We start from the raw sequence: 540,101 nt of genomic DNA, 5'->3' as shown, positions 1-540,101 counted from the left end.
ATTACTGTGAGGACTGTAAGCACGCTGAGGGGAGGACCAGGTGTCTCCTTCGATTCTAGCCAGTGTCCTGTGTGTTCTGTTTGTACAGTAACCTTTAAACTTTTGTAAAGGGCTTTCAGACATAATCTTTTATCTTCCCAGTGACCCTAGCAGTGAGAAGGATAGAGATTACTCTCATTTTATAATTTACTGAAATGAGACATAGAAAGATATCTAAGATCGTTGATTTAAAAAAAACCCCAACAATAATTGATCATGACAAAGCCAGACCTTGAACCTGGGTCATCTGAAGCCAGTTAGAGGCCACCCAAATCTCATCAAATGCATCTGCTCTGAAAAGCAGGTCCCTTGTAGCACCAGAATTTTACCAGCCCTGACTTTAAAGGGCAGATCACGAAACGACATGTGGCTGTTGAATTCCATCAGTTACTCTACAAGGGTGGAAATGGAAATACAAAGTTTTGAAAAACAATTTCTCAAAGGAGCTGGTGTCAGGGGGTCAGGAGCAAAGAGCTTCAGAACCCCAGCCACTGCATTCCTCTCCAAGGCCCCCCTCCTCACTTCTCTCCCATATTTGGCTCTCAGCCACCCCCACAGTTCTCTGGGAAACTGACCTCGCCGTCTGCCCTCCAGACAGGTGGTGGCCAGGACGACCTGGCCTCCCTTCCCTCAGCTCTCAGCCAGGCCTCATATTACCAAGCAACTGTTGTTTATTCTCAACTGTTCAGGCTCCTTTTTCCTGCAGGCCACAAGACACCCAACACCTGTCTGTTACTTCTGGAGACCCGCAAATACATAGCCCATTATTCAGGAGAAACTTCCAGGAGGGAGCTTAAGTGAAAACTAGCAGCTGTGATGCTAGATTTCTCCTGAGTGCACATCCAAGTGAGAGTGAGGTAAAAGGGGCCAGCCCTCACCAACCCACATCCCTCCGGCCTCAGGGATGCCAAGGGCAGGCAACTCCCAAGAGCACGGACAGGTGTGTCCCTTCCAACAGTGCTGCCACCAGTCAGTCAGTCCCCACCCTCAAGGTTAGGACACAGTCTGTCTCTCTGGCACAGTTTCAGAACAGCCAAATCCAAAGGCTGGCCCACGGACCAGGGAAAGACGCAGGCAGTGGGCATTCATGAAGAGGAACTTGTTGCTATTAGAGAAGCTAGAGACACTGAGAGATGTGGACCATGCCGTAGAGAGGTGTCACTCACTGTCTTCAAAGACAAAAGGAAGGATGGCCAGGTCGTGTGCTCAAGCTCTCCTCTGGCTGCTGAGCAAGAGGAAATGAATCTGTGTAGAGCTCAGGGTGGGACACTCAGACAATAAACGTTTCCCAAGAGGAAGGCCAATCAAGGACTGGAATGGATGAGCAAGGATGGTTAGAAGGTGGCTTCCTCTGCACATCTTTAAAGGTAACTGGAGTCTAGTTAGAGGCAGTGGCAGGAAAGAATGATCTCTTAAAGGCCCAGCACTCTGGGTCAGCAAGGCCAGACTTCCTCTGTTTTAAATAAAAGCAATTCACTTATGCCTAAAACAAACTCCATTTGAACTGATGTACTTCTGGCCCCAGGCACCTTGATTACTGGATACTAAACACCTCCCTGAAACCCACAAACAGCCCTAATATCTTGCACGGTGAAACAGAAATGCAGGGACCAATGATGAGGGTGGTGACGGAAAAGATGCTAGGGGTGGGGGCTGCAGGGGCAGGTAAAGTCAGAGAGAGTAAGCTTCCACCTCTGCCCTGGTATCTTCTGTCTGTTCCTTTCTCCAATCCTTGCCTCCTCCCCCTGGCAGGAGCTCACTACTGAAGCAGTCAGGGCGGTTTCTGCATTGAATCTGTGTGGTCAGGCTGGAGGATGCTGGCTAAACACCACCTAAATAAAACCACAGTTGACCAGCCTCCATGTCCAGCTTCTCCTTCGGAGGAAAAGGAGGAAAGTACTGTAAGACTTTACCAAGTCTCAGTTCCCGAGGACGGAGTGCTCAGCCTTGGGGAACGCACATACAAGGTTAGCAGCCTTCGGCAGGGGCCAGGGTGAGCAGTGACGCCACCTCTGGAGGACTGTCACCAGATAAGCCTCCCTGGTTTAACTGCTCATCAAAAGGCTCAGGAATCCAATAAGAATATTTTACACAACACTTGGCTAACCCTGTTTTTGCAGACAGACATCATCGCTTGTCCTCTAAACCTTCCAAGGACATCAGTGCTGGAAAAGACTCCCTGCGTCACCCAGCCCATGTCCTTGTGGTCCATTCCAGGGAAGGCAGGTGGCGTGTTCTGGTTCTTCTGCTGCTTTCCTTGGAAGGGTCACCAAATACCACTGGCAGTGTATACCAGTGATGGCGTGCCCAGGCCCGAAGGCATGCGATCTGAGCTTTTGACTCCTTCCACCACTGACCAGCTGTTGGTTTGGAGATGAATTATTTAATTTCTCGTGTCTGTTTCCTCATCTATAACATCAAGATAATTAATAGCATCTCCCTCCAACAGCTGTTGTGAGCATCTGAATCACGGAGGGCACTTAGAATAGTGTTTGGCACGTAGTCAGCGCTCTATAAATGTCCGCCTTTGTTAGACCTAATTAGTCTCCTTTATAAGATCTGTATTAGGAAACGTGACCACTCCTGTTGATTTTCAATCCAGTTTAATTCGATGAACACTTGTTAAGCTGGAGTACTGTGTCAGGCTCCTTCCTAAGTGCTGGGGAGACAACAAGACAAGCGCCACATGGGACGTACACTGGAGCATACAGCCTAGCGACGCAGAATGAATTAAGTGCAAACAGGTGTGAGTGGAAAAATCAATAAATTTTAACTAGAGGGAAAGAGGTGGTCTTGGCAGACTCCATGGAGCAATTAGTATTTAAGACAAGACTTAGAGTATGAATTTCAGTAGAGATGAGGAACAGGGCATTCTGGAATAAAGGAACAGTTTGATTAAAGGCATTGGAGAGTAAAAACCCATGGAGAGTTTTTGAAAATTGGGAGAGGAGTCAGGACTTACGGAAGGACATGAGAGGAGAGGTCACACACACAAGAGGGTAAAACTGGTGAGTATTTAAAGTTTAGATTCTGTTCTTTAAACAAAGAGACACTATTCAAGTTTTGTTGGTTTTTGGGGGGGAGGTGGTGACACTATGGATCTGAATTTGAGGAAGATCAGTTCTGGTGACAGTGTGAAATAGATACTGGAAAAGCAAAAGATGAGACATGCAGAGGCCAATTCAGAGACTGTCATTCAGTCAGTCCATATTTTTGGAGTATTGACTATATATATATGCATGGCAAGCAGTGCAGGTAAGAGATGGAGAAAATCGAAATAGGGCAGAAGAAAAATGTGGAATGAGAGGAGGTGGGCAAGGAAAAGCCCTATGAAGGCTTATTCAGAGATTCAGACTGGAAGGAAACCAAGAATGTGGGTGATTCGGAAGTCAAGGGAGGGAAGAAGACAGTGTTTGTTGAATGACTACTACAAGCCGGGCACTGGGCTGAGGGCTTCACACACACCATCCCATTTGACCCTCCCAGCCACCTTGAGAAAGAGGTATCAAAAGCTGACAAATGATGAGGTGAATTTAAAAGGGCCTGACTTGCTCAAGTTCACACAGCCAGCAAGTGGAAGATCAGCACAAATCTAAACCAGGGTCTCTCTGATTGAAAACTCATGCTTTTTCAATTAGAGCACATTTCAGAAAGATAAATGATGCCAAACCCTGCAATGAAGTCAGGTAGGAGGACAACTGAGACAACCCCATTGGATGTTGTAACTGGGTCACGGATGACCTCTGCGGGGACCACTGTGGCGGAGGGCAAGCAAGGAAATGTGACTGTGCAGGTTAAAGAGCACAGAGGGAATGAATAAATGGGGGCTGAAGACGAGCCTGTGCTTTGTAGAAACTAGGCAGTGAAAGCAGTGCCGTTCATCCCCGTTCCTTCTTAAAGAGTTATCGACCATCTTCTGTGTGTTAAACACCCTTCTAGGATCTGCAGTTAGACCATGAAAAGCAGTGTGTGTGTGTGTGCATGTGTGTGTGTGTGTGAGAGAGAGAGAAATTTAGGAGACATGGAGTTTTTTCCTTTTAATTTATGTGTGCGTGTGATTTATTGTTGGTAGACGTTATGTTTCAGAGGAACAAACTGTAACTGTATGATTATGCCATTTAAAATGGAGTTCTGCTAAGAAAACTGAAGCTTGGTTGTGTACCTGGTAATCTAGCAAATCAATCAAAAAGTATTTAATATACCCAGACTCTAAGCATACCATAATACTGGGTACTGTGAAAGGTTTCTCAAAAGTTTCTGTAAAACTATTCATTTATTCCTCAAAATCATTTTGGAATGTTTATCAAAGATGACCCTGGCCTTAGTTGCTTCAAATCTTGAGTAGGAGGGAGAGCAGAAGTCCAAGAACTACAACTTGGTAAGAAAATCCACTTCAACAGAAGCACGAAGCAAATGCAGAGTGAGCCCAGAGGGGAGAGAGCTTGATCCAGAAAGAACTTCATGGACTAGACAGTAACCACCCAAGGTGGAAGGTTAGCAGAGGAGTTTTCCAGGTAGACCAAGGGGGGCAGGCTTCCAGGCAGAAGGACCACTTGGGCAAAGGCACTGCAGTGTAAAAGAGAGTGGAGTATATTCCTGGAATCACAAAAAGAACAGTCTGGATCATAAAGTTCCATTAGGTGAGGAATGAGAGCAAGAGATTACATCTACCATAGATTTTCCTTCATTTACCCATTTAAACACAGATTAATTGAGCATGCTATGTTCTAAGTGCTGGAAAACGAGGGATGCACATAACCAAGTCTGTGCCCTGGAGGAGTCTACATCCTAGTGATCACAAATTTCCAGAATGATGGAACAGACATTTCAAAGACCTGAGCCAACCATCACTTTATCTCCGCCATTTGGCTTTAGAGATTACAGAAGGTGGCACAAGGAGGTTACAGGCATTTACGAAAGTCGCGTATCAAAAAGGCAAGGCTTCATAGGTGATAAAGGGCTTTGTGTGCCAAGACCAAGACACAAAGATTTGGAGGCTTAACCAACTCAAACAGAAGGGCTCCAAAGCACCAGGAAATGACTCAAGTGCTAAAGCAACCACCTAAGGCTTTTATTTCCAACAGGAACTCAGGCTATGCCACCTCCCTTAAATCAGAAAAGTAGCCCCCTTTTATAGGCAAGCAAGCCCAGGTCCAGAGAGGTCCAGATGTTCGAGCAGTGTCCTCCAAGTTGCTTCCAGGGTTAAGCAGAACCGTAGTAACTTCTTGCCCAAGGAAGTGATGCTAAAACTGTAAAAAAAAAAAAAAAAAAAAACTGCCTAATTTGCTCTGACAGGCTACAACGGCATGCGTGCAAAGCACTGGGGACACTAGCCTTTACACACTTCAAACAAAAAATTCAAATTGTTTTCTTGTGCCACAGGGTGGAGCTGAAAAAAGGCTGCACTCAGCGGGGGCTTTTCAGCCTCGGCCCCCGCAACCTAGGTTTGGACAAACTTTCCCACTGCACCCCGACTCATTTCTCTTTCTGCGAGGAATGCATCTGGGAGGAGTCACTGTAAGTAACTCACCCTGTAAAATTCTGCATGCAGTGTGAGCCCTTGCCTTGAAATGACAGTCACAGCGTTCAGAGGTTCCCACTTTTCAGGAACAGTCTGTTAGCCTAGACCCTGGCTGGACTCTGCCCTCAACTGTCCCCAGTGGGGGCTCACCCTCCCCTAACTCCGCATCTAGGAGCTGGGATGCTGGACCACAGCCCTCACAATTCACCCCAATTCAGTGACTGCACAGTATTTTAAACACCCTGAAGTTGGGATTTGGGGATTCGTAACACTGGTTGACCTCTGAAGTCTCATCTGTAGCTCTCACAGTCTAGGAACTGGAAAGATCTACTTTGCTGTAAGCCATCCTGGTGTAGGAAAATACAGATTTTTAAACAGTATGGACTGGAACGATCATCATATAATACAAATCATTTGTTTTACAAAAAGGATTCATTAAAATTGTTTCTTTACGGGCAGGAACATTTTGATTCAAGTAATTAACTTGAACAAGGCGCACTCTACGAGGAAACCACCCCGTGAGTAACAGATGTCACATGGACATGAAACATCACTGAATGGTGAGCGACCTGGTTTCTTCGTATTTCCTGGAAAAGAAAGAGCTCCATTTCCCTTACCCTCAACCATGCCCCTGATGTAAGCTGGTACTTTCTGAAGACATATTAACTCTGCCTGACAGATGGAAAATTGTATGAGCAATAGAACTCCCTTAGGTAACAGAATTATAGGCCTGAAAGAAACATCAGACATCTAGTCCAATTTCATTAGCAACTTGGTCCCTTCTTCCTCCACCCTGTCCCACCCGGGATCATGGATGAGAAACAGAGGCACTGGTAAGATCAATCCTGGACCAAGGTCACAAGGCTGGAATGGAAACTGTTTTCTGTAAATCAAGTATCTTTTGCTCAAATTCTTTCCGGTGTTATTTTGGAGGTAGTATTTTGACCTTAAAGAATAATTAACAAACAAATGCACTAAGGAGTCCAAACACTCATTCTGCTTTTGTCCACACACATTTTTGTGAGCATCTAATTCCCTCATAAGCCCACATAGAGCAAGAAGTTAATCAAACGCAAATACCTCGCTAGAATGGTTCCCCATACGTGAACATTCAGATTTGCACAAAAGACATGATAATGTTTATTTGCTTTTGGAAAGGCCTTTTTGCTTTACACAAATAGAATTCCTTTATGTGGGAAATTCCTCTCTTGCATTTTAAATACTGCTTGATTTATACACGACTTTGCAACACCACCACTGCTTAATAAAAGTGTGTCTGTAAATAATCAACTTACATGCTCATTCCCTTTCCTTTCAAAGCAAATATATGCTAACTATGACCTGAACCAAATAAACAATCTGTTTCAGTCAGGCATAGATTAGAAATGTTTCGAAGTCCTAAACATTTTCAGACCCATCTACAGTTTATTGACCCAGGCACTGTATTTTCTCATTTAAGCTTCACAAAAATCCTCCGGAAAGTGTCATTTTCCCCACTTAAGAAATGAAGGAATTGAAGCCCAGAGAGATTTAAAACTTCAGGTGTTAAGATGTGATTCAAACCCGCGCATTCTGAATCCCAAACCACCGTTTTCTCCACTCCTCTGTATTACTATTGCAACTTCCTGTAAAATATTTTTTTCAGCCACCATTCAAACTGGTTCTCTCACTTTTTGTGGAAGACTTGTATTTTATTTGCAATCTGGTAAGTAAATGGATATTTGGGATGGCGATTCTGCAAACTGACTCTGTTTTCCTGTTTTCAGTCAGTTTCTAATTGTTCACCTATCTAAAACATGCAACAAAGTTAATACCAACTTCCTTGGGCCTTCCTATTAAATTCTAAATATTTTAAAAAGAAACTCTATCCCAAAGATTTAGCAGAACTCTCCTGCGAAAAGTACTTGATGGCATGTTCAAGCCACCTAAGCAGTTTCTCATTTGCGACTAACATTGTCAGTGAAGCCTGAATTCCTAATTTGTGCCCAAGTGTCTCTAACACCTCTTACCCGTGAGGAAGTCCGCCTATAGATCTCAGGCGATCGCAGGGCTCCGCACCTGCCAGGATGGTCCACACGACGCTCCAAGCAGGGCCAGTGCAGAGAAGGAACACTGGCCTCTTACAAATGGGGCAGCCCAAGGCACCACTAAGTTGGTTTGCTTCAAATGAGGCTTGCCACCCACTGCTGAAATGGTAGCTTAGTAAACACTAAAGACCTTTAAAAGTACCTTGTCTGCAGTCTTCGGGTTCTAACTGAGCTTCCAAAGGTAGATCTGACTTGTTTCCAGGGCTTACTAAGGCAATGGCTTAAATCCTGCTAGCCAAGCAAAGTCTCTGTTCTTGAAGGCTGGCTCACATGATCTCATTCTGTGCAAGTTTGCCCCTGCATCCTTGGACTTTGGAACAAGGACATCAGGCTCCATCCCACCATAAAATCTCCCCGGCTTAACTAAGAACAACCAGTCAGCACTCATCGGCCCCACTGTCCTTCAGGCAGGGCTCCACTGGAATGGTGAAAATCTAGGTGACTACCCTGCTTCTTTTTCACTCTCCCCTTCTCTCCCCTTCCCTCTCTCTCTGTCTCTTTCATACACATACACATACACACAAAACATTCTTCGGGGGGAGGGTATAGCTCAAGTAGTAGAGTGCATGCTTAGCATGCACAAGGTCCTGGATTCAATCCTCAGTACTTCCATTTAAAAAAAGGAATTAAATAAATAAAAACCTAATTACTTCCCCCACAAAACAAACAAACAAATTCTTGGAGGTTCCCCCTACTTCCTTCAGTGACCAGACACTTTATCCAAAGATAAATGGTGAGCTCCCCATCAGTGGAAGTGTTCAAGCAGAGACTGAACATGTAGGAGGTTCTCACATCGAGGCTGACACCAGACGGCCTCGGAGGGCCCGTCCACGTCGAAGGGCGACAGTATTCCACAGGCTCCAGGTTCTGCAGCAAGTCCGCTCACACTCTTGCCCTTCTAGCTGTCCTCTCATGACTTCTCCTTCTTTGCTTTTTTCTTTTTCAAATTGAAGTATAGTTGATTTACAATGATGTGTTAATTTTTGGTGTAGAGCAAGGTGATACAGTTACACATACACATATAGATTCTTTTTCAGATTCTTTTCCATTACAGGTTTCTACAAGCTATTGAATATAGTTCCCTGTGCTATTCAGTACAACCTTGTTGTTTCTCTATTTTATATATAGTATTGTGTATCTGCTAATCCCAAACTCCTAATTTATCCCTTTGGTAATCCCTCCCCCTTTGGTAACCGTAAGTCTGTTTTCTGTGTCTTTTCCTTTTTGAGAATGTCCTCCATATTCATTGAAATCAGTCCCCACTTGTATTAAAAACCTTGGCACACTTTACCCACACTGCTTTGCAACACATCCTCTTCCCCCCGGTATCATAATTATTGGTGCGCATTTTCCACGTCCCCTCGGACTGTAACTGCCATCAAGGCAGGATTTATGTCCCATCCATCTCTGTCACCCTGTCTCGGAGCTCACTGCCCCACACAGCGTGTCTGCTCAGCGAGTGTCTGTGAATGAAGAAGTGATGGGTAGGGGAGTACTAGGCGAGAAGTCGGAGGATCTGAAGCAGCACCCACTCGGTGCAGGTAGCTTCCCAGCCTCAGACTCTCTCTGGAGGTTCCTTGCCCTTCTGCAGAGATGAAGGCTAAAAAGCACGGTCTGTCTTAGCCCTGCAGTGTCCCTAGGGACAGCTCTGACCACCGCCAACCTTTCTCTGAGATTATCACCTCACATCAGCCAGCATCACATGGGAGGTCTCAGAAGAAGCCTGGGACTGGGACCCTCTTTCCCGGAATATTCATCCCTGATTAACTAAAAGCTCCGGTTTCCTAGGTAAGGGTGTTTGGTCTATGGATCTTTGGGGAGCAATTAAAGGAAGGAACAAGAATGCATTTAGAAACAGCTGCTGACCTACCAAGTCTTAAGAAAACATCCTGAATTGGAGTTTAATCAATTCTCTTTCAGTTACTGGTGAGGAACTCAGTTTCACTATTTCCTGTGAGAAAGGGTTTCATCCCACTTTCTTTCAAAGATCTCCAGGGAGGCCAAGCCCCCAAATTCCCCTGGTGGGAAGACCAGGCCCACTGGAGCCCTGGGGCTGCCCTGCACTCCAGAAAATAACCGTCCGTCTCCATAGTTTCCTGTCCAAAGGATGTCTGCCAGGCTTGACTCTAAGGCCACCATTAAGTCATAATTTAATTCCCCTTAACTGACTGTTCATTCCGTTTGAGTTTCAAAGCGGAAAAAAATACCTTAGAGGAGTCCAACCCCCACCTTTTATAGATAAGGAACTCCGCTCAAGAAGTGCCTCTCGGTCGGCTGCCTGTGTGAGCCTGCTTGCTGTGGTGCAAACAAGGAGTGTCTCCACTCGTTACGGGGAGCTGAGTCCAGAAACACAGTACCACGCACTTTGTAAACAAATAAACTTTTGGAAAAGTTTTAGGTTTACAGAAGTTGCCACATACTTCTACCTAAACGCTAAACCACTTCATCTTCCTGTTACTGTTTCACTAACAGTGCCCTCTACAGCACACTGGCAAAATAATTTGTTTTCCATTTTATTGGCACTAAATAGCTTATACGGGTGTTTGGCGCAGGTTCCAGGAAGTTTGCTTGTTTTCTGGAGGGAAATGTTACCAAGAGCAACTTACATATGCAGGTTCTGCGCTGTAGGGAGGAAGGGAATTTTACTTAAATTAGACCAATCATAGTAAGTTCTTATTTTTTTTTTACTGCACACTTACTATGAATCAGGCATGATCTCAATCAATCCTCAAATCAACCCAATGAGTGAGTTATCATCCCCATTTTAAATGAGAAAAAAAGGCAGCTTGGAAAGGTCATGTGAAGACACGCAGCTAATGAGTTCCTGGGCTGGGGTGCAAACTGCACAATCGGATTCCAGAGTTTATGCTCCCCCACAGGTAACTTGGTCTCTCTTCTGGCATGGAATGATCTCTGTCTTCAGTGTCAGCATCTTGGGACCTAAGTGGGTACCTGATTTGGTAACTCATTTGTACCCCTATACTGCACAATTATGCCAGGTGCCCCAAATATGCATTCTTAATATCCGTCACACGACCTGTTTGAGATAAACATCCACACTGGTACGTGCAGATACGAATTTCCGAAGCTGGCAGACGTATCTGCATATCCTTGACATTTGTAGCATACTTCCCAGTTATATTAAGTGTATAACACTCCTTTATTTCCTCACGTATGGTTGACAGTATGACCTAGCAGTTAAGTGCAAGAGTTCTAGAATTAGAATGTCTGGGTTCAAATCTGGGGTCCACCATTTATTAACATGTTAACTAATGTCTCAGTGCCTCAGGTAACTCATGTGAAAAACCAGACTGCTAACCACAGTGCCTACATTATGAGTTTGTTCTATGAGTATAAGGTTATACACCTAAAGCACTTGGCACAGTCCCTGGCATATAATAACGCTCAGAAAAGTCCGTGGCCGTATTGTTTCTACATCTGCAATGCTGTGCATAAGCACTGCATACTCAACGCTACCGTAATACAGTACATCGAGCGGCAAGGGAAGCCTGGCTGCAGAGACACATCACACACCCCAGGGAGCACTATAAAAACCCACCCCACACGGGGCCACCCAGGCTGCAGGTATGAAATCCATTTATCATTTCAGCAGCTCCCCACTCACACACACACAAAAAGAGATGGATAAAGACTGAGGTCAACTGAAGAGCTTAAAATACAGGTTTGTTTATTTTAAGGCCTGTGGAGGAGATAGGTGGGAAACGGTAACAACTGGCACAATTATGATCATGATCATTATTATCATCGCTAGTAGGAATAGCACGCTTAGCTTCCAGCATCTCAGGTTTCTGCACTTGCCTTTTCTAAGGAAACTAGAGAATGCTTGATTGCTCCCTCACAATGGAGTGGTTATGCCCATTCAATTATCATCTCCATCACACTCCACAGAAGTTAAGAGATGGCATTTCGGTCTTCTATTCAAGCGGGTGAACTTTCTATCCCTTTCATTACAGGAGAAGCAACTGATAAAGCTAATGCAATGTACTGGAACTAATGCCTTAGAAGTGCCCCAAGCACGACAATCTTAACCCACTTTGAAGACTAACTGTATTCAGAATGCGAGGCTTTATATTAAGCTATATATTATGGTAAGATCAGCTGCAGGGGAAAATCTTCTTTGAACCAGAGCAAAACCATTTGTATTTATTTCTAAAACATACAGGAGCGCGGTGCCAGAGGAAAAAACCCCAAACACACTGCAATAAGAAGATAGCTGTTTAACCCTTGGCTGGGCTACAGCAATGGCGGCTGTTTGGATTTTGCACAAAGTCTATGTATGTGTGCATGATATCTGGAAGCCTCCTACACTTCATGGCACCAAAATGTAACATGGAATCCTTGAACAGGAAACACTAAAAACAAGTTTCCAAGTCCACTGTTTTACCAACAAAGCAAAAATGGCAGAAGTTAGTGATTAAACGGTGGCTAACAAGAAAATCTCGCTCATCTCACATGTTCTGGGCTCCTCAGAGAGAAGCCAGCAGAGGGGCAAGCCCACATTTCCTCTTTGGTCCCTTCCCATGTGCTTCATGGAACACTCAATTCCGTCCTGAATTTCAAAAGACAAAACGGGATGTGCAAATGGTCCCTGAGTTCTTGTGGAAGTCTTCCAGTGCCCCCCTGTCCCCTGTTCCATAATTACATTTCCTGATGTTCACTGATCAGTTCCCTACTCAAGACATAATCCTCCAGCACAGCCACCGATGCAACGAGGAAAGGCAGGGAAGATTACAGCAGAGTGCCCCAGAGCTCTCATTGGGACAGAATGTGCTTTGCTGCATTTCTCAACGGAAGAAAGGAAATGAAAAGGGGGTGATAATAAAGAAGAAGTGTAATTTCTCTCCACTGCTGGTCTGGAGGGCAGGAAACCACGTGTGCCCCACCTTCAAGTAAGGATGAGAGCCCAGGACTAGGTGAACTCAGGGCAGATTGTGATATAATTGACGCTCCTTTCCAAGTAGGCAATACTCAAACTCAGGATGGACTCTGGGAGGAGGTTATGGCTCAGCGGTAGAGTGCGTGCTTAGCATGCATGAGGTTCTGGGTTCGATCCCCAATACTTCCATTAAAAAAATAGTAAGGCTGCTACTCCAAAAAGAAAAAGAAAAAGATAGGTTCTGTCTACAAAGAAGGTAAGAAAGAGCATGGACTCTGGTCTTTGAGCTTCTTGGCTTAAAAACTGAAGCCAGACAAAGCTGACTTTTTTCATGGGGAAAATAGTATACTTAGGGAGTGGGCATCGCTTCTCGGCCTTTTGGCTAAGATCAAGTGTGTAGGGAGTGGGGCTTTATATAATAGCACCAAAGCAACATGGAAAAATACAGTTAGAGCCATAAGCTAGTAACCCTTTTGACCTTACAATCCTGCTCCTATGTGTTCTGTGATTTAGAGGAACAGGGTTTAGGAGTTAAGGAGACCGGAATGTAAATCTTAGCTCTATGCTCGCTGCCTATGTGACTTAGCCAAGCCACTTACTCTTCTAGGTTTCAGTTTCTTTTCTGTGCAAGACGAGAAAAACAATACGCACTTCCTGGGTTGTGAAAATTCAGTGATAGGCTACAAGTAAAGTGCCTGGAGCGTAACAGGAACTCAATAAACCGCTTTAGTTTTTGTTTCTTTCTTTCAACAGTAATAATAATTATTTCTTATGTAAGAGAGAATGTTTATTTAACGGTGAAAAGTTGCCAACAACCAAAATATTTTTTTTAAAAAAGACTAAGGAAATCATGGTATTTTCACTCAAAGGTGAAATGCAACTGATTAAAAAAAACCATACACCTACTATTTAATCATTTACGATTATTTGAATAGATCAGTATACATTTGTTGGGGGTGGAATGATACTGCACATACACTAAAATTACAGCATCGTGTGTGTGTGATTTTTCTATTTTGTACTAAGTAGTATCATTATCATTATAAATTTCATGTGCTCATCATAACTGATTAAGATAATAAAACAGTTTTAATCCAAAAAATGTCAAAATTAAATTCATTCCTTAATTTAAAATGAAGACAAGTAGGGCTGTGCTGATGGTCCCTAGGAAGTTTCCAATCTCTGGGGAAATATAGCTTAAGCCAGTAACACCAAGCCCACACCTGCCACAGCAAGACTAAACAGTAGCAGATCAGTTCCAGAGCTCCCATGATGTCTAGAGATCTGCCTGCCAGATTCCTAAAAGGAAACCGTCACCTGCCTCATTTATTTGATTATCAGGTACCTATTGTGGATATCTGTTACACCTGCTGTATTCTAAGTACCGTGCCAGGCGATAAACGTCAGTACCCTGCCCTTCAGGAGCTCATAACCTACTAAAGAAGATAAACTATTCACACACTTAAACAGAAGGCACTGGGAAGTGCCCTTGGAGGCAGACAAGGCACTTTAGGGGATGCAACCATTATCCAACAAACCACAGGTAGGCATGAAGGTGGGGGTGTGTTTCATAGGTTAAAAACAATTAAACCTTTCCTAGAAGCCACTCAACAACTAAGTGAACTCTTCCAATGCCACGTTCTCTGCTCTCATCACTTCTCACAGTCTCTCCCTACGGAACCCACGGAAAGTGATCTGGGAGTTCTCTCTGCTACCTTCTTCTCTCTATGTCTTTTTTGTCCTTCCTCAAATCCTGAGAAAGCGTGTGGTGCTTCTCAGCCTCTCCAGCTCCCAGGCAGAGGAGATGCTACCCTGCTGTTAAGGGCTGTGGGATGCAGCTGCCACTGACCGTTAGATCATTAGATGGGGGATGAGCAGGGCGGAGGTTCCTGTGTGCTCTAGAATCCCTGATCGTCTTAAGAGTCGCCAGTGGAGCATCTAAAGGACATCTGGGCACAGCTGATGCCACTCTAACATATTTGTTTCTGGTCTTAGTAGGAGGTTGTAGCAAAGAAGTCTTCTCCTAAACCCTCATCTCCCTCCTTTTACCCCACCCTGCTTCCCTCCCTCCCCTTTTCCTCCTCCGTTTCTTTCTTTTCTCCTTTTCTCAGTAAGATTTCTTCCCCCACCCGCCACTTTTCCCCATCTCTTCTTCTGTTTCTATAAACTCTTTTTCCTTGTCCTCAAAACTTCCTAAGGGTCAGATCTCTGTCCTCATAATCACAGCCCTCGCACCTCAGGCTGCCTGCTGGCCTCCCTGAGCTTATTAAAATCAGAGATGTCCGGTGGGGGCTGGGCATGGAGAACCATTTCTCAAATCTCATCTGGTGACTCAGCAATTCTAACTCCACTGCAGTCTGAAACCAGTTGGAACTTGGTGAGGGTAAGTCACACACAGGTTATTGATTTCTAAAGAAAGTGAAGCTACCACTGTCTTTGCAGAAAGAAGACTGTCAAGGCTCTCAGTGCCTGTTGTGAGTTCTATTGTTAATTTGTCCCTTGTGAACTGTATTTTCAGGCACCCGGGTCACCAACTTTGAAGGCAGAAGTAAGGCCTCTTTCTCCCAAGCGCATGTTTGCAGGGAGCCACGTCAGCTGTAGGCAAGCGTCCCTGAGTTTCGAGCCAGCAGGTCCCTCTCATCTGTCCGCCGGCAGGTGATGATGCTGTGGTGGTGACGCTGCACAGACCTGGACAGAGGTGTATTCTAAAACCCAAAGACAAATAAAAACTTGACAACAGCATCTCCTTCTCAGAGCTCCCATGATTTCTAGAGATCTGCCTGGTGTCAGGGCAAGAACAGGCAGGCAAAACAGATAAGACCTGAAGTGCCTTAGCCAAGACACACAGATGTTCGCCGGGGCCAAGGGCGCGAGAATGGGGAGTCTCAGCGATGAGATGAGACCCGGGGGGGGGGGGTCGCTCCCAAAATAAGAACCCGCGCCTGCACAGTCCTGTGTAGCCAGAACACGTCTCCACAAACAAGCAGTGTGACTTTTACAACGCCCCAGTGAAGTAAGATAGGCGTAATGTTACTCTCTAGGTGAGAGAGCAGGATCAGAGCAATTACAGGACTCGTGTGAGTCCCACAGGAAGAAGAGGCAAAGGCAGGATTCCCAGCCAGTGGTGCCCTTTCCAAATTACCATAATCACGGAAAGTGCCGACCTGGTAGTTCTGTGGTCAGACAATGACACATTAGGTCTTAGGTCTTTTTAATTCCCCTTCAAAGGTCTTTTTTTTTTTTTTTTTTTTTTTTTTTTACTACCTAAAAGTGCCTAGGTCACCAATTATGGAAACAAATTTCTTTTTCTCTGGCTTTTGGTAAAAATTACCCTTATCAGTGCTGCCTTGGGGCAAATACCAGATAAAAATTTTTTAAAAGATAAACATTATAGACCAGTTCAGTCCTTACCCTATTACCTCTAGTCTTCTGAAACAATAAACATGGCACTTTATCCGGAGGTTACAGAAGCAGAATTCCACTTTCATCTGCAGTGGCCTTTTAGCTAAAGAGGACCCCTTCAGGGGTCTGGCGTAGAAGAGCTCAAGAATCTAAAGTTGACGGACTGGGTAAGTGTTCATCCCTGCATGAATTCATGCTCAGCAATTTAGAGGTGGTCCAAATTATCCTAGCAGACTCCCTGTACATCCTAATTATTGGACTTAATTATAAGTGCTCGCTACCCAGCAGTGCCTTGGCGCAGAGGTAATCCTGCCAAACTTTCAACGTGACCTATGGGTAACACCCACCGCAAAAAAGTTTGACTTGGGAGAAGTGTGTCCCAGAATTCTTCCCTTGTTCCATTCTATTTTTAAGAAAGTAGTGAGCTGCACCATGTTATCCATTTATACACTCAACTCATCCAAGTTATTGTGAAAAATAAAATCTGATCCCTTGGCTGGATAATTATTGACTTCTAGGTTCCAATACTATAGTTTTAACATAACCTAGACCCTGTGTCTACACCAAATAAGAGTGGGGGCAGGGGGAGCTACTAGCCATGGAAACAACCAACCGGCTGTAAACACGTGGCAAAGGGGTTAGAAGAATCCCCACTGGGCTTCTACACTGGGATAATGCCCCATAATATCATTCTCTTCCATTTCACTTAGTTTTCTATTAGTGTCCTGGCCTTTTCTGAGAGCAGCTGGGAAAACTTGGGTCCAGAAAGATGGATCAGACCCACAAGTTTACACAGCAAAACAGGGATTCCTGGCTTAGGACACACGATGTGGCTATACAGTCAGTTCCAACTGGTGTTTCAAAGTTTAGCTAGAATACCAAAGGCATCAAGAGGCCACTTTCTTAAATCTCCTTCACAGAGATCTATATTCTCTCATTTGAAAGTGCCAAGATCATGCTCTTAACACCTACAACCTTCACCTATAAGAAAAGAGCCTTATAACTTTGGATTCAAGACCATGTTGAACCACCTGGGGGCAATAAGCCCTTTGTCTGTCGTTTCTGGAAAAGCTTAGACTGTGAGGTCCTGGAGAGCAGAGGCTTTGCCTTGATGAAGGCTGGATTCACAGAATCTAGCTCAGTATCTGGTACATGAACGGATTCAAATGGTACCTTTTGAATTGATGAATAGACGCACACGTTTAATTTTGGGAGATAAGAGAGATCAGTGTCAGCCTATATTAATTGCTTATAGCCGTGGCATGCAGGGGCTCTGACTTGGCCCAACTTGCTTTGAAGAGGTCATTTTACCAGCCAGTTTAAAACCGCAGGATCTAGGTAGACAGAAATGGCAACCATCGGTGGTGTGGAAAAACAAGTTTCTTTCTGCCCCCTGGTGGCCAGGATGCTTTCAGATTCCAAAGTCCCCCAGCATGCCTATCACTGAATTTAATTAAGTACCCTGGTAGCCAGGAGTCTGCAGTCTTCCTTTTACAAGAGTCCTTGGCCTAAAGGCCAGAAAGATGCCACCCTATTCCTGAAGTCCTCAAAGGAGGCTTCCCATCTCTACACTGAGAACAGATGAAAATGTCAAGGAGCTGGAACTGAACCTTTTAAAGTAAACTGCCTTCCAGGAATGGTCTGTGGTTTCAAGAGCTCTGGGGGCAGGACTGGGGAGCAGAAAAATTCAAGGAAAAATAAGAATTTCCAGTCTGGAACGTTCAGGTTTCTATTTGAGATTATCAGGTCAGGTTACCCTTCTGAGCATAAAAGACCGCCAGGAGCCCTTTCCATGAATTACTAGCATTCCATGCTCACACTCCCACTTCGTGGAAGGAGAAACTGAGGATCCAAACCAATTGTTGGAAAAATGATAACTATCCTCTCACATCTACAGAAGGTTTTCAGTGTTATTTTGTTTTAAACATATGATAAATGAAAACAAAAAACCCCACATAAACTGCTGCAGAGTTTGCTAAGGAAGCATCACACGTGCAGGGATTTTTGTGTTTTATCCCATGCGTTGGCTCTCCGGGACCTAGAATGGTGTCGGACATGTCAGTACATAATTGGTGAGTGAAGGAATGAACTAAGCCAAGAGAGGAAGAGGTACTTTTTAATGGAAATTATTGCTTATGGGAGAAGATGTCATCTTCTTCCTTGAGAACCTTTAAAAACAGGTTGAGTTCTCATTTATCTTAACAATGACAGAATCTGATGCTGGAAGGAGCCTTAGAAATCACCGGTTTAATCTCATTTGGTTTCATTCATTCACTTCACAGATGAAGAAAATGAAGGTCAGAGAGGTTAAGCAACTCACCATAGGTCACACAGCAATTTCGTGGCATATCCTACGGTGAATTCAAGTCTCACTCCTGACACTTTCTAAAAGAGCAATGATATTCAAAAGTTTTGGCTGTGACTTACAGCTGTAAGAAGCACACTGTGATCCTGTACACATCACACACTTATAAATACACACAGCACTAAAAAGCTTCATGAAACAACACTCACCTTCTCCATCTAAAGTACCCTGGTCTGGTGTCAACTCTAGTTCTTTTTTATAATATTCTGATCACAACTCACTAAATTAATTTCACAACTTGAAATTTGAAAAACATTCTGCTATAGCATGTGGACTTACTATGCCGTCTCAGCTGAATTCCTCCAGAATCTTCTTTCAAGGAAAAGAACTAGGGTGATCAGCTTTTTGGAACCCCTAGATCTCAGTTTTACGACTCAGTGAGGCACTATATCCCACTGCCAAGTTTCATTTCACTTCCAAGAATGCAGTCCAAGCAACCCTCCTGTCCAGCCAGGGTCAGTAACCACAACAGTGTGCTTCAGGACACAGACCTGGGCCACTGGCAGCAGAGTGTCCTTGTCCTTGACTGGCTCTCTAACCCAAAGGTTAGCAGGGATTTGCATCCTGACGGAAAAGAGCAGGTCCTTATCTCTGCTGCCGTCACTCTCCCGCTAGCCTAGGAGCTGGGGGTGGGGGGGAGGGTGAGGAAGAGGAGCAGGCAGGAGGGAGAGCAGGACAAGCAGGTGGGTCTGAGGTCATCAGCTGCATAAGTAGGTGTGAACAGATGGAGAGCTGAACAGTCTTCAGGAGCCAGGCAGCCTGCCCACCCCCACCTCAGGCACACACATAGGGCCACATACTCTTCCTTCTCCTAACCCCATTTGGTTCTTCTCTCCCCATCTCTTCTCGACCTCCTCCACTAAACAGTCTCCCTCTCTCTACCGCTCTCGACCTAAGATCCTTAACACAGATGGTTTCTCAGGTGTCCCTTCTAACTGACAGGCTGGAACTTTCTACTCTGACTTCCCACTTTCCCGCTGAGAATCAGCAAGGCAGGATTTGGCAGGGGGCTGCTTCATGGCAGCCAGGGCTGGAAACCTCCCCATAGCAACCTGGGCACGTTCCCACAACTCCCGGACACCAGGCGGAATTTCCAGGGGTGGCAACTCGCCCCCTTCCAGAAGCAGAACACAAACTACAGGCTGCCCCGTCCCTTCCCAGTGAATCTTCACCGGGCTGTGGGGCAGAGTCCTGAAGGCAATAAGCCAGGAGGGGAGTTGGACGATGCCTGGAATATCTGCTGGCCCTTTCGGATATTCTCAGACAGCTTTTGAGCCTAGGGCTCCAGGCCTTGGGTTCTGTTCTGCTTGTGGAAAGGGAAGATCAGAACAAACTGAAAGGCAGGAGAACACTACCTAACCCCAGCTCTGCCACCAATATGCTGTGTGATGTTACATCAGTTACTTAACCTCTGGCTCTGAGTGATCTTATTTTTAAAATGAGAGATTCGATTTTTAAACCAACAGAAATTAACAGCTCACCTTTTATGGTCCTGTAGTTCAGGGAATGAATTTATTATCTAGAAAACCGGAAAATAAATGAAAAGAATCAAGCATGTGTTTTTCCAATATCAACTATAACACTAGGTAATCAAATAGATGCCGAGGGGAAGCACCTCTTTTTTAAAGTATTCCAACAAATACATGAGAAATAAATGACAAATATCAGCATTCTGCAACATCCGACGAACAGATGGATGCAGACGAGCTACGATCACAAAAAGAGAGACAGCTGTTACGATGCTTCCTGTCCATGAACTTGCCAGAAAGATCCATCCAGATCAAATAGGTTGGGTCCAGCAACCAATTTGCAGGAGATAAAGAGGTCAGAGAGCTGCTGATGAGTGTGTGGGCGGCACAGTCCAGAGGGTGAGAAACTCTCCAGGCCAGGTGCCCCGAGTCCTTCACAAAGTAAAGTTTAAGGAAATGAAACTGATGAAAAGTAAACCTGGAGAGGAACACGGACTTAGAAGACACGTCGACTTATTTTAAGTGGAAAGGATGACACTAGACTGTCGAGAGAGTGGCGGTCGAATGATAAACCTGCAAGGAAGCACCAGGAAACAACTAAACAGGACTCAGCAGGGCCGTTCCTTTCAGGGCGGGCAGAGCCTGTGACCGGGTCAGGAGACAGAAAGGAGGTCTACTGCTGTGTGTCATTCCCTGCATTTAACTCATAACAAGGTGGGTTTTTATTTAAATGAGAGAGTGGAAAAATCACCTTTAATTCCCGGCAGAGCTAGAAGGCTGGGGTTCGGAATTCTCAATCTGGGAAATCATAGGGGCTGCAGTGACGAGGCTGGCCGTGGGACCACCACGCAGCAGGAGGCCAGAAGCCGAAAAGGCCAAGGCTGCTCTGGCTGCAGAGGTGCAGACACCTGGCCCTGAGTCCTGACTGCCACTGACTGGCTGGGGCCCTGGGAAACTCAGCTAACCTCTCTCATCTCATCTTCCTCATCTCTAAGTAGAGACAGTAATAGTTCCTACCTTGTAATGGTGACAATCGAATAAGTCATTAGAGTTCAGAGTGTAGAATCTGGCACAGATTAAGTACTCAAGACAAGTATTCTATTACTATTATTAATGTTATTATTATCTACCTGGTTATCAGGACGCCCCTAACGTGGATACAGGTAAACCAGAAGGTGGATGTCTCCTTCAAAACAGGAATTCAAGAACATGGCCCCTTGGAGACACTGCTGACTGGGGGTCTGTTGAAGGTTTTGCTTCCGCTGGCTCCCCTAGTGGGATACGTCCCCCAGACATGCTGCCTACTTGGCTCCCTCTTCCTCCTCCTTGCTAAGCACTTGGCCAGGCTCCCACTCTGAGCCATTCTCATCAGAAGCCATGCTCAGGAAATGAGTCTGATGGCTGCCTGTTCTTGGTTCGGCTGGTCTCCAGGGGGCACCACTCATATGTCCACTGGTCACCAGAGCCACATTGCATGAGAGAGCCTCCAGGACCAGCTGCGTGGGAGGCAGGAGAACAGGGGCTCTGACTGGGCGGATGATGTCGCCCGCCCACCTCCAGGATCCTGCAGGGATGAGGTTCTAAGCAGACACACACAGCCTTTGGAAGCTAGGACGCACCACACTATTGTCAGGACTTGCTGTGGCGCCCCCTGGTGGGAGAGCCAGACGTCTTCTCCAGATGTCTGCTCTTCTCACTTCGACTTCCTGGGCAGGGGAAGGAAGAGAATTCTGTGCACTTGGGGCTAACTCTTCCTTCAAGTTATTACTCAGCAATTTCCTCTGATCTGTGAGACCACAGGCAAGCTGCTTAACCCCACTGTGCCCTCATTTCTTCATCTATAAAATCTAGACAAGAGAATCTGCTTCATATTGTTGTCACGAAGATTAATTGAGCTAAAAAATACAAATCGTTTTCAACAATGCCTGGCACATTATCCATTAAAAAAAAAAGCTCGTTTTCAGCCTTTTTGGGTTTAAATATCAGCTCCTTCTCTGATGAGTTCCGTGACCCCTCTCTGCATCTCTGCTTGCTCATCTATCACATGGGGATGACAGCACCAGACTTGCTGGACTGGCATGACTATGAAACAGGATGACGCAAAAAAGAACCTGGTTTACACAAAATATTTAATAAACATTAGATGTTATTATCCCCGTAACGATAGATAATGAGCAAAGTTTTGTTTTTTTCCTCTCTCTGCCTCAAGGAGAGCAAACTGCACAAAATCCTCCAACAGGACACTGGGTAAACATCCTCTGAAGCAAAGTCCTTGTCTCCAGACACTGAGATATTCTTGCAGACGATGAAGAGGCACCATGGTGGGGAAGGTCAAGGACAGGCAGGTCTCTCCGGATCCATCAGGTCTTAGGGGACAGCGGGGTCAATGAGACACATGGTGAGGCACCTCTCAGCCACGGGAAATGGGGATGAATAAAGGGGAACCGGCAAGCAGACTTTTCCATGGAAGGCCAGCGAGTAGAGGGAGGAGGAAGGAGTGGCAAAGAGGAGAGAAGCTTCCTTTCCACCAGCACGAGAGACATTCAGCAACCCAGCCTCATTTTCCCAAAGAACGACCGAGCCAATACTGCTGAGATACAGCAGCGAGAGCCTACTGGGGTAACAGCATTCTAAGTCTTTATCTCTAGTTGCCTTTTCTCTCTGATATTTCATTTGATTCTCTGAAATGTTTGGCAGGACAGAAAAAAAAATTGAACCATATTTCACAGCCAGAGTTAAAAAGAAATTTATCCAAGGTCATGAACCACTTGGGTCTCCTCACCCCTCAACCAGGGCGCTCTGGCAGAGCACAGGTGTTCTCGTCGTTGAGTACTCACCAGAACCACCTCAGGAGCTTTGAAAAGTACCGGTGCCTTGGTCTCCCCCAAAAGATTCTGATGTATTTCGTTTGAGGTATTTGGTCTGGACACTGGGATTTCTAGACACTCCTCATTTGGTTCTAATGCACAGCCAAAGTTGAAAATCACTACCTGAACATATCTGACTTCGTGGATAATAAGTTAAATCCACACTTCACCCAGGGAAGTTCTGGTGTTTCCTTTGTCCTTTTGGGTAAGGCAGGCAAATCAGGAAAAGAAACAATGTAAAAATTAACTCCTTCCATGAAAAATGAGTCCAGGCATCTTTTGGCTATATACCAAGGGGGGACGTAACTGAAAACTTCAAAGAAAGGAAGAGGCCGCTGCTTCCTTCCACATATTTCCAAAATTTTACCACTTAATTTTATTTGTGTTTCAGCTGAGAAAGAAAGCCACTTTGAATAGAAAAACCCTTTCTTAGTATGAAAATCAAGATTATCCTTCCAGAAACTTTCTCTCCCAGAACCTGTTTGATTTCACTAAACTAAAATTTATTGAGGACCTACAATGTTCAATGGTTCATGCAACATTTACTGAGATTTTGCTCAGTAATGACATAGTCTTATACTCACGGGGTCAGAAACTTGTAGGGGGCACAGGACAGGTATGCAAATAATGACAAGAAAGAAGTTATGCTAAGTGCATAGAAGTCATTAGAACAGTGCTTGTCACACGTAAGGTGTTCATGAGAAAAGAAGAAAAGGAGAAAAGAAGCGGGGAGAAAGAAGGGAAGGATGGAGGAGGTAAAAAATTACTGTGGGGTTTTTGAGATGAAAGACTGTAATGTGCTGGGAGGAGGCTGTAACTGCAGCTTTGAAGAAGAAGTTGGAGTCCATGAGGTTTGGAAGCGGAGAGGCAATTCTGTTTGGAGGGAACAGTGCTCACAAGAGCAGGAATGTGTGAAAGCCTGATTATGTTTGAGAAACACAAAATGGTATCACTCTATCCGAGAGCAGAAGGAATAGTAACACTGATGGTAAGAGAGAAAGTGATGAAAGAGAAAGCTGTTGCCAGTATGAGAACAATGGACAGAATAATATTCTTAATTGGCCGGCAGTTGGATGACAGTAAGTCCTGGTTTTCTCCAGACAGTATCCATTTACATCTCTGGTTCATGCATAATTCCTCGGAGCACCTTTTTCACTCTCAAAAGCACTATGGTTTGGATAATAAATTATATGATCATCTTAGCACTCAAAACTAGCAGCTTTTCAGGTTACTTGGTAAATGGGCCAGAGCAATACATTCAAATGAGGAATGTCTCTAAAATCCAAAGAGGTCTACTATTCACTGTGCCTCTTTCTTGTTGTAGGAGGGACCTGCTGCAACAACTCATTCTTCATCCTGGAAGGGATATCTCAACACACCACATTCCAGCTACCAACTTGTCTTCATCCATTTGGGCTGCTATAATAAAAATACCATAGACCAGGTTGGCTCATTAAACAACATAAATTGATTTCTCACGGTTCGTTCTGGATGCTGGGAAGTCCAAGGTCAAGGTGTGGGCAGATTCAGTGTCTAGTAGGAGCCCGCTTCCTGGTTCAAAGATGGCTGCCCTCTCCCTGTGTTCTCACATAGTGGAAGGGGCAGGGGAGCTCTCTGGGGTCTCTTGTATGAAGGGCACTAATCCCATTCATGAGGGCTTAGCCTTTATGACCTACTCTCCTCCCAAAGGTCCCACCTCCAAACACCATTATACTGGGGATTAGGTTTCAACACAGGAATTGGGGGGGGTGGGGAGTGACACATATATTCAGTCTACAGCACTAGATCTGGGTACTCTGGAGATGTGAGGCTAATGATTGTTCGTATGCACACTGAGGGCCAGAAAACAAAACGAGACCTCTGGGGATGCCAAAGCGTGAATTTAAGAAATCAAGGAATTTGTTTCATCCCTAGCTGTGTGGAACTATAAGTGAAGAGCAGACACCTGAGTGGGTGCTCTGCCCTTCAAACCCGCTCACCTTGGCACAAGAACCCACACTCCCTGAAATGACCATCTTGAATTTTCTGTGCAAAAAATACTGTCAGGACTTGGGGAGTTTTTGGTTCCTCCTTTCCTTCCAAATAGAGTCTGTCTGTGATGATAAACACTGGGTCTCACGTGCATGTGTGTAGGCCTGTGTCAGCAAACACACTGTCTTTCCGGAGTGCGTGGCAAGCCGCTGTGAGCCATCGTGACTGCACCAGAGGACTGTGCCAAATTAGTCCTTTTCTGAAAAATCTTCCGGAGGATACTCTGCATCCAGCCATTACTCATGAAACCAGAGGATGCTTCTTAAGATGCCAGCATCTTAAGAAGCATACTCAAAAGCCTTGCACACCCCAAGTGGGGTGACCTCTAATTCTTTTGACGGGCACAGAGACTGCCTCTGGCCACTTCAACCTTTCTCATCCCACCTGCCTTCTGAAAGGAAGCCAAACACAAAACACCTCTGCCAAAAGGCCCTCTGAAAACCTAACAGGTAGTTACAACGTTGGTCCAACAGGCGCTCAGCAAATGCATGGTGCACTCAATCAACGTACGCAAAAGGGACTAGACATCCTTTCCTGCTTCCTTTCCACGAACCTAAGACTGGGGCAGATGTTACCACCTCCACTTACAGATGAGCTCAGAGTGGTCAGAAGATCTGCTAAGCATCTCGCAGCTGATGGAAAGGGTTTGTCTGGTAAACACGCTTTGGCTAGCTGTTGCTACTTCCCATTTGTTGAGGCCAGAAGACAGGGCAGCTTTCTTTGTTTTAAGACAGAAGTACATTGTGAGTCACTTTCCAAGTGAAATTCTAAGAATCTGGGTTTGGAGGACACTGAGTGCCTTGAAAGCACAGAGAGGGATTCCCTTTGGGACAGGAGGCCCCTGGAGGGATTCCACCCTAGAAGTCACCCCTACAAACAAGTCTAAAACTTGCAATAGTAGAAAAAAAATGACAGACGGAAGGCAGATTGGAGGGGAAAGTAGGTATATAAAGCTCGATTTCATCCTCGTAACAATCCTATGAAGTTGGTATTAGGATCTCGCGTAACAGATGGGGAAACTTAGATGTAGAGAGCTTCAATAACCTGCTCAAGGTCAACAGCTAGGTCAGAAACTAGAATTCCAGCTCAGGTCTGCCAAACTTCCAAGCCGATACAACTTTCCGATATTCCAGGATGACTTCCTGACACAGGTGGACCAAGAAATTGAGACAGCATCTTCCCAGACCTGCTCTGGCCACTCCACAAAGCATAATGGCAAAGCCCGGGATGGATGCAGGAAGAAGGGTAATTGCACGTGGACATGTACACAGAGATACAGTCAAGGACCAAGGATCTAAAGGGACTCACCCCATGACCCCAGTAAAGACTACAGATGTAATTCAATTCAACAAACAAAACCTCCAGTATGCAAGGTATAAAATTAAATTGGAATCCATGAAGACAAATATCCTTGCCCTGGAAAAGCTTGCAATACTAAGGAGCATTGTGGGGGAAAAAAAGAATCCTGGGCAAGAATACTGAGCAAGGCCAACAGAAAATCAAGGAAGTATCCAGCACAGAAACCAAAGCTAAGGCGGGGAAGAGAGGCAGAAACAACCAGCCAACCCCACCACAAGGCAGAGCAGGAACAGGGGACTAGGCGACTCACGCAGGCTTGGCAGGGCTGCGGGGGGGGGGGGGGCTCCAAGTGAGTAGGATTTGATCTGGGTCTTGAAGCATAAAGATCTTCACAGGCAGTGGAGACAGGAAGGATGTTCCAGAATGAAAAGAGAGAATGAACCAAGGCACGTAGGGATGAGTGAAAGCCAAGGAGAGGCTGGAGGCTGGGACTCCGTTAAAGAATTTGAACTGCAGTCGGTAGGCAACAGCCACCTGGGGAAGGTGTGAGAGGTGCAAGCAGAATGGCTCAGACCTGCTCCAGAACAACAGGAATCAGTGATCAGGAAGCAATGCCGGAATCAAGGTAAAGTTAGTGAGAGCTGGAGCGACAGCAGTGACTGAGAGAGAGAGACTGCAGGAATGAAAGGGCCAGACTTTGGACACTGATGGGCTTGGGGAAAGGGAGGGGTAAAGATGAAGCTAACTCGAGTTTCTATCTGGATGATGGATGAGAAGAAGAGAGATAATATAAACTGAGCGAAGCATCACAGCAGGTAGAGGGGCTTTAGGAGAATGAAGAAAGCGGTGATCATTTCAGGTCAGACAAATTGAATATGAGGTGCCACAAGTCGATCATGTGACAGTATGCACTGACTGGAAATGGGAGCTACTGAAAGGGTCTGCAAATTATGGCCCGGAAGCCACGTGTTTTTGTAGGTGAAGTTTTACTGGGACACAGCCACACCGGTGAGCTTATAGCCTGTGGCCGCTTTCACTCTACAACAGCAGAGCTGGGTGGTTGAGACCATGTGGCCTGAAAGCCTGAAATGTTTACTATCAAGCCTTTTAAGAGAAAGTTTGCTGACCTCTGGTCTTGAGTTTAAAAAAAAAGAGAGGTCAGATGTTTACTTGGGGAGCATATAGTTGAGAAGAAGGCTAAGAAAGAAACACTGGAGGAATATTATAATCCATTCTCCATTCGACTAGTATTTGCTGAACATTTACTCTGTATCAAGGCTGGGACACTGGGTTAAGGTGATGAGAATGACACAACAAACAGGACAGACAAGGTCACCACGTTCCTGAAACTTACAAGAGAAGCAACAGGATAGGATGCAATCACATAGCAACCAGTTATTAGAGGCGTCTCTCTTCTGCTGGTGAGAAAAAAAAGAGAAATGAATGGGGTGGGGCGGGGCGGGGGCAGCATCCTGGGCAGGACTACTGAGACAGGCCAACAGGAAACCAAGAAAGCACACAAACACAGAAGCCAAAGACTCAGTGTGTTTCAAGAGGAAAGACGTGACTGCGAATGTCAGACGCTGAAAAGTGAGGTCTAGAAAGAGGCCACTGGATCTGGCATTTGGAAATTAGAGAATTCTGAGGTAGTTTTTGGCACAAGGTAGGAAAAAAAAATCAGTCTGCGAGGAGTTAAAAAGTCAAGGGACAGTGAGGAACTTGGGGGAAATCAATGTATGCTGATTTTTAAAGAAAATCAGAACAGAAGAAGAGACTAATTGCCAAGATATGGCAGATTAGAGAGGTGTTAAAGTTGAGAAGGAATTTTCTTTGTGAGTGTATTTATAAAGAGGAAAGAAGCAGAAAGAGCAAGAGATACAAGATTTAAGAAATCGTTCATTAGCCAGAACACAGGCAGAAGATTTATGAGAAAAACAGCCAGCACTTGTTGGACACTTAGCATGAGCCAGCCACTACACTGGGAGACACAGATATTGATACAGATAGAGATAAGAAGTCTTTAAGTCTTAGATCAGCCAGATAAGTTAAATATTACCTCCCTGTTACAGATGAGGAGACTGGAACTGAAAGTTTAGTAACTTGTCCAGAGCCCACATTTAATAAATAGCAGAGCTGGGATTTCAAGCTACTATGTTTAGCTCTAAAGTCCATGTACTTTCCACTTAATCAAGATGCCATACTTTGGAAATAAGGTTCCTACCTGCCACTAAAGGGAAGAAACAGAATGGGTGAAAAGTGATTCTGAAGTAGAAAATGGCTTAAGTGCAAATCCAGGTGAATCCCTCAGTGTTCTCAGAAAACAATCTTTTCTTACCTGCAATTATACATGCTACTCTGGCCAAGGGCTGGATATCTTCCATTTGCCCTCCAGACCTACCCTCTCTGTCTCACCATCTTGCTCTGTGACCCTGAAGGCTAGCTCTTAGGAGCAACATAACTGGCTCCCTTGTTTCCTGGCTTCTGAGTGGGTCTTGCCAAGGGAGGCAATGGCTGGAGACAGGAGAACGGGGGAATGGGGATGTGGACTGCACCCCAGCATCCTCCTTGCCATATCACCACAGATTGATTGCATCCTGGTACCAAAGGCCACAGTCAGGCAGCCCTCTCCTATAGCGGCTGTCAACCCCCAGGGGGCTCATTATCCTTTGCTGATAATGGACAAGCTCCAACAAGCCACATGGTCACATATGTTCCTGGATGTCCTCACGATGGATAAAGCAGTCACTCCCATATGCATCCATTTCCCACACACTTAAATACCACACTCATATATATATACATCCACCAACTGCAAGGTCTTCAAAAAGAAAAACTGAGGCATTTTTTCCACAATATAAGCTGAACTTTGGAGTTTAACGTCAGTTTAAACCTCACACACGAAATAATTTAAGAACCAATGATGCTGTCACAGACCTTAGTATTCTCAACTCCTCTAAAAATCCCCTAACGAAACAAATCTTGGATTTGACCGACCCAGGTTCAGAAGTGGAGAGAAATGTACCAGATCTGAAGCTACAATTAGGCTCAAGTTCAAAGCTCTTCCCAGTTCTGGTCTTGTAAGGGAGGATGGCCAATCTTTTTGTTGTGATTCACAGGCTGTGACAGAAACTTAATTTAAAATATTAATTTGCTTTTCAAAAGGGTGATGAAAAACTGGATGTCTTCAGAATTGCTGCTTCCTTGTCTACCCCCATTTTTCCCCCAACCAAAAAAAAAAAAAAAACACCCTTCGTTTTTTTAATTGATGTCACTCACTTTTTCTGGGAAGGTGAAACCACCCAAGTTTTGCTTTTAATGTGCAGTTGCTTTCTCGGGCCCTGAGCTAGCACTGCCAGGCGTTGGTCAGAGGCCTCCTCTGCACCAGGGACAGCACCTCCCACGGTGTGGGCGAGCAGACCAGGGCGTGCAGACACTGACCCTGCCCCAGGCCTCCAATTCCAGCTTGCGACTTCAGGCCGGTCACCATCTCACTCTTTATTTCTCTCTGAGCCCCTCTTTGCTTTGTTTGTGAAATAACCAGGTTCCATTAAATCAGTAGTTTGCAATTTTTTCAAGTATGGGGGGTTGATTTTTATCATTAAAAAAAAACAGTGTAGTCCCAAGAGATGGTGGCTGCATTTATGTATCTGGCTCACAGGTAGTGCTTAGCGCACACATGGCTTTTTGGAGTCCCTGGACTCTACAGCCCTCTGGGAACCTTTAAGACATGTTTAACACATGTTAGCCACATGTCAGGATCTCTAGACTCCAAAATCTCTTCCAGTTCCAGCGTGCTGGGTTTTTTATAAATGCCTAAGACCCGGCATGTGAAAACCTCAGCATCTTCCCAGACAGGGCTCGGCTCAGGACATGAAAAGAAATGGCCCTAAATCTCAGGGGTGTAAGTCCCTATTTAGAGCCAGACCTAACCTACTCAAGGCATGGGTCAGGTTATCCCGAGCTCTGGACCTCAGATCTAACCAAAGCTTGGAGCTGCACCTCTGAGGGAAGCACTGTAGACCCTTTCTAGGCAAGGGTTATCCAATACGAAGGAGGCGGCCCCCTACAGGCTGCAGTCCGCACCTCCATCGGGATTTGCCCTAGATCTCTAAGAGGACAGTGGATACTGAAGGCTGGCCTAAACAGCTCCCACTCAAAATACCCATTTCAAAAAAACAAAACAAAACAAAAGTCCCTATTGTGTGGGACTAGATTCTTAACCACAGTTCAAAGTTTGATCAACCCAGGTGTCATCCCCAAAACCCCAAATCCCCTCTTAGGATTTCAAGAAGAGCTTAACCCATGTAGAGAAAGGCACCTGGAGATGTTAGCTGGAGTGTCAGACTAAAGGCAGTGCCACCAAGAGGCACAGGAATGGCTGTGATAATGTTCAGAAGGCCCTTCCACCTCTGTTCAATAACATATACATGACGGTGGTGATCTGGGACCCAGCTCTTCTAACCAGGACCTGTCTCATGACACAAGAGTGAGAACTTGGGAGTGTCACTGAGAATCTGCCCTTTTCCTGTGAAACACATCAGATTCAAGTTTTTCTGAAGCTGCCAGACAACCACCCAGCAGCAGCCCCCTCCTAAAGCTGCAACTTCCATGGCCATTGTCACCACCATCTGTTCAGTCCTAAGACACAGGGCTCCGGGCTCCTAGAGCATCCTATGGAAACAGATCCAAGAGCTGCCCAGGGAAGGCTTGGGGAGGGAGTGGAGAGAGGAGTGAAGGAGACACTCCCAGAGCCCCACAGAAATGAGCAAACAATCATCTCACCCCTGTTCAGAAGTCCCCTACCTCTGGCCAGGAGTTTCCATGGAAACCTCCTAAGTTCTATCTATAGGAAAAGAAAAAAATTAAAAAGCAGCAGCATCCTGAGGTATGTATGAATTAGCTCCAAGGCAGGCAGGCAGAGGAGGAGGGGTGGGGTGGGCTCACGTGGGAAGAAGCAGAGCTGATCATTATCCTGACACATAACCAAGGCTCTGTGAAAAGCAGGCTGCCTTCCGTCACAGAGCTAGGAGGGAGGGGCGGCGGACAGGTAGGTATGAGGGGGGGTGGCGGTGGGGGTGCACCACCATGTGTAAGCAACCACAAGGAAAGGAGGGGACCAGGAGTCAACTCACAAAAGGACCTCAGGCCAAAGGTTCTTTCCAGGGGAGGAAGCACAGGTCAGCAGGCGGAGCGCAGAGCTGGAGGTGTGTCCACGTGGGGACGCACAGCAGCCTCCTACCAATCTGTCTAGCCCCCAAATTTCCATGTTTGAACGTCTCGAAAATCAAGCCTTAAAATAATAATAAAGTGTCTGGAGGTGTCCCGTCCATCTTTGTCTTATAAAACTGCAACACTTTGGGTCACTTTAAAGAAGGACTCTGTTAAACTGTTTTTTTTTCTAAATTTCATTTTAGGATGAAATTTGAGTGAGGAGGGAGTCTCTGAGTCTTAAATGTCATGCAATTTGCTTTTTTAAAAATAGGCCATGAGGATCAAAGGAATAAATGTTAAGAGCTAAAACTATAAAACTCTCAGAAGAAATCATAGGCATAAATGTTTGTGAACTTGGATTAGGCAATGGTTTCTCAGATATGACACCAAAAGCACAAGCAATAAAAGACACATAAATTGGACACTATAAAAATTTAAAACTTTTGTGCTTCAAAGGATACCCTCAAGAAAGTAAAAAGCCCAAAGAATTGGATGACATTTTTTCTGGATAAAATTTTTATAAATCATTTGTGTGATAAGGGACCTATATCTAGAATATATAAAGAGCTCCTACAACTCAATAATAAAAAAGACAAAAAAGAAACAATTTCAAAATAAGCAAAGGATCTGAATGGACATGTCTCTAAAGAAAATATACAAATGGCCAATAATTACATTAAAAGGTACTCAACATCATAAACCATCAAGGAAATACACATCAAAACCACAATGAGATACCACTTCATACTCACTAGGATGTTCATAATGAAAATGATGATAACAAGTATTGGTAAGAATGTGGAGAAATTGGAACCCTCGTACATTGCTGTTGGGAATATAAAATGATGCAGCCACTTTAGAAAACAGTCTAGATGTTCTTCAAGAGGTTTTACATAGTTACCATGTGATCCAGCCATGACACCCCCAGGTATATACCAAAGAGAAATGAAAACATACATCCACCCAGTAACTTGTATTCACAGCCACGTTATTCGTAACGGCCAAAATGTAGAAACAACTCAAATGTTCATCAGCTGATGGTTAGATAAAATGTGGCATAACCATACAATGGAATGTTATTCATCTATGAAAATGAATGAAGTACTGATTTATGTCACAATATGGATGAATCTTGAAAACCTTAGGACAAGTGAAAGAAGCTAGTCACGAAAGACTACATATTGTGTGATTCCATTTATAGGAAATGCCCAGAATAAGCAAATCCAATCCATAGAGACAGAAAGTAAATTAGTGGTTGTCTAGGACTGGGAAGATGGGGGGGAGGGCGGGACTAGGGAATGACTGTTAATGAGTACGGAGCTTCTTTGTGGGGTGATGAAATGTTCTAAAATCATGGTGATGGCTGCACAATTCAGTGAATATACTAAAAACCACTGGAGTCTACACTTTAAATGGGTTAATTGTATGGTCTGTGAATTAGAGCTCAATGAAGCTGTTATTAAGAAACATAGAGGGTGGGGGATACAGCTCAGTGGTAGAGCACATGCTTGGCGTGCACAAGGTCCTGGGTTCAATCCCCAGTGCTTCCCTTAAGGGGAAAAGACAAATAAGCAACAAAAAGAATAAAAAGAAAAACAGACCAGAAGAAACTGTAAAGTACTGATTCTGTCATTTACACTTTTGATATTTTGTTCAGGATTTTTTGCATTATTATTATTTCAAAAAAACATATTGCACTAATACATTATTCATCTTGATTTCGAAGTTCTTTTGCTACCTTCTTAGATTTTGTGCCTGAGGCGAGTGCTTCACTTGCATTGCCCTCGTGCAGCCCTGAAGCGGGTGTGGGAGCAGAGACGTCATCCTTTCAAGAGCCTTCCTTAGTCCCCAGAGGGGTCTGTTGGAGACTTCCTCCCACATTCCTCAGTTTCCTCCACCTCCCTCCCAACTTGAGTTGCCAACTGCCTGCTTGACCATTAACCCTCTGGATGCCGTTCTGCTGCTCCTTCAAACACACTTTCTCCCACTGGCTTCGTGTGTGTGTGTGTGTGTGTGTGTGTGTGTGTGTGTGTGTAATTATGAAGAATAAAAATGATTATGTAAAACTGAAAGTGGGCAATTACCCCAATTTTCAAAAAATGAGAAGAGAAAGTAGATTCTACCAGTTATAGACCAGTGAGCATGAAGTGGATCTCCAGCAGAATTCCAAAACTGGATTATTTCACAAGATGATTTTATAAACCTTCAGAAAGCAAAGTGGTTTCCAATAGCAGCTAGTATAATTTCACTAAGACCAAGAAATGTCAAATGAACCTCATTGCCTTTTTTGACAGTTATTAGACTACAATAATAGATTAGGGGACTGCAGAACACAGGGACTACCTGGTCATGCACCCAGCAGTATCTTTACACTATTGTTAACAGGATAAAGAAATGTAGCCTAATGATTGAGTATTAGGAAGAGTTGTCACTGTCTGATTCTGATTGACTGCAGGCAGATTTAGTTTACTATAATATAAGCTCACCAGATGTCAAAAGAGTAATGCAGCTGCAAAAAAATTTCAGGTGATCTTGGCTACATTTAAGTCCAAATGGCTGAATGCCTGCTCTACTCTCCCACTGGTTTCCCAGGAATACTGTGCTCAGTTCTGGGGGTCCCACTTTTGAAGGGACACCGACCAAGTGAAGTGCTTCCAGAGGACAATGAGGCTGGAATGGGTTATAAAACGAGGGGGAGGGCATAGCCCAGTGGTAGAGTGTGTGCTTAGCATGCACAAGGTCTTGGGTTCAGTCCCCAGTACCTCCATTAAAACAAACAAACAAACAAGCAAATCTAACTGCCTCACCCCCAAAAAAGTTTACAAAACATGTTAAATAAAAAAATCAAGGTCAAGTATTTAGTGTACAGCAGTGAAGCCATCAGAGGAACATGATGGCTACTTTGAAATATTTGAAGGACTCAGAAAAAGGCAAACAAAAACAAAAACTGAATCAACTTAATGTAACCCAGAAGGGCAGAATCAAAGCCAGACAATAGAAGTTATTTTTTAAAAATCAACTCAACTGAAAGAAAGGCCTCTCCCCACAGCCTGAGCTGTGCCCTAGCCAGAGGGCCTGCCTTGGGAGGTAGACAGTTAACCTCCAAAGAAAGCTTTCCAGTTAGGAAGCCTCACTGGGATGTTGTAGACGGGATTTAAATAATTAGATGAGGTTGGAGCTCAAGTCTTCCTGGGTCTCCTCCAAATCAGAGATACTATGAATCTGTGTTTCTTTTCTTTTCTCCCTTCTAGCCTTTCGTACGCTTTCTGCTGCAGTGAGTGAGTTTTTGAAAGATGCTCTTCAGCCATAACCCATGGTTCTGACCTCTTCCACCCTCTGACTCTGCTCTCCAGCCCTCCTCCCGTCCGTGCCTCCTTGTTGCCATCTCCCTTCGTTCCCCTTCAGGCTGTGCTTCAGGCTGTACAGTGCTTCCTGCTTTTCCCACAACCCCCACTGAAACTGGGTTAGGTGGAAAGAAAAGAAGAATAGGAAAAAAGAAAAGAATAATAGGACCCAAAACTGGATTCAGGCAGCACACTGTACCGGTTGTGCTGTGCTGTGAAATCCCCACGGCTTGGTGCTCTGGGACACATGCAGGCGTTCATGGAACTGACTGAACTGGGTTCACGTGAATTAGCCTCAGAAGAGTCTACACATATACACATGCTGTCATCTTTCTGCATAACACTCAGTGCCTGTAACATACTCTGTTCTCTCTGCTCTACTGGTAAGTTCCGAAGGCCAGGCCGTGACAGCCTGGTCTCTGCTGCATCGCCAGGGAGGATACAGTCAATAGATAGCGGTTAAATGAATGAAGAATTTCTCTTACCCCTGCCCCCTACAACTAGACCGATTAAGATTATGCTGATCAAAGTCTTGCTTAAGACTAAACATTAGACAGTGCACAGAACTTTAGAGTTAACAGAGGTGTCAGAAAATGCCTAGCATGACCCCTCCACCTGACAGATGAATAAACCGAGGGCCAGAGTGATGAAATATTCAGCTAGGAAGTAGCAGAGCTGGGAATCCAAACCAGCTCTGGTTTCTGGGAGACAGAATGTTGTACGAATAGAAAACACGGGTTTTGGAATCACATGAAAATCTGGGTTCCATTGTCAAGTCTTCTTACCAATTCCATGATCTTGGGCAAGTAAATCAGAGTCTCCAAGCCTCATCTGTCTTCAGAAGTAAATGGGAAAGATAATACCTTCAACCAAGTCACCAGCACACAGGATATGCTCAGTAACTGGTAGCTCTGATAACCATCACCAAGCCCAGTGCTCTGTCCGTTACAGCACATGGGCCCTTGGCTTTGTGCCTCTAGGAAAAGCCATGTATCTACGCTAAGTGGAAGAAAAAAGATGGGGTCAAACCAACCCCGAGTGCCTGCATTTTTGTTCTCAAAGACACAGAGGACTCACAAACAAAGGAGAGGAACAACTGTCACTCACACGGATGCTCTCTTTCAGCTGGGAGCACGTAACGGTGAAGGCAGATCCATTTCATTCAAGTACAATGTTTTCTGAGTCTTCTTTGGAAATCTAGCCTTTCTCCTCAGGTTTCTACATTAGAGCCTCCCATATAGAGAATAACACAGAGCCATTGGCACTTTTAAGTATATATTATCTTCCAGCTATCCTGGGTGGTGCTTGAGGGCACAGGGCAGGGAGCATGTCCAGTTCAGAGATCTGTCACTGTGGGAGCCTACCAAAAGCCAGGAACGGATACACAGGGCATGTTGATGCCTTACCCCTTCCCTTACAGCTTGCTTTCTTGCCTCTTCATCTGCTGCTTCTGATGGTCCCCAGACCTGTTTCCAGCTTCCTGGGTGACACAGTTCCCTTCTCCTTTTTTGATGGCATTACTGTTGCGATGTCACACTCTAGACACTCTGTGACTCAGTTCCTCCAAGGGAACTTCCCTTTTTCCTGCACACTCTGCCCTCTTAGCATTAATGCTTGGTCTACCCAGAACTTCTCATCAAACTGGAGGCTGACCATTTAGTTTGTATGAGTGAGATAAACTCTGGAATTTGGCAGCCGATGTTTTGAGGCATTTATCATTGGATTTTCACAACAGCTATCATCCTGGTGTGACACATACAGACAAGACAGAGGAGATGCTTCCCAGGATAAATCAGCCTAAAGGAAAAGCATGCAATAATCTTGTCTTGTTGGACCTATTTATTAGACCGTTGGAGGAATTCGGGAGCTGAGAAGAGGAACAGTCAAAGGGAGGTCAGGTTTGTTTGTCAAAGCAGACACTTGAATGTTCTCTTTTAGAGCACAGTCAAGAGGTAGGAATGGGTGGGAGGGAATAGGATAATGCTGATTAATACCGTAGGTGGAACCCCATGTAAATTTTGTGGGTATAAGACTTGCAGAACTGAACTAATTGTGAACTATAATAATTCCACGTGTGTTACTTTAGTTAACTAGCAGTTATTGAGTTTCCAAAATCCCACAGCAATTCTAAAACATAGCAACTACTTGGATCACAGAGTGAGCAAAGGATAGCAACCCAGACACAATCCCCGTGGGACGAGAGGATTCAGGTTCCAAGGACTTGGTCCAAAATCCTCATTTCCCTTAATCCAGAAAGTTCCTGTTCCTTGAAAAGCCACTGACAAAAGGTCAAGATTTGGGCAACTAGAAAGAAAAAGAGAATCATGCCTGTGGTCATGAATGAGAGAAATTGTCTTTGCACTTAAAGTGGTTCCTCTCAGGGATAGAGGGGACCACAGTGACCTTATCTCACTCCTGACCATCAGGGTCCCAGTTCTTCTCAAGTCTCCTGAGTTCATGCTAAGATATTTCCTATTGTCTATATCAGCACTCAAAAGCTACACCTTAGAAGTAGTGTGCCCCCAAATCTTCATTACTCCCCCATCTCTATTTAAATTGAGAAAATGGAAAACAGCCTAATCCATCTAATTCATCAAACTGACCGACAAGACATCAATGAAGCAGTACACTTTGTTCTTGCGAGGCTATGTGCACTGTGCTTAGCAAAGTGTTTGACACGTGACAAGTGTTTCAATAGAAACTGCTGCTGGCAATGATGAAAATGATGGTAATTTTTCAGATATAGATTAGACCTGGATCAATGCCAAGGACAAATGGATACCTTTTACTGAAACTCTGACTCCTTTGAGGGGAGCTCTCTCACGGACGAGGAGGGCTTTCTTGCTCTGTGTGAACCGGGGAGGAAGATGCCCACCTCAGCTGTGGTGAGTAAGCAACAGAGCTTTAAATTATGTTCTATGCAGCTCAGTCCTAGAGTTGCTTCTCCCGCATCTGCCACTAAGCACTCAGCATGAGTGACACTCCAATAGCCCTATACTGGGGTAATCTGGAAACAAGAGCAGAGGGTCACCGTCAGTCGCTTTGCAATAATTTAAGCAAATGGCAGACAAGTGCACCAGGAGGTTGTCATCACGGTAAGGCTGGAAGGTTGTAATACCTTAGGGTCAGTCTGAAGGATGCCAAGGCTGTTTTTAACTTGCCCTCCCTGCATTAGATGTGAGCTAGGCTGCTCTCCAGTTTTTATTCCAAAGATAGTAAATCTGTGGTTGGAAATCTCTGGACCTTAATGATACACATGTTTGAGAGATGGCTCCTTGAAACTCTGGACTGTGGTTTCAGTTAAGAGTTCATCAGAGACAGTGGTTTATTACGAGAGAGGAAGGGGCCTCTATGCGGGAGATTAATGTTTACTTTGTGTTAAAATTTTCTGTCTCTGAGACTGAAAAGTAGAATGGTCTACCTTGGAAAACTGGATTCATTTTGACTGGGGCAGGGGATAAATGGGCAGACAAAACACACAATTACTGAATGAGTAATTTAAGGACAGATGGAAACAATAACACAGATAACATAGGGATGATCCAGACTACAAACACATAATTTATAACATTTTGGAAGCAGTTAATAGCATCTGAACAAGGCCAGGAAAATAGTCAAAGCACAGAGACCACTGATATATTGAAATACCGACCACATCTCATATTTCTCTTCATGGCTAGCGTGTCTGAGGACACACTCAGTAAAGCTATTAACATGGATGGCTACATGGCTGTTAACTGATACTCTGTCCAGATGGGATTCTCCCTGGGGAAACCAAATCACAGAGCGAAATAATCAGCAAATAGGAAACAATTCTCCAAATGACTATGAGTTCTGTAGAGCTAAACTCTTATGGACCTCAAGCTCTGGCAAAAAGAGCCTGTATGATTTCTTTGAGGGTTCCACAATATAGTTTAACTCACTTTCCAAGCAGACAGGGATGGGAGACCAGGAAACTTTCTCAGAGGACTTCCATACTTTTCTTATGAGCAGTTTAATTGGTTCCCATATATTTTCTTGTCTATGGCCAAATGATCCTCTCCCACCTATTCATGTGAGAGATACACCTTGGAGATTTCCTTCTTTCTAAGCACGTTTTACCCTTTTCCAGTGGAATGACCAAAGTCTCAGAGTTAGGAACACCATCTTAATTACCAGCTATTGCAGCCTAAGCATCCAATCCATCAAATTGAGCGACAAGGCAGTGACCCAGGGGGAATTTCCACTTCTTCTGAAAGGGAAGGCACAGACTCAGATTCCTCTCCCAGGGCAGGTCACACACCTTTGCAGAACCAGAAGCTGGGTAGTCAAGGACTAGCAATCAGGGAAATCTGTGCCCACGCTACTAAAAATTCATCCACGGCCCCAACCCTTCTAGCTCTAAGACCAGGCCAACTCCGCTGCTGCTCTACATGGTTCCAGCCTCTCTGCGGTGTAAGAGACCAGCAGTGCTATCGAAGAGTCAGCTTACAACGATCAACACAAATACCTGCCTGTTAACAGACAGTGATGTTATAAATAATCAGAAGATTAGTTTTTTTTTGCTACTAGTGTGCTTATGATTTTTAAATGTGTGGTGGTAAAACCAAACTTACCTGTTCAAATTACTCTCCCTTAAACACACACCCACGGACAGCAAGGGGAGGAGGAGACAGATTCGGGGGGCACAGAATGAACACTTTACAAGATAATCTAAGTAGAGGGCAAGCTGGAGGCCAGGATACTGGACAGGATGCCCTGCAAGCTGTCACCTAACTGGGAACACCTTTCTACCCTTCTTCAGACGCCTTTCTCCAGTAGCTGGAGTCCGTTGCTGACACTCAATTCAGTGTCAGGAGATGGGGGCGCTAGTCCCACGGCTGCCACCAGCCAGTTTTACCAACTTGGATGACTGACTTCTCTTCTCCGGGCCTGGTTTTCCTCACCTGTAAAAGGTTAAATGAGATGATTCTAGGCTCTGAAATAGCCAGGAACACATAAAAGTGAAGCCACTGGAGACAACGAAGTTCCTAATTTCTAAGTATTTCTTATCCAGAATTCATCGTAAAACTAAGCAATGACTGAATCATTGGAAGTACCTGCCAACAGACCATTTCCTGGGTAAAGGGTCTGCATCTACACTGAAGCCTTACATTTAGTCTCCTGCTGGAAATGGAGTGGAAGAAATCAGAAACACCTGGAAGAGAGGATGGTGCCTTCAGACTGACAAAGAAAGGACATTTTAAAATCTTGCTTTGGTAATAGAGGTAAACAAATAAACAGGCGGATAAAACACAGCTGAGACATTTCTCCCCCCCGATTTATGGTGCTCTTTTGGATGATGCCAGCTGTTCAGAGATTCCTAGAGACTCTTTTTCCTTTGCTTTGTACGTAGAACAGAGACGTGCAGTTGCACCAAACTACAGACGTTGTGATAATGCAGCAAAGGACACCTAGAAATGGGGGGTGGGGGCATGTGGAGACAGAGAGTCAGGACAGACAAGCCATGGAGAACTCTAATAGAACAAGTCAGAAAGGGCCAGACAGGCAGTGCTCATCACCTGCTGGGGCTGTTCCCTAAATGACAGAAAGATCCTCTGTCGGCCTCAGCAGGCCCACGGTTTGCTTGGCTTCTGGCGACAACACTTGTAGGAAGCATGTGGCTCAGTGGTGAATCAACCCCACAGAATATGCCGGACTGGATGAAAACGGAAACCATTATGTTACCTGGCTGGAGTGGAGGTATGGGGAATAGCCTAAAAAATTCACTTCCTGGACCTAAAATTTCATGACCCGAGAGATAAGAACAGTCCTCTGGAAGAGAAAAATTTATTTTAAGGTGTTGTGTACCTTATGTAAAATAAAATTAAATTTAAAAATCAAACAAAATAATAAAATAAAATAACAAAGCCCATTCAAAAAATGATTCTGTGGCTTGGCCTTTCAAAAGTCCCAAGTGGAAAAAGCTTGCAATTACATGTTTTGGAAAATTTTCAAAATACTTATTAATTGGGTTCTGCAACATAATTGTAGGACCTGGTAGCAGACAGACCAGGGGATGTCATCCCTGCAGCACTGTGTCCCAGAGAGGCCCACTCCTAACTAATCCCAGACGGATGAGGATTACTCAGTGTTGACATGACAGATTTTCCTGTCACCCATCCAGCAATAAGGAGCTCCATCTTTTGATAATACAAATAAGACAATGCTAATTTTTTTAAGACAATGCTAATTTAAGGTACATGGTCCCTGACATGCACCCTGCTAAAACAACCTTTAATCCAGGTGTCAACCCTAGAATCTCAAAGTACCCTTGAGATCCATCACCAGGATCTCAAACTCCAGTCCTTTGAAATTTCTCACTCTACTCCTCCCTTAAATCTCTTTTTCTGTTTCATCATTCTCCCAGTTTATCAGTCATCTTCTGGCTTTACTTTCCTCCAGGTCACTTTCCTCAAGAATTGTCTCACCAGCACTCTCAATGCCTTGGGGTTTTGCCAGACCTTCCCAAAGCATGTCCTGCCCAAGAGAGATCCAACCAACTGCTCTCTCTGCCCAGGTATCAGCTCTGGATGGAAATCTTTTCACTTGCCCCCAGTCAATCATTTTGACTCCAGAACTTTTCCGGTCTTCTTGAACTTGCTACCCCACTTCCTACTTTGTTCTCGGATGACTTCACTTCTTCTTCACAGAGGAAACAGAAGTTACCTCTTAAAGTTACCCCTGAAATCATCTCTTGAAGTGACTTCCACTGGTCCTTCCCATCTGCGCTTCTGAAAGTAGCACTTTCCTGCTTTTTCCAAGAAAGGAGCAGTCCTTTTCTCCCCTTACACGGTTTTAATGAGAGCTGAATACATCAATAAATCTAAGATACCTAGCACAATGCTTAGCAGGCCATAAATAATATGGGTTCTTACTCATTCTTCTCTCTACAAATTTAATCCTATCTATCCTTAGGGACCCTACTCTCTTAGCTGTCTCTTCTCCTTCCTGTATCTCTATTTATTTATTTTTATTGAGGTGTAGTCGATTTACACTGTTGCGTTAATTTCTGGTAATTTCCTGTATCTTCAATCTCTCCCTTTCTGTCCAGCTGCCTCCACCTTTATTGACAGCCATATTCAAGAGCTGTCTCTCTTTTTAAAAATCTTGTTTCTATTCTTACTTCTCTTCTAAATGTCCTCCTTTCTTCCAAACATTGAGACTAGTGCCCCCAGCTCTCTGCTGCCTTCAGCCCCTCAGCTCTGGGCAATGTTCCTGTCTGGCTCTCGCTTCATCTTCCCTTACAACTTCATTGAAGCTGTTCTGGCTAAGTTTACCGACAACTCTGCTCTAATGGCTTCTTTTCAATATTCATCCTGTTCACATTTTCATCTCGTTACCTTCTCTTTCAACTCTGCTTCCTTTCTGGTACTTCATACTTCAATTTATGGCTATTGGCCTGGTTCGGATGACATCACACTAGAACCTGAATGTAATTTGTGCCCCTGCCCCTTCCTTCCCCCAGCCTCCCCCATCCACCTGCTACCAAATCTTGATGACTCTTTTTTAAACTAACTCTCACATCCGGACAGTCCATCCCCCAACCTTTCTCACCAGAGTTTAGACCCCATTCGAGTTTCCAAAATTGCACCTAGACTACCCAGCAGCCCCTTTAGGATCGCTGGCCTTCAGGCTCTCCCTGTTTCTGGCCACCGGCCACACGGCTGCCAGAGTTTTCCTAAAAAAAAAAAAAAATCTGTTCTTCTCATTCTTCTGCTGAAAACTGTCTGGGGCTCCCAGTTGCCTAAGTACAGCTGAGTACCTAGACCTTCACAGTCCGACTGCAGGTCACTGCTCCAGCTCATCACCTCTCCAATAGCGCATCTTACGGTCTGAATAAATGACCTTCCTGACCACATCAAACACCCCACAACACGGCGTTTCTGCAGATGCCGTCTGACTGAAATATGCTGCATCACCCTTTCCCATTTGGAACGTGCCTACTCCCCTTTTAAACCCCAGCTCAAAAGCCTTCTCAGATGTACTTGGGCTGTTCTGCTCACTGCTCTGGATCTGGTGTTCCTACACTACTTTATTTTTACCCCTTTATAGCCATTAACCAGTTGCCTCTGACTCTTCCACTCTGTTTACCTTCGTCATTAGACCCTGAGCTCTTTGAAGAAAGAATCATCTTATTCAACTCTGTATCCCCAATATCCATCTGGTTTCTTGTATAACAAATGTTTGTTGCAAGAATATAAAGAGAGGATGTGGTTATATATATATATATATATATATATATATATATATATATATATATATATATGGCAGAAACAAACAAGAACAGAATAAAATTGTGGTAGGAAGACATTACATCCTGTCCATAACTGGTAAAGATAAGATACCCCAGTAGAAAAGGACAAGAGATAAGGCTACTTCACCAGTGCTCTGAAAAACCTACATTCCAATCCATCAACTCATTTCTGTCCATGGTCCATACAGGGATAAAAAGCATAAAAAGTGTAAATGTCTATATTCCCCTCTCTCCAATTTCAGGCTCGTTGGTACCACTTTTTATCGTCTCCCAAGACCAGTTGCCCAAACTTGATCACAGTATCATCAGCAGTGCAAGTATACAAGATGCCCAAAGGCTCAATGCCTAAATTAAAACTGGCTGTTGCTAAGAGATAGCAGGCTTCAGACAGAAGAGCCAAAACCTGGCACCAGCATTGAACTCAGGGGCAGGAGGCATGCAGATGTATTCAAATGATCATTCCTGGGGAGAAAAAAATTGGGTAAGATGATTTTAAACCAATTTTATAAATCCTCTCATCTCATCCTCCATTGGGCAAAACACCCTTAAGAAAACAGACCTGTTGTCCCTGCTAATCTGTTCTTGCTTTGTGACAAGCCAAAATATATCATTCAGCTTGGGGTAAGCTAACTGCTGAATAAAGCCGTCAGCGCAGACGAATTTACCTGGGTTTGTACTTTCTCACACAAACAGCAGGAAGCTCGTGCACGCAAAAGACCAGCCAGGGCCAGAAACTCCCATTCTCTACTGATTGTTGCCAACTGAATTCAAATGGAAGGAATGGCCTCAGCCAAGATGAAGAAAGACATCAAAAGGATAATTTATAGGGACCTGAATCCTGAGGGACTTGCTTCAGCTCCCTTTTGGAAGTGGTAGTTTCCCTCAGGCTCTACTGTCATTTCTTTGCCTTACACAGATTTACTTAGCCACTGGTTCAGCTGGAGCAGGCTATGGGGCAGGACTCTCCCTTCAGGAGAATCTACAAGAAAAGGAGGCATATCACAGTTAAGGGGAGTAGTATAATGCCAACTTTCAGCATTTTCTTTGACTTAAATGTCAAGAAAACTTGGCAGTGGATTCACATACCAAAACCTAAAAGAAAGACAGCAGGTGTCAAGGAAAGTAACATGGTCTACCTCTCTGTCTAAATTCCTCTAATTAGGTTTGCACGAGTGTCCATATTTTAAGGAGTCCCTTGTACACCCCTACCCGCAAAGAGAGAGAACTAATGAAAGCTGATGTGAAGGGCTATGAGAAAAAAGATGGCATGGAAAATTTAGGGTAGCATCTACAAGAGTAAGAATGATATCATGGTATTTAAGAATGGAACACAGTATTTAAAAATAGAACACTGGTTTAAGTCCCGGCTCTACCACTTCCTGTCTATGTGATCTCTGGCATCATGTCTGATTGTCCCAGTTTCTGCAACTATAAAATGTGGATAATAATAATTTATTCTGTATAAGGTTCTCATAACGATTAAATAACAAAAGAGCTCTATGAGCAATAACACATAATGTAAATGGTATTTTAGTAGTAATAAAATCATAATAATGAGGACTTTAAGGTATTTTTGTTTACTGTCCATACTCATGAGATAGTTAACTATGTCATCCTCAGCAGAAAGGGGACATTTTCAGATAAAAACTTTGTATTAGCTCTCTACTTCCAAACAGGTTGAGGAACTTGTTCTGGGGATTCAGTGAAATAAAGACTTGAGCATGGAAAGCTCAGTGTCCCGGTAGAGAATTCGGAGGAAAGCAGAAGACAAAGCGATGACGGAGACAGCTGTGTTTGGCTCCAATGGCTGTGGGACTGACACTGTGGAACCAAGCTCAAGTCTGAGCACAACAGAGCTGAGAGGCCTGAGTGAGAGACAGAGGCTTCACATCTGGGAGGCCCCACTTTGAACGTGATGGTGGTAAAAGAAGTCCTGACTTGCGTTCATTTTTCTTCCCTTTTTCCCCCAAGATGCATAAAAAGTTTCCTTGGCTTCAAAGCCACGCCAGATGAACTGCCTGAACAGACAGCCAAGCAGCAGAGGGTAAGCACACCTGGACGCCCCATTAGAGGGAAAGGAAGGAAAGTGGCTTCTGCTTTTCCCTTAACGGACTGCCAGTCCTTCGTTTCCCCAGGCCTTTGAACAGACATCCATATGGCGCATGTCAGTGCTCTCCACTGCTCTCTGCATCAGAGACGAAGATACTTTTTATAGTCCTTGCAGGGCATATTCTCTGATTAGTAAGCCTGTTTAGTTCTGGAGGGAAAGATCAGCCTCCGCAAGGCTGGCCAGCCAGGAGAAGGGTTCCTTTCTGAGTCACACTGTCCCCTCCATCGCTCCTTGTGAAGTCAGAACTGACTCAACAGCAGTCTTCACTGCTATCCAGTCTTTACTGCTGGACTTGTCAAAACAGCGTTTTAGAGGTTAATAACGGGAAACCATACAAACATTCAATGTGGATGGCAAACGAGCCCCTAAGTGCCCTATTAAACACAAACGTGTGCCTGGGAAGGGACAAGCCTTTTGAAGAGTCTTATGTTTTCACATCTGCCCAGCCAAGCTTGTCTCATTAACTGGTCCCCTTCACACGCATTGTTGGTTGGTTTTATTCCCCTCCAAAAGAATGGTTATGAGCAAAGGGGCATGCATTTAATTGCTACTCAGTCTCCCGAGACTTAAGGAGGTAAGTCTAAATCACCCATGTCTAAACCAACAAAACATGATCTACTCTGTGTTCTAACCAAGGACAAGAGACACAACATCGTTATTCTTGCCACCTGAGCACTGTCACACCAGCAAACATGAGCTTCCCTGACCAGACCGACAGACAGGGCGGGTGCCCAAATTCTAAGCAGGGCTTCCACTCGGGAAGTTCGGCCAAAGTGAACTCTTTTTTGTCATCAATGAGATCTCCGAGGAGAACTGGACCAAGTCTGTAAGAGGCTGGAACCAAAGCCAGTGCCCTCCACCCCCCAAAAAAGAGTAAATAAAAAGTATGGGAGGGGAAAAACCGAGCTCCTCCAGAACCTGGTTAACTGGAATTCTTCCTGCTAACAAGTCCAACCAAGCCAGAAGACAACGTTCCTTCCTGGCTTCTGCCCACCCCTCTCAAACCTGCTCTTGTCAAAGCCCAAGCTTCTCTCCAGGATGCCTTCTTATCTGATTAAAGGGAATATTATGCGAAATATTCAGCCACCTCAGCACTGGCTGTGTGGGTGTGCTGGATAAAATCTTCATGAAAACGCCATCACAGGTCATTTGTTTAATTTCAATTCTGCAAAATGTAAAAATAGAAAGAGCTGCCGTGAAGGGCTGAGGCTTGACAGCTTCAATGAGAAGGCTCCAAGAGCACAAAAACCACGCTGTTCCACTGGATCGCCTGCTTTCTTCCGCTGCCAGAGGAAAAAGGCGAAGAGGAAAAAACCTCAAGGCGAGGTGCAGCTTTCACGTATCTTCTGCTCTTTTCCCCCTTTTGCCCTTTTCTTGCATTTCTCTGCATCTTCCTCATGCTCCATCTGTTCCTTCTCTCTCCTCCCACTTTGCTTGCTTCCTCTCTCTGCCGTTCCACCTGCCTGCCCCTCGGGGTCGTGTTTTTCTCTTTCCCAGGGACTGGTTTGCTCCCCAAGCTCCACACCCTCACCTGGGCCGCCCTGGCCTTCTGGGGCTGCTCCTCTCCAGGCTCCCTGGGTCCCACACACTTTTCTAGGACTCACTCTTCCATCTCATTTCCATCTTTACCCCCTGCCCCTTCCCCAAGTCCCAGACACCGGAAATGTTTAGAAAGATGGAACTTCAGAGATCAGTTAGATCAGATGACACATGAGCTGCAGGGGCTGCTTTTTTTTTCGTTCCCTCTCTTTTAGCTAAATATGTGTGCTATTCATTGAGCTCAGCAGCTCCTGGCAGGTGGGCAGGCAGGTGGTACCTCACTGGTCTTGCGTTTTGGACAAATCAACTTTTAATTTTATGAAGGTTTTTTCCAAAAATAAATAAATAAATAAATAAATGCCCAAGTTGTACCCTCCAATTCCAATCCTTGAAGCCCACAGCCACCTTCACATCAACTTTAATACAATCCCAGCTCAGAAAGCGACACTCTTTTGAATCAGGAGTCCTAGAGCTGCACTAAATGCCCACATGGGCGCTGGGAGGGGAGAGATGCTTCCTGCTTCATTCACCCCTGCTGGGGCCTTAGAAAGGTCCCTCTATTTGACCGAGTTTCAAACCAAAGGATTAGGTTGTTTCAAGTCTGTTAACAGGGCTGATGGAACCAACTCAGTTGCGCTTGCTCACTGTGCCCAGAATGGGCTCCTTGCCCGTGGAGCCGTCTGCCTCCACTGTGGACTGCCGGCAACTTTGTCTCTGAAGACAGAACTTCACTGTTGGTTTGAGGAAAGCTTATCAGAGAAGGTGGTTAGCAGATCACTAACTCATATATTCATCAAGGTCAATCTGGTCTAGAAAAGCACTTAAATGCCTGTCTTTGCTGCTGTCTCACAGATCTGTGCTTGAGCCCACTGCTAAGTGTTCCTCAATCTAAAGAACTCTATTTTCACACACCCCCCAAATGAGGCATCAATAAATTAGGGTGACCCTTACAACAGCATCTGCCTACTCAGGATCCCCTGTCCTAAAACAACTCCCTTGCATCTGCTGTAACACTGTTTCCACCCTCCTGCCTCTTATTAGCAATGTTCATTCGATATGCAGATGTGCAACGTTACCCATTGCGTACAAAGCAGAGTGGATCCTAGGGCATCTCTTAGAAGCCAGAGTCTTGCATACACAAAAGTGAAGGATATATGGAACCCCAGCCTCTCAAAGATGCATGTGGGGTCTCTGCTTTGTGCACGTTAGGGTTCTGGATCAAATCAAGGAAATGATGATTTTAATACAATTTGAAGAATAATCACGCCTTGGCAGAAAATGAAATGTGGTTCCTGATGTACCAATTCACAGAAGGGGGAAAGGGGAAGAAGAAAGAAAAGACCCTGATCAAGGTGAAAGGACCACAATAATCAAAACAGAGTATAAACAATAGCAGGCACCCCAAGAGAAAGCACCCTCTCAACCAGGCAAGCGGAGTGGGTGATAATTCACCGCATAATGTAAATAGCAGCCTAAAGCCACAAGCAGCTGAAAGGACGTGCCACCTGTGTGAAAGCAGCAGACAGTGGAAGCAGAGCAGAGCAAACACCGCTGGACAGCAGCTGCAGCCCAGGGCTGGTGGTTTCAGTGACGGGTATACACGCTACAGCTGTGTCTGACAGCAGAGCCCTGGCAGGGGCGTCAACAGTCAGCTAATGTGCAAAGACATCAAATGATTGCGATTTCATTCCAGCTCTATGATCCTTGAATACAACTGAGCAAGAAACCAAATAAGGTACTCACATTTGGTGACAATGTCATGTTGGGGTACTACAGCAGGGCCCCAGTTTGGCTAGGTACTGATCAGTTGCTCATAATAGTTTCTTTCCAACATTGACACCAAAGCCCAGGCCCAAATCTCAGAAACCAAACAGCCTTTGAGTGTGTACAGGGGAAACCAGAACTTCCACAAGCCCATCAGAGTCCTTGGGTCTCCTGAATACCAATGATGCCCAGCAGAACTCTTGGTCCAAGTTGCAAGTTGAAGACAAGACCTTCTGAGCAAGTTACAAACTACATGAGCCTAGGGGAGGGGGCCTCAGGCAAACACCGGTGACCTCACCAGTGACCTCACGATACACCATCAATGGCAGCCAGTTCAGGTTGTAAGAAGCAGTGAAGGTGACATGGATAAGGATGTCTGGTATGAGCAAGAAACATGATCTTCAAGTAAGGAACAAAGGCAGAGGCACCGCTGAATAGGCAGAATAAACATGACCCTGACCCAGAGTACAAGACTGAATTCCTCACACAAGAGATACACATCTACACTTTGTCTTCGAACCTTACATATGCTGCTTAATGAAAAAAGAGAGAGAGAGAGAAGCAGGTCACATGAGAACAGTGTGGACACCCCTCTTTGAGTGCACCTGTTTCACAGCGAGCCTCGAGATCAGATTAGGGGCAAAGTGGGACCTTGGGGTTAGGGACAGAAATGCAGCATTTCCAGCTTATTTTCAATATTAGCTTCTTGAGCGCAAAGAGACAGTCCCAGGTGAGATCCTTCCCTTCAGAAAAACCCCCAGCAAGAGAGCTCTTCGTTTGTAAAACACTGATTGTAGCTCCAAAAGGTGATGTGCCCATGGAAGTGCTGGCAGAGACAGCTCAGCCCCCTGCACAAACTTCTTCATCCTCACCCAGAGTGGTGGGATTACATCTGCTGCTGCCATGAAAACATTTTATTATTATTTTATTTTACAAGCCTTTTTCTCCCCTCGGATAAAGCTAGGGATCTTTCAGGGATATGCGATGTGCACAATCCTCCTGCCCTACCCTGCTCCGATCCTGGGTGTGTGGAGTTGTCTCTCACAGCTGCTCCAGGTCTACCAGCACTCAGAGCCCAGGAACACGCTATCAGCTGCTTGTTCATCTGTGGCCTTGGAGCCAAGGCACCCAGCTAAGGAACTTTTGGGGGAAAGAAGTTTCCCCAGGCATGAGGTTGGCTGATGGGTGCAAACAAGTTGTTTGGGCTCTGACAACTTCACTCTAACCCCTACACCTTCTCATCCCTTCATCCACTCCATAGGACTAACTCCGTTTCTTCTAGAATGGGACTCCACGCACTCCTAGGTTCAAACCAGGAATTCCTCTGACTACTACTGGACCTTCCACCTCCACCCTGGGAGGAAATTAGGGAAAGCAGAAGCTCGCCCTAGCCTTACTGGGTCCCATCAAATTAACCTCATGATGTCCACTTTGTCTTTCTTCCAAACCTTGGATTTCTACCACCAATGGGAATAGGCACAGGATTGATGGGGCTGGCCAAGTGGGTGAGGGAACACTGCCCAGAACAAGGAAAGCTGGTGTCCCCAGTTCAAACTTTTGCCAGAAAGCTGGAGAAGAGCAGACACTGTCTCCGTGCCCACCACTCGCCTGAGCACATCTCCAGAACTGAATGGAGAATGAAGTCAGCTTAGCCATCGCTGGAAATTCATGAAGGAATAAGTCTCTCTCCCAGTGGTTCTCTTGGGACGCCAAATCTCAGGTGTGGACACCACAGCCGGGCCACAATCCATGTTAATAGCTTTACCATACCCTCCAGTAACTTTGAGGTCGCTCTAAGGAAATTTGGATGAGAATGGCACCCCGCCCCCACCCCATGCTCCTACAGCCTCCAGTTTCCCCGGGATCCCTCAGCATCATCCCCAGCACCCAAGTGTGCTTCACCGGGGTCTCAGGAAGGTCAAGAAGTTCTTACCTGGCTCTGCTGGGAGAGGCACTCATTGGCGAGGCGGGCTGGGAGCGCCGGTCAGCGGCGTCCAGGGCACACGAGCTGCCGGCGACCGCTCACCACGTCTCCCCGGGAGCCTGGCTCTGTGAGGAGGAGAGCCAGTCCCATCTGCGGGAGGAGGAGGAGCAGCGCGGAGCCCGAGGACGCCGGAGCCCCGATACGGCGCCGGGCGCGGGGCGGCCGTCTGCGCGGGGGGCGGGGGCGCCGGGCGGGAGGAAGCGGAACCCCCTCCCCCCGCCGTGGGCTCCGAAGCTCCCCGCGGCTCGGCGTCCACTCGTCACCGCATCGCCTTCCAGCTTTCTATAAATATCTATCTGCCCCCTCCCCGCGCTCCTGCGCTGCTCTCCGTGCCGTCCCCGACCCTCCCTCCGCGGCTTCGCTCGTCTCAGCCCCCTCGCCTCTCCTCTCCGTCTCTCCCCGCTCCTCTACCCCACCCCACCCCCCGGAACCGGGTGAAGCCTGCCGCCTGCCTGGATTCTCCCGGTGTCGCCTCGCTCCAACACTGAGCACTGCAGTGTAACTCGGGGACACACGACCAGACAGTTCCTTTAAAACCAACCGCTTCTTTAAAACCAGACCATCAAGTTTAGTGAGAAAGCCAACACCAGAAGCGCAGCTGCCTGCGCCTGGGAGGGGATATTAGCCCATCTGGAAACAGGATCACTACGTTTCACGCGAAGCTACGAACAGGCAGGTGAGGAAGGCGAACCGCACGAGTCCACAGGTGACCAGCTGGGTCTCCAGGATGGGGCGGAATCCGGACGGGCGGTATCGAAATCTTGGTACTGCAAAGCAGGACAGTACCCGAGAAGTCATCAGGCTCAAAGCGCTCATTTTGCAGATGAGAGAACTGAAGCTCAGAGAGGTTCATTAACTAGCTCAGGATCACACAGCCGGCTAGGGAAGTGGAGACCTGAGTTACGCGATTGTCAGGGGATCCACGCTTTCACATTCGAAAAAGGACACTCTGGGTGTGGAGTGGCCCAGGAGGGACAGTGTCAGTCTTCTTCATTCACTCTTACCCAGGGCACCCATGTCCCCAGGAGGTTACCTGAGCCCAGGAAGAAAACATAATTAGCCAGTTTACAAGTAACACTCCATCCTCATTAGAACTACTTCTCAAGCCATCTTGTCTTCCAGGAAGGCTGTGAAGAAGGAAACACACCAAAGAAGCAACCATGCTTAATCCATAAAAAATGACAAGTCCTTTTTCATCCATCTTCCAGAGACCCAGCTAACAAGATCTGCTTTTAAACTCCCATTTTCCACTTTCCTCTCCATCCTGCACACCATTCTGATCTCTCTCTGATACAGATATTTTCACATTACCAACAAAAGAGAATGTATTTTCCCCCATCTTCTTCTTATGCCTACACTAAAATACTACCTGGCAGTATCAGCCTATAAATCAAAGGAGTTTTCTCACTGGAAGACGGCCCAGAGGGTCATAGCAGTAATTCCCTTCCCAGAAGATCCTATTATTCCCAGCAGAGTCTTCTCACAAATGCCCTTCCCTCACGCATTTCATGACCTCAATGACAGAACTGGAACTGCTTCTCTGGGCGATGGTATATGGCTCCTTCCTGCCAGGTGGCTTCCAATACTTTGCATTTACTCATATACTCTCTTTGGGGACATTATGATATTTCACAATTATGTACACTGAGATAACACAGAGGGAAAAAAATCTCCCTGGGAGTTGTACTATAAAGCAAGAAGGGGTCTGTCCTTTGTCAAATGCCATTGGAAAACAGGAAGCAGAGTCAGTAAGAGTGAACTCTGTAATAGGTACCCCAGCACCACCCTTTAGCAGATATGTCAACTTGGAGAACACACTTAACCTCTCTAAGCCTTAGTTTCATTAAATGAAAAATGAGAAAGTAACCAACCCTGCCGCAGGAGTAAATGCGATTCTGAATGCAGACTCAGTGGAACTCGATACATCTGAGGTGTTATTCATGTTGTTGTTCATATTGCTATTCAGGGAGAGACAGTCCTCTGAGACCTCATACCTAAGCCTACTAGCTAGGTAACTCTGACCAAGCGCTTAATCCCTCCCCGCTTCTCTCTTAATCCAAGCTATCTTAATCTCTAAAATGTGGATAATACTATGCCCTTTGTAGGACTACTGAGAGGATTAAATGAAATGATTCATGTAAAACACCAAGCATAGTGCCTGATACGTAGTAAACATCCAAGGTGTATTAGTTTCAACTTCTTCATCTCCAGTTAGAAAATGTGTAATCTTGAGCAAGTTACTTAACTTTCCGAAACCTCATAGGGTTGCAAAAATTAACATAATATCTGTAGATGATCTGGCACAGTAGTAAGTGATGACTATATGTTAATTACTTCCCTTCCCTTTTGGAACTGTTCAACATTTATTTTTTACCTGGAAGCATTCCCACCACATCTCAATCACTCACAATCTCACTCATTCTTTAGTTACACCAATTTTTTCATTTAAATGTATTTACATCTTTCTCACATTCCCTCATTTATTTAGCAAAAATTTCTTAAACACTTATGTGCTGCCAGGCACTGTGCTTTTACTCTGACATGCATGCATTTCTTTTGTGTGATTTTAAATTCTCAAGAGCTGGGAATGTGTTTTCTGGGTGTTTTAATCTTTCACCACCTCCTAGAGATGTAGTCATAGTCAGAGAGTCACTGAGCTAGACGGAGGCCTACAGATTATATTGGCCAGCATTCTCAATTTACAGTCCAGAGAGGATAATTGACTTACACACATTTTGAAGCTAAAACCATGGTAGTTTCTTGCCTTCTTATCCAGTGCTCTTTGAACTATGCACACATTTCTTGCCATCTGTACCATGAACACCAGTTCTTTGGAATATTAATAGGTGGCACTCCAACAAAGGACTTTATGGCCAAGTATATTTGAGAAATAATGGGTTAAATAAAGTAAACCATGGTTTGTTTTGTTTGTTTTCCTGCAAGACTTTTCAGAGCCTTTATCATATTTATGAGCATAGTGAATGTCCAAGGGAGATAGTGCACCTCATTTGTTCAATGCATTCAATTAGGGAATGCTTTCTCATAAAGCACTTGGGGAACTGGGGATCTAAAACACAGATTTAGGAAACACAATGCTGCACCGTGGAAATGCAACCAACCAATGTGACTGCTGTTTGTGTGACCTCCAGACAGGAGTCCAGAGTTAATGCATCCTGGGCATTCAGTCAGTCCCCTTTCGAGGTCTAGGAACTTGTCTTTTAGATGCAGTCCTCAGAAGGCACATGTCACCATGGGTCTCCTCTTCCCTGAGCAACTTGCCTGGCACAGGGAACAGAACAGACTCCTCACAGCCGTGGAAGATACAGTTCTTCCTCCCCTGCTTTGATTCAGGGCCCATTTCCAGGCTGCTTGGGCTGTGGGGCGCAGTGGTAAAGAACATGGGTTTCTGAGCTAGACAGATGCAGGCATCAGTCCCATCTCTGTTTCTCACTAGCTGTTGGATCTGTATGAGGCAAGCTGCTGAACCTCTCAAGCCTCAGTCCTTCCATTTATAAAATCAGCATCATAATGCTGGATGGAAATACTATTGCACTCAAACTCCTGGCACCAAGTTAACACCCCAAAACTCTGGCAATAATACTCAGAGTAATTATACTGCAGTAGTAGAGAAGTGGCAGCCTGAGTCGCCAATAGTTAGTGTGGTGATACAGCTGAGTTTTGCTGAACCCCAAAGCTCAGTCCTTCTCCTCTTCCCTCTCCCCCGCCCCGTAAGCCAATTAGAGTCACACCATCAACTGCTCTGCTCCCTCAGAGCTGGGAAGAAATGAGTGGTAGATACTCCAAGCTCAGAAACAAGCAAAAAGATATTAATCACTAATATAATAAAAAGTTTCCTTTAATTGAGCAGCTGCTAAGCACCAGGTACTGTGCTTGGTGATTTCTCTTTCCATTTCTGGTCATTATCTATGCATAGATAACCACTTGAACTTCTTCTTTTCACACATTTCCCACCTCCCCAGTGTGGAAATAAAGAGAACTAACGTTCAGAAAGTTTATGGGGCCAGAGGCCAAGTTCATCCAACAGCAAAATGCACAACTACCGGCTTCCCTGTAGCGGTTTCACTCCTTGGGGAGCGCAGGTATGTTGTGTACCAGCCCATACGTTATGGGATGTGGCTGGGGCTGGGACTATTTGTCTCCTTCATGGGAGGAGCAGTTGTGGAACAGATGTTAATTAATGTCCAATAAAGTACAAATGGAGCCAAGAAAATTTCTTCAATTGTCTCCCTGCAAGGGCTTACTCACTGGACTCCGCCTGTCAACCTAGGATGTGTGAGAGACCAAGGACTCCCATTAGCCTGCTAGAAGGGACTCTGCTTATCGCGGTGATCATCTTACAATATATGTAAGTTGAGTCATTACACTGTATCCCTTAAACTTATACCATGCTGCGTGTCAATTATATCTCAGTAAGACTAGGAAAATAAACAAATAAAAGGAATCATGGCATTAGCTGATCAGAGAGGACATTTTACATAAACAGAGAAATGAAAACATCATTTCTTCCCACCGCTTGTAGGACCCCAGGCCTGTGCACCCAGGACAGTGAATTAGTGCTTTCTCCTTCCCTCTCACTCTCACCCAAAATATCCTTTCAGACGCCTCCACACCCCCTCATCCTTCATCCCTAGCAAGAAAGCCATGCTTGGGGTTAACACATGACTCCCTCCCAACTAAATCTGCCCAATAACTAGTTCCCGACAGGGGCCAAGTCAAAGCACCAGACACCCTTGGGCTGCAGCCTCAGCTGATGGAAGGGCTGGCTCTGAGTCCTCCAGGAGGTCAGAGCCCTAAAGGCAGTCGTAGCCGACTCCAACTCTTGGCAGAAAAAAACAGGCTTTTTTTTTTCAAGGGGATTTGGAGAGAAACCAAGCTAATAAGAGAGAAAAGGCAAGAGGGAAGAAGAAAGAAAAGCTTTGTTGTTTCCTCAGGCAAAACATAACAAGAAGCTTCTGCAATAAAAATTACACCTGCATGGCTGAGATTGGAGGGGACAGAACCACCCGGAGTCCGCGTTCTCTCATCAGAGGGTTCTGCTGTGTCTGTGGTTCTCAGAAACATCGCCGTGCGGCTGTGCGGGTTGTGTGTATTAAGGGGCTGGGGTGCGGGGTGGGTATGACACCAACATTTTATAATAACTACTACCATGCAGCAGATTTTGTATTGAACGCTATCAATGTAAGATTTCCTGTCATCCTCACCATAATCCTGTAAAGTCAGTTCCGTCGTCCCTGCTTTATAGAAGAGAACACTGAATTTTACCAAAGGTTCAGCAACTTGTCCACAGCCAGGCAGGCAGCAGATGGTGTGGGAATGTAATCTTTCTTCTGTGACATATAATAATCTCAGTTACGTCACATTTCAAACATACTCTTACTGGATAGCGACAGGCTTGTGAGGGACATCAAACATTCTTCTCACTTTGTACAATGAGCAGACTGAGGCTCAGAGAGGGGAAGGAGCTCAAAGTCAAGCAGGTAGAAAGTCACATACTCAAGTCTTGAATTTAAGGCTTATTCTACCACTCAGTCACTCGAGCAAACAGACTTTCCAGATTTGGGGGTCCTAATGCCCCCCAAGAATCAGAAAATATGTCATTCCTTGAACAGTATCCCTGAAAAATTCCCATGGCCAAGCCAGTCACTGCAAATGGCAAATGCTGGAAGGAAAAAAAGTCACAGAAGCACCCCTGGGATTTCCAGTCCCTGGTCAGGGGTTCCAGGAGTTGGAGCCTCTCTGTTTCTGTCTCTCATAGACCTTTAAGCCAAATGTTCAGTTTTTCCTGTGTAGAAATAATATGAAAGATGAAATGGCAATAACATTAAAAGCATACCCTTATATAGCTCTCACAAATTTTAGGCACTGTTAAATGGGATTTACATTTTATCACTCCTTGAATCTGAAGTCATGCTATGAGGCAGATACATTACTGTCTCCATTTCGTAGATGAGGAAAATAAGGCACAGAGAGGTGAGGAAATCTGCTCAAGATGACATGGCTGGGAAGGGCAGAGGTAGGATTTAAACCCAGGGAATCTGGTGTCAGAATCCAAGTGCAAAAGAGCTAGAGGCTATCAGGATATTGTTAGCTGCTCTGATGAGGTCCTCTGAGCCCCAGCTCACCAGGATAGATAAGGGAGACCCTGGGGGTAAGCGCCTGCATCTGAGGGAGGGATGCTCTGGGACCGTCAACCCTACTCTTGCCAGCTGATCTTTGCCCACAGGCACTTGGCTAATTCCTCTACCCATCTCCCTGCCAGAGTCACCAGCTGCCCCTTGTCAGCCCAGCACAAAGGGAAGCCAGATTGGCTAGGGGAGAACAGCAGTGCCTCTCCCTCTTCTTGCCAAACAGGGGACTTCTCCTCCCCTCCCCCTTCTCCTGGGAGCACCCATCTGGCCTGTATCACCAACTGATTTGTGCTTTGAAAAGCCTGCTTTCAAGTGAGGGCAGTGGGATTCAGACCCCTGAACCAAGTCTGTTAATCCAATCAGGGCATTTTCCCTGATTATGGGCATTGTCCAACCCTGCATGTACAACCCTGTCTACTGAAGACTTTGAAACACAGCTCCACCAGAAGTCTGGCCACAGAGAGGGACCAGGCCCCTAGGCCTTTCTTCAGGGGCCACTTCTGACCTCAGTGATTTTAGGATGGCTTCCTCCACCCTCTCTTTCCCCACTGGGTGTTGTGACACACTGTTGAAAAATAGAGGTAAAGGGGTGTGAGTCGGGTATGGAAGAGGGGCTGCATGAGGTGGTGGGTAGATTCAAGCCAAGAGCCCAGGAAGCCCAAACTCAAGTCCAAAGTCACTGGTGACAAGCTGTTTCAATTTGAGAAAGTAACTGCCCTTCTTTAGGTCCCACTTTTCTCATCCCTAAAATGGGAGAGCTGGATTAGATGGACCTTATGAGATTCCTTCCAAAATATGTGAAACGGGAAGACTCCTCTAAGGGGCACAATTCCAAGAAGAGAACAGGAAAGAAGCCAAGGTTGCTCTGCATCCCCCGGCCCCTTCCCTCGGGGTGTCTCCTAATGTGTCTAACACACAGAACTCCCGTTCTCCAGGACTCTGCCCTTCGACATGACCTGGTGGGCGCTCACGTAGGCTGCTGGGCCGAAGTCCCTAATCCCGGAGGAGTGACCATATGCAGAGCTCTCCTTTGACTCCAAGCAGTAAGTGCCTGGAATCTGTGTTCTAAGAAGTTTCCTGTCCCAGGCTCACGGATTCTCTCCGCTGAGCCTCCCAGACTGCCCACCTTAGAGTTAGGTCTTTATTTGCCTTCTGACTTTGCTTTCCTCTATCTGATCAATACAAAGAAAAACCCTGATGGGCCCTTACAGGCTACCAGGCAATTAGCTAATCAGAAATCTGGTTAATAAGCTTGGCAACACAAAGTGTCTCATAGAGAAAATCTATCGGACTCTGTCACTGACAGGCAGTGGCTACGGAGGACAGCAGCAGATCAGAGGCTTAAAGGGCTTTTTTTCTGGCTCTAACTTCCCCTAGTCTGAAAGAAATAAGACAAGGCTAGAAAGAAAACCAAGTCAGGGCAAGCGAGGAAAAAGCAGAATTAGGAAGCCAGTAAGGTATCTTGGGCTGTACTATAAATCCCAGGGCTCGGCGCTGAGCCGTGCTGAGCCGGCTTCCTACAGCACTAAGTATAGCACCACACACCAACGAGCAATCAATAAAGCCTTTCAGGAGTGAGGATGGTGATGAAATGCCCTGGCCTTTGTCAAAGTCTCATCACTCATTCTCCGTCACCAGGTGCTTCACCTAATGACAGAGGCCACCACTAACTACTATATAGAAAATAGATAAACAGCAAGGTCCTTCTGTGCAGCACGGGGAACTACATTCAACACCCTGTAATAGCCTATAATGAAAATATGAAAATGAATATATGTATGTATGTATAACTGAATCACTATGCTGTACACCAGAAATTAATACAACATTATAAATCAACTATACCTCAATTTATAAAAAAAAAAAGAGAGAGAGAAAAGCCCACCCAGGCAGATGGCACATGGCATCTGAAGGGGATGGTGACAGGCACTGGGCAGTGATCCAAGCAGCGAGGTCCCTAAACAGGAGATGCTCTGAAAGGTGAAAAATGACAGCAGCAGGGAGGTCTGGGGGGTGCCAGCTTCTGGATCCCACTCCAAAAAGTGCTAGTGAGAACAAACAAGGGTCCTACCCCAGAAGAGCTGGGTCCTGGGAAGGCTGTAAAGTCAGGACCACTTACAGAGGAGGAAACTGAAGACCAAGGTTGTATCACTGGCACATGGCAGAGCCGGGATACAAACTCAGGTAGCCAGAATCCAGATCCTGGATCTTTAACTACTCTACTACTGCCTCCCAGAGCAAGGCTGGATCTGCATGTTTAGGCGGTTTAGGGGCCTGATGGGAACCTGGGAGGTCATCATAGAGTCAATCCTGGAAAATGTTAAATGACTGACTATAAATCATTATGTAAAGAGCCTCCCCGTGTGACCTGGTGGGAAACTGCAGACTCAGAAGGCACACGATAAGAACCAGGAAGTGAAACCCTAATTCAGTGAAGAGACACTAAGGAGAGCCTCCAGTCACTCTAATTCAAGTGTCTGGGCTCAGGCAGCCCCATCCGAGTGCCGAAGTAACACACCAAATGCAATCTCCGACCTAGAGTCAGTAATTCTGAGAAATCGTGGGAAAGTGAAGGACCAAAGCCCTGAGCTCAGCTGTAGTTTCCAGAAAAGCAGGGATTGGAGAATCGCTAACAAAGTGCTAGGAGAGATGATTAAATGCATAACTTAAAGCTACCAAAGCAGAGTCAACCCAGAGTCCCTAGGAACCAATCATGCCAACAAAAATTTACTTACCATTTGGATAGGCTTACAATGGAAGTCCAAATATGCTTATTAAATCTTTGTGTATCTTTCACTCATTCAACAAACATTAATTGAAAGACTGCCATGTAGGATATCATTAGTTAACAAGACAAATACCTTTTCTTGCATCCCCATATTCATTGTAGCATTGTTTACAATAGCCAAGATATGAAAACAACCTAATATCTCATCAGTGGATGAATCGGTAAAGGAGATGTGGTTCGCTTATACAATGGAGCATTACTTGGCCATAAAAAAGATGAAACACTGCCATTTGTAAGAACATGGATGGACCTTTAGGGTATTATGCTAAGTGAAATAAGTTGGACGGAGGACAAATACTGTAGGATTTCACTTATATGTGGAATCTAAAAGTGAAACAAACCAACAAAACATAACATAATTAGACTTACAGATACAGAGACCAGATTGTGGCTACCAGAGGCAAGGGGGTGGGGGACTGAGAAAAATGGGTGAAGGGGATCAAGAGGTATAAACTTCCAGTTATAGATAAATAAGTTGAAAGGATGTAATATACAGCATGGGGAGTGTAGTCAACATATTAACCTCATGTGGTGACAGATGATCACTAGACTTACTTTACTGTGGTGACCTGAACATTTTGCAATGTATGTAAATATTCAGTCAGTATGCTGTGCACCTGAAACTAATATAATATGCTATGTTACTTATACTTCAATTAAAAAATCTTTTCTCTCACTGAGTCTATTGGGAAGAGTCAGAAAATTAACAGGTGAACAAATAAAATTTCAGACAAAGGTAAGTGCTAAGAAGCAAATACAGCACAGCCATGGGGTAGAGAATGATTATGAGTGAATTATTGGCTGGCTAATGATTATTAGCCAGAATGATGGGAAAGCCCCTCTAAAGGTATTTGAGCTGAGGCCGGCGCACTGAGAAGGAGCCAGATGTGTGGAGATCTGGGTGGAAGTCGTGCCAGGAAGAGGAAATAGTAAGTGCCAAGTTCCAGATACGTGAGTAAGTTTGGCACGTTTCAGAAACCAAAAGAAAGCCACTGTGTCTGACCTACAGTGAGGGAAGGGGACGTGTCAGGGGGTGAGTGGGGAAGTGGGCAGCTTTGCAAAGCTTTGTGGACTGTGGTAGTGAGTTCAGGTTTTATCTTCAGTGAAATGGAAAGCAGTTGAAGAATTTACGTAGGAGAACTAACATGATTCAAATTACTTTTGAAGATGGCTCTGGCTGCTATCTGGAGAGCTGTTTGGAAGCAGAGCAAGAGTGGACCCAGGAAGCCAGTTAGAGACCCAGTGCGTTTGTTCAGGGGAGAGAAGTTGGTGGCTTGACAGAGGGTGGTCCCAGCAGAAGAGGTGCAGTGGGTCAGGTCCAGGGTATATTTTGGGGAAATAGATACTACCTTCAGCTTTTGAGCAAATATAAATTTATTTTTAATCTTTATATTTAATTTTTTAAATAAACTGGAGCCCCTGGGGCAGAATCCTAAAGGAGTGCTACTCGAGCTTTGGCCTTGGCCTTCTCCTGTTTGTCATTAGCACGCACCTCCCTTTAGGGTTATGACCGGCACAACCATTTCTGGTACAGTGTCTTTCTAATGGCCACCCCAATAACAGACCTAATTTAGCTCTCACATTTGGGAGCTGCAGCTCTGACTGGATACAACTTGCTTTGCAGCCATCTCTAACCAGCTCTGTTAACTGCCAGGGTGATGGGGTTTAGGAGGGCAGGTGGGTCAGCGACCTCCCAGCGTACAACAGCTGTTGCAGAAGGGGCTTCAGCACCAGGTGAGCATTTATGAGTCTCTGGCCTATTTTGCCATGTTTACAGTCTAATTGGGTTTCTCAATCATTCCCATGGCTTCTGAGCCACAGATCTGGTTGGCCTACTTCTTCCTAGACTGTGTGCCATTTGCATACAGTATGTTTTTTTTTTTTTCCTGCACCACCCACGAAAAGCAGCCTGGATGTGTGTGACTCTCTTTAACTGGGCCTGGAAAATTTGACCATCACCAGGCCCACAACGAGTGAAGCCAGTTGCTGAAATGAGAAAAAGGGCTTCCAGAGGATCTGAGGTGTTCCTTTTCCTCCCAATATGCCTGTGAAGGAGAGTTCTAACAGGGGGGGAAAAAAACCCAACTTTTATGAAGTTCAAAGATTATATAAATGGCCAGTCTTACACCAAGAAACGAATTTCTAATTTCACTGGCGCTCCAATTACTGAGTCTACACTAGGAACCTATTTCTCTTGCTAAGGAACTGGCATATTTCATGCCCGCCTTTCCCCCTAAAAAGGAGCAGTTCCCTCTGGAGACACAGAGTCACGTAGGATAATAATCCCAGCAGACAAATGGGAGGAGACAGCAATAATAAATATTCCTGCTAAAAGAGCATAAAGGAAATAAAAGCTTGGAGTATCTTGGGAGCACCAGCTGCTTAATAATAAACGCAGTAATAACATGGCTCCTTGGCCAGGCTGCAGAAACAGCTTTTAGTTACGGATGTCAAGCCCGGGTGTCAGGTCCTGCTTTATTACTGTCATTTAGGGAGCTGCTGGTGTCTACTCCCAGCATAGACATTCTTCTCTGATACCAGAAACACAAGGCTTTTTCTCTCTGAATTCCCAAAGTCTCCCAATGCTGAGGCCCACTTCCTTCTCAATTTTCTCCTCACCCAAGACAGTCTGGTCCTTTTGCTACAAAGAGAAAGGGAACTTGCTTTTCAGAAAGGATTGAATGACGGCATCTGTGTTCACTGAACTATTAAGCCCTATTCTGTCTGAGGGCTGGTGTGGGGCACACAAGTAGGAAAGTGAGGATAGTTTAAAAACTGTTTTCTTTTTAATTAATTCCATTTATTTGTCAATAGTAAAAACAGCAACTGTTTTCTTTTTAACCCAATTCCGTTTGTTGATCACAAGCCTCAAGAGTTGTAAGATGTGTGGCAGCTCCCTCAAGGAATCTGCAATCCAGTAGAAAGGCTGAGGTAGGCATAGGATTACAGTACAAGTAGGAAGTGGGTTCCTGTGGGCTGGAGGATGGGAGCATTTGAGGTGCGTCTTAGGAGTTGGGATTGAGGTAGGGCGTAGTAGCAGGAGGCTGGGAAATGAACCAGGCCTGGGTGAGACTGGAGAAACTGTCTTAGTTCAAGAGCTATTCAGGACAGCTGGGCGATCTCAGGCCAGTGTCTACAGATGAAGTAAAACTTAAGGAGAAATTCAGAAAAGGATTGATACAAGGAAAATCTTCTCTTTCCTGGACACAGAAATGTGAAATTCCAGACGGTCAGGCAAAGAATGTTGAGATAAAGTAAGCTTCACTATGGCTCCAGGAGATGTGTTCATTTCCTGAGAATAACCAGAGGTTTTAGGAGTTGGAGTCCCATCCACCAGGGGAGAGAGTAGGCAGGCATGGCATGAGTCCTTGACAGGTGAGCAGGATTGGGGGCCAACATTCTAATCTCAAAGAGATGAGGAATTATGCAGGGTGACAGACTTTAGAAATGGGAGTAAGGTCCAAAGCAAGAGTCCTATTTTGTGGCCTGAAACAAAGTGAGGAATCCAAAGGGCTATTCCTCAGAGGTGTCACAGCATCCAGACTCAGCCCAATCACAGCAGATACTCATTTCTGTGTGACAATATGTCTCAATGCCAGGCTTCACCAGATGGTAAGCCTGAGCTGCTGACATTTTTCCTGCCCTGAGAAGGCGCTAGGGCTTGTGTATCTATCGGCAGGCCATGCCCTGTGTATGCAGCATCAGAGATGACAAGAGCAGGGGTAAGGGGACAAGGCCGACCTCTTCCTCTTCTGGCCACGTCTGACCATGTGCTCCAAGGGGCTCCTGCTACAGGACAGCGAAGCTTGGTAGGATACTTACTTGAGTCTCACAAGAGCAAAGAGATCAGAGTCAAGAAAAAAAAAAGAGAATGAGAGGTCAAGCCTGACCTACCAGAGGGTGAATACTGGTTGCAATAATGCTGCCAGGATACTGAGCTTTGGGTCAGACTTGAGGTGAGGAATGGAAGTCTGGGACTGTGTACCTTGAAGCCTTCAGAGGAGAGCAAGGAATGTACAGGGGGTGGGGCAAGGCCACTGACATGGCCCCAGATTGGTTGTACCTCTTCGTTACTGTCGAAAGAAAAAGCAAATCTTCTCTGCGAGAAAATTTCTCCAGTCCTCAATTTAAGCCATGAGATGTTCCATCTGTTATGACAAACAGCAAGCTCACAAAGATCACTAAATGCAGAAAGCAAGCCACTGTTGACTGAGAGTTGGCGGAAATAACATACAATGAATTTAGAATCGTATAGATTGCAGATACAAGATCTGTCAAATATAGAACACAGAGCAGCTATGCAAACACAGGATGATCTAACCCACAAGAGACTTTTGAGAGTAAAAAGATGGATTTGCGGGAAAAAAATGAAACAGCAAGAAAGTTAAATTGTAATTGTTGATACAAAAATATTAAAGAGTTAATTAGCAGATTAGACATGGCTAAAGACAGAATTAATGATTTGACAGTTATACCTGGACAAATTACCCACAAGGCAATGCTGGGATTAAGAGATTTGGGAAGTGTAACACACATCTACTCAGAGGACCAGAGAGAGTAGAGGAAATGGAGAAGCATTGCTTAAAGTGATATTGGCGGGAACTACATTCAATATCTTGTAGTAACTTATGATTAAAAATATGAAAATGAAATGAAATGAAATAATGAATATTAAAAAGAAAATGAAAATGAAAAATATGTAAGTTCCTATATGATGGAAGTATTGTGCTGTACACCAGAAGTGGACACAACATTGTAAACTGACTATACTTCAATAAAAATATATTTTTAAAAAAAGTGATATTGGCTACTATTTTCAAAACTTATAAACAATATGGATTTATAGATACAAGAAGAACATCATAGCCCTAGTAGGTCAGTATTTTTAAATCTATGCAGAAAATTGACGACAAAGAGAAGATCTTAAAATCATCCAGAGATGAGTGGAGCTGGGTGATTTGTGTGGAAGTTAGAGAAGGGCAGGTACAAATGGCCTGAGGGATGAAGTCCGGCAAGAGAAATACAGCTGCCAAAGTATTTAAGTCCATCTGCAAGTTCAACCTGGCCTTAGAATTTGGCAGAAATGGTCAGTGTGAATAGTGGCCACAGGGCCGTCACCTTTGTGTGATTCTGTAAAGTTCAGGACACTGTAGGAGGCAAAAGGACTCATTTTCTCATCTCGTGGATACAGAAACCAATTATTCTTGACCACCTCATAATGTACCAGTAATCACCAGAAATAAACATTTACAGAATGTCAATGTCATGCTTTGCATCCTTTTCCAGCCAGTTCCCAGAGTCTTCCCACATTTTCATCAGCAACAGAGAGAACCAGGACAAGCATGGGCTGCCATCCATCACTATGGAGGTACTCAAGTGCACAGTGCTCACTTTGATGTCAGTATTTGTAAATAAAGTTTTATTGGCACACAGCCAGGTGTATTCATCTATGGTTTGGAGCTGCTGCATGTTGGGAATAGCAGGGTACAGCTGTTGAGACAGAGACCATATCGAAGCTAAAATATTTACTACCTTGCCTTTTAAGTAAAAGTCTACTGACTTTGCTTTAGATTATTGTCAATAGAACACAAATTATATGAAAATACTGATTATAATAACATAGTGATGGCGGGTGGGTATAGCTCAGTGGTAGAGCATGTGCTTAGCGTGTGTCAGGTCCTGGATTCAATCCCCGGTACCTCCATTAAAAATAATAATAAAATAAAATTTAATTTAAAAAATAACAGTGATTGTGGTAGGCTGAAAACAAGACACATTTTGTAGAATAAATATATAGAAATGTATATACATTTTACTACATAGCTAGACATTGACAGTCCATCAACATCACACCTAGATATATGTAAATGTAACTAAATTTGGTTGTGTTTGATATTTTTGCTGATTTTCACTCATAAAACTCAGTTTTACACATAATTTAAAAACTTGGATATTTTGGAAGTAAGAAAATAGAGCACAGTTTATATAACAATTTGCTCAGTTTATAGCTTTTAAATATAAGTAAATGGTTGGAGGTGGCTCCATTTTATCTCCTGTTCCTGGGTCCTATAAATGTTAGAAGCAGGGCTAGGGAGAAGTTACTGGGTTCCCCAAAGTAGAACCAAGATGTTGCTACAAACAGAAGAGGGAAGGGAGACTGGATATATTGTAAACAACAGAAGTCAATTAAGATGACAGTTTGCCAATAGAAGCAATTCTGTCAGATGCTGCTGTTCTCCGATTCCAGAACAGGGACTAATGAGGGGCAAGGAGGAAGATGTTAGACTTGTGGATGAATAAGCAAGGTATCTCATTAAGTTCCTCGTCAGTGATGTGTTTGATCAGAAGCTCAATGGCTGTGTCCAGTGTCTTGCAGGAGGGGCTCCTATGTTAGGAAGGAGACTGGACTAATTTAGTCAACAAGTGTTTGTTGGAACCTGTTATGTCTCAGGCTCTGCAGCAGGACCTAAGGTTTGGAAAATTTTATGATTCGAATAAGCAGCTGAAAATGCTGGGAACGAACAGACAATTTCCCACTGTTGCAAATGTACACAGTTCAGAACCATCTTAGCAGGCGGTTTAGCTCTGTACTTAAAGAAAGCTCTGGCTCTGTTTATACATCAGAGACAGACAAACTCAGAAGCTCTCACTGTAGGAGGTGATGTAGGAAGTTACCCGAGGACAGTCTATGGCCTTGACAGTTCAACTTCAGAAGGAAGGATTAAGCAATCTTTGTAACATAGATCCCCTAGATGTAATTTTATTTCATCTAATCAGTCCACCAAAGGCAAAAGGTGAAATTCTAACAAATTAAATTAAAATGCAATTATAGGCCACTCTGAGAAGCAAATTTCAAAACTGATTTTTCTCTGATTTCCTCTTTGAACCTGAAAGTTAAAAGGTCTGTAGAGGGAAGAGGATGCATCCTCTTTGATCAAAGTTATCAAATCAATTTATTCTGTTTCTAAAGGAATTAATGGAAAAAGAGGAGGCGTCAGTGTTTCATCTCCCAGTAAAAGGAAAGAACAGGGCTTCTCTGTCATTTCTCACGGAATCTCTGGAGCCAGACTTAGGCAAATGGCAACGAGCAACAGAGTCTGTAGGATTAGAACACTTTGCTTCCCTCCTTTCTTGCCATTTCCTCCTTTCCATAACATCACACCTTTGTCTTCTGTCAGTCTTGGTCTAAAGATGTAGAAGGACATCACTATCAGAGACTGTTAAAATATATCTGATTCCTCCAAGCCAGTTGTGTGGCAGCTACCCTCTAATTAAAGATGTTTAAACCTGGAAGGGACCTTAGTGAACATCTTGAAAACTTCTTCAGTGCCTAGGCAAGTTAAATAAATGGCTCCCAGTTCTCCAAACTTTTTGGTAACAGAAGTAAGTCTGTAACTCAGTAACCTCAACTTTCATTTAAATGTTCTTTCAACTGCACCACTCAATATGATGGCAATACAGAGGACTGAAGACGTTTTCTGGGTAACCCATACATAAAAGCCACTTTTGACTCCACTGACTCTCGAAACTTGGCTTGTTGCACACATCATCCACGGAGTTCTTTTGGGAAATCTTGGCTTTGTGTTCTGACTCGGACACTTCTTGGTTGTTGATCATGAGCTGATCCTTTATTGTTTTAAACCTCAGTTTCATCATTTGTAAAGTAGGGATAATCACAAAAACACCTTGTAGGATTCTTTTTAAGGATTTTATGAGATAAAATACATGAAGCATTTCATAAATTCAAAGGAGGTGAATACATGACAGGTGTTACTGCTGTTGCTGCTAGGCACATGCTTCTCCGAGATACTTCCCGGATAAATTTTCCACAATCCATAATCTCTGCTCATTTCTCTCATTCATTCTACATGTATTGGGTATCTATTTTGTATCCGGCTCCATTCTATGTGATAAGCTTTAAAAAAAAAATAAGATAAAATGCAGGCCATCAGGAACTTCACAAAATAGTAACAGGTGTATAAGGAATTCCCAAGGAGAATGAGTAAATGGGTACAGGTGCTATGGAAGCACAAAGGCTGAGCTTACTGCTGCCGGGTCCTTAGGAAGGCTGGATAGTGGATGTGACATCTGGATAGTTTTGAATCTAAAACAGAAGTTCCCTAGACAGGAGAGGTAATTTCCACCCTTCGTTTAAGGGTGGAAATCAGAGCATTCCAGGTAGTTGTGATGGATTTGCAGGTTTACACAAAAGGCAAGCAGTCTAGAAGTGGCTGATACCCACGGTATACCAGCAGCAATAGCAAGTACAACGATCTTTTAGAATGACTTCTAAGCTCCAAACCTTTTAGCAATATGTACAAGCTGCACAATGACCCTTCAAGTTAGGCAGCATTGCCTCATGATTCCAGGTCAGGCCACTCAGGCTCAGAGAGGTTAAGTAACTTGCCCAAGATTACATAGCCAGAAAATAGGGGAATCAGATTTTAAACTTCAGTCCTTCTGACTCTCAAGTCTGTGATTTTACTTAATTACTACCCTGCGTCTTGTGAACTGGGGAACATTAGGAGACGACTGAAAATGTAGACAATGGACAGAGTTTGCAGCACTCCGAATCCCAAAGACAAGGAGCTTGGATTTTATTCCACAGACTGCGGGAGTCACAGAGGGATTTTTAAGCAGGTGTTTTAGAATAATCAGTCTGGTGGCAGTGTGCAGATAGAGCAAGAAAGAGACTAGAAACAGGAAGGTCAGTCAAGAAATTGTTAACAAAATCCAGGCAAGAGAAAATAAAGAGCTCTGAAACTAACTGTTTATTTGCTCATTCACACATACACGTGGACACAGGTTACTGTTCCATTAAATAAGGATGTTATTTCACAGAAAGTCCAGAGGTAGGGTAGCCCCCAGGACTAGTCAGTGGTTCATCAGAAGGCCTGGCCTCTTTCCATCTCTCTGCTCCATCTCCAGTTTTCAAATATGGGTTCCCCTCATAGACCAAAATGACTATCAGTGGCAGTTAGAGATTTACTTACCCCCTTGTTCATATCCTACCAAAGAGAGGAACCTCTCCTCACAGACAGGAATCCAGCCTGTCCTTCAGTCTGATTGGGTCAACTTGTGAAAGAATGAATAACTCCTGCCAGCGGAACTCTGCATTGATTGGCCCGGCTGAATCAGGATGCTCCTGTGGACCTGGACTGGGTAAGTCTCACTGGCCCCAAATTACAGCTTTGCTAAGAAATAGGAAGTGGGGTGACTACCAGATAGGGAACTAATGGCATCTACTACTGTCACCAAGCTTTGGGTGTGGATACTTGAAGGAAATGAGTTTCCATATATCCTTCCTAAAACTGACCTTTCTAAGGACGTTTCCGTGGTTAAGGCCTCAAGCTAGCTTCTTTCCAACACCCCTTTCACAATCACCCTTCTTCTACTTTACAAAAGAGATACGTCTCACCTATTCCAAATACTACCATGGTACGTTGACTCAGGAAAAAACTTTTTATGATGCAAAAAAAAAAAAAAAGGAATATTTAAAATACAGCAATTGGTATTGAGAAAGTGAATGGTTATAATGACTAGGTAACAAATGCTTTTGCAAGTCAGGTGGTTTTTAATTTTTTGCAATTCAGAGAAGACATAATTGAGTTGTCACCCTCATGAGAGATCACTAAATACACTTTTTAAAGGATAGGTCATAATGTTATTTTTGATACATGAATCATAAAAAGTAAAATTAGAATAGAATTAGTGCTGAACACTAATTTTTTATTCTAATAATATGTTATATTCAACCACAGATATATGAACTGATTGGGAAAAACAAGTCCTATCTGTCTTGTTAAGTGATGCGTTTCCAAGAAAATGCACTTTTATGATTAATAATAAAAAAAAATATATTTATGTTTTGTTGATTGTATATTAGGAACAAATTTCATATTAACTATTTTTTAACACAGATATTATGGCATCAAAATAAACTTTTTTTTCAACTTCAACTTATAAAAATACTAATATGTTTGAGAAGTATGAAGGGTGATCAATAAATGATTTCTAAGCATTAAAGTGGGGAAAATTAAATGGGAATAGTAAGCTCAGGGAGAAAATATGTAAAACTCTTTACCATTAAAAAAGAGTTTGTTCATGTATTTCTGAACAAATGATGAGTATCAAATCAGTACTTGATTTTATTAGGTATGTTTTTCATGCCATAATAGTTTTATTGTTAAATGCTAATACAAACACTATGTTCAAAACTCTTGAAACACCTCAACTTCTAACCAAAAAAATTTTATATGTCAACCTAAAAAATGTGAAGGGGGTATATATAGTTTTTCCAAATTATCTTAGGAGCTATAAATCAAAACTTTTGATCACCATTAGATTAAAGGAGAAAGCCAAGCTGGGTCAAAGAGCAGCAGGCTTGCCACGGTGCTGGGCAGACCACTCATGCAGATCCTCTTCAGTAGTGGCTGATTTTGAGATTTCTATGAAACATCCAAGTCAAGATGGCTTTAGGTGATTGGAATTCAGCAGAGGAGCCTGGACTAGAGAGATATTATTTGGGGGTCATAGGAATACAGAGAATGTCAAATCAAAGACATATTTGCAATACATTATCAAGAGAGAGTATGACAATGGGGAAAAGTACCAGAATCATATTTGGGGAAATAACGATGGCAAAAGAATCAAAAGAGAGATTACAGAAGTGGGAAGTGAGAAGAATGAAAAACCAACAGGAAAGTTTTAGGAAGGAAGTAGTGAGCAATAGTGGTAAAAATGAAAAAAAAAAAAAGTCAAATAAGATAAAAATGATAAAGTATCCAGCGGATTTGGCAATTAGGAAGTCAACTGTGACCTGAGTGAGGTCAATTTCAGTGGAGTGGTAGGACACGGACCAGATGACACTGGCTGGAGGGTGGGGGGACAAGCAAGACAAAGAATTTAAGGCTCTGAGTATGAGTAAAAGAAGTCAGAAAAGGAGCCACGTGATGATTTTTCTCCTGGGTGGGAGGGGATGACAAGAGTGCAGCTTCATGACAATTGAACATATTGAGCATGATTAATGTTGTTTTAGAAATTTGGGGGTTGGGAAGATCCAGGTTGAAATGAACATTGAGAATTGAAGGTCTAAAATAAGAAGTTAGTGCTCTGTATGTGAACCAAAGAATCCACTGTCTTTAGCAACTACTGTATATGAGGCGTGCATTAGGGTGTAAAGGTACAAGAGAGAGGTAAGATGCTCTTGGCTTCAGGGAATCATCTACATGAGTGTGCTGGCTGGTGATGTACATAGTGAATGAGATCTGAGATGGATAAAGAACAGAGGATCATGGCAGAAACTTGGGAGTTCTGTCTTGCACTAGAGAAGGAAGGGACTAGTCAGAGAAGTAGGAAAATCACAAGAGCAAAGCAACCCAAAAGCTAAACAAATACAATGTTTCAAAAAGGTGGCAGAATAAGATGCTGCAGAGAGAACAAGAGAATTGAGGACAAAGGAACAAGCCACTGGATTTAGCGATTAGAAAGTAATCGATAACCTTTGAAAATAAAATTTCACCAGTTCCAGAGGGTTAAGGAACACGTGGATGGTAAAGAAGTGGGGGGTATTGGGTGTGTGCTGCTCACTCAGAGAGGCTTATTGATGACTTTTTGACCCCCAAAGACTCCTTTTGCTACATCTGTGTTACGATTGGTATGTGAATGGCATATGGAGATACTGCACACTTGGTAAATTAGGTACCCAAGAATTTAATATCTTTGCAAATGAGAAATACTTTGCAAGGCATAGTCATCATACAGTTATAGACTCAGTAACAGTGTGAATTCCCCTCTAATAGTACTTATCTCACCACTTGAGGCAAAGAGGATACTTTCCAGCTCAGATACACTTTCTAATCATTAGTTAAGCACGTCTTCTTTCTGTGTGAGCATTCTCTTAAATGATCCGATTAAGCTTTTATCTTTCCCCTGAAGAACTAATCAAATATGTGATAAACCACTTAGAACCACATTATAAATTTCCTTGCTTCCTTACTTCTCTCTCCTTGGCTATAAAAATTTGGTATCCATTCAAAACCAAAACAGAAAGAACCAAAAAATACACTTTACTAGCAAGAAGAAGGGCTCTGCTTTCATTTTGTTTCATTTCATAAAACCAGTAGCCTTACATTCAGAGCATCGATCATGTGGGGTGAGCCTGGTACCCTGCATTTTGGTGGTAAGTGGCAGAAGGAAGCAGAATGTGCCTTCAGATGATCACAGTCTTGAGTGTGGCGAGGCCCCCAGGACAAGGGCTTTTTTTTATGAAGTGGAACTGATCCGAACCTGATGTGGTCCTTCCTACTACTGATATTTGATGACTTGAACTTGAGTCGAGAAGCACAGACTCTCATGCTTGAAGGACTTGATTTTAGCTAGTCAACTACCTGTCCATTATTTGTATCCCTTTCACGACATTTCTGCTAAGGGATGGGGAATTCACTAGCTCCTGGGGACAGTTCTGACTTAATAAGTTCTTCAGTTACTGAGTAAGGGCTCACTGCCTGATACACATAGAAGCCAATACAATGGCATTGGCTTTTGAGGAAAGAAGAGCTTTATTGTGAAGTTGACAGCAAGGAGACAGAAGGCAAGGCTGTCAAATCTGTCTCCATGATCCAGGGTTCTAGGTGAAATTTAAGGGGTTAGGGGAATTTCAAACTTGGAAGCTGATTGGTTAGTCTTGAATTAGTCCATATAAACTACTCCTATGGCTGGAAGCCAAACTTTCCTTATTGAAGGACTTCTTGCTTTGTAAAGGGCTCTGATGACAACATTTCTATTCCTTAAGTTTGGTAAACAAAGATTCTTGATCTCGGGGTCTTCTTGGAGACATGGGCTGCCGCCTTGCACATGCACAGTGCTTTCTCTGTAAAATAACTTCGATTAATCAACCTGTTTAAGGAGGCAAAACCAGTTTAAGCTGGCCAGTGTGTTATGTGCTGTTTCAATTCCTTACAAGGAGCCAAAATGTGTCTCCCTGAATTGTTACTGGTTCTAGTTGTATCAATTCAGCAATTCAAAGCAAACGCAGTTCCTCTAAACCCTTCAAATATTTGAAGGTAATTTTGTTCCTGAAGTCCTTGGGTCTTCTCTTTCCCTTTAGCTTCTACAGCTGAGTTTGCCTTTAAGCCCTCCATTGCCTTAGCTGCTCTCCCTGAATACATTCAGTTTTTTGTCCTTCTAAAGTATCACGTGTTACAGAATTCAGGCCCGATTTCAGAGCTATCCTGAGAAGGGCATAGAGGAGGGGTGTGGTCATCTCCCACATGTGAAATTCAGCAACCATGTACCACTCCAGAGAGTATCCTTCAACACATTAATTATGTTTGTGCTGTCCGTCTCATTCTTGGCTCACAGGCCTTCGGTGTCTTCCTCTTTGTTACTGAAGCACATCTAAGTTACTCTGCTTGATTTTAAAGGCTCTTTCTCATCTTTGCCTACTGGAGTCACTCAACTTTGTATTGTATTCCATGCTAACAGACACCCAACACTTAGGTCAATCTGGTTTTATCAATGTATCTCAAATATAACATGCCCATTCATCTCCAACCCTGTGCTCACTCTTTGCCTTGCCCGTGTAAATTCCCTCTATCTTGTAAGACCCAACTCAAGTACTGCCTCCCCTCTGAAGCCCTCCTATATTATTCCAAACTGTAATTATCTCCTAGTTTCCTGGATGTTTTTAATCCATCAGAAGCTGATAGAATAGGACCCACCTTACATCCATGAGTACAAAACATCTCAGTCATTTATCTTGTATCATTCACTATAAACTATATGTGTAACATTATACTCCAAGGAAAACATGAGCTGCATATTAAAATTCACTTTGCTTTATTCATTGGTTGTTACGGACTGAATGTGTCCCCTCAAATTCATATGTTGAAATCCTAACCCTTAATGTGATAGTATGGGGGGTGATTAAGTCACAAGGGTGAAGCCCTGATGAATAGGATTAGTGGGCTAATAAAAGATCTCCCGCTCTCTTTCTACCATGTGAGGATATGATGAGAAGACGGCAGCTTGGTTTTCTCCAGAACCCGACTGTGCTGGCACACTGATCTTGGACTTCCAGCCTCCAGAAGTAGGAGAAATAAATGTTTGTTGTTTAAACCACCCAGTCTTTGGTACTTCGTTCTAGCAGCCCGAGCTGACTAAAACACTGGAGTATTGCCAGCACCTGGAGCAGTGTCTGGCATGTAGTAGGCACTCAAAAAATATTTGTCAGGTGAATGAATGAATACATAAAAAGGGCTTAAGACATGCTTGTTGATTGACTAATTGACCTGGATTGGAAAGATGATTAACTAGAGCAGAGATTAAACAGCAGAGAAGGACAGAACATCATTCTTAAAAATCAAACAATACTCCACATTCTTGGGTCTGATCCAGGTTTGCAGAAGGAGAAGGAAGAAGTGGAGGAAGAGGTGGGCTGTCAGCAAAGAAAGTCTCCAAGTTCTCAGGGGAATAAGATTATGTAGGGAGCTCTGACTCATCTCAGGAAATCATCAGCAACACTTCAACACTCCCTGAAAACAGCAGCCCCCGGAAACAGCTTTGAGGCCATTTTGGATCCTCTCTTGTCTTTCCCCCTCTGATGTGAGGAAGCACATTCTGCAGCATGACTGTTCAGCCTCCCAGGTGCTGTGGTTATACAGTGCTCAGGATATGGCAGGGGGCATCCTGCTGTATCAGTCACCCTCCTATTCCCATTCCTTCTGTGCCCAGGAAACTAGTGGAGGCAGGACGAATGGAGGCAGAAAACAATGGATTCAGAGAGTGACAAACTCTGATGTCCTAATTAAACATACTCTCTCCACCCACCCACCTCTCCTCTCCCCAGTCTTTCTCCTCCGGTTCTATCAATTTCGCTTATGGCTCCACTGTATCTTCTCAGCCTCAAATACTATCTTCCATTCCTTCCACATTCCCATTTTCAACATCCCAGTGGCCACCAAATGCTGTCAATTCTACTCTGAAATGTCTCTCAAAACTGACCTCCCCTTTGCAGCCTTACAACTTCTACCCTTTAACAAGCTCTTGCCCTCTCTCACCCAAATTACTGCAACAGCTTCCTGTGGTTCTGCCTGCCTCAAATCCCTCCCCTTCTCCAGAATAGCCTTCACACTGCCACCAGTAAAACCACACAAGACAGACCTGATCATGTTATTCTCTGTGCGAAACAGTCAATGGTTCCCTACTGCTGACAAAATAAAATATAAAATTCTTGATCTAGCATTTGAAGTCTTTCCTATCAAATTATAACTCACTTTTCTCTGCCCATCCATATAGGATATCTATTCTGCCCCATTCCTGAACTTTATCAACCTTAAGATTTCTCTAGCCAAAATTTTAGTTATCTTTCAAAAACTAATTTAGGCTTCACCTTCCCTGGAAATCCTCTTTTTTAATGAGTGAGAAAACTAGGAGCACATAGAAATCACTCCTCAAGGAGCATCAAGCAAAATTCAAATGCATCTTGGAGGCAAAAGGTGGATTTGAGGAGTAAAGACTAGTTCAATCACTCTGTCATTATGGTTAAGTGTTGAAAGCCAGGCTTGGGGATGTCGAAAAGTCCAAAGGATAAAGCAAGTTCACTGCTAGTTGGCAGATATAAGGGATGAGACCTAGCATTTGTTGAAGACCAGTAAGATGTAAGTTCCACATTAAGCACATGTACATATAGTATCTGGATTAATTCTTCCAATAACTGTGAGATGGGTGTTACTGTTTTATTTGTTGGGGAAATTCAGGTTCAGAGAGCTCTAGGTTCAATGTCACGTAATGAGTGATGAACGTAACTAGAATACAAACTTGTATCTGTTTGACTCTAAACTTAGTGCTCTCCCCACCTACCGCAGCACCCACAGTAAAGTGGAACAGATCTCAGAGTCAGAATATGAAACAGGTACAGGGTCAGGAATCAGCAAAGGATGACAGGGTCCCAGGTCAAGACTTTTCAACGCTGCAAGAGAGTACGGATTGCTTCCAGCACACGGTGTCATGCCGAGCTCCTTTTAAGAGGCTGTCTTAAGGAGTATTTGGAACTTGGTATCTTCTCTAACTTCCACAGCTCCTTTTCCTACCTACCCTCCGCCCAAATTAGCATTTCAGCTTTCCTCTGAGCTCCCAGATTCCTGGTTTTGACACATAATATGTTTATATATATGGCATGATGATAAACACCCCAAAACGTAAGTGGCTTAAAACAAGAGCAACTTTTTTGGGGGGGGGTCATAATTCTGCCATTTGGGCAGGTGAGCAGGGCCAGTTTGTTTCTGCTGCCCATAGTTTGTCTGGGGCAGCTTGACTGGGACTAGAAGATCTAAATCAGTTTTGCTCATGTCTCAACTCAGCTGGGGATGTTGGAATGGCTTGGGGCTGGCTGGGTCTCTCTCAAGCAGAGTGGTTTGACTTCTTTATACGGTGGTTGACTTCAAAGAGAAAAAAACGGCAGCTACAAGACCTCTTACACCTTACACCCAGAAGTCACACAATGTCACTTCTGTCAGAATCTATGGGTCAAAGCAAGTGACAAGACCAGCCAAGAGTGCAGGGGAGGGAAAAAAAAAGGTGAGTTTCAATTTGGGAAAATGAAAAAGTTCTGGAGATGGGTGGTGGTGGTGGTTATACAACAATGTGGATGTAATTAATGCCACTGACTTGTACATTTAAGAAAAGGTTAAAATGGTAAACTTTATGTTATACATATTTTACTATAATAACAAAAAGAAACCTTACCAGTACACTGGATCTCAAACCCAAATCTTGAGACTCCAAATATGTTTTTAACCCTACCTCCCGTGCCTCCTTCCATCACTTATGCTATACAACTCAAATGCCCTGCACATCATTTGTGCTAAATAAAACTCAGGTGAATGAGTGAATTAAGACATAAATGAATGAATGCATGACTATTTATTTTTAGTTAACATGAGAGTTTACCTCCTAGCAAAAAACAAATATTTTAATTGGTGGCCCCTAACAGCCTGGAAGGCATGATGGAAGTTCAACCCAATGTCTTACTTTAGGAAGCCTAGAGGTTTGTCCCTACCGTCTCAGTTCACACATGGGTGAAGTTCACTCAGGCATGTTCGTTTGCCTGTGTATGTGTATTTTGAGTGTGACCTTGGAGTAGGAACACCTTGAAGGCAGGCACACTTTTCTTTGTATGATTCACGAGAGTTCAGAGAGTTTATACACCTAGTTGCTACCCCAGAGCCCTGGTGGACATGGTAGCTGGGAAAAGTAGGTAAGACTTGGAGGCAAGCTCTCAGGTTTAATTCACTCCCTCACCAAACCTGGTGATGTTTACATCCTAGATGACATTCCCAGTGCCACCACTGTGATTAAGGCCATCATCTGTCATCTGACCTTTGGCAAGAGCCTCCTACTCAGAGTACAAATAAACCCACAAACCAGTGCGATGACTTGTCGGGTGTGTGAGTGAGCTAGCAGGCAGAGGGTGATGTAGAGATGAGTCAGACAGTCCAGGACATCAAAGAAGTTACTCTCGAATGTGGGAAAGATGTGGGGCTAGAACTGCATGTACTGCAAGACAGTTTGCTAGAATAGGGAGAAAGGTGCCTGCAGAGCAGAGGAGGAGTGATTAATTTCAAGTAGGGGAGAAGAGGAGACAGTGTGGTGGTAACTTTGGGGTCGGACCCAGAAGAGTAGTGGGACTCCATGGATAGCCATGACGACAGCCACCTGGACCTCTTTCCAGGGAAGATGGTGAGGGCTAACTATCAATGTGCTTCACCAGAGGCTCTGTGAGTATCAGGCGCCATCTCTTGACAGCAGGTAATTCTAGTATATTCCACTGCATAGCAGCTATGCTCTGCTGACCAGTAACAGTACTCCTGTGAATTGAGTGTATCTAAGCTCTTTCCTTCACTACCCAAGAAGGTCTTGATTTACCAGTATAATCAGTCTATGGGAGAAATGATTCTAGCTGCCAGTAGGGAATTTAGCTGCAGAGGCGTTGACTAGAACTAACTGGTGATTTCTGCCTGACCTCTGTTCTTACTGAGCTGCTTAATGACTGGCACTCTGTGACTTGATCAATTCAGTTGGACCCCTGGAAAAACCCATAAACAAGGGCAGGTCTTTCCAGAACATGATATGGGGGAACAGAAAACAGATGGAGCTAGGCAAAACTGTGATGTCAGCCATATTTGTACAGGAACACCCGGTCTCCCCGGCTAGAGGAGAGCACAGTCCTCACAATGGTCGACTCTTATTGGAGTCTGGGCGTTACTCGAAATGCTTCGTATGTATTAAGTCACTGAATCCTCGCTGCAACCCGAGACAGGCAGAGTCATTGCCATCCACTTTCACAGAGGAGAGAGCTGAAGCACAGAGACGCCAAGGAACCTGCCCAAGGTCACAGAGTGGTGGGATTTGAACTCATGGCCCATGCTCCTCACCACCTCGTTAGACTGCCTCTCATCCACAGAGTTGGAAGTGAGGACACTGGAATCAAGCAAAGCTTTACTAAGGGCTTTTTCGCTTTCCAGCTGTGTGATCTTTGGCCCACTCTCTAGCTTCTCAGGGATATTTGCATTGTAATAAGCCCCAAAGCCTTGAACTTGGGAACAACTCTCACTTGGAGGAATTTGCTGTCTCACCCTGCCAGTTGGCTGCCCTCCCCACGTCCCCAACCCTCACCCCAAGCTGAGCCACCATTTTCATGTCCTGCTGCACAGCCCAACCCTTCTGGCTTGACTAGTTCTGAGAAAGGATGACCCAAAACAGGCTTGACCCAATGGAGGCAAAGTCTCAGAATGCTCGGTCTCTTGGTCTAATCCAGACCCTGGAGCTCTAACGTGGGCCCCTGTGGCTGAATGTACGTCTCCCCTCATGTGGTTCCCCTGATCTGGGCATTAATGGAGCCTCACTCACTGAATGTTTGCTCAAGTCAAACCTTGCACTGGGTGCTGGGCATGCCAAGGTGAAAAAGGTAAGTTTCCTCCCCCAAACAAGGTGACAGTGTAGGGTGGAAGACGAAAAAGTAAACAGAAAGCTATGACCAAATGGGAGAGGCATAATAATGGAGATTCTCCAGATCACTCAGGAGCAGCAACTAGTTCAAACACTCAGGAAGGTAGCATCTTTTGGTAAAGATTCTGTTTTTTGAGCATATATTAAGGTGTCATGTTCTGGGCTGGACATTGGCTGCATCTTGAAGAATGAGTAGCCATGTAATGAAGAGATAAAGAAATAGTATATGTAGCAAAGAAACAGCCTGACCCACTGTGGAACCTACAAGTAGTTACTAAGGCTTGGGACAGAATGAAGGAAATAAAGTTTATAATAGAACACAGAGAGAGGGGTCTGGAGAGGTGGGCAGGGGTGCATTTATAATGGGTCTTGGATGTGATGCTTAAGAGTTTGGAAAGCCATTAAGATTTAGTAAGTAGAGGAGTGATATGACTGCACTGGTACTTTGAAAAGATCACTGTGGCTACAGTGATCTGGTCAGAGGATCATATGAAAATACGGAGATAAGATCAGAGCATAGTGCAGAAAACTATTTTGAACTTCAGTTTTCAAAACTGTAAGCTGGGAGATCAACTAAGCAGAATTAATACAGAGGAAAATACTGAGACTCTGACCTAAGGCAGGGGTAGTAGGGGTGGAGAGGACGGGATCCACTGGCAAGGTATTTGGGAAAGACAATGAGAACTGGCAGGGCTTGGTGACGAGTTGGAGTGAGGGAGAGAGAAGAATCAAGAGTGATTTTGGCCCACAACCAGGTGGTATATCAAAGTAGGCAGTAGATGCCTGGATTAGTTCAAAGACTGGAATTTCGTTAAGAATAAAAAGGCAAAGGAGACAGAGAAATGAAGATAATCAAAAGATAGTTATGAAGCAGTATGTTTTCTAGACTAGTTGGAGAAGGAAATTAAGAGGATAGAGGCAAATGGCCAGAGTTCTTAGCAACATCAGAGTCTCGGTGTAGGAGGAGAAAAGGAAGGATAAGAATGGTGGTGAGAGCACAGTTACTGGGGTTAAAACTTTCCGAAATGAGACCACTTCAGATGACAAAACCTAGGGTGTGGCCCTCAGTGTGGGAGGCAGAAGGGGGAATGGAAGCAAATGTCACACTGAAGCTAGATTGTGGGACAGGTCCCCCTTGTAGACGGAGAGGTCAGGATGATGGCAGGCCTCAGGGGGAGAGGAGGACCTGAGCCAGGCACTGAGGTCATCCATGAACCAGGCAGATGAAAGCTGTAAAAAAGAGCTTGAGGATGTAGGGGTGTCATGTTCCAGAAGTCCTAGAGGAGAAAGCGAAGGAGTCAGGGGAAGGAAGTCCAGGTGGAGTGGGGACCAGCACTGCCATCTTCACAGTGGTCTTGGTCTCCCCCATCCTCACCCCTGTGTCCGACTGGTAACCAAGGGAATCCTACTGATTGCACTTCAAAAGTAGCTGGTGGATCCCCACCCTTCCTTCTCCACTGCACATGTGCTGAACAAGGCTCTTGTGGTCGCTCATACAGACCATTGCCATCGCTTCCCTTTTGGCTTCTCTGTCTCCTGCTTAGTTATCCTTCTCCCACAGCCTCCCGCCCCCCACCCCATCCACCCTCCGAGAAGCTGACAAAATGTTCTTTTATATCCATAAATCTGATGCTGTCATCCCACCACTCAACATTTCTCAATAGCCTCTCAATCATTAACAAGACACAATCTGTCCCGTTTGCTTGGCTACCAGACTTGTTCATAATTGGGCTCCTGCTGCTCTGTCCCACGTCATCTTCCACTGCTCCCCACCAGAACTGTGAGCTCTGGTGATACTCAGTTATTTATAGCTCTCAGAACATGTTACTATATTCTCTCGTGCTCTCAGATTTTGCACATTCTGTTCCATCTGCCTACTTCTGATTTTCACTTGCCACACCTTGCCTCTGTTGGAGCCCAATCTAGAGCCACCAAGAGCTTCTTCCTCCGTGAGGTTGTCCTTCACTCCTCTGCACAGCCTGGGGGATCCTTTCCTTAAACCCTTCCTCCACTTTCCAAGACATACCATGAAAGTAATTATGCAATTATACTGAATGAAACATATGTGACCATCTCCCCACTTCACAATAAGCTCTCTCTAGAGGACAGCATTGTCTGTTTTTTTCAGAGCAGCTTTAGGCTCACAGCAAGACTGAGGAGAAGGTACAGTGATTTTCCATTGACTCCCTACTCCTACACCCTCCTCCACTATCAACATCCCCCAGTAGACTAAGATGTTTGTTAAAATCAATGAAACTACATTGACACATCATTATCACCCAAAGACCCTGGTTTGCATTAGGGATCACTCTTGGTGTTGTACAATTCATGGATCTGAACAAATGTATAATGACACGTATCTACCATTACAGTGTTGTACAGAGTATTTCACTGTCCTAACCATCCTCTAAGCTCTGCCTATTCATCCCTCCCTGGCCACGAATCCCTGGCAACCACTGATCTTTTTTATTCTCTTGATAGTTTGCCTTTTCCAGAAGGTTATATAGTTGGAATCATACAGTATGTGTAGTCTTTTCAAAAACATTGATTTTTAATGATCATATCCGGTGCCTGTCACATTACCTAGCATATAGCAGATGCAAACTATTAACAGAATGAATGATTTAGTCAGTGTGTTTAGGGAAAGGATATCCAGTGATCTGAGGTACAGTGTAAATAATTAGGCTCTAAGCTCCAAAAGGAAGCAAGAAGCTCTTCTCTGAGCTGTTCTGAAGCCAGTAGACTCTGATTCAATTCATCTACAGTCCCCATCCCCAGCACTAGCATAGTATTTTTTTATATGATGGGTGCTCAATAAATACAGAATAAGGACATGGTCTCTGCCCTCAGAAAGCATACAGTAGACCAAGGAATGCCTCTGTAACCATGCTCTCCCAGTCCGCCTGCTTCTTCAGTTGTCACCAGGAAGTCCTAGGACTCCAATTCTTTGTCCTTTCATTCATTTATTCAAAAAAGCTATAATAGGTCAAGCTCTGTGTTACGCTTCTTAACTGCAAACTCCCGGAAGGGCAAGGCTGTGGTTAGCTGCTTGGTGCTGTACTAACCAGGCTGAGCATCCCACAGGAATAGACCTTTTTGCTCACATTCCGTGCCCAGAAACTTGGGGCTCCAGAGAGTTTCTCCTGCCCTTCTGGCAGACTATTCCAACTCATCAGGCTTTCTCCACACTCTGGAGTCCTGTTGTACTCCAGTTGGAACCAGACAGTTTGGCATTAATTGCTCTCTAATAGTTTAAAGTGTGCTATTTTTATCTACCCAGCACCCTGCACCATCCTTGCAAATGAGCCTGGTCTTTTAGTTTCACATTGTCGCTGTGCCCCCAGGGCTTGGTAAGAGCTTGCTGATTGACTTCCATGATCTGTAATGTGCACCTGTCCTGAGACTCTGTTACTTCTACCCCCAGCAATCCCCCTCCCCACGCCCAGTGCCTCCCACTGTTTCTTCTCTTGGTGTCATCAACCTCTGTTCTCTCCAAAAGAGCAAACCTATTTCACTGACCATTGAAGCCACCAAAGCTTTTCTTTTTTTTCTTTTTCTTTTTTTTTTTTTTTTGGCTAGTTCTCCTTTTACATAAGGGTTATCTTGGCAAGAGAAAAGTTATTCTTATCAGCTGCCTCATGAACTATTTTTATCTCTCCACACAACTTATTAAATACTTCTGGGATCTGCTGGGGTGAATGAAGCCTTTACTTTGATTGAATTTCTATGTTTTCAGTTTTATCATCTCAAGATAGAATCAAAGGGAGGGGATCTTGGGGGGAGAAACAGAGCTTGACAGAGGTGAGGTCAAGTGGGAAAGAGGTTTCTTCCTGGAAGGGTGAGTGAAGTGACTGCTGACAGGAGGAGCCAGGGGAGGGCAGTCACCCAGGCTCCCAGCTCCTTATTATTTGGTCTCAGGAAAAGAAACACAATCAGGTGGTGGGGACAGCATGGAATTTTGCTTCTTTGGGTTCGGAGAACTACAGATGATTTTCTGAGGATTGCCAATGTGGCTCTCCAGATCATCTGAGCCCGACTTGCCCACCCCAAAAGTAGACTGAATATTAGGGTCTGATAGATCTGAAGGGGCTGCAGGGCTGGTTTTGACAGACCTCTCTCCAGGTAAGAGCTCATGAACACACTCTAGCTGAGCATAACACACAGATTTACAAGGCTGCAGGGAGAAGGGGTGGTGGTGATAATTATTTTTCAAATCAATTCAACAACATTAATTGGCTGCCTGGACTGGTGCTAGCAGAGCATCAGGGTTTGGAGGCTGAACTTGGCTTAAAATTAACCTGGGTTTAAATCACAGCTGCATTTCCTGTAAGAATTTAGGTTACCTAAACTAAACTCTCTGAACCTCAGTGTTTTCCTAGATAAATGGGTATAATAAGACCCACTTCACCGGGTTACGTGAGGATTACTGACTGAGACATGTGAAGCACTTAGTGCGATGTCTGGTACATGGTAAGTGCTCAGTGGTGGGTAACTTGTAGTATTACCCCCAGAGCAACTATTATCTTCTTCTTAACCATGACCACATCCCGGTGCTCATACAAACCATTTGGAAACCCTGGACAAAGTCATCTGAACAGTCATCAGTCTTGTGGACCTTCCCTGTGTGTTCAATTGACTAGGGGAATTCAGAAAGGACACAGTGTGATCTGAGCCCCCTACAGCGCTGCCTTGGGTGGTGGGAATTTCCATGGCTTTTTCTATGAATACAGTCCAACCCTATCCAACAGTATATCCATGCCATAAAATATTCCCCCTCCTTGCCAAATTAATTTGGTGATCCAGGTCATCTATCACCTGTCTGATGACAAACAAATGTATTATCTGTTTGGTGACAGATAATGCAGTACAAATGTAAAGATCTGAAGATGAAAATCTCTGTATTCAAATGATGCTTTTTTACCATTACACACCCTTAGGCTAGTTACTCAACATTGCTAAGACAGCTTTGGTTTCCTTATCTGCAGACGGAATAATAAAAAGATGTGATTGAGAGACCATGCGGGACAAACACTCCACACACTTCCTGGCACAGAGTAATCATTCAATGGACAGCGGTGTCCGTTGTAAAGGGGGAGGTAATTGGTGAGGTTTTCCCTCACTGGGACACCTGCTGCTTTTTGCCCCTTCCTTGCAAGTGTCTGGTACTCTTCCTCAAACCCAGCACTTGAGGCTCAGTTCATGCCAACCGATACCTGGACCCAAGTTTAGTCTGCAAATCAGCTCATCAGGGCACTTCCGGTTCCTGCATCTTCATCAGCTAAGCTGAGCCCAGACGTGCTCAAGAACTGGGCAAAGCTCCTTCTGGCTGACTTGGCACTGCAGGAAAACAACAGTGCCAAACGCTTCTTTCCCCCAAAGGCTGCAGAGGCTGCCTTTCACAATGCAGAGCAGATACTTCACACCCAGACAAGTTGCTAATTAACGACACATAATCAGCGTCTTTCAGACATGCATGTGCTCTTCTCTGCTCAGCTAATTAACGGGACTAAGCCTTCCATGGCTGGAGGTGGAGCGTGGCTGATCAGAAAAGCCTGTTACAACCGGCTCAGGCTCAGTGCCCAGAAGATGCGAAAGCTCTGATCAGGTTACGGGTGAGCTGATGGAGTCCCACCGTGGTCACTCACCTTCTCCAAGCCTCTCGGCAGGGAGGGCCACAGAGACATCCTACCTCTTCAGGTTATTAAACAGGGGCGGTCATGACGGTCTCTGGGAAAGTGCCCTGATGGGTGCAGGGACCCACACAAAGGCACGTGATAAGTACTCCTGGCTTCAGCAGTAACGCTGTTTTTCAGGCAGGAAAGCTGATCTACCTTAGGCAAAATGATGTGTGACTGTGCCTTCTAAGGAGTCGGCTTTACACACGTAATCTCGTGCGCTCGTCATGACCTCTGTACCCGGGAGGAAAGAATGCTCCTCGGAGGAGCTCATCCAGACTGCAGACTGCAGAGCCTCGCGGTGAATCCAGGCTGCCCTGATTCAGAAAACCCAGGATTCATCCTCCTTCCTTTCCCGGGCAAAATATAATACTCCTTGCATAGCTCCCCTCAGACAGCTCCACCCTTTCTGTCCCAGTTCCCTCTCCCCCAACCCCGATCTCTCTACCTCCCCCACCTCACCCCAGTTCAACTAGACTCTCCTCCCTCACGTTGCCTGAGGACCCCTAGCACCCCTTCTTCGGTTAGGTCTCGTTAACCCCATGGAATATTCCTTGCCAGTTTGCCAGTTTACTGCTGCCATTCTCCACTCTCCCCTTACCCCCAGGTAGTTCAGTCATTTTAATAGGAGTCTTCTAGAAAGAGCATGATACTCTCAAATCACACTGGAGATTACCTGCTTACCCCACCTCCACTGGGAGTTGCCCTGAGCAACTACGCTGATGGGGGCTTGTGTGATCACGGGAGCAAAGTCAGAAGGTTCACTGCGTGTACAGTTCATCAGAGGACAGGGTTATAAGGTGGGGGTTACAGTCAGGAGAGACTGGGAGAAGATGTGGGCAAAGGCAAGACCACAGAAGTTACAATGGGTTGGAGCGGGAGAGCTGCCTTGACCTGGACAGAACAGAGGGACCAGGAGAAAACAGAAGTTCCTTCTCTTGGGAAAGCCTGTGTTCTCGCCCTCCCCTTGTGCTCTGTCCAAAGCCTTTCTGGTCACAGAGGTGGCTCTTGTGGCAATGAGTTGTAGGTGGCCTCTAAGCAGTAATTTTTTATTTCCCACCAAGTTCCAGGCAGAGAAGGGACAACTGACAGGGCCTCATCTAAGAGTTGCACCATGGAGTCAATTGCATGAGGATGTTTATTCCACATTATGACAGTCAGGAGTCATCTTCCAGGACTGAATAACAGAGAGTGACTGGGAGGCACAGGAAGGATGCCCATCATCTAAATCTAAGTGGCACCTCACTTTGTGTTCATTCTCATTCTCTCTCTCTCTCTCTCTCACACACACACACACACACACACACACACACACACACACACACATACACACACGACCATGGAAACTGGGAGCAGGTGGATGGTGGCCCATTGTTGCTAGACACCACAGAGAGAGACAAAGGTCCAGAAAAAAAAAAGATTTTATGCTTTATAAATTTAGCAGGACGCTGCTGGCTATGCTCCTGTCTGTCTGCTGTCGCCCTTGCTCAGCCCCTCTCTGCCCTGCTTCTCATTTCATTCACACCTGAGCTCTGCAGTGGGCCCTTCCAGACAGGGCTGCTCTGGGGTGCTGAGTCGGGAAGCGTTAGTCTGGGGAAACGTTCTGAACCATTGCCTAGGTGCTCAAGTCCTCCCTCTTACTGGGGTTGCCGTTACCGTGACAATTTAAGTAAAACAGGGGCCAGAATCTTGATTCGCTCTGCAGCAGAAAAGCAAGCATCCCTACAGTATCAGCGGAGATTCCATGAGTCCCTGCAACCTGCTTGGGCTGAGTTTTTCACCTCTCCTGTTTCCCTCCTGAGCACGTTGTCACCTTTTCTTAATGACTCACCCCCAATGGACCCCCCAGGTCTCGCCACCTCTTCACTCCCTAAGGGCTGCCACATCCAGGCACAGTGTTGAGCAGATGTTTCTGAAGAGTTGGGGCCACAGAGAGAAGTAACACTAAGGGAGTGAGCTATATGACTTAGGACAGAATATTACGTATTGTGGTTTTCATAGTTCCCTGGAGCCATCTCTGCCACCAGAAGGGTTTTACTGATGCCTTTCTCATTTGCTTCATCATCACCTCTTACAACACAGCTAGACCTTTTCCCTGTCAACCTCTCTCCCTTTCCTTCTCGGTTAGATTGCCCCATCCCCTAGAATTTTTATACATTTTTAAGCAAACAATTTAGCTACCTTTTACCCCTTTCAGCCATCTCCTAAGACCCTAGGGACACGTTTCACAGCCCAAAGTGATGCAGCAAAGTGTTCTTCTAAACCGGTGCTGTCCAATATTTGAATTTCAATTAATTAAAATGAAATACAATGTGAAATTCAATTCTTTAGTTGCTCTAGCCACATTTCAAGCGCTTAACAGCCACAGCTGACTAGTGGTTACCGTGTCAGGCAGTAGAGACAGCAGAAAGTTCTACTGGGTGGCACTCTAGCTAAACTGAGACCAATTCTCCTGTAAGAGATTACATCACTGGCTATTCAACTACCACTTTTTCCTGCCTATCTCATTAATGTTTATTGAGTCCTCTGGCTGTGTAAGGCACTTTCTGTGTGTTGTTTCATTTAATCCACATAAGGGTTCTTTAAAGCAGGTAGTGTTTTTCTCGTTGCACCCAGGAGCCAGAAGTTCCCACAGCCAATACACGTGGTCCATGTACTTACCCGAAAATACCGTGCTTAGGGGTACTGACAGAAAGATAATTTTGGGAAGGTAAACAGGGACCAGACAGGGAAAGAAAAGAAGGGAAAAGCTTTGTCAATCACGTACAGTAATTTTATAAAACTTTAGAAAGAATTTTCTTGCTCTTAAGGGTTCAGTCCCAAGGTGGGGTTACTGAAAAGGAAACTCTAAAGACTATTTTTCAAGGGGCTGATTTTTACTTTACTGTGATGGATGCTATTGCTTCTGGCGGCAGGCCAGGCAGAAACACAATGGAGGAAGAGATCAGAGCCCTCCTTTGAGGGAAACCAGCAGTGAAAGGAGATGGTGGTGGTTAAAGAGCTACCGATCCTTCCCCACCCCAGCTGCTCCCAATGCTTTCTTCAGCTCTCGGCCCTACAGATCAGCCTGCCAGGCCAGAGCTCCCCCTCCACCCCGCCCCCGTCCTGAAACACATGCTTGGGACAACTTGCCTTTCAGGAGGCTGAGCCCAGAACTCACCCATTTCCAACAGCTCCCAGGGGAGGCTTGAGTTCGATGATAGCGCCATCTACTGGCCATTTCTCATGCTGCAGCCTGCTACAGGGCTCCTCAAATTTAATGCTGCAAAGTTTGGTCCCTAGACCAGCATCAACATCACCTGGCACTTGTCAGCGGTGCCTATTCAGACTCCTCCCCACACTTGAATCAAAAAGTAGGGTGGGTCTTAGCTGTTCGTGTGTTAACAACCCCCTCAAGAGATCCTGGCGCACACTAAAGCTTGGGAATCACTGATCTAGGAGGTCCAACTCCACCATTTGTTCATTCATCAAGTCAACATTCATTAATAAGCATCTTCTAGATAAACACGACTCCCATGCAGACCCATAGAATGTAGAGTTTCCTTCTGTATCCTAACATCTCTGCTCCACAGGGAAGAGAAGCATTATGATCATCCTTATTTTACAGACAAGGACGGAGACAGAACAGGAGACTGACCCAGGACCACACACTTAGTAAACAGCAAGTCTAAAACTGTTTCAGCACTGTCACTAACTTACTTTGGGACATTTGACCGATTACTTGATGGGTCTGTTCTCCATTTCCCCAGACGGAAAGCAGGAGAATCATCCCTCCTCTCTCGCCACCTCAAGAGCACTTTAGCAAGATGTACTTGATCACCACCAGGGGTTGGAATTCTGTCAAGCAAATTGTGTATCACTGTTTCTCATCTATTCTCCATCCTAAGAAAGATGATAAAGCATAAAAGTTCCTAGGCATTGAAAGATATGTTTCAGTTCCATCATGCCAGTGTTTCAGTGTTTCAAAACACAGGAAGAAGCATCTTGTCCCACTAAACCCTCAGGAATAAGATAATGTCTGTAAAGTGTTTTATGGCTCTTATAGCTTCTGTTGATCAGTCTGCACCATTATTTTGGTTAGCAATTCATTGCAAGTGCATGGTTTTAGGACTCAGAGAAGACTTTAAAATATAAGAATTAGGACTGAAAAACAAATAATGAAATGAAATGATTGTTTCTCTTCTAGAATTTAGGGATTTCTGGCTCTTGGTCAAGGAAGCCCTGTGCTCATGAGACTGGAGGTTCTCCACTGAAGACCAAGTCAAGCCTCATGATTCCAGGCCCCCGGACAAAGGGTCTAGGGGACTTGGGCCACTGTCCTTCTTCCCCAGTGGATAAACCACCCACCCTCAGGGCACTGTCTCCCAGGGGACACTGACTGGTCAACCCTGTATAATGCAAAAGAGATCCAAATGAATGGCAGTAATAAAATAAGGACAGTTTATAATCACTAATCCTCTCCTCGAAAGACTTCTTGATCATCTCCCTTTCCATCCCTCTCCCCAGCCCTTATTCTTCCTGCCTCCTCCATCTTTCTTGACTATAATACATAATTGAAATGGTTTTTTCTCATTAACAAGTTTTATGGAGAAAATTGTATACTTTCTTAATTTTATTTTGTCTTTATTTTTAACTTTTTAATTGAAGTATAACTAACTTACAATATTTTATTAGTTTCAGGTATACAACGTAGAGGTTTGATATTTTCATACATTAGGAAATGATGACCATGGTAAGTCCACCTGTCGCCATGCAAAGTTATTCACTTTTATTGACTATATTCCCCGTGCGCACATTTCATTCTTGTGACTTACTTGTTTTATAACTGCAAGTGTCCCTCTTAATCCCCTTCACCTATTTTGCCCATCCGCCCTTCCCCATCCCCTCTGTGACCACCTGACCACCTGTTTGTCCTCTGCATCTTTGAGTCTCTGTTCTATTCATTTTAAAAGCAGGAGAGTTGAGCGTTTTGCATTACTCAAAGGAAAAACCAGTGTGTAGACAGCAAAATGATCCCCAATACTTGAGTCTAAAGTTTTCTTTTTGACTTTCAAGCTTTTTCCTAATTTGGTGCCGCCCTGTGTAAGCAACTGTATTTCCAGTCCTCCCCTAGCATAGAGCCTGGGCTCTGGCCAGCAAGAGTCTCCCTAAGGACCCTGACTTCTGTCTGGGTGGCCTCCTTAAAAGACAAGCATGGATTCTAGTACCAGCTGGGCCGCGGACCAGCGCTAACACTGGGGAGGGTGCGGCGGGGCTCTTACCGCGGTCACAGCGGTGCTTCTCACGGCTCCTCTGGACGCCAGTGCTCGGCTCGCCGTCTCTGCACAGGCCCCACCGCCGTCATCTTGAAGTGGGTGCCGCGCGCCGCCTTCTGCACACGTCCCCACGCTGGCAGTGCCCGGCTCGGTGGCTCGGCACAGGCCCCCCCGCCGCCATCTTGAAGTGGGTGCCGTGTGCAGCTCTGCACACGTCGCCTGAGGCGTCCGCGCAGCCGCTGGGTCTAGGGTGTCTGGCCTTAAGTGCTGGGTGCAAGGCCTCCCGCCCGCAGCCCTCTGTGAGCAGGAGGAATTAGACCAAGTACCAAGCCAAAGAAAAGGTTAGACTTTATTTCATTACCCCAATTATATTTTTATTTCCCACGAATTTTGAGTGGGCTTTGCCGGCGACCGTGGGATCCGGATTCAAGTTTGATTTTTGTTGGGAATAATATATTGTGGTCGGGCTGCGTCACAAGGGGAGGCATGTGACGTGTGGCGTTTCCGTTCTTATGACGTGACGTTCACCCGTGGTTTCGGGATGTGCCCTGTGGCTCGGTCACCTTGAAGCTCCCCAGCCGCTTCTCACCCGCCGGTGTGAGCCACCCCTGGCGGTTGTGCTGGTTTTGTAGTGTGTCAGGATTTCTGAGAATGCCCTTTTTCTGTGGGTTTCTGGTTCTGAGACGGGAAGCCCCATAAAAAGACCGGCAGAAGCCCTAGGCAGGGCCGCTGCTCTCCCAGCACCATCCGGTTCCTTGGCCCAGAGCCTCTATCTCGCTTTTTGCCTCTAAAGTGGCTAACTTACACCTAGAATTCTATTGGTTCCCTGAGCTCACTTCTGATTGGTTATTTCCTTCACTCCTGATTGGTTATTACACTCACTTCTGATTGGCTACTACTCTCACTTCTGATTGGTCCACTTCCCTAAGTTCTGATTAGTCTAGTTATAGTACTTCATTTGCATGGAGCTCACTCCTGATTGGGCTATTTCTACAAAGCTTGTTCTTGGTTGGTCAACTTCTGTTGTACTTTATTTGCATATGATGTTGCGAACTGTAAAACTGGCAGCCTATAAAAGGCCTGTATTAAACTTACAGATAGGATTCAGAGCTTGAAGTGTTGGATTTTGTGGATATGGCAGCATAGTAATCGTGAGTTTTCCTACTCCGAATGCTGCTTGGTTTCTTGTCTGGACTGAGGTTACTGTCAAAACTGAGCTGTAACGCATTTTTCCGCAACGGTTCCAGGCGCTGCGGGGAGCTTGTTGAGAGACGTGCGCAGGCGGGTTGCGGTTCCCCCGCGGCGTGGCTCGGCCCCAGGCTCTCTTTATCACCGGGGCCGCAGCCACGCCTGCGCCTGCTGCCCCCCGCACGCTCCTAGGTTTTCCAGCCTTGGGCTAGGGGGTGTGCGTTAGCCCCCAACGAGGATACGGGCTTGTGCAGACACGGCGGCCACGGCAGCCGAGACAGGGACTACCTTGGGTTTCCGCCGGCTCCTCGCGTTCTCCTGCTGTCCGGCAGGTCCATCCGCTTCCTTACCCCAACTGCCCGCCTGTGGACTTGACCCTCTGGCGCCGCCCTGGATTCTGTTTTCAGCAGGGATTGCAAAACGCTGGTGTTCTAGTTGTGGCATTTCTTTTAGCTGGTTTTTTTAGCTGAAAGTCCTGACCTGCAGTCTCAACAAGAAAAGCGGAATAAATTCTTGGTGTTTGTTTCTGGGTTTTTTTTTTTCCCCTCCCGTTCAGTCTTCTGCTTTACCAGTTTTCCACGGTAATGAATTGGTTCCTTGGGATCTTGCAAGGGTGATAACAGTTTATTTACTTCTTAAAATATAGTTTTGAACTCAATGATTTTAATGTTTGATGTGGTATTATAGTTACTAGAATTATGATTACTATTGCTGTTATGTTTATATTATCCCATCTTTGGCCAATGGGAGATTATTTAAGTGGGTTCCTGGATCTTTGATACAAGCCCTGTGGCTTACGACAGCTTTGAATTGCAGTACAACAGAGTTCCAGGCCCACTGATGTTTCCTGTCCCAGCCTCGAAGTCGGCATTTATCCAAGAAGGCATGATTCCTCTTAGTTTTCAGTGGACACTGTCTACTGAGGCTTATTCCAAAGCTGAAGATAGATAGTTTTCATTCTTTTTAACAGTTGCTGGGTGTTCCGTTGTGTACCTGATCCACAGACTGTTCAACCAGTCCCCTACTGACGTTTGTGTCTGCTCTCTGGCAGTGCGGATAGTGCACAGGAAATAGGATGCATGTTTTTTCATGGTTCTGCCAGTGTATCTTTGCAATGGGTTCCTACGTCCACTCTTCCCAAATTTTTTCCTGTTATTTCAGCTCTCGTGGATTTCTCTGGTTTTCCCTCCCCTACTGCAAAGTCTGTTCCATATAATTTAGTACTTAATCGCCTTTATTTTGTTTTATTCTGTGTTTTCCGTTAGTTCTGTACTTGTGAGGTTGGCTATTGTAGCCCACGTAAGGCAGTTACAGCTCTGACCTACTGCTGTCAGGAGATTGGGTTTAATGCTAAGTTTGTGGGGATTTAAGGAGATCTGACCTAGAAAGAGTGGGAGGGAGCCACGGGGGTCAGAATGTGCCAAAATGGGAAATCTTTTCTGGTGGCTGTCCCACACACGCAGCAGCTCTACCTGCCAAAGAGAGAAAAATATTCTCTCCCAACCCTATCATGATGACAGGAAGATAATGAAGATTATCTTGAAGATTAATCTTGAGCTTATTGAGACCTAAGATATGAAATAATAAGGACTCAGGTTACAGAGAGAATCCTTTTCTGGGCTAGCCAGCAGAGCAGGCAGCAAATACCTTGCTGGCTGGAAGTAAAGCCTTTGCAGAGGTAGATTATATTTTAAACGAATTTAGAGGATTTGGAGAACAAAGATTAAGAACCTTTAAACAGCCATTCTCTAAGGGACCGTCATCCTGAAGTGTGTCATCATTTCAGGGGAGAGGTGCTTACGATGGCAGAGGACAAGGAGATGCCTGCCTGTCAGCCAGATTAGCTTGATCACACCTGGTGACCAAACACAAGTTCAAGTGCCTGGTCAGATCCCCTGCACATCTAGGATTGAGAGTATACTAGTTTACAGCTCGAAATAAAGAAGCTACAGGCCCAACAAGGAATTGGAATGGCACAGAACCACAGAATAATTCTGGGAGAACTTGAAAAAAGCAAGATGAGAACAAATCAAGCCAAAGGTGGCTCCCTGGACCACATGGAGTCTCACAGTTTCCTCAGGGGAGAGGAACTGGAATTTAATTTCAGAGCCTCCTTGTCCAGTCTAGTATTCACAGTTGCATCTATTTTTGCCTAAATTAACTGTATAGAAAACTGTATAAAGTTCTCACTTCAAGGTGTGGGTCATGTCCTTTTTGTTTTCATCCAGTCCTTAAATATTCTTGTATTTTTACATACAATCATATGTACATAGTTACATACTTCTGTGAAGGTGGACTCTGTTTTAGACAAGGTTCTGTTACTGTGGGCAAAACCAAGTGGGCAGGTGGGCAGTGTCCCTTTACTGCGTTGCTGAGGGGTCACGGCATTATTACACTATTGCAAAAGAATACTGACAAACACATGGGAACATCAGATTTTCAACAAATTCTGGATACACTAATCAGATCCTTAGCTCCAAATGCTCATCACAGGGGGTGGGTATAGCTCAGTGGTAGAGCGCATGCTTAGCATGTAGGAGGTCCTGGCTTCAAACCCAAATGCTCATCACAATTATATTCTGTCCCTGCCTTTCCCCCATCCTCATCTGAGTTAAATGTCAGTGCACATGAACATTTATGCAACTGATGAGATCCTTAAAAAGTTGCTTATGAATCTACTTTTTATTATCACAAAATATTTTTATACATGCAATGTGCAAGTCACTGAAGATGCCGATGCATTTATAGAACAGACATAAGTTATGCATTTTAGAAATTTATTATTTAACAGAGGAGACCAAATACAAACACAAAGACAGTCATCACTAAATGATTTCAGGAGCAAAAGAGTTTTAGGGTGCCGCCTGCTGGAAACACCATTCAGGGGCTGGACAGCAGTTGAACTAGGAGAGGTTTGGTAGACAGATAAGTGGAGAAGAGGGAGGAAGTTTTTAGCAGGAGGGACTGTGAGCTGAACTGAGAAACTGGTAATGTGGCACGTTATAGTATTAGCTGCGGTGAGCTCAGAGTAGCGGATTCCATCAGAGGGGATTTCAACAGGAGGGGCAGAGGGTGAAACATGGAGAAAGATGAATAGGCAGTGATGTGTAGGATGGAATGGATGGGGTGGGGATGTTGGAGTCAGGCGAGCTGATTCAGTGTCTGTAAATAGAATCATATTTTTCACACTAAGACTGGGAACCCAAGGACAACTGATCATTTCAGAGGAGTCTCATCTTCCATTTCTGATTAAACTTTAACACTACTTCCACCTCGTGTCCGTCTGATGAAAGAAATTTTCACATATTGAGATATGGGGAAGTCATTCTGGCTTATACATAAGTTAACTTGAATTTTATGCTAATTAAATCAGCCTGTGGCCTATCAAACACACATGGAACATCTGCTTTAATCATTAAAGGAAAGGGCACATTGACCAGAAGTAGAACGTGTCCATGTTAACAGTAAAGATTAAACGCCTCACTTCCTGGGATGCCAATGCTAGTCCTCCTTTGATGATAAGCCTCCCTTCTCAGATGCCAAGGCCACACTGACACGCTGTGCATGTGCTGATCTGGTGTTTTTGAAACCTTGAAGGAATGTATTCCTGACTTGTTTGATGTTCTTTGTTCTGACAAGACATAAAACTCCTGAAAACCATGCTTCTCTGGAGCAGTTCCTCAGAGTTATCTGACAGGCTGTCTTCTGGGCTATAGACCACAGTTTGACGCAAGGAAAACTCTTGTCTATTCCTAGCATAGATTGCTTATTGATTATTTTCAACACATCCATATTTGACCTCAAGGTGTACATATAAATACTGGCATAGAGTTGGGCTTTCTATTCTGATTTATCCTTAGAAAATCAAGGAAATATTCAAAAGATAACCAATGGCTGGTTAATTGGTGTCTGGCAAATTCCAGTCTTGCATCCTGGGATTGCTCCAAGAAGGGGCATGTCTGTCCCTCCCGTGTGCAGAGGATAGCCCATCCTTCCTCCTAGTTTGGTGTTTTTGTTTGTTTGCTTTAGGAATATGGGGAGCATGGAAAGTCACATATATTGAATGGCTGTTTAAGAGCCAGCTTTTCCCCATGCACCATCTCACTTCGTTGTGGCAGCAATCCGGCAAGTTGTATCAGTCCCACCCACAGGTAAGAAAAAGGAGACTCAGACGTAAAATAACTTGCTCAAAATTAGAAGCTAATAAATGACAAGGCCACCGAACAAACCCAGCTCAAGCTGATGCTAAAGCTGAGGTTTTTCCCTCCACCCCATGCTGCCCCACTTTGAGGGGATGGTGGTAGATCTGGAGGAAGGAAGCAGGTGGTGGTGCAGTGTTGGAAGTGAGAGGGAGTAATAAATACTTGTTACTTACTTTTAAGGGGAGAATTATAAAATAGCACAGCCAGGGCTCAGCTCTTTCCTGCCCTTAACCTATGAAGGTTGGCTGTTGCTGGGATATGAGGCTTTCCTGCACAGGATTTGTCGTAGAGAAATTTTTAAAATTATCACTAAATCCTGCTCCTGCGATTTCCTGTCCTGAATGTCCCCATTCTCTTAACTCATTCTTCAAAATGAGTTCAGCTCAACATCACCTTGCCTCTGAATCCTGTCTTGGTGCCTTGCACATGGTATAAGTCCTCATTCTGTCTACAGTACCTGGGAAGGGACTCCGGATCATCAGTTCTAAAGAGAACCATCTCACTGCTAGCCAGTCACAAGCCTGAGTGGACTCCAGATCCTCCTGCAAAACATGTCCTAACTATTCTCATTGGTTTACTTCTGGACAACTGAGTCAGTGGGCTGTGGATGAGCATCAGAAAGTCTCTCCTTCTTGTCTCTGGTCTCTCTTCCTCTCCTGTCCCCCGCCTTCTCCTCAGTCTTGACTGCCCCTCTGGCTGCTCCTCCAGGGCCCTGACTTTATCCTGGAAACCAAAAGGGAGGAGCATGGTACTGATTGCTCTTGGTCATGCTAGGGGGATGGCAGTTGACTTCTGTGCCCACTCTTGATGGGGCATCCCCTAGAATGGTGCCTGCCCAGTAGTAGGCCCACAGTAAACATGTGCTGAACAACAGACATAGAAAATTGCTGAGGCCATTTGGATTCTCCAAGTGGAAAATACACTAGATTTAAAGGTTGGTTTTTTTTGGTTGTTTTTTTTTTTTTTTTTTTTTTTTTTTTGTATTTTGGGCTCTTTTGTTGTTTATATTTTTTGACCTCTTAGTGTGGTTGAATCCAAGTTCATGTGCCTGATGCCCAGTAAGTCCAAATAAACCAAAGTATCAGAGTTTGGAGCAGAGAAAAGTTTATTGTAAGGGCCAAGCATGGAGAATGGGAAGCTTGGGCTCAAAAAGCCCAAACTCCCTGACGGTTTTTAGGGAAGAGTTTTCATAGGCAGAAATGTGGGAGGTGGGGAGGAGCGATGCAGGGTATGTAACCCTCCTCTGGTTTGTAGAGAGATAACAGGGCAGAATCTCAATCATCAGCCTTCCAGTTCCACACAGTCTGGGGCCCATGTGCTTGTGCTCAGCCTGAACCATCCTCCACCTGGGTGGGGCCTTCTTTCCTATAGAAGAACTCAGAGATATGAGTTAGATTGTTATCTGCACCCCTTCAGGAAAAGCCAGGCCCCTGCCCAGGTGCTGCACTGTTGTTTCTTTCTGCATTCCCTCACTAATTAGTAACTGTTTGAATCTGCCTTTGAAACTCACGGAAGGTCCAGGACGCTGAAAGCCTTTTTCCTAGAAACAAGAAATGGGACACGAAAGGGCTTTTGTGCCCAGGGGGGCCCCACATGATCCCACTCGGTTTCATCAGCGCAGACGTTAGTGTGGTGGGCTGGTGTGGTTTTCCTTCTGCGACAGCATCCTCTCCCCCTTCATCCTTTAATAAGACAGATTTTTCTTCAGCCCATATTGTTTGGGTAGGCCTTGTTTTTGAGGACATTTGTGACCTAAATGGGAGCAATGAGAATATTGCATTCCTCCACCCCACCATCAGGGACCTGCCTCGACCCCCTCCAGGTCAGTGAGTGTGATACTTGTGTCTGTGTGAACTAAAAAGCAATAGTGTTTTCTACCAGAAGCCTCTAAGCCGGGCGGATGAGAGCCCGGAGCAGCCTGTGACTGTCCTGCCAGCCTGTGGGAAGGGCCTAATTGAGAATAAAGTTCAAAAAAAGGAAGGCACAGCGAAAGATGGAGAGGCATGGGGTCAGCCATGCCCGAAGTTAGATACTCCCTGCACCTTTCAGTTTTGAGGGGTGGTGAATTTCCTTCATTACTTAAGCAAGTTGAAGTTGGGTTCTCATCACCTGCAACAAAAAGTCCTCATAGTGTAGTTATTATGCTAATGAAGTCCTTGTCCCTTTAATCGAAGTCCATCCTCCCCCTGCCCGTCCATGAGATAAAAAAAAGGGGAGAAAATCAAGAGCTGATGGGGAAGGAAACCCTGTCTCAGTGTAATAATATTGTAATCCTTTGTCTTCATGTCTAGAAGAATATGAGCACCTCACAAGCATGCATCCCCAGAATCTAGCACCGTGTGTAAAGCACACTAAAAGCTCAAAAAGTATTTATTGGTTGAATAAACTTACTCAGTTATTAGCTTTGGAGTCAATTGGACCTGTATTCAAATCCTGACTCATTTGCTAACCAAGTGATTTTAGCCAAGTTACCTCACCTTTCTGATCGTAATTTCTTTGTCTATCAAATGGACACACTAATAGTACCTACTTCACGTGGTGTCAGGCAGATGACATAATGGTGCATATCACATGTAAATATGCAATGATATGTAAAAACTTTATTATTGTTAGACAAACAAAACAGAATGATTAGGACCTAGACTTTCTCATATGAAATTTCTATAGAATGCTGTCTGTTATAATGACATTTTAGTGTTTATTGCTTTATCATATAATTATGTATAGCCGTGTGATCTTAGGCAAATTACTTAACCTCTCTGAGCCCAGTTTACTTAAATTGAGCTTAAGTCTAATACCACACACATCTGTTTTTGGGTTAAGTAATATACGGCATATTAAAATGCCCAGCTGGATATAATAGAGTAGGCAGCCTCTAACCTGACCCTTAATCTCCATCCTCTGGTATTCATGCCTTGGTTGAGTTCGTTCCTCACAAGTGCTATGTGTAGTCCAACAGACTTGTTCTCTGCTCTTTCTCATCTTCTGACTTTTGTTCCCTGTTTCCTTGTCTGGAGTCCCCCAACCCCTGCTTGCCCACATTTTAGATAGCCTGGAGGTCCTTCTAGTGCCATCTCTCATTAAAGCCTTTGCTGCTCCCCCCACCCGAATGCCCACTATTGGAAGTCATCTTCTCTTCCCCTGCACTTCAGAGCAAGTATTTGTATCTTTCTTCTGCCATCTGTACTCCTACATTGTATCATATCAGTCTTTATCATGTCTCACCTCCCAGAATATCATCCATCTTTGTGACCCTATTATATGCTAGGGCACAATGACTTACAAAAATGGTGCTCAGTAAACTTTGGTTAAGATACTGCTGTGAGGAAGTGTGTGAATGAATAAAATAGAGGATTATGAAAATAATGGTATTTTTGTTCCTGTTTCCTCCTCCTTGAATGTGGACATTTTCCATTGCCTTCAGTATATTCCCCTTAAGTCATCTTTCCAGGATTCTAACATTCTTTAGTGAATTCATAAATAACCTACCCCAAGGAAAATTCCAAATCAGCAAAAAGGAGCATTTCTATCCTATTAAGCAGTATAGTATTATTATGACTAAAATGTTATGGCAGTTCACAATTTGTATTAATTATTTATACATTGAGTCAGGCAGTCATTTATCACCTGCAGAGGGTGCTATGGAGGGGAATGAAAGAAGTAGAACTTGTGGTTCCTGCCCTGACAGGCCACCTAGGAAAACCACAAACTAGTGGCAAGTTTACTAAGGCAAGGCATTGGAGGACAGAGCTCTGCAAAGACAGGAGTCAAGGAAGACTTTAAGAAGTACTAACCAACACAAATGTACAAAAGAATTAAAATCCATTATGATTTGGAGGGTTGAGATTTTTTCAGCCACAGCCCTGAACTCAGTGCTCATTTGAAGCTTTCTGGCTTTGAGCCTAGGAGGAGATTGAGAATAATTAACACGTCAGCAGAACTGCTTTTCTTTTGGATTTCCATCAAATTAATACCTGTGGTTCTGTATTTTCCTTGCCAACCTGGCCAGGTAAATTTGAGAACCCATTCAAAAAACTGTTCATCTAATAATGCAGGTGTTACTCAGAGGCCGAGCACATGGGTGTTGTCATGAGGGGCTCTGCCCCTGGAGGAAAGCAAGCCTGTAGGATCCCTCTCAGAAATGGGGTCCTACTGTTGAGTGGACCAGAACCACCTCCTCCACTTCTCAGTTGTCTGGAGGTTTCAGGCTACCAACCCCAACCTGGAAAGATACTTAAAAATCAGTATGTCACATGCTACAACCTGGATGAACCTTGAGGACATTGTGCTAAGTGAAATAAGCCAGTCACAAAGAATCACTGTATGATTCCTATCATGTGAGATACCTAGAGTAGTCAAATTCATAGAGACAAAAAGTAGAATGGTGGTTTCCAGGGTCTGGGGGAGGGAGGAATGGGAAATTGTTACTTAATGGGCACAGAGCTTCTGTTTTGCAAGATGAAAAAGTTCTGGAGGTTGGTTGCCCAACGATGTGAATGTTCTTACTGCTGAACACTTAAAAATAGATCAGGTGGTAAATTTTCTGTTATGTGTTTTTTAGCACAACTTAAAAAATCATTTTGACACCTCCTCTGCCTTCAAACTGGACAAAATTTTAATGTGCCCCAAACAGATGGGAATTTCTTGTGTACTTAAAGATTTTGAGAAAATACACTACCGTCTACTTCCTGTGATCGTGCCTGCAGTGCTCCAAGTCCTCACTATGAGGAGTTTCTTATTTAAATACACCAGAATAGCTTTTGGGCAGTGTAAGCCTTTTCCCGAACTTTGTTAAAACAAAACAAAACAAAAACAACAGTAAGAAGAAAAACTAAACTGGAATGAGACATTGACTACTGTGATCCTACCAGGTCAAGTAATCATTTAGAAAACGGAGCGGTGGGTGTGGGTATAGCTCAGTGGTAGAGTGTGTGCTTAGCATGCACGAGGTCTTGGGTTTAATCCCCAGTATACTCTCCCAAAAAAAAAAAAGGGAGCTGTGAATGATATTAGAGTTTTCTTTATGTGTCATTTAGTCCTTATAACATGAGGTAAGTACTCTCACCTGTTTTGTAGATGAGGAAGTTTTCCAGAGAGATGTTAATTACCCAGGATCACAGCCCATAAAGCAGTGAAACCAGGCAGTCCAGCTCTTAGGACAGTGCTCTGAAACACCAGCCAGCGCAACCCTTAGACCTAGTCAGGAAGGACTCCCCTTGCGGGCCCTTTGCTCTGGAGGACCTCCCTGCCTCTAGCTGTACCTCTTCCCATGGGAAGAGGAGTCTAGGGGCTAAAAAGCCATGACCACCTGAGTCCTGAGCCACGTAACCTAAACCCACTATCCTCTTCCTAAATAGTCCCAAGTCTGCCTCCAGGGCCTTCACAGGTGGCTTTCTTAGGTCCATCCCTCTAGGGCACTACTGCATCCCCAGTGTGTGTACTTGGAGAAACAACAGGGCTCCAGAGGGTGGCTGGCTATGGGGAGTATGGATGAAGCCCAGATGTGGGGGGTAAAGTAGCCTCCCAGTGCAGGACAGAACCACATGTGGGAAGAGCAGGGAGGAAGCCCCAGTCTGAGGGTTGAGGGCCAGCTTGGTCCCACACAACCCTGTGCTGGCACAGAACTCCAAGGAGTCTGAGAATTCTAAATGGGAACTGGGCCTTCCTGGACATTATGGAAGTCTATTTGTTTAGGTAGGAGAACAGAACATATTTTATTTAACAGTTTGTTAGCTTGTTCAAGACTTTAAGTATTCAGAGGCAAGTGAGCCTTCCTTTGTAGTCTTGCCTGGGGTCCACAGATGCTAGAGGGGGGTGCCTGCTCCCCGTTCACCTGCTTCTCATCAGTAGCTCACACGGGGGGTGAGGCACGCATGTCAGGCACTGCTGGGAGCACCTCCGGATGGTCTCCTTTTGTCTAACAACACTGGGGGACAGAAGCCTACGTTTCCACGTGGCAGTTAGGGTAGGAAGCTGTGCTATGGTGGGATTTTCTTCCCTCCCTTGTCCCACAAGAAGACTGAATAATACTAATAATAACTCTCCCTTTTTGACTCTAAAATTCTTTCAAAACACCAAATAAGGAGATTGGTAGTCATATTTAGAAGATTTTCAGATCATCCCACTGCATTACCTTTCTATCCTGATGAAATAAACAATGACCAGGGTCTATTTTAAGCCACCCTGATGGCAGACAAAGAACCACCCGAGACAGCTCCTGAAACAATGGCTGAAGTCACATCCCCTCAGAGGGAGGATCTAATCCTGGAGTCCTGCTGCCCAAACACGCAAGTGACACATAGTGTGCCGACAAGAGAGTTATTTCCAAAGCGATCTCTTCTTAACTTCGGGTTGTCCTTGTGCTTGAGAACGTTCAGGGTCACTTGGTTCACGTTGCAGAGGAGGAAGTGGACTCCCAAGAGCACTCAAGTGGCTTGCCCAGGGAAATCTGAATCTTTCACGCACAAAACCAGGAACCAGGCCTGGGTTCCAGGTATGCCTCTTATTCCCAAGTTACCAAGCTCAGTGTAGAAGAAAACCCTGGCCCATTACCAGCCTTATGGTGACAGATACTAATTTCACCTACTGGGACGCCTTAACTGTCCTAAACCTACTGAAGTAAAATGCTGCCGTCCTTTTCCGCAGGCGTATAGCAAAAAGGTAGCTGCCTGTGTCCAAACCGACCACCGTGTCAGTGCCAGAGGAGAGCGCTGCTAGGGGACTGCAAATCCAGATGTGACTGCCCGTCTAGGATTTCCTCCGCATCAAAAGGAGCATGCTGTCAAGAGGCAATGACCCCAGCAGTGGTATTCCACAGAGGACCAAAACCACCACACAGCTATCAGCACCATTGTTTTTTCTGCCTGTAACTGTCAGGAGGCATAATAACCTTATGTAATGAGAGGGATGTCTTCCCACACAAGTGACTCTCCAATTCCTCTCCAGTGCCCCAGGCATGGTCATTATGGAGATGGAGAGCACGGGAGCCACCAGAATTCAGCACTCGCAGTGTTCCAGCTCTCTTACAATTGGCTTTTTTTAAGATACAAAGCCATAAATGGAGTGAGGGTAGGTGGGTGGTACTTTTGCAGACCCATTATCAATAACCACTTGCCAAGGCTAGCCTACTTTTACCCTCTTACTTAAAAATAGTAAAGAAGAGGAGGAGAGGTTGGGGAGGGTGGGCAAAGAGTACTTGCTTTTTTGTGTGTGTTCCTTAAGCTTGAATCTGAGAATTTGCCTCTGGCTTTCTCTTTCCAACCAAGCAAAATTTAAAAGTGACATGAAAAGACAGCCCAATGACTTGAGTCAAATATTTCCAATTTGAAAACTATGCAGAGGCTGGGATTAGGTTAGATTAGAACTGGAGCAAAAATATTTTTAGCTTTGTTTTGAGTATATGGTTTCTTGTCACCAGACTGCCAGGGCTTCACCAGAGATTATGGAGACTGCATCCGCCTGGTTCTTACCTGGCCCTATCGCATCCCATGTTTGTATTTTCAGCCTACATTTTGCACAGTAATATGGTTAGCGTCTTGGGTTGGGTTCCCCAGAAAATAGACTCTGAGAGGGTGATTTGAGTGCAGGAGATTAATGGAGCTGTGCTCTCAGAAACAACGCCTGTAAGGGAATAAGGGAAACAGTTACAATAGGGGGCCACAGATGGCTCCCGAACTGGGATGGCCCTTCAGAGTTCTTCTAAACTGGGATGTGGGCTCGGGCTTCTGTTGCTCCGTCTAGACTGGTCACTGGATGTGGGCTGCCTCCAGCTGGACCAGGCAGTTCCTGCAGCCAAGAGCAGTTCCCAGGAGAGGATGGGGGTGGGGAATGAGTTTCTTGGTCTTGAAGGGGAACCTGGGTAGCCCACCATGATACTCTGGTTGCTTTTCCTCCTGCTCAGAACACAAGTTGATGGAGGCAAGCCTCTTTATGTTTGTGCTCCATTTGTAGCCCCAGTGCCTACAACAGCAGTTGGCACATAACAGGTGCTCAGTGTGTGATGAAGTAACACTGAATGCGTTAACTCCCTTTTTTTTTCAGTGGAAGTACTGGGGATTGAACCTAGGACCTCATGCAACTCTTTATTCTACATAATTCTTTCCTTTAAACACGGAGGTGAGGGTAGTCCTGTAACATTTTTTTTTCCCCTGGAAATATTTAAATATTCTTCTAAGACCTGAGGACCTTCTCCTATGTAACTATATTAAAATGATCACTTTTAAGAAATTTATATTGATAAAATGCTATGATTGAATATAAAGTCTATAGTCAAAATTTTTCAATTGTCCTAATAATGTACTTTCTTCCTTTTTGAGTCCAAAATCCAGTCTAGAATCACACATTTAGTGGTCATGTCTCTGGTTTTTTTTCACCTGGAAAGTTCCTCAGCTTCCTTGTGTCTTTCGTGACAGTGATGTTTTGATGTTTTTGAAGCACTTAGTCTAGTTGCTTTGTACAGTGTCCCTTGGTTTGGATTTGTCTGGCTGCTTCCTCATGATACATTCAGGTTAAACACTTCTAACAGGGACACTGTATATGGGATCCTGTGTTCTCACGGCTCACAGCGGGAGTCAGATGATGCTCTTTGTCTTGTTATTGGTGATGTTAAGTTGAATCATTTGGTTAAAGCAGCGTCTGCCAGACTCATCCACATCAAAAACATCCTTTCTTTTCTCTTTGTACTTAACACTCTGTGATGTGATTCTCTGAGACCGTGTGAGTATCCTGTTCCTCCTCTCAATGATTTTAGTATCCACTGATGACTCTTGCCTAAATCAAGTATTATTGTGATGGTTACAAAGTAATGTAACACTTTTAGAACTAAAATATCTTACCTGGTTGGCAAACAGTCATTGTGGAATCCCTGTAATTAGAAATTCTACCTATTCTAAAGTCATCATAATGATATGTCTCATAGAATGTCTCCTTAGAAGTACAACTCTGAACTGGAAATGCTTCACCAAACTGGAGAGTTACCTTTCAAAGTTTTTATTGAATGAGCTGGAGATGAGAAATAGAAACCCATGCTATTCCTGAGGTCAAACCAGAATTAGGCTCTAGTCAAAACAGGATCGAAGAACTCCGCATGTTAGGCCTCAGATGTGAATGTGGCGAGACTGGGAAGACACCCAGGAGTGCTTGGACCATCCATTACCTAAGATAGATGAAAAAGCTGGTTAGTAGAAGTGTGGATGAGGAGACAAGTGTTCTCACCTCAGTTTTCTTCCTAATTTAATTTTTTTCTGATTACAACAGTAATCATTGTATAAATTTCAAACAACAAAGACATGAATGCTGTAGAAAGTAAAACAAAAACAAAAACAAAAACCCACTGAGCTTTCAACTGTTAACATCATCGAGGTATATTCAGCCTGACTTCTGCTTTTTCTGATTATCTGCCAATCTATGTATTTACCTATCTATATACAGGAATATCCATGTTTACACATTTCAAAGGGTTTGTATCACATGTACTCATACATATGTATAACAGATGAACAATGTGGTATGTAAGTAAACATAAAGACCGGCTGCCTTGTTAATTCAGCATTTTTAAGTTAATTATATTTTAAATTAATTTTTTTGGTTTTAACTTAAAATTCTAACATTTTAATCAATAACTCGTGGCTTAAAAAGTCAAATTGTTCTCCAAGGCTTGTGATGGAAACCAGCAGCGCCCTGCGTCTCTTCCCCCTACTGCCCAGGTCCTGCTTCCCAAAGCCATTCACTTTAGGTTCTTTCAGCTCTGTTTCCATTTTTCTAGACAACTTCTTTGCACTATTGTTTTTTGATTTTTTGGCTTTAGATATTTTCTGTTGACTTCCCACAGTGGAAATGAGTACTTGGCAGTCTCCCCCCGCCCACCGCACACACACATACATGCATGCATGCTTCCTTTCTCTTTGTTCTATAGTTACGCAAAATATGCTTATCATCTTGGTTAGATTACAATACAATGTTCATGCTGTCATGACTCTGCAATTATTGCTCACAAGGCTGTGCAGGGGACTATGCTTTCCTTTCTTTTCTTGTACTTTTTTGTTTTGCTCAGTCTCAGTGCTCTTGTTTCTTCCTTTACATGGTTTTCTAGCTACCTTGCACTAATTCATCCCCAGACTCTCAGCCAGCAGTTTAAATCTCTTCTTATTCTATTCATTTGTGTTACATAATGCATCAGTTTCCTGGACCTCTTGGTGATGTACCTCCTGGCCCCTCCACCCTCCTGGTTGTTCTCTAGACCTGCAGCATGGCCTGGGTAATGGAATCTAAAATTTCCTTTCACCACAATCCTGAAAACACCCTTCCCCTCTCTCTGTTGTATCCCCTGTTCACTAGATTCCATATCTGTTTCTTTCTTTGTTTATTCCCTTACTTTGATGGAGAACATCCTCTGGTATAACTTTCCAAGAGAAATGCACATGTTATAAATTTTTAGTGATCTTGCACAACTGGAACTATCGCATAGCTGTTTTCAGCCTCCACCTCCATAATGTGATTGACAGTTTTCCTAAATACAGAATTTTAATTGGAAATATTTTTTCTCTTTTATTTTTAAAGCATGGCCCTAGTGTCTTCTTTCTTCCAGTGCTACTGTTGAGAATTCCCATACCAGTCTGATTTCTTATCCTTTTTATGTGGCCTATTTTTTCCATCAGAGAACTTTTACAATGTTCTCTTTGTCCCCAGTGTTCTGAAAATTTACTCTGCTGTACACTGGTGTGAGTCTTTCTTCACTGATTGTGCCAGGCACTCCGTGGGCCGTCTCAATATAGAAACTCATGGCCTGCATTTCTGGAGAATTTTCTTGACTTAGTCCTTTGTTCCTTTCCCTCAGTTTTTTCTTTCTACAATGCCTGTTATTTGAATATTGTACCTCTAGAACAAATTTTCTGTTATTTCCCCTGTCTTTTCACTGCTATTTTCTACGTTTTGGTTTATTTTTACTGATATTCTACTCTCTGAGGCTGTTCTTCAAGTTGATCTTCTAACCCTTCTACTAAACTGTTCATTTCTGCCGTCATATTCTTAATTTCCAGTAGCTCTTTTTTCTTTGGACACGTTTTATTTTTAAGTCTCTGGGGTACATCTTTTTCTTATTCCTTGGAGGATAATAACCAGCTTTTTTCGAATTTTCTTCTGCTCCTGCCTTATTTCTGTTTCCTCCAAGTCCTTTCTCTTCTTGCTAATATCCACGAGCTATTAGCACCAAAATGCCACATGAAGGATCATTCCCAGACTCACTGGTATATAGCAGTAAGTGTTTATTTCTCATTTATAAGTCCTTCTGTGGCAGGCCAGTGGGTTGGCTGGTATGTCTCTGCTGTATGTGCTTCTCACTTTTCTAGGACCAACCAGCTACCCAGCATATGACCTCCCATTGATGGCAAATTTCACTCCTTTGCTCATGTCACATCCACAAACATCTCATTGGTCCAAGAAAATCACATGACCAAATCCATCACATTTGTCTTCAGTGGAAAGGAGAAAGGGTAAATCTTTGCTGAACAAGGAACCAAACTTTTACATTAATCTTCCGAGTTTGTTTTGGTTTCTGCCTTTCATGTTAGAAGCTTTCCTAAAATGTTTGGTGAGCCTTGCCAGGGCTGCTCATACTTAAAAATGAAGCACAGAAAAACTGATTGAGAAGCATTATGGGATGGGCTGGTCTTGCTGACTGTGTTGGGTAATTTGGCTGGGCTGTTTCACCACCAGTGAGCACCTGGGTCTTGTGGGTCTTGGCCCTTGAGCAGCTCAGTTTCTGAGAGAAAACTCTTCTAATATCCTGCCTGGACGGCTGACACCAGCTTTCAGCAGTCTGGAATTGAGTGAAAGAGGAGGCTGTGGAATCTCACTGTGTTGGTAAATCCCTACTTTCAGGGTGATTCCCCTGCCCTATGCCTGGTATCCCTGATTCTAGAATGCCTCTGGTTCAGCCTCTTCAGAAGGTACACCTTTAGGCTTTTGCTGATTGGTAGGTGGGAAGTCACCTGCAGAGTCAAGTTGAGGTGGGAATCTGGGGTCTCCTGATTCTTATATAGACTGTGAACAAATGCTCTGCTTTCTAGATCACCCTGGACACTCACCCTCTGAGGCACCATGTACCACCCATTTCTGAACTATTCCGGAACTCCATAGCATGAATGTTCTGACTTCTGGGCTTCTCCTACTACAAATTTAAGATTTAGCTTGACCTGGTATATGAAACTGGCCATCAGCTTTCCAGTCTCCAAAATTTTATTCTGTCATTTCTTTCCTATTCTTTTTCATACTGTAGTTTTGTGCATTTTTATACTTTGATACAGTGGCACTAACACAAGTGTTTCATCTACCATATTTTATCAGAAGTCTCCCAACCTGTTATTTTTCAACCAACCTGTATGTCTAGAATAACTTTCCTTAGCAGTGTGGGGATGATTGTTTGCTTATTTTTATTATTGTTGCATATAACTCATTTAATCAATCCCCTATTTATGGACATTTATATCATTTTGCTCTAAAAATAATGCATGTGAACATTGGTGGACATTTATGAACAGTAGGTCTGAGCGGTGTAATTGCTGGGTGTACATTTCAAGGCTCCCTGCTTTCAGACGTGTGCAACGAGCCTCAGGTGCCTGGGCTCTTGCAGGTTCTGCCTGCAGAGATCTGCTGTCCTAAGGGTTTGTCCAGCCGGTTCTCACTGAAACCCGATGCTGAGAAATAGCAGCCTTTTATTCACAATGCAGATGGAGTCCTGAGGTCATTTTTAGAGCAGAGTATTGATCCCAGGTTTGTGCTCAGATCAGTCAGTGATACACAGCTGAAGGTGAGGCAGAGTCTGCACAGCAGGAGTTTAACATCTTTTGTGCTGCTGAGAGAAACAGTGGCACTGAAGATGAACCAGCTGTACTTTCCTTTTCCCTGCAGTTGGGCACCAGGAGGGAGATCATGTGACAACGTTTGTTCTGACTGTCTTTGTCGGCACCTCTGAACAGACTTCTCACAGAATGAATGGAGAGAAGAGAGCCCTGATGAAGCTACGACTGCCCAGGTCTCAGGTTTGGTGACAACCCCCTGGTTGTCAGAAATGTCGGCCAGTCTCCTTCCTTGCCCAGTGGCACACATGGCAGTCATCTGGTTCACAAACAGTCCCTTCCTGGTCTGTACCCTCTCCTGCCCTCCCCGCTACTTGTGCATTTTTTTAAAATATTGAGGTAATCAATTCATAATATATTTAAAATAGAAATCACCCATATAATAGACATCATTTAATGGGCGTTTTCGAGAGCCAAGAGCTTTATGTGCATCACCTCATTTGGATGCTCTTATCCTCGTGGGTGTTTTTATTATACCCATTTGTTTACCCTCTTTTGCAGATAAGGAAGTGAAGCTAAGAGAACGCAAAGATATTACCCAAGGTGTCATAGGCTAGTAAATCACGGGGTTTGAGCCCAGCATTCTGACCCCAGGCCCAGACTATTTACTGCAATATTGCTTTCATTTCTTCCAGTTACCTTCCAGTCTCTATCCACATGCACACGCATATTCACAGTTAAATTGTACAAAATGCTCTGTACTCTGCTCTCTGCTCCCACTTATCACAGCAAATGTGTTTACATGCTTCCCCCATCAGTATAATAATTTGCATCTTAATGGGCTCATGATATTTCATTGAATCATCATAGCATCATTTACCAAACTATTTCCTTCCATAGGAGTTTTCTGTTTTCAATATTTTTGATTAGCATAGACAACACTGTAATGAACTTCTCTGGGCTCTCAGCTTCTGCCTTAAAAACTTGCATTTCCTTAGGATAAATTCCTAGCAGTGGGATTTGCCACATATCCTGTTGCTTTCCAAAGTGTTGTATTAACTCACAGTACTACCAAGAGTGAATTAGTAGACCAGTTCCACTGTATCCTTCATAAAATTAGCCTAATGGAGCACTTTCAAACAGGAATATAAAATAAATGGAGTACTATTATGATTATGGTTGCAACAAAAATTATTCCCAGTAATCAAAACATCCTTGGAGCCTTTATCCCTCATTTCTCTGTGGTCCCCCCCCCCCCCCCGCGCTGCTGTAATGTCTTCATCTGAAGTCACAAGTGATGACTTTGGCTCCACTACAGGACACCAGCAACATGGATACAAACTGAAAAAGGAAATCCATTATTCAGACACCAACACCGGCACTGACATTGCTCCTTCTCCTGCCTTCCCTATCCATCTCCCTCTCATTTATGGGAACAAAAAAATTAGGAACATTTTGATTCCTACCTCCCCATTCCCTCGCCAGTTTCCATAACTTAAACAGTCCCGCCTCCAATGTTGACTGCCCCCCATTCGCACAGCCACTGGGCTGGTGCTGATCTTCGTCATCACTTACCTGGACACCATGTCGTCACAGGGCTCCCTTCTTACCCGACCCGACCTATATACTGCTCCCCTTTAATCCTCCTGAAGCCCAGCCTCTGATCAAGTCACTTCTGTGCCTCAGAGTCGCCTCAGGAGTGGTGTCCAGCCTGTGCCTCTTATGTGCTCCAGAATGTGCACCCTCCCCCGGCCCAGTCTGCTTCCCTCCCCATCTTCCTTCAGTCCCCTGGGTGTGTCATCAGTTCTTCGAATGTGGTCCTTGCAGGTCTAACAAGGCACCTCAACTGCCCAGGAGCTTGAGGTAGTCCTCCCACCTACATTTATTTATGTCAACTGTTTTGAATTACAGTTGGGCTGGAGGGGATCTAGGAAGGGCTCTCATGCATCTTGAAAGTCACCAATGAGTGTTATGACACAGCCTTCAAACAGCCTTTCTGCCTGAAATCTCGCCAGCTCCCTTTCCCCATCTACCCGTGACGCAGCTGCTAGAGTGATCGATCTAACTGTGGCTGGGTCACCTTCCTCCCCTAGTCTTGGTAGGGTGTCATCTCAGGCCTTTGGGAGCTGGCCCTCTCTGTCCTTGTGGGCTTGTCGTCCCAGAGCGCCATCCTCCTTACCCTGTCTCCATCGCTCAGTCCCGGCCTTACACACCTCCTCAGAGATCTTAACAGAGGTGTTCTTGTGTACTTCCGGGCCATCCACAGGCAGTGGCTTCTGCCTGGAGGGCCTCTCATTCCTGCGGTCTCCTGGCAGACTTCTATTTCATGGCTCAAGTCAAATGCCATCTCCTCTGGAAAGTCTTCTGAGACCTACACAGACAGTTAGGCATTAGTGATTCCGTGATGTTTATGTTCATGTTATGATACACTGATTGAATCTCTCCCAGTTAGATGTGGACTCCTCCAGGGAAGGGACCACATTTGATTTGTTTTGATGTTCCTGATGCCTGGTATTATTTCTGGCACAGGTAGTTGCTTCTGGATAAGAGTATAGCTAGAGCCCTGCCTCCCCTGAATGGAGTGGCTACATCTCTGTCCTAGTGATCTCAGAGGAGAGTCCACTATGTAGGCTGGGAACATCGAGTTTGGAACGGAAGTGGACTCTATAACTCCTGTATCCCCTCTCCCCTGAGCCCATTACGGAAAGGAATAGAGATGTCTCCAGGAGCCTGTTGGTTCTGGATGGAAAAAAGAGGACAGGGAGCAGAGGCTGCCCCGATCCCGTCCTTGTTTGCTCAGTGTTCCTCCCAGTATCACTGCAGCTGTGCTGCTTCAGTTTCAGAAGCAGCTGGTTCCAGTTCCCAGGGGTCTTCCACTCTCCCCGAACCAGCCTCATGGAGCTCCCGAGGTGCCAGCACCTACTGGGCAGTGCAGCCTTTGTGGGAGGTCGAGGGGCCCCTCTCCCCAAAGCTCCTCCGTCTGGGTTCCAGTAGCCTCAATCTCTTTTCCCTCCAGCCTGAAGGGCAGTAGTTGCTTCCTGCAGTATCTGTGTCTGTATTACCTTATTGCTCCCTTTTGCTTTTCCAGTCTTCCAATTCCTGTAACCAATTTCTCATATTAAAGCACCTCTGTTAAAATAGCTGGTCTCTGTTTTCCCGGTTTGACCCTGACCGGTATAGGGGGAACGACAGCTGAGAGGCTGCTACTAAAGTCTAGCTCAGTGACAACTTCAGAGTCACCTCTGACCAGGGTGAGTTATAATAATGGTCACCATTTACTGACTCTTTGCATATCATACATCATGCAAGAGGCTTTAAATGCGTTATGAGAGATGGAATGCCCAGGACAATGGCCAGACCACATGGGACAGCTGGACTCTGACCCACAACCTCTGCAGCAGCTAGCACAGAAATCCAAACCACAGCCTCTGCAGTGATGGACCCTCATGGGCAGGACTTAGTCATTGACTGCCAGCTTCCCTAACTTTTGCCTCTGCTTCCAACTCAGGACCAATCTGAGAAAGCGAAATATGCTCCCCAAACCAACCACATAAGATGCCCTCTGCTTCCAGGTGGCCCGCCTCCATCTTCCCTATGCCAACAACCTCCAATCAGAGCACACCCTTCCTTCATGGTGAAGCTCTCCCACTCCCCTGCCTGCCTGTGAGTCTCCACAAACTCAGTGATGGTGGCTGGCCCCCTTGCTGGAGCAAGCTCTGTTCTCATTCGGGGGACCTTCATTTATTTCCACAAGAAGGTTTATTTCTTACTCTGTCTAGCAAAGCAGACATAATTATGTCCATTTTATGGAGGGGAAAACTGACACTCAGGCTAAATAATTTCCCCAAGTATGTAATAATTAATTGACAGATCCAGGATTCAAATCCAAGTAAATCTGACTCCAAATCCTGAACCAGCCCTATTATACCTCTATCATGGTGTCTACTGCCTCCTACAGTCATTATCTCTTAACAAGGCTGTCTCCCTGACCAGCCTGTGCCTTCCCCAGTTAGGAAGTGTAACTGACAGACTTCGTATTCTCAGTGCTTACTCAAGGCATGACACGTGGTTGATGCCCCTAAACATTATTCAGGAATAGTGTGGAGGAAACGTCTCTGACTTTCCTTCCCCAGGCAGGTGGCTGAGAAACACCATGAGACGGAAATCAAATCAATTGCGTGAAGGGTCTGGGATATACTGAACTCTCTCATTTTCTTCCTGGGCTGTGGTGTAGACTGTGGACATGAATATGGAGACGGTTCCGCCACCTGCACGTTGATGGGACTTACACTCAGGTGTCAGTGGGACCAGGAATCAGAGACTGAAAGAAGCAAGGGCCAATGCATTCCTGTGCTCTACCTGCATGAGGTCAGAACTCACATAACTGTCCACGTCCAAGAACCAGTCATCACAGTCACTTAGAATTTTGCAGTTATGTATGTAGGTGGTTGCCTCATTCGTCCCCTCCCCCCACAGTCTCCCTTGTGCTATTGTGAAAACACCTCTGGAGAAGGCAGAGACCAAAAGTCCTACCCAACCATGAGTCTAAAATACAGGGGGACCTGCAGATACCTAGACTGGCCACCAGGTGGCACCAGTGCTGAGCTAATGCGGAGTCTGGCCTTCTGCCCTGCCGGAGAGGCCGCCACATTGATCAACAGAAGCCAGTAATAGGGGTAAAATAAAAAACTGGAGCTGGACGTAGGGCTGCTGTTATAATCCCACAGCGAGCCTTTTATGTGATTGCATCTTTTATCATTAATAGGGCATTTGTTCTGCACCAGAGGCCTGAATTAGCAGTGGTTTAAGAGCTGAAACCAGGCTAATGTTGAGACTACACAAAGCAAGGTCACAAAGGCTTTCAGAGAAATGACCTGAGCAACCTCCCAGCAGGATTAACATAAATGAAGCTTTCTCAAAGAAAATGAGCTTCGTTCTGCTGCCCTGGGCTTTCAAAATTACATGTTTTCTGAGAATCACAGTTTAATCACCTAATTGTACAAAAATAATCCTTAATAAAGTAGCAAGCAAGCAAAAATGATGGCAACATTTTCCAAGTGATTGCCAGCTACTGGAGGCAGCCTGGTCTAGGCAAAAGAGTGGGTCTTGGAATTGATGTTCGTTCCAGTCATAGCCTTACCTCTTCCTAACTGTCTATCTTTGGGCGAGTTTGTTAATCTCTTAGAGCCTGTTTCTCTGCTAAGTTAGGATGGTAAGGTATACGTCCTAGACTTGGAAGGAGTAAATGATGAGCAGCATCTGTAGATGCCTAGTACAGTGCATGGCACGGGGAAGTAGTAAACGAAAACCCCTTCCCCAGCTCACCGAGCAGCAGAGCTTTGCGTTGATAATTAAAGTGGATACGCTGCCCTTTTGCAGCCTGCGTGCTCCGGATTTTACTCCTTTGAAATGACTTTCCATTCTCCATTCCATTTTGTCTTGCAGGTTTGGGAACACAGCTGCCTAGGGCAGGGAGCTGTGTGGGATGGAGGGTTTTGTTTAAATGCAGGCCTCCACAGTCGGTCTGCACCAGCGCCTCCTGCGTGGCTTGCTGCCCTGCGCTGTGCTGAAGACCAGCTCTCTGCTGAGGCAGGAGGGGGTCGGGGCAATTGCCTGCATACTTCCTGCTTTAGCTTTGTCACCTTGGAAACATGAAAGTTGAATTGTGGATTTGGTCTGGTTTCAGGTGGGCAAAACAAAAGGACAGGAGATGGTTTTGAAATATCTGTGGCCTCTCAAGGTCTTTAGGAGGTCAGAATATATCACAATTTCTCTCTCTCCCAAAAGCACAGCCAGAAAGCCAGGTGGAGAGCCAGGTGCCGGGGGTCTGGTGTAGGGGAAAGCATTTGACCTGGATTCCGCAGACGTGGGATCAAGACCAGGCTCCGCTACTGTTATATAATAAAGAACTTGTCTCTTCTTTGTCCCAGGTTCCTGGGACCGAGCTTCTAAAACCCCTGAAATTTCCTGAATGGTAGGAGTGTCTATTGTTCACGAGCCCCTTGGTTCACACCTGAGTTTATGGTAATGAGATGGCTCTGGATGGAGACAGGTCATGAGAAGGACCAACCGTGTAACTAGAGGGTTGGGGCTTTGAGCCTGGCCTGGGGAAGAGTGGGCGCCGGAGATGGAGTTATCAGTCATGCCTCTGTGATGAAACCCCAGTGAAGGCTCTCGATGCTGAGGCTCAAAGAACTAGCTTCCTGGCTGGTAAGCACACTGCAGTGCCAGGAGGGTACTGTGCTCTGATTCCATGGGGGAGGACACAGAAGCTCTGCATTCGGGACCCTCCCAGACCTCACCCCGTGTGTCTCTTTGGTTGGTCCTGATTCACATCCTTCCGAATAAAACTGTAATTAGGAGCATAGAATTGTCTTGAGTTTTTAGAGTCATCCTAACAAGCTATCAAACCCGAGGGAGGGAGTGGGAATCCCTCAGGCTTGTCACTGGTGTGGGTGGTCAGGACCCCGACTTGCAGCTGACATCTGAGTAAGGGCAGTCTTGCTGACGACCATGCCTTTAACTTGGAGGGTCTGTGCTAACGAGTGGTTAATGCACAACTGAACTGCAGTTCACCAGAAGGTGTCAGAATGGCCATTTACAGTTACCTGGCCTCTAGCAAGCCATGCACCTCTGAGGTTCAGTTTCTTCATCTATAAAGTGAAGTTGTCCATGGCAACTGCTGTAACCACTCACAAGGGGACGGTATCAGGGAAGGCGCTTGGTAGTCTGCCTGGTGCTATACATCCTGTCCCTGTTCCTCCTGACTCACTTGGTCGCCTGAGGCAGTCCAGCCTCCCTGGGCCTCAGTTTTCACATCAGGAGGACGGGCTGCTCTGTTCCTATACCTCATAGAGTTTTTACAGGGTCAAACTGGGATCATCAGTGTAGGAAGGCTTTGGTAAATAGTCCATGTTATTTTCAAAATAAAGTTTCTACCTTTTTTTCCTAATTTCTAAATGCATCACACAAAACTACCTGAATTCATTTTTCCTGATTTTGGAGAGTGGCTGGGATAGTCAGACTTAAGATCGGCCACAAGGTGGTAAAGGAAATTCACTCCAGAAAGCACATGGGATGCCTCAAGGAGCTACGTGGTCATCTTCCTGAAACACAGAAACTAAAGAACATGGGAGGCCTTAGCAAGTGCCACCCGCAGGGCACCACTGTCACTGAGATGTCACCTTGGGGAAAATAAACAGGGGTTTTGACATGAGCCCCAAGAGGGGCAGACAGTTAAAAATGACAAGCGTTGATTTGCAGTAGACTTGTTTTTCACATAATGGTTCACGCTTCTTTCCAGGACCTCTGGGTAGGCCAGCTAGGAGGTGGGTGTGACTATAACCTAGTTACAGATGCAGAGAGACAGGTGAGAGAGATCTAGATGAGATGCCTCTGGTCTGCCAGGATAGGGGTTAGGGACGTGCCTCTCTTCAGTTCAGGATGAAAAAGCAGATTGAAATAGGCTGGTTTGTCCCAAGATCTGTGTTGGGACCTTAGCATGTACAACGTGGAAATCCTCTTCTAACCCCCACCAACCTGCTCGTCCTGTGGGAACTTGGCTAAGTTCCCAGTCTTAGTGGGGTCTTCATGGAACCCACTACCCGTGCTGTTGCCTCATGAGAAAGCTGGGGGGCGCTCTCTTCCTCATCCCCCTACTTCCAATTATTAAGTTCAGCTTATTATGCCTCTTAAAGATACTTGTCAAACCCATTCTTCCCCAGCTCTTCGGCTCTGAACATTGATCAGGTCAAGGCAGGCCAGAGTCTGTGAGTAAGCTCCAGCTAGATGCAGATTTGTTCAGGGAATTGAAGGGCTGAGACTGCAGTTGGGCAGGAGGCATCAGTGACTTCAGCTTGAAGGGGTGAGGAAAGCAGAAGCTACCAACATCCCTGACTCTTTGCCAAACATGTCTTGGTAAAGTGTGAGGCTATCATGAAGTCTTGCACGAGCTCGATTTTGTGTCAGTGTTATGCAGAACGTATCACCTTTGCTTTATATCCAGCTATCTCTAAATCCCCTTCAAAGAATGTCACCACTCCCTAGACTTTGAAGGCCTGAAGCCATGAAAGAATAGGACACTGACAAACTGGAAATAGTTCAGAAAATATGAGAGTGGAGAGTGGCCAGGAACCCTGCCCCATGGATGCCTGGAGGGAAGTTAAGAAGCAAAAGGGGAAAGGAGATTGAAACCTGGAGATGGGATTGATAATAAAGAAGAGGTCAAAAAAGCAGGAGGTTGCGCTGTTGGCTTAGGTGGTGGTAAATGACCAGGCTGAACAAGGAGGGGGGTGTCCCAGTTCATGATGATCCGCCCCAGTGCGGAGAGTCCGAGGCATGGATCAACATTGTTTGCTTCCCGTCCTTGTCTCATCTTCCCTCCACGCTTCTCTCTGTTTTCTTGTTCCTGGAAGAAATGAGTAGAATCAAAGAGGGCCCCGGGAAGAGGACGAAGAAGTCGGGGTGTCGAGGAGGACAGGTGTGTGGAATGACACACAGCACAACTTATCTGGTGAGTGATAGAAGTGAGAGTGGGAATTTCAATTTTTCTAAAGCAAACCTAGATAATTTTTTAAATTAAAAAAAATATTTTTTTAAGGTATGAATGTTAAAATGTATATTAAAAGAACCTCGATGGGAAGTACAGCATACGTATTTGCAGCAACCCACGAGTTGTGCCAAATGTCACACATCCAGGGCAGTGAGCAACTGATTCGCACCGCTGCAGCGGGTCCCTCTGGTGGTAACGGCTTTGCCTCTGCAAATCAGCTTGGGGTCGATGAGAAGTCAAGTGGCCGCTGACGCTCAGGGCAGGAGAAAGGAGTAGGAATAGAAAGGCAAGTCTTAGAAGGTTCACCTAAGTGACCCTAAGGAATCAAGTTACAGGCTTCCAGCTTCCAGGATGCAGGGAGACGGGTTGCCCCCAAGGGGGCAGAATCAGTGGATTGCACAGCTGTGGGACCCGAGCATCACTTCGAGGGAGACTGTCAGAGACAGATCTCTAGCCACTGGTTAGTCATATACACTAACCCATTTGCACTCATTTTGCACTCATTTTGACCCAAAATTCTGAAAGGTAAGCACCAGTGCCCGTTTTCAGAAGCCGCTTCTCATATGAGACTAATAACCACATTTAGTGTCAACTCTGATGATCTCTTCGCCCATCACACAGAAAACCCAAATTAGGCCTTATTTCAGAGCCACAGGAAGATGGAGAAACGACCTGTATTAAAAAAAAAAAAATTCACCTGAATAGGGGGTGGCCTTCCAGTCCTAGTGACATCTCAGCCCCACCTCCCTGCTCCAAAAGGAAGAGAGGCCCCCCTCACCCCACCCCGCCAAGACGAAGGTGCCCATCTGAAGGCAGCAGAGCTGTGACTTCTGAGGCCAGGGTTCAGGACAATGTCAATTCTCAGATCTCAACAGGACACATGAATCAAACTCTGTTTACTCCTAAATCCCTGATCCCCAAGACTTAGCCTGACAAAGAAAGAGAACAAATAATGTGACCAGACACTGGAGACCAAATCTAAATAATTTAGTTACTCTCCAGCTCCACCCCCGTGGCTTCTTTCCTTTAGCTGTACTTGCGAGTAATGAAGATTGACACACCAGCACCACACACTAGCAGGGACATGTACCCACCTTTTCCCTGGCTGTAAACCCACCAGCACACCATGCCGGCCTTTACCTAGAATCAGAGGTTCTCAGATGTCAGCGTGCATCACAATCACCTGGGCGGTTGTGACAGCACAGACTGCTGGGCCCCACCCTGGAGTTTCTGATTTAGTAGGACTGAGATGGACGTTGCTGATGTGTGGTTGGGGGACCACGCTTTGAGAGCCACTGTTGCCCTTAACACAGTGCAACGGAACTTGTGTCTCCCTCTGTTCACTACATCATCTTAAAGTGCTGGGATTTCAGGAACAAGTACCGCCAAATAAGGAAAAGAAACTAAAGTTTACTGAGGTCACCGTGTGCCGGAAGCTTTGCCTACATTATCTCAGTTTATTCGGTCTGCACAAATCCTCGGAAAGTAAGGATTATCACCCCCACGTTCACATGAGAAAACAAAGGCTCCAGAGGTATTTGATCCAAGTCATGGACCTACCAAGTGGTAGAGCCCGGATGCAGTCAGGCTTTCAAGTTCATGCTGAATGTTCCGTCTCCCGTGTGAAAAGTGCGATCTAAAATGAACAAAAATGTAAAAATATGCAGGTTTTAACAGAAGTAGAAAAGGAGACCGTGTAGGAAAGTTTTGCAGTCACAGTGAGCATCTGCAGCAGATACGGGGTTGCCCCAGTGCCCCATGAGATACACAGCCCTGGGGACAGAAGGCCAGACCAAGCAGAGAGCTGGCTGCCGGAGAGACGACGGGGGGGGGGGGGGGGGGGGGGGGCTCCAGCCGTAACTGCCTCACAGAGCAGAACACCATACATTATTCAGAACAGAAAGTCGTTTCTATTTTTGCATTCTGAAGAGAAGCGAGATTCATATAAAAGGGTGTTGGGGATGTTTGTTAAAAAGCTTTTTACAGATCAGACATCCCCAAGCTGGAGGCTTGATGAATTTAAAAAGGGGAAAAACAAAATATGATGAAATGCTTAAATGCCCAAGAAACTGATTAATGCCATTCACAGCTTTTAGGTTTCTGCCACAAATGGAAGTGTTTGCTTCCTTAAGCATTTTCTTTCTGTTTTATTAAACAAATAGTAAGCATTTTGATTCTGAGTCTTCTGATTGTGTGTGGGGGTGAGGGAGGAGTTTCTATTCAAAGTAATATGCTGTCAGGAGATAGTAGCTTTTGCATCAAGTAATCTTGATATCCAAACAGACTTATAGTTGGTATGTCTGAGAAGACAGCTAAACAGGTTTTCATTAATAGCAATAATCAGTGTGGAAAAAAATCTGATTTCAGTATATTAGGTCAAACACAATTTAATTCAACCAACAGAGCCCCCTCTGCATACAAGGCATTACCTTCCAGAAAGTTGCAATTGAATCAGTAGTATTATAGATACATTAATAATTATGATAATGTTTATGGACTGAATGTCTACATCCCTTCCAAATTCACACGTTGAAATTCTGACCCCTCGTTGTGGTGGTGTGGCCCTTGAGGGGGAATTAGGTCCTGAGGTTACAGTCCTTATGAATGGGATTAGTGTCCTTATAAGAAGAAACACAGGAGAAATGATTCTTCTCCCAGCCGTGTGCGGAGACCAGGCGAAGACAGCCGTCTGCAAATCAGGAAGCGTGTCCTCACCAGACACCAGATCTATTGGCACCTTGAGCTTGGACTTCCCAGGCTTCAGAACAGTGAGAAATAAATGTTTGGTGTTTAAGGCCCCCCATCTATGGTATCTTGTTATTACAGCTCGAACTAAGACAGTAACCACAATCCAACCGGGAAGGAAGCCAGCACAAGGACTGCCTCTTTCTTCCTAACTCCTCTCACGTGCCTTTTTCTAGTCCCGTCCCAGCTCATTCTCTGCCAGCTGCCATCTAAACGATTCTGACTCTCCTATGGCCTTGTCGCCCCTGACTCTGGCTTACCCAACACACCAGGTTTACTTTCCTTCCTGCAAAGCTGAAATGATCCTGGCTATCAAAGTCCCCCACAATTCAGCTGCAAACCCCATGCCAACACTATTCCCTCCAACCCTCTCTGAGCCGCCAGCTCCAGTCAGACTGATACATAATCTCTGTCCTTGAACGCGCGGCCAAACTTCCCACTCAAAACCCGGTGGCGCTGACTCATCCAGCGTTTGCACGTGCTGCCCTGGGATAACATTTGCTTCCATGTTTCTGTCTTATGGTTTGTCACAACTCCTAAAAGTAGGAATTGGGTACAATTTGTCTCCATATCGTTGGCACTCAGCACAGGCTAGGTATACAGCAGGCCCTCAATACACTCAGCTTTGACTGGGGTTTTCATTAAAGATATCAAGCCTTGTTTACATGATCCACACTGAAGTCCACACTGACTGTACAGTCATCTCAGAATCTCTTGAAGTGATGTAAAACGATAGTCGAGATTTAAGACCCCATAGACTTTTCAAGTGGACACATCTGTTGTCCTCTGATTGGATAATGCACTGTTCCTTTCAAAGTCAATATTAAGTGTCACACAGCAGTATTGCAGCTCGGTAAGCACTCCTTCGTCTACTTACATTTATCGCTTAGGTTGGGAAGGCCTGACCTTCTGTGAAGGGGACCGAGCTGGGAGTCATAGGACCTTGACAGTAGGATGTCTGAAAGAGTTCTGACCACCTGGGTGTGAAAAGCCTTCTGATGACTCTGCTCGGCTCTTCAGACTAATTAGCGGTTTTTCAACCCAGACCTCAAGTCAGATGTGCCTTCTGATTATACGGCATATTTCTCCTCCTCTGCCACTTGGTCTTCATGCTGTTTGGGCCAAATGGCTCCTTTTTTCTAACTTGAACAAAGGTAAAATAAGACCTTTAATTTCCCCTGATTGATAAACATAGTGTGAGGTTGCTGTTTAAGATTAATAACAATAAGTTAAAATAGAATGCATATATATTGTAAAATCCTTCTCTCATTCCTCTTCCTCACCACCCCTCCATTCACCAAAATGGCTTATCAGCTGTTCAGTTCTGTTCAGAGAATGATTACATGTACCTGTTACTCTGAGAACAACAGCCACACAGCCCTGGCAAAGTGTCCAGGCAGGTCCTACCAGCTCACCAACAATAGATATATACAAACAATATATAGAAAATTTTTTTGTTGTTGTTTAAGAGCTTATGAGCCAGAGAAAACTTCAGCTGTTAATCAGTACTTTTGCCTAGAACCGATTTACAACTTGGCAAAATTAGAGAATCACTCTCATGCCGGGTTTCTGGAATGCAAAACAGTTGAATGATTCAGAGAGGAATTGCTCAGACTTGCTGGCTCTTGAGAGTGCTGGAGAGATCCTCATGGATTTTCAGTGTTTTAAATTTAGTGTTTCAGATTCAGATTATTTTAGATTTTGGGATTTTAGTATTTCAGGATTTTCTTATTTTAGAAAACTTGCTTTTACATAAGCATTTCTCAAATTGTTGGAGACAAAAACCTCACTCACATGGGCATAATGACTGGAGTCAGAGACTCAGCCCTCTCCTGCACCCACCACTTCCGGTGCCTCTGAGTGTGCACTTTCCAAATTAGGAACTTGCAAAATCTGCTTAAAAAATTGTCTCTGCTGCCCTGTACATCCCAGCCTACTGCATAAAGCCCTAACCCCTATGCAGACATCTAAGACCTCAGACAGGTGACTTACAGGGAAACTAGCGCCCCCTCATCATGTCCCATCCCTCCCTCTGTGTCCCAATTAGAGGGTCCTGTCTCCTGTCCCACACACTTGCTTTGATCACTTTGGACGGTTGCTATAAAGCTAACAGGCAATTACTGATCACCTATTGTGGGTCAGACACTACAACAGACATCTTCATACTTGAACGATTTAATCCTCATAGCAGTGCCATGGGTCTTTTTCAAGTAAGGAATGAGATTCCCAAACCTGTGGTGTAATAGTAAGTACTGGATTATCTGTGACTCTGACACTTCAGGTCTTCTCAGTACAGATTGTCCCCCTGTTCCTGGTGTATCTTCCCTGTTCAATTTCACCGTTGCAAATGCTACTTATGCGCAAGGCCCGGAACTAATGTGCCTCCTCCTGAAAACCTCCCTACTCCTTAGAGACATCGCCCTCCTTGGAACTCACAGCACATGCTGATCCCTTAGTGTTGTACATAGGGTCTTGAATTATATATGTATTTCACACATGGCTGTAGGATTTCTCCAGCTAGACTGAAAGCTCCTGAGAGAGTCACGAATTGCCAGACATGTTTACTGGGTGCAGTGCACAGAGTAGGTGCTGTATAATTACCCTTTCAGGAACATGACACTACTGGGTGTGTCTGATACTGTGCTTGCTGCAGTCTGTCTCCTGCACTTGAACTAATTCAGGAAAACACCTAACTAGCTTAAGAGAAAGCAGACAGATTCCTAACAAACAAAAGGAGTCTTTGGGGAAGGATAAAGGAAAAGAGTCAAGGTTTGGAGATGTCCAGGAGCCTTAACCCATATTTGGCAATGATTATAAAGGACAGAAAGTAAAAAGAGATCCGTGATTTTCATCAAACATGACATGAGATTTGGGCATGAGCAGTGTGGCCATAAGATTGGTCAAGTCCTCTGCGAAAAGTGCCCATAAAAACAACTCTCTGAGAGCATCTGTCTCTCTTGCCTACGAACACATACTTAGCACCTACTCTGTACGGGACACCACTGGGGCTACAAAGTGGCATTAGAATCTGCTTGAAAAGCATCTACAACGTAGCTGGCAAGAGAGGACAAACATCTACAGAGAAGAGCAAAAAACACCAGGATATGTGTACCAGCTACCGAGTTAAGTACATTGAGAAAACTCCAAGCACGTGAGCTTCAAGTCGTGGGGGAGACTGGAATTCCTAGCGAAGGCACAGCGACATAGGAAGGGGCCAGGTCCCAGAACATCCGTGCTAGGCTGCTTAAGTCTGACACATGTGACATCTACCTAATCCTGTCACCTTTTACGGTATTAGACAAAGGCAACACAAAAAAGCCAAACAAACAAACAAACAGGTTTGTGGGTTACTACTTTGAGAGAACAGATCAGTGGGAATCAATTGATGTGTGTCCAGCTTGATACAAGTGACCACAGAGAAAAAACAGGACAAATTTAAAACGTGGCCCTTCCTCTCAGAAAGCTAAATACCTACTTTGAAAGTGAGACCAACTCATATGGAAATGTATAAATATACCTTAAGAACCAGTATAATCAGTGCTAAATTATACTCTTCTGACTATATAACACAGAAGTATTTTGGAGACTAAAAATATTAGGATGGACATAGGTGGTCATAGAGGTGAAGTTAAAGTAAATTCTCTGAGACGGCCCATCAAGATGCGGACTTCCGTTTATGCTGGGTTTGCCGCAATATCTTCTCTCACAATCAGGCTTTTTCCAGCCACTGAGAATCTCTTGCGAGAGTTTGGAAGTGTTCACCTCTAACCTGAAGCCTTTACAAAGGAGAACAATTTCAAGGCCAGGCAAGAGCCATCTGACTTGGCAGCTTGGGAGGTGGGAGAACCTGGTGACACCCCTCTCCTACCAGATTCCACTTCTGGGGAGATCCACCAAGTGAGAGACACCCGGCCAATCTGTGGGATATTAAAAGTGACAGACACCGTCACCCTGTGAGGGGTGTTGCAACTCCTAGAATTGAGTCAGTGGATTATTCATGAGGCAGCTTCTAATTTTTTACAGTTATAAAACCCACAAACCCAGCCCACTGCAGAAGCAGCTGTTTAATGCTGCCATTTAGAAGTCTGTCGGAAGTTGTACGTGTGTCTTATTTTAACAGTTCCCAAAATGTTACAGCAACACCGAATCCAGCCCTTGAGCTTGCTCAAAGCTCCTCCCACAAGGTCTCTTCCTTGTCCCTGTGATCCATAGGGATCCAACAGCCCAGCCAGCGTCTCCAGGATGAGTCAGGCGCGTAGGAGCAAGACTGCCTCCCCCTGGGAGCACAGCGTGTCCCTGGCAGCAAGTTGACCGTCAGCTCCAGTGACCTCTGGAGGAGGAAGCAATTATCTCTTCCAGTGGCTGAAGGGAGTGCAGGGCCAGCCACAGAAGCAAAATGAAGTCAACCACCTCGGGGAGTCAGTGGGCCGATGACGTACGTTGCTCACTTCCTGTGTGAGTACAGCAGCTGCGGGTGAGTAATGAATTAGTGAATAAACGAAGTCACACTTCTCTACAAACTGGGTGCCGGGTTGAGATGGTGAAAGAGGCAGCCATAGTAACAAAGGTACCGTCGCTGAGGATTGTGATGGGCCAGCCACTCTTCCAAGCACTTGTCCTGTGTTATCTTATTCCGCCCTCCTAAGGCCCTGGAGGATGTGCCATTGTATCCTCACTGTACCGAGAAATAGATGAATTACCTTTCTTGGCTTGACCTAGTAAGAGGCAATGGTAGGACTGAAGCAGAGGTATTCTCACTCCATCGTTCAAGCTCTCTAACTCGTGCTCTGCAGACAGGTTTACAAAACGTTTAGGACACATGCAGAGAAAGGAAACAGCATACTCATGGATGGTCCCTTGAGGGCAGGGAACACAAGATGGCTTGGATGGAGTGGGGGCCGCCCAGCAGCTGTGCCATGACCGTGTCACAGTGTGAGGAGAGCTGTGAGAGCTGTCAGCCCCGATTCAATGGGAGGACAGAGGAGGGGTTAGATAAAGCTTCCTGGAGAAAGTACCGCTCGACTAAGTTTTGCAGCATACATGTACATTAGACTTGGAGAAGGAACCTGTGACAAATTGATTGTGAAAACACCCACAACTTTTCACTCCTCCCTGCATCCTCTCCGCTTGCATTACCTTTGCCGCTTTTCTCATGAGAAGTAAAGTCTGTTGTTCATGCCTTGAATCTGGGAACTTGCTTTGGCCAATAAAGTGCGGCAGAAGTGATGTGCCAGTTCTGAGCCTTGACCCCCAAGAGGCCTCACACGTTTTCTCCCTCTCTCGCTCACTCACTTTGCCACCAACATGTGAAAAGCCTGGGCTAGCCCCCTGGATGATGACATACCACGTGGTCCAGTCTCTCATCATCCCAGCCAACAGCCCACCAACCATCAGACATAAGAGTGAACCCATCCTAAACCAGCCAGCTCCCAGCCAAACCACCAGCTGACTCCGGAGACCTGGATGAGCTCATCAAGGTCACCCAGGCCAGGCCCAGACGAACAGAACTGCCCAGCTGACCTCCAGTCTCGTGAGCAAAAGTCAGAGTGTGTTGTGTTACGTCGCTGAGGTTCTGTGGTTGTTTTTCACACAGCAGGATTATTATAATAGAGGTAAGCAGGTCCTCTTTTACAAGACTAAAACCAGCGTGGTACACACTGAGCTGTAACCCTGCCACACTTTGCTTGTTTTAGAGAAGAATGTAAGAGTTGACCCAGGACTGGGTTTCTCAAACTTGACAGTATTGGCATTTAGGACCCAATCATTCCTGGGCGCGGGGGGGACTGTCCTCTGCATCCTAGTATGTTTAGCAGCATCCACGGCTTCTACCCACTAGATTCCAGGAGCACCTCCAGTTGTGACAACTGAAGTATCTCCGAATTGCCGAATGTCCTCTAGGGGGCAAAATCGCTCCCCGTTGAGAAACATTGGTCCAGAAACCGATGCAAAGAATTTCAGTTACCAAATACCCAAAGTCCTCCGAACTGGGCAGTCTTTTCTACAGGATGATTCCAGTGGTAGATCAAGTTCAGGCCCCATGTGAACACAAGTGCCTCTGTGGGAACGTGTTTATTGGAGTGTCCAGAGCCAGGTGGAGCTCAACACAGAGGCCTCTCTGAGCTGCTCCAGCTCAGGGTAAAGCTTGCTCTGGGCAGGGCAGGTGCTGACTCAGCACAGTGTGCTACACACACAGTGAAGTTGAAAAGAAAAGAAAAATTTAAATTCAGGACAAGAGGCAGGGCCTACTAGTCACCACGTAGATCAGACCACTTGTGTCCAGGGATTTCTTCCAGTTCCCCTCTGACTTAAACTCTTGTTTCTAGTGCATTGTCTTTCATTCTTAGACCATTGTGGAAAAGAGCACTTCATCACTGCATTCCCATTCGTACTTGGGAATTCTACACGAGGGTTCGTGTATTATCAGAGAGTTTCTTAGTTTGGAGTTAATAAAAATGGTTTGCATTTCTCTCTTACTCCAAAGCTAAAGTTTAAATCAACCTCTCTACTCATAATTCCACTTCCCAGGAGCTAATTCTACCTCATGAGAGAATGCCAGGTCCAAGTCTGGGAAGAACTTGGCTTTTCTTAACACCACACAGTTTAATGAGACTATTCACTGGTTCCGGAAGATGAAAGACTGTGAAAGAAGAAGGCTGAGCATTTGCTGACTTCAAGCTCACTATTGGCCCACCCGTTTCATTGATAAACATATTTCATTGATAAACAAACTTGTGGTTTTGGGGGCCCCAAGCAAATTGCTTAACTTCTCTGGGCTCCTATTTTCCTATAATAATGATGATGATGATGATGATGATGATGATGATGATAAATGTTTTCTTACTTTACAGGAAAAACTGGTAGATTCAATCATAAATGATACGTATTTTACAAATCCGTGAAAACTAAAGAGAACATCCATTAAGAAAAAGAGGGCAATTCGAAGTTGGAGCTATCTTGAATTCTAAATTCTCAGCATCCCAAAGCAACCCTGTCTTCCTGATTTATTTAGTTTCCCAGTGGATCTGTGCCCAGTCGTGCATTTTAAGAATGTGTCAGGAAAAAAAAGGTGAAGTCATAGATTCTTGGCATCTCAGTGTTGGACGCAGCTAGACTATGAAAATGGACTATTAATCACTTTCTGCATAACTCAATTGTTATTTTTCCTGCAGGGGTTTGTGGTGATGGTTCAGCTTTGTGAACACATGAGTCTATTGGGGTGGAGAAGACAGAAGAGGGTTTGAGAGTTCGGGTGAGGTTCCCCTAAGATTATTTTTGGAAATTTGCATTGAATCTAGATGTTAGAAATGACCAACTAACCATAGATTTCAACAAGCGTGACTCTTCTGGCAGAACAAGAAATGCAAAGCTTGTTTCCGCAGGCCACGGACACAGGATGCTGCAGACATCATCAGAGGCAGCCAAGCATCTGCAAGGCTGGGTCACAGCTCCAAAGTGTGCCCTCCCACACGGGTCCACCAGGGTCCAGCAGGTGCTGCTCCAGAGCACGTGACACCCAGCCAGGCCCACGGCCCACGCCCCACGCCCCACGTCCGTACAGAAGCTGCGACATTAAATTGGAAAGAGGAGGTAAAGCTTCGGCCCATGATGCTCACAGCCCCAAAGCCTGCTTCTCTGTCTCTGCAAACCTAATCAATCCACTAAGGACAAATGGCCATTTCCACGGATATTGTGCCTTGCAGAATTCATAGCACTTTTCCATGAATGACCGTGTGTGACCCTCAAAGCCTCGGACTGTACATAGGAGAGTGATCATAACCCGGATTTTTTAAATGAGGAAACTGAGGACACTGAAGAACTGGCCCCTGATCAGAGGGAGGAATGAGGATTGGAGTCCGTTTTTTTCTGACTCCAGACCTTGAACTCTGCCACCACGTTTGCTTCTCCAGGCAGATCTGGAACATTTGGAAACAGAGCTTCCGGGGGAGGTTTCGCTGACCCCAGACTCTCTGCTTGTACAACATCCCCCAAACACACACTTATTCCCAAACCAGCCCTAAGGAACGCAGCATCCGTGGCTGTGATCGTCTCAGGAATTGATAACAGGTGAGGCAACAATGTTCCTTTTGTTGTTGATAACTTTGTTACCCACCCCGAGTCAGCCCAACAAGGGTCCTCCAGCCCGGTGTCCTAGGAGTCAATAGAACGAGACTGAGTTGGGTTCAGAAGCAAAGGAAAGCTTTACTCTTTGATCAGAGAATGGAGAGGTGCGAGCTCTAAAGCACAGGCCCTCCCCGCACCCGCGGGCGGGGCTCCTGCACAGGATCTCCCAGCGGGAGGCGCGCAGGTGTGTGGCTTTGGCTCCAGGTCGCAGTACGAGGCGGGGTCTCTGCTCACAGCCCCCAGCTGAGGTGTCGGAGCAGCCATTTCCCACGAGGAACTCGCTTCTGAAGCGCTGGTGCGAGGCCTCCGCACGCGGCTCCCTGTGAGCAAGCGGAAGTAGACTAAGCAAAGGTGGGACTTGATCTCACTACCCAGGTTCTATTTTTACTTCCCAGGAATTGTGAAGGGGCTCTGCCGGTGACAGTATGAAATCTTCAGTCCTTTTAGGCTCCTCTGTTTCCCTGGGTATTGATGAATGTACGGAAAATAGCCCTGACAACAGTTAACAAGCACTGGCTGATGAAATGTGGTAAGTAACACGGGTAACAGTTCTCACATCCTAACTGGTCCGGCCGGTCAGCTGTGCGTGTGGGGGCGGGGGCCGCTGGGGGCAAGGCGGCCTTGTAGTCCAGTCTCCCCCCGAGCCGGCCCCGCCTGACACAGGGTGTGTTCACCTGGGGAGGCGCACGGTTTTACAACCCTGTACACCCATCCCCCAGGCCCCCGAAAGGCAGCATCACTAGGAGGGGCCTCTTCCTCATTCACACCGGGTGTCCAGTGAATGCCTACACCTGTGCTGTTTCACACGTACCAAGACCCCAGGGGTAGAGAACATTCTGATTGTCACCTCACAGATGGGACAAGCAAAGCTTCAGGAGGTTAAGTGATTTGACGGAGGCCTTATGGCTGGAGCCACCTGCTGGGTCCCAGGAGGGTGACCACGCACTTGTGCTGGGGTCCTCAGGATGCCCAGTCTGCCTCCTCTCACCTCCGAAGGGTCAGGACTGTGCCCCCATGGCTAAGGGGACATTGTGAGTGAGCTTCAGAAACTTAATTCAGGGAGGTAACCACAAGATAATCATCAGAAAAAAACTATTTAAAATGCCTTATGCTTGCAGATCTGAGCCAAGATCCTCAGGCGACAATTTTTCATAGATGATAGGCATTCACACTGTTCACACTTGAGCATCCTATTTCCCAGGAACACTAGAGAAACAAAACTGGTACCAGTTTTCAATGCCATAAGGAGGTTTGACTTTAAAAGATTTTATTTAAAAAATTAAAAGAACTTGGAGAGGCGGAACAAGAGTGTTTCTTGATTTGAAGCATTGATAAAGCCAGGAATGCCCAACTCTTCCCCCTAGACCCTGTGGTCCCCTTTGTCCCCACTCCATAATTAAATACTCTTCCTCCTCAGCTGTTGTCACAGTAACAGCCTGAGTCACGTGGCCATCAGTTTACAATCAGCTTATGAAACGGCCTGTAATTCTCACTCCAAGGCATGGTGACAGCTCATTTGGAATCAATCAAACGTTTATTAATAGAGAGAGAACCAAAGGGTACAGTCTCTTGATTGAAATTCTCTGGCTTCTTGGCAAGGGCAAGGGCAGGGGGGAAATAACTCATGGGTGGGGGATGGGGGCTCTGCATTGTGTCAGGGAAAGGGTCCGCTCGTGGACGTCAGACAGAGGAAGGCTCAAAGCCCAGCTCAGCTGCTTTTTAGCTGTGAGTTCTAGGCAAGTAATGAGACCCAGCTGAGCCTCCATTTCTTTCAAGAGGTTGTTGTGAGGCTTAAAGACAATGAAAATAAAAGGCCCGACTCCCAGGAAGGACTTAAACCAGCAGCCGTTCCATATGAGAGGATTACAAAGATGGAAAGTGGAGAGACACCAAAGGAGAGTCATGACTTAAGGCTGCTAACGAAGTGCGATTATTTAACCTGGCACCTACTTTCAAGCAGAGGTACTTGTAAGCGCAGAGAGGATGGGTGGTACCAGAAGAAAACAGAGAAAGGCGGAATGGCAGAGCTGTGGGGAGGGGCTTGGTTCAGTAAGCTTTGTTTTCTGGTTTTTGTTTGTTTCACTTTGTTTGTGTTTTGTTTTGTTACCAGAAACGTAACCAGGGAAATATCTTGCAGTGTCTTCTCCAGTCTTTTGTCCAGTGGGTGATCTCATCTTTATGGCATAGGTGACCCTGCCAGGAGCCCAACCCCATAGCCTGTCTGGTGCCTGGTGTATCACAAGCCCCTGTTAAATAGTTGCTGAATGAAAGAAAGAAAAGTAAGTTATGTAACAGACCTAATGATTTCATAAGAACACTTAGGGTTTATGAAAAAGGGAGAGATTGATGCTAACACCCTATTTCTTCCCTCTGTGTCCTACTTTCTTCCATCTCAATGTGTTAAACATTCTTCCTGGCAAAGGCATTTAGAAAAAACAAAAACAAAAACAAGCCCAGAAATACCCAGATGGATCTGACATGGGTGACTATCCCCAGAAGTGAAAAAGCTCCAAGATTGATGAACTGACCTCTTCCCTCCAAACCGAGCCAGTGGAGTCTCATCCAACATTTGAATTGTTTGCAGCCAGAAAGATGAAACCGACTGCAGTCCTGCAGCCTCCGTCTCCGCTCGGCCAGCTCGGGCGCCTCGGGCAGCGTGGGGCATGGCCACCGCAGGCAGAACTCGTCCTTCTCTGATCTGCCCCATATTTTTTCTTTTTCATCTCTTCTCTCCAGCACCTTCCTCTTTTTCTCCCTTTTCCCTCTCTTTCCTTATTCCTTCATTTTCCTTTTCTTTCTCATCTTTCTTTACCTGTGCTCAGGGATTGTAATTCGACATCAGTGTTACTCAGGGCCAAAGAACGTGCTGCTTTTTTGCTGAAATAAAAGCACTTTGTCACCTTGGGTCCCTGAAGACTCTGACTGTCCATGTTCAAGATCTTAGCGTAACTAATCCATTTAAACTCCACAGCAGTGAGAACCGGCAGTCCTTACGTGTATCTCCCTCCTCCTGAGAATGTATCCTGTCATCCTGTCCTCCCCCGCCTACCTCAAGATGACTCCAATCTCTCTCTTCCAAGACTTTTATTAGAGATTAGTGTTATGAATGCAGTCAGAGCAGCTGTGTAGAATGATTTCAGGGATGCCTGCTTCAAAATCCATCTCTGAAATTTGTATCCATCTTTTCTCTGAGTTGTCCCTACTGGTAACTTTTTCCACATCTTGCCCGATAGAAATTTAGGTTCTTAAACCTGTCACTTCTCTGCTCAAAACCTCTGAAGGTTTCCATAGGATAGAATCCAAATGCTCTGTCACTTGGAAACTTAAAAATCCTGGCCCCAGTTTCCCTTTTCAGTAGTGTCTTTACCCAGATAAAGCTTTCTCCTTTCTACTGCCTCAACATGCATCACACCTTCCTGCCTCCTGGTCTTTGCTGTCCTCTCATATGGCATTTTCCTTTCCCCATCTCAGCCTATCAAACTGGGGACACTCTTTCTAAGCCCTACTTAGATACTCTTCCTTAGCAATCCTGCCGCAATACCCCAACACGAAATAATTACGTGTTCTCTTGCTATCCTGTAGATCCAGTGTGCTTGCCTTATACTGCCCACTTTACAGACAGCAGCTAGCACCCGTCGGGCACCTGCCCTGGGCTCTGGACTGCTCCAGAGACCTCATGCAAATGATCTTCCCTCCTCACAACAATCCCATTTGACAGAAGAAGTAACAGAGAGTCTGCCCAAGGTCACAGGGCTGGGAATTGAACCCAGGTATAGTGGACTTCGGATCTTTCTCTCTTACCTCAGGCTGTCACACAAGAGATCAGGCCTGGGCACTCTTATTTACACTGATTTATTCAGAAGCATTTCTGTGTGTAGATCAGGCACCAAGCACGATGCTGAGTCCAGTGTGGGAGGCAGACAAATAATGCAAGGCTTAGGTGAGACCCCCGGCAGCAGGTATGAATTACTGTCTTCAGCAACATTTACTTCTCTCATCTATGAGATTATGAACTTTTTTAATGTATGTGTGTCTGTGTGTCTCACAACTTACTTTTTACTATATGAGCAAATTTTATTCCCTTTAAAGAAATGGACTTAAGTTTATGGAGACACTTCCTGGGTTTCAGACATTATCTTCTCTGAGACCATCTCATTCTTCTTAACAGCTCTGGAGAGGGTAAGCCGTCTGCCTGGAATCACCCAGCGAGTGAAACAGTGGCAGGGCCAGGATGAGAAGGCAGGTCCTGGACGCTGGTGGGGCTGTTTTCTACTTGCCCAGAGTAGAGGCAAAGACCCGCCTCCCTTGGCTACCGTCACGCTGAGGCATTTTACGTGCTTTCTCTCCCTGAGTTCGTTGTCAACATTTAGTTCTGCATTGTTTCCAGGCTACAGCCTTCACGTCCAGGTCAGCAGAAGCCTGTGAGCTGCAGCGAGAAATTTCCAATCTGACACTTGCCAGTTCCCACTGGGCTCCGGGTGAGAAACGTCCCTGGCCTCGTCCACTTTTAATGTCACAGTCAGCCTAGCGGAAGAGATCACCTCCAGGTAAAGTCACTTAGAACAAAGGTTTGTCATTTTAGTGCCATTCAGCTGAGATGGATCTCAGGGCCACTTTCGCTCACCTCGCGGGCCCTGGACTTCCCAGGGGCTGGGGGTTGGGACAAAGGCCAGTTTTCCCTGCCTCTCTTCCCTCCCCACCCCAGGGTGGTCGGACAAATCCCCACGATGACAAAGCCCTTGACAGAGCTTCCTGGGGCCCAGCCCCCAGAACACTAGGCTTGAATTCTTGTCCAACTTTGAACCACTCAGCCTCTCATGTCCCATTTCTTTCACGTTTAGAAGAGATTGATAGCACCACATCACAACCTGACTTCTGAGGACTGACTGAAATAATCGTGAAAGCACTTCGTAAACTATAAATCACTGTAGGAGCCTAAAGTGCCAGATTTTCAGGTTATATGAGGCAAAAGCCTGATGCTAAGGGGTGGGGTGTTTAGTATCCAGAAATGGAGAGAATAGCCCTCTTCGCAGGTATCTGTCTAAATATGTCCCATCGCACCCAGGAAACCTGCCATTCTCAGAGGGATCTGCTTTTCTTCATCCTCACAAAGAACAGAGTAAGAGGAAGTTGTTGTCAGTCAAGAAACACCACATGTTCATTTATTTATTCCTTCTGAGGACATTTATTAAGCACTAAAATGTAACAGGCAATACTCTGAGCCAAGTGCTAGGAATACAGAGATCACTGTCAGCTTGCACGTACAAACGTTTAGAAAAAAGTCTTGAAGGGTGTCCCCCAAAGTTTCCTTCCTGCTTTCCTTCCTTAAGTGAAATTAATTTCACAGAACTCTAGGTCCTGAGTCAGGGTAACACAAAGCTAGTTCTGGCTCAGTGACGTCTATGCTGCCGTCCTCAGGTAGCTCCCCTTGCAAAGCCAAGACAAACACAAAGACGGGCATCAACTAGCAGAAGCAGAATAGCTCTGTCTTCCTGGGGGACCCTTTTTATCTTTGAGGAAACTTTTCCAATTGATTGAAAAATTCCCTTCATTTCTCCTTTGTCTGAATTGGGTCACCTGTCCATCCTAAATCACTGGGAAAGGGAACAGTATCAATGGTTTAAACCAGTGATTCTCAAAGTGGGTTCTGGGAATCCTGTGGGACCCTGACCCCTATCAGAGGGGTCTATACGGTCAAAACTACATTCATATTAATACTAAAAATTTTTTCCTTTTTCATTCTCATTCTCTCACGAGTGTATAGAAAGTACAAAAGGTGTACAGATGTGAAACTACCACTTTTTAAGGGTTTTTTCCTATATATTTTTCTTGTTTTATTGAGGTATAGTTGATGTACAGTATGTTTCAGGTGTACAACATAGTGATTCACAATTTTTAAAGGTTATACTCCATTTATAGTTATTATAAAATATTGGCTCCATTCCCTGTGCTGTATAATATGTCCTTGCAGTTTATTTTATACATATTAGCTTGTACCTCTTAATGCCCCTCCCCGCTTCCTTCTCCCCATTGGTAACCACTAGTTTGTTCTCTGTATCCCACTTTTTGAGTTTTGATGTAGTACCAAATCAGAGTATTAACAATTATCTAAAAAACAGGGTTAAAATACTAAAAAGAGTATTAACATAGTCCTCCCTTTTCTTACCACCTATCTCTGAGACCACGTTTTCTTCCTACATTTTTTAACCAAAACAACATCACAACAGATTGAATATAGGATCAGATATGAAAGTCCAGCTGTCTATTAAGCCAGACACTAAAAAGATCTGCAAAAACAAAACAGTGCCACATTTCCCACCAAATATTTTTGCTTTGGAAAATATATTATTTTTTCATAAAAGTTATATGTCTTAATCTGCAACAGATTTATTATTGTTACTTTCAAATAATATGTATTTTTAAAATTTGGTTTTAACATCAAATACAGTAAAATCAACAGACATAACCTAACAAACTAAAGCTCTCTGGGTTTTCCGTAATCTTTAAGAGCGTAAAGGGGTCCTAGGACTAAAAAGTTTGAGAACGCCTGCTTAAACAGGATTAGACAGATCACCGATCAGATGCGGGGCGAGGTCAGCGTCATACTTTGCCAGGAATGCAGATGTAGGAAAACAGCTGTTGGTGAAGAGCCCAGCAATGCAGGTTGTTGGGTTTGTTGTTGTTTCTGAATTCTGCAGTTATTGGTTATTGTTATTTTTATTTTCTTTATGTATTGTCTGAACAATAAGATGAAATGAATTAAATGAACGTATGCCGCTTTTACTAGCAGAAGAAAAATCAGTAAGATATTTTTTACTTTGAAATAAATAAGTAAAAACAAGGGTGACTAGTAAGATCCCTAGTTGCAGAAGCAAAGAAGTGAAGCACTGAGGATGGGCCCACTTCCTCTCCCAGAACACTTGGATGTGAAGAGAAGGGGGAGTGAGTGGGGAGGTTGGAGGGGAGGGAGGGAGGAATTCTTTTAAATAAGAGAAACAAGAGCAGCATAAGCTTATGCTGAAGGAAGGATCCCTTGAAGGAGAGGCGGGAGAAGGTAGAAGAGGTCGAGACAGCATGAAAGGCAGATGAAACACGATCCCAGAGGAAGTAGCTGCCCAGGAGCAGAGGAGGAGGCACCAGCTTTGGGCAAGAAAAGGAACCTTCCTCCCAAGATGGGGTGAAGAGACCAAAAGAGTGCAAGGCGAAGCGGAGAGAGGTCTGATCCTGTGTCTTTGCACCAGAAACGCAGAGGTTAAGAAGCAGGAAAGATGTAACCTGTAAGTCTTCAGGGAGCAAGCAGCCTGGTGACAGTGTGCCACATCAGAATTCAGTAAGCACAGAACACCACTTCCTTGTCATTCTGCTTGTGATGCCTGACTGCTTGATGTGCCATGCTGCTTATGTCGACAGACCGTTTCAATCTTGTCCACCCTCGACTTTCAAGTTACATGGGATTTTGAGCTTTGGACAATGTTAACTCAACAAAGGAAAAAAAGTAATAATCAATGCTGAGTTCTTCCAGTAGCTCTGAAGCAATATAAAATTTAATCATTTATTTGAAGGATGTGTAAATATGATGGATAATTTAACGCAGGGTTCAGAAAACTAAGGCTGCAGGACAAATCCTGCTCACGACCTGTTTTTGTTGAGCCTGAAAGTTAAGAATGGTTTTTATATTTTTAAGTAGCTGGAAAAAAATCAAGTGAACATTTTGTGACATGTGAAAGTTACATGAAATTCAGATTTCAATGTCCATAAATAAAGTTTCATTGGAATACAGAAAATCCAATGGGAACATGCAGATATGATTAAAAGTAAGCTAATTACAGTGTATAGAATTTTTATTAATATATATCAACGTCTGGGAGGGCTTCCAAGGGAAAGTGCTTTTCATGTTTGGAAGAAGATAAGCGCCACAATTTGGCGGGAAATGGGAAGGTCAGGCCAGGAAAAGTGTCCTCTGAATGTTTCCTTGATGCCAGGGATGCTGGGCATCAAGGGCAGAGAGCCTCCCTGATAGTGGCGTGGCTGGTAGGGTGCAGAGGGCAGAGTCCCTTACAGCGGCCATGCGGGCGCCTTCAGCTGAAGTCATGCCTCCTCCGTTTACCCTGTCGTCCAAGTGCATGTGGACGAAGTTGTGAAGCACTGCAGAGGGAATACAAGTGAAATGTAGGATCCTGGACCTTGCTTGCAGGATCCCGCAGTCTTCCGGGGGATGAGATTTACTCAAAACAAAAAGTTAGGAGTCATTAACTACAGTTTGATACAGATTGTATATGCAATGGGATGGACTGGGTTAACTATGAAGAATGCCTGAGCTACATAAAGGTCTCCCAAATGCTCTTCCAGAATTGTCTCCCAAAATAAATGAGGGAAACTTTTGAATGGACATCTTACCTTTTGGCCCTGCTTAACATTGTTCAGACATCACAGCTACTTTCAGGCCCAATCCCTCTTTCCACATTTTTTTCTCTGTCTTCACCTCTTTTCTTTCTCCACGCCTCCCTTCCAATCTACCCTTCCTGCCATCTTTCCCACTTCCTTCCTTTCTTACTCTTTTACAGGCATTTCTCTCTGCTATGTTTCTGTTTAGTTTTTCTTTTTTCATCATAACAATGAAATATAAAATCTTCATTTGCAATAAGAGATTACTACTAAATGAAGAGACAACTCCCGCCCCCTCTAGAAACAACTTTAATAATCTCTAGTCTCTAACTGCTTTCAATCCTATTATTTATGTGGGCATAATTTTGCATAGTTGCGATCATAAAGTCTTTATCAAAGCAGTTTTTGCTGAAGGCAGAAATTAGAGACGTATATGCACCCTCCCTGGTTTTAAGGGTCCACTGCTCACTTAACCCAGAGTCAAAGCTGTAATAAACAGACACTTTTATCGCAATAGGATGCCATTAAGCTCTATAAGGAAAAAAATACAAGGAAAAAAATCATCCACTTTCTAATAAACAATGCCAGAGGGTAGGAATGTTCTTAAGACTCCCTCATCTTCCCTACACAGAACCAACCTGCCAAATTTAGAGAGTCCCCAGAGCTAGATAAAGACCCTCCCTCACTCTTCCCCCTCATCCCATAGCATGCTGGAAAGTAAGCCTGTTCATTTCAAGGCATGGCTGCTTTATATATCTGTACGCTATCATTTTAGGTAGGTACCAATTTGGGAATCTGTGATTAGCAGCCTGCAAAGTCACTTAACCCAATTTTGATGTTCTTTAGAGAAAAGTTACGTACTTAGCCAGCCAACCCTTCCATTAGATGCCATCTTCTGGGGGCTACAAGTTTAAGAAACAACCAAACAAAAATCAACTCCCATGTGAGCCAGCAGGCACTTTTACATGAATCTTGAATGAAGAGTCAGTCTGGACCTGGGGATTTTCTGATTTAAACTTCATCATAATTCTGTGGTACAGGTAATATAATTATCCCATTTTACAAAGGGAAAAACTGAGGCTTAATCAGCATGTCAGAATTACACAAGTGGTTCATGGTGAGATCAGATTCTAGTTGAAGCAGTCTGACTCCTGCCTTGTCAGGCGGACTCCAGAGTTTGCATCCTTAACCCTCACATCATGCTGCTTTCTCAGACCTCACTGGAGGACCATGTCCTCTATAAACCTCCCTGCCCACCGAGAGGCACTGGAAGTTCTTCCTGGCTCCTCCCAGAACATCCCCAGATTTTTGTAGAACCCTCCTCACAGCTCATATTTGTTCTGAGGCTCCCCAAAGTCAGGAAATCTGCCATTTTGATCTTTGTTATCTCAACCTGTAGCTCAAGATATGTTCCCAGTAGATGTTTGTAGGATGGTGTACAAAACTTCGTGTTTGTTACCATGGAGGGTCTTAGAGGGCTAGTGTAGTTCTGTTTGGTGCCAACTTGTATTCTCAAAACTCACCTTTCTTTTCATCATTCCTTCTTCCCTCCTTCTTGTTAGACCTTGGAACTCTTCCCTAAATGCAGCCTCTGTCACGGTTATCCTTCATTCCTCTGACACATAACATGTATTTATTTTTGATTTTGGTTTAATGTGTTTCTGTTGGAGACTCTGAGCTCTTTTCTTTGTTGTTCATATTTGTTTGATAGAGAACACAAATTCTAAGAACAAATTTTGTAATAAATCTTGGAAGAAGACCTTAACCCTAGTATGTGCTCAATAAATTAACAAATAGAATTCTCCTGGCACGTCATTCAATGTAGCACCATAGGCAATTCAACATTCTCTCACAATTTGTTCATTCATTCATTCATTCATTCATTCCGTAAATGAAAAATGGCTGTTACATACAAAGTTACATGTTATAGGCTGAGAATACAAAGATGACACAGGAACTTAGCCTTCACAAAGAAAGAAGGGATGTTCCACAAAAAAGAAATGGAGAACGTGCTATGACCATTTCAAGCAAAACAGGTTAGAGAAGACTTCACGGAAGAAAAGGACTTTGCACAAGGCCTTAAGGATCAGTAATATTTAGAAATTTGGCAAAGAAAAAGAAGGGCATTCCAGATGGAGCAAAGAATGTTAGCAAAAGCAAAAAAGTGGGAAAGCCTGGGGCATGTACTTGGAACAGAGAAAAGTTCACTTGCTGGGGCATGGAGTAGGGAGAGAGGAAGGGTCAGAAGCAGAGATGGAAATGTTTGTGAATGCAGATGATGAAGCAGTCCAGAAGAGGCTCCAGACATGAAGCCACCGGAAGTCCTCCCCTAGCAGCGTAGCCCTTGGGTGCCATCTCTGTACCAACCAGTGAAGGCCTTACAGGGCCACTGGCACCACAGTGTTTGCTGATGTGTATTTTCTAACAGTCACCTCCTAGCAGATTTTTCCCTTCTGGAAATATAATCCACATCTCTTAATTATATTTGTAAGTGGCTTTTGTACTTATGTAGCACGCAAGGATTCCATTAACACAATGTTAGGAGCTTATGGCACCTTCTGAGGAGACTGCCTCCAGGTTCTCCTTCCCACCACCAAATGCTTCCCATCACTGCCCGAGGAATGAAGCCCAAGGAAGGCAGTTTGAACAGCAAAAAGTAGAGTCAAGGTACCCAGGGACTCAACCTCCTGTGCTGCAGCTGGAGACGGTATTCCACATACAGGAAGATGGTGCCATGGGAAGAATGTATCCAGATAGGAAAGCATCATTATTGCCGTAGAAATCATCATTACCAGGGCCTGTTGTGTGTGGCACAGAGCTGACTGCTGTACAGAAGAAACCTTCTCTGTGAGCTTGAGTAGATTTCTTTGCCTCCCTAGGCCTCAGTTTCCTAACCTGTAATATGGTGGAGAGGGGAAAGGTTACCACCACCTACCTTGCAAGAATATTGGGAAGGTCTGCTAGGTAACACATACAAAAAACTTAACAGTTGCTGGTGTATAAGGGCGGCTCAGTGAATAGTAACTAAGAATGTATTGCCAGAATTTTAAAGGTTATATATTTTATTGTATGTGTGTATTTACATATACATATACCCACACATATACCTATAACTGCACAGTGATTTTTCACAGTATCCTCATGAGATAGGGAAGGAAATTTCCCAGAGAAATGAATTCCACAGGACAAGTGAGGCATTTGTCCCAGGTCACACAACGAATGGATGGCTTGGATCAGAACCCAAGGCTCCCTTTTCCTAGGACTAAGCTCTTTCCAGCACAGCACGATGCCCACATGCACTTCGAGACCACCTGTGTATAATTATAAATGGGAATCAGAAAGTGATCTGAAAGGATTCTAGGACCAGAGAAGGCAGAGGAAGCAAACTGTCAACTCTCCTTCAAGTTGCTGTTTTTTGATGAAGTATGTCTAGTTTTTCTGCACCTTCTACATAGAGGCCTCTTTTTAAGCAATCAGTATCTTCCTCTTGTCTCTTCCGGGCTTTCTTACATTCTTAGTAAGGTTCCTTCAGAGATGGGAGCCACAAATTGGGTTCACCCTTTGCAATAAAGTCCTGACCACGCTGCAGGCAGCGCCTCTGTGTGTTCCTCACGGCACATCGTTTCATCTCTGTCTTCTTGGTACCCTGCACCTCGCGGGCTGTGTATTCTCAGGGTGCCTTGAAGAGCTGTGGTGAGGCTAGTTGTAGGTATCAAGGGCCCAGGTCCAGTCATTCTGGGATTGGCTGGAGGACAACCAGGCAGCAAGGTCAGAGGATGGGACAGCGGGCAGGCAAGGAGGAAGTGGGTCCATCCAGGCTGATCTGGAGTAGCAGCCGGGAAAGCAGAGAGGCCCAGGCTCAGGGCGTTTCTGAGAAGCAGAGAGAGCAGGGGTGCCCATGCTCCAGGCCCGGGACACTGCCGAACTGCTGGCCGCTCCAGCTGGCTCTCTTCCTCTTACTTCATCTTGGAACGTTTTTGTCCAGAAGGGTGTAAATGGAAAGGTGTGATGTGGATGTCTCAGAACACCGAGGCAAATAAACCCAGGTAAGAGAGGGCCAGAGTCTTTGGTTAGATGGTTTGACCGAGCTGATGCTGCTCCAGTGGGCGGGAGGGCGCCAGGTGGACGAGTTGGCATGCTTTTCTTTGCAGCAGTCAGTGGGTGAAAACACCCAGGAGTGACAACACTGTGGTTCAAGAAACCATAAAGGAGAACTAAAAACGCCATATTCCATGAGCTGGAAAGATTCAAGCTGAAGAAAACCAGGCCATAGACTTAAGGGAGTTTTACTTGATCTGTTAAACTTGCATTTCTTTTTTCTCTTAGCTAGACTTGTAACAAAGGGTAGGAGGTAAGAGAAAGTGATGGACAGAGGCCTTGAGACCTTGTATCTGACTTTGCTCCCTGATGCTGCAGTGTGAACCCCAGATTCTCAAGCATCATTGGTGAAAAACAGGAAGTCAAAGCACTCTTGTGTTTTCTCAGGCTAATACCCACCAAAGACGCAGGTGGAATGGAGGCCCCAGGGCCCCAACAAGTAGCCCCACCTCCACCTCCAGGGCGAGAAAAAGTCAGAGGCTCAAATTAAAGTGTTATCTCACTGGCAAAAGAAGTGTGAGAAACTGCTGTGCCCTTTTCTAGCAATCCCAATAAGCTCATGTATTTTCATTTTGAAGTGTTAAATGTTGCCAGAGAGAGGGCACTCTATGGGTATTTATTTAGGTCAAATGCTAGGATTTCTTTTAACCCTTTAAAATTCCAGCCAAATTCCAAAGATACTAAATTGAGATCCTAAAGCTGGAACCTTAACAGAGTAATCACTAATATTGTGGGGCCTTTTTTTAAAAAAAGTCATCTGATTTCAGACAGCTGCAGTATTTCTTTCTGTCCCACTAAAATGATCCCTATGGGAACTTCCATCCCATTGTGCAGCGGTCCTTCCCTCCCACTTCTGGTTAAATTCAAGCCGGATCCCTGACAGGAGGTGGGAGGATACCCTTCCTTACCTGGTGACTCCTAAGAGAATTATTTCAGGTTTTTAAACAAAGGGAAAGCCATCACTTCCAGGCATTTTCACCCCAGCAGGTCTCTGCAGGCTCTGGGAAGCCCTAAACCTGGCACTAAAAGACAGCTTTCAAAAATGCCAAGCTCAGAAGCAGAGAGTAAGATGGTAGCTGCTGGGAGCTGGAGGGTGAGGAAAATGAGGTGCCCGCTGAAAAATGTGCACAACCTAAATGCTGAGAGTTGTGTTTTACTGGGCGGACTTCCTGAGGACTCCAAGGCCGGGAGGCCTCTCAGATGGCTCTAAGAGACTGCACCAAAGATGCGGGGAAGGTGCCAGAATATATAGGGAGTTCTGCCGCAAAGACCAGGTCGTTGGAACATCAAAAGATTTCTGTTGGGATAAATTTAGGAGTTCAAGATTTGCAGATATCAGCATTAACTGAAATTTAGCTTTGTTTTTCTCCACTGCTCCCACTTTTTTTAAAAAAATATTTTGACAAATAAACATTTCTAATGCTTCAGTTAAAAAAAACTAACTAATATATTTAAAATAGATAAACAACAAGTTCATATTGTAAAGCACAAAGAATATATTCAATATCTTATAGTAACTTATGGTGATAATATGAAAATGAATATATGTATGTCATGTATGACTGAAGCATTATGCTGTACACCAGAAATTGACACAATATTGTGAAAAGAAGTTACTGTTAATTAAAGAAAACCGGATATCCCAAGTTAAGGAATTTAGTGCTATTCTATGTATGGGAAGGTACACAAGTCTGGGCTCATTGAATCATTCCTTTGATATGCACCTAGCTCTCTAGGGCCAGTGTCCTCTTCTTTCACATCCTGAGCCTCCTCAGGGGGCTGCCTGCTTGATGGCCTAAGCATCCTTTGTTTACTGATATGGCAGGCAATATTTTTCATTCACAGGGGGAGATGTTGGTCAAATTCCGAGCTATAAGATAAATAAAATCTGGGGGTCTAAGGCACAGCATGGTAATTGTAATTAACATTATTGTATTGTATATTTAACAGTTGTTCAGAGAGTAGATCTTAAATGTTATTACCACCCCCCCACACACACACACTCAAGTCTTAATTACATGAGGGGCTGAAGGTGTTAACCAACCTTACTGTGGTGATCATTTTGCAATATATGTAATCATCACATTGTACACTTTAACAGTACATGTGTTTCATGTCAGTAATATCACAATAAAGGAAACAAACAAAGACCAGAATTGAGACAAAGCCTTATAAGTAAATGATGATTCCTAGGGTTTCTTTCTAAGGGTGGTCAGTGCAGAGAAATCACTTAAATTAAAATATATCACTTGTAATTAAAATATGTAAAGCAGAATGGCTCAAGGGGAGCCCCTGGCTTCTGGGAAAATACGTTAGTAATCCCGGGGGCATTTAATCTAAGAAGTGGCTGAGCCTGAAGTGTGATAGAAGGTGTGCACGTGTGTGCGCCAGCAGCCTGTGGTGGTGACAGGGCACACGCAGGACATGCAATCTTTTAATCATCATTAAAAAAAAAATGTCCCTGAGAATGAACGAGTGTGTCAAGAAAGCATTAACAATCTACTCTTCATCCTGGAAAGATAAATGAAATTGACTCTCTGTTCCTCCCCGAGCATCAACTGTCACTAACTCCTAAGAGGCTCCAACTCCCAAGAAGGCACAGGAGTATGGAAAAATAAATATGTAAGAATATCCTGAAAATGTTTTAAAGGAAGTAGAATGAGAATGCAAGCCTTAACAGAAATTAAATGTATTCTGAAGCTACATCAACATAAATTGTGCAGTGCTCATGCAGTGACTAGATGACATGAAATAGAAGAGAAAAATTAAAAAAAACACACACACACACACAAGAACATATGGCATGTTGATGTATAATCAAGCTGGGGTCTCCAGTGCCCTCTGACGTTTATGTAGGGAAAGACATATTACTGAATAGATGGCTTCAGACGATATGATAACCATCTGGGGAAAAGATTAAGCTGAAATCCTACTTCATAGCTAACACCAGAATAAACTCAAAATGATTCAGAGGTTTATATGTGAAGCATATAAGTATATTAATAACATAAACTTACCAAAAGAAACCTGGGAGAGTTCTTTCATAATCCCAGTTGGGGAAGAGCCTTCTAACTGTAACACTCGAAGCCATAGAAGAAAATATTGACAAATTCAACAACATCAAACAAAGAGCCCATGTATTAAAAATCACCATAAACAAAGTTTAAAAAGATATGCTAGGGAAAACATTTGCAACTTATGTCTTAGACTAACAAACCAATAAAAAAATTAACAGAAGATATGAACGTGCAGTTTCCTCCAAAAGAAATGTACATTATTCTCAAATATATGAAAAAACGCTTTACCTTATTATTAGTAAAAGAAAGACAAATGAAAACTACAATGAGATACTATCTTCCCGATCAAAGTTCAAATTTCCACAGCCCTGCTATCATGTTGGCAAGGGCTCTCATATATTATGGCAAGAGTGTAAATTGATCAAACACTCCAAAAGGAGAGTAATTTCCAAAAACTTCAAAAAATATAAATGCATATGTCCTTTGACCAACCAATTTCACTTCTGGGAATTTATCCTACATAGATATATAAAAATTTTCAGTGCATCATTGCTTGTTGCATCAAATGATTGGAAACAAACTAAATATCTATTAATAAGAGAATGGTTAAATAATTATGGCAGATTTATCCAGTAGAATAGTATATAGCCATAAACAACAGTGAGGGAGCCCTTAAGGCAAGTTGCAGAACAGTGTAGAATATCCTATCGTTTATTGAAAAAACAAACAAAAAAGAATATACAAATATACTTGATAGTATATGTAGAAAATAACACTGGAAGTTATACAAGTTGAGTTTGGGGAGGAAAACTGGGTGTCTGGGATCCTGGTGGGAGGTAAAATCTTCATGATATATTCTTATAACTTTTTGAATTTGAACCAAGTGGATGTATTACTCTTTTTAAAAATCAAATACAATTTTAAAAGAATTTACTAGGGTGGGGTGGGTATATCTTAGTGGTAGAGCACATGCTTAACATGCATGAGGTCCTGGGTGCAATTCCCCAGTTTCTGTTTCGAGAATCAGTTCTCTTAACTTAACCAGGGAGAGCTTGCTGGAAAAAAAAAAAAAAAAAAAAAAAAAAAAGGCCTTAAATAGCATTATAAGGGGAAGAAGAGATGTGATGTGGCTGTCAGGAGGTAGGAGGTTGTCCCAGACGTAAGTGACGGTTTGGACAAAGGCTCAGAGAAAGGAAAAGGTGAGCCCATCCCAGGAGACCATGGAACTGCCAGCCTCACAGGCTGACGGGAGCTGAGAGCTGACAATCAGGTGCGCAGACATGCAAGATCATAACAACTCACCTCTCCCAGGAAACATCCGGGTGGCATCTGTCAGAATTCCCCCCAAACACCTCTAAAGACAGAAGAAAGAAAATAACTCTCCAAATAGGCCACTACAATTGGGACACTTTTAAAAATTCTTATGTTTTCATCATAAATTCATGAAAACTTTGCATTCTATTCCATCACATTCCCAAGATTATTTTAATATTAAGAATTATAGTCCCCCCACCAAAAAAAAATCTTTGGTAAAACTGAATTCCACCAAGATGTTCCATATTCTGTGGTTCCCATAACCCAAGAGGCTTCGGTATCCTAGTCTGAAAAGGCACTGGGTTATCAGCACCTGACTGTGCTGTGGTTCATGACATCTCAATGATAAAGGCTACTGCATAGAAGATTCCACACTTGCCTGAGGTCCTCTTGGCACTTAAGGAACTAGAACTTGAAATGGGGCCAAAAAGAGGGCATGCCATGGGCAGAAATTCCACTCCACAGCCACACTAACTTCCAGCCTTGTCTGCAGCCCTCTTCCTCCAGACTTCCACCACCCACTAGCCCCCAGCCCAACCCTCTCTTGACTCTCGGAGAACTAACTTGTTTAGGGAGATTTATGACTACTTGAATTTTTTCCAAAATTCCTCATTCTTTTGCTCCCTTTAGTTTTTCTGCTCCATAATTGGGTGTGGAAGGGGGCAGGGCAGGGAGGGCAGCGCTGTAGACTCAGAACAGAGACTGATGCCCCCACCAGGGAAGAGCAGCTGGAAACCTGTGACTTAGAGACCACCCAGGCTCACAGCTCCCACCTACTGCACGGAGCCCCTTGAACCATGCACATATTTCTGCTCTCTAGAGCCTCACCCCCAGGGCAGAATTACTATTTGTTGATTAGGACCAGGCTGCTGAATGCAGGAAGAATTCTAGTAAACTCGGATTGCAGCCCTTCTAATTATATTTCCCTTTGTTAGAGGCCGCATGTTTTGCTTGGAGACGTGGTGACAAAATTCATCACTGCCTTTTTATGTCTAAAAGAGGAATTAGGGGTCAGCTGATGATTCTTCCTTGATCCCTTCTTCCCTCGGAGCTTGTTTTTATGACCAGCAAAGGGGCTGGTGGATTGCAAAATAGAAGATCAGAAAAGCATCTAAAATATCTTTCCCCATTCGCTTCAAGGTGGGGGAGGCTGGGCAGGAAATGCCAGGCGGGCATAGACGAAATCAGTGATTGTTGAAGTTGGGTGTCAGGAACGTGGGGGTTCTTTCCTCTTTTCTACCTTTTTTCAGGCTGGAAATGTTCCATGAGAGATTGTTAAGGAATTCCTGCCCTCATAGAGCTTCTGTTGTCTTTTAAAAAGGAGGCGTGTGAGAGAATCAGCACACAGCAGGATGCGCGCTGCTTGTATTCAGTTTTCTTTTTCTCTTTCATCCTTTGGTGGCTGGTCCATGACCACAGATTTCACAATCGCTTCTCGGCAGAGGGCTCCCTGGCAGGGCTCTGCCTTCACCTCTCTGCAGAGCTCTTGCCAGTCTAAGGAGCAGCCTCTCTAAGTAGCTCTTTTCTCCCGAACTGGGGATGGGAAGGGGAAGGAGAAGGGAGAGCGGAAGACCAGGACCGCTAGGTTCTCACCTAGGAGATCAGCCCCGCAGTGAGCAACTAAGACCCATTCTGAGCAGGGATGAGAGTCACTATTCCTCGCTAGACAGATACCTGAGAACCAGAATCCAAAGTGAAACTTAAAAATACAGACTTCTAGTCCCCACCCCCAGTCCCCCTGGGGTTGGGGAGGTAGGAATACGTCATTTTAAAAGCTCCCCTGTGATTCTGCTGTATTGCCAGATGTGGGAACCACTGCACCAGGCCAGCACGTAGCACCAGGCTGGTGGGGCTGCTGGTGTAACCTAGAAGATTTGGCTCTAAAACTTCGGTTCAACCTGCTGTTCTGTCACAGACCCCCCTGTTGCCTTACTGTTTGTCCTGATGGTGCCTGGAGATCTCTGTTCCCCCTTATCTACCCTGTTTGCTCATTCGTTTTCACTGTCTTTCTTTTAGCAGTCTTGTCCCAGGGGGCAGCTCTGGTTCTGCCTGGGTACCCTCTTCTGATGGAGGTAACTAATAATCCAAATTCAAGCTAGAACACCAGTGACCATCCCATCAGGTGTCTGTTGGTTCCTCAAACTCAACATAAATGAATTCACTGGTTCACCTCTCTGAACCGGCTCCCTTTCCTGGCTTCTGTGGATCTTTCTAGTCTTAGAACCATAATTCTTCTTGTCTCCCTGGCGTGAAATCCACATTATGACTGACTTCTCTCCATTCCTCCCCATCCTCCTAGCTCCTCGCTAATCAATCACCAAACTTCATTACTCTATTCAAAAGTTTTCATTTATCATCTTTTCCTTCTAGGCACATGGCCTCTGTCTGACCTCAGCCCTTTTTAACTCTCACCTGCAACACCGAATGCCTTAAAGGTGAACTTTTCACCTCCAGCTGGTCCCAGTGCCCTCCCCCACTTCTCCGCTTCCAGTCCCACCTCCTTCCTTAAAGGTGTTCACAGGGAAATCCGACCAACCTTCATAAAGACTATGTTGCTCTCCAGATCAAAAACCTTGAACAGCTTCCTTTGCTTACTGAATAAATCCTAGATATTTTTTTAGTGATTTGGCCCAACACCAGTCCCTTATTAGGATTCTATCCACTTACATGTGTTTTATGCTCCCATGAAATGCTGCCACCCATGGACCCTTCAAAATCACGCCCATTCATATCCTCTGAGCCTCTGCTCTAGCCGTTTCCCCTGTCTGGACTTCTACCCGCTTCTTACTCATGTATTGAAATGTTACCCATCCTCCAAGGCCCAAGCACAAAAGTCACCTCCATGAAGACTTCCATGATCTCCAACCAGACAGGAACCTCATATATTAAAATATACCCAGTCACTAACTTTTTTTAACTGTAAAAATATTGCAATATTTTTTCATAATTTTACTTTAAAAATTTGGCGTAGCAACGATTTCTTGGCAATCACCGCACGTAGTTGGAAATTCTGCCAGTGATAAAAAACTAGCTGGCAAATTGTTTTCAAACAGGTAAAATCTTGTGATAATAAATGTAACAATGAAAGAAAATGACATCATAATGTCACTGTAGATTTAGTGATGTACTTAATATTCTCATTTTCACGATTTTCTTTTTATATTGTGAAGCTGATGACATTTTTAGATCTTCAGCATTTTTAGTTCTCCAGCACCAGCCTTAGGATAAACAGCCCTGGTTGAATAGGTTCACCACCTGTGAACTTAAAGGGGACACTTGAATCAGTACCACAGAAGTGCCATCAGTCACCCCCTCCCCAAGGCGTCTTCTTGCATCTTCACAGGGGTCCAGACCTTTGCTCCATGTGGAGTTCATTCCATCTCCCAGGGAGCCTCTTCTGGAAGCTCCCTCCCCACTTTGGATCTGGTAGAGCCAATGGTACACCAGGCTGGAAATTGTGCAGCCAAAGGGCTTGAGGCTGGCGGGTTCCCTGCCCTGCCCATCCCTGGGCCCAGAGAGAGAGGCACAGAGCGGTCACCAGTGAACACTGTTTACTTGGGCCAACCTGAGCACATTCCCAGCCCTGGCTGCAGTCAAAAATGATGCTAAACAGTCCTCCTTTACTTTTGGGGTTGCTATGACAGCCAGGAATTTGCAAACCAAACTAGATCTAAAGAAGAATTCTGTCCTTGGCCCCAAAAGTTAGTGGCTCCACACCGTTCTGCTTACGGTTCCTGCCATTCCCTTTGATACCTGCCAGATGGAAGGACCTCTAAACTGGGGATTTGGAAATGTCCTAACAGAAAGGTTATTTCCAAGCTGGCTGAAGCTGTGTCAGAAGGAATTTAGGTGTGATTGAAGGAACTTCTTGGCCAGAAAAGTTGGAAAATATTACGATGGTCTCAGAGAAAACCTCATCATTCTCTTGAAAAATCTTTTCTATTTGTTTAGTGTTCTGTGTTTTGCTAAGCACATTCACATCCAATTAACTCACTGGATCTTCACATCTGCCCAGTGAAGGGGTCAAGGTCAGTATTTTATCCCATCAAAGACAAGATCAAGTAAGGACAAGATCAAGTAAGATCAAGATCAAATACCTAACAAGCAGCAGAACTGAGATTTGAATCTAAACTTTCTGATTTGAGATTTAGCTCTTTGAGTTAGACCACGATCTCCAAAAGATAAACTAGTTCACGTCTGATCTGGACAATTTAGGAGCAGATTTTTTTTAAGTGATATTATAGATGTACAATTTTTTAAACTGTGGTAAAATACACGTAACATGAAATTTATCAGCTTAACCATTGTGAAGTACACAGTTCACTGGCATGAAGTACATTCTTATTGTTGTACAACCATCACCACCACCCATCTCTAGAACTCTTTTCACCTTGCAAAACGGAAACTGTATCCATCAAACACCAACTCCTCATTCCTCTTGCCCCCGACCCTGGGAAATCGCCATTCTACTTTTTGCCTCTATGACTTTGACAGCTCTACATACTTCACAGAAGTGTAATCATACAGTAGTTATCCTCTTCTGACCGGTTTATGTCACTTAGCATAATGCCCTCAAGTTTTACCCATGTTGTAGCATCCATCAGAATTTCCTTCCATTTTAAGGGCAAATAATATTCCATGTGTATATAAGTCACATTTTGTATATTTATTCATCTGTTGTTGGACACTTGGATTGTTTCCACCTTTTGGCTGCTGTAAATGATGCTTCTATAGACATTGGTGTACAAATATCTCTTTAAGTCCTTGCCTTCAATCCCTTTGAGTATTACCCAGAAGCGGAATTGCTGGGTCACGTGGCGATTCTGTTTCATTTCTTTCAGGCGTCATCATATTGTTTTTCACAGCAGCTGTAGCATCTTACATTCCCACGAACAGTCCTCAAAGGTCTTAATTTTTCCACATCCTCACCAACAGTTGCCGTTTTCTTGTTTTTTGATATTAGCCATCTTCATGAGTGTGTAGATGGACGATTCTTAAACATGTGGCTGTCCAGGGTGGTTTATTCAGAGAAGTTGAAGAACGGTCCTAGTGAAACCAGGCTAGCTTCCATTTGACATGCCAGCCCCAAGCCCAGCCAGGAATCCCACAGAAGCATTCATTCCACTGGTCACCAGGGAAAGCACCTGAATAACTTGAGCAAATCCATGGTTTGTTCTCAGGGGTAATGAACCGAAGTCCAGATCCCCTCATAGGAATTTCATATACCTTCGCTAGGTGTGAGAATTTGTTATACGATGCACGTTGCACGAGAGGCACCTCCCCGCATAACAGAGGGTGGGTGGGGGTGTGCACCCATGTGAGTGAAGGTGAAGATGGAGAATCCCAAGCAGGAGGGGATGGTCAGGGGGACTGGAGAGCTCTCGTCCCAAACAACTCTGGAATCTTAGGATGTCACTTCATGTCTATGAGCATCCTTCTTTACTTCTTATCCAGCCCTGCCCACTTCAAAGGGCTGAGTTGTATCATGTCTTTAAAGGACTTTGAAGAAAATGCTCTGTGAGTACAAGATGTAATTATATCTAATCCTGTCCAGAGTTGTAATTGCCTCACCTGGCAAGAACTGTTGGATTCCCTACAACTTGGTTCAGGACTGTGGGGAAGCTCAGGGCTGGTGAGACTGGGACTGGAAACTGTCTGAATTTCCCACCGTTGGGTGTTCAAGCCCTACCCATCTCAAATGCCACTTTCTCCGTGAAGCAGTCCCTGGTCACTGTATTAGGAGGACATATTTTAAATTCAATAGCATTTCACCTATGCCTTTCTTAGGCTGATAGCTGTGCTTTCTTAGGCTGATAGCTGTGCTTTCTTAGGTTTATGGTTATTTAAGAGTATATTATATATTCCCCCTTTAAACCGGATGCCCCTTGGAGGGAAAATCCAGTTCTGGCTTGCACGTAGTATAAACGAATGTTTACTAAAAGCTCCCCAGCAAACTTTTCTTCTGCCTGACTCATTGGCTGGAACTGTCACATGGCCTTCCCTGGGGCAAGGGAGTCTGGGAAGGTGTTTTGATTTTTCAGCTTCTGTGGTGGAGGCTTGTAGGGAAGGGGGCTGGCGAGCCAGTGAACAGGGTCTGCCAGCCCTGCCGTTGTGCGCAGCATGTCCTCAGGGAAGTCAGAGCAGAGGGTCCCAGGCCCCGGTTCTGTTTCTCCCGCAGGCTGTGCTGCATCTATGGTGGGAACACAGTAAACAGTCCTGGTCTCATGGGTTCTCTACTCCAGCCGAGAAACGGGAACCAGAGAAGAACGACCAACTCAAATTAGGTCAGGCCCCTTCCTACAATTTGCACTCCTTACAATACTTACCTCACATTCATAAACCACTTAAAAATTTACAGTGATCTTGCATCCCTTTTTTCTTCAGACAAAAAACTGAGACTCAGAGCAGTTAAATAACTTGTTCGCGATAATTCATGAGTGACAGTGCCAGGAAGGGCTCAGTCCTGGTCTCCTGATGTCACACTTCATGCTCCGTCCACCACTCCCTGCTGCTCGCAGATGGTGGTTTCAGGGCCCAGCTGTCCTATACCCTGCCCCGCCCGTGGGGAACAGTACAGTCAGGGCAGATGCGAGACAACACAAGCCAGTGGCCCGAGTTGGTGTCACACATTGGTGTGTGTGTCGTGGGTGGGGAGGTGGGAGGTGGGAGGTGTTCTTGCCCTGTGCCGGCCCCTAAGCCCAGCCACCACAGACATCGTCTCACTGAGCAGCTGCAAACAGCTGCCGATGCTCCCAGCAGCTCAGCCCACAAAAATACCATTTCCCTGCTGGACACGAGTGGCACATTCAGGCTTTGGATATGTGGTCCTCTGTTTTATTCCATGGCTTCAGCCGTCTCATCCATCACTAGGAGAAAAATCTCAGCTCTTCCCCGGGGGGCCGTGTCACACCTGTTTCTGCCAGCAGACGTGGAGTTCCCTGGTCTCATTCCTGGCCTTTTAGGAAGAGGCAGAGCCACTCTGTATGATCATCGTCCTCACTGCTGGAAAGAGAACAGGCCAGTCTCTCGGCAGCTGGTCTCAAGCTTGGCTCTGCCTCTGACTTGAGTGTGACCCTGAGATAGCACATCCCCGACTGGGTCTTAGTTGACAAAGCAAGGAAGTTCGGCCAAAAGGAACTCTATAGGCCCATCCGGCTTGATAGCGGAGACGGCAGCTGCACAGAGGTGGGACCAGTGCAGGCTCACAGGCTGGAGCACTTCCTGCAGGCCCGAATGAATGAAAGCACAGGGGAGCGTGTGCCAGCTGGGAAGACAGGAACCGTTTCTGTCTTCTAGGTTGGCCATGTGATTCTATGTGACAGAGTCAAACATACTGCTGGAGTCTCGGGAGGATCACCTCTGTCTCTGTCTGGCTGCAGAATGAAGCCAGGCATGGGTCTGCTCACCTGCCTGGTGATCAGAACAGGCCCGCGGGAGACAGTGGCCAGAGCGCTGAACTAGGCATCAGACTAGGGCTCTTGTCACTTCTGTGCCACTAACTGGCTGTGTGGTTTTAGGAAAGTCACTGCTCCTCTCTGAGCTTGAGTTCTTTTCAGGAACAGATGTCCCAGTAGTCCATTCCATCCAGTGATCTGAAAGGTACTGCTTCATCTTACCCCTCTCGTATGGCTTGTCTTGTGGGACAAGGACAGCTTGTCTTATGGGAGATTCCGAGTATTATTAACTAAAGGAGAACCTTTTGATTTTCATCTCAGTTTAGAGATGGGGAATGACATGAGGAAAGGGGAGAGCACAGGAACACTCTCACTACTCCTTTTGCGGTGTGTTTCTAAGGAAGTGCCTAGACTTCGGTTCTCCCTTAGAAGGAGATGCTCTCTCCCCCTTCTTTGAGAGGTGGAAGCAGCCCTGCAAACCTGGTTACAAGGTATCCTGGGGGCGCATGTATCGTTGCATTAATTAAGGGGAAACAGACGGGAGCTGAGATGTGCTGAGCACCAGGTTGCCCTGTGCTCGCTGCTTTCTCTGCCTAGTCTTACAGAATCATCTCAACAACCATCTGAGAACTCTTCTGGACGAAGAGATGGAGGCCAAGGGAGGTTAAGGCACTTGCCCTGGTTAGACACAGTAAGGAGAGCAGCAGGAATTCAAAATCTGTCTGTCTTCCTCCAAAGCCTGAACTGCACCTCTGAGGGTGTCATTTTAGCAGGAATTGGAAGCGGGATACAGGGAAGAGCTGGGAGACCCCAGATGTAGCTGGCCCCAGGGAAGGAGGTGGCCTGTAGAACAAAGAATCTGACTGTAAAGCCTCAGGCTTAGCCACTATATAAACCTTCTCTGTTTGTCATCTTGCCTCTTGACTCTCCCACCTGCGCCTGAAAACCCCACTGGGGTCGAAGGACAGACCTATGTGTCCTGGGTCCTAGCAGGCAGGTGGAGGCAGAGGTCATTTCTTCACTAACAAACGTCCTACCGGAAACCCGAGCTCCACAACATCCCTGCCTCCTCCTTGACCACACAGATCAAAGCTTGGGACTGTCCTCTGGGGGTGTGGGATGGAGCAGAGCCCGCCTTCTCCCCTTTGCCTCCGCTCCCAGGCCAGCTAGGAGAGAACAGCTGCTCCCTCTTCCTCGGTGAGAACTCGGCATTCCTGAGCCTCCATTAGCACGCAGGGCTCCTCAGACGCAGCCTCAGTGAGGTGCCTGGTCAAGATGCGACAGCCAGCTGAGGCCTCTTACTGTCCAGCCATAAAGAGACTCCGCACTGATACAGCCAAAGCAAGAAGTGTCCTTGCGGGACAGGAAAGATTATGTAAAGATAGCTTTTTTAATAGAAAAAGGAAGTGAGACAGAAGTTGGCTCTTCTTCACTGCAGGGAATGGAATCCTATGAACTCGACTTAAGTTTCAGTTGGAACAAATATTGACTGAGTCTCCCATGTGTCAGACACTGTGCTGGTCACCTTCGTCATCATCTCATTTCTTTTTCATAACAGCGTCAGGAAAAGAGAAAAAGGCTCTGTGAAGTCAAGTGGCCTATTCAAAGCTACTAAGAACCCAAATCGTTGCAGACCCCAGCTCCTTCCATCAAACCGCAGCTACCTGCTCCCAGGTGCCCTCGGGAGCACATGTCTTCCTCTGAGAGAACGGCCACATTTGGAGACTGGAACTCAAAGGGATGAAAAGATGGTCCATGGCTCCCAGGTGTCCTGTGGGATGAGACAGCAGCACAGATCTCCTTCCCCTCCTGCTCAGGGCGGCTTCCTTGACCCACGCTGGGTACAGGGTCCTGCCGTCAGCTCCAGAGCGCTCCGCACTTTCCCCTTCAGAGTATTTCTCACTGTGCCTTGTGATCGCTTGTTTGTTGTCCATCTTCCTTGACCCACCAGCCACTTCTGGAGAGCAAGGACAACTTCTGCTTTCTTCACCATTCATTTCCCAATGCTTGGCACATAGTCAGTATCTAACAAAGATTTACTGAATTGTTGATTCAAATTAAAATTGGAAAGGTGGATGGATGGATGGATGAAGATGGATGGATGTGGTTTGTCATCCTCTCCAAGGTACTGTGTCTCGAATTAAATGGATATTTCCCTTCCTGACAAGTTAACTTAATTTGACTTCCTAGTTTGTGAGTATTACCCTCAAAGGACAGTGAGGTATGAGGGTTTTCCACCTTCTAACTTTAAATTCTGGCTCGATCATTTACTAACCGTGGAATGATAGGCAATGTATTTCTGTCTGAACATTTGTTTCCTCATTGTAATGTGGTGTTGTGAGGCTTGCCGATGACACTTACAATCCCTGGGATGTACTAGAAAGTCTGTAACTAGCATTAATCTCAGCGTATAGAACGACATATTAGATGACATACTTATCTTTGGTGCCTCTTGTCTTCCACTCCCCTCCCACCCACAGTGACCATTGGATATTTAACGTGTCTCATCTTTCTCCCAAGCACCTTCTATGTTTGTTCTACCACCCTCACTTCATCTCCCCATTTAATGCAAGAGGTTCTAACCAGTCCCTCTGCTTTTAGTTTTTCTTCTGATGCTTCATGCACCCCCCATGGTGGCTCTAGAATTCCTGAGAAGGTTAGAGTGGCTCTCTTTGGCTCTGCACAGAGTCGGGGAGAATAGGGACTTGTCCAGAAGCTGCGTGTGCACATCCCTTTACAAAGTGTTCAGAAAATGTCCATTGTTTATTTTGAAGCGTGGGTTGGGGAGCGTGACAGATACGTAAGGGTACTAAAGCTCTCCACCCTTGGCCAGCCTGTGGGGTCACCTCTGGGCAGAGCTGCCAATTTATATCTCCTAAAATATGGTTCTCATCAAGGTCCTTTTTGCTTACATTTTTTTTAGCGAGTCTGGAGAAAGTGCAGAACAAATTCCAGAATCCTTTGCCTCGCATTCAGGACTCCTCACAATCTTGCTGCAGGCTAACTGTTCCAAGGCATTTTGTGCCAATATCAATTTTTCATTTCATGGATTTCACTCATTCGATGCCCCCTGAATACACCGCAGCTCTCCCTAAATTCTGTGTCTTTGTCCAGAGTGCCCCCTACCCCCACCAGTGGTCCTCCCCACATCCCCTCACCTAATGAAATTCTCTCCACCCTTCAAGGCCTGGCTCAACAATTGCTCTCCCAAGGAACCTTCGCAACCACCCCAGCCTACAGGGCTCCCTCCTTTCTTGGAATTCCCAGTGTTTCTTATTGTCAGGATAATTTATTCTGGCACTTAACTACATAACTTTCGTGTTTGTTGTGGAAACGTTTCACATATTGATGTTTCTTCTCTCACTGGACCAAGAGGTCCATTTAGGGTAAGGACTGCCACATACCTCTTTGGATCCCCATGGCCCGCAGCCAGTCACGTGGGACACAGTAGGTAGGCAATGCGTTTCTGAATTACAAAGCTCTTCTGGCTCACAGATGCTTAGCAACAGAAAAGAGTCTTTGGACTCAGGGACAGTCAGGGACAGAGGCCCAAGCATTTTCCCCAAAGAGTATACGCCAAATGTATACTGGCTATAAGACTTTGAATCTGGGAAACCCGAGTGTTTATGACTCAGTCTCAGCCAAAATCATAAGAAATAAGCATTTCCTGTACTAGTGACTGACTAACAACATGGAGCTGAGGGCGTCTGGTTATCTTCAGCTGGTGAATGTAGGTTTACGTGCACATCTGTCCACACCCACACACATCTGTCCTCATGTGCACATCAGCTCTCACGCAATACCTGGTGTTACCAGGTTCTTGAGAAAGGCCACCAGTGGTGGAGGAGTAGAGATGGGGCTTTAAAACTTTTGCAAAACTATTTCCTTTAGAAAGATATAAAAAGTAGAAATCTGGGTGAAGCGTATCCAAGGATTCTTTGTACTATTTTTGCAACTTTTCTATAAGTCTGAAAATATATCAAAATATTAAATAAAATTTCTAGATAGTAATGACAAAAAGGCCACTTTCTCTATATAGTTTCCCTCCTACCTTCCTCAGCCTTTAGGAAAATTAACATTTGTTTCAATACGTTCATATATGAATTATAGTTATGAATATTCCTATTTTCCTATTAGACAAAAAGTATAAAATGGAAAACAAAAGGCTTTAAAATGTTTTTAATAGAAAAACAATATATTAGAATTTTAATATTGGAATAGAAGAGTTTTAATATTTTGTGATCTGGGGCAAGACATTTAACCTCTCTAGGTTATAGTTTTCTCGTCTTTAAAATGGAATAAAAATTGCCTATCCCTTAGCATTATCATAAGAATTAATAAAAAGATAAATATTAAATAATATGATTCTTGGTCCATAGTTGATGCCAATTCCAAATGTTTAAAAAATATCAATAACCAAGTTCTGTTGCTTTGTGTCCTCCACACCTAAATAAGCAGGTGCATAATAGTTACTGAAGAAGGTGGGGAAAGGAGAGGGGGAAAATGCTAGAATTCAACCAAAGCAACTCAAACAGCTGATCCCAAAGCCCCAAGAACAGCCCTTGCTTTTGCCATCCCTGCAAGGTGACCTGGTGAGAGTCCTGTGACCTCTCCAGGCCTCTGCTTTCCTCATCTATGCTATGCGGGTGGTTTCATTACCAGTGGAAAGAACTAGCTGATTAGAGAGGACCATACCGCTCCTGGCATCTAAGGCTCCTGGAGAGAGGACTGGAAAAAACCGGGTTAAAGAGTTACTGAGCAGCCTGCCAGGCCGGGAAGGGTTAATCTCTCTAGCTCAGGGAAGCCCCCCGCTGCTGGAGGCTGGCTCCAGCACCCCACGAATGCACGGATGAGGTCGAGCTGGGCGGTTCCTTGTGCCTCCGTGGGGCCAAAGAGCAGCCACTGCTCCAGGGACATCCAGAGGCTAGGGCGCAGCGATTGCAGGTCCAGCCTTTCTCAGAGCCCCAGGACAACTGAGACCTGAACGAAGCCGTCACTGCCCTTTCCTTCTCTAGTCCCGCCGCCCGCTGAGCTGCAGCGTCCTGGTGGGCAGAGCCCCAGAGGCCGACCCGGGAGCGCGCGAGCGGACCCCCACGGACCTCCTTGTCGGGGTCCCTGGCGCCCAGAGAGCGCCAGCCCTCGCATAGAGGGAGTTCCATGCCTTCTGCCTTCTTTTCTGAAAGGGCTGGTGCATATTTTGGCCAGGGCTACGTGCAGTGTGATTTGCTCCAGGGCTTCCTAACGAACCCCTTTCCCCCGAGCTCTGGACCACGCTTCCCCAGGACTGTGGCTCGCTTAGCTCTGCTGGATCCGAGGGTGGGAGGCTGTGGTTACCGTGGAGAGAGAAAAAACTAGGGCGAAAAGCCGAGGGAAAGGCCATGGTGCCAAAACAGGTAGGAGCGCCCCGACCAGACCTGCTGCTTGACGGTCCTGTCACTTCCAGGATGGATTGTCCGCAGGGTCGGTTCGGAGTTTCATCCAGACACAACCAGGCAGGGAGGGCGGAAGAGAGGAGAAAAGGAGTAAGGAATAACGCGAATGTGAAAGAAATGGAGAGAGGAGATGGAAGAGGGAGAAATCGTTGATTTGTGCGAAACGGAAGCAGTGTGTGTGTGAGCGAGAAAAAGATGCTAGGGCAGAGAAGGACGAAGTGAGGACGGAGACCGAGGAGACTGACAAGGCCTCATCCTCGCTGGTGGCTCGGGTGTCACCGGTTCTGCCCTACTGAATCGATCCCCCACCCTGCGCCGAGCACGACCCCCAGCCCCCGCGCGGCCGCCTCCCCTCCGCCTCCCTCCCGCGGGCCCGACCCCCGCCGCTCCCCGACCGGCGCCCCGCGCGCCCGGAGCGCAGGGAGGGAGGGAGCGAGCGAGCGGGCGAGGGACGGAGGGAGGGGCTGCCGGTGGGAGGCAACCATGTGGTTCCAGCTCACTCTATTTTTTTTTTTCCTCTCTCTTTCTTCACTCCTTTTTCTTTCCAAACAGGGAAAAGTGTTCCACGAAGCGGTAGCGTCTTTTCGCCTCGCCTTTTCCTCGCCGACCCGGGTCTCCGCTCCTGTCCGGGCGCGAGCCGGTGGGGCGCGGGGCAGGGGACGCAGGGACCCCAGGCGGGGCTCGGGGCGCGGGGCCGCTCCCGCGCCCGCACATGGCTGCAGCCGCCCCGCGCGCACCCCGAGACGCCGCGCCCACCTCGCCCAGGGGCCCTCGGCTGCGCCCGGCTGTCCCGGAGCCAGGCAGCGGCTGAGCGGGAGGGGCCCGCGCCCCGGGATCGGGATGACCCTCCTCGTCCTGCTCGGACTAGGTGAGCGCCAAGGGGAGGGCGGGAGGGCGGAGGGCCCGGGGTTCACACTGTCCCGCGCCCGGGGCTCGCCTGGGGCTCCGAACCGTTGTCTCCACGGGCCCCCGGAGTGAGCCGGACTCCTCGGTCCCTGCCTCCGGACCGCCGAGGAGCACATCTGGCAGCCGAGGGCCGCCCAGTCGGCCATCGAAAACGTTTCACACATCTGGGCCCCGGAGCAGGCTTGGGGGTGGGGGTGTTTCCTGGTCGAGTTGGCCGAGAACCGCTGGGTGTGGAGGGCCCTTTCTGGGGTGGTGTTTAGTTTCAGGAGGATCTGGGCAAACTGGAGACTTGAGGGAGAGAAGGTTTATTCAGGAATTTTCGTGCCAGGTTCCTGAGGTTTGGTGGGGGGAGCTTTTTTGTTTCAGACGCCTGGAGGGCCCAGATTAGAAACAGATGTGTTGGAGGGTAAGCAGCGGGAGGAGGGAGGAGGGCGGGAGCAGGAGAGGGGAAAGGGCAGAGCACCGGGAGAAGCAGGAAGGTGCAGAGGAGAAGCCAGCCTGCGAGGGAAGAAGAGGGGAAAGGGAAGGGCTGGAGGGAAAGAGAAAAGAGGGGGATGTGAGGCCGAGCAGCCAGACTGAGGGGGACTGAGTGAGGAGTGTGAAGACGGAGAAGACCTGAGCAGAGGAGCAGAACAGAGGGAAACAGGTTCTGGGGCAGAGAGAAGTGTTGCGTGTGTCCCTTCTGGGTGTCACCCAGCCAGGACTCCTGAGGCCTCCCAGGCCCTAAGGCACAGACTCCCTCAGGGTTGGAGGCAGGCAGGTTTACAGGACAGGGCAGGACAGTGCGCATCAAGGATGTGTGAAGCCAGGAGCTGGCAGGAGGGAGACAGCTCCAACAGGAGATGCCAGGGCGGGGGATACTAGCGGGGGGTCGGGGGCGGGGGAATGAGAAGTCATGCTAGGCACCAGGAAAACGGCTACACCTGGGGCCAGGACCAAATGTGAGCCCAAGTTCAGAGAACCAAAGAGCCAGAGGGCATGGCAGAGTGAATGCTGCCCTGGAGACCAGGCCAGTGGAGAACTAATCCTGGTTTTGAACTGACTAGCTGGGTGACCTTGGATGGCTTACCCACCACCCAGGCCTTCGGTTTCCTTAGCTCCAAAACTAGCAAACCATATGGTTCCTAAGTCTCTTCTATCTCTGACAGCCTAAAACACCTGGAGTGTGATGGGGGGCTGATGGGTAGAAAACCCCCAAACAGAAGTGAAGAGGTGCTAAGATATAGATCTCTAGAACTCTGTCTCACTTTGAAACCTCTCAAACCAACTGGGCCATATGTGTGCCTGCCTGGGCCAGCCTCTGGCCAATAATAACCCATCACCCAGGTTAGAGAAATAAAAGAGGTGGATTAGCCTAAACTCTTGCTCAAGTAGGACAGGTGAGGAGCCACTATTGTCTAAGCTCTTTTAAATACCAGCCAAGTATTGCAGTACTGCTCCTGAGTACAGCGGGCATATCTGGGCGGCACCTTCCTCACCTATACTGGCCCCTGCCCCTAAGCTACCAATCACCAGATGTCAGGACTCAAACGTCAGAGCAGCCTTATTAAAAACAGCTGGAACTCATTAAGTACTTATCAGGCTGAGTGTGTTACGTGGGCTGTCTTGTTAACTCGTTTATTTACTACAATGCTATTGGCCACCTAATATTATTATCCCCATTTTACAGATGAAGAAGTCAAGGTGTAAAGAGGTCGGGTAACTCGCTCAAAGCCAGATGCTCATAATTAGCAGAGATGGGATTGGAATGTAGGTTGTTTGCGTCCAGACATTGCTCACTAATCCGCCATGTATACAGCCTTCTGGCACTGCAGGACTCTTACCGATGTTCTCTGCAGTGAAATCCATGTCAGTGTGATCCTGCCCTGAGGAAGGGGCCTGGGGAAGGGACACAAAACTGAGTATTTGAGCACCTGCTCTATACCAGCCCCATTCTGGCACAGTATCTGGTGGAAAGTGAACAGTGACTTTGGTCCACGTGGTCAGTTGAGATCAGCTGGCCTTGATGATGGTCAACCTCTTAGTCCATGAAAAGGAGGAACTGACCAAAATAAGGATCAAAAGATGTCCCTGATTCCTTGGCCCTTCCTGATTGAGTGCCTGCTATGTGTAATCATTCCTCTGGTGAGAAAACAATCTGTGGCGTTGATGCTCTGTCTTTCTCGTAGAAGCTGTCTCTCATGATTTTGGGGGGAGAGGGGGGTTGTGGGGGTTCGGTCTTCATAAAATTGTTACAAACCAGAGGACACGTAGAGTAGAAAAAGGGGACCACTCACTGACTTAGAATTCTGCAAAATTGGGTGTTCATCCTTCACACCTACTGTTAAGCTTCTGCCACACTGATGACTTTGTCAGACTCATGATATCCCAGCTATCAATTGAATACACTGTTCAAGGAAGAAGTCACAGAGGAGATGAGCAGCAGGATCAGGATGAGGGACAGGGTAGGAGACCCGAGATGAGGCTGGTGAGCCAGAGGCCAGCATCTGAGGGGAGAAACGCTGAAGGAACTGACCTCCCTGCATGGGTCAGCAGCCCCTGTGAGCTGGATTAGCCTTATTTGCGAGTGGTTTTAAGCCATGGGATACCTGGACATTCTTTAGCAAAGCCAGAAAGAAAGCCCTTAGAGTCGCCTAAATCCTAAAATCATCTCCTGCCTGCTCCCTGAAAGCAGCAGTTCCAGGGCTGCTTCCGAGCACTGCTGGCATGATCTCTGGCCTCTTTTTTTCTAGAGAAAGCACAGTAGTGAAGGGGAGTTGGGAGGGCTAAGAGTTCATAGTCTGAACAATGATGGACCAGTTGACTCCTTGCTTTCTGGACCCACCAGTGAGGGTGAAATCAAATGTCCCGCCTCTCTGACGTGAATGAAGAAGGAATGCTCTGAGTTCTACAGAGGGAGGAGAAAGGAAGGGGACCTCGTGGGCTCCCCCAGCCCCTCCTCTGACCACCACCCCTCCCCCCTCCCTAGATGCTCAGGTCCTCATTATCCCACCTGAGCTTCTTCCTGGATTGCTGTGTCAGCTGCCGGGTGGTCTCCTGCCCGAGCTCTTTCCTCGCCATGCTGCGTACCACTACTGCCACCCGAGTAACCTAGTGAAACAGCTTGGGTGATGCAAAGAATTTGGATTAGGAATCTGGTGAGCTCTCTATGTTCTGGTTTTGACTCCCTTGTCTGGAAAATGGGGGTGGAGGAATCTTGAATACAAAATTTCTCTAATTCCAGGGTCTTAGTCTGTTCTTCCATAAACCTTTAGTAGTCTCCATTACTTACAATGTCAAGTACAAGCACTTCATTCTCATATTAAAGATTTTACACCATGTCACTCACAGTCCCCCTTTTCCCTGCGCCTAGATGATTGTCCAGGAGACCTGGATTACTTCCTGTACTCTAAACATGCTGCATGACTCTCCACCCCTTCTGATCAAAATCCTGTTCATCCTCCAAGTTTCACCTCGAATACCACTTCCTTCATATGCCCGTCCACGATCTCACTGATGGAACGGACTTTCTTTCCTTCCTTTGAATTGCAATAGCCTTTCTATCACGCTACCTTGTATTTTAGTGATTCAAATGCTTATCTAACACCCCAGTTCAAGTGTTAGCTCCATGCCTCATTCATTGGTGTACCACTTTCAGAACCTTGCATAAAATAAAAGCTTGTGAACTATTAAGATAATTGGATTTTTGAAACATTTAAGGTCAAGAAAGGTGAACGATCTGGAGTGTTACTACTCTTTGACTGTAAGACAACACAATTGTGAATCACCCAATTTTAACTCAGTTTACTTTTGTGTTTCTTTGTCCATTACTGCAAATACAAACAGTACTTTTTTTTTTTTAAATTATACATAGAACATCACACGGACAGGAACCAGGTAATACATTTGTTAAACAAACTTACCTTGTTACAGCGAGAGTGTTAGTACCATATTAATAATAGACTTCTTCATTGAAATTTTTGCCAGGATTGAAATTTTTGCCAGGATTTTTGTTTCCCAGAAAATGAGTTTGAGGAAGGCTTCAATACGTAGTCCATTGGCCTGTGGTTTAATGACAGGTCTCAGTAGGATTTCACGTCCTTCCCTCATCTTCCCACGTTAGTGATGATGGTCATAATAAAAATACATTCCTGGTAGGCTGAGATCTTGTCTTATCCTGTTTTTGCCTTGTGCTCAGCTGGGCATTATACATGTGAGTATATTTCATGAACGTGCCTAATGATGATGAACTAGACAGACTTTCTAATTTTTAATTTTTTAATTTTTTTATTGAAGTGTAGTTGATTTACAGTGTTAGTTTCAGGTGTACAGCAAAGCAATTCAGTTATACATACATACTTTTTTTCAGATTCTTTTTCATTATATATTATTACAAGAAGTTGAATATAGTTGAATATAGAAGTGAATATGTGCTATTCAATAGGTCCTTGTTGTCTATCTATTTTATGTATAGTAATGTGTACCTGTTAATCCCAAACTCCTAATTTATCCCACCCCTGCCCTTTCCCCTTCTGTAACCATAGTTTGTTTTCTATGTCCAGAGACAGACATTTTTAAAAGGTAGAGTCAAAGACTGTCAGACATGGGGAAAAGCTAAGACAGTATCTAAATCAGTAGTCCTTAAAATTTTAAATCCCAGACCTCTCTGAGAATCTGTTGAAAACCCTGAATCCAATTCTTAAAAGACACATACACATCAAATTTTCCTCTAACTTCTAGGGATTCATTGACCTCCTGATACTGTTCCTTGGAACTCAACTAAATCCTTGATCTAAACCTATCCCTTCTTCTATGATGAAGAAAGAACCAAAGTTCACAGAGATTTGGCTAAAGTTAAACAAGTAGCTTAGTAGAAGGGCCAAGACTAGACCTCTTAATTTCATAATCTGTCCTATCACACAGTCTCAAAATAGAAAAATCTCTCTCCCTCCTTTTCAGGTCATGTAGTTAAGCTCCAAGATCACAGTTGCTCTTCAGATGCTTCAGTTAAATGAGCTAAATGCTGAATAATTGGCTTTTATGTTGAGAAATTGCCTGAAAATAGGGCAGATGTTGCAACATTTCAATTTAGCCATCATAACTAGAATTCCTGGGAAATTCTGTAGTATCTTGTATAATGTCTTGATGTATTTGGGAAAAAGGGATTTTACTCAGATTCCTAAAGCTGTAGGTGTGCCTATAAGGAATAAAATGGGAAATCAATAGCTCTAACTCCTTCATAATTTTACTGGGTTCTTCTGGGCAAGACATACACTCAGAGCCTCAGTTTCTTCTGTAAATGAGCTTATTAGACTTGGGTTATCTCTGTGTTTCCTTATATCACTAACGTTCTCTGGTTTTATACAACTGAGAATTTGCTGCCTGGCCTAGATGTGGTTGTGATCAGAACACATGGGTGTCGCCATGTTTATCTGATTTTTTTCAGGCACTGTCCACCCATGGCAACTGGTAGCACATGATTATGAATCCAGAAGGGCTGACTGCTTAAGGCGAAGAGAGCAGTCAGGACTCTATCCTGGGTCTGCACTGAGGCTCTGCTGGCCAGGCAGCATCATCCAGGGTCAGGGTGGCTGGCCAGAGACCTCTGAAATACTCACCAAAAGGACCTCATCCTAGACAGAGTTACCCACAAAACAATCCCAAGCATGGACACCCAGGGTAGACTTCTGAGTAGGGAGTCTATTGTATGAAACTATTTGTAAGCATTAAGTATTTTCTTCAGTTTTTAAGATTAAGGCATAATTCACATACAATAAAGTGCACCCAGTATGTGTGTGACTCAATGGCTTCCTTGCATGAGTTTGAACTTGTGGTTGGGTTTTGAAATGCGAACTGCATATTTTTAGCTCACCTGTAGCACCTGTGAGAGGACTATGTGGCTAGGATGATGATGACAGTAGAATTTACTTCTAACATTTGTACATGGTTTCATAGGTTACAAAATACTAACATAGCTTATCTTCAAATCACTCGAGAGTACATGCCATTATTACGCCATTTTACAGATAAATAAACTGAGGCCTAGAGAAATAAAGGGAGTTTCTCAAGATTACCTTCTTAGTTAACAGCTGAGCCAGGACACCAACCCAGCATTTTGGAATTGCTTTCCAGTTATCAGGAGGCAAATAGTTATCCTGAAATCAAGGCTTCTGTGTTACCAAGAAGAGAGGGTCTCAGGCTGAAGCAAGGCTTCATTTACAAGATGCCAAAAGAAATCCCACAGTGGAAAATTCAGTTAGAACATTTATCACCCACCCCTCCCCCGCCCACTCCATTCAAATGGTTAGGAAATGGTTTGTTTGGGTTAATGTCTCTTGTTTGTAACCCAGAATTACTACCTTACGTCGTGCATGGATTATTAGTTCCATCTACTTAATTAGAAGTTTCGTGTGGTTCTCAGGGTTACTGTTGTGGAGACCTCGCCGTGCTTTGGGGTCAGACTCAGGATCGCCTTACTAGCACCCAGACCTGAGGCTGTGGGTGGTGAGGTGTATGATTGGCTATGACTTACCCTATATGTTGCTTTTTCTTGCTAAATTCCTCTTTTAAACAGTTTTGACTGCTTTGCTTCCCCTCCGCAGAGAATAGTGCAGACTAACCCCCCCCCCAAAAAAAATTCTGGTTATCTGAGCTTCCTCACTGTCTAGATTCTGGGAAAGTAAGTTTGGTACCCTATTGACCAGAATGGGGAAGAACGCTGAAATCAAATGACTTCTGTTTTGTGAGTGGCAGTAGTTGGACCACGGTGTGTGGAGCCTCAGCCAGAGTCCGGTGGTGATGAGACTGTGGGCTGCTTTGTTCAGCAGAAAGCTGGGGAGAGAGTGCTTCCTCTGTGGCCACGCTCAGAGAGGAAAACCGGCCGTGGTCCTCCATCCTCCAGTGCTGGTGTGGAACATGGGAGGTTTATCTGAAGCTAGTGGCAAGGGGATGGGGAGAGCTTATGTCACAGAAGGTGACAGAGGAGACAAAAGGGGAGCAGGAGGGAGAAGAAGGCATAGAAATAACAACAGCATAGGATGCCAGAGCTCAATGCCCAGCCCTCTCGGTGTTTACAGAGCAGCCTCTATGAGCTTGTTCTACTTGTCGGAGGAGCTTCCTGCAGCACGCCTGTGTGGACCATAACATCCATCTTCGACTTCATCCACACACCCTCACTCACAAAACAAGTAGAGGAGGGAGGCTGTATTTCAGGCCCCGAACTAGGTAGGCTCTGAGACTCCAGGGACACAAAACACCGTTTCTACCGTTTCTGCCATCTGAGAACTCAGCCCAGAGGGGCGACACAGTCGTAAACAAGGAATTACAGATAGATGTAGGCACTGTCTTCTAGGAAAGTACCAAGGTTTCTAGGAGTCCCCAGGAAGAAGCAGCTCAGTCCTGTGCTATTGTATAGAGACAGCGTGTTTCTTCCCCTGTGGGTCTTCGGGGCCGTGGCTGATGCTTCCCTGTTGCTCGCAGCGCCTGCACATTAGTGGGGCTGGTGGGCTGATGGCTGACCCTCCATCATTAGAAAGGACAGATTCAGCGGGGCATTCAGTCTAGTGCTTCCTGGAGGGACTGACTCTCCCGATGGCCTTACCTATTGAAAGTTATAGGTCATTTTTCATCACAACCTGCCAGTTACATAGCTCCCTCTATTTCTTCATCCCTCACGGGATGTAAAAGAAAGGAAAGAAAAACATCCCAGTGAATTTGGATCTCTTAATTAAGAACAGGGGTCTGTTCATCTGCGGTTCTAATAGTATTTGTCCACACGGAAGGCGAATAGGATCAAGCCAAGAAGGAATTTTTTTGTTCCAGAAGAAATCCATGGTATTGAACAGACTCTGCCCCTGACACAGCCTTGCTCCTTTTCTTCTTGTTGGGAAGGTTGGGGGGTGGGGGGGTGTCAAATCCCAGAGAGGGAAATTGCTCTGCGACTTCATTGCTTAAATTTAGGTTTGGGTTTGTGGGGATCATTCAGACTCGGAGCAATAAGCCTTCTAACCCAGCCTCTGTCACTTCTCATTACTTCCAGTGACAGTTCCAATTATTTCCAATCACTCTTCAAGGGAAGAGTCAGGGAAGTCACATAAGGCTTCCCTGTAGATCAGCAGTGTCGCAACTTCTGCAAGAGCCCGGCCCTGGGGGCCTCAGAAACTGCTCTGAAGCCCAGCCGGGCCACTTCATAACCAGGTGACCTTGGGCAAGTTCCTTCACCTTCCTGACCTTAGTCTTCTCACCAGTCATTGCGTCTAATAACAAGTGCATAGGTTTGTGGTGAGAATTAAATGGGGCTGTACGTATAAAGAACTGTAGCATCCTGCTTGGGACATGATCAGCTTAATAAATGGAGGATGTATTTACCATGACTATGCTTGCTGGGAGAGCCTCAGCCTATGGATATTTGAAGGATCTGCTTGAAGTCAGCTGACACCAGACCAGCAGGGCTCCAGCCACTGCTGGCCCTCCACCCTGCAGCTGAATCCCCAGATGTTCTTCTGGGAATGTCACTCTGCTCTGGGACCCCAAGAGGTGCATAGACCACCTGCCTCCCTCAACTGCCTGTAGACAGTTCCTCTGGGAGAGTAACTTTTTGTGTTATTTAGCCCCGGGCAAGAGGCGCCCTTCCTTCCGCTGCTCTGCAGACTATTTGCAGGTTGCTGAACCAGCATCACGGGGTGCCGGCCTTCTCCTCCCCTGCTCTGCCCTCCCTGGCTCTGCCCTCTCCACCACACACTCCCCAAAGCCCTTGTTGGCTTGGGCTGCCCAGCCCGGGCAAACACTGAGTGGCTTATTTCACCTACTATGTACCAGGCATCATGCTGGAGACTTTATTCATATAAGGAATTTCTGGCATCCTCACAACAACGGGTTCTTATTAGCCTGGGATTATTATAAACCTGGGGTTATTATCACTATTTGGGGTCAGAACAGTGAGACTAAAGAGGTAAGGTGTTCTGTCGTAGGCTGTACGGCTTGAATAGAGCAAAACGGGAGACCAGAACTTTTGCTTAGCACTGATCTGTTGAAGATGGGAGTGGAGAGACAGATGGATGACATACTTATGAGGACACACGGAGAGGCCACTCAGGGACCAAGACCCTACCCCCGTCTTTGAGGATTTGGCCCAAGAAGGAGGTGCAGGGCCTGGCATCTTCCACTTTTTGTCCTGACTGAAATTAGGTCCCGTGAGCCCAACACCCCCATTCCAGACATGTTGAATTCTATTTCCTGTTTAAATTTGGGAGGAAAGGAAAACCTCAAGGTGGAAAGAAAAATGACTGTTTTTTTCCACTGACCTGAGCAGCAAAGAGTGTGATTTCCCTCCCTGTTCAGGAGGGCTAAAGTGGGTGTCCCAGATTTCCACAGACCCAGAAATCCCCCTCAGAAGGATTCCTGGGCCAGGCAGGTAGAGGCTGGGTTTCCAGAGGAGGCCTGGTCCCCATCTGCTTTCCTAGGCTGGAGTGCCATCCGCCACACGCTCCAGCCAATAGCCAAGGGCAGGCGCCCGCCCTCTGGCCTCTCCACCCTCAGAGGAGGAGAACTGGAAACGGGGCCACCTCTCCGCAGCCACCGTCTCTGCTCTGCTGCCCCTCACTCCCTGTTCCCGGAGTCCTGCAGCTTCCCAAGCCCCGAGGAATCCAGTGACCGTCCCTCACATGCGTGCCACCTGAGCCCCACCTTCTCCTTGCTGTTCCTCTCTCTCTGGGCCCAGGATGGCCTCTCTCGGATCTGGCACTTAATGAGGCAGAGAGAGACAAACAGGAGAGACAGAGAGAGAGAGAGGCAGAAACAGACACACACAAAGAGACAGTCACACACATACAGAGATAAAGAGACAGACAGAAAGAGATAGAGAGAGAGAGAGACAGACAGACAGACAGACAAAGGGGCAGAGAGGGAGGAAGAACAGGCAAGTGTGAACTCTGTAAAGCTCATCTTTCCTGCATCGTTGCCTCTTTTCCTCCCTATGCCGCCTCCCACTTCTCCCAATTCACACCCCAACCTCTGCCAAAAGGGAAGTTTTGCTCTCAGCTGATCCCAAGCTAATGGAGGTGCTCTGCCCCGCCGCGTGTCTGCCCTCCGGCCTCCCAGCGGGACTGCAACCCCTCCTCACGTCGCTTACGTCAGCTTACGCCTCCCAGCTCGACTGTAATCCCTCCTTACGTCACTTACGTCAGCTACGTCCTCTTGCGTCACGTCTCTCTCTCCGCCGGGTTGCCTCTTGGGCTGTCTCCCTGCCCAGCGCCCACCCGTCCTTGAAGACCGCGGGCTCGGCCAAGGCTCCCGGACCCTGCCGGAGCCTGCCGGCGGCGGGAGAGCGCGGCTGCCCGGCTGCCGCCCACCGCGCGTTCGCGCCTTTGGACCTGCGTATGTCACGCTCTCTCTAGCCTCGGGTTCTCTGTCCTTCCTGGGTGACGGCGAGCAGGGGACAGTATCCTATTGTCTGGAATACCAGGCCCCGTGGTGGCACACAGTAGGACACTTGAAGAATGGATGAATGAGTGAACAAACGAGCAAACTGATGACTGATCACGTTAACGAATACAAGCTTATGAAAGTAAAGGGAATACCTCCTTACTAGACTTCCGAGTACCTGTTACCTCTCCCTGGAGTATCTTTAATGGGGATTCTTTATCATCAAAAGACCCCAAAGAAGAAATGGCAATTTTAGTCACGGAATGGAAGATGGTGGAAATATTTGCAGGCAGAGAGGCCTGTCCAGCACGCCTTGAAATCCTACCACCGGGCAGCCAACCACAGTAGTGTCTCCCGGAAAAGAACCGCCACCCCTCACCCCACCCCGTGGTCATAGCGGGTGGTTAGGGCTGAGCGGTGAACAGGCCCATGGATGGGAGGCACACTGCCTTCCTGATACCCTCTGCTTTAGGTCTGGTCCAGCAAGCAGTTCAGCCCTTTTAGACTTTGGTGACTTAGTTCACATGTGATGATTTTCAGGACATGTGGCCTCTCCTCCCAGCATATTCTGAACTTTAGCTTCACTAGTGGACGAGGCCAACCAGCCTGCTCACTGACTCCGTCCCTGGCCCTCGTTAGGTCCCCTGGGGGTGAATGGCAAGTCAGGGGCTCCTTGCCTGGCACGTGGAGTCAAAGATCCTCTTCTCTTCTTCCCTCTGTCTGGGAGGATTCACCCTGCATGTCACCAACTCCACCGCAGGACAAGCGGAGGAAACACAATTCAAAGATTACAGAGTGTTGGTGGGATTTAAAAAATACTGCTTCCAGGCTTAGTGCTCATGTGTACGTTAGTCCACTTAATCTTCATGACAACTTTGTGAGGCAGGTATTGTCAGCCTCCGTGTATCAAAAAGGATCAGAAAAGTTAAGACATTTTCCTCATGTTGCACAGCTAGTTGGTAGTAGAATCAAAACGAGAAGCCAGATCTTCTGGCTCCCAGACTGTTTGTTGCTCATCCCCCTTCCGCACTGGACCAGGAGCCCTCATGTGTGGCAGCAGCTCTCAACAGGTCTCCTCACTGGCTTCCACCCTCTGGTGTCTTGTTGCCACTCCAGCTCATCGAGTAGGTACTGAATGGGCTTCCTTTGAAAGGTCGTGGCCGGATATGGCTGCTGTCTGCTCTGGGAAAGCTTGTGATTTGTCTGATAGGTAAAGTGACCAACCGTCCTGATTTGCCCAGGACTGGAGAGGGAGTGGGGTGAATCTCAGGACATGGAACAGAAGATATTCAGTGCTAAAACCCAGACAGTCCTGAGAAAACCATTTGCTTGGTCACCCGAGGAGTAGAGTCTGTCACCACTTGAAGTGTGGTCCTCAGACAAGCAGCAGTGGTAGCACGGGGAGCTTGCTAGAAACACAGCATCTCAGGCCCCGCCCCAGACCCACTGAACCAGCATTTGCAAGATCCCCACAGAACACGAGACAAACCTGAGCGCCCCAGAGCGGGACCTGAGGCACCTCTGGCAGGAGCTGGGGACATGGAAGACCCGCACCTGAATTCGCTGAGCTGGGACTGTCACCTGCTGTAACCTCAGGTGATATGCATTGACTCAGGCTTAGAGGCTGAGGAAGAGAGGAGTCAAAGGTCCTTATTTGACCCCACTGGGGTGAAGGGCTGGAGGGCGTCTTGATGCCGTGTGGGCACGAAGTGATCACAGGTAAGCTTTTCAGTCTGGCCTTGAAATGATGATGTTGTTATAAGGGCACTGAAGTTTCTTGGATTCGCTTTCCCTTTTACTGGAGCAAGACTGGAGCAGGGCAGGGTGTGTGCGGGGCAGCAGCGGGCTATGCTCCTGGGGTCTGGGGACACCAGAAGTAGAGCACAGAGGGCGAAGCAGTTGATAGGGCCATGCTTGCCAAAGGGCAGACTTACTGAAGGAATAAGGCGGCTGTTTGGGCTGTATTCCACACCTGTGTGTTTTCCTGTGTGATGCCTGGCTCCCCGTCACAGGAACCTAACCCAGCTCGGCAAACAAGCTGTCAGTGGTGACCAGGCCCATCCTCCCCTGCTGGGAGCACTTTGCTTGGACATGCGCAGGAGTCACTGAACCTGTGCTCCTGTCAGGAGGGGCTGGCCAGCTCCACGTAGGCTTCCCTGGCTCTGTTAAGACTTGGCTTATCTCAGAGTAAACCTGGGTCAAAGCAGCCGTGCCGTCCTTTGAGTGATGGTGGTGGTGTGTCCTCCTCTGTTTGTCTTTTTGCTCTCAAACCTAACTGTCACATGTTAAAATCACAGGCACCAGGCAAGGTACGAGGAGACATTTGTATGTCTGGGGTGGGAGAGCCGCCTCAAACTAGAAGAAGCATAACCCACATTTGTCAACTTTCCCTCTGTTCCAAGTCACATGCCCAGTAAGGACTCCGAAATAAGGACAGCCCAAGGGAGGGGATGACAGGCAGGCCTGGAGATGGATATGTTCATCCGTTCAGTGAGAGCTGTTTCAGACAAAGCTGATTTCTGCTGTGATGTTAATCCCACCCTGACAACCAAGAAATCAGACCATCGCTTTTCTTGTAATAGGGAGAGATGTCTCTGATCCAGGTTGGTTTAGTAACAATTCCATCTGTGGGTGGTGTTTTCCCTGGGATCTCCAAGGGCTTCTTTGTGGGTGGATTTTATAAGAAGATACAGATTTCCATTATGGAGCAATTCCTGTGCGCTGGGGACTGTGGGTGGAGATAGTGTCATGGGGGAGCCAAGACCCTGCTCAGCACAGTCTGCTCGGGGGACCAGCCTGACCCAGGAGAAAGGACATGGTGAACGGTGGCAGACAGAAGGTATTAAATGCCAAAATGTTTGGTGTGGACAGGAAGTGAGATGCAGGTTTCAGAAAAGGACAGTGGTTAAGGTGTGAGATTTTCCTTCGGCTAACAGTGGAGCGGGAGTATGTGTCATGTGAGGTGAGGGGGCAGGAGCCTGGAGACGCCGAGCTGGAGCGTGGGGGCGGGGAGGACCACGGAGTTGATTGTGAAATTGGTATTCAGCCTCACTCTGGAAATTACGCACACTCATAGTTTACAGGCCAGTTTGGGGACCTACCCCCTGCGGTCTTGGGCAACTCACTCTCTGGGTCTCAGTGGTCACCTGGCACAAGAAAAGGTTGGAGGGGGCAATTTCTAGGGCCTTCCGCTGCACAGCAGGAGGGTTCTGCCGTGTTCCTTAGGGGAAGGCGGCAGACACAGTGACCCTTCGTTGTCCTTCTGTGCAGGCAGTGTGAGCTGGTGCTGTCCTGTACCCTCCACCCCAGCTTCCCCAGCTCGGCGCCCACTGCTGTCTGTGGCACTAGAGTAGTCCCACACAGCCTGACCTGCCCAAGCCTCTGCCCCCGAAGATGCCAAAGTCACTCCAGTCCCACAGGCTTTGCACAAGTCTCCCCCTCGCCTAGAGTGGTCTCTCCCTGGTCTTCGCAAAGCTGGCTCTTGCCTTACAAATTTCAGTGCGAATAGTGAGACCCTTCCTGAGCTCCACCCAGCCTCCCCTCTAACCAGAGCCTCAGCCAAGTCACCTCACATCACCCTGCTATGTTTTCTTCCTAACGTTTGTCACGATCTGAAATGTTCTTTTTACCTCTGCTCATCACTTGTCTATTGTCTGTTTACAAAAGTCAGGGTTTTTGTCTGTATCACTGACATCTATATCCTCCATGTGAACAGTGCCTGACACAGAAGTAGATGCTCAGTAAAGAGATGATGAATAAACATGTATGCTTTTTACTCTGTGGTGTGCATAGCAACTGAAATGTTTTATAAATGAAGAAAAGTCATTTAATGAGCCCTTGTTATGTGGAAGGCTCTTTGTATACATTATTCCCTTTAATCTTCGTAACAACTCTCCCCAGGGGGGACTATCAGGATCTCATTTACCCAGGAAGACATGGAACATCATAGAGGTTAAGTCCTTGCCAAAGATTACAAGGCTAGTAAGCTGTGAAGTCATGGTTGGAACCCAGGCAGTCTGACCCCAGAGCTGGTACCATAAGTTCATGTGCTATTCAAGTCACCTAAGCCAGCACTTCTCAGACTTGAAGGTGCTTATGAATCACCTGGGAATCTTGTTAAAATGCAAGATCTGATTTAGTAGGTCTGGGTGGGGCCTGAGATTCTATGCTTCCGACAAGTTTCCAGCCAGTGCTGCCAGCCCATGGCAGATACCTCTCAGGAAGGAAGGGAGAAATGGAGGGAGAAACGCGGAGGCTCGGAGAGGTCAGGTGGCCTTCCTTAGTTCATATAGCTAGTTCATGGCCAGCCCAGGGTCCTGGCTCCTAGCCTGAAGCTCTTTCAACAGCTCAGCAACCCCAAGGATTTTGAAAGCATGTGCGCATCTTCAAAGACCATTTTAGGAACAAAGCCACCTGAATTAGAGATTGTGAAGGGGGCCCATGATACTGTCCTGTGCCCACTGTTGAGCACAAGCTGGTTGCTGCTGGGTTTCCTTACTGGGCATGACAGTTCTTGTCTTGCGAGACAACAAATTCCGCAAAATTTCCAACCCTCCTCCAAAGCATACACACTCAGCTGTCGAGCTGTGTGATCTCCAGCCTACACCCCCCTTCCTCTGCCTCGTGGACAGAAAAGGCCGTTATCTCAGGTTCACCAGGTTCCCTCCCTGCTGCAGGGCTTGCCGTCTTTGCCATCACAGTGTTTATTACTATGAGCATCAGCTCGGTTGTGCGGCCGCCACCCTTCCCCAGCCATCCCTGTTCCTGTCCTCCTGACACAGAAGATTAAATGTAGATTTGGTGAACATTTTTACACATCTGTCTGTCCCACCTCCCACCCAGCAGATGTCCCTTTCCGGAAGATAATCACCCATCCTCTAGTGGAATACACAACAGGGTACTCAGGACTTGCTGAGCCGTGTCTGCTCTAAGACAGCTCTGAGCTGGAGTCACTTTTCCCAAGAAACTGCCACGAACCGAGGCTACAAAGATGAGGAACTACCGTATTACCTTACAAGTAAAGAGCCCTCCAATTTATAAAGTGATGTTTTGAAAACATTCATCTGTGCTGGGTACCGTGCTAGACACGTTCATATACACGTCGCCTCATGCAGGACTGTAAGCACACCCTGCGGTATGTAGTTATCACGCCCTTTACATGTGGGCACTTGGGCTCAGACGGAAGTGACTCCCCTCAAGACAGACGGCCGATGTCATATCATAGCCACCCAACCTCGTTCTACTCAAAAGCCCTATGGGTAGTTGAAGAAAGTTCTTTAATGTTGTCTCCTGTCCTGCTCTCCCCTTTCACAAACTAAACCCTCCTGTTTCCTTTAACCTTTCTCCCCAGTTATCACAACTATCACTAATTGAAGCCTGGGGAGGGTGTAGCTCAAGTGGTAGAGCACATGCTTAGCATGCATGAGGTCGTGGGTTCAATCCTCAGTACCTCCACTGAAAAAACAAATCAAATTAAACAAGCCTAATTACCACCCCCCCCAAAAAGAGTATTTTTAAAAAAGTGATTATGCAACTAATTGAAGCCTGTTATGAGCCAGGCACCCAACATGTAGACTGAATTCGTCGCCATAAGAAGACACTTCCATTTTATAGATGAGCAAAACGCTGAAACTCAGAGAAGTCATTTGTCCAATGTCACTTAATTAGGAGGTGACAGAAAGCGAGGACTAGAGCCTGGGTCTCATAGACTGTGAAAATGAGAAAAGTGCGGGTTGAAGGGATGGCATGAGGACAGTGGGTGAGAAATGACGCAAACTTGGATGTTCTCCCGTGGTGACACTCTTTACTGTGTTGGCAGGCACGGCCTCTCTTACAGAACAACCTCGCACTAAGCAAGGCCTTCGGGAAGCCAGATCTGTGCGGGGAGGAGGGCCTTGAGTTACTGAGGGCCTTATCGTTGAGGAGCTTATTTTACACCAGTTCTAAATACTTTTTTAAAAGAAGCCAGCTTTATTGAGGTATAATTGACACACAATAAGCTGCGTGTATCTAAGGTTTATAATTTGTTAGGTTTTGGAATATATATACGCCTATGGAACCATCACCACAATCAAGATATTTTAACTATATGTCATAAATCCAAAAGGATAGCATCTCTAGTAATGGATTTGGGGGTTCTGATCTTCAAGGAGGGGTGAGTGTAAGGACCCAGGAAGGATAGAAGCCATCTCCGATCCCTGGAAAGCCTTGGGGGAGGTTTAGGCCCCTCCAGCCTCCCTTTGCTTCTAAATATCCATACTACTTTGCAGTTTTCTGGTTTATTTTGACCTTGAGGCCAGAGCCCACATCTCCAGCCCTGTTTGGCTTCTCTGGATTCCTGTGAACCTCTCAAGAATAAGTTAACTATCAAGTTCTTAGGGTTGAAAAATTAAGTAAAATGGAACCCAAGGGGCTGGTGCTGCAGTTCAGGGACCCCTCTTTTCAGGGATCTCAAGTCAGCAAGGATGAGGTGGCCCATCAGAGTCTCCAAGAGGAGACAGGAAATAGGAGGCCCGGGGTCAATGTCCACTTCCTGTCTCCCAGCTGCCCCTTTCCATCATTCTTGCTTCCTGAAACCCCATCCCCAAATATGCACTGCATTAAAGGGAGCAAAGACACCCAAAGTCATGAGGATTTCCAGGGAAGGACTCTGAATGCAAAGACCGAGGCTTGCTCTAAGAGAGCTAAACGGCTTAAATACCATCTTCGCCCTAAGACCTTTCTCATTCCCCTCAGTTGACGTAATCTGTCTGCTCTAAACTCCCATAAACTGGCTGCTATGTCACCAATCACCTTCTACCCTTTGCAGTATAATTACTTACTTTCTGGGATGTAAGCTTTCTAAGGCATGATCCCAGTTTGACCCATCTGGGCATCCCCTGCCTGTCTAACACATGGCACACATGGTACCTGTTGAACAAATGAATGAATGACCCACCTTGTCCTGCCCTTCAGGGAAGAGCTGTGTCGCTCTGCTTATACAGGACTCAGAGCTAAGGCTCATGTCACCCCTGTGTCTCTCACACCAGATGTCACACCTGAAGCATTGGTGTATTACACCCAAAATGTAACTCTCACTCGGGTGATATAAACAGAGGCAGGAAGATACACACACTGTCTTCTTTGCACACGCCGTTAATTCTCATCAGAGGGGAGGCCGAGCTTGACAGGCTTGGCTCATGAAAGGAAATGGACCGCTGTCACTGTGGAGGCCACTGTCACTGGTGAGGCTGTCGTCACTGGTGAGGCCGTCGTCACTGGTGAGGCCGCCTCCCAGGGAGACATAGCTCCCGCCTCCTGTTGTTCCAGCCCGTGCTGATGACCAGGGGAGAACAGGTAGCTGAAGGAGGAGAGGCTAGTTCTGAACCAGAGGGGAGCAGGGGGTGCAGCAACTAAGGTCCGATTTGGAAAGAAGTGTCCAATCCTGGTGCCTGTGGGCTGCCAGTCTAACTCCCCGTTGAGAGAGAGGGCTGTTCCCTGTGGACAGACGGGGAAAAGCCCCAGTGATCAGGCATCCTGGGTCACTCGGAAAGGAATCCATTTATGGATTCGACAAAATTTGATTTGAGTAAGCACGCCTAGGTTACTGTTTGTTGGACTTTTAGATTTCAGGGACTCTTGAAATTTCAAAAATAAACTTGGGCACGAAACCAGGTGCCCACTTTTTAAATATTGCTGACTGTCGATGTTAAGTAAAAATGCAAGCTACCATCCTACTATTACAATTATTCCTTAAAGAAATGGCATTTCAACAAGAAGAAAAGAATAACAAAAAGGCAGTCAACAACCATACCTGGCACTCTGTCTACATCAGCTAACATTTACTGAGTACTAACAGTATATCAGGCAGCATTCTAAATATTTTACTTTTCTCTCATTTTACATCATATGTATTGTATTATCTACGTTTTTCCTTCCCTATGAAGCTATGAAAATTTCATCATGGACCAGCAGCACCAGTGTATACCCAAGAGTTAGGGAATCACTAGATGAAATAACTTCTTAGAGGTAACTCACAGCCCTAGGCGTCAAACTCCTGGGAACCTTAAAGTTTCTGCCTGATGCAGAGGCCAGGACATGACCCTTCAGGGCAAGCTCCTTGTGCAGGACCTAGATGGCAAAGATCTTCCTCTGAAGTTTTGTTCTATATGTGGGACGCAGTGAGTTCTGTCCCCAGTTGCAATGGAGACTCACAAGCTTGTAGCTTTTGATGACCAATGCAGTGACCCAAGGAAATCACAATCCAGCTGAAGAGAAAATGCTTCCAACTACATTTCTGGGTCATGAAGATGAAGGAAAAGCTACCATTTTTGCTCAAGATAGAGCCTTTTTTCCCTTTCCCTGCCTGTACTTTGAAAAGCTTAACATCCTATCATATTTCACAGTCAACACAAACCAGATGGCTTAAGCCAAGGGAAAAAATGCTGGGTTGAGTAACAGGGTATGAATTAAATAACCCTTAAACAACCATGTAAAAAAAAAATTCCTAAGTGTTTCCTAATTTCTGGATTAAAGGAAATTCATGGAGGCCTGAAACAGAGGATATAAAGGACCTTAGGACGCTGCCTCCAGACAGAAGAGCCTTCTTTAGAAGACGGGCCGGCCAGCAAGGTCATCCATGGCTAAGTCTCCCTGGAGACCAGACACGTCTTCAAAAGGAGGAAGCAAGTGGGAGGCCCTGCTATTTATTTTTCCAGTGTTTAGCAAATCAGCCCAAGGAAGCCCAGTGTCAGGCCTAGATGTGAAATATTGCATTTCGGGAGATAGTGCGTTTCATATCCAGATGGAAAAGAAGCCAGAGTCAGGACAGAATGTGGTTTAAGTCCAGACGCTCTTTCCTTGTGTCGTCCGTTCCCCCTAACCATCTTGCCTCCTTGAATAGGAAAGAAGGACAGAGTTAGAACTTCCCATTATACATTGGATGCGACAAAAAAATTTCAAACTGCTTCTTATTCCCAAAGAACTAGATTTGGAGGGACATATGAGGAAGTACAATGTAGTAGAAAGAGCATTTAAGTAAGTGTAGGAAGAACTTACGCTGAGCGGCAAGTCCTAGCCTCTATATCAGGTAAAAGCTTAAGGTTCGTGGAAGTGTAGACTCACAGGGCTGGAATTTTTAAAATCTGGTTGGGGAATGGGAGCCCTGGAGAGCTCTATTTCCTACCAGCTATGTGACCTTAGGTAAATCACTTATCCTTAAGCTTCAGTTTCCTCATCTGCAAAAGGAGGGTACCAACTCCCATTTCACAAAGGAGGAAGGTAAGGATCTTAGAGATCCAGAAAGTTGGCCAAAGTCCCAGCCTACTGTCTGTCTTCTTGCAAACCCTGTGCTCTTTTCCCTAACCACACCAGGATGAGGTCATATGCAGTGAAATGTTTGTAATGAGCCAGGCACGGTGCAGTCATCCCCGTGGTTATTAGGCACAGACTTCCATCTGGTGTGTCCGCAGACGTGTCAGCCCACTTCTGCATGTGCCTGGGAAGACGTTCGTGTCAGACTGTGCTTTATAGATAGAAGCAAGTTTGTGCTCTGACGCATGAGAATACTTTCAGAATAAATGGACAGAACCAGGGACTCTCCCAGAAATCCAGGTTTTGCGGTGGCTCTCGCCAGAGGAAAAGCCCTCCTGGGTCACAGACAATTGCTCGTGCTCTGACTAAGGCCAGCTCTGATCTTCCCAGCGTGAGTGACTCTCCTCTCACTCTGGGATGATCCTAGTCCAACCACCCTGTTCCAGAAGTGAGTTCTTTCTAAGGGGTTGAAACATAACATGTCTGCTCTGACTGATTGTTCTTCCAGGGAATTCTGGGAAGAGAGTGTGGACTTTGAGGAAATGAGAAAGAGGGAGTGAACTCCTGGGCTGGACCCAAGGGTGCAGCGTTCACGTGTGATTAGTAGGGTGTTCACAACACAATTATCTTAAAGAGCAGTTTAAAAGTTGGCTTCAGGAATTTTAAAGACATTCATAGACTTGGACCAATACTTCCATTGTTAGGAACCTATGCTAAACAGATGATCAAATAGAATGTACCAAAGTTTATGGGTTAAAATGTTTACTGTGGTAAAAACACCAGCACAAACTAAATGTCCCAGAATGGGAGAGTTACTACCTAAATTACGATTCTTGGCTCCAGACAATTGAATATAACGCTATTAGTAAAACAGGTAACAAAGAACTTTCATGATTTGGATAAATGCTCATGATATAAAAAGTAATAAAAAGACTATATAGAACTATGTATATAGTACAATCTCTATTGTGTGTGTGTATATATATATATATATATATATATAAATGCATAGAAAAAAGACTGGAAGGAAATTTTAGGGGTGATTGTTCTTTTCTGCATTATTTTTGTCCCTATTTTCCAAGTTTTGTATAATTAGTGTGTATAACTTCCATTTTTTTAATGTTACTTTTAAAATTGCTTAAATGTCTAAGTGCCACTTGTCCTTAAATGGCTCTCTCTTTTGCTTGAGTAAGTACAGGAGCCTCCCGACGGCCTCCTCTCCTCTGGTCCCACCCCCTCCCCAGCCCAGCCTGTGCTGTCTCCAGGGCCACCTTCTCTGACTCCCAGACGATCAGGTTGGTTTCATACAGGCTCTGGCTAAAAGATAGGGTTCAAACTCCTTTGTATGATTTGCTGTTCCCCACACAGACTCTCAGCTCTTCGGGCCTACATGCGTGGTCCTTCCTCTGCTTAGAAGGAAGCACCCTTTCCCCTCCTTCTCCACCAGGGAAAGGCTTGCTTGCCTTTAAGGCCAAGCTCAGAGGTGAGCCCCTCTGTACATTCTTACCCATCAGTCCAAGAAGAGCTGGTTGCTGTTGGCTCGCTCCCAGAGACTTTGCCCATAGCTCTGTTGTAGCAAATATAATTTATCATAATAAATATATTTTAATATCTCTTGCCCCCCCCCAGCTTCCTCCCCATATAATTGTGAGGATGAAGTTTGAGACTCATCTTGGTGTGCTCGGTGCCTAGCACAGAGCTGCTGCCCGATGATGGATAGATAAGGAAACTAGTGACTGAGCTGGGACAGAGGATGCAGCAGGGAGTCCTAATGCCAAGGTGATCATCTTTGTGAGAGGGCAGTGAGCTGACCTGCATTCCATTGCAGCAGAACAAATTTAAGTTAGCCCAGAGGGCTGCACAGTGTGCCATCAGGGGAGTGGACGAACGACTAGGGTAGGGGGATGCCTTCAGATGAGGGTAAAAACCTCCCTGTGTGAGAGCGATTGGACACTGTCCTTCCTGGAGACTGGATGGTGGACAAGGGGACCTCAGCCAGCCTGAGACTTCAGCATATTGTCCGTGAAAGCAGGGTGGGGGGCTCCACCCTCTCCCCGCGCCCACTGTTGTTCTGCCCTAGGCCTGGGCAGGTCTCCACGTCAGCTGCACTTCCAGACCCAGATCTGCAATTTGAACCTAAAGCCCTGCAGACAAAGAAGACTGTGTTGAGAGTGGGGCAGATTGCTCCCGAGCCCAGCAGGGCTCTTGGCTCCAGAACACTCATTAGCATCTTAAGTTCACATAAATATATATGAGGCCTGTGGATTTCCCCGGGAGTCCCAGAGGCCTTCACAGCCAAAGTAAAATCTCGCCCTCTTTGCACCTCCTCCTGGGCCTTCTGAGCCCAGCTGCCTCTCAGGAGCCCAGTGTCATGTGGCTCCTCCCTAGCAGGGGCCCGACAGCTCATTTTCCGGGTACAAAAACAGATACTTGGTCCTTTGGGAGATTGGTTCTGTTCTGCCCCCTCCTCCTTGTGGTGGTCCAAGGACTCTGAAGACTAGGAGTTTCCTCACTGTCCCTCCCACAGCCCCGATCCTGGATACTTGAAGGCCAGTGAATCCCAGGATGGACGCAGCATAGCCCCGTGCAAAGCCCACGCTGGATGCTGCAAAACACAGGACCTAGGGCATAAGGACACCCAGGGCTTCTTGTCCTTAAACGGCTCCCAGTCTAATGGAATATACAAAACCCAGCAGGAAAATCACAAAGCAGAAACCTGAGACATAGCACCAACCACAGGGAAATGTAAATGAGAAAATAATCAGCAGTGTGTGGACTCTGTAAATTCCATGGAGAGGGGGCGGGGCCAGAGGGAAGTCTGGCTCCATCCAATCTCAGAGCTTCCTAGAGGAGGTGAATTTTGACAGGAAAAGGATGGAGTTGAGAAGGGTATGGACTACTGGGCCAGGGCTCTGCAGGGCAGTCGGAATGGCAGGGAGAAGGCAGCTCCAGAGGTTCTCAGACTCCCAAGAACAGCTCTGTCTCATTCCAAAGTAGCGAGCCCGACTACCGCAACTATTTCTGAGTCTGGAAGGAAAGAAGGGCTTTCAGAGAAAAGCCACAGGATGAAGACACTGGAGTCCTGATGGACATGGGGGAAGCCTGGTGTGGGTGGCTGTCCCTCTGGCTTTCTGGCCCCAGCTCTGTCCTGGCCACATAGATGACTCTCCCTCTGCAGCCTGCTCTGCAAAAAATAAGAAAGAAAGAAAAAGAAAAAGCACACGTATCACGTAGAGGACTAGAGGAGGGTAGTAGATGCAGTAAAAGGGGGAAATTTTGGTGGCAGATTTCCAAACTCTGACAGCATTTTCAGCTCAGATTCTTTAGACAAGATTTCTCCAGTCCCACTTCCTTTGCTGACCTGGCACCCCTCAGTGAATCTAAGAACAGGCATCCTGCTCTCTGATATGCCTTCCACCCTAGGAAATCTGTCTTTCTTCCCTGGGCCTGATAAGGAGCCCAGGGCTCTCCATCTCCTTCTCATGGACTGCGATCAGCTTCCCCCCAACAGCGTCCGTCTCTTAGACGGGGAAGGAGGCAGTCGAGCTAGGAAGGAGCTCCCCTGGCCCTGATGTTGTCAACTTGAAGTCACAGCAGGTTACACTGAAAGGATTCTTGAAGGTCCTTAATTTCAACTCCTACCTCATGAGAGCCCAGAGTGAGGAGGTGACTTCTTCAGAGTTGGGCTGTAGTCTGTGGACATCTCCTTGCCAATACGGTAAGAGGTGGCACAGAGTGGAGCACCGGCCCTGGCTTTACACCCCATCTTTCTGCCTTGATGGTGATGAAACCTGGAATAGGTTATTGAACTTCTCTGAGGGTCTGTTTCCGTAGCTGCCAAAAGACAAAACAGAAAAAAAGAAAGGATAATAATGAATAATAATACATCTTTGTAGGATGATCTGTAAGGTTATTGATAATACGAGCTCCTGCTTATGGAGTACTTACTGTGTGCCTTGTGCTGGGCATCACCCCAACGTGCCTGGGAGACAGTCACGTCTCCTCTGGTCCCCAGTTTCGAGAGGTCAGGAGGACCTGAAAGCAGGAGAGCAGCTGATGTTCAGTCCGAGCCCTCACTTGCTGACCTGCCCTCTGGCACTGGGGAGAGGTCCCCAGCCTTCCGGTCCAAACACAGCCTGCTCTCATCTTGTTTAAACAAAGCCAGGGAGGCAGGCAGGAGGCCTGTGGTTGGGGAGGAAGAAACAAAGGTTGTTTGGGATTTTATGTAGACTGGGCTATTGAAGCTGTCAGGCTGATACACAAGCTCCACCAGGCTTGTAGCTCTTGGCATCCTGGGCGCTTCCCCCTAATGACCATTTATAGTCAATCCCTCTGAAGCAAGTGTAGCCCTGGGGTTGGGCGAAAGCGATGAAGCTGGAAGAGAGGCACCTGGCGGTGGGAGGCAAGCACTCAGGACAGACACCTCCCGATCTCCAAACCCTACGCGTTTCCCAGAACTTGGGCTCAACTACTCCCCCTTCAGGCCTGAGATGTAAGAGCAAGCCAGTGCCAGAGGGAGGTAGGAGGGTGGAAGGGATGGAAGGATCGTGGCCACAAATCATGAATTTTTAGGGGCGTTTTGATGTAGGACAAGCCCATTTGGTTTTGTGGTAGGGAATTCAGTCCCTTAGCCCCTTGAATCATTCTTTGATTGTCCCTCGTAATGTAACTCAAGATCCTTTTATTCACTGGAACTAGCACACCTTTAACAGGGCTCAGGGTGGGGGGGGGAAGGTGACTTGACAGACCTTCTCTTGCTCTTGCCATCCGAGCTCAGGCCATCCTTATCCTGTCGTTAGACCCACCCTCCTCAGGGGTCTCACTGCCCATACACTCCACTTCCACCCTACCCTGCATGCTTCTGCGAAATTCATCTTCCTAAGATAAACTGCCCCGGGTTGCTCCCCTCCAAGACACCTTCCTTGGGTCCCCACTAACTAGCAAACTGGACACACATTTCTCCAGCTGAATTTCAGACCCTCTCGGATTTAACCTCAGTCTCTTCATTGTGAGAAATCTCACGATTCCCATTAATTTATCCTACTCTATCTACACTGCTTCCTTGCCTCGGGGACTTTGTGGGTACTCTTCTTTCCACTGATGCACCTTCCTGCTTCCAACTGTGGCCCTAATCTCAGCAGCCAAACCCTCCTCCTCCTTCAAAGCATGGACACCCACCTCCATAGCTGGAAGTGATCTCGAAGGTGCCATAGCTCTTGGCTCAAATATGGTTATTTATGTGCACTTTCATCTTCCTTGGTTCCTTCCTTCCTTCCTTCATCTCTCTCAGCAAAGCCCATAGCACCTCTCACGGAGCCTTGCTCCCAGGCAGCCCTCAGTTAATTCACCCCAGGGGCCTGAAAGATCTGTTCCTTTTAATGGGACTCTATTCCATTTGCATTATTTATGCTCCTGTGTTAACGTGTTTTAGCACTGTAAACCACCTCAAATCCTTTTTGGAAACTGGTGAGCTATAAATCATAAATAATCAGCTGCAAGAGTAGACATTCAGGAAGTGTTTGTTAAATGAATAAACGAATGCCTTCTTTAGGGCCACGCTCTTCTCACTCCTTCCTGCCTCTGGCCCTTTTGCTCATCTGTCCCTCTAGAAGGTCTTCCTGCAGCTCTTTGGAATCACCCTGCTCAACTTTAAGATGCAGGGTGAGCTCCAGCTTCTCCAGGAACTGCCCCCCACCCCGCGTGCCTCCCCCAGAGAGGAGCTGTTCCATGGCCTTCAACAGCATTCGGTTTAATACCATCTGCTGAACTATGAGCTCCTTCATGTTGGGGGCCATGCTCTCAGCATCCCTGCATCTCTCATGCTGCCAGCCCAGTGGTTCCCAAACTCGGCCGTACATCAATATCTCTGTGCAGCTTTGGAAACATTCAGGAGCCCAAATCCCTGCATCACACACCAGGCCTGTTGAATCGGATGGTTCTCAGATTTGAGCGTGTATGCACCGTGAGCAACCTGGAGGGCTTGTTAGTACACGGGTTGCTGCGCCCTGCCCCAGAGACTGTGGGATGGACCAAGAATTTGTTTGTAACAGGTTCCCAGATGATGTTCATGCTGCTCTGAAAATGGCTCCTGGAGGACCACTGCTCTGGGATGAGGCCCAGCCATTCTGTATCTGAAGAGAAGAAACCACAGAGCTTCTCGTGGGCAGGCTGTGCATGACTGGTTTAGCACAGGGTAGGGACTTCATAAACATTTAATGGATTAAATGAGTTGCTCCATCTAGCTTAGTCCTACCTCCCCAAATAGATTATAAATAACTTGCAGTCAGAGACCAAGTCTGCAACTAGTTCTCTTGCAAATTCCATCAGGCAGAGCCGAAGCCTGGGCACCGAGCTTGCACTCTGTATAGACCTTTGAATGACTAGCAGCCTCTCCTGCCCCTTTTCAGTATCTCTATTGGAAGAAAGCCAAGGAAACCTAAAGTTACCCATTTCAATCAATAAATAGGAGGAGGGCAAGTTCCTTGTCAACTCCTTGGGAGCATTCATGCCTGGGCTGTTTACAGGGGAGGAGATGTCTAAAGACGTGAACTACAGCAGGCCCGGGGAATCAGTAAGTCAAAAAGACCTGTCTCTAGCCCACGCCATCCCAAATAATTCAGCACGACTCAGCCCCTTTCCCCAAAGTTCTGGCGTTGCCTGTCTGCTGTGCCCTCTGATTTTCCCTTAAAATAGACAGTCAGTGTTGACGTGAGCCAGCTATTAGGAAATCATTAAAATGCATAGAGAAGCCACTCAGCACAGCATGCTTTTAGAAAAGACTGTCCTTCTCAAAATGTCAGTAGTTATTTACCTTCTCAGGAAAAAAAAAATAAGTTCATGAAGGTAATAGCTGGATTACTGAAATAAGTCCTTATCACCAGGGTCTGTTTTGTGGTTCTCAGAACATTTAATAACTTGTTATGAAATCACCATCATCACCATTAGGCAGGAGGTCTTAACAGCAAACAAATGTGGTACATTTAAGGGGAAGAAAAAGGATGAATTCCTCATTTTTTCCCTTTTGGGCTAGAGATGGAAAATAATTTTTTAGAGCAACAATTACGAATTGACTGAGAATATTTGCAGAGAACTATGGAAATACCTGCCCCTCCTTGCAGACTCAGGGCATCCCAGCCCTCCTCTGGGTGTCCCCACACCACGCCCCTCCACGCGCCCCCGGCACAGCGGGGCCTCTCCCTGCCCCGGTAGCACTTTCCTCGCTGCCTTGTAACGTCAGCTGACCAGCCCTGTTAAGCGTGAGACAGTTATCTCCGTAGAGAAGCTAATGCAAATTATAACCGAAGCAGCCCACAGATTTTCAGCATCTCTTGACTCCATCCAGCACGCTCCATGTTCCCATTCAGATTCAACACACACTCAGATGATCTCCACACCGGCTTGGAGGGCATCACTTGTGGCCTGCAGCACGGGGCCCACAGGCAATCTGGTATGAACACTTTCTGGAAGGTTCTTAGCCCAATGTTTATTTTCTGGTTGAAAGTAGCTGTTAAATAGTTCCCAGGAGATACTGTTTTTTGCTGGTCTTTCCAGACACTGTTTCATCATTTTTTAAAATAACAGGCACACGTCCATATTTAAGCACATTCGTTTTTTTAATGCTTTGGCAGATCTTTGGTTTTTCCACATTTTCCAAATGTCTTAGAACCAGGCCTGCATGGCAACTACTTCATGAACTTCTTGAGGGAACAACTGTCTTTTCTATTTGAATTTCCCAGTGATTAGTGCAATTCCTGGCACATAAGGAGCTCAGTGGATTAGACATAGAATAGCAGTAATCACACTTAATACTCAGTGGACATTTCCTCTGTGCCAGACACTGTGAGGGCCTCTGTGTGATGGGCTTGTTTATCCTCACCCCACCCCGTGGGCTGCGGATGACTAGTTGACGTCATGCATTGGAGATGGAAACAGCAGAGGGCTCAGAGAGGTGAAGCAACTTGCCCAAGTCCAACAGCCAGGAAGCGATAAAGCCAATTTTTGAATCCAGGTCTGTCTAGTCCCAAAGCCCCTGTGTTTGGCACTGCACAACATGAGGACAGCAGTTGAATTAACCCTGATTTTAGGGGCTGATATATTCGGGTACCTCTGGCTTTATGATGTATTGAGAAACTAAAATAATATACCCAACGGCATAACCCGCATGAGAAAATAACAAGCCTTTTAAGGAGGGAGACAATGAGGCCCAGCTAGGTGGCTGGGTCCACCCAAAGCAGGTGTGGCCACGGTAGCGCTGTCCCTGAGACCCCAAGGCTGATTTCTAGCAGAGGAGACCAGCACTCCCCACTTCCACAGTGCCTGAATTCTCCAGCATTGTTCTTGCTCTTAAATGGTCTCCTCCAGGAAAAAGGCATTTTATCAAGACTGCAGCCTCTTATTACGTAGGCATGCTGACAGTTAGCTAGCTCATTAAAAGCGACAGCTTCTCTGATTGATGGGGCGGCAGGCTATAATTGGAAGGGCACTTAGAGGCTGAGAAGCAGTGTGTGACTTGCCTGAGGTCCCAGGGCAGATCTTCGGTGGCCAATTGATGTTAGGGCCCCGTCTCCCCACCCTGCTGCCCAGGGCACTTTCCCCTCCCCCATCCTCCAACCTGAGGAGGCTGGCTGGTCATCAGAGTTCTAGCAAAGCAGCGGGGGGCACTTCCAGGTGGGCTGAGTGATCTACGTGAAAAAGCCTAGGAGACCAGACTTGGGGGGCGGGGAGTGTTGTGTGGAAGGGACCATGCAGGAAGGAGCAGGAAAAAAAAATCATTTAATGAAGAAAGGGCTGCAGGGAGGGCAGTCGTGCAGAGCTGAGTCCCATCAAGCTCTCCCTTAGCAGAAGGCAGTGGCTTCGTGCTCTCCTCCCAACCCTGGAAGGTGCTAGACCAGCCTGCATGAAAATCCAAAGGCTTTGTTCCATCATCCACACACACATCACTTATACTTGAGCAAGTGACTCAGCAGCTGGGCCTCCATTTCTCCTTTATCATGAAATAGAGAGGTTGTCCTGGGTGATTTCTAGGATATTTTAGCTCTGACATTCTAAGATTCTCCTGCCCTGGGATTATTTGAGGTCAGGCCTGATGTCCTAAACCTTCTCAGAATATAGCACCACTGTGACCACCTCTCCCAGTTCCTCTGAATTTTATTTTGAAATACAGAGCCAGCTGTTAAGTCAGTCCTGGGTATTAAATCTCTCCAAGTCCCCCATTCTCCTGGAAGTAACTGTATCCCTCAGTGTTTCTACTTCTAAAACTGTTAAACATTAATTTGGTCAGAAGCTTCAGCATTCAACAGAAATACTAACCAAAATAGTTTGTTAGCAAAGTAAAAGACAAGAGTCCTGGAAAGAAAGTGTCTAAGTGGTGATATTTGGGGAGATTTCCCCTGGAGTCGTATGCCCTGCTGTCGGGAGGCTTAGCAAGTATTTCTGGGAGGAAATTTGAGAGATGTTCTCTGGGCTGGTGCATAGCTGGGCGTCTCTCCACCATCTTGCGTCGCTAGAGGAAGGAACATGGCCTGAGACTTTGCCTGCGGGATGACACATAGCTGGGCTCTGTCACACTGATGATGCTTCCTTCCTCCAGGTGTGCAGATGCCCTGTGGGTGTGCTGCCTTGGCATAAGTGGCCCTCTCCCTCACGTCTGGCATCAGCTGTCCATTGCTGCATACAGAACTATCCTCCCCCAAATTAAGTGACTTAAAACAAGAAACATTTATTATTTCACGTTTTCTGTGGATTAGGAACTCAGAAGCAGCTTAGCCAGGTGGTTCTGCGTGGGATCCTGAGTTTGCATTCAGGTTATGGCTACACTCACCTGAAGGCTTGGCTGGGGCTGAGGATCTGCTGCTTCTGTCTTAGTCTGCTCAGGCTGCCGTAACAAAATGTCACAGGCTAGATGGCTTAAGGAACAGACATTTATTTTCTCACAGTTCTGGAGGCTGGAAATTCATGATCAAGGTGCCAGCAAATTGGTTTCTTCTGAAGGCTCTCTTCTTGGCTTGCAGATAGCCCCCTCCTTACTATGACCTCACATGGCCTTTCCTGGGTGCATGGGTATTGGGGGGGGGAGTTCTGGTGTGTCTTCTTATAAGGACACTAAATCCTATCAGATTAGGGCCCCCCGTATGACCTCTCTTAACCATAATTATTTCCTTAGAGGCCCCATCTCCAAATATACCCACTCTGGGGGTTAGAGTTTCAATATACAAATTTGGGATGTCGGGGGACACAAACATTCAGTCCACAACAGCTTCCAGGATGGCGTATTTACAGGATGCTGGCTGTAGGCAGGAGGCCTCAGGTCTTCCGCATATGGGCCTCTCCATGAGCTGCTTTATCTTCCTTGAGCCATGGGGCCTGGCATCCCCTGGAGAGAGCGGTCCAAGCAGCAAGGTAGAAGCCCCAGTATATTTGTGACCCAGCCTTAGAAGTGTAGGAAAGGACAACACAAAGACATGAATGCCAGGTGGCAAGGGTCATTGGGACCATCTTGGAGGCTGGCGCCACATCTCTGGCTGAAAAGACATTATAGTATCAAAAACAGAACATATGTTTCAAAAACCAGCAGACCTGGAGCTGGAGTCAGATCCCAGCTTCACTACTTGTGAGCTCTGCAAACCTCTCGGAGCCTGTTTCTCCATCAGTAGGCTAGTAATACCTTCCTCATAGGATCGTTGTATTACACAAGAGATAGATTTGCTGAGTCATAAGTCATGGTCATCTGGTAAATGCTCTTTCCACCCCCAGCCTTCTCGAGTCTCCCACCACCTTGCTATTCCTGCTTTCAGTGTCTGCCCAGTTGCACATACTCTTCTTGTATGATGACAATACAGACGAGAATTCTAGAATGTCAGACTTTGAGGGACTTCTGTATCATCCAGTCTAAGAATCCTCAACTTTTTAAAATACAAAGGTCCTTTCTGTTTTTCACCCAGTGAGACCCATAATTTAAAGTACTTTTGATCTCCAAGCAAATTACATTAACTACATATCTCATTTCCCATTAAATTCACTGAAGGCATATGTAACTGCCCATCAGAACTTCTGATCGGTGAGAGACCATCAGTGTTCCCACACTGAGCTATGATCATTTCAGTGAAAAGCAAAGCAACGGTCATTTTAGAGGCTCAGAAAGATGGAAGGGATTTATCCAGGGTCATTTAGATGAGTTAATGATAGAACTAGGACTCAAACCAGGGCCTCCTAATTCCAAACCAACGATCAGCCCCTACTTCTAAGTTGTCACCTTATCTGTTTGATGCCATATTTGGTGATATCTGACATCATACGAGATCTACCGGTGTCTTTCAGTCTCTAACATTATAAAACTCCAGGATAAAATATCCACCTTCTCAAGGCCCATGTTTCATGGATTGCACAAATGGGCAAGACCTCCAAACCCACCAATGTGGGCCCATAAATACCCAAGAGCAGGCGATTGCCTGTGTGGCCTCCATGGAGGGCGGTGCTACTAGCCGATATGCCTGTAAGTTCTAGGGCTATTTAGTGAGAACTTTTGGATGGGAGCTAGTGTTGCATCTTCAAGTGTGCTGGCCTGTACTCCAATCACAAAGAGAAACTAGCTTTCACTGACAATAGAAGTCAAGTCAGGGGCGTCACCCTTGATACTACCTGCATAGAGGAGAGGGTGGGAGGGCACAGTTCACGGGGTGCCCCCGTCTTGCCTCTAAGAAAGAGAAGGGGGAGGGGCTCTGTATTCATCCAGGGTGGGCCGTCAACCCACTTTTTCACCAGAAGGTCAGTATACGACAGCTGTTTCATTCCAGTATCTTCTCTGAAAGGGAACAAAAAAGAACCAAAGGAAGAAGAGCCGAATAATTAAAGAGGAATTTCCTCAGCCTAGAGGTGGGAAGAATAGTGCCTGGGAGCAGGTTAAGTGGGCGAGTGGTTTAAAAACAAATACTGCATAAATGTTGTCAGGTTCTGTATGCGTGTTTGTGCCCCCTCCCTTTTTGAAGTTCACAGAAAAGTTCCTTTCAACTGTTCCAGCCCCCGCTGCTTTGTTAGAGAGCATAAGGAGGGAGGATGTTCTATTTCCATACCTGGGCCAAAATATTAAGTGGGAGAGGGAAATCTCTGGGGACAGATGTGGTCATGGCAGTAGGACTCAGAGGAGAGAAGCTGGCAGGAGGAAAAACAGGAAGTTCAGAGAAAAAGATCAGATAAAAGTTTTCAGTTGCACGTTCCTGCATAAAGGGAAAATAGCCGTAGCTCTTATTTGCTCAAACGCTGGAGGCTTATCTGTGCCTGGGGAGAGGCGAGGAGTTCAGTGTTCCAGACGATGGGCAAGCTTGAATGTCAGTGCTTCGTGCAACACGAGCCCTGAAACCTTGGGGAGCCTCATCAACAGTGGTCCAGGGAGATGCTTTAATGTCAATTACAGTTAATGTCATTGCTCTGTACTCTCAGCCAGATGCGTTTCGTGGCAAGAGATTTCATTTCCTAGAGAAAACCTTTAGAGAAAAAAATAAATGTCCTCAGTGAACTTCCTCTGAGGACAATCTCTATCGGCCCAGTGGCTGGAACACTTTTCTCAGCATACTTCCCATTCAGGCATTTCTTACACCCCTTCTGTGCTGCAAGCCCCTTCTTGGGCCCTCCTGAGTCTGTACAGTACAAGACATGGCCCTGAGCTTTCATCATTTACAGTCTGGTTGGAACGTATATGATATACAATATGAAAAGGTACCAAGGGAAGGGAGGAGGGTATAGCTCAGCGGTAGTGTGTGCCTAGCATGCATGAGGTCCTGGGTCCAATCCCCAGTACCGCCATTAAAAATAAATAAGTAAACCTAATTACCCACCCCCCAAAAAGAAAAACAAAGAAAAGATACAGAAGGAAATATGGAGGCGAAGGGGGAAAAAATGACCAGGTACTCTGTAAATATTTTCCCATTTTGAGTTTTGGAGAAAATCAGAAGTGGCTGCCTTTCAGGGACTCCTTCAGGGGACTATTAGTGTGCCAGGGCTGTCATGACAAAGTTCCACGGACTGGGTGATGCAAACAACAGAGATTGACTTGCTCACAGCTCTAGAAAGCCAGAAGCCGAAGATTAAGGTATCAGCAGGGTCGGTTTCTTCCGAAGCCTCTCTCCTTGGTTTGTAGATGGCTGTCTTCTCCCTGTCTTCACATGGTGTACCTCCTCCTCTTATAAAGACGCCAGTCATGTTGCATGAAGGCTGACACTAACAACTTTATTTTAATTAAACTGTCTCCAAATACCTTCACATTCTGAGGTAGTGAGGGTTGGGACTTCAACATATGAACTGGGGGTGGGGGGTCATGATTCCACCCATGTCAAGGGGTGTTTAGAAGAGGAAACGATTCTCACCCTTGTGAAAAGTAATGTGAATCTATCAGTAGGGCTGCTCTGCTCCCTGCTAGGTGTGTGGTACTACGGGAAGGAACTCAGGAGATGGAGAAATTGCCATGAGCCAGAGTGGTTTGAAGAGGCTTTAGAAGAGGTGAGAATGGAGAAGAAAGGGAAGTAGGACTTAGATGACAATAAAGGAAGAGAGTCGGGAGGAGGAGAGGGCATTCCTGGAGGAAAGAGTAGCGTGATTCAGATGGAGCTCTCAGAAGACACGCTCGGAGGACGTTGACTGCACCGATCTTGTAAGATCGGAGCGTTCATTTTGTAGCCTTGTAGTCGAGGAGAGGAGGGGACGTGAACTGAAACTCGAGTGTGGGGGGCTGGGCTGCAGAGACGCTGTCTCCCACTGAAGGCTTTTAAACTTGGCAGTAAAATGAGAACAGTAATAACATATGTGAACAGCCCCTTAGAATTATTAAGATTTTTCATCAACGTTATCCCATTTCCTCGCCGCAGATATTTAACGGAATCAGCAGGGCATCATTATAACCATCCTATAACGAGGAGATTGAGGTGGTGAGTTTAAATTGCTTGACTAGCAGATATAAGGGCTATGATCAGAACTGCGCTGTAGGCAGATTAATCTGACAAGCTGTGAAGAATGCTTTGGAGATTGAAGAGGCAGGGGGCAGGGAGCTATTAGAAATCAGAACAGGAGTGAAGTGATGAAAGTCTGAATTAGGGGAGTGGTACCCGAAGTGGAAAGATTTAAACAGACATATTATGTTGGTTTTGATTAATAAACATGCTAAGAACAAAGATGCTCTGAGATTAGCAAAAATGCCCCTGGGAAGGGTAATGCATTTGGTTCTCACCAGGCTTCTGCATCTCAGTGTGAGTTAATTGATCAGATTCCTCCCTGACTTTGGTAAATAGGAACAGGGAGAGCAGAAGTGCAGCTCTGTTCCTGTGTGTCTCTTGCAAGCACTTAGTATATTGCACTGTAATTCTGTATTCATGTAGCTGCCTCCCTCACCAGACCACGAGTTCCTCTAGGAAAGCGACAGTATTTTATTCATATTTTGCATACCCAGCACCTTGTAGAACGCTGCAGTAGTTGTAGTAGTTAGAAACTCAATAAACACCTTATGAATGAATCAGTGAATGGATGAATGAATGAATGAATGCATGAATGGATGAATGCGAGTGAGCAGGCAAGAACACCGACACAGAGGAGGGGAAGAGCATAAAAAGCAGAGGTGAAGGGCCTTAAGGACAAGTGTCAGTGACTTCACAAGGGCCCCCAGGACAGCCTCCTCTGCATGCAGGTAAACTGACCTAACAGACATCTCTGGAAGACCAAGAAACTTCAAGTAAGTGGCTTTGCCCACCGGGTCATTGCAGGCAGCAGCCTTTTTCATGCATGGACTTTACAGAACTGCTGGGGAGATGGCACCGATGATGTGAAATAACTTATTTCAAAGAATAGATGTATAAGCATAAACTGGTGGTTTCCTCTCCATGGCCTCACCCTGTCAGTGCTCCAGGGTCCTTTCCCGCAAGCTCCTGGACAACCACCTGTCCTCTCTCCTGCTGCCCCACTCCAAGCTGTGTCTCTGCCTGGCACGTGGTGGGGCCCCTCCAAGCACCTGTTGAATGAACAAGTCTGCCTGTAAGAGAGAGCTAGTGAAAGGTGCAAACGTCCAGTTATATATTAAATAAGCCACAGGGATGGAATATGGTCAATAATATTGTAATAACTGTGTGTGGGACAAATGGTTACTAGACTCATCATGGTGATCATTGCATAGGTATGCAAACATCAAATCATTATGTAGTACACCTGACACTAACATAATACGGTACGTCAATTATATTTCAGTTAAAAAAAAAGAAAAGTTGTGAGATAAGAGGAAAGAACCCAAATAAATCAGCGTGACTTGTTCTCTCAGTGTCTATCGGGAGGCCTAGGTGGGCTGGACTCACTTGACCTCCATTCTTTTATTCCCCTGGGGTATACATAGGTCTTGCAAAAACTACAAAGATGGGTACTAGATAGTTCCTGCCTTCCAGGAATTTACTCTTTCCATGGGAAGAACAGTGTCTTCCTGACTGGTGTTGGATTTGTCCCACATTGAGCCAGTCTCATTTGTTGGTTGGTAGTATCACCTCATGGTTAAAAGCAAGGACGCTGGAATTAGACTGCATGTGGCAAAAAGCCTAAGATTTGGGGAAGCTAAACAACACTTTATAATCAGGGCTCAGTAGGCTCTTTGGATCCACGTGTTGTCATATATACTTTAGAGTCATCTCCTCTGGTGATCGTTTAGATACTTACTTCCTGAAAATTCAGGGCCCCTGAAATCTGGCCCAGCTGCACCATATCCTAGCTCAGCTAGCCGCCCTGTGCCTGAGCACATGCTCTGATTACACGGGAAATAGAATATAGCCCTTGCCTTGCAAAGCAGTGAGCAAACGCTCTGTAAGGAGAGGAGGTCTGGGTGGTGGGGCTAGATTAGGAAGTTAAGTTATTAGCATTCAGGTGTGTGGAAGCTGGTGGTGACCAGAAGACCAGGGGAGGGTGGAGGGAGAGATGGAGAGAGCTGGGCCCTGGGGTAGCGCCAACAATCGCGGGTCGTACCCATTTTACATTTAAAAATTGAAGAGGGTCGATCTCATGTTAAGTGTTCTCACCACAATAAAAAAAAAGTGCATGACCTTTTTATCTCCATTTATAGATGAGAAAAATGAACCACAGAGAAGTTAAGAAACAAAATCAAAGTCACACAGCTATGAAGTAGCGGGGCTTGATTTCAAATCCAGGCAATCTAACTCCAGCATCCCTGCCTTTAACCACAAGGTGATACTCCCCACCAACAAACAAAAAGCCAACAGCTGAATCGATTACACCTCCCAGGAAAAAAAAATCCTTAAACCTTTATGAATGGCTGTCTAACCGGAAGAACTGTAAGCCTCATTATTAGAACTGAGATGAAGTATTCCGGAGGTTTGCCGGAGAGCCTCTCCTGGGCGTGGTGAGTGCGCATTGAAAGAGCAGGAGAAATTAACGCAGCTGGGAGCTACCTGCGCTTGGCCCAGAGCTGGGGTTGCTGGTGCCATGAATCTTCTCCTCCTGGGAGGGCTACAGGTGTGAGCTGATGGGCAGGAGGGGATATGCAAAGTGACAGGGGTGATGCAGTAGGTTCTGTTTCCCGGTGTGTCCACTGAGCTCACTGAGGCTCGGAAGCACGGTGTCACCCTGCATTACACGCTCGGGAGCACAGCTCACTCAGCACATTAAAACCATCAGCAGAACCGAACCACTCACTGAGCAGCGCATGGTGTGCGAGGGACAGGGTGTCCTCTAACTTCTAACTTGGGTTTCCCGTGGCCCAGACCAAAGAGAGCCCTTACCTCTGGCAGCAGCCCTCCACCAACCCATCACAGTCAGCTGTCAGGGGATGGATCAGAGCACAGTCAGCCTTTCATGTTGCTCTAGACCAATGCTGTCCAATAGAAAATAAAGAAACAGAACTCAAGTCTGCCTGTAATTTAACATTTTCTAGTCGTCACGTCAAAAACCAAAGAGAAACAGGTAAAATTAATTTTAGTACTATATTTTATTTAGCCCCAAATATACAGAATATGATTATTTCAGCTTATAATCAATACAGAAAATTATTAGCAAGATATTTTACACTCTTTTTACTGCGCTAAATCTTCCAAATCCAGTGTGTATTTTACAGTTCAGCTCCATCTCAGTTCCAGTCAGCCACATTTCAGGTGCCCAGTGTGGCCAAGATGCTGGCACAGCTCTAAAGTCTGTAAGTGTAGGGGGCTAGGTCAGCAGGAATGATCAGGGTCCCTCCAGGTTCCAGTCAGGCAGTGGAATGGGGACAGACACCATGCAGCCAGAGAGACAAGGTAGAAAGAGACCCACCAGCTGGCAACCTGAAGGCCACGTGCAGTCAGTCCAGAAATCTGCAAGGTGGAGGACTCCTTGCACTGGAAAGAAAGCTCCCAGCCTGTTGCTCTATACGACTTCTTTCCTGTCATGATACTCACCTGGCGCCCGTTTTAACTTCGTTTTACCAAGAACATCATCATCCACAAATAGTTCCTGGGAGTACAGGGTGCCTGACACCATGTTAGATATTGGATCCAATAATGCCTTCTGCATGTGCGGTGCCCTGCAGGTTACAAAGCCCTTCACACACAAACCAAAGGGAGAGGTGTATTAATCATCTACAATGTGAGGAACAACACACATTTATTATCTCGTTATTTCTGTGGGTCTGGACTCCAGACACGGCTTAGCTGGGAACTCTGCTTAGCCTCTGAAGGCTGCAGTCAGGGTGTCAGCCAGTGTTGGGTTCTCATGTGGAGGCTCAGCTGGGGAGGGATGTGTGTTCCCTCCAAGTGGTTGTTGGCAGCCCTCAGTTTCTTTGTGGTTGGAGGACTGAGAGTTTCCGTTTTTTACTGGCTACAGACTGAGACCAAGCCCAGATCCTGGGGGCCCTGGGGCCCTCTCCATGGCAGCTCACAGCACGGCAGCTTGCTCCTGCAAGGCCAGCAGGAGTGCTTCTAATGCCAGTCTGCTAGGAGGGAGTTCTTTGTAATTTAACGTAATCATGAATGATAGTCCATCATCACCTTGGCCATGTTTATTGATTAGAAGCAAGTCACAGGCCTCACCTGCACTCAAGGGCCGGTGATTATACAGAAGCATGAACACCAGGGGTTGGGGACGTGCGGGCACCTTCGGGTCTGTCCACTGGAGTGGGATTGTCCGCATTTAACAGAGATGGGCAGCGAGGGTCGGGGAGGATGACAGACAGTAGTGACTCGGCTTGTAGGGAACAAAGGTCCATGTGTTCTGATTCCACGGCCAGTATTCCTTCCACCACAGAGGGACAGTGAGACAGGAGTCCTGCCTGTAGGCAGCTTGTGAAAAAAGTTGGGGAGTAGGAGCTAGAAAGACCACCTAGAACTCAGAGGTGACCCCACGCAGGGAACAGGTTGTCAGGAGCCTCCACTGGGTTCCTGCTGTGCCCCTCCCTCGATCCATGGAGACACCAGAGATGAGATGTGGGACTTCAGCCTGGAAAGAAAGAATCTAGAATATTCATAAAATTAACAATAGGAAGTACTTGGGGGAGAGGAGGAGAGAATGGGTGGAGGGAGGCCTTGAAGTGTTTCCATTTTTTTGTATGAGACTATAGTTATGTATTCGTCTTAGAACTTCATAAAGCTTTCCGTTTTAAAAGGGTTGATGTGTATCTTATACTACTTTGATAAAGGTGCCTTACCACCCTCACCCTAACCACCAAATCTCCCTCCCCCTCCCCCTTCTCTCTCTCCCTCTCCCTCTCTCTCCAGCCCAGCCCTCCTTGCTGTCGAAGCTGAAGGAACTGAGGTCTCCCATAGGGAGAGAAATCCAGGGGAGGGCTCCCAGCGAGAGGCGGAGCTTGGGGCTTTCTAGTCGTTTGGGGTGGGGGGCGGAGGATGGAATTACATCACTTTCATTACATTTCGTTACCTTTAAAAAAAAATGGGAGGGGTGGGGGGAAGCAACTTACTGCTCTTTCTGCCGGGATACTGGGGGTCTAGAGGCCTTGGAGTACCTGGCTGTGAGGCCGGAGGGAGAGGGGACCACCCCGCTCCCGGGGTCCAGCCGGGGCGCGCAGAGACCTGCAGCCCCTGGGGTTTTAAGCGCCCAGCCCTGCGCCCGCCGCCCGCGCAGAAGCCCAGCAGCTCCAGCTCCTGGCGCCCATCTGACTTCTTTGTTTGCGACGAGCTGGGCCCCGCGAGGGTGGCCGCCCCCAGGAGCCTGTTTGGGGCTCGGCCTTCCCCTGCTGTGAAATTCCGGAAGTCGCAGGGCAGCCCCAGGCGACAGGCTGCAGGCCCGGGCGGCTGCTCGGGGAGCCGGGCTGCTGGGTCGGGGCCGCCCCGGATCTCTGGGGAGAACTCACCCCGGGACCTCTTGGCCGGCGCTGTCCAAAGCAAACAGCCAGCAGATGTCCCCGGCGCAGCCTCTGGTGAAACTGTTTATTCTTAGGAGATGGCCATCTCCCCCCTGGGACCCGCCGGCTCCACCAGCCCTCCCCCGCTTTCACTCCCTCCGCTCTTCCTCCTTCCGAGCTGCTCTGCTCTGAATTTGATACCACTTTGTGAACTTTTAAAAAGAAGGTCTGCGAGGAAAATTCGACATTCCAGCGTGGAAGATTCACTTGGTTTTCTAGAAAAGAAGGGTTGCTAGAAACTTCTGTGGGGACCTGAGCAGGGGAGGTTTACTGACCCAATATGAAATGAGGACAGACCCTGTCAGTCTATGTTGGCAGCTTGTCACACCTAAAACCAAAGGCTGTTAGCCAGCACATAAGCAAGATTCCATTTATGGTGAGTTATTATCAGTTAAGTGACATTCTGGGCCTACGTGTCAGAAGTATTGCTTTAAAGTACTCTTCTAGGTTCCAGCCATGAGCTGTGACCTTGGAAATGAAAACCTGTGGAAAATCATCTTACTTCAAAGCACTCAATACCCAGCCTACACTCCTGAAAAATACCTAAGACAGACACTTCATTTGGGATTTTTTCCCCCCATTTTTTCCCTCTTGGGACATTAATTTTCAGTCCTTGGCCTTGACCTTACATGTATATTGTTTACGGACTCTATAAACCAGGATCATCATTTTCATAGAAACACTTTACTTTTGAGATCATCAGCACAAACGTTACAAGGATGCTTGACAACTTTCTTGGGTGTTCTGCTGTCCTTGAGGAAATAAGGAAAAAGGAATAAGGAAAAAGGAAATATTTCACACAGTCGAAACAGTTGATTTATTTATTGCTGCTCCCGGATTTATTGCACCTGGCCTCCATGAACCAAGCCCTCCCCTTACGGTCCACTTGTCACACAGCTGAACAGAGCTCTCATGCTCAAGTGTAAACCTAAGCATGAAGCACTCCTGCTTAAAACCTCCTGTGGCTCCCCGTTAGCTAAGCATCAAGGATAAACTCTAATCTTCTTAGTTTGTCTTGCAAACTTTTCCTGGTCTGGCCCTGTCCTCCTTTTCCAGCTCATTTCCAGTCATTAGGTCTGGTCAACTCTGTGCTGAGGTTCCTGGAAATTTCTCATCTTTCCCCAAACATATCTCCACGTCAGCCCTACGATCCTGGAATCCCCTTCGTCGGCAGTCCTAACTGGAGAACACAGAGAAATAGGAAACATCGGAGAAACTGTTATTCAGGAAATAGCCTTCTCCATAGCAACCCTCCAAAAAGCTTTCCACCAATTCCACCAATAAGTAGCATCATAAAGTAATTGTCTTTGACAATTGCCCATAGGAATCGTCCCTTTGCTGATCCCTTAGTAAGAGCTGCTGCCCACTCACTGGCCATGTGCCCTGGCGTCGGACTGAATCAGCCCAGAAGAAGATAAAAACCGTATCTTTCTGCAAGTGGCTCAAAAAAGATGCTGTTTGTGCTAGCAGGGGCCCTGCTCAGCACTTAGGGTCAGTTCTACTCCTTCCTTAGAGGGTTCTCACATCTATGTCCTCCCCCTTCCTACGATGATTACTTTCTTTGTACTCCTTGTAATAACAGCTACGATGTATTTCATACTATGTGCTTTAAAACAAGCGTTCCTTTGTTTAATCCTTTCAAAAGCCCTGTGACATAGGGATGACTACTACTATGCAATTTACTGGTAATAAAACCAGGTTTAGGCAAGTTAAGGATCGTAAGGCCACACAGTAAATGGCAGAATCTGACCCAAGCCCACTGGGGTGAGCACTCTCCACACTGTTTTTAAACCTACTATTTAAGAGTTTAGAGGAGGTAAGCCTGGGATTTGTTTTGTTGTTACTGACCATTTGATTGTTTTGCTCCTAATCTTAAGTACATAAAATTAAACTAAGAGGAGTTAAGAATTCCCTCCACGACTCAAAGTATTCTTTTCCATATTTATTTTCTAATCTCTGCGACTACCAGGAAACATTTCTTAATGAAACTGATGGGGCAAGTGAAGTTTCTCTGCCCTTTATGTTTGAGGGAGGAGAACAAAGAACTAAAAACTAAGTGATCAAACTATTTTGGGGGAAGGACGAATGATCATGTGTATCCATCCTATTTTGGAATGATGTATATTATTTTTGAAATCCACCTGGAGAAGAAAACAAAGATGTTGCAGGTCTTAGCACACATTTTCTGTTCTATGCGAAGCCCGTTTGCACACGCGCACGTGGTGTGTTTAGAAGCAGCTTTCAACCAAGTTTTAGATTCGTGAATATTTTCTGACTCCTGAACTTTTTTTTTCCCTGCAACCATTTTCAACTCTTATCATTCAAAATGCTCGTGCCACATTCCTCTACGTGGTCGGGACACAGGAATGACGCGGCTCACGACGGGTGCTGGCCAGGGAAGGTGGGCTCCTTTCTGTCTGGGCAAGGTCACCACTGAGGGGACTTCAGTCTATGCAAAAGAAAGGCTGTTGACATGAGTCTTCCCCCTCCTGACCTGCTTAGATACCATCCAGCCCATGCCATTTTTCTTCTCAATTCACAGTACTCAAATTGCAAAGAATTTTTTCTTTTTTTTGACTTTGCCAAAACTTTCCAGAAGTTAGGGAAAAGGTCCGGAGCCTTGATGCCCCTGGGACCACTTCCCAGTACCTCTCAGGTGGTTCCAAGAAGCCCTGGGGACTGTGAGTAGGAAGATGGGAACTGACCTTTGTCACAAAGGGGCCAATCTGAGGCCTCCTGGGGTCCTTACACCCCCTGTATTCTCCTGTTTGGGCATGAGAGTTTCCAGTCTCCAAGAGATGAAAACTATACAGCGTTCTCTACCCTCATTGGTAACTTTCTCTACCTCCTTTTCCTTTGCATACTTTCTTTTCTCACCATCTGCATTCCTAGGAAGGGAGGAGTCCACTCAGTCCTGCTTCAAGATGCTCTTTTCTGAGCATGGGCAGCGTCTTCTGTGTGGCTTAGTGGTTTTGAATGCTAAACAGAGCAGGAGACGAAGTGCAATCCTTGGTTCTCCAAATTATATTTATTTTTCTAGTATTCTGGGCCTGGAGCTCCCAAGGAGGAATAATGTGTTTGTTGAAAAGGAAGGAGTAGGAGGATTAGATGTGAAAGTAAGACATGGTTTCTGGAGAAACTAGTGCCCCAGGAGTCAGAAGGCCTGGGTTCTAGTCCTAAATTTGCTGTTAACCTGCATCAGTGTGACCTGACACTCAGTCGCCGTTAATTTATAAGGTAAAGTGACTGAATGAGAAGTAGTACTGAGCACAAACTTGCAACGACAGACCTATGTTCTATTACTGGCTGGGTCGTTTACTAGTTGTGTATCCTTAGGCCATTTATTTGATTTCTCCCAGCCTCAGTTTCATTATCTGTAAAATGGGAATCAAAACTGAAACTATTTTATAGAGTGATTGTTAGGATTAAATAAGATAATATTCATAAAGTTCTTAGCAAGTGCTCAATAAAATTAGCTATTCGAAGTTCCACAAGGTCCCTCCCACCTCTGTACATTTTATGACTCAATTTGCAAGAAGATCATTGATGATTGAATTTTTAATTAATTTTCACTCTTTAACTTGTAGTTCTATTTTGGTTTTGTTTCTTATTTTTTTTAAGAAGTTCCCTTTTTCCTGGTTTGCCGAGATTTTTTTTTTATCATAAATGGGTGTTGAACTTGTTAAATTCTTTTTCTTCATCTACTGAAATGATATTTCCTTTCTCCTTTTCTATAAATATGGGTAACTGCAATGATTGATTTTTTAAACGTTAAATCAATCATGTGTTCTGAGGATAAAACTCACTTGGTTGGATGCATTATTCTTTGTACTTACCGCTTGAATGGCCTTTGTTGAGAGGTGCCTGCCTTTCTGTTCACGAGGGATGGTGGTCTGATTTTCTTTTGCGTGTGTGTGATATCTTTATCTGGTTTTCAGGACCAGAGTAATTCTGATCAAATATGTTGGGAAGTGTTCCCTCCTTCTCTGTTTTCTGAAACAGTTTGTCATTTCTCCTCCCTGGGAAGGTTCGGCTCTGGTTTTTAAATGTGAAAGAGACTGTTCCTCCCAATCCTCGCCTTGCCTGCACAAGAGCCTTAATTCTGAAATGGAAAAGAAGTCATTATCTCAAGAGGTAGAACAGTCCAAAAATACTGTTCAAAAAAGGCTTGAACAAGTTAAGGAAAAGTTTTAAAAGGAAGAAGAATTCTACTAAAATCCAAATGACATAATCGCCTGGAATGTTAAGAACTCAAAGTATATTTAAAGATGGAATTCTGTATGTTCATAGCCTCCTGTACAGATTTTATTTAATTATATTTAATTGATCCCATTTAATATAATTTAAAACTTACCATTAAGTATTTTCCTTTCTTCTTGGGAGCCTTCTTCACACAATTTATAAGCTTCAGGAGGAAAGAGACTAACTCTGTTTTCCTTACCGTTATCTTCATAAACCTGGCTCAATAGTAGAAAGCTGACAAATGTTTAATGAATGGACAGATGATGAATAAATTAATTAATGCTTTCAGATGAGCTTCCTGGAGAATGTGTGTGTCCCTCTGAAAAATTAATTAGCTCAGCTTCCGTGTGTTGAAGGCCTATTTGGTGACACACATTGTATCCAAGGATGGTTACAAGACAGTCTGCCTGAGAAGCTTAACATCTAGTGGGAGGACAGACGAGCAAATACATACGCACAACAAAATACAAAGACTCATGTCAAATAGGTGTATATTGAGTACTATGGGAAACGGATAAAAGTACTATGGGAAAACTCCGGCTGTTCAGGCAAAGCCACCTACTTGGGTTGGCTCCTTAAAAGAAGGAGAGAGATTTTCCAGGCAGGGAAGGTGAGGCAGTAAAGGGTGTGAGCAACTCCTCGTGGGTCGTGGACAGGAGTGGTTTTTGTTGGATACAAACCCTCCTCACCCCTGTGCCGAGCCTGGTGGGTGTTGGGTATGTGTCATATGTGACCGGTGTGTTTAGGAACGAGTCGCTTCTGCTGTAGGAGGAGGTGTAGGAAGTGGGAGAGTGACTGCTGGGCAGAGTGGCTTGGACCAGACATGGAAAGCTGGAACCTAGCGAAGGACTTTCCACTTGATCCTGTAGCCAGGCTGCGTCCCCTAGAGGTTGTTAAGTAGGGCAGCACTTTGCAAACTTTTCCACCAAAAATGCTCCTAACAGCAAAGGAGCGTGCACCTCTGGGGACTTGGGGACGCAGCCCAGAGCAATCTGCCATCAGTGAGATGTTTCTTTAAAGTCTTACTTCAGCTTTAAAAATGCATGTAGGGGGAGGATGTAGCTCAGTGGTAGAGTGTATACTTAGCGCTCTGGGTTCAATCCCCAGGACCGCCTATGAAAAATAAATAAACAAACAAACAAACAAACAAACAAACTGAATTACCCCCTCCAAATGTTTAAATGCATACAAATTTAATCTTCTACTCCATATATTTTAAAAAACACAGGGCATTATTTTCAATTTCTTACCATTTAGTAAAATGACGCCCCAAGAAAATACTGATCATGTGACTATTCTGTACTTCTATGTGACCCCGTCACACTGCCCCTGAGCCCCCGGGAGAAGGGCATGTCTTTCTGAAAAGCGCAAAATGAAGGGACTATCCATGCTGCTCACTGCTGTGTCTGCAGCACCGCCAGCAGGCTCGGACACTTCGCAGGTGCTTGGAAAGTCTTTACTAAATGAATGAATGAATGAATGATGGGCATGATATGACAGATATTCTCAAAAGTGATATAGGCAGGTAGCTGGTATATTATTTCAGAGGCACAACCCAGGAAAGTGGAGATTGCACACTTCAGACCTCTACTGCCAGATAGGCCTGTGTGCTAAATGAAAGGTATCTAAAGTCCTTTTTAAAAATGTTTTTATTTTTATTTATTTATTTTTAAATTGAAGTACAGTCAGTTACAATGTGTCCATTTCTGGTGTACAGCACAGTGTCCCAGCCATGCATCTACATACGTATGTTGGTTTCCATATTTATCTAAAGTCCTTTTTGTCTCAGTTTTCTCACCTGTGCCACCACAGCCAAGAGCCTGGAGATTTAAAAGGTGGTGATGGGGTGGGGGAAGCAGGCAAAATTAAGTGTCCATTTGCTTCTGGGTTAATCTCAAAGAATGGTAAACCAGACGCGGGGGAAGACTGTAGATAAAAACTGAGACTACTGCTAAACTAAAAACAACAACCACAAGGAAAAGTAGAGCTGTTCTCTGAGAGCCAGCTGAAATAGTGTTTCTCTAGAAGCTTCTGTCTCCTAAATCTCGCCTCAGATGACTCACTCCTCTTCTCTTTCCCTTGCAACCCCGCCTTGAGTGGTCACTTTGCTCCCACCCAAACATCCGGCCCTACTCCTGCGTCTGTGTCTGGCGAAGTTCCCTCTGCCTGTCCCCACCCTACCTACTGAAGCGCTCGGATTCTTCAGACCACGAGGATTACTTCCTCCACCGATGCTCATCGCCCATGGGGTTGCCATCTCCTCTGAGCTCCTGTGACTTCACAGGATTTGCCAATTTTGTACTGTCGCACGCTATTCTCAGTCCATCACACCACTTACAACTGTACTGGATGCTCCGTGAGGGCAGGAATCAGGAATCCCGTGTTAATCCTACTCCCGTCTCATTCACAGAACCCTGCGCACAGATGGGTACGGTACCCGCGCACGGGAGCCAGGGGTCGAGGAGATCCACCCGCGTGTCCCACGCAGCTCCTCGCAGGGCTAGCCACCCATTTCTCACCAACAAAAATCTTCTGATCTCTGCTAGAGTTCTGTAGAGGTCATGTCCCCAGAAAGGTCACAGCTGGGGGCCAGCGTGATATGCCCAGAAAAGCTGATTCTGGGACTAAAAGCCACAGTGGCTTTTAAAGACCACAGAGAAAATGAACACTTTAAACAAATATTTTTCCTAAGAAGGCTCAGTCTCTTGTAGGGTTTCTAAGCTGCAAACACAGCAAAAAGATGAGGGTGGAGGAAGGAGGGTACCGAGCAGAACAGGGCTGCATTTATATCGGCAGGATGGCTTCTCCCCAAGGTCTCTGTGCTTCTCTAGTGCGTTTTGAAAACCTTGATTCATTTCTCCCCAGTCTGAACCAAAATAGCTTAAATACAACATGCCTGATGAACAGAAGGGAAAGGAGGAAGGAAGGAAGGAAGGAAGGAAAGAAAAAAGACAGTAAAAAAAATATGTATCACCCCCACTTTTTCTCTGTGGATTCCAAAGTTCAACAAAATGATGACAGTTTCCTAATTCCAGATGAGACTTGCTTTCATGTGGCTCTGGTACCCTTCTCTCAGGCAGGGTCCTATGGAGAAGTCAGAAAGGTCCTTTCTCCTTTTCTCTCACGCTGAACAAAGGAAGCCGCAGCAGGAATACTCTCTGTAGGGGTGTGACCACTCTGTCTCCAACATGAGCCACCTGAGGACAAGGACCTGCAGCTCTGTCCCTGAAGGACTGTCCTATCGGGCACAGGATTAGACGGCAGTGTCACAGCTGAGGGACACATCCTGCAAAGAGGACTATCTGTTGAACAAGACAAGTGGGAGGAAAAGAGCCACAGGTGTTATCGAGTTGTTAGTTGTTGTCAAAAATGGAGCAGAGAAAATGTCTAGGGCGTCGAAGATGATGCCGGCTCCCCTCCCCCAATCACTTATTGGTGGTGGATTGAACACAAGTCTCCCCAAATCCCATTAAGATGAAAGTAAAGGAATAAAACAGTTGTGAATCCACAAGGACAAAATCAAGGGGAAAGAGAAATGTCTACAGACGTTTGGATGAAGGGAAGCAGAGGGAGAGAGAACTGACTTAACAGATCGCGGCGGCTGAAACCCGCTGCTGTGGGAGGGAAGCCAGCTCGTGTGGAAAGGCTCCCGTGGAAAGGCTCGGGAACTGAGGCTCCACAGGTAGAGCAAAAGGATGAGCTGAGGAGTGTTCTTAAAGCTGGGGGATCGGGTGAAAATCTGTTAAAAAGATCAAAGTTTCTCCTTCCGCACCCTCCACAGAGAAACCCCAACTCCCCCCCCCCCCACCCCACAGGAGAGAGGAGTTTGGGAGGACCAGACTCGGAGACATTGGGCCCAGCAACGAGCAAAGAGCCACACTGTAAACGTGGGGATTCCCAGTCGGGGTCGGGAGGCCTTTGCTCTGAGGCTGTTTGATTTGCATTCTGAACAGGACCCTGCCGGCCACTGGCAGTCATTACCCACCTCCCACTGACAGATGGGTGCCCTGAGAATTCTTCTCTGGAGAAAGAAAACAGCTTCAGGGGGAAAGCCTCCGGATGCTGACATTTGGAAATCCCACAGCGGAAAAAGCCTACAGCGAAATCCGAGGTGCAGAAAGCCCTGTTCACTTGCAGCACTGCCAGAGAGCTTTCTGGTATCTCTCTCTCTCCAACAGGAGACATTTGAGAAAAGCAAGAGGAAAACAGAAACAGAGACCATGCAGGGAACCCTATGATCGATATCCTAAGGGACACAAGGGGAGAAATTGTAGAATGTTATACAAAAGGAACCAGTTCATAATAATAGCAATATTTACTGAACACTTACTGTGTCCCAGGCATGTAGTAAAACTAACTTAATCCTCATTACATGCTTTAATCCTATGTAATGCCCATGAGTTGGTTATAGTTAGTTCCCCCATTTTATAGATGAGGAAACTGAGAGACAGAGAGAATGGAACTTGTCAAAGGTTGCACAGCCAGAAAGGAGTGTGTACTAAATGTATTTGAATCGCTGATTTTAATGATCTCTGAGAAATCCTTTGGAAAAAACTCTTGGAACAACTCAAACAACACGAGAAAAAGGTAAGAAAATGAGAAGATCAACCCTGGAGGTCCAACATCTATCACATGTGTGCAAAGAGGAAGAAGAGAAAAATGGAAGGAATTATTTTAAAATTATATACTAACTTTTCCTGACATTTAAATGAAATGAGTTTTCAGATTAAATAGCCTAACAATAAATGAGTGGAGGTGGGGGGAGACCTATAACCAAAAACCCATTTTAGCCAAATTTGACATCTCCAGGGATGTAAGATAAGATCCTAAAAACTTCCAGACAGAAAAAAAGAAGTCACTTATGAAAGACTGGGATTTAAAATGGTATCAGACTTCTCAGCAGTCACTCTGGAAGCTGGAGGTCAATGGAGCAATGCCTTGTGGAATCTGAGTGAAAACTGTTCAAGCTAAGATTCCACAGCAGCCAAAGCGAGAGTCAGGTGAGACATTGGATGCACGGGAAGTGGTTACCTGTAGGAGGGAAACCGAGGGACAGGTGTGGGGGAGAGACTTACCTTTTACTGTTTACTGCTTTGTTCTGTTTGAATGTTTACCATATGCTTACACTACATTATTCCAAAAAGTTTCGAATCAAAACGTCACTTCTTAAGTGATGCCAGTAATTAATTAGATTTGGGAACCACCAAAAGCCCTTGGGTGATTTCCGGTTCTTCACTCGTCTCCCGTAAGCGTGAAGTAGGCAGGGGGAAGGGGCGGTCAGCCAGAATCTGCTGTGCTGGTGAAATGCGAAGATCATCTGGAAGACAATCCTCTGGCGAGCCAAAGCCAAGACTCAGCTCTAGGTCATTTGAATAAATACATGAGTGAACGAAAGAATAAATGAGCATGAAGCAGCCATTTGAGTCACTTGGGTGTGGGTGAGTGACGGGAAGGGAGTAAAGCTAGGGGAAATCATTTGGCATTACAAATCCTCCTGTGCTGAGACCTGACATTGTCTGCAGGGGTATATACTGGGTGGAGGGAACCAAACGGCAATGCTAGGTCTGTTCTTGCCGCCTTAAGGTGAGAAGCTGAAGCCTGGTTTAGCAGATTTAGCAGCACCCCATCTTTAAGTCGCGTGCAGATCAAGGTCCTGATTTTCAGTTGCCATTCTCTGTCTCTGGAAGGAGAGGACTTCTGAGATGTTTCTTGTGAAGCACGAGCTAAGCCCAGTTATTGTTCTGCTCACAAACATGCTGTAGAAAACATATTAAAGCTTCCTGCTGACCTTAAGTACTTAATACACTAGTTACTTTTAAGCCCTTTTAAAGGAGTCTGTGCTAAATGAATGGTACGAATGGTCATCTTTTCATGAACATATTAGTAAGAATATATTCCAGCACTTTGTCCAAATGATAATAGGTCTGTAGCATCAGCCTCCTGGAGAAAGACTATATTCTTGGATGTTGGATACAAATGCCATTTGGGGGGATTACTGTCTTTCACATTTGACCTGCCATAATCTTGGAAGGTAATTTCTTTTTTTTTTCCCTCTGTGATATTAGCATGGCACGGCTTCTGTAAAAATTTCCCCACATATTCCAGGAAAATGTATTACCAGAATGATAGGAAGAGTATAGTTTACATCATTTATAAAGCATGGGAGGTCTGAAGTCAGACGGAGTTGAAATTATTAGCTCTGAGATCGTAGCCAATTACTTAACATCTCTGAGTCTTAAGTTTTGCTCTGCAAAATGAGGTAAACTCTGCTTCATAAGGTTAAGTGATTAAATGAATTTTTATATATTTAAAATGTATACATATGTGTATATCCCTTAGCATACAGTAACTGGCATATTGTAAGCACTCAATGAATGTTAGATATTGCTAATAATATAAAGCATTTTTATAATTTGCAGAATACTTTCAGATAAACTAACACTAAGTTACAATTCCCACATTTTCTGCAGAACAAAACTCAAAATATGTACTGGGGAGGAGGGTATAGCTCAAGCAGTAGAGCGCATGCTCAGCATGCACAAGGTCCTGGGTTCAATCCCCAGTACCCCCTCCAAATATAAATAAATAAACCCAATTACCTCCCCTTCATAAAAAAAAAAAACCAAGAGAAAATATTCATGGGAAATAAATACAAGTCATGTAGTGCAATGCTTTGCACGTAATAGGCACTCAGAAATTGTTAGCTATTAGTGATAAATATTTCCATAGGGGATTTTGAAATATATTGGATGACAAATTTGTACTACCATTTTGTTTGCTTCCTGGCTCTTCTGTCTGTCCCTAGAGAGGGTGATAGAAGCGGAAACAGATGAAATTCAGACCGGTCATCTTCTCTTTGTCGTTAGCTCTGATGGGAAGGTGGAGGGGGAAGGATAAAGTTAAAGGCTGAGCTGAGGCTTTAATTTATCAGTGGATTTTAATTATCAACATAATCTCAATTCTCCATTGCCGTGAAGCCCTAAAAATTGACTACTGCTCTCTCAGTAGCCAATCTGTGTCTATTTTTAATTTCCTTCCTCTGGTCAAATCTCTCTGCCGAAGGTAATAAAAGATTTAGATTTAGAAAGCGACTTAGCATTTGGAATGAGATAGAGGCTATAAATAGGCATGTCAATGAACTAGGTTCGTTCTTGGAGCCTCAGCATCCGAGGCGTATGTTCCCGTCTGATCTGCATACTGATGCAGGCAGGCTTGTAGGGGTCTCTAGACAGGTGTGTGTGCATGTTCCTGCACATGTGAACTTGAATACATGCATGGAACATGGATGAGCTTGCTACTGAGAACAGAATTCTGAGGGGTAACTGGTATGTTTCTCAGTGGCAGAGTGATCCCTGTAGACCACATTGGTAGCCTTCCTCCGACAATTATTACGGAGAAATCAGGATAATACGTTACTCCCAGATAGTCAGCCCCTAGGCTGTGGGTCAGTGGTGTAGCTTACATGCTGATTCTGTGACATTACTGACCAGCCTGTGAGAACTTGTCAGGACTGAGGGTCCATGATGATGTTCTAATCTGCTGAGCATGGAGGTCGCCTTGGCAACTTGTTTCCTAAGCAGTCAGGCTGCCATTCCCAGTCTTTGGAATGTCATCACCTATCGATTACAGCTGCTAAACGTCCAGCCCATTCTTCAGGCCCAGGTTAAATACTTCTTTTTCTGTGAAGCCATCCTTGATCACACACTGCCTTGAACTGGATGTGTTGGGTGCCTGTTTTGTTTCTCTATGATCGGGACATCTTCATAGACAAAAGATGATGTCATTCCTCTTTGTTACCCCGGCATCACCCAGGCTGGTAACAGGAGTGCGACTCATATTCCTTGAACAATTGTGTGCGCCTGGTTACTTCCCTCTGGGTGCCAACTTTTTTGTCAATGTTCCTGTTAGTCTGTGGCACCCAGAATCTGAAGCATCCTGGATAAGGTGTTTGATTAAGGAGGTCAGTATTCCTGAATATCTTATGATATACAATAATACACAATTTGATACTAACAGACCTGTCAAGATCTTGTAACAGTTTTGCTGTGGTTTCAGATTCTCATTGATAATGAAAGAATGTGAATAATTTAGTATGTTTTAGCAGATTAGTTATGAAATTGGCCTAAAGGCAAAACAACGACCAAGATGACCTTCTGGGAGATTCTAGATTACCAGTTACAGAGGATCTAGATTACAGAGAAACAGAGCATTCCGGGGTTTTGTAATTCAGTAAATTACTGGCCAAGAACAAAGGCTAATAACTAAATCAAAAGGACCTGGAGGTTTCTTCTGCAGATTCCTTGTCCCTCTACGCCGCCTGGATGGATTCTTGTTTCTTCTCTCTTTGCCTTTCATTACTGACTCTGCAGACAATACTTTACAACACCCGAGTGACTAATTTGTTTCGTAAAAAATAAGTTTTTTTGGTCTCAGACAAAGTAAACATCCATTCAGTTGGAAAAAGTTAAACCAGTGACCTTAAGTTATTTTTAAAAAAGCGTATGTTTCTATTTCTTTAATGAAGTTCCTCTCAAATGCCTGACCATGTTTCCACGTTTTCCACAGCCTTCGGAAACTAAATGCATACAGTTTGAAATTTAGCATATAACCACAAATGGCAGCAAAGTGCTTATCAAGCTTAAATCCGTGGCAGTCTATAATTCTTTGTCAGTTTTAATCCTTTTTACTAGTAATACAAGAGCTATATTCAAGGTCAGGCACGGCTAATCCTCTCTAAGTAAATGCTGCCCCCTTGTGGATTAAAATATCCACAGATAGCAAAGAAATGCTCTAGACGTGTGGGCCAGTTCCTTTCAGTTCTATGAAAGAGCCCTTCCGTGATCTATAAAAGTAATGTTACAGGGGAACAAAAGTAGACCATTTGTACAAATTGTATAAGCTGATTGATGCTGACAAAATCAATTGACAGCTAACAGTATACATCGGTAACCTACTTTGTATACTAAGACAGTGCCTGGACTAAAGCAGGCACTCAATAAATATTTCGTAGAATGTTCTAGTTAGAAAGGACATGAAATACTGAGCTCAACATCCACATGTAAGGATCCCTTTCACAGCTCCTGTCATAACCCCCACCTGAGTGAGTCCACTAACGGGAAATTCACTAAATGATGCAACTCATTCTCCTATGAGGCAGGGGCTGTCAGAAGGTCTTATCAACATATTAAGCCCAAATGGAATAAATCCTCTGTAAGAGAATCATGTTGTTTCACAACTGGAAAGAGGTGTCGGAGATCTCTCAGCTTACCATTTTATGGTTGACTCTGTTATGCCACTGGGACCTAATTCTACTCTCTGTAACAACACCCAATAAACCTATTATTTGTTTTGCAGGGTTTTAAATGTTGGAAGGTAACTACCATGTTACCCCTTAGTCTTCCATCCTCCTAACTTTTCACCCATAATTGTGTCAACTATTCCTCCCACGACATGTTTTTTAGATTCCATCGTCCCCTAGTTACAACCCTGGATGCCAACACTTTTCGTCAATGCCCCTCTCATGCGCGGCTTCTAGAACTGAACACACGTGTTCTGATGGGCTTGTTTGACTAGGATAGAGGACAAGGAAGTGGTTGTTCCCCCTGTTTGGGACATCAAACCTCTTTTAATGCAGCCCAGACTCCATGGGCTTTTTCAGCAGGTTTTCACGCTACTAGTCAGTATAAATCTTGTCGCTCCCGGGTCCTCTGGGTCTTTCCCACCCTCCGCTGGTGTCGAGCTATAACTTCTAACAATTGTCTCTATTAAATTTCATCTTGCTTTTGGCTCAGCTAGCAAGATAGTTATATATCTGACGTGGGTCCACTCAATTAGGTCTGCTACCTAACTGTGTACCATCCATAGTTAATAAACATGATCTCTGTGTTTCCAACCAATTTCAAGGCAAAGGCAATGAACTTTGGTATGGCAAAGAGAACAGAATAACAATTCTATTGTTATTGGAGGTTGGTGCCTGTCCCCCCAATGCCACCCATCAGCTGTGGCCTTGAATGGGTGATGTTCAGTTTTCTCTTCTCTGAAACAGAGCTAATAACATTAGCTCATAGGGCTCATGTGAGATAATGCATTTGACTAGGCTGAGTTAATTGTTATTTGCTAAATAAATGTAAAGTGTTATTAATCATTAGCTTTCAGACGGTTTGAGGAGGGAGGAGAAACTTTTATCATCTTCTGTATTCCCTGTATACCTGGCAGGTGAAGAGCTCCATACAATTTTTTAATGTGGATAAATACACACGAAGTACATAGTGAGAGTTTTTCACAGAGGGGAAGGGAGGTGAGATCATCATTTTTAATCAGCCTGTGTTTAGCCTGGAAACTTTAGCTAACATCTATCAGCACAAAGCTCTCCCTTTTCCCCTGTCCTCTCCTTCTTCTAGCCCTGCTCCCTCCCTCGCATGCCCCCTCCTTCCACTCCCCCTCTTACTTCCTACTCCATCTTCCTCATCCCACCTTTCCCCTCCTCCTCTAAAACCAACCCTCAAGCTGGGAGGCAGGAGGAAGCAGGAAGCTCACCGTCCCCCAAACCGAAGCCCAAGGCTCAGGCTGCCACCTTGGTCCTTGCACCCACACCACTAATTTGAGGATTATAGGAACAAATATTCACCTCCTGAGGGGAAAAAAATAACAAAGCACCGCACCAATTCCCAGACGTCTGAAATTCCACTGAGACCCACAGCTGCCTTCCTTCAGCTCCAGGCTCTCTCTAAATATCAAATAGACGTTTGTCTTTGAGAAGACAGTAAAATGAATCAGTCACTTAGCAGCTCAGAGTGAATCTGGTTTTCCTTTCCTGAAGACCTCGTAAAGAGAGCTGACTGGAGAGATGCTGGGACTGGGATGGATGTGGGGCTGGGAAGGCAAAATAGAGAGAAAAGAAACTTCCCTGGATCCCAGTGGGGGCGCTCGAGGGGGCTGGCAGAGAGGATGGGGGCTGGCAGAGAGGACAGGGGCTGCCTTCTGCTCAAGCTACTCCCTCCTCCAGGACGGCTTCCTGCCTTCCCTCAGGTCTGCGCAGGAAGAGCCTGGCTGTCTTTCTAGAACCCCATCGTAACTCTATCACTCATCGGAGTCTTCCTTAACCACTCTTGTCAAAAATGACTGATCCTCCATACAATACTACTAATTTTCCTAGGTGTGATCATGATGTTGAAATGTATCAGCAGAAAAAATATATGTACACACGTGGAGAGAGAGAGCAAATGTGGCCAAATATTAACAGTTGCCCAGCAAAATGACGTTCAAACTCCTCACAATTCAGCTTCACCTCCTCAGCACGTTCTTCTGGTTTTCCTCATCTTTCAAAGTACCATGTGTACAATTATTAATCACCACTGGTTGAGTATGTACTGTATACCCTGTGCCAGTGGCAGACCCTTTACAGACGTCATATGTAATCCTTACACTAATCTTTCATGGTTGATGTTTTTATACTCATTTTACAGAGAAGAAAAATGACTCAGAGCGGCCAGGGAATTAATTGGTCGTAGGGCCACTTAAGTCCACATCTGGCTCCAAACTCATACTCTCTGTTGCATCCTGCTCTATCTTGAATTATATACAGTGTTCCAGAAACGGTCTGGAAGGTACTTACCTGCGTGTACACACACACACACCCCCTAATGAATTTTATATATATTAGTCTAGAAACCAGGTGGCCTTTGGATGAGCCATTTCTTTCTAAGCCTCAATTTCTTGATCTATAAAATAAGTTTATTTTAAAATTTCCAAAATCCCTTTTATTTTTCTGAATGACATTTGATGCCTTTGATTCTCCTGAGGCTTTCTTGAATATTCTATGTAAAGGGAAACACAAAATTCTCCTGCCACTCAGGTGAGTGAACAGGTCCATTGAAAGGAATGTATCCCCACTCCTGTGTGCTGTCACCAGGTGCTTTACCTCCGTGTCTTACTTAATTCCCATTTTGCAGATGAGAACACTGAGGCTTGGAGAGGGCAGTTCTCCCAAGCTCCCAAGGGTCCTTTGCTAAATGCCTGAGTTGTACGCAGAGGCTTCAGCTTAGGGGGAGCCTGTGGCTTCCCTGACTGCATTTGCACGTGGAGGCATCCTCACCACTGCCACCTTCCCACACCTCTCCCCACCACTGAACGCCACCAGAGTCCCAGACACACAGTAGAGATGATCCCTTTACTTAGAGTTCTGTCACCAGCCAGCTTTGTGACTTGACATGTCAATTCTCCAGACTGCAGTTAAATTTTGATGACCCCTAAGGTCTTTCTCAGCAAAGATGACTCTTTCAATTCCCGGGGAACTAGAGGCTGGCCAGTAGGTGTTTGGATTCCTGCTGACCCCAGGGACAGACCCGTGCTCAGCAGTCCCCATGAACACTGCAGAGCCTGGGGGTCGTACCCAGAGCCCAGGCTCTTGTCTGCGTAGATTGTAAAACAAGGGTATATACAGGTTAAAGAGCAGAGGAGGACCTGAGAAATGCAGGGATCCTGAGGAACTGAGGTTCAGGGAGGAACAGAGGTGCACGCGCCCTGATCTTGAGGCTCCCTGCCTTGGTAAAGTCATTTATATTCACCGAGTGGCCCCGTCCCTGCACCGCTGTATTTAATTCTGGGTATGGTATAAATAGGCTTGGCGCTGTGGCAGAGCACACCACCCACCACCAAGTTTCCTTTTGGGACATCAAACCTGAGCCTTTGATTCCCTCTAGTGGCTCAAATCCACAATGTTCGTTCGTAACTGATTCTTTGCATTTATTTATTTGATGTAGAAAAAATGCCTACTGTGTGCTCAGATTGGTGCTGGGTCCTCTAGCCTTGCCGGGGCTGTGGGACCCTGGCTTCATTTGCGCACTGTTGTGTCCAGTGGAAGGCGATTGAGGTGGAAGCCAGAGGTCCTCCTTACAGGCACTGCTCAGTACAGTGCAAGCCGGCTCCTTTCCCTGCTGCTCTGTTGCTGCTTTATGGAGGCTGAGGAAAGATGGGTTTTTACATGTTATTTCTGTCACTAAATGAGTTTTCGGACCTTGGGCCGACTCCTTTATCCCCAGATCTGAGTTTGCTCATTGGTAAAATCAGTGCATGGGTTTGATTCAAATCAATCCAACAGGTATTTTTTGAGTATCTGCAGTGTGTGAGAGCCGGCCTGAGTGCTTTGGGCATGCAATGCTGAATGGAGCTTAATCTCAAGGAGCTTATGAGCTAATGGGAGAACCAGACATCCAGGAAGCCACATAAAACAAAGGGCCCAGGGTGGGGCAGGTATAGCTCAGTGGCAAAGTGCGTGTTTGGCATGCGTGAGGTCCTGGATTCAATCCCCAGTACCTCCATTAAAAAAAATTTGTTTTTAAGGTATTATATCTACTTTTTAAATTTTTTTTAAAAAGGCACAGCAGCATAGCATGGCTGTCTGAGTGTGAGCTTCGCAGTGAGACAGATCTGGGTGGAGCCCTGCCCTGCTTCTTCCTAGCTGTGTGATACTGGGCAAGTTGCTAACCCGCTCTTCTCATTTCCTCAGTAGACTTGGGTAATAATCCTTTCTGCATAGAGTTGATGCTCAGCGTAGAGACATACCACTGGAAGTGCTCACGACACAGAAATAACAGAAACCTTCCTGAGAACGTCAGTGAGACCCCACGATGGGCTTATCCTGTGGGTTCTGAGCCCTTTCTTAGGCTCAGCAGACTCCTTGTCTCCTTTCTTTGCCACGAGCTTGGGAACCCACCTGCTGCTTCTCTCAGAGCCTCTGAGGGCTCTAACCCTGAAAGAGAATCACAATCTCCCCTGCTCCCTTCCTCCTTATTTCTCTCCCCTGCAGGCAAGAAGCTGGCCCTTTTCCTTCCCACTGATTGGCTGCTAATCGGTTTCGGGAAATGAACAGGGAATAAGAGAGGGAGTTTGTGTGCTTCTGTTAGTCACGATCCATCCTCGGTTCTCAGTGCTTAAAGCCCTTCTGAAGTGACAGAGTGAGTTCTCTGCAGGAGAGAGGATGTCACACAAACCCTGGACCTTGGGAAGGTTCCAGCTTAGAGGCTGTATGATCCTGTTACATTGTGAATGGCTTGAAAGAGACCATTCTTCACACTGAGCTTCTTATTACTGTGTAAGGAGGTGGAGGAGGATCAGGGCTAAAGAACACCTTGAATGCCAGACACGTCATACCGAGAATCAGGTGAGGTAACATCATACCAATTCATCAGTCATCAGTACTGTAGATTTCATAGTCAGGGACTGAAAGAGATCAACAGGAAGGAGAGAAGGTGAACTTAGAATCTAAAGTTGCTGGGAGAAGATGAAAGTTAGAGGTAAAGAAAGCCAAAAGTGGGACTGAATCCCTATTGGCCAAAGAAATATTGGATGCAAGAAGGGACAGGATCCAAATGTGGTAACTCAGAATTTTGCTTTGGATAGAAAGTGCTGCTTCCTATTTTGAAGCCATATGATATGAAACTACAGAGAACGACGCCAGAAGTTGGGGGGATAAGAGAACATGTGTTTGAAAGCAGGAAGTGCCTATAAGAGCCCACTTGTTCCTGGAGGCACTGCCGCATTGACTCATAGTTCGGTGAGTGTAGCTTGTCTTTAAGAAGGATCTGAGGAGTGAACTGGTATCTGGAGCCTGTCCTGGGAGGATGCCAACTCCTGTCTCCCCTTGTGGTTTCCGCCCTTTTTGGAAACCTTTGCTAGTCAGAGAGCAAAAGGTCAAAAGACACAGTTGTTGACCTGAGTGATTTCATTGTTCACAAAACCCCAGTCAGGTAGGAAAGAGGGGTGTTAGTAAGAGTGTAATTTGGGGGGCGTTAAGGAAGAGATGATGGATTCAGTTAGTGGAGGATCCAGTGTGAGACCTGGCACTTGTGGTACTTCTGGTCTAGGATTCTTCCAGTACCTTTGCCCACAGAAACATCCAATAATTATTAGTTGTAACATTTGCTTCCCACACGTTGCCATCCAGTTTCTGCATCACTCATCAGAGGTTTTCCTCTTCCAGTTTCCTACTGTGTTGGAACTTTGGGGACTCACACTGAGATCAAGAGAGTGGCAGAGGAAAAGGTCACTTTGCCCTGTCACCATCAACTGGGGCTCCCAGAAAAAGACACACTGGATATCGAATGGCTGCTCACGGATACGGACGGGAACCAGAAAGTGGTGAGTGTGCACTGGTCAGGGTCCCGCCACCTCTCTTCTCATCCCCCACGCCTCCCCTAGTCCCCCAGTCTCTCTCGTTGTGTCAGAAAGCGACAGACCTGCTCTTCCATCTGGCTTACTGCTGACGGACTCCAGACACAAAATCATAAACCAGAAAGGTAGTGGGTGGTGAGGATAAGAGAGTCTGCATTCCTTGGCCAAGCAAGAGAGCCATCTCTCCTTTGCCCAAGGAGGGAGCTTGAACTAGTGGTGTCTTTCCTCTGAAGGGGACTGAGATGCAGCCGCTTGATTGCCTAGTCCCGTGGGCCAGACTGTATAGCCTGCTCCTCTTCCTCCTCTGAAACCATCACCACCTGCCAATGCTTAAGCGTCGCGCGGTCATGACTTCTGTGTAATATGATGAAGAACATATGATACAGAGGAACAAGTACAGGACATGAACGGAAATGCTGAACACATGTATAATTGGTTGGCAAAGGAACTGATACTGATTCTAGAGGTGGAGAGTAAAGGAGCTGGCCCTGGGTCTCCGTGCTCAGGTTCGGCAGAGCCACCATGACGGTCTGGTGGTTTCTGTGAGCTTCTGGCCGTGTGAACAGAACTTGGAGCACCCTGCTCCTGATGACCCACTGGGCTGGCCTTGATCAGCCAATGAGAACTGAGGGGCCTACTGTCACTGTCCTTTCTGCCTCGGCTGCACGCAGCCTCTGTGCCTTTCCTCAACCTAGGTTTTCTCTTCTCACTCCCTTTACCCACTGACTTATTTTTAAAATCTCTTTGTTGAAAGAGAGGGGGAAAAAAAAGACCTACAAAAGATTGCTTTGGCAGTTTGGGGTCTTTTATGGTCCCATATAAATTTTGGAATTGTCTGTTCTAGTTCTGTGGAAAATGTCGTGAGTATTTTGACAGGGGTTGCATTGGATCTGCAGACTGCTTTGGGTAGATGGCCATCTTGATAATGTTGATTCTTCCAATCCAAGGGCACAAGGTATCTTTCCATTTCTTTGTATCATCTTCAATTTACTTCGTCAGCCTTTTTACAGTTTTCAGAGTATAGGTAACCTCCGTGGTTAAATTTATTTCTAGGTATTTTGTTGTTTTCGATGCAATGGAAACGTTTATGCCAGTTACACAATTCTGGTTTTTGAATTGAAAAGAAAAAAAAAAGTGAACGAAGGGCCGCAAATGGCAAAATATCCTTCTTTCTTATGGATGAATTGTATTCCATTACATATATATGCTGCCTGTTTATCCATTCATCTACTGATGTGCACTTAGGATGCTTCCGTATCTTGGCAATTATAAAGAATGTTGCTGTTAATATCGGGGTGTATGTATCTTTTTGAATTATTTTGTGGTTGGCTTTATTCCTTTAATAACTATATAAGTTTAAAAAGCTAAAGCTCTAAACGTTCTTAGAAACAATGAACAGTACATATATGTAAATTTAAAAAATATGTGCAGAAAAAAATCTTTTTTGAAAGTTTCATGATTAAAAAAAAATCTATAACTGAGGGAAGGTGACTTTAAACTTTCCTTCTTCTTCAGAACTTTCTTCTTTTCCTTCTACAAAGTGAAAAGTTGCCCTCTCCTCTCCTCTGTCTGTACCACTAATTTCATTAGAGGGTTTGTGCGGAAAGACGTGCAGGTTTTCGCTGAAAATAAAATTCAGGCTCACTGTTGGCGCTGAACTTGCTCCAGCGGTGGCCTGCATCACCTTGTTATTTTGATACCACTTGTCATTTTGTTCTTATAGTTCATCACCCCGCGACTCACCCTATTCTCTCTAAAGCAAGGTCACCTTAACCTTAGCGTGTTTATTCCAGCCACTTTGTAATCAATCCTAGACATGATACTCTCAGCTCTGAATGAAGTAAATAAAAGCCCAGGTTCCTCTAATAAAAACCTAAGAATGATGCCACTCATCTAACTTTTACCCAAGTGTTTCATTTAAACTAAAGAAAAAAAGAGTTGCTTGGTTATGTAGCCAAGTGGACCTAAGGGCTGATTAAAGAAGGCGACTGATACAGCTCTGGTAGCTCTTTGATAAGCAGTCATAGTTCCCTACTTTTATCTTCAGTTAATGACCTGATGTTAAGGACTGTCATTTAGTCAGTCATTCAGATGATGTGAATTTACTTGGCACTTACTGTATGCCACGGTAGGCGCTGAGGTGTAATAGCGAACAAAATATCAGAGTCCCTGCCATTTTGAAGCTTACCGTGGAATGACATTCAATAATTAAAAAAAAAAATTTTAAGTACAAAGCAATAAATATTAGCTACATGCTGGGCACAGATCTGTTTGGCACATATTATCTCATTTAACTTAATCCTCATAACTAGGATTATTAGTGTCATTTTACAAATAAGGACCCGAGGCACGTGCACATACACATACAAGGTTAGAAATTGCTTAAAGTCACCCATTTTTGACATTAGGCACTATGACATCAATACCTGGGCTATTAACCACTAGCTGCATTATCTTCATAAATAACTTGAAATCAGAACATGTGCTATATATGGAAATAAGAAGAGGATGGGGAGAAAAGTATTCCAGACAGACCTAATTGTGCAAAGACCCTGATGCTGGGAAAAGTTTGGCACTATTGGAAGTTCTAAAAGATCAAGAATCAATTTAGTTAAATTTAATAAATATTGGATTCCCACGATACACACTCTCTCTTTTATAAAGGAGCTCCTAGAACAGATACATATCACAATAGAGATACGCAGAGTATTCTAGATGAAAACAAAGGAAAAGCCACTGGCCAAGAAGAGTTGGAGGAGGGGCGAGGTCAAGGTGTGCTTCTTGTAAGAAGGCATGGTTGACCTTCACGTTGCCAGAAGGCTCTGCCCTGAGGAGCTCACAAGCTGGGAACTCCTAAGCAGCTGGTCTGGGTGGAGTGCCAGTGGGAACCTGTGCAGGCTGCAGGACCTGAAATGGAAAGGTCTTGCCTACCTACTAGGGAGCTTGGAATTTTTCCTAGAATGTCATGGCGTTCTTGAAGGATTTTCAGAGAGAAAAGGGCATCTTTGCATTGTAGAGTGATCACTCTGGCACTGTGTGGCACGCTGATCTATGTGTGGCACGCTGTTTTAAGGGGGACTCGTGTAAAAAAGCAAGATCAGTTGAACAGTTTCAGGCTTAAACGCCAGTCGTGGGTAGCTGGAATAACAAGCAGTGGGTAAAGTTGCCAAAGCTTGTTAATTGCCAGGGTGCTGGGAGTAAGAGTGAGAGGGACCGAGAAAGAAAATACAGGAAGGGTTGGAACAGATGTGGTGCCTAAACAAAGACCTGGATCCCAGGTCTGAACAGAAACATTTTCACCCCTTTTGTCTCAGATGTGCAGATATGCAGGGAACATTTAGGGGTAGGTATGAAGCCCCAGGAATATTTGAATTTCAGCCTAGACAGCGTGGCCATTAGAACTCGAGAGCTTTCTTCCTGTTTCTAGAGATGGAAACAGAATTTCCAAAGTAAGAGTGAACAGCTCCCCCAAGGTGAGTCATGAACACACAACAGAAATCTTTCCCCTCTATTTTCCCGAAAATATGGAGAGATCAGGACAGAGATGTTCCAGTTCCCATGCTAACCCTCTTGGCCACTCTTTCACCTCTTCCCTTCCTCTTTGGCTTTGAGTAGGAAAAATCTGGACCTAAAACATAGAGTGAGGGGTCTCCATCCATCTTCTTCAAGGCAGTTTCACAATTGCTACGCAGCGCGTGGCACGTGGAGCAACTGCCAGGAAGTTAAGCGGATCCATCTGTTCCATCCTAACAAATTGTCCTGCCTTCTCTCCCTAAAAATGCATCCGGAGCAGGTCCACCAGGAATGTCGTAAGACAGGCAGCCCCACAACAGCTGTGATTCATATATTTAATTTCTTGTTTGTTTGCAAAAGGATTAAATTTAGGTGCATTGTTCCCCCATTGCACCCAGATTGATCAACGGCTTTGTCTCAGCACTATGCTCCCTAGAGTTAAAGACAGAGTAGAACAGAGAGACACACAAGCAGCTGAGATTCAACGTAGATCTGAAAAAAAAAAAAAAAAATAGCCAAATTGCACAGCTGTAACTAAACCCCAATCCATGTCAGAAGTGTTGTGAAAATCTCATGTTTAATAAGGGTTATTTAATTATATAAAGATTATCTTGGAGTTGAAGAATCTCCGCTTTCCAAAGATGTTAAATACTTACCTGTAGTTATTGCTTTTTCCTTCGTAAGATATTAGGACAGGATTTGGGGGAACGGGAGGGAAAAGCAATGCACCAGGGAAGCCTGTAGACACTGAAGGTGACCCTCAAGCTTGATCTTGAGGTCTGAGTAGCTACTGTTGAGGTGAAAACAAAAGAAGGAGAGGCAGTTCAGAAGGGGGAAGACTGTGTGATCTAAGACAAAGACACATCAGAGGGCGCTGTTCAGAATCACGGGCCTCGAGTTTGGGCCAAGAAGAGGCGTGGTCCCACATTCAGAGCATCAGACTGCAGACCACAGGGTGTGCTGGTGATGAGAAACAATAGAGGCTTTTAGCCAGGCAAGCTTTGCTGTACGAATGGATGGAACGGTGAATATTGTGGGGTAATGGGATGGACAGTTTTGGAAACCTACTGGGCTTTCTTGAACCCAGAATCAGTCTAATAAAAGTGATCCTGAGCACTTACTATCTCATTCCCACAAAAATGCTATGAAGTAGCTTATCCGCATTTGACCAGTGAGGACCTTAAAGTTTAGAAAGGTTCATTACAGACAGCTGTACGTGGAGGAGCTCCTGTTTGAATACAGAAGACCATTAACTTCAGCTCTCTTAGTCACTGTGCCCTGGTGTAGCATTTTTTCAAAATTAGGACTCCGAGTGGGGAGTGTAGAGCTCAGTGTTAGAGCATGTGCTTAGCATTCATGAGGTCCTGGGTTCAATCCTCAGTACCTCTGTTAAAAAGTAAATAGAAATATTTTTAAAAACCTAACTATCTTCCCACCCCAAAAAATGTTTTTTTAAAAAAACACCCAAAAACACATCACCAAAATTAAGCCTCAGTAGTGGATCATAAGCGACCAGATGTTTTGTTTTAACATAGACTAGAAAATACCAGAGTATATTGCACATACAGTGTTTCATGACACTTATGTTTCAGTTATCTATGTGTATGCTCTGTGTGTGCTGGGTTATGAAGAAAAATCTATTTCTTAATTGAACCTGTTCAAAGTTTGAAAGCTTCTAGGGTGATGAACTTCCAACAGCCCAAAGCAGACAGATTCAACTCTGGACCACACCTCTTAAGGCTCTCCAAAGTCAAAAGCACCTTTGAAGACAAAGGTATCCTCGGATATTAATCTAAATATTAAAATGGACAAGGAAGGAATCCCCTAGACCACAAAGGTCACCAGCCTCCCACAGCCCACAAAACCCCAAAGTCCCTAAAAATCCCCCAGCTCCTGACTGATATCCAGGTGTAGAATCTCTTCATTCTTCTTCAGAAGCACACACTGCCTTCCTCATAGGTGATTATGCACCTACATAAATGTAGATAAACATGAGAAAGTCAGAAGGAAAGAAAATCACATTAATTGAGTGCCTAATAAGAGTTCCATACTTACTTGTTCTACCTCCAAATATCAGCCCCCCACTCTCTGTCCTAGAGACGAGATAAGCTCTGAAACTTCCAGTTCTTTCCTGGTGCTAGTGTATTTCTTCCTCTCCCCATTGTCCCACCGGTTTGGCATTTCTATGGCAGCTCCTTCAACCCTGCGGGGAACCTATTCTTCCCACCAGTGAAACAGGATGTGGGGCCAAGCACACTGTTTGTTGTTTAAAACAAAGTACCCTACCGGGAAAAGAAGGCTGGGCGCCTAGCCCTTCCTGGTCTCCGTCTAAAGCACAGGGCTTTAAGCTGCACGCTAGGAACCCTATGGCATTATTTGCAAAATAGTATGTTCTGTACATTTTTCTAGGTCAGAGTTCATAGGTTTTAATCTGATTGGGAGAAAAACAAAAAGCGGTGAGGTGGGACTAAGAAATTATTCAGAAATGGTGCTGGCCACGGCCTGGCACAAGAGGCTGGTTGCATTTTAAGGGATAAGAATAGGACAGAAACCTCTGCCTGGCCCTAGGAGCTCCCCCTGGATTGCCCGGCCTCAGTGGCAAACGCAGTCGTTAATTAGTGACTACAGGAGGGCCCCACAGAGCTACCCCATTCTACGGGATTAAACAGCAGGGCCCCAGTTTCAGATTAAGATATATGTACCCAGATTGTAGAAGGCATTCTACAAATATTTATTAAACCAAAGAACAGCCTCAACTCTAAGCAGTTTGTTGGCGAGACTACTTCCGTAATCTTAAACTTTTCACTGTCATCATGCTGCCTTTTTTTCCCCTAAACGCAGGGACTTAATATTTGTTAAGTGTTTAGAACGGTGCCTACAACAAAATAAACACCACGTAAGTGTTTGCTAAGTAAAAACAAAATCCCTGACTGGGTGTATTGTATTGTGTTGATGGTTTTTCATTTCTACATCTAATTCGTTCAATTCAGTTCAACATTGCAGTTCCACACCTCCCTGAGCACAGAGCCGAGCCCTGTGCTGGCAGGGGAGTCGCTCAGCGGTCGCTGAGGGAAGGAACAGTGCCCTTCACAAACATCGGCTCTCAGACTTGACTCTTATTACAAGCCTGAGAAGTTGGGAGGGTAAGGACTGTTACAGTAGTTTTCTTTTAATACGTGGCGGAAATTAGACCTAATTCATCTCCAGATGACTTGGACTCTAACCCTTTCAGACTTGCAAAAGTGAAGGCCTCGTCCAAGATGGATTTCAGAGCTCGGATCTGAACTCAAGATTCCAGGAGCTAAAGTCTGCTGGCCCTCCTCCCAGAGCTTTCGGCTTCTACTGAAAAGAATGCAGAAATTCAAGACAAGGGGTGGGGGTATATAGCTCAGTGGTAGAGCGTTTCCCTAGTACCTCCATTAAAAAAAAAAATTCAAGACAAAACATGGGCCTGTGTGTCAACACTGGCCATTTGACTGAAATCATGCATTTCCTGTACTTCCCAGAATTTTTCTCAGCATGAAGACGATGCTCAGGAGGCTCCTCCCTTTGGTGTAAACGGAGTGGGGCAGGAGGGAGTTTTCAGGCTGGGTTGGGGAGACAGCCTCAAGGCTCTGATAACGAGAAGAATTCCATCTCTTGAAGGCGGTTTCCCTGCCCCTACTCCTCCGAGGCCTCCTCCCTTGGTTTGTAGTCTCCCTGAAAGCTCATCCGGGCGACTCACTGAGTCTCGGAAGAGAAGGCAGGAAGAAGGGAGTTGTCATCCAGAGGTCAGGCTGGATATGTGAGCAAAGGCTGGACTTGAATGTTAAGCTAAAGGGTGGGATCAAGACAAAAGTCTTCAGGAAAAATGAGTGAAACTGGAATGAAGTTGCAGCATTTAGTTAACAGTAAAGTGCCGGTCCTGCTTCTTAGCTGCGAAAAACGTATCAGAGTAAAGTGAGGTGTTCACATAGAGGAAGCTGGGGGAGAGGTGCAAGGACTCTCTAAACTGTCTTTGCAACTTTCCTGTAAATCTAAAACAAATCGAAAGTTAAAGGTTCGTTTCAATTAAGAAGAAAACAAAACCAAGATGTCATTTATTTCACTCCAAGGTTGGTGGTATTTTACCCAGATTCGCTTACAGACCTCCTACACGCATGGTCTCACTTTCCCGTCTGTGTTCTTGGTCTCTGTATTCATGCCCTCGGCCCTCTTACCCAGTCTCCTGCTTTAAAGGCCATCCACACGCTGATAATTGCCAAATGCCTGTTTCCAGTCCAGGCCTCACTCCTGAACAGCAGACCCTTCCATATGCACCTGCTGACTCCACACCTCCTTTGGGTGTCTAACGGGGATGTCAAAGGGAGTAAATCCAAAACTACACTCCAGACCCCCCTCCCAACTCAACACACTCTGACCCCAAACTTGCTCTGCTCGGTCTTCCTCCCTCTTGGTCAAGGGCAGTTCTCTCCCTGCAGAGGCTCAGGCCAAGAACCTGGGAGTAGTCCCTGACCCCTTTCTTCTCATGCCCTGAACATACATTTAAATAAGGTGATCAGTCAGTCTAATGGGAAATCTAGTTGGTTCTATCTTCAAAATACTTTCAGAATCTGATCACTTCTGATCACTTCCATTGTTTTCACTCCAGGCCGTCTTAGATCTCTCACCTGGATCTTCACTGTGGTAGCTTCCTGACTCGTTTTCCTGTATCCACTCTCAGCCTCCTACAGCCTATTTTCAAAACATCAACCAGTCATGATACTCTTCTGCTCAAAACCCTCTAACTGCCCTCCCCCTTTTTCCCTCAGAGTAAAAGCCATCATCTTCACAGTGGACCACGAGCCCCTTAGGTGACGTGGCCCCACTGCCTGATGTCACCTGTCATCCGCCTGGTTCTCTCCAGCTCCCTGGCCTCTTTGCTGCGCCTCAGACGTGCCAGGCATCCTCCCACCTTAGGGCCTTTGCACTGGCTCTTCCGTCTGCCTAGAACTCTGTTCCCCTATGTAGTTCCAAGACTGGTTCCAAGTCTCCTTCAAGTATTTGCTCTAATTTCATCTTCTGGTGAGGTCTACCTTGATGACCTTAATTAAATTGCAGTCTCTCCCTGGCCCACAGTCCACCTTCCTGGCTCTATTATTTTCATAGTATTTCTCACTGTCAAATCTGCCATATAATGTTCTTCTATGTCTGTTTCCCATCACTGGAATACATGCTCCTCAAGGGTTGGGATTTTTACATGTTATGCTCACTGATACCGCCAAGCCCCTAAAACAGGTGCTGACACATTGTGGAGGCTCAAAATTGGTTGAATAAATGACTGTCATCTTGGATCCCTTTAGCTTAAGATTCAAGTCTGGCTTTTTCCTGCTACCCTCCTAGATTTTCAGGGTGCAGCACTGTAAACTAGATGGACAAAAGACAGGTTAACAAGAGGAGAGCTAACTGTTTATTAACCCATGCATTGTGTATGTATATAACACAAGGGAATACCCGGAGATGAGTAACTCAAGGGGGTGGTTAGAATTAGGGCTTTTTATACCTTACTTAGTAGACAAAAGGGAGGGGTAGAAAGGGCACTTTTGGAAAAGAAAATGACTTTTTCAAAAGATAAATGGGCCCTTAGAAGAACAGATGGGAGATATGCTAGTTTGTGACAATGTCTGTCTGGGTGTGATGCCAACTTCTGGTCTCCCGGAAGGAACGATTAGAGTTGCCCTGGGAAAGGAGATTTATGGACACTTGAATTCTTCTGGGAGGCTCTGCTTTTACGCTGATAAGGGATTTCAGGAGCTCAAATGCCTTCAGTTGAAATTAATCCTATGCATATGTGAAGTGGTGTATTTTGGGGTGACGTGCTAGTCCCCAACAACACTTGTAAAACTCATTTCTTTGTATTGCTATCATCTCTAGAACAGTGCCAAGTGCAGAGTATGTTTTTAATAAATGTTTATTGAATGAAGGACTGTGAGGTTGCAAAATAGCCTAGCCAAAGACAGTCAAGGGCAACTAATGTGTATTAAAATCAGAATTAGCCCGAAGGGTCTCCTGAACCGTGCCCAGAATCATAGAAGGGGGATCCAGGAAACTGCTCAAAGTCTTGTCTTTCACAATTTCTCCTCACATAAAAATGATGCCAAGAAATGCCATGGATGACAGTAAAGAGAAGAGACCATTCTTAGTCTGAGTATCATATCAAGGAAGGAGTTAACGCTGATTTGGGGTTTAAAAGAATGGATATGAATCCTTTATGTGGAGACAAAAGGGAGTTTCTAAGTGAAAAAATGTTGTGAGCAAAGGTGTATGAGTACAAAGCAAGCACAGCTCACAGGAAAGCAAGGGAAGGAACGTAATGTGGACGCACCCAGGGATGTGAGGGGGACTAAACAGGAAATGAGGTTGGGAAAGTGATGCAGGGGTCATCTTGATGACCCTGGACTGAATCTGGTCATCATTCAGAGGTGGTGGGGAGCCATGAAAGGTTTTCAGTCTGGAAAAGAGCTAGTGTGAGTTTTACATGAGTATTAACTTGGCATTAAGGTACACTGTTATGTAGGGTAGATTGGATAGGACAGACATCTGCAGTGGCCAGGCAGCTGGAAATATAACACTGGAGCTCAAAAATGTGCTGGCGGTAGAGATAAGGATGTCAGAACAATCACAGTGGTGGTGTGGATTGAAGTGAGGGGGCAAAAACTGAAGACCTAAAACGTTTGAATGGTATTACTGGTTACAGGGTCTACCTCAATTTTCTCGTACTCGCTTCTCCCCCATTTTACCCCCCACACTACTGTGAGGTCCTCAGGGTAGGAACTGTGTCTTACTCCTGCTGGTTCTCCAGCATGCAGCACACTATGTGTGCTCAAATATTTGCTGGAGAAGAAAAAAATGCAGAGAAAGGAGAAAACACTTTTCTCAGAGAGGTGCTAAGGGCAAAATGGATGATACTGAAAAGTTTTGCTATACTGGTGAGAGAATTTATGGCCATTTTATAGGATGCTTCAAAGCTTTTCAGGAAAGCATTTCCTGAGCTGTAGGGAGTCATGTGATTGAGGATGGGTTACGGGCTTAACAGCCGAGTGAAACAATTTGGAACAGCTGCAGCTGAAAGTGTGCTGGGGGCTCCCATTGCTCGCCTGCCTTCTTTTTTAGTGCCCTTCTGTGTATCTGGAATGCTCCCTCTAGCGACCTTCTCCCTGCCTCTCGCATTTCTTTTTCAGTCTACTCATCTTTCAAAGCCTAACTCAAATGCCACCAACTTTTCTGGGACATTCTCTTGGATACTATTTCAAGTTAATCATTCCTTAATTTTCTATGTTTAAATTTCTCTCCTTGTTAATCCTACTAGATAATAAGTTACTTGAAGATAAGAAGAGGATTTTATGCATCTTAATAGCCTCCTCCTGACCTGATAGGGAGCAGTCATTCCATAAAAGTTTGCTGTTGTTTAAATCAAGTAAGTTTAGGAATATGACTAGTAAGTGGCAGGGAGGGCAAAACTGAAGTTACATAGCTTCAAGTCTTGGCAGACTAGATCAGCATGGTTTTGTCTGTGTGTGTGTGATTAACAGGAGGTGTTGGACTAAGAGAACCAGGAAAAGGTTCAAGAACTAGAGGTTGTGATGCAGGCAGATGAAAATTCAGTAAAAATCATGATTTTTTTTTTCTGTTGGGGAATCAACTTTGGTCTCCCCACCTGGGAAAACAAAGATATGGAGCTTATGTGTATTTTGTGGAAGGAAAGGATATAATTTTTTCCCACCTAACTAACTCTTATTAATCCACAGTGAAGCCAAAAAAAAAGGAGGGAAGTCTAACAGTGAAGCCTTGAGTAACAGACCTGGATTCTAATGATTAACTTCTGCTCTTTAACTTCAGCTGAACTCTTTATTTTCATAAAGACAAAACACATTTTTTCATTTCACGTTTTCTCCTTCATTTCCAAACTTTCTGAAAGCAGTCTATGAGCAGCACAATAAAAGGAGAGGTCACGGTGGTAACCAGAACAATGAACTGGATGGCTTTAGATAGCTGTGTCAAACCCTTCTTCTGCTGCCTGCCTGGGAAATGAGGATAGATAATGCATACTTGGAAAAACTGTGTGAGACATAAACCAGATGGAAAAGCACCAAGCACATGGGGTGTATGTACTTTGACCCGATCACATGCAGGTGGTAGGAAACTCAAAAGTTAAGAAGGTATGTGGGGATGGGGGGTAAGTCTCTGTCCTTCCTTAGCCTCCATTCTCTCACTTCTCCTGAGTCAACTCTGGAGACCATTCCGTGCATTTCCTTCTTTCCTGGACTTAGCTCCGAGATCTTCAGCCTCTAACTCACATTTAAAAGTCTTTTTGGGGGGTGGGTGGTACAGTCGGTGGCAGAGCGCATGCATGGCGTGCACATGGTCCTGGGTTCAATCTCCAGTGCCTCCCTTAAGGTGGGGGGCAAAAAGAAAAGTCCTTACCTATAAAATGGAAAGGTTCTGAGCACTTACTGAGACAATTACTACTTTATAGTTAAAATGCAACACAAATATGAGGTGTTCTTATTCTTAGAACAAACATACTGGATTTAACTTTGTTTAGAATAGAGGTCTCTTGGATTCTTAGAATCAGCCCCAGGTTTGACTGCTTTGTTCCATTAGGAGCATTCCCTTTCCTCATCTTGAGCTCAGCAAGAGAACAAAGCTGAGAGCCACCCTGCTTGACTCTGCCTCCATCTGTCCCTCAGGTGATCACATACTCCAGTCGTCATGTCTACAGTAACTTGACTGAGGAACAGAAGGGCCGGGTGGCCTTTGCTTCCAATTTCCTCGCAGGAGATGCTTCCCTGCAGATTGAGCCTCTGAAGCCCAGTGACGAGGGCCGGTACACCTGCAAGGTGAAGAATTCAGGGCGCTATGTGTGGAGCCATGTCATCTTAAAAGTCTTAGGTAAGACAGAGTGAGTGTCCTGGTAATAAATGCCTGGATCTTATAAATAAGGTCTCTGCGAGGGAGAGCCAGATGCGTCATGGTGGCGCAAGACTTCTTGCTCAACACTGTACTATACACAGGCTACCTAGTTCAGTTCCCTGGGGAGAAGTGTGTATGTTTTGTATTTTAACCATAATGAAACAAGGACAAATTACCACAATTTTCCATGGTAGCCCATTACTAAATTTAAACATCCTCTAATGTTTAAATGGCATCCTCAAACTGAACGGATCTCTCAGATCTGATTCCAATTTATTTCTGTTTTTTGACAGCAGGAGCTACCAAGTTCTATTTAATTGCTTCCAAGTTAATGAACTTCTGTCCCTGTTTCATTATTTGTAAAATCATACTCAATTTTCCTAAAATTTCCTATTATAAAAGTTTCTCTTCTTTGAGAAGTGGTGAGGGAGTTTCTGAGGCAGCCTCTGAAAATTACAACAGCACCACCGGAAGTAGCTAGATTTGGGTGTATACGTGTGCAGGGGATGGAAGTGGGTCTATTTCTGGGGGTGATGTAAAGCATGGCAAGGTAACAAAGAGCTACTGAATCTGCACTCAACAGTTGACCATATGGTTGGAGAAACAACTTAACATGTAGCTCTTCCATTGAATCAGGTGTTTGGAGATCTTTGATATTTATTTGTTTGTTATTTTGGCCAGTGAGACCATCAAAGCCCAAGTGTGAATTGGAAGGAGACCTGACAGAAGGAAGTGACTTGACTCTGCAGTGTGAGTCATCCTCTGGCACAAAGCCCATTGTGTATTACTGGCAGCGAGTCCGGGAGAAGGAGGGAGAGGATGAACATCTTCCTCCCAAGTCTAGGATTGGTAAGTCATCTTCCTACCAGTCTATTGAGACAACAGGACAGTCCTCTCTCTATGAATTCTAAATCTGATTTTTGTCAGCAACTCACAATATGACCTTGAATACACTGGTGGACCTCTTTGAACTTCCATTTTTCATCTCTAAATGAGTACAGAAAAACCTCTTTTCCTTTCTCAAATGGCAAAAATAAAAGTGGTAAAAAGATTAGATAGAAAGAGATTAGATAGAAATATATTATATGAATCCATTATATCTAATTACTGTTAGTATCCATTAAATATTCAGAATCTACAGTGACTTTTGAGGATGCACTACAATTTAAAAGCATGTTCACCTTTCTTCCCACATTCCAAAAAGGGATCGACTCTCTTGTCTCATCCTTACCAAATGTATTACAGAATCTTAGGTCAATGTTGCAATAAATTAAATGATAAATCTCAACCCTGCCATGGGGATTAGTCATTCTTTTTCCTTGTGTAGACTACAACCACCCGGGACGCGTCCTGCTGCAGAACCTCACCATGTCCTCCTCTGGGCTGTACCAGTGCACAGCAGGCAATGAGGCTGGGAAGGAGAGCTGCGTGGTGCGGGTGACAGTTCAGTGTAAGTACCCGAAGGGCTTGTCTGCTTTTGGTTTTGCAGGTGGTTCAGTGTAAAACATTTTTAATCACAAGTAAGGTGAAAAGCTTTATTTCCAGGACATGGCTAGCACTGAAATAAATTCAGTAGCTGCCAAGGTCTAGCCAACAGTTGTAGCTAACTCTATATTTATGAGTATATGTGATTTTCCAGCCCCCTAAAGAAATTATTATTATATCCAAAAGGGGACCAAATGGAGGTTTCCTTTATAAATGTAAATTTCCCTTACAAAAGGGTAACTTTTACTCTGTTTTTAGAGCTTCTCCTGTGTCTGCTGTTTCCCAAAAATAATCAGCTTAAAATAATCCTAATGTCAAAAAGCATATTTTGAGGTAGCATCCTTTTTTTTTAATTAAAAATTTTTTATTGAAGTGTAGTCGATTTACAATGTTAGTTTCAGGTGTACAGCAAAGCCAGTTATACATATACATTTTTTTTTCAGATTCTTTTCCATTATAGCTCTTTATAAGAAACTGAATATCGTTCTCTGTGCTATACAGTAGGTCCTTGTTGTTTATCTATTTTATATATAGTAGTGTGTGTCTATTAATCCCAGACCCCTAATCTATCCCTCCCTGGGGTGGCGTATTCTGCTCCCCTTCACTGTCAAGAGGGACAGTCGTACACCAAGAGAGGGCACGTGGGGTACTCAGGAAGAGCGATCCAAAGATCTGGAAACACTCATCTTGTCCAGAGCTTGTTTTTCAAGTCTGTGTATTTCTTAGCTTATGTTTGGTTTTACCTTTTGCTTTTGTTTCTGAGAAAACAGATGTACAAAGCATCGGCATGGTCGCAGGAGCGGTGACAGGGATGGTGGCAGGAGCCCTGCTGATTTTCCTCTTGGTGTGGCTGCTAATCCGAAGGAAAGACAAAGAGAGATACGAGGAAGAAGAGAGACCGAACGAAATCCGGTGAGCCTCCCTCCAAGCGCTCTCCTCTACTAGGCTGCCTTTCCAGGGCCAGCTCCACAATGACCAGCCGACGAAAATGCCAACCTCCTCTTAACCATGAATCTGTTAAAAGGATGATTCTGGTGTAAGGAGTTCCAGCCTAGGACAGACAGTCTGGTTTACCTTGACTTCACTGTGAAACTATCCACAACAGACTTAAAAGATAAGCTTCACATTACTTCTGATTCACCTCCACTTACAAAGGGCGCACAGGAAAGACCGGCCTAGCCGATGGGCCATAAGAGGGTTTATGCAGACAGACTCCAGATCTAGGCGAGGGCCCATTCTCCTGCTGGGCCAACAAAACACACACTGGCTGACAGACCACGAGGGCCCAGGAAATGGGGATGTTCCTATTTCCCTCAGGGGCTTTCCTCCAATGCTGATTCCAGCCCTCCAGCTTGATGATTGTACTGGGCCACCTCAGAAGGCAGCAGCCATGGTGGAAGTGCTCCAAATCCTGTAGTACTAACATTTATCTTTGCTGTCTTTTCTCTTCAGAGAAGATGCTGAAGCCCCGAAAGCCCGCCTCGTGAAACCTCGCTCCTCTTCCTCGGGCTCTGGGAGCTCCCGCTCGGGCTCGGCCTCCACTCGCTCCACGGCCAACAGTGCCTCTCGCAGCCAGCGGACCCTGTCCACCGAGGCAGCGGCCCGGCCCGGGCTGGCCACCCACGCGTACAGCCTAGTGGGGCCGGGGGTGAGAGGTTCCGAACCAAAGAAAGTCCACCAGGCTACCCTGACCAAAGCAGAGACCACACCCAGCACGACCCCCGGCCAGAGCAGAGCCTTCCAAACTGTCTGAGTTCGAGTGGACTGGACACCGTGCTTTCCCAGGAGTCAGGATCTTAGGACTCTTCTAGTCCTGGAAGCTCATCACCAGCCACACAACCCCCTCGAACCAAATGAGAGGTCACTGAAGGAGCCGCGACCACTGCACGGAACAGATTCAAATGAGCACGTTCCTCGTGGGACACCAAACAAGGAGAAGGATGAGCTGATCATCTCCAAAAGGGCATCTCACTGTGCCTTTGGACCAGAGTGGGGGGGAAGGTGGGGGCCTAAACTGTGTATCTGTGGACCAGGACCTGCGGTGAGAAAGGCTGGCGAAAGGGGAAGAGAACACACTTAGAACTTCTCACTTGGGATGTTCTGTATCAGCACTTTGATTCACCATTGTCAAGAAGCAATGAGGTGTTGTTCATTAATTTTCTATGCATTTCTTCAAGCCAGTTGGATTACTGTGATTACTCAGAGTCAAGCAGAACACACAGCCTTATATTACACCTGTCTGCACCATGAGAAACTCCAAAAAAGGAAACAAGTCTTTTCTATCCTGACTTCATTCACCGTAAAGTTTGGATATTAATTTCAAGAGGAGTTGAAATAGTGGGAGATGGAGAAGAATGATTTTGTTTTTCCCACTCTATCCACTACTTATCTTATTATATTGAACCATAAAGGAACTAAAAATGGAGTCCAAAATGTGTGACAAAGGACTGAAAAACTTTCCATCTTAATGACATTCAGAGGGTCAATGACAAATATCAGAAATAAATGCTGGAATAATTGTGGATTGTCTCTCAAATGGATGTCTCTAAGGACTTCCCTGCTGGATCTCTCTGGAGCAAGAAAAGTCACTTAACAATGTCTTTAGAAAGAAGTCTTCTAGAGAAAAGAGACCTTTTAAGGATGCTGAAAGATCACCTGACGTAACCATCACAGCTCCTCTTTCTGAGAACGAATGCAATCAGAATGGCAAGACTGACTAAAGAGGAAGATCAGATCAATTTTCTCTGAATATATCAAGGAGTGACATCAGAGGTTCAGTTCTGCACCGAACTTGGAGCTTCCTCCATTTCTTTCATTTTAGGGGAGGGATGTGAATCTGGGACTTCTGTTGATTCTAGGCCTTACATTATCAAAAAGATCAGGGATTGCCAATATTATCCTGATGGCACTGCCACAGTCATTCCCTCCTGAGATGCTGAGACAGCGAGAAAGTCAGTATTTTCCCAGTTTAGTCTCTAAGGAAGCCGAGCTCTGGGCTGGAAGGAAAGGGAATTTACATTTAGGGACGAGATGAGGATAATTAGTGGGTGGCAGGAGAGATCCGGGTTAGTGCTTGTTGATATTGTTGCCATGTTGGAAAGAATTAGCGGAAATGATTCACCAGGAGAGCTCTCAGAAGAGCTGACTCATGGGAGAAGGTGTCTGAGAAATAAAAAGAAAGCAGCCTCCAATACAATAACTTGCCTTTCTAATAGTTTTGACTATTGTGCTAGTCAAATTCATCCTATGTCAAGAATGCCAAGCCCTAAACAAATGTCAAGAGATCACCACTGGTAGAGCAAAATGTTTATTATTAAAAGGGAAGCAGGCTATAGGAAAGAAAAAGTAGTGCTGAATATGGTGATGAAAGCCGTTTCTATAAAATGGTTATCAGGTGCTCAAAGAGAAAATGCTGATCTGGGATTTTGTCCCATTTCTCTGGTTTCCATGTCTACATCTAGTTCTCACATAGTGCAAATGCATTTCCTTCCAAAGTTCTTTAAGAAACAGGGATTTATCCTTGAGTGAAAGTTTCAGCTTGAGCTTTATCTTCCTCTAAAAAAAAAAAAGTTGGAAAGAGACATGGAGGCAGTATTGTAAAGAACGTCTGCCATTAGTTTAAGAGGGCTGGCGTATTTGGAATGCTTCTTACGCTAACACTGCCTCACTCTAAGATATCAACTCCTTACTTACTCCACTTTTTTATTCTTCTGGCAGTGTGGTATCCAGGCAACATACCACTTCTGCTATGTTATTCTGAGAATTCTCATTCCTAGAGTACCTGAGCCGAACAAGTACGCTATGCAGGCTGCAGCTGTACCACCACTAGCAATTTGCTCTCAGTATTTATTACCTTTGAACCTAAGGTTTCCTGCCTATGCCTCTGAAAGCAGGAGTCAGTCCCCTTTGCATGAAAAGGTATAGGTTATTTAAACGTGTTAGTTATTAGAAGACCAAAATAACAGTTGAATATTCAGATTATTTTGAAAATCTGTTCACTCTGGAAATCTACAAAAATGTCACAAAACAAATCAGTACCTGAAATCTGAGAAATTCTAGAAACTGAAGATCTTGAGGAGATAAGGTGCTGAAGTCTTAGCAATGACAGTGTGTCAAACTTTCAGATTCAGGTAAGACAGGCTCCCCGGCTTAAGATAAAGTGTACGCCATTACAGGTTTCAAACCACATTCCATTAACTTTGCAAGTCAAATAAATTCGATTCTTTAATATAAAACAAACAAGGATAAAATAAATGGTGGAAGAGAAAAAGTATTTGTAGGAAGAAGACAGAGATGGAATGATGGGGATGTTTAGACAGTAACTATTTTAATAAAATGCATACACTAAACTTAAACTGTCAAATAACCAAGTTGATGCCTCTGTTGTTACACTGTATAAAAACAATCTCAGAACTGCCATTGCAAAGACATATATAATTTTGCTTCATTTTTGGTGTTGTTTATATTTCAACTTTAATTTCTAAGTTGCCTTATAACTGGGATTCTGATCACAAAAATCAAATATTTATTACAGATGCATCTGTGTCAGCAACTTAAAAATAAATAAGTAAAGGTGATATGTAGGAGAGGCTGAAGCGTATATAACCTGCATTGGAAACTTGTTTATTAGCTTGCTGACAACTGAAGAACTCATACTGAATATGCGCTATTATTTACTGACTTCGGTCACAAATATACTGAGTACTTTTTTCTCACAAGGCAATATACTAAGTCATGCTGGACATACCAAGTGCGGACAAAGTTCACGACAGAGTTTCTGCCTTTAAGGACTTTATCAAAATAACATTTACCAAGCAAATATTTTATGTCAAGGTGAAGTGCCTACCAAAAAGTACACATTAAGGGGGTCAAGGAAATCTAAAAGGTAAACACTATGAGATTCAAATAAATCTGAAGACATTTCAGAATTAAATGAGGTAACAAATGCAAAGAAATCAGAACAGTGCTTGACATGTAACAAGCACAAGTTATGATGGTAATCATAACCCTATTCTCTAGTCAGAAACCTAGGCCTCAGACTCCTCCAATGCAGTCCCAGGCACCCCAACGTGAAACTGTGCACTTAAAGTGGAGACATTTATCATAATCTGAACCCCAAATATATAAACTCTGACTCATCCTAGTTAATAAGAACATAGTCCAAATTTTAGAATGCATTTTGAAAGAGATCAGAAACAAAGGTTATCTGTTCAGCTTTCTTTAATTACCATTAGGTGAGAGACCCCAAACCAGTGGATTTGGGCCCGTTCTATTTTCCACTGGTTCAATGGTTTAAATGTCGGTAGTTCAGAGCTTAGTTACAAAAGCAGCAAAATGCAGGGTGTAGTTCAGAGATTGTACTCGATAAACTGCGTGCGGAGAGGAAGACTGCAGATACTAAAGAAAACTGAAAGAAGCCTCTGGCGGCACACATCTTCCTCTTTCCGCAGTTCGAGATACACGTGTTGCCAGAAAGGAAATTACTAATAATCAAGACCAAAGAAAATGGAATCAAGAGCTAGGTTCCACTGTAGCTCAGGCAGCTGTCTCTCTTCCCACAAATAACATCTCTGAAAATCATTTTTCCCTAACCCAGGAATGAATGATAAATATCTCAGAGAATTGTTTTGATGATTGAATGGTATAACAAATGAAAGCACTCTGTACCCTGTGAAAACATCACATAAAATGAACTTCTTGGGAGCTGGGGAGAAGTTAGGTATTTATCTCGACGGACTCAAGCCCAAATTTCCCCTGAAAAGGCAAATAAAGAAAGAAAATCCTTTCTTCAAATATTCGAATCTGTCTCTAGGCTTTACTGACTTTGAAAAGGACAAGGTATCCTCGCATTTCTGACAGCCTTTCTCACAGTCTGCAGACCTAATTCCAACCACGCCACTAAAAGTTCTGTTAGGCAGTCTTAAAAAACCTTTTCACCTATCTATGCACACTCATCTACTAAATAAATAAGAATATTACCTGCCCTGCCTGTTTGAGTGAGAATATTGGAAAGCATCCCAGTTACTGAGACGAAAGGCCCTTAGAATGACAAGGATCCAAATAAATACCTGCCACCATGCACCACAATTTAAGATTCTAGATTCCGCTGTTTTGTGCACGCATTTCAAGGCGTCTCTGCCTGATCTCGTCCTTAGTTTTTGATGAAACTTAAGGTAGGAAAGATACTACCTCATGTTACTGAAAATAAGGAGCTCAGGAAGTCTAAACCAAGGACACAGGGCTACCGGAACCGACGTTCCTAACGCCTGGCTCACTTATAAGGGAAAAGCTAGGTACCTTTTTCTTTTTTTTTTAAGCAAATAACTGAGAAGTGCGGGGTCTGAGCGGGTGGAGGAGGGGGCGAGCCAAGAAGCCGAACCTATTCTAGGCGATGGGAGGCGGGGGGTGGCGGAGGCATCTGGGCTCCGAGAAGGGAGTTCAGCCAGTTATTTCGCCGAGGGTCGGGATACAAGATCGGATGCTGGGAAATAACAAGTCGGGCCCCTCCAACCTCTGCATCGGAGTCAGCCGGCTTCCACCTGCCAGAGTGGACTGAGGGTCTCGGGGGCCTGACCGGCTAACCTGTCGCATCCCGCGCAGAGGCGGGACCCCGAGGTGGCCTGGCAGCTCCTCCCACCCCCAGATCCGGGTGCCCCTAGCAGCATGTTATCTAGGAGCACCCCGTGGTCGGAACCTTCGCCCCCGGCGCTCGGGGTCAGCCCTGGACCAGAGCCACGCTGGCTACGAAATGTGGGTGTGTGGAGTCCGGGAGGGCCTAAAGGGCCGTCTACAAGGCCGGGGTGGGAGTCGGGGAGGAGAAATAACGACCCGGTGGGGGAGGGGCGCAAACAACCTTCGCGGCCATTTTGTCCTCGTTCCACTTCCGTCTTCTCTCCAGGGCTGCCGGGGCCGGACCCCTCCCTGCAGGCCCTGCGCTCTTCTTCTCCAGGTTCCGCATGAGCCGGATCTCGGCTCGCGCTGCCGTCATTGGCGGGTTCCACGTTGGCCCGCCCCCTTCCTCCCGCTCCTTCCGTCCCCTCCCGCCCGCGCTTTCTAGGAGCGCTTGCGCAGAGGCGGGCTCTCCCTTCCCCCCTCCCGGGTTGACTGAGGACTCCCGCGCGCGGGCTCCGTCGGCCCCACCCTCCCTTTCCCCGGGGCCGTTCGGAGAGAGGGGGCGACAATGAAAGTTCCAGAACGCTGCGGTGAGTGCGTCATCGCGAGGCGGGGCGAGCTGGGGCGGGAGGGAGAGGCCCCGTGAGGTAGAGCCAGGTTCGTCATTGGGGATTGTGGAGGTGGCCCCGCGCCCATTGGCCGGGACGCCATGATGGGCATCCGGCTGGGGCGGGCCCCTTCTGGAAGGTTCTGAAGCAGAGTATAAGAGACAGGGCGGCGGGCGGAAACCGGTCTCATTGAACGCGGCGGAACCTCTGTAGCTTGCTGTTTTTTTCCTCAAGCAGAGCTGGGCGCACGTATCAGGTGAGGTTTCTCGGAGCATGCACCCCCGTGCAGGCTGCGGGCATGTGCTGCGGCCGGACCTCTGAGCGTCTCGAGCAGGCTGGGTGTGGCGAGCTTTCTGCCCGGCGGGGTGTCTTTGTTCCCGAGGGGAGGCAATGGCCCCGATCTGCGGACAGGAGGGAGGAGCGGGGCGCGGAGGGCTGGGCGGTGACAGTGATTGCGAGCGAGCGGACGGGGACTGGGGCCGCACCCGCTTGCGGGGCGTGGTGCCAGCGCCTTAGAGACGGCCACTTAACTGTCTTCGTAGATGGGTGTTTCTTAAAAGACGAGGTTTTGCATGCGCCCGAATTGGGGGAGGGGGCTTCTGAGTGCTCACAGGCCGTGCTGTGTTGATCACAGTTGCAGGGAGGGGACCACGTGCTCTGCTATGGCGCAGACCCTTTTGGCAGGTGGCTTCTTGGGTCTGCGGCGGGCTCTGCGGTTGGCACGGCAACCTCGACTGCAGCATTTTCTGCCTGTTCTGGCCCTCCCACGTGGTTACTCCCGGCTAGGGCGGTGTTTCTAGGGCGAGGTGCTGAGTATCATTAGACCGAGCGGTCATACCCGATAGTGTCGATTTGGTAAATCTTCCCAAGGCCTTAATCGGCTTTTTGAACAACGGGCTTTTCTCTCCCTTTCTTAGCAACAATGTCGAAGGGACCTGCAGTTGGCATTGATCTTGGCACCACCTATTCCTGTGTGGGTGTCTTCCAGCACGGGAAAGTGGAGATAATTGCCAATGATCAGGGAAACCGAACCACCCCAAGCTATGTCGCTTTCACCGATACGGAAAGGTTGATCGGTGATGCTGCAAAGAACCAAGTTGCGATGAACCCCACCAACACGGTTTTTGGTAAGCCACTTAATTTTTAATCAGAGTATGGAACTTATTTAGGCAGCCTGTAATTTTAAACTTTAAAAAACTTGTCTTAAAAGTTAAACGTGAGGTGGCTGTGAAATTCTTGAATAGGAAAAGCTTTGAGGAAACGATGTTGCTTTTAAGGCTGGAAGATTTGTGATAGTTCGGGTATTCAGAAGTTGAATGAATCCACTTACTGTGAGTTAGGGTCTAAAGGCGTTTGGTCTTGGAAAGGTGGGCTAGGTTCTTAATGGACGGATGAAGTGTAACGGAATTCAAGGTGTAATGATGGTATCTAATGCTTTTTAAAGATGCCAAACGTCTCATTGGGCGAAGATTTGATGATGCTGTTGTCCAATCTGATATGAAACATTGGCCCTTCATGGTGGTGAATGACGCAGGCAGGCCTAAAGTCCAAGTAGAATACAAGGGAGAGACAAAAAGCTTCTATCCAGAGGAGGTGTCATCCATGGTTTTGACAAAGATGAAGGAAATTGCAGAAGCCTACCTTGGGAAGGTGAGTACTTACACAATACTGCAGGGGGAGGAGGCAGGCAGAGATTGCAGTTAGGTACCAGGTTTCTTGGTATGTGGGGTTTGGCTGACCTAAGAATAAATAGCTAAGATGATCAAGGGTGATAAAAACCAGAATGTCTTTGAGGCTGTATCTTTGTGTGCTTAAGTAGATACTATTGTGGGACTGATGAAATTTCTAATTGCAATGAGGTTTCAATTTGTTTTCTTTTCCCTAGACTGTTACCAATGCTGTGGTCACAGTACCCGCTTACTTCAATGACTCTCAGCGTCAGGCGACCAAAGATGCTGGAACTATTGCTGGTCTCAATGTACTTAGAATCATCAATGAGCCAACTGCTGCTGCTATTGCTTATGGCTTAGACAAAAAGGTATGTACCATTTTTGATGTATCTGAGGCCAGATTGGTTTAAATTAGAAATAGGTAAGAGTAAATTTGTGTTTTAATTGCAGGTTGGAGCTGAAAGAAATGTGCTGATCTTTGACTTGGGTGGTGGCACTTTTGATGTGTCAATCCTCACTATTGAGGATGGAATCTTTGAGGTCAAGTCTACTGCCGGAGATACCCATTTAGGTGGAGAGGACTTTGACAACCGAATGGTCAACCATTTTATTGCAGAGTTCAAGCGGAAGCACAAGAAGGACATCAGCGAGAACAAGAGGGCTGTCCGTCGCCTCCGCACTGCTTGTGAGCGTGCTAAGCGCACTCTCTCTTCCAGCACCCAGGCCAGTATTGAGATTGATTCCCTCTATGAAGGAATCGACTTTTATACCTCTATTACCCGTGCCCGATTTGAAGAATTAAATGCTGACCTTTTCCGTGGCACCCTGGACCCTGTGGAGAAAGCTCTTCGGGATGCGAAACTGGACAAATCACAGATCCATGACATCGTCTTGGTGGGAGGCTCAACTCGTATACCCAAGATTCAGAAACTTCTGCAGGACTTCTTCAATGGGAAAGAACTGAATAAGAGCATCAACCCTGATGAGGCTGTTGCTTATGGTGCAGGTAATTTCTCAACCCTAGTGTAACAGTCAGGAGGCCTGAACTCATTCGCTATGATGAATGATTTTTAAACATTCGTAGTTTCCACCAAAAGCTAAGCTAATGATGGCACAACTTCCTTGGATGTCTGAGCGATTCGTGGTTGCTAATTTTACATAATGAGTTTAGTACTGTTTTTTTTTTAAAAACTATTTTCTTTTAATCTAGCTGTCCAGGCAGCCATTTTATCTGGAGACAAATCTGAAAATGTTCAAGACTTGCTGCTATTGGATGTCACTCCTCTTTCCCTTGGAATCGAAACTGCGGGTGGAGTCATGACTGTCCTCATCAAGCGCAATACCACCATCCCCACTAAGCAGACGCAGACCTTCACCACCTACTCTGACAACCAGCCTGGTGTGCTCATTCAGGTATGTTTCTGTGCTGGTTTGGCCTGGCCTACTGCGGTCCTATAAAGCTGGAGAAGACGTGTTCCGCTGTGATGACTGATTCCAAAACCATTCGTAGTTTCCACCAGAAATCTCATGTTGGTCAGTTCCTTCCTTGGATGTCTGAGCGATCAGTCTTGCCTAACGAAGCTTATGCAAATCTAAGCTAACAGGGTAACCTTTCTGATTTGTCAGTAATTTCTGTTTCCTATCAAGGTTTATGAAGGTGAGCGTGCCATGACCAAGGATAACAACCTGCTTGGCAAGTTTGAACTCACAGGCATTCCTCCTGCCCCCCGTGGCGTTCCTCAGATTGAAGTCACTTTCGATATTGATGCCAATGGCATCCTTAATGTGTCTGCTGTGGATAAGAGCACAGGGAAGGAGAACAAAATTACCATCACAAACGACAAGGGTAAGTTACTGTTCTGAGTGTGGCACTGCTATCTGGTCTTGAGAGAACACTTTACAGATGTTTCTACTGGCCCAAGTGTGTTTCAGGAGGTTGCTTGTGGAGTTGTAGGATGACAGGGTGCAGGACTGCAGATATTCAGTCTTAAAGGTGTAGCTAAAGGATTTATTATTTCACAGGCCGTTTGAGCAAGGAAGACATAGAGCGCATGGTCCAGGAAGCCGAGAAGTACAAAGCTGAAGATGAGAAGCAGCGGGACAAGGTGTCTTCAAAGAATTCACTTGAATCCTATGCTTTCAACATGAAAGCTACTGTTGAAGATGAAAAACTTCAAGGCAAGATCAATGATGAAGACAAACAGAAGATTCTTGATAAGTGTAATGAAATAATCAACTGGCTTGATAAGAACCAGGTTTGTAATTTCTGTTGCTAGAAATTTGAGGGTGTAGGGTTGGGTGCAGAGCTTTTAGCAAAGTCTAATTTTAACGGTCACAGTGATGAATGGTCCAAAACATTCGCGGTTTCCACCAGAACTCCAGATGTTGGCAGTTTCCTTCCTTGGATGTCTGAGTGACCCAAGATTTTACATGTAACTTAAATGTGACAGGTTTTTGTGTCTAGTGTCAGATTGCATCAGGCTTGACTCTTTATTTGAAGAATTCTGTGGCAATAAAATTTTTTTTTTCTCTCAGACTGCAGAGAAGGAGGAATTTGAACATCAACAGAAGGAGCTGGAAAAAGTCTGCAACCCAATCATTACCAAGCTGTACCAGAGTGCAGGAGGCATGCCCGGCGGGATGCCAGGAGGCATGCCTGGGGGCTTCCCTGGCGGTGGAGCACCTCCATCTGGTGGTGCCTCCTCTGGGCCCACCATCGAAGAGGTTGATTAAGCAGACCTCATAGGTTTAGCATTGTTCCACACACAACATTGAAGGACCCAAATTTGTAGCAAATTCCATGGCAGTTTTAAAGTTGAGCTGCTATAGTAAATAACTGGGCATTCTTGATACTTGAATATGGAAAATGTGCACAGGGAAAGGAAGTAACATTGCACTTTATAAGCACTGTATTGTAAGTGGAAAATGCAATGTCTTAAATAAAACTATTTAAAATTGGCACAATATATAATTGTCTGACTCTGTTTATAGGGGCAGTAGGCTTTTGAGGTTGCATTTCCTTTGGGCTTACGGTGTCTGGGTTGTAAATTAAAAGGTTTTAATTTTAAGGTAAATTCATTGAGTGTTATCTGGGCTTGGTAAGAGTACTAGCTTTAAAATGTATAAACTGGAGATAGTTTATGCTTTCCAGTGCTTGATAAGCTGTTGAGAAGTGTTAGATTGGGAGGGAATACCCCGAATGTTTTGAGTCTGGCTTAGTAAAAACATTTTGAATCTAACGCGTTTTGAAGGCTCAAAAGAGGTTGGGTTTGAGGCATATTAGAACAAGGAAACAAGTCAGAGGAAGTAACAACCTGAGGGTTGGTGACTGTTCAGGCAAGCTCTTTTAAAGGCTGGGTGCTTAACATGCTGTAAAGGTGAGCCCTTTACTCCGAGATAACAAACTAAGACAATTGGCTATGATTAAAATCAGAAATCTATGCTCTGTGTAGACATGAACTAAAGGCTGGGGAAGGCAGAAGGTAAACCAAGCCTAGTTACACTGGGCTGCCTTTAAGAATGGTGGTTTTTAGGAGCAAATGCCTTTATTGGAATTTTGTTTATTAGGGTATTGGTATGTTTCAGCTGACAGAAAATCAAGTCTCAGCAGCAAAGGTACTCCACCTTTGAATCCTTTTTTAAAGTCACTTTTTCCATGATGGGCCTCTAAAACTCGGGCCTAAAAGGAAACGATTTAAAGAATTATTTGTGAGGTGTGAGTGCCAGCCTGCCCCCTGGTGGTCAGTTGAGAAGAATCTCAATCTTGGGACAGTGGGGTATCTCAGGTCATGGTTTCATGGTTTAGGCTCACAGGGAGGCCCAGCCTTAAGTTGCCTTCAGCCCTCCTTCCATCACCTTTGTGGACTGGTTGGTTCTTGGGTAATCCAGCTACCATAGGTTATACTTGGGCTTCGTAAGTAGGTCATCAGTAACCATGAAGGCATTTCTAGATGCCCAAGACACTGTCATTAAACAGCTGAAGTGAACTTTGTCCTAGGTGGTCAATGCATACCACTGACAAAATAGTGCTTTAGGTGTTTGACAACTTAAAGCATCATACCTGATTTGTACTTTTGTTTTCCCATGTTTTCTTCAAGGGCCACAAATGAAAAGTGTATAGTTTGGTTTTTTTCCACCTTTGTTTTTGGTGACGAAGAATCTGACCTAGGTTTTAGTTTTCTTTGCTACATCCTTAATGAGCTGGAGCAAGTGATTTAAGACAACTTACAGCTAAGAAGGAAATTTTTTACATACAGATCTCTGAAATGTGGAATTTTGGTAAGAAAATTGTAGACATTAAATGTGATGAGTGGAAGACAGCACAAGACCTAGCCCAGCTGAAGGTTATCAAAGGAGTTATTACTACAAATTGTTTAACAATAAGAAAAACTACACAAATTCCATCAGTGAGACTGAAAGATAAGGTGTGATACTTAAATGAGAATGCATTGCTGGGCCTGTGTAATAGGAAATCGGGGTTTGGGAAGAGTGTAGGAATTAGGTTTTCTCAGTATTAATCTGAAAAGGATGCAGATGAGGACACAGATTCACAGGGGTTGAGTATATTACACAGTGGTGGAGGGGAGCGAGGCATTTGAATTTGGGGTACACTTTGTTCCAAAATACATTTGCTGCCATGTCCCAGCGTAGTAAACTGAAGCACCAACTCATCTCTGCAGAGTGTCTGGGATTCACGTTTACTGACGCACATGCAGTTATGTACTTGGTCCCAATGTTCTTGGGGTAATTCTGAGTTCACTGTACATTGGATTTTTTTAGTCCTTTGGGTATTCAAATTTGACCATTTGCAAGACTAAGCAATCTGGGGATTTGAGGATCCCAATGACAAGTCAATTTTCGTCTTAAATTTTGCCTTATTTTAAGTAGATTCCTGCTGTGGGCTAAGCCCTGACTATAGGAGAACAAGATGACAGTTACAAAATGGTCTTGTGGGGAAACGCTGGCAATAAGCAGTGTAACTTGGTTTATTAGAGCTTGGAGGAGGATGCAGAGAAAATGGGCGTAAGAACAGCATTAACAACTTGCCATTCAGTTTGGGATTAAGTGGCTTCTGCTGGTCTTGCCTTACTTGATTATCCTAACAACCTCGTGAGAGGAAAGATGGTTGGGCGGTCCGGCTGTGCATGCAGAAGTGTATATAGGGCAGCAAAAGCACTTTATTTCTGTGTGGGTTATTGTAACAAGGTTGTGGTTATAAGAGAATGTCTTGGCCCTAGATGCCTGATGCTTAAATTTTGCACCGGGCACCATTGGATTGCGAAGAGGGAGCAAAAAGTTCACTGTCCCTCAATCTCCATGTCCAACTTTCAAGTGTTACATTCTGGTTTCAGCTGAACTTAATTAGCTTGTTTTACTCAACACTAGTTGTACTTTTAAACTACCGAGGGAATAGTTTTTGTCTTTAAAACCACAGCAATATGTTTACTCTCAACAACACTACAGTATTTATGTACTTAAAATGCACTATAAAGAAAACAGTGATGCCTGCAAACAGTCCTTTGCTCAAGCAATCTTGAGTACCTACAGTATACGTTAAGAGGAAAAATCGCCTTTGGGGTGCTCTTAAGGTGGAATGGAGAGATTGGTGGACATAAATAGGAAAGAAAGGCTGAGAATTTTTTTTCTGTGGTCTATGTATGGATGTAAGGACATCTTTATCCACTAGATGGCAGTAAGCCATTTAGAAAACTTCCAGGGTAGCTGGGGAGGCTGCTGGAAAGCTTTCACTAAGGTTTGTGCTTTTTCTTTGTTTCACAAGTTGCCTACCTGGAAGCACAGCGAAGCTGAGGAAGGAAGTCAGCCCCAAATACATTCACTCTCCAGGCAAAGCAGCCCAGCTGAGTAAGTTGAGCAGGTGCTCTGCTTGGGGGTATGGCTTTGAGTAGAGATTTTAGGGTACTTGGGGCAGACGGGTTAGATACATAGAGAGCTTGAAACGAGGGAAGAAAGATGAATCTGCATGGGAAGAGAAAATACTCTTTTAATAAAAATTAAAAATGCGCTTCAAAAGACACCACCATGAAAGTGAAGACAACCCACAGAACTGGGGAAAATATTTGCAAAGTGTGTATCTGATGTAGTACAATACACAATGCATTTAAAAAACTCAATTCAAAAAAACCCCAATTTTTACAGTGGACAGAAGATCTAAATAGATATTTCTCCAAAGAAGACATACAAATAGCTAATAAGCACATGAAAAGATGCTCAACATCATTAGCCATCAGAGAAATGCAAATCAAAACCACAGTGAGACAGTACTTCAGACCCACTAGGAAGTCTATAGTCAAAACACAAGAACAAGTTGGCAAGGACGTGGGGAAATTGGAACCGTCATACACTGTTGGTGTGAATGTAAAGTGGTGCAGCCAGTTTGAAAAACAATCTGGCAGTTCCTTAGGAAGTTAAAATAATTATTCTATGACCGAGGCATTCTACTTCTCATTAGGTACCCAAGAGAAATTAAAACGTACATCCATACAAAAACCTATATACAGATTTTCATTGCAGTATTATTCACCATACCCCAAAAGTGTCAATAACCTAACTGTCCATCAGCTAATGAATGGATAAATCAAACACGGTATATCCATACCATGGGACGTTATTCAGCCGTGAGAAGGAATGAAGTACTGATACATGCTGCAGCATGGATGGTCCTTGAAAACATGGCTACATTTATATGAAATGTCCAGAACAGGCAAATCTTTTGCGACAGAAAGTAGACTGTTGGTTGCTTCGGGCTGCGGAAAGGTGGGTTGGGGAGAAATGCAGTTATTGCAAATGGGTGTGGGGTTTTGTTACGGGATGGTGAAATCATTCTAAATTGATTGTGGTCGTGGTTGCACAGTTCTGTGAGTATGTTGAAAATATTGACTTGTACACTTTATTTTTTATTTTTATTTCTTAAAGGAGTCTTTTTAAGTTTTTTGAGAGTGGGAGGTAATCAGATTATTTACTTGTAGAGGAGGTCGTGGGGATTGAACCTGAGACCTCATACGTGGTAAGCATGCGCTCCACCACTTGAGCTATATTCTGCCCCCCTTGACTTGCACACTTTACACAGAGGAATTGAAAAATTGTGTGGTGTATGAAAAGTATCTCAACAAAACACTTTTAAAAAGCTTTTTTAAGTTAGTAAAGAAAGAGGCTGCCGAGCTGGCTTCCCCAAAGTGGGGGGAGCAAGCAGCCACCTGAAAAAACACTGGGAACGTTCACCAGACACCGTTGTATTTGGTGATTTAGTGTCTCTCGGGTGTCTGTCTGGGGCCTGCTCTGCCATCTCCTAGGTGTGTGACCTTCAGTGAGTTACTCTTTCTGAAGCTGGGTATCTTTACCTGTGAGATGGGGATTATCAACCACTAGGCGGGTTACGAGGATTAAGTGAGCCAGTGCACATGGAGCGTTTGGCTCTGTACCTGGCTCATAGGGTTCGTGCTCAGGGAGGGCTGGTATTGTGAACTATTGATTAAACAATAATAATAATTAGCATTTCCTAAAGCTGCCATAACAAAGTGTTGCCTTAAACAATGCTATGTAAACAACAGAAAATGTAAACATAAACTTAAACAACCAAAATGCATTGTCCCTGGAGGCCAGCAGCCGGCAATCAAGGTGTCGGCAGGGCCCAGCTCTCCGAGCTCTCGGGGAAGGCCCTGTCCCCTGCCTCCCCCCGAGCTTCTGGGAGCCTCCTGTGTCCTTTGGCTCACAGACACATCACTCCGGCTACCGGGCTGTCTTCTCCCTGCGTTTTCACATTGACTTCCCTCTAAGCATGTCGGTTTCTATGTCTGCATTTCCCCTTTATATAAGGACACCAGTCTTACTGGATTAGGGCTCACCCTAATGACCTCGTTTTAACTTGATTACCTCTGTAAAGACTCTGCTTCCAAATAAGGTCACATTCGAGGTTGTAGAGATTAGTACTTCATTCCTAATGTGTTGTTGTTGTTTGTTTGTTTTTGATGACTGGGGGACAAAGTTCAACGTGCAACAATCGCATTCCCTGTTATCACAGAAGAGGCATCCCCTCCCCAGCGTTTGGACAAGAATATGAAGTAAATCAGACGAGATCCAAGTACCTGTTCTTTTCTGGGACTAATAAAAAGGCCTTTTAATTGCATGCAGCCGCTTTCCCTGAGGCAGTTCCCCCGCAGGCTGCCAGCTGTGGGCAGTGTTCCTCTCTATCCCTTTACCAGGCCTTGGTCCCTCCGGATTCCCGAACAATGCCTAATTCTATTATTTCCAGTGATTTCCCCGTGGGCAGCAGTTTATTTCTGTCATCAAATCTCTGATGAAATCTTTAGCCATGAAATATTTAGTCCAATCCCAACAAATCGTGCATAGTGTTAACATGTCACAAGCTGCCCGCGGCCTGCGTTATGTGGTAATTTGGAAGCGAGAGGAGTGATAATGTAGGGCCGGGCTTCTTTTGTGAGCTCGCATTAATGCTGGACCTGGTGCTGTCAGTTGACAGCCCATCGATCGGGCTAATAGTGCATGGAGGGGGCAGAATCGGGGAGAGGCAGGGAATAAAGGATATTGACGGCCAGTCGCCAGGATCCCGGCAGCTTTTAATCTATTACTGCTCTCTTTTAATGCAACTTCCGTGTCAACTGCATTTACTTCCTCCAGCTCTGCCTGCTGCGCTGAACTGTGAAGCCAGCGGGATGCCACCCCCAGAGTGGCCCAAAGTTCTCCAGTATTGATTCTTTGATGCTCTGGGGTGTGAATTATAATTATTTCATTAAGCCCTTTAATGGGTATCAACTATGAACCTTCGCCAGCCCAGGCTGGGGTGGCCAGGGCGAGGTCTGCGTCATTAATCTGTGTTCATCTCATTGCCACCAATTGTCCTACCCTCGACCCTATTTTTTTCTTCCTATTATCGCGTCTGTGGTTGTGGTGGGAAGCAGGTCGATCTACTCTCAGAGAGGAGCTGGGAAGGGGAGTTGGCTGGTTTGGGGAGGTTGGAGGGGAGGCCATGGTTGAGCAGATTGCAGTGCTGGCTGTTCACACCGAGGGACTCGCTAATCACTCTGTCAGATCTGCTCTGCCCAGTTCTAGCTTGCCTGTGCAGGGAGGAGATTGATGCACAGTCACTGGGGACAAAGCAAGAGATCTTGAAGCGACTCCCTTGTGTGGCTTTGAGTCCTTTTGTAGCTCAGGAATATGCCACACCCTCACTTAAGTCATTCATCAACCTTCCCAGGGTACAGAGGACTGCCTTGTGCCCTCAGGGAACTGCTACTCTACTAAGGGGTGGAAGGATCAATAAGTAAAGAAGTAGCAACAAGAGCCTTGAGAAAGGGCAAAATAATGGAGGTTATGGCACCCCGTGAATGGGGCCTTGACCCAGGCTTGGGGGCCAGGAGGGCTTCCTGGAGGGGCAAATGCCTAAACTGATCCAAGAATGAGTAGGAGGTAGTCATAGGAAAGAAGAAGGGCATGCTAGTCAGTGGAACAGCAGGTTGAAAAGGCCTGAGAATGAAAGCAAAAAGGCTGAGGGGGCGGGAATAGCTCAAATGGTAGAGTGCATTCTTAGCATACACGAGACCCTGGGTTCAATCCCTAGTACCTCCTCTAAAAATAAATAAACCTAATTACCTCCAACCCCCTCCTCAAAAACAAAAACAAAAACACACCTAAACTAAAAAAACAAAAACCTTATTTAAAAAAAAACAACAAAAAGCATATGAAATTTGGAGACCTCATCTAGTTGAGTAAGGCCAACATGTTGTATGAGGTGGGGACCGGTCCCTCCCCTACCCCAGGTCCTTGTCTTCCATGATGCAAGACAAGCATGATGCCAAACCCAGTCTGCTATGCATTTCGCTCTCAGCCCACTCCCTTGATGTGGGGTGGAGAGTTCGCTTCCACCTGAACTGCGATCATACCAGGGCTAGGAGTGGGTGAGGTGGTTTGCTGAATTGCAGAGACCACTTGCTTTGAGGACAGGCTGATTTGGATTCAATACAAAGACCAATTTCCCAACAGTCAGAGCCATCTGACAGTTCACGTCAATGCTGAGAAAGCACCTGGTGTGTCTGTGGTGTTATCCTGACTCTGGAGGGCCGTGGACATGAGTCTCAGGGACTCTGTCCTGAGGAGCTCACAGTGGAGACGTCAGCAGAAGCTCTGTTAGGCTGCAAAAGGAAAGCGCTGGGGAGGCTGGGCTAACTACTTCGATTGTTGAATAGTGTGAACATTCTGGATTATTCTGGATGTTGGAACCAGCATCTGTGGCTGAGCTGAAGTAACAGGAAGCAGTTTCCAGGCTATTACGTCAGTTACTAGATTATCGCTTCTAGCGCCAAAGCCAATCTTTTAGGCTCTGCTTTTCAGAGTAGGGTCGGGGACTCTGAAAACCGTATTTCCCTTGCCAGCTGGAGCCCTGCTAAGTCCCCCTGTTAGGGGGCGTCAAAGGGAGACTGGAGAGAAGGAGGAGGAATGAGGGACTTCCGTGTCCTTGTTTGCTGTTACCGATCGCATCGTTCAGCGGTGGCCCTCCACCTTGACCGCAGCAGCTGGTTCTAGTTCCCAGCTGTTTTCCAGCGCAGCCAGAGCACAAATCACGGTGGCCCTTCAGGGGTTGTCAGCACTGGGTGAAACTGCACCCTCAGAGGTCTGAATCTCAGCCCCGCCGGGCTCTCCTCCTGAGGTACCAGCCGCGACCAGGCAGCGCCCCTCCTCAGAGAGCTGGGTCCCTGGCCTCTCAGGGACCCAGCTAAGCTTCTAGGCTCCATCTGCCCTTCCTCTTCCCTTTGTGCCCCAGCCTTGGACGAGGTGACTGAAGTTATTAGCTCTGTATTCCCTTTTAGCTTTGTCAGTTATCCAATACTGATCTAACCAGTTTCCTCCGGGAAATTCTCTCCATTGAAACCCATAGTATGGTTTCTGATTTCTTAACTGGACCCTGACATAATTACTCTCAAGAAAGCTTTTGTTACAACCAGTTAGATTGGTTAAAAACGAAATTTCATGACTTGCGAGGTTACAGAGTATTCATCTCCAAATATATGGAATTACAGAATTTCTAAACCTGAAAGCGTCCTTAGGAGTCATTTATCGCCCCCCATCATTTTACTGAAGTCCAGAAAATTAAAACTGATTTACTGAAAAGTATATTATTTCACTGAATACTTATATATAGCACTTCCTCTATGGGAAACCCTGTTCTGAGCACTTTGATAAATAGATCATTTAAACCATAACAACATTCTCCGGTAGGTACTATTATCACTCCCCCTTTCCTAGGGTAGGAAACCAAGATACAGACAGGGTAAGTAACTTGCCCAAGATCACACAGCTAGTAAATTGCAGAGCTGAGATTTGGACCAGAGATTTCTGGCCTGGGTTCCTACTTTGACCCGTTTTCTCTGTCTTGCTGTGAACGAGCAGCCGTGCTCAGAGTAGGACCACTGCCTTCCATTCTGGCGTCCCTGCTGCCATGCTGATGGTAGACCAGTCTCCCATCTGGTGAGCCTTCCAACTCTCAGATGCCAATTTCCATTACGTTTTTGCAAACGTCCCGTTACCTACCTCAAGAAGTTCTATGTTATGCTGATTCACCACCTATAGTGAGAAGTTCTCTACGGTCTTGTGCAGTGTCTGGCGCTGTGCAGCGTGGATACTCAGGACATATTTAAAGGCAGGCTGAGTCTGTAATTACTGTTAGCATTCATAGCATTCGTAGTATTCATAAACACCTAATATTTATATTAAACATTAGAAAAAGGTTCTTTTTAAGAGTTAAAATATTTTTAATTGGGGTAAACGACATATAACAAACTTTACCATCTTAACCGTTTTAAAGCGTACAGTTCAGTAGTGCTAAGTAGGTTCACAGTGTTGTAACCCAACCTCCAGAACTTTTCCATTTTACGAAACTAAAACCCTGCACCCGTGAAGCCACAGCTCCCCCGTTTCCCACTCCCCTCAGCCCCTGGGGAAGTGGAAGGATCATTCTACTTCCTGTTTCTAAGAATTTGACTATTAAACCTCATATAATGTATAAAACCTTTTTATAACCAACTCATTTTACATTCTTAATCTGTTTTGGTTACAATAATAATCTGCTTATACACACACTATAAGCAGCAGGACAGAGCCTCTTAGAGAGTGGCCAGGACCATTTCCATTTTTTTTTTTTTTCAGGCTCTGAAGATACTAAGAAATGCCAAATTGAGATGACAAAAACTGTGGTATATTTAAAATTTTATTACATGGAATAAATGAATGCTTTAAAAAATGCAATGCCATATACTGTTCTCAGCCAGAATTTATTTTTTAAAAATCCTCCAGAATGTACTGCAGAAGGTGTGGTTCAAAAATGACACATCAGTTTCAAAGTGGAAGAGGAACATCTCCTTTCAATCTTGTCAGCATTTCTCTGCAGCTGAATATATATTTATTTTGAGATGATGTCAAAATCTAAATTTGAGGGAGCTTCATTAATCTGAGGCTCAGGTGAAAGGACCCTTTCTCCCTCTGCACCAGCCACTCCCCTTGAGAAAGGCCGTGGGGCAGATAACATCCCCATGTTTATAAACCAGAAGAGTCTCAGCAAGCATTGTTCCTAGCTGAGGTTGTGACAGCAAATTCGGTGGTGGCATCAAGACCTGAACTCAGGTTTTTGGCTGGAAGCCTGAACACTGCAAGCACCAAGCCCGACTGACCAGGGCTGTCCACCCTTGCGTTCACTGCCAGCGAAGGTGGAATGTTAACAAGGCTGCTGTCGGGGATGCCGCTGAGTTCTGCCGAACATGCTGATCAAAATGGGCTGCCTTGTAGGTAGGGAGACCCTGGGCTCTGGAGGCAGTCAAGAAGAGGTTTGCCTAGCATGATTTAGGTTTGCTGCAGAGGAGAATCAGGAGTAGGAGGTGGGAGTGGCGGGGAGGAGGGAGTTGTGGGAGACTATTTCCAACTTCCCTCCAGACAACCCCCCCCCCGCCCCTCCCCTGTTCAGCACAGAGCTGAGCCCAAACCATCATCATCTCTACTCTCTGGGGGAGGCCGTCTGGGCTATATGTTTGTTCCCCCGCCTTTTCATTTGCAGCAGTCCGCCAGTGGCTACTGGGAGCCGCAGCTTAATTTGAACAATTGGGCTCTGGTTTCCCGAGGAAAACAGTCCAGTCGCCTCGGCCGCCCATCAGTATTCTCTTCCGTCCCCCGACAGCTGCTCACTGCGGGCTGGCTCAACCTGCGTGACCTCATCTGCTCACACGGAGCAGAGGAGGGTTTGGAAGAAATTAGTTTTATTAGTGACTCCCCGAAACACTCCGTTTACTTGTGATATGACAAATATTTCAGCCATTAGGATCTCTCTGTCTCTTATCATCTTAAATGCACTCACTTACATTCCAAATCACTACTTAATTTAAAAGCCTATTTGTCGAGATTGTCTTAGGCTCAGGGAAAAGGAGAGACAGACACTCAGCTCTGGCTGGAATAGAATCAGACTTGAAATCTTGATTGAATCTTTCTCCCCAAGACTTATGCTCAGTCAGGTATCACCTAAACACACAGGAAGCAAGAGACTTAAAGGGAAACCCACACTGTAGAGCTTTATAAACTCTGCTTTGAAGTGGCAGTGTGGCACGGTGACCTTGAGCAAATGACTTTATTGCTGGGTGTCTTCATGCTCCCTGATCCCCCACATACAGGGACTCATTCAGGGAACATTTATTGAGCTCCTTGGAGATGCTAGGCAGCGTGACAGTTTCTGAGGGTGCAAAGATGAATGAGCCATGCCCCTGGGCTCAAAGCTGTTCACAGTTTATTATTAACAGTAAACATTTATTGAGCACTTTCTGTTTGCCAGCTATGCTAAATCCTATAGAGTTGGCCTTCCGTTGCCATGGGTTCTGCTCCCACAAGTGCAGAAAGCTGGTTGGACGAGGCCATTTTATAGAAGGGACTTGAGCATCCAAGAATTTTGTTATCTTCAGGGATCTTGGAACCAATCCCCTGCAGGTACCAAGGGACAACTGTGTGTATCTTTTTCATTTAGTCTGTGCCATAATCTTAGGAGTTAGGTAATGCATTTTATTCCCATTTGACAAGTGAGGAGATTAGTCTGTCTAACTCTTTAATGCATAATATTAAACACTGTGCAATACTGTCTCCCCCCAAAAAACTTCCCCTGGTGGAATTTGTAAATGGAAAGTTCTCGGAGCAAACCCATGTGCCACAGACGTGTGGATCACGTGGTCAAGGTACCGATGTGCTGTGTGACCTGCAGCAGGGACAGAGTTATCCTCAGCAGGTAAGAGGCAAGGACTGATAGAATTCATCACTGTCTAGCTAGCATGCCTCAGAAACCCTGCTATTTAGATTATTAGGTATTTCTTGTTTTCTTTATTTCAGTCTCTTTGGTTCCTCTGGAGGTTTTGGCCATTAAAAAATTTTTTTAATGTTATTTATTTATTTATTAAGTATAGTTGGTTTACGATGCTGTGTTAATTTCTGGTGTACAGCTTTTTTTTTTTAAGTTTCAGCATTTTTCAGTTGTGTTAAAGGGAAGCATGGAAGGAGAATCATCCCACTTGGGCTTGGGTTTGAAGGCTAGAAGCAGAGAGAGCAACCTCCTTGGGACGCAGTGTGGAGGTGATGGGAGATTGTCGGCCTGGGTGACTCCCGGGCCCCCTGTCTGTGCTGGGAGGCTTGGCCCCTCACCTCCCTGAAGCAGCTGGTTGTTTCAGAGGTAGACTCCTGACTCAAACTTGCAGCCAAGAGACCTGGACTCCAGACTTTAGTGCAGCCGTGTTGGTGACAACCCAGAGACTTCACACGGCTCCTGCTGTGGCGAGCCCCTGTGGCAGTTATCTACTGCTGTGTAACAAACTACCCCAAAATGTAGTAGCTGGAAAGAATAATTTATGATTTTGCATGACTCTGTGAGTTGTTGGGGAGCTCTCCATCTGGGCCCACTCCCACAGCTGCATTCAGGCAGCAGAATCCCTGGGAACTGAGCCCAGCTGGGGCCTGGGGTGGCTTTATGTCCACGTGCTCCTGGATCCACATGGAATCTTGGCCAGGCTTTTCCACATTGGCAGAGATGGCGCTCTAAGAGGGAAAAGGCAAGACCTCGCTCAGACACCACGGCCTGAGTCTTCCCAGGCGTTCTGCCATTTGAAACATAGTGCAAGCCAGTCCAGAGTCAAGGGTGAAGACATGGGCTCCATTTCTTGATGGGAGGAGCTGCAAATAATTGTGGCCCCAGGATGGACTTTGGCAGATTAAAAATAGACACAAATCATTTGTGGTCCTTCCCTTGAAGAGGTGGAGTCTGTTTCCTCAACCCTGGAATCTGGGCTATCCTAGGGAGGTTCTTTGACCAACGGAACAGAGCAGAAGTGATGGACAGCTGCCAAGACAGGCTTCACAGCTCCACTCTCACCCCCTTGGAGCATTTCCCATCACCATGTGGAGAGGCTGGGTGTAGCATCCTTGAGGATAAAATACCACATGAAGACCACTTCCCACTGTGTCCGTCAGCTGAATGTTGTCACGTGAGTGAGTTCAGGAGTGACCAACAAAAGTATTTCCAGCCAACCCATAAGGGGAATGAGAAATAATATGTTGTTTTAAGTCACTATCGTGTGGTGGTTTGTTCTGCTGCAATAGAAAAATTAAACAGTCCCCCAGCCTGCACTGCTCAAAGGGCTCTCCCCAAAGTGTGACTGGTCAGCACCTCCTTTGATCCTCTGATTATCTTCCTAACAGGTCATTTTTCCCCTCAAGGCAGTCAGTCTAGTTCTGCTGCTTGTGATGAATACTCAGTATAAGAGAACCCTGAGCAAAGAGAAGAAACTCAACGTATTCTGAACCTCTTCATCCACACACTGCCCAGGTGGAATGTCTCTTTCCAAAATTAGAAAAAAGAAGAAGAAATTAGGAATTATTGTATAATCTCTATTGGCTGAGATCTTTACTAGCTTTAAAAAATTTGCTCTTTACATACATGCACCCCAGTGTTCACAGCAGCACTATATACAATAGCCAAGACATGGGAGCAACCTAAATGTTCATTGACAGATGACTGGATAAAGAAGCTGTGGTATATTTATACAATGGAATACTACTCAGCCATAAACAAGAACAAAATAATGCCATTTGCAGCAACATGGATGGACCTAGAGATCATCATTCTAAGGGAAGTAAGCCAGAAAGAGAAAGAAAAATACCATATGATAGCACTTACATGTGGAATCTAAAAAAAGAAGAAAGAAGACACTAATGAACTCATCTAAAAAACAGAAACAGACTCCCAGACATAGTAAACAATCTTATGGTTACCAGGGGAAAAGAGGGTGGGAAGGGATAAATTTGGGAGTTTAAGATTTGCAAATATTAACTACTATAAATAAAAATAGATAAAAACCATATATCTTCTGTATAGCACAGGGAACTATATTCAATATCTTGTAGTAACCTTTAATAAAAAAAGAATATGAAAATGAATATATATGTATATATATATATATATATATATATATATATATATATATATATATATATATATATATATATATATATATATATATGCATGACTGGGACATTATGCTGTGCACCAGCAATTAACACATTATAACTGGCTATCCTCCAATTTAAAAAAACTTACCCTTTACATCTTTTTTATTACATTAAAAATCTTGGTTCCTGACAACAAATTACTTATTAGCATTTTTCAACAATATATAAAATAGTTTAAAAATACTCAAACCAATGTTATTACTAACAATTGGACTACCGAATGAAGTTTAAAGTTTCTCTCCAGCTTTATTTGCCTTTAGAATACATTTCTCTATTACTGTTGTCTAAAATCATTTGGAATAATTATTTTCTCTGAGTGTTTATTCATCAAATTGGTTTATTAGTTTATTCATCAAATTAGTTAATTTTGCTCATTTTTAATTTTTAGGGATTACTTTTTATATGCATACTGCCATTTTTAATATATAAATTATTTATGTTTACAAAGTCAAATTGATACAATGGGTATTTAAAGAAATCTTGCTTCCAACTATCATTCTGCCAATCCGCCCCTACTTTTTTGATCTATTTTTACAGTGTTTCTTTTTGCAAATATAAGCAAATACACATGCATATTTGTGCTTGGTCCCCCCCTTTTCTTTTTTACACAAAAGGTGGCATTCTGTATACATATATGTTCCACAGCTTGCTTTTTCTACTTAGTATACCCTGCAGATCTCTCTATATCAGCATAGACCGTTCTCTCATTATTTTCTACAGCTTCAAAGTATTCCATTGCATGCATGTACCGTGTTTATTCAACTAGACACTGATGGACATTTGAGTTGTTTCCAACCATTTGCAATTATACATAATGCTGCAAAGATTAACTTTGTGTAAGTCATTTTGAATGTTTGCTGGTGTATATTTGGGGTCGATTCCACTAGTGAGATTTCTGAGTCAAAGGGTAAATGCACATATTTTTCTAGATATTTACAAATCCCCTTCTAATAGGGTGATGCTTTTTTGAGTCCCCATGACAATGAATGAGTGCCTGTTTCTCCATCACTTCATCCATAGAATGTACTCTCGAACTTTGGGATTTTTGCCAATCTAATTGATATAAAGCAGTATCTTGATATAGTTTTATTTTGCACCGTCCTTACTATGAGTGAGGTAGTGTATCTTCTCATGTGTTGGATGACCGTTTTCATTTTTCTGCCTGTCCAATCTTTGCACGAACTTTTAAGTACCACCCAATGAGTTGGGGGAGGGGTGGCTAGTATCATTACGTCCTCTTATAAAGATAAGAAAACGGTAGAGTACAGAGGTTAAGTAATTTACCCAAGGTCACACAGCTAATATGTGGCTGAAGTCAAGCTACCTGACTGTTAGGCCCTGTGGATTCTCCATGGATCTATTTCCAGGAGTGAAACTTGGAGTTCCGGAGTTTTGTTTTTAATAAAGGATCAGCGGGTGGATGTCACTGCCCTGACACAGGAGGTTCTGTCATGACTGGGCCGGGGGACGGCAGGGGAGCCTGTAATTATAAAGAGGAGTCTGGCACACGATGTGTCACCAAGCAGCACCCAGCACACGGGGCCTTTGGCGTCTCCAAGCTGGAGGACAACAGTGAGAGACCTGCAACCTGTTTAATTGTGTTAGAGAATCAGTGAGGTGCTTGATGAAGCCATTAACTGGGGTTCGTGTCTCCATTCTACTTATAAGACTCCAGGAGGGCAAATGCTGATGGAAATTTATTGATTTCTTTTTCTGCCTTTACCGAATGGGTCCAAACCACGGTGTAACACTGCTGGTTCCAATTAAAATCACCTGTTAGCTTACAAAGATTGGCCCTTTCCGCCCTCCCACTTCTCCCCCATTTAAAAAGGGTTTAAAAGATTTTCATTTAATTGATTCGCTGTAAAATGCCCTTTACAATTACCCAGATAAACTAGGCGTCACCTGTGGAGTAAGAGCCAATTTGAGCTGTTTATCAAGACTTCGCCTCTGGCCACTTCTCACCCTGGGATCTTGAGTCTCTGTATTGATAGCTTGCATCTGTCAACATTGGATATTTTTAGTGGGCTGCAGAAAGCTTTTAGGGAGATGGGGATGGTGGGGCTGCATCTTTGAGCAGGTGAAGAAAGCATGATGGTGTTTTGTTTTGTTTTGTTTGAAACAAGAATGCCCTATTGTGCTGAAAACAAGTTCAGAAAATCAGCCCTGGCCCCATATGCCTAAAAATAATAGTGGGCCCCACTCAAAAACCAGGCAGTGGGGTTCAAGGAAATGGGGACGTGGGCAATGGATAAAGCTGAGTAACAACATTTGCCCGGTTTCTCTTGGTTTGGGCTTCATGTCAAGCTTGGTTTAATGTTAGGAAGGAGAGGCTGGGGAACTTTTGTAAGAGTTATCTGTGAAGTGACATTTGTGTTCTTTGAGCTGATGGGGGCAGGCCAGAAGTTACAGAGGGTGGGGAACAAAGAGAGCAGGGTTTAGGGGTCTTTCTTCTAAGTCTTGTGTGTATCTGAAACCATATTCTTGAATCCACTTAATCACGGAAACAGTGTCAGTTCTGGTTAAAAAAATATGAAAAAAACTGATGCCAGAAAGCAAAAGATAGGTAAATATGGCAGGGGGAAGGTATCTTCTGTAAAGTAAAGACCAATAATGAAATTGATCATGGCAAAGTTCTAGAATAAATTATGAAAAAAAAATTTTTATGAGCCTTTGAAAGAAGACAGTGCGTCACTAAGAATGAGGTATAATTTCCATTCTGACTGTTCTCAGACAGGGAAGTGCTCTAGACACAAGAAGCTTTGACATAACAGGGTGGTTGAAGAGAATAAACGACAGAATATTTATGAAAGCTCTTGGCACGTAGTAGATGCATTGTAAATATTAGTTGCTTTCTTTGGGCTTTCATTGTCTCCATCATTGTCAAACTACTTCGAAGACTTGTCTACTTCTTCCATCCCACCTTCCTCCTCTCCTTCACTCCTGACTCTGGTATGAACCCCGCCCCCCTTCACTAACATTGCTCTCCCTATTTCCAACGGCCACCAGGTGACTAAATTCAGTTATTTTGCTTCTCGGTTCTTTGAGAACTTTGACATTGTTAATGTTTCCCTTCTCTACAAAACCTTTTCTTCCCTTAGATTTGCTGCTACCACACTCTCCTGGGTTTTCTCTGTCTACCCGCTTTCCAAACTCTGTCGTGACACCATTTCTCTGCTCTTCCTTACCTAAAAGTGTCACTCAGGGTACTTTCCCAGATCCCATTCCCCACTCTTCTTGGGACTGATTTCAACACAACGCCTATCAAAATCCCATCGAGGTGGACTACTGGATACTCATGCAAAAGAATGCATTTAGACCCCTACTTCATACCATATACAAAAATTAACTCAAAATTGATCAAAGGCCTAAATGTAATTGCTAAAACTACAAAAATTTTAGAAGAAAACCTAGATGTAAATCTTTGTGACTTTGGAGTTGGTCAGTGGTTTCACAGGTATGATACCAAAAACAAAAGCAGCAAGAGAAATAGAGGTAAACAGGACATTTGTATCAAGAATATGTAAAGAATATTTACAACTCAGTCATAGCCCAATTTAAGTACAGGGAAAAGATCTGAATAGACATTTCTTCCTGTACAAATGGCCAAGAAGCACATGGAAAGATGCTCAACACCATTAGCCATCAGAAAAATGCAACTCCAGATAAAAAACAAATTTCTTCTGTACAGCACAGGAAACTACATTCAATATCGTATAATAATCTTTAATGAGAAAGAATGTGAAAATGAATATATGTATGTATATGCATGACTGGGACACTGTGCTGTACACCAGAAATTGACATATTGTAACTGACCGTACTTCAATAAAAAAAAGAAAGAAAGAAAAATGAAACTCTAAACCACAAGATACCATTTCATATTGACTAGGATGTGGAAGTTGGAACCCTCATACACTACTGGTGTGAATGTAAAATGGTGCAGCCACTTTGGCAAACGGTCTACCAGTTCCTCAAAAAGTTATGCATAGAGTTACCATATGACTCAGGAATTCCACTCCTACTTATAGACCCAAGAGAAACGAAAACATTTGTCTACAAAAAAACTTGTACACAAATGTTCACACCAGTATTATTGATAATAGCCAAAAAGTGTCCACAACCCAAATGTCCACCAACTGATGAATGGGTAAATAAAATATCCTTTATCCACACAATGGCATGTTTTTCAGCCATAAAAAGGAACAAAGTCCTGGTGTATGCTGAAATATAGATGAACCTTGAACGTATCGTGCTAAGAGAAAGAAGCCAGTCACAAAAGACCACATATTATATAATTCTGTTTATATAAAATGCCCAGAATAGACCAATCTATAGAGGCAGAAAGAAGACTGGCGGTTGCCTAGGGTTGAGGGAGGAGTTTTGGGGAGAAATGTGGAGTGACTGCTGATGGGTGTGGAATAACAAAAATGTCCTAAAATTGATTGTGGTGTTGGGTGCACAATCCTAAAAGTCACTGAATTGTACACTTTAAATGGCTGGGTTGTGTGCATGTGAGTGATACCTCCACAGAGATGTTAAGAAAATTCCCCTCTCATAGTGTTCACATCTTAGTGAAAGGCAAATGGATTCAGCCTTCAAAGCATCTTTCAAATATGTCCATTCCTCTGTGACCAGACTGCCAGCATCTCCTACTTGGGCCACAAGAGCCTCCTAATTGACTTTCCTGGCTCCAGTGTGGTCCTCTGTAAATCTCCTCTCTGCTGCTTTAGAGATCTTTCTAAAGGGCAAATTGGTCATGCTGCCTCTCGTCTCTTGTCCTGGCTACCGATGGTCTTAAAGGTAGAGCCCAAACTCCTTCATCCAATTTAAAAGGCCCTGCACGATCTGGTCCCTGTCTCCCTACATCCCTAACCTCATTTCTCACCAGTCACCACTCATAACTCTTGCATTTTGTTGCTCTGTCTCATTTGTGGACCTTTGCAAAGACTGATCACTCTGACTTTTGGGTCTCAGCTGACATGTCACTTGCTCTGGAACATATATTTTTCCCTAAATGTCTTATAAAGCTGACTGTGTGTCAGGCACCATTCTAAATGCTTTATAAAATTAACTCATTTAATTTTCACAGCAACCATAGATGTAGATACTATTATCATCTTCATTGTGCAGGTGAGACAATAGAGGCACAGAGAGGCTCAGTAACTTCCTGAAAGTCACACAGCTAGTGGTGGAGCCTGGATTTGAATCCAGACAATAGAGCTGTTATACTGTATTGTAATTGGCTGTTTAACTCTGTCTGCATGTGACTTTTAGTTCACTGAAAGTCAGGATTTGTGCCAGGCTTAATCATGGTTGTATTCCCAGCATTAGGCTTAGTCCATAGTCTTTTAATTTTAAAAATATATTTACTTATTTGTTCAACCTTAGATTATACATAAAGCAGTTTCAGTATTGCCAGCCTAAAACCTATTTGAAAAACAAATGTATTTTTTAAATAGATTTTATTCTTTTAGAGCAGTTTCAGGTTCACAGCAGAATTGAGCAGAAAATACAGAAAGTTCTCACATAGCCCTCCCCACCCACACATACATACTCCCCTACCCTCAACATCCCTCATCAGTGTGAAAAACAACCTTATTAATGAGGGCACAATGCTGTGTTATCTTTAGCCTTAGAGTATATAGTATAAATTACTGTCTAAAGTTCCCTATGTTCATTTTTTTTCTTCACCACCCTTTATTGTGGTTATGTTATTAACTTGTAATAAAGTCAATACATGTCTTTAAAAGTGAATGATATTTGTAGAAATATTTTGAAAAAAGCCACATATATGGAACTGTTTCTTTCCCATAACCCGGAAGGCCTGGAGAAATATTTCAAGGCTGGGGACTCCTAGGGAGGTCCCTACAGGTTCTTCTGTAGGAAGATGTGGATCCTGATCACTTCCTGCCTTGTTTCTTTTACCAATACCCTTCTCTGTTTCTGCATCACCTGTTTTTTAATGCTCTGGGAAGTGCTTTAAAAGTCCTGGATATCAATCTCGCCCATCTCCACAGAACTCCCCACTGCTTTAGTCTCAGCCCAAATAAAACCTTTTAACACCTGTTGTACCACCTTCATCCGTGGGGAGCCTTCCATACTCAGTATCAGTCCTACCTGGAACAAACAGCTTATTTCCATCCCCTTTCCGTTCTCTCGAGTTGAAGGAGGCCACCAGGTGGCGCCTCTGAGTCAACTGCAGGCCCATAAATGTCAGCTTCCCGAGAGGTGAGTTTGGCTTCAGGAAGCGATTGCGTTCGTGGGAAGGGAGAGAGACGTTCTCGTTGTACTTTTAATGTGGTTAAGACCGTCTAGGTCTTCAGCTCAGCTCTCTACAAAACATCACACGAAGCACACTTTAGCATCTGTCCTGTCTTTGCTTAGGAACTGTGGGAACCTTCCCGTTTCCTTTCATTAAAACTTCTTCAAGGAAAGAAAAACTTACAAGTTTGTTAACAGCCTAATGGGTTTACCCGCCGAGGGGCCTTCACGCTAAGGGTGGCTGAGTGCCTTGGTCTGGCAGCCTCTCTGCAAGAGTTTAGACAGGACATCAAGAGGCTGAAATTCAGGTGGTAACTCCACCACTGTCGAGACCTCCTTCAGGGGTCACTGAGCGGCCCTGGACTTCAGTTTTCCTATGTGTAAAATTAAGGGATTATTGGACTTCATGGTCTCAAACACAAATCCCTCAGGAGCTGGGGGTGAGGGGGTGGGAGTGGGGAGGGTGAGGGGCAGGGGTGGGGGGAGGATAGCAAATCTGCCAGGGGACTGACTAAACTAGAATTGGAAAGTGCACACCCTACTAAAATGCATTCCCATTTAAACTTTAAAAAAAACAATGAGTAGACCAAACAAAAGTATGTTTGAACATTGAATGTGTCCAGAAAGCTGCCAGTTTGCAGTTTGGGAACTAGAGAATCTTTCATTAAGGTTTCTTTTAAGTCTGAGGTTCTGTGAATCCTCTATAATTTGTTCATACTCTTTTATCTGCTTGGAGTATTAGTTACCACTACCCTTCTCCAACACCTCTGAATGTCTAAATCCTCAATCCTTCTTACAAAACGCACTCCAATGTCGCCTACCCCAGGAAGTTTTCCTTGATTTGTCCTCTCTAGATTGGAAAACATTTTCTCTCTCCTCTGAAATTTTTTTTAACGTTTTAAAACTTTTTAAAATTGATGTATAAAAAGTTTGGAAAAAGAAACATTGCTCATTTGTAGTTTTGTCAGATTAACAATGTAAATGCTCTCTTCATGGCTGATTTTAAGCTACCAATAGTTTGACAATTGACTCAGGAATTCCTATTTGACAGTTGGCTCCCATGAACCAGGATGAACCAGCTTTAGCACACCACTACCACACATATACAGAAAAGTGTACAGATCATTGTACGCAGCTCACTGTGTATCAGCAGAGTGAACACATCTACCATCCTGGACAGTAAGTAGAACTGTACCTTTCCCTCTTCCTTAAAGGTAATCACTGTTTTGATTTCCAATATCCTAGCTAACTTTTCCTAAATTTTTTATACAGTTTTTAAAGGTTACTTTTCATTTACAGTTATTACAAAATATTGGCTATATTCCCTGTGTTGTACAAAACATACTTGAAACTATCTTACACCCAAAAGTTTGTACCTCCCACTCCTCCCATCCCTATATTCGCCCCCCCATAACCACTAGTTTGTTCTCTATGTCTCTGAGTCCACTTCTTTTTTGTTATTGTACTAGTTTGTTGTGTTTTTTAGATTCCACATACAAGTGATATCATATAGTATTTGTCTTTCTCTGTCTGACTTATTTCACTAGCATAATGCCCATCAAGTCCATCCATGTTGCTGCAAATGGCAATATTTTGTTCTTTTTTATGGCTATATAGTATTCCATTGTATATTTATACCACATCTTCTTTTTCCATTCAACTGTTGACGGACACTTAGGTTGCTTCCATATCTTGACAATTGTAAATAATGTTGCTGTGAACATGGGGATGTATGTGTTTTTTGAATTAGTGTTTTTGTTTTTTCAGATATATGCCCAGGAGTGGAATTGTTGGGTCATATGGTATTTCTATTTTTTAGTGTTTTGAGAAACCTCTGTACTGTTTTCCACAATGGCTGCACCAATTTACATTCCCACCAGTAGTTTACAGGGTTCCCTTTTCTCTACATACTTGCCAGCATTTATTATTTGTGTTCATTTTGATGATGGCCATTTTGACAGGTGTGGGGTGATATTTCATTGTGGTTTTGATTTGCGTCTCCCTGATGCTTAGCTATGTTGAGCATCTTTTAATATGCCTGTTGGCCACCTGCATTTCCTCTTTGGAAAAATGTCAGTTCTTCTGCCCATTTTTTAATCCAGTTGTTTGTTTGTTTGTTTGTTTGATGTTGAGTTGTATGAACTGTTTATCCGTGTTGGGTATTAACCCCTTATCATATCATTTACAAATGTCTTCTTCCCTTCTGTAGGTTGTCTTTTCATTTTGTCAGTGGTTTCCTTTGCTGTGCAAAAACTTCTAAGTTTAAGTTGTTTGCTTTTGCTTTTATTTCCTTTGCTTTCTTCTCCTCTGAATTCCTAGCATTCTAACATACCCTCTTCGTGGCTCTTACTGCTTTTGTACTGTGTTGTGGTTATTTATTATGGTCCCTACATATATATTTTTAAGCTCCTTGAGGGCAGACCACGTATCTCCACCATTTGGAAGAATCAGTTAAATATTTGCTGAGTTCCTCCTCTCTGCTAGACATGGTTTTAGACACTACATTCACCAAGTATCAGTGGGGACTTGATAAATGTTTGCCGAATGAATGGCATTCAGTGGGAACCAGAATAACGAAAAAGACAGTCAATGGCAAACATGTGGGACGATGTGGAGCAGCCCTCATACTCGGCCGGCCCCCATAACCTTTGCCCTCACGTGTTCCCCATCATGGTCTTACGTTGCAAGGCCAGAGGGATTTGGCAGATGTCACTAAGGTTGCTAGTCAGTTGACCTTAAGACAGAAGGATTATCTGAATGAGTTCAGTGTAATCATGAGTTCTTTAAAAGCAGGGAGTTTTCTTCAGCTGGAGGCAGGAGAGGCCATCAGAGAGATGCAAAGCATGAGAAGGCCTTGATGCACTGCTGCTGACTTAGCTGGGCCTGGAACTGGCCTCTGGAAGCTGGAAACTGCCCTCAGTCAACAGCCAGCAAGAAAATGGGGACCTCAGTCCTGCGTAACTGCCGGGAATAATTCTGCCAGCAACCTGAATGAGGCTGGAGCAGATTCCTCCCCAGAGCCTCCAGACAAGAGCCTAGACCAGCTGACACCTTGATTTTGGCCTTGGAAGACCTTCAGCACAGAAGTCAGTCAAACTTGCCTGGACTTGTGGCTACAGAACTGTGGGTTAATACATGGGTGCCGTTTTAACCCACGAAGTTGGTGGTAATTTGCTATGGAGCAATGAAAACCTGATGTAGATGCTCACCCAATCCTGCAGAGAGACTCACGTGAAGCAGAACTAAGGCCTCTCGGGAGAAACGCGGATCAGCCTGCCACCCTGGGGGAGCCATCTCAGGAGAGGGTCTGCCCACCCGGGGCAAGCCTGCAGGTGCAGCCCGGGGCACGTCCGACGGCAGACCCCCCCAACCAGCTGCTCCCTGTTCCCTGACCCACAGAAATCGTGAGCAATAAGACCTTACTGTCATTGTTGTAAGCCACTGAGTGTGGGGGTAGTTTGTTACGCAGCAAAATCTCACGAATGGAGTAAATGCTCACCAAATGTTGAAGGGTTGACTGGCTGCCCTAGAGCCAAGCAGGGGCATTTCCACCCCTTCATTCTCGGGCATCCCGGAATTCAGAGACAGTCCTGTGGGTCTTTGGCCCAACTCCCTGCCCTCCTGCAACCCGTCCTCGGAATTCCCGCCTTGAGTCTCAGGATCTGGAATTGCCTGAGTCCCTCTGCTGAGCGGGCTTAAGAGCCAGCTAAGCTTCCTTAGGGGAAAGGAAGATGTGGGGTTTTTTTTAAGTGGGAAGAAACATATTTCCTTCATGAGAGTGTTGTTAATTAAGTGATAATAGTGTGAAAACAAAACACTATATATAGACATTTAAAAGAGAGAAAAAAGCTCTCTATATCGATGTGGGACGCTGACTGAGATTGTGAACAGTCATGGACAACAGATCTGTGTTTAAAGGAGCAGCAGGGTGGGTATAACTCAGTGGTCGAGTGCATGCCTAGCATGCACGAGGTCTTGGGTTCAATCCCATTAAAAAGTAAAAATAAAAGTAAATTTTTTAAAAGGGGAAGAGCAAGGTTCAGAACAATGTGTTCACTTATAAATATATACTGTACAGGCATTAGGTGTCTCTGGTGATAAAGATGGCCTTTGGGACGAAAACTGGGTGGCTGGGGGCAGGGGTGGGAGGGAGCTCTCTTTTTACTGTATATTTTTTCTATTCTTAAAATCCATGTACATGTATTACCTATTAAAAATAAATTCCTTGCTTGGAAAGAGATAGTAGGAGCTTACCAGCGGTATCCTATCCCCTTCTGCCTTCCCGTAACATGCTCACGACTAGGACTCTGCACACACACACACCTTCCTGCCGCAAGTACGCACGGACAGTTAACACACAGCCAAATCCTCTCCCTCTTACCACAGGACCCAACCATGCACACGAAGGCAGCCCTGTGTCTGTCATGCCCACAGGCATCCACACGCATGTACCCCACACGAGTCCCGTGTGTAAATAAGGGTGCATCCATGTACATTTACGAACGTGCACATGTATATGTGATTATATGCCTAGGCGCCTTTGAGCCAGCCCCCTTACCCTCTACCCTCACCTGTGCCCGCTTCCATGTCCCTACACCTGGAAGGATGTCAATTATGAGGCAAGAATAGGTTAAAAGTATCCTATTCAAAAGCACCGAAGGGGCCTGATTATAGGTGGCTGTACAACTCTAATTAGTGGAGGACTCATTAGCTGCCAACAAGGGAGGAGAACGCAGCCCTGAAATTCAAAGACCTGAATGCAGCCTCCCCGGCAGTGGCAGCTTGGAGAGAAAGGCTTAATTACTCTTGGACAAAACCAGAATGGGGTAGACCGGAAGGAGGGGGAGGCCGGCAACCAGAGGAGGGGGCTCTTGCAGACCCCGACCCCCTACTTGCTCCTCCGGCGTTTGCCCGGAGGCCACCTCTATGGGGACAGTCCCTTGCCTTCCACTGCTGGCAGATGAAGTAGGAGAAACTTGTGACTTGCGTCCTGCTCTCTCCTTCACTCTCTGCTGCCTCTGGGCTCCCTCAGGAATCCCAGGTCCTTGATCCCCTCCCACCTTTCAAAATCCTCTCTCTGGTGCTGCAGGCATGCCTTGTGGGAGGGCCACGTTCCACTCCCAAGCTGTGTGACCTTTGTGAGCCACTTACGCTCCATGAACCGGTTTCCTCCACTACAAAATAAACTGATAGCATCTATCTTCCAGAGTTGTGAACAAGCACAGGAGGGTAAATGAGAAAGTTACTGCCTAATTATTAGCCATTATGGACCAGATCCCCTGGACCAGATCGGACATTCCTGGAGGGCAGGAATCACACCTGGGTCACCTTTGTGTTCTGACTCCTGCTCTGGTATCTAATGGAAAGGAATCGAAGGGTCATTGTCACTGGCAATGGCAGGCCAGAACGAATACATCCTCTCTGCCGTGATGTGAACAAATGGACAAAATCACTGGCAGTGGGAACAGCTGTGGTGGCTGTCCCTTAATTTTAGTATTTATTGAGGATTTACTGTGTGGCAGGCATCTTCATGAGAAGTTTACATGTATTTGCTTTTGATCCTCACGACGTCCTGAAGAGGGGGTATGTTATCAGCATCTCCCCCATTTTAGAGCTGAGGAAACAGACTGCCCGATTTAGGAACCGAACCAAAGATACACTGCTGGTAATTAGAGGAGCAGGTCTTGAACCAAGGCTGTCTGGCTCTCCAGCCAACCCTTTACTGTGTGGAGTTTAGGTACCAGCTAGCAGCTGGTGAATGACACTTGGGGTCTGGGGCCTTTCTGATGCCCTTGAATTATAGTTACAGCTAACATTTCACGGGTGCTTATAATATATGGGGCACTATGTTAATATTCCTTTAATGTTATCACCTTTAATCCTTCCAGCAACCCTATAAAATAAGTGCTATTGTTTATGTTCCCCATTTTACAGATGAAGAAACTGAGACCCAGAGAGGCAAAATAAATTGCCCAAGATCACAGTAAGAGATGAAGGTACAGATGTATATTGCTTTATTGTACTTTACTTTTTTTAAATTCCTTTTTTTTTAATTGAAGTATAGTCAGTTTACAGTGTTGTGTCAGTTTCTGGTGTACAGTATCACACTTTGCTTTATTGCACTTCACAGATACCATTTTTTACAAACTGAAGGTTTATGACAACTCTCTGTCGAGTGAGTCTATGGGCAACATTTTTCCAACAGCGTTGACTCACCTCCCATCTGTGTCACATTTTGCTGATTCTTAAAATATTTTGAACTTTTTCATTAATATTATTTTATTATGGTGATCTGTGATGAGTGATCTTTAATGCTACTATTGCAAAAAATTATGATTTGCTGAAGACTTAGATGATGGTTAACATTTTTAGCAATAAAGTATTTTTAAATTAAGGTATATCCATTTTTTAAGACATAATGCTATGGTACACTTAATAGACTACAGTATGGTGTAAACATAACTTTAAAATTGGAGTATAGTTTGTTTACAACATTGTGTTAGTTACAGGTGTACAACATAGTGATTCAGCTATTTTTTCTGATTATATTCCACTATAGTTTATTATAAGATATTGAATATAATTCCCTGTGCTATTCAGTATATTCTTTTGCTTATCTACTTTACGTATAGTAGTTTGTATCTGTTAATTCCATACTCCTAATTTGTTCCCCTCTTTGGTAACTGTAAGTTTGTTTTCTATGTCTGAGTCTGCTTCTGTTTTGTACTTAGATTCATTTGTATTATTTTTTAGATTCCAAATATATGTGATATCATATAGTATTTGTCTTTCTCCGGCTGACTTACTTCACTAAATATAATATCCTCCAGGTCCATTCATGTTGCTGCAAATGACAATATTTCATTCTTTTTTTAATAGTTAAGTAATAGTCCATTATATACATATACATATATATGTATATGTGCGTGTGTGTATATATATGTGAGTGTATACACACACACACACACACACACACATATATATATATATATATATATATATATATATGTACACTGCATCTTCTTAAGACAATTTTCTGTTGATGGACACTTGGGTCATTTTCATGTCTTGGCTATTGTAAATAGTGCTGCTATGAACATTGGGGTATGTATATCTTTTCAAATTAGAGTTTTCATTTTTTTCCAGATACGTGCCCAGGAGTGGGATTGCTGGCTCATTTGGTAGCTCTATTTTTAGTTTTTTAAGGAACCTCAATACTGTTCTCCATAGTGGCTGTGCCAATTTACATCCCCACCAACAGCGTAGGAGGGTTCCTCTACACCGTCTCAAGCATTTGTTATTTGTAGACTTTTTGATGATGGCCATGGTGACCAGTGTGAGTTGATACCGCATTTGTGGTTTTGATTTGCATTTCTCTAATAATTAGTGATGTTGAGCATCTTTTCGTGTGCCTGTTGGCCATCTGTATGTCTTTTTTGGAAAAATACCTATTTAGGCCTTCTGCCCATTTTTTTTTCAAATTGGGTTGTTTGGGATTTTTTTTTTTTTTGATTTTATGTTTTATGAGCTGTTTACATGTTTTGGATATTAACCTCTTGCCAGTCCCATTGTTTGCAAATATTTTCTCCGATACCATTGGTTGTCATTTTGTTTTGTTGTTTTGTTGATGGTTTCCTTTGCTGTGCAAAGGCTTTTAAGTTTAATGAGGCCCCATTTGTTTATTTTTGCTTTTATTTCTTTTGCCTTGGGAGATTGATCTAAGAAGTTATTGCTATGACTTATATCAGAGAATATTTTGCTCTTCTAGGCCTTTTATGGTGTCGTGTCTTATATTAAGGTCTTTAAACCATTTTGAGTTTATTTTTGTATATGGTGTGAGGGAGTGTTCTAACTTCATTGATTCACACGTGGCTCTCCAACTTTCCCAAAACCACTTGTTGAAGAGACTATCTTTTCTCCATTGTGTATTCTTGCCTCCTTTGTCATAGCTTAATTGTAGGTGTGTGGGTTTGTTTCTGGACTCTCTGTTCTGTTCCATTGATCTGCGTGTCTGTTCTTGCGCCAGTAGCATGCTGTTTGATTACCGTAGCTCTGTAGTATTGTCTAAAGCCTGAGAGGGTTCTACCTCCAGCTTTGTTCTTTTCCCTCAGGATTGCTTTGGCAATTCTGGCTCTTTTGTGGTTCTCTATAAGTTTTAGGATTATTTGTTCTAGTTCTGTGAAAAATGTCATGGGTATTTTGATCAGGATTGCATTAAATCTATAGATTGCTTTGAGGAGTATGGTCATTTAAACAATATTAATTCTTCCAATCCAAGAGCTTGGGGTAGCTTTCCATTTCTCTGAATCATCTTCGATTTCCTTTATCAGTGTTTTAGTTTTCAGCATATAAGTCTTTCACCTCGTCGGTTAATAAACATAACTTTTATATGCACTGGGAAACAAAAAATTTGTAACCTACTTTGTTGTGATATTCTCTGTATTACAGTGGCCTGGAACCAAACTTACAATATCTCTGTGTTATGCCTGTAGAGTTAAAGTTGGAATCTTGTTACTCTGACTTGTTACATCCTGAACCACATAGTATTTTGCAAGTCACTTTGCATAAGCAGCTGCGTCCTTTGCTGAAGTCATAAGACTGAGTCTCAGCGGTCCATCCTGTCTTGTTCCCTAAGAGGAGAGAAGTCTGGTTGGGGAGGACCACCGTGGGTGTAGAGAAGAGACTGAGCATCTTGTGGTGTGTGAGGGCAGGAGGAGGGAGAGGGAAGGAGAGAAGTGGTGACAATGACAGTGTGTCTTCTAAAAGCAAGATATTTTCTTAGTCCCTTTGGGGTGAAAAGATGACAGAGGCCTCCAGAGAATTTGTGGCCTTGAGGTGGCACAAAGCTAACCCTCAAATGATTAGGCGACAAAGCGTACGTGTCGAAGAGCGACCAGTGGGTGAGGCTGCGAGGAGGAGCGCTTTCCTCCTGGCCCCACCACAACCCCTGTTCCCACACACTTTTGCATATTTATGTCTTATCACAAGGCACGTGGAGGTGACCTTATCCCACTCCAGCTCTGCAGACCTGGAGGGATGAAATCTTTGCCTGGGACAAATGAGATTATGTTCCCTTTGGAGAGAGAGAAGAAAAGAGACAATCTTCACCTCTCCCTGGATACAGATACTCATTTGCCTGATCACCTGCGAAGCAGATGAGCCTCTGAGATGCCCTCTTTCTTGTTCACTTAGGGGTGAAAAATTACCCGCAAAAAACCAATTAGTGTCTTCTGTGAGCAGGTCCTAAGCCTTCTGGAGCCGACTCTTTGGCTCCATCCTCTGCACAGAAGCAGCATCTGCTTTGGGATCTTGTCCTAATTGAGTCCAACCTGTGCTGTTGTCATTTGTTAGTTGTAGCCCCACGAGAGGAGACAGAGGGAGGCAGGCAAGGGGCTCTGTCTCTCCTTTGTCTGCAGTCTAGGAGGCAATCAAGGGAGAAGGTGACTGGCCAAAGGCTCAGAGGTCAGCGGTGGGGGAACTACCTAGACACCTGAGTGACTGATTTACTTGCGATGAAAAAGAATAAAAATAAATCTTTTCTGAGTACTTACTACGTACCAGGCATATGCTGTATATGGAAGGAACAGATTAACAGATTTAATCGCGACAACTTGCCAAGTTAAGTGTTCTTACTAGTTCTCATTTTAAAAATGAGGGAAACGGGGGCACTAAAAAAGTTAAGTATTTGCCCAAGGTCACAGCTCAAGTGAAGGGAAACCACGACTTGGGCTTGGGCATTCCTGCTGCTGCCGCCCCCTGCCCTCATAACCACCGGGCTGCGTGGCTCCTCACCTCAGCTGCCTCCTTCCCGCACTTGGAGCCAAGTCACAGGCATCGTCGGGGCCAAGACCCAAGTGCAGCAGCTGGGGCTGAGAAGCAGCTGGGGCTGAGAAGCACCAAGCCTGGGCCTCTGGGGACTCCCCGTGCTCGGCTCAGGGAGCCTGGGTGAGTACCGGGGGGAGGGGGGGTCCCGAAGGTACAGCTCTGACCTGGCTGCAGTGTTTGGGAACACCCGGTCTAAAGGGGAAACAGGATGCGCAGTGGATCGAGATCAGCAGACAAGTTAGTATCTGCCGGAAACACGCAGCCCAAACCCCTCAGTAAAGCACGAGGGCACCCCCACCCCGCGCCTCTGCCAGCCTTCCAGCCTCCGGTGCTTGCCGTGGATGAAGACTGTGAAAAGGAAATTTGTCTTCCCTGTCCCCACTTCGTCTCATTTCAATGCTCCCGGCAAAGCCCAGCAGCTCCCTCACTGCAGTAAAACTGCTCAAGTTCAAATTCGAATGCCAGACGCCAATCCTTCTGTTTCTAAGAGCACAGAGTTGCGTGTTCAAATGTCCTCGGGAAATAGTGAGAGAGTGGTGGCTCCTGCCTTTACCTGCAGAGCATGCATTTTGCCTAAAGGCTTTCAGGATAAAAACTTTAAAAACAAAAACAAAAACAAAAACAACACCACTGAGCAGTGCAAGGCTCTGGGTCCATCACTGCAAGGCTCTTAGCTCCCCGGAAGACGGAATGATGGGAGTGGACCTAGAATTTCTCCTTTCCTGTGAGTTCCTCATGGTCAGGAGGAAGCACAATGTGGTTCATTCGCACTGTAAAGGTGTGCATGGACTCTGGAGCCAGATTATGTGATTTTGATCCCGGCTCTACTATTTAATGCCTCTTTGACTTCAGACAAATGATACGCCTCCTTCTGCCTCAGTTTCTTTATCTGTAAGATGAGAAGAATGGCGGGGCCCATGCCGTGAGAGCTGTTTTAGGAATTAAATGAGTTACATGTAATGTGCAGGACAGTGTCTGGCAGGTATTATTATTTCTGTGGTGCACATTTCACAAGCTCAGGATGCTGCGGACCATCAACCTCCAGTTCTGTGTGCAGCCTGACAGCGAGAAGGTAAGTTAAGAGTTATATGTGTGGCAATACCTTGAACTGCCCAGATTCCCTGGAGTTCACCCATATATCTCTACTTATTATTTTACAGTTATTAAAAATAAATAATTAGTATTACTTATTAAAATACAATGTATTAGTAATAACACAATTAGTTAAAAGTAATAATAGTAAGAGATTACATAGAGATAGCGAGCTTTCTCTAAGTTGGGCACTGTACTAAATGTTTTCTATATATGTCATCTCAATCTTCACATTAATCCTCTGTGACAAGGGCTGTTATCCCCATTTTACGAATGAGGTGGCTGAGGCTTAGAGACATTAGCTAATTTGCTCCGTCAGTTTTTAAAAAGCACAAAAAAGGTGCTGTCCAGATTTAATATAATCCTCTGTCGATATCTATGACTCTTACAGATGAGAAATTCTGGGAAAGGAACTGTTCTTTAAAAGGAAGCTGTCCTAGTGTTTGCTGCCCAGCCATGGCTTGTTAGGCCAGGAAGAGACTGCTTGGAGTTAAAGGAAGCAGAGAACCTTAAGGCTGAAAATGTGCATCTTAAACTGTGTAAATGTGAAGCTGTGATAACATGCCCAGCGTTTGACCTTTTATTAAGTGCTTTCTGGTGATTTCAAATCCTTTTTGAAACAAGGGATTGCATAACCAAAAAAAGAGTGCTGTCACATTCCTTCTCTTCAAGAGTCCTCGACAACACAACTGTCGGACAGGCATTATGATCCCCATTGTATAAATGGGAAAACAGACTGGGAGGGGTTAGGTCACTGGCGCAAGTTCGGTGCAGGGCCAGGACCCAAACGTTCATCTTCCAAATTTCCATCGAGCAGTCTCTCTCTACACTGCGCTGCGTAGGAGTTGGCACCACTGCCAGTGAGGTCAACCAAGCCGCCAAATTCACGACACCTACGTGGAGGAGTCAGAGGGTTTCTGGGCTAGAAGTTCCTTACATTTCAAGTGCAGAGGCAAGGCGCACGGGGAGATGGGTCAATGGTAGAAGAAATGTCCCAAAGCATTCATGCAATCGGAATGAAGGGAAAGCAGTTCTCAAATGGCAAGGAGGAGGTCAGATTCTGTGCATACAAAAGAGGTTTGTGCACCACGTATGCAGAACATACTGACCGAACAAAGAAAGCCAAAAGGGAGGGAGCAGCCGCCCTGCCCAGCCGTCAGCCCCATCATCCGGCACCCGGCGGAACCGTCACGCACAGAATCCTTTAGGGCCACAGAATGTCTCTTTCTTTGCCTTTCCTCAAGTTGCCTGTGTGTTTCATTATGGTTTTGATTGAGGGCTGGAGAATTTATCCCCTGTAACCCTTCTCCCCAGCATTCTCGTCACTTTAATTTGTTGAGCTGCCTAATTACCTAAATACTTTTGGCCAACAAGCAGGATGGGGATGTTGGAGCTGGTGTGTCTCTCACCTTCCTCCTCTTCCCCCAGCAGTACCACCCCCATCTCAATGCCAGAGGCCCAGCCGTTTCCATCGGAGTGTAGCGGCTCCAGTTCCCTCCAATATTAATAATTATGACATTAGAAGGGTGATCTGCTGCAATTCAGCCTTTCTATTTGCAGGCTGGTTGCTGCATATCAATGGCATGATTAGGCAAATGAAATCAGCTTGGCACTGTTATGAAATATTTACATGGCCAGAATGCATATGCTTCAATCTCATTGTTCCCATTATTAAGCCATTTTATAATCTCATAACATTTAGACTCACACTTTGCATTTCTAATTAACTTGAGGAGTGACTTCACTGGGAATTAATTGCAACTTGTGCATTCTTATACACACAAACTCGCAAGCAACAAACTCTGGTTGGCATTCATGCAGCTCACCCCCTGGATGGACTCTGGGCTGACTTCTTGTCTCGATTGTCCTCTCTGTCAGTTGGGAAAAGTGGCTGGGGACATTGGTTTTCATTAAAATTCGGCTACAGATCACATGGAGGAACAGTCTGAGTGCCAGAGTCCCTTGTCGCTTCAGAGGGACTTGTGCCTACCTGAAAAGCCTTTCACAAAGAAGCGGTTTGCTGTGAGGCAGTGGTTTTCAGCCTTTTGAATTTTGTGGATCAGAATCATCTTTAAAGTAATAATAATAATAATAATAATGAAAGATTTGGGATGTCTAAATAGCTGTTCTCTTGAGCTATTATGTGGCCTTGGTTGAAAATTACTTCGAGATGAAGAATGTGGAGTATTGCTCGCACTTCAGTTGCTTTGTTAGCATTTGAAAGTCTCCCATCAAAAGCTCCTACCCCTACAGTGGCTTCTGCAAGCACTTTAATGATCTTTAGCTCCTGTTAACATCGGGGTTTTGTTAATGTGCACAGCTGACATCAGAAATGATTTTTCACTAGTGTAATGAGCGATGTTCAAGACACGTGTGTGGGTTAGAAATATTGATGAGGCATTTTCTGTCATGAACGAACAGGGTAGCCCAGTGGTCAGCACCCTCCAGGACGGTGCCTCAGCCCAGAAAGTTTCCTGGTCATCTTTTAAGAATCATACAGGATCTGGTTGCCTGGCTTTGATTAAGAAGTGACCTGAATCTACTGTGAGTGAACTTTGCTTGCAAGATACTGGATGGAGCGAGTGGTTCTCAGCTGGGGACAATTCTGCACCGCCCGCCCCCAAGCAGGGGCATTTGTAGTATCTGGAGACATTTTTGGTTGTCACCATTGTGTGTGTGTTTTGGGCTGGGGGAGCTCCTGGCATCTGTGGGTAGAGGCCAGAGAGGCTGCCAAACATCCTACGATGCCCAGGACAGCCCTGTCCCCCAACAAAGAATGACCCACCCCCGAACATCAGCAGTGCCCAGAAACCCGGGGAAAGGATAGAGCTTCAGCTTCACTGAGCTCACAGAACCGGCTGTGGGATTGTTTGGGGACCTGATTTCTCAGGTTTGCATGTGCAGCAGAATGCAGTCTGTGCCTCTTTTTCACCTGGATGTAGGACCAGCTGGTGAGGTTGGAGGGCAGAAACCTGCGTTCTTTTCCTATCTCAACTGCTGGAAGTTACCAGCATCTATCAAAAAGAACCTAAAAATTGTGTGTGACCGAGCTGGCTTAGGTCAGTTTGACACAGCAGCATAGATTCTCAGTTTTTGATCTTGGAAACTTTCAATTTTGTTAATTCCTGACTTTAAAAAGAAACAACTACCACCATCACCATCATATAATAACAGAACGAAAAGCCTTAATGCCCAAGACATGGAATAAAGAGCAATCCTTCAAGTAAAATATGTTCTGCTCTAAAAAAAAGAAACAACTCATTTCCCCCACTTAACTCATTGCATTGGGATTTGCCCCAGTTTGCCCTCATGCTGGCAAGAACGTGCCCAATTTGGAAGCAAATGTTGCTCTTTTTCTTTTTAAAGGGATTTTTGGATCCAGGTACCAGCCTAGAAAAGGGAACATCTTTCCTACAGAAGGCTGAGAACATCCTCAGGCAGCCAGGCTACTGGGACAGCTTTCAAGGTCCTTCCTTCATAGTGCTGCAAACCCACAAATGGCGCGCACACACACGCACACACACACACCCTGAAACAAAACAAACAAAAAACCAAGTAGCATGACTCCCATTCCACAGAGAGAAAAACAGGCTCCAGTGACTTGCCGAAAGGCATTTCCAGTATCTGAGCCCAGGTCTCCCTGCCTCTAAGATCTCAGAAAGGAAGCTTCTCTTGTGATGTGGCCAAAGGCTGTGTATATGTTCTCACTCAGTGTCTGCTGGACATTAGGACTGAACATTCTTTAGTGGATCATCTGGTCCAGAGATTCCCAAACTTAAACATAACAGATCCATGAACCTTTTGAAAGATAATTATACACTTTGACTTCTTTCCAAGGAAAAATAATAATAAAAAAAAAATCCTGACACTGGGGGAGGGTATAGCTTAGTGCTAGACCACATGCTTAGCATGCATGAGGTCCTAGGTTCAATCCCCAGCCCCTCTATTAAAAATAAACAAATGACAAAAACAAAACCAAACCCTGACACCTACTACTGATATCATTTCAGAGAAGAAAGGATATTTTAATGCTAAGAGAATAGAAAGGAAATAATTCCTTCCTTCATTCATTCAACGAATATCAAGTGCCTATGACATGCAGGTATTCTGGGTGTTGGTGAAAAAACCGAGTAAGGATATCACTGTCCTTGCCCTCTTGGAGCTGACATTCCAGTCACATAATCTCAGCTCTCTAAGTGAAACAAACCAAACTCTATGAAAGATTTCCCATGTCCTTATTGTTATCTTTTCATCTCCATTAGTTACAACCTTGTCTAGTGGCAGCATTGGTCCACAGACCAGCGTTTGTCTGCTTCCAGGGACAGAGCCCTGAAGTCATCTCAGATGGAAGGAAATCAGATCAAAATTTAGATGCGGTCTAGATTTCGAGGGCTCAGGGAGGAAATGGAGCGTGGTGTGTACAACGTGGGGTGGCATGAGCCAGGCTTCTGTGAGTGCAGCTTCCGCTGCTTTGGTTCCACCGGGGAAGTGGCCATGTGCATGTCACTGTACTTTGACTACTTTTTCTAAACCTTAACTAGTAAGTCTGGAAACCCTTCAAAACATTCCAAGCACCTTTCCCTCTCCTGGTTCCTTACAGCTCGTTAATAGCCCTGGGGGCTCAAGTTCATTTCCCACACAGGGAAACGGAGCCCCAGGAAGAGGTCACCTGGCAAGGCAGTGATGGTTTTAGGATCAATCCTGGCTCTTTGGCTTTTCATCCATGGATCTACTCATGGGACAAGTCAGAGTCACCTCTGTTCAGAGTGGAAAAGACCAGAAGCGTCTCCAGGCCGCTGTACCAGCAACCTTGTTTATTTCTTCCCCTCGGTTGTTTGGGCTCCACCTCTTCCAAATCGCCCTTCCCACTCTGCCCAAAGCAGTGACCTGGGAGTCAGGGTAATGGCTTTGTGTGGCTAGTATCTCTTACTTGCTAGGTGTCCAGCAGGCTTGGAAATGGCAATAAAGCGACTCAAACACTGAAAAAGTATCCCTGAAAGAGAGCCCCGTGAAGGGGCAAGAGCAACAGGGGAGAAGCAGGCCTGAAAGTCTGAGGCTGGAGGTGTTCAGGTACCTCCCCAGGCCACCGAATTCCTGACGGTGGAAATGAGGAGACCAGCATCCTTGTCTGAACTTGACAGTGGGAAAATAAACACCAAGCTTCTCCTGCTCTGCGTGAGTTTGGTCAGTTCTGCTTTAGAGAAAGAAGTCTGGCTGGGATCTGTAAGCAGCATCCTGTCTCTCCCCTGGCCTCCAGGCAGGGCTGTGCTTGCATCAGTCTTACCATTGGACGGCACTCCCCTCTCTCCCGCCAGGGCCAAGCAAGCCCTCAGCCCTCCATCCAAACGCCAGCTCTCCCCAGTCACCTCCTGCGGAAGCTTCCTTGGCTGATAATATTGTGGGCCTTCCCAGGTCTAGCCTTGTAAACGTCAGTTCCACTTTCTTCATTAAGATCGGAATTCATCCGCAGTTGCCGGTGCTGTTGCCACGGAGAAGGGTGACTGGGTGGCAGTGCAGAGCAGTGCCCAATACCAAGGTCTTTCCGTCTGGTGCCGAGAAGTTTGGGGGAGCTTTTTTAAAAAAAAATTTTATTGACGTGTAGTTGATTTACAATGTTCATTTCAGGTGTACAGCAAAGTGATTCGGTTATACACATACATATACATACATATGTATATTTTTCCTTTTCAAATTCTTTTCCATTATATGTTATTACAAGAAATTGAATATAGTTCCCTGTGCTATACAGTAGGTCCTTGTTGTTTATCTATTTTATATATAGTAGCATGTGCCTGTTAATCCCAAACTCCTGATTTATCCCTCTGCATGGGGAAACTTTTTGAGGGAGATGCATCTCTTGGTGTTTTATTCTTTAGGCTAAGGCTAAAAATGATTTCGTGGTTCCTGAGCCAGTAACAACTGAAAATAAATGAAGAACCCCAAGAAGCATGGCTGGGATGGGAGCAACATCCTTGGAAAGAATGCTTTGCCACGGATGGTCTTCAACATGCACAACCAAAGGGTAATTACTTTTGGAATAGTTTATTATTTTTTAATTGAAATATTATTGACGTATAACATATTAGTTTCAGGCATACGACATAATGGTTCAAAATTTGTGCGTATTGCAGAATGATCATCACAATAGATCTAGTTAACATCCATTATCACGCATAGTTACAAGTTTTTTTCTTGGGATGAGAACATTTAAGATCTACTCTCTTAGCAACTCTAAAATATACAAAACAATATTATTAATTATAGACACTATGCCGAAGAGGTAACCTTTCCTATATAGCATTTATGGTGCTTTTTAATACATATGCACAAATATGTGGTTAGTTTAGTTCCTGCTGTCCGTAAGTGCTGGATTAGTCTATCAATGAATGAATACAAAGCGTATTTCTATCCAGCATTACTCGGACCACATTTGGAATATTATGTTCAGTTCCAGGCAGGCTCTCTTTTAAAGTTCAGAGCTCCATGGTTGTGAGAAGACAAAAAATGATGTGTTTCGTGGAGCAGGGCCGGTTCTGGGATATTCATTCTTGAAAAGAGACTACTCAGAGAAAACAATAGAGCTTAAAAATTTTTTAAAAATTTCTTTAATATTGGAAAGGCTCCTTTGTAGCAGGGAGTTTTCTTCTATGTGAATCCAGTGGTCAGAGCAGGGCTCAGTAGTACAGGTTACACAAAAGTAAACTGAGGCTTCATATGAGGGAGTCATTAAACGGTTTTGGATCTTTTAGGTGGGAGACCTACTCTGGGTGGAGGTTGGACCAAATATCCATTAAGGCTCCTTTCTGCTATAAAATTATACTATGTATATATGTACATATGTGTGTGTGTGAAGCATGTGTCTCTCCTCCTGGACCCAGACATAGGTTTTTGTTTGCTTTTTAATGGGTAATTGTGGGAAAGATCATTTGTTCTCTGAAAGTAGACTATTTGAAGGAGAGTGAACATGGTCATATATGCATATTAAAGATGCTAAGCACATAACAAGATTGCCTAATTTTTATCACGCACTTACCATGTGCTGGACACACTAACCACTTATCATGCACTGTCTCATTTAAAGCTCTCAACCGTCCTGTGAGGAAGTGGGGACCCTTTATTTATGTGCCCATTTTCCATATGAGATGCAGGCTCTGAGGGGTTCCAGATAACATACCCAAGGGCACACAGCTAGGTAGACATGGGTTGAACATCTGGGCATGTCTGATGATCAGCCTCATAAAAGAAGATGGGTGATTTGTATTTAAACACAGATGTGCGTTCTAAGACTGTGTGTGTGTTACTGAGACCGCAGAAACACCTGCTGCTGGCCAGTTCATCCGCTGGCTCATCGCACGGTGGGACTGCAGGGGGTGGCGTAGCTTCTCTTCTGAGTGAGGGGCTCTCCCTGCCTCCTTCAGGATCTGCTCACCTCACCCTGAAGGAGCCCCAGGGGCCAGGGCTGGGCCGGGCCAGGCTGTGGATCTGGGGTTTCCCTGCCGTGGCCCATCACGGAATGTCAGTAACCTCAGGTTTCTTTAGTGGAAGCAAATGAAGCTTTCTGTGGTTTATTTCATTTTAATTTTTGCATGTTTTGTGTCCATACATACATATGCATGTGGGTGTTTGTTTTCATTTTCCTAACGGATGAGGTTGGCATGGGAGAAGGCGACCTCTTTGCTGCAGGAAGAAGCCTCCGATGAATGAGGATGGTTAAATAAGAGGAGATGCTTTTCATACTTGGTCTCAAACAATCACTTAATGGGCGCAGGAAATTTCTGCGAAATGGGTGAATAGCGCAGGTCCATTTTCTCAGCCGCTTAATGAAGAAAAGCTTGCTGGCTTTTAAGACCCAGGCAGCAAACAAAAAGTGGTCTTTATCCTCACACACCAAATCTGTGCGTCAGTAAAGTGCAGGCCCTGACAGGAATTTCAATTATTTAATCAAAAAGAAAATGAAAGAGGTCTTAAGTGTTGTGATTCGAAGACAGCCTTTTCAGAGACCAATCTAGTGTGCGCTCACATTGAATATGAAGCAAAATGGGAAGGAAATTAAGGCAGCTTTGGCTTAAATCATGTGATTGCAAATAGTAAATTAGTTTCTCGATGTTTTCATTTAAGTGTTTAAGTGGAAGGTTTTATTCCTAATGTAGTGTAGTGACAGAAGAGAACCCTCGCCGATTCCAGCTTCCCGGTCCTTGGCGGTGATGCATTTGCCCTGGGGAGGGAGAGGGAGGAAGGCAGGCTAATATGGAGAGAGAAGGGGAAGCAAAGCCTCAGTCACGTTGAGGTGCTTTTGTTTCAAATTGCTACCCAAGTAGCTTTCACTGCAAACTCATTAATCGAGCAGATGAGTAACGTCTTTTGAAAATGTACTAAAGCAAAATGCATTTAATTTGGAAGGGAAATCAGGACGTGCATTAGTCAGAGTATTTAAATGGTAGCATCATCCCAGCGCCTGTTGTTTTGTTTGATGAAGACTCGCCGAGTTTGTTCTTAAGGGATAAGGGCTTATAAAACTGGTCTGCTTTGAGCTTTGGAGAAAACATGCCCCTCTGACTTTTAGAGGCTTCTGGGTGGTTTCACTGGGGCTCCAGCTAGAGCCTGCTGCTGGGATGGGCGAGGGGGGTCACAGGAATCTCCCGGGAAAGTACTAATTGGGTGGGACTGAGATGACCTCCGGCTGGCGCAACAAGTAGCTGGAGGTCATTTCTTTGCAAATGAGCATCCCTTTGTGTTTATAATTAGTTTTGATTATTCGGCTGGGGGCTTCTGTCGGCGCACAGAGGGAGGTCCGGCCCTGGGTTTGCTTTATGTACCAACTGTGAGTGGACTTTTAATATCAAATTAGACAATTCAGGATAGATTCGCCAGCACCCCTCCTGCAGCCCACAGTGGGAGGAAAGGGGCGGGGAACGTGTCTTTATACAGGGCACTGCCTTGGCTTTCCTGGGATTACTGACCCTGCTGTATGTTTCAGTTTCATTCATCCAAGTCCCACCTCCTCCGGGAAGTACTCCTTGCCCACCTCAGGCCAAGAGATCCTTTTTCTCTGGACTCCTAGAAAGCTTTTGGTCTATGTTTCCGTGATGCTTTCTGGACACCGGTTACTGAGCACGCCCTAACTCTTGCCATGTTCCAACTTTCTCTTTATGGTCGAATGCTATATTCGCTCTTACCTTTTTCTTTTTATTATGGAAACTTTCAACAAATAGAAGAACAAAATAGTATAAGGAACTTCCGTGTATTGATCACTACATTTTAATAGTAACTTTTTGTCGTATTTATTTCCTCTCTCTCAGCCCCTGAGATTTACTTAAATTTCCCCATTCCTCTAAAAGTATTTTTTACGGTTGGTGTGTTCGAAGCAGCATCTAATCAAGGACCACACATAGTGTTTGATTTTACGTCTTAAGTCTCCAATCCTCACTTTATTTCTACGTTCCTCGTGGCATTCCCTCATTGAGGGAAATGGGAAATTGTCCCATGGAACGCTGGACCTCCTGGATTTGTCTCACTGCTTCTATGCAGTATAGTTTAGCCTGCTTTTTTATGCTTTGTATTTTCTGTAACTTACAGTCGGATCTAAATCTGATTGGATTCAGGTTGAACATTTGGCAGGAATACTTTATAGGGGATGGTATGCGCTTCGTTTAGCATCACGGAAGGGCACATGTGATATCTGGTTGTCGCACCATCAGGGGTGTTAAGATGGATAACTCGGTTGAAGTGTTGACAGCCTGATCGCACCAGATACAGTTGCACTTTCTTGTTTGTAAACAGCAAGTAATCTGTAGAGTGATTCTTTGGTGCCATTAAAAAAATATCAGTTTCCCCATTTCACAGCAAATGAGGGTCAAGGACCCTGCATTAGAGAGTTCCCTGTTTTCTGCAGCACCTAGTAGTGTAAGATATGTAGCAACATTGAAGAATACTGGGGGAAGGTGTGAATGAACGGATGGATGGATACATGAGGTTTTGAGTGAATAAAATGAAAAACTTAACATAATAAGAAATTCTACAAACTCACCTGTGACTGATACGTTAGTGAAAGTGTCCAACACCTTGGGACGCATGAAATGCTAACACCTCACTGGATGTGGAGAGACGCAGGTTTCCTAGACTCACCTTTGCCAACAATTTGCTGTGTGACTTTGGACAAATCACTTACCTTCTCTGGAACTTAGGACCTTGTACCACAAGGAATACAAAAAGGAAAAATTTCTAAGTTTCTACCAGCCTTAGAATTCCGGGATTCTTAAAAAACAAACAAACAAACAAAGCGCTATTGGGACCAGATAGTTGGAGCTCGCAGATCTTGAACCAACTTGAGCCTGCGAATCCCCACACCCTTCCTGTGCTGTAGGCTTGTGGTATTTAATAAGCTTACAGGTTGTCATAGCAACCACCCTCCCCACAGCTTGTTATCTGAAAACCAGCCATTCCAACTCCATTGCCACGTGGGATCTTGCCCCGTTTGATATTGAACTGGAAAGGTGACCAGGGATTGATTTGCTTTCATGCCATTTTATAAACAATGGGAAACACTTGCTTCTTTCCCACGCAAAGTAAAATTGTCCAGACTTGCTTATCTGAGTGGCTATTTCACCAATGCACGTATTTATTTACCCACTTATTCAGTCAGTCAATATTTGAGACCTTACCATGTGCCAGACATTGAACTAGATGCTTGGGGTATAATTGGTCCTTCTGATGTAGGGTTTATAGTGTAGAGAGGGAGACAAAAGATTAAAGAGGCAGTTGCAATGTAGTGAGAAAACTCTGATGAAGTCAGAAATGTGTGGTAAACAGGGGCAAGGTACCTAGCACACTTCAGGGCACCAGGGAAGGCTTCCAGGAGGAAGTGATTTGTTTTAACTGAGAACTGTATAGGAATAAGCCAGTGTTGGAGTGAGAGATGGTGGAGCAGCAAATGTTCCTGGCAGAGAGGGTAATGGAACATAGTACCAAAGGATGTTAAGTATGGACTAATAATCAGGTTTGTACTTTTGAATCATCACCCTGGCTAGTGAGGAATGGATTGGAGGGAGTGACAAGGGAGGAACACAGAGGCTGTTAGCACTTAAGATCATGCCATTATCATGAGATTTGAAAGTCTTAAAGCAGACCATGTTGTATTTATATCTTCTATATTATGACATCCGTAGAAAGTGATTTTAAAATGTTTGTTGAATGAATGAACGAATGAATAGTTGTTTATTGACTGAATGGCTGACTGGACTTATATTTGGAAACACCAGTAATTTACTTTCTGGACTTTCTAGTACCATTCCTTTAATTCACCACACATAGAGATTTGAGATAAAATTTCCTAAAGTGTTATCATCCACAGTTAGAGCTCTGCTCAGAAAATCTTCACTGGCCTCTACCCTCAACCCCATTGTCCTCTAAATTAAGAAAAAACTCTTCTGACTATCCTTCAAAGTACTTGTTCATAAGACCCTAACCACATTTCCAGATACTACTGGCTCCACTCTAGTTAGGCTAACCTCAGTATCTTGCAAATACGCTCTGTTCTGTCCCACCTGTGAGTACCTGTATGCGCTCTTCTCCTTTGTTGGAACAGTTTCATCACCTCCACGCCACCTGTCCAAATTCTACCAGTCCTGGATGGTCCAGCTCTAGTCCTGTGTTTTGCATGAAGCCTTCACTCATTCATTATATTTGATAGATGCTTTAAATAAGTGTTTTTAAAAATTAAAGCCATAATAGTGGTTTATTTATTTACATTATAAGTCAAAATGAGGTTTGGTGGAAAGAGCTCAGTCTTCAATCCCGTGCAAGTCTGGGTCTGATTACCTCTTCTGCCACTTTCCAGATGCCTGCCCTTGAAGTCCCCTCTCTGAGCTTCAGTTTCTTGAAATGTAACACATATTTCTGGAAATATATGTTTGCAGATGTAAATTGAATAAATTACAGAGCTCTTGGCTTCACTGTCTCCCAATATCATTTTCTATCCTAATTACAATTGAGCCTGCATCATTTTAGTGATGAAAATATTTTGCTAATTAAGTAAAATGCACAGAGAATCTCTTGGTTGGTTGCATGTACTTAGGGGTGTGTGTGTGTGTTCATATTCCAAAGTTAAAACCTTAAAACATCCTTTCTGGTATTTTAGGTTCTAGTTATTGTAAGTCATAGTATGAATTTATAAGCCCTCCAACGAGAAGAATTGGCCTCTTAAATCAAGGGCCATAGTTCCATTCCAGATGAGAAATAGGAAACATATACTATTGCTTTATTTGTGTATTTTTCAAAGATAACGTGGCTGGAATGAACAGGGTATGATTGACATACTCTGGAGAGACACTGGGGTCAGATAATCCAGAGTTCGAATCCTAGCAAACAGAGCTCAGTGATCTTGACCTCATGACTCGACCTAAGTGATCCTCCATTTCTTTGTGTGTAAAAAGGAAGAGTTGTGATATTCAAATGAGAAGGCAGAGCAAAATATATGATTTACAATATAAATGCAAGAAATTCACCTCATTATCTACAGTACCATCATTGAAAGAGTTAAAAAGCATTCTTCAAAGACTTTTTTTAAAAATTAAAAAAGAAAAATTTTTAATTTATTTTTTGAGGGGAGGTAATTAGGTTTACTTATATATTTATTTTTAGAGGAGGTACTGAGGATTGAACCTAGGACCTTTTGTATGCTAAGCATGCGCTCTACCCCTTGAGCTATACCCTCCCCCATCAAAGACTTTTTGAAGTGATTAAATCGTTATTATGTCTAATTTCCGGGTGAGAGTGGGGGGTGTGTGATTAACTTTTTGAAATCACAATGTCATTTATATGAAAATAAAGACTTGTAGAACTTTTACTAAGGAATAAAATCTTAATGTCCCTTATTGGCAAATATCAATTAAATACAGCTATGTAGTAATTTGGGTCTAGTAACTTATGGAGAAAAGCTAAAATCATAATAAAAATAATGTAATGGATTTTGATTTTAACATTTTGTGGTTGAAGTAAAATTCTTTTTTCCTGTATGTTTTAACTTTAAAATTATTTTTGAACAAATGTTACATTCATACGATTCTTCTCAAAGGTATGAAAGGGCATTTACGGGGAAAAAACTGCTTCTCACCAAGTCCCAGCACCTCAGTCCCTAGAGGCAACTAATGTATCTTTCCAGAAGTATGTACAGAATATATAATCAAATTTGTGTAGTTTCCCTCTACCTTTCCCCTTTAAAACAAACATTAGCTTCCGTACTTTGCCATTTTCACTTAACGGTGCATCCTAGAGCGCCTTTCATCCTGGGTTTGTGTAATTTAGTGATGATGTGCAAATCGTACCTATTGGATAGATTCCAATGTGTATTTGTAACTTCAGTATATATGACCAAACTGTTCTCCATAGAAATTGTGCAGATTTGCATTCTTTGCATCAATATATGAGAGTGATTCTTTCCCCCACAGCTTTGCCAAGAGAGTGGGTAATTAGATTTTTATTTTTTAAAAATTCAACAGATTAGTGATGTCTCAGTGTAAACTTTTATTAATCTTATCTTTAGTATATTATTAGCATCTTTCAAAATGCTTAACAGCTATTTATTTATATTTTCTTTTTTGTGAACTCTTTCTACCCTTTGCCCATTTTCAAATTGTACTCTTGATCTTTTTTCTTATTGATCTGTAGGAACTTTTTATATATAACAAGTTATCCCTGTGTCTGGGATATGAGTTGCAAATACTTTCTCCCAGTTTGTTGTTTGTCTTTTTCATTTGCTTATAACTTTTGCCATGCAGAATTAAAAAAAAATTAATATAGTTAATGACTTCCAGATTTTTATGTTATACACAGAATGACTTTTCCTATTTTAAATTTATTTAAGAAAAGTTCTCCAGCATTTTTCCTTTTGTTTCCTTTTAAGATTATCTACCATCTTGGTCATTGTAAGACAAATTCAATAGTGTTGTCTTACAATGACAACATTTGTACCTTCCATTTTTTTGTTGCACTAACTTGATTGCATTATCAGTGAGAGTTAAAAATAAAAATCAACTTGTTTCATGAACAGTATTCTCAAACAAAATATAAACAGTCCAGCATTTTAACAAAACATACCAAATATTTCGTTCCATGTACAAGTCCTTTTGAGGAATGTTTGAAATTTCTATATCCAGTGGTAGAGTTTGAAAGGGTCTTACAACCTGTAACATCAGATATTCACAGTATTGATGGTATCAATTCATGCCCCTTTGTTTTTAAAACTCTGCATACTAATTTTATATTATTGTTTAAAGTACATTGTGCCAGTAGGTGCTAAATTTTAAATCTGATGATAGAATTTGAATGGTTTAGAATGGAAGAAAATGATATTTAAAAGGCATTTTTGTTAGTTTATGTTTTGCTTTCTGGTAATGTATTTAGCTATTCTTTTAGGACTTGATGAGGAAAATGATGGAATACTAAGAAATCTATTTAAAGATCATCCTCATTCTACTACATACCTCTTAGAGGATTAAGGACTGATAGATAATCACTCGTATTTCAAACCTTTAATTCCAGGTCTTTAAAAAAAATCACTTTATGAGGCTTGTTTTGAATTGAGATGCCAAAGGTGGCATAGAAAACTTTAAGAGAGAAATGAAACGAAGGTTTTTGACCCTTCAGTCTGACCCAGTCCTGAATGAGCACACTGGGTGGATTTAGTGCTCCTGATGCTAGGGGTACTGTGATTTGAATACCCTATCCTGAATGTGCTCTCACATGAGTTCATATCCTAGTTTCCAGTGTCAAGGCATTATTTGAAGATGCATTTACAGGAAGCATTCAGTGACTCCTGCTCTTTTCCTAGACATGTCATCCACTTTGGTTGTGCTTAAAATAAAGTACTCAGATAGAAGGTAAGTTGAAACAGACAACAAGCAATATAATACAAAATGTTATAAGTAAAGTGTGTTACTCAGATCCTTCTAAAATACATTCCTCCCTTTATTTTGAAGGCCACAGTATAGGCAACTTGGCTAATGGAACCAGTCTCTTCCTTTGATCATCAATAGGGTTATCTTTTCGGGAAACTAAGTTCCAGCTCAGATGACAGTTTCAGATGAGGCTGACATGAAAGAGAGAGAGACTGTTTAATTATTAGCTCCCTGAAAAGAACATGGATTTTCTCTCTTAAAATTAATAATTCTTCAGCGGAAATCATAAACAGGAGCTCTATCAGGCCTTGTTGGATAGGCGGGGGGAAAATTATTTGATCTTTATTTTTTTTTGCTCAGAGCAGTGAACAGGATCTGGTTTTATGTGTCAGCCTGGCAGACGGTCACAGCCTACTGGCTCTGGGTGACTGATTTTAGTCAAATGAGAATAAAAAATAAGTGTAATATAAATGCATTAATTTAATCTCCTAAGGCTTGGGGAAAGCTTGTGAAGGTGTGTACTGAGTAGCCTGGCATAGAGTAGATGCTCAATGAATTCTCACAATAATAGACTATAGTTGGTGGATGAAGGGCAAGCACTGAAATGTGCTAAGTGGGCTTTAGCAGCTGCTTTCCATTTTCTGTGTGTGTCTACCTGCATTGGAAAAGGGTCAAAGGGACTATGGCAATTAACTAGATGTGAGCTGTCCAGTAGGTAACCACAGCCACATGTGGCTATTGCGCACCTGAAACATGGCTAGTCTGAACTGCGATGTGAGTAAGTATAAAATGCACACTGTATTTTGAAGATTTAGTATAAAAAAAAAGAAATGCAAAAAGTCTCAATGATGTTTATATTGATTACATGTTGAACATTGGAAATATTGGGGTTAAATGAAATACTGTTTTACTTGTTTCTCCCTACTTTTTAAAAATTATTAATTTACTTATTTTTTAATTTTGAGAGGGAGGAAATTAGATATACTTATTTGTTTATTTTTAGAGGGGGTACTGGGGATTGAACCCAGGACATTGTGCATGCTAAGCATGTGCTCTGCCACTTGAGCTATACCTTCCCCCATTTCTTCCTACTTTTTTAATGTGACTAGTAGAAATTTTTAAATTACTTATGTGGCTCGCATTATATTTTCATTGGACATCGCTGGTCTAGACTTTAGAGACAATCCAGGCAATGAAATATCTCTGCTTTTAAGGGGCAAATTGTTTACAAACTAAATAAAAACATAACATTTACTCCTTCCCTGGGCTGGCAGGTGTGGAGGGGAGAAGGAGGCCTGTTTGCTCTGGAATGCCTCTTCCTTCTACCCTGAAATTTACTGGAACTGAATCTCAGGAGATGGGCTGGACACCTTGGGGGCCTCCTTCACCCTACAGGGGAAGTGAGATGGGCCAGGCCTGATCCCTGAGGGTAAGGTAGGGGCTGGGTTCTGGTAACCCAGGAGGTTTCTTGTGGTTCCGTTTCAGAGTCCCAGCATCACAGAGAAACTTCCCAGCTTTCTTGGCCTCTCGATTTCCCTGCAGGTCTGGGCCATTACTCTAAGAGGAAAGTAAGGCCGACCAGAAAGGAACTTCTCCAAGACAAGCCCTGCCTGCACTGCCTGCCCTTCTGGCCCCACAGTCCCCTTGGAAAGCCCCAGCTGGGATTATCTGAGCGCCCTTGGAAAAGGGGGTCTCCTAGGTGGAAAAGGGTGGTGACTGAGGAATCCCTGTCTCCGCCTCCACTTCTGATTCCCTGTTACCCCCTCCATGCCCCCAGGGGCTTGCTTTGGTGCAGAAGGCTGGTCTCACTCTCTCAGCCATGGAGCTTTGTTTCCCAGCATCGCTGAAAGGGAGAGAGGAAGGAAAGATCCTGCAGTCCTGGAGGTCTTGCCCTTCCCAGAGTGGTTCAGGTTCCTCCCTCCGTCTCTCACTTCCTAGGTTCCCAGTGGGGCTGAGGCAGAGGCAGGAGAGCTGTCCTCCCTAGGAAAATGCCTTCAAGTCTCCCTCGGTGGCTCTCAGCTCTCAGGCAGACAGGTCCAGTGTGAGCAGAAGTAGAAAAAGGGGAGAGTGGGGAGTCGGCCCATCCTCCCTCATGTCTTGGACAGCGAGCAGGGCCTGGGGAGACAGCCTTAGCTTTGAGGGAGAGCAGGGAGTATGAAATAAAAGTATATGAAATAAGGGGAAGGGGGAGGACTGAGCAGGCGGTCTATCCCATGCCTTCCCTTCCTTCCTTGGACCCTGTGAACACTGGGAGATGTGTAAGGCTGAATTCTGAGAAAGGATTTGCAGTGCCTTGGCTCAAGGGTCATCGCTACCCAAAGTCGTTGTTTTGCTGCCCCTGCTCCCAAGGGACATTCAGTAGTCCTGCTACTTTTGTTTCTGAGGCAGAAGTTAGTCCCTGACTCAGAGTGAAGCTGAAATCCCACCTCCAAGGCCAAGTGCAAATCTGTGCCCTGAAGGGATGGAGTGAAGGTGCACACTGGCAAGGCAAGGCTCTTTACAGGGGCCACATCTGGTTGTATACCGGCCACACTCTCAATAGCTACTCAGCCTTTAGGGTCTTAGGAGACAGGATGCCTCGGTCTCCACTTGACAGAACAGGGTGGATGTCGGCAAAGTGTGGACAGCCACCCCCAGCACCTCCTCACAAGTCACTTTGGTCTTCCTTTTAGTTCTGCAGGAGATGACTGGACCAGGGCTAAGGACCAAGGAACTACTCCTGAAAGTCTGCAATGTTCCCTCTCCGTGGCTGTCTGCTTTTCGGCCTTCAGTTCTTACCATTATAAACTTTAAAAAGATCACATTCCAGACTCTAGGACATAGAGTTCTGACATCATTTAGATGCTTACTTGCCAAGATCTTATTTTAAAGTCATTGCCCCCTTCTTCCTCCTTCTTCTCACTCTCCTCATTTATTTACCATTTACCAGTTCATCCGTATGGAATACAACGCTCCCACTTCTTGGAGCTCTGTAGTTCGGGGCCTAATTGATTCTGGTAATTAATTTGTTCTACCTGCTAGATCAGATGGAAATCCTGCCCGTGCGCCCAAGGATTAGCACTTGGCTTTCTAACACCTCCTCTAATTATCTAATAGCATGGGTTGTGAGGACTCAGTCTCTATTAAAACACTTTTACTATTAGCAGTAGTGATTGGAATTGTGATGATGACTAGATTTCAACAAATTAGAGCTTAAAAATGGGGAGATGGAAGAGAAGTGGCTTCTTTTAATTTCCCTGAGTTTAACATCAATAATTAGAGCAATTTTCGGAGATGTGAGCTGAAATTACCCCTGCTGTGCTGTAGATGATCACCTTAATTTTAGCAAATTGACTCCAGGGAAATAAATGTGACAGATTAGAAAAAGACAAACAGAAAAAAACACAAAAGATTGGGAGGGAGGAAAAATGAAAAGAAAGGCTGCAAAAGGGAATGGGAAACAAAAACACAGCACAGTTGTTTTGGGGGGCTAGGGTTGGGAGGGGTAGTACAGCAGAAATAACAGCTGTGTGAGAGGAATGAGGAGGAAGTAATGGAAATTTGAGAGAAGGTGGAGACTGGCATTAAGAGGTAGCTATGAGCATATTTACACAGACCAAATCGCTTGGCTAATACAGATATAACTTTCCTCACACCACCTTCTAACTGAGGTAAGGAATGTTATGATCATCATCATTTTATTTATTTACCTCAACAGTCCAGTCATCCCTCAGCCATCAACTTAAGTTGGGCCTAGCAGATACGGGCTGTCTCCTCACTTTTCCTCTTCCCCTCCTGCTATCATTTCTCTAAAGTTTTAAAATCCCAATACTGAAATAAGTGCCTTATCCCTATTGCTTTGGGGCCCTTTAAATGCCTTTTGCTCTCTAAAGAGGAGTTTCCCCGGTGGTAGAGACTTGTTCTCTTTGGCTTTCTTTGAAAACGGCAGGGAGTCAGGCAGCTTCTGCAGTGGCGGGGCAGAACTGAGGGGGAGAAACCTGGTAGGAGCAAGAACCCGCTCCGCTCCGCTCCGCTCTCCTCAGGCCTGGCCGGTCGTGTTCAGCACCGCGGACAGCTCCCCGCCCCGCCCCGCCCCGCGCCCACCGCACCCTCCCCTCCGCCTCTGGCAGCCTTGCCATTGGCTCTCCCAGCTCCCCTCTCCAAGCTGCCAATTCTACACGTAGACCCAACCTACCCAGGAGCTTGTCTTCTCGCCTCTCCAGCGCCGGGGTAGCCCAGGCCGAGGAGAGAGCATCGGGGATCCGAGCCTCGAGAGTGGCTGGCTCTCGACCAGGCGTGCCGAGACGCTGCCTACTTCCTACACTTGGTCCCGGGCCCTCGCCCTGTGGCAGGCGCTCGGTTCAAGATGAATCTCAACTTCACCTCCCCTCTACACCCGGCGTCTTCTCAGAGGCCCACGTCCTTTTTCATCGAGGACATCCTGCTGCACAAGCCCAAGCCGCTAAGGGAGGTGGCCCCCGACCATTTCGCCAGCTCTCTGGCCTCTCGGGTGCCTCTGCTAGATTACAGCTACCCTCTCATGCCCACACCTACCCTCCTGGCTCCTCACCCCCATCACCCTCTACATAAGGCAGACCACCACCACCCTTATTTCCTCACCACCTCGGGTAAGTAACAGGGGTCTGAAGGTTCGGGGAGCGAGAGAGCAGGTCTTCCAGCACAGACCCTGTCATGGAGCCGAGGAAAGGCTAGAGCTGGCTAGGCCCGGCTTTCCGCCTTCTTCCCTAAGTGGAAGGTTGGGGATATGGCTGAGAACACAGGGAACTCCCATGAGGCCAATCCATGGTAGTAACTCGTGGTCACTCCACACTTTTCATAACTGAGGAAACGTTCCTAAACAAGAGGTGACGGTTGGTTTTGGCGATAATTTTGATGGGCAGTGTTCAGTTTCTTTTCTCTTGGTCATACTGGCCACTTTGGTCTATCTCTCAGTCCCCATCTCTGCCTCTCCCACTCCGAGGGAGACCCCTGACTATCTCACCCCATGGAAGGGAACTCAACTTTCCAGCGCAGAAGCTGCAAACACCCCAGTGGGGCCAGCTCTCTCAGGCGCTGAGCATTTGCCAATACAGCAGAGGCTTAGAAGTGAAGGAGGGTTTGGAATATTCTGAGCACTGAAGGTTTGGGCTGGCCTGAATAAGGGCGAAAAGGTAAGAAAAAGAAGAGGGAGAGACTCGACTGCTTTTTAATCCTCCTCACTCCCAACATCTAGCATTTAACTCAAAATCTTGGGCTGGGCTGCCCTCTTCTGCCCCAGTTGCTGGTGTCTCTGGAGCCTGGATCCAAAGTATTTTGATTTCCTAGGCATGGCAAGGAGCCGGGAGCCGCAAAGTCTGGGTGGGACAGGGAGATATGGGGAAATACCCAGGTTTTTTTTCTGCCCCTCTCTGAAAGGCCACATTCATGCTGTCTTTTCCGGCATCTTCATTCAGGCCAGAATAGAATCATTCGTTGAGCCCAGAAGCAGAGCACAGCCGGGAAAACAACACTGGTACGGGCGGGGGCTGGAAAGACACGAGACAGTTGTGAAATGTGGGCCCTGGAATCCACGACAAAAGCTGAAGCGGTAAAACCCAGACTTTGGGGCACTGGGTTGGAAGGGCAGCTATAAAGCCGGCGTCTCAGTCCGCCTGCCAACGTTGGCTTGACCTCCGGCCAGAAACAGTCTCTTTTGGGCTGCACCCGTGTACCCCGCAAATAGTAGTGGCCAAGGTCCGAGATACCGGAACTTCTTGTTTTCTGGTTTTGGTCCCCCGGGTCAGCCGGTACTGATGTTTGGGGCGGTTTGCCTGCTAGGTGCGTCTCATACCGTAACGCCTGCGAGGGTCAGGAAAGACCCGAGAAGTCTCCCACGACCTGGCGGGCGGGGGAGGAGGGGAGCGCTTCAATCCTTCTGCTCAGAATCGGATGGAAAGAATGAGAAAAAGAATAAGGACCAGATTAGAGAGCTAGGGGTCCCAGCGCGACCCCGAAACTGGTAAGGAAACGTTCGAGGCGGGAATTGCCCCTCCGTTCTCGCTCATGAGCCTCTCTGGGTAAGAGAGCGTTGCTCTGTTCCCCTTGGCTGCAGGCGGGAGAATGGAGGCGGCTGGGGAAAGAGAAAGGAGTTTTTTAGGTGCGGTGGGGAGGCAGATCACATCCACGTTTCTACCAGCCCCAGAGCATCACTGGTTGTCATCCGGGGTCTGAAAGGACGGGGGAGATAGTGGGGAGAAGGAAGCTACTGGACCATTTCGACGTTTGCAAGAAAACTTCGGGAGGCGCGCAGCCGAGGACTCTGTGGAAGTTTCTCCAAGAAGACATTTTTTAAGATCTTCAGATCTATTTTATAATCTCCTTCTCCTTTGTACTGTTTATTGTTTATATTTCTAGATGGCCTTCCTGGTAGAGATCTCCAAGCGCTATTGCGATTTCCCCCCGTCTCTGCGATTCCTAGGAGAAGCGCTTTGGGGCGAGGCGCGGACTGGTGGAGGCAGAGGCGGAGAGGACAGGGGACTAGAGTGGGGAGTGGAGCCGAGGTCGCTCGCTGGAGATCCGGCTCTGCCCACTCGGCGGCTCTTCTCTCCGCAGGCGTGCCGGTCCCGGCGCTGTTCCCGCACCCCCAGCACACCGAGCTGCCGGGGAAGCACTGCCGCCGCCGCAAAGCTCGCACGGTTTTCTCGGACTCGCAGCTCTCCGGCCTGGAGAAGAGATTCGAGATCCAACGCTACCTGTCCACGCCGGAGCGGGTGGAGCTGGCCACGGCCCTCAGCCTGTCGGAGACGCAGGTGGGCCGGGGGAGAGGGAGCCCCATCTCTGCTCGCTCCTCTCCCCTCCACTCCTAATACCCCTGCACCCGCTGCGGAGTTCTTGAGCGGAAGGACCCTGCTCCCCTTTATTCTACGCTTTCCCAAAGATCCATAGTCAAAGTACAGACACCTCCAATCTTGTGTCAGAGTTAGCAAAGCAAAATCTCTCAAGCGGGTTCTGGACGTGGAGGGAAAACTCCTCTAGTGACTGATCATCGCTCCCTGATTGAGAGCTGCCATGTCTGTGTCTCCTCCATCTCTTTCCCATCATGAGAGTAACCCGGGTCAGACGTAAGTTGGTAAGAGGCCAGAGGGCTCTTGGCCTGAGAGAAGCCCACCCGAGATTTTTTTCTTCTTAATTTAATCTCTTTCACAGCTGCAAGTCATCCTAGCCATCTCCTCCACAACACTCACACATACTAATTGAAGCCTCCTTTCCATTGCGCTGTCCCGAGTGAGAGGACTGTTTTCATCTTCTTCAGATGCTATTCTCTTGCAGCCTCAAAACGCCTTGCTTCACTCCCCCCCTCTCTCATTATTCTCTGTACCTGGAAACTCAACTTGCTGTGTGTTCATAGCCCTCCTAGGCCCCAGTGATTTTCCCTCTGATAAGAACCAGCAAGTCTGAGTCTCCTCTTCCAGTCCAGGAGTCTTGCTGGACCAGGTGTGTAGATGTCACCGTCAGAGGAACTCATTCACGCAGCACTTAGTAATCTAATTAATATCAGTGTTAGTATTTACTAACCACATCATTTTGATCCTCACCGTTGTTTCGGGACAGTTACTTATGAGAGCCTTAGGATGTTTGGTTGTCATTCAAGCTAAGACGATAACCTGTGAGCAGCTCAGGTGTGATGTAACCTAAGGGTGAGTGTGTCACAGCTCCTGGATAATTTGTCGGTGGGTTGTCATCTATTAGTCTATTTTCTTCTGCAGCAACCACTCAGATCTTAGAGCAGTAACTATGGATCTGAAGGAATGACGTGATTTTTTTTTTTCTTCCCGAAATCAGGTGAAAACGTGGTTTCAGAACCGGCGGATGAAGCATAAAAAACAGCTGAGGAAAAGTCAAGACGAGCCCAAAGCGCCTGATGGGCCAGAGAGCCCGGAGGGCAGCCCCCGCGGCCTAGAGGCCGCACCCACCGAGGCTCGGCTGGGCCTGCCCTCTGGCCCCTTCGTGCTGACCGAGCCGGAGGACGAAGTGGACATTGGGGACGAGGGGGAGCTGGGCTCAGGGCCGCACGCGCTCTGAGACGCGGGGCTGGGGAGGCGGGGAGGAGGCCGCGGGGCGGGCCTGGGAGAGCAGCTCCGGGAAGACAAACACAACACACCTGTCAACCCTCCAACCCATGCGGGGCCCGCGCGGCCCGGCCTCCACGCTCCTCCCCCAACCGCCCGCCCGCCCGCCCGCTGCGTCCCTGCCCGGGTGCGTGCGCGCCTGGTTCGCTTGTTCCCCGCGCCTTCAGCGGCGCAAGCTGGAGTTTGGGCTCTCGGCTCCATAATTCGGTGGTGCGCCTCTTCCCCGCCAAGGTCGACCGCAGACCCCTCGGCCCTCACCCTTCAGCCACCTGCCCCCGCTCCGTTTTCCAGGCTCCGCGGCCTCTCCACCGGATCCTTAGGCAGACCGACTGGCTGCAGGTAAGGGACCGGGTGTCTGGGCCCTCGGCTCTGCGGGGATCCGGGCCGAGCCCCAACCTAACCCTAACACGTCCACGCCGGGACAGACTCGCGCGCTGCTCGCCACTAATCTCCCACTCGGCCCCCCGACCCCCATCCGTAACTAACACTAAGGCGACTCCCTCCTTCTCAGGGAGGCGCTTCCGTCCTCGCCTGACGCCGTTCCGCTCAAAAGCTCGCGGTTCTGAACCCAGGAACCCTTTTTGAGCTTGTGGCCCCCCAGGCACCCGCGCTCTTTACCCTTGTTCCCCACCCCACCCCGGTCCCCTGCGGAGCGGTGCACGCGCGCGGCGAGAAACTTGCGCAGAGAAAACGCCATCGAGCAATTTCTGCTTCTCGACCTCGTTGGGCGTCTGTCCCGCAACACTTCCACGTCCCACCGGCTACTGACATTTTCAAAGTGTTTTCGAGTGTTCCTCGGGTTGTGTGTGGAAATGCTCATTTTCATTGCATTTTAGGGAACGCGGAGTTTTAGCACGATGAAGCCGAAAGGGGAATACGCAACCCCTTCCGGGAGGGCACCTGTTTGGGGACCGACGCGGTGGGGCAGGAGTCTGGCCCTGAGCGTTGTCCCTCTCCCTTTCCCCTGGGAGGTCCCCTATTCTTTCCCGGGTTTGCGCTCTCTGTAGACAATAAAGGGCTCGCCGGGCAAAACCGGGAACGAACATGAGTTTCCGGGAATTGTTTGTTACCGCGACCTCCTACAGGCCTGCCCTCTCCCTCCGCCCTGGGCAGTTTCCTGTCCTTGGAAGGAATGAACAGGGCTAAAAAACCTTTCCTTAACTGGTTCCCGTCTCCCCCACCCGGTTTTTCTGTTTTTAATCATTTAATAGTTTTGAGTTCCACCTGCGTGGAAAAGGACTCTGCTTACAGTATTTTTTTTTTTTTTTTGACTCTGAAATGCTGAAGGGACAGAGGTCTCTTGATACTAGGAATTTGAAATTATGCTAACGGATTGTGTGACACTACATACCCAGTACACTTATCAAATACAGCAGCCGTGCCAGAGGCGACCTCAGCTTCCGATCTTCTTTTTGCTCTGGTTGTGTATTTAGGTAAAAGCCCAGAAGACTGGAAAAGTGTGTGCGGCTTAGGTAGAGTCCGGACTGTTGGGTTTTAATGGTTAATAATAATTATATAAACTACAGCGGTGTGAGCTTGGGTTACATTTACCAACACTTTTTGGTTCCGTATTTCTCTAATTAGAGGATGAATCCTCAAGATCTTTCTGGATCTGAGTTCTATGATTCTGTGATGTAGCAGCACGCATTTTTCCCCCCAGTAGGCTTGTTGGCGAAACATTACCTTAAGCAAAGATACGTGTCAGAGTGAGACCTTTATCCAATCTGCATCATTAAGGAGGCAAAGCTATTGCTTTAAAAACACAAGCATTGTACACTGTTTGGATTTTCCAAAGTGCTCTTTATCCATCAGCAATCTTGTGAGTCATGGCAAAGATTATTTTTCCCTTCATAGATACGGAAATTGAGGCTTGGCAAGACTGAAGGATTTACCCATGAAATCAGGACTAGCTAACAGCCAAAGTAGAGCAGAAAATATCTCTCTGACTCCTTGTTCACTACTTTGCCCAAAACACTCCCCCCACCCCGTAAGAATGCATTGGTTGGCATTTTGCTTTTAACACTTTGTAAAGACATATTTCTCATTTATTTAGATCATGTAGATGTGCTATAAAAGCCATTCTAGGTTCAGATTTCTCCTCTCTCTCCCTGTTCAGATGACAGTACTGATTTTTGGCAAATGCTTTACAAAAGACTTGGTTATAGAAAGAAAGTGATTTGTGAATCAGAATGATCCTGGTAACCTAGAAGGGAAAGTAGATACAGAAGGGAAAATTTCAACTTCTAATCCCAGAAAAGGCATTTTGGGGAGGATCTTTAAAGTGAGTAGAAATACTGTGTTTGGGGGGAAATTTAAAAAAAAATTGAATTTGATGGTTAGCACAAACCCAAAGGCACCAGGCACTTCTTTCTTCTCTTGTCTCACAAGAAGATGGCAGGGCTTATTCTGGGTCTAAGAGGAGCAGATTAGTACATTTAAGGACATTTTGTCTTGAAGAGACAGGTAAGTAGGAAACACTGTTAGCATAAGCACAGTTCTGCCTGATTGGAGGCAGAATGAATCCTGGCTCAGGGAATGGCTTTATCTTTCATTCAGGAGCATCAAACATGGGAAGATGCTCATTCTGCCGCATCCTGGTCTCCCTCTGTGAGTATTCCTGGGTAGATCAGTTGGGAAGGGAAGAGCTCAGACCCGTGGCACCAGCCACACTGACTGTGGCACTGTTTTCTCATCAGGCAGTATTCCCTGAAATTGGTGGCAAGCAATTCAACAGCAAAGTTCTCCTAGTTTTTTTCTTTTTCTTTTCTTTTTTTATACACAGCGAGTTAGGGATGATAGTAGAGGATAGACACAATTTAGTCTCAATTTAATGTAACATGATAGCACTTTTTGTTTTTGGCCTTCAATACTGATCAAAGCCTCCATATACTGAAAGGGTATTTTGTCTGAATTACCCAGGCTTTTGCTTCAACTCGGTTTCACTTGGTGGTGAAGATCTGACAACTACAGTCATTATGCTATATTAAAGAAAGACATACATAGGTCTGATTCTGAAGGGGCAAAAACATCTTAAAATAGCCAAGTGGGTATGTCATCCTACATGTAATCCCAAATGTAGTAAATAATTTGGTCTGTATTTGTTCTCAATGCTGCTTCTGATGGACTTCATTTCATAGCTTCTCAGAGAGAGGGAGTCTTGCTAACATTTCTAGTCACATGACATAAGGACACAAGAAATCAACAACACACCATTCAGCCCAGTATTAGCCGATAGTGGCACTAAGAAGTGATTAATTGGAATCCATGACACCACTTCAAGTAGATAGAGGACTGCCTCTTGTCAATGGGTTGATAACTAGAGATGAAGAGGTGTGAAGGCGCAGAGCCAGCAGAATCTTTCTGGTGCTAAGAGAATCATGCAATAAACTTATTTAGTTGAAGCAGTGACTCCATGGTCTTCTTGAATTGGGCCCAGTGTGTGTGCAAAAATAATAATTGAAATATTTTATGTTATATTCTTGGTGTTACATTCTAAAGAGGATATTGACAAGCTAAAATTCATCCAGGAATGAAAACAGAAACCTAGATGGTAAAAGGTATGGGAAACAACAACAAACAGGAGTGTGCGCTTTTTAGCTTGGAGAAGCAAAGCTTTAGGGAAGGTTAGGAGAGGAGATTGGCTGTGGTAGTTGAATTTCAATGCTTGCAGAGCTATTCAGTATCGGGAGGGTATATCTAGTGTGCCCCGCTAGAGGGCAGAACCAGAACCAATGGGTGGTTCCAGGGAAGCAGATACTGGAAGAACATTTAAATACCTTGTATAGGCTAGGTACCATTTTGTCCATCAGTAGAACAGGCTAAGTCCATAAAACACTAAGTACCTTTTACTAGGAAAGTTTTATCAGAAGCTGGAAGGCAAAACATTAAAGATGCTCTATAATGGATTTCTCCATCAGTGGGAGATAAGGGTTCTTTCTCATCCTTAAGATCTTAGTATTGTAGAAGTTATAACTTATTAGAATCATTTGTCATCTCACTAAGAATAAGATTTTACTTCATACACTCTAATTTAAATAAAGAGAGCTATCACAATTAGAAGAGTTAACAGAAACAAGAAAAAGAAGGGAAAGCAATTCCTTTATTCATTTAAGAAGTCCCTAAATCTCATTCTAGAAAGTAAGTGAAACCAAAGTGATAGTCCACTGAATTAAGGACAAAGATATAGTCAGGAAGGAATTATCAGTGTTAGAAGAGACATTTGACAAAATCTAAGCCCTTCATTTTATAAATGAAGATGTTTAGATCCAGATGTAATGAGTGTCTGACCAATGTCAAATAAACAGTGGTAGAATTAAGACCAGAAGCCAATTTTAATGATCATACCATACCACTAACTCATATTGTGATAAAAGCAGCAGTGGGGTTATGGTCATTGTGTTATGTGGAGGAGAGGATTTTGCATAGCAATTTTGGGTGTAAAATTTTAAGAAAAAGTTTGGAAGTTATCTAGTAAAGTCTTAGATTGATTTATGGAAAATTAAGAGCAGTCTGAAACTTTATTAAATTGGCATTCTGAGGAGGTACTGTGTCCCTTCGCCTTGTTTTCATTCAAGCTAAGGTTTTGTCACCACTTGCTGGGATGTTTTAGAAGAGGCTCATGTATCCAGCAGGATGAGCTAGATGATGTCTAAGCTCTTTCAAATCTCCACTCTTTCTTATTCTAAAACTTTTGGCCTAATCTCCTTTAATTACAGACAAAGCAACTGACAGTCAGAGACTGACTTGCCCAGCATCATTCAGACTATTAACCTGGTGAGTCACTACATTAATACATGCAGAGGTCAGAGGTAATTCCAATTAGCATTTAGGAGAAAGGTGAAGATTTGAAGTGACTCTCATTTCATTTTTTCTTCAGTCAGATTCTCTGTTTTCTTTTCTGATTTGAACCCCACCCCCACCAAGATGCATTTCTCCTTCCATCTCAGAATTCCTCACGTATACACCAGATAACCTTCCCTCCGTGATTTCATTTATAAAATTCTATGAGCTTTCTCTTATTACTTTTTATAGTATTGCGCAGCCACATCGGATTTGGCATCATGACCTCTGGCTACATGGCTTAGGGACTTCAATTCTAATCTTACTTTTGCTAATGATTACGTTACTTCTCTTACTTGGCATCTGAAAAATGAGAAAAGGACCCTATAAATAGGGTAGAGCATTACTATGATATATATATAATCCTTAGCTAAGCCGGGTAATCAACTGTGATTACTTTTCTTTTTCTGCAAGACTTTTCTTCCTCTTGGAGTTAAGACATTTTATTATTCTTAATTTTTAATGTACTTGTCTCCAATTTTACTCCAAACTCTTCACCAATTGTCCCCACCCCCTCCCCAATGTTCACGTTTCTTAACATTTTATTTTCCTGAACAAATCTCTCCTAGAGACCCCTGGTCTGCTCCACTGTGGATTCTGTGTCAATCCGTCCTTTGTCCCCATCATCCCGGGAGTTCCTTTTATTTTACTCTTGTTTCCTCTATCTTCCTCTTTCTTGGTTTACCCTCTCATTTTGGTGGAGCACATATTCCTATAGTTTCCTGATTGGTGTGTGGAAGGTCAATGTTTTGGGCTCATTCTTGTGTAAAAATATCATTATTCTACTTTCATGCTTTATTAGTATTTTGGCCAACTATGGAATTCCAAGTTAGAAATCATTTTTGAATAATTTTGAGGGCACCATTCAAGCGATTTTTAGCTTCTAATTGTTGCTATGAAGTCTAATGCCATTTTGATTATTTTTTAATTAAATATGGTTGATTTACAGTGTTGTGTTAGTTTCAGGTATACAGCAAAACTTTTTTTTTTTTTTTGATTCTTGATTCTTTATGTATATTGTTGGTCTATTCATTTGTTTCCTTTTTGGAAGCTTGTAGAGTTCTTTCGGTAGCCAGTGAAGTGAAGTTTTACAGTTTTGTGCTTGGGCTGCAGGTCTGTTTCACATACTGTTCCGGATACTCAGTAGGCCCTTTCAATCTGAAAACTCATTTTTCAGTTATGGGGAAATTTCTTAAATTATTTGATGATTTCTATTCCTCTTTTTCTATGTTTGTTCTTTATGGAACTCTTGTTATTTGAATTTTTTCAACCTCTTGGATTTATCCTCTAAATTTTTTCCTTTCTGTCCTATTTTCTATATTTTTGCCTTTTTGCTCTGCTTTCTGGAAAAAATTCTCAATATTACTCTATAACCCTTGAATTTTTAATTTCTGCTGTCATGTTTCTTTCTTTCTTTTTTTTCCCCCAGGACCTTGTGCATGCTAAGCATGTGCTCTACCACTGAGCTGTTGCTCTCCCCTCTTCTATCATATTTTTAATTCCCAAGATCTCTTTTAATTTCTGTATCCTCCTCCTTCTCCTTTTTAATGATATCCCATATATCTTCAGATGTTTGGAGATCCTTGGTTTTCTGCTCATATTTAAGCATGAGAAACAAAAAGCTAGTAGGAAACTCTGAATACCCAGTGGGACCTGCTGTCTGTGAGCTTTCCTGTAGAACTGAGTTCTTCAGCTGGAGAATCTGAAGTCAGAATTTATAGCTCGTAGGGTGAAGGCCCAGTATTCTGGAAGCCAAGTGGCAGAGGAAGACCAGAGGCTTTGTGTTTAGAAGCCATGTGCTCACCACTGGCTCTGTTCTCGGTACTGTGCCTCCTAACAGCCAGTGGTCCCTCACCCCCGGGATGCTGTCCTACCTTCTACAGAGGGTAGAGCAACCTTTAACCTTTTACTGGGGAGATGGAGGGGTAGTCATCCTTCACTGAGCCCCCCTCACCCTCTTTTCCTCACCTCCAGAGGTCACTGACACCATCAGTTACTGAGGGTTTTGGGTATTCTGTAGGGTAAATCAGATTCTTGGATTTCCCCTTTTGCTAGGTTAGGATTTAGTATTTTTGGAGTCTGTCAATTATTATTATTTTACAACTTATTCCTCTGCTTTCCAGTTTTTAAAATTTTGTTACTATTGTCCCTTCTCCCATTATCCCTGTTCCTAGATATTTATGCCTTTAAAAAATCCATTACTGTGATTTTAGCGGGGGCTTGCCAAAGAGGTGAAATAGTTGTGCGTAAGTGCGTGTGTGTGTTCAGTCTACCCTGTTTATCCAGAAGTCTCATAATTTATTCTGGCTTTTACAGTGAGTGATGGAGGTGGTGCTCTTTTACCTTGATGTTTCTTTTATGTAACTGAATTTGTCAAGTTCAGGAGAATTGCATTATCGTTAGAACAGGTTAAAAGGCTGACTTCATTGCCAAAGCACAGACCAGCCCTTCCTTCTCCAGTTCGGTGATGCAGTACCCATGGCTTGGGATCTACCTATTTGAGAGCATTGGAAGTTAGTGTTAGTCCTTAAGAATCTTTGTCTGTGAAAGGTCCTGAATAGTTTTATAGGATATTTTTGGAAATTTCAAGGTGAGGGAATTTATATTTTTTCATTCTCCTTGGTCTCAAATTAATTAAAAGCCTAGATCCCTAATTCTCTGGATAGAGAAACAAAAAAGATAAACAGAGAAAGCAAGACAGAGCCACAGACACACATGCACACACACACGCTTCTAAAGAAAGTGACACAAACAGGACAGGGAGAATTGGGAGGTGATCAATTAAGACATTAAGTGTTTTGTGACACATGGACGCATCTGCATTTTGCCCCGATAACAAGGCCATCAGCTCATTTTCTGAGGGGCTGCTGCCTTCTTCAGCTCGGTCCTCAGATCAAAGCCAAACTGTCTGCTTGCATTTTCCAATCAGAATGGGGATGCTAATTTATACTCCTTAATGTGTGATGGTAAGAGACTCCTTCAATTAACTGAATTCTATAGCGGGCAAAAGAAAAGGTGTACAAAGAGGTGCAGGCTGGAAGAGCTGAAATTCTCATTAAATCAAAAGGTCCAGTATTCATTACCTCGTGCATCTGAGGCCAAACACTAGATACGAGGATCATCAAAGGAGGTTTAATGGGTTAAATTGAGAATATAATCTAATTAAAACATTAGGCACAGCAAATAGTTCTTTGATATTCATCTAAAGGTTTCATTAAAAATAGATGCTTGAGGTTTGTATGATAGATGATCAATTTTAAGTAGAGATGGCACACTCAGCACTGCCTCAAAGGGTCACATTGTGTGGCAGCCGGGGAAATGGGAAAAAAAGCCAGGTGACGGGTTGGAGATAGGAGGTAAGACCAACCAGGCTTCATGACAGCGATTTTGATCGTTGGATGGCAAAAAAAGAAAGCGTAAGGGTTAATTTGGTTGACAAATTTGCCACAGAGGGGAGAGTCCATTTGGGGTCCAAATTATCTAGTGTGGATATCTGCGGTGCCTTTATTCACTGGACATTCATTCTGTTTTCTGCTTCCTTCTCCTGTACAGACACCTTCCCAGAAAATAACTGATTATACTTTTTGGATTTTACATTTCTGAAGGTTATTTCTCCCACTGTCAGATTTGCCCCCGAAAGATAACTACTCTTTAAGCATTGCAAAAGCCTGGGACTCTAGTGGCAAGAGTTTGTCAGGTCTGGTCTCTATGAACTGTCGACTCAGTGAAAAATATGTGAAATCTTATCAGATGTTTCCAGGGCTTCATTAAATTTATTTGCCTGAAATGCTCGTATCATTGTAATCCTCTCAACCTGTTAGAGCTATTTAATAGCTGGAGACTAAATTATTCAGCTTATTGAAAATTAATTACTTACTTTGCTCAGGTTTGTAAGGGGAAGATGAAAAGGCAGTGGAGAGGCAGCAAGGGAGATAAACCTTGCCCACCAAATTCTTTTTCCTTCTCTTCATTTTACCCAAAGAACCCCTATATTGAACGGTAGAGAGAGAGCTGAAGTCTGTGCACTTGGCACCTTGCTGCGTCTTGCGCTGTGATGTCTTTATAACCTCTTGTGAAAGCCCCAACTTTTCATTTAGTCCGCTGAACCCAAATGAAGTAACCAAGACGGAACAATGGGAATCTTTAAGATGGGGAAGTCAAATGAACAAACGAATGACTGACTGACTGAATGAATACATGACAAACCTGCCATCCAGAACCTTTTGCTTTCCATTGAACAGATGTTTGCTTAGGAAATGGAGACGTTTTGTATTTTCTCAGTATCTTTGTGAGGAAGATGTGTGGTTTTGCTTAATGAAGTGGGAGGGGGAGTAGAGACACTGTACCCAGTGGGTTGAGGGGACAGTTCTAAATATTGGATTTTTAGCTACACTGAGATCCTACTTTAGTATATTTTCAAAAAGTGGAATAAATATCTAAATAAAAATTGTATTAGAATACATATTTCTCCTTATTTTCCTTTATAGCATACACATTTTGTCTGTCAATGTAGACTATTTCTTATAATCAGGGACATAGAGGGAGTGAGATGCTGTGGATAAACAAAACCCACAATAATGAAAAAATTTCACTTCGTGCTACTGTTGTAAATCCTTTCTCACCAGGAAAACAACTAAAGCAGCAAATGGAGCATTCGTGTATCTTTTTGTCTTTCTGTTTTTACCTAGTAGGAATAGAAGTTACGAAAACGCACTGAGCGTTAGGGCGGAAGAGCCCTTTAGTCGTCTGGTAGAATGCTTGAGAATTGGATGAAATGTGTACTACTCAAGACTTATTCTTACTCTAATAGGGAAAAAGATAATCCTTTAAGAAAAAAAGCATGTTTAGGAAAGCAACCTTGATTGTTCCTTAAGAAGTTTACACTTTCAAGTGCAACTTCTAATATGATGGAAATACATGTTTTAAAGCACATCTCGGAGAAAATTAGTTAAACTTGTCCTGATATCTGCAGGCTGTCACCCAAATTCAATTCATTTTATGCTATTTTTTTCAATCAGTAATTAAAAAAGAATCCCCCCTGAGTTTATCCAGCCTGCCATTGTAGACCATTTGGTGTCAACTCAAAGTTCTCAATTAGCTGCAGTGTTGTTATAATTACTGGATGTGTTTTCAAACAACTCCCAGCTAATAAGTGTTGGGAAGAAGAGTCATTTTCTCGCTGTAGCCTGGACCATGCATGCTCATGCTTGCTGCGATGTTTTGACAATGATTCATTAACCAATAATAAGGCCCCAATTGGAACCATTAGGCCTTTTCTAGCCTTACCTTTTATTTTCTTCCTCAATACTGTCTTTTCCTAAGTTGGTGTCTAGATAACTCCCAAGAGACTCCTCACTCTACAAACCAAAATCATGAAGGCAGCTGTCATTAAATTCAGCTCCTTGTGAAAAAGCTCCCTCTAGGAGGACGCTGTTGTTGGAAACTCAAGATAGAGAAAAACATCACAAAAGGAGCCCATAATAAGAAAGGATGCATGATTTAAAGGTCCTTTATTTGTAGCAGCTCACAGAGAGTTGGCAGGTTAGGCACCATGTCTTTCAATGGCTTGTGTAACATCTGGTCAAGTACAGGCCCTCCATCATTGTATCATGTAAGTTGACAGTTCTTTGCCTTCTAATAGGCAGACTGTTTTTATTTCCAAAATATCCACAATAGAAATACTATAAAAATTGATCACTGATCCACTTGGGTCTATAAAAGATCAGCATCGTTATTGTTAGTACAACTTAAAGGAGAAGTAAAAAAACTGTCATTCACTGTTTTTGCAGCATCTCTACCCTGTCTTACTATCATTGTACCTTAGTGACCTTCTGCTGGATCTTACCATTGTGGGATGACTTGGGGCCAGATGAAGACTGATTTTGATCTATTCTTTGATTTCAATCCCAAACTTTCAGCAAATATGTTCTTTTCCTTTAGTCAAAGTCATTTTAGATGCTACTTGTCACTTTCAATATTTGTGTGCAAAGAATTTTGATGCTCTAGGGTCTTATATACCAGATGGTAAAGTTTTGCCTTGGGTGTTCGGTTCCTGTGAGGAACTGTGATGTTGTTTGACATCAACTAAATCACTGAACCTGCTTCAGCTGAGTGTGGGTTCTTAATAGTATGCGTGAAAGTGCCTGAAAGATTTAACAGTGCTTAAGCTGAAAGAGAAAATGGTTAGGGAGAGGTTTTTAAATGTTCTGGGGAAAAAAAATTGAAATAGTGTCTCTTTTATTGGTCAACATTTGAGTTACATCTTTGCTACAACTCTTATCAATGTAGCAATGAAGTTTCCAGGTTGTACATATTAAAAATAAAAGGTAGGTAAGTAATGTATATTTCTAAAAATGAAACTTAATGATGAAAGTTCATGTCCAAAATTGAAATATATTACTGCATCCTCCTTGCCCACACAGAAAAGAACTAGCTCTTCCCACAAGCAAATTATCAAACAGTGCTGTCCTTGGTGTTGAAAGATTGGAGTTTAGACCTGACTGCTCTCATTGTAGGACAGAAGGACTTCAGAGTCTCTTATCCTTTCTTGATCTCCATTTCCTCTTCTGAAAAATTGGCATTGAACAAGATAAACCCCTTCCAAGCTCTAAATTTTTAAGGTACTTTAATAGAAATGGAATATTTTAAAAAATTACCCTGTCCCTTTAAATATGAAAATATGGAAATGTCTCTATATGCATTATTTTGTCTTCCAGAGTAAGTTTAAATTTAAGGCCATTTAGGGGAAAAAGAAATCATTCTATCTCATGTTTCTAGAAAAGTCTTTAAACATGTACCCTGAAGGGTACTCTTATTTTACAGATACATTATGGGAGCAGCTTGAGCTGTGATTTTCCTGAACTAGCACCTCATACGTGCTGTGATTTTCCAAATACTATTGAAACATGATTCACCAATTCACTGTTTATCTTTGGATTCTTGTTATCTTTCCAGACTTTCAATTCTATTTGCTTCCAATTTTAGGAAAAAAATTTGTACAGGTGGCTTTGCTACCACATTGTGGTGTATGTAAAATGTATAGAACAGAAATAAATCTCCAAAGCGAGTCCTTATGCCAACCATGTAGAGAAACAGATTTGCCCTAAATTGTTGTTAAATGTATCCATTTCTGGATACAGCCATCCAAGAATGCAGTGCTCATCTAGTGCAAGCAAGTAAGTGAAAATTAAATCCTCCAGTGATTATTTTAAGACCTGGGAATTTTACAGTGCTTATTCAGTTTCAAAAGCTTTTTTAAAAAGTAAAAAATATTTAGTAATACTGACATTCAGTAGTAAACTATGGGATGTTTTCGTCTTAGCTAATGTTTTTGTCTTACCTAATGTGTAAAAGCACATATCTGATATTTTAAGATATTTGTGATGGCAGGATGTTCAGCAAGTTGATATACTTGGAGTAAGTAGCTTTGAGAAAGTGTGTCTCAGAGTTGCCTGAGTTGAGTGTTTCTGGATTTGGAGGATTTCTTTTTTTTTTCTTTTTTCTTTTTTTTTAGGTTTTCTTACTTTTTATTTATTTATTATTGTATTATTTAATTATTTTTATTTTGGCAGGGAGGAGGTAATTAAGTTTATTTATTTATTGGAGGCACTGGGGATTGAACCCAGGAACTCATGCATGCTAAGCATGGGCTCTACCACTTGAGCTCTACCCTCCCTGCAGGGATTTCTAATTAGTGTCTGATGCTTTGTTAGAAGAAAATCGGTGATTTGTTTTACTTGAATAGGCACATATAGAAGCACTGTCATTTCTTAAGTTTTACATATAAACCTTTTGCTAAACTTAGAGATTTTAGAAATATTTTGGAAATGGTATCTCAAGATTTACTGGTGTTTAGTCCAGCTTGAATTCATTTCAATAGAAACCGAAGTGTTTATACTTTTTTTTCTTATCAGAAAAATGAGAAAGAAACACAAGTAGATAAATTTATTGTTGGGTAACTTCAAGAGTTTCATTATGCTAAGAAAGGGTAGATCTCATTTAAGAAATTAAGAGATCCAATATAAAACCAAAAAGTTTAAAAAAATCAAAGATGAAAGCAAAAGGTTTTATTCCCTAGTTCTTATTCAGCCCCAATTTTAACTGATTTGAAAATAAATAATTAAGATAGGTTTTCTTCCTGGAAAGTAAAATAAGGCACTGTAATATAATAGGGCCCCATATTTTAAATCCTGTACAAAGCAAACATGGACTGGAGTTAGCTGATGACACTAAGTCATCACTCTCATTGCACAACAGTTGGGGCTGGAGTTTCTCTTCTCTGGGTGGGTTCCCTGGCATCTCTGGTCCCCAGCACACATGTTGTCTATACGATGTGAAGGACTTTGAAAGCGGCCACAGCCTGTTTTTCCCTTTCGTGTCTGTTCCGCAGTATTTCCAGCAGTGAGATTTCAGGTAAAGTGCCGCCTTTTCCAGCATGGGTTGGATTTTTCTTTTCCTTTGATGCTTGATCACTCAGATTTGAGAGTTTGGGTTTGGGGATGGTCTTGGCATATTCCAAAGCCTAAAGCATAAAGATAACATTTGATTTGAAATGTGAAGGGAGCCCTGGATTCTTTAAATAAAATCTCACCTTAGGAAAAGTTTATTGATATTGTAAATGGGGACTATTGCTACAGTAACATACTAAGACGTGGATGGTAATGGAGATCAAATGGAAAATGCAAATAATGCAATATAACACACAGTTCAAACAATTAATTGGCCACATAAAAAAATGCTGTGGGGGCAAAAAGAGTTCAAGAAGGATATATAGTTGTGTTTCTGGATGTTTTTCTTTATAAAACTGAGTTTTATTCAAGTGCTTGGAAATAGATTTCTTATATGTTCAATCTGTTTAGCTTCTGGCAGTCTTATTAAAACCAAACTTCTATTAAGGAGCTCTTAACAGACCTTTCCATCCAAAGAGGATGGCTTGAGACCAAAGACATCTCTGTGGTTGACATGAAATTGAGTCTCCATTATTGTCTCTAGGCTTTAAGAACTCCGGCAAGTATTTAATAGCGGTTGAAAATTATTTTTTCTTTTTCTTTAGTAGATCTATAGAAACCTGTATTCTCAAAAAAGGCAGTGATCTTTTTTTTTTTTTTCAGTGATGTCAGTTCTGAAAGGCATTACAATAAAAATGAGATCACTAGATACAATTTCTAAATCTGCTTTGGTACCAGTTTTATATTTTGATAAGGGTTTCTTGATAGCTAAAATGGGAATGGGTAGTATATGTGGGTCCTGGAAGGAGAAAAATCTCCAAGACAGAAAAACTCCAGACTTCTCAGTGTGTGTAGGTGACTTCTGTTGGAATTTCTAATTATAGACTTGTTGCCTTGAATCTCTTCATGAAAAAATAATGGGTTGGAGAAAAAAGAAAAAGTGGCACCATGGAAACTCAATCAAGTGGATTGAGGTCTTCAAGGTCTGAGGAAGAAAGGCAATAGATAGAAAATATGATGGTCTGTGAAATAGAACATGAAGTACAAATTCCTAAAAGCACCAAAGGGTCACTTGTACCTCATGCACAGGGTCCCATGTCCTCACTGGGATGAGGCACAGACTTGCACTCCAAGGCTCGGTGTCTCCATAGAACATATTTCATTCACATTGCGACTTAGAGTTGGATGACCTCTGAGAGGGAGAACATTCTGTATTTTTTGAAATCATTTTTCTCGGGTGGAGGAACCTATATATTACCATCCCCGAGGGAAAATGGAGGGAATGAACCTGAGAGAAGCAATGAAGGACTTTTCTCTGACATAGGTACCCACTGACGGCAAGAAAACACTAACTTCCTAAAACTCATTTAATGGTGGAGAAGGAAATTGATAGTTCATCAGGTTTCTAGTTGCTTCTAAGAAATCACCTAACCATTCGATTTTTGAGTGACAAACCTGAAATACTAGGATGGAAACACGTGGAGGATTAAAGATAACAGTGAACTTCAGGGAAAAAAAGAGGCTAACCTTATAGCATCCTATGTGTGCCTTCCACTTCTACATCAGTATTTGTGAATGTTGAGGGGCTGCAGGAATGGTAGTTAAAACATCCTCTGTGTTCCAAGCAATGTGGGGAATTTATTAAGCCAGGAGGTAACAAAGGTTTCCTTTTAGTTCTAATTGAAAAGATAACTGCCTTGGTGAGAATGTCTTACCTTCTGCCGAGGGATGGCGGATTTATTTTCAGGCTTTGCACTTTGTGGCTTGGAGAGGGTGGACAGCGTCTTCATGTTGTACTCCTTAACCTGTTTTGCATATTCCTTCTGCTGTATTAATTTCTGCATCTGTTCAGAGAAACGAAGTGAGAATGACTCACTGGGTCCTGCTAGACCTCTCTGTTCTCTCTAAAGGGATGCTAGTTTTAGCGAGCTTGGTACGCGGTGTCAACAGCACGGGGGAAATGGGATTACCGCCTGTAAGGTGACTGCAGGGAAATGGTTAAGTTAATGTTTCTCCTAGAAACAGTCTCTCTCGAGGGGGAACATCGCCACAATAGCGCACCCAGTGCTCTCTTAACAGGGGCTAAATCACATTCAGCCTCTTCTTTGTTGCGTTTACCCAATTTATTTTCATTTTGGCTTCCAACTTTGAACTATACTCTTTTTATGCCTTGAGTGCAACTGCAGTTAAAACACATTAAATGAAGATCTCCTTTCACTAGAGGGAAGAGAATAAAGTGGATGCACTTTTCATGGGTTGGGAGACTCTTACCCTAAGTGTCTTCTCTGTAGCCACTCTTCAATACTATCAAGAGAACTCTATTGGGAAAGACTAACAACTGTGTAACACACATCTCTCTTCATGTGCCTGCGTCCCACTTTCCTGTTTGGACTTTCAAAACTCACTGAAAGGTGGATACATAAAACGACATTGGCTGAGTAACTTTGTTTCATGGTGAAAGGGGTGCTTGGGTCTTATTACCAGGGCTATTCAGAGTAGGACCTAGTTCGGGGGGTGGGGTATCTTTATACAATTGCGCCGAGAGACCAGGGGCAAATCCAAGTCTGCATGTACAGCCCACTCACTTTGTCTCTGACGGACACGAGGTCAGGTCCCAGGCCGCCAAGCTTCATGTCTCTGTTCTGATAACCTTTCAGCTTGGAACTCTAAAAATTCAATAAAGAGACAGTTTCTTTTAAAGACTCGTATGTCTCCCCCAAGCTGTCACAGCCACATGAGAAGGGGAAGAAGCAACATGCAGAAAGGCAGCCTGTGTGGACTGCAGGATGGTGGGTGGATTTCCTGACACCTCTTCTGTTTTAATGGTGGTCATCAATCAGAGTTGCTTTGATAATTAGCTGGTGAGCCAACGTGTTTTGACTTTTCTACTTCTGCAATAAAAATCCTGAAATTCTGAAAATTATAAATAAAAATTTTTGAGTGAGTATAGTGCTGTGTTGTTAACATTTTTAATGTAATGGATACATGACCACTTGAAGAAAGAGCACACTGTCTGATGTCATCATATTCAAAAGAAAGTAAACATTTAAAGGTTAAGAGTCTAAGCAAGACCCACTGAGAAACTCATTTATTCCGTGTGATCCTGGAAATTTTGAAGGATACAAATAATCTTACATGATACCTCTTATGACTATTGCATATTTAAAGGGACAGAGTAAGAGAACGAGGCAATTTAATTGTTAAATTATGACCCTTGAGCATAGTAATAGGCAGAGAAAACACTAATGCCCTCCTGACTGTAGGATAGATTAAGATATTCCACAAACTCCTGCTTTTGACATTAGATCTGACTTGCTACTTGCAGCCCATGCCCTTGTGGGGAAACTAGACCCTCTTTTCTTTGAGTTTGTGGGTTCACTTGGTTGTCTTCCTTGGGAAGGGTGGGAAGGGCAATACCAGAGACGGTCTGGGTGACAGTAGTGATCTTAGGGCACATCTGAGTTGGTGCTTAGAATGGAAAGAGGACAACCATACTGTAGAGGCGGTCGTTCTGTGCTCAGTGTGCGTGGCACCACCTGTCTATATGCTAATGACAAGGCACGTTTCTAAATTTTGAGAGTCCCTGTTAATGATTAAGTCCTAAGATATACAACATATCTAATGTGCCCTTTCCTAAAAACTTGGCAGAGATTAGTCCAGAGACTTTAAAAACAGAACATTTCAACAGATAGTTACTGCTTATAATTCTCAAATCTTTACAGTGGGGTTATGTCCACACATGTATCAACTGTTACAAGAATGGGTTCTACTCACAGTGCCTACTGACTGACCCCCCAGAGGTCAGACCAATTAGCTTCCCCGTTGCTGCTTCCCAGGCTCAGAGCCAAGTACTCCTTTCCCCAAACCCCAGCTCTGAGCTCTGGCCCATGAGACATGAGTGAAAAGTTTGCAGGAGTTGATAGATGCATCTTGGAAAGCTTTTATTCAGACTGGCACAGCCCCTCCTCCTTTCCCTTTATCTTGCCTAAAATCTGGATGTGATTCCTGGAGCTGGAGCTGCAGCAGCAATCTTGTAGGCAGGAAAGAGAGAGAACCAGAGAATCACACAATTACTGATTCTGATGATTTGAGCTGTAGAACCACCAGCGCTAGCAACTACCTGCTTTTGGATTCATTGTATGCAAGAATGAACCCTTATTTCTGAAGTTGCTGTAAATAGTAATTCTGTGACTTGTAGGTGAAGGCAATATTTCTATGGTCCTACAAAAGTTTTATAGTACATCCTAGTGCTTCAGGGTGTCATTTAGGCAACACTTCTGCACTGTAAGGATTACAAGTTCTGTACATAGAATTTGCCTGGTTAGAATGTTCAACATCTAGAGTCTTTCAGGGCATCTAATTCTGAAAGGTCAGAGAAGATCCTTTCTTAAAGAAGCCTTTGGACTAAAATAATTAAAACATTAATAACATTAAACTATATAGAAGAAATATTGTTCACTGAAGGCATTTCGGAATCATAGCTCTCTTCTAAGAGAATAGAGTCATCACCCAGCAAAACCCCGGCAGCTGCTTCCAGCCCTTTAGATTGGTCTGTTCAGACACTGATAACATTGTCCCTGTGCTACAAATTATGTCATTAAGTTTTTTCACTGAGCAGTTTAACGTTACATTGTATTTCCCTGCCATTAAATGTTTTCTGAAAACGTGATTTTTATGTATAACATTCTGTTGTCCAGTTAATGGTTGAATCATTTAGCTATTCCTCAAGATGCTGAACCTTCAGGATGTCCTCGGGATGAGCGCTGTTTGTGGGCTACTCTGATTGGTTCTTTGAGATAAGTTAAGAGAGGGGAGATTATTGATGCAGAATCATGAACGTCTCCAGGGCCATTGACGAGGACTTCCATTAACAAGGTATAAGAATGTTCTTTTTGTCCAAACCTTGATGACGCTGGGTATTGTCACATTTTAAAAGCTTTGGTAATATTTTTCATTGAAGTATATCTGATTTACAATGTTGTGTTAGTTTCTGGTGTACAGCATAGTGATTCAGTTATACACACATATTCTTTTTCATTATAGGTTATTAAAAGATATTGAATATAGTTCCCTGTGCTATACATTAGGACCTTGTTGTTTCTCTCATTTACATCTAGTAGTTTGTATCTGCTAACCCCAAACTCCTAATTTATTCTTCCCCTCACCCTTTCTTTTCCCCTTGGTAACCACAAGTTTGCTAATTTTTATTAGGTGAATGAACTCAGGTATTCTGTACTTTCCGATCGCAAATTTGCCCTTTATCTGGCATTTGCCATCTGTTCCAGTGTTTTGCAATCACTAAGTTATTATCTATTTGCCAAAGTAAACCAATAATGAAAAAGGAGAGAACTCCACTCATATCCAAGTCGTAAATCCAATTTGTCCAAAACTGATGAGAGAGAAATGATCAGTGCCCAGAAATCACATCCTTAGTCTGAAGCGGCTTAACTTTAATCATCCCACTGACTCACAAAAGACATGCTGTGAAGCATGAATAATTGCTTATTGCGTCCTGGTTGCAGTTGTCACTACCACCTTGAATAAACAGACATCACAGAAAAACAGAGCCGAAGGTCTTAGCATGACAAACTGACAGGAAGGAAAGAGTTTGGAGGTGGCCCTTCAGGCCACAAGAAGGGGCCATCTCCAAACGCCACGGACCCCTTGACAGGATGAGCTGCTTCCAGTGAAGGGACACTTCCCGAGGGAGAGCGGCGGCTCCTAACAGAGTTTGTTCTGGGTGACTGGCAGTGAAAGTGCCTGGATTTACTTGTTTGCCTCAAGTAATCTTTGGTTGATTCTCAGTGCTGTAATTTTGTTTGATCTCTTTCCATCAAAAATCTTTTTAACAGCTTTATCGAGACAGAATTCACATACCACAAAATTCACTTATCTGGAGTTGCACGTGAAAACATCACCACAATCCAATTTTAAAACATTTTCATTATCCTAAAAAGAAACACGTTCCCCACTAGCAGTCACGCCCCTCCCCTGCCCCCACTCCAGCCCTAGGCAACCACTAATCTACCTTCTGTCTCTTCAAAAGGCTTTCATAGTAAAATAATCCCTAGAATTTACTTTGCTTTACCTCTCTTTGGCTGTTACAAGACCAAAAGGTCACAATAGCACGATGCCCCGCCCCCCCCAATTTTTAAATTAAATCAACAATAATTGTCTCCTTAGGTCTTAAACACAGTGGGCAAATAAAAGCACATTTTCAACAAATCCCTGATGGGGTTCGCTGCTAGTCTTTGCATGAGATGCACGCGGACTGACATCACCCAATCCTGCCCCTCTGAACAGGTGTCCGCTCTTCATCGCTTTAGCAGAGTTGGGCATAGGATTTCCTGCCAGTCACTAATCGCACCTCTGCTGAAGTCAGAAAGTTGACTTTTATGGTCAACCTGGGGGGCAAAAGGTGCCTGAACTGAAAATACCACTGACTGTCCCTGGAGGACTCGTTTCAACTCTGAGATGCTGTGCCCTGCTGTGGGGGACACTGCAGGGCTCTCCTCCAGAACATTCCTCAGATGTGTAAGGGTGAGAAAGTTACTCAAAAACAGGACGGAAAACAATGCCTCAAATACTGGGGAACAGCAAGTGAAGGAAATTCTCTCTGCGGTTGCTAAACTTAATCCAAAAAAACCTCTTCTTAGAAGCAGTCAAGCAGCAATGCCCAGATTGTCTGTGACAGCAGACACATGAGTTAATTACGGCAGCTCAGCTCAGCGCAGTCGGCCGTCAGGGGACCCGCGGGCACTTATTTCTGCGGCGGGTCGCGGTGGGTATTCCTACACTGCCCGTGTTCACCTCCTGCCTGACGTCTGGATTCAACAGCACGGACAAAGCTGAGTATTTACAAATCAGTCACAACAGAGCTGCTAGGAGAAAAGGAACCGTGCTTGGGCCTCTTATCTTGACAAATCCTCAAATGTTTCATGTGATTCAAGTCGATTCCCTTGGAGACCACAAGATTTGCTGTGACCAGGAAGCCGGCACGACTGAGTAACGACTCCCTCTGGGGCCCCGGCTACCTGCTGACCTATACAAATAGCTCGGTTCTCAGTCATGTGAGCTTCTGGAATAACTTTCAGGACAAAAGAGTGCTTCTCTGTCAGATGTGGGCTGAAGGTGTTGGGTGGAGAAAACGGGTATCTGTGGACTTGTAACACCCCTGAAAGAAAGCAGTCAAGGAGGGATTTTCCAAGCTGAAAAGAGGGCTTGGGAAGCAGTGACCGGAAGTTCTCTGTCTTCCTCTTCCTTGCCCTCCCGACCTTCGCTGTCTGGTGATACAGCGGGCACTGGGTACTTTCCTCTGCCTTTCGTGATAAAACGTGAATTCAAACTACTAAGAGGAGGAGGAGGAAGGGAAAGGAAACAAACATTTAGTCGATGTCTATGCTTAGCTAGGCACTAAGCTGAGGTTTTAATACATGGATTTCCTCCATCCTATGGGGGTTCCCAATTCTTGCCCAGGCTGTCGTTTGGAGCTGGGGTAATCCCCAGTTTCACTATAAATGAGAAGAAGTGCGTTTCTGGGATCATAAGTAACTTACTTTTCCATGGAAACATCATGACATAAGAAGGCTCCTCAGTGCTCCTTCACTCCTTCCTGGAAACCTTCCTCTTTGCCTCCCACCCCCATGTCCCTTATTTAACAAAACAGACCTGGAGGGGGAGGTTTAGTGCACAAGGGTGCTAGTAGTAATGGTGAATCTGGTAGTAAACAAAGGACTCAGCAAAGATCAGCAAACATTTCAGAAAAAGCTCAGTCATTGGCTCTTGTGGGTGTTTTCCTGCTGGAGCTGAGGTGCGATGAGGAGCAGAAGAGTTCTTAGGGGGCGGGGGCTGCACTGGAGGTGGAGTGGGAAATGCAGCGGCAACGGGGCTTCCACTCACTCAACCCTCCTGTCCCTTCTCGGATATGAGAATGTACCTGGGAGTCTCAGGCTAGGCTAGGGGTCGAGGGAGGCTTGGGGAGCTTTTCTGAGGTTGTGGTGTTTAAGTCAGCCCATAGGAGGACAGCTGCCTCTCTGCGAATGTAGACCCTTCCCTGAGATGGAGCAAAAAGGAGGTGGAAAAAAGGGCATCCCTGGCAGCAGCAACTTCCAGGGAGAGGAAGAGAAAGAGAAGGAGGAGGTGGAGGAGGGGAGGGAAATTCCACGCAGTGGCAGGGGCTCAAGTAAGGAAGTTCCTCAGGACTCGGGGCCACCCAGCTGTGGCCGCAGCTCAGTAATGACCATCCCTATTCCAAGCCTGTGATGAAGGGAATGAAAATCAACGTCCATGTGTATTATCAAAATAAAAGGTTACTTGGTAAAATGCTTTTATTACCTTAATGCTGCTGCTTTTCCGAGGCTTCTTCCCTTTTTCCAGTTGAAACAGATAGCCTTCAGAGTTGCTACAGCTAATGTTCATTTGGTTTCTTTGGCTTCTCCCTGAGCTGAGCTGAGATTCACTTTCCATCCTTGACAGTATGGGTGGAAGTGTGACGCCGGATAGGGCTCCTTCGTGGGGCTGCACCTCAGTCAGCTGCGTTAAGGCTTGCTGATGCTGTTCCATTATCTGGGCAAGCTGTGAGTCTGGGGAGGCTCTAGCAGGTTGGCTGTCAGAGGAAGAATGAAATTTCCTTAAAAGCAAAAAAAAAAAAAAAAAAGAAAAAAAAGAAAAAAAAAAAGGCACAAATCCATTAATAAAACCTGGATACATAGACTTTTAGTGTGGGGGGTGTATAGCTCAGTGGTAGAGTGCCTACTTAGCATGCATGAGGTCCTGGGTTCAATCCCCAGCACCTCCATTAAAAAATAAACCTAATTACCCCCCAAATAATTTTATAATTAAAAAAAAATTTAAATTAAAAAATAAGACTTTCAGCATGTCTTTATGAACCATTAATTTGATGTATTTATCACTCCCTGATCAAATTAATATCCTTTAGCTTAATCTTTTCATAAATACATTAATTTCTTAACGTCCTCCTCTTTTTCCTTTAGGATACTCTAGCTCTTACTTAGAACTGTCATTTAATGCATTCACAATAGAAAAAATACCATTAAAAAAATCAAAGACCTTCCTACCACAAAATACCTGGGAATGTTGGATTAGATTAAACCAACATACTTTAAACTATATAGTTGAATTTGTAAGAGAGACAGGGAATCTTCAAAGACAAACTAAACAAGAATTAAAACTAACGCAGATTTTGGATAAGCTGAAGGTATAGCTTTCTTTGAGGGAGTTTTGGACCTAATTGCTTGAGTTTCAACTTGTAACACTGTGTGGAATATGTGAGATTGTGGCCCTGTGTGAGGCAGGGAATCCCAACTGAGATGTCTGAATGAAGGCTGTAACCCTTGAAGAGCTACACCCTCAGTAAAAAGGAGGATTAGTGAAAAACTCATTCACCAGCCTGGAGAAACAACAAAGCAAGCCCATCTGTCTCAGTCTAGGCCCTGAACTGGAAAAAAAAATTCCATGTGAATATCCATGGGACCATATTTGGGGTTCAAATTTACCCACATAATCATGGAAATCCAACATCAAGAAATTAACATAAAGATGATCCTGGAGGAAGGATACCCCTATAGTAGCTGGCAGAATCAAACATAAAAATCCTCTGGAAGGATACATTCCCACCCAAGCCTGCCTAGGTGTCTATAGATGAGATGGTTAAACATAAGTTCACAATCCAAAATCCTACAACATATGAGGAAATAACCCACCATGAGAGTCAGCAGACACACAAAAAGGAGCAGTAGATTTCTAAGAACTTAAGATAACTGGGTATTAGATAACACTCATAAGTAAGCATAATATTAAAGACATGAAAGAAGAAATCAAAACCCTGAGAAATATATTCTCAAAAAAGAACAGGAAAGTTTTAAACAGAATCACATCGAAATTTTAGACATGAAAAACACCATCACTGAAATTTACAATTCAGTGGATACTTTAAAGAGCAGACTGAACAAAACTGAAAAGACTTGTAAATTTAGAAGAAATTTCTCAGAAAGAAGCACAGAGAGATAAGAGATGGAAAATAAACAGAAACACAGTCTAGAATAAGAGAATGAAATATACAGCCATTTGGTTTTCTTGAGTGGAAAATAGAGTAAATTTGGGAGACATAACATTCAAAGGGGAAATGGGTGATAATTTTGCACAATTTATGAAAGAGAAGAACCCTCAGATTTAGGAAGCACAGGACAATCCCAAGCAGGATTACAAATTTCAAACCGACGCACATCACAGCGAAGCTTGAGAACACCAAAAGCGAAGGAGAGATCTCACAACCAATAGGAGAAAAAAAGACAAACTGAAAACAAACAACGAAAAAGGTAATTACGTTGAAAAAAAGACTTTTCAAAGAAGTACAGATGCCAGGAAATTAAAAAAAAAAAGTGTTTTCAAAGAGGTTAATGCTTTACCAGGTTAAACTATAATTCAAGACAGAGTAAAGCAGAGGAATTTCAGGCAAGTTTACCAGTAAAATGCATTTGCTGAAAGAACTTCTAAAGGTTCTACTTCAGGAAGAAAGAGTAAAATGAAAGAGTGTGGGGCAAAGACATGAATAAACAATTGGTTAAATTAAAATCACACTGACTCCATACAACAAGAATGAAAAGCAATGGTTGATTTTGGAGATACAAAGTGCTGGACAAAAATAATCTGTATGACGCAAAAGGTGACTGGATTAGAACAATCCAGTGATTTCAACTATGTCTGGAGGATAACAGAAATATTAATTTAACTCTAGACAAGTTAGGTATGTAAGTTAAAAAAAAAAAAAAAAGAGAATGGAGAATATATGTTTCCAAATCAGTAGAGGGAAATAGTAATAGAAAATTCTGTCAGTTCAATAGATGATATTACAAAACAAAGAAGCATAGAAAAAGTAGGGTGGTTAGGAAGGACAAATTAAGAGTAGAAATAACTCCAAATATGTGAGTATCACACACACAAAAATGTAAGTAATTTAAAATCTGCCCACAAATAACAACAAATGAAAAACCAAACAAATAACCCATATGAGCTAAATAGTTTTACAGGAAAATTCTATGAAATCCTCAAGTAACAGATAATTCTAATTGTATATGAAGTGTCCCCAAGGATGTAAATTGGGAGAATTAAAATTTTTTAAGGCTGGTATAATCTTGAAAAGATACCCAGAAGGAGCCAGTGGCAGGTTGGAAAATTTTAAGCCAGTCCCACTTCCTGCATGTGAATTTAATCCTAAATCACAAATTCTGTTTGTGAGTGTTAACAAATCAAATCAAGCAGTTTATTAAAACAGTATGACAAGTTGGGTTAATCCTAGGAATAAAAGGATAGTGTAATATTAGAAAATTTATTAATACATTTAGCCACATTAAAGGCTTAAAGAAGAAAGAATTTAAATTGATGCAGAAAAAGTATTTGATAACATTAAGCAGGTATTTATGAGGGAAGTTCTTTGCAAGAAATAAGAATAGGAGGAAATTTCCTATCTACATACCTACTAAAAATGAAATATTTTTAATGGCAAAAATGTTAGAAGGGCCCCCTCTAAAGACAGGAAAAAAGGCAAGAATGCCTGACATCTATCACTATCTCTTTTAGGAAGCTAATTCTGAATCTTACTAAAGGAACATTCCATACCTCCAAGTGTAGCACTCAGAAGTCTTCTGATTAATTCATTTATGTAAAGTTATCTCCCTACTTTGAAAATAAGCTCCTTGAAGGTTCACATGCATTGTACTTCTTTTGTATCCTCAGCAGCATTTTAGACTTATTTCAGCCACATCGGCTGTGCAACAGACGTCTGATTGAATTACACCAGTCATTCAATAACCCCTGACGTCATTTTTAAAATAACTTTTCTTTTTTCTAATTATACAGGTAGTGCACCTACATTGTAGAGAACTTGGACAACTCAGAAAATATACAGGATAAATTAAAAATAATCCCAATCATAGAATATGAAAACGAATATATGTATGTGTATGCACGACTGGGACATTGTGCTGCACACCAGAAATTGGCACATTGTAACTGACAGTACTTCAGTTAAAAAAAAAGTCCCAATGTCTCTCACCAGAGATACCACTATTGACATTTGGGTGCATTTTTTATTTTCTGTGCACGTTTTAACATAGCAGATAGAGCTTATACTCCTTAAATGTAACTGTTGTATCTGACTCTTTACTCTTTTTCCTCATAAGCATAATTTTTAATGGTTGCACAATATTAAACATTATAATTTACCTAAACATCTCCTTAATAAAGAATCAATCATTGCTGTCATTTCTGTAAATGATATTTTTACACATACATATTTTTCTGTATTTTACTTTCTTAGGATAGATCATTATAGGGTTGGAGATAATTTGTTTTCTCCAGACATTACTTGCAAACTTCAAAATACACTGATCTGTTTTGACTGGGTCCCTCTGTCTTTTGCTTCTCCCTCCAACCTCTGGTTTAACTACAGTGGGAAAAGTAGAGGAGACAGGGAAGAAGAAAAGAAATACATCAAATGTGGACTATTTCAGGCAGAAATCAGAGCCAAGGATGTTGTGAGGTGAATCTTCCCTCTTGCCTGACCATGGCCATGAACCCCCTCCCAGCCCCATCCCATCCCCCTCTCCTGTGTTTCTCAAGCAGTCTCTCATTTCTCTAGAAAACCATTTGAGAACAGGGAATTCTTACCATAATATTTCTAAGTTCTTATATTTTGTTTCCACATAAATCTGTTTGGGTTGCTTCTTATTTTCAGTTGATCCATTAACATCTATGTTAGAAACAGACTGAGAGCCTTTCTGGCTAAGGGATGCCTGTTTCCTAGTAAGTTTATGAAGGTAATCCATATTGGAAAGACTGCTGATGTGTGGCTGCTGGTACAAAAATCTTTTCTCTTCTTGGTCTTGGTGGCCTCCTTCTCTATGAACATTCGTCATCGAGTGATACCCAGTAGAATTTTTATGGAGTACCCTGTCCAAAGCCTGCTGCGGTGGAGCCAATCTGTCAGAGGTTACTTTGGGACCCTGGCTTCTCAGAACACTTGAGTGTTGTAAGTCATCGTTCGGGCCGTTCACCACCACAACTGTTTCATGTTTCATGGAAGCATCAGCAGGCTTACTTTGGTTTTGCTGCTGCCTGGAAGTGTTATTCTGGTTTCCCTCATTGACAACCAGCTCTTCAGTCACCAAAGACTTCGGGCCACGCTGGTGTTTCTGCCTTTTTCGAGGCTTGTGCTTGGCTGGTCTTCTGGAAGGTTGCTGGCCGTTGGTTGGTTCAGAAGATTGACTTCTTGGACCACCGCTTGATTTTGCACTTTCGTATTGAGACCAGTGTTCCTCGTAATCCTAAAAAAGATATTTTTAGGTAATATAACGTTAAAAGATCGGTGCTCTTCACAAATTTTAAATAAGTGTTTTTTTGTTTTGTTTTTTAAACTGGGAGCTGAGACATCTAGGAAAGTGACCATGGAACTGAAAGAAGATAAAGGGAAGGGTCCTTTCCTAATTTCAGGCAATGAGAGAGTGATTCCTCCTGGCAATGTCAGGTTATGACTTTTCAAGAAAGGAATAGCGTAGAACGGGCATTATATTAAAGGCAAGTCTTTGACTTAAAATGTTATAAAATGAAGTATTACCAAACGAGGGGGAGGGGGGAAGCAGCTTTCCCTATAAAGAGCCGCATACAAAGGAAGTGCAAACCAGCATCAAAATATGCAAGTTTATTTTAACTAAGATGAATATTAAAAAAAAAATCTTAACCAGAAAGAACATCAGTGATTTGCTTTACCCACCAAGTACAAATTTAGTATGAAATACAATTCAGATTATCAGATCTTCTTACTCATACAGGTCGGAAGCTAGAAATGACCTCTCCACCAGATGAAACAAATTAGATTTTATTCAGAGGATTATAAAGGAGCCTGTGCTGTGACTGGACATCTGTGAAACCACAAGGGTTGTTTTGCTTCTGTTCCTTAATATAGCCTGTACTTAGGCAATCAAACATCTGGGGGAAATATTTCAATTTCAGGGCAGTCTTTATGCTTTCCAAAGTCTTGTAACAACAAAATGTACTCCTGGTATAATAGATACACTATGTAACTATATTGTGCTCAGCCATTTAGACATTTTCCAAGGAATAAAGCACTCATTACTTCGTCAAAAACTAGCTGAGTTAAGGCCTTTGGAAAGAATGATTAAATGCTTACTGAAAACAATGATGACCATATGCCTCAGTGTTCGATCACTGCAGTGTATTTCTTCCTTTCTGAACGTGCATATGAACAGCCTCTGTGGCCTGTGTCTGTGCAACGTAAATTGAAAAATGCAAGTTACCCAGATCGTTTGAGAAAAAAAAAAACAACTTTGAAATGAATAAATCGTGTTTTTGCTCGAATTTGTTCTGGCTTGCTGTGAAGAATGATCAAATTATTGCAGTAGGTTCAACTTCTATTTCCCTCTTCCAGTATAATCGCTAAGACTCATCCTATTCCTGTGTAATATTCAATAGTGTTCTGTTTCTAATGAAGTCTCATCATAATGATGAAGTCGAGGTGATTAAATTTTTAAGAGTGCTATGCAATATTACTTCTTATGTCAGATTTTAAAGGAAGAGTGGCTTATTTGAAATTTAGAGTGTGTTCTCTTTGGAATCTGAACTTTCTGGAGGGCTGGCCAGGTTTTGATTAGCTCCCCTAAACTAAATTTTTACCTGCGGTGCTGCAAAATGGAAAACCTTCCTTTTCTGGATTTCAGTTAAGAAAGGTCCTTCCTTTCATGCAGTGTATTGAGCCACTTGGGGGAAATGTGGGCAAGGAGGCTCTGCAAATAGACAGCCCGAGAGCATCCTTGCTTGTAGTAGAGCTGGAAGAAAAGTGCTATCTTACCCTCTCACAGGTGTGTTCGTGAAACACAGACTCCTTTCATGGCTCTCATCACTGTTCTGGAAGGTCAAAAAAAGACCCCCCCCCCCCCCCCCGGTTGCTGTGAACTATAAATATTTATTGATGCTGTTAATGTCCTCCTTTTCAATATTTGTTCAGCTTTTTAATTGCTAGAAAAAGAAGTGACCAGGAACTCTTTTTTGGCTGCCATCCACATGTGCCTGTCCCAGCTGTCTCTCCTCCTTCCCACCAAAAAAACCAATCAGGAGTTTGTTTTTTTCCCTAGGGTACCAGACCCAAAACCTTGGGTTGCCACTTGGTCTTAATCATGTTACACCTTTGCTGCTGACAGCTCAGATTACAATCGTACTCTTCACAGGGCGCTTTGTCAACAAGGCCAAGGACTCATCATTCCATGAAACTTCAATTGTCTCAAGTGTTAAATCTGCTCTTCACATATGTGTAAGAGCCCAGGGATGGCATTTCAGTGCCCCCGGGATAGAAAGACATTCATGGGCTTGATGTGATTTCTCTCGCCTTGCAAGCAGCCTACTTGAGATCTGAGGTTTACTAAAGATTTATTACCTACAATTGAGGCATCAGGTGTCACTCTTTAGGTGGCAAGACCCGAGTTCCCTGAAGTTAATATACAAAAAGCCGTTCTCAGGCTACTTAATCTCCATCAGCACTGAAATCCTCTATTTCATCCCTCCTCTCTCTGGGGTTCTTTTGTTACCAACACTCACGACCAGTCCGTGCTACATGCACTCAGAGTAACTGCTTAATGGCACTAGGTTTTCCCAGCACACACACCCAGCAGAGTCCTGTGGCTGGAGCATCAGCACTGGGGACTCCTGAGGCCTAATGCCCGGATGATAATTTCTTAGTAAGATCTGTACTTAGTTATTAATGCTCCTTCATACTGTGCCATCCAAGGGAAGTTTGCCCCCAACCCCGTGAAAGGCAGCGTCTGGCTGTTTCTCTTTCACGGACTTTCCTGTTCACATGGCACAAGCAGAGGGGACAACGTGTGCTTTGATCGCAACCAAAACGTTCATTTGCTTTAAAACAAAAGCCATTCTTGTTCTTAGTCCCCCAGACTGACCCTGGGCACCTGGGCTCGTGCCTGGGCCCCCAGATCAGCTCTCACACAGAGAGGTTTCTGTGGTGTGTGCGAACAACAAAACCCAGGATCTTTGAGTCTGAGTTATACATTGAATCTGGGAATACTAAGAAAATTCAGAGAACACATTAACTGGCTGTAGCTTTCAGCGCTGGTATGGAAGGACTCTACCTCCAGGTGAGTAAAAGCAGCACTGCTCTGTTGCTAGTGCTGAAGGCAAAACCAATTAGTAGCTCTTCGGAACGGTGGGACGATTACTTAGGATGTGATGACAAGAACTTTGACGTTAATCAGCCACAGGTCCTACCTCTCTCTCACACTATCAATCCTTGACCTTGTCTAGAGAGTCAAGAATTATTGGAGAATTATTCAGAGGTAAGAAAGAAAATACCCTATTTCATCCTTTTGAACCCTTACTTAATTGGGGGAACTTTCTTCTCTTCCTATGGGACAACATGCTCCTTTGAGGGGTGGGGGGCAGGAAGATCTTCTGCTAGAGCGAGTGTGCCCCCTGGCACTGGCCAGTCAGGGTCCAACCCTTAGCTAAGATGGAGGTGGGATTTGGGAAGCCTGTGAAGATTCCCAGGAGAGCACAAAATGATTCTGGACAAGACTTACGTGGACAGGTCAAGGGATGAGGGATCACTCGGCTTGAAGCAAGGATCCCAGGCATGTACGAGGCACTTACACAGACAGTGATGAAGATGACCCTCAAGTCTGAGTATTTTCAAAGTGAAAATGCACAGGCTTAAATTGTCTCTGGGACCGTGTCTCCAGGATACCCTCTTTCTTCTCTTGTCCTGACTCCAGTTTCTCATTCTCTCCAGCGTGTCAACATGTATCAGCCTCTTCTGTTACAAAAATGACACAGTCCCTCCCTTGGTCTCATTCTCTAATGAAATCTCATCTCCTCATCCACAGCCAGACGTCTTTACGTGGAGGCTGGGCTTCACGTCCCGTCTCTTGTTCTGCCCTGCAGGAGAGCACGTACTCTCATGATGCCCCTGAAACTGCTTGGCTCAGCCCACCGGGGACCTCTTAGTTGCTAAATCCTGTGGTAACCATTTTCTTTAAATTCCCACTTTTTTGAAACCTACACAGCTACTTCAAACTTTCAGAAAAATGGCAAGAACAGCACAGAACTCCCAAATAGGCTCACTGATTCACCACCTTTTAATATTTTGCCACATTTCATTATTCTCTCTCTTTTTGCATCTCTCTGTCCATATGTAGACAAACACAGAAATACATATCATTTATGTAATTAATGTTTGTATCATCATTACTGAATTTGTCTGAATCATCTGAGACTTGAATATGTGAGTTTGTGTGCATCATTCCATTCTCATGGTACCTTTGTACTATATTCTGTGTGGTACGGAGTTTGACTCCGTTCAGTGATTTCTCTTTCTTGAAATTGTCATATCTCAGGTTTTATGGCACTGTTTTATTCCGGTCAGCTTTCTGTCTCTCCAGCAATCCCTTCGTAGTCTCTTACATTTTCTTCTCTACTTCTGCTCACCCTTAGCATCCTTACCATCCTCTACAGGACCCTCGTCTTGACCCTCCTCTCTTCTCCCACCACCTACAATTCCTGGGCCAGATCAGCAATTCCCACAGCTGTGACCCACCAGGGAATTCTTCTGATGCAAATGCACATGGGCTAACTCAGATGTCTCTCCTGAGTTCTAGGTCCTCCTTGACGCTCCTAGGCACCTCTAAACTCAACATCAGGCCACCCTCGGCCTCCCGCCCTCTCCTCTTTCATTCCCAGCACCAAAGCTCTCCTTTTCTTCCTCTGTGGTGTTGGTTCTGCTAATCAGACACTTAGAAACTGTTCTGTTTCTCTCTGCCATGTTTACCTTGTATTGAAGCAATTGCTAAATTTGTTAATTCCACTTCCTGACCATCTCAAGGCAAGGGCTGAGGGGGAGCGAGTACTGTCCTGACCTGCAAGGAGCTTAATCCATACAATACATCTGCTGTACTGAAAAGTGGGCTGATGGTACGTGGAGTGTGTGACCCACAGAATGAATGCTGCCACCCTTCCAGTTCTCACATCATCTCCTGCAGAAATGACAGCCAAAGTCACCTGACTGACCTCGCTGTCTCTGCCATCTTATTCCTTTCCAGTCTATTCTTCAGACCTGGGCTGGAGGGGATTTTCCAATGTGCAAGACCCGTGATGTCATTAACCTGCTTAAAATTTGCCAGTGGCGTCCTGCTCTCCGTAGGATAAAATCTAAAATCTTTTGATGGATACAGAAAGCCTTTCCCCGGCCGCTAGCTAACCTGCCCAGCCCCATGTCTTACCACTCCCCTCCCTCACACTTCCCCCTTCAGTTACTGAGCTATAGGCAATACTCAGGATATACTATGTTCTCTTGCTCCCATTTGTCTGCTTGGCATACTGTGCTTCATCTTTCTAGGGTCAGCTCAAATGCTGTCTCTCTTCAGGAGGCTTTTCCTGTCTTTTAAGGGCAGAATTAGGTGCTAGAATCTTTTAGTTACACTGTATTTTACACCTACCTTCATATCATGGCATTATAATGATTACATAACTATCCACCCACTACCACTAAAGTTTTGAGCTCCCCAAGGGTACAAACCATTTTTTTTTAAAAGATCTTTCATCAAGTTGTATTTATTTTTCTCAAGAGTTTTTTTTTTTTTTTTTAAACACGTCTTTGGGGCCAGGCACCTAAAACCTGGTACCTGTAATATAGTAGGTACTCAATAAATATTTGTTGTATGAATTACTTTAATTTCACATAAAGAAATTCTCTTATTAGTAAGTTATTCATTGTTAAAGTAGGTTTACTAAGGAATATGTAGATACTGTGAAAGTAAATCTTTCAAAAAAGTTTTTTTTTTTTTTTTCAAAAAAGATTTCTTGAAATGAGGCCCATTTTTACTGGGAGATTCACTCAATGACCTTTAAATACTGCCTTAATCACCCATTAAATGCTGAGCATCAGCTCTGGGCAAAGCGTTTGCTAGGAGATGTAGAGAGACAACCAATGCGAGGTTCAAGTTGCTTATAGTGTAGTTGGTACAAAAGAAACAGAGGCAGTGGCTGATGTCCCCATCACCTCGGATACCATGTGACTGACAACAGCTCCAAAAGGAAGCAGGCTTGGGGAGCAGCACAGAGCTGTTCAGCATTTTGGAAGTGTGATTTTTTTTTGCCTCTGCATTTTCTCCATGCCATTCTTCTGAATGTTTGCAGAGTGAGAGGATGATTTTCCTTTAGGAAAGAGGACCTTGGAAAAGTGCGTAGGCTTGGTGGGCTGAGAAGTCGTGTCCTGGGTGGACAGAAGTCACTCTTAGCTAGAAGGAGCTGGGTAGCTATTCTCAGGCATAAGAATGAACCCTTAAGTGATAAGCAGTCAGGCACAAACATCACTTAGATTCAGCAGTAACCCCTGACACACACTTAAAATTCAGTCTAGCAGGTGACCTTTAGCTGTTGGGCCTTTTGATGCCATTTGTCTTCAGGGTCGACGGCGGCATTCCCGATCTCTCTGGCGTTCTGAGTAGACACCTCCTCATCAGTTACTTGGACGGGGTAGGAGATCTGAGGGTAAAACATATACAGCGTGGTAAGCGGATTCATTTCAGTCTTCGAGCCATGGGGCTCAAGTCTGTGCACTCTAGAAAAATGTCCTGCAGGGCTGCATTTTACTTATTGTTCACTTCAAGGATTCCTTTCAGTCCTCAGGGACCTGGATTGTTCCCAAGGAAAACAGGAATTAACAGTGTGTTCTCTTGCACAGATGATGTGAGAATTGGTGCTTTGAGGTCAAACTACTAATTACTTTAAATGCTCAATACGTACTCAGGGGACCTGATTTTAGAAGTTATTTAAGCTGGATGCTGCAACTGATGTTTGTGCCTAATGAAATAACGAAATAATCCTACCCTCCAAGATGATGAGAAGAACAACAGAGGTAGCTATTTAATAGACAGTGCACACTCGTGGCATGCCAGGAGCTGGCTGTGCTGAGCTACTTAGTAAGTAACACATTAGTTAGTCCGCACAACAATCTTACCAGGTGTGTATCTATTATTATCCCCTTTTTGCACATGAGAAAACTGGGGAACAGAGAGGTTAAGTAACTTGCCCAGAATCAACAGCCAGTAAGCAGAGGAACCAGGCAGTCTAACTCCAGAGACTGTACCCTTAACAATTTTGCTAAACTCGTTCACTTATTAGAAATGTCATCTTTGACTTGCAGAATTTGTAGTTTTGGCACCCAATGAATTAGAATGATGTAGATGAGAGGTTCTCAACTTTAGTTAGATATTAGAATAATCTACGAAGCTTTTAGAAATATTAATGCTCTTGTCCCATCCCAGACCAATTAAATCAGAAACTCAGGGGTAGGGGTGGCCCCAGATATTGGTCTCATACTTTAAAAGCTCCCCAGGTGGGTCTAATCGGCATACAGGTTTGCAGCCCATGTTGAAGGGAGCTGTGTGGGATTGAGGTCCCCAAATTATTCATGGGCTTTAGGTTCCCAAGTTTTGGAGGCCCTCACTGCCTCCACGGGCTACCTGTTTTAAATCAAGGCATTAGATTGTCTCTGTGCTATGTAGAATTCTCACCACAGGGGAGCATTTCAGAAAGCAAACAAAGTTATATGATCTTAATGTTGGAGAAGATCTTGGAGGTTGTCCAGTACAGCTTCTAATACTTCTGCACCATCCTTGGTAGATGTTCATCCACTCACTGCCTAATCACATGCCCCTTCTCCAGGCCAGAGTTACCTGCTTGTCAGTATTCGTAAAGGTTTCAAGGTCTCCTATGGACTCAGGAAGAGAGAAGGACGCAGGTGGCTTGTGAAGTCTCTTTCTGCGGGAGACCTGGTCCTTCCAACCACTCCCTGGAGTGAAATGTTAGCTCTCTGAATCTCTCTTTCATCAATGATGAACAATATTTTCCATCCTCGAGAAACCTACATGCTATAGGGCTCTCCTTTATAAGAGCAGAGACACGTCTGCCTGTCGTTTCTATCCTTCTGCCCTTTGAAGTGACATAGAATAAGCCAATTCATCTTTCAGGAAAACGGCCCTAACCTGGTAGAAGCTGACTAAGATGTCTTCCCTAAGCCTTCTCTTCTTAGAGGAACTCTCTCAAGATGTTTTTATTATTCCTTCCGGGACAGGTTATTCAGATCGAGGTCCTGTGGCCACTCTGCTTTTTCACGGGCAAAGGCTGGTCTCCCTCTTTCTAAACTGATGTACTTAATTAAAACATTTAGATTCAGGATTTTATACTTGTTTTATTAAATTTCTCCTTGTGAGATGTGTAGTGTGAGAACCACCAAGGTGTAACCCTGGAAAGAACATGGGATTCACACTCAGTCATGGTTGCGTTTAGATTCTCCCTCTGCTGCTGCTTTCATTTCGGACTTACTCAGGCTAGTAGTCAATACAGAAAGAGGCAAGAATACTTGTTAAAGTAGGAAGCAGGCACTTGACGATGAAGACAGCCTCAGCCCTTACCACTCAGTGTGGCTTCTCTGGCACAGGAAAGACATTTTGTTTCTTTTGTTTTGGGTGTAACCCTAAACCCTGTCTCTACCTGAATGCCCACCTATCACAATTACCATACTCATATGCACAGATGAGGCAAATAGACAGTGTGAAAGTTTCAATGCCTACAGGTTGACCTGAAAATGGGAAAAAAATGAAAATAAACCTTTTTCACGTTTGAGTTGTCCCCGCTAAGACAAGGAACAAAGTGTACTGTTGGATCATGGAATTTTTGGATTACAAATGTAAGTAATCAGCGGGTTTTGAGTGATTACCTACTCGGCAAATGGAAAACTTCACAACACTGTGGAACAATTTAAGTTGTGCTGGAATGGAAAGTGTGGAGCTACCAGTGCTCTCAAGGTCAAGGAATGATTCTTCTCATGTTTCCATCTCTCAGCCCCTCACTGGTTCGAGAAACCCTGGATGACTACAAAAGTATTAGGTTTTACAATTTTTCTCGTCATTTTCTCAAAGGCTTCAATCCCTTATTGCCATGATGTTAAACAGGAACACAATTCATTTAAAAGAAAAATCAATTCTGTCCTGAAGGAGAAATGAAGGTCAGGACAGGAAAGAAAAAAAAAAGATCTAAATAGGCTGCTTAAGCAGGAGAGGAAATAATCATTTTTTCAAACCTCAAACACACAGTGTCTTGGACAAGCTGCTGTCTGGAGCCTGAGAGAAGAGAAGTCAGGTTGATTCCTAGATATGCCATTAGAAGGTTTGATTCCCTGGCTTTTGTGAAGGAGCCTTCGTTCTGTGAATTGGTTTTTCACGAGTGATATTGTTTGATTAACAGTGATGGGGTTCCTTATATAGCTCTGATAAAAAGTTTACAGAGGGAAAATACACCATCCCTCACTTCCTTCCCTAGAGAATGCAGGATGCACAGTGTTTCCATCCACAGGCTGTGTTGGTGGAACTCAGTGTCTGAATCACCCGCGGTGAGGCCCCGGGTGAGTGAAACATACTTCTACATTATCTCTTTGAAAGTGAAATGGGACACAACCTCTGCCAGCTATTCCTTTTTTTTTCCCCCCTTGGTGAACCATTCTATTAATACCAATCAAATCGAGAAAATGATCAAATGAAATTGCATTTTGAGCATCATAAGCTGTGTAATGTCTATTCTGTTAAATTGGGGCCTATAATTGCTTCTCTACCGAAAAGACACAACAAAGACAGCAATCACGGCGCGTCATTATCCCAGACTGGAAAACCGGCCTTTGCTGGGCGGACTTCAAAGGCTTGTGGTTCTCGAATTGCATTTAGCTGCTATTGTTGGAGTGCGGGCCGTCTTGATGAGGTGTTTACACTGAGGTAAGGCGCAGAGCAGAGCGCCTGAGTGCCTGGGTCTAGAGCCATTAAAAAATTGTACATTATGTTCCCGGCTTTGAAGTGAGGGTTTGTATGGAGGAAAGCAACTCGCACGGAGCACCGCGGAGCTAGATTGAGCTGCTCCTTTCCTCTCAAAGAAACTCATCAGGCTCTAAGAGAGTCAGCGCCACAGAAAAAGTTGATGCTTTACCAAGAGCTGTATGTGAATGAGTGCGTATCTGTAGAAACATACGTCGAAACACGTTTAAGTAGCATGTGTACCATGAAGCCCTGCAGTCACTGGAGGTTTGGGTCCCTTTTTCCCCCTTTATATGATATTTTTATTAATAAACCGATGTTCAGATGTTGTGGGGAGCCTCACATTAATTTATTAGGTTCCTTGTTAAGTCTCATTCCTTGATGGCGTTAACAAGTAGCACGCATCCAAATTAAAATAGGCCAGAGGGTCCTATGTTTCTAAATGTGCTATTCGCTTTCCATCATTCCAGTGCATGTGGTATTTAATCCCTCTCTTTGGGGCATAATCAGTGGATTCGGTGAGCATTTCTTTGTTCGCTTGGCTAGTGAGTGGTCTTAATAGTATTAACTCTCCTATTTCTGATACGTTTTGCTCTGTATTGGTTTACACCTGCTTACACCGGCACCGACGCCAGCATTTACACACGGCCAGCACAGGAGGTGTGGGCCTGACAATACAAACAGCCTGCCGCTGTCAGGCTGCCACATGGGCGCTGCGTACAGCTGTGCGAACTGTCTGGGGATATGTATTAAGTATTCAGCTATTTAGAGACAAAACACATGAAATGTGTTGGCTCTGCTGTCGGCCACCCGCTCCACCCCTACAGAAAACTCGATGATGTATTTAGCAGGTACGGGGTCCAGAAGAATTTGATGACACCGGGACCTCTGGATATATAATTTTTTACATACACTTTCTGGATAAGATACTTGAGCTTTTAACACCCCCACACGAATTATGCCAGTCACCTATGTGACAGCCGTTCAGTGTTTTTCCGTTGGCCTTAACCTTTTAGGGTCTGTAAACCTGAGCCCTCGGCTCCTCGGCCTCCACTCCCTGCTCTCTCCCATGTGCCCTTTTTCAGGTCTGCTTTAGGCCACGTGCACCGTTATCTCTAGGGCTGTGCACAGGTCGTCATTCTTTGCCTGGAAGCTCCTCTTCACTTCACTCATTCTGACCCAATCTCATTTATTGTTCTAGTCTTGGGTGAAAGAACTTCCTCCAGGAAGCCCTCCCTGACACCCCTGAGGAGGTTACAGCAGATGCACCTGAGCTGGCGGCCTTCGTACCCTGTACTTTCCCTTGGGTGATGAGCATCACCCTGGTCGTTATGCTTCTCTCCCCTCTAGACAGGAAAAGGAGGGACTCTGTGCCGGGCTGGACAGCATCAGGGGCCCTACTCACACTGGCTACGTGGTGGCTCGGGCACAGACGTGCTCAGTATATAGTACTGAGCGAAAACATCAGTCTGCATTGCTCACTGAACGCTCTATTTACACCAGAACACATATGATCTGTTGTCTCTCTGGCTAGATTTGTGGTTTATATTGAAGCCAGGTGGCTGAATGTCAGCAGAACACAGTGGAAACTAGGATCCCATCTTCCGCTCTGTCCTCGCTGGCTCGGCCCCAGCTCCTCAGCCCTCTGTGTCGGTCCTTCCCTCTTCTAGGAAAGCTTTCCTCAAATATTTGCATGGAGCCCTCTCTCACCTCCTTCCTGACCTATTTATTGTAATCCCCCCGCCGCCCAGCACCCCCGATCCTTCTGCGTGGCCTCCTTTCTCTGCTCAGCACTTACATCGCTGATTGACACACTGGTCGTCAGTTTTGTCTGTTATTCGTCTCCTCCTAATAGAACGTTAGCCCCAAGAGGGCTGAGATTTTTGTCTGTTTTGTTCACGGATGTATTCCAGGTACTCAGGACAATGCCTGATGCACAGTAAGCTCGTACTAATTATAGGCAAATGAAGGAAGCAATTAACCATTTTCAAGAATGCAAAAGAGATTTTTTGGAATGTCTCATGGAAACTGTATGAATATGGGTGAGCTGAGCTAGCAGCCTGGACTCTCCGTAACACAACCAAGACGGCCACAATTCAGGCTGCTCCATTACTAGGGTCCTTCAGTGACTCCCTGTCGTGTAGAGGAACGGCCTGACCCCTTCTCGCGGCAATTCTAAAGCCTGCGCTGTTATCAGAATCACAGGAGGGCGTGTTACAGAAGATTTAAAGGCCTCATCCCAGAGTTTCTGATTCGGGAGATCTGGGAATGTGATTTGGGGCCCAAGGATTTGTATTTCTAATGAGTTCCCAGGTGATTCTGACACTGGTGGTCCAGGGACCATATTCTGAGGGCCCCCACTTTAAACTGACATACAAAGGTCTGCATGAAAGGACCCTGCCTGTTTCTCGCCTGAATACCCACACTCCCACCCTCACAACCTAGTCAGACTCAGCACGGACGTACCCACCTTCTCCTGACTCCCTGGATTAAGCAACACTCCAGTCCTTCCTTGAGATGGACTGACGCCCACCGCCGAACGCGCAGGCTGGCCGGCTGCTCGGTGGCGTGCCTCGGCAAGTCTCCTTCCACTAGTCGAGTTGTATGTTTACCAGGAGTGTGTTCCCAAACCTGTCTATTCCTGCCGCACGTGATGTTAAAACTATGAACTTTGTTTAAAGATTAGATAATCTGGAGAAATTTGAATATGAACAGAGTTGTTTTCTTGAAAACTAAGTTAAAATAATTTAGAATGACCCAATCAAGCAAATGGCAGAGTAACAGCTGGGGAGGGGGCTGCTGTGAAAGATTAGGAGAAACAGTCACAAAAATCTAGAAAGACTATGTTCTTAGATGGTTTCCAAACGCTTTGTAAGTTTTCACTTTGCTTTCAAGGCATCAGAAGTGGGAATCACAGATCTTTCAAACTGACGTGAGAAAGCCAACGCAGAGCTCCAACCCAGGGACTCTGCACTGACAGAAAGGCCGGGCCCCTCAATGAAAGGTTAGTGCATCAGTGTATATTTATAAACTTTAAGTTAGAATGAAACATATAAGGTCATCATTTGTCAAATCTGCTTTAACCGCTTTATTGGATTAACTAACCAGCCACCAGGTCCTGCCCAGCACCCTGGTGGTTCCTACTGTACCCGCAGGTCTCTGCTTAAACAGTGTCCTTTCTGGCCCTCAGGGCATCCCACGTGCCCCCTCTGCCTGCAGCACCTTTGTGGCAACCCCACCTGTTACCTTCTACTTCTCTTTAAAGAATCAGTTCAGTGATTGCCACTGCGTCTTCTGTGACGCCCTCTCAGACTTCCGTCGACAGGCTTGCGCCTTTTTTCTTCTGGGTTCCTCTGGGGCTGCACATGTCTCGGGGACAGCAGTTATCACATGGTCCTGACTGTTGACAGGTCTGCTTCCCACCTGGCCAGGAGCTCCGGAAGAGCAGATACACTGACAGCAGCAAAAGTGACCACAGAGTCGTAGCATTTGGGGGGCATTTGGTAAAAAGGCAAAGGGTGGTTCCCACCACCGTGGCTCTCGGCTTTATGGCAGAATGGTGCAGTATGGCCTGGGCAGGACGGCTCAGAATTAATCAGGTACACCCGGCACATTTTGGAAAGCTATCCGTCGACAAGATTAGTTAAGTTAAAGACCTAGTTTTTCGAAAGGGCGTGCTTCGGTTATGGGGAAAGTTTTCGTTTCACGGATCCCTCTTCAGTAATGTGAAATTAATGAAGTGTCACTCTGCAGATCATACGAATTGGTAGTTTAGCAGTGTAAGTGCTGAGTAGGGCATACAAGAAAGCTGCCTTAACAAATGTTTTATATTGAAAAACCATAAAGTTTAATTTAAATTATACAGTCATAAGTAAGTGCTCTTGTGATTACGGAGGGCAAAATTGAAAAAAGAAAAAAGATCAATCAATAACAGCTTCCCTTCACTGAGTGTCTGCGACATGTCAGGAGCTTTGTATAAATTCTTCCAGTAACCCTCCCAGGCAGAAACTGACCCCGTATAATAGATGCAGAAGACAAGGCTCAAACAGTCAGTTGCTCAGACATCTAGTTAGTGGTACCACCCAGCACACTGAAGAGCCAGGCTTTAATCCAAACAGTGTTTTGTTTTGGTTTCATCTTTCTTCCCACTATATCGTGTTGCCCCCAGGCGAGAACGCTGCTACCAAGGCTGGGGCCAACCCAAGCCCTTCCCCCAGAGCTTACATAGTCTCTTTCTTACCCATTCTCGTCTCCGAGAGCCTTTCCCCAAGCACCTAGCTAAACATACCAGTGACATCCTCCTCGTTACTTTAAGTGAGGTTGATTCAGTCTCCCTGGAGGTGCTTCTCTGTGCCTGAAATTATGTTGTTACGTGTTTTCTGCCCATCACATGACTGGATGAGAGTTCCTTCAAGACTAGGCTCTGCACCTCTTATTTTCTGTTACCTCCCTAGCACAGAGGAGAGGACCCAGCATATAGTTGGTACTCAACAAATACTTGTTGGCTGATCTGCTGGCTCAGTAACAGCCTTAAAGATGTGCTGATCCTCAGAAGGGCAGTGGATTCTCTGTAGGGCTTTATATTGCCTTGAAGTCTACAGGTGATCGAATACCTTTCCATATTCACATTGCAAAGCATCTGTTGATTTCTTTCTAAGAAACTACAAGAAAAGAATGACATGTATAAAGGACTTACTGCTCTTTTCAGAGCCCGTACTAAATTTCACCTTCATCAGTCTTCAAAGTCACATTAGAATCAAGTTGAAAGGTAGCTCATTTTCCAAGAGACAATTTCCTTTAATGGCAGATCATGAATTGACTCACATTCCAGTGAGTTTCAGACAAATAATTCTGGCTACTAAACAAATCACGAATAAAAGCAAGCACCGAATATTCGCCAGTGAATTTATTGGCCGACTGTGATACTTAGGTGCCCTCTAGTGTGTGATGGTTTTTATATCAGTCCCTTACCCCACACAAGTGACTAAGAGCTTATAATGTATTCAAAGGTAATTTTTCCAGCATGTTTTAATGTAAGATTAACAGATCTATGAAAAATGGTGAAAAGATTGTGGAGCAAGTGAATTTAAAAATCAGTGGTTCTACTCTGAGCCATTATATACAAGCAAAAGTGCAACTTAGGTGACTGAGCAATCGGGGTGTAAAGTTACAAGAGCTCCTACAAAATGCTGTATATTGTAAATACATAGGCATGGTTCAAAAACAAAGAGATATGAAAAGGTATAAAGTGGAAACCTATGCTCCTACCCTGTTTCCCCTCTACAATGAACCACCTGTTCATCCTTTCTGTTTTTTATGTATACCAAGAAAATACGATATGTTGATTTTTTATTCCTCTCCACTTTTTTTTTTTTTTTGTACCGTATATACTTTTCTACACCTTTACTTCTCTCTTAGTAATAACAAATTCTGATAGGTTGTCCATAATGGTTCATGGGGAACATCTCATTTTTTTTTTTTAACAGCTACAGTGTACTCTGTTATATGGATGTACTGTAATTTAAGATTCCCCAAATGGTAGACAGCTGGGTACTTTCTCATCTTTTGCTAGTATAAATAGGGATGAAATGGGTGACTTTGTTCAAGGGTCATTTCCAAGCTGTACACATATAACTAAGATACATTCCTGGGAGGGGAAGGTGTTGGGTCAAATTTTAAAAAATAATAATAACTCACACTTACATAGTGCTTGCTATAAGCCAGGCGTTCATTTAAGCACTCTACATATATTAACTCATTTAATCTTAATAATCCAATGAGGAAGGTACTATTATTATCTCCATTTTAAAGATGAAGAAACTGAAGCACAGAGAGGTTAAGCAACCTGTCCAAGGTCAGACAGCTTGCAGGTGGCAGTGTCAATCAGCCTGGCTCCAAAGCCTATACTCTTGGCTATTATGCATTATATTTTCTCAAGGAATGTATGTAGTATCTGTGTTTTAAGTAGATATTAACAAACTGTCCCCCATACTAGTTATTCCAATTTATTCTCTCACCAGCTTTACTGGACTTTTTTGCCCATAGGTTCATCAAACTTTGGGCATTTTGTTGGCTTAATTATAGATGAAAAATAGAATACCAATGTAGTATTAATTTGCATTTCTCTTAAAATGGCCAAGGTTGGATATCTTTTCATATGTTTAATAGCCATATGCATTAACTTTTCTGTGAATGATCTATTCATATCTTCTGTGAATTTTTATATTAGGATATTGGTCTTTTTCTCATTGATTTCTAAGAGCTCTTTATATATTAATGCTATCAGTGTTTTGTCTGTGTTATGAATTAGAATTTTTTTCTAGTTCTTTATATTTTGACTTTCTTATGCTTTTTTTTTTCTTGTAGAAGCTTTTGATATTTATGTACAGTTGACCCTTGAACAAAGTGGGGGTGAGGGGTGCTGACCCTCCATGCAGTTGAAAATCCATGTGTCACTTTATCATTGGCCTTCCAAATCTGCAGTTCTGTATCTGTGAGTTCAATCAGCTGAAGACTGTATAGTACCATTATATGTATTTATTTTTAAAAATTTGCAAATAAGTGGGCCTGTCCAGATCAAACCCATGTCGTTCAAGGGTCAGCTGTAGTCAAATTTATCAGTCTTTTGTAGATTCTGGATTTTGAATAATTTCAAGGTTACAGGAAAATTTTCCTGGTTTTTTTCTGGTTTAATTTCTAAAAATTAAATATTTGATCTATTGGAATGTATCATGTTATATGATATGAGATATGGACTTAACTTCCCCCCCAAATGTCTAGCTAGTTGTTTTATTGAATCACTCATCATATCCTCATTGATTTGAGGTCCTGCCTTTATCAAATCATAATATCAGATCATATATTCTCACACTAATTTTGCTCTATTTCTAGACTTTCTATTCTGTTCTTTCATTTTCCTATCTGTATATACATTAAATATTACCCTACTACTTAATTATTGAGGCTTAAAATATACAATACTATCTAGTAAGGCTAGACTCTCTCATGACTCTTAATTTCCAGGGCTTTCTTTATGATTCTTGCTGGGTTTTTTATGTGAACTTAATAATCAGCTTTTCAAGTTTTATTTTTTTTAAAAAGGTTGGCATTTTTACTGTGACATTGTGAACTTCTTAGAATTACTTTCAAATTGTCCCGAATACAATACACTGCTTAAGTCCCTGTCTGATTCACCTGGGCGTAGATGCTTGCAACAAAATTGTGTATTAAAAAGCTGGGCTTTCTTGGCTGTGTAATGGTAATTTGACATTTACTTATTTACTGAACAACAGAGGTCATTTATCCTTTCAGTATTTCTAGTTGTAAGACATTTGTCATCTCTTTGAAAGAAATTAGTAGGAGAAAACGGATTTTCAAATACGAAAATCTTCCAGATGGATGCTGCTTAATCTAAAACAGCCTCCAAACCTGCCCCCGTGACGTCTTACCTCCCACCCCCAGATCAGCACAATAATCCTATCAGCCATTGCAAACACCAGTGGTCTGTGAGTACTGACTTACACAGTCTTTACTGTAGGTTTCTGAAAAACCCTTCCTGTTCTTGCTTTGTGGTCCAAGGGCCAGCAGCCTTGGCATCACATGGGAGCTTGTTGAAATGCACACTTTTGAGTCTTATTGCAGACCTAATGGATCGAAATCTGCATTTTTAACATGATCCTGGGGGAGTTCATAATTTAAAGTTAAAAAAAGAAGATGAATGATTCTCAAAGTGTGGGCCTGGAACTGTGTAGAAAATTCAGGTCCATGGGCTCCACCCTACACCTATGGAGTCAGAAAGCCTTGGGTTGGGTCCAGCTGTCTGTTTTGATAAGCCCCCCAGATGATTCTGATGCCTCTCATGTGTGAGAACCACCGTGCTAGATGAGTGATTCTCGGTCTTGGCGAAGCAGTAGGATCAGCTGGGGAGCTTTGAAAGCGCCCCATGTTTACAGTGAACCCCAGATGAATTAGAATTTCAGGGTTGCAGGCCAGGGAACCAATACTCTTTTCATTTTCCAGGTGATTCCAATCTGAAGCCAAGGATGCGAACCACTGCTCTAGTCTGGAACAGTGCTGCTCAAATCTGGCTCCACATGAGAATCACTTGAGGGTCTTTAAGAAAAAAAAGATCCTCAGGGTCAGCCTCTCACCCAGAGGTGGACATTGGTCTGGGTGCAGCTGAGAATCACACTGGTTTTTCCTCAGGTGAACCTAACATCTAGCCAGGCTTTCAAACCACTGCACTAGAAATACCATTTCCTCCACATACACTTCAAATCATACTCAAGAGAATAAAGTTTGGAGGTGACGGAAGATGGACATTTTTCATTTCCCATGTATTTACTGAGCCCTTACGGTATGTTGGGCTAATTACCATGAAGATGAACAGTGAGTACAAAGCATAATTCTCGCCCATCAGGGAACATATAACCTGTACTGACAGAAAGACCTGCACATGCTTCACGTATAGACTATGATTTAAAAGGAACACATCATTCTATCTACTGACTATGATTCAGTAAACAAGTTATACTTATCATTATATCGCTATTAGGGCAAATTAACTTATATCCTTTTTTAAAAGATAGGAGTAAGATGAAAGAAATATATGTTGGAAAATGGTGAAGAAAGAATTTGAATATAATTGGCAATTAGCCCTTAGACATTTGAACCTGGGGAAAATGGTGGACAAAGTCAATGGCCACTTTAAAGAATAAGTCATGAGCTTAAAGACTGGGCAAACTTTAGAAGCTTTAAAGTTTAGCATAATGAGAAGAAAATTATGCTATGGAATCACTGACAATCAACAAACCCTGATGACTGTAAATTAAGTTATAACTATTAAGAAAAATTAGCTATTAGGAAATCAGTTGAAGAGTTTATAATAAATCTTTTTTCACATTTATTATTAGAAATACAATTTTTTTTTGGTCTCACGTTTGCCTCGTCTTTTGAGAACACATTTAAAAAGAAAGGAAAAATACTGTCCTTGTCTAGGAGAAACTGTTGGCTATAAACATTTTTTTCCACAGAATTTACTTATATTTTTAAGTGGGCAATCAAGCAAAATTCAGAATTTTACATAAGTTTTATGCAAAGTACATTAACAACTGAAATTGAGTCAAAAGTGTAGAAAATTCTGTTTGAATTCAGCTAAGTATCTGTTTTGATAATCAAGTAAATATACTACACCCATTCCTCTGTTTCATTATTAGTTACAAAGGCAAGGATGTGACAATCTTTTAAGACTGTAAAGGAAGTTTCTCAGTTAAAGAAAAAAAAATTACAAATGTTCATCCACCTCATCCCTCTTGTTCCAATCAGAAAATACAGTTTAGAAGAGGTTAGGCACGCTAAATGATACCAGCTTGAATTTGGAATAGGTCTAAGGCATCCCAATTTAATGTGATAACAACTTCTTCATATTTGAAGCTGATCCCACATTAGTAGGTGATGGATTTCAAGTTGTTTCCCCAGTAAGGGTGGTGGGTGCACTGATCCAGTCTCTCTCTTTTCTACGTCACGAACATAACCACTAGGAGGTGTGCCGATGTGATCTTTATGTGTGCCTGTGAAATAGAACTGGGTTTACTGGCTCTAAGAGGTTTTGAATCCGTCATCTGGGATAGAATTTACTCTCAAAATGATCAGATAAGAGAGGGCATGTATTATTATTATTCCAGTGTTACAGATGGAGAGACTAAAGTTTAATCGTATTACATCATCTGCACAGAATAAAAGACGGTGTAGTGATTATCAGTGAGAGGTGGAAAGGCAATAGAACCACCGGGATAATAATTTTTTAAAAATGTTGTACCCTGCCCCCTTTGCACTAACATCCGCTATGTATACAGAGTCTCAGTTGAGAATCACTTCTGTATGTGAGTTGCTGTTACTGACATCATGTCCTGTCACCTCCAATGTACTGGAGGAATTTCATAAAGCTGAAAACTAGTGCCTTAGTGGGAACCAAGGCAACCAACACAGGGAATCAAACCCTCAGCCCTGTGTTTTATATAACGGAGAATACAGTTTAAAAAAAATCCTATGGTTCCTTGAATGGAAACATTTTGGATATAATCATTGAATTACAGCACTGTAAGCCACTGGTGGCTTTTATTCTGCTCTTAAGAATGTGTAGAATAACTACCCTCACTTTTCAAAGAGGGGCAAGGTGGAGGGTGCTTGCTTTATTCAGCCAGGTGGTTGCAGTGGCACCACCATCCCAGAGGAAGTGACATCCAGCCATTTCAAACAAAGGCAAAATCCGGCCTAGTGCTCAGAAGGGATTTTTAAGTAGCTGCTACATACCTGTTCTGGGTGAGTCTCCCCTCTTTTTTTATTGTGAAGTTGAAGATACGAGTCCGTTTTTGGAGTAGGTAATCCCAAAGTTAGCTTGTTTTTTTCCACAAAATATCGTTTGGATTTCCTTCGCCGAGGGCCGCGGGATGGCAGGAACACCTCATTATGTGAACTTGAACTCTTCAAGTACTGAGAGAGGTTGCTGGACTTCTCCTCCGGGTCACTGCAGCTCGGCTCGGAAAACCACTCACTGTGATGGGTGCCATGCTCATAGTTTGGGCTTAAAAATTCACTCCCAAGTAAGGAGGCTGCGCTCTGTGGGCTCTTCTTCTGTTCGCCGTTTTCCCCCAGGAGTTCCATGCACGCCTCCTTGGAAGGGTAAAGTAGATCCAAGGTCAGATTTTCCGTAGAGCTGTCCAGAGACTCCGGCAGTGCGTCCACGGACAACAGCTGCCCCTCCTCTTTCTTACTCTTCCAGTTCGGGTCATATCGGAGGTCTGAATATTTGTCTTCTGTGGGTTCTTGGCTGTCCAAAGCAGAAAAGAAATGTCAAGTGCGTAATCCAAATATATGTACTCATTCTCTCTAGCTGATCATCTTATTTGAAATCAATCTCAATCTTCCTCCTATGATTTTCCTTTTACTATCTTACAACGTTAAAGACACATCCCAGGCTCAGATTAGACCTACACACAACACAGGAGGGCAAAAAGTCTTAACTATTTAATTTCATTGAAACATGGAAAAAACATGAGGGCAGTTACTTTCCAAATGCCAGGAAACGGCTGAAAAACCAATGTCCGTAATGTTAAACTAGTGCATCACCATGGTTCAAGGATAAGTTGTGTAAGTAATAAGCTGGTGAAGATAAAAAACCGATTTCACACTTAGCTGGTGATATGATATACACATTTAGTCCTTTATCCAGGAAGGGAAATTCAACATCTCGGTCTGCTCCTTTTGTGGGAGGACGGCAAGATTTAGCGACTGAATACCTACAGAGGTTCATCCTCCTTTATCAGTGATTTTACCTGTCATATCATTTAGTCTTTGAAGATTTTTATCGAATGTGTTACAGAAAGATCCCTCGTATTTGGAATCAGGTGCTCACTGAAAGCTCTTACTTCATACTCTCTTGGCCGCCAGGTCTATGCACACAAAACTCGGTAGACAGGTCAGCGTTCGCTTCAAGCTGTAGGACAGCCCCATCTGAATAAAAGGTTAAACGTAGGGTCCTGCCTGAGGGGAGTGAACTGGTCCATAATCAGGGCATATGACCCCAAATAAAGTCCTCCCTTTTCCCCATGACGATCTCAATTTGTAAAGCACCTCCTAGTCAACCAAAAAAGGAAAAAAATGCTGGTAATATGGCATATTTAATGGCCCCTTTGATCTTCAAAAGCTAAATAGGAGAGATTTTCCTTCCTTGAGTACAGAAGACGCAATCCTCTAATCAAAAAGAAAATGTAAATCATCCAGGCTTTTTATGCTATTTGATATTCCCGTTTACAGAGGACATAATTTTATGCTGGGTAAACAAACTAATGGTGCCCCTAATGCTAATTTAGGCTTCTTAATGTGGACTGAGGTTTCTTTGATTTGATGTAAAGCAAAAACTAGAGCAGAAAGCCCGAACTCCCATGTCTTGCTAAATTGCCACTTTGAATTTTTAGTTTACATATTAAGATGGAAAACTTCTTGGAATAGGCTGCTCTTCCTTTTCCAAGAAAAGAGAAATGGTATTCTCCTGCAGCAAAGTGCCCGAGCGGAGATGGTCCACGTTTGTCAGGAAATCAGCATCAAACGGGGCAGTTCGCCACTCCCGAAACTCCACAGGGCTGCCTGCCTGCGGGGCTCGAGGTTTCTCCAGTGTGATGTCCCCTCATCACGTGAACTTACAGGAGTTTTCAGCCCTGCCTTTCACTTGGCTCCAAGGCTCACCGGGCAGGGAGTGTGCAGGGCAGGGAGTGGTCCAGCAGGGCACAATCTGGACGTGGCGACTGGACAGACCTGGGCTCAAGTTCTGGGTCTGTCACTACCTGTGTATCGGCCGGCAAATCATGTCATATCTGAGCCAGTTTCTCTCATCTGTAAGTAGGGATTGATTATATTTGTTCTGTTTAATTTCTCAGGAGTGCATAAAATCAAAATGAGACAATATATCTTAATTAGTGTTCTGTTTTTGTGCTTATTTCACTTTTCACTATGGCAACCTTGTCTCCTCACCTAATTAAGGTCCTGGGACTGAGGGTTCTACCTCCTTCCCTAACCCCTGCCCTGTGCTATGGACAGAAGAGGCCATACGTGTCACCTGAATCTATAATAAGCATCAGATATTTATTTTTTTTAAAAAACCAGCGGTAGTAAATTAGATTCTAAACATGCAGAAAAGCTTCCTGCATTGGACCAAATCAGTGACTGATTTTAGGGCTGATCTTGTGCTGAGTTAAGTATAAGGGTCAGGTGTGGTTGTTGGGACTGGGAAGAAAAGATGACAGTCAATCTTCAAGTAAATAAAGATACAAAGATTTTCTGAAATGAAGAAAGGTTCCGTTTCCCCACATCTATGATATACTGAAAGGAAAAGATGAATTTAACTCTCCTCACTTGTCCATGCATTTGATTCGATAGAACTGAGCTCTCCTCATTCACTTGCTCATTCATTGACTCTACAGATATTTATTGAACACGATTTACAGTTGGAGTGATGAGTGCCCTGAGGAGGAGGATGGGGCCACGGGGACTCAGAAGGGACATCCAGTCCCATCTTGGGAGAAGGGAGAGCTTTATGAAGGAAGTGATGGCTTAGCTGAGACGGGAGGCTAAGAAGGGCAGGCAGTGTAAGCCAGGCTGAGGACACAACGCCTAAAAAGAGACTGAAGGGAGAGAGAACATAGGGTTTTCAAAGAACAGATTCCGCGTGGATAAAATAGAGGGTGGGAGGAGGGAAGGCTGAGGAGGAGAGCTCAGGGTTAAGCAGAGGTGAGACCTGAAAGGGCTTTGTAAACTCTTCAAAGGGTTTGGCTTAACTACCTTAACTCGAGAGTTTGGATTTAATTCAGCAAAAATCATTTAATCAGAGCACAAAGATAGTAAGACACAAATACTTTTGGATGACAAGGTGATGAGTTTTCGGAATGGATTATCTATGAAGCTATATGGTTTTCTCTCATCTATCTAAAGCAGGAGGGTTGGCAACCTTTAAAAGTGACGTGTCACGTGGGGGCCTGCTGTCCTGCTACTTTTCTGGGCTGTGTTGTAGGGTGGCAGCTTTGGGAAGAAGGCACCTGTTATTGCGTGCGCATCTAGGGAATGCTCACAGTGCATCTCCAGTTTTTCTCGTAGAATAACACTATGGGGCAGTGCTGCTATTATCCCCATTTAATAGAGGAGGAAACTGAGGCTTGGAGAGCTTATGTAACTCTTCCAAGGTCACAGAACAGCAAGTGGTGGAGCCAGGACATAGACCCAGTTTGCCCCGGGCCTGGCTCCTGTCCGGTGACTCGCCCTGTATCACACAGCCAGTCCCACGGGACGGAGTGAAGCAAGCGCTTGCTGCAGGACCTACCTTGTGGGAGTTAGTGAACTGGTCGGTCGGTCAGTCGGGCAGCCAGTCAACAAACGTGTAACACGTGGCTCCCCAGGTCCCAGGTAGAGGAACTAAACAGAAGCAGGCAGATGGATCTGGCCAGCTAGTGAGGCAGACAGGTGGATGGATCTTATGCACAAACGGCCACAATCAAGTAATAAACTAGATGTGGCAAGAAATATACTCTTATTTAAAATAGGACAGGCCTTGTTTAGCAATGAAAATATGTTAAACTCTTATTTCCAGATCCAGTTGCTGGATGATTATCTCAAAGTCCATTCCATCTCTCTTGTCCTCTGCTCCTGTGATGAACTCACGGAAGAGTCAGTAAGCGAGGAATGCCCACTATTTTTAACAAACAGGTTGTCCTGGATGATGGAAGGAGAAGGATTCCCTTACTCATATCTCTGCAGTGGTAACTAAGAAAACTGGCACTCAGGCTGGTCATCCAGCTTAACTAGCATCACCTGATGATGGTGTAACGTCTATAGCCACGGCCACAGGCTCCCCTCAGTCACATGGAATAAGCGGTATGGAGTGTTTTGGTTCTGAGAAATGGTACAGCAAAAAGTTTAAGGACAAGGGTCATGGAATCAGACTGCCCGCACTGAATTCCTGGTGCCACCAGTTACTGTGTGAGTGCGGGCAAGTTACTGTATGTACTTCTCTGTGTCTCAGATTCATCAATAAAATGGGGATAATAATAGTACCTACCTAAAAAAAATAATAGTACCCACCTCATAGTGTTGTTGGAGTATTAAGCAAATTTATATACATATGTATGCTTAGAGCTATGTTCTTGGAGCAGACTAAGGAAGGTTCTAGCAAGGGCCAGCTATATGAAAGCGTGTGCCAACGAGCCCCGTCGCTGGCCTTTGCTTGCTGTTGCATTCTGTTGCCACGACACAGCGCTGGTGTGTACGGGGCTTCCTGCTGGTGGATCTCAAGGGATGCCGCTCTCCCTAGGGCGTAAGTTATTTAGGACGCAAAGCTGTCTTGTGATACACTAAGTGGCACCTTAGTGGCCTCAAAGAATGAACACTGATCTTTCAAAATCCAATTTTTTACCATGACCTAGGCAGCATGGAGAATCTGTTTGAACTCTAATTTAGGAAATGGGATTAAGAAATGTCAGCGTTTCCACATGATGAGATATTTTAAGAACTGCCAAAAAATGATGAGGAAGATGAAACTGGGAGAATTAAATGACTTTAGACCTTCAGAAAGAGCTGTAATTTCTAGCCTCAGCAAATGTCTACTCTTCGATGCCCACAGAACCAACATCACATGCCCTGGAAAAGACTGACGTTTTAAGTGGAATCTAGAAGATACACACAGTTTTGAAACAAATGGGACAGAATGAGTTGCTTTGGCTGAGATAGATTTTTTTTGAACCAATTGTTTGAAGAGATAGTGTAATAGTGTACACATACAAGATTAGAATCCGAAGGTGCGGCTCTAGAAAGAACTTTAATTACACTGTGCCGTGTACACCTGCAATGACTGTCTTAAAGCACCCCCCTGCTCCCCTTTCTAGTTGGAAACCATATGTTGAGACAAATGGGAGGTTATGTTCTGCAAAATCATGAGCATGGAGAGCTGTACTGCTTCAGAGAAACAAATCTAATGGTTGAAACAGAACATGACACTAAAGCGCCCCATTGTACTGAGCTTGGGTGCTGAGCGGCTCAGTTGTGTCGCGCGGTCCAGGTCAACGCACCGAGGATGAAGTGCTCCTTCATCCCTGATCATCTGCACACGAAACACGCACCTCGCTTCCTCCCCATTTGACAGAAAGGTTGCCCCGACTGCGAGTACACGACTCTTTTGTTGCCGTTCAGACAACAGCTGCCAGGTCTCCCCTTCAGATGCCCAGGTTAGGGATGGATGCAGGGCGGAAGGGGAGGGTGGTCTCGGAGGCAATCGCCATTGTATTTGCTGGCCCTAATGGACCATATTTGAATACTGACTGTGACAACTTCAAACAAAATAAAATCAAATCTCCATTTAACAGAGAGCCTCATATTCAGTTTAGTATTCAATCAAAAAAATCACTAAAATTAGAGCATGTTTCCTAGTACAATTAACATCCTTTGCACTCATAATAAAATATTCAATAACTGGCCATTTTGCCTGTTGAGGAGGTGAATAAAAGCATTGCTATTAATCATTTAGCAGTTATTTATTTTCCACTTTATTTTAAGTAGGCAGTTAAATTGAAACTGCACATGTTATTATTGATTTAGGTTTAATTTAATCCTTTTAAACAGAACAATTATTCCCAATTTATATGCCATTAAATCTTTTATGCATACGAACAGCAAATTCAATTTCTGTTTAAGTGTGAAGTTTTTAATGCTTCTTTAAGGAGCCACAAAACTGACAGTTGTTTCCAAGCATTTCTGAATTCTATGCTCATCTTACTCTTTTTATCGACGGCTTTTAAGTAAATAAAATGAAATAAATCCAAAGGATTAAAAAATCACTTTTGCAAGTCTGAAATAAAATGGTTCCATGATTACACAGAAATGCTTTGGAGAGGTTATTTACGACTCAGAAAATTTCACTTAATGCAGGCACTTATTCTGCTAAAAAAAATTAAACATTTTAATGGAAGAAAGGTAGTTTAATGAACTGAAGGCCAAAGACTATCTGCAAAACGTCCTTGATTGTTATCTGGTGAATTTTATTTACTGCAATTATATAGTTTAGATAATTCCAACCAAAGTCCCTTCTTTTTTTTTTTTTTTGGACAACAGATTTATGGCTGCAAAATAACCAGATATTTGCCCCAAGTTCTTACTAGTACCAGTTTTGATTCAAGGACAATCTGTGAATTAAGTGAAAGTAGTCCTAAGAGGGTGTGTTAGTAATTGCGGTGTAAAATTCTAGTAGGATTATTTTATGTGGAACAAAGGCTGCATCTTCACAAGTGAAAGGCTACATCACATAGTACGCATTTAGAAACATAACTCCTCTCATTTGATGAGCGTTTACAGTCACCATGCTCGTGCCCGACGTTTTCCATGGGAGGCTTGGATGTTCTTTTCATTCTCTAGAAACAACGGCTAAAAGGAAGGTACCCGGATTTATAACATTCCCAGGTGCTTACACGTTCTTCAGATAGAGTTACTTGTATTTTTAAATGCCGGATATTAACAATATTGGAATAGCAAGGCAGCTGGGACATCATAGGAAAGCAGTGGAAGGGTCTTGACACCTGGGTCCTGGTCCAGATTTTGCCGCTGACCAGTTGTGTGAACTTGGGTGAGTTTCTCATCCCCTCTCAGCCTCAGGTTTCTCCTTCGTGCAATAAGGAACAGGCTGACCTCTAAGAACCCTAACGGAATCCATTTTTTTAAAAAATTGAATTGGGCCTATCATGCGAAAATCAGCAATGTATCTAAGTGCTCGGAAAAGCATTTATTTTAAATTCAGTCCATTAAAAAATTACAGGGACCGAAGATTTCTGTGCTTCTTAATTTGCCAGGGAGTAGGAACAAACGGTTACAGTGAAGGTCGTGAATGAAACTATCCCTTTAGTCACTTGGCTCCACTCTCCCTAATCCTCTCTATAAACTCACAGGGTTGCAGGCAATACAAATTTAAATTACACTTTCTGAGGTTTCAAACGCGCTCTCTGTTTACTTATTTTAACAGTCATGCATCCCCCATTTGGAAATGAGCTGGAAAGGAACTGGTGGTCATTTCTGAGGGCAATAAAATCCCGGGAGTCACGGGGGCTTTAGCATTTCTGGCGGGGACTCTGCCTGTAATAGACACGATTCATGCCCACGCACACGCCTTACTTCCTCCTCCGACTGCTCGTCTGTTTCGATGGCACCGTGCCTGCTCGGAGGAGCCCTCCAGGGTTTGACTGCAGCGTAGTTTCTGAGCCAGTGCACGTAAAACAGAAATGACTCAGACCTTCGACAACAAGCCACTTCTCTGATATAACTCTACCCACGTGATCAGAAATAAATAACCACGATGCTGGTAGCTGTGCCACAGTACTGTGTGAAACCGCTCGGATCGGGTATACAGTATGATGTATTTGAACAAGGTTGGCCAGCCTGTGGCCTTAAAGTGAAAATCTGCCTAATCAAAGCAGGAGAAACCAACATGGTTGAATGTTGCTAGAGACCAAGAGGAATGAAGGTTGACTCCTGGAGGCTCTCCGAATGTTCTTAATAATCCTAGAATACTAGACCTAGCCTCAGGTGTCATCTTTCCCCTTCCATCCGGTGCAAAAAGAATTTTTTTTTCTACAACACTTGAAGAGAGGAAGCAGTCTCTCCTCAGCTTAAATATACCTGATGTGTTCTACATAACAGTCTGGGAAATTTGAGGGGGAAATTAGAAGACCGAGTTTTGGGTTTTACTAAGTCTCTTTACCCACTTTCCATTTTGCTGATCTGATACTGCTATTTCAGTTCTAGAAATCACCATTCAATACTTCACTCAACTCTTGTATTACTAATCAGAAACATGCAAGGGGAGGGTATAGCTCAAGTGGTAGAGCACATGCTTAGCATGCCTGAGGTCCTGGGTTCAATTCCCAGTACCTCCTCTAAAATCAGTCAATCAATCAACCAATCAATCAATCTAATTACCTCCCTCCTCCGCCAAAATAAAATAAAATAAAAAACTAATCAGAAACATGCAGTCATCCTTTGGTATCCCTGAGGGACCGGTTCCAGGACATGCCGGGGTACAACATTCCAGGGATGCTCAAGTCCCATAGCCGGCCCTCTGTATCCATGGTTCCACATCTGATAATTCAACCCATCACGGATTTTGTACTGCTGTCGTACTACTTACTGAAAAAAATCCTCGTATAAGTGGACTCATTCAGTTCAAATTCGTTTGTCCAAGGCTCAACTATATATGAAAGTATTTGAGGGGGAAAATTACATACCAGTACAATACAGTAAAAATGCAGATTATTATTACTGAGTCCCTTTCTTAAGTTCAGACAATTCTGAATTTTCAGTTTAACTAAGAATTTCTTCCTGGGCTTATCTCCCACCCAGTAATTTCTGGCACAAGGTGGTTTATTAGACAGAATGAGGGATCTTTTGTGAAGGCTGTGGTTCCCTGGTGGTGAGAGAGGAGGACGTTGACTGATCTCGAGAAACGAAAACATTTCATTTCCCCAGAGAGGTGCTGAGAGATACAGGCTACTAATGACCCTGCTGCCCAAAGTAAAATACAATTAACTGTTTGTTCTGAGGGCACAGGACCCTTTAGAAACTTGTATCGCTTTACTAAAATGTATAATTTTACATGCATATTTACTCTGACCTCAGTTTAGTCCATATTGAAATTATTTAGCTTTAATTTTTGCTGGAGGGCAGAACTGAATCCTTTATCAGAGCAGCCCTCCATCACCTATCTAGATACTTGTAATTAGAGGCTCAGGCTTTGGAGTTAGGAGACAGTGCATTCAGTTCAGTTTCTGGCTCCGCCAGCCACTTAGCTATGTACACCTACACAACTTTCAGAACCTCGGTTCCTTATCTGCAAAATGGGGATAATGCCCTTCTAAGAGGCTCTTGTAAGAATAAATGAGAAAGTATATATGATAGTATATATCAAGCAAATAGTCCTGCAAATGGTAGCTAATTATATTGAAGTATTTCTGTAAATAAGACCTTATTAAGCACATATACTAGTTACTCTACTGCGGCTCTCTGATTTTTTTTTTTTTTTTTTTAACATATAAGGTTTCTGAAGGCCTCCGCACTGAAGAGGTTATTCCTAATGCTCTAGCAATTGCATTGATCTCTTTCTTCCCGAGCGCCGAGTGTCATAAGGCTAGTTCTGGAGTGGGGTTTAAGGATTATCACGTGAAGATCCTCTCTCCACTCTTGATTCATTCACTGCGGTCAATGCTCCTCCAATTTCCATTAAGTAAAAGGTTTTCTTTAATCCATATGCATTGAACTGTGGCTTGACTTTGGTGAGGTACAAGGGAGTAATTGCTTTGAGACCGTTCTAGTAACATCAAAACACAAGAGTAGGGCTCAAGTGATTTGTCAGGCAGCTTTTAAAATTGTTGCTTATAAAAGCAAGAAGAAAGAGATTTTCCTTGGTTTTAAAGGCAAGGCTTTGACTAATTATTTTGAACTACAGTTCCCAGAATGCCATCTGTGACATACATGAACGCCTACTTGAAGTTCATCCTGAGAGCCTGAGACGAATTTGTCTATTTCATGGCTCATGAAGTACTCAGATCCAAGCAATAATACACCTAGGAAAGGTTTCCTGGACTAAAGTGAGGCAGAGAAAGGGGCCACTAACTAAACACTCACCTGAACGGTATTTTTGAGGCATTATTTGGCTAAATGCTTCAGTTTCGCTTTCCTTTGCAGTGGAGAGACTGGTCCTCCAACTGTTCAATGTATGAAGCACTGCACAGCCGAACAGTAACGAGGGCTACACCCCGCTCCATCTCTGGGGATTACAGTCTATCCTTAAGGATGTCCAAGGCAAAATCAGTCTAAGGAAAATAGCATTATTTAAGGATCTCTGAATCAGAGGACCAAGACCCTGACCATACTTTTGATTTTGTAAGACTCTTTATTTCGACCTATGTTGAGTGGTATTTGCATTGTCCTCGGGTAAAGAGCAAGGGTAAAGCCAGGTCTCTGGGTATCGACTCAAAGTGGAAAAACTCAACATTGGGGAAATGAAGTCTCTTAATGGATCCTTGCCTGGGTTTCTTCGTCGGTAAAATACAGACAAGAATACCTATGCACCGCAAAAGGTGTTTCTGTAAATAAAACAACCATTTATTACCTAGGAGACTATGACTATGAGCTGCAATAAAAAAATGATTTAAAGTGTAGTCAGACTGACTGAGTTTTCTGTTCCACCACTCAGCTGGTAGAATAAATGGTTATAACTGGTTTCCTTAAGCCTCACTTGCAATCTTTAAGATGGGATCATTATAGCGTCTGCCTCTTGGGGCTGCCATAGGGATGAAATGAGATGATACATGGATATCATCTCAAAGTGTCTGGCACAGGGATGGGCTCATGACAGGCATTCTGTACCTGCTATTGCTGGTAGACCCTTAATCTTTACCTTCTCCTGTTCCTTCAAAGCCCAGTTCTACACTGTCACCAAGCCCTGTTAATTCTCCATATCTATCTATCTATCTATCTATCTATCTATCTATCTATCTATCTATCTATTTATCTATCTATCTCTCCACTAATGATAAGTTACCTATGAAGGAGATGAATAAATTATTGCTATGAAAGATATACACTCATATAAGAGTTGGTTATCTCTGGGAAGGAAGGTAGGGGAACGGATTTTAGAAGGGGAACAAGGAAACGATCTGTAACATATTATGTTTTTAAAAAAGTATCTTACACAAATATGGCACTAGGGGTTAGATGGTATTTTTCTCTCTACTTTAATGTAGGCTAGAATTTTTTTCTTAATTAAAAAACCTGACCTCAGTAACAAAGCACTGTGATGTTAGACAGCTGACTTCATCTCTGCCAGCTTCATTTTCCTGATCTGTAAAATGGGAACAGTGGCACTTTTGTAATTGCAGGGCTACAAGGAAGAACGCAGTGGGATTACAGGTGGCCTTTAAAGAGATGTCATGGTTGTAATTATTACCATATGGTAGTCTCTTTGTCCATTGTGTTTTTACCCTCTAATTTAAAATGCACCGGTTTGCAGAATAATCGTCCTTGAACACTGCTTCAGCTCGCTGCCCTCCCCGAGAGCCTGCATTTTCTCCCCTGGAGTGTACCCAGCCCAGCCCAGTCGGGGCGGGGCTGGTTGGCGAAAGCCTCCTCAGCCCCTCTCCCGGCCCCAGCCCTACGGCTGCGCCTCAGTTAGAGCAGTTATCACTTGTGCTGTCCTGTGAGAGCCCCTGAGAAGCAAAGGAGCTGGATTCAACTTGATATTTCCAGTGAAAGGGGGAAAGAAGAAAGGAAGGGAAAGACTCGGGGCTGGGCTCTCGTGCTGGCTCCCACACGAGCCCTCGCTGGGACAGTCTCCTTGGGACGAGTCATCTGAGCTCTGTGTTCAGTGTCCGACCTGTGGGGCGGGCTGGCTGCGCTCACGACGGCCCCTATCAGCAGGCCCTCCTCGGTCTACTCTGCCTACACTCAGCGAATCCCCTGCCGTCAAGCTGGGCTCCTAAACGCACCACACACACTCACTCAAATTCTATGCTTATTTTTCCCCAAATCTTACCTAGTCTCCGAAACCCTGCCTGCCCAAGTTCTAGGCCTATCTTAACCTTCCTCAATTTATTTTAACTCTAAATAAAAAAAACCTAACACATATATAACTTATGGAGAACCGCTGTTCTAAGCACTTCATACACACACACAAGCTAAAGCCTCACGATAGCCCTGTGAGGTAACTATTATTGTTACCCCATTTTACTGATGAAGGACTGAGGCACAGAGTGTCTGAATGGGCGTGGCCAAGGTCACATAGCCAGTAAGTGGCAGAATTTGAAGCCACTGCTTCAGACTCCATGAACTTCACCACCACCCTAAGACCCCTTTCTAATCAATAGCTTTTAACTTCTACACTCTATCATTTATATTTTCATGAAAACTGAGTAACACTGCACTCGTTTACATCCTCTTAGATGTCCCGGTAGCTAACAGCATAAAGCTAACACCCCATAAACATGATCATTAGAAATGAAATCTTCATGTGATTATACAGACCCGGGAAGGCAGACCTCTACTAGCTCAGGTGGACTCTACCCCCAGAAGGTGCTCTCCTGACAGTCAGAGCGACCCCGTGAGAGAGGCAGTGCGGATCATTTGATAGGTGGGGAAAAGTGAGATGCAAAAGACTAGGGTGACTTACTCCAAATTATACCCCAAAGCAGCAGTGCCCGGATCAACTCAACACCACCTGACTCCAAGTCCTGGCACTTTTCTTTACCAGGCTGTGTGGGATTTCTCCCAGGTGAGGTCAGAGCAGTGAGACACTTGGAATATGGACAGGAAGTAAGGAGTGTAAGAAATACAAATGCCCTTATAAATACCTGTTCTCGTCTTATGCGTGTTTTCCAATAAAAAAGAAATGAATGTGACACAAGTCCTGGCTCTAAGCTGTCCTTAGCTGCTTGGAGACCTGTCTCACACATGTTACAAGGTGCTTGTGACAAGGGCCTGACCTTCAGCTGCATATAAATCAATGAAGTTAGAAAACACCCTCACACCATACACAAAAATAAACTCCAAATGGCTTAAAGACTTACACAGAAGACAAGACACCATAAAACTAGAAGAAAACATAGGAAAACACTTTCTGACATAAATCATAGTGATGTTTTCTTAGGTCAGTCTCTGAAAGCAATAGAAATAAAACCAGCAAAAATAAACAAATGGGACCTAATCAAACTTACAAGCTTTTGCATGGCAAAGGAAACCATAAACAAAATGAAAAGACAGCCTATGGAATGGGAGAAAATATTTGCAAATGATGCAACTGACAAGGGCTTAATTTCCAAAACATACAAACAGCTCATACAACCTAATAATGAAAAAAACCAAACAACCCAGCCAAAAACTGGGCAGAAGATATAAATAGACCTTTCTGCAAAGAAGACATACAAAAGGCTAATAGGCATGTGAAAAGATGCTCAACATTAGAGAAGTGCAAGTCAAAACTACAATGAGGTATCACCTCACACCAGTCAGAATGGCCATGATTATAAAGTCTACAAATAACAGATGCTGGAAAGGGTGTGGAGAGAAGGAAGTCCCCCTACACTGTTAGTGGGAATGTAAATTGGTACGGCCACTATGGAAAACTGTATGGAAGTTCCTTAAGATATTAAAAATAGAGCAACCAAATGATCCAGCAATCCCATTCCTGGGCACATATCCATAAAAGAGGAAAGCTCTAATTTGAAAGATACATGTGCCCAGTGTTCACAACAGCACTATTTACAATAGCCAAGACATGGAAGCAACCTAAATGTCCAGCTACAGATGACTGGATAAAGAAGTTGTGGTATATATATGTACAATGGAATACTACTCAGCCATAAAAAGAATGATGCCATTTGCAGCAACATGGATGGACCTAGAGATATCATACTGAGTGAAGTAAGTCAGAGAAAGACAAATATCATATGGTACCACTTATATGTGGAATCTAACATATGATACAAATCAACTGATTTACAAAACACAAACAGACTCACAGACATAAAAAACAAAATAGTTACCAACGGGGAAACGGGGTAGAGGAGGGAAAAATGAGGAGTTTGGGTTTAGCAGATACACACTACTATATATAAAACAGTTCCTACTGTATAGGGAATTATATTCAATATCCTGTAGTAAACTATAATAGAAAAGAAAATGAAATAGAATTTATATACAACTAAATCAATTTGTTGTACACCAGAAACTAACACAACACTGTGAATCAACTATACTTAAACAAAAAATTAAAAAAAAAAAAGAAAAAAAGCAAACCAAGAGCCTGTCCTTACTTTCACTTCCGACAGTGCCCGTAATTATACGACGATGCATTTCAGAACCCACTGTTTCCTTACACGAGCCAGTTCCTTACCTGTCACTTGCACCCGTGTCCTGGGCGTGGAGGTTTTCCTTGCCGGCCACCTGAGCTGCTCTTCTGCTTGCTTCCTCTTCTGTCTCACTCAAGCTCTCCTCCTCTAAGCTGTCAGGCTCCATATGGTCGTCCTGGATCTGGTCTTCAAGTTCAGACTGGGGCTTCATCTCCCGAGTGAGGCTTTCTGCGTCAGATTCCAAGGAGTCTTTTGAAATCAAATGTAAGTCTTCTTTCTTAAAAGGTGCCTCTGTGGACTGGGCCTTTAAGTTGGTGTGATGAACAGGAGATTGAATAGAGAGCTTGGGAATTAATTTTCTGTGACTCATGTTGGAAAAATATAAAAATTGACAGGGATACTCTTGTGGATGGCAGCAGCTGGTTGAATATTTAAAGTTGTGGTTCACAAAAGCGTTTGCCTAAAAAAATTACATTTATGTTACTCTGTGACTACCGAAATCTATTCAATTCCAATGTTAATCACAAATTTAAAGGCGTAAGAGAACCTCGTTATATTATCTGCCGGCTTTTGTACACACCCTTTTGTGTGCATGAGAAAGGTCTGCTGGGAAAACTATTGTGTTTTTCCCTCTACAGAAGCACATCTGATGTGGAGCTCATAAACAGTCTGAGTAATCGAATGCAGCTTTATTGAGAAAATCAAATGGCTGAATTCTTTTTTTCTAGCTTCCAAGGGCTTGTTACGGGTAAGCCTGGACAAAGCCAAATGGTTAATTATGGACAAGACTTCAGTGGCCTTATATCAAATACCCAGGGCCCTGATATACATATGCCATGTTCAGTAGTATTTATGGACAAAGTAAAACAGCTTCAGGGTCTACCTTTTGGAAAGGAAAGGGTTGGGGCGGAGAGGAAGAGGATGCTTTCCACAGTTAGAAATGTAAAGTCGGAAGCTGTTTCGTTCATAAACCCGCATTGGCTGACTTTTTGATACCCAGCTTGCTGCTAGGTGGGAAGATGTAATTTAGGTGAACATTACATGGAGATCAACCTCAGCTCAGTATAAAAACAAGTCCTTTAGTAACAATTAAAACTGTTCAACAAAATATTGGGTGGCCTTGTGAATTGTGCCATTGAGTGATTCGTAGCAGAGGCTGGGTGTCCACCGACCTGAAAGGATGCTGTTCTGGGGAATGTTGGGCGGATGAGAGATTGGCCTGGATGACAGCTCAGGTCCCTTCTAACTGGCTTAAGAGTGTGACTCCAAGTGAGCCCTCTCTGTCTCAAAGACCCACGAGATGGTTTATAGAAAGGGTGCTTTGAGTTCAGATAGGATTGAAAGGAAATGATGTTTTTGGGTTGTGTTTCCTTTCATCTCTACCTAGCATTTCTATTCACTCTGTCTTCTATCTCACCGCCTTTATGTCATTTTTTTTTTCCTGTGGGTCAGATAACAGAAACCACCTTTCTCATCAGAGATTACCGTAAAATTTGTTTTAGTGGCTTGCTCTTGCTCTTTGGCAAATCCTAACTAATTAAATAACACGAACTTATTCCTATTCCTTACAATGTTGACCTTGTTGCTAACGTTTCCAAGGAACATCATCAACTCCTTGGAGGAAAGCTTAACAAACAAAACAGACCAAAGGTAGCATTCATATTTAAATACGTATGATAGTTAAATACCTAGTGATTTTCTTTTTAATTCAGAGTCCACCCTGTTGGTAGACTAACCTATTGTTGTCAAACTGTACAGACTGGTTTGCTGTATTAATTATCTTATTTTAAAAACACATATTTCATTCTACCGTATTAATTCTAATTTTGGTAAGTGGATTAACTGTTGCTTTTAGGATATTTTTAGAAAGTGGCAAATCTATCATGTACTAACATATTTTGACTGAAACAGCTAGTAATAAATACCAGTTTTACTTTGAGAGTTCAAGTCCCTGTACTTGGGACCTCAAAGAAACTCTTAAAATAATCACTATATTTCAGTTTGGTATGACTCCTTCAAGAAATTTGGTCCCTTCAATTTCTCTTCTTTCTTTAAATGACGTGGACTCGGGTTTCTTGGAGATAATCAGTTAAAAATGAAGAAAACTTTTGTTAATGAAATTTGGGAGACTATGGAGAACAAAGCCAGCTACCATCAAGGCTGGTCTTCTGTGGAGGCGGGAAGTTACAAAATCATGGGATTAGAGAAGAAAAGCTGACAGCTCAAATAAATTAGAAAGTGGGAGTTTTAAATGTAACGAATGTGGCTTCCTAATGGCACAAAGTTTTTCACTGAAATTTCTGACGAAGAGGGGCTGACACCTCTCCAAAGTAAACAAGACAGGGATATAGCCGGTGACACTAAGAATCAGCTAATTCCCTAGGGGTCCCTTCAAGACCTTGGGTCTAGCCAACTAGCCATGGAGAAACAAATTTCCTTCTTTAGGTGAGAACGAGTCCAGCTTTAGGGGCTCAACGACCAAGATAGAGGTAGAGAAAAAGTTGCGCTATTTTGAAACAGGCCCCAAGCTGCCCAAAGGGGCGTTGGGTTTACTTTCTCCCGCTGCTTTTCCTCGGTGGAACTGGGCACCCAGGGGCGTTTTAAGGCCAAGGAAGTGACGGGTCCGGTGGGTCTGGTGCCCCGGAAAGGTCTAATCACGCAGGCTAGGGCTGCTCTGGGAGTCTGGGCACCAAGGCCTTTCCAGATCCCGGCCACTGGTCCCTGGGCCCTCGTCCCTGCCTCGGCCACAGTCCACCCTTCCTGCCTGGTCCCAAATGCTCTTCAGCGCCGGCTCTTTTGAGTTCTCCCGGTCCTGATCCAGTTTCCTCGGGAGGTTCCTGGTGTCCCCACCCCCAGTCCTACCCCTCCCGTTTCCCTCCCCCCAGGGCGCACCGCCCACCCCGTTCAGGAGGCAACCGCCTGTCACCTGCCCAGCGCTCCTGGCTGCTGCGACCCCGGCGGCCCTGCATCCTCCGCGCCACCAGCCAGGCTGCCAGGCCGCCGCCAGGTCCCCGCCCTGCGTCGCCCAGCGCTGCCCTGGAGACGGGGGCCAACAGAGCCCGCCCCCGCCCCACTCTCCCCGCAAGGCTGTGGGCGGGGCCGCGCGGGGCGGGGCCGCGCGGGGCAGGGCCCCTGCCTCCTAGTGACGGTGCCCTGCCGGGTCCTGGTGGAGAAGAGGGGAAGGGGTGTGTTGATGACGTCAAGGGCAGAGCTTCTGGGACTCCAGGAGCTCTCGATGAGGCTCGTATCAGGTCACTCTGGCTTTCCAAAGTTGAAAAGCAAGGAAAGGGCACTGAGTGGGAGAGAGATTTGCAACAAATACTGCTAGGATACGTGAAGTGCTTCTCCAAATTAAGATGGCAAAGAGTCCAGTTAAAGAATGGGCAAATGACTTGAATAGGAATTTCACAGAAGACATCCAATGGCAAATAGCTATCTGTTGTTGATTGAAAAGGTGCTTAGTTCGTTAATAATCAGAAGAAGATAAGACTACCGTCGATATCGCTCCATACTCACCAGATGCGCATGAATTAAAATATCTGACACGCCCTGGGTTGGGGAGGATGTAGGGCAAAAAGACCTCATATACTGCACATGGGAGTGGAAGGTGGTGCAGCTACTTGGGAAAATGGTTTGACACTAGCTAGAATGTGTACACTCCGATTTAGCAATATCCCTTTTAGGTGTTTACCCCGCAAAGTGTGTGCTTACGTGCACCCAAACTGGCAAGAACTGAACTCTCCATCAATAGAATAGTTAATTAAGTTGTGGTGCCCATGTACTACCACTTTATACAATAGTGAAAAAGAATGAAACATAGCTACACACAGTGACACAGACCACCTTAAAAATAGAAGAAAAAAAAAACCCCAAAACAATATTATATGATTTTTTATATAAATATATTTAAAAGGCAAAATGAGACTGTTATGTTTATGGATGTATACTTAGCAGTGAAAACTATGAAATAAAGATCAAAGTACTTCTTGTAAAGTTAGAATTGAGGTCATTCTGGGAGGCAGGGTCGGGGTTTGGGGATGGCAAAGCTTGGAGATTGTGTTTCCTGACTTAATGCTGGTTACGTAGATATTCATTAAGCTATACGTTTATGAATGTTTCACTATTAGAAAACCTTCAAAGAAGAGTAAGAAAGGAAGGGTTGGGAATTATATTCATATTAACATAGCATTAAAACTACAAGTAGATTTGAATATCTTCAAAGAGGCAAGGATTCTTTCAATACCAGTTGCCTCGTTAATGATAGGAAACAGGGGATTGGAAAATATCTTTAGTACTCAATTTTACTATTTTTTATTCTGATTTTTTTTATGAGTTAGATTTTTTGAAAGAAACCTTTGACAGCAGGGACCTTGTCTTATGAGTGTACGGTAGGACCTCAATGTTACTTACAAAACCAGCATGACTAAGCACAAGAAACAGCAGAGGCTTAGCGCTAAAGGGACACATCTAATAGGGGGTCAGATTTGTTCTCCCCTATTGCAAGTGGTGCTGAGGTTGACAAACCCTATGCTAGACTAAGGGTCCTTGGTCTGTAGCCCAAGGTACCCAAGTGCATGCTTCTATCTTTACACGTACACGTGCGTGGCATTGCCTTATAATCTGTTAATGGTTCTGTCACCTCCTCATTATACCATAAGCTCCAAGAGAGAGAGCAAGGACTGGCAGTGTGCATGGCACCTAAAAGATGCTCAATATATGTTGAGGAAAAGCCACAATGCCTTACACTTTAGCTCTTGAATGGAGGGCAGGTAAGTATAGCCAATCAGGCCCTTTTCTAGAGATATCCTCTTTTATGGCATATAACTAGGTTGATTAAGCAATTTATTATTAAAGCCCAGAATACATTCGAGAATAAAAAAATGCTGTTAATAAATACAAGACGATAGGTATAACCTGTAATTGTCCTGGGAAAGTGTGGTCATTCTCTCTCTAACTCTAACAAGTTTAAACGTGTGGTTAACATATATGTTAAATTAGGAATGGGGAGGGAAGGGCACTCTGAGGACAGAGGGGAGGGATAGTACCAGCAAGTGAAAGAATAGAAATAACATGTTTAAAAAAGATGTTCAAGAAACCCCAAAGCAACCTGGGGTCATTTGGTGCAGGCAACAAGCAACCTTATAGCTAAAAACCCTGTGTAAGAATTGCTTCTATATAAAATATATATGTTTATTTTGATTTAATTTTTAAATGGTTATGTAAATCATTTACATAGTTCCCAAGTCAAAACTATAAAGCCAGGTACATTTAGCGAGGTCTAACTTCTAACCACATCCCTTCTCAATTCCCTCGCAGCTCGTATAGGTGATGATTTTTATTAGTTTTAGCTGAGCCTTCCTTTTAAAAAATATAATCCTATATATATACATGTATATATACACATATGTAACCCACCTCATTTCTCAGATTAAAGGAGTCTATATGCTATCTTCTGCACCTTGTTTTTTTTTTTTTTTTCACTCAATAATACATCCTGGAGATCACTTTACAAAATATACAATGATGTTCCTCATCATTCATTTTCATGGTTGTATAATACTCCACTGTGGACCCAACCGGTCCCTTACTGATAGATACCTGGGTTGTTACAGGTGATGCTGCAATGAGCTGTGGCATTGTGATGTAACAAGAAATATGTGTATTTATGTCTTCCTTCTGGTTCCTAGTACACAATTCCTAAGACCTTTGTAATTTCCTGAGTGGTAGGTGACAGGAGCATCTTTTATTATAGTATTTGGTCTTTGTCCTGGGTTCCTGACACAAGAGCTTCTAAAACCCTTTTAATTTCCTGAGTGATAGGAGTGAGGGAAGTGTCTTTTGTTATTCATAATAAGCCTCTTTCACTCATATTTGAATTTATGCTAATGAGGTGACTCTTGGTTGGGCCCTTAGAGAGCTTAAGGATGAGGGCTTGTTGCCAGAGGAATCCCCCCTGTGATCAGAAGGTTGGAATTTTCGACCCTACCCCCCAGCTTTAGGAGAGGGAAGAGGAGCTGCATATTGAGCTAATTACCAATGGTCAATGATTTGATCAATCATGCCTATATCATGGGAGCTTTATAAAATCCCTGTCTTAATTAAAAATTGTGACCCATTGTTTCAGGGGATTGCAAAAGGCCTGGCAGAATTATTTTAGATGTTGAAATGTCAATACAAGGTGCTCCCACAAAGTTAAGTCTCTCTACAGGTAGGCAAGATATCTTTTAAAAAAATAAACGGAGTCATTTGCGGAGAATATAAGAAGTTGTTGCTGCCTTACTTTTGGTTTGCTTCTGCCTGGAAATAAGATGTAGAGCGGAAAAGGTAGGGAAAAATTCGCTTATTTGGACAGGTCTGGAGTAATGATCTGTGATGACAGATTTGCTCATGGATGCATTACCGGAAGGAAAAGGGCTTCTCTCTTAGAAGGTATAACACTGTAAAAATAGAACTGCATTTCATCTAGATCAAAATCCCATTACAAATATAGCAAATTACCATGACTTCGGCCAGAGGACGTAACAGGAGATGATGCTGTTGGGTTAAATTAGTGGACTTGTGCGTGATTAGCAGTTGAAACCATCCCCTTCGTCTGCAGGGAGCCTCTCTACTTGAAGTGTGCTCAGTCTGTTGGGTAATATGGTTTTTCTGTTATTTTCACCTAATGAGAGATACCTGGAGCCAGACAACTCTTGGATTTTTTTTTTTTGAGTCATTTGAGAGGAAGTAAAATAAGCATCATTTTAATTTTAGTCCCTGCAAAGTAAAATTAAGAAGACTCTTCAGCTCCATCTTCCAATGAGCAGGAAAAGGTGAGCATGAAATGATCTCTCAGGGACTCAAGTTATACGCAAGGAAAGAGGCAGGATCCTGCTTTGGTCTCTTTAGCAGGCAGGAGCCCGAGGTTCTAATCCTAACTGTCTCACTAACCAGTCGTGTCTTTCATATCTGACAAAACCCCCCTGGGTCTCAGTTCCCTTATCTATAATACAAAAGGATTGCTCTAAATCAGTGTTTCCCCAGTTGTGTTTGTTAGAACACTAATGTTCCATAAAGCAACTATTTTCTAGGGGGTGTTAGAACCCAATGGTGGTGAGGAGAGCCTCCACCTGGCGGGATGGGGGCACAGCGTGGAGAGTCAGAACTTGAGCATGAAGAGGAGGAGGACATCCTTAAGGAGAACGAGATGGTAGCAGACATGGGAGATGCTCACATACAGGGGATTGAGCAAATAAGTGACTATGTTAAGGATATTGAAAGCTGGATTTCTCAGAAGGCTAATTACAAGTATGGAAAGGGAGAAAACTAGCATAAACTCATGGTTTTCAATATAGGAACTTACATATACCCACATACATGGACACATATATACATACACCTGTACACATTCTCATATATTCCCCAGCTCTGTCTACTGAGATAACTTGAAAACATTGATGCCCCCAAAAGCAATGGGTACACGTATTCCCTGGGTTTTGGCTTCTAAATACCATTTTCCATTAAAAGGGATCTTTGGAGAAATGGCTGATTACAGGGCTGGAGCAGGAAAAATTTTAGATGAGCCTTGAATATTTTGTACCAGAAAGCAAGAATATTCTCAAAAATTGAGGACAAGAAGGACACAAAAAAGCCTGTTTCCACAGTTTGATCATCAAATTAGCAGCTGGTTAATTTGACAGCAACAGATTATAACCCAGTGAATAACATAGGATAGCAACAGATAAACATTTTTAACAACAGAGGAAACCATGAGTCCATATAGATAACAATCGATAAAGGACTAACTTGAAAGTTTGATGAGGAACAGGGAAATCTACATAGTTTTAAAGCATCTCCCCACAAAATATTAACTTAGAAAGGAGAGAACAGTAACTTTCCAGTGGAGAAGTTTGATAGGCACCACCTTCATCGAGTGATCAAAGTGACCGTCAGCAGTAAAGGGGTCGATGAAATGCAGTGTGACAGACAAAACATCCCTTCTGCGACAGTCCTGTCCAAATTGCATAATCCGAATCCAACCATGAGGAAACATCAGACAAAGCCAAACTGAGGGACAGTCCGTGAGATAACCAGCCTGTAATCCTCAAAATTGTCCAGCTCCTGAAAGTGAAGGCAGGACTGAGGCACTGTGCCGAACTGAATGGGATGAAAATGAAATATGTCATTCTGAGCTAGATCCCCTGGGACAGTTGGGACAATCAGAGAAACTTGGATGGAGTCTGAGTTCTGCTAGTATCCCTATATGAATGCTAATTTCCTGATTTTGGTGGCTGCATTGTGGTTACAGAGGAGGGCGTCCTCGCTTGTGGAAGAAATCCACACTCAAGCATCTGGGAGGTGACGGGATATCATGCCAACTTACTCTCAAATGGTTTTGAGGGAAAAGTGCTTTGTTCTAGTCTCATGTCTCTCAGCAATTTTTTGATTGTTAAAAAAAAATTTATCACGAGAAAAAAATCAGCACGGCTGGATCTGTCCCCTGGAACCGACTACAAACTCGTAATTTTTGTGTGTGTGGTAAGGCAGTGACGGGGAGGGTATTCTTTCAGAATTAGTTTATTCAGATCCAAAGAATGGGAAATGTCATAAATAAATGTTAGAAAAAAAAAAAGACATGTCACTTTCACATTTGAAAGTGAAAGGAGGAAGTACAACTTGGAACAACCACTAGAAACACAAATATATATATATATATATATATTCTGCTCTTAATTAAATAATTTTTTTAAAGCATCCATTGTCAGTAATCAGTATATTCAACTATTATTTTCCTTTGTACATGTTTTTTTTTTATAATGAACTGTCCTGGTAAAAGCATTATCTATCAGGTCAACTCTTGTGATTTAGTAAGGAAATTCTAAGAAAATGGAATCTTTGGGCCTCCCTTGAACTGACACTTGGCTCCTGGGGCGTGAATCTTGGGGCATTCGTGCTCATCTGACTCATTCATTGTTCTGCAGCACTTTGCCCTGACAGTGAATGTGCCAGTTACATCTTAAAAGTCTATCTTGAAAGTAAGCTCCTAGGATTAGAGACCTTCTTTAGGTCCTTTTCACCCCTAAGTTCTTTATTTGGAGACCAAAAAGAAAGACTAAAACAAAATTTTTTTTTTTTTTTTTTTACAAAGTAGTTCCATTAGAGTCCAGCATGTAAAATCTCCTGTTTCCTTTACAGTAAGATGCTAGCTGGTCACACTGACCCTGATCCAAAAGCTTAGTAGAATCCTCCTGCTCTGAAGTACTGTCAGGCATAATAGATTCTTTCTTTCTTTTCTTTTTCTTTTTCTTTTTTATCTACAAAGCTTTATGTCCATGGTTGGTTCCTCATTTGTCACTCTGAGTCCGGGGCAGATGAGCATCGGAGGACACCATCTTGCATTGCACTCAAAAGTACGCTTTTCACTTTAAGGTAGTTATGCTCCTCCCCACAGGCTGCTCCACTCAGGTGATGATGAGACTGCCCTGAAATCGTATTTTCTGTTGCAGGGAGCACTACACGATGCTCTCTGGTATATGAGTGTGCTCTCCTTTTAATTTTGAAGGTCGTGTCTTTTCCTTCCTCTTTGTTTTTGCTTCTGAGTACAACTGTGTGATGTAGTTCATGCAGCTCTTGGAGTGAGAAGCTGGAAGAAAGACACATTGAAGGTGAACATTTAGTTTGAACAATGTTGCACCTACTTATTTGAAACACACTGATGCACATGCTATAGGTGAGTCCAAATGTTAATGTCTTAAAAAATTGAATCTGAAGTTCACTGATGCGTATACATGGTCTTGAATGCACTGTTATAGTCTACTTTTTAAAAAGTCTTCTTAGGTAAACAATATGCTCATAAACCTGAAATTATGTGTATATGTGTATGTGTGTGTGTGTGTGTGTATACACACACACACACACACACACATATACACATACATACATACATACACACACATCTCTGCTATAAAATAATGTATGTTTCTGGACAAAAAACCCCACATTGCCTTTAACATAATTTCATACCAGAAGTAACGGGGCTGATGGGAAAAAGTGTCAGGGTGGTCCGAAAGCCCACACAGCTCTGTACATGGAGTCTGGAGATGACTCCAGAAGATATCTTTCAAATGAGCAAAAACGAGTTGAAATGCTGGATTTGAGGATGCTGAGGGAAGGAAGATGGAAGTAGAGGTCAGAGCCCAGGAGAAAGTGCAGCCCCCGATGGCCACGACAAGCCCCCTTATGGGGCTGGGGTAGTGGGGGCTCTTTCTGGGGAGTGAGTCCTCTGCAGGTGCTCATTTTAAACTTTCTTAAAGGTGAATTGCACTGGCTTCTGCTTGTTCAGCAGTGGACCTGAGGGCTTTTTCTTTTCCTGCTAAGGTTATACGTCTACTCCCACTGTTCTGTTCCCCTCGCCTGGGAGAATAGGCACAGGAAACACCCTGACTTCCACATTATGCTGACGTCCTCCTCCTCCCTGCCAGTTGTAGGGGGAGGCTGATGCTATAGAGACGCACGGGAGGCAATACAACGGCCTGTGCGCAGCTGACACACATTTTCCCCTCCCACCCCCAGTTCTCGCACAGGCCGCTCACTCGTGTCCCTCTTCCTGCTACTACAGCTGTTCTTTCTTTCCACTTCACATCCTGCTAGGTCAAAACAAAAAAGGCAGAGGTGTTGTAAAGGACATGCTTCCTACAAAACCTCAGTCAAACCAATAGAAACTAGTGGCAAAGCTCCCTGCATTTTCTTGCAGCTTTTGGCGGATGGAGTAAGTTCATTTGCATGGAGGCAATGATGGTTGGAAGGTATAAGATTCTTGCTTTGCTATATACTCTTAGCTTCTGTCTACTGGATCCTTGTCAAGAATACACACACACACACACAGAGTCTCCTTTTAGACTCCTTTCATATTTTGCTTGAGGAGTTATGATGAAGTCATCCAGAAGACCTGAAACATTTCTGCTTTAACTAGCCTTCTATTCATTTATTTAATACAAATGTATCAAACACCCCATTTGTGCCAAGCCCTGTGTGAGGATCTAGGGGTTCACATAAAGTAGATCCAGTGACTCCCCACCTGGAGGTATATTGTGGGACCTAAATTAACACACCAAAAATGACAGTCTGGTGTGGGACAGGCTTCCCTGGTAAAGGTGTACATAGGACACTGTGGTGCAAAGAGAGAGGGATGGTATAGGGGTGTGCCTGTGTGACTGAGGACACAGGGATGGCTTCCCAAAGGGGCATACCTTCAATGATGGGAACTTAACTGCTATTTTTTGCTTTTTCAAGATGTATTTCCTTAAGTTCTGCAAGATGATTTAGGTGATTTGATTTTTTCAGTGCTAAAAATCAAGCTTTGATTTTTGACCCTCCCGATTCAAGGCAAATTAACAAAAAATAATTAACATATTAATGAACCTCATTTTTCCGATCTTGGGTCACGCAGTTGACTTACTTTGGCCATTTTTCTCTTGGGATGATGTTTCTTCATTATTTGACCTCGATCTGTAACTTTCTAGAGTATGTTCTGAAATTTCATTTTCTGCAAGAAGAGAAAATTGTTATTCAATTTCTGGTGCCACAGACATCTATTATTCAGAAAAGTATGTTTGAATGAGATCATACCTGTTTTTATACAACAGTAAGCTTATCATCACTCCCCACAAAACCTCATGTCCTCATTCGTTCAACAAATCGTTTTTTATTCTTTACTATGATTCCTGCAGGCATTGTGCCAGGCAGTATTAGAACTGCGGAAGTCAAATGACGGCAGGTTCGAATCAAGTATTGTCTTTTGGGAAGAAACCATTCCAGTACTGTGGGGGCAAATCATCAATGGGAGATTTTGAAACAGTACTGTGGCATTTGCCTTTTGTGCAGGGACAGCTGGAAAGCCAGACTCTGGATCTAGGTCTATTTATGATAAAAATGTTAGTCCATCTGAATATCTAGAGAGATGGATGTTAAACTAGGAGAAGTGGTACTTTGAAGAGGGTCAGATCCATTCAAAGATGTAGTATTTTGCCGTAGGATATAATGAGTTCTCTGTCATTGGAGGTGTTCGAGCCATATGCGGTCAAATCAGTGATGTCCCAGAGCACTATAATGCGAGTCACACGTCATTTAAAATTTTCTAGTTGCCTAGAATTTTCTAGTTTGCCTTTATGCTCAAAATGTAAAAAGAAGCAGGTAAAATTAATATGTTTTATTTAACTAGTTGATTCAATATATTACTATTAGACATATTCTTGTGTGTGTGTGTGTGTGTGTGTGTGTGTGTGTGCGCGCTGCATCTTCAAAATTGGGTGTATATTTTATTCTTACAGCACATCTCCAGAGTGACTAGCCAGAGTTCTTGTGCCAGCTAGCTGTATTGTGGCTAACGTATTGACGGCACAGGTCTAGATAACCACTCAGAATTAAAGAGGGTTTAATCCTGGCGCACATTTATGGAGTGAATAGAGCAGGTGGTTATTCTGGATAACTTCTAAGGTCCCTTCCAGGTCTGATATGTGTTGAGTTTGTGTATTTTAATAGGTCATCTTCCATGCTAGTTCAGTAATTTTGTTTTCATTTCTAATGATAACCTTTAAATCAGAATGCTTAGGAAAAATTACCAACATATTATGGTTGACGGAGGCTGGGTGCATTTCTTTCAGAGTAAAAATGAGCCTAAAACAGTCTATTATATTCAACCTGTGATTGACCATTCCGAGGACAGGAACTCCTTGAGGGGAAGGACTTGCTCTGACTTGTTGACAGATGTGTCCCCAGAACCTGGAAGAGCTCCTGCTACACAGTAGGTGCTCAATGAATGCTTAATGAATGAATGAATGAATGGGTTCTCTAGCATCCTTTTATAAACAGAAGCTTCTACAATTGAATGCCCATTCCTGGAGCTGCTCTAGTGTCTCTTGGTCATGTACACTGGACAATGCAGTCCGTGGAGATTCACATCCTGTGTTTACTGCAAAACAAACAGTTGCTTATTTGAATGACAACAGTTACCACGTGGATGGCACAGCATCGAACGGAACAAAAAGCTTTAACTGACAGAATTTCCCTTTTTGCTGGCCAGTGGTTTCCGCATCTTACAGCCTCCGTCAGGCTCTCTGCCCACTCACCTTTTTTCCATACCACGTGTGCTTTCCGAAGCTTCATGATGAAGAGCTGGACGATGATGAAGAGGATGAAGATGAGGAAGGACACAAGGGTCAGGAGCAGGACGCCGCTCTTCTTCCTGGTCAGTCCCGCATACTGAAGGTTCGCTTCTATAAGGACAATGAAAGGACGTTAGACAGTTTGAGGGTGTTTTTTTTTTGTTTTTTTTTTTTTGTGGTCACTGAGGAATAGATACAATATTTCCAAAATAGAGTGGAGCTAAGATGAAGAGATGAAGGAGAGCTTTACCCTGAAGGCAAAGAGATTCGCATTATTTGTTCTCTGAAAACAAGCAAACGGGGATACAAACAAGCAAAGCAATTTTGTGGGATGACTCGGAAAAGGTTTTTAAGTTACATAGGAATCGAACTAGTTATTTTTCATTTTTAGAGAAAACATGTGGGAATGTTGACTTAAATTATAGCCAGGGGATTCAAATAAGCTGTAAGGAATGAGGTTTTGTTTGTTTGTTTGTTGCTGTTGTTTTTAGCAAAATGTAGTTAAGTAGCAAGACCGGTTGTTAAGGAGCTTGGAAAACTAGTCAAATAAAATGAAATTTCACTAATCTTGGCTCAGTTAAATGAGGTCCTACATGAAGGCATTGGGAGATAAACCAGATGAGCTCTTAAAGATCTTTCTCTGATTCTGTGGTCTCTAGTTTTGCTAAATGTCTCTTGTGGCCCCCTCATCTCAACCAGCAAGCAATTAAGAGTGTCAGCTACATGTAGAGCATCAGCTTGGAGTTGCATAAGACACAGACCCTATGATTTAGGGAGTAGTTCTCTCTATATGTAAATAAACAAACAAACAAAAAACCCAGAAGAACAGAAGTGAGTTATCTATGCTGAATTCTGGACCCACCTGTGTTAGTGTAATGTGTTCAGGGATTCAGAGGCAGGAGTGGTCCCTGAGTTGGTCAGGAAAGTTTTCGGTGAGGATGCTGGCCTTGAAGGAGGATAAGGAGAGGGGTGATGAGGATTGCCTTTCATCAGGGGCAGTTCGGGTCAACACGGCCATGGCAATCAGAATGGGGATGATGTTTTCAGAGAAGGGTGTGTATTCTGATCAGGACTTTACAGAGATAGGACTGTAGAGGTAGGCAGTAGAGGGCACCTTACAAAGGGCTTAAGGCTCGTGCTGTGTTGTAGACTGTCAGAAGTCATAGAGGTTTTCTGAATGTAGGGGTGAAGAGTACAAAGGGCTGTTTTGATAGTAGGGTGCTAAAAATGGACAAGAGGAGAAATGAAAGTTACAGTACTTCACGCAGGAGATGATGAGGGTCTGGATCAGGGAGGTACCAGTGATAGTGGACAAAATACCTAAAAGAGAAGATTCAGAACTCCTTGGAAACCTACTGATTTTATATATATGTGTGTGTCCACACACACACACACACGAGGAAGTATAATGCTGAGGTTTTGGGCCTGGGCGATGCTTTGGACAAGCTGATTTTGTGGGAAAAGGTGCTATTCAGTTTTTAGCCATATTGGGTTTGAGATGGCCGAAAATTCAGCCAGAGGTATGTGGGAAATGGAATAAAACAGGAACTAATGCTCAGGAGAATGTTCTGGAAATACAGATATGGAAGCCTGCCTGGTGGCAACAGAAGCAATCATGGGAATGAGGAAACTCTTTACGAATTAAGGAAATAACCAAGGATGACAAGTAAAATCAAATCTACACAGAAGTAGTCCGAGGAGGAAGGGAAGTTAGCTGGTGGTTAGCAAAAAGCAACAGGACCAGGCAGAGTCTGTCAAGGAAGCGAGGGAGACAGCTAAGTCAAAGAACAAGGCCATGATTAACCAATAGAAAGGTCAAGAAAAAAAAAAAAATGAAGATGGAAAAGAGCTATTGGACGCATTGATTAAGAGGTTAAAATGTCAAGTGTTTATTCTAAATAAATAAGTGGAAACTCACCAGTGGCCAAGTGAGAGACTTGAGTGATTTGTTCTTCCTCCTCCTTGTCAATCTCTGACGTACTAGAAATTTCCATTACTGCAGCTAGGGTGAAAAGAGGACATATTCAAATGACAATGTATGTGTTGTGTAGTGTGTCTATGTCACAGAGTCATCCCAACATGGCAAGGCAGCTTTGGAAACCAAATTAAGTGATCATTATTAAAAAAACTACTGACTTCCTCCAAAAATAGTTGCCAATGATCAGGGTCACTTTGCTTTATTTTTTTTTTTTTTTGTTTAAGGTGAATGTTTATTGAAGATTTACTCTGTGCGAGGCCTTAAACCGACCATTTGGTATATATTATTTCTCACCACAGCTCTGAGCAAACAGAGGTTTGGAGAAGTTAAGTAAATTGTCTATAAAGTCTTAGAGCAAGTAAGTGGCAGAGCCAGTATGGAAACTCAAAACCCAGAATTTAAACCAGTATTTTATACTTCCTTCCTGGATCAGGCCTACCTATTCATTGAGGCAGTTTTAGGTTGCTTCAGGATAGCAACCGAATGCTGATGAGTGGCATCCCAAGCCTGCTGGACTAGAAAACCTATAGCCTGAAATGAACAAAACGAGGATTTTCTATGTTGAAAACAGGCTCAGTTGTCATTCAAACCTATGCTTTCTTCCCCCTTAGAAGTGGGATGCACTCTGAGATGTTGCTAGGTAAGGGAAATTATAAAAGTAAGAGATCTCTTTTCCTGATTTTGTCTTCCCTATTTGACTGATTTTATCTTCCCTATTTTCTGGGTGTTTTTTTGGTAGGTTTTTTTTTTTTTTTCCTTCTCTGCAGTCTCTTGGTTTTTAGCCCATTGCACAGCGCCACCATGTGGACCCCGAGGGGAATGAAACCATTCTTCCATTGAAAATGGGTATTACTAACAGTAAGAAAATCATAGGAATTGAAAGCTGAAAAGAATTTTAGAAACCATATTTCTTAACTTTTATGTCATATATGAAAAAGCAGAGCAGAAAATTGAGTTTTTCGGTAGTGGTGTAAGCCAATTTAAGGACAACTAGATTCTAAACACGTTTAAAAATATTGGATTTTTAAAGCAAGTGATGTGGCTGTTCCACTTCATATTTTCAATTTCCATTGCCCTTCAGAAATAGTATGTCTGTATGGTACATGTGTGTTTACCAGGGTTTAAAAAACCTAAACATTTACTTTTACATATTATTCAAGTTATTTTGAAAATGTGATCTGATTCTCAGCACCAGGAACATGATAATGATATGAAAGCACTTATCCCATCATCTGACATCTTTATAGAGACACTATTTGAAATAGGAAGAGGACACGTTGGAATTTATGCCTTTCTAAATGAGGCTGTCTTGCTCAAAAGCACTGTAACAACTGCATTCATTCATTCATTCATTCATACTGCATTTTGTGAGTACCTGCTATTGTCAGATACTATGCTAGGTAAAAATACAAAGGTAAGTTAAATATATAATCATTGCCCACAAGTAACCATCTAGTGATTCACTATCTAAAAAACCCTGGAATTATAATCCACGTTTTCTAAATTCTTCTGCATTTATAGCTCAATCCTGTCATCAAATCTATCTGAGTTCTTGACAACTAGGTAACTGGTGAGCCTTCAAGGGTGATTTTGTTATTCGGTGTCAACTCCAAATCTCCAGATCCTGCTTTTTCGTTCTTTGTTGTTACCAAGTTTGTGTGTGTGAGTGTGTGGGGTGTGTGTGTGTGTGTGTGTGTGTGTGTGGGGGTGGGTGGGTTTGGTCTATTCTAGATGGGAACAACAAAGAAATAAGTTTCCCATAAATGAATTTAACCTTGCCTTTTACCAGAGAGGAAGTCAAATGTCACCATCATGTGTGTGTGCGTGTGAGTGGGTGGGGGGAGCTTCCAAGGCATTAGTTGCCCTGAAGCCCAGCCCACTAAGTGAATTCTGATATGGTGCTTCTCAGGCCACCATAAAGCTGAAGCCAATCAGAGAGCGTCCTATATCGTCTTATTATAAGTTAAAAGAAAGCATAGTCTTAAACCTTAGAATTTGAAAATTAACCTTCCCAAAGAGGCATGATTTTTTTTCCTCCACTTTTATTGCTGCTGACACTTACCGGTACTAGCAGACTGCTGAGGGTCTGGAGAGGACAGAGAGCTCATCTCCGGGGCATCTGAAGCCGTCTCTTGATCAGTAACTAGAAAAGGGGAAAAACAAAAGTCTGCAACTACAGAGAGCAGTCTTACCCACATTGTGCTCAGTAAAGTAGGATGCAGTAGGTGTTTGGCTGCTACCTGCTTGTGGAGGTTTTGCAGAAAGCTCAGAACCGTGTGTTCCGCAGCTCTGGCTCTGGTTTTCGAATCTGTGTCCCGCTGACTGCCCGTCTGCTGAGCTGCCTGGCTTAGAAGCGCAGCATGCGGGACCTCCGGGGAGGGGCGCGCGGCAGGAGTGGCCAGAGACTAGTGCCTGTCTCTGTCTGTATCCATCTACCTGCCAGTCCCTCTGTCTGTCTGCCCATTCACATATCTACCTGCCTACTTACTAGGTGACTTTGGAGTCAGTCTCATACTGGATTGAATCCCAGTGTTGCTACTTGCTTATGGCTGAGTGAGTTTGGACAGGGTGCTAATCTCTCATATGCTTGGGTTTTTTTTCTTACCTGTAACATTTACCTCTTGGAAGTTTTCTTTTTCTTTCCTTTCTTTTTTGGGGGGGGTGGGGGGGAACGAATGATTTCATTCATATAACTTGTTTTGCACGACACCTGGCTATTTATTAAGCACAATGCTTACTAAATGTTACTGTATGATATAAAGCAGTGTTTAGGAATGTTTCCAGAGGTTCAGCTTAGCATCGATTTGACAAGTCAATGAACAGGCCTGCAACCAGGGAGCTTATAAAAAAAGGTACCTGTTAATTTACAAATATTGTTTCTGATATTTCTTTATCAGGAACAATATTTGTAATACTGACTGGTGGGTAATGTCTTTGTGAAATATGTGAGTGCTTTTTAGCCTTTTATTTAATTAAAGAATTTTCTGTGGTTTATTTTCTTAACCAAACATGAAAACTTGAAAACTATAAAAAGGCCTGACTCACGTGCCAGGAGCTCTGAGGAAAGGAAGAACCACTAAGGAAACATTAGAGAAATAGTAACATAGACAGCAGAGCTAAAGTAAGCTCTGTGGCCACAAAGATGCCAGAGAAAATTAAAGAAAGAGGAGAGCTGCTGGGAAGTAAAATACGGAAAAGCTTGAAGAAATGCCCAATAGAAATGCTAGAAGCAAATTACAAGAAGAGCTAATATAGGAAATATTGGGGACCCATAGAATAAAATTTATCCATAATGATTAAGATCTTCTAGATCTTAGAATAATGTATACTATTTGAATTCAGATAATTATATATTTATGTATAAAATACGTTATATTATATATACTATATATGTGCACAATATATACAGTGTATATATAATATATATACCATAGTGTATATATACAACTGTGTGTGTGTGTGTATATATGTGTGTGTATATATATATGCAATAGTCTGTAGCTGTGTGTGTATATATAAAGAATCTGCATTTACTTTGCTTTATCCTCTATTTAGCAAACTTACTAAATAGACTCATTTAGACTGAACGTTGTTCTGATTAAATGGGCACTGGTACATTATGGTTTCTCTCTCGTTGTTTAGAATGTTATAGACCTGTGCTATCCACTATGGTATCCATCAGCCACATTGGCTATTTAAATTTAAAATTAAGAACCGTTAAATAATATTTAAAATCTAGTCCCTCAGTTGCACTAGCTACGTTTCAAGTTAGAATTTTGGAAAACCTGTATCCACCACTGTGATCTTGACAGCTTCCAAATCCTTAGACCTCTGATGAGATTCGTGATGAACTTAGTGAATGTGATTTTGATTTTTGAAACACGCCCACATTTGAAAGATTTGTATAAATTGATGAATCAATATTTTCCAAATCACCAAGGCGTGATGTTACAAAATTGTGCCTAGAAGAAAGATCCATTCAAAGTGCAAGTTTGTTGAGTGGATTTTAATGTAACAAGAGTATGGAAAGTTCATAGCGGGTTCTAGAGTCCACAGAGCAACTAACTTTTAAGAAGCCACCTCTTGTCAAGTTTTAGTGTAGCATCCAAGAAGCCTACCCACAGTTATCCGAAAGGCTATTAAGATACTCTGCCCTTTTCCAACTTGTCTTTGTGTGAGGCTGGATATGTTTTGTACATAGTTCAAGCAAAACAACATATCACAAGAGATTGAATGCACAAAGTATGAGAACCGAATTGTTTTCTATTAAACTAGATATTAAAGAGATTTTATAAAATGAAAATAGTAAAACAGTGCCATTTTTCTCACCATTTTTTGGCATTGCAAAATACAGTTATTTTTCCATGAAATAAATATGCCATTTCACTTCATCTGTAGTAGATAGATTATTTTAAAAATAAATATTTAAATCTTTTTTTTTTTACAGTTGTACTTTCTAACAGGTAAATATTAACAGGTGTAATCCACATAAATAAAAATTCTTTGGGGTCCTCGCTTACTGGGGATCTGTGACTGGTGCTAAGGAATCTACAATTAGACCACAAATAAAACTCAAGTCTTTGACAATTATTATTAATAGAAGCATTTTATGGTTATGATTTCGAGTCCTGTAGAACTCTGGCTTTTAAGGAGGAGAAACTGATTTCCCCTTTAGCAGTAATTTTTGTAGATGGCTTGAACAATTGCTGAAAAGTAAAACTTTTTTTTTTTATTGTTGGCTCTTAAAATCTGAGTGTCTTTCAGAAGCATCTCGATAAATAGTCTCATTTTCTCTTTGGGGATCCTCCACACTCCTCACGTGCCCTGTGCTCCCATTCCTCTGATGGGGTGGAGGCTGGGGAGGGGAGTGAATCATATAGAGGAAGGAAGATTTGTGCCAGCTTACAGGAAAGCCCAGTCTGTGGGTCCTTGAGTCTTCTAAATGCAGCTTCCTCAAGCACTGCTTTTGGTTTGATGACAAAGTGACCGGAGGAGAGCACGTGGCAGTGAGAGGGGAGCTGTTAACCGCAGCGACAGCCCCCACCGGGCAGCATGACAGCTTTCCCACAGTGAGGTTCTCCTTAACAAGCGCCTTTCAGCCTCAGTTATTTCATTTGATAAAGAGCTTTTTCAGCAAATGCACTGTCATCCAACACCCTCCACCTCCACTAGTCTTAGTGAATTCTTACACTTAAGGAATCTTTTTTTATACTGAGAAGTACCTTACAAGATAATGAATGTCAGAGTCTCGTTAATGATAGACATGTGACTCAGGCCACTTCTTAGAGGACACTTCTTGGCTCAAAAAGTTTTATATATTTTAAAATTATTTCCTTAACTTTTGGTGAAGGAATCAGAGAACAGATTCTGAAAATGGAGGCAATGCCTGTTCACATTTAATGTTTGATGTTTTATTCATTTTACTTTATTATTACTATTTTTTTGGTGTTCTTAGAATATTAACAGGATTAAACTAAAATGTCCAAAATGGTTATAACAAAATAAATCTAAAGCATAATCATGATTTAATGTGACTACGTGGGTATTTATAACAACATAAAATGATATTGACAAGTTTATATATACTTTAGTTAGTATCATCTTTTGGGTTCAATACAGAGATGTAGTATGCTTCACATGATCTCTCCAAAAACATGACTGCAATTAAACTATTTAAGGTCAAGTTGTGCCAGCTGTCATGATCAAAATGCAAGCAGGACCCCGTTTGCATATGGCGCTCTGCTACGCTTTCTGCACAACTGGGCTCTGCTGAATGTTGGAAGAGTTGCCGCCCTGTTGCCCAGCTGGAGGAATTTCAGTCATTAAAGGAATTTGCTATTAAGGAAAGCTTTGCTGACAGTGATCTCACCCTGAGGGGCTTTTCCTACTCCACTTAATTTTGTTTGGAAGTGTAATATTAAGGTAAATTGAAAATGATAAAGACAGTCAGTCACTGGAGGTTCTTACCCAAATCTTCAAACCGGAAAGGTGCTGCCAGTTTTGTTCCTTGCAGGCCTTTGTGTCGGATAATGCAGTCCGCTGTTGAGTTTCTGCCGTATGCGCGGACTCTGAGTGTGCTGGTGCTGTTACACTTCTTCCCATCAGTTTCAAATTCATGGTGGGTTTCACCTAGGGAGCAAATTAAAGAGGTATGTGAGGTCACAGCTGTTTAATGCTACTGCATGGCTTTGGTTCTCTGAAAGGCCAATGGCCTTGACATCTTGGCCAACCTGTTAGACTTCTAACCTCATTCTAACTTTCGCCAGCCTCCTGGGACGTGATTCGCCATAGTTACAAAGAGAAGCAGGTGAACAAGAGTGGATCAGTTTCTATCAACCCTGCCATTAAAACTACTGAAAAAAACCAAAATCCAAAGCTTATGGTTACACAAGGACAGCCTGATGTCGTGAAACACAGAGACTCAAGACTTTACTCAGATTGATTGAATAAGACAAATTAAAGGAGAGGTCTTATAATGAAGTAGAGTTTGCACTGGACTGAGTCTGTGATTACATAAAATTGGATGGAATGTCTGTTGAAATGTAAACAAACTAGAAATAGTTCCTAAGCTTTAATGTTGGAGCAGTTAGTTTATCCTGCTTTAGTTAAAAGGCTAAACGTTTAGATTCTTTGTTACCAAAATAGTTTTATCTGTCATGGTGGGTATGACATGGTACTACACTGTTTAAGCAAGATCATTCATAACTGTTCCAATTACAGGTATTGCAATAAACATATTTTCAATTTTATTTATTTATTTATTTTTTAATATATATATTTTGAAGTACAGTCAGTTTACAATGTTATGTCAATTTCTGGTGTACAGCACAGTGCTTCAGTCATACATGAACATACATATATTCATTTTCATATTCTCTTTTCACTGTAAGCTTCTACAAGATATTGAATATATTTCCCTGTGCTATACATATTTTAATTTTATACCTGCTAAAAAGTTTATGCTCAAGGGTAATTGTTATGTTGCACCTTTTATTTTATGAAATTTTATGAAGCCATAATGAGCATTCCATTTTAGGTTTCTACCTTGTTTTAAACAAAAACATGTAACCATGTTAGCTGTGTTGAGGCTTTCTAGAGTAAGGCATAATATCTAATGGTTATAAGGATAATTTGTCTGGAAAAGAACTGATGAATTATTGAATGGTGTTTTCTGGCACCTGCTGCCACCAGAGGGTGCCAGAACACTTAAAAATCCCTTGGAAATATAAGAAGGAGGAAAACAAAGGAGGAAAGAGAGCCGAATCACCACTTACCATAGAGCTCCACGTTGGTCCCTAAACGCCAAGTTATCTGTGGAGGGGGCTTACTTCTCACGGTGGAGCATTTCAGTACAACGTGTTCTTCTCCATTTTGCGTTCTGATGACTGAAGCTTCCAGGGTTGGCATGGTGGGAGTTGCTGGAAGAAAATAGATTTTTCTCTGCTTAATTAGCAGGTCTATGTATCTTAGGAGAGCACAGAGCCTAATAATCTGCAGGGATTTGGTCTAAATAATGGATTTTTTTTAACTTGACCTTTCTCAGAATATAGTTAAAGGGTTTTATGTACTTGTAAAGCCGCTCTGGCTGTAATCAGAATATTTGTTACCCAGTATTGCGATTAGTCTCTGGAAATTCCCAAGCAGACTATGTTACAATAGCAATTCTTAAAGTTTACATATGACTCTATTTGACTGGCAGAATGCTAGGTGTGGAACAGAAGCTTGAATTCTAGTCCCATCTCTGTGACTAACTATTGTTAGAACCTGGGTAAGTCCTGCAGCTTCTTGGTCTGTCAGTTTCCTGGCTGTTCCAGCTCTAAACTTTCATGAGTCTGGACTCACCTCAAGGAGAGTTACTTCTGTCCTTCCCTCACATCAAACATGCGATTCTCTTTTGAAAGGCCCATTGGTCCTTTTTCTTCCTACTCCTGTCCTGGAAATACTCTGTGCACTAGATGTGTTAGATGCTGGTAATAGAAATATGGAACAGATAAGGCCCTTCAAGGAGTGTAGTTTGGTGATAGACTCAGCCCCTAAGCTGTTAATGAAAAGATCACGTGTTAAGTGTGATGACAGAGGTAGGCATGGGGTGCTGTGAGAGCCCAGTAGGGCACACAGTCAGCCTGAGCCAGAGTGGTGTCGGGGTGGCCAGTAACCTGGGGAGAATATGACCCTCAAGCTGTGTCACATTGGTTTTCAAAACCCCTAGGGAGCCACTCCTGCCTAGAGACTTGGTCCTCATGTCTTTATGGCAGGCACCACACTCTACTAATTCAACAAGAGAGTTCTAAGAAATTCACTTATGTGATATGTGAGATTATTTAGAGATCAATAAAAGGCAATGTTTTTAATTGATCTACCACAAAAAAGCAAAAAAAGTAAAGACAGTAAGACTCACACTGAACTCAACTGACCATCTGCAGAACCAAGCATGTCCCAGACGATCAGGAGCTGTCACTTCCTATCCACACCCGTCACCTCCCACCACCCACAACAGAAGAGAGGAGCTTGTTTTACAGAAGATGTGAGCTGACTGTCCAGTGCAGTTACGTCCGAATTCGTTCCATCTTAAGATGTGCTGTCATATGGTTTGACCTGATGGATGCACATGTTTTGCCTCCTAAGTTAATGTGCAAACTCCTTGTGGGCAGAGATTGTGCCTAATTCATCCTTGATTCCCTGCAGCCTGGCACAGTGCCTGGCACATAGTCACAGCTCATCCATTATGAATTCTCTTTTCTTTTAGGTCCCTAGAGAGAAAATTGAGTTGATGCCAAAGATGAATTTCACAAATCCGGTTTGGTCTAAGGCATGTCACTCAAAATGCTCCTTTGTGTTTCCTTCCAACAAAAGATGACAGGGGTGCCCAGGAAACACCTTGCTGCAGGCAACCTTTTTTAACTAAAATGTTAAGTTGAAACATGAGCCTAAGTATATATTGCTCCCATACTGGGTTTACTGGCTTTCGGTCACCTACCTAACACAATGACTTTCACTTCCTTTGTTCTCACGGAGTTGCTGTAATGCAAACACTTGTACACGCCTTCGTCTTGCAGTGTTACATTAGGGACGCTGATGGAGAGCTGATTGGCGGAGTGGTGAAGGAGCTGGTATTTGGAATTTTTTAAAGCTGTACAAGAGGGAAAAAGAGCTGTTACGAGGCGAGCTATCAGATGAATACAGACTCTCGGTGGATTGATTATTCACAAGAATAGCTTTTGATTTTCACACTTTAAAGGAACAAATGTCACATCTTTGACTGAGCTGCCTTCCAAATTCTAGTGTCTCCAGCTGGATGCCTCTCAAGAGCTGGAAGTTAGTCTTGGAAATGCAATATTTTGATGCTGGGATCTGTGAAATAAGCAGTTTGCTTTCTTTATGCTTGTAGGAAACATATTTATGCTATGCCTGTGCTGGTGAAGGGTTCAGGTTGCAGGAGGATTTTAAATGTATGTATTTTTGCATTATGAAAAATGCCCCACTGTGACTTACCTCTTTGAATCCAATTCATTGCCTTGTTACAATGAACATGAAGAGGGGAAGATAATTGCACTGATATTCATTACTCTAGCTGGGTGGGTGCTTTTTAAGTTTTAAAAGTTCATTATTGTTTGAACTTCCCTAAAGATTATGACTGAGTCCTTCCAGGTTTAGGGAATGCCCCCCCCCCAAAGCTCTAGAAAGTTCTAGGCAATAGCAAGTGTTCTTTTTGGTTCTCTACTGACCTGAGATTTTCAGATCAGGTCAAAGGTCCTTTAGCAAATAAGAAGCTCCTGATATGAGTGGTTTTGTTTGTTTCTTCCTTTTTTTTTTTTAGTGTAAGATTTATAATGTGAACAAGCTTAAAATAGTTAAACCTTCAATGGCTGACCAGGGAAGGTTGTTTCTCACCTGGAATAATGGCTGTGTGTCCTGGGACACTGATGTTACATGAGCTAGAATTCAGGAGTTCTCAACCTCAGCACGACTGACGTTTGAATCCATAATTATTTGTTGGGGCGGTGGTGGGGGGGGCACTACACTGTGCATTATACGATGTTTAGCAGTATCCCTGGCCTCTCTACTCTCTAGATGCCAGATTCCCTTGCCTTTACCCACTTAAAAAAACAAAAACTATCTCTAGACATTGCCAGCTGTCCCCTGGAGGAGAAAAATTACCCTTGGTTGAGAACCATCAAGCTAGATCAAGGCATTCTGTCTTTGAGAATGCCTGTCTTCTCCCAGTTTACCAAAAACAAAAACAAACAACAGAAAGCATTGTTTAACAGAATTCTCTCTAAAGGTTTTCTCTCAGAACTTTTAGCAATTAATAATTACTTATTCTATTGAAATCTAGTATTCATAGCTGATTTAGCTTGAAGTCATATATTTAGTTATTTAACATTGAACCTATCAATTTTTAGCGATGTTTCAAAGCACATCAAAAATTTTTAGAGGCTTTGCTTTGTAAAAGCAGAATGAAATTTGCTGTTGGAGACTTTTCCAAGCATTGGCAGTTAGGAGTGTGAAGTGGAGATACAAAATGATCTCAGGATGAAGGGGAGGATTTTGTAAAATCCTGCCCGAAGACATGAAGTAAATAGACTTTTAAAAATCCCTTTCCACAGAAAAAAATTTTTTTTTTTTGCATGAAATGACAGATATTAACTAAACTTATTGTGGTGTCATTTTGTAACATACACACATATCAAACCGTGTTGGGCACATTACACTAATACAATGTTATATGTCACTTATATTTTAATAAAACTGAAAAAAAGGAGTCCCTTTCCATCTCGGGCGTCTAGGACTCACTGTGTGTCTGTGAAGACAGGAAGGACTGCCCTCCTTTCCAAAGTACTATGTCCTGTCAATTCCTAATGCTTGAGCTGATGTTGAGACCAGTGGGAGAAGAGGAGGCGTCTGTGATGTGACTTGGGGCTGCTCAGATGGAGAACGAAGCAGCTGGCTCCAGATGTGGGGTGAGGGGTTGGCTGCTTGAGGACAAAGGGACCCCCGTCAGGCAGTCCACCACAGTCATTGCGCTGTTGGTGGTTTCATGGTCACTGAGAGTCAAAAAGTGACATGGGGGTGAGGTGGGTGATGGAAACCTGCTTTCTCATTTGAGCCCCCTTTACCCACCATTCTGGTGGGGTTTCCATTTCAGACTTCCTGTCAGAAAAAAAGCAGCCGTGTGTGAGATCGCAGGCTTCTGAGTGTGATTGACGTGTCACAGTAGGTGGGGCCAAGCCCACCATAGGGGGTGACTCATGTCGCCTTTCTGTCCCAACCTGTCTGACTGGAAAATCCTCAGGTTGAGGTCTGGCGGTGATTGATTTTTCCTTGACTTACCAGGATGCTCATTGAAAAAAATGGTGAACCCGGACGGGGCCAGCCACTGCAGGGAGGTGGTCCCCGCGTGAGCAGCGACACACTTCAGAGTGAGGGTCTGGCCTTCCTCCACGGTGATGGTTTCCGTGCGGTTGGTCCGAAAGGCTTCTGCAGAGAAAGAGAACTGGGGACAGTCAGGCTGGCGTGGGCCACACCACCCCTGAGCTGAGGCAGGGAATTAGACTATACACAACCTCGTCCATCATTCGGTCATTTAATGCACATTTATTTTCAAATTTTTTTAATTAAAAAAATTTTAATTGAAGCATAGTTGATTTCCAATGTTAATTTCAGGTGTACAGCAAAGTGATTCAGCTCTCTCTCTCTATATATATACACACACACACACACATACATATGTATATTTTTCCTTTTCAGATTCTTTTCCATTATAAGTTATTGCAAGAAATTGAATATAGCTCCCTGTGCTCTACAGCAGGTCCTAGCTGCTTATCTATTTTATATATAGTAGTGTTTTAATCCTTTTAATCCTCAACCCCTAATTTATCCCTCCCTGACCTTTCCCCTTTGGTAACCACAGTTTGTTTTCTCTGTCCATGAGTCTGTTTTTGGTTTGTCAGTAGAACTTGTAGCACACATTTCTTGTAGAAACAAAACATACACTGACACCAAAAAACACGAGGAAAGGGGGGAGCGCCACGTGCAGGAGCAGTGAAGACGTCTTGGGAGGAGGTCTGATTGAAGGTGTGGGGATTTGATAGGAAGAAAGGAAGAGAAGTTGAACAATGTCTATTAGGCACTTGCCCTGCTGGGAACTGCGTCAGGCAGTGTGACTAACATTTAACTTAACTTTCCAACTAACTCTCTAAAGGAAGGATTATTTTGCTCACTCTACAGATGAGGGGATAGAGGCTCAAGGTCACAGAGGTCCTGGAGCTGGGACCTGTACCCAGGTCTGCGGGCTTTGAAGTCCATGCTCATGGAACTAGGTCAGACTGTGTAAGTGATGAGACCCCAGAAAAGTCAGCCTTTCTGGCCTCGGTTTATAAAACAGGCGACGTGTGCCTTCAGGTACAAGTTGTGCGTCTACGATTCTAAGCACGGAATTATAACCTGTGGGAGGGGGGCTCTTGTGAATCATGGAGCTGCCTTCATGGAGAGCAGTTAAGCCCCATCCGCAGAAGAGCCTCCCCACAAGAGGGAGGATGTTCTAAGATCTCTTCCAATTTAATATTCCACAGCAGTGCTTTCTCCAGGCAAACATGAGTCTTATTTCCCCAAATCACAACCCCTAGAGAATGATAAACAATTGATTCGAAGCAGCTGCAAAGTTATCCGCCCCAAAAAGAAATTAATAGAAAAATAAATTGGCTTTATTGACGATTTGGCACATTTATTGCTATGTGTTGTTTCTTTATGTTCTAAATTAAAAAAAATTTTTTTTCTGAGGACCAGACAATTCTTATCAATGAGAGTACAAAACATTTTCATAAACAGAAGAATACCGTGGGGTTATAAATAATGAATAGCAAATGCAATGAGTTTTACTGCATCATCTTAAACCTTAAAAAAAAAAAGAGAGAAACAAGAAGGGAGTTTATTTCCCTGTGATAAATTTCTGTATTAGGAAAAGTGCTTTGGAGAGCCCTGGAAATTAACTGGTGCAGACTTTTTAGTTTGTTCCATTCCTAGGTCATTAATTTCAATCTAGCCTCCGGCAATAATAACCCAGATTATTGTATTGTATTCATAGTGACTTTCAAGGGAAAAGAGTTTGCTTGGGTCCTAGTGGAAAAATACTGATATCACCAGCCAATACTGTAATGAACAATGAGGAGTCAATAAACAGAGATTGTTTTCAGGAAAGCATTGAGGCATAGGCCAGAATTCTGCTTAGGCAGGTCATTTGGAAATATTCTCATCTATAAAATCAACCCATAATTGAGTAATAAGGATAATATTCGTAGAGATGCTTTGAAATGGCAATGGAATTTCTTCTAAGGTTAAGGGACTTTTGAGCCAGGAATCTGATGAGTCTAGAACTGTCTAACTTGCATCGCATCGTTCCATTATGCTTCTGGCTTCACTCTCTAGTTCTTGTGCGTTATCTTGCTTCTTGCAAATGGTTCTCTAAAATTCATTCCTTATAGAAACTATCATAGTGTGAGCTTAGAAAGTCACAGTTTGATGTCAGCTTTCATGATGACATTATAATGCAGGCAATGGATAGGTATCTTTGCTCTCCTGTTGTTAATAAGAATACTGAGAGACAGGAAGGAAGTTACTACACAAATCAATGGTAGAAAAAAAACTGGTGTTGAGCAATGTGCCCTGATTTCATCCTTTGGGTCAGAAACTGACACAAGTTTGAGAAATGTTCTACCTTGGTAAAATGATCGTCTAGATGGAAAGCCTGCATTCAGGGAGAAGGGAATGGTGAAATTTATCTGTAGCCTGTTTGTGAATAAATATCTCCCATTTTAAAGATGTATATATCATTGTCTTTTTCCTGGGATGCTTGCTTATGAATTAAATGATGTCATTTAATTTTTACGGTGTCTTAAAAATGGTAATAAAATGTAGTATGGCTCTTTAGCATATGCTAAAGAATTTTATCTGCCAAGATTAGGGTTTGCCCTTGCTGCTGAGAATTCAGTTATCAGGCTGCTGAGCACAAGGTATAGGTGCCTGGGTTTCAGACAGAAAGGGCTGTGTCTGAAGCATGGAATGTGACTTCTTTCCTCTCCTCTTAGCTCAGAGTTCTGCTTTCGGCTTTATAAGACTATTTATCTTGCAGCACCATCATGTAGACCCCACGTTTGATTCAGAGACGGGAAATCATTGTAGAAAGGAAGAAAAACCCAGTGAGAAGCCACTGACCCACATTGCTTAGCTGTCGTGCTTGCAAATATCGTCTAGTGTCTAAGTCATGTTAAAAGGTAGAAGAGGAGGACAGTGGTACTTAAGTTTTGATGGTACATCTTCAAAAAAAAGTTTCCCATGATCCTGTCATTGCCATTGAAAACTAAAGTGGAACTCATCTTTAAAATCTTTTTCCACCTTAGTTTAGAGTCAGACTTTCACCTTCTTTGTCAGAGGGATGGGGTGTGGGGTATCTGCTTTGCTTACCACTTCCTCCCCTGCAGGCTGTAAAGACATATACATTTTTATTCAGCCTTAGCCTTGTCTAGTGTAGACACCGAGTGCCCTGTGCTTGCTTGCCAGTTCTACCTGTCTGGGCTTCAGAGTTCCTGTGCACAGATGATCCCTATGGTGACTCCCAAATGCTGAGCGTACAGAGCTTGACAACGCATGACTGGCGTCTCTTCTGGGAGGTTACTACTTGCTTCTGGTAGGTCGTGTTTACTGAGTGGATTATTGACTTCTGAGCTCGGTCGTTATCTCCATGACTGGGTTCATCCATCCATGCATAGCCATGTGTTATGAGGTCGCCAGTTATGACTGGATTACATGCGGAAATGGAACCTGTGACCTTCACCATCATCTCCACCCCCAACCCCTGAGCCAGTCGTTCTATGAGTGGAATGGCTTCACGCCAAAGCACACATGACTGACCCTCAAGCAAAAGGGCACGCAGCCACCCCCTAAAGCACCCGTTGATGAAACCTGTGCAGTTTGTAAGAGTCCTGGCTTCTTCCCAAGGTTTGGGAGTTGCAGTGTGTGATCTCCACCTTACTTACTGTAGGTCATCATGGCAGACTGAAGAAAGAATAAAATATTCTTTCTTTTTCTTACCTTAGTAGCCCAGTTATCACATGCAAAACATTTTAAAACTCCAGAACAGAGCAAGTCTGTCCTGCAGGGACCCTGAATTCACCGTGTCCAGCTGGAACTCATCTCTGCAGCTCCCCATGCTCCGCACTCACCCAACACACACGCTACCTGCTCTGTCCCGGCGTTTCCTTTGTAGTCATCAGTGCCATCACTAGCCACTGCATGCCGGGTGTCTGAGAGGCATCCTAACCTCTTCTCTCTCCAGAACATCTCTTTAATCAACTTTTTTTTTTTTTTCTCTACTAACACCATCTCAGTTGAGGCTGCCACTGTTTCCTTCTTGGCTGATTATAGTAACCTCCTTCTAGACTCTGCCCCCTCTGATTTATCATCCTCATCTGCTTCAGAACTATATTTAAAAAATACAAATTTGATCATTTGATTCCTTCATTAGGATTTTTTTGCTATGGCTCCCTTTGCCTATAAGAATCCGGCCAAAATTCCAGGTAACTCCTATCTTCTCCAGGGTCCTTTGCTGATACCACCCTCCAGACACTCTGTGCAAATGGCCACTTGCTGTTTCCAAAGGTCCGGTCTCAAGAAAACACTTGGCCTTTGTCCACACCGTTCTTAGCCTGGAACACCTTTCTTACCTCCTTCAAGACTCAACTCAAATTACACCCTTTATGTCAAACCTGCCCAGCTGGCCTTCGGCCTTCCTCCTCCCCTCAGTGACCTCCTCACTCCTCTAGATCCCCAAAGGCTTCGAATAGATTTCTACTGTGGCGCTTAGCACATTACTGTTTTGGTTAAGAGTGTGTCTCTGTGGGTAGATCACAAACTCCTCATAAAAAAGCTGTTTGCTAGTCATTCCCAGGGCCTAGCCCAAAGTCAGATTTTTAGGTATTAGTTGAATTAATGGCTAATGAGTGATGTATATATTCGTAATGAATACTGTAATAGGTGCTAACTCTGTTATGCTGTGTGATAAGTTAAAACCAGAGGCACTCAAGGAGTTAATTCTCCAACCAGAGCCTTATTTGCATCATGATTATAAGGTAGCGGGCCAAGTGCGCGTCAATTCAGATCACTACGAAAAGGCGTTATTACTATTCTTTAGACAGAATCAATAGAGAAAGTTACAAGTGTGAAAATGAATCAGACGTTGTCAAAATCGAGTGATTTCCAGCTTTAAAGAACCTGTCTCAGCGACATTGGAACAGATGGATGGATGACTCTTTCCTGGTCAAAAGAGGTATCGAGAAGCCCCTACTCAGTCTGTAACTGTTCTTTGCATTCCCCGGACCCTTCTCTCCACTAAACAACCAGAACAGACGGTGCAAACTGGTGGATTTTCATCATCCATAATATAAAGCGGGATAAATTTTGAAAAAGTCTTCATTCTTATGGTGTTTTACCCACCCTAGGAGCTGTCATTGGGAGCCTTGAAGAGAGCGCAGTCTCCAAGATTATGGGACTTAAAAAATTTTTTTTGATAAGATTTTGGTACTCTTTCAAGTTGTGCAGTCAGAGAAAGTGCAGTGATCCTCCCATAATTCAGTTAGCTAAAAATAGCTGGCAATTTATAGCATTGCCCAAACTGATGATTTGCTGCCTTTTTGCTGATAAGAAAGCAACAAGGTCAGCTCCTTTCCTGTTGGGGACTCTGATGTGTGTGAGTAAGGTTAGGTGAGAGTGAGCAGTTGGTACTCAAATACCCTTGAGCTCTCTGGGTGGCCCTCTGCATGAGTTTTCTTTCTTTCTTTCTTTCTTTCTTTCTTTCTTTCTTTCTTTCTTTTTTCTTTTCTTTCTTTTTTTGGTGAGGGGGAGGTAATTAGATTTATTCATTTTATTTTATTTTTTTTAGTGGAGGTACCGGGGATTGAACCCAGGACCTCGTGCATGCTAGGCATGCACACTACCACTGAGCTATACCCTCCCCCCTGCATGAGTTTTCAATTTGGGATTTTTCCATAATAAATCTTCCAGATTGTGTCAACCAATGGCTTTCAAACTTTTGATCCACATTTAGAAACACATTTTCTATTACAACCCAATACTCACACACGGTCTCAGTGGAACATTTCATGAGATAATACTTTTACTATGTGCTCTGCAGGCGCATGCTTCTGTTGTCACTTAGTAGCCATGAAAACTTGAGCAATTTATCTAACTTCCTGTGACCTCAATTTTCTCATGTAAATTAGGGCTATGAGTACCTCCCTCAGTTTCTTTGCCAGGATAAGTGAAATTAACATAAGGTACCCAGCACTGTGCATGACGCAATAAGTATATTTCTCTCCTTTAGAAATAGTATTTGACTAATTTATATCCTAAAAGATTTATCTTGGATTTACCTTAAGGCAGGATTATTGCAAACTTATATAAAATGTTATTTTTTGTGAGATATTTTTATGAGGGAATAACTCGAATCCTGAAAAAGTGAAGGTTTAAACCTTGGAATAATTGAAAGCCAATTCTAATTTTAGCCATCTACATGTACTTTTTTGGAATGTAGTAGCTATTCTTCAAGTCACTTAATAAAGAAACTATTAGTTATTACCAAAATTGAATCTTTATTGAGTACCTCAGTGTACAGAGACCAAAAAAAGAAGGAACTAGTTGAAGTATATAAAATAGGAAATTGAAGTACTATGTAAAATAGGAAATCTGGTTTTTAAAAGTCCTATTCTTCAGATGTAGTTCTATGGTGAATGAAGATTTAGAAGGACAGGTGTTTCACCTGGAACATTACTATAGATTCAATATTTAGAAACAAACATCTGACAGGTAAGCAACACAGTACATGTGCAATTTCCTTTGTAAGAGTATGATACAGGTTGCAATCAGAGTCAGAGACAACACATCCTGCCCCCACTTTTGAGCAGGAATAGTTTGACCTGCTCTAAAAAGATAACTGTGTCTTTCTCTAATGATCATAATGCTAAAATAGAATTAAGCATCAAAAATCAAATTTGAAAATTATAATGAAGTGGAAAGTAAAACTGACTCAAAAAATAAGCGCAAAGTTCTCGCTGGGATTGTTATTATCTCTGAACTGATTAAAGCTTTGTAACACTTCGCCATTTTCGAAGTCCTTTCACATTTGACATTTGATCCTTATAACAATCCAGAGAGTTTGGCAGATCAAACATTGTTATCTTCATTTCAAGACGTGGAAACTATTTCAGAGAAATTAAATTATTTGGCTAAGGCTTATACAGCAAGGACGCTTTTAAAATTCCAAACTGACACTGTTTCAACTGGTATCCCCTTAAAAGACAGAGCCAATAAGCTTGTTGCATTTTGCCATAACACAGATCCCACAGAGACACACACTACACCGGTCCTTTCTATACTCTTTAGCAACTGAACAAGTGATTAAATAAATCCAGTTGCATCCCTCAGACGTGTGATTTCAGCGTGGCGGGGAAAGTGACAGAGTTACCCGAGTTGCTCCCGCAGTCAGTCCTCCGGGGGAGCAGTTGACTGACTGATGGGCAGATGTGCCATACTATTAGGTCAACTGAACATCAAAAAACATTAGCTCTAAGTCCTTACCTTGTAAGGGGAACCAAGCCAGCAGGCTGCAGACTCGCCACCACATGTTGTGCTGCGCTGCTATCACCCTTCGTCAACTTCCTCTGGATTCTGAAATAAATAGAGCAGAGTGGTTTCTTTTGAAAGGGGGAGGCAGTGGCTCTGTGACCTCATGTGTCTCACCTCCTGCATCGGCTCTGAAAGCCCCCTCTTAGTTAGCTGCCCCCAGAACACCTCCCGGTGGAACATTTAGGGGGCCTCATGTGTCACCTCGATTGTGGAGAGGGGTGAGTGATGTGTTGGTGGCACAGATCTTTCTACCACGCGTGGGTAGAGCTGGTAAGTTAACTCGTGGCAAGGCTTTTTCGGGGAGGAGGGGTGGGAGGGATATTAACCATGTTCCTGTGTAGTGATGTCATCTGATTTTCACTTTTCTGGTTTATTAAACAATTAATATTAGACAATTTTTCCTGGACCCTTGTCAATATTTTATATTTCTAACTCTGGCAACAATTTCTAGTGGTTATCAAGGGGCAGAAGTCCCTAGTTCACATATTTGCTTATTTAAAAAGCCTATATATCCATCCACTCATCCATCTCGTTAGCCATCCAGCCATCTGGTGTGCACTGCTCTAAGATATGATCAGATATGAAAGGTCAATCCTTGCTTTTAAGGAGAATATGATCTAGTGGGGGTGACAATATGCAAATAAACAATTTTGGTATTTTATTCTCATTTATTGGACAAGGTGAGATAGTCTTTATTTCATTTTTCCAGGGACACACAGCAAAATACAAATAGACTTATGTTTAGGAAATAGAGGTTAGTCTGCAGTGTTTGGAACTAATATTTACTTGTTCTAATTGAAATTCATGTTAATATTCTGTAAATGTGTCAATAGTTTGGGTAGGAAATTATATCCATCAAAATGTCTTTCAGATATTTTGCCTATTTTAACAGGCAGAAAGAGAATGAAAAGAGGGGAGAAAATTGACTTTTCTTGTAGTTTAGTGGGATATAATGTACTATTTCTCAAATTGTATGAGGCTATAAATACCTTGGGCCCCCAGCTAAACCCTGCAGGTTGGAAAAGTCCACCCCAGATTAATTAAATGAGAATCTCACTACTAGAGAATCAGGTGCTACCTGTGTGTTTAACAAGGTCTCCAGGTACCGGAAGGCAAGCTTGAGAGACAAGGATGGTAAGAGTTTTCTGGAATTGAAACCAAAGTTGTGCCTGTCTTTGCTACCAGCTGGTGTGGTTTGAATATAGTGAAATGTATGGACTTGCTTACGGAAGCAAGGAATCAGCAGGTTGCACTGCACTGTTTTTCAAAAGACTTGAGGAGTTTGGCTGAGGTGACACAGTGAGTCAGTGGCTGAACTGAGAAAACAAACCAAGACTTCTGAGCATTTGGTCTGATTTCTCTCTTTCTTCAGTAAAATTGCCTCCAGGGACTTCCAGGTTTTATATTTCAGGCTCCCTGACTGTCTAAGCATTTGATTTTCCTGCGAGTGCCTTGCCCTTGTTTTAGGGTGACGGTACCCCCTTAAGAAAGCCCAAGGAAAGTGCATAGAAGGGCTCTTCGGCCTCCCTTGGAAAGTGTGAATTGCCCACGGCTAGTTAATAGCTTCTCGCTTCTTCACCCAGAATGCTATTCCTTAGAGAATCTCCTCACATTTTTACCTAGGAGAATGCTATTCCTTAGAGAATTTTCTAACGCTTCCTCTCAAAGCACAGGAGGAAGAGGCTGTATTTTCCTCTGGACATTGTAGTGTCAGCTGCGCTATCATGAAGCCAGAAACATGTCTGGACTTATTATTATTGGCTGATCTTCCTGACCTTGAGCTTGGCAACTAACTCAAATCTATGCAGGCATAAAAAAAAATCACTTTTACAAGAAAGAAAAGTAAAAGTGTCATCATGGGAGTTGTCATTCTAAACCAGTGGGGGAAAAAAATCCTGGACCCATTCAGAACTAAACTCAGGGCTTGGAGAAGGGCCACGTTGCTTCTCCCTTTTCTAATTGTGGTTTTCTGTAATTTTCTATTTGGTAAAAATGTGGAGAAACAGAAGTAACAGAATGAATACAAGACTTAGGTGACCAGAGAATAAAATATTCTGAGATTGAAACTTAAATTTACAGTGTAGTCTGTCCTAAAGCTACTGATTTAACGTGGTTTTAGTGCAATGTCAGTGAAGCAAATGGTCTTTTGTTTGAGAATGGGTTCATGTCACCATCGACAGGTAGGTTTCCTCTTTCTCATTCTCTTTTCAAAACACAAATCTGATATGTTATACTTCTGCTCAGACACTTTTAGTGGTTCCCTTTTGTCTGCAAACCTACAGTACAAACTCTTTAGCAGGTCATTCAAGGCCATTCACACCTTGGCCCCAGCCTGTGGTCTAGCAGCCTTTCCCACTGGTCCCCAAGATGTACCATAAGAATTCTTGTCCTATTTCAAGTACACAGTATGATTTTATAGCCATAGTTCACACTGGGTTGTAGTTCACATTACCCTCTCTGCCTGAAGTGGCCTTCTCTTTCTGGGGAAATTCTGCTTGTCCTCTGGGGCCTGGGTCAGTTCAGCGCTTCTCAGAGGAATAGTAACTAATGATTAAGAATGTGGACTCTGGGACCAGTCTCCCTGGAATCAAAGCCCTGGTTTTCTCACCTGTGAAATGGGTATAATGACAGCACCAACTCATATAGCTGATGTGAGAATTACAGGAGATGTAGTAAATAATGTAAAAGTTACTTGTTACTGTCCTCCATCCTCCCAGAAAAAAAAAAAAGTCATTTCTCCACTGTTCTTTGCCCCTATGATCATTTCCATCTTTTTATCTTACTAGCTTTTATTCTGATTTCTATTATACTTAGTTGAGTATCCATTCATCTCCTTGCTGGTCTTTGAGCCTCCCAAAAGAAGAGCTTGTTTTTTTAAATATACTTTAATGTTCCTGAGACCCGGCACAGACCCTTCCATAAAATAGTCAAAAAAAAAATTTTTTTTAACATTTAAAATATTTTGTTGGGGGAGGTAATTAGGTTTACTTATTTATTTATTTTTAGAGGAGGTACTGGGGATTGAACCCAGGACCTTGTGTGTGCTAAACAAGCACTCTACCACCTGAGCTATACCCTCCCCCCTGGAATAGTTATTTTTTAAATAGCTTTCTTGAGATATAATTGACATAACGAATTGTACATATTTAAAATGTACGATTTGATAAAGGTTGGTGTGTTGTGCACACCCATGAAGTCATCGTCACGCACAAGATAGGGAATATATCCATCGCCCCCAAAAGTCTCCCCCTGCCTGTTGCAATCCTCTCCCGCCCCGCTGCGCCACCTCCCCCTTTCAGGCGACCACTGATGTGCTTTGTGGCGCTGCTCTTGCGCTCGGCAGGGTCCTTTTGAGGTTCATCTATGCTGCGCCACGTGCCAGGAGTTCACCGCTTTCTCTGTCTGGGTAGTAGTTCACGAGGCGAGTTTACCGTAGTTTGTTTACCCGTGCACCTGTAGATGGACTTCTGGGCTGTTTACCATAGGCTAGCGTTAAATAATGATTTATTAAATTGAATTAGTTGTCGTGAAACTTTAAGGGGAACCTTGTATGTTCCCACATCTGCTTTGAGTGATAATCTCATCTTTCAGAGAAAAAGTACAAGGTTAGCGAGAGTACTTAAGTGCTGGTCCTTAGTTGGCACCAGGGGTGTACACTCAGGTGTGCTACCCAGATTCTCCCTCCATCTCCCAGAGGCTGGGAGGATGGGCCGTGTCTAGCTGGGTCCCTCTCAGCTGAGAATGGTCCTCTGTGGGGAAAACTGTTTAATCCAAGCCCCACCTTCTCCGTGGGGCCCCCGAGAGGGGTTTAGAGGTCCTGTGTCCTTGCCTTCTGGTCCACTGAACTCTGAAGGGCGACGGTCCCACTCTGGAGCTCCCCTCAGGATCAGGGTTAGCTGATGCCTCTGTTGGGGCAGCATCCCAGCTCAGCTTCTCTGTCCACCCCATCTTGCTTCCTTCACAAGTGTTGTCCCGAGATCCCTGCTATAAACTCCAGCACATGAATCTCCATCTAAGCATCTGTTTCCCAGGAAACCTGACCCACAACAGCACCTGAAATAAGTTGTCAGATGAGCGAGTGAAAGAACGAGCGAACTCTCCATCTGAGATCTAAACACTGCTGTTTTCCTCTGAGTCTGAAAGGCTGCTTCTCTGATAATTTTTCCAGTGCATTAAAGAAGATCTTTAAGTCGCCCTCTGGGAGATGATGACTGTACCTTACTCACCCACGGCTGCGCTATCATCTGGTCACAAACCTTGAGAAATGTCACCGTAGTCCACTGGACTCAGAGGGGACAGACGGCCCGTGGGGGAAATGCGTTGAGTGACATGCCCTTGTGGTTTGCATGGTCCTTCCCACTCTCACCACCCCCAGTGCAGCCTGCAGCCCGCAGGAGGTACAGCGGGGGATGGTGGCCGGTTGTGGCTACTTAGTGAGCCGAGGGAAAAGGTGAGTTTGGAGCGTGGTGGTCAGGGAGGGACCTTCTGTCTGTTTTCTAATGGAAAAGTGTCTACTGTCCACCTCGTATGTGGGTGGCCTCAGTGACTGATAGCCAACCTGTCACTTGTGAAACCCCCGCTGTATGTTTTAGTGCCCATAGGAAGTAGCATCTGATGGAGGTGGTGGTGTTGGGACAGATTTTAGAGAAATAAACAAACATCATCACCCTGGTCAACCTACGTTGTCAGGGGCAAAAAAATTCTGAAGAGGAGATCTACCAAGTAGGTGAAAGATGGACTGTTTTAAGGGTCAGAAAAGATAAGGGATTTTCCCACGTGTGGAAGCCACTGGGGTTTTTGTTGCAATTACCAGAGGGGACCAAACGTTCTCCTTGACATTTCACAGCTCCTGTAAAGAATCTGGCCTTTCCCAAAGCCAGGGCAAGATGTGGCCTCACCTGCATTTCCCAGCAGATACGGGATGGCCAGTTGCCACCGCGGGGGGATTCTCTGAGCACTGCTGTAGACTTACACAAAGTGATCGGGGGGGTTTCTAAACCAGAGCAGCAGCCTTTGTGACTCATGACTGAGACAAAGGCTTCCTAGGAGCAGCAAAGCTCAGTGAGATGAGTATGTGGGTAGGAGGCAGACATTCCTGGACTTGCTACCTAGGCCCTGTCACCAGCAGCTGTGTAGCCCTGAGAAGACTATTTGTCTCTTGGTGTCAGTGTCCTCATCTGTAAAATGGGCCTAAGGTGACTGGGAGGTATGACTCAAACATGTTATCCAACGTGCCCAGCACGGTGGCACATAAAAGATCGTCCATAAATTTGCAGACCTCAGGTGGCTGGGGTTGCATCTCATCCTCATGGGGACCACAGCAGGTTAGATGTGCCTGGAAAAGGAAAGGGCCAACTAAGCTTTTTTTTTTTTTTTTTTGAGGCATCTGCCTAGAATTTAATCTAATCAAATGGATCATTCTGAAAACAGAACCTAAGTAAGAGCGGATTTCAGAAGGAAGTTGTGGTTTTGGGGGAAGGACCACAGAACGGCAAGTGCCAGCTTCAGTTCTTATCTCACTGATCTCCTGGGACAGGTGACTTCCTTGGGTGTCTTCATCTGCAAGCAAGGGGGTGGGTGAAAGCAGTGGTTTCCAAACTGGGTTCTGAGGAGCCCAGGTAAGTCCCCTGGTGCCTCAGGGTCCTGCAACAGTTTCCTTGAAATTTCTTTAAAAAATATTTTGAACTATTAGTCCCGGCTCTGGAAGCAGGCTGACATGGTTGGAATCTCAGCTCCAACACAGCAAATCCAGCCATGTGACTTTGGGCAAGTTGTTGACTCTTCTAAGACTCAGCTTCCTCTTTTGCAAATTGTATCTTGAATAGGATTGAGAGGATTAAAGAGGTTAACACAGGTGAAGTGCTTAGAAAGGTGCCTGATGTACGTAAGCCCTTGCTAAATGCTGGCTGTCACTTTGCCAGCCGCCGGACATTATCAGTCTGTTCCTTTTTTGTGCCGTGGAGGTGGTTTCTGTGCTGGACTCTGCGCTTAGAACAAAAATCCAAATGCTTCAGCATGGTCTACAACAGAGGTCTGCAGACTTTCTGTAAAGCCCCAGGCAGGAGCTATTCCAGGCTTTGCTGGCCTCGTGTCTGGGACCCACCTCTGTGCTCGTATCCGGGAAGCAGCCGTCAGCAGTATGCCAGTGAGGGGGCTCGGCTGTGTCCCCGTCAGACTTTATTCCAGACACTGGAATTTGGGTTTCCTATAATTACTGTGTCCTGAAATAATATTCTTCTTTTGATGTTTTCAACTGTTTAAAATGGTAAAAACACGCCCAGCTCATGGGCCAGACCAACACCGGCCATTGGGCAGATTCTGCCTTGCGGGTGACACTTTGCCGAGCCTTGGTGTACAGGACCCTGTGTTTTGGGGTCTACCTTCCTCTCCTGCCTTGTGTCCCCCAGCCCCCCTCAAGACCATGGTCATGAAGGGTTAGCCCTCTGACCCCTCCTGTTCTAAAGCATCCCCTGCCCCACGTCCCTTCCAAGGTTACTCTCTGTCATATAACCCAGTTTTTTTTTCCCTAAACAAGACTGATCAATATCTGTAATTATTTTGTTTATTTATGTCTTCATTGTCCCAACTCCATGAAAGCAGGGAACTGGCTTTTTGATTTGCCACTACAGCTCCAGCTTGCTACCTGCTAGGAACGTAGCGTTCAATCAGTGTTGTAGGATAAAGAATAAATCCACAACCTCAGTATCTTGGTTACTCTCATACAATGAGTATGATCTCATCAGTGATACCTGACCTCCTTACTTTGAAAAATCGTTTTTAGGATCAAATGAGGGTGGGTTTTTCAAACTACAGACAGTTACACGAAGGGACGGTGGTAAAATCATTAAGGCAGCCTCTTAGAGAAATCACAGAATTCAACCAACACACCCACTTGTACCATTCTCCTCTTATGGGGAGAAGAGGAAAGCGGTTCCAGTATGAATGAGGCCGTTTTTATTCTTTGTCCCTGAGATTCCCCACAGACAAGAGGAATGGCTAGGTGTGTGGCTTTATCTTGGCCTTAGGAAACGCAATTATTTATTTATTAGCAGGTAGTATCTTTTTATTATTAGCTTGTAGTATTAGGTATTTTATAATATCTCATTTGATAGTCACAAACATGCTATAAAAAAACCAATATGTGCCCGTTTTTATAGAAGAAATGAGTTTAAGGGACTAGTGAGCAGTGGAGCCAGGACCAAAATCTAGCTCTGACTCTAGAATTAGGGCTTCTTCTCTGGTCCAGTATCAAGCTCCTCTCCAGTGATGTACAGACTTTCTGATTTGTCCCATCAACACAATGACAACCAGCAAGCTAAATAAACCTTGGCATCATTTTGTGGCCAGGAGCAAGGCATCTGGATTTTAGATGTTTATTTTCAACCAAAGTCTTCTGAAGGAAGACTGCTTTTTGGTCCTCACCTTAAAAAAAAAAAAAAAAAAAAAAAAGATGTTTTGCTGATTTCGGCTTAGACAAATCCAAAGCACAAGGATTCATTTTCTCTGGATGTGCAGGCAGCCTTTACATACATCACAAAAGGGCAAAATGAGCTTGGGAAGCTGCCAAGCAGAGAACAGCTGAGAACCAGCCACAGGACGCACCAGAGTTTGGTCTTTTCGTCCGATATGAGCATCAGCTGTTGTGTTTCCTTGGGAAGTGAACCCTGCCAGGGTAGTAGCCAGTGGTGCCAGTGAAGATCTGTGTTCACGTTCTGGGCATACATTTGCATACATGGCTTATTTTAAAAACCTATTAGCTTAACATATCATTGCTTCAAAAATGGGGTCTATGGCTTTTTGTTGTGCAGAACCTAGTTTGAACTGGGATTTTCCTTTCTCTTGCTGGAATCCTCTCTCTGGAGTGTTCCTGGTGCACCTCGTGCTGGTGGGTGGTGGGGAGGGATGAACGTTCACATGTGGGGCACTGGACGCCTTCTGGAACTTGCTATTTCGCTCCTGGATGGGTTTCCACCTCTGCAGCCGGGATGGCTGAGACAGATGCCCAACTAGAAGGGACCAGAGACCCACGGTGCTGCCGGGGCATCCTCTCTTTTCCATCGGTAGCAAGTGCCCCTCTGGCCCCTCTGAGGGAAGAATCCCACTCTCAGTGGACATTTAGGCAATAATAATGACCACAGTAACATCTGAGGACGTGATTGGAGTAGAGACCACTCAGAATGTAACATGAGATCGCTTTGGATTGAGTGAGGACACAGTTTCTCTTTATTAGATCATCTGTGAACCACTTAAATGGAGATGCCCATGGAATGGGATGAACTAATTACAGTGCTGCCAGAGTGTATCTGGAGGAAGAGCACGCAGCCAGGACAGCGCAGACGCCACAGGTCGTTTACAAGGAATTTGACAATACAATTAAGTGTGGTTTCCTTTTTTATAATTACAAACCCTTTCCAAATAAATACACCTGAATCACAGAGGGGAAAAAAATGATACAATAGCCTTATAAAAGAGAAAGAAACCAATATACTTCCTCAGACATCAGGTTTAGAATGGTCTATGCGTCACCAAAATGGTGCTCCCATCTTGAGCGGCAAAGAGAGAACCAGTACACATTTCCCATTATACATATATATGTATCCTGTACAGAGTCCAAGAATGAACGGCTGCAAAATTCCAGTTTCTGTGTGAGTAATGGTGGCTAAATGGTACGGTGTAAAATGTGTAGGAACTGTTTGCATATTAAGTTTGACTATTCATCATTAACATTGTAAGCCTACATACACTGAACATAATATTATATGTGTTTAAAAAGCAAGTGACTTCCTCTACATTTAGAGGCGATTTCTCCCCTCCGCTTGAATTTTTGTTATAGCTAGTCACTTCCCTAGGAAAATTCAATGGGTTGAAGTATTAAAGAGAAGCAAATCCAATTTTAATCCTATGTTTAAACACAAAAAGCATCTGCCATCACCTAACAAAATATCCCCACCCCCCATCACCTTTGTAAAGTGAACAACATTAACCTAAGTAGATACTAAATCACTCTTTTCCCCACCCTCCTCTGCCAGTCTCATCCCTGGCAAGGCAGCCCGGCTGACTAGACTGGCCGTCTCTTAGTTCTCACACGTGTGCAGAACTACAATTTAAATGCAAATAACCCAGTGCCTCATTATCTGAGAAGCTGGTGCAGACACAGTACAGTTGTGACTGTGCCTCTGAAAATTAAAGGAAGTTCATCTGTATTCTAACACACACGTTACTTAGAATAAATTCAAAAGAGCAATTCATCACTGCGTTCAAATTTAACACTGGAGTTGCAGAGCGCCTAGGTTACGAGGAATACCTCTCTTTTTACCACAACGAGATAGGAACATTTCTTACTGTAGTTCTTCAGTTAGTTCCCAGTGACACTAGGTAACTGACATGAGAGACTTCGTTTAATACCAGCACAGCGTATTGAATGGAAAAGATACATTTATGGTAATGCGGCTAAACACAATGGGATGACAAATATATGCATTCCAAATACTACTGACAGGAACATGACCACATCGGCCTAAAATGCAAGGAAATTATCAACAATGATTTACCAAACTGACAATACTCCAGAGGATATATATATTTTTTTTATTTTCATTTTTTGCAAAACTGTCTTTCAAATATAAGGTTACTTCAAAATAATTCTTTGGTTAAAGTATCATTAAAATAAAAACTAGAAACTCCTCCAAGCCTTTCAACACAGGGTGAAAAATACCCCCCTCTTTCAGCCATCAGATGGCCATTTAATCAGCCATTCAGATTCTATGAATCTAAATGTAATGGAAAACACTGTATTCTGAACTCCATGCTGGGGTGAAGCAGTAAGCTCCTAGCTACCAGTGCAGGGATGGAGAAGAGAGCCTGGGAAAATGAGACCCCCAGCTTGTGCATTAAAATGTGCCAATTATTCTAGTCCACAGAGGAATAGACATGGCCTTTTAAAACCACTGAAACCAAAGTCTATCTATGAATAATACTGGGCCATTAGCGGGTTGATGTCTCACTGGTACAGGCAGCAAATGTTTCAGACTTTCAATGTCAGATTAAATCCTTTAGTTAATTTCATCTCAGTGTATTTCAGATAACTTGCTACATTAAAAAAAAATTCCTCTCTGCAGGAAACCATTTGGTTCTTCTTATCTACCATTTCCTTCCTTTCTTCTTTGTTTCCTCCCTCTGTTTCTCCCTCCTTCCTTCCTTCTCTCTCTCCCCTAGCCCCACCAAAATATTTGTAAATGAGCATCAGCCTCAGATCAAAGAGAATCAGCTTTAAACTTTGAGTTGTAACAGCAATTGAGAATTTTTAGGTGGGTATGAAATCACGTTAAGTCAGTTGTCTGTTCCTTTTATTACACATAGATTCACCGTGACTTACAAAGAATTTCTCAGTTGGAGTCCAAGTTTAGTTTTTTAAGTAGGTAAATGTGAAAAGAGAATTTAAGGTGAATTCAGATCATTCAGGCCATTTTAATAAGCAATCTGGATAATTAATGCAGAGGAATAAACTCTTTTACTTAAGGTGTTTCCACCTAAATTGTTCAGAAAATTATTTCTGATCTCTGCCTTCCTTTGCTCATGAAGATGACTGCCTAAGGTGCCGTCCATATTGGACTAAATACAGGGACTGTAGCTCAGCTAAACCCACCTAAGGCCACTGAAAGGGAGGGAGAGGATAACCTGTTTTGAACTTTGTTCTGTACAAGTACAGACCCTGCCCAGGACACACTGCTAGAATTTTCATGGAAATCAGATATGAGATGTTAAAGCCTAAAGGAATAACTGGCGGTGACATTACATTAGCTGCAATGTGACTTTTCTCTTAAAACCTTTAATATGAGTATTTCCCTTATTTTAAGATTAAAATTTCTATCTTAATCAGTAACATTGGCACAGAGTTATTTCTATACCCAGAAGCTGGGTCAGTGTTTGTGCAGTGTTGGAAGAAGTCAAAATATGTTTCTTAAAATGTAAAATTCATGACATATTTCTCTCAATGACTTTTCAAAAAGCCAAGAATAACCCTCTTGCTGATTCACTTACATACCAGCATCCCTTCACTTCCTCTTCTTTTAAAGGATTATCAAATTCTTGTTTCAAATAGGAGCATAGATCTCTTTATATATACCATATGTTTTATGCATTTGGGTTTTGAAGCTTATTTAATGCTGTAATATATATTGGTTTGTTTTACATGAATGTTCTCTTTCAATGGCTGGGATTTCATTTTGCACATATATTCTACAGAGTGAACTATACCATGCCAGACCGCTGTCTGCTGCTGTTAATAGTCAGGTAGTCACACAATTAAATAGACATTGATAACTGATGTTTTGGTTTGATTGTCATTTATTTTTCTTTTAAATAAACTCCCTCTAAATTTAGGAAGCAAGTGTGATGAGATACCACAGGACGTGGCTCTCCCAACTTTCCTTAAGTAGCCCTACCTATGTATTTTAAATTAGCATAGGAAAACAAACAAACCAACCAACCAACCCCCCCCCCCCAGCACTAGTAGCAGTGCAGTCGTGACTGTCATCACTTAAGTTAGTTCCCTGACTTCCTTAGACATCCCTGGCTGTCACCGATTCATCTGTGGATGTTCTGCTGTGGCTGGCATGTACTGTAAGCGTACAGTGACCTGACCCTTGGTATGGCGTGGAAGGATGTCCGTATTGCACAAGGATGAGCTTCTTGCTGAGTCAAATGATGTATTTAACGGACATCTTTTGGAAATGGCAACATCCCTAACTAGTTAACATGGTCTAAACCCTTGGGGGCAAAGACAAATCACGGCTGAGTGAAGGCTGTGGCTCCTTAGGCTGCAACACGGGTAATTCCAAGCCACTTCATACCTTGCAAGTTCTTTGCTCCTACAGTTGAATACTTCACACATTGATCTTCCTTCTGAGTATCCAAAAGTGCTCTGGAGACCGAAAATGCTTTGTCTCCCCATTTCACAGATAGAAGCAAGGCGGCAGGAGCATAGCAAAAAGCTGCAGTCAGCTGCGCTAGAGAAAGTGATGAGGCGGGAAGGTGTGAGTCCTCAAGCAGGCGTCCTGAGCCAGCAGCACTGGTGTGTGGGTCATTGTGAGGGTAGAAATTGGTGGGAAACCTAAGAGCAACTCTCGGTTGGGGGTTGTTTTCTAATAACCGTAAAAGAATTCCTCAGTTTGGCTTTAACTGGAACATGGAGTTGAAAAGAACCTCCCGTCACCAAACTGGCAGCTCGGTGTCCCTCTAGCTGGATTGTCCTGCATCCTTCCTCCTGTGTCCTTCCTCCTGCGTCCTTCCTCCTGCATCCTTCCCCAGAGTGGGCTGGCAGCTCTCTCTGGGAGAACTTAGGCTCCTTGGCCAGCACAGTCGAAGGGGAGAAGACGTCCTATGCTGTTGCAGATGCCCCGATTTAGGAAGACAATTCTCGAAAGCCTTGTTAGCTAGGCAAGAGTCCAGAGAGAATGAATTTTATCCCTGAATCAAGTCTTTCTCTCCTTGACACGGTCTCATCCTAAGAACTTTAAAGCCTGAAAGGAAATATGCTAAATTATTCTGAGCTGTCCACTGAAAACGTGGTGCAGACTTTCCCACTGTGACTAAACACACAAAAAGGTACTTCTCCCAAAGCCTTCGTCAAGCCTTTCCTTCTTGTTCACTTGTGTAGTTTATTCTTGTAGCAAAGTCTCTCTCCAGTTGAAGCCTCCAGTTGGTCCATGGGTGAGAGGAAGGATGGGTGGGTCTGTCAGCTGCCATATTCCAGTTTCTCCTAATTCTTCACAGGAACAAAACCCCAAGTATGGGATCTGAAGTAAGAAAGGGAAGACAGAAAACAGGCATTTTAATGTGTTAACTTTTACCTAGATTAAGCCTTATTGATAGCAATGAACAGGGGCTTTGTAGGCAAGAATCCCCTCCCAAAAACCAATGAAAACAAATGAAATGGATAAAACTGATAAATCAGAAGAGAGAGTATTTACAACACAAGAGGATTCTTCAGGAGGATTCATTAAACGGTGAGCTCTCCTAGTGCAATTAAGTAATCGTTTATATAGGTTGTTTCTTAATAGCATGGGAGAAAAAAAGGAAATAATACATAAAGCTAAGATGCTAGGAGTTAATTCCTAATTGCAAGTCAGGCTGAAAACAGCTCAAACATTTCTGAAATTATATTTGGAGAATGGGAAAGATTATTCAAGTTTTAAAAGTTTGTTTCACCCTGCTTGATCCTTTTTTTTTTTTTGGGGGGGGGCGTGTGTACTTGACATTCAGAGCTGAGGCTGTGCCCTTCCTAACTTCAATAAGCATGGCATTTCAAAACTTATGTGTGTGTGTCTGCCCAGAACTGCATTTATAAATAAGACAAAAAAAATCTCTACCCTCAAGCATCTTACAGATGATTGGGAAGGACAGATGCATAAATAAGTTAAAAAAATGAGAAAAGAATTGCAATCGAGTTTGAAGCAGGTTCTCTGGGAACAGATAAAGGAAGCATAGAAGCATAGAACTCAATCTGGAGGGGAGCATGTGGGAGGAGGGCTGAAGGGAAAACCTCTTCCACAGGCATAGGAGGAATCCAGGTCAGCCTCATGGGTTTTCTATTTTGCTGCCTTGTTCCTGGGTTGGCAGGATAAAGAATCCACAGCTCCTCAGGGAAATCCAGACAATCTGCTTATGACTCTTAGCTGTTTCCCAAGTTTTAGCTCTTAGAAGCTAGCACTAGCTCAAACATCTTTTTCTCTTACCCCAGGCCTGAGAAAGTGACTTAAACAGAATACCACTCAACACATCTTGGCTGAGTGAACCGATAAATGTTATCTTCCCACTCTGGAGTCAACATGTGCTCCAAAGAACTTTGCTATCAGCCGGTGTTGAGCTGTCCTAAAACTACAAGGTGCCACAGGCCCCTGAAATGCAAGTAGGAATTACCTTTCGGACCATTTGTACGAAGTCCTTGGAATTCTGAGGTGACAGGCCCTGAAGTTGGCAGGTACACGCTTCAAGGGAAGATGCATGGGCCACAATCAAGATGTTATTTCCTGGGGGGGGAAAAAAAACCAAGGACTGGGAAGATTGTTTCTATAAAAACATATATAAACTTTGTAAGTACTGAAGCCAAGTGTTCCAGGGAGAGGCAAACATTCTCAAGATGGAAACAATTTGGCCAAATATTTTCAAAATGCTTTTGTATTGTTAAAGCAGCCTAATGCCATTAAAAAAAAAAAACCCACAAAACTGAAAACTACTTTTAATGTCAAAGTAATTAGATTCACAGGTTACAAATACATATTATACATATCTCTGTGTATATATATTTTATATAATATATACATATTATGTAATATGTATATTCATATACATGAATACAAACATATATACACACAATATGTATATTGTATACACACACACACACACACACATCCTTTCTCTTTCTCTCTCACACACACACCGGGGAGGGCCCATGCCCCCTTCACCCAGCCTCCTCCAATAGTAACTCCTTGCCTCAGTAAGGCACACTATCAAAACTCGCAAGTGAACACTGGTACAATCCACATAGCTTATTCAGATTTCACTAGGTTTACCCAAGTCTCTCACATGTGTGGCTTCTTGTAACCACCACCTCAATCATGACACAAAACTATCCTACGTCGACAAGGCTCTCTGCCGCTCCTTGTAATTAGTTTTTGATGCGGCCATGGTAGGACTGTGAGCCCTTGAGACTTTCTGGTCAATGGAACATGCTGAGCATCCTTACAGCGGGGAGCACGGCGGGAGGGTCACGAAGTGCATGGCTTACGAGTGATAACTGAAAGGAGGGGACCATCCATAATGCTGCTGACCAGGGCTCTCCACCATTAATATCTGCTGCATGTAAATCCAGCCTTTGCTCAATGAAGATAAATATTTTAACTTACAAGGGGGGGCGATGTGCATACTCTTTTGCAATCTACCTGTTTTACTAAAAAAATTATGATCCTACTTATCATTAAATATTTGAGTTCAGTGATTATAAAATTCAACAGCAGACTTGAATCTTGTAACACTGCTCTCGGTTTGTGGTGGCAGGGACGGTAGGTGTGTTTGTGTGTGGGGTGTCCGTGCTCCAGGATCAAATTATAGGCAAAACTGTTATGTAAAGAACTGGAAACTGTAACAGGGAACCCTCTTCACAGAGTGGAAGATAAATAGCTGAACTGCAGAATTCTGTTATTTCATATTGTAGCTACGTCTGGTATATTTCCATGGAATCTCTCCCATTTGAGGTACTCAAGAGACTTACAAATTTAACATGAAAGGATCTGTAAGAGAGTCTGGAGATATTTTTCTTTCCTATTAGGCAAGTTGGCCAAAGCAAGCTGAAACATATTGAACAGACTATTAACCATGATGCAGAAATGATCACATATTGAAGTATGGAGTTCAAAATAATACCTACCTTTACTTTTACATTCACTTATTATTTCTTTTGTTACTTGGAAACTTCTACTGATATAGGTGTCATAGGATTCTGAAACCACTAATTTGCTGACTGGAATATGAGGTCTATAATAGAAAAACGAACAAAGGCAATGAAAACATTTTGATCCCAAGACAAAGCAGTTGCTATTACTCTAAACTGTATTTCAAGACCTTTCTAAAGTTCCTGTATTTCTGTTTATCCATTTCCCTAGAAAGGATGGAGGTGGAGGGAACAGTACTTCAGCTGTAGAGAAGTGGGGTTGAAATGCACAGAAATAGAGGCCACGTGCACGGTGTCAGAGTGACCAGCTGGAAAACGAAACGTTCAGTGCAGGTTTCCCTTGCAGGGTAACTCATACGCAGTTTGACTAATTTTGCCGATCATCAGTCCTAGGTCACAGATAAAAGAGGAAACAAAGCAGAGGTGAGATCTCTTTATATGTAAGATCACCGGAGATTTCCCAGGCCTCTCTTCAGCAGTCTTACACATGATAAGCAGTAAGGATAAGTTTTACTTATTTAATTTTTTTCCAGTTTTATTGGGATATAATTGATATATAACATGGTGTAAGTTTAAGATATACAATGCATTGGATTCGATACATTTATACACTGCAAAACGATTGCCATCATAGCCTTAGCTAACACCTCCACCGTGTCACATAATTACCATTTTCTTTTCCGTGGTGAGAACTTTTAAGACTTACTCTCAATAAACTTCAAGTATGTAATACAGTACTGTTAACTACAATCACAGTGCTGTGCATTAGATCCCCAGAGCTTACTCACCTTGTAACTGTAAGTTTGTACCCTTTGACCAATCTCTCCCCCCTTCCCCTCCCCACAGTCCCTGGTATGTTTGTGGGTGTCCATGCAACTCTGCTGTCTGTTTCTCTGAGTTCAGTTTTTTAAGGTTCCACGTATAAGTGATATCATGTGGAGATCTCTCTGGGAAATCCTGTTTTCATTTCCTTTGGCTATACCCCAGAAGGGGGATTGCTGGGTTGTACGATAGTTCTATTTTTAATTTTTTGAGGAACCTCCATACCGTTTTCCATAGCGACTGCGCCAACTTATATTCCTACCAACACTGCGCAAAGATCTCTTTTCTCCACACCCTCACCAACATTTCCTATCTCTTGTCTTTGATGACAGCCGTTCTAACAGGTATGAAGTGGTATCTTATTGTGGTTTTGATGTGCATTTCCCTGAGGATTAGTGCTGTTGAACATCTTTTCATGTACTTCTTGGCCATTTGTATGTCTTCTTTGGAAAATATCTATTCTGTTCCTCTGCTCATTGTTCAATTGTTTTAACTATTGAGTTGTATAAGTTTTTTTTTTCTATATGTTGGATATTTACCCCTTATCAGATATGTGAGTTGCAAATGTTTTCTCCTATTCTGTGGATTGCCTTTTCATTTTGTTGATTGTTTCTTTTGCTCTGCAGAAGGGTTTTAGTTTGAGGTAGCCCTACTTACTAATTTTGGGTTTTGTTACTTGTGCTTTTGGTGTCATATCCAAAACATCGTTGCCAAGACCAACATCAAGGGGATTCTGCCCGATGTTTTCTCCTCGGAGTTTAATGGTTTCAGTTCTTTAAGTCTTGAATCCATTTCGAGATAATTTCTGTGAGTGGTGTAAGCTAGGGGTCCAATTCCATTCTCCTGCATGTGGTTATCCAGTTTTCCCAACACCTTTTACTGAAGTCTACCCTTTCCCCACTGAGTATTCGTGGTTCCCTTGTTAAACATTACCTGACTGTATACTTGGGGGTTTACTTCTGGGTTCTCAACTCTGTTCCACTGGTGTATGTGTCTACTTTTATGCCAGCACCATACTGTTTGGATTATGATAACTTTGTAGCATAGCTTGAAATCAGGAAGTGTGATGCCTCCAGCCTTGTTGTTCTTCATCAGGTTTACTTTGGCTATTAAGGTCTTTTGTGGTTCCATACAAATTTTAGGATTTTTTTTTTTTTTATTTCTGTGAGAAATGCCACTGGAATTTTGATAGGAATTTTGTTTATAGATGGCTTTAGGTAGTATGGATGTTTAAACAATATTAATTCTTCTGATCCATGAACATGGAACATCTTTCCATTTGTTATGTCTTCTTCAATTGTCTTCATCAAAGTTTTGTAGTTTTCAGTGTACAGACCTTTCACCTCCTTGGTTAGTATTTTATTGTATCTGATGCTATTATGAATGGGATGGTTTTATTTCTTTTTCAGATGGGTTGTGGTTAGTGTATACAAACACAGTGGATTCCTGTATGTTGATTTTGTATCCTGTTAGTTTGCTGAATTTGTTGATCAGTTTTGACAGTTTTATGGTGGAGTCTTTAGGATTTTCTATATGTAAGATTATGTCATCTACAAAGATAATTGTACCTCTTCCCTTTCAATTTGGATGCCTCTTTTTTTTCTTGCTTTACCCTGGCTAGTAATTCCAGTACTATGTTGAATAGGAGAGGTGAGAGTGGGCGTCCTTGTCTTGTTCCTGATCTTAAAGGAAAAGCTTTCAGCTGTTCACCACTGAGTATGATGTTAGCTGTGGGCTTGTCATATACAGCTTTTATTATGTTAAGGTATGTTCCTTCTATATGCAATCTGTTGAACATTTTTATCATGTAAGGATGGTGTATTTTGTCAAATGCTTTTCTGCATCTATTGAGATGATCATATACTTTTTATCTTTTATTCTACTAAATGTGGTGCATCACGTTTATTGATTTCGTATGTTGAACCATCCTTGCATCCCAGGGATAAATCCCACTTGATCATGGTGTACGATCCTTTTGATGTGCTGTTAAATTTGGTTTGCTAATATTCTGTTGAGAATATTCGCCTGTAGTTCTCTTTTCTTGTGTTTTTATCTGGCTTTGGTATCAGGGTAATCCTGGCCTCATAAAGTGAGTTGGGCAGTTGTAAGGGTAAGTTTTAGCAGCAGATATTAGGTCCGTTAGATTTGTGAGCTAATAAAATCTTCACCAGCATTTTCATTTTCTTTCTCTTAGTCTGAACACAGACCACATAGCTGGCACTAGGAGAAACCCAAGGAACATAAAGATGAAGAAAACCCAATTTCTGTGTTTGAGGAGCTCTCAGTGTGTGGTTGTGGTGAGCAGGCTATTAATGTAAATGGTAATTATGACACAATGTACAAAGGCATACAAGAGGATGATCAAAGCAGGCCCTCTTGTCCTGGTGACCTTGCATGTTTTCAATCCCAACCACTTCTGTCTCCCACCACCTGCCTTCACTATTTAGTTTTCTGGTCTGTGAGGTGTTGATCTTGTTTCTGAGTATAACTATGTCGTGTTTTCTTATTTTGTCGTTCATTGTTGGCATTTAGTGCATGGAGGTGCTAGTGAGTTCTCACAGTGAATTCACATGGCACCTTGATCAGACTACATTGCTGCTCCTGCTGTTAAGATTTACTGATTCCCATGGGTTAGGCTCTGTGCAAAGCACCCTACTTGTGTTCTGTGAATGTAGTCTTCCTAGCAAACCTCTTGCAAATCCTGAGTTTACAGATGACAGAACTGAGGCTCAGCAAGGCTGTAGCTGACTTGCCTTTGCTTATGCCACTGGCAACTCTTAGAGCCCAGATCTGAACCTGGTCTATGATCAATGCCTGTAAAGTGATCCTCCCCTTTGGGTGGCTTCTGGTAGTATCCTCAAGGCTGTCCTTCTGTGCATTTGTGTTTACCATCCAGAGAAGAAGGAGGCTATTCCTTTTAAAGGATACCTACCCTCATCTAAATACCATTCTCTCAGCAAGCACACTTCTCCTAGGAAACAACCTTCTGACACTCACAACACCCCAGGGGATAGGGAGAGCCATGAATCACTGCTCACTAGGGATGTGCCTCGTTGTTCTGGAGCAACTCTTCCCATCCCCACTTCTCATCCAGTTCCATCACCATTTCCATCACCTGGGCTTCCAGGAGTGCCATCCCCCCTCCACTGTGACAAAAGGCCTCTTTGTATGGCCCAGGGAGTCACTGCAGGGGTGAAACCATGTTGTAATGTATGAGATCTGTCTAAGTGAAGAGTTGGTAGGTGCCGATGCTAGGATCCAGTTCCTTCTGATCAGTTCTTGCCTTGAAGCTGAACTTATGAATGGCTTCCATGTTTGAATGAGTCCTGATGGGGATGGGACAGTCGAAGCTCTGCCATTCCTATGAGCAGCATGCGTCATGTTTCCACCCACAGCTGCAGGACCCACGTACGGTTCTCAGAGTCAGGTGGGTCTCCAACCACCACCTAGACCTGGAACCCAGAGCTCGGGCTACTCAGGTGGTAGCCTTGAAACAGTATGCTCCCCAGTACCCTCTCCACTCCCCAGCCTACTCTGTTTGGTCCAGGCTGTAGAGCAGGCTGCTGCCCTGAGCCCCACACCTAAGTCTGATCTGTTGCTCCTCTGTTAGTCTAGGTCCACGGCCCCCTCCCTCCTCCAGGCAGGGCCCTGTTCTGAAGCCCCATCCAACTGATAGGCATTTGGTTGTTTCTGCCTTGCTCCCTTCCACTGGGGCTGCTTTCTACAGCCAGCCCCCAGGCTGGGTCTTGCTGCTTGTGGATAATGCTTGGATATTAGTCACCAGCCTGGTAAGCGTCCTTCAACCCAGCTTCCAGTCCCTCCTCCCTCCTGTTCAAGGTGACAGGGATCTATAAGCAGTGCTACGTGATCAGCAATCCCTCGGCTATCGGTCCTCGCAACCTCTGCCCAGAACCATGTTTCCTCCACCATCTGGGCATCACTACTTGCTTCAAACGGCCTGCTCACTTGGTACCACTAACTTCACTGGGAATTTGACTCTTGGGGCTGTGCCTCTCACATGCTTGACGGTTGACTTTCACAACTGATTTAAAGAATTGGAGGCTTAATTTTTTTGCCTCCTCAAACACAGAATGGTTGAAATGAAATTTTTTTTAATGGAGAAAAAGAAAATCTGGAATATGGACCATGTCCTGACCCCCTGGGTCCCTGGCATTCATCCTACTGTTTGTTTGTACTAATGATGGGGTGTGTGTCCATGTGTGCACTGAAGGGCTCAGATAGAACCATTCTAAAGACCTTTGTAAATAAATAAGCTTGGGAAGAAATGCAGGAAGAACTTAAGGGGAAATCTGAAGACACAGTTGGCCTGGGAGGGGCTGGGTGGTGTGTGAGGAAAGTCATTTCACCAATGTTGGCAGGAACTTGCTCTCTTTCCAGGCCAGAGGGATGGTGGCTGTTGGCATGGGGACAGTAATTTCTTGCTGTTTCCCCAAGGAACAGAAAACCGTGGCCATAGAGTGGATTGGACAAAAGGGGAGTTATTTCAGGAGGGGATCCGATTAACTGATTTAATCTTATTTTTGAGGCATGATAATTCCTTTAAGGCAAGAAGTAGCACCCATTGATTAATTAATGAGGTTACCTGAGGTCTTATTTCAGAGCCAGAAATTAGTATGGAAAGGAAAAGAAAAGATCTTCTCTCCTACCTTAGCCAGAAACTCACGTTGCTTCATTCGAGGTTTGGGTAGGTATTTGATTTCTTCAAAAAAATTTTTTTTCTCTTAATGGAGGCACTGGGGATTGAACCCAGGACCTTGTGCATACTAAGCATGGGCTCTACCACAGAGCTACATAAACCCCTCCCCCTGGGTAGGTATTTGAAATGAAAGTTCAAGGGATATCACAAGGAAGAAAGTTCTGCTTATATTGGTCTCTTGTTTCAAATTCTGTTCTAAGAAATATGAGCTTAATTCCCCCACTATAATGGTTGTGAATATCTGTCCCTCTTCAAAGACATTTTACAAATGCCTGAGTGGATTTTTTGATAGTTAATGTAAATACGTTGCAGTCTACAAACACTTCTTTTTAGTAACAGTCTGGTCTGATGGAAACAGCAGAGCACGACTATCAAGCAGGTTACACACTGCTTGACACGTGGAAAATGATCAATAAAGGTCAGTTATCATTATATTGTCAGGTGTCCACTCCACGTGTAACTTTCGACAGGCCCCTGAACTCTCATCTATGAAAGTGGCTTGCCTCCACCCTGGGGTTAGGGCATTCATGGATGAAGATAATTAAAAATGCTTTCAAAAGTTGAAAGTGACAGTCCAAGGCAAGACGCTGTCATTTCCCAGGGAGCTTCTGAGCTGCATTGTCTTTGCTGATGCGCATGTGCCTGGAATGTGAGGCGGTGTTATTGGCCTCACTGAAATAGACACAGTCAAGTCAGAAAACCCCCGTGGGTGTGGGGGAGACATACCCCACACCAATGTCAAATACATGGCAATGCTGGCTCTCTCTCGCCTTCTAAATCATAGCTTGACTTCTACCACTATGGACACCTGGCAGTGGGCTACGTGTGGTCCTTCATCTCCTGAATGGGCCTGCCTGGCAGAGAAGAGGCCTGCACACTGGCCTCAGGAGACAGCGCTGTCAGAGGGGTACCTGTAGGTTGTATCAACGCTCAGGTTGGCTGCAGCTAACTCTGAAGGAGGTATCCAGGCAGGTAATGTGTTCCCAGCGACCCATTTTGTCCACTCAAACAAGCCAGGCTCCACACGGATCTTCAAGTGATTTTCTTGTTGTAAACCTTAGAGGTAAAACAAGATGAAGATGAAGGAAGGACCACTCTGTTCTCAGCGGCAAAGTAAATTAGAGGCCAAATTGTTACAAAAGTTCTGATGAATTTTCTAGTCTCCTTCCTACCAGATGCTGCATAGAGCTTAAAGAACGTAGAAGCATGTAGTTTTGGACAAGGGTTTTTAATTTTTGTGTGTTACAAACATGAGTGTAATAACTCTGGCCACACCAACAGGGTGTATGCCGGCTTTACATGGTATCTGATTTAAAAACAAATCATCATCCATCTAATTTATATAGTTCTGTGACTATAATTCCTCTTTCTAAAGTAAGTTCTATTTAAAAAAAATAATAAAGTAAGTTCTAAGACATTCATATTAAGAAACTTCAGAAATTCTTACCATCCACTCTTCTGCCAGAGCTTTCATTATACTTGAAGATCATGTAAATTACTCATTTTCTCTATCAGAAAATTCAGAGCCGAACATTCACCTGTGCCAGTGCACAAGTCCTGTGTTTTATCACAGTGCAACTGTCCTCAGAGCAGGAATTGCCCCTGTTTAACTCCCTTTGTATTGCATGGAACCCAGGTTTTCAGTACAAATGTAATATATAATACATTTGAATACATACGTGCATTCTGGTTTCCTTAAGGTTAATGAAGAGAAGTCTCAAATATGGTCTAAATTCCTTGTTGGTTTAGCTATTTCTGGCTCACTTGTTTGGTGTCAGTAAACAGCCCTGTTTCTTCTGGTTTTCCTTCCAGTGAAATGAGAATGAAGACCCCTGTCACACAAGCTTCCACAGGTTTTAGGGTGAAAGCTGAGTGTCTTTGTGACAATGGTGCTTTTGAAGTTAGTCCAGTTAACTAAAGAAACCAGGCTGATTCAGATCTGCAGACACCTAGGAGCACCATCGCTGCTGTAAACAGGAGGTGCACAGAGCAGCGTGGGAGGAGACAATTTGAAGATCACGCTCTGTAGGTCCTAAATTATTGCCAGACAGCACTATGTTACAAGCCGACAATTGCCAGAAGAACATTATTCGTGTAGTCTCTTGTATCTCGCTTTTGCCTCCAGAGCATGATTTGGGGACTTCTGAAAAGTCATCTCTAAAAATTTCAGATTCGAAGCTTTCAATTGGCTAATGTAAGTCCATGAGTCTGGGATAATTGAGATGTGGGGTTGCCCAGAGACAGAGGGATGGACTCGGTGACCTTTCTCAAGCCTTACCTTTCAAGATGTTGTACGCAGTCTGAACGCAGCGCAGGGACGGGGAGCAGTAGACGTGGTCGATGATGGTGTTGCTCTCCAACAAGGCTTCGCCTGCAAGGGAAGCCAGAGAAGACACAACCTGCTGATTTACGCAGCCCCAGCTCGACCCTCGGTGTGGGAGAGGGTGTCGGGTGGACCCTACAACCCTCTCCTTCCCGGCGGGGAGGCTCACACAGAGCCAGCAGTTTTAGTCTTGTATCCAACAGCTCTCCCGACCAGTGTGTCTAAGCAAGAGGCCAAGGGACACACCCTTTCTTGTCTTTTGCTTTCTTTCTCTCTGGTCCTAACCAACAGTAAAATGCCCATCTCTCTCTCCTGGATAAAGTCCAAACACCTTACCACTATGGTCGAGGTCTTCTACGAGGTCCATCCTCCAGCCTCGCCTCTTGCCCTGCTCACGATCTGTGCTCTAGAAACAGGCGGCTTGTTTCCTCTGTACGCTGGACGCTGCTTCTCACACCTGTGACTTGATGTTGTTCCTCCCACTGAGATGCCTTCCCGCCCTCCTGCTCCTTTTTTTGTGCTCCTATAATACTTTGTACATAGTTCTACTTGCGAGTAAATCATACTCTATGATGTTTAGCCACTCACAAGTTTCCCTGAGGGCAGGGACTCACGTGTGGCTCTCCAGCATCTGGGCTGCACAAGGTAAGTAATGAGCTGATGTGTGTTAAATGATTGAACAGGAAAGGGTGCCGTTTCTGCACGGCAGATATACACTAGACCTGCAAAGAACTGAGCCTCTTCAAAGGATCAGTTGGCCTCTGTACTTTCAGTCCCTCCAGGGTTCCCTCCTCCTCACCCTTGCCCTAGAAGTTGACCTGTCTGCCGCTCCAAGCCTGGCCCTGCCCCGTCACCGGACCATACGCCCCTCAATAGGGATCACACTTTGTTCACTTTGGGTAACCGACCCAGTGCCCTGAACCCAGCGGTTACATGATAAACCCCCTTTGAACTGAGGAAACATGGTACTTGCAGGGAAGCCCTAGGCAGTGTTCTGCCATAATCATGGGAACCAGTCTTTGGAAGAAGTAGCCAGGGAAGGCGGTGTGATCACTCCAGGAGACTGACTTACCCACTAATCTCGCTTGCATACATCCAAACACGGTGATTGGAGCATCCTTCTCGTAATCTCGGAAACCGCCACTCCGCGGAGGTAAGCTGTGCGGCATGTTCAGGTTGGTGCGTGTGTAGCGGCCTGGAAAGAGAAGTCAGACCCAGGCGACATGAGTTCCTCCTTTTCTTAGCCCCTCCACTTCCACTCCTTTCTGGCCGAAGAGACTGAACTGCGCTCTCTAGGAAATATGGAGGCTGACACCCTTCCTTTGGTAGCGTATCTTGGAATCATTCTGCTGACGAACACAGCAAGAGATAGTTTTGAAGTGAAAGTAACAACAACCAGACACGCTAAAGCAGGGACGATTCTCTGATACGCACCCCCCCCCCCCCCCATCTAAAGTATCCCATCCAAAGGAAACTGGAGTCACAGTGAGCCAGGGTGACTTACGGGAGAGAACGCTGGCCGTGGAATCAGGACAGTCTCTGCCTCTGACTTTGTCAAATGACTGTGGGCAAGACGTCTGCCTTTTTTGGTCCCTGGTGTCCCAGTTTATAGACTGGGGGCCAGAACACGTCTCACTTCCCTAACCCTCCAATCAGGAAGGACTTACAGTGTAACAGACGACAGGCATTTGCTATGGCACAAGTACCCATACGTGAGTCCATCTAGATAAATGCAGCTTGACTCTGCCCCCTAGAGGCCGTGATAGGTATGCCAATGCTGAGCAAGCCCACCGACTACTCACCTTTGGCATCGAAGCACTGAGATAGCCAGTACTTCCCAAACACAACATCCATCCTCTCACCGTGCCGACACACAAACAGGCATCTCTTTTGAGGACCATGCTGGCCACTGACCCGCAGAGGCTGCAAAGAAAGGCAGGCGCTGAGTGGGCAAGCACACACAACAAGGGCGATGTGGCCCAGAGCCGGGTGCCAGGTGAGCTGGGCTTAGGACAAATTCTGCTAATGTTTGAAAGTCCCTTAACTACCTGGGGTTTAGGGTGGCCTGTCTACAGGATGGGGGTGTAAGCCTCATCTGCTGACCTCACAAGTTATTTTGAGGCTCACATGGGATGAATTGCAGGTGCTTTGCAAAATAAGAAGGGCTGTGAAAATGGTTCTCCTCTTTCTGCTGCTGTGTTGGTAGGCGTGGCATCTGGCCAATACCGAAACAGGACGGCCACGTGAGCAACAGCATGGAGGTCAAACTAGCTGGCATGCAGACAGCGCCACCTTGTGGGACAGCCTCCTCCCCTAAAGAGATGCGTCATCAGCTTCTTCAGGGAGTGAGGACTTTTAGCACCATGAATACGTTCACTTCATCTCCACCATGTGGTGGTTAGAGCCCGTGGCCTGGCGTCTCCTCCAGCAAGGAGGTCTTGCTTTGCCTTTTCTAATCACCGGTTAGGCTCTGCTGCCTGGCCGCACGCACCGTGGTGTTCCCAGAACTGGTTCCGGGAAGACCACGCCTACCTCTGGGTGATGAAATAGGCAGGCTAGTCGGGCTTGTCCAAACGGCTCGGTGTCTGTAACTGCTGGGTGGATCCTGGGGGTGCTCTGATGGAGCCAGCTCCCGTTGGCCAGCCCTCCACATCTGCTTCCAGGTACCCTGTCAAGGGTCACCTGCAGGGTGGTGGCACGCTCTTCCTGCTCTCTTCTCCTGTAATTCACGCCCTGGGCTCCAGCCGATCTCATCGAGTCTCTTGATCCTCAACGTGCTCGCACTGTCAACCTGTTTCTGTCTGTATTGGTCAGAGCATCCTTCCTGGCCCTGCTCCTCCACACTGCCACCTCTCTGGCATACGTCGAACTTGCTTGCACACACTGAGAACTCACTACGTGCCAGGTCCTGGGCAAGGGGCCTTATTCTTATTTCCTTTCATCTTCACAGTGGCCTATGAAACCCATGCTACAGTTGACCCTTGAACGACTCGGGTTGGAACTGCATGGGTCCAGTTAATACACGGATTTTTTTTTTTCAAAAGTAAATACTAGAGTGCTATATGATCTGTGGTGTGTTCAATCCGAAGATGCAGAACTGTGCATTTGGAGGAACCAGACTGGGTGGACAGAAGGCCAACTGTAAGCTCTACGTGGATTTTCCACCACACGGGGTGGGGGTGGGGAGGGCACTCCTAACCTCTGCGTTGTTCCAGGGTCAACTGCATGTCTACTCGCCAGATACCATGCTCTCCTCGCCACGGAGCAGCCTTCCTCACCAGCCTAGACCCAGAGGCTGGGAGCCACTGTCAGCGCCGCCACCTGACTCTTCCGAGCCTTGCATTTTTGTGTATCTTCGTTGATTTTGTGCCCTTTCTCCCTGAGAGATCGGTGACTGTTTGTTGGCAGCACAGGAGAGGATGGGGCCCTGATGGCCGGCCTTACCTGGGGGGGCTGGCAGATGAGCGTGAGGGGAGTGGTGTCCCCCAGGCCCTGGTCCTCGTTCTGCCGCCTCTCCAACAGGCCGTCCCCAAATGCGAGCGCGCTGGAAGATGATGCGTTTAAGATGGAGTAAGAACTGCAGAGGAAGACAAGGAAGGTGTTAACTGCTTTGACCAGGAGCCATCAACACTTCATCCTTGGGCTCAACAGGAGTGTGGGAATCAGGGGGAAACACGCCCCAGGGCAGCGCAGTGGTTGGGAAGGCTGCCAGGGGGCGCCCATTCCTGGGGAGGAACATCTTCTAAAAACATTTCTATTGAAGTATAATTGACTTACAATATTATGTTAGTTTCAGGTGTACAACACAGGGACTTGATATTTTTCTAAGGAACATCTTGTCTTCTACTGAAGTCTTGCAGCTAATAAATTAGGGGTAGATGGATTTCTGTACTTGGAACAGATGCGTTCATCCCCCTGGGCAGGAGTGGGGCCTGTGATTTCGTGCTCATTAGGAAGCCGCAGGCGTGGCTGGCACCAAAGGCATGCTGCAGAATAATGAGGTATCAATTTTGTGCCATTGTTTCCAGCTATTTTTCTGGCCTCAAAGAAATAAACAATTCCTGTTGCCTTTAATCTTTTCCACGGTGATTTCCAGCTGAACTGGCAAATTAGAGGGAGGATTTTGACTGTCTGCACCACTCTGCTCGTGGCTCCGTAATGGCCAAGGAAACCTTGTGGACGTTACCCCCATTCTACCTCCTTCGGTCTCCAAGCCCCTATCCCCACCTCAGTCACACCTCCAACAAGACGATTCAATCCAGCATTTTTCCAGAGGAGACCCTTTCTCACCAGATGTGTAGTTTCGAGCCAAGAGCTCTCATTTCTGGATGTACCACTATAACTCCAGAAGCCCCCAAGGAGATCTTGCAAAAGACAGACAGCAAAAATCATGCCATGTTTGAATTATTTTGATTAGGAAGGCCTCCAAAAAGCTTTATCTAATAAACATTGCAAATTCAAATCTGGTTGCTAGGCGAATCCAGCGGATGGCTCCTCATGCATCACTGAGCAGTGCCAAAGGAAAGGATTTAAATTTCAGATTTCTTGCTTCTTTACAATGAGGATAAAGTTCCATACGTGCCCATTGCCCCGCGTGGTCCTGGTTTGTACCTTCTGACCCAGCAACTTGTTCCATTTCACATCTGTTCCAGATTATTTTTAACACAGTATGATTCTTAGAATTTTAGTTTTGAAAGGAACTTGTTATATTCCCCAATGTAATAAAGCTAATTTGGGGGGGGGGGTCAGTAAAATTTTTTTTTTCAACTGTGAGTTTAAGAATTGTATTGCCCTTTCACTCCTCAAGTGGCCAATTTTTGGACCGTAGACAGACTCATCCCACTGTAGACGAAGCTCTCAGAAGCCTCGTACCCCTGGACAGGTGACATTTCAGCCCGTGTGTATATCAGAAGCACCAAGGGAGCTTTAAACACACATGCATGCCTGGGCCCTACTCGTTACCACCGTGACTCGGCAGGTCTGGGGTGGGACCCAGGAGCCTACAGTTTCACAAAAAGCTGCATCAGTAAGTGTGACGTGCAGCCGCGTGAGACCTATTATGGTAAATTTTAAGCAACTCTAGCCTAAGGAAACCTCGTGCCACTCACCCAGTCTAATAGACTGGCTCTTTTCCTTTCTTTTTAACTGAGACCCTCCCAAACATCAGACGGTGAAGGAAAATTCAGCTTCCCTGTCTGACCCATCAAAGCGTTAGGGCCTGAAATGCCTGGCTGTGTGGAGCCATCGTGACTTCTTGCCTGTACGTGCCCCTTAATTTCCTGACTTGATTACAGCGGCGTAGACACTGATAGAATCCCTTCTCTTCCTGCTTCGGCTCAGCTCTCCTCAGCTGTCACTGTCACCAAAGGACCTGACTCACTCTGAGACAGTTTGGTGCTGTCAGTTCCAGTAAGACAGCAGTCAGAAGCTGAGTGCAGAGGAGAGAGGAAGCCGCACCTGACACCCAGAACACCATCTCAAGCATCGAGGAGAGGCTGGTACTTCCCTTGGACACATCAGGCCTGTGGGTAAGCCCAGAAGCACCGGCCAGCCCAGCCTAATTTAGGAGACACTGGGGGGCTTTCCCCAGCTGACAAATGTCTGGAGATGCTCAGAACCACACAAGATGCTCCAATAAGGGTGGGAGGAAAACATTTCCTTTGGACGGACTCAGAGAACTGAGGAAAGGGGAGGAGGAGTCGGGAAGGGTTACCAACCCTACATCCCTGCTTGTTGTCTGAATCCCCTCCCTCCACAGCTTCCCACCAAGCCAGCCAGATGATGCTCGAGGACCCCTGTGGTTCTGCCTTCTCCAGGCTCTCTTTGATCAGGGGCGAAACAGCCTATCTTATAGTGAGCTGGGCTCTGCCTCTCTGAGTCATTCCCACTTCTGGGGTTAAATAGCAAAGTGCGGTTCTACCATGGCTTCGCGTTTGTGGAAGAAACATTTAATTGATGAGCATGGAAGAGAGGACTGGAAAAGCCAAGTTAGAAAAAAAGAATGATCATGAAGCTAATGGCTGTTTCAGACGCAGTGTTGTTACATACACGGCACTGATCCACAGAAAGCGAAGTCCTTTATCCCAGTGCTCACAATACCCCTATGAGGGAAGTGCAGTTATTCGTGCCATTTCATAGATTAGCAAACTGAGGCTCAGAGAGGTCATGTAACTTGGCCAAGGTCACACAGCTGGTGAGTGGGAGAGTTAGGATCTGAATCCAAGACTACCGGAATAAAAACTCAAATTCTTAATTGCAGTGTTCTAACACCTGATAAATTAGTAGTTCCCCACTCTCGGCCAGGAAGCTGATCGTGTAATTTCAGACATGGCTCCTAGTAAATGACATCACTAGAACTCTCTCAAAATAAAGGGAGATGACACACAGAGCTCCGTGTGACCCATGGACTGAAGTCTCAGGTCCCGCCATCCTTTGGCTGAGCTCTAACTCGGGCAAAAGTAGGTTTGGACACAGTGATCTGAAACGCGTCCACAGCCCTTCACACACTTTCTCTCCCCCAGGGAGCCCTACTTTTAAGAATGTGCTCTGGGAGCTGCGTATCATCAGATAATCTGCTGCTTCTTCGTTTATTCACATCTGTTGTGCTTCACTTGTTTTTCCAGGGATAAAATGGTGGCTTTGGAAAGGCAGTGTATTTAGTTTGACCATCAGAAACATTTCTAAAAAAGCAAATGTTTGGGGAATGTAAGACACCTTTGACCTTCCAATTTGTGCCACAAAATGCTGGATGTCCCTGGGATGGGGGTTGGGGGGACCAGAAGCGGAAGCGTTGCTGGCAGGGGTTGTTAAGGAAGAAGATATTCTTTCCCATCTTTGGGTTTGTGGTTTGTCTGCTTGCTGCTCACCAGGGTAGGGGACCTTTTCTCCCTCCAGGCAAAACACTCACTGAAATTGCCCGTCTCCGCTTCTCTTTTATGACAGTAATAACAATGTTAGACCCCACGCAGCTGGGGCTCAGAGCTTCCGGCTCTCAGCCACGTGGGCACATGGCAAGAACAAGGGGGAGGAAAAACAAACCAGCACGCACACCCTGGTGAGACGCCCGAGTGTGCAAGGGAAGGGCTGGCTTTGAACTTCTTGAATTGAGAAAGAGGAGGTGCCTTTTGTTCCTGTTTTATCTATCAGGACAAAGCTGGCCACACAACAAGGGCCACTCTCAACATGGGGCCAGTTTGGTTTGGGGGCAAAACGGGAGTGAGGGATGGGTGGAAAGCTATCACTCTAAAGAAGACTTGGGTTTGGTCTCCTGACCTTTGCAAATCCTTTCACCCCTTATCTGGCTGGCATAGTGGGAATCTGTCCTTTCCTGGTGAGTCAGACCCCTCTGAGTGATGACCCAGGACAAAGTGGACAGAAACCCAAAAGCCATGAAGATTCAGCACTGGGACCACCAAATGACTTCAGTCAGAAGAGCTGGACACCCCAGGCAGCCTCAGTTTAGTCTCCGGTCAGGAACTCAGACCGATGTCACATCAAATGGGGCAGGCAGAGGGAAGCAGGGGAATCCATCTCTCTTTTTTTTTTTTTTGCATGGTCCAGGTCAGCCCTTCCCTGAACGTCTGGAAGCAATGGAACTTTCTTCCCCCCACAGACCTCATTTACTGTCACTGCTGCCCTGTGTGTCCCGGCTCAAGTCCGTTTCCCCGCCACCCCCTTAAAGTCTGCCACGGTCTTCAAAAAGCAGCGAAGAGCTCGGCGTCCGCTTACCCGTGGAATATCCAGGTGCTGCACTCGTCAGCCTTGGTGATGTAGTTCTCGGGCAGGAGTCCGGAGCAGCCGGTGGTCAAGGACGTGCCGTAGACCCAGCCCTCGCTGGTGCTGGTCTGCTCCATGGGAGACATGAAGATGAAGTCCCCGGGGACCAGCTCCAGCTCATCGTCGTTCTGCGGGGTGTATGGATAGATCACCTGCAATGTCTGGAAGAGGAGGAGAGGGGGGCGTGAGGCCCCCGCCTGACCTCTGGGCGCCTCCGGGGCCATCCGCACGCTCGGCTCTACCAGGGCCCACATCCAGAGGCTGGCCTTCCCAGCCACCCCTGCAGTCTGCAGGCTCTGAGCAGACCAGAAGGCATTTCTTCTCTTTTCAGGGTATTATGAGTGTGTGCCTGGCGCTACGGGGCTGGTCCCAGACTTTCCCTCAGGCATGTCTTTGCTTCAAAAGACAGGGTTATTAGAAATTCATCGGAAAACCCATAGGCTCTCCAGTCAACTGAAGTACAAACAGGGTTGGACCTAGTTTTCCCTGCTCCACCTGCAGAGGTAGGTGCTGTGACAGACCCCGGACACCCAGCTCACAGGAAGGGAGTGGAGAGGCTCTCCTGTAGGCAGGCCTTGGGAGTGAAGCATTCTCCTATCTATGTAAGTTGGCTGCTTAAACAACACATCATCGTCCCTGCCTTCAAGGAGCTTTCTTTAAACCTCTGTTTTTAACGAAGACCTTGAAAGAAAAGCATCTTTCATAGCCATCAGTGGTAAAGCCTGTGTGCAACCAGCTTTTGTCGGTAAACAGATGGAGACCACGTGTTCCTTCCCTGGGCTCAGGAAAAGCCCCCAGGGCCCACCTCAGGCTGTGCCACGTGGCCAATTTATTCCATTTCTTGCCTCCTTTTCTGCTGTACGTAACACCCCAGGCATAGGCATGAAGACTTTGGAAAACATTTAACTACTTTTTCGTTAACAGCAGGAGACCTCAATAGTCAGGAAAATGCTTTCTATCCGGTATGCTTCACGAGGGGACACTGCGGTGGAGCTCTTTTATCAGCGTTTCCAACCGTCCTGAAGCCGCTAGCGGCCGGCTAAGTATTCTGGTTCCCACCACGTACAGGTTTTGAACTTTGGCCTCGGTTTTCTCAGCGTCTGTAAAATAACACCTGGATTATAAGAGGTAAATGAGACAATCTAAGGAAACTCCTGAGCACGCTGGTACACAGAAGGAGCATAATAATTTCTACCGAACCATGACACCTGGCTTTCCAGGGACTTTCTTCCGTCTAGCTGACGCTGACACCCGACCCTGGTGCTGGATAGGCTTGTGAGCTAGTCAACTCCCCAAGGTCAAGGTGAGCCATTGGAACACATCATAAAGAATTTCCTTCTGGAGATCTTTAATGAGAGGAGCCAGTAAAAACGTGATTTTTTCCTCCCAGAGAATGAACATGATCATGCCCAGAACTTGACCGGCATTTCCCAGAGAATGAACGTGATCGTGCCCAGAACTTGACCGGCATTTCCCAGAGAATGAACGTGATCGTGCCCAGAACTTGACCGGCATTTCCCAGAGAATGAACGTGATCGTGCCCAGAACTTGACCGGCACCCCTGGATTTCGGATGTTCCTTTTATTTAGGGCACCCGTTTCTTTCCCTAAGTCTCACTCCGGCATCTTTCCGCTCAGACCTTCTTGCCCTCCGCTCGCCTCCCCACGCCTCTGCCACCTACGCACTCCAACCACATTTGCAAACTCCCCGGGAAGGCTTTCTGCTGGGTGGTTGGAACAGCTTCAAGAAAAAACATATGCCCAGGAAATCCCTTAAGTCTCTAAGCAAGGTATGTGATGACCCACCAAGAGGAACATTCCTTTCACGGGACAGGGTGGAGTCCCGGGGAACAAGTCTAAATGCAGGTTCCGGAGATACTCAAGCACCAGCAGAGTCTTGGCTAATAATGCCTTTGGCTCAGCAGTGCTTTTTCTTTGAGAAACTCAAAAATGACTTCAGAGAGGACCCCATGCCTCCTTCCACTTGGGGGCAGGTAGCTCTAGGACTCCTCCAGGGAAATCAGGGCACAGAAAGGAGCGCAGGAGACCTTGTGTCCTGGGCAGAGAGGAGTTGGACAAGAAGCAGCTTTGAATGACTGAGTAAGCAATAAAAAGTAAAGCAAGGTGCGGCAGCAGATCTCAAGTTATAACTGGTGTCTCCGTCCCCGCAGCCCTTTCCCCCTCACCAGAGGCGTGTGTGGAAGTCAGCCCAGGTTTGGGGGATATCAGGACACGTGCCTAGTTTTGCAGTATGTGATACTCTTTTGTTTTACGTTTAGCATCTTCTTGTAAGAATTCCTGAGTCTGTCTCCAGTAGGTTTTCCCTCCCTTCCTACTTGGGGACTGAGCTCAGGGTTGGCTGACTGGTGTCTGGGGAAGGGTGGCCGCAGCCCTGTGTGACGACAGGAACTGACCCCTCCTTGTCTCTGAAGCCCTTCTTACTGTCAGTAACAATGACACCTGCAGCACTGTGCTGTCATTGTCGCTGCGTCCTGTCTGTGCTGGCTGTTATGGTAGGGCCTTTCCCTGCATCCTCCATGGTCCACACCACAGTCCAGCCAATTATCATCGCCGTCAGGCACATGAGACAACCAAGGACTGAGGGCTTCTAGAGGCTGGGAGAGTGAATCTGACCCCCGCTAACATGAGGGGGCCAGTGTGTCTAAACTCCAAAATGCATGCTGTGTGTACACCTCTGTCCCTCCTCCAGGTTTGTATTGCTTGGCACAGAAGACCGGCAGGCGCACTGGAATCACTAACCGGGAAGAGACGCCATGAAGCACGAGCAGCCATGCGCACGCCCACATCCAGCAGAGGGCTGAGACCCAGCGTTTTCCTAGGCTTCCCTTGCTGTGTGTCCCAGCCTAAACCGCGCGCCTTCTCTGGACATCTGTTATGTCACTGGCGCGATCGATCAACCCTGCCTCTCGGCACAGAGGAGGAGGAAGGCGGGGCGACGCTGCCATGTGCAGGGAAGCTCAGGTAAAGCCAAATGACCTCAGAGGGGGAGCGGTATCGGGAGGAACAGTAATAAATGAGCTTTTACAAATAAGAGATAAAAGAGGCCATGTTATTTTTAGAAGATAATTCATGGGGCGCTAGCCGCCTCCTTCCCTCAGTGCCGAGTGAGCAGAATGTGGGTCAGGCAAGAAAGCAATTACCCTTTGCGTTAACTGGAGGGCAGTGTTGATTCGAAGATATTCCTCGGAAAATTCCACTGCCACCTTCCTTCTGCTGGAAAGGTGACTTCTCTCAGTCCCTCTGCACACCACCCTTGACTTTTTTTTCCCTCTGCCCTCGGAAGGAATCCAATCAGCCACACCTCTCTTGTTCTATTTACATCCTGAGCAAATCCAGGAGATGTCAGAATTCTGCAGTGAGATTAAGCCCAGTCTCCTTGCTGTGTCTTTACTGGCATCAGGTGCCTGGAAGGAGGGCCTGACACTCCCATCAGCAGAGTCAGACGAAGCTGCCCGTCCCTGCCACTCTCGGGCCCCGGGCCCAGGCCTGGACCTCTCTCAGGGGTTGGCTCTTTCCAACACTTCCAAAACAACGGTGAGGTCTCCTGGCCTGGACCCTGTGTTCTGAGCTGTTTCTTCTATTTAAAATATCTAGGAGAGATGTTAAAAGGCTACGTAAACTAACCAAAACATCAGTTCTTCTGCTGGTGAAAAATCTGGAAACAAATACAAGCGTTGTTTCATAAGTGTAGTTAAACTGGATGACAATTTTTGCAAACAATGTGCTCATTTTTTAGACGGCTTGCCCGTCTTTATTGGTCAGAACCCCTGGATTCTCTGGCTTCAATTCTGGTCCTAAATTGCTATTTAAGCTTTAGACCAGCTGCCTCATTTCTTTGCGTCTCAGCTTCTCCTTCAGGAAAAAAAGGACAACCTGACTTTGAGAGATGGCACGTGCTTGTCCTGGAAAACAATGTTGATTCTCAAAAGAAGGACGCCAGGGCCCGGCCAGTCTCTCCGCCTGTAGCGGGATTCAGCTTTCCCCCTCTTGCCTCCCACGAGATGCAAACAAAGTCTCACAATATGTGGTCTGTGCTTCCACCACACGTGTGCCTGTTCCCTCGTCCCCACTGGACTCAAACTCTTTGAAGACAGGGCCACATTTTAAAATTCTAATCTGTTCCCTGGTAACTTGCATGCCACAGAGACTCAGTAAATATCTGTTGACTCTGTGTTCAGAGATTTTTTTTTTGGTATTTAGGCATTCTCCTCACCGAAGATCAGGCTGATATATATTAATTCCATGAGCTGATAGAATATTTTAAAATTTCCCAACATAACTTTCCTATCTATTCTCCCACCTTATTTCTGTATCATTCTGGTAAGGTTGGCAGTGCAGACAGAACACTGGGGATATTACACCGCTGAGCCACTCGGGACCCAGAGAGGAAGGACCAAGCTCAAAGCTTGCCAGCGAGTCAGCCGGCGGACTCCTGGTCCAGTGCTCGCTGCATCGCTTTCCTTGGTGCGCATCTCCCCGCAGCTGCAGCTGCTCCCAGTGCTGACTGCGCCCCCGGCCCCCTGGCAGAGGCAGGAGGCAGAGTGAGACCTTACCTCGTGGTTAGCAAATCGGATATCCCGCGAGAATATGGTAGCCACCCAGTCGCACCCGAGTTTGACATCGATGTTCTGGGCAAGTTTCTCTAGGGTGGGCAGGTGGCTGGCTTGGAAGTGGTAAGCCAGGGTCACGTGCAGCTGTTTCTTGTGAGGTTCCACGTGCACTTCTGCAAGAAGGAAGGAAACAGGCAGCTAATGAATATGGTACTCGGAGCAACCGCGGAGACACAGGGAAGAACACAGAAAGGTGTCCTGATAAATCTGCTTCCCACATAGCGAAGGAGGGAGTCCCTCTGTCAGAACAAAGCTGCTTCTCTCCTTCGCAGCAGCAGAAAAAGGAGTGGAGTGGGGTGGGGCTGGGGGGTAACAACCCCCAGTCCCAGAAAGAGAGAGCCGCACGTCTGGCTTTTCTGTAGGAGCAGTAGCTCTGTTGAGAGGTAATCATTTTGGTCGGCAGCTCCTCACCACAGCTCCAGCCCCATTCAGAGGAGGAAACCAAGACTTAAAGTGATGAGCTAATTTATGTAGAAATAAAGGGCACATTTTGTAATTGTGTGACTCTCAAAGCTGTATTGCCTTCATTCTGAAATCAAGGCTCTTAGCTTCTGGGTGGTTCTGATGGAGAAATCAGCCAAAAAAAAAAAAAAAAAAGATGCATTCTTTTCGAAGATTAAAACAGGGTTTCTCAACATCATTTTGGGTCAAATAGCTCTTCGTTGTGGGCGCTGGCCTGGGCATTACTGGGTCTTTGGCTGCATCCCTGGCCCCTACCTGCTAGATGCCAGTCGTGCCCCCTCCCCAAGCTGCAACAACCAAAACAGCTGACTCCAGACATTTCCAAATCACCCCTGGGGGGCAAAGTCACCCCTGACCAAGAACCACGGGCTTCAAGTATGCAGACTTATTCTCAGACACCCTAAAAACCAAACCAAAACCAATCAGCCTACCTGCACAAGGCAATGACTTTTATTCTCTTTTGTACGTCTTTCAGTGGGGGAGAGTCACCTGCTGTCCAGGCTAGAACACCGAAGAGGATGCAACCAGAGGCAACTTAGGGAATTCCAGAAATTAAGGGGCTCTCGACTCACACAGAGCTAGAAGTAGAAGTCGGATCTGATTGTGAGCACTTTTTTCTGTTGTCCTGCCCTGCGTTTCTTTGGTGTAAGCCCCCTGTGGAGGCGAGCGCCCTGTGTCCTGTTCACAGATTTCCCCCACGCTCAGCAAACTGTGGGCTTTTTGTTCAAGGCATAAATGTACACAGATGAACCTCCTTAAGCCACCAAGGATGGAAGAACACAGTCCATCCACTCACTGACGGAATGTGGGTCTGCCACACCTCTGAATACCAAGGCACGGATGGGTTCTAAGGTGAAAACCTGGAGGCCTGCTTTCTGGGCCACCCAGTTCTCCCAGTCACCACCAGGGGGCAACACCAGGGGCGAGAAGCCAACTGGCCAGTCCCCAGAGCGTGGCTGCAGATGGTCAGGGAGGGACTGGGAGGGAAGCCAGCCAGGGCCCTGCTGCCTCTCCCTGGATCCGTGCTGGAAGATTCGGCCACAGCTCTGGCCGAGACCTGCTTTACTCACTGGTGACGGGTTTGGGTTTTGTGGCTACAAAGGACATTAGATTTGGTCCTTGGGGGAGTTTTAGTGGTTTTGACAAGGGCTACTGTGGGGTGATGACGAGCCATTTCCCTGCGGTGGGCGGACGGGAGCAGGGAATCGCCTGCCTGTTATCCCATCTCTCTAAATTATTAAGCTCCTGTGACGCGGCGGGCTTCACTGAAGTCAGAGAGCAGAGACCATCCCCGGGGATGAAGGGGTCAGGGGTCTAGGAAGACGGGGCTCCCTCCCAATGGACAGAGGTGACTTAAGGGCCCAGGTTCTTCTGGGAGGAGACCTGGCTCTGGTCCTGCTCAGGGACGCGGGCCTCACCACACTCTTCCTGCAGTCCTGGGCCTTGTTTGGGGCTTTTCTGTTAAAGGACACTGAGCACAAGGGCCCTGGTTGGGGGTGAAAACAGCAAGGGACATGCGTCCAGCACTCAGGACCCCGCTGTGCAGCGCACGCCCTCCGCTCTGGCCAGGGGGCCCCCGCACCGTCCCTTGCTCCTTCCTGCCCGTGGCCATGCTGCCTGCCCTCCTCCGGGGCCCTTCTCCCACCTGACGGGTCAACATCTTCCCAAGGTGACTTTGCTTTATTCTGGGAAGGTGGTACCCCACCTCCATGACCCTGACGGGATGGTGGCCTTTTATCACACGGGGCCTGCATCAGGTTTCCCAAGTGGGCCTCTGGCCTCTAATTCCCTGTCGCATTCCTCACCTGTAAACACACGGTGGAGGCCCGAGCAACACCTGCTGACTGTGACTTCGTTCTAAAGGGAGCCAGTAGACGCCCCCCACCCCGCTGTCCGTCTGTCCGTCTGTCCCCTGCAGGTGAGGCTCTTGCTGAGCCCCGAGCCGTCTGCACCTGTGGTGCAGTGCTGCCGGCTTCTGCCTCTTGTCCCCTCTCCGTGCCTCCGCCTTTAAGTCAACACACACCCTGAGTGACCCTCAAAAGCTTATCCCTTTGACAGTAAACCTCAGCTGTTGGCTTGAACTGAGAGCTGCCAGGAGAGGTGACATCATGAAGGGGTGACTTTTGGGGACAGACCTTTGAAGCTCAGGGGCCTAACTCATGGGCTTCAGCAAGCTGAAAGGTGTTGGCCCGGTGGATTTGATTACTATCGGAAGCTACGCGGGTCCACTCTCCTCTCGGTGCTGTGCGGCCCCCCAGCAAAGGCCAGGGTCCTCACAGAGGGGATGGGGAGACCCAGAAAACGCCTGCCTGGAAAGGGGGTGGGGAGGAGGAAAGGAAGATTTCTTAATCCTTAAATGGGAGGCAATGGAGGTGCTACAAAGGAACACGTCCATAGTTCAGTGGGGAACATTCCAGTGCCGTCGACGTGGGTGTCGGGGAGCAGGCATTGGACCTGCTCTCAGAGAGGCTGGCAGAACAGTAGTTTAATACTTTTTAAAGGGAGCAGGAGGTGTGAGGTCCTGCAGGAAGGGGCCGTGTGCTTTGCCAGGTCCTGCCCAGTCCCGCAGGGCCTCCTGCCCCCAGCCCACTCCTCCGCCACCTCTTCCCATCCCTTTCCTTCCCGACTTCTTGGCTCACATGCCCCGGGCCGGCCTGGCAGCCGTGCCAGCTCACCGGTTTTGGAGGCAGCCTCTGCAGCAAAGTCAGCGGCAAACTTCTTGAGGACCTCTGCGCTGTCTTCCTTCACGAAGAGGCCGATGAAGTTGGAGGAGGTGTAGAGCTCCAGGGGCAGCGGGGCTGAGAACTTACACTTCCAGCGACTGACTGTCGTCTGCAGGGCCTCCCCCAGGGCGTCCACCTTGCTGTCCTCACACTGGCAGGGAAACAAGAGGCTTCGTTCAGCGACAAGGGGACAGAGATGTCTGGTGTGACTTAAAATTTGGCATCCTCTGCCCAGAGCTGGAGGCCGATGATGCAATGACTAAACCACCACGTCTGGTCTGTGAGGAGGGAGAAGACCTGCAGGCTCCCAGTTATACCTGGGGATGGATTATCCAGCCGGGCAATGGATGACCTCTCCCCACTCTCCCTGCCCTGATGTGCTCCTCTGAACTCAGCCAGCATGCAGCGGGACTGGTCCAGCAGAAAGGGAGCCCGAGGGACGTGCCAGGAGAGTGTATAGCACCCCAGGATAAGTTGTGTATTTTCCACTGTTTTGCATCATCTGTGCCCTTTCTGTTCTGCTTAGATGATCAAAAGTTGACTCTGCTTCCACCCCCAGGATGCTTGGGGAGAATGAGGCTCCGAGAGCTGTAACATCCTTCTCCCACCCTCTTCAGAGCACTGGGACAAAGAATGAGATTGTCTAAAACTCTGAATGCTTTTGAGAAAGATCCTGGGATGACTAAGAGGAAATGATGATCATTTTAATTTTCAGCGTGAACGGTGAAAGAGAAGGTGTGAACAGATTTTCACCTATGAAAGGAGGGTGGGGGTGGGAATATGAATGAGATTCTGGAAAAACAATGCAAAATATTAGACAAACATATTGTCTTAAAACGCTACCATTCTGCCTCATCGTGACTCTAGCTGGAGAAATCAGTTCTTCTCCGTCTCTGCAGAGAGCTGAAGTAGATGAAGTGTATTTACATTTATTATAACGAGGGGGATTTAGTGCAGTGGTTAAGTAAGCATCATGACAGCTAGAATTATGGACTGGGGGACGATGCTGGGGGAGAGGTATCTCTGCCGCCTCTAGAAAGATGGAGCAAAGCAAAACCTGTGGACAGTGTCCACATGGCTCAAGTCACCTGCCCCGTCTACAGCCTCCGTGTCTCCTCCCCAGCTCTCTGACGGCTGCTCTTCCCTCATGAGGGGGGAGGGGCAGACAACAGACGGAGTGAAACGGGGTTAGAGAGTCCGCTCCCTCTGTGGCTGCCAGGCAGTGGGGTCAGGGTCCCGAGGAACATGCTGTGGCCACAATGCTATCACACTGGACCCCGGATGCTCCTGGGTCTCTGCAGACAGGAGAAAGGGGCTGGGGTGAGCAGCCGCAGACGCCGCTGATTCCTCGAAGGCTCCTCCAGCTCTGGAGCCCGTGACCCTTGCTGGCCACGTCCTGACACGCTCCCAGGGCTGGTGGGATGCGGGCATCCGGGACTGGGCAGGGCTGTGGCGGCAGCGGTGGGGGGGTGCTCACCATGAAGAACTGGCAGAGGGTGATGTGGGGGAAGATGTTGTGCGCCTTGTTCTTGCCACAGATCTGCTTTGACTGCTGCCAAAAGTCGGAAAGCTTCTGCGCTAAGGGGCCAGTGGGGCGGAGGTAGAGGACGTACTCCCGGGGCAGGGGGTCATCCAGGAAGGGGTCGCCGACGTGGGAGAACAACCTGCCAGAGAGGAGGGGGCCGAGCAGGCGTCACTTGAGATGAGGGAAGCAAAGGAAGAACTGAAAGAGAGCTCCACCCTGGGCAGGCCCCACCCCCAGCCCTCCCCCAGCCCTGTGAGGGGAAGGGTTTTCAACTTTGTGCTTTAAAAATCTACCCTTTGTATCTGCTAATCCCATACACCAGATGCTAACACGACATTGTACATCAACTATACTTCAGTTAAAAAAAAAAATCTGCCCCTTGAAGCTCACACCTGGTAAGCAGCTCTCGGGGGTGCCGACTTCTCTTCCCCTGCCTGTCCTAGGGCATTTGCACCCCACAGCTCCCTACAAAAATCCAGAAGCTGCTCTGCTCTCCAGCAAGCATTTCAGATAAACGTTAAACTGTTTCCCATCCACCAGGACCGGCCCGGCCTGGCCTGCCCTTCCAGTGCATCTACGATTAAACCCAGGTGTCTCCAAAGATAAGGGGGGGCTTCGGGATGGTCACCTTGTGGGGTCGGCCCTGGGTAGTGATATACTGGAAGGTAAGTAGGATGTTTTTAATCGATTTGCCCAGGATCTAAAGTGGATCTTTAAGTACCTGGAGAGGGGTAGATATCATGATGGGGGCTCTGTCTTAGAAATGCTTTGGATTTCTTGAAACAGCTCTGAGGAGAGCACACATGGGGCCAGGACAGAGGCGGCAAATGGCTTCATCCCTGGGCTTGTCACATGGCCTTTCGACTCCCCTCCCCGCCGCAAGGTCCCGTTTGACAGGCTGCACATCCCTGCTCATCCACAGACACTTAGAGTTAATTACGTGCTATTTTCTCTATTTATTTATTTCATACCAACCAGTCACATGCCGCCTGAACACTTCTTCCTCCTGTGGATGCCAAGGCTTTTTGTCTGGAAGAAGAAACCAGATTTCTATTATTAGTATTTTTAGCCTCCTATCTGCTTTTCTCACTGCAGTGGCAAGAGCTGGCTGTGCAGCAGGTTGTCAAGCCTACCCAGGGGTGTAGGGGAGACACCTGCAGCAGGACAACTCCCCAAGGGTCACAGGGATGTTGGACTTGTGATTAATTTCCATGTAATTAGCACTGGATTTGCATGCAGTCTGACAGCCCATGCCATCTATTTTTAGTTATTTTCACATCAGACTTTTATTTCTGCTCCCTAAAGGTTGTCATGTCTCGCTTTTCCCTCCTTCCCTTTCACCCACTCCCTCTTCCTGACCCAGATCCCATACAGAGCATTTCTTACCCACAGCCCCTTGGCAAAGTGTGTTAGAAAGCGGTGCTGAGGGTATTAAGACTTGAGGCTAGATGCCCACAAGGACAATTAGTTTGGTTCAGTCCAGTGCCTCTTCCCACCCGCCTCCAACCACCACCACCAGCCTCAGACTGGATCCATTGTCTCCAGCTATTTTACAGACATCTTTCGGGACAAGTAGCCCTGGGTAAAGGGTATGCCGGAGGAGAAGGGCGGCCCTCACTCCCACTGCTGGAGAGACAAAGCCCTGTGAATGGTGGGGCAGTGTCACAGGGTGGTTCTCGCCACGAGTCATAGCCCAGTGCACAAGCACGTAAGTAGAGCAATTCTGAAACTTCAGACTGGTCTCCAAAAGCCAGATAGTTCTGGGTTTGCATCCAGCTTTGCTATTTGTGCATCCACTCATGCATTCAAGTTTATGTTTGTTCAAATTATACCTATCGAATTGCTATGACTTTGTCAGCACCGTGCTAGGCTCTAGGAATACAGGACAAAACAAGACTTCTATGGGCCCTGCCCTTGTGGAGTTTTCAGTGGAGCAGGCGTGACAATGTTAATTGCCCAGGTGGTTATTTAATTACGTTAGTGGTCAGTGCAACGAGGGGAGAGCGCAGGCAACCCTAAGCACATTGGACGGGGAGGTGGGGGGGTTTCATCAGGGAAGCGACATTTCAAGTGTGGCCTGAAGAACGTGGGCCCCCCTGGGGAGGTAGAGGTGGGCTGTGAGTGGGGGCTGTGGGGGCAGGAGACACCTAGTTCCTCTCTACAGTGAGGAACCTTGAACAGTGCCTGACACCCTGGAGGCGATCAGTAAACGATCATTCCTGCCCCTTTATGCTGCACCAATTCAGGGTCCGAGGGAGAGAGAAGAGGGGAGGAACTTCTAGTGTAAACTGATGCTCTTTCCAAGCACCCTTTTCCCAGCTGGCTGCTGACCCCAACTCCTCCTTCCTCATCCCTTCTTGGAGCAATGAGAACCGCTGATGGTGTGATGATGACCAGAGATCAACTGGAGGCGCAACACCTGGCTTCACACAAGGCGAAGTTCAGGCGAAGGAGGTCAAGGTCACAGCGGAGGCTTCAGCCTGGTTTGAGGCCAGCCATGGTGGTGCTGCTCCACGACCCAAAGAGAAATACCTTCCTTTCCTCCACGAAAATCTGAGCACAGATACCAAATGACCAGAATAAGGAAACTGCACAACTGAGTAGAACAGCATCCTAGAAGACAAGCTACTTACAGTAAGATGAGGTTTTGCAAAAGCAAGACAGACTCCTCAGAACTCCTTGGAACAGAAGCTGGTGCGGAAAAGGCAGGAAACACAGGGAACCCCCTCTTTCCTGCCACACATCTCGCTTTTTTCAGATCCTGAAGCCATGCACCCACAGAAGAACACAAAGCATGGCCTTTTAGAGGTTAGACTCTCTGAGGGATTAAGGTCACCAAAAAAAGACTTATTGTTTCAGAAACAATTGGGAAAAGGAAAACTCATTTGTGGTCCAATATGCTATTTATATAAAGGATCCAGTTTCTTTTTTTCTAGGCTCTTCCCCCAATGAAATATATCTGACTGAAATTTTATTTATTTTTCCTTAGCACTAGGAGTATATTCCTTTGGAAATGAAAAAACTAATTAAGTTATGGTCCCTGTAACTCTAAAGACAAGTTTTGGAGAGGATTCAAAGATACAATTGAGATAGATAGATAGATAGATAGATAGATAGATAGATAGATAGATAGAAGGTTTGGGGGATAAGGCTGTGGAGAAATGTTAAGGAGACCCAAGTTCTTTCTGAAGACGAGTCTGAAAGGGCTTCAGTTTTGTGTCTGGTTATCATATCTGATGTACCTTCTCCGATGAGGGTACGAAAAATAAGCTCTGGCTACAACACAAAGGACTCCAGTTAGACACCAGAAAGAACTTCCTGGCAGCAACGTGCTATAAAAGTGGTTTTTTGTTTGGCTTTGTTTCTAGGAAGTTGTTACCGATCTGAAACAGGTGTGAGATTCTTGAGGCAGGAGGCCGTAGGAGGAGGAACAGCCCTGCTTCCCAGGGGTCACAGCCACCGGCAGAGCTGCTGCCTCACCCACTGCCAGGCTGATGGCGGTTTGGGCTGAGTTTGTTCCCAGAACTCTGCCCACAGAACAGACTGCACACGGGCAGTGGCAGAACACATCTCCCTGCTCCAGCCCCCTGAAGAAAGACTGTTGCCATAGAGTTCCCACCTCCGTGGTCCATCCATGGGGCCAGTGCCAAGAACAGTGGGGTGTGTGGGGTGGACCCCAAAACACCAGGCTGAGCCTAAACGGCTGCTACCCTCAGAGTGACTCAGACACTGGCAGTGCCTGCTGGGGACCTTGAGCAGATAAAGGGGGAGTATCCCTGTCTGCTCAAAGGAGAGCAGTCCAGCCATTGGATTATAGCAACCAGTGATTCAGGTGGGACTCCCATGGCTGGAATCAGCAGACAGCTGAACTACTGTAGTTCTATTACATGAGAACACAAATTTGACTCTTGACCCTGGTCCTAATCTTCCCAATTACGTCTAGGGTTCACTCTTGGAGGAGTGCAAAAAAACAAAAAACAAACAAACAAAAAAAAAACAAAAAAAACAAAAAACATAACAAAACGAAAGCAAACCCTTATGCCTCCTAATGATGGGGAAGAACAGCATAAATCATATAAAAGCAATGGCTCATCAAAAAATCGGGCAAGCAGCTGCAAGGAAATTAGCCAGCTGGGGACGAATGGGCAGCACCCACTGATTGCCTTGCTTCACTCCGGGAGATCTCCTCCCCACTGTCTGCTCTCAGCTCTACAGAGTTTTGGGTTCGCGGTGGCTCTGGCCCAGGGCCACGGCTCTACCCTACCACCAGGGTCACATGTTGCCCTCCTTCCTTTCCCTTTCCACCTGTGGGAGACCAAGCAGCATCACTTCCCCCTCCCACCCGCCTTCCCTCCTGCTTTTCTTCCTTCCTATTCTCTTTTTTCCCTTCTCCTCCCCAGGAGCTCTTACCAGGAAACCAAATGTAAACCAAAGATAAAACCCAGAGTTGATCAAGTGTCATTTTCTGATCTAAAGTTTGATATGCAAATCAATGTGATACACCACATCCACAAAAGAAAGGACAAAAACCACATGATCATCTCGATAGAAGCAGAAAAAGTATCTGATAAAATTCAACACTGATTTATGATAAAATCTCTTACCGAAGTGGGTATAGAGGGAACATACGTCAACATAATAAAAGCTATTTATGACAAACCCACAGCCAGCATAGTACTCAATGGTGAAAAACTGAAAACTTTCCTGCTAAAATATGGAACAAGACAAGGATGCCCACTCTCACCTATTCAACAGTCTGTCCAACATAGTCTTGGAAGTCCTAGCCACAGCAATTTGGCAAGAAAAAGAGATAAAAGGGGTCCAAATCGGAAGAGAAGAGGTGAAACTGTCACTATGTGCAGATGATATGATACTGTATATAGAAAACCGTAAGCTCCACAAAAAAATTACTAGAGCTAATAAAAGAATTCAGTAAGGTAACAGGATACAAGATTGACATTCAAAAATCAGTTGCATTTCTTTACACTAACAGTGAATTAGCATGAAAAGAAAGTAAAGAAATGATCACTTTTAAAATTGCATCTGAAACAATAAAATACTTAGGAATAAATCTGACCGAGGAGGTTAAAGACTATACTTGGAGAACTACAAAACATTGATTAAGGAAATTAAAGATGACTTAAAGAAATGGAAAGATATCCCATGTTCTTGGAATGGAAGAATCAATATCGTTAAAGTGGCCATACTGCCCAAGGCAATCTATAGATTCAATGCGATGCCTATCAAGTTACCCAGGACAGTTTTTTTTTTGTTTTGTGTGTGTGTGTGTGTGTGTGTGTGTGTGTGTTTTACAGAATTAGAACAAATGATCTCAAAATTTATATGGAATCACAAAAGACCCAGAATTTCAAAACAATATTGAAGAAAAAGAATGAAGCTGGAAAAATAACCCTCCTAGACTTTAGACAATACTATAGAGCTAAAGTAATCAAAACAGCATGGTATTGGCATAAAAACAGACATATGAATCAATGGAACAGAACAGAGAGCCCAGAAATAAATCCACAGACCTATGGTCAATTAATCTTCAACAAAGAAGGCAAGAATATACAATGGAGAAAAGACAGTCTCTTCAGCAAGTGGTGTTGGGAAAACTGGACAGCAGCATGTAAATCAATGAAGTTAGAGCACTCCTTCACTCCATACACAAAAATAAACTCAAAATGACTTAAAGACTTGAATATAAGACAAGACACAATAAATCTCCTAGAAGAAAACATAGGCAAAACATTCTCTGACACAAATCTTAGCAATGTTCTAGGGCAGTCTACCCATGCAATGGAAATAAGAGCCAAAATAAACAAATGGGACCTAATTAAACCTATAAGCTTTTGCAGAGCAAAGGAAACTATAAGCAAAACAAAACAACAACCTACGGACTGGGAGAAAATATTTGCAAATGATGTGACTGACATAGGCTTAATTTCCAGAACATATAAACAGCTCATACAACCTAATAACAAAAAAAACAAGCAACCCAATTAAAAAATGGGCAGAGGACTTAAACAAGCAATTCTCCAATGAAGACATACAAATTGCCAATAGGCACATGAAAACAATGCTCAATATCACTAATTATCAGAGAAAAGCAAATCAAAACCACAAAGAGGTATCACCTCACACCAGTCATGATGGCCATCATTCAAAAGTCCATGGGTTTAGACATAGAATACAAACTTGTGGTTGCCAAGGGGGAAGGGGTGGGAAGGGATAAACTGGGAGTTCAAAATTTATAGATACTGACAGGCATATGTAGAATAGATAAACAAAATTATACTGTATAGCACAGCGAAATATATACAAGATCTTGTGGTAGCTCACGGCGAAAAAAAATGTGGCAATGAATGTATGTATGTTCATGTATAACTGAAAAATTGTGCTCTACACTGGAATTTGACACAACATTGTAAAATGACTATAACTCAATAAAAAAATGTTAAAAAAAAAAAAGTCCATGAGTTACAAATGCTGAAGAGGATGTGGAAAAAAGGGCACCCTCCTACACTGCTGGTGGGAATGTAGTTTGGTGCAGCCATTATGGAAAATAGCATGGAGATTCCTCAAAAAACTAAAAATAGACTTACTGTATGATCCAGCAATCCCACTTCTGGGTATATATCCGGATGAAACTCTAATGCGAAAAGATACATGCACCCCAATGTTCATAGCAGCACTGTATACAATAGCCAAGACATGGAAGCAACCTAAATGTCCATCGACAGATGAGTGGATAAAGAAGCTGTGGTATATTTATGCAATGGAATACTACTCAGCCATAAAAAGGAATAGAATAATGCCATTTGTAGCAACATGGATGGACCTAGAGATCATCATTCTAAGTGAAGTAAGCCAGAAAGAGAAAGAAAAATATCATATTACTCATATGCGGTGTCTTAAAAAAAAAAAAGGATACTAATGAACTCATCTACAAAACAGAAATAGACTTACATAGTAAAAAAATCTTATGGTTGCCAGGGAAAGGGGGTGGGAAGGGATAAATTTGGGAGTTTGTGATTTACAAATGTTAGCCACTATGTATAAAAATAGATACAAAAAGTTTCTGCTGTACAGCACAGGGAACTATGATCAATATGTTGTAATAACCTTTAATGAAAAAGAATATGAAAACGAATACACGTATGTATGGGCATGACTGGGCCATTGTGCTGTACACCAGAAATTGACACATTATAACTGATGGTACTTCAATTAAAAATAAATAAATAAATAAATAAATAAATAAATAAATAAAATAGATAAACAAGGACCTACTGTATAGCACTGGGAACGATGTTCAGTTTCTTATAATGAGCTGTAATGGAAAAGAATCTGAAAAAATATTTACATATGTATGTATATGTATAACTGAATTGCTTTGCTGTACACCTGAAACTAACATTGTAAATCAACTACACTTCAATAAAAAAAAATAAGAATTTAAAAAAAAAAAAAAAAAGGGCTGATGGAGGAAGGCAAGACACAGCAAGGTATGTGCAGGGAAGTTAGAATTTGGTGACCCTAGAGCAAAAGTGGTAAAGCTGGAAGAAGGTCAAGATGAACCTGAGCAGGGAGGCAGGGGGACAGCTCCCAAAAGTGTCTGCTGTTTAGAGAGCTCGGGGAATGATGCAGTGGGGAACAATGAAGTCAAGCATGATCAGATTTGCAGGTGAGTGATGGATTTAAGGGAGAGAAACTGTATGCTGTTTAGAAGGCCTTGATGGTAGATCAGAAGGAGGACACTGAGAGGGTGAACTATAAGCAGGATGTTGGGAAGGATGTTTGGCTTGTTGATTGAATGAAACTTGGAGACGGACTAGGAATGGTAACTTGAACACCTGTGTGGATGGTGGAGCCATCCCTGAGAGAGAATGCAGGGGTGGAAACAAGTTTGGGCTGGAGTGGTAGTGGGTGGGAGATGAGTTCCCTGGAGAACCTGGGGGTCTGGGCTAACTAGAGCTACACCAAGTATCGCGAACAGACACGGGCGAGTTGCCACGTGCTGTACTCTGAAAGCTTTCTCTGTTACCTTGACCATGAGTCCTGGTCTCTGTTTGGAAGCCAGAAGTTGCTTTCAGGCTGCTCACTGGATTCCTGCCTCCTGTCTAAGGAATACCTTCAGCTCCCAACTCGTTCAATACTGACGTCAGTAAATATTCAAGCCATCCCTGGCTCATGCAGAAGGGTCACCCCTCCCGCCAGGTTCTCCAGGGCAGCTCATCTCTCACAGTCCTTCGAAGGACAGTTCAGCCCCTATTTTATTTCACTTGACACAACTCAGAAGTCTGACACCTGCAGTGAAAAGCAACGGGCAGCATCTATACTAATGGAAATGGTAATATATTCCCTTAAAATCTAAGATCTTGATTCAATTAAGTAGGAAACGAATTTGTTGAGCTTTCCAGTTACTTGAAGTTGCTCAGTCCTGGGCTTAGGACTGCTGGTAGCTGTGTGCTCGTGGCCTCAGGATCCCATCCACTCTGTGCATTCGTTCTCTGTGACCTAGGACTTTTTTTGTGTGCAAGAGAAGAGACAAGGGGTCAAGTATGTAATCCTCCAAGTGGATAAAGCTTCCTGTGCAACTGAAATTAAAATACATCTTTCTTTCATGTAGCCAAGACAGTCTTGAATTTTAGAAACATTTAATGCTGATAGAAGATTTTAAAAAATGTTCTCAGTGTCCAGGGTACCAGTTGTCAAATCTTCCACATGTAACACTGTGAATTCAATTAAAAGATGACCTAATTCATCAAGATCTCTCATTCTTTTCCCTGGAGCGTCACCAGGCTGGGGGATGGGCAAACTTAGCTAAAGCCCAGCTTCTGTTTTTCCTAGTCAGAGAGTCTTAGTCATATAATGAGGCCGCTGGTGCCACTAAAGTTGAGGAATTCTTTTAGGGTGTATGTGAAAAACAGACGCTGCTTTGTAATGTGGTTTTACGTAGAAACAGCAGTGACTTTCATTGTGCCCCAGGAAGTGTCACCTGCTCAGGGCTGACCTTCTTCATGGATTTGAGGCAGCTTGATTCTGCCTGAAGCTGACAGCTACCCTGAGAACAGAGGGCAGGCAGGTAACTCTGCACCTGTTTTTTTCAGTAGGAGAAAAATAAGGATAAGGAAGTCACTGATGGATGTACCAGGCACATAGGCGTTAAAGCCGCCTGATAATTGGTGAAGCTGGTATTGTTAAGGAGCCTCCCTGGACCAGGATGGCTCTCCCCTGACAGGTCAGCTTGGCCAGTCATCTCTGTGGTTGTCCCAGTCCCGGGGCTGGTTCTGGACGCTCTGACAAAAGTCTGCATCCATCAAAGGCATAGACTGAGTAGTCGAAGCATGAGCCTGGAACCCTGGGGGGCATCTCAGCCAGTGGCCTCCAAACCTTGTCGGGAGAACCAGAGAGAAGTGGCCCCTAAACCTCTCACTGGGGGTCTGCTCCAGACTCCTGGGGTACCCTTCCAGGTTGGAACGTGACTTCTTGGCAGGAGAGAGTATCCCCCATGTGCAGAGCCCCTTGGTCAGGAGCAGCAGGGTATGAGGATGGGGTGGACAGACACAGAAGACAGAGCAGACAGGAGGAGTCCAGGCCCCCGTGACCAGCGATGGGAGATGCTTAGAGAGCAACCAGCTTAAGCCCCTGAAATTCACATCCTGCTGCTCCTCTCACTCATTATTGCCCGTTAATCGAGACTTCAGTTTCTGATATGGTTACCCTCTCGGTTACCAGTGGCTAGTAAGATCCTTATAGATTTAATCCCACTTTTATTGATGGCCAGAGGCCTCACAAATGCAGGGGAGCATTTGAGGAGCGGCTAAGAGCCACACAAGTCAAGAAGGGGGCGGAGGTGCTATTCCAGCCGAGCCTTCCTGGCTCGAGTGAAAATCAAGGATTGGCCAAATACTGTTGCCCCAGGGGACCCTTGCAGGAGCTAGAACACAGGACCCAGTTTTCAGCTGTTGTTTCCCAAAGGAAGTCATTTCTCCAAAGGTGGTGAAAATGCCCAAACAAGAAGGTTGAGATAGAGAGATGTGACATCTGTCAAGTGTTTTGAGGTCCTCAGAAGCAACTGTAAGTGATAAACAGTGATCCCATGACTGGAAAGGATCTTGAGACCATCCTGTCCCTTCCTTCTGATGACCAGAGTTGTACCCCTTCGAGTTTGTGCCTTCGAAGGAATCTTCCCTGTTCTTACTCTACCAGGTACAAAAAAAAACCTTTTAAGAAAAGGGAGTCAGCAATGTTCCTTTGCTACCTAACAGCCCTTGTGCTTGGAAAGTTCTTTGCACAAAGTCCTTCCAACTCATGCCGCATTTTCTGTACCTGGTAGAGTTGGCCACTCTTTTCCTATATAAACAAGTCATTTATTCCATCCCTTTCACACAAGGAATTCTGGCTGCTTTTGGCCACCAAGGCCAGTGAGACAGGCTTGCGAAGAGCGGGGGCAGTTCAGTTTAACAACCTCATCTCTGAAGTCGCTGCCGGCTCTGGTTTCCTCCCTGTGAAGCTGATGGAAGGCAGTGGAGAGGCCGTCAATACACATAAACCATAATGGTCCTACCCATTTCCTTTGGAGGAAATGAACCTAATGGAGAAAGATATATTGATCATAAAGACCCGACTTCAGAATCAGTCTCCTGGCAGTGAACCCCTTCAGCTGGCTGGGCTAATGGCCTGTGCTTTCGGCCGCTGCGGCCTGTCTGAGAGCCGTCCATCTAATAATCAATGGGCGAGCAAGCCCGCCGGGGGGCCGGGGACGCTACCATCAAAAGGCCCTCTGACGGGAGGAAAAAGCTGTGGGCTTTTAAAAATATATATATATAAAGCTAATCAGAGAAGGAAAAAAGGTTGCTGAGCTATTTGGGGGCTTAAGAAGGGCTTCCTGTGGAAGAGCTCCAACCTGCCATGATGCCCGCCTTTCTCCCCCATCAGCAAGACTCAATTGTCCAACGCATAAAGAGCCTGTTAAGCAGCGCTCCTCGGGGGCTGGCTAGCAGGGACAATGTGGCCTAGGGTCCCTGATGCTTTTAGGTGGCTGGGCTCAGGAGCCCACGTGGAGAGGCCCCGTTTTGTTCTTGCTCGGAAGGGGCTGGAGCTCTGGCCTCTGCTGGAGGGAGGCAGCAGTTTGTCATTGGGAGACCAGCCATTAGACCACGGGTGGTGACTTAAGAAAACACACTTCTCCTTGCCTCTGTTGTAAGTCTCCCTAGGATCCAGACAAGGCCCTGCCTCCCCCTCGGATCAATGAGTGTTTGCACGGAGGCACAAGGGAGCCTTTGCAGGATAAAAGGAACCCGTTCTTGGGAGCCCAGCTCTGACTAATTGCGGAACTGTGGACAAGTTAATTATCCTAAGATTCATTTCCCCAGTCTCTTAAATGGGGATGACAATACCTACCTTGCAGGACCGAACGATGATGAATATCAATGTCAGAGAACGTATCTGAAGAGCTCGGCACAGCGTCCGGCATGTACTAGGCACTTAGAAATCACATTTGCATATATGCCTGCGCATATTAGTTAACAGTCTTTGCAATTCTCCCAGAACAAATGCCTGTAAGTTCCAGGCTAATAGGAATCCTTCAAGACTGGGCATCAGAAGGCCCAGATCCCCTCTCTTCTGAAACAAGCTACAACCCTCTGGGCAGGTCTTGACGAGTATACGAGATCTGAGGGGAGACAAAATCTCTCCAGATGAGGCAGTACCACAGGGAAAGGCGCCGAGGGAGAGGCAGCCAGAGATGTGTGGCTGGTGCAGAGAAAGTCCACAGGAGGTTTCCTGGGGGCGTTGGGGGACACAACCCAGACTGTGGGGAGGCAGGCAGAGAGTTTAGACTCCGTAAGGAAGGACGTTGGGAGTCACTGAGAGGCCCGGGGCAGGGGAGGGACAGTTCCTGCTCCCTGAAGGAAGCCAAGGAGAGGAGAGACCACCCTGAGCTGGGGGTCCACAGTCACCAGGCACAGGGGAGAGGCTGGCCAGGGTTCCCTTTTCCTTCTCCGATCTTGTTACTAGTGCTCCCTGTGGGGCCTGCATTCCCCACTCTGCAGAGTAAAACTGTCTGAACCACCTCCCAGGAGAACAGGATAAAAGTGTCAGAAGTTCAACCCACTGCACATGCTCAGCTGTTACAACTCCCTGAGCAACAGGGGATCAGAAGCTGCCTCTGTTTTGCCGGAAGACATGCAGCAAGCTGAGGACACAGGGATCCCAGAATCAGATGAAATGAAATCACGAATGTCACAGTAACCCTTGGCCCAGTCCCCTGCCTAGAATAGGTGCTCCATCGGTGTGGCCACGACTTATCTCTTGATGACTAGCTCCTCTGTCCTCTCCGGGGCTTCACCATTTCTGCGTGCTTTCATGCACTTTTCCTCCTCTAGGAGAGACCTGGGGGTGGAATGTGGGTCTGTGCTCTAACTAGCCGCTCTGTTCAGTTTCACATGAAGGCATCAGCCCCAAAGATTCTGTTTCTAGGTTACGGGTTCTATAGAAAACCATGGGAATCAGGCAGCCCTGGAGGGGCAGCGTCTGTTGTCCCGAGTCTCTGCGTCCCTGCAGAGGAAAGTCCAGCTGGCGGGGGGGCAGAGGTGTCTGCTGCATAAAAGAGGCTGTGTCCCTGTGGGACCAGGTAGAGGGCAGGAGGTTAATTCGGAGCCACGGGGAGCCCTGAGTGCTCTGAGGTGTGCAGAAGGCAGGAGAGCTTCTGCAGGAAGATACAGAAAGCCAAGAAGTGACTGTCCTCGGGGAGGCAGGACCTGCCTGGGGAGGAGGAGGAGGATGGGGCTCACTGCTAAACACAACGGTAGTGATGAAGCTTTCCTCTTACAGAATCCCTCCTGGATCCTCCTAACAGCCCTGAGAGGTGGGCAGAGCATCCTCCTTGTTTTCATTTCACAGCTGAGAAGGAGGCAACAGAGAGGTTAAAACGCATGCTCAGCTCACACAGCAGCAGATGGCAGAGGTGTGACTAGAACTCTGCCTGTTCTTGCCCAGCGCTCTGAGGTCTGTGAGGTCCCTGGTTCTGGGAGCTTAATCTTGACCGCAGCAACTGGCAAGTGGGGTTTAACACACAGGGAGGGAACAGCCCCTCTTCCACCCCACCAAAAAGACTCTGGGAGAAACACACGAAAATGAAGAGTCATTTCAGGTTGCAGACACTGATTTCTTCCCCCCTCCTCTCTCTCTGAGCCACTAGAATCAGCTAAAAATACTTAAACATGGGTGATTTTTTAGTCCTTCGGAAATGGTTTCAGCCCAAAGCTACATGAGAGACTCTGACTCACAGCATTTGTGGGTCAGAGAAAAGCACACAGACCAAACAGAGCCATTGTTGCCAGACACCGTCGCCAAGTCCTGCTTCACACAAGTGGTCTGTTCGCTCATGTGTAGTGAGTGTGGGCCGGGAGCTGGGCACCGCACTAAACATTTTAAATATAAATGATCTCGTGCAATTGAGGTAGGTGCTGTTATTGCCCTCACTGTACAGGTGAGAAAAGTGAGGCTTAGAGCAATTGTAGGACGTGGCCCGGGTCCCTCAACTGGGACTGAGCGGATGCTCAGCCGCTGGACCACACGGCCTCCTGGGCAGACGGCCATCAGGACCAGCGCGGCCACCTTGCTTCTGACCACAGTGAGTGAAGCGCAGGGACAATCTTCCATGGGAACTGGCTTCAAACCATGACGGCGTTGCTTTCTCAGTCTAACCCTCAGCCGTTCATTTGTTTGTTCCTTCACTCCATGCAACACTCCTTCATCGGCATGCACTGTGTCCAGCTCCGTTGCCAAACACTGCATTAAGTGAATATAAAGACAGGAAATCGTGGCCCCTGCCCTCCAGGGAAGTAAGTCATCCCATGACGACGTCAACAGATATTGGAAGGAGGAGGATGCTGACGTTAACAGAGCCCCTGTCATGTGCTGTGTATCTACAGATACACAGCTTATTTAATCCTTAAGCCAATTTGGTGGAGTGGGTATTCCTGCTTCCATTTTACACACGATGAAACCGTGGTGTAGAAAGACAGGCATCAGTGTTCAAGGCATGCAATAAGTCCACGACAGTTCTGGGATCAAAACAGGCCTTATTTTCAAATTCATGTCAAACTCATGTTCTGCTCAGCACCCCCCCCCATGCCTCTCCATCCATTAAGTGATTGAGGTCGGTTTCAAAGGTGCACGTGGGCAAACAGATTTAAGCGCTGGCTTTGAAGAATTAAGCTGAGAGTTTTCTACCAGGAGGACAGGTTGTTATCAGGGGATTCTTGGCTGGACCTTTAAGGAGGCTGTAAGGCAGAGAGACATCACTGAGTCATCGGTGTGTACCCAGGTCTGCCAGAGCCGATCCTGTTCCACTGGCCACCTATTTCGGGAGGTATCTGTGGAGCCCACAATCCACGCAGGCAGAAGATCTGGACAGTCTTGGAGTCCACCGCATGAGTGATGAGCGCACTTACAGGTGTAATACAAAAAGAGGTGTCAGGAAGGGTTGCAGGGACTCAGGGCAAAGGGGGGTTGGCTAGTTTAGACACTTGCTGCCATTCAGGGGTCCGTCTAAAGCACGCCCATCCTATTTGTAAACACCATCATCTCTAAGAACACGTGCACCCCTTACCACGCACCCCGCACCTCCCATGGCCTCGTTCTGCCGACTCTTCAGCCTCACCCTCGCGCATCCTGGTCCCTGGCTCTTGTCTCTCACCCCACACCCTTCTCCTATTTGCTCCCATTTCTGCAAGGCTGACTCTACCCTCAGTTTACCTGGCTGCTTCCTACCTATGTTTTAACATTCCCCGTGGGTTTTGTCCCCTCTGGAAGCTGTCCCCGACTGGTCTGGGCACCCAAACCACACCATCCACCCTGCATTACACTTAAATGAGTTGTCTTCCATGATGACTGTGAGCTACCTGACGGAGAGACCGTCTCTTACATACTTTGTAGTCCTAATAGCGGGTCTAGTCTTTGGCACATAGTAGGTGTTAAATAAGCTTTTTAAAAAAGTGAACTTCATGAACATGTTAAAGGTACAGATATCCGGTGTGGTGTCTATGGTGATGTCTCAGTGGTCCCTGCTTCCCGTGTGTAATCCTCTCCCACAGAATGCAGGCGAGACCCATGCTTGGCTTCTGTCCACGAGAATGTGGCCAAGGTGATGCTGTCCCTCCCATGATTAGGTTACCTTGTACAGCCAAGGGGATGGCTGTCACCTTTGCGATTCCATTGTGCTACACATACAAGACTCTAAATGCCTCACTCCCCTGCTGGCCCTGTGAACTGCCTATGGAGAGACCCAGGTGGCAGGGAAATGCAGGTGGCCTCTAAGACCAGAGACTGGCTTCAAGCTAACAGCCGGCAAAAAGCTGGGGCCCTCCGTCCTACAACCAACAGGCAATGAATTCTGCCTGCAACCTGAATGAGGCTGGAGGTGGACCCCAGCTGAAGCTCCAGATAAGAACACAGACCAACCCACAGCTTCATTGCAGGCAGACTCTGAGCCAAGAACCCAGCCAGCCTGGACTCCTGGTCCACAGAAACTGTGAGACAATAAACATGTGTGTTTTTAGTCACTAAGTTTCTGGTGTGGAGTGACAGGAAATGAATGGGTGTCCAGCTTTTCAGGAAAGGGACGCTAGGCAGGGAAGTAACATCGATTAAGCGTTGGCTGATACAGCTGGTGAGACCAACCCCAGCCTTAAGGAGAAACCTAGGTGTTCAGTGCAGCAGATGGGAGGAGGCGTCAATCTCAGAACCAACTGAAACTGGCTGATCTGATTCCTTCATCATGAATACATCCTCATCTCATTCCTGCCACCATTTAAACCTGATTTAGGCCATTACATGGCCAAGAGTCATAGCTTGGTACTTAAGGGAGGGGTCGAATGGAGCGGCCAGGACCCAGACTTGGAGTCAGACAAAGCGGGGCTGGAATCCAGATTCAAGACCCTGCGGTCAACGACCTGACTTCTCTGAGCTCAGTCCCCTGGGTGACTGAGGCAGGTCACAGCGCTCTGTTACAGTCATGCGAACCAGCATGAAGAAGTGGCGATTTCGAGGTCTGTGTTCCGCAGCCCCTGGTTTGCTCCCCACCCCCACCGCAAACTGCCTTCCCCAACTTTCCCGACTCCAAGGTTAAGCTCGCTTGGGGATTCTCCTGGACGCAACAGTTCTTGGCTGATGCCTGGAAGGTGTGCGCTGCAGCTGACATCCCAGGAAATTCTACCCCGCCTGTTCCAACGCGGCGAGGCTGCTGAGAGGTCAGGCTCCATTTCCTGAAATGACTTACTGCTTCCCCTTTCATGGGGGCACCTTCTGTATTGTCAATGGAACTTTACCAAACATGCCGGGAAGTGAGAGCGTCCCAGCTCCCTGGGCCACCTCTTGTCTGCTGGCCCGACTCTAGTTCCCAGACCATCACCCCTTTGCCACAGTGTCCTGACCCCTGGCCTCGGCGCCCAGAGCTCACGCAGGGAATCAGGCCATGTCTCCTGGCCGATAAGCACACTGCCACCCTGGGCAGCCCGGGGACCCTCAGGAAGCCTCACTCAAAGGAGGAGCTGTTTTGCTTTGTTTTGTTCTGAAGTAAGTTCTTGTCTTCTCACTGGGCTTCTGAGCACTTTGAGCCTTTCCAACTCATGAGGCCTCCTCCTCCCTCAGGGCCGTAGGAGAGAAGGAAACAGGGACTGGAAAGCAATTATTAACTGCATACTTTGGATAGAGAAATACAGCCCATTCACCTAGGATCCCACAGTCTAGAACATTTAGGTTTATCAGATGTCTGCTAACATGCAGGACCACGGTGGGCACTCCGAGAGTCACAGCGTGTCTGTGTCTGTGGCTTCAGATTCTGCTGACAGTGGATGTATTAAGATACAATATTTAGGATGCTCACAGAATTTCAGGCCTTCAAGACCAATCCTCTCATGTGACAGATGCAGAACTAAGACCGACCGAGGGAAATGACTTGACAGGCCAGGAAGCCGGGTCTCCCAAGTCCCCAGGCTGGGCTCCTGGCACATTACTGGGTGTCTCTGCCTTTCTGCTGAGACCGCGCTGCTCGATTCCCTTTCCGTCTAGAACCACTTCTTGAGCTCCTGGGCAGGTGCTCATTTGCTGAGTGGTCTTGGGACCCCCTTCACAGGGAGCAGCACCAAGACACAACCTCTGGGCTTGCCGTGGGCCCCCGCAGTGCGGTCTTGGCAGGGCAGCCCTCCCGCCCCAGGTCCTTTGACCTCCTCCCCCTCCTCCCCCTACACCCCACCTCCTCCTCCCACCCCGCCCTACCGCGGCCCTCCACACCGGGGCACTGCTGCCTTTGCCAACAGCTAGACCCACCCTCCGGTGTGAAGGGAGCAGAGTCTGCAAGGAGCCAAGCTGCCCTGGCCCTGGGATGTAGGAACCACACGCTGGGAATGAATGGGGTGCTGCAGGGAGGAGGCAGGGGAAGGAGGAAGTGTCCCCCGCACCATCTGATCTAATCTTCAGGGCAGGTCTTTGAGATGTTTTACAAGATGAGGAAGCTGAGGTGTAGAGAGGGAGGCAGTGTTACTAGGCTGAAGCGAAAACACGTGCAAGCTTAAGAATCCAACCCAGTCACCGGCTCCAGGGATCAAGACGGAGGCCTGTATCCCCGCCGCACGCACAGGGCCTGACGCAGCTCGAGACAGCTCTGCATGACGTTCAAGGCCAAAAGCGCTTAACAATTTTTCACGCAGTTTATTTTTACTGCCACATTCAGATGTCACCCCTGACTACAGTCAGCCTTGATTTCTCTCAGGCCAACATAGGGTCATCTGATGCCTAAATGTGGGGCTTGATTCCTTCCGTCCTAATTAACTGACCCTCTGCCTCAACCAGCTCCTGAGTCGCCCAGACCACCTGCGTCCGGCACCCTCCATGGCAACAGGGAGAGGGGCGCTGCGGTGTTTGGATACAGACGATTTCTGACGTTAGCTCTGAACCCCAGGAAACAGGCAATCAAATTAACCAATGAGTAAGAAAACCAAAGCAGATTAGAATGAATTACCTATGCTTGGACCAGGCTTGTCTTTAGCCATGAGATTTACAAAAGTGCTTCTTCTGGTCTGTTCTCTTTTTTCTAAGTATAAATCCAGTCTTTATCGTAGGACTCTGAGCCTCAGTTGATGAAGGCTGTGTTGACTCTGTCCCCAGCCCAGAGAATCCTGTATGAGTCACTTCCCCCCTGCCTGCTTCCCCCTGGGCTGATAAGCCTCCCTCCCAGGGTGGGAGGGAGAGATAAGAGCAGAGAGCATGCCTTGCTCTGCAGAACCATTTTCAATGACATCGAAAGCTTTTCTGAAGCTGTCTGGGCGAAGCCCCTTCAGATGGTGCCAGACCATCACTCTGAGTGGCTACGTTATCTGGCCTGAGCTGCCTCCCCTAATCCATAACCTGATCCTCACTTTCCTGCCCCCTCACCGCCCCCCCCCCCCAAAGTATACAGTGCTCAGGCCCGTTCCACAGAAGGCTACAAGTCAAAAAGTCAACTGCTATCTGGGTTATCCGAGTCTTTTTCATGGACGAGGTGGGAAATTGAGAAGCTGAGTGGAGCAAGGGGATGCATGTTCCTTGTGCTTATGTATTAAACTGGGTTCGCGGCGCTGTGCAGTTGAGGTGACAGTGGGTGTCAGCTTCATTCAAACGTGCTTAAGAGCTCTGGGGAGTCAATGAAACTCATACTCAGCACTGGACTGTGAACGGGGGAGGCTAACGTGTCCATTTCACAGAGCAGGGAACTGAGGCTGAGAGAGGAAACAGGACTTCCTTAAGGTGGTGGGGAGTTGATACAGAACTAACTCTGAATCCAGGACTCACAAATCCTCATCATGTACCCGGCCCCACCGTGCCAACCTGTGTCTTCCCTCTGCCCCTTTGACTGTCTGTTGTGCTTCCCTGGGAGAAGAATGAGCTGGTGGTCCAGCCAGTTTTTGTCCTGGATCTGTCCCTGTGTGACCCTGGGCAAGTCCCTAACCTTCCTGGGACTGTGGAAAATGGAAAGGACTTCGATGGATCTCAAAGTCCCCTTCCAGTTCTCATAGCCTGTGAGCTCCGTGTCCTGTGGATTCTCTTTTCTTTCTACACACCAAGGGGAGGAAGCTGGGCTGTTCCCTTGCCCTTAAATGACAATGAGAAGTGCCAGGTGTGGGCAGATCACAAAGAGTGGCCGGTAAGGGAGGGAGGGAGAGAGGAGTCACGGAGAATCCTCAGGGGGCACTGACACTGGGTACAAAGCAGGGGTCACACTTACAATACCCCAAGCAACGGAAAGCAGGCATGTCAACTGCAGCCCTCCCTACAAGGGGCAGCTTCCAACCTCACTCTGCCTCATCCCAGCCAGAGGGGACCATATTCCCTCTCAGTCACTGGTGCTCAGTCTGACTCCTTCAGCTGCTCCTCGAGCTGCAACACAGGTTGGGCTCCTCCACCCACTGTTCTGTGTTCAGTAGTTAAGACCCGAAGAGAATGATCCTTCAGGAAAATGAGATGCCACTGTTAGCGCATCGCAAAGATGATTTCCTTGAGGAAGAGAAGGCTAAAAGGCCCATCTCCGCTTCTGGAAGGGCGGCCACGTGCCAGAAAGGCAGCCTCTATTATTCCGAGGAAAAGACTTATCTCGCCCTGTCGTTTGCCTTTCTTAGCAATTGAGTGTAAATTTTGGGATTCCCCTCACTGCTAAATCATTCAATGGGAACGGTCCTGGCCAATACGCTAGCCACTAGCCACGTGCAAAATAAAACGAAAAATTCAGTTCCTCATCACACTAGCTGCGTTGAAGGTACTGGTGGCTACCATGTTGGATGTGCAGATAGAAACATTCTCATTGCCACAGAATGTTCGAGTGGACAGTGATGCCCTCGAATGAAGGCTCTTCAGGGCAGGGACTTGGCCTTGTTCATTTCTAGATCTCAAGTACCTAGTCAAGTACCTGGCACATACTTGGCACTTAATTTATTGAATGCATTTATTGAATTCACGGTTTTGGAGGTTAGCTAGGACAGAGAATGTCAGCATAGTGACGCAAGTAATTCAAAATTGCACAGCAGACTTCTTCCAAGAATCTCTGACCTCCCCTAGTGTTCATTCTCTAAGAAGGTCTTGGGCCCCCGTTGGTGCTTCCCTAGCCTGGGTGCTAACAGGGACATGAAAAACAAGAGAAGAGGTCGTTAAATGTATCGGAAGGAACAGAGACTCTGGAAAGCGAGGACCAAGGTCTTAGTCCAGACTCCAATCACAGGAACAGGTCGGAGGGAGTCAGTCAGACCCTTCGAATCTCACTCTCTTAAGCTCTAAAGTGAGAGTAATAATACGCTCCCCAAAGAGTTGTTTATATGAACAAAAGAGATAATAGAACAGAAAGTACTTTGGAAACTATGAAGAGTTTGTGTCATCGACCTTGACCTCAAGTTGCTTTTGAGTCCCACTGCTGTAATCCTTAATTAAGAAACCTTTGTCTCACCCAACTGCTCTCCCTGCCTTGGGATCAGTACTTCAATCTGTCGTGCACACCTTCATGGAAGTATTTCTGCTGAAATACCACTGTTACCACGCCCCTGAGCGCCAAAGACTGCAGCGGCTCCTCAATGCCTATAAGATCAAGACCGATCTCCGTCCTCTAATATTTGATACTGTTACAAGCCCCATTTGCTTAGGGAGCTCCTATGTCATGATGATCAGATGGGACGTTCCTGAGGTGAGAAACATTGTTCCCAGTGCACACGTGCCGCCGCCCGACCCATGCCTTTCCCCCTTCCACCCCTTCAAATTGCACCTGCTCCCTCCAGCCCCCGATGACCCCCGCATCCTTAGTGCCTGACTTGTCTTGTGCACGATAAGTTCTTCCACGTGGGCTTGTTCTGATCACTTCACGCATCCACACTCGTCCACAACACCGGACAACACGCAAAGAAGGGAACGGTGCTTAGGCAGCGCTTGGTACCTTAGTGGTACCTAGGGATGGGGACGGCGGGGTTGGCCCTGTGGGGCTGGCTTTAAAAGAAGCCAGATCGATAGGGGACGGGGGAAGCCAAGAAGATTAGGTTTGTAAAGACAGTCCAACCAGCTTTGTGCAGGTGGACTAAGATTTTCCTTCAATGGACACCATGTTTTGGCACGCACATTTCCAGTGCCTTATGTTTACTAAGTAAGAAAGATAAATCATTTCCCCATTTTGTTATACTGTTGGTTGATATCATTTCAGCCCCAAAGAACAGAATTTGAGTTAGGTGAGGCTTTCCTTTGGAAAGCTGACTCCTCTTGGTTTCAGTCATTGGTTTCTCCCTGAATCGGTTTTGCCCCAGTGACCCCCCACTATTCACCTAGAGTTCTCACACTGGTCTGGGAGGAGGTGTCGCCATGATGGATGTGCTGTGGAGCCCGGTGACTTAAGATAACATGCCAGGGAAAAGTGGAGCGCCGTCAGTAGCCAAGATCATCCCAGAAGATGAGCCCAGGCGCCTAATCCAGGGCCAGGGCGTGTGGCCCCAGACAGCATCGTCTTTATAATAAACACCATCTTCCCCAGGGAGAAGAGGGTTGCAGCCAGGCGGCCACCGCCTGTGTGAGGCCTAAGCCAGCACGACAGTTCTCCTCTCCTCTCAGAGTGCCCAGTTCAAACCCCTAATTATAGGGCAGGCTAGAGCCAGGAGGGGGGTGCTTTGCTGGTGGCCCTGAAGCCAGCTGTCAGCCAGGCCACCAGCTTCTCTCAAATCGGCCACAACTGGTCTCAGACTGGAGTGAACCTCCATGTAGACAGATGCGCTAGAGGAATACGGGGGTGAGAGGTGCCCTCCAGGAGGGGAGAAGGTACGTCCCGTTGCTAAGAAGCTCCCAGGGCCGTGGAGAGCATTCTCCTAAGGAGAACTGGAAGGCTGGCCATTGGGGAAGATGCTCCTTCGCACAGAATTGGGGTTTCACTTTTTGGAGACCCAGCTGCCTCATCTAAAGAATGGAATATCTAATTCATAGGATAATTATGAGATAAATGTTGTTGGTATAACTTAAAAGCTCCTTGCTCTTGGCTGAGCACTGCAACAGATGGCACACTTTCTCCTAAAGCAGGAAGAAGCTGTGTGTTCTGAACAGCAGCGGCCCAAAACCTAGGGCTTGTAGAGTAGAGTTCTTCCTGCCTACCCGCCGGGGTTCGTCCCTCTCGCCAGGCACTGAAAGACGGATATTCACTCAGCTCTACGCCCATCATTGCACTTTGCAGTGATACTGATAATAAAATAAGTTTCTATGTTGTCTTTCCTTCTAGGGTTTCAAAGCATGGTTCCCAGTTGTCTACTAGCCCAGCATTCCCAAGAGGGCAGGGGAGAAGAGGGGTGAGCATCTGAGTCCCACCAGTGGAGAATGGGGGCTCTGTGTTCAAGTGCCTTACCCCCAGCTCCCCTAGGATGACAGGGGCAGAGCCTGGACTTGGACCTTGAAACACAAGTGTCAGGATCCTCATCTAAGCCCACGAGGTTCTCCTTCAAAGCTCGGATGGACATGGACGCTCTGGAAATGGGGGACTGAGATCAACACCTGCCAGGTGGAATTCAGGCAGAGTTTAGGTTTTCAGCTTCTCTGGAATCACCTCACCAGCCTCCTTCGGGGAAAATGTGGCTTTGGTTTCTCTTACACAATAAAAGGGTGGGGTTTGGCCCCTCACTGCGTGGAGGAGGACACTGCTAGTCCAGTGCCCTTAGCTCACACAGTGCTGGCTGACTGCAGGTCTCTGCAGCTTCGGGGGTTTAGGTCAAAAGCACGACAACACATCATGGGGTGTAAATGAGGTCTGCTGAGGGGAGAAAACACCTTGCCCCCGCAACCAGCCCGAGCAATTTGCCAGTAAGCGGGGCCTGCCACCGAACCCCTTCTCAGCAAGGGGCACCCCGGGCTGGCAAGCCTGTTCCCTTAGCAGCCTCGTTCTCAGACGGAGGGATGGGCAGTGCACGGATAAACACACTGGGTATGGGGTCAGAGGATCTGGCTTTGAGTCTTGGCTCTGCTGTTCATTGAGTGCGATTTAGGGAAGAACCTCTCTGGGCACTGGCATCTCATCTGTCAGTGTGCAGTGACAACCGCTACTTCACAAAGCTAGTGTCGGAGTTCAAGGCCAGTGTGGCGCCGTGGTCAGACCCACGGCCGCACAAGACAGACCTGGATTTGAATCCTGTTCCACCAGTTACATGACACTTGGGTAGTTTACTGAACACAGCGAAGCCCCAGTTTTCGCATCTGACATTAGAGAATGGTAGTAATACTTAGAGCGTCGTTTGGAGGTTTTCACTGGCACCGCGCCTGGGACAGCAGGCACTGCGGAGAGTCCCCCTGTCAGTATCGCAGACCGAAGATGGAGAGCGCGATGCAGCTGCAACCAACTGTGCTGACATTCTAGGCTTTGGGCAAGTGTCGTCAGTGTAGGCAGGGCTTTGCACACAATGCATGATAAATGTCTGCTCCATGTAACTGTGGCATCCATATGGTTGCAATTTCCCTCCAATTCATCTCAGAGATGAGTATCATTTGCAATCATGACATTCCAGGCTGCTGGCCCTACAAAGCAGACCAGCTAAAGACGGGCAGTACATGATTCAGCTGCATCTCCGGGGAGGGCGTCTGGTGACAGCGAAAGCCACAAGGGATCCGACCCAAGTTCTATGTGTCAGTAGAAGGCTCTTCCCCTCCCAGGGAGGATAAAAAGCATAGTGCCTTGTGTAGTTTGGGGCATGCACTGTGCAGGGACGAGTTGGACCAGGAGAACGCACAGCTGCCCCAGGCTGTCTCGGCAGGAAAGAAAATGCATTTACCTACAATATGCTGCCTACAAGAGACCCGCTTTGGAGTGAAGGACACACATACATTGAAAGCGAGAGGATGGAAAAAGATACTTCCTGCAAATGGAAACGACAAGAAAGCAGGAGCAGCAATACTCACATTGCTCATATTGTCTCATATCAAACAAAATAGACTTTAAAACAAAGGCCATAAAAAAAGATAAAGAAGGACACTTCACAATGATCAAAGGAGCAATACAAGATGAGGATATCACACTCATTAACATATATGCACCTAATATAGGTGCACCTAAGTATATACATAAAACCAATACAGACATGAAGGGAGAAATTGATGGTAATACAGTAATAGAAGGAGATATTAACACCCTACTAAACATCATTGGACAGATCTTCTAGACAGAAAATCAATAAGGCAATGGAGATACTAAATGTCATTTCCATTTGCAAGTGACCCCAGGAACAAGACACGGCGCGGGGCTGCTGTGACCCACCTCCTGCTGACTGCCGGCCGACCGGCGCGGGGAGAGTCCAGAGTTGCCCACACCGCTCTCCGGTGCGATGAAGTTACTTCGTCACTTTCCCTCCCCCGTGGGAGAGCCCTCTACCTTTTCTTTTTTTGCCACAACTTATTTCTTCAAGCATAAGAGAGGGACTGACTGTTTTGTCTTGCAGGATCCGGGGACTAACTGCACACACAGCCTCTTCCCAGTTCCTGTTACGCTGGCGTTCAGTGCTCACCACGGCCCCTCCTGTGCTGAGGCTCTTTACCTGCCTAGCGCCCTTCAATTCTCACAAGAGTTAGGTTATTACTGTGCTATCGAATCTTCATAACCCTCAGCTCCCGATCACCATCCCCGTCAGCCAATGAGGAAACAGAGGCTGGAAGATGCTCAGGAGCTGGCCCAGGGCCCCACGAGGACCTCAAATTGTAGAGTCAGTGTTTGAACCCAGGCCGCCTGCCTGCCTGCCTGCCTGCCTGCCTGCCTCTCCACTCCAGTGCTGTAAAACCTAAGCTTCGGCAGACTCCCTTCATTCTTTCCAGATTAAGGTGCTCTAAGATTCTCATCGTGTCTCTAAAGAAAACTTTCCAACCTCTGAATCGCCCCAGTGCCCTTCTCTGGAGCTTCTCCAGCCCTGGTTTTCATCTCTTCATGTGCAAGAGCCCAAACCACCCAGCACCCAACATCACTCCGGGTGCTGGCCCTACTGCTTATGAAAACCTGAAATACCTCTCATTTTATCCCCGCAGCAGTCTCAACACAGACAACTGTCCAAGGTCACGGAGCCAGCGCTCAGCCCAGGACCCGTGACTCTGGTGCCCTCCCCTCCACTCCCGTCCTGTCCCCTCCTGTCTCGTGTTGCTTCCAGGTGTTGGTCTCAGCATGGCTCCTACAGGGCGCCCCGAGCCTTTGGGGAGAGAATGACCTTTCCCAGATCTTACTGGCTGATGTCACCAGGCCAATCCCACGCCCTAGGTTATTCTGGGTCCATTTGTTCATTCTATTCTCCTTGCATGAGCTTTTGCTTAGATGATTTTAGAGGTTTGGTTGGCTGCTGGTTTCACTCTTCCTTCAACTCCCCAGTTCCCAGTCCATCCTGCACTGAGGCCGGAATAACCTTCCTAAAATATTACCCTGGGTCATGCCATGGTCTTACAATCCTTCAGAGTCCCCCCACCAAATCCTTGGTCACAGCCTTGCACCAGCCTGGCTGCCTCTCCTGCCACCACTGCCTCCCAAACCCTGCAGCCACCAACCCTGCGGCCCCAGCTTTCCAGCCACAGGAGCCCCGCAGTTGCGGGAAATACCCTGAAGCTCTCTCCGCTGAAGATCTGCCCACTGTGCTTTTCGCGGAGGGATTGCCTACACCTCCTCTTTTCTGTCTAATGAACTTAGAGGATGACTTTAAGTCTAAGCCAAGATTTCATCTCTTTAGTGGAATCCTCCCGGAACTTCCCTTCTGAATCACACAGCCAGACTTTACTGCTCCAGATCCCCCACGGGACTGTAAGCTCCTAGGAAATAAGGCTCCTTCTCTGTGTAACTTTGTGCCTTCAGGGTATCACACACAGTAAATCCTGGGGATGTTCGTTTGGGAGGAGTGACCGCCTCCTCCCTTGCCGTCCCTGGCTTCAGAAGTCTCGCAGCACTTCATGATATACTATGCTACCTGCCAGCTTCTATTTCTATTTCCTTCCATGTCTGTTTTCCCCACCACATTGGAAACAGTCTTCCTTAGACACTGAGCTCTCTCAAGGATCACAGGAGCAGTCCTGAGCACAAAGCCCAGCACAGAGTAGGAGCTTAATTAATTGAGTGAATGGAGTGACTCCTAGGTCCTTGCTCCTTCCCGCCAACGCTAGGCACCAAGAAGCACCATCTTATACCTCAGTTAACTTCTGCCTAAATGCAGTGGCTGGATTTGCTCACACCGAAGCCGGTTTGTTCCATTTGCGTGCTAACTCACGTCTTGGGGCTTACCCCACTGGGGTGGCACCTCGCTACCAAAACAGCTCTGTGTCATCCACAGGCGTGCGAGTTTCACTCTCAATTCCTTTTCCGGACCATTTATAAACACATGAAAGAAGCCCAGACTCGGCCTCAGCCCTGATTAAACCTCCATCTCGTGCACAGTAGTCGGGTTTGCGTTTGCGCTCCTCACCCTGGGATGACGTCTCTTTAGTGCCTATCTTTCATTATTTAGAGGTGGGAAGGGAACAGTCAGCTAACCACCCACCTGCCCACCCACCACTCCATGCATCCAACCCTGCTTCTGTTAACAACTGAGATGGACCAGGCCTCGTGCCAGGCTCTGGGAAATTCAGGGATAGACAAAACAGAGTGCCTGGCCTCAAGGAGCTCAGTTAGGACAGAAGACAAACACGGAACAGATGACCACGATGCTCGGTGGCCCACCTGCTCCCAAGGTCCTTTAAAGTGTGCAGGTGGGTCACTGGAGAGAGATATCAACTCTGCCCACAGAGTGGGCAGGATTTGAGTGGGGCCTTGCTGGATGAGTTGATGGATGAATTTTGCCTTCCAGACAAGGAGAGAGAAGGAACAGTAGGTGTGACGTGGGAAAGGAGGGAAGGTACCAGAAGCTCCAAGGAGGCCAACACTGGGGTGGAGGAGGGACACGGCAGGAAAGGGAAATCTTGTCCATCTGTCACTAGGGGAAAGTTTTTGTTTCCAAAAGACTGTTGGTCGGTTATATTATCTCAGCAAATGACAAAAAGTATATCGATGACGGCCTTCCCTCCGCCGATCGCCAGAGAAGGCCAGGGCCTCATCTAAAAAGCCAAGGAAAGAGCTTGAAAACGAATTCCTTCTTTGATCCAACACTAACAGCACCTGCCCTGCTCACAGCTGTGCTCATGGGCTGGCAATCGTCTCCCCCAAGTGACCGCAAGCTACCTGGGGTCAGACTTCACCATGGTCTGTGTTAAACCCTGAGCGCCCTGAGCCATCCTTGGTACGTGGTAAACTCCCCATGGAAACTTGCTTAATGAACTCACTGGACTCTTGCCACCTGCCAGGAGCTGTACTAGGTTCTGGGGGACAAAGGCATGGACCAGACACGTTGCCAGCCCTTCAAGCTGGGTTCCAGTTCCTTAGGAAACCATTTTCAGATTGGTAAGAAATTATTTGTTTTAAAGCTTGTGGGTAGGAAAAAAAAGACCTGTCTACAAGCTAAGCTTCTAAGAGCTAATCAGAAAGGCCTCGGCCACCAATTGCTTGCAGACGCTACTTTCACAGTGCGCCTCCCTCTTGTCACTAGGGCGGACAGATGTGCTGGGAGGGTGACAGCTCCTGGCAGGCCCCTCCCCTCGGTGTCCCAACAAGGGCCGGCGCTCTGCCTCTGTTGCCTTTCCCAGGCCGTGCAGTACGTGCATGCTAACAGTCACACGCTGATACACATGTCATCACACAGACACACATGCTCCCACAGCCACACAAACACACAGTCACACCCCATCACACTCTCGCGTACAACACATGCTCACACCCACACGTTTGCCCACACACACACTCGCTGATGCAACATCCACGCCCAGATCTTTCTCTCACACACACACACACACACACACACACACGCACAGCCGGAGCCGTTAAAGTGGCAGCACTCACATTTTCCATCTATTGGTGGTTTTAAAACAGGAAGCCTGAGCAGGGAGGGGAGGTGGTGTTGGCAAAGCGAGCGCCATGTGAGGGGCCCAGGTGCACACGCTGGATTCAGAAGGGATGCCCCGCCGGAGCCCCGGTGCCCGGCTCCTTCACAGGTGGAGGAGCCGGCTGCGCGAGGCCTGGCTCGGCTGAGAACCTGGGCAGCACCCATCTGGCTGGGAGGGCGCTGGGGCCGCCTCCCAGGACAGAGCATGGCTCAGTGAGGACGCAGCCGCCCGGATCAGATAGCGCGTCTCCCTCGGCCAGGGGTTCTCTGTGAAGAAGGAACGCCCTCTGCCTTCCTGTCTAACGGCGTGAAGCCCCTTCTCTTTTGGAAACCACCCCTTCCAGGAGTCCTCCGGGACTGATTCCTACAGCCGAGCTGGTCCACATCACCCCTGAAGCCCTCTGCTACCTACTCAGTCAAGCTGCTTTACAGGGAAATACTCTGTTCTGGGCTCTGTCCCCACCCTCACTCTAAGATTAAACAGACCAGAGATCTATTTTCTAATATGAAATCCTTGCAGCACCTTGTGTTTTACAAAGTTCTTCATAACCAGCACCTCCTGCAGTCTTCCAGACAGCTCCGTGAGGCGGTTAATAATATACCCATTTCACAGATGAGGAAGCCGAGGTCAAAGAGATTAAGTCATCTGTCCCAGGGTCACAGAAGTAACCCTTCTGAGCTCAACGTTCCATTTTCAAAAATGTCACAACTCCACCTCCCACCCCGGCTCTGAACGCGGGGCGTGTGAAAGGCGGACACTGCGTCAAGACAGACAGAGCAACGCCTGAGGGTGAAAAGAGAGAGAAGATGAGGGAGAGCAGGAGGAAGGCTCAGCCACAGGCTGGAGGACAGTGAGCCCCACCTTTGGCCCTGGAGGCCCTCATTCTATGCCATCTCTCACACATGTACCAAACCACATGCACAGACATAGACTCTAGCTGTCCTGGCCCCAGGAGCTGGGGTTGGTCCACATTTGGACTTTAATTGCTCGAGGCAGTTGGGACTGATTTCCACAACTTACAGAGAAAGACTGAGGGGAGGCCGTAGTGAGAGGACACTTCTAGGGGTGAATGGCATTTCTGGAATCTGCTTTCTCTCTCTCTCTCTCTCTCTCTCTGAGAGGAGTGATTAAAAATCTTTTTTTTCCCCTCGGTGGTAGCCTTGCAAAGGAAATTGGCCTCGCTGCTCTGAAGCTGAGAGGGAGGGGACACACACAGCCCTTGGTGTTGTACTCCTGCCAGAGGATGCTCTGGAGGGTACAGTGGGGCGCTGGCCAGGGGCTGCCCTCCCAGACCAGCCCGGAGAGGCGGGGGGTCAGATCGAGTGACAGCACACGTGCGTGGTTGGAAAGAAACAAGAAGGACAAAAAACAAGACCGGGCTGGATTTTTCCGCCAGGCTAGCACTCCTGTCAGAGGGTGACCTCCATTTCACGTTCTTCTGCCTTTTATGTTTCATATACTTAACAGCCGGGATCTCTAAAATAGGACCAGGACAAAGGATGGGTCTGGCTCAGGGGAAGCCCTGGAATTTCCTTTCCTGGAGATCTTCAGGACCGAAATGAGAGAGTCCTGGGCCAGGAGAATGTCTTTCTCTTCCCCTTGGCTCGACTTGCTCCTCCTGTCTGGAACCCCGTCCAAACCTCTTTCTCTTTTTGTTCAAGTCCCACCCCTTTCTTAAAAGCCTCTCCTGACCCTTCCGGGCTTTCGTGCTTCTGGAGGTCAGAGGCTCTGACCAACGGGGTCTCACTGATCGACAAGTGAGAAAGCGGATAGATGCCTGAGACAACCTTGGATGGCACCCAACTCCTGGGTCGGCTGTCACTGTGCTGTTTTTTGGGGGGGGTGTTTCTGGGGGTGGTATTCCACCGTCAGACCCTAGAAACTAAACTCCAGCTTGTGTGGGTGGTGGGTGCAGCCTGGGTGCCAGGAGAGACCTAGCAGAAGGAGGTCACCCTGGGAGCCGGACTGCCTGGCTGGGGTAACACACCAAGGAATTGCTCAAGGCTGGTTTCGCTGGTCAGCAAAAGGCTCCAGAAAGCAGAACCCGTGGGAGGGACACTGGGCTGCTGACACCAGGAGAGGCTCTGAAGCAGCCACCCAAGTCCAGCAAGTTCATGTCTGTGGGGCCTGGAGTCCAGAGGGCCTCGCGGGAGGGAAGGGGAGCGCCTGGGCTCCTCCGCGCAGAGCATCGCTGACTCCTACCGGGAGACCGCGAAGATCGTAAATTGGGAGTGTCCGATTCCTTAGCGCCGCTCCGGCGGAGCGGGAGGTTGAACAGCCACTGCGTGAACTGGCTTGGACCTTAAACTGAGGGGCTCCAACCCGAGTTTTGCTCCTTCAGCTGAACCCTGTCCTGAACCCAAATGTTTGCTCCTTAGTCAACGACCAACACGAGTGTGCTGTTACTGTGGCTGATTTATATTTTCACTTGTTTGGGTTTAGTTTTACTTTTTGAAACACTCCATGAGTATATTGGTACTAGGATCAAACTGATGATTCTTAAAATTCACTGTTAGGAGCAGCGGAACCCGGAACAGGAAAATGTTCTATGAACATTTGAACAGGTATTTTTAACAGTAAATTGAACAGGTCCCCCCCACCCCCCGCCCCGGGCAAGTCCCTATACACATCCGAATCATATCATGTTAGTCCTTAAAACAGCTGGAAGTTAAAGCCAATCTGCATTCCTTAATTTTTTTTTAATGGAAAATAAATTTTATCGTTTTTAAGGTGAAAAGAGTGAATAACTTAGGAGTACTTTTACATTACTGAGGTTTACTTTGATGCCTGAAAATCGATCTATGTATCAGTATGCATTTTTCAAGTAAGCAGGAATCAAAATTCCTAAGATCAATTGGTTTTTAAGCTAGAATTCCTATTCCAATCCTCTCATCTCATTTACACAATTATCTCCCATTAAAGCAGGACTTACGCTAAAAAAAAAAAGTCTAAGTAATGGGTCCTATTTCAGTTTAAAAGCAACACAATTAAATTTTTGTAGAAAATAAGCATGCAAAGCCCCATGTTAGCGTTCAGTCCCTCAAAGCTGGTCCCCCCCACCCTTCTGCTGTCTGCTTGTCCCCCACCCTCGTCCTCTGCACCACGGCCAGCACCTGGTTCACATTCAGGGGTGGTTCACAGTGTCCACAGACTCTGGAGCGGGACGGCTCACATTCAGTCATGGCTGTGTCACTGTGTGATGGTGGGCAAGTCACTCAACCTCTCTAAGCGTCTGCTGCCTCCTGTTTAAATTGGAATAATGATAGGACCTCCTTCATATGGCGGATCTGGGAGTCAGGGGAACTAAAACCACAAAGCACTTAGCACCTTACACGGCACATGCTGGACTCTCAGTCAGCATCACCTGGCGTCCCCATCCTGGGACAATGAACGATTCACCCGTTTCAGGGCCAGCCGTCCTCTTTCAAATCCCACGCCATTTCATCAACAAACATGTCGGGGAAAGCCCATCCCCTTTTCTTCACCTGGGAAGTTTGAGCTCACAGTTTGAGACTCAATTCAAATGCCAGCTCTGCTAAAACTTTGTCTTGCAACCCCTTAGCTCCCCTCCTCCCCAACTTTAAAGCTGGTCGGTAGCTCCTACTTAACCTAGCCACAGTCTAAGATAAAGAATTTTAGATCTCACTTTTCTACAAAATATGGGAGCATTCGGAGTGCAGAACTGACTATTAATCCTCTTGGTACCACGGATGCCCAGGCACCAAGCAGACACTCAATATTTATTGAATGAATAAAACGAAATGGGATCAGATGGCATCTGTGTGGATGCCAGGATGTGTGGAGTATATCTGGCTTCAGAGAAATAGAATGTATAGTATATCTTTTCCAGAAACCAGTTATTTCTGGGCAGAAATGAATTTAACCAGATCGAATGTCATGGAGATGGGATAAAAGGAGAAATTAGAAGGAAATTAAGGGACAGACTTAAGGGTTTTGCCATCCGTCCAGGAAGGATGTTTTATCCATCTTGTAGGCAGATGCCTTAAAAGCTTGATGGGAAAGCAACATTTTTGAGCCACTGCCCAGCCGCCAAACACAGAAACTCTTACATCGAGACAATCTGGTACAAAGCAAAGAACTTATGTCAATTTGCCAAATCAGGGAGTGAGCAGGGATGACAAATTAGTCCCCCTGTTGAAAGGAAACTTTTGGAAGACAAGACTGTTGTTTTATTTTAGTGCTGCAAAGACTGCAAGGAAGCAAAGATACATCTCTTGAGAATTGGGTGACAGTGAGACATTCAGGCAGCTACCAAAAGTGGCGGGGGAGGCAGGGGGTAGGGAGCGGGAAGGATACTGACTGAAGTGTTCACTGTGTGCCAGGCTCCAGCCTGAGTCCTGGACATGAAGGGGAATGCTCAAAAGATCCTCGGAGGTAAACACTATCATCCCCATTTTATTGATGGGAAAAATGAGTCTTGAGGTTAAGTGACGAAATCAAGGTCAAAGTCTCACAGGTGGCTTTTTGCTTTGTATGAAAATTCCTCCACCAGCAACTGCAGCGTGGAACACTCTTATCTAACCCTTTCTCCACTCTAATCTATCCTTCTCTCTACTGTTAGAGTAATTTTCCTAAAACTAGTTGAGTTAGACTTTCCACCCCTTTACAACTGTCAATGGTTCCCCTTACAGTTGCAAAATAAAAATTCAAGAACTCGGACTCATTCATGTCACATTCTTTGCAGGCTCGCCCCACTTTTCTTCCATTTCCCGTCCTCCATCTTCCTAACCACCACACCTGACCGGGGTCCCTTGTCACACCCCGCGTTCCTTGGCCCCTGCCTCTCCTTCTCAGTGGTTTTGCTTTATTCTCATGGAAAGCCAATTCCTCCTTCTCCTGGATCTGTTTCTTCCTCCCTGTGGACTCCTCCTTTCCACTTGAACATTCTCTCCCAAATCCTCAATCTCATGTTTCCCACTGGCTCAAGGCTACTCTAATTGGGCACCTCGCCACTAAACTTGTTCCCCACAAGAGTTCTCCATGTCAAAAATCATGTGGAAAAGAATGGCTAATACCGACTGAACATTCAGATGCTCATCTGAATACTGTACCATCACTCCCGCTTATAGGTGGGGCTCAATGTAAAATTAAGTAACTTGTCACTCGGGTAGCAGCAGTGGGAATTTGAACCACTCCAGTCCATCCAATGGGCGTTTGAATTTCAGTCTCTCGTGGTCTCTCAACAGCATTTCTCATTAATGATGCTCCCTTTGCTCTACTGTTTACTTTTCTGACACTATACCCTTTTGGTTTTCTGCTGTTTTCTCTAGCTGTTCCTTCTCAGCTTTCTTTGTCGTCTCTGATTACTCGGCAGGCACTTCAATTGCTGGTATTCCCAAGAATCTGTCCAGGCTTTCTCTCCCTGTTCTGCTCACTCTCTCTGGGAGATCGCAGCCACTCCCATGGCTGGAAGCCCTGCCTCTACACGCTGACGCTGCTCACCAGCCTCTCTGGTCCATCCATCTCTCCCTCTTAACCCTTGGGCTTAAGGGTTACCTGTTCCTTACTGCAAATCTCCACTCGACCACCTTGCTTGTACTAAACCTCATACGTTCCAACACCACACTCACCTTTCCCGCCTTCAGACCTGTTTCCCTCCAGACCCTCTTGGTCAGTGACACACCATCCCCCCAATTTCCCAAGTTAGAAGCTTAAGATCAGCCCTTCACTTCTCCCTCTCTCTTTCCTCTTGTGTCCAGCTGATCACTAAGTCCTGTGGAATCTGCCTCCTGAATTTATCCCACCCCTGTTCTCTTCAAGCTGCTGTCTCCTTTCTAAGCTAAGCCCCCGCCACGGCTGCCTTTGACGACTGCAGTAGCTTCCTGACAGATCTGCTCCTTCCAGTTTTACCCTCTCCAGTTTATCCTCCACATATGCCGCCATCATACTGCTCTTCTGCTTAAAACCTCGATATCTCCTTATTTCCTTTAGGATCAAGCTCCAGGACCTTCCCATGGCAAACGAGCCTGTCGGACCTCTTTTCTGGCCCCTCCCAGCCTTACTTAAGGCCACGCCCCCTTCTCTATATCAGATCTCTTTCCATTCTTTGAACATGTCACATTTTCCCACAACGGGGAAGTGAACACGCACACCCCTCTTCAGGAACATTCTTTCCTCTCCTGTGCCAATATCTCAGCTCGTTTTTCATGTCCCAGGTTACACCTCCTGGGCTGCTTTCCCTGGTCCCTTAGACTAATCTCCCGCTTATTTGCTCTCACAAAATCCTACATTTCTCTCTCCCAGTATTCATTCTGCTTGTAATTACTTACTTAGGATTTGTCTTCCTTCCTGTAGAATATATATATTTGACTGTTATTCTCGGTGCTGAGGGAAGTACGGGCCATGTGACAGATACTCGGCAAAAATGAACCGCCTGCCTCCAACACCACTGTGTATAGGAAATCCACCTGCATCCTCCCAGCTTTTCTCTGTGCTTCCACAGCCCTCGGGTTTTCATTCTGCCTTAGTTAGTATTTAATGTTTCACCCATCTTTCTCCTCTATAAGCATATGTGCTTATGGAGAAAAAAAGACCAAGTCTTCATTCTACGTGCCTTAACTTCTAGCATGATGCCAATGAGGCTGATTAAAACAAAGAGAAAAAAAGCTAGTAGCCCAAGCTTTGTATGTTTACAGGTCCTCAGACCTAAGTGTCAGGAATGCAGAATGAGGTTGTATCCCCCCCCACCAAAAAAATCTCTAGAGGTGAGTTACCCATTTCTGAAAGGAGATGGAGGAACTCGAGAAGCAGCAGGAGCCGCACTTCAGCAGATGTTTTTAATCTGTGCACTTCAAAAATGGGCCGCACCACTGGAACAAGGCACCGTTCTTGACTGCCCCATCTTCCTCATGCCCATTTCTCGGCGCCTGCTCTGCCCTGGGCCAGGATAGCTTCATCTCTCACCTGGCGAGTCTGCTCTGCTTTCCCCTGGCCTTTCTCCCCTTTTATACACCTGCATTGCTATCAGAGTTGTTATTCTAGAACTGAGATTGGACCGTATTAACTTTACATAAGGCTTTAGAAGCCCCCCTGTGTGTACAGGATAAAATCTTTTCCATGTGGCATCCAAGGTGCTCCATGATGGTACCCAAATTCACCGTTCTTGGCTCATCCCTGCCATCCCCATCTCCCCGCCCCCACCCCATGCAACTCAGCAACCCTGAACTCTCTCTCCTTCAGCACATTGTTTCCTTCCTTGTCTTAGCACATGCTGGGCCCTCAGCCTGCAACACTGTTCCCCCATTTCTACACATACATGCCTTTTACATAATTTCCTATATTCACTCTGGGCAATAAAGTGGAGTTAGCTTTCCCTACCGGAGACTCATAGGTCTCTTTGGTTTCTGTCAAGCTGTGTTTTCCTTTACTGACCCAAAGAAGGCAGGGAAATGTCCTTTGCTTCTTTGAAGCTCCGGCATCTATCATATACTAGGTGCTCAGTAAATGCTGAATAGAGGAATGAAGCCTAGGACTTTGTGTGTCAGGTTGACGGACTAAGCCTTCCTGAAGGGCCAGGCTGTCCTTGCTTCCCTTAACTAGAAGATGAGCTAGCCTGTCTTGATGATGAGTTTTTTTCTGTTAGAGAAGAGTTAGATGACTCCAGCTGTGTTACCCACGTGCTGATGGGCTCGCCACTGTGAATTCTGTTGCCCATCTACTATATGTATAAGGAGTGCATATGAGGGGGGTGGGAATAGCTCAGTGGTAGAGCTGTATGCTTAGCATGCAGGAAGTCCTGGGTTCAATTCCCAGTACCTCCATTAAAAGAAAAAAAATTGCAAATGAAGCAGTTTCGTGTGCTAAAAACAAGATCTTAAGTACATTCCAAGGGCAAATAAACAAATGGGGAAAAAATGTCACTGGGTCTAATCTGTGTCAAGCTCTAACGTCATCCCGCTGGTAATTTATGCAGCTCCCCTTCTCCACTCAAAGCCTTAAGTGCAAATAATTGAAGACTGTCAAACATTTTAAACAAGTGTGACCTTCGAGTACACAGTGAATAGGAAGGTGCCAGAGAAGTACTGGCCTGCAAAAAAGGGGAGATGTTTACTCCTGAATGGCTTAAGACGACGTGAGTTTACACAAAGCTTGATAGGAAACAGGAACTTAAACAAAAACAAAAACAAAAAACACACGATAAGGAAAGCTGTCAAGAGAAATGCTGACCCAGAAAAGACGGATCTGAAAATGCAGAGGGAAACTTTCTGACACAGATGCAGGACCATTTCTCTAAGGGCTTTTTTTTTTTTTTTAAAGATGAGACTGAGAAAAGGGAGACTTGAATTCCTCCTAATTCTGTAAGACAAGCATGTCTGATGAGGGGAGATGATTATTCGCTCTCCTGGAATTGCTTTAATGGAAGCTTCTCGATGAAAGCTGCATCTTAAAATACTCATCCAGCAATGAGGAGTTATTTCAAGATGTGAATCAAGGTAGTGGTTGCAGTGAGGTTTATATGGGAAGCACGTTACATCTTCAGGATGTTGAACTGAGCCAGATGAGCAGAGTGCTGACGACCCGACTGGCCTTTCTGGACAGCTGGTTCCCATCCCAGTGGCACACTGGACGCCATCAACAGCTAGTAAATCTATGAATACTGCCCAAGCAGAAGAGGGGGCCAGCCCCTGAGCCCCTTCCCTTCTCCTTGGTAAGCCCCATGTGCCCAGGCGGAGTCCTTCCCTGCGGCTCAGCCACCTCCACCTCTTTTCTGCTCTCTCTCTCTCTTTCTCTCCACGGCAACTAGACAAGGCCCCCCTGTGAACATCAGGCCTCCGGCCCTCTTCCTGTGCTCACGAAAACCAAAAGCTTTTGAGGTTTAAGTCTCAGGAGAGGAGAATTTAAATTTCGACTGCCCGGTGCAGCAGTGCCTGTCCTCGGCGCCATTCAAGATCCACATCAGGTGTCTCCTCCGCTGATACCTCATCTCATTCCTCCACGAAGGTGCTTCTCCTGCGTTCGTTCATTTCTATACGCACCTCTCCTGTCCTGCGCTCTCATCACCGCGATCAGCTGCTCATACACCATGACTGCCTTCAAGGCAGGGCTGCACTGTCATCAGTCTCCTTCCCCCAAGCCTCACACAGGGCTAACTCAACACACGTCTCTGGAATCAACACATGAATGAATGCACTTCCAAGGAGGATCGTGGCAAGTGGATCTTGTCTGTGGAAACCCATTTAGAGACAGGAGCCAAATGTGTCGAATGGCAGGGGCTGCCCATGTGAAACAGGGATTTGGGCTGAGTTTTGGTGCAAGGCGCCTGAGCCACGGGTTAAGTGACCCTCGCTTTGAGGCTGTTTTAAGTTAGCTTGTTAGCTTATGTAACCGAGGCTTGTGTGTTGGGAATGGGGACCAGGGTGGTGGAAAGACAAACCATGATTTCACCTCCATTTTAAGCCCAGGAAGTACGTGATGCTCCAGTGGGACTCTACGAGTTGTGTTTTACAAGCTGCAGGAAACACTGCGGGAGAACATAAGGCTACCTGGGGATGAGATGAAGTCCAGCCGGGAGAATTCCTCAGCCTCAGTGAGGATACAGAGACCTAAAGCGTGCAGGGCCTGGGCAAGAAGGTAAAGGGAGAACCCACACCCCTGTGTCCAGTGCTCAGAAGTAATCAATCAAGCAAACAAATCGGTAAATAAAATAGGTCCTATCCTCCTACTTGACAAATATGGCCTCGTAAAGGCCCGGTTGGATTTCCCGGACTCTTCGGCATTCTGTGCCTAGAGGCGGCAGTCCCCGATTCCTTTCCGTGGGCTCTGCCCCCATCCACACTATGCATGTGTAAGGACACCCCAGGAGCATGTCGAAGGTCTGTCCACACCACCCCTAGCTGTTCCTTGGTGACCTTCAGGGTTAGGGGGGTCTGTCCTCAAGAGGCTGGACCCCGGGGGGAGAAACCCAGGAAGCAGACTCCTCATCCTTTGGGTCCTTAAGACCCAGAGTGTGTGTTGTGTGGTGTGTGTGTTGGGGAGGGCCACGGGCTCCAGGTAAGCATGTCTCTGTGGACCTAAGGAATCTTCACTCTGTGCTGAAGGGCACAGCCACAGAGGGCAGAATGGAACCCTCTGGTCTCAGGGCAGGGTGGGTATAAAAACTTCACATATCAGTAAGACAAGAGAGAAAAAAATGAAACGAACTAGCAATAGTGAAATTGCCACGCTGTCATGGCTGTGGGTGACGGCGGATCCTTCTGCAGGACCATCGAGGGGATCCAATGATCTCCCTGTCACGGAGGGGAGAGGAAAGAGATGTGGACTAGGGAGAAATAAGGATTCAGATACTTGCATCCCCGCGGGCTGGAGAGGTAAACTCTGCTGTGCCCCGATGTGCAGTGCTGGCCATACGCGGTGTTAACAGCTCAGCAAGTCTGCTTAGGACGGGCCTCTGGGTGAGTGTGAGGAGGCTGGCCTGGAGCGGAGATGGACTAGGGAGAGGGAGTGGAGGACACCAAGGATGGCACTGAGTTCCCCGGGCTGAGGCCGAGCGCCTTCCAAAGACCCCCCAGGGATGAGATGGGGATGCTGGGTGACGTCACAAAGGTCCTTGAGCAAACGTGCTCAAAAGGAGCATCCAGTCCTTCCACATATCTGTGAGTTAACCAGGGACTCAGCCAGCTAGGACGGGGCCTCTGCATCGTCATCCTTGTGTGGTCCCCAGTGCAGTGCCAGCCTCCGCCCTGTCCAGACGGGTTTCACCAGTGGGCATGGGGAGGGCAAGGGGAGACGTCCAGGCCCTATTTCTTTAACTTCTTATTCTGGAATTTTCCAAACATATACAGAAGTACAGAGAATGGTCTAACAACCCCCACCCCCACGTTTATCACAAGTTAGTGTTTTTCCAAATTGTTCATCCTCAGATTTTTTTTCCCGCAATATTTTAAAGCAAATCTCACACATCATATCACCTCCCTCCAAAACACTTATGAAGATGTATTTTTTCCCCAGAATATTTCAAAACAACCTAGGGTGCGTCTCTGAGTGATGACTGTTTTTCCTTTAACACCATCACTGTGCCACGATCATATCTAATACTTATTTATGATCATTCCTTAAGATCATCGAATATCAAATCCACATTCTTTTCTCCCTGATTGTCTCAACAATGTCTTTTTATAGGTACTTTGTTTAATTCAAGGTCAAACAAGGTCCTGGCCTTATTTTAGAAGGATGGAAAGCCCTTCTACGTGGTTTAAGAACCAGAACCTCTCACACAGCTTCTCCTGAAAACCATTCGGCACCCAAGCTGAAAGAACCACAAGGTCCAAGCTGGTGACTCTTCAGCTCGGGAGCTCTGGCCTCTGAGAACCAGTGTCCGGAGCTTCCAAGTACTTACAGGATTTAGGTCACTGAGGACCGGCAGGCACGCAGTGAAGAGTGGGCTCCCGCCCTCCCTGGGACCACCTCTACTTTCCAGGGTTTGATCTTCCTAGTTAAAGACAACGAGCAAACTGCATGGGGTGTCTCGAAGAGCCAAAAGCAGGGACTGCAGACCGAGTTCCCTCCCTGCCCCTGTCTGGGTGGCCTTGAATGCAAGTCCCTCACCAATCAGCTTCCTCATTGCTGAAGTGAGGGGGAGGGACCCTGCTATCCCTAAGAACGTCCAGCTCCAGCTCCAATTTATAATTCCAAGCTTGGAAGCCATCAAGTGACCCCCATCCTTCTGGCACTGGGCTGGATGTTGCGAATACATGAATGCCCCCCCTTCCAGATTATAAACTCTTTAAGGGAATGGGTTCTATCTTATTTTGGCACTGCCAGATTCCAGCCCAGTGCCAAGCACATAGTAGGCACTCAAGCAATGCTGTTGAATGAAGTACCCAATCCAACAAACAATGGCTGAGTACTCACAGTGATTCCAGTATCTCCCTGGAGAAGCTAATGTTTAAATAGGGGGCTGTTCAATGGAGAAGGAAAGCTCTCTAATTGTAACAGAAGTGGTGACGGGTTTAGCAGCTCAGACCTACTATATCAGCATTGGGCTGGTGGCTAATCCATGGGGTTTCCTGCTCCTCAAGCTGAACCCCACCTGCTCCAACGGAAATACCACAGAGAGCGGTCCTGGCAAAAAGAAAGTGCAGAAAGCCGCCGGTGCCGATTTACAAAGGGGAACATCCCCCGAGCTGCACCCAGAGTTCCTTCAAGCATCCATCTTCCCGAAGGGAGGCCACGGCAATGACGCAGACAGCTAAAGCTTCCATTAGGGAACTCAGCGATTCTCGCGTCTGCCTGAGGGCTGCCCAGATCCGCCCGGGACAGCTGCACAGTTCCCCTTCAACACGAGCTAAAACTACGGGGTGGGAGACGGCCCCTAATGCGTGGATCTCCTACAGGTGAGGGCCGTGAGCCCTCCGGATGGGGAATATGCCTCTGCTTCCTGTAACTGCCTGGCTGGGCAGGAGGGGGAAGCCACTGTTCAAAATCCCTGAGTCCTTAGGTGGGACAAGAATTTCGTGAATTCCCAAAGCCAGCACTGGCAAGATTTTGAATCATGACCTATAATTAAGCTCCCCATTACCAAGTTCACATCTGAGAGACAATGGCCTTGAGCTCTACCTAAGAATGAACATAAACTCTCTGCCTCAAGAAAAGACTTCCAGGAGGCTTGCCAGTAACACAAAACCAAATCCATCTCAAAACTTTCAGCAGGTTCTGTGCTTTCCAGACAACAGCATCACTGTCTGGTGCCTCCTGGGGCGCATCTCAGAGCCTCCACTCTCACAATCCACTAAACTTACCATGGGTAATGGTTACCTCCTGACGCTGGGACGGGCAGTCCCCAAAGATGTCATTAAAGTGTAATTTTAGAACTGAAGTGATCTTAGAGATTGCCTAGCCTAGCCCCTCCCTCCCTTCACAGACAACTTCCTTCCTCTGAGCCTCTCCAGCGACCCTAGAAAATGCAGGAAATTCTCCACAGTAAATGAAAATGCGAAGATATGATGTCTTTCTGTCCAGGAGGAGCCTGCAATTCTAGCTTATAACAGCCAGCACTGGCTCACTGCTGTGCTGTGATCTAAAGTCCTGAAGCTTCTGTGTGGTTCAGCACATGTGGTTAAAAAAAAAAAAAAAAAAAACCTTTGCAACAGACACCGGGAGAAGCACTTGAAGCCACATGTGTGCAGGCAGGCATCTCCAGCAGGATGCGGCTTCAAATCAGACCCACATGGCCCCAGCAGAGACTGGGGCTGCCAATTAAGGCTCAGAAGCTTTAAGAGGAAAAGCTGGAGGGGAGAAAAAAGCTCCCAACAATTAGCAGTCAAGAAAGAAAAGAAAGAAAAAGTCCTGGTACCAGTGAATGAGAGGAAAGTATTTCACTGAGAAATCATCAAAACAAGTCCCACTGTGTGAATCCCTTCCACCAGAAAGCGCAAAGTGATTTATGAACGTGAAATTACTTATGACTTTCCCCCACGGGAGTCAGGGGGGGACAGAAGACTGGCCCTATTTTCCAGAACAGGGAGACAAAGTCACAGCAAAGTCTCTACCCTCCTTTATCCCGTTCGGGAAGGAATAACTGGGCCAGTGAGAAATCCCTTGAGGAGCACGGTTTTTATTTTTCAAAGAGCTTGTTGATACACTGCCTGAAGAAGAAAATGATACGTGTTCTAAAAGTGTCCACGCTTACATAAGAAAGGGGGTACAGTGAGAATCTAAATTTGCATTAGCTTTCATTTGCATAAGTAAAGGCTGGAAGGATACCCAAGAAAACTGGTGAGAGTGGCTTCTTGTGGAGGGACGGCGGCAAGAGGGTGGATGGACGTGGGGGTAGGAGCAAGACCTGTAGTGTACTGCTTTTTCTATTATGTTACTTTCTGTATCATGAGAATGCTACCTATTAAATAACAACATTAAATGCAAATGCATCCTATAGGGAGATGAAACAAATGCTGGCCCCACAGTCTTCCTTCTGAAGCCATATTTTGGAGGAACAGAACAACACGCTGCTCCTCTGTTATCTAAAGGTGAGGTAGGGAGACGGCGTATGCAATCCTCATTGAACTACAGAGGAATTGGGAGCCCGGGCACTGAGGGGCCCTTCTCAAGGTCACCCTGAAAGTCACGGGCAGAATGGGCACCAAATTCTCCAAGCCCTTGCCTGCTGGCCACAGTTGGCGATGGGTGAATGACCTACACTCGCACTTGAGAGTGAGACACTCAGGTCAGCCAGTTGGTTTGTTCCCTTTATCGTTCTATGCTTCTCACAACAACCGGAATGATTTTATTAAAACACCAACTTAAGCATGTTACTCAAACAGCCCCAGTGACCCCCCAAGTGCCCTTCCTTCGGGTGAAGTTCAAATCCCTCAGCATTTACAGTTCCTGCGACAGCGCCCTCTGCCTCCCCTCCACCTCCTTTTGATGCATCACATTCTCCACTTGACATAATTTCCGGCATGTGTCAGAATGTCCATGCCTCCGTGGCCCTGCTCACACTGCTGCCTCCACCTGGAATGCCAGTCCCCTTTCTCCGTCTGGAGGATTCCTACTGACCCTTTAAGATCAAATGCTGCTAGCTCTGCCAGGAAGCCGCCTCCAGCTCAGCCTCGCCGCCCCCGATGGTGCACAGCAGCCCGCTGGCTGTGCCCCCACCACACTCTGGATGTTCCTCTACTGCAGTCCTCCCACTTGACGTCACAATGCTCTGCTTTGGTGTCCACCTCCCAGTAAACCATGAACTCCTACAAGGCGGGGTCCAGGGCTGGCCTCCTTTACATCACAGGGGTAGACTCACAACTTGGTATTTGTTGAGCTGTAGGCGGCCCCTTCTGCGTCCCTGGCTCCCTTCTAAGCACTCCACACGTAACTCACCGATCCTCACCACAACCCTAGGGAGTGGGTACCAGCATTGCCATCATCTTACAGATGAGGAAACAGGCACCAAGACATAATTACAAGGCTAGTGGCTACTATGTGGCACAGCCAGATTTTGAATCCAGGTCGTCTGCCTCCAGAGCCCATGCTTTTAATCATGATGTAATGACGCCCATAATAAGTGAATAAATGAAATAACTAGAGATCAAGCCCTTATCCCTCAGGCAAAGGCCCTCCAGATTCTGATTTCTGAAATCCCAAGGACAGCCAGCACATGGCGGGTCGGGGCCGAGGAGAACGCCCTCCAAAGTCAACGCGAGCATTTCCACTGCAGGATGATGCACCCCCTGCATGGGGCCGGCTGGACGAAAGGAGCCCTGCCCTCCAGCGACCTCCACACGTTGACATCTCCTAGTCCCCAAACACCAGGAAGTCCACTCAAAGTTTCCCATACCCGCCCCCAGAGCCCCCCTGCATCCTTTCCATTAAAATGAAACTTGAGATTCTGAGGTTTCTTCGTGATGATCTAGCTCCAAACACAGCGCACATGGAAAGAGGAAAGATTTACCACCAACTCTCCATGCCAGCAGTCAGTGGTTTCTGCCTGTGCTCTCCAGAATTCCTTCTCGGAACTGGGCTGAAAGATGGGCTCAGGCATGAAGGCGGGTTTGGGGCCCCTGCGCTGCTCACGGGGCGGTGGCTGCACCCCTCCAGGATGCAGCTGGACCTGTCCACCCTGGGTGCCTGCTGTGCCCAGGTAACTGACACAGAAGGATGGTCTGAAGAGGTTCCGCCAGGGCCTGGATTTCCGCTGCCTTCAGAAACCTGCTCAGAGCTGCTTTCAGGGAAGAACAGTTGGACCTAGTGAGTGAGACTGTTGCTGAGCAGTGAGGGTATGAGGGAACCCAGGGCTCGGGGCAGCTGAGTGACCGGCCAAGGAACCTCCAAGGGAAGGTGTAGTGGAAAGAGGACCAGGTTCGGAGACAAAGACCTTAAGCTGGAGGCTTGGCTCTGCCGTTCCCTCGCTCAGGAATGTGGAGCAAGTTATTTACTGTATTTGAGCCACATCTGCAGAAGAGGTTAACAGCTTCCTCGTGTGTTATGAGGAACAAATGAAATACTATAAACAAAAGGGCTTTGTAACCTAAACAGTGGTTTCCGAGCCTGCTTAATTGTCAGAAGTGCCAGGGAAATTTTTTTTTTTTAATTAAAGATTTCTGGGTCCTTCTTCAACCTACTGAATTAGAATTTCTAGAGGAGGGGTCCAGGAACGTGTATTTTCAAAAGCTCCCTGGGTGCTTCTGAAGGAAGCACAGTTGTAATTCTAAAGTGCTGTACAGAAGTGGCCATTGCTGTAATTCTGTGGTCAAAGAAATGCCAGTCTGAGAGTTGTGCTTCAGTGGTACTCCCTAGAGTAGCCTGCCCTACGGATGGAGGGTTTCCAAGGGATGTGACTTCCCAATGGATGTCCAGAGAAGCCCAACTTTCTACTGAATCAGAGTTTGGGTCCCGATGAGCATGAGGAGGGCAGCCCTCCAGGAAGGCAGGGGAGGGCGGGAGGGACTCCTAACAACACTGAAGGGGCCAAACGCCAAAGGCCAGGAAGTGGGAGGGCACAGGGCCTGAGACGCCTGGGCCATCACCCAAGAGCAGTCTGAAGTGCGGCCCTCCCCTGGCGGTGCCTCTATATTCATCCGTAAAATGTGGATACAACTTGTCTGCTACAGGAAGCTTCGTGAGAGTCAAATGAAGTAACAGATGTGAAGGCTTGCAGAGCGTGATGGAAAACCACGCAAACACAATGCAAGGTTTTTATTCCTTAGGAGTTTTATGACTCATGTGTGGTCCCACGAATACGGAACATCCTCTGAGGAGTTAAACGTCTGTGCAACGGGTTCACTCAACAAAAAGTATCCTCTGTGAATATCACTCCCTGCCTCCCCAAGAAAAAGAAGTCTCATTCTCCTAAGGGCCATCCCAGAAGAAGGAACGGCGCATCTCTGAATTTCACCCGCCGAGAGATGGAAGGGCAGATGAAGCGCACGAAGAAGTCTGCGGATGAGCTGTGAGGTCGAAGAGGTTATGCTAGGTGACACTAAAGAAGGGTTAAAAGTGAGCAAATTCTTTTGGGGGTAAAAAGGAAGGAGATCCTGGAAGGCTTTTCGAAACCACTAAGTAACAAATGTCACTCCCACCTCCCACCCACGCACCCCTGGAAATAACTTTAAATAATGCATCTGAGAATGTCTGCAGAACAGGCAGTCTGGATGCAGGACTTTTAAAGGGATGGTGTTCCAACAGTGATCTTTTCAGGGAAAACATTTTGAGAATCACTGAATTCTTAGTCAAGTTCATCCTGACAAATATCCTTAGGCAAGCTTGGAGCTAGAGCTGCAACCTTGAGATGGTAAGAACCATCCAATGGAAAAAGTATTTAGGGCAGAAAAGGTCTAGTGGCCGTCCCAACCACCATGTCCCAACTCCTACCCTCAACGGTGGGAAAGTCTCTCTAAGTGAACAGAATTCTGTAAAGAGCTGGGCTGGTTGTTCAGAATCTGTTGTTGAAACTCATCTATTGTCATTTATTCTCTCAGCAAATGGTAATGAAACATCTGCCATGTGCCAGGCATTGTTCTGGCCTTGGGGATATGGTGGTGAACAAAACATACAAAAATCTTCACCCTCATGCTGTTTATATTCTCAGGGAGAGAACAGATAATAAACAAATAAATATGTGCATCTTATGATAAGGATTTTAGAAAAGAATAAAAGCAAGGAAAGATGGGAAGGCAGTCCTGTTTTATATAGGGTGGTCAGATGAGATCATAAATGAACCGGGGAGGGAGGGGAACCATGTGGACATCTCTGTGAAGAGAATTTCTGGCAGAGGGAGCAGCAAGTACAAAGGCCTGAGGGCAGCATCATGGTTCGTGTATTTAAGGAAGGTGGGTGAGTAGCTCGGTGGCTTTGGTTGAAAGGGCAGGGAGGAGAGTGGCAGGAGGTAAGACTCCAAGAGGTGGCAGGGGAACACACCAGGCAGGGACTTGAAGGTTTTAGATCTCACTTGGACCATGATGGGGAAAACACTGGGCCGTTCTGAGCAGTGGAGGTTATAATCCATCCCACACTGTAAAAGGATCCTGGGTCACACTGATGAGGAGAGACTGTAGGAAAGCAAAAGTATAAACAGAGAAATCAGTTTGGAGGCAACTGCAGTAACACAAATAAGAGATGAGAGAGATTTGGTGAGTACGGGGGCAGTGAAGCTGACAGATCTGCTGACTGATTGAAGATGAGAGTGAGGTGTTGAGGATGACTCCAAGGCGTTGGGCTTGAACATCTGGAAGAATGAAGTTACCACACCTGGAGGGGAAAAAACCCTGTAGGAGGAGATATGGTTGGGATGCTCATCTGACATCCTAAGGAGACGTCGAATACGGAGTCTGGAAAACAGGAGAGGAGACTGGGCTGGGAGTGTAAGTATACAGATTGTCAGCATATGGGTGAAACTGAAAGCCAGGAGTCTGATGGACAGAAAAGAGAAGCAGTCTGTGTTTCAGCCCGGGGCCCTTCAGCATCTAGAGGTGAGGACATGAGGAGCCTGCAAAGGAGTCAGAGCAGAAGCAGCTAATGCGGTAAGGGGACCAAGAGAAGAGACTCCTGGCAGCTGGAATTGTCAAGGGAGGCAGGAGGGGTCGCCTGGATCAAATGCCGCTGATGGGCACAAGAAGGATGGAGAACTGACTGGACATGGTGATGCCAAGGCCATGGACCAGAAGCCTGGCTAGAGTCAGTTTAGGAGCCAAGAGGAGGAAAGGAAGTAGGAACAGCCAGTGCAGATAACTCTTCGAGAAGTTCTATTCTTAATGCATCTGTTTTTAATGCTTTAAGTTTTGCAAGAGAAACAGCTGCAATGAGCTCTCAAGATGTTAAGCTTGACTGTTAAGATCTCTGAGCAGAGAGGCTCTCTTCCCCCCTCTTCCACTTTTATTGAGCTATAAGCGACACACAGCACGGTAGAAGTTTAAGGTGCACAGCATAATAATTTGACTTACACGCATCAGGAAATGACAACCACGATAGGTTTAGGGACCATTCATATGGATAAAACACTGAAGAAATAGAAAAAAAATCTTCTCCTTGTGATGACAAGTCTGAGGATTTGCGTTCTTAACAACTTCAGACGCTCCTCGACTTGTATGATGGGATAGGTGCTTGGATCTGAGGGGCTAATGATGTATATGTTCTACAGGTCTTTCCCTCTCAGAGACTCATTTTAAGGAGAAAAAAGAGGAAAGACAAGGAAAGAGATGTGAAAAAGGAGGCAGGAGAAAATGTAATACATTTAAGGAGTTTCAGGTCATTGAAAGCTTCCTAAATGGTTTCTTTTCCATCACTCCCATCACTAAAGTAATCCTCAAATTCCTACATACTCCAGAAAGTTTCCCAGGTAAATTGAGCACAGACATAGAATTTTGGACATTAGTGAATATCTAAACCTAACCTCGGATGAGAAAAATGAAGCTCACAGAGGGGAAATGACTTTCTGGCTCTCCCAACTGTTAGATGTCTGGTCTTGGGCAGTTACTTTCAAACCTCAGTGTGTCAGCTAATCCATCTGTAAAATGGACAATTGTAATAATACCCACCACCTTGGCTTGTAATGAAGATTAAGATAATTATTACATGTAAGACTCTTAGAACAACGACACATGGAAAATGCTCAAGAATTATTATTTTTAATTGCAATCGTGCAAGTCAGTCAGAGGATTTGTTATCATACTGGAGGAGCAAGATAAGGTGGAACCAATCCTCTTTCTACTGCAAATTGACCTAAATCCTAACATGGAACCTTATCTTTCCCTCCACAGAAGACACATACTCCACGAGTTCACTTTTACCCTCTGCCCTATTAGCCCCTTATTAGCGCCAAAGAGATTCTTTATTCCATTCTATTACTATTCATACAAAAAGTACTATTATTGAGTGTCTAAGGAGCCTCCATTATTTGCTTTTACAGACATCGGACTTAATTCTTGTGCAATCCTATGAGGCAAGTTGCTACCCCATTTTACAGGTCCGGAAGCTGGCGCTCAAAGGGTAAATAACCTGCCCAAGGTCACACGGCCGAAGGTGGCAGAGCTGAAATTCAAACCCCAGGCCGTCGGACTCCACAGCGTCACTCCTCTCACAAGCCCGCCCAGCACAAAACAGTGCCATGTCCTAGCGTCTCAGGGCCCCGCCAGGACCCCAAGGCACTAGGGCTGTGTGTCAGGTGGCTTTGGAACAGAAAGCAGCTCTGCTGACTTGAACTTTACACGTCTGACTCGATACACACACGTCTACTTTCTTGGGGTGTGTAAGGCTTGGGTGAGATAACCCACTTACAGCTGAATTCATTCTCACCAGGCAAGTGCTGGCCTGGTGTCACGGAGGCCGGGCCGTTGGGGGTAGCAGGGAAGGGAACAGGAAATCATTTGCTGGTGGTTGACCAGGCCCCCTGTGACTTCTCAGACTCACACAACTGCCACCAACATCACGGCAGTTCCTGGAGAATGAGAAGCGCGGGGTCAGCCAGAATGCACCTGCGGTGACATCATGGGCGCAGCAGTGGAAAATGTACGCTGTCCGAGGGCTGGGCTCCCCCTCTGTGAACACTGAGTGCTAGAGAAGCTAATTATAGCCACCACGCCCGCAGCTCCCCAAGAGGGCGGCGGACATTGACGAGCACCTCTGCGGTCTGCTGTGCTTCTCCGTCCACTGATCTGTAGCCACAGCCACGCCTGATGCTCGTGGTGGAGCCCACAGGATCCAGGTGGCCCAGGTCGGGGAGAGGACACCCCATCCGCACCCCACCTCAGCTCTGCTAGGACATCTCTTATGCTGCTCCAGGTCCTTCAGCTCCAGATGGGATTATCCCGTGGGACTACGAATAGGATCACTTTTCTAGGGGTGATGGGGGTACCCAACACTCCCATTGTCGGCCCAGGGCATAGCCCTTCCCAGACAGGCAATGAGGATTGGGGAGGTGGATCTTGGAGGGGAGACGACAAGAGAACCTTCTGTCTCTGGGCCTTGCTCTCTTCTGCTGAGACTCCAGGGAGTCTGGCTAGATTGGAAGATTGTTCTGGGATCTATGGGATCTAGGGGACAGAGGTCCTTGCCACATGAAGGCAGCCAGGCCCCGGCTGAGAGGTGGCCTTGAGGGAATCCCATGAGATTGGACTGGTTCTAAGAGTGGTCTGGATCCTGAGAGGCTGGTCACATCTCACCCAGCTCGTCACACTGTGGCCTCAGCTGTGCTCTGGGAAAGTCGGGCTGGATCTGTGTCACTACCTGGGCAGGATGGGGGAGGGGGAGTGAGGCTGTAATTGACGTGACTCCCTCTGTGACCTACAGACTAGGAGGTTGGAGCCGCCTTGCTGGGAGTCTTCCACTGGGAGGCAAGGGGAGGATTTTCCTTCTATTTCCCCTCTGGCTAACCAGCTCTCCTCAGCCTGGTCTGATGCCCCAAAATTTGGAAAACTGGACTTCACAGACAGGAATTTTATGTAAGCAGGCCACACCGTAGTTGTGTTATCTGCCCAGTGGCGAGAGTGCATGCCTATAGCCCAAACCTCTGTCAAGAGCAGCCAAGACAGAAAGGCCCCAGTGGGGGTTCCCAGGTGAAGGCCTCAGAAGATGAAAGGGGGTCTCTATGGTCCAAGCCTCAGGGTGGACAGAGATCCCCTGTGTGGGCCATCACAGCTCCCACGCACATCTCAAGATTCCCCTTCCTCTTGGGGTTCTCACCAGCCCCAACCTGCTGCCACCACCTCACAGCTTTTCTGCCACCTCCAGATCCTCTCTCCGTGGTCCCCAGCGCCTCTGAACCCAATGCAGAACGGTGAGTAACGGTGCACCAAAGAGGCAAGAAAAGCATTTGAATTTCCGCCGTTCTTGGAACGTTTTCAAAGGAGCGGAAAATGTAATGATGACTAAAATTCAAGGGGCTGAACTCCATGACCCCTAGTCTTTAAGGGAGGGGTGCTGGCTCTGCCACAAATGATCTCAGAGCTGGGGGACCACGGTGGTGGCTGAAGATTTCGCTCTCTTTGTGGTTTGCAGAACCTGGCAATGGCTTGGAAGCCATATGTTGTGTTCTGAGACTCAAGCATAAACTTCTGCTGGATGTTTGGACTTGGGTTTTTTAAATTATTCGCTGTTTTGAAAGAGCGAGAGGAAAAAAAAGGGTTGTGTGTCTCTGTGAGTGCTTTGAAGGAGTTGGGGACAGAAACAGACAGGGTGGGGAGGGCAGAAAGAGGAGAGAGGTAGCAATTATCATTGTGGACTTTCTGATCAGCGTTTCTCCAGGAAGATCTGCAGGGTCCCTTCTGGTGACAGACGGGGGAAGATGGTCTCAAAAGATGAGAGCTCAGCGGAAGTGACACCAGTCACAGGTGGCCATGATTCAGAAGCTTTCTGGAGGGTCTCTCCGGAGGCACCATAAAACCGCATGTGCCTGATCTCATTCCGCATGGACACTGACAGCAGGGCTACAACTCTCCTGACAGAGGCAGCCGCCTCTCCCAGTGGCAGCGATGCAAAGTGCCTCCAGAGCGAGGAGTCACACCCCCAGCTGCCAATCAATACTAACGAGAAACAGCACTTCCTGAGGGTTATTTACATCCCCAGCACCATGTAAGCCTTTGACATTGATCTCATTTCATCTCCAGGACAACTCTGCTGTAGCCACTGTTATCATACCCACTTTACAGATGAGCAGAGGAGAAGATAAATAACGTATACAAGGCTTTGCAGGCAGCGAGTGGGACCTGGGCTCGGTCTCAGGTCTGCTTGCCCCTCTCTGCTCTTAACCACCATCCCCCGCCCCCGCCTGCCCACCGTGAGCTGGTCTTGCTTCCCTGTGAGCGCAGTTAGACGGAGGACACACATCTGCAAAGCATTTGAGCCTAATCCTCACCACCTTTAGTATCTCCGGTTTTACGGATGGAAAAACAGAGGGTTGTGAGTAGTTTGTCCAAAGTCATAGAGCACGGCCAGGAGTCAGAGCCAGGACTGAGTTCAGTCCTGCTTTCTGCTTTTTATCGTGCTGTCTCTGGACCAGATTCCTGGAGGAAGGGGTCTGCCTCTCAGTTGCTTCAGATTTTAGAGTGAAAGTAGAAGATTTTCCTTACATGTCCCATAAATATGTGTAGCTGGGATATGGGGAAAGATTGGAACCTGAGGGCTAATGGGTAGCAATTATAGGGAGGAAGATCTGTGAAGAACTTCCTAACCATCAAATATGTGCAGAGACAGAATGCACTGCCCTGTAAGGTGGAGAGCTCCCCAACCACAGGGGACGGGGGAGGGTTCCAAGCACAGTCTTAATGAACACCTGGTGGCAATCCTGTAGAGGGAATTTGCAGGGAGCACTGATGGTCTGGCTGTCTGGTATCTGAGCACCCTTATTTAGGGGGCATCCCAATAGGGGTGAGAGAGGAGCCCCCTAAAGAAGCTGATGAGACGGATGTTCCCTCTTTCAAGTTCCCGCTGGGTGGCTTCCAGGCAGATGACTTGGACTTAGCCAATCAACTGCTCCCGTTAAGGACCTGGAAACTTAAAGGCGTGACCCTTAGTACAGAGGTGGTGACCAGTGCCCGGTAGCAATGTCCTAGGTTCCTGTTTTCAGAACCTGGTCATCTAGGTTCCAGGCCAGTTCCATGAGCTATATAAAATCTTCTGTTAAATTAGCCAGGGGTGGTTTCTGATATGGAAGGCTGCCTGGGACTAGGCCACCGAGCTGACCGCACATCTGGATCACCAGTCAAAATACAGCTTCCCGGGCCTGGGGCTCACGGGGACCCAGGGCATCAGAACCTGCAGAGGCGCGCTCTGAACACCTCCGTTAAGCACCCCAGGTGAGCGTGACGTGTAGCCAGATTTGGGAAAGACTGGAATAAATAAGCATTGCAGTCCCCCAAATAAAACACTCTGATTCTCTAAAAAATGCTTACCAAGAATCTGGGCATGGTTCTCAGAAAAATGCAAGTCGTCTATAGTTCATTTACACTTGCTACCAAGAAGCTTAGCGCCTCGGACAAGTAACATACACTCCCCAGAGGCTAAAGCTAAGATGCTCCTTCCATTTCCCTGGGATCTGCCCCCCCCCCCCAAGGGCTTTCACATCTACACATCTTTACCTTCCCCGGTACAACTCCAGCACCTTCCTCTTGTCCAAGCAGTATGTACATTCGTCTCATTCCACGAGGTGGGCCCAGCACCAAGCTGCTTACTTCCCACGCCAAGGCCTGCTTTCATCATGTGGCTCCGTGTAGCCAAAAGACGGTCACATCCCTACTCTGACTCCCAACTTGAAATGAGTGCCTGATGCCAAGCCTGAAATGGGCACCACTGACACCAAACCACTTTGTCAAGTCTCACAGCACAAAAAGGCTGAGAGGTTGGGTCATCCAAGTCTCCAAATTCTGGTTATGAAGGGTCAGAAAGAAGGCATTTTAGAGAAGGATGAACATCCAGACACCTTTCTGGGGCTCAGCTCTGACATCCCTGTGCCACCATCGCCCACTCACCCATCCTAGAGCAAAATCCCCAATTTTCCCCAGAAACGACTGTCTTTCAGACACTGCACTTACACCAGAAACGAACATAACATTGTAAGTCAACCACGCTTCAATAAAAATAAAATCAAATCATGGTCACAGCCTTAAAATAGAATGCGCCAGTTTTAGGCAATTTTTGACAAAGCGAATAGATGTGAAGTCGAGTTCTGACGACATGGAGGAAGACAGAGTCAGAGCAGCAATGACAAAGTGACAGCATGTGTGTATTTATCAAAGCACCTGGCAAGAGATTCTAATGCTACTTGAAGGAAACAGGTGTTGCTGAAGGTCTTCAGCTTCCTGGAGGGCAGCGGTACAGCACTGGAGTGTTCTTTTAGCTGCCCTCTTTAATCAGAGATGCTGCCTTCACTTTTAAATTTAAATTTTCAACCAATACAATACATGAACATGAGTTTTAAAAATAAATAGCACTGCAAAGCTTGAAGAAAAAGAAAAAAAGAAGCTGTACTTGAGGCCATTAGAGCTTTATCTGGTTCCGGGTTGTGCGTGCGTGCGTGTGTGTGTGTACGTGTGTATATGTGTGTGTCTGAGCGTGTTTCACATCACTGGTTGGAAGGCATCTGCAAAGCCCACTGACCCCTCCCCTTGCCTCCCAGCACTTTAACTCTTCTAGTCCGGGCACTTTCTGGGGAAGGAAATTCCATAGCCTCCCTTGGGAGCCCTCCTGGTTCTCAACAAGGCTGGGAAATGCAAGATACTAAGTCCACTGGACACTAGCTGTGCCGAATCATCACTCGGGAGCAGGTTGGAAGGACCTCTGGGTCCGTTTGGGCTGCTGAGAAAGCCCGTCTTGTGTGACCTGCCCCCTCCCCCGTCCTCTGGAGGAAGCTTGCAAGCCCACCCTGGGCATGTGTCCACCAAGGCAGCTCCTTAAGAAAAAGTTAACTGACCTCCCACTCCTCACCCCAGAGCTTCAGACCAGCCGCTGCCCTCGAGAGGACCTTGAGGACAACACGGCCATCTGGTTTCTGCCCTGTCTGCATCCGCACAGCGCACATCAATTTATCTTCCAGCGCCTTGAAAATGTACACAGCTGAATTCTACTGCTGACTTTGGCACTTGCTCCTCGTATCTGAGAGGAACAGATTCAATTAAAAAGGAAGTAACAGATGCTGCAAATCACTCCCTCATTTTGAGAGAAGTATTTTTCCCCCCTGAATGGCCTGAATTATTTGATGAACAGCAGTGCAGCAAAAAAAAAAAAAAAAAAAAAAAAAAAAGCTGGCACAACAACTTCCAACTTGGTTTTCACCCAAGGGGGAAGCTGCGGGCTCTTCCCCCAAGGTGGGCGGGGGTCTCCGCGCCCGGGCACATCCTTTGTGGGCCAGGGGTCTGTAACGCAGAGGACTTGGTGGACGACGGGCAAAGGGAGCCCTGGGGTGATTTCTGGCCTTAAGATTCTTTGCTTTGACCCACTCGTCCTCACAGTATCCCTGTCGGGGGCGGGAGTGTGGATGTGGGGGACAGGATCCATATCCCCATCTTAGATGTGGAAGAAGAAAGGCTCAAGGCAAGCAGGAGATTTGCCTGAACTTGAACACAGGACCTCAGTTCTGTCGGGAAAACTTGCCTCCTTTCCCACAGGCGTCTGTGCCTGGTGGGCACAGAGAGGTGGCACAGAGGTCAAGGTCAGGCCGACGTGCCCGAGGGATGGGCTCAAGAGAGTCCCAGGCAGTTTCCAAAACGGAGACAGACCCACAGACACAGAAAACAAACTTACAGTTACCGAGGTGGGGGGCATGGGGTATAAATTGGGCGTTTGGGATTTGCAGAAATAAGTAGTATATATAAAATAGTTAAATAATAAGGTCCTACTGTGTAGCCCAGGAAACTATATCAGTATCTTGTAATAACCTATAATGAAAAAGAATATGAGAAAGAATATATATAGTGTGTATAGCTGAATCACCACACTGTACACCAGAGACTAACACAACATCGTGTACTGACTATATTCAATAAAGGAAAAAAAAGAGCCCCAGGCTGATGTATCCCCGAGAGGTGGCCTTACAAGGCACTTGCGGGTTGCCAGGGCCCAGCTTTCTTTGCTGACAACTCAGACCTGCTCCCTAGTTCTACGTCCTGGCCTGAGCTGGGCTCCTTCCTGCCCGTGTCCTGTGAGCCTGCCTGGGACTCACAGGGGACCATCTTGTCATTGATGCCTAGGGGGAGGGACCCACCTCGCTGGAGAGTGAGGTGAGGAAAAAGGACGGAAGGAGATGGATTTTTGAATAGGATCCAATTTCCTCTCCTCTCTTTTCCCCCAGCACTAGAGCATTAAGAATATAAGGAATTCCAGGGCTTGGACTGAGGATGGGGTCCCTCCCCCCTACAAAAATAAAAGTCTGCCCCAGAGATTTTTGGAGCCTGGAATTGCAAAGCTGAGAAGCTTCCTTGCCAGAGATTTTGAAGAGTGAGGACGGGGCTCCCTTTGGGAAACCTGGCCTAGGGGGTCCTGCCTGGACATGGAGCCCGAGTCAGCAGTGCTCAGACTTCTCTTTCCATGAATCTTGCTTCCAGCAGTCCTCAAGCGACTGCCACAGCCACCCCCACTGGCCAAGTTCCTAGCCCAGTGACTCTCCTGGGGACCTTGTTTTCTAAAGCAAGTGCCAAGACCCATGCCTCATCTATGGCCTGCTAGGGAAAGGCATGATTTGCAAGTTCAGATTGTCCCAGAAAACCCAAGAGGAGCCCTACACTGTTCCCCTGACTTCTCCAGCACCTCCCCGGGCCCCCCACTCCCCAACGCCTCCACCTGGGCTTCCGCTCCCCGGGGAGTGAGGGCACACAGGCCCTAGGGAAGTGGTGCACAGCGCAGCCTCTCTGTGTCCCACCAGCTCTCCCCAGGGTACCCTTCTGGGGCCACCTGCGGCCCCACGGCCACTTCTGCTTTGGCACCTTTCCTGTCCCACTCTTGGCAGCGTCAGATTCGGCTACCAATTCACTGCAGCTCAAGACGACACGCCTCTGGATGCCGAGCTTGGGGACCCTACAACCAGCCAGACGAGGATTTCACCTCTGGCTCCACCACTTTCCAGATGAGGAACAGCAAGTGTGCTACTAAAAGTCTCTGCGAGGAGGCTGGGCCTGCCCAGCAGGTGGTGGTGACGCAGAGAGAAAAAATACACACAAAGGACAGCACCACGCCTGGCCTGTACTAAGCTTGCCAACAGCAGGGTCCCCGCCGTCTCCCCCGCCCACCCCCTCCCTTGCTCTTCCTCCCACTCCCAGATGCCTTTCCTCAACTGCATTTACCTAAATCTTCTACCTTGGCTTCTGCTGGTCTCACCTTCCTCTTGTTGTGGGGACCTGCAAGGCCAGGCTGGGTCATTTATTATCCATCATCTTAAATCCATGACTGAGAATGCCCTTTCAATCCCAGGCTGCTGAATGAGCGAATGAATGACCACAAGCAAACAAAAAAGAAATGGCTTTGAGCTCTAGCTTCTGAGAACTTGCGATAATCTCTTCCAGGTCTCCGGGAGAAGAGCTGGGCGGGGACTCAAATTCATCCCTTTTGCAAAAGCCCACTGAGAATGCTGGCAGAGCTGGATGCATGCTGGTCGGAGGCCCACACCTGGACAGAGTTAACCATGAGCTGCTGAAGTTGTTTTCACCGTCTTTAACACGGGATCAAAGCAGCAGGACACACAGACACTGACTCGGTAAGCCCTCCGGCACCCACACGTGTTCCTCTTCTCATTCTGACTTACTGAGTTAAAGCTCACTTAGACAGCACCCTTGGTTGGCTTCTACTGGGGCTGACCTGTAAGTGATGAAACCCCTGTTCTCCCCTGAAAACTTCACTCCCGGAACCCCATCATTCCTCAGTTCTTCTTGTGGGATGGATGCTGGTGTTGCCCTCTCTGTCTGAAGCCTCTTGTACAAGCAGCCCTCTTTTTACAAAGTAGACATAAAAGGTGGGGAGGGGGAAGGGAAGCTGAGGGGTGGCAAGCACAGATGGCGTTCTCCTGTGGGCGCTGGCTGGGTCTTGGGATGCTGCAAAGCTCCCTGCATGAAGGGCAGGGGAGCGGAAAGGACCAAGGGCCGAACACGTGAACGCCCAGCACCACACAAGATGCATTACATACACTTTCCCATTTCGTTCCCTTGGCAACTGCGACAGAGGCATTATTATACACATCTGCTCATGAGAAAACCTCAAGTCCAGGATGGGGACTTGTCCACATCACACGTCCCCTAGAGCACGGAGCCAGAACCCAAAACAACCTCAAACTTGGAGATGCTCTGATTCCAAAACCCACTGGGCCTTTCGAAAGATACAAGTGAAAGGCACTGTCCATTTGGCAATAAATCGGAAGAATGAATGAACACAAAGGTTACTAAATGTCAAACTAAAATAAAGTTTGAAATGATTTAGTGACACTTTCTGGAGAGTAGCCCTGCGTCTCACGCCTGAGGCCCCTCCCTCCCACCTGCTCTTCCACAGGATGCTGAGGGTGATGAGAACTTTTGAGATAACCGCGCTCAGCCCCTTTCCTTTCCAGACAGGACACGGGGTCTCCACAGGGAGACTTGGGACAGAGTCAGAGCTAGCGCCCAGGTGTCCAGATTCCCAGCCCAGCGTGTCTCTGAGTTATGATGATGATGTCAGGAGAGAGTCATCATCGTACTTATGCATCACAAGGAAAACTACAGAGGAGTTGAGCCGTTTACTTCTTTTGGGGGAGACAAAAGAGACAACAGACTTTAACTGTAACCTGGTATTGAGGAAGCTTATTCATTCAACAACTATATAGTTATCAGGCATTGTGCTTAGCAATGACCAAAAAAAAAAAAAAAAAAAAAAGATAAAGAAAAAGATAAGCTGCCAGGGACCTCACAGCTTAGTGAGAGGCTCATTCAAAAAACTATCTTTTATGCTGGTGAGTAAGGGCTATAACCGAACACAGCAAGGCGCCCGGGCAGCCCAGATGGGGAAGAGGCAAATCAGCTCCCTCGCAAGGGGCATCTAGATGGTTCCACTGAGAAGAGATACGGAAGGAGGGCATCAAGGAGAGAAGACAGGGGCTGGGAAAGGCTAGGACTTTCCATCGAGTAAGAGAGAAAGTACAGTTGACCCTTGAAAACCACGGGCTTGAACGGCGAGGGCCTACTTATATGCGGATTTTTTCCGTAGTAAATACTACAGTGTTACACAGTCTGTCTTTCATTGAATCAGAGGATGGGGAGGACCAACTCCAAGTTATACACAGAGGATCAGCCCCCCAACCCCCGCGTTGGTCAAGGGCCAGCTGTACGGGAACAGCCTGCAGAGGAGGGGTGTAGGGACTTCTTTTAGGACAGGGAGCTGGCCAGTCTTATCTGCTCAGTAGCTGACGAGAAGACGGGAAGATCAGTTTTCTGCATTTTACAGACAAACGCATTTTGAAAACAGGGGTCAGTGGGGCAGGGGTGGATCTCACAGAGTTGTAAACTTTTAATAGTCTCAATTAAGAATTGCATTTTAAAATCCCCACTACGAATGATCATCATTAATTTCCTAATAGAAAGGATGTTTTAACACCAGAAAGTAGGGAGGGTTGAATCTCAGAATAAAGGGCACTTCTTCCTGAGGAAGACGGTCTGGAAACTTCCCACCAGTACTCTGTTTACTTTACTCATTTCACTTTGGACTAGTGACAACATCAACAGGGTTTGGGACCACAGGCATGGTTGAAGACATAGCCCATCAGCCCTGCGGGATTTACATAAAGACGAGCCATTTTCTTTTACTCGGAAAGGTGCAGCCTTCTGCTTGGTATACATAAGATAATCTACAGGGATGTGCAGCTGAAACTCTCCATCTTATAGCCTCTTTTCAGAATATGAACCAGAGTGTAAGTTATTATCTTTCTGTACATGTATGTGACTCCCTGGTATTCCTTCTAGCCAAGATTTTTACACCCATCCATCCACATAGGTCTTCCAAAAGACTGCCATTCCTTTTTAGATTCCAACATCAAGAGAGTAACAAGTCTAAAACTCATTATTCTGAAGGCTATCCACAAACTACTGTACTTATGAGGTCCAGTCATTCCAGAGGAATCTTGTATCCAAGGGACTGGAGTAAAATGCAAAGCGTACACCGTGCTTCATACCACAAGCTGTTGGCAGCAAAGCGCCTTCTCCAGACCTCTATGGGAGGGGCTTTCCCACAGCCGGCCAGATGTGCAAACAAGCCCTCTGAATGCCTTTGTGTGCTCGGATTGGAGGCCACCCAAATGATGCTGCTGAGAAGAGGGGGTCTAGAATCTATGTTTTCCAGCTTTGTTCAGAAGGGGATGGATGGAGTCTTCCAGACAACCCACACTTCTCAAGTCCCATGCCCTAGATGTGAATCTGGGGATGGCATTAAGAACTAGAGTTTTGACAAATAAGAGTACGGTTTTATTTTCTTTCTTCACAATGAAATCTTTTTTTGACTCCTGAGGAATAGCCATCAGGGCGTCAGGTGGCCTGAGGTCCAGACCCCAGCAGCTGATGTGTGTCTAGGCCTCAGTGTGATTGATGCTGTTCCTGGGATCCCAGGACTCCAGCTGGTCAATAGCTGCTTCCCACACAGAATATCAGCATCTGGGAACTGAGTTAGGCAGAGCACAGGGTGGGGCACAAGGTCCTGGGATACAGGTGGGTGGTAAGGATGCGGAGGTTGGAAAATCCACCTGAGGCTGTTTTCCTCCTCCACTCACCTACTCACAAGGCACCTCAGCTTCCCTGTTAACTGAGCCCACGTGTTAGTTGGTGGTGGGGATGCCCTCCTGGGTTGGTGAGGTTCAAGGTCATTGGCAAAGAAGCCTCTGGGCCACCCAAGCACATCTGTGATGGTAGCTCCTTTGGACACAGTCTCTCTTCATTAGGACTCGGGAAGCAGGCCTCACACGTCTACAGGTTCTCTGAGAAGTCACCGTGGCATGCAGGGGAGGAAGGTCACTGGCTCTCAGACAGTGGATTGTGGACTCTGGGCTTGCTTGTCAGCAGTGGAAGGGATTCAGGTTGAGCCAGCTGCAGCCTCAAACCACTTCCCGTTGGGAATCATGAGTCTGGCTGGCAGCTGGGGTTCAGGGCAGTTTCTCTCTGTGGAGGGCCGGGGGGCGGGGCTGGGATGTGGCCAAACGTATCATTTTGGCCAGGTTGGTACCAGGTCCTCCCTCTGTTGGTTACTAGACTTGAAGCCCTAACAGAAATCCTTCTTGAACCACAGGTCATTTCAGCCGAGTGACTTTAGTTTCCTTTTTTCTCTCCCCCTAAATAAAGCAAACACAAGAGGGTGGCCCACTTCCACTCACTGCCACCTCCAGAAAGTATAGCCCTTAAAGAAACCCTGGGACAAAGTTCTCTATTAAAAAAAAATTAAACAATTGTTTCCGGAGACATCTGACCAGCATCGTTCTGGGGAATGTGGCCTCTCTGATATCGCACCAGCCTAGGAGTGGGGCAATTCTCTCATATCTGCCACCACCGAAGCCTCTTCTGTCCTCTGTGCTCAGGTCCCCATGGAAACCGTCCTCACCCCCACCAGCCTGCCTGACCTTTCACAAGACAACCTTCAGCCAAAGTGAAGAGCGGCAGGTGCTTTCGAAGCTGAAAGTTGTCAGCTTCTTACAACCAACTTCTCAGAGGAAGACACTGGACGGTTATGATTCAGATGCTCCAGATTTGGCCAAATTAGACCGTTCAGCTGGCGGGCTTCGGGCTCCCCAAGCCGAGCGTGCAGTCCACACAGAGCCCACGAGGCACTTGCTACTGTTGGCAAAACTCTGCTTTGGTCTCCACGGACGTGTAAGCCACAGGTGCCTCGAGCAAGTCAGGCCGGTTTCCGAGTCCAAGTGAGTCATTCTTGAGGCCACGACTGTTGGCTTGTAGGGGACATCGGCACACCCCGAGCCAAGAGATCCTCCGATCCACCGAGATGGGGAGGAACAACTGCCCTGAAGCCAGGAGGACACCTTCCAAGGACGCCAGGCCCACAGAGCACACCTGCCAATGCTTTGCTCTTCTACTCGGGAAACAGGCACTTTTCCATCAACCCTGAGCCAGTAACAGGCCTCCAAGTCCTCTTCCTCTTAGCACGTCGGTCAGTCGTTTCCTGTGTCCTGGGAGCCAGGATGCTTGCCTTCACAAAATGAGGGACTCAAAGGACAGTGAACAATACTGTACACGTTTGCCAAGGGCCCCGGAGTCTCGAATGGCCCCACTTACTCTCAAGCTCTTGAAGTTTCTATTCAATAATGACAACAAAAAAGCAGAAAAAAACTCACAGAAACAGAGAACACTGGTTACCAGCAGGGAGGGGCCCTTTAGGGTCGGGGAGCAGGAGGTACAGACCTTTGGGTGTAAGACAGGTTCAAGGGCGTCTTGCACAACATGGGCAACAGAGCTGATATTTGGAATCACTGTACGTGGAGCATAACCTTTAAAAACTGTGTTTTAAAAAGTTTCGCACAGAAACAATAAAAAGATCATGGTTTCCAGGGGTTTGGGGAGAGGGAAGGAGGGAGGAACGAATGGATGGAGCCCAAGGGATTTTTAGGGCAATGAAATTGTTCTGTGTGATACTATAGTGGCTACACATCATTATGCATTTGTCAAAACCCATAGAATGTACGACGCCAAGACTGAGCCCTAATGTAAACTATGGACCTCGGTTGGTAATAATGTGCCCATGTTGGTTCATTGATTGTACCAAATATGCCACACTGATGAGGGGTGTTCAGGGTAGGGGAGTATATACATGTGGGTGGGGAGGGCTATGTGGGAACTCTGTATTTTCTGCTCAATTCTATTGTGAACCTGAAACTGCTCCAAAAGGATAAAGTCTACTAAAAAAATTAAAATAAAAAAGTTTTTCTTTCAGACATAATCTAAAGTTTTTTTTTTAAATCAAGAAATTGCTCAGCTTTTAATACTTAATCTATGACTCCCAGCCAGGCAGGTTTCCCCATGTTTTTCAAGAGGATAAGAATCACATGCTTGATGTTTGTTTTGAAAACTAAAAAGAGAGTAAAGAAATTTCAAAGACGTATGTGGCATGGCTACAGCCAACCCAATTCAACAGCCATGTACTAAGTACCTGCCGTGGGCCAAGCTTGGGGGCGGAAGGGGCAGGGGGGTGAGGGAGAAAGGACATTCCAAAACCAGGCCAGACGCCTCAGCCGTCCTGGGGCAGTGCATGATGTGCTCCGAGGATGAGTGAGTAAGTGAACAGATGAGTGATGAATGAAAGCAACTTCAGGATTAGCAGTGAGTTGGACAGCCACCCTACTCCTTCATTTAATTGCATCAATATGGTCCAAAGAAGGGTAAGGAAAATATATGTCTTTCCCGAGTTAAAACCTGATGGTTCTTCCTGCTGCTTAATGTTTGCCCTGTTCCCCCAAACCTCAAACACATTTTTGGCGTCTAGAATCTCCTACAATTTGGGGTTCTCTGAAGTCTCCAATCTGATCTCGAATAAGGAAGGGAAGGCGTCTTCACACCTTCGGGGGAGAGAGTTTTGTATTTTATGTGATGATTTTCTCTGTCTTCCCTTCAGCGCTCTCACCCGCTCTTTATTTTAGACCCTTTCATCTCTCTATGTGCAGATGTCATTAGGTTTTGGATGAAGTGTTTCTGTGGACTGGGATTCATTTCTAAAGCAAATAATTTCATTTTTTAAGGAACAAACGCCACTTCTCAAGGGGTGTTTGCACCTCTTTGTTGGGCACACACTACGGTGATCGCGAGCCACGTGTGAGGACCGAGGGTGACGCAGCTTCTGCCCTCACTGATACTGTGGTCTCCACTGGGCGTCAAGACTAAGACACAGGAAACAGTTAAACAGCGGGACAGGCCTTGTGAGAAAGGCCACACAGGCACTAGGAGGTCAGAGGAGGGACAGGGCTCGCTGTGGGCACAAGTTGTCAAGGCAGGTTTCGAGAGGGAGAAGGGACATCTCCAAAGGCATGTTGAAAGGAAAGAAATTGGTCCCGTTCTCAGCCCTCCACCCCTCCCACCCCGAACACCCAGCTCCTCCAGAGAAGCCCTGGGCTGGTCAGCAGATTGCTACCGTGGTGGAATCAGAAGCAACCGTGGGGCTCTGGGGAAATCTCTGCGCCTTTGTGGGGCTCAGGGCCCTGAGGGGAGCGTCAGAAGGAGGGGCAGCCCCGCGATGTCGGAAACTGTGAGGATTACCCAAAAAGCAGCTCGAAAAAGCTCCCCTCCCGTGGGGTTCCCAGCAGAACTTGCCACCACAAGTGCCTCGCTGTCGTTAATAAGACTTCATTTTATTATTTCCACGCTATTTAATTTCTCCCCCTGCCTTTTAAAGAGGAACAGTTAACTTTTTGCACTTGTGTTAATTACCCTGGGGGACTTCGGGCTACAGTGCGTAACAAGAAGGCCAATTAGAATGTTTCCCACTGTCTTTTTGTTTCTTCTTGGTCCAAAATCAATAATGTCCTTCAATCCTCCCAAGAAACAACTAGATTGGTTAATACCCTCGGACAAAGAGGCCAAGAAATTCAATGCAGATGAAACAAAATCACACAATTATGCAGATGAGTAAGGCCTGTGGGCTGGGTGGGATTAACCCCCCGGGAGCTGGGAATTTTTTAATATAAAACAGGAAATATCGTCCATGGCACTAATGTTCCTTTTGTGATGGAACAAGATGATTCTGGTTAAATGTGGAGCAGTGTGTCTCTGGAACTCTAAGCGCGCGCACGCACGCACATGCGCGCGCACAGAGACACACACACATACACTCAGCGCCCTCAATCTCCCAGGGTTTGTTTCCGCGGCACAGAGTTCCTGGTCTGGGGTAGTTTAGCTGTTTACGCCAAGTGAAGCGTTCCCTCACCTGTCAGCAATATGCTTCCAAACTGCTTTCCAAACCTCTAACATCAAGATCAGAAGTAAATGACGACCGCAAATGAGGCAAACACACGAAAACTGAAGTTGAAAAAACATTAAATGCGAAGAAATGTTAAGGTTATCCACTAAACTATGAAGTTTAACAAATAATCCTAAACTTGGAGAATGATTTAAAAAGAAAAAGAAAAAAAAAAAGCACCCACCGTCTGTAACTGGTTGGGACCCCAAGCAAGAGGGCAGAGCTCTTGCCATCAAATCCTCCGTCCACTCAGCGCTGGGGACCCTGCACCTCCTTCAGGGCCTTGGGGAACCGGATCTCAAACCAAAGCTGTAGAGGAGGACTCCTGGGTCCCCAGCTCATCACCAGGGCCCGACTTCTCCTCAGACGGCGGGGCTGCTCCAACCCGCAGCATGACTGCTGCGGCTCCTGCCGGCCTCGCAGGGCCCCTCCCCGCGCTCGGCCTCCTTTATACCCACGCCTGACCCCTCATCCCGCACACCTGCCGGCTGGCGAGCCCACGTGCCCAGGCTCCTGCCTGGGGAACCACTGACAGCTGCACTCCCTCCGATTCCACCGCCCGCCTGGGGCGACCGTTATCAGTTCCTCGACTGATTTTCAAAATTAAATAGTACCATTTATGTCGATATTTCACAGACGAGGAGGCAGCGCACAGAGAACACACAGTTAAGGGCGCTGCTGGGCCAAGACCCCCACCCAGCTCTGTGACCCCCCAGAGTGGTGAGTTCTTTGAGACCAGGGGTCACACAATGCTCCCCACACTGGGAGATGTTGAAGGGGGTCCCCTGCTACATCAGAAGTGTGGTAAGTGGAAAGAGGGTGGGTTCTGGAGAGAAAGCCGGATTCTGATCCAGTCTCTGCCGCTTGCCAGCTGGGAAACCTTGAGCAGATTACCCACCCACTGCAAGCCTCAAGGTCATCTCTGTAAATTGGGACTGAAGCCCACCTCATTGTGTGGTGAGGATGAAACGAAATGACTACTTAGAGCAAGCACCTAATAGTGGCTCCTTCCCTGAGGCCCTGTCTCTAAACAGATTTAGGACTAATCCTGGTCTGGGGTTTGCACGCATGATACACTTACATGCACAACTTCAGGTTAAAAGAAATGACAGCGCTGAAGCAGAGATTTCCAAAGGGGCGGGAGACAGGCTGCAAGGAGGAGAGGGCGGAGGTGTGGGGACACTGGGGTTGGAAGCTAGCTTTAGGTCTGGCCTTTGCAGTGACACTGCGGACCCCTGCACGTGGCACTCGGGATGCCCCAGGGCCCTGTTTCTCGTACCCTTATGCCTGGTGCCTACTTAACACTTCATTTGGGCTCCACACATTCTGGGTGCTGCTTCCACAGTGTGGTGCGTCCGTCTTCTTTCTCTGCTTTAGCTTCATGCCACCTACCCTATTTTTCTAAAGTCCCATAAGCCATTCTCTACTATTGGGGGCACAGTAGGGAGAAAATGCACAAATCAAACAGTCAAATGGGGTTACTCGGGAACAGCTTTTGTCAGAGCCTAGCTGAGGGGCATGGAGGATTCTGGAAGAGCACCAGGAGGTAGAATGCAACGGCTGGTCTGCAATGTAACAGAAAGCTTTCCTGACTCCAGAGGGGTTGGGGGGAGGGGAGGTCATCTGCCATGCTGACAACTTCTCATCATCAGATGAGACAGGGGGAAATCCCCACCCTCTGAGATGAGCCTGCCAGTTGTGACAAGAAGACGACCAGGGTGATCCACAGGATACCTAGCTCCACCCAGCCACGAGGCCATAGCCCATGTTCCACCACTTTCGTCTCCTCATCGAAGGAATGTGGGCTGGGGCCGGGCTGGCTTTGGAATCAGACAAACCTCAGTTCAAATTCAGGCTCTGCCACTTACTTGTTACACAACTTTGGGCAAGTTTTCCTTTATCTGCAAGCTCAAGTGCTCTCATTCATCAGATGGGGGTGAGAGACCTCAACTCAAGAAGCTGCTGAAGGATTAAGGGAGGAGGTAGGTAAGTATCTACCCTCTCCCACAGGGACAGGTCCATGAAGCTCCCAGCTCAGCAGCTGCCTTCTCAGTAAATACTGGTCTCCTCCCTTAATTCTAGCTCTAAATTGCTGTGAACTTGGGAATCCACAGTGCAATGCAATGAGTCAGTCCCCAGTGATCTTATATGGCCACCCTGCCCTCCCTAAACCTCAACTATCAGGACATTGAGACACTGTTCATGGAAGCAGCAAATGGACAGTTCAACTTGGACAAGAAGACAGAATCAAACATGAGGCAGGACAGCAAAGGGAAACGGACCCAGAACTCGGGGGCGGTGGACCTGGGTTTGCGTTTTAGTTCCTTCAGTCACTAGCCATAAAACACATATGACTTTTGGTCAAAATTGTCTTACTATTTCTGAGCTTCAGTTTTCTCATCTGTAATATGGGAATAATCATACATGTAAAAGTGCTTTGTGGATTACAAGGTGCAATTGGAATGTTTGTGGTCAGTTACCTGCCACGATTCCTGGCAATTGATTTGAAAATGTGTCTGATTATGTGAGTTTGAAAATGCGGTTTAAATGCTTTGAGAGCTACCTAATGACCCTTGGCACTCAAACAAAACTTCAAACTTCCCCCAAACCCCCAATTCCAAATTCAAAAGACTATTGCATGGATGACTGATGTACCCCCTCTAAAAAAGCTGGGCTGACTTTCCTTTGCAATCAACAAATTCCTCCCATCGGTGACCCACTGGAGTCATCAACTACTGATGGCCTGATCTTAACTCGAAAAACAATGTGCTAAACCACCCTCCTATTTCAACAGCTAGCATAGGGCAGGGCAGGAGGAACCCCCACCCACGCTTGTTCTGAAGAGACATCATGTTGCAACCGATGTGAAAACAAGATAAAGAGAAACGTCTGTCAACAGACTCAGGCCTCCCCCAGAACTGGGCTGCTCTCTGTGTATCCTGCACCGACGGGAAGTCACCTGCAAAGCTGCTCCACCACAGCTGTGCTGTTGAACGTGCCTAAGGAAGGCTGGACAGCAGCTCAGACACACAGGCAACTCACTTATTCTAGCCTTTAGCTGTCTTTTAAAATATATATTTAGTGACATAATGCCTTGTAGGAATCATCATTAAGGTTAAGATCTTACCTGGTTAGAATTGAGGAATTAAAAATCATTTGGTCATCAGCCCGGGGGCCACAAGCTCAACGTGTCTGTTCAGTAACCTCCTACCAGCTCTATGTTGTGGGGAGCTCTAAGTGATGTATTTGAAGCTCCCTTGGATATGGCTGGGATGCAGGAACCAATGAACTGATGCCAAAGGGCTGCAAGGCAGTGCTTGTCTCTGTCTTTCCTGACTTTTGGGACGTCCAGAAAGAGAGGCATGGTGTAAATGAGGGTCCAAACAACATATCCAAGGTGCTAAGAGGGTCATAATACAGAAAACATGACATGCTTAAATGCTTATGATTAGTGAAAAAATAATTTTTTTTTAAGGAGCAAGAAAAGAAACCTCAAAGTCTCTTAGAACTGCTGAAACAGTGACAGTAGTAAATGCTTATCAGCATCCACCATCTCCGGCTGTCATCTCTCTGAGACTAAAGGACTGACTGCCATAGGGTCCAAGGAGACAGTCCCAGGAGGGGTGGAATTGTCGTCACAGCACAAGTCCGGAGGACTCGGTGTGTTTGCAGAGGAAGACCCAGGTATGCACCTTCTCCAGCCCACTAGCCTGGGTACGGGAACTCCGGTCCCTCCCCAGGCTCCTGTCAGGTAATGCCAGAGTTTCCAGCTCCTTCCAAACATCTCTGCAACTGAGTGATGACAGGTGTGGAAGGACTAGAAAGAAAAAGTGGAAGTTTGGGATTTTAAGACAGATTAGTTATGCATGGTATGCCCCCAAGTTAAGCAAGCGCTATGCTAGAAGCGGGGACCTCAAAACCAATAGGACACATTTAACTTTGGTGCCCGAGGAACCCCCGGTCCAAACCAGTCCCTTGGCTCCTCCCCCTTCCCAGTGCTCACGACGGCTTCCCATTGGCCAGGGCACTGCCCCCAGGCGCCAGCCCCAAGCCACTTCTAGGTCAGCTCGCTAGCTTTGCTTTATCTGCACCTGCAGCCCCTTTAAGTGTTTTCTTTAAAATAACTAATTTACTTTAACTCAAACACATTTTAGAGCAAATCTGATATGACTTCCATAAATAGAAAACTAGTGCCACTTGCCATAAACAGAAAATATCCAGTAATTTTTTTTAAATACAGGAAACAAAACAATCTTACTAAATTCTAGTCACGCACTCTTGCCCGTGAGTGTTCTGAGCCTGAGGCCTATAGCTGTCAGCTAAAAAGAGAGATTAACAGGTGGGGAGGGCATAGCTCAGTGGTAGAGTGTGTGCTTAGCATGCACGAGATCCTGGGTTCAATCCCCAGTACCTCCATTAAAGTGAAAGAAAGGAAAGAAACTAGTTACCTCCTCCACCATAAAGCAAAGAAAAATTTTAAAACGAGAGATTAACAAGCGTTAGAGAGGTATTAAAGATCGACTAACTCTGAGCTGAGACCCTCCCCCTTGTAAACAGAATCGGAAAAGGATTAATTGACCATCACGTGACTCACTGTTCCTTCATGTCTTGACTGCGTATCACCCAGATCAGACCACGGTCTACTAAACCCCATCTGTCCTCCCTAGCCCTCTTCACGACTGGTCCTCTACCCAGAACTTAGAACCAGGAACACCGGGGGTACCCAACACATATTTGTTGCGTATCTCAGCCTCATCATTGTCTATTCCAGCCATACCTGTAGGCTTCCTTCTCCTCAAATGACCCCTGCCCATCCATAGCCTCCGTGCCCTCCCCTCCCTGCACCCCGTATGGACTATTATCCCTCCTCCCTCCACTTTCCTCCAACTTTTCTACTCTCAGATCTTCAAGGCTCAGGCTGTGTCTTTGTCCCTTCCTGGTTTTCCCTTACCACTTCGGGCTGAGGACAGCCATCCTCTTCAGTATGCCCACCTCATAAGTACCCGGATCATCGTGACCATCCCATGATAACCACTCAATTTGCTTGTCTTTGTCTCCCCACCAGTCTCTAAACTCCTTGAGGGTTGAAACTGTGCCATCTATCTCTGGTGTTGAATGAAAGCATCTCTGGCTATTTCCCCACATGCCCTTGTTGTACCGGACAAACCTGCCTTTCCATCCTCTGAGTCTTTGTGTAGATGGTATCTTTGCCTGGAATGCCTCTGAGAAACCTTTCGGGGCCCGTTCCCCAAGCCAGCTGTGACAGTCCTTCCTCCCTGTTCCCATGAGGCCCCTGTATATCACTTTTACTGTAGAGTTTACCCCATCCCAGTGCAATTCTTTGATTCCATGCTGCCATGATTCAGTAGACTATGAGCTTCTTGTTTTTTGTGTCCCCAAGGTCTAGAGGGTGTCTGGTGCAAAGTCATTAAATATTTCTTGAAGAAAGGAATTAATGACTAGAAGGAAAATAGTTTTCGATTCACTGCTCTCCTCTTATCAGTTCCAAAAGTACCTGGAGTCACGGTCAGTAAAAGTATAAAAATATTGAATTGACTGCTGACATTTATAGAGTGCTCACTGTTGGCCACGTACTTTATAAGCGTTCTCTCGTTTAATGATTCCACAACCTTGTGAGGTAGGTACTTCTATTGAAGCCAAATTTGCAAGTGAGGAAATCTGGGCTTAGGGAAATTAAGTCACCGGCCCAAGGTTACATAAGTGGCAGAAAGGGACCCAGGCCTGGAAAAGGCCAATGTTCTTACCGCCACTCTAGCCTGGTCTGTGACTTACTGTCCGACCCACAGCCCTTCTACGTGACCAGAAGCCCAGCCCTGGGCAGACGGACCTGGGCCTGCTGTGAGCAGCTTCGATTGTGCCTTTTGAGAGCACAATGAAGCCACCAGGCTGGCCCTGCCCAAAGCACAAGGCCCCGCCACAGAGTGGCCACCCAGCCTCCTGCTTGAGACACAGGACTCAGCAAAGTCACCAGTCCCATGCTCGCCACGCGGAAGGCAGATCAAGGCAGCCTTTCACTGATTCCAGAGGCATCTCTTTCTCATTTGTGAAATAGCCACAGTTTGACATTTGGGGGTTTCCTTGCCCGTGGTAGGTGGCTACTGCGATAACAGATGACAGACTACTGCCTCTGAAAGCTTAATAAAAACGCTTTTTAAATTAAAGATTTTAAACTTTAAACTGCCTGGGGAGCAAAGTGAGAGTCCGGCTGCGCCCCAGGAGGGAGAGTCTCGGTGCAGGTTTTCTGACGGCACCCTCTGCACCAGAGCAGGGGCCACGGCTGCTCTTTCTTCACTCAGAGTCCTGTGTTGGAAGCATCTGAGGTGACAAAGGCCAGTTTCCTCTAGTTTGCACCCAAAGAAGTGAGAGAAACGTGGCTTAGCTGTGGAAGTTTTTGTCCAGAAAAACCACAACTTCTTCCTACAAAAACCAGCTTCAGATATTTGCATGAAATTTAGGAGGGGAGACAAGAAACACGAGCCTCCTTTTAAAAGTTCCTTCCTGCCTCTTGATGATGTTAACAGAATTCTCGGCAGGAAAGACAGAGGGCAGAACACACAGCCATGTGATTTCGTTTCTCCGGCAATGAGCCTCTCAGGAGAAATACTTCGTTTTGGAAAAGACGCAGGCATATCTGGACAACAAGTTAACCGCGACCTCTAATCCTGGGTTTCTTTTCACTTGCTGGAAATCAGCGTGGTCTGGGGAGAAGAATCCTGGAAAGGGGGAGGCATCCGCAAGACCTGGGATTTGGTTCCGGCTTTGCCACTTGTGTTTGTTTTATGATCTTGAACAAACCGTTGAAGTGCTCTGGGCCTCAGTCTTTCACAGAAGAAAGGGGATCAGACCCAAATGTCACGAAGTTTCCTTCCAACTCTGAGATTCTATGATATTCGGTAACATATTACACAGAACAAGACGACACCTCTGACCCACTCTTAGGGCGTCACGTCCGAAGGCAGATCCTCTCCCAGGAGCAGCGATGATTACATGGAGCCTAGGACACCACCCTCAGCCACCATTCCTTACAAATTAAGGCACAAAGATGTGAAAGAAGGGGACGAGGATGAGTTTCAGAGGGAAGGACGACTTTGCATGGCTCTCTCTGGCTTTCGTGGGCATGTATTTAAATCTGAGTGACTGCTGGGCCATTCAGTATGTCAGTGCATTAGGGGCCCAGGTCTCGGCCAGGGATGCTCAGGACTGCGGCTGTCTGGGGACAGCAGGACCCCATCTGTGGGTCAGTGGCTGCCTTCTCTGATCTGCTTCTGCACTGGCTGAGCTGACGTGCCACAGTGGCTTCCTGTGTAACCTTCTTTCCACTGACCTTCAGGCAGACTAACACAGCTAAACCACACGGGCCTCAAAAACCTTGAGAATTCAATTCTCCTTTTTGGTACTTGACTTAAGAAAATAATCAGATGGAAAGTAAGCTAATAATAAAAGCTACCGTTCATGGAGAGCTCACGGCGTGTAAGGCACGGTGCTAAGAACGTTCTGCATGTTCTTCTATATGATCCTCATGGCCATGCTTTGAAATGCATATTATTATTTCCATTTTATAAACGATAAAAATCAAGACTTTTAATTTCACTCTGCTATTCAGGACACTGAAATTTTTGCATAAGAATGTTCATCGCAACAAATTGGCCTAGATTTCTCAAAATAGGGAATTGATTAAATGGTGTATTCATCGAATGGCATTCTAGAAATGCATGAGAAATCATGTGGGAATAATTAATGACATAGAAAAACGTTTGCAACAAATTACTAAGTAATAATCCTAACTTTGTTTAATTTTTATATAGTTATATATATAACAGGGTATTTGTTCTTTGTATTTTTCTATCATTTTCCAAAAGTTACATAATAGGCATATATTACTTTTTAAACTGTTATTTAAAAGCTGATCACAAATAACCAAAAGCCCATCCCTACCCATCTCCATGTCTGTATCCTAGAGAAGGCACTAGATTCAGTCTCTATACAACAGACATCTCCCCAGTCAGAGCCAAGAGGTCCCCTGAGCTGCTGCCCTCGTTCCTTAGGCATGTGGCGCACGCATGCAGGGCTGAGTCGAATTTTAAGGCAGATGAACAGTTCTCTCCCTAAGGTTGTGGCTCATGCGATGCCATTTGGCCCAGATCACTATGCCCCAAGGAAGTCAGGCAGGGCACCCAAACGAAATTTCCAAATAAAACAAAACAAAGTTCATGAATACTCTCTGCTCAATTATTATTATTATTGTTATCATTACTGTCAAAATCAGTGGCAGGAAATGAGGCATTTGTGTCAGGATGGGGAGAAGAGACAATTCAGGGTGGAGGAGAAGGGGCAAGAGGCGTGAGAGAGTAATAGGGGCTCTGGCTTCAGGCAGGCACAGGTTAGAATCTTGATCCCTTTACTAACTGAAGGACACTGGACAAATCCTTAACTTTCTTGTTTGTGACATGTGTTTAAAGGGGCTCTTCAAAGGGATAAAGCAAGCAGGTAAAGAAAAAAAAAGCATCATAGGGAACATGCAGCTGGTGTTTAACTTTCTCCCAGCATCTCCTCACCCAACCTCTCCCCAACGCAACACACCTGTTCCCCAACATCCTCAAGTTCCCGCATCCTGCCCCCTGCAGGAGAGGAGCAGAAAACCTTCCACTGGAAACCCAGTGTTCTGAGGGACCATCTCCAAGGGAAGGTTTGAATCAAAGTGCCAAGCCATGCAGTCATCCCGGCCACATGAGATTCAGGCAGGATCCCAAACAGATGGCAAACTCCCACGTTAGGCAGACCCGGAGATGCTGTGGCCTCACTGGGTTTATCAGACGCTCCTCTAGCATCTAAGGTGCTGGTCTTACAAATACCTACCATTCGTGTGGCTCGGGATAAACTTTCAACTTTTCATGTTTATTGCACCTCACCTCATTGAGGGTATGAAAAGTGGGGGAAATGGCTTCATTTTTACTTAGGGGAAAACAGGGCTCACTCAGAGAGCTTGGGTGATTTGTTTGGGGTAGGTCGGCACATGGGTGGGGAGGTAGGGGGAGAAGGGGGTTAAGGGAAGGAGGGAGCCCATGCCTGGTCTGGTTATTCCAAGGAGGCATTAGTGGCAGGAAAGGCAGAGGACACAGAATATTCTAGTCTCTACTGTCCCCTCAGTGTCCCTCCCTGCCCCCCCCCGCCTCTATTCACGTGCCCAAGGGGGCTTTCCTCCCAGGCCACGCTCTTTCCCTGTACAGCACGGCCCCGAGCCTTTGCCTGCACAAATATTTAATCCAGCCTCCAAACATTTAATCCTTGCTTTCTGAACCTTGAAGACCATCTCAGCACCACCTCCCGCTGTGTCATGCACCCACCACTGCCCAGTCACGGCATCCCCAGGCTCCAGCGAGGGGACCGGCGCTCCCCGCTCAGAGCCCTGAAGTCCAGCGGGGCCCTGTGCTTCCTCACAGAGCCGACGTGAGTCTCGATGGATCTACCCTAGGTCGTGTGTTGGCCGGTGTTTCTAGATACTCCTCCTTCAGGGACAACTGTTATATCTGACTTGACATGACTCAGCTCGGAGGAAAAGGGTGCTGCTCCCGGGTGCCCTCAGGCTCTGTCTGGCTGACCTTCCGCTGGGCAGTAAACAGGCCCGGACGGTGCGTATTCCCCACAGGACCCCAGGCCACACAAGGCTGAAGCTGGGGTGGGACTTCCCAGAGGGCTCCCCGAGGGGCCCGGGATGAATCCTGCTCCTCGTGGGCCTTTGTTTCCCATGAGCAGAGAGAGGAGAGGGACTGGTGGTCTGCGGCGGGTGCACCAGGGGAGACTGGTTTAAGGCCCAGGGTCAGTGCCTGCTTGCCCGGCCCAGGGACCTTGTGCAACTCACTTGGCCTCTCAGAGGCCCAGGTTCCTCATCCATAAATGGTCCTAAGAGTATCTGTTCCTCCTTCACCTCGGCAGGGCTGCTGAGACGTTCAAGTAAGGTAACACAATCAGAAATGCTTTGTAAACTGTAGTGTGCCGTACCAATGAGAGGTCCCACTGTTTCTGGGGGGGGTGGTGTCTGGTCATCAGACGTCAGGTGTGAGTAGGCCTATTTCTGCGAACATTCAAGGGAAGAAACACTCAGAGGGAAGCACTGCCCCAGGTAAGAAGCACAGGGAGGGGACCAAGACGAATGCACTCGTTAACTCTAGAATATTTCTGGAGCACACGCTTTTCTAGATCAGGATGATGGAGGAGACAGTCAAAGTCCTTGCTCTCAGGAAGCTGCATTCCAACAGGAGAGTCAGCAGAGAATGAGAGAGCAAACAAAAACCAAGGTAAGTCGTCCTCCCACTGTGGCGCCAGTGGGCTTTTCCTGTTCTGAGGCTGCAGGAATGAGGGCTGCAAACCCCGTGTTAATCCAAGGAGAAGACCCAGAATTGGTGAAAGAAGTTACCTTTCCCTGCAGGACAACATACAGTTGCAGACCTGGGGCACGTGAAGTTGTGTTGGTTCTTTCTATTTTGGCAAAGCGACAGCATGATGAAATGTTGGTGAGCCAGAGATTTTAAGGAATGAGAGATCTGGACCAATGATTTTTCAGTGATAGAAGGATTTCTAGCCCCAGCTTGGAATCCTTGTTGAAATTTTAAAAACGGAATACAAGCCTGTATCACTTTGAGTTCCTCTCCCTTTTTTCCAAATGCAGAAAACTGAACCAAATAATTTCAGTTTTAAAATTGCTCATATATCATCCTTCCTAATATATCACTTCCTCCAGGAAGCCTCCCATCACTCAGAGAGATTAATACCACCCCACCCCACCTTTTCTGTAGCTATAGCATCTGTGAGTCACTCCACACATCACTCTGACGATATACTCTCACCCCTGTGACTTATGGGTTTATCCCTCACTGGAGGATGAGCATCCCCAGGCCACAGCTATGCTTTATTTGATTTTGAATCCCCAACACCTGACTATCATGGAGGACACACAGTAGATACTCAATAAATGCTTATTCACAAGATCACTTCTCACTGGTCCGTCTTGTAGCTACAGCCTGTGTAGTCGATGGGCTGAATGGGAACCCAGATTCCAGGGCACTTTGCAAGTTAGTTTAACAAGACAAATGCCCCATCTTAGCTTGGTCTTCAGTGATTCTCCCATTTTCCTACAAGGACTTGTGCTTTAGCAGGTGTCACAGCAAAAGCTCCTGGTCAGGTAAGGTTTTGATCCCAATAAAATCTACATTAGAGGGGAGGGTATAGCTCAGTGGTAGAGTGTATGCTTAACATGCACAAGGTCCTGGGTTCAATCCCCAGTGCCTCTGCTTAAACAAACAAAAAAACTGCATTAAAAATTTATAGTTTCCTCTTGATTGAACTATCAATTTAGAACTACCAGAAAAAGATGTTCCATGATACCCTAGTGCTGCCACCAGCATAACCCAGACTATGGGAAACTATAGACACATGACCTAGTTTTGCCAACCAAAAAATTACAAATGAAAAAATAGAAGGGCGGGAAAAGAGGGTAGCCACGCTAAGAGATGTATCTGTCAATTTACATACGAACCTTATTTGAATCCTGGTTCACACACAAAATGTATATTCTAAAAACATTATAAGGCAGTAGAGGACGTATGACCACTGACTGGATATTTGATGTGACATAATTATTTATATTTCAGGTGTGATCATGATCCTATGGTCATATTTTGAGAAGAGTTGCAGGGGTAGGGGTATAGCTCAGTGGTAGAGCACATGTTTGGCATGCAGGAGGTCCTGGGTTCAATCCCCAGTACCTGCACTAAAATGAAAATCATAAACTTTAAAATAAAAAAAAAGAAGAGTTGCAGTCTTTTAGGGATCCATATGGAAATATTTATAGATTAAATAATCTGGAGGCGGGTGGAGAAATCGGTAGGGAAGATGAAATAAGATCAGGTAGGAATGACTCAATGCATTGTTTCGTTACACTATTCTTACTACCTTTAGATAAATTTGAGAATCTCCATTAAAATTTTTTAAAATCAGTTAAGTCGTTAAATTTTCGAACTGGTGGGTTCTACAGAGGAGGCGTCTCTGTGACGGTGCTGTGAGTGGTGCTGGCCCCCTGGAGGGGCAGGGCAGGCTGCAGGCAGCCCAGAGCTCGGTTCCTCCCCAAGACTGGCTGGGAGAGCTGGCCCTGGTGTCCTGATAAACGTCTTCCTCAGAGAAGCTCCTGGTTAGACAGATGTGCAGCTCAGGCCCCAGGAACCAAAGGAAAGGAAAAGAAGTATTTCTCAACTTCTCATATGAAAAAAAATTTTTAAAGCCCAGGAAAGGCAGCCTGCAAAGAATATGGGATTTGGAATCAGAGGTCTTGGAATCCCTCCTTGCCCCCAAGCTGGGACCAGTGAACGGCTCAGTGCCTCAATGTGCTCATCTATGAAATGGGACTATGATGGCCCTCCACATGCAAGAACTGTGGTGAGGGTAAGAGGAGATCTGATGGGAAGGTGGGAGGCAGCTCCGTGCGGTGGGTCAGAGACATGGGGCTGAACGGTGGCTCCACTGTGGTATCCACATAGTCAAATACTAAATAAATGAAAACTATTGTAATTAATTATTTAAGAAAAAGCAATTTGTTCAAGGCCTCAAAGTGAGTCAGCAGGGTAGTACACAGGAGAATTTGCACTCCACCGTCCTCCCCGCTAACCCGAGGCGCTTCCTTCATGGCTCTGTCTGGGCAGCGGATTCACAGCCGGTAACTTTTTGACATGCAGTAAGGATGGAAAGGAGGAGCTAGGTCATCTTGTTCTGACAGCTGGACCACCCCGGGTGACAGTGAACCATTCTCAGCATACATGGCTTCCCAAGCTGAGGCAGAGCATCCAGGATGTCCTGACCAAGCCTTGTGTGACGGCAACAGACGAGCATCCTTTGAGTCCCCTCCCTGCAGCACTCAGTAACTGCACAGGCTTCTCCCAGCCTCCATGTAGAAACACTTTTAACCCCAGCCCTGCCAGGATCAAGCTAATGAGGGGGACACGTATGTGTGCGTGTGTGTGTGTGCGCGTGTGTGTGTTTGCACGTGTGCATATGCGTGTATAAGAGGATGCATACGAACCTACGACTCCTGTTACCTTAGTGGGGCAGTGACCTATCTCAGTGCCAGAGCAGAACAGGAAACAGGGAGCAGGACCCCCAGACAACAGATAGCTGGACCCTACTTCCCTGAGGCCCAGCTTTATTCAGAGGTGAGCTCAGCCACGTTCCCGGAGGACCTCCCCGCAATGTGATTTCCCAGTGGAATATTCACTTTGGCTTATGCAGAACGTGTATTCTGAATCTCATCATCGTCTTTCTGTGTCCAAAGACAGAGCATAAGAGGACCAAGGAGACAAAAACTCCGTTTCCTTTGTGAGCGACTGTTTCTGTTTGACTAAGGAAAAGAGAAAAAGGGCCACAGCTGGGGATATGCATTTACAGAGAATGTGGAATTTATTGGTAGGATTTTTTTTCTTCCTTCTAATTAACAGTGTCTGGGATTTTACTGTAAGAATCCCTATCGCTTCCCCCAGTTTTGGATAAGGAAACAAATGGACACTTGATTCACTGTATTATGCTTTTAAACAGCTATTATGATGAATGACATTAGTTACTACAAACAAGCAATATTGAAATAAAAACAAATAGGTACAAACAAAATAATGTGTAGCCAAACTTCATTTGTTACGGAGTGGCACCTACTCTAACTTTTATTCTGCTGAATTAAAAAAAGCCTAGGGTTGAACAGAGCCTAGGGTTTTGTTCTGCATAATGCATTTTCCCAGCAGAGGCCACTCACAGTATTTGGCTTTGTCAAAGCAGCTTTGACATTAAAAAGCCCTTAACTAATTGTAACTTATCAGAAAGAAAAAGTTAATTTGTCTTTTAAGCATTTCTTATTCTGCTGCAGTTAAGGGGGAAAAAACAGAGGTCTAGCTTTTTCAAGTCGGTTGTATGTGAAGCGGGGGTCGAGTCTTTGCTTGGGGTGTTTGCTTGGAAATAAACAGGCCTGTGTTTGAGAGTCCTAACCAGTAAGTAGCTGTGTTTCTTTGAGCAGGTCAGTTTCCCTCTCCGGGCCTCCATTTTCTCATCTGAAAAATAAAGATTTGGTTTGAATGTCATTCCCAGCTCACTGGGTTTTCGCAACAAAGCATAAAGGTCAGGAGGTATGACTTAAAAGCTGAGGCTTAGAATCTTAAAGATCGAGGTCAGCAAACTACAGCCCATGGTCAAATCTGGCCTGCTGCCTACTTTTGCACAACCTGCCAGCTAAGAATGGTGTTTACATTTTTAAATGGTTGGAAAAAATCAAGAGAAGAATATTTTGTGACAGGCAAAACTTACATGAAATTCAAATTTCAGTGTCCATAAATAAACTTCTATTGGAACACAGCCACCTCATTTGTTTACATTTGTCTGCTTTTGCACCACAATGGCAAAGTCAAGTAGTTGCCACAGAGACCGTGTGGCTGGCAAAACCTAAAATATTTACTCTCTGGGTCTTTACAGTCTGCTGACCCTTATAGATCAACATGGCTGCAACTTTAAGGTACATACCGATCACCTAGGGAATCTTATTAAAATGTAGATTCTGACTTAGTGGGTTTGAGGTGGAGCTGAGATTCTGCATTCCCAACAAGCCCCTGCATGGTGCCAAAGCCAGTGGTCTGGGGACCACATTTTGTGTGACGAGGCTGGGCTCTATCTGGTTATGCCATGTATTTGCTCGATATCCTTTGGTGCCTTTCCAGGACCTCCAGAAGAAACTCAGACTCCTTACTATAACGTGATTCTTGCCCATCCATCCAGCTTCACTGCCCACGGTGCATCTCAAGCACATACCTGGAAATGCACTCCAGGTGTGCACACACACGTCCTCCACTCCCTGATGCCCGCACTTTCTTATCCACGTGCCTGTGCAAACACTGATCTCTGCCTATGACATCCTCTCTTCTCCCCACCTCTCCACCCTCAACACGCCCAGTTGTTCAACTTCTTGTCCTTCGGCGCAAGTGGCACCTTCTTTGAAAGGCGCTTGCCCAGATTTCCTGAAGCTGAGCCAAGAGGCCCTTTAGAGAGGGACCCATGCTCCTCTTTGCAGCCTGAATTGCATGGCCGATGCCACTGACATCCTTAAAGCAGAAGTCATCCTGTTTATTCCTACATGCCCACTGACCAAGCACAGTGCTTGGTGCATGGTGGGGGTTTAACGTGCATTATTTGAAATGGGACAAGGACCCCCCAGAGAATCAAATGAGAAGCTGGGGCTAGAGCCCACACCTTCAGAATCCTGGTGTGTGTTTTCTTTTCCCTGAGCCATGCCTCAGAGATGGATGGACGTATTAGCGCTTTGGCATTTCAAGCAGAGGGAAATGCAGCCTGTGCTCTGAAACTCTTAGAGTGTTTGCGAGTAACAGCCCCTTCCCAAGGCTGGCAACTCTGTGGCGCACAGAGAACTCCTGAGCCCAGGGAGCAGCTCCTGAAGACACACCTCTTGGCCTCTAGGCAGCAGGTCCTGGCAGCAGCGCTGACAGAATCAGCACCCACAGCAGTGAGTCAATCTTCCCGGGGCCGACCCGTGCAGAGCACTGATAAGTGGTTGGTGAGGAGGCTTGGGAAAGAGACGCAGTCTTCATCACCTTCTCTCTGAGGCTGCAAGCATTTCCCTTCTCATTTCTTTTTTTTTTTTTTGTGGTGGGGGGGTGGATTGGGTTTATTTATTTATTTTAATTTATTATTATTATTATTATTATTATTATTATTATTATTATTATTATTATTATTATTATTATTATTGTTATTATTATTATTATTTTAATGGAGGTACTGGGGATTGAACCCAGGACCTCGTGCATGCTAAGCAGGTGCTCTACCATTGAGCTATACCCTCCTGCCTCCCTTCTCATTTCTTATGGCTTCTGCTTCCTTATTGGTCACCTGGACCCAGAGGAATGTAGGTCAGACAGACAGACTCAGGCTGGGTGCAGCCACAGGGAAAGAAGGCAGGGGGTGTGATCCCTCTGGCAGCCCGGCTAGGTGAGAGGGCTGGGGCAGGAGGGAGGGGATGGTGTGTAGAGGAGCCACAAGGTACCCTGAAATATGCCCCCACCTGCTCTACATGGCATCTTCCCCACCCCTCCTCCTAAAATCCCCATCATGAGATTCACAGAGCTATTCTCCCCAGGTCATTGCTAGTTGCAGTGGACTGAACTGAATGGCGTCCCCACGCCAACCTTGCACACTCATACACTGAATCCCTGGCCTCCAGCGTTACGCTGCTTGGAGATGGGGCCTCTGGGAGGTAATTAGGGTTAGATAAGGTCTTGAGGTTGGAGCACAGATCTGATAGGATTAGTGTGCTTATTAGAAGAGATACCAGGGAACTCACTCTCTCTCTTTCCCCCAAGTGCCCACCTGGGAGAGGTCACATAAAGACACAGGGAGCAGGTGGCCATCTGCAAGCCAAGAAGAGGGCCCTCACCAGAACCCTAACCCTGCCAGACCTTGATCTTAGACTTGCAGCCTCCAAGCTGTGAGAGAAATCAATGTCTGTCATTTAAGCCCACAGTTAAGCTGTGGTGCCTTGTCTGTTATGGCAGCCTGAGCTGGCTGAGACGGCAGCCTTCTTTCCCGGGTAAATTGATCAAGTTCAGTTTCCTTCAATGAACCTTGATTAAGCTCGAGAAGGCAGGGGGCAAGTCCAGTTTTCTTGCCGTTGTCTCCCTAGCACCTAGCACCCAGCACAGGGCACATGAATAATAAATGTTAATAAAGAAATGAATGAATGAGCTGAGCGCCTGCTATGTGCTAGGCACCATGCAGAGCGCTAGGGAGATGAAAAACCAGGCCACTATCACTCCAAGGAGACACGATCTAGTCTGGGAGACTCATGCAAACTGACGATGCCCATGTGATAGAAGGGCTCCAGCAGAGCTGTGGGATGGGCACACGCATTCTGCTTCATCATGGGAGTGGAGAGGTGGGTAGAGAAACACAAAAAACAACTAGTACAAACTGAGAAATTCTCTCAAAGGAGAGTATATTTGAAAAGCAAGTATACAATTGCCCCTAAGAGAAAAACGCACCTAGGAAGAAGGCATTTGTTGATTTGTTGATTCATTAACAAATCTGAGCAAGCCCAGCAGTGTTGGAAATGCAGGAACTCCAGTGCTCAGAGACAGCCGGATCCACAGAGGGGCAGGGTGGGATAAGGGACCAGAAAGACAGGCAGCAAGCAGACTGTGCTTACCTCCTGACTGATAGTGATGCCTGGAAACCCACCAAAGGGAAAGAAACAGAAGTCGTTTCAATAGTGGAGGAATGGTGGACTGTTGGTGTCTTGAACCTCTATAGTGAAGTCTCCCGAGGGCTGTTAGGTGAGGTAGAAAGGCGTAAGGCTCTGAAGCCAGACTAATTCTAAGATGTTGGTGCCATTACTTACAAATTGGAAAAAATTTTTAATTGATCTGTCTCGCTTTTCACATTTGTCAAATGGAAATACTATGTTCTAATCCCCTCAGGATTGAGGAAAGAGTGAAAGGACACATAGTAGGTTCATATCAAATGTAAGACCTCTCCAGCTGTCTGTCTCCAATTAAGAAGCTCCAAACACCCTGCAGTTCCAAGATGGTCCTTTGAAAGCTTGGGGGAAACGGCTGCAGCCCGTCCTACCTCCCCAGTTTGGTGACTATCTGCTGCTTTCGTATCTACCCTCTTCCTAAACTCAGGGACTCAGAAGGGGCAGGAAAGCATCCTTTTTGTCTCTGGCGCCTGTGAAGCTACATGCTGCTTGGCTTATCAAAGGTACTTGAAACTTCGGAGAACTAAACTGCACAGATGGGCAAAGCGGATGTAGACTGTCTTAACCAAAGTCACAAGACAGATGGACAGTGGCGTTAGTTCTAGAACCTTGACCTCACAGTCCACAGATTTCTTGAGACCACCTGGCATCAGACCAATCGAAACAAAGACTCCGATCTCATCCTGTGGCGTATGTGTTCCTTTCCAAATCCTCACCAAATGGGAACTGCCACCCAGCAATGAGCAACCCATGTCACCATCCTCCCTCTCAGAAGCGGCATCCGCACTTTCGCACGGAGAAGCAGACACAACACTCGAAACAGCTCTTAAAACGCTTTCCTGCTATGTGGTCTATAAACACAGGAAACGGCAGCTGGCTGGGTTGCTGGTAACATTTATTTGCCAGTCAGGGTGCGAGAGCTCTGTGTGTGAGTTTAAAGCTGTGATCCAGGAACGAAAATAAACCAGTAAAGAAGAAACTGAGACGCCCTGACTCCAGCTCTAATGGAAAAGCCTCTGGGGTCAGAAAAACGAGGGCTGGGAACACAGCTCTGCCACTTATTCGTGATCCACGTTAAAGAACCATTTGAGCTTCCACTGTCTCATTTGTAAGTGGGTCTGTTAATAATACTCCATAGGTTTTCAGTGAAGGGTGACTTAGTGTTTATAAGGAGCTGTGAGGCCAGTGACTGGCACATCAAAGAGGATTAAAAAATATTTATCATCCTGCTCCGTGGTGTGTACCCAAAGCAGTTGAAAACTTACGTGCACATAAATGTTGACAACAACCTTATTCATAATTGCCAAAAATCGGAAGCAACCAAGATATCCTTTATTAGGTGAATGGACAAATAAACTGGTATACCCAGACAGCAGAATATTATTTATTGCTAAAAAGAAATGAGCTATCAAGCCATGGAAACGTGGAGGAACATTGAGTACATATTACTAAGGAAAAGAAGTCTATCTGAAAAGGCTACCTAACTGGATGTTTCTACCCAGATGACATTTTGGAAAAGGCCAAACTATGCAGACAGGAAAAGATCAGTGGTTTCCAGGGGCTGCAGGGGAGGGAGGCGTGAACAGACAGCAGGTGGCGCACAGAGGATTTTTCAGGGCAGTGAAATGATATCACCATGATGGATACATTTCTCCAAACCCATAAATGTTCAACACCAAGAGTGAACCCGAAGGTAAACTTCAGGCTTTGGGGGATTACGAGGTTTTAATGTAGGTTCGTCAACTGTAACAAATGTCGCACTCTGGTGAGTGATGCTGGTGATGAGGGAGGCTGTGCACGTGTAGGGGCAGAGGGTACACGGGACCGTCCTCTTAATTTTACTACAAACCTAAAAGGGCTTGAAACAGTCTTTAAAGAAAATGGTATTTCCCTCCAACGCCTTTGAGGACCTAATATAAACTCACTTGACAGCATGCAGATCTTTGGAAGAACTAAGGACCCCCAAGGAGAGCTATTCACTTGCTCCTGGGTGATCCCATAGCACCATTGACAGCCCTGTTTCTGGGCACATAGCAGTGTGCAACACACTTATTTGATCACTTCCTGGTCTTCTGTATCAGACTGGGAGCACCAGGGTGGTGGACACCATTCCTTATTCATACTTGTTTGTTTCTTTTGACGCTATCACAGTGCAAGCCCAATAAATGTGTTAGAAAAACCCCACAAATAGCGCCATTAACGGAAAATTAGTGGAAGTAAAGGCACCCGAACCCTCGACATACAGCTCAAAAATGTTGCTTCACTATACTGGCAGAAGTCTGGCAGTAAGCTGAGAAAGACTGAAGAAACATGACAGTACTTCCTCCTTTATCACGATCTCTTCTTTTTTTTTTAAAGAAGCCAACTCCCTCTGCAGAAAGGGCAATTCCAGGGCAAAGGGTACCAAACGAGGAAACAGTCTTGGATTCTTTAGCAAAAAGTGTTGCAATATACATTGTCTCCACCATCAGAAACTGCACCGACAACAAGAAGGGCATCAGCCCTTCTGGAATTTCCTATTGCGAGGAGTTAAAGGCTGACCTAAGGCTATTCCTCTTACTGCTGAAAATTGCAGTCTCCCAAGCCTATTAATAAACTCAAAGCCACCCTCATTCCCTTTCTCTCCAATCTAACAGTTCCTTCTCTTCCTTCTTACAGGGGCTCTTCTGCCCCAGCGTGGTTACACTGGACGTCAGTGCATCCTGCTCACTGCTGCATCTCTGAGCCTCTGCCCACCCCCCGCTCCCAAAATGCTGAACATTTGGGATCACATGCCCAGATCCTTGCCAGCAGCTGGTGCACCTCATTCAGGACTGCCTGCCCAGCGGGCGAGTGCCAAGGCTCACCCTTTCTGAGGTCCTGGCTCCAGTCCCTCAGTCCATCACTGCACATCCCTTCAGTCCTTGTGCGTGGATAGTCCATTCCTAGCCAGCCCTGGAGATGGGACCACTCCAAAAGACGGTGCCTGGAATCAGATGTTCAGAGAATCCCAGAGACTTGGCAGCAAGACACTCTGCGGACAGCAGGCTGGGCGGAAGGTGCACACGCCCTTGCTGTGGGACAGCTCCAGCAGCCCTTCCCGCGCCTCGGCTGCTCAGTCCCTGGGGGGAGTCAGTGGGCTTCCTCTCTCATCCTTCTGTCCTCGTGCTCGTGGCCCTGGGACTACCTAGTTGTTCTCTTTAATCGCTTTATGCGCCTTTTATTTCTGTAACTTTCATTTCCACCCTACCCCCATATTTTAAATGGGGAAAATGATCTATTCTACTATCGTGGCGCCGTAGAGAGAATCATGCATGTGAAAGCACCTGTGCAAAAGCTCACCTACAAAGGACAGCCTCAGTTCCACCTCGTTCCCCGCAGACCTCAGATTCTCTGCTGGCCCAGCCTCACCCCTCCCCCGCCCCCGGGACTTCAGATCCGTTCTGGACTCCAGTCCAGAACTCCTGAGTCCTTCTGAGGAGGCTGCTACGGCAGCTTGGTTACAGTCACAACCAGAGAGAGAAAACGTGGCTCAGGAGACAGGGCGTACCAGAGTTGGGCCCCTGGTTTCCAAAATTTGTTTTTCCAGTGAACAGAAATCCACACCCGCAGCAACACTACCCACCCACTGAAGCCCCGAAAATAAGCATCTTCTTTTCACATGACAGCCCTCCAGATATTAGAGGTCAGATAACTTCCCTCTTCTGCTATCCAGTCACATTATATCAAAGTCATCTGCCTGAGCCTGTCTTCCCCAACAGCTTGGGATTCCCAGTGGTCGGAGACCCGGTCTCACTCATAGCTGTACCTCCCGCACTTGGCACAAATCCCACGTGTCTGCCACAAAGTCGTTGCTCAGTAAATTTTTGCTGAATTCATAGAATCTACTCTCTGTCCTGCCTCAACACCTTCTGTGACCCTCCAGGTCTTCTTCAGACTAAGCATATTTAGCTCCACACTACCTGTTTCCCAGGAAAGCAGTGGCAAGTGGCCCAGACTGCAGAAGAGGGAAAGGAGAAATAAATGAGAAATTTGACTGAGATTTCTCCCCTGGTCCTCCACATCTTTCTGAACCTGCTGCCTTGCAAACAGCAACCTTCTTTGTTTACTCAAGGTCCTCCGAGAGTCATTCCAACCGAAAGCTATCACGATCACGCACACACAGGCTATCCTGCAGAAGCGGTTCTGCTGGTATCCGGCCACTCGTCCCCCGCCGCCCCATGTCTCCACTCGGCTGGTCCGCAGGGCGGGTGACCACGGCCCTCACACAGGACCACACTTGCCGCCTCTCTGCCAAGGCTGGATGGATAAAGTGACATCCAGAGATCTCTGGCACCTGAAGCAGCCAGACAGTACGGGGTGCGGCTGTCTGTTCAACCACACACTTGTGAGCCTGTGATCTTGCATCAGGAGGGAGATAAAAACTTCAAACGCTCTCCTCAATCCTGCCACACCGAGTTGCTGCAGGTCTGCGTGAGGTCTGAGGTTTCTGCCAGGCTCATCTTGATGGATCAGTTGATTTTCAAGGCCCACCTACAAGCGAATGTTCCCAGGGACCCTGGCCATCCTCATCCTGCTTCTGACAGGTCAGGGATTCTTCTCGAAAGAAGAGCAGCTCTGTGGATTTGGGAGGCCGGGCAGAAGGCAGGAGTGGTGTGGTCAGGCTTGCGCCCGCCCGGAGGAAAAAAGCCACTTCACATTCCTCCGCCAGCTGCCCTCATCTCCCTGCCCCTCCCCAGAACACGTGTCCAGTCCACTGAGTGCTACTCAAAGCATCCCTCTGCCCAGGTCGTAAAGGTGTTAGAGAGCAAACTTGGAAACTCACCAAAGATTCATAATGGCTTACTAATGTACACCTGGAGTCCCCGTGTGCCACACACACACAACCCTGTGCCTCCAGAGCTGGTGATCTTAACTACAGACCAACACTTAGGAGTCGGGCCCTGCACCGACTATTTTAGAGGTATCATCTCATTTAATCTTTATAACAGTCCCTTGAGGCAGATATCATTATCCCCATCTAACAGATGAGAAAACTGAGGCTTAGAAAGGTTTAGTAACTTGCCTTCAAGTGCAATAGGAATTTGAACGCACGTTGCTTTAACTGCAAACTCAAATACCAGGCAAACCACTCTGAACACTGTCCGAGGCACCCTCATTGAGGCCAAGGGAATGGGAGCACAATTCCTGCTTCTACTGTGAAGGCTCAATTTACAGCAGCCAGTGGAGGCTGGGAGAGGTGGTCAGCAAGCACTTGTGTTCTACTAACCCCTGAGTGCAATCCTGTGCCTGTCTTCTCTTAGTTTGGAGCTGAGATGGGTAGTACACATACACACACACACAAACACACACACACACACACACTCACTCACGCTGATAAACAGAGTGATATCATCACTGCAACTCCAGATCACCTCTCTAGACAGCCAATCACATTGCAGTTCCATTGGGTAACTGACCAGTAACAGACCAGAGCAACGGACAAGGCAGGTTGCCCTCTTGACCCCGGTTCTGTGTAATCTAGAGATACCACACTGTTTCTTTGGTCCTCAAGTTTCCTTCTTTCTGGTGTTCATTGAACTTCACTAAGCATCAGCTACACGTCAGTAGGTACTGTTGAGAGCTCACACACTGGAGCCAGACTGCCTGGAGTTTTCATTCTATTGCTACCACCTGCTAGTTGTGTGATCTTGGGCAACTTAAAAAAAACTCTGCCTCAGTTTTCTCATCTGTAAAATGGGGGATAACAATAGTTCCTCTCGCATGTGGCTATTATGAGGAATAAAATCATCCACATGTAAAGTGTTTAAAATGTTTTCTGCACACAGTAGGCACTCAGCAGAGGTGAGCTATGACTGTTCGGCGCTTGGGTTGGGAATGGTGAGGATGATGAGACAACAAATGAGGCGTGAACAATAGGAAACACAGACGAGGAGAGCCCGGTAGACCTCTATTCTGTGAGAAATCTCAGGAGCTGAGGAGACATGCAGGACAAAGTGCTTACAAATGTACAGGCTGTGGTTGGCAGAAAATGCCCCCCAAAGATGCGCAGGTTCTAATCCCCAGAACCTATGTTACCCTACATGACAAAAAGGACTTTACAGATGTGACTAAGCCAAGGACCTTGAGCTGGCGAGATGCAATCATAAGGGTCTTTGTGATGGAAAGAGTGAGGGAGGAGGAGCAGACGGGAAGATGTGACGGAGGAAGCAGAGGTTGGACAGATGCGTTTTGAAGAGGGAGGAAGGGACCACCAGCCAGTGAAAGCAGGTGGACTCTAGAAGCTGGAGACATCCAAGAAGCAGATTCTCTCCTAGAGCCTCCAGAAAGAACCCACCTCGATGGACATTGTGACTTCAGCCCACTACCTCCCGTTTTGGGCTTCTGATCTCCAGACTTTAAGAGAACACATCTGTGTTGTTTTAAGCCCCTGAGTTTGTTAGAGCAGTGCAGGGAAGCTGCTACACAGGCCTTTGGTCACATGCGCTGTATTTCACAAAACCTCTTGTTTTCACAAAAGCCACTTTCTAGCTCACTGTGACTCATGTCCCTACTTCCCCCCAAAAAGGTGGAGTGAAAACGTAAGCTTCCAGGAGGAAGTGTTCGCTTTGATGGAACTGGCCTCTCAAAGGGCTCCCCGTGTTCCCCACTGTGACAGAACTGGCTCCTCCGGAACAGCGGAGCTCGCTTAGGGAAGGTGAGAGCAGCCCGCCAAGCACCGCACAAAACCACCAGCTCACAGACTTTCTGGAAAAGCCTCAAAGGACCAGGACTCCAACACGGGTAACAAGTTAGTAGTAGATCGCTTTACACACGCATGACTTTTTGTGGTTTTTATTACACTTATATACATTGCCTCATTTTGATTCCTCCAACCTATAAAAATAACGTGTTCAAAACCACATCCTCAGAAAGGGACAGATCCAAAATTTGCACCAGGTCTTTAGCCTCTAAAGCCAGTTTTCTTTCCCCCAGAGAAGAACACCCCTCACGGGTGAGTGATGGGGACAACTTCAGTTCCCCTCCAACACCCACCCTGGTGCCCCTGGTGACACTTCCTCTCCCCACCCCCCCCACGCCGCCTCTCAGAGGAAACCACTCCAACCGGCCAGGTGACAGATCAGCACCGTCTTCTACCAGTTGAGATGCAAACGGCAGGCATAAGGAGGGGAGCAAAAGGGAAAGAAAACTGCAAAGAAAATACATGAAAAGGCTAATCCAGACCGCAGACCAGCACCTTCCTCCAGAAAACAGAGCCAAAAGCTCTTTAGAAATCTTTCTTGGAGGCAGAGCCTGGACTCAGGGAAGGAGCCTGATGTGGGAAAAGGCCAGCCTGGGAGGCGGGAGGCCTCAGACCAGCTTCTGTCACAGACCAGCCGTTGGGCTTGACAAAGTCACCTCGTGCGACATTGGGTAAACAGCGGGAGTAGGATGGGGCACTGAGACGCTCCCTCTGCGGGTTTTTTCCAAGCAGCAATGCTCAGGTTGCAAAATCTATCTTCTGTCATACATGACCCTCAAGTTGGGGCAAGTGATGCTGTTTTGCAGCTAAATATCAGGAAGTGTCTAGGTTGTGAATAATAACTAACATTTCTTGAGCACCTGTGTGGAGCTACACTTTCTGTTATCTGCAGCTTTTACAAAGTATTGTGGTGAGGTCAGAGTTCACCTTCACATCCTTTGGCAACTCTTGAAGAACTATTACTCACCAAATCACCTCAATTTAAAACTATATATTCTGTGTTTACAATTTCTGTGTCGACCAATTCTTAGAAATTCAATTCCCACCAACGTACAAACAACCATGTAAAGTGCAACATCCCTCTCTTTGGGGTAAATGTACCTTCTCCAACCTCGATTCAGGTACCCTCACCACCACCATTCAAGGCCTTCTGCTTGTTTCTCCTCTGTCTTCTTTCCTTGATCATTTCCTTCCAAATCACCCATCGTCCATTCATACGCCACACACCCCCCGCCCCCGCCACTCGTCTCCAGGTTGTTGGAGAGCGCAGACAGAATGACATGCAATGACTTAGAAGCCTGGAGAAACCCTTCCCTTGGGGACACAGGAGATGCCCCAGCCCTGACCACCAGCCACCTCATGAATCTTGTTGTCTAATAAACAGAGCGCAGGTCCCCAGCATCCTTTGAAGAGCTATTCTTGATGGAGGGTTGGTGGTGGCTGGGGCTTCCTGGAGAGAGGAAATGACAGAAAATGAGCCTAGCACAGGGCGGGCTCAGATCTCAGCTTCCCAAGACCCACAAGAGGAGGAACTGAGAAGGTTTCTCAGTGCTTTAGCCACAGCACTGAATGCACTGGCTGGCACATGGTAAGGATGGGGAAAGATTCGTTGAATAAAGAAATGAATGAAGGGTCACACCATGGGAGTTAGAGATTTGCAGATACCAACTACTGTATATAAACTAGATATACAGTTTCTTCTGTATGGCACAGAGAACTATATTCACTATCTCGTAGTAATTTATAATGAAAAAGAATATGAAAAGAAATATATGTATGTATACGTATGACTGAAACATTATGCTGTACACCAGAAATTGACACAACATTGTAAACTGACTATATTTCAATTAAAAAAAAAAAGATTTCAGTTGTGAAGATAGGTCCTAAGAGGCCCCAGAGAGAAAGATCACTGTGTACAGAAGTGGCTGAAGACAGTGGACAAAGCACTTTGCATCTTTGTAGGTGATGGAGGGAAGAGCCTTGACCTTGCCTGCTTTACACGGTGAAGCTTAGTAAGGTGGGAGGGAGGGAGAAGAGATGGAAGAGAGAGGGTAAGAGAGAGGAAGGGGAGGGGATGGGGGGAAGGAAAGCAAAGGGAAGAGGGGTCAACTGGATTGTGGTTGAACAAGTTCTCCAGGACAGGTCAGATCTGATTAGGCAAAGAGGAGAAAAGATGGATACACAGGCGATCCAAGGACAGACTGATTAAGAAATGAGACAGCAGATGCCTCGGGTTGAGAACTGCAGCCACCCTGTGTGGTTCTGCATGTGTTTGTCTGTGTTTAAAGAGACTGTACACAAAGGCAGCCTTAGGAGGCAGGTTTCTTTCCTTCTTGCTCCATGCTTCCCGCCCAACATAAGCGAATAAACATTTAGAGAGCAAATGCGCACAGCCAATGTTTCTGAATGGGGCGCCGTCATCACGGAAGTAGGATTCTAAACAATCCTGCTACCTGATTCACGGAGGAGGTTTATCCAGCAAAACCTGAAAAGAAATCTGAGACACTGGGCTGCCTCTGGCCATCTGCGCCGTCAGCTCCCCCTCGGCGTTCTCCGGACTGCTGTGAGCTGCCACCATGCTGTTTCTCTCAGCTTCCCACCGTGCGTGGCAATAGCTGGTCCTGGTGGAGTTCATTGCCAATGCTGCTTTATGTACGAGAATGTTTATTCTTCCACTGGGGCAATGCAACACAATGGGAATTGTTACACAAACAGCTGGTGACTCCCCAGAAGGGGAGATGTCCATTTAATTACAAAGGTGCCAAGGAGCAATTTACTTCCCCCAGGGGCTTAGGCTCAAGGCAGTCTCCCCCTCTCTCAATTAACCAGCATTTTGTAAGAGAGTACATTATGTACCAATTTGAAAATCATACTAATACATACTAGTTTGACAGCTCCCCACCATCGCAATTGCCTTCTATCTTTCTTTGTTTCCATTTATTTACTTTTTAGAGTATCAATAGTCCTGAAGACTTTTCTTTAAAGGGAATTTGACTATATAGCACTGGGGAAAACGAAACAAAACAAAAACAGAGAGGCCAAACACTCTGGAACAAGAGAGCACACACACACAAAGCAGTGAAAACACATTGTGCTGAGCAATGTGCTGAGCACATTGTGCTGTCCGTGTCACTCCCGGGTCACCAGAACTGCAAGGGACCCAAGAGGTGATTGACTTCAACCCCTTTTACAGGTGGGGACACTGAGGCCTAGGGAAGGAAAAAGATGTGTGTGAGTCCAAACAGCCCACAAGTAAGAGAAAGGTGAGAGCCCCAAGCCAGGCTCTGGAAGAAAGGTGCATGCAGTTTGCTTCCATTGTGTGCCACCTCTGGGCTACCTGCGGGGTGTGAGCCTTTAGACTAGGTAGACAATTATTCACCCAGGCCGAGAAAGGCACACCTGCTCCTCAGAGTCACTGTGGATGATCTGCAGCCAGCTAGAGTGAGTGCCAGGTGGTGGAACTTGGCCTTCATCTTTTCCTCCTGAGACTTGCACAGAATTTAATAAGAAGCTGTGCATACAGTAGGAGCTCAGACAATTTCTGGATGTTCATCCAAGGCACTTCACCATAAGCCTCATCCTCTTAAGTAGCAAGTGGCAAAGGACGTGACAGCAAAGCCACCAGGGAAATGGGATTTTGGCGAGATGGACCAATGGAGGACATCACCCATCATAGCCTGAACCCCCGACAGAAAGTCCAGAGGCTCAGGATGCTGCTACATCTGTCCCTCCACCCTCTCGGGAAGAGAAAAACCAGAGATGCTCCCATAGGCCTCTGGGAAAACACCCAGTGGCCCCTGGAGAAACTTCTAATGAAGAAGGAAGGGCTTTCAGTCCTAAGGGGGCTACAGGCATCTCATTTTCCCAACAACTACTCTGCCCTGCATGGGACTGTGCCCACCACAGTGCAGAAGCCATTGTTCAGTGAGGTGTTTTTGGTTTTTTTTCCCTCTCTAGGGCTGGAGTCTGATCCCATTTGAGATAAATCAGAAGACACCAATATGGCAGTCCTTCAAATCCCTACCCTGGCCACTTATTAGAGTCAGCATGTGGGCGTGGGGTGAGGCACTGGCTCTGCTCTGGCTGAGGGCACCCCGGGGGCACCTTGCAGAAACAGGTGCAGGGGATCAGGATTGAAGTCCTGAGGAAGGCGGCCATCCACCTCTACACCATGCTCACTGCTTCACGATCACAGCTCAGTGAGGAGCTGAGAGATGTCAAAGCCAGGAGTAATCAGGAACCCAGCCACAAAGGGAGTTGTGCAGAATGAAATCACCACTAGAGTAGCAGCCTCCCTCCTCACTGAAGGGGTACAGGCACGACCACCTCCAATTGGTCGGGTGGAACCCCACCATTAACCCTTGCAATGGTCCTTGGTCCTTGGACTTATGAAGAATGTCAAGAAGGTCGCATGTCATATCAGTAAACAAAGGATGTTGTGGCCATCAAGCCAGCAGCCACTGCAGCTGCCCACACCCCCAACTGTGCACCCTGAGGGGGTAGAAGAAGGCAGGGGGGCCCTAGAGAGTTGAGGTGCACATCAAAGGAATGATTTCAATGAGTCCAGACTCCAGCATCTTCCCATATCCAGAAAAGTACCAAATTCATTAACTTGAGATGTCTGGTTTTCTTTAATTAACAGTAGTCTTTTGATATCCTGACTACCTGGTTTTTGCTATAAAAACTCCTATACATCCTGGCTCCTCCCTCACCTCTTCCAAGCTGCCTCCCAGGCTTGAATCCTCAGCAAGTCCCCCAAATAAGACATCATTCTCAACTTTCAGGTTATGCATTATTTTTTTCCAGTCAATACTGTCAACACAGCATAGACAGGAGAACTGAGGCTGAGGGCATTCAGCTGCTTGCCCAAGGTCACCAGCTAGGAAGAGGCAGAGCTGGGATCCAAACCAGGCTGTCCCAACAGCTGCCACGAGTTGGACGTCTGTGTGTCAGGCAGAGGATGACTGGGTCACTTCAGTCCCAGGTTTCCCAAGCAGAGGGACACCCCCTCACACACATCCCCACCAGAACCCGCTGGGATGGAGCTGGCCCTGAGCTCCGCCCCCCACTGTCATCAGCAGGAGCAGGGCTGGCGGGAGACAGAGGAGTCCCTAGGCTCGCTGTCTCTCTGAAAAGCAAAGCCTTTGGCACTGAACATTCTTGTTCTCCCAGTGAGAAGCAGCTAGAGTTTGAGGCGACTGAGGGCGGGGTAGTGACAAAAACCACAGAGAGTCGTGAGGCGAGATGCTCTTTACTCTCTGGGGACCTTAATCTTCTGAACCCCAATTTTCTCATGAAAATACCAATGTCTGAAACTCAATAGTGATTATGGATATGAATCTGCTTTATAATCTCTAAAGTGGCCTAGAAATCTCAGGTAGTACTAGGGCCTAACAGGGAATGTTCACAGACACTGTGTGCAAGGGGTTGTAATTACATCACTAGCACATCCAAATACATTGAGATCACTCAGCAACGAAAGAAGAGACACTACTGTTACATGCAAAATTGCAGATGAGCCTCAAGAATATTAGGAAAGAGGCCAGGCAGGTGCCCGAGTGTGCACTGTGCTGATTCCACTTACATCCAAGTCCGGAATATGCAAGCTGATCCAGAGAGACAGAAAGCAGATTGGTGGTTGCCAGGGCAGGGCTGGCGAGGGAACTGACTGCAAAGGGGCACAAGGAGACTTACGGGTGTGATGGACACGTGCCATCTTGCAGTGGTGACTCCACGAGTATGTTCATTTGTTGAAACTGATCAACCGTTAAATAGGTTTAGCTTATTGTACATAAATTATGCCTCAGTAAAGTTTAAAAAAGAATGTATGCCAAGGTCTTTCTTTTGAGCCAGGTCCTTTGGGTAGCCTGGAAAGTTCACTGGACTTGCGGTTCTAGTCCAAGACGGTCATGGAGACATGGCCTCACTCAGGGCAAGTCCCTGAGCTCCTCCCAGCCTTAAGTCTCTTCATCTTTAAGATGATGCTTTTATCATGAGTTTACCTTATAGGAGGGCTGTGTCGATCAAGAGGGATATTTAGTGCATGTGAGAGCAATTTTTCACTTGTAAAATAACACACAAATGTAAGGAAGTGCTGTGTGGACACTTGGTTATGATGGGTTGGTTGGAGACGTCCTTGCCCCGTCCATCTATAAGATGCCATCACTTCAAGTTCGCCCTGGTTGGTCTCCTCTTTCTATCCAAGGCCCCTGGGAAAGCAGCCATGCCCCCCCCCCCCATAATCAGCCACGATTTAGAGATGCTGAATTAACCAGGTACTTTCAGGGGACCCAATGTCAACCTCCAGGTAAGCCAGAGAAGGCCAGAGAAACTGGATACTTAAATTCATGGGCCCTGCAGGATGCCTCTCAATTCCGTGTAGAGCCAGTTTGTAGCTGCTATAATCTTTAGGCAGTGAGGCAGAGCTAACGCAGCTGACTATCCAAAGCAAAGTCAAAGGCGCTTTATTCAGCTCTTTTCTCCTGCCACATCCTGCTCTTTAACTTGGCATTGTTCAAATATTCAACAGCAATAACTGTTGAACAATTTTGGAAAATCAACAGCAATAACAACATAATAGCACATGTATATCGCGCTGGAGACCTCAACCACCACCTTCCCTCCTGTCTTTTCTTTCCATCCAACACAATAATACCATAATCATCTCTACCTTGTGTCCAGATTATATTTCTAACTAAGTCCCTCCCTACCCAAGAGCTCATTTCTGTCTTCACAAAGCCTCATGAGTCACACAGGACGCGTAGAGGTCCGGCACCAAAGCTGATCGGGATGTGGCAGGAAAGGCGTTCAACGGAAGACCTGAGTGTCAGTTTCAAGTGTCAGCTTCAAGTGTCGGTCGAATTCAGTGCATCACACCCCTGTCCATCCTTTGGTAAGATTCTATTTCTCAATCATTAGGAAACATTCGAGAGCCGTTTGGTATAGACAAAGTAGCAGCCACAAGCAGGCCCAAAGGATACAGAAGACCAGCATAGTATCAGCAGGGCCTCCTCAAATTCAGGCACTCGGTGACTGCTCCTGAAGCTGGCCTCCAGCTGCAGAGGAGCCTCACTGTCCCCCAAACCACAGAGGCTAGGAAGGGGGCAGTAAGAAGTCCAGAAGGGATGCAAAGCAACACTCTCAGAGTTGGTCCTGCCTCCTTGGGTGACATGTTCGGCCCCCCCCCCCCCCGGCCCCAGCCAGGCCTTCCCCCGGACAACACACGCTCTTCCTTTTCCTTTAGACCAATCTCGCTCCAGTCTTGACAACGCCTTTATTTTTAGAACTTTTGAAACAGGGAAGAGCTAAGGGCACAGAAAAAGAAGAAGGGATAGGCCATTTTGGCCCCTTGACAGCTTCCTTCCTGAGGCCTCCCTAACACCTCCCGGCCTTGTGCTTCCTTACACACATGCGCACGCACACACAAACACACACACACACACAGATACACCATAAAGACAGCCACTTCTCAGTCCTTCTCCACATGGTGGGTTCTTCTATTGTAGCATCTAAATTGGACTGAAGGTCACAGAGGGGGATGGAAAAACCCGAGCACAGCTCCAGGGGAGAAATGAGCTAAAGGAACATGCCCGGAGGTCACCCTGCCTGCTCAGCACTCCTCTCCCGCTGCTGTCAAGCACTTAACAAGCGTTCACTAATTAATCCCGGTGCCCTCAGAGGGAGCCAGCGGGCCCTGAGGCCTTGGGTGACTTATCCAAGACTAGAGCCCGCTGGCCCACCCAGAGCCCGGTGAAGGGCCCTTCTTGTTTCTGTACAACACCAGGCGCAGTTACTCCAAGAGGGGAAACAAGAGCTGTCGGCCTGGCTACCACCGTTCTCTCCAAAGGGCCAAGCTCCAGATCTTGGGATCATCCTTTCTTGAAGCATCACAGCCTGGTCCTCCTGGTCCTCCAGGAAACCATCACCGCTCTCTCTCGCTTTCCCATTCATCACACTCCCTCCTCCAGGTTTAAGGCCTAAGGAAGACCCTTCTCAGAAGTGAAGCCCAATGCCCTGGCCCTCTTTCTTCTCAGCCCATCAAAATGAAGTTATAAGTCCTCTCTCTGGAATCTCAGCTGGCCCCGGGGAGAGGTCCCTCTTCTTACTGACCCGATTAAGTTATTAAGAGGAAGGCTGACCACATCAGCCTTTCTGGGCCGAAGTGAAAGAGATGTCAGCCTGGATAGGGAGTGGAATAGACCAAGGGCTCCAACCTTCCGAGGTAGAGAATTTGAGAGACGGAACAGCAGACCCACCTCCCTCCCCAGGCTGTTTCATCATGACCCACTCTGTCTGCTTTTCAGTAAAGAGAGGCAGTGCTAGTAATCATTGTAGCTGTGATCGGCTGCATAGCAGCTCCTCCCAAACTATTCACGTCCCAATTCCTAGAACCTGTGACCATTACCGTATGGCTAAAAAAGGGGTTTTGCAATGTGATTAAGTCAAGGATCTCAAGATAGGAAAATTATCCTGAATTATCTGGGGAGGCCCTGAATGCAATCACAGCATCTTTATAAGAAAAAGGCAGAGGGAGATTTGACACAGAAAGAAGAGAAGGCAGTGTGACCATGGAGGCAGAGACTGGAGGGATGCAGCCACAAGCCAGAGGATGCCGGCAGCCACAAGGAGCCAGAAGGGGCAAGGACTAGACTCTCCCTTAGAACCTCTGGTGGGGGGCACAGCCCTGCCCACACCTTGATTTCAGCCCTTCAGAACTGTGAGAGAAGAAATTTCAGTTGTTTTAAACTACCCAGATTGTGGTAATTTGTTACAACCGCCACAGAAACTAACATGGTAGCTAACACTTAAAGATCACCCACTCTGTGCCTGGCATTACTCTCAGTGTCTTACCCACATTAACTCATTACGTCCTAGTCCTGGATGTGAGGTCTGAGCTATGCAGACACTGCCTGGGTTTGACCCCCAGATTCATTGCTCACTGTTGTGACCCTGAGCAAATGATCTCTAAACCTCTGTCTCCTAATTCATCAAAAGGGCATATAATTAACTTCTCATTGGGTTGCTGGGAGGATCAAATGGATAATAAAAGTACAGTGTTTAGAATCGTACATAATAAGTACTCAATAAATGCTAGCTACTATGACATCTCAGGGATTGAACAAGCCAAAATTAGATCATCATCCTAATCTATCAGGATATGGATGAGGTCTCCTGGACCCAGTGCAGGAAAGATGTCCTGTTAAAGCGACTCTGAAGAGCTAACATGACAGTCTGAAGGATTCAGTTAAGTATTTCTTCCCTTAATTAAGCAATTTGGGTTCTGAACGCTGGCCTCACTTCAGAAAGGGCAGGTGCCTGGCACCATGCTGCTTCTGCAGCCTTGCTCCGCAAACTTCCTGACCTCCCCTTCTTAGGGAGACCTATGCATATCCATCACATGACAGCTTCCACACCTGACAACCCCTATAGAGCCCACTGCATCTTCTCCCTGTAACTCTGACATCAGGAACTGGAGCCCCAGTGCTTGGAAGTTAGTGGAAGGCAGGACTGTCAGCCCATTTTATGGCCTTCCAAGGCCACTCCAATCTTCCCAGCAGGCTGAGTGGAAAGATAAGATCAGGGGTCAGCTTTGATTAAGAGGTTACAGCCATGTGAGTAAAGAAAAAGATTTGCCCAGAGGGCAGGTAAGGGAAACCTAGAGTTATCTCCCGAAAAAAAGGGGGGGGGGTTATAAACTTTGATCAAGTTGGCCCTTTCTGATAAAGTTTGCCTAACTCCCTGTTTAGGTGATGTCATTCAAAGAAACAGCGCCCCACAGGCTCCCGGGCCTCGTGCCCCCACCTAAGAAATCTGCATGCGAGGAATGAACCAAGGGAGAAGGGCCTGGCCACCCGGCTAGGCTTCCTCCCAGGCAGGGTTCCAGCCCCACGGTCTTGGGTGGCCAGTTTCCGAAGACTCCTGCTGCGGCTGCTGCCTTGTGCTGGCGACCAGGCCTCTTCCCAGCAAGCTGCTGGGGCAGCCACCTGCGCGCTCTCTGCCCTTCCCTACCCCACCCTCCAGGAAGAGGGATGAGGGAGGACCGCTCCCCCTCCTTACTCTCAGGCACCCACAGATTTCTGCGCTGCCGTCACCACTGACGAGAACCCAGGTCCCCTGGGGGAATTGCTTCCCCTTCTCATTCCATCTTCCCCATCAATGAACACGCAGCAGCCCCCACGCTCCCGCTCCTCCTACTCCGGAGGGAGACCGAACCCGAGAGCGACATCCGGAGCTGGAAGCTGCTGCAGTGGGAGCGCCGGCCTCCCGGCCCGGCTGTTCCTTGCCCTTTCCCAGCCATCAGAGGATTCCAAGCCAGCCAGGCTTTCCGGATCGAGAGGGTGCCCGATTCCTCTGTGGGGCCCCGCCTCCCCGCGGGCTCCGCGCTGGAGACCTCGGGGAGCTCGCGGGAGACCTGCGGAGCCCCAGCCGGGGAGGACGGGCGCCGGGCACGGTCCCCGGGACTCGAACGCGGTGCTCTCGCCCGTAGGCATCCCACTCCCTTAGACACGCCGCACCAGAGGCATCCCAAGCCAGCCCCCAGCCCAGCGCTCCGGCGCGGCGCCCTCCCCTGCACCGGCGCCAGGAGGAGCCGAGTCCCGGGCCGCCAGCGCGCCCAGCCCGCCCCCAACAGGTCGTGGGCAGCGGGGAGCGCGCCGCCCGCCCGGCAGGCGCGGGGAGGCGAGCCGGAGCGAAGCCGAGGGCCGGGCGCGTGGGGCGGGAGGGGTCGCGAGGGCTGCGAGCCCGGCCACTTACGCGCGGGCTCTGGGGAAGCCCATGGACAGGAGCACGTCCAGCGCCGACCCATGCTTGATGGTGCCCGGGCGCTGCTGGCGGTTCCTCCGCGGGGTGACTTTGCTGTACAGCTCCTCTCTTGCAGCCATGCCGAGCGGGCTGGGGTGGCCGTACTGAGCCATGGCTCAGCGGCCAGCCATCGCCCGGGAATACGCCCGAGCCGGAGGGTCCCGGAGGGCGGAGGGGCCGGTCCGGAGCCGGGGAGAGAGCTTGGGGACCGAGAGCCCGGCGGGCGGCGGCGGCGGCGGCGGAGGCGGCGCTCGGAGCTCCCCCGGTGTCGAGACTCTGACGCTTCCTGGTGAGGCCACCGGAGCCAGAACGGCCCGCGAGCGGCTTCTGCCGGACCAGACGCCAGCGACTCGGGCCCCCGAGTGCCCCCTGCCCGGCGCGCGCAGCAGCCCTCTCTCCTCCGCCCCCTTCCTCCTCCTCTCCTAGCAGTCCGGGAATTTGCAATGAGTAATTTTTGAATGGATCAAAAAGGAAAAGAAGCCTTGTGGGCTGGCCCTGTCTTGCCCGTACCCGGCCCCGCCCCTCTCTTAAAGCGGCAGCGCGGCCGGTGGCTGCTCCTGGCGGGGCGCGAGCTGCAGCGCGAGTCCGGGTGCTTCTGGGCGGAGGGCTGGAACCCGCGAGGGCTGCCCGTGCACGCTGGTTCCGGAGAGTCGTCCCAGCGCCGTGGCTTCTCCACCGCTTCCATAGAGGGTCAGCTGGGCCTCAAGACACCAAATCAACCCATTTTGAGTTTCCTATGTTTCTAGATGGGGTTTTTAATGGAAATTGGGCGAACAGATGGACGACGTTAATGAACCAGAAGGCCGAGCTATAAGGCCCAGATAAAAGGTTTTGCTTCCCGAAGACCCTGTAAAACCCAGATGATTGTTACCGCCGTTGGAGTCCAAATTCTTATCAGCTGGCCAAGGGGCCACACTGAAGGTCTACCGTGTTCTCCAAGAGCTAGATAGTGACTTCAGGGCAAAGAGTGGGACCTCGGGCTCTCGGGTCTGGGAATGAGGAAAGGAGAGGAAGAGGGAGGGGAAGGCAAAAGGAGGAAGGAGGAGGAGAGGAAGGAAGTGGGAAGTAAAAGCAGGGTGGAGGGGGAAGGAATAAAGAACACTTTCTCTCTATAAGACGTTTTCAAAACAGAAGGGGCTGATTTTCAATAGAGAATGAGTACCCTGCCAATAAAAAGATTCAAAGACAGACTAGATAGAGAATAAGTAAACTGCATCACAGGTTGGACAAAACTACTCCCACCTCCCAAAAGGTGGAAGTCCCAGCCATCCCCACTTCCCATTGCCCTACACCATGAACTTGGCTTGAGGGTGTTAAAGCTCTTTCATTTGAGACAAACTTAGATAGTCCTCAGTTAAGAACAAGAGCCCTGCTTGGTGTAATGGAAAAGGCATGGAGTAAACCCTAGCTGCTCTTTGTCAGGTCATAACAGTACCTGACATTTATTGGGCTCTTGTATGTCCCCATTGTGCTCAGGACAATAAATGAATTAACACATTGAATTTTTATGACCCTATGAGGTGTGTATGATTATTACCCCAGTTTACAGAAGGGAAAACTCAGCTCAGATTGGTTGAGGAAGATCACAGAGCTGGTAAGTTGGAACCAGAGCTTTTTTCCACTGTGGTGTCTTGAACAAGTTGCTTCTGCCCTCTACAGCCCTGTGTCCTTATCTGTATGCATCATAGTAACTTGGCTTACACACAGGGGGTTCTGCAGAACCGTCAGCTCCTTTCTTTGCCTGGAGCATGCGGGGAGGGAGGATGACCAGCTCTCAAGGAGCAGTTTTTTGATGTTGCTTTATAAGGCTTCCAAGAGTTTCACCAGGGGAAATGACACAGCTTAATTCTCCTAGCCCAGAATCAGTTTTCTAAAGAATATCCAGTAGTGTTTGGAAGTGGGGGGATAAGGGCTAAGGGGGCTTCAACAACAAGGTGCTTAATTCTGCCTCCTGCTGTGCAAGGGATGAGGACAATTTCACACTTCCTGGGTGGGGACTTCAGCCAGAGCAGAGGAAGTGTCCTGAAGCCCTGTAAGGGCATCCCCAGGTATGGGGCAAAGTGACAGCACTGGGCTGGGGAAAGTCATACCTGGTAGACTAGACTCTGTGGGACATGTTCAGTAAAGGACACTGGACATTACCCAGGATTCCGAATTTCTTCCAAATGCCTGGGCTGAGTGTCAAATGACCTGGAGCTTAATCAAGAGATAATGTCTGTGCAAGCAGTTTGTACAACATAAACACTACACAAATAACAACTCATACTTACTGAGAGCTTGGCTTGTCCACTGGTGCTGTTCTTAGCTTCTTACACATATAATTCATTAATCCCTTGACAAGGCAATGCAGTAGGTACCCTATTACCGTCGCCTGCTTTACAAATGAAGATGTTGAAGCAGACAGAGATTAAGCAACTTGTCCAAAATCACATGATCAGTAGGTGGTAGAGGCAGGATTTGAACCCTTAGTTTCTCCAAACAACCATTTACTGCCATTGGTGTGATAATGAAGAGGTGTCAACCATTAAAATAACATGGTCACCTTTTTGACTCCTCCTGCTGACTTTCTCTTACTGCGGAACACAACCAACTCAGGTGCGCTAGCTCAATGTGCCACAGAGCCGATCTACTGACACTGGATTGTGGTGAAGAAAAGTATAGCATTTATCACAGGGCCCCAGGCAAGGGAATGGGAGAAGAGCCTCAGATCCAGCCCATTTGATCTTTGAGTTAGGGGTTTTTGTTTTGTTTTGTTTTGTTTTGTTTTGTTTTGTTTTGTTTTGTTTTAAGAAGAACAAAGCAGCTGGGATTCATTATCTTGTGACATTTCTTAATCTTAGTTTGGGAGTCAGGATGCCTCTGGTTTACAGTTCTCTGTCCAGGTGGTCCATGGCTTGGGGGCCTGTGAGCTCATCTTGCCCTGGAGACACAACCTGAGTCTGTTCGTTAATGATGAGAGCTAATGATACAACAGCAAGTTTAGTACATCAGTGATGTTATCAACCACGCAATTTCAGTCATCTGACTCTAGTTAATTAGTGTTCAGTTAGCACAGGATTGAGGTCAGAGGGGACAAGAAAGGGAAGTTTTGGGTAGAGATATTTGTCAGAAACTCAGTAAGGAAGGAAACTCAGTTTTGGGGTCTTGGTTTCACTCCTATACCCCTTGACACAGAATTGCCAGGTCTCTGATTCTCTAGAAAAACTGAATTTATTGTCTTTCTTCCTCCTCTAGGTAAACTGTGAGAGGGAATGATTGATACAAAACTAGTTTTAGGTGGCCTGGAAAAAGCACTATGGAAAACCAGACACCTGAGCTGCAAACTGTTTTGTGCGGGGCACTTTTACAGAAATCCCAGACCAACTGGCTCACCGTTAGCCCAGTGCCAGCTGTCACTTTATTTAAGACTGCTGCCCCCTGTCCTGCACCAGGCAAGGGGCTGGCAATTAAGATGCATTGTGCTTTAATTATATTGACTTTGAAAAGCTAGGGGAAGCTTTATAAATGTCCATACTGTTATGTGACAAAGAGAAGAGGAATGACTATTCATCGGACAGGAGCTCTGGCAGTGACGGGGAGGAGTCAGACGGGAGTGGGGACTTGCACAAGGAGGGCGCAGACATGTCACCATCAAGCTGCTCCCTCAGAAAGGAAGCAAGTTGTCATTCCCCCGGCACCCACAGGTCATGTCAGAATCCACCCTGGACCACAAACCTCTTTTTGTTCATGTGAGCTCCAGGCCCACTGGCCCCAGCTAATTTCTTGGTGTGGTGGCCCTCCTAACATGGCCACATGGATGCCCAAAGTGGCCCCATTAACTGCACTTGTAATTTCTGAAGGTGTCCTATATGCCTTTTCCCTTCTGCTTCTCTCTGTCCTTGAGAAGGGGTCAAGCGATCCCATGAAGAGCAGGCAGCAAAGGCTGCAGGACGTCTCCAGCCCTGAGGGGGGTTGGATGCTGCTTTGGCAAAGGCACTTTTGAACCACCGAGGATGCCATTGGCCCCTAGACTTCATGGGGGTTCCTCATGGCCAGGAGAGTTTGAACTATGCGGCATCAAGAAAGGAAGCAGCACTGGAGGGCTCCAGGCTGGGAACCAGTTTGCCTAGGCTGGCTGTGGCTTCAATATGTTCTCTACCCCTTTCTGGGCCTCTGCGTCTTCATTTGCCAAATGAGGGGCTGCCTGAAGCTGGGGGTTCCTAGGACTTTGCCACAGGACCCTCAGGGATTCTTGCAGGCAGGGGTTGGGGTTATCCACTGAGAGCTGGGGTGGGCGAAGCATGGTGCCCTCTCTTTCTCTTTTCAGAGTGGGTACATTTGATCTGTTTTATGTCTTGGGGGTTTTATGTAAGGTTTTCTGTGGGAAAATGGTTTAGTGGATTAAAAAACACTTTGAAAAAGACTGAACTAGAGGCTGTCTAATGCCCAGTTTAGAGAGACCACCATTTAATAAAAGGGAAAGTAAAGGGGAATGGAGTGCGATTGGCGAGAGGGAGGCAAGGTGGCTGGGGAGGGAGGAACGGGTGAGGAGTGGGATGAGGGTAGCGGTGAAGGGGCCACACGTGTAGAATGTTAGCGTGAAACTGACTTTCAAAAGTCATGTTATAAATGAGCTTGTTTACAGAACAGAGACAGTCTCACAGACACAGAAGACAAACCAGGGGAGAAAGGGGGTGAGGTGGGATAGACTGGGAGTCTGGGATTTGCAGATACTAACTACTGTATATAAAACAGATAAACAACAATGTCCTATTGTATGGCACAGGGAACTATATGCAATGTCTTATAGTAACTTATAATGAAAAAGAGTATGGGGAGGAATATGTGTATGTATAAATGAATCACTATGCTGTACACCAGAAATTAACACAGCATTGTAAATCAACTATACTTCAATAAAACAAACAAACAAAACCCCCAAATAAACAAACAAGTCACGTAGTTGCCACCACCAGAAAAAATGATAACTTTGTGACTCAGCACAACGCTACAGCGAAAATCCTACTCAATATAAATGTATCATGTCAATATATTGTACATCATAAAATTATAAAATGTTATATGTCAATTATACTTCAATTTAAAAAATAAAATTTAATTTTAAAAAAAGTCATGTTATTTCTACCCTGTCCCAAAGGCACGGTTGTAACAGATCAAAGGACCTGGAGATCGGTGACTATTTCAGGCTTGAGTTTGTCTGCAGAACTTAGCGTGGTGCTGGGCACAGAGAGAGCGTTTGTATTAGTGCTTGCACAGTTCAGTTATTGATGGGTTATTAATCAATGATGTCATGTCATTCGGTAAGAAAAGGTAAGACTGAAACAAAGTTTGCAGTGTCACCCTAAACCAATAAAAAGCTTCTATTTTTCTCACACATTGAAAAAATTAAGTTCTCTCCCTCAGTTGCAAAAGGAAGGAAGAGAGGGGAGGGTGTAGCTCACGTGGTAAAGCGCATGCCTAGCATGCACAAGGCCCTGGGTTCTACCCCAGTACCTCCATTTAAAAATAAAATAAAATAAGTTAAAAAATTAAAAAATAAAAATTAGGCTAGCTTAAACTTAAAAAAAAAATAAAAGGAAGCAAAAGAGTGGGGAGGAGGGGAGCCTCTGAACAAAGCTCCCAGCACGTCTATTTTGGAATCCTTATATGAGACACTCCATTGTCCGTGTTTCCTCCTGGTAGAAGCCTCATCCCAGATGTCACTGCGGAAGGTCCCTGACTTGTCATGGGACAATAGAAGTGTTGGGAAATAAACAGTACAAGCTTCCAGGAAGGTTTATTCCTCTTCCCACACAACTTCCTTTTTGTATACAACATAAGGGGGATGTAAGGGGAAGCGTCATTTTTAAGAAATAAAGTTAAATAGCTATAAAAGCCTAGGTATGAGGAAAACAAAAACCAAACAAACCAAAAAAACCCAACCAAATAACAACAGCAAACACCCCCCCACAAGCCCCAAAAACATTGATTTAAAAGAGTGGAAACAACAGGCATGGACCAAAATGGTTATAAATATAAATTTCACCATTTAAAAATTCAGAGTGGTTTTCAGGATTACATTTTTGAATATTTCTCTTGAAAAAAAGGTCAGTGGACTTTAAAAGCCTATAAAATGCGTTTTAATAAGTCTCTGTGGGACCATGCACTTTGTTGTGAGACAAGTTTGCTAATCATGTATAATACATAATGCAAACATAAATAACTTATGACTCACACAAATAGGGAGAATTTTGTAATGCCAAGCCACAGGCAGAACAGCCTGGCCAGTCCGCTGCTTCTTCCATCTTCATTCTGGAAATTGAAATATGAAAAGTGTCAGCTACCACCCACCCGCCTCTCCAACCCAGCTGCCAGCCCCATCGTCCACCGAAACCAACCCCTGGAAAGTGTTTAGCCACATTTGATGATAAGCTGCCTTCTAGGGCTGGGCTCTGGGTTTGGGAAAGCAGGCAAAATAATTTCAGTTTTCTCACCTTTAAAATGGAAACCAACAATACGTTCCTCAAAGGGTTTTTGTGATAGTTAAGTGAATCAAAACTATGAAATTACCAGGCAAGGTGGCACGTGCTTGCTGAGGGCTTAACAAAACTGTTTTTCCCTGTGCACCACTCACCGTCCCAATCTCATGACATTTGTGCAGCTTCTTCACTTCATTAGGCATTAGGACTGCAGAATTAGGTTAATCATAATCCATGGTCCATATACGGCTCAATTTTAGCCACTTAGCTACATATTTAATCAGCTCATTTTTAATAATACAATAAGCACCCACAAACCCTTCATCTGAAATGAAAGTTAGGGCCTTGACAGTAACCAGCCTCTTAGCAGATGACCACTCCCAGCTCCAACAAGCCCATGCCCTACCTCCCCAGACCCCAGGAAGCTTCACCCTGTATCCTACGCTCATCATTCTCTTGTTTTCCTTTCCGTGACATTTTATTGAATCTCTAAGTAGGCCTAAAGTATTCTAAAAAAAAATTTTTTTTATCTGTTTTTAAGTATAACAGGGTATAATGCTGTTTGTAATGTTTTGGGATTTATTGTTTTTTTCTCAGTAGTATACAGCCAAGGTACATCCATACAGTTGAATACTGGGTAGTCCATAGGTTTGGTTGCTCTGTAATAGTCCATCGCCTGTTAATTCATGTTTGGGTTATTGCCAAGTTTTCGCTTTTATGACTTTGCTGCTATGAACATTCTTTACATGTCAACAGCTGCAAGTGTGCAAGAATTTCTCTTGGGTAATTCTGGGAGGAGAACTGCTGGGTCGTCTCCAGCGTAGAAGGCTGTACAAAAATGTTTTCCAAAGTAGTCATACCAATTTACATTCCCACCAGCAGCACAGAATAGATTGCTTTGCATTGTGGTTCCCTGGGGCTACATGAGGATTCTGTATTCCAGACTCTTCCACAAGCCACTCGAGGTTAACTTGAGACGAGGTGGTCAGAGAGCTCAAGAGTAGGGGCTTTATGTTTGACTTCTACTTTCTTTCTTAGGATCCGTGTCATCTTGAACAAATTCATTCATTCAACAACTATTCACTGAGCATTTACTATGTGCTAAGGACACAGAAATAAACACGATAAAATCCCTGCTCCGAAGGATCCTACCTGCAAGTAGGAAGGGACAGACAGTAAATGAGTAACTGTAAACTCCATACAATGATAGGTGCTGTAAAGAAGCAAAAACAGGGTGATGTGCTGAGGGTGGGGCACTCCATTAGCAAAATAAGGTGACGTCAGAGCTAAGATCTGAATGAGCAGAGGGAGGCAGCCAAATGAAGGTGTGCGGGGGGCATTTTTAGGGAGAGGGCACAGCAAATGCAAACCCTCCAGGGTGAAAACACTCAAAGGAACATAAAGAAGGCCAGCAGAGCTGCAGCACAGTGAGTGAGGCGGGGGCAGAGATGGGCAGTGGGTGCCCGAGCCCATGGCTAAATTTTCAGGAACACCGGGAGCCAGTGCTATTTGGCCTTCTACACTAGTGGTCCTTAGAGCAATTAATCTTGAGACTGGATGAGCTTCAAGGTTCAGGAGAAGCTTATTCAACCTTATGATCTGGGTTAATGGGAGGAGACAGATTATGGGGAGGGGCAGGAAATGAGTTAAGTAAATCACACTTTCCCCATCCCTTTGGAAAAGGTCACTGTCCTCAATTTATGCTGTTCCCTCTGCCTGGACCCCTTCGTCCCACTGACCTCCTCTAAGGCGCCCTGCCTGACCTCACCTGCCTTCCCCGCCCTCACTGCAAGGATGAAATCTGTAACCCACCTCGTCTCTGTGCCCCGTTTACAGAGCAGTAAGCACAGCGAAAGGTACTTCATATACTTAACGCTTATCTGCAGCGGAGAATGTGAGCTCCAGAAGGCTCCACGTGCCTCACCCAGAGCTGCGCCCTCAGTAGGTGCTTAATAAGTGCTGCTGAGTTGACTTGAATTGCATCCCAGCTGAGATGAGAGATGCCTTGATAGCACATGTGCAATTGTGTCTCCTCGCTTTCCCGATTTTGAGACTGAGGCTAAAAAACTCTCTCTCCGGCCCCCCGGCCGGCCTGACTCAGAGCCATGGTCAGAACCTTCCTCCCAGTCCTTCATTTCCTTGGTCGTGAGACGGATTTTCATGCCCAGTTCATGTCTCCTGTTCATGGTGCTGTGAGCAACCCCAGAACAAGTCTCCTTAAGGCCGTCCTTATTGAAATGCCTGTCTAAGGGCCACGCACCAGACGGGGGGCAGACTGGAGGCTTGTAGGGGTTGTAGAGGGAAAGTGACCCTCCTTGAATGGATGGCTTGAATCAGGAAGAGAGGAGATCGGTACGCACATCTCCAATGGTCAGAGGAAGGGCGGTTTGGAAACATGCGTCTTTAAATGACAAGCGACTCTGTTCTTTCAGGCCCTGACTTGTACATTAGTCATCGCCACCCCACCAGGCTATGCGTGGGTGCTCCTGGGGCTGAGTGTCCAGTGTGACCGTGGACGGAACCTCCAGGCCACTCCTAGACATTTCCTCATGGCCTGTTCTCTGCTCATCAGTTAGAAGCTCCAGTGAAGAGAAGCCGAGGAGCGAAGAAATGCGAGTACCAGCCGGCTCCTTAGTTAGAGACTTTGATGAAAGGCTTGGGGACCGGGATTGCTCTTGAATTTCGATCATCTGTGCTGCTTCCACTCCCCTAAAATGTCACCCTCTTGTCCCTATTTTGTAACAGTGTTCACACAGCTCTTTACAATTTGCGAACACTTTCAGGCATGATACCTGGTTTAATTATTATCCCCCCACCCCCCCAAAAAAAGACAATATAAGGAAGCGACATTAAATACCTTTTTCTTAGGGACAAAAAAAAAAAAAAGACTGAGGCTCAGAAAAATCATGCAACTTACCCATGATAATACAGTGATGCAGGAGAGCAAATCAGTGTGTGAGAGCCATCCTAGTAATGTTCTCTCTTTCTTGGGCTGGGTCCAAAAATGTCTTATGACTTGGTACTCTTAAAGGTAGGGCAGGTTCCTTAAAGCAGTGTAGACAAATCTCTCAGGGGAAGCCAAGTGAAGGCTCGGATCACCCCTCAGCCTCGGAAGGGGGTCCAAGACAGAGACCCTCCCAGGAAGAAGATTTAACCATCCTCTGGAGTCACGCCAAGTCACTGTCATAATGTCTCAGTAACCCCAGGCGTGGGTAGCAGCGGTCTAGAAATTTATTGATCTAAAATTTCATTTTGAAATTGCAGTTGAAAGCACACCCAGCACACCAGTAGATTTTGATTTTGAAGGACTGTTTCCTGCTAAAAAGAACCAGGGCTCCCGGGAGAGTTGCTGATTCCAGATCAGAGGCGGGCGGGGAAAGCACGAGGTTGGCCTGGAACATCTGATGTCACAAAGTGTGGAATTGCCTCAAGATTAATAGGATTATATGAAAAGGATACAGGAGCCAGCTTGAAGGAGCTCCCATAGCCAAATCCAATTTGAACATCCCCCTCCTCTGCTCCCAAATGATGATATTGGATTATAGCAGGCTAAACAAGCAAATAAAACCCATAAATCCGTAGCGATACTTTAAAAGATAAGGAGAGGGGGGCAAAGTGGGGGGAGAGAAAAGGGAAAATGTTCTTTACAAAACAATGCCAATAAATAAGCATAGAAACAATGACAGAATTAGAAAAGTCACCATTTTGCAACCCTCAGTGTAATAATGGTGGATTCTGTTAAGAATCATTAATAGATGTTAAAGCCAGTGGGCAAAGAGGTTGCTGGGGAGTAGGATATCCAGTGTTTCAGATTATTTTATAATAATTTATAACCCACAAATAAATAACCCACAGCTTATTTATTAATTACAGAGGGAAAAGGGAGAGACATCGTGGTCTCTACCTTCACCAAGAACTTGACCTTGGTGTTGTCAATCATGGGGTGACTCTGAATTGCGACGCTTGAGTTGCAGTGGGTGGTACACATCACAGCCTACGTGATGTTCTTGTTAGAAATGTCACCTGACTCTAAGCCCGAGGAAACCATTATTTATTCAGAATGTGGGATATTCTACGGGACAAGTAGCCTAGGCTCATTAAAGACCCCGGCGCCACGGAGATCAGAATGTGATGGTGGAATGCTCTACCCTGGGGAAAAGTAGAGACAGAACAGCCACATACAATGCTTAGACCTTGAGTGGATTCTGGGTCCAAAAAACCTGCTATAAAGGACATTTTTGAGACAATTTGGGAAATTTCAGTTTGAACTCAATGTTGGGTGCTGTTCTTGTATTAATATTGATTTTCATAAGTGTGATAATGGTCTTGTGATTATATAGGAGAATGTTCTTTTTCTTGGGAGATGCAAGTGGAAGGGTTTAAGGGTGAAATGTCATGATACAGAAATCATACATGTGGATGTTATGGCTAAAGGGAAGGGTACGTACAAATATATAGAGCCGGAAATAAGGTGGGTGTCACAGGAGCTTGTCAGTTGATGAATCCAGGTGAAGGGATATATGGGTATTTGTTGTAATATTCTTTCAACTTTCCTGTGTGTTTGAAAATGTTCAAACTGGGGGAAGTGGGAATGGGGACGTGGGAATAGCTCAGTGATTGAGCGCATGCTTAGCATGCACAAGGTCCTAGGTTCAATCCTTAATACCTCCATTTAAAAAAAATTGATTAAAAACATGTTCAAATTGAAAAAAAATTAAGGAACTGCAGTTAAGTCCTTACAAAGGACTTTGGGTTTCTCCCCAGCAGTAGTGATGCATTTGCAGGAAAGATGGCAAACTTGAGCAGGGGATGGTCCATGGCCCAGGAGCAGAGCTGGCGCAGCTAGGGATGACATTGGAGGGGCAGGTCTTCCTTCCATGAAGAATCTCTGACATAGGCGGCAAGAGTCCCACGGCCCTAAATCCACACATCCAGGTAGTAAACACTAGCGAAGAGCAATGTCGTTGGCCTTTGAAATCTAAGTAAAGGAGTCTTCCGGAGGCTCACAGTCAAAGCAAACTTTTCGTAAAGAAAGGCTCTTAAGACCATCGCCTGGGACTGCTGTTCCCTGAACTGGGGTTGCCTCGCTCCCCCACTAGCCTCGTTACGCACCACATTCATTGAAGCTAGTGTTTTTGAATCTATCTCTAGAGAAAGAAATGCTCTACATATTTGCAGTAGTATTTCTGATCCCCTCTGTCTTCAAGAATGTCACCATCCCTCGCCTCCTGTGACTAATACACACTGTTTCTCGGAGCCAATCCACTTCCCCATTTAGAAAGTGGCTGCTGGTAAAGCCGAGAACAAGTGCTTCTCTGAGCCTGTCTGGAAAAAGTTCTGGGAAGCTGAGTGATACTTGACCGGAGAGCTCAATGGCCACTCCAGAAAGTGGTGTCACGTTGTGGTTTGCTTCTTATCTGTTGTTCTG

The 540,101-nt window shown here is 45.3% G+C and overlaps 6 protein-coding genes, 1 long non-coding RNA gene and 2 other non-coding genes across 17 annotated transcripts; 5 read left to right on the top strand and 4 right to left on the bottom strand.

Moving 5' to 3' along the window:
* The first annotated feature begins 156,251 nt into the window (after window positions 1–156,251).
* CLMP (CXADR like cell adhesion molecule) lies at window positions 156,252–234,070 on the top strand. The gene is made up of 8 exons (XM_074356981.1): window positions 156,252–156,281; window positions 156,873–157,188; window positions 215,504–215,661; window positions 227,916–228,117; window positions 228,820–228,987; window positions 229,466–229,588; window positions 230,394–230,535; window positions 231,076–234,070. Exons 1-8 carry the CDS (start codon window positions 156,267–156,269, stop codon window positions 231,374–231,376), a joined length of 1,425 nt encoding a protein of 474 aa, XP_074213082.1. The 5' UTR covers window positions 156,252–156,266; the 3' UTR covers window positions 231,377–234,070.
* Window positions 219,529–230,503, bottom strand: LOC141575855 (uncharacterized). The gene is made up of 3 exons (XR_012503825.1): window positions 230,367–230,503; window positions 219,864–221,178; window positions 219,529–219,699 (listed from the first exon to the last, which is right to left on the bottom strand). It is a non-coding gene; the product is annotated as an uncharacterized LOC141575855 (long non-coding RNA).
* A 2,718-nt stretch (window positions 234,071–236,788) lies between the features above and the next one.
* HSPA8 (heat shock protein family A (Hsp70) member 8) lies at window positions 236,789–241,484 on the top strand. 2 transcript variants are annotated; one of them, XM_045504514.2, is made up of 9 exons: window positions 236,789–236,825; window positions 237,761–237,970; window positions 238,288–238,493; window positions 238,729–238,881; window positions 238,964–239,519; window positions 239,724–239,926; window positions 240,161–240,359; window positions 240,536–240,768; window positions 241,049–241,484. In XM_045504514.2, the coding sequence occupies exons 1-9, from the start codon at window positions 236,804–236,806 to the stop codon at window positions 241,244–241,246; spliced, it is 1,980 nt and encodes a 659-aa protein (XP_045360470.2). In that variant the 5' UTR covers window positions 236,789–236,803; the 3' UTR covers window positions 241,247–241,484. The 2 variants fall into 2 exon arrangements, with proteins under 2 accessions (XP_045360470.2, XP_074213081.1); XM_074356980.1 differs by lacking the exon at window positions 236,789–236,825 and adding an exon at window positions 236,942–237,099.
* Window positions 239,565–239,651, top strand: LOC123611934 (small nucleolar RNA SNORD14). The gene has a single exon (XR_006719051.1). It is a non-coding gene; the product is annotated as a small nucleolar RNA SNORD14 (small nucleolar RNA).
* Window positions 240,846–240,930, top strand: LOC123611935 (small nucleolar RNA SNORD14). Its single transcript, XR_006719052.1, has one exon. It is a non-coding gene; the product is annotated as a small nucleolar RNA SNORD14 (small nucleolar RNA).
* Window positions 241,485–291,431: 49,947 nt separating the features above from the next.
* On the top strand, window positions 291,432–428,306 carry LOC105078643 (brain-specific homeobox protein homolog). Of its 3 annotated transcripts, XM_074357100.1 has the most exons (7): window positions 291,432–291,752; window positions 293,716–293,912; window positions 294,946–295,571; window positions 334,315–334,423; window positions 418,293–418,480; window positions 423,438–423,709; window positions 425,074–428,306. In XM_074357100.1, the coding sequence occupies exons 1-3, from the start codon at window positions 291,491–291,493 to the stop codon at window positions 295,183–295,185; spliced, it is 699 nt and encodes a 232-aa protein (XP_074213201.1). In that variant the 5' UTR covers window positions 291,432–291,490; the 3' UTR covers window positions 295,186–295,571; window positions 334,315–334,423; window positions 418,293–418,480; window positions 423,438–423,709; window positions 425,074–428,306. The 3 variants fall into 3 exon arrangements, 1 of the variants encoding a protein (XP_074213201.1); XR_012503856.1 differs by lacking the exons at window positions 291,432–291,752; window positions 293,716–293,912; window positions 294,946–295,571; ... (1 more) ...; window positions 418,293–418,480; window positions 425,074–428,306 and adding exons at window positions 421,355–422,031; window positions 422,119–422,517 and having other exon boundaries at window positions 423,438–424,169; XR_006719032.2 differs by lacking the exons at window positions 291,432–291,752; window positions 293,716–293,912; window positions 294,946–295,571; ... (1 more) ...; window positions 418,293–418,480; window positions 425,074–428,306 and adding an exon at window positions 421,355–422,517 and having other exon boundaries at window positions 423,438–424,169.
* On the bottom strand, window positions 308,002–361,776 carry JHY (junctional cadherin complex regulator). 3 transcript variants are annotated; one of them, XM_074357093.1, is made up of 9 exons: window positions 358,771–361,775; window positions 355,889–356,304; window positions 341,731–342,247; window positions 327,983–328,099; window positions 321,206–321,861; window positions 316,853–317,147; window positions 311,104–311,184; window positions 310,234–310,362; window positions 308,002–308,592 (listed from the first exon to the last, which is right to left on the bottom strand). In XM_074357093.1, exons 2-9 carry the CDS (start codon window positions 356,212–356,214, stop codon window positions 308,395–308,397), a joined length of 2,319 nt encoding a protein of 772 aa, XP_074213194.1. In that variant the 5' UTR covers window positions 356,215–356,304; window positions 358,771–361,775; the 3' UTR covers window positions 308,002–308,394. The 3 variants fall into 3 exon arrangements, with proteins under 3 accessions (XP_074213194.1, XP_074213195.1, XP_074213196.1); XM_074357094.1 differs by lacking the exon at window positions 311,104–311,184 and having other exon boundaries at window positions 358,771–361,776; XM_074357095.1 differs by lacking the exon at window positions 327,983–328,099 and having other exon boundaries at window positions 358,771–361,776.
* CRTAM (cytotoxic and regulatory T cell molecule) lies at window positions 363,287–389,910 on the bottom strand. The gene is made up of 10 exons (XM_010967229.3): window positions 389,592–389,910; window positions 382,296–382,442; window positions 379,942–380,094; window positions 378,239–378,382; window positions 376,932–377,093; window positions 373,027–373,107; window positions 370,905–370,988; window positions 368,951–369,097; window positions 367,282–367,368; window positions 363,287–365,466 (listed from the first exon to the last, which is right to left on the bottom strand). The coding sequence occupies exons 1-10, from the start codon at window positions 389,635–389,637 to the stop codon at window positions 365,336–365,338; spliced, it is 1,182 nt and encodes a 393-aa protein (XP_010965531.1). The 5' UTR covers window positions 389,638–389,910; the 3' UTR covers window positions 363,287–365,335.
* Window positions 397,840–529,118, bottom strand: UBASH3B (ubiquitin associated and SH3 domain containing B). 4 transcript variants are annotated; one of them, XM_074357097.1, is made up of 14 exons: window positions 528,168–529,118; window positions 431,044–431,097; window positions 430,021–430,207; window positions 428,496–428,694; window positions 425,302–425,471; window positions 420,681–420,856; window positions 416,397–416,529; window positions 414,755–414,875; window positions 414,025–414,147; window positions 412,908–413,000; window positions 411,541–411,685; window positions 405,067–405,173; window positions 403,560–403,669; window positions 397,840–402,436 (listed from the first exon to the last, which is right to left on the bottom strand). In XM_074357097.1, exons 1-14 carry the CDS (start codon window positions 528,326–528,328, stop codon window positions 402,299–402,301), a joined length of 1,917 nt encoding a protein of 638 aa, XP_074213198.1. In that variant the 5' UTR covers window positions 528,329–529,118; the 3' UTR covers window positions 397,840–402,298. The 4 variants fall into 4 exon arrangements, with proteins under 4 accessions (XP_074213198.1, XP_074213199.1, XP_074213197.1 ...); XM_074357098.1 differs by having other exon boundaries at window positions 420,681–420,889; window positions 431,040–431,097; window positions 528,168–529,115; XM_074357096.1 differs by having other exon boundaries at window positions 420,681–420,889; window positions 528,168–529,113.
* Between the last annotated feature and the right edge of the window lie 10,983 nt (window positions 529,119–540,101).

Source organism: Camelus bactrianus, chromosome 33, assembly GCF_048773025.1.
Source record: "Camelus bactrianus isolate YW-2024 breed Bactrian camel chromosome 33, ASM4877302v1, whole genome shotgun sequence".
NCBI classification, from domain to species: Eukaryota; Metazoa; Chordata; class Mammalia; order Artiodactyla; family Camelidae; genus Camelus; species Camelus bactrianus.
This window is presented reverse-complemented; position numbering and strand designations above follow the sequence as displayed.

Excerpts from the sequence above, each read along its gene's own strand:
- CLMP (XM_074356981.1), top strand. Across the intron at positions 215,662-227,915 it reads CGGACGGGAACCAGAAAGTG|GTGATCACATACTCCAGTCG; the intron begins GTGAGTGTGCAC and ends TCTGTCCCTCAG. Across the intron at positions 228,988-229,465 it reads TCCTCCCAAGTCTAGGATTG|ACTACAACCACCCGGGACGC; the intron begins GTAAGTCATCTT and ends TTCCTTGTGTAG.
- HSPA8 (XM_045504514.2), top strand. The coding sequence starts at position 236,804 with ATGAAAGTTCCAGAACGCTGCG. Across the intron at positions 236,826-237,760 it reads GAAAGTTCCAGAACGCTGCG|CAACAATGTCGAAGGGACCT; the intron begins GTGAGTGCGTCA and ends TCCCTTTCTTAG. Across the intron at positions 240,769-241,048 it reads ACTGGCTTGATAAGAACCAG|ACTGCAGAGAAGGAGGAATT; the intron begins GTTTGTAATTTC and ends TTTTTCTCTCAG.
- LOC105078643 (XM_074357100.1), top strand. The coding sequence starts at position 291,491 with ATGAATCTCAACTTCACCTCCCCTCTACACCCGGCGTCTTCTCAGAGG. Across the intron at positions 291,753-293,715 it reads TTATTTCCTCACCACCTCGG|GCGTGCCGGTCCCGGCGCTG; the intron begins GTAAGTAACAGG and ends TTCTCTCCGCAG. Across the intron at positions 293,913-294,945 it reads TCAGCCTGTCGGAGACGCAG|GTGAAAACGTGGTTTCAGAA; the intron begins GTGGGCCGGGGG and ends TCCCGAAATCAG.
- JHY (XM_074357093.1), bottom strand. The coding sequence starts at position 356,214 with ATGAGTCACAGAAAATTAATTCCCAAGCTCTCTATTCAATCTCCTGTT. Across the intron at positions 321,862-327,982 it reads AAAAGGCCCAACAGCTAAAG|GATTACGAGGAACACTGGTC; the intron begins GTCACCTGCTAG and ends TATCTTTTTTAG. Across the intron at positions 317,148-321,205 it reads AAGAACTTAGAAATATTATG|GAAATTTCATTCTTCCTCTG; the intron begins GTAAGAATTCCC and ends TTTGCTTTTAAG.
- CRTAM (XM_010967229.3), bottom strand. The coding sequence starts at position 389,637 with ATGTGGTGGCGAGTCTGCAGCCTGCTGGCTTGGTTCCCCTTACAAG. Across the intron at positions 380,095-382,295 it reads TTTTTTCAATGAGCATCCTG|CTTTAAAAAATTCCAAATAC; the intron begins GTAAGTCAAGGA and ends CCTCTTGTACAG. Across the intron at positions 373,108-376,931 it reads TTTCCGGTTTGAAGATTTGG|TTACTGATCAAGAGACGGCT; the intron begins GTAAGAACCTCC and ends CCCCTTTTCTAG.
- UBASH3B (XM_074357096.1), bottom strand. The coding sequence starts at position 528,328 with ATGGCTCAGTACGGCCACCCCAGCCCGCTCGGCATGGCTGCAAGAGAG. Across the intron at positions 420,890-425,301 it reads TCCGATTTGCTAACCACGAG|ACATTGCAGGTGATCTATCC; the intron begins GTAAGGTCTCAC and ends CTCCTCTTCCAG. Across the intron at positions 414,148-414,754 it reads TCAGTGCTTCGATGCCAAAG|GCCGCTACACACGCACCAAC; the intron begins GTGAGTAGTCGG and ends TTCTCTTTCCAG.